At 41.6% G+C, this 576,716-nt stretch overlaps 2 protein-coding genes and 3 long non-coding RNA genes across 9 annotated transcripts; 2 read left to right on the top strand and 3 right to left on the bottom strand.

Moving 5' to 3' along the window:
* Positions 1-4,899: 4,899 nt before the first annotated feature.
* On the bottom strand, positions 4,900-15,981 carry LOC125898045 (uncharacterized). Its single transcript, XR_007450567.1, has 3 exons — positions 14,695-15,981; positions 10,810-10,843; positions 4,900-5,116 (listed from the first exon to the last, which is right to left on the bottom strand). It is a non-coding gene; the product is annotated as an uncharacterized LOC125898045 (long non-coding RNA).
* A 6,895-nt stretch (positions 15,982-22,876) lies between these two features.
* LOC125897997 (immunoglobulin superfamily member 5-like) lies at positions 22,877-75,162 on the top strand. 3 transcript variants are annotated; one of them, XM_049591578.1, is made up of 9 exons: positions 22,877-23,032; positions 24,203-24,284; positions 35,456-35,770; positions 40,945-41,235; positions 51,415-51,534; positions 51,632-51,656; positions 51,785-51,882; positions 52,039-52,103; positions 74,052-75,162. In XM_049591578.1, the coding sequence occupies exons 1-9, from the start codon at positions 22,994-22,996 to the stop codon at positions 74,157-74,159; spliced, it is 1,143 nt and encodes a 380-aa protein (XP_049447535.1). In that variant the 5' UTR covers positions 22,877-22,993; the 3' UTR covers positions 74,160-75,162. The 3 variants fall into 3 exon arrangements, with proteins under 3 accessions (XP_049447535.1, XP_049447536.1, XP_049447537.1); XM_049591579.1 differs by having other exon boundaries at positions 51,788-51,882; XM_049591580.1 differs by lacking the exon at positions 40,945-41,235.
* Positions 63,846-66,119, bottom strand: LOC125898036 (uncharacterized). Its single transcript, XR_007450556.1, has 2 exons — positions 64,667-66,119; positions 63,846-64,519 (listed from the first exon to the last, which is right to left on the bottom strand). It is a non-coding gene; the product is annotated as an uncharacterized LOC125898036 (long non-coding RNA).
* Positions 75,163-140,390: 65,228 nt separating the features above from the next.
* LOC125897944 (Down syndrome cell adhesion molecule homolog) lies at positions 140,391-456,218 on the bottom strand. 3 transcript variants are annotated; one of them, XM_049591460.1, is made up of 33 exons: positions 455,396-456,218; positions 416,026-416,343; positions 415,739-415,888; positions 309,529-309,675; positions 289,426-289,704; positions 288,881-289,156; positions 287,616-287,912; positions 285,009-285,284; positions 283,248-283,526; positions 281,983-282,102; positions 272,071-272,250; positions 215,511-215,707; positions 214,970-215,066; positions 214,714-214,842; positions 214,304-214,471; positions 209,865-209,935; positions 200,797-201,040; positions 200,264-200,410; positions 185,468-185,623; positions 184,960-185,093; positions 183,752-183,905; positions 172,704-172,821; positions 170,433-170,596; positions 170,152-170,250; positions 169,820-170,008; positions 168,115-168,405; positions 165,095-165,271; positions 164,971-165,001; positions 164,716-164,831; positions 159,410-159,559; positions 147,520-147,717; positions 147,042-147,344; positions 140,391-142,420 (listed from the first exon to the last, which is right to left on the bottom strand). In XM_049591460.1, the coding sequence occupies exons 1-33, from the start codon at positions 455,436-455,438 to the stop codon at positions 142,041-142,043; spliced, it is 6,078 nt and encodes a 2,025-aa protein (XP_049447417.1). In that variant the 5' UTR covers positions 455,439-456,218; the 3' UTR covers positions 140,391-142,040. The 3 variants fall into 3 exon arrangements, with proteins under 3 accessions (XP_049447417.1, XP_049447416.1, XP_049447418.1); XM_049591459.1 differs by having other exon boundaries at positions 159,401-159,559; XM_049591461.1 differs by lacking the exons at positions 140,391-142,420; positions 147,042-147,344; positions 147,520-147,717; ... (20 more) ...; positions 281,983-282,102; positions 283,248-283,526 and having other exon boundaries at positions 285,194-285,284; positions 287,623-287,912.
* Positions 339,429-346,016, top strand: LOC125898047 (uncharacterized). Its single transcript, XR_007450569.1, has 5 exons — positions 339,429-339,527; positions 344,388-344,574; positions 344,668-344,737; positions 344,852-344,906; positions 345,050-346,016. It is a non-coding gene; the product is annotated as an uncharacterized LOC125898047 (long non-coding RNA).
* Positions 456,219-576,716: the final 120,498 nt, after the last annotated feature.

Consider the following 576,716-nt stretch of genomic DNA (forward strand, 5'->3'; position numbering starts at 1 on the left):
TGACTCGCAGAGACAGACTGCAGGCTGAGCCTGTGTGTGATGTTGTGGCCTTGTGGAAGCAGAACGTGAGGGTCAGATTGAGGCCTACAAGGCCACAAAGAATGTAGAAGCTTTTAACCATCAGTGGGGATATGAGGAGGTTTTATGTGCAATATATCATCAAGGAGATCTGAAGTTTGCAGCATGTCTATGTTAGATGATACCTGTCTGCCATTCCTAGTGTGTTTGTGCTGAAACTGTAAATTAAGTAGTTTTTTAAAAGTCAATTAAGTCTCTCTCTCTCTCTCTCTCTCTGTCTCTCTCTCGCACACACACACACACACACGCACACGCACACACATACACACACACCAAGCTTGTATATAGTGCTTTGCTTACTTTATGAATAAATATAATTTTTTGGAATCATGCCTGCTGTCTGTTTAATGTTGCACAAGAGTGAATAAACAGTCAACCTCTGCCATGTGAAGAACTCTGAAATCCTTCAGGCTTTACTGTTAAATTTGGTAACTGTTATTAATTTAATTATTAACCAAAATTCCAAATTGATAATTTAGTGACGTTTTGAGACTGATATCTTAAACTGGCTATCAGTATTTTCCCTTTTCGTGAATGGTGCCCCATGAGGTGATTTAATGTAAATTATGTGATATTATTTAACATAATCACAAATCTTACTATATAATGATGAAAACTCTGTCTGTGTGTCTTTGGGTGTGTCTGTGTGTGTCTTTTCCGTGTTTTTCTCCTCACTGACTTGGTCAATCCATGTGAAATTTGGCACAGTGGTAGAGGGTAATGTGAGAATGCGAATGAAGCAATATTACATCAATTGGCCAAAGGGGGGCGCTATAGCAACCGATTGAAATTGCAAACTTTGAATGGGCATATCGATGCAACCAGCTACAGGTGGTTAGCAACTCTGTCTACCTTTTCCTTTAAGATCCAGTACCGCCCCGGGAAGCAGAACAAAGATGCTGATGCTGTTATCACGTCGTCCCCATGGCAATCTGCGTGACGACCCATCATCTCAGAAGAGTGGGACAGGATATGTCAGTTCACACAATACCATCTGTCAGATCCAGATAACATTGAAGCTGTGGATCAGGGGGTCGTTCATGCCATCTGTGAGAGACAGCTTGTCTATTGTGCCAATGATAGAATGGTCAGTGATGGAAGTATCTCCCTCGTCAAAAGCCATTTCTGGAGATGCTGTACCTGACAGCTTTGAGCAGGAAGATGAGCTCAGAGGACTACCCATTATCCCTCACCTGTCAGAGGTGGATTTCAGCAATAAGCAGAGAGCTGACCAGTGCATTAAACATCTCATCTCCCAGATTGAGCGTGGAGAGAAACCACCGCTGACTTTGAGAACAGAGCTTCCAGACCTACCCCTGTTGTTGAGAGAACTGAACAAGCTTGAACTGCGAAACAGCATCCTCTATAGAACACGCCAAGAAAAGGGAAATACACAGTACCAGCTGGTCTTACCTGAAGAACTTCATGGCATGGTCTTGACAAGCCTGCATGACAACATGGGTCATATGGGAAAAGAAAGCACGCTGGATCTGGTCAGAGCCAGATTCTATTGACCGAGAATGGCCTCAGACATTGAGAAGAAAGTCAAAACGTGTAACAGGTGTGTGCGCAGGAAGACATTACCTGAGAGGGCCGCACCTTTAGTGAATATAATGACAACACAACCACTCGAACTGGTCTGTATGGACTTCCTGTCCATCGAACCAGACAGAAGCAACACAAAGGACATCCTCATGATCACAGATCAATTCACAAAATATGCAGTGGCTATCCCAACATCAAACCAAAAGACTCGAACAGTTGCGAAGTGCTTGTGGGACAATTTCATCATCCGTTATGGTATCCCAGAGAAACTGCACAGCGACCAAGGTCCCGATTTTGAGTCATGGCTAATCAAAGAACTGTGTGAAGTTGTGGGCATACAGAAAAATAAAACAACACCATACCACCCCAGGGGCAACCTGGGATGTTTAAACCGCACTGTTAGACATGCTCGACACTCTGGAAAACCAAGATAAGTCACACTGGAAGTACTTCGTGAAGCCTTTGGTCCACACGTACAACTGTACCAAAAATGAAGTGACCGGGTTCACACCATACAAGCTAATGTTTGGACGCCAGCCACGGTTGCCGGTCGACCTCGCATTTGGCTTACCAGTGAAAGAGCAACAACATAAATCACACTCCCAATACGTACAGAACCTCAAATCCCACCTCGAGGAGAACTATAAAATAGCTACACGGAGTGCTGCCGAAAGGTAGCCGAAAAGAACAAAACACGGTTCGACAAGCATGTGACCCCGTCTGCTCTGGACATTCGAGATCGAGTGTTCGTCAGGAATGTACGCATTCATGGAAAACACAGACTTGCTGACAAATGGGAGCCCACTGTCCATGTGGTAGTGAAAAAAGCTGGAGACCTCCCCGTCTACACAGTTAAATCAGAGAACGAGAGGGCCCCTGGCGCACGTTGCATCGAGATCTGTTGCTCCCATGTGGGTTTCTCCTTGTAACAACAGAAGAGCATTCACAACCAAAATCAGCCAAAAGGCATAGGACACGTCAGAACACTTGCAAAGACACTGGAGAAGTTGATCGATCCTCAGATGATGATTCCTGTCACCTGGTCCCAAGAGAAACCAATAACCCGCGGCACTGCCACACGAGGTGTACCAAGGAACCATAGTCCAAGCCTTGCTAAAGACAATGTGACTACAAACCTCAACGAGTTGGCTGATGATGTTCCAGTTGGTGCGGATAGCCTAGCTGATGTTACTCCAGCTAGCCAAAGGACACAGAACCAATGTAATGATGACCAGACTGCAGATGATGGTGAAACCTCATGTGAAGATAACTCATCTGCTGCTGCAGACTTACCTGAAAATGTATCCAACAAACCTGTGGAAAAGACAAACTTACCTGGAAATGTATCCAATGAACCTGTGGAAGAGACGAACTTACCTGAAAGTGTATCAGACGAACCTGGAGAAAAGACAACCCTGCTGGATGATGACAGTTCTGTGGAAAAGAGGGAGTTAACTAATGAAGACCCTGTGAAAGACTTGTTGGATGAGGACTATCCTGAACAGCTCTCAGTTCTCTCAGACATGTTGGAGAGTGATGACCAGATAGACACTTTAAGGCATTTTAATTGGCTAACGGGTGGCCGGATGCTCGTTGGCTCTCGTGGAGCTAGTTAGCTTAGCTAGCAGCCTTACCTCCGGGATGTCAGCATCCTCTGTCACTTCGGCTCTTAAATTATAACTTTTAACCCAGTTTTATGCCACTTATAATGGACTACTTTTAAGATTTTATTTGTTTTAATGTCTGTACGTTGGCTGGATGGCTGATCTCGTGTTTTCGATCGGTGGATTTTAAGCTTTTGGAACACTTGTGTGCCTGGTGCCAACACAGCCACACCCCAAACTACTTTAGCGCTTCGCTAACTTTTAGCAATAAACTAGTTTTTCTCCATTCTACAACTGGATCAACCACAACGATACTGCTCGCCTGGGAGGGAAAGACCCTATGAACACTTCGGCCACCCCAGAACCCATTTTTACACTCTCTGTGCTGTTTTCTGGACACCGGACTGACTGCAGCTACCTGACAAAATTCCCTCGTTTTCTCCGGACACCCATTCATCTCAACGGGCCCAGTGTTTAGGCCCGCGCCGGCTACCCCATCTGCCCCCCATGGTTCCACTCACCTCCACATAACTGTGACAGCTGTCTCCACAAATACCAGAAGATCGCGGAGCTGGAACAGCGCATTTCCAGCTTGGTGCCGGCTCCACGGCTACAGTGGATCCCGACTTGGCCCCAGCTGAGCTGTCAGTCTCGGTTACTCAGCTCCAAACTGATGATACAGCCGCCGCAACTATATCCAGGCTGACCTCATCAGTTCCAGCTCCACATCCCCCTTCGAGGGGGCCAAGGCAGCTGCTGGGGGCCAAGCCAAAATGGGCGAACAGCAGTGCAAAGGCTACCTTCACCTTCAATCCTAATCCGAGGCTCAGAGCTAACAGCTCCACTCCCAACCAAGAGCCATGGTCCACAGTACATGGTAAAAGGCAAGAGAGGTCCAGCCTGATACCTGCTCCACTTTGTGAGCTCCAATTGGAGAACAGATATAGCGTCTTGAGTGTTGAGGAATTCCCTCCGCTCCAGACTGTCCATTCCTCTCCTGTTTGCCCTCTGACTCATCCGCTGCCAGCAGCCCGGGGGGTTGGGGGGTCTGCCCCGGGACCCTCGTTCAGGTCTGCGACCTCCTCCTCCCGGCGCAAGATTGTGAAGGAGGCTGCTCGCAGGGCGAGACGCTCTGGTGGTCTTGCCTGCCGTGAAGGGTCATGTGAGCCCCCAGCCACCGCTTAGGCTGTGACTCCACCTCACACCCTGCCAACAGTCCCCACAGAGCAGCGGTACTCGCCTTCTCATCCATGTCCCTTGTTCCCCCCAACTACCGCCATAGTGGTAACCAGAAACATTCCCTTTTTTAATTCCACCACCCACTGTTTTCCAGGAGCCACCGTCACAAAAATCAGAGATAAACTCCCGGACCTACTGCAAACATTTCCACACTCAATTAAACGTCTGGTCTTGCACATTGGAACCAACAATGTGGCCGCCTGTACTATCCACATGTGGCGATTTGGGGGGGGGGGGGGGTGTTTAAATATCAGTAGCAAGATTCAGGTGTCCGACAACACCACCTGGGGAAATGCACCCCAGGAAATACTAGACTAAGATTTTAACTAGATCAGGTCACACAGATTCGTAAACCGTTGGGGCGAGACGGTTTGTAATTTTAAAAACAAACAAACTTTTTTAAACTAAATTATACAAAAGAAAAGAAACAATATGTCACACACCACACATAATATAAAATAGGCACTTGGACAGGGGAGGGGAATAAGGTCAGGGCTGGGGCTTACCATGCGGCAGAAACCAAAAAGGGAGAAGGGATCCTCAAAATAAACCACCCGTGACACTGCACACACACACAACAAAAAAGGGAGGGGGTTTGTGAAGAATGCACCACCACCAGGGGTCAAACTGCCGCCGTCAGCCATCAGCACCTGAACAAAAAAAAAAAGAGAACAAGGATTAATAAAACATGCCCAAGGACTAAACAAAAATTGGTGTGGACTAACTAATAAAAATTACAAAAGAACCGTAATTTAATGAACCTAATTTAACCCAACTGAAATCCAATACAAGAAAATATGAATAATTAAATCAATTTATCACAATTAATAACCCAAACAGATACAGAGAAAATTACTGAACTAATTGAAAAGAACCACCAAAGAAACACGAATGAAACAAATTAACACAAGGTTTAAAATAAAGAGATCATGGTTGGTGGCAGGGGCAATCATGTAGGCCCCAGCACACCCCTTAAATCAATGGGACCTCAGTCAGTAGGTCCAGGCGGCAACCAGCCGCGTCGGGCCAAAGCGCAGTCCGCCCCACAGCAAACAAATACAAAAAAAACCAAACAAATTTTAAACAGGAAACCAAACACCAAAATGAAGAGAAAAGAAAAGAAAGAAAAGAACCAAAACCAGAAAAGCCAAAACAGAATAACCAAAACAGAATTAGAACATAAAAACCAAAACAGCAACGCAGCTCCAGGAGTGATGGTCAGTGATGGCCAGAGTTACAGGCCACAGGGGTGCCAGGCATGCACAGCGAACATAAACAACCAGCGGATGCGAGCCTCACAGGACGCAGCTTTAAACACACACGGCCAGAGCGGACCAGTAGCTGAACACAGCGAGGCTCCAGCGAGCCACTCCCGCCTCCCCCGGACCAAGCAGTCAGCTGCGCTGGGTAGAGAAGATTTATGTGCCTCGACGGCGGTCACAAACACGGGACGGCTGCACCAAACAAGCGCTGCACGCCAAACAACGCTGACACGCCACGCCACAGCCACCACGGGAGCAAGCGAGGAGCGGAAGAGAGGACGGGGCGCGGCCTCACACCTGAATATAATGGTGCGCATGGCACCGCCCCGCAATCACAGCGGTTGGAAAGCAAACACAGTGCCGAATGGTGGCAAGGAGGGAGGCAACCTCCGGCTACACACAGTTTTATTTTGCAGACAATTTTAACTTATTTTGGAACCGACCCTCCTTTTATCGACATGACAGACCCGAGCAAGCTAGGAAGCCGCATGTTAGCTGACAATATAAAGCACACTGTACACACCATACCACACACACATGCGTGACTGTTTACATGCCACACCCCCTCCTCAGTGCCTTCCTCTTCTTCTACGGAGCCCTCCGTGAACATTGCCTCCCATAACTACTCCCCCTACAGGCTCCAGCTGTCACTAGCCTCAATAGACAACGACCTCTCCCGGCCTGTCCAAACTGGTCTTGTCCCTACTGTCAGAATTACCAACAATAGACCAAAAAAACACACCCTGCCCTCTGCTGGCCGAAACCCGAATAACTTGATTTCCATTCATACACAATCAGGCCCTTCTGTTCCACCAAGCATACCTGTAAAGATTAGCCTTTTAAATGTAAGGTCCTTAAATAACAAATCTTTTATTTGCAATGATTTTATTACCTCCAATGACACTGATATTTTTTGTATGACCGCAACATGGTCAAAACCAGATGAATACAACACCGTAAATGAAGCTACACCTCCAGCGGAGGGGTCGCTGTCATCTACAGAGACAATTTCTTTTATAAGCCTGTTCCCTGTGGGGAATTCTCCTCCTTCAAAAACTTAACATTTTGTGTTAATAAGCACCAGCTGATTTTATTCCTTTTAGTTTACCGCCCTCCTAAGCCTAATGACAGTTTTGTCTCTGAATTCTCTGACCTGTTCTTTCTGCTTTTACCTAATTATGACCAGGTCTGCACAATCGGTGACTTCAACATTCATGCTTGTTGTCCTGGTGATGCTCTTGTGGGGGAATTTCTTAATCTTTTAGAATCGTTTAATTTTGTTTAACATTCCACAGGGCCCACCCATGAGAAGGGCCATATCTTAGATCTTGTTATTTCATATGGTCTGAAGATTGATAATGTGGACCTTATTAACACCTGTATATCTGATCATTTTAGTATTGTTTTAAACTTGTACTACTCTCCTTTGCCTAAAGCCTCACCTGCCCCCACCTGCTGTCGCATCATTAACTCAACAACAACAGCTAAATTTTCACATGCTTTTTTATGCCTCTCTTCCAAACTACCTCTCTCGCATGATACCAACCTCCTGGTGAATTCATTCAATGACCTCTACCTGAATACAATGGACTCAGTAGCCCCAGTCAAAACCAGAACCAAAATCACTTCCTCAGTCTCTCCATGGTTTAATGACCATACCCGCTCCTTAAAAAGAGAGGTACGCAAAATAGAGCATAAATGGAAGTCCTGCAAACTTCAAGTTCATTATAAGCATTTGAAAAGCCTAATGAATAATTACAATGCTGCAGTTAAGGACGCACAAGCAACTTTTTTCTCCAACTTGATCTCCCAGAATGCTCAAAACTCTAAAGTGCTGTTTCAAACACTTGACTGAATTGTTGGTGCCCCCACCAATATTAATTTACATGCATCACCTGAACTCTGTGAGCAATTTTCATCATTTTTCACTGAAAAAACTGAAAACATTAGATCCCACACCATCAGCAGTCGACCCCACAATTCACTTGTCCCGGAACCGCCAACTCACCAGTCCTACTCTATGTCAGTCCTCTACTCGTTTAGTTCAGTGTCACTAACTGCACTAACTGATCTCAACACAATGGTGATGTACATGAAATCCTCCTCTTGCCCTCTGGATGTGGTCCCTACCAGACTACTGAAGGAGATTATGTCCACCGTTGGTCCCTTCATTTTATCTATTGTCATTCACTCTCTGACCTCAGGTGTGGTTCCTGCTCATTTTAAATCTGCTCTAATTGAACCACTGCTCAAAAAACCCAATCTAGACCCATCCATTCTGAGCAACTACAGACCAGTCTCAAAGCTCCATTTTTATCAAAGAGCCTAGAAAAAACTGTATTCAAACAATTAATAAATCATCTATCAGTCAATAGCTTATTCAAAAAATTCCAGTCCGGCTTTCGATCACTTCATAGCACAGAAAGTTTGCGATGATCTGCTATTGACTCAAGATGCCGGTGAGTGTTCCATTCTAGTTCTCTTGGACCTTAGCGCCGCATTTGACACAGCAGACCATGGCATTTTAATTGACAGGTTAGAGAAGTGGGCAGGAATCACTGACGTGGCCCTGAATTGGTTCAGGTCTTACCTTTTTAACATACTCTTCGGTATCTATACCTGGCTCCGTTTCTACCCCCACTAATGTCTCCTATGGTGTCCCCCAGGGGTCGATCCTGGGCCCTATTATCTTTTCCATTTACATGCTCCCTCTAGTTGACATCATCCGTAAATACAACGGCCATTTTCACTGTTATGCAGACGACACACAGTTGTACATCCCAATGAATTCCGATGATCAGTGTAATATAGCAGCCCTCCACAACTGTATCACAGAAATAAAATACTGGATGTCAGACAATTTTCTCCAACTCAATCAGTCAAAATCCGATGTCATTGTCATAGGTCCATCCACAACAAAAAAAACCTAATTTTGGAAAGCCTTGGCGATTTAACACCTCTTGTAAAACCCTCAGCCAGAAACCTTGGCGTCATTTTTGACCAGGACTTAAACTTTGAACTTCATGTAAAAAAAAAAGTGGTCCAGACATGTTTTTATCATTCCAGAAACATAGCCAAAGTCAGGTCTTTTATCTCAGCCACAGATTTGGAGAAACTCATCCATGCTTTTATTTCTTCATGCCTCGACTATTGTAATAGCTTATATACCTGTCTCAGCCAGAAATCACTTCACCATCTACAGTTAGTACAAAATGCTGCAGCTCAGCTTTTAACTAGGTCTAAAAAATGTGACCACATCACTCCTGTTTTAGCATCCCTGCACTGGCTGCCTGTTCATTTTAGGATTATTTTAAAATTCTTTTATTTGTTTTTAAGGCCAGACTTAGGCTAGCCCCTGCCTATATTTCAAACCTTTTCTCCTCACACAAATCAGCTCGCAGTCTGAGATCCGCTGATAAGGCCCTGCTCTGGAATGATTTGCCTGAGGAAATCAGGTTTTCAGAGTCTGTTCCTCATTTTACATCGCTCCTCAAGACACACTTTTACAGGAAGGTTTTTATGAAGTAATGTTTAAGTTGATGTAATGTTTAATTTTTGTATGTATTTGTGTTAATATTAAGTGTGTGCTGATATTTTATGCTGTAAAGCACTTTGTTATTTATATTGAAAAGTGCTATACAAATAAAGTTATTATTATTATTATTATTATTATTATTAGTATTATTAATGTTCAACAGCACAGTGGTACAGATAGTATCACTGTAATTGCCAAATATGTTTGGAGAAAAGATCGCTAATAATGTTAGCCCTAAGCTAACAGCAAACGTTTCAATGTTATTTAGTGTAGATGCTAACACTGCAGCTAACTCAGCTATGCTAGCTATCGCCCTAGTACTGCAGTGAAGCAGTGATAGCGTGGTGCAGCATTAAAGGTGCATTACATTCACTTCTGTTGACTTAACAGTCATTTTATTGTAGAAGCATTCACTCATTTTGATGTTTATGACTCAGATGCCGTTAAATTATTTGATTTTGATTGCTGAAATGCATATGTTGAATAAAATGAGTGATGATTCAGTTAATCTAAATGGTTTAAAAGGGGAATATAGGCTATTAAAAAGAATGTATGTTTGAACAATATCTTAATTTCAAAACATGATTAAAAATATAAATATAGAGATAAGCTGTTAAAAGATAAATAGTGATTACAAGAGATACTTCATGATTTCATTGTTATTTTAAAATGTTTATTGTGATTTAGAAATTCATGATGGATTGATTATTTGCACTAAAATACCTTGTGTGATGCATATTAATTCATTTCACAGTGATTTAAATACTGTATATCCTGAGTAATTGGTTATACGTGGGAAACATTTTGAATGATGGAAATAAGTTAATGAGATAAACAGAAAGAGACGATAGTAACTTGTACACTCTGCACTGTGTGCATAGATTGATTTTTTGATCAGGATTGGATCAGTTGAGATCTGGGCCCCTGTGGGTTCAGTGGCGAGCTAACCTAAGAGACTGTGGATGGACCGGAACTACAGTGTGGCCAGCTGTGAGATCTGTCCCCGGAGAACATCAAGACCATCAACTCGTTCCATTCATCCAGACACAGATAAGACTGACACTTTAAATCTACCTGGGTAGTGGTAGAAACAGTGAACACACAGACCTCAAAGGAACGCACACACATCAAGGAACTTTCATCTCCTTCCCTTAAAAGGGCCAGTGTGTAATATTTGGCATGGTTTATTGTCAAATCTGAATCTGAATATTCTACCCATTAATATGTTTATATAAGTGTATAATCGCTATAAAATGAAATTCGTTTGGTTTTCGTAGCCTTATAATTATGCTTTTATATATATATATATATATAGCAAAGGCCTTGCTTTAGAGAGGTCGCCATCTTGCGCCGCCATGTATGTAAGGCAGCCCGAGCAGACAATCCAGCCAGCCAGAGAACGCATTTCGTGTGTATAAATAAATCAATGAAGACAGCGGAAGGAAAGAAGAAGGAGGAGGAAACAGCAGAGAGTGTTAGTAGTTCGTCGATGGAGAGTAGTGAAAAGTTTTTTTAGTTATAAAGTTTGCGAATGGACCACACTTACCACGCAACAGGAGAGAATGAACCCGAACCGTCATCTGTGAGGAAAAGAAGACACAACTTCACTCCTTGTGATGCACTCTCTGCGGCGCTTTTTCTCCTGATGATATATCTCCCCAGCGATGGTAGCACCGAATCCCATTCTGTGCAGCAAAATGGGAGTGGAGGATTCAGCCTCTCTTCTCGCCCGCTTAGCATCCAACACATGGATTTCCTCATCTGTATGCTCCTGCTCAAACAGGTATGGCTCTGGGTCTGTGTCCGCTACAAGAAACTCTTCAAAATCGCGTTCAAAGTCGTCCATTGCAGCTACTATACTCCGGAGATATTGCTAGGCTAAATAAACAGCTGAGCTCTGTTTACAGGCTACGCTGTCAGTCAGTGTGCAGGCTGGAGATTGGTGGAGCAGAGAGGGGAGGGAGTACCCGCTAGGTACTGTAAGCGGGTATGTGTGTATGGAGTGTGTGTGTTACACTACAAGAGTCAGAGTTTGGGACGGAGTCTTTAGCCCCCTGGAGTGTTACCAGAGTTTTTGGAGTGCTCAAATAAACTAGCCTTTTTCCTGAACGCTACTCTGGTCTCCTGCGCGTGAGGGATTCATTACAATATCGTAACATGGTTTAGATTTCTAAATAAATATTCACCTCGTCGCTAGAGAGATATGGAGCTATATTTGTGTCTTTATTACATGCGAGAAAATAAATGATATGAGAGGGAAAAAAAATGTTTGAGAGAAAAAAAAATATTTGAGAGAAAAAGTTTTCACAATGATAGCAAAAAATAATATCTGAGACTAAAAAAAGTTTTGAGAAAAAGTATTTTGTCATAGAATATAAAAAATAATTTGATTTAAAAAATGATTTCCAAGAAAAAAACTCTCTCAAAAAACCTTTTTTTTACTCTCAAATATTATTATTTTTTTGCTATCAGTGTGAAAACATTTTCTGTCTCTCAGAAAAAAAAGTTTCTCTCAAAACATTTTTCTTCTCTCTCTCAAAACCTAAGTCTTTGCTCTCCTGTCAGGATTTTGCTCTCACTGTGAAAATAATGTCGTGGGCGGGGCCACGTTCCTATTGCCCATTCTCAATCGAATTGACAGCTAGGTGAGGATCGTCTTGGGAGTCGAATTCAACTGAATCATTCATAGCTGAGCAAGTTGGTTATCAAAATCAATTCTATAATGAATCCCTTTTCTCACCTAACGTTATTTTACCGAGATTGTGTTATTAATTGCACTAGCCAGCTAGTGTTAACTTTACATCTAGCTAGGTTATCCCATTAACGTTACTTTACTACGGTGCTTTTCTCTTCCAACATTCCATGTGTGGCAGGGTGAGTGCTGCTACACGTCTGCCCATAATTGGCATCAGTTTGGCCTAATTTTCAGTTGTTGGAGCCTAATTGCGCAGTGGTGGCACTTGCGTTATTTGGTCTTCCCCTCATGGCGCGCTCACTTCTACCTGGTGTTTACCTGGCGAGGGCTGTGTGTGGCATGTTCCGGTTTCTGTACCCAAACTTTGGACTCATGAGGCAGGCATGGGTGCTGCAATGTTTGTGTACTGTTTAAGCGTATTATGGTGTCACAGCTGCCGTCACTCTTCGCTTTACAGTGCCGTTGGCCGTTTCTGTTGTGTGCAGCTTCGGAGGGGACTTTGAAAAGCGTGGTGTCTGCTCTTCCTCACTGCGAGATGGTGACTGGGTTTGAGCTGTGCGCTGTGCGTTAAGCTCCCTTCGCTCCGGTAAGCTCGCTCTGTTTTTTTATTTCTACTTCTGCTAGTTCTGTTAACTTTATGTTAACAGGTTGTCCTGCTCTCTGTCCTGCTGTAGCTAAGGCCACAGCTTGTGGCTTCTTCTCCTCCTCGCCGCTCTGTGTGGGGCTGCACTCCGTAGCCCGGTGACGTGGGCCGTCAGCTGGGTTACTTAACAAACTCTGATGGTGTAAAATATTAACACCCAAATGGATACATTTATATTAATTGGCACAATAACAGTGTTACTTCAAACTCTTATAGTGTAAAATATTGACACCAATATGGATAAGTTTAGATTAAGTAACATTACAATAGTGTTACTTAGAACTCTTATAGTGTAACATTTTGACACCAATATGGATAAGTTTACATTAAATAACACTACAATAGTGTTACTTCAAACTCTAATAGTGTAAAATTGTGACACCAATGTAGATAAATTTTAATTAATTGGCACTACAGCAGTGTTACTTCACAAACCAAGTGTAAAATATTAACACCAGTTTATTTAAATCAACACTATGATTTTATTGACCAGTTATGTTATGACCACTAACACTGATGTAAAATGTATACTTAACTAGTATTTACTGTGCTGCTGATACAGCATATATGGACCACTGGTATTAACAGTTAAAATGTACATGAAATAATCACTCCAAAAATGACTATCAAAAATATTTATTTTCCATTGACAAGGAAAATTACTGATGAAATATATTTAGATAACTTAAATAATGCAACCATCTGGCACAAAAGTTAGAATCTGCACTGTAAGACATTTGGATATCAAAGGGTTTGAAGCAGACCTGCCAACCTTGAAGAAAGGTTATGAGTACCACCTTACCAGACACTTGTGCGTGGTCATGAACATATGCGGGCACTTTTTTTTTTTTTTACCATAAAAGTCAATATGCACATGTGGCAAACAGAAGAAACGAGCGTACGTTTACATATTCATATCTATAGGCCTAAGCCCCACATACGTACATAGACGCCCAATATTTGTTTTATGGCATAGATCAAGGTCAATTTCATCAATCTGATGGTAGCATTGATCATCTGCTTAAAAAATACAGTAATATGTCCTGTTGTGACAAAAAGAAAGATTTCAAGTGGGATTCGGGGGGGTTCTCCCCCGAGAAAATTTTGAAACATCACATGGTGAAATCCTATTTTCATGCAATTTCATACAGAAATAGATAATAGATCATAGACAAGTGCATTACATTAGCATTCCTCGTCATGTTCTTGTGTAGTACGACACCTATTAGAACTACTCTTTTCTTATTGCCTTGTTTTTTTCTTATAGAAATTCAGCAGACTCATCAAACAAAAAGTCTTTTTATCATAAGTGTGTTATAGTTATTTAGGCAGGGCACATGCTTTCATTACACAGTTGAATGTAAATTTGTCTGCAATTTGCTTACCTTGGTACAATTCTCACCAGCAATGTATCGACGACAGGCGACTTTGACACTATTTACTTCAGTGTTTGCCCTACCATTTTATTAGGGGGGCACCTCGCCCTGCCCCCCCTTGAAGGTCAAGTTAATTTTATTTAATTTTATTTTCTATATAGTGCCAGATCACAAAGAAGTCACTTAAGGTAACCTTTCCTATAGAACAGGTCTATACCTTGTCCTTTTATTAAACAAACTAAATAGCCTTATGTTATTTATCTTATTTACAGACCGCGTGTCATTTCTGTCTCTACATGGTCGCGCGTTTACAATCTCCCCTGCTCTCTGTATCGCGCACACACACACACACACACACACACACACACACACACACACACACGAGTGAACACACTAGAGGGTGTAAAAAAATAAATAAAAAAGGACTCGGTGGTGGAGTGAGATTTCTTAAACGGGCGTGAGAAGGTGCTACCGTCTACCGGACTGAACACACGGTAACTCCGGTCTGAGCTGACGGTGAGGAGCTAATAAGAGCTAACTGCTAACAGACAGAAGCTAACTGCTATGAGACTGTAGTTAACTGTTTACAGACAGAAGCTAACTGCTAAGATAGAAGCTAGCTCTAATAGACACAAGCTAAAGTTAACTGTTTACAGACAGAAGCTAACTGCTTACAGACAGAAGCTCTCAATTTTTGCATTTCTGACGTCATTTTACCTGTCAGCGTTGTTTGAATTGATAGAGTCATCACTGAGGACTACCCAGAGGTGTGGGCGAAGAGGGTTTATCTATCTTGACGGTGAGGGCGACAGTGTACTGTCTAACTGGATGGAACTGAATCAAGCGCATCTTTCTTAGTCAGCAGTGGATGGGAGGGCGGGGGGCAATATGCAGCAATCTGATTGGCCGAAATCTTTTCGTTCCGCCTACGCACCTATATTCACCGAGTATTAATTTGAGTGACATCTTGCATAGACAAATACACTGAAACCGGCGAAATGCGCGATCGAGTGATATGCGTACTTTTAGAGCATCAAATCGTACCAGCGTACTTTGATGTCAAAATGCGTGCCTGGTACGCAAAATGCGTACAGGTTGGCAGGTCTGCTTTGAAGTATCTCAAGTCATCAGGTCTGACAAATGAAACATTATGTGCCATGTCAACAACATGAAAGGCATGGAAATGTTCTACAAATTCAGTCTCCATTTCAGATAATAAAAAAATAAATGTCACCTTTAAGACAGATGCAAAGAATCTTATTTAGCACTGGCATCTCATTAACAAAATCTGTGCAAACAACAAGACCAAAGTGAAACTCAATGCCATTTTTTTAACCCAAGTTGTAACACTTATTTCGCTTGAAATATCAATCTGAAAATAATCTGCAATCACATCACCATGTTCAACATCAGTCAGTATTTTAGATGACACAGTCCAGACTCAATACCTTTAGCAGAAAGTGATTCCCAGTGATAGGCAACAGCTATTTGGTGTTTCTTGGCAAGTGTCTTAGTTATGTTCTTGAAATTTTTTATGCTGGACTTAAAGAATTTGTGTTTTGCTTTATACCTCATAGTCCAAACATGTACTAATTGACCAATTTGGCGTATACATTCAGGATAATGGATCATGAAGTGATGTTTTGGGATCAAATTATTCTGTGGATACAAAACTGTAAATAATCTGTGGTGCTCTTCAATTAGATGTTTCAAAAACACAGTCATTCCCTCTGTAATACAAGGTAAAAACACTATGTTCACAATATGCAACAACAGTAACAACAAATGCCAGTGTCTGTCACCTTCTGGTACAATATTTCCAAAGATTTCCAAAGGTTCCGAATAAGGCACAATGTTTGACTGGCATTAAGCCCAATACCACTGCCAGTACAAAAGATGTTAACGCCAGTTGGTCGATTTTTTTTTTTTTTTTTTTTTTTTTAAATCCATGAATCCATAGTTGAATGCATATACACGCTGGAGTATGTTTTCATAAGAAATGAAGTTCTGCTTCAAATATTCAAATAATAACTTAATCTCATATTGTCCTACATCTTCTAAGATATCATGCATAATATCAAACACAAAGTTATCTGATACATTGAAGTATGACAAGGAATTGAGAATACGGTTGCGTTTGACTCCAAAACAAGAATGTTCTCTTGGATTCTCATTCTGCAGTAATGGTTGGCACTGAATCATTCCATGTAACCCAGAATTGAGTTCAAACCCAAATTGTCACCTGTTACTTGTGCTATGGTGCCATAGATAGGTTGATCAGCAAATGACACTTTCATTCCATGTTCTAGTATCTTTACATCTTCTATAAATGGAGTAAGAATTTTGTCAGTTCCATACTTTTTTGCATCTTGGGAATGAAACAAAGAAATAAGATGGATATTCATCAGGGATGAGTTTAGACGTGGCGGTAAATTGCGGAGTGTGAAATATAAACATCCAAGCTTATGAATGCCTTGTTTTGATCCTAGTGGGTTTGATGTTTCAAAGTCATCATAATACACTTGGATTTGTAATGAATCTTTTGATTTTGAATATAATGGGTGATTTTGATAGTACTTTCCATCACAGAAATCCTGATGTAAGCTAACGACAGTGGCAGATTTATTAATTTGACTGCAAACTACTTTATTCTTGAAAATGAACTCCAGCGTTTTTAACAGTGGTATGTAAATGAAAGTGTCATTTACTGGAACCTGTTCATATACTCCAGATATTTTGTTTCTCTTTGAGTCATATCTCACTCCTAAATGAATTTCAAGTGGTTCAACAACACCCCATTTTTCACTAAAATACTTTGTCCATTTAGAATTTGTGTTTAAGTCAGCAAATGGATTGAAAGTATTGTTAAAAACCTCTTCCACTGAACTTCTGCTGGGATTATCAGCAGGCACTGCACTTAACACTTGTTCTTTGAGATTTGCATGAGCATCATTGACATACTCCTCCATGCTTTTGTGGCATACAGAGCAATCAGTGGGTTGATATACCTACGTAAATATTATTCATATGTTTAATTTGCATTTCATGTTGTACAGCTTGTGTTCAGAGTGTGGTGTTATTGTCTGGGTGTTTTCTGATAAGGTAAGAGGGTGGTTTATTGGTTGAAAAATGTTGTTATCTAGTAGTATGCATTGTCTAACTCTGACCAGCAGAGGGCGCGTTCGCTACACTGTGTGTGCGGGGACAAGGGAAGTATCGCGGGAATACGTTCAGGAAACGAGAACACACACTTGAGTGTAAAGTTACTGTGAGTGAGGCGAACTGTGATGATTAATATGATGTATTTTTGCTCTTGGCAGGTAAGCAGGGAGAGTTAGAATTGGATATATTGCACAGGTATATAAACATATAATATTGCACAGGTGTGCCTTAGGCTGGCCACAATAAAAGATTTAGCTGTGTGCAAGAATCTGTTTGAACAGTATTAGCAAACTAAACACTTAGCTTTGGCGAAGTTGTTACATTACCGATCCTTGAATGGATGGTAGAAAGAGTCACTTGGTGGTGTGCTGCTGAGGTGTGAGGTGAGACCTCCTGTGGAGATGGGTGTCTCCTAGCTGTCTTTGTTTGGAGAACAAAGAGCTTGCAGAGGAAAAAGCCTTTAAATCTCCAGTTATGATTTTACCAAATGAAAATCATCCGTGGTCCTGTGAATCCCAACAACGTGGTTCCCTGGCAGGGGATGAGCTTCTTGTCGATCACAATGTAGTAAGTGTTGATGGACCGCTTGCTGGTTCCAGCAACAAGAGGCTATGGCTGGCAAGTTGCCTCCTGGCTCTCCAAGTGTTGTTCAAGGCTCCGGCATGACTGGAGAAACTACATGTCAGGTTGCATTGTAGTATTGTCTTATTCTGTGCCATGTTTCCACGCTTCTAATCACAATCAGATCTGCACTAACCAGGGTTTCCACACATTTTCACAGACAAAATTTCAAAACTTTTCAAGCTTTTCACCCATAATACAATATCCATAACCTGGAGAAAGTTTTTGATGTCCTGAAGAAGATTTAGATGTCCTGGAGAAGATTTTAGGAGAAACAGAGCTCTTGTGCCCCTGATGAATGTAAGATATGCTAATTACATTAGAGACAACAAAATTCTATCAATTTTCCAAAACTGTTTGATTTTACTTTACTTCATGACTCTTCCAGGCCTAGTAAATGACTTAAAAAATTCCAGGGTTTTTTTTAGGTTTTTCATGACAATGGGAAGCATGACTTACCTTGTGAAACACAACTAGATGGTCCATGGCCTGAGCTGCACTGATCTTTTTTCTTCTCTTTTTAGAGGGCTGAGGTGGCAGGATATGAAGGAGTAACAAGAGAGATGCCATGTCACTGTCCCAATCTGTAGAAAGAGAAAAAAAACTTGTGTATAGTATAATTTGAATATCGGGTTTTTTTAATTTCAAAACTATGGAGAATTACATCATACAATCCCACTTTAGATAACAAAAACTCCTCATTAAGCGCATGTATATAGGTTTGTGAATGACAATGCATTCAAATTCCATGTGTTATCTGGGCAGTCAGAGGCTTCATCATTGTTCTGATTCCTGGCAGACCTCAGCAAACTCTGGATGACTGGGGTGGTTGTAAGGCTCTCAGCTTCTTTGATCACCTTCCTTTTAAAGGATGGATGCCACTTTTCAAGCAGTTTGTCGGCTGTTTCTGGTCCAAAAATGAGACAGAAATCTTGATTTATCTGCAGTGGCAGAGAAATGAAAGAACATTCATTCATTCATTCATTCATCTTCTAACCGCTTCATCCTCTTGAGGGTCGCGGGGGGGCTGGAGCCTATCCCAGCTACATCGGGCGAGAGGCAGGGTACACCCTGGACAGGTCGCCAGACTATCGCAGGGCTGACACATAGAGACAAACAACCATTCACGCTCACATTCACACCTACGGACAATTTAGAGTTACCAATTAACCTAGTCCCCAATCTGCATGTCTTTGGACTGTGGGAGGAAGCCGGAGTGCCCGGAGAGAACCCACGCTGACACGGGGAGAACATGCAAACTCCGCACAGAAGGGCTCCCACGCCCAGGATCGAACCGGCAACCCTCTTGCTGTGAGGCGAGAGTGCTAACCACCACACCACCGTGCCGCCCATGAAAGAACATGTTTTCTCAAATTTACATTTTTCAAATCACATTTGTATTACATTTGTATTAGGTATTTGTTACGCTTAAATGTCTAATACTTACCAGCCCTTTAGTGTCCAGCAGCCTTGGAAACACAGTATGTTATCCGACTCATCAGGATTGTTGATGACGTGCTGTCTATACTCAAAGGTCTCCTTCATCTTCTGCAGGATTATTTCTCTGTCAGTGATGTGGCTCATCAAGGATATGATCTCTTTACAATGCTCCTCATCCAACTGACCACCAATCTGAGGCAGCCCCCTCTTTTGTCCTGGATTGCCATCTCCTGCTGTCTGCATTTTTGGTTCCTTGAATGGAAGTTTTGTGTTCCTCTGAACGGTCTTGAGCCGCCATGCCAGAAATCCAGTGCCACTTTGGCTGTCATAGAAATGTTCCTGACCAAAGACAGACAAAAATTAGTGAAAAACAAAAACCATAAATTTGACAGGATTTTACCACCAAGATATGAGAAAAACAAGGGAGAAAAAAAAACTCCTAATGCTGTGTATTTAAAAAAAAAAAAAAAAAGTTTTAGAAAAGGAATTTTTTATGCATAAGACGGCAGTAGTGCAGAGTTTGATTGCATCTTAAAGTGATAGCTCAACATTTTGGCAAATTCGCCCATTGCAGTACTTTATGTAATTACACAAGTAGGTTCATTACCTTTGATTAGCTTGCCAATACTTACAAAGCAGAGATGGAGTGCTAACTGTAGCACACAGAGTTGAAGCAGACTGTACAGCCCCTCTTTTAATCAAAACAAATCAATAACACACCCCAACAATTCCAAAACACTCTATGGACACGTCATGGCTTGCATATTCGCCACACTATGTAAAAATAACATGACGTTACGAGACAGAAATTTTTGAGGTAAATACTGAGAAGCACTGTATCACTCCGCCCAGTAGTTCACACAGGAAGTAGTTCCAGGTATTTGTTACGTTATGTTTTCATACCGTAGTGAATGACAGTCATAACCTGTCCATGCGAGTGTTTGAGTTGTACAATTGTTCCCATTCATTGCTTAACAGGTAGCACATCTTCACCTCTGCCAGCACAGATTCTTAAAGGTAATGTACCTCCCCACATAACTACTGCAAGTAAGGCAATGAGCAAATTTGCCAAAATGTTGAACTATCCCTTTAAACTATTGAGTGAAATACACTTTGTGATGTGCCTCAGTCACATATGAGGAGAATGTTCATTTTATTTCATAAGGTTAACATGATTATTCTGTACTTTTTTGAAAGTACATGATTATTCTGTACTTTTTTGATTATCTGCAATTGAGATATGCCTGGGTCAGACCAAAATATATCATTTCAAAACTGAAAAAAAATAGTACTACTACTACTTGAGGTTCTATTAAATTAGTGCTCTTTAACTTTCTATACACTTTGCTTTGTCTGTGTCAGATGTAACCAATTATACTTTGTATAATTTCAAAAATGAAAAAAAATATTTCCACAAAGCCTCAGTTCTGTTCAATTACAGCTCTTTTGTGTTTTTATCCACATTTTGATGTACCTGTGGCATTCAGGATTAAAAGGAGAAACAATAGACACTGCATGTCTTTTCATTAGGCTGAAATAATTCACATTGGTTTGAAATTTGTCATTACAATGTCTGGCCAAGCTTAAGGTCATGCTTTTGAAATCTGGCACAACTGAATTTTTAAATTGAATAGCCCTGGTGTACACAGTATATTAAAGACTAAAAAGAAATTCATGACTAAAGCATCAACATAGCCAATGTTGGGACCTCAGCCACATGTTTTAAACAATAGAGAGGTCTTGACAAAACCAGCCAGTCTAAGAACAAAGGAAACACACCAAGCTTCCATCGGTCCGGTAGCTATAAAAGTGTAAATCACTTTTGAAATTCAAACTCTTGCTCCCCATTGGGCGACAGCAGCCAGGTTCAGGTGGAGTCAGAAGGAACCCCCTATGACGTCACTGAGACTTTAATTGCCACTGCGCGCTGACGCCCCTCATGATCCCCGAGTGATGAGCTGCTGGATGGAAGCCAAAGCTTTCTGTGCACAAGTTACTGCTAGGGAGCATCTCAAAAGTTTGAATTTAACCGACCTAGGCCACCCTTTTGTTTCTTGACTTGCTGGACGAGGAAAGACCCTGGGAGACAATGAACAGTCCCTAAAGTGCAGTGAGGTTTGTGGACCGCTACCTGCCACAAAGGGAGAAATGTGAACGGCTCGTTTCTCCTCTGACACGTCACATACCTGTGTACTGCTACGGCATGGCTGTCCAGGTATTTCTGGGCAGTCATGACACCACAAAGAGGAAATTATTGGACCTGGAGCCGGACTTCTCGGTCGCCGGTAAACTGCATTGTTATCTTGTGGTGGCCATAGTGCTCCGCCGTATTCCTGTCTGTGACCCCCGTTCAACCCACAACTGGCAGGATTCGCCTTTCGTTTCTGCTGCTGGTTGAAATCTGTACTCGCACAGTGTGCTCCTAAATGATTTCTTCTGCTCACACAAAACTATTTTTAGTCGCAAATGCAAGTAAAATGCTCGCACCATAGAGCTCTGTGGAAAACACATGAGAAATAAATAGTCTAATAACTTTCACTGCTTTAAGACACTCAATAGCTCAGCTAATACTTGAAATGTCACTGAAAAATAAACCACTGCAGTAGCATATTGAGTGCCAGGTGGCCAGCCAGACTTTGAACTTATCCCACAGTAGTGGTACCTGAGGTACCTTAGTACTATGGTACTCCAACATGATGGTATCATATGTACCTTGGTGTTTAAGTACGGCGGTCTATTGTTGGTACCAGTAACGTTATACCGTGCATCACTAAATCTACCCACAGCTGCGGACAAATTTGACCGGTTGGCAGTTTGTCCGTCGGAGGCTCCTCTGGAGGAATCACGGGGAGAGGCGGCTCTGAACTAAGGATGTTCCTGCTTAACCAACTAGTCATTTAAACGTTTCTATCATTGATAGTAGTCACCAGAAATACTAGTCAGTTAAACTGTTTTTTCTCCCGACGCCCACGTTGTTCTTTTAACGACGGAAACTGTTGAAGCTGTTTGGGTCGAGTTAAAACAGAGTTACACTAGTTTACGTTACCGTTTATTTACCATGTGTGGAAAGACTAACCAAGCCCTAACGTTAGCATGAAACGTAAGTGACACGTGCATGCCCATTTTTGTGCAAAATATCAAACAGTGAGCTATATCGACGTGATACTCACCTGTCGCTTGCGTGGTGTCTTCTCATTGCGAGTATGAAAGACAATGGCTGTCGTTCAAATTTCTACCAGAAGTGTGCCTCGCCAAATGCCCGGATGTGAAAACCACACCCACAGGTGTTGGATACTGTTAACTCTCCACAACCTCAACACTTCACTTTAAAATGGCCTAACACTAGGATTTTGACTCTGAGATCAGTGGGGCAGAGCTGCCTGCTGCTCAGCGCACAAAATGGAGGTGGTATCCACAAGAGCATTTTGGAGTCATTTGATGGTGTATTTGATTAGTTTTGAGGGAGAGAGAGGACCGTACCGTTCACCTCCATTTTGTGCGCTGAGCAGCGGGCAGCTCTGCCCCACCGATCTCAGAACAGCAGGCACTGACAATTAAAGGTAATGTACCTACTCATGACTATAGGGATTACGGCAATAGGCGAATTTGCCAAAATGTCGAACTATCCCTTTAAATGTCTACTCTGCCAGCAGGTGAAAAGGTTTTCCACCCACAGCCACATGGCAGGTATACTGCAGTGATAAGGGCTGAGTTTCAATGGAACTGAACTTTGCTCCACATTAGAGTTTTACAGCCTCAGGTGGAGTCCTGCTGTTCACTGGCTATTCGGGAAATGAAGCATTACACACACCTCAACTTGGGCTCTCAAGCAGTAAGTTTGTTTAATTGACGATGCTGTTAGTTTTGTTGAATATTTAATAATGAAGACAGAGATTATATCTACCAAGGTGATTATGAGAGTTGTATGTTTTGACATCAACACTAACAAAGTGGAAAGATCGGTTTTATTTGCAGTCAGGTCACAAAATCTCTGGGGATTATTAGAAAAATGTGTCCTTTGGTACATCCATCTTGTTTTTTAGCATTGTATTACCATCTAATGTATCCATATATCACTGTTAAATTGTCTGGGAAAACACTTACCCCATATATCTTCATTAAATTCTTATGCTGCAAAAATGTTTTATTAGAATAGCAACGTGCTCCAAACCATGCTCAAACATTTCCTCTTTTCTTGAAATGTAATGTTTTGACCATTTGTGATATTAACATTCTTCACTTATGTGCTTTATTTTTAAGTATACGAATTCTCAGGTTAATTTTTATCCAACTACACAAACCAATAACCTTTCTTTACCAATGTATTATTCATCAAGAGGACAGTATTCATTGAGATAAGTTGGAGGCCAGCAATGCAACATGAACTTGAACTTTTTAACTGACTCTATGTCTTTGTCCCAGTAAAAAATAAACTTAAGGTGGTTTGATAACAGAAAGACTTGGTGCTTTAAAAATCGTCACTGTGCTGTGTGGCTGTAGTGTTTCTGCATAGTACTGATTTATTTTATGTTGTGATTATTTTTCCTAAGTAGTATTGATTGTGTGGAAAATATTTTACTTTGCATGATGACAGCATATACCACATTAAAAAAGTTTGGTTTTGCATATAGGATGTGACAAAAAAGAAGGGATGAAACTGTATAATATAGGCTCTCATTTTGTGTGAATGAAAAATAAAAACCACTAATGAGCCATGTTTTCTAAACAGATATATGAAACAAGCTTGTAGATTTCATTTTAACAGTTTCAGAGTAATTCAAAAAGAAATGTTTAAATTATGTCAGTCCGTACCTGGAAACAGAAACAACTCTCCCTCCAAACTAGACTTGAGCTAAGCTGCTAGTTGAGGGATTTTCTTGAAGTCCTGTCCACTGCTGACAAACATAAAGGAGTTTTTGCTTTTGTGTCATTTGAGGTTCAACTCACATGGATAATGGACTTGCTGAAAACTCTTAACAGCTGTCTCTCTTTTACCTTTCAGGGTAACAGCACCAGCATGACTGTTTGCTGGAAATCATGGCCTAACCTCTTCCACATCTATATACTTCTGTGTGCACCTGGAGGTCAGTCTTCATTTTTCAAATAAATATATAAAGTCTGTGCAAACCTGTTGAACTACACAGAATTTAGAAAAATACAACATATTCTCATCCCCATAGTGTAAATAGGTTCATTTTGTCTACTCAAATTAAGTTCAGTGTAGAAAGGTGTCTTTTTTTCAGACAATGAGTTTTTAAGGAGATGTAGTTTACCTTGACATGTTTCAACTGTCACTGCAGTCTTCTTCAGAAGTGTCATCTGACGTGTGTCATGACGTGTCTTTAGTAGCTGGTAGTATCCCGGAGGTGTGACCAGCCTGGCAAATCAGATTGCCAGAAACTCATTGTCTGAAAAAAAGAAACCTTTCTACACTGTATATTCTCATCCCCACTCATCACATACTGTCATTCTTTCAGTGGATCTTTGATGTTTACATATTACCCACTAGGTATCCTGGATGCATTTATTGTTGACACTTCTGCATGTAAGATACATACAGTCTTTTCAAAATAAACACTGAAAAAACACCTTGTATTTATGTTTATTTCCTTGTGCAATAAAAGCATGTGGTAAGGTTTAGAAAAACAAACATCATGGTTTGGCTCAGTATTCATACAGACAGTCAAAGCGGGTGATAGTCTGGGGTTTATTGGACCCATCCACCACCCCTTACCAATCGCCCTATAGGGACTCTCCAGCTCCTTAAGGTACATTGTTTACTGGTGGCATTTCAAACTGGCACCATCCAGCCGTGTGTCATACCGCCATGAAAGGATGACTTTTCTTGTTGGTGTCTGACGTGGAAATCACTGACTAAGTAGTGATATTTGATGACTTTGGAAAAATATTACTCTCCTTCCAAAGTCATCAAATATCACAGACTAAGTAGTGATATTTGATTACTTTGGAAGGAGAGTAATATTTTTCCAACATATTCTCATCCCAAGTTGTCACATGTCACCACTTTGTCAATGACCTATCTCATCCACATTTTGCATGTTAGGTATCCTCCTGTATCCGCTTTTGACATTCCAAGATGCTGCTACCGACAAAAGCACGTGGTTCATTTAAAATAAAACAAACTAATACTAATGTGAATGATTATTAAATGATTTTGCAAATCAAGTCACAACAATGGGATAAAGCTAATCATGACCAAGGACTTAAGTACTTTTAGAGTAATACTTTCTAAACACCACAGCAGGTCAGACAGGTTCTTGTGCTCTAAATATTGTAGTTATTAATCATTACCCTCTGTGCTGCCTTGAAAGAAAACAACTGAACCAAAGTATTATCTAATCCAGTATTCTCATCAAAATATAACAGTCTTGCTCAGTTTAGACTCAGGTGGAAGAGGAATGCAGAAGAGCAGTTTTCCTTCTGCTTATTATTATAGGATACAACAACAGCAAGAAACATCCAAGGAAACATGCTCAAAGTTTACTGCAGCTTTAATGCTCGTCGTGAAGGATTGGTCCAGATTAATGTTGTTTGAGTTTCACTCTTGTCAAAAACCAACAAAAGAAAACAGAACCAACCACCTTTGTATTATTTATGTAACTTGAGCAAACTCAAACATGTCTCAAGCACTTATTTGAACAAAGAGCATTATGTGCTTCCCTAACACGCAGCAGCCTTCCATTTATCCTGAATCAAAAGTTGCCTGACTGATTTAAGTCAGTTACTCTTGCTTTATGTTATTTCTCTTAATTTTCTCTTAATTGCATTCCACTGCATGTTTAGGCTTAACTTATTGTATTGCATCATTTTTGCAGTGGTGTGAACATCTACAATGTGCTAGTCTTCACATTGATTGATTGATTGAATTTTATTTTATTTTATTGAAGTGTCGTGCACCAAGTGGTGCCTAGCCCATATGGGCTTACAAGACACTAAACAGAACAGCCTGGACGGCCATATGCCAGATCAATAACGAAAAGTCCACAAAAGGAAAAGCAAACATTTCAGAAAGGCCAAATTCCATAACAGAAACATCTTATGTTGGGTACGTTCTCTGTCTTAAGTGTCAAGCATTTTCTATAAATCTTGCCAAGGCAAAGGTCTCCTCATCAAAAAGCCATCGCAACATCTCACCCCCGGACAACCAAAATAAATCAGGATTTTTCCACTGAATTTTTTCAAACAGGTGGTTTCTTAAATCACAGTATAAAGGGCAATGAAACAGAAAATGATATTCATCTTCAACAACATCAAGATCACAAAGAACACATAGATGTTGTTCCTCCGGGATACCTTTATATCTGCCTAATTCAATAGCCAGAGGAAGGGTAGCAGTTCTTAACTGGGTGCAAAGGGACCCCTACCCCTAGCCATTGCCCACTACCCCTTGGCTCTCAAAATGAAGCAACAGGGGTTGAAATCTTTCCCTAGGAATTGGGACACCACTCACTACGTCACCGCGTCAGTTACGATCATGCATATGTAACTATTTTAAACAGGAAGCTGAGAGCCATCTACATTTCCAACCGGCATCTACAATGGAGTCTCCAGTTGAGTTCATCCTACCTATCGCGTTTGCTGTATTCATCATGCTTCGTTTGATGAACGACAGACGACAGGGGACTTCTGCTAGCTAGCTAACCAGCTAACATTATGAGGCAGCATAGTTATACTAGCTGGCGTGTTATCATAATGTGAAAAATCAGACAATTTTGCAGAACAGGGCAGATGACAGATGCCAGATAGTGCGAGCTAGCTAGCTAGCAAGCAACCTGACGATGCTAACATTAGCTATGTATGAACTTTTTTCCCGTCTCTTGCTCGGTGGTAGCCATGGCGACGTCTACCCCTCGCTGGCAAGTCAGCATCTGATATCCCTTGCTCCAAAGGGCTAGTTTCATACCCACTACCCCTCGTTATGCCCCCTGCACGCAAAAAGGAATTGGGACACCCCTACCCCTTGCGGGAATGCGCAAATGTAGGGGTAGGGCCAAGGGGTAGGGCTAAGGGGGGGTATTGGGACAGGCCCTAAAAGTTACATAATGTCCTGTATGGAACCCCACTATGATTTGAATGTAGTTTCTGAACTACAACTGTCCCTTGCCTACAGTCAAGTATAGTGGTGGCAGCATCATGGTTTGGGGCTGCATGAGTGCTGCCGGCTCTGGGGAGTTCGGTTCATTTAGGGAAATATGAATTCCAAGCAGAGCGTGATCACCCCTCTTCAGAAACTGGGCTGCAAGTTTTCATTATCAAGTTTTCCGACATGATAATGACCCAAAACACACCTAGTAGATGACAACTGCCTTGCTGAGGGAGCTGAAGGTGAAGGTGATGGACTGGCCAAGTATGTATCCAGCCCTAAACTCACCTGTGCACCTGTGGGGCATCCTTAAGCTGAAGGTGGGGTAGCGCAAGATGTCTTCACATCCATCTGCTCCATTTTGTCATCATGGAGGAGTGGGAGAGGATTCCTGAAGCAACCTGTGAGCTCTGGTGAATTCCATGGCCAAAAGGGTTAAGGCAGTGCTAGGTAATAATGGTTGGCACATAAAATATTGACACTTTAGGCACAATTTGGACATGTTCACTGTGGGGTGTACTCACTTATGTTGCCAGCTGTTTAGATGTTGATGGCTGTGTTTTTAGTAATTTTCAGAGAAAGGTAAATCTATACTACTGTACACTGGCTACTTTAAGTTATATCAAAGTGTCATTTCTATAGTGTTGTCCCATGAAAAGATATAATGAAATATTTGCAAAAATGGGAGGGGTGTACTCACTTATGTGAGATACTGTATATCAAAAGCTGCATGGACAATGTCACCACCACCAAACAAATACAGGTGTTCCCTAACAACAAGCCCTGGATGACTGGAGCTGTACAGCTGCTACTAAATGCTGCTTTCTGCTCGGGTGACATACAACAGTACAGCCAGGCCAGAGTGAACCTGAAAAAGGGCATCAAGGATGCAAAAGCCATGTACAGGCGAAGGATTGAACATCATTTCGAAAGCTCTGACCCCCACCGGGCTTGGCAAGGTCTGCGACAAATCACAGGGCAATGCCACAACAGCAGCCTGACAATAAGCAGTGACTCCTTGGTGGAGACATTCAACCATTTCTTCAGCCGCTTTGAGGTGGAGACAGCAACAACTATCTCCCCAGCTCTAGCCACCGACAGCCAGCCACTCATCCTGCAACCTGCTGATGTGAGACGCATTCTCCAGAACATTAACACCAGGAAGGCAGCTGGACCAGATGGAGTTCCGGGGCTCTCAGAGACTAAGCAGCAGAGTTAACTGAGGTATTCACCAATATTTTCAACTTATCTCTGTTGCGGTGCTCTGTTCCCACCTGCCTGAGGACATCCACCATAGTGCCAGTACCCAAGAGGACTGCAGTGACATCGCTAAATGATTACAGGCCAGTGGCACTAACACCTGTAATTATGAAGTGCTTCGAGAGACTGGTGCTAAATCACATCAAGGCTGGCCTTCAACCCACCCTGGAGCCTCATCAGTATGCATACAGGAGCAAGAGATCAACTGATGACGCCATTTGCACTGCCCTCCACACGGTCCTGCACCACCTGGAACAACCGGGGACATGCTGTTCATGGACTACAGCTCTGCGTTTAACACTATCCTACCCAGCAGGCTGTTCTCCAAAATGTTGAACCTGGGCATACAGCACAACATTTGCCTGTGGTTAAAGGACTTCCTGACCAGCAGGCCACAGTCAGTCAGGATGCCCCCCCACCACTCCTCCACCCTGATATTCAGTACAGGAGCCCCACAAGGTTGTGTGCTGAGCCCTTTCCTTTACTCCCTGTACACACGACTGCACCCCATCACATAACACCAACGCAATCATAAAATTTGCAGATGACATGACTGTGGTGGGGCTGGTCAGTAACAACAATGAGGTTGCCTACAGAGAGGAAGTACAAGGGCTGACAGTGTGGTGAAAAGACAATAACCTCACACTAAACATCAAAAAAAAAAAAAAAAGAACTTATAATTGACTTCAGAAAAAAGAGACACACACACACACACACACCACTGCACATCAATGGCGAGGTAGTGGAGAGGGTTGCAAGCCTAAAATTCCTGGGCACTCACATCACAGAGGACCTCAAATGGTCAGTTAATACCAGCATGCTAGTTACAAAAGCCCCCAAATGGTTATACTTCCTGAGAACATTTAGGAAGGTCAACCTATCACAACAACTGCTGGTGTCTTCCTACTGTTGCACCATTGTCCTTACCTGTGGTATTGGAGCTGCTCTGTAGCAGACAGGTAGGCTCTGCAGAGAATCATTAAAACTGCAGGGTCCTAAGGACAGAGGGATGTCGTATGCTGTAAAGCCCTGTGAGGCAAATTGTGATTTGTGATATTGGGCTTTATAAATAAAATCGATTGATTGATTGCACTCCCCACTACCAGCCCTGAACAACATCTTCACCTCACGTTGTCTGCAGAAGTCACACAACATCCTCAAAGACTCTTTCTACCCCGTCCATCACCTTTTTGAACTGTTGCCCTCTGGCAGAAGATACAGATCCATCAAAACAGGTACCACACGATTCCTGGACAGTTTTTACCCCACAGCCATAACCGCACTGAACAATGAACTCAAAAACCGTGCAATATAGACAATACAGCACTTTATGTTTATCTGCAATATATTAGTAAGTAAATGGTCACTTTTAAATGAAATCTACCTCTATGCACACAATGGCACTGTAAAATGGCACCTTTGACTTTTGATCTGACTGATTGGTTGACTGTGAATGTGTTGGAATGTATGGAAGGACATACTCTTTTATTTATTATTACTTATTACTTTTCCTTTTAACTATGAGGCCGCATCCTGATTGTGCAATGAAATTTTGTTGTAAATTTTGTAAAAATCTTTTACAATGACAAATAAAGTATCTAATCTAAAATTATGTATTGTTGTGCCGTACAAGGATTTATAACAAAGGCCTACACTTTATCCATAAACTTTTGGGCCTACATGTAACAATCAAAGCCTGAGACCACATGTTGGCGCCCAAAAGAACAAAGGAATCAGTCAACCCCCTTTCTCTGTGTGAATCAGCTGATTCAACCCCAACACAGCACCCCAGCTGACCAGCAGAGGTCCCCTGAAATACACAGCTCCCATTGGGTGAAATCCGCCACGGCCAACCCCGCACCGGTGACGTCACGCCGGGGTATATCATCACAGAGCGTACCTGAGGGAAACGCTTCTGGCTGTGATCCTCATAGCTGATAGAAGTACCCACAACTGTTCCTAAAGCTTAGCAACTCGTCCCACGTGGCGGACGCTTTAGAAAGAGTTATTACTGTGCACAGTTAGACGCGTTTTAGGCCTACGGATTTCCCTCGCTGGTCGAGCTGATCTCCTCTCCTCTCCCTCACTCTGTGCGCCGAGGAACACAGAGTAGCCCGGTACGAGACCACGGATTGACCCTCTCACCCGGATGCCCGCGGATGCGAAGTTTGGTAGATAACAAGGACTGCCTGCTTCAAGAAGAAGGACAAGGACCCCTTCTTTCCCGAGTGATTCCTGCTACGAGCCGAATTAACTCGCCGCCAGAGACTTGCCCCCTCGCCGAGGACCCGTTAGCCGCTGTGAGCCGCTAACCACTTCACCTCTGCCGTAACAAAGGACGCACGAGGAACGACCGACACATCACTCCACCTTCTGCAACAGTAAGAGGCTTTAGCTCTGGGCAGATAGTAGTTAGTGTGTGTTTTCTTTTTAAGTTTGTAAGGGCTTGTTGATATGGACCGCCGCGTCCGATTTTGGCTGCATTGATATTGTAAAAATATTGCCTGTGTTGCTGCTGTCTGTTATTCTCCTACCCGTTTGTGTCTGCTTGTAATACGTAGTGATCCGACCTCGTCGGACCGCTATTGTGTCGCCGCACGCCGGAATTGATCAGTACTTCGGCTGTGTTGGTTCAATGTCCAGATTCACGCCGCTCACCAGCTGAGCCGAGCGCTGCCTCTGCGTAACACAGACGGGTTACTGCATCTCAATACCGCCTGCGTGACCACACCTCTGAGTGCTTCCCTTTCTCTCTTCCTCTCTTCCACTAACCTACACTTGGAGCCGAGCAATTCGAACTTCCCTCTCTACCGGCTCCCCTCCCTTTTTCTGAGTCGCGTGCTTTCTTGGCGAGCCGCCATAGCGTGACGTAGCTTGCTGCGTCACAGCCGCCATCTTGCTACGCTCACACGCCTCTCTCTCCCTCACACACACACACACACACACACACACACACACACACACACACACATCCTCGCTCACTCACCCACGTTCTCACACACGCACACACACACACACACACACACACACACACACACACACACACCCTTCTTGATGCTTGCTGGTTGATTCAGTAATGTTTTATAGTTGATAGGGTTTATAGAGCAATGTTGATGTTGGTTGTAAATTAATGTCATCAGTGTGAATAAACCCTGTTATACTGCAAAGAGAAGTTGCTTTGGTTTTTCATTGTATACTGTGATGAAGCTGGTTGACAAAGTCAGTGCCTGAGCTCCACTCCTTCCTGTTCATCTTATAGTTGCTGATATCTCCCTAGAATTAGCTCCCTAAGTGAACAATCTTGAGACTGAATTTACGTGTGATCATTGGTCCGGTTTTCCCGGTGGTGCCCCGCTGTAAGCTAATTTGATTATTATGCTTATGTAATAATTAATTAATTATTAATTAATTAATCAAATATTTTAATAATCCATAATTAATATTAATAATTATGAATTATTGCCAATGATCATATTTAGCTCCTCCTCTTCCCAACAGTATATATATGTATATATGTATATATATATATATATATATTTATATATATATATATATATATTTTATTTACACAAAATAACTAATTGAGTTGGAATCATTTGCTAACAGCTTGGTCCCCCCAGTTAAAAAATCCCATCTGCACCCCCCGTGATCATGGGGTGTCAGTGGCTCAGGAGGTAAAGTGATCATCTAACAATTGTAAAGTTGGCGATTTGATCCATGGCTCCTACAGTCTACCTGTCAAAGTGTCCTTGGACAAGATACTGAACCCCATATTGCTTCCAATAACTGTGCAATTGTGCGTGCTTATGTTTCTCTGATGAGCAGGTGGCACACTTGTGAATGGGGTGAAAGCTGCTTGTGCAGTAAAGTGCTTTGAGTGGTTGCTAAGACTAGAAAAGCACAATAACTAACAGTAACCATGAGTTAAAATAAAATAAAAGCATTAATCAATAATTTTTGTGAGACCTAATATACAGTGGTGGAAAAAAGTTTTCGGACACCCCATGCATTTGTGAAATATTGCATTAAGAATCACTCTTAGGTCTTCAAGTGCAATTTCTTTTAGTACAGTCACAGCCAAAATACTAAATAAATCCTAAAAAAGCCATTAAAAACTTAAAATTGATTGGTTCCATAAAAATATATAAGAAATTTTGAGTATTGGGTCATTTTGGTACCAGTGATGAAGGTCGTTCTTTTTATTAAAAGACACAATTTTTGTTGCCAAGCTTCGTGTCTACATAAAGCCAGCACATTTGAAAGTTCTTCAGACACAAAAATGGCTAAAACAAGGAACCTAACGCAGGAAACACGCCTGAAGATAAAGATTCTCAGCCAGGAAGGGTACAGCTGCCGCCAGATAGCCAGGAAGTGCAGATGCAGTCCTTCAGCAGTTGGATACACTCTGCAGAAATACAGACCAACCAACAGCTTGGAAGACAAACCAAGATCTGGGCGTCCAAGGGTTTCTTCAGCAAGAAATGACCGCATCCTGATCCGCATGTGCGGGCAAAACCGCCGAATGACATCACAGGAGCTTCAGCAGCGGTGGTCAAACCAAACTGGTGTCCAGTGTTCCACCCACAGTGTACGTGGCCGACTTTTAGATCATGGCTTAAGGTCCTACAAGGCTATCAAGAAGCCCCTGATCAATGAGAGACAGAGGTTAGCCCGGCGTCGTTGGGCCCAGGCACACAAGAACTGGACAGCCAGGAATTGGAAGAAGATTTTGTGGTTAGATGAGTCCAGTTTCCAGCTTTATCTTCCTCCTACTAATGTGAGGGTACACAGAAGGCCAGGCGAAGCATTTTCTCCAGCATGTACAGTACCTACTGTCAAGCATGGTGGAGGCAGTATCATGGTTTGGGGATGCATGAGTGCTGCTGGTATTGGTCATCTCACTGTCTGTGATGGCACATTGAACTCTACCAAGTATTGTACCATTCTCGAAACCCACATACTCCCTTCTGCACGTGCACTGTTCCGTCGAGGTAAAAACTGGATGTTTCAACAAGATAATGCCCCTTGCCACACATCCAAGGCCAGTAGAACTTGGCTGCAGGAGCACAGTATCCAGGTCTTAGAGTGGCCAGCTCAATCCCTGGACATGAGCCCCATTGAAAATCTGTGGTGGATTATCAAAAGGTCTGTTTCAAAGCATAAACCAAAGAATTTAGAAGAATTAAAAGCAGTAATTCAAGAAAAATGGGACAAGATTACCCCTCAACAGTGTGAAAGGCTCGTGGGAAACATGCCAGCCAGGATTAGAGCTCTACTACGTGCCAATGGCAGGACTACTAAATATTAATTTGATGATGTGATGGTTTATTTATTTTTTGTTCAGTTTTGAACACATTCTCTGTTATTTGTTGACTTTGATACCGACAATGTTGAGAACTGACATATTGAAACTGTCAAGAATTTAGTTTTGTTAGTTTTTCTTGTAAACAATAAACAAAAATATAATTTGTATTTGTTTGTATCTGTCTAATGCAGCCACACCTTTTGAAACACAAAAAAGATTTTTCCACAAATATTTCATGATAATATTTGAGATTGTGTAAAATTTTAAGGGTGTCCGAAAACTTTTTTCCACCACTGTATTGTAATACTCAGCAGCAGCAAACTTCTTCTGTCCCTGTGTATTTACATTTTGCCGTATCCCTCAAACTGAACATGAACCGGCACTGTGTGTATTTTATAAAGGAAAAATCTGTTTAAAGAGCAAAGCCTAACAATTTTCAGTAATTATAGAAGAAATGACTATTTTCAAATATAGCCTGAAGCGGCAATCTGAGGGTTCAAGGCCTTTTGACCAACAGCAGGAAGCAGCATCTGTTGGCTGCAGCAAGCGGGTTTTCAGCTTTACAAGGCTGAGCACGTCAGCTTCTTTATTTCTGTCTCAAGAAGGAGTAAGACCAATCACAAACTTGTCCCACCATTCTAATGTATGCAGCATTTCAGAAACAGCACACTCAGTGTCACAACATTTGCCATCCGTCATGGAATTAAACGAAACATGGTCCATATATTAAGATGGTAGTACTTCATAAGTCCACTGAGTTTAATCAGGATTGGAAAGAAAGTTATGGCCTATTTTCTGCTAAGCTCTGCATTTGTCAAGGTTTTTTCCATTAATGGCAGCCATGTTTTTTAACCGATCTTGCTCATTTGTAATAGAAAGTTGTGTGTTCATCCAAAAATGCTGTATACCACATTTTGTGTTGATAAACTCAAAATTCATAAAATTGTATTCATTTAATTGTTTTTAACACTTTTGGAATGGTGGAAAATCTAATGAGTCAAAGAAGCATTTTTGTAGAGCAAATTGAGCTGGACTTGTGTGTCAAATTTCAAATGATTTGGGCTTATTGTGTGAGGGGCATGGCCTTTCCAATATTGGCCTTAATTACAGCACAATCATCTGGTTGATTGGGATCATTTCTGGTAGGCATGTTAAGAGTGTCATTCCAGATGTGAATTTCATTAGGATTGGTCAAAGTCATCTTGAGTTATGAGTCAAAATCTAATAGGCCACACCATTTTCACCAATCATGGCACTTAAAACTGTGGTTATTACTTGGCCCCAGAGCATCCATACTGAATTTGGTGAAATTCTGACTACTGGTTTATGAGGAACATATTTTTGGCTTATTTGGTAATATTTCTTGCATTATTCCCCAATGAAGTCTATTCTACTTATAAAAAATAAAAATGAAAAGAATTTTATTTTTAAATAGGGCAAGTTGGCAAGATGCAGATGTAAATCTTTTTGAAATCAAGAGGTCTGTCCATAAAAACTAAATCCTAACATTGTTAATGTTTTCTTTTCTATTTCTTCATTGATGAGTTTGTTCCTGCCTGACATGTTGTGTCTTTTTTATTATATAGTGTTGTCAGGACAGTTCCAGCTGGAGCCGCTGAATTCAACGGTGCTACAAGGTTCTGATGTGCGATTCAACACCACTGTACAAGGAATATGGAAGGTTATGACCTGGACTGTCCAAGGATATTTGGTCCTCACGATTTCTGTCACCGGTAACATAACCTCATCTTCAGAGCAGTTCTCTACTAGATTCTGTTCCACTGGTGTGACCAGCTGTGTGGAGTTCACCATCCATAATGTCACCCGCAAGGAGGCTGGCCCGGTCATTTGCAGTGTGCTGGGGGAGTTTGGATCAAAGACGGCACAGCTCTACGTACAACGTAGGGTCAATTAACGTCTGTCAGGTTGCTATATGTGTAATGACTCTGGGCAGGGTGGGTTTGGGAGACATTTGATGTCTTGATGTCTTGATACTTTTTGGGTGTTCTTTGACCTTTCAGGGGTCAGGGTCTATATGCACACTGCCCTCACCCCAACACCATAGTTCTGAGTTTAAAATTCAGCTCAATGTGTCTACATTCAGACTAAAAAAAAGCTCTCAGCATAGTTGTATGGGAAGTGTAGTGACTGTGACATACTGTGGAGTGAAGAAGTGAGCCTCTCAGCAGCCTCTGGCAACAACATCCAATGAACCATTGAGTACTATTCATTCAGACAACTTATAGTTACTTATTATCCTTACTACATAATAATACTACATGACAACAGTGTCTTTGTGTGTAAGGTAAGGTAAAGTAAAACTTTAATGTCCCTGTGGGGCAATTTGATTTGCAGCCAGTAGTCAACAACAAGACATCAACAACAACAACAATACCAATAAACAACACTCACAGCACAGGGCACAAAGCATTCAAGAAAAAACAAACAAACAAATGACCTAATCAGTGCTTATTAAGAGCCACTATTGCAGACGGGACAAAGGAAAGTCTATACCTACATTTAGGAACGCTAAACCCTCGCCCTGAGGGGAGCTGCTGAAACTCAGTGTGCAAAGGGAGAAAAGGGTCCAAAACAATGGACCGAGCCTTTGAAATTAGTCTTTCCTCATATGTCTGTTCTAGATTTCTAAGGTTGATACCAGCAATCTTGCAACACAGCCTGACCATTTTTTCCAGTTTCTTTTTGTTATGAAGATTAAGGTGACTAAACCAATATATTACATTAAAGGAGAGGAGAGATTCAATAAAAGCAGAGTAAAACATTTTCATTATTGTCTTGTCCACATTAAAGCTACGCAGCTTCCTTAAAAAAGAACAAACGTTGGTTCACCTTTTTACAGAGGGCATCTGTGTTTGCATCAAATTTTAGCCTGTCATCCAGAACAGTGCCCAAGTATTTATACTGCTGCACTACTGTTACTCTCTCCTTTGATCACACAAGGAGCAGGAGGACAGGGCTTTCTCTGAAAATCAATAAACATTTCCTTTGTTTTAGCAATAATTTGACACCCCTAAGGAGAGTATTATTCATAGAGTCTAGTAGAGGGCTCTGCCTGTGCCAACAGAACTATGGTTATATTAATATTTTAACCCTTGTTTTGGCTTAAATATTAACCCTTAGATGCATGACCTACCAATACCTACACTCTTCCATAAGTGGGGTCAAAAATGACCCCAATTAGAATCAATGCGTTTTATGTGATAAACTTAAGCAATTTCTTTCCTTTTGGTTCAAGATAATGATTTGTATTATATTTTGGTCAACAAAAGAATGATTTCATGTTTGACATGTTCATTTATCACTTTTTATTAACATTTTGACAACTAATGACATCATTGAATAATCAATAATAGTATAATAGGCTACCTAACGGGTTAGATTTTATTACAAGGAAGCTAGAAATATCATAGTAAGTCTGCTTATCTCTACACAACAAATGCAGTGATGAACTACACACACACACACACACACACACACACGCACACACAAATGACATCACTGAATAATCAATAATAGCATAATAGGCTACCTAACATGCGCGCACGCACAGGCACACACACAATAATGGTAAGACTGTATTACAAGGAAGCTATAAATATCATAGTAAGGCTGCTTATCTCTACACAACAAATGCAGGAATGTTAGCTAGCTAACATTACTGCACTAACATTACATAGTAGTTAGCTAATTAGTACCTACATTGTAGTTAGCTAACACTACTAACACAAGCTAACTTAGTGTAATGCTGGTGTTAAGTTAGCACAGAGATTGGATGAAGCGAGATAACCAACTCAGCTCACTTCCTGATTCAGTGACGTCAGCGCCATGCCCCTGTAGGAGACTTGCGGCGGCTCTGAATGTATTGTCGTCAATGAGGAAAATGAATGTGATCACAATTTATGGTCAATTCTTTTGCCCTGTAGTCACTAAAGTAAATATTGGGTTCATTTTCCACAAGCCACACATCTTACCAACATTCTGACACTAAAGCTGCATTTGTCATCCACACAGATCAAGAGAATTTTAACTTTGTTTGAGCCCTGTCCGTCTCAGAAAACAAGTTCTCGCGAGATCTCGTGATCTTGATAAACAAGCGGTAAAATCACAGTTAGCTTACAGTTATTTACCACTACTAATAAATAAAAAATGCCCAAGCTTTGTGCAACAATAGTCTGCAATAATAGGAAGAATGTATTTCCATTCCACCTGCTTCTCGATCCACATACACAGACATCCCCAGAGCCTCTGTTCAACACGGTGGTGGGGAGTGGGGGGGGGGGGGGGGTCGAGGGAGAACAGGCTCTGATTGGAGGGAGAGCTAACCACGCCCACTTAGGAGACAGGAAGAGTAACCGTTTTCTTAACATTGGATAAGCCTACAGTGGGTATCTCCCTTCATCCAATATCTCTGGTTAGCATTAACTGTATAATACTGTATATGGGGTAGCGTGGGTAATAACAACACAGGGACAACCTCTCCGGAGGAAAACATGTGTATTCTTTAATGTCCTTTTAGAAAAGTAGGACAACTGACTATTCATTGACACATATCACTCCGCCCAATGTAAACAAACACTACAAAGCAGCTTATGTATATAGTTCCTCATTCCAACAAATGTAAATAATGTATTTATCAAATAATGAGCCATGAAGTAAATCATGAAATATTCAACTAATACCCAAAACAAAACAACATTCAGACCAACACTAAAACAAAATAAATCTCATCTTACATTAGTTAGCTAGTGTTAGCTAACTACAAAGTAGGCTAATTTGGTGACAATAATACTATACTTTATCACACAAAAGTCATGGATGTGGAAAATAAGTTCATATTTTATAATGTCATATGTATTCCAAGATATAAAATGAATATAATGCTAACATGTATGTTGCTGTATAAAAATCCTCCTGGGTGGTGAGACTGCTGGCATTAGATGTGTAAGTGTGACAGTAAATGTATACCTGACAGTCACAGTCAATAAGAATCAAAGATTCCTAGGTCTAACCCTTGATATTCCATAGGAAATGCTTGGGGTCATTTTTGACCCCACTTATGGAAGAGTAGGGTAGTGATACAAAAACAACAATTTCTAAAAATGTATATAATTTTTTTTAAATGCAAATGGCCTCATGTCAAAAACATGTTTTATAAGGAATACCTGGAATATGAAATGATAAAAACTTTTAATTCCATAGATATTGAAGAAAAACAACCCCTGGGGTCATTTCTGACCCCACTTATGCATCTAAGGGTTAAATAAATATTATATTGTGTTAGTATCAGAAGAAGAAGCATATCTTCAATACTTTTTTTCTGTGAGGCAATTTTCCAAATAACCAGTCTCAACCAAATACCTATGGTGCAGTATAAAGTAAATCTAACAAAAAGCATTACATTCACCGTCTCCTTTTCAGGTACAAACCGTTAAACTTGACTGTAACCTGAAGGTAATCTCACAGTGGCATGTCTGGGCTCCAGTCTCTGGCTGTGAATGGAAATTGATCATAAAACTGTCAGAGTACCTTCATGACAACAGACATTCTCCTTGCATGTAGCAGAAACTGCAGCCAAAGCTAATAAATCCACTTAACAGACGTGCCAGTTGAGCCCACCGATTGCTTTTCTTTAAGGGATGTTAATAAGTGACACTGACAGTTTAATGGCAAACACTGCTTAACAGCAAACTAAAACTATAGTGTGTCTCAAATTGCACACTTTCATTAGCACACTTCAATGTAGTACACTATGTTCTTGCATGGTGCACTAATTTCAAAAGAGTAGTGCTGTCTCAAATTGCACACCGTTTTGCACCTGCCGGAAGTGACAATGGCTTTTTCATTTTCAACCGCTTCTTCTTCTCCGCTATCTTCTTTTTAAATGGCGAATTGCAAATAGATGGTGGAGCTTTATTGCCAATATTTGACCGCTCTCTCCGCGGAAATTAAACTCAAGCCAAAACATCAGTGCAGATTAAAATGTGCTGTCGTAGCTGGACACATGTTAGCTAGTAAGCTAACGTTAGCACACATTTTTTTGTGTGGTACCAAATCATTAAAGACCCAACAAACATCACTGACCGTCCTCTATTCAACAACAGTTTTGGTACTTAATAACAGTCTCCTTGTTGTCCCCAGCAGCCATGTCAAAAGTTGAGAAGTTTGTGATGTAGCTTCTGCTATGTCACAGAGATGGTGACCGTTGAGGATGAGAAGTGTCCATCATTCCACACCCAACTTTTGGACCGTTTTGAGTGTGCCAGTAGTTCATTCATTCATTCATCTTCTAACCGCTTCATCCTCTTGAGGGTCGCGGGGGGGCTGGAGCCTATCCCAGCTACATCGGGCGAGAGGCGGGGTACACCCTGGACAGGTCGCCAGACTATCGCAGGGCTGACACGTAGAGACAAACAACCATTCACGCTCACATTCACACCTACGGACAATTTAGAGTTACCAATTAACCTAGTCCCCAATCTGCATGTCTTTGGACTGTGGGAGGAAGCCGGAGTGCCCGGAGAGAACCCACGCTGACACGGGGAGAACATGCTAACTCCACACAGAAGGGCTCCCACGCCCGGGATCGAACCGGCAACCCTCTTGCTGTGAGGCGAGAGTGCTAACCACCACACCACCGTGCCGCCCTGTGCCAGTAGTACACTGCATTTTTCCATACTATGTAGTGTGAACACACTTTGGTGTAGAAGTATGCGATTTGAGACACACTCAGTTATAAAGTCTCATTATAAAAGCATACTTTTAAAAAAAATAAATAAAAAAAAGTTTGCCTCATTGGTTTACATGATGTCAGGAATGAAAATTATCTGTGTGCCTATCTTAGTATAGCGTATATGATGGTTTAACTTTTAACTTTCAAGATTATTTATTTTTCTTATTTTTCAGCTATTTACTATCAGTTCCCCATGTTAGCATGGAGCACTGAACAACATATTTGGGACACTATGTGTTCTCATCACTCAATGACTAAGCTGACCACTGGGTCAGAGTAATTAAAGAACTTCACCTCTCCTCTGTCCCTGTCTTTATTACTCAGAGAGCGGTACAGTTAACATCATGGGAGGAAATGTGACGGCAGTGCAGGACCAACAGGTGGAGTTCCAGTGTATAATATCTGCCTGGTTCCCCAGACCCACTGTCACCTGGACCCAGAATGGTCAAGCTGTGGACAAAAACCTGTACAACACCACAAACGTGTTTGATGGGGATGTTTTCAACTCCACCACTGTCTTGAAGTTTCAGGCAGTCAGCAACATGACAGTGGAGTGTCAGGCAACCCTGCCGACACTACCAAGCCCACAATCCAGCTCTGTGTTCTTGGTGGTTGGTAAGAAAATCTTCCACAATTTTTTCTTTCTTTTAATCTCAGTCTGTGCGTTCCAACACTCATACTACCATACTATATAGTATGCCAGAAAAAGATTTAGTATGTCCCAATACATGTCAATTGCAGAATGCCAAAAATACCAGGATGTTCTACTACATCCAGTCTGATTTTGCAGTATGCAAGCCAGCATGCTTTTCTGGCTGTTCTGACCCACAATCCTCTGCGCAGTGGACGATACGTCACATCGAGTGAGCCGCAAACAGATGACAGCTGTTTGATAGCTGATTGACAGCTGTAGAGGACGCAATGGCATGACACGGATAACAGTGCATTCAAGCAACGATTAGAAATACAGGAATATTAATTATTCAAGTAAACAAAATAATCACAAATATCACTAACAACAATAGGACATAACTATAAAAATGACAACGACAGAGAACTGCAGATATAATTTCACTGTCACAAATAGAATATGTTAGAATCTACAGTCTGTGCAGTTATAACTTAAAACTACACACAGTGCAAAATAACAGCAGAGCTCTCCGGGTTGATCTTCATCTCTGGCAGTTCAGTAAGTGGCGTATGTTTTTCTCCAAGGTAACAGATAAAAAAGCAAAAAGGTAAAAGTTCAGGGCATAATGTTATGAGAAAGTAGTGTGTCCCAATTGCGTGCATACTACATGCAACAGTACGTTCTTTTTAAGGGCAGATGCAGTACCTACTAAAAGTAAAAAGAACAAGTATGCGATTCAGAAAGCACCCAGTGTGTCTGCTGGCACAAAGCCTTTTCCGAGTCTTTCTTTTTCTTAACTCTTCCAAGTTAGAATAATCCAACAGTTTTTTTCTGATTAGTTAGACATCCCTCTGTCCTTAGGACCCTCACAGCGGATAAGGATCCCCCCCCCCCCCAAAAAAAAAACCTTTAACGGGGCAAAAAAACGACTTCAACTTCAATTGACATGGTACTTTCAAGTAATTTAAGTGAAAATATGGTTTAAAAGTAGCAGCGATGAACGGGACCTCGGGCTCTCGCTGTCAGCCTCCAGCTCACATAGACAGTGCGAATTATTCGTAAGAGTCAAAATGTCGATAAAACAAGCAATGTCAAGAGAACGCAAGGTCATTTTTGGCAATAGAGGGACTTTATATTACAGTACATTACAATATGTATTTAATTTTCAATCGATGTATTAACTAAAATGTACCTGTGATATGTCAGCTATGGAAACAAAATGTCTTGTCCAAAACATCCACATTGAAATGAAATGCATTGTCATGATTAAGTAATTATATAATGTTTACAGCAACATGGTGTCTGTCATACTGTTAAGAATTGAAGTGTTCCCCATGTACTGTAAAAAACAAAGGTCTGTGGTGACAGTACTACTGCTTTGTTGTGTAACACAGTGATATAAGTACATGAATATATAAATACATTTTAACAGGATAACAAATATTAACATGGACAAAACATGAATTATAAAGGAGAGTAAATCATAAAAGAAAAGGATTTTTACAAAGACTAAAGTGGTGATTAACCCTCCCGCTGCCTTCATAGCCGTGTCAATCTGCCCGTTGTCAAGACGTTGAACCCAATATGATTGGCCGGCGCTGCCCGCTGCCCCTATTGATGTGTATGTATCAATCAATCAATCAATCAGTCAATCAGCTTTATTTATAAAGCTCAATATCACAAATCACAATTTGCCTCACAGGGCTTTACACAGCATACAACATCCCATCTGTCCTTAGGACCCCTCGCAGCGGTACCACGCGGGTAACCACCCGCTTGCCATGAACCCGTACATCAATGCACCGATGCACCTCTAGCATCTGATCACTAACGTATCAGCTACACCATTACACTATCATAGGCAACACAACAAGTGTGCCGCACCATGGACCTGTATTGTACACATGTATGTAACACTTTGCAAAGTGGATGGTCGCTTGCAATCGTCCCTCCGACTGATCACGTACGCCGACTGATGGACGGTGACACGTGTAACAAGGGGCGCGTCCTCCCAGTCACGGGGGCCGGCGGTGTGTCCGGACCGGTCGGTAGGGGCATTGTCGACACCAAGGCGTGGGACGTGATGTCTATTGGCGAAAGGGACGCCGCGGCCAAGCGCGTCCTCCCAGTCACGGGGGCCGGCGGCGTGTCCGGACCGGTCGGTAGGGGCATTGTCAACACCAAGGCGTGGGACGTGTTGTCTATCGGCGAAAGGGATGCCGCGGCTAAGCGCGTCCTCCCAGTCACGGGGGCTGGCGGCGTGTCAGGACTGGTCGGTAGGGGCATTGTCGACACCAAGGTGTGGGAAGTGATGTCTATCAGCGAAAGGGCCATCGTGGCCAAGCGCACAGCAGCAGCAGCAGCAGCAGCACGCAAGCCAAAGGCTACTACGGTCAAGTGTGCAACAGCAGCAGCAGCAGCACGTAAGCCAAAGGCTATGACGGCCAAGCGTGCAGCAGCAGCAGCAGCAGCAGCACGCAAGCCAAAGGCTACTACGGCCAAGTGCGCAGCAGCAGCAGCACGCAAGCCAAAGGCTACTACGGCTAAGCGCGCAGCAGCAGCAGCAGCAACAAACAAGCCAAAGGATATATGGAGAGTGGGTGTTGGTGGTGTAGTGGATGCTCTGTTGAACTGCAAACCAGGGGCATCCCATAAGCATGTGACGTCAACAACTACAGACGGCCCAATGGTGCAAAGTGCACAGGGACCAGACCAGGAGCTAAGAGAGGTTCTGCTAAGCCTAATACTAGGATAGCCAGGCGTGGCAATGCTAAAGCACCTAAAAGGACTCATGCTGCACCAGGAAACGCGTGGACAGTTATTGTACATGCAACCAGGGAAGGGGGGAGGGGGAGTCTGCCCCAACCCCAGACTACATGAACCCGACAACACCACTCTGGGAATTTCACCCAGAGAGTATACCCTCAATATATATATTCACACACACAAATTCTTAGATAAAGAAGGAGGAGCAGAGACGTGCATTTCAAGTCCAATGCGCAAAAAATTTATTAGTTAAGAAAACCATTAATTTAACTGTTACATCATGTTAAAAAAGAAGAGACCGTTATTTAAAAAACTATATTTTCTTTATTACAAAATAGGCGTTAAAAATCCTAAATTGATTACGGGGAGTTCATTACCAGCACAGGGGGGAAGGGTGCCCAGGAAACCACAGATTGGGGGGAGTGAGGGGAGAGGGAAGGGTGCTTCACCACCACCACCTGTGTGTCATGCGACGTAACACTGCAAGACAAAAACACACACGATTAGCAGGGCACAACAAAATGGCATGCAGTAACAATGGTCACTGTTAGAAAGATGGCACACGGGTTAGAGGCAGAATGGAAGGCATGCAAGACGAGTTGAAGGAAGAGGTGAGCCCTCCACCCAATCACCCACCACCTGTGGGGCCTAGCAACCCAACCAGCCTACTACTAGCAAGAAACCCCCGATTTCAAGAATGGCACTATACAGTTGGTTTGGCAAATGTTGAAACAGACTCAGGCCACTGTTACCATAACACAGAACTAACAACTTAACGAACCCAATAAGACCCAACAGAAATTATTAAAAACAATAAAACCAAAAGCAAATTACAGAAAATAAACACTGGTAATCCAAGACAAAGTATACAATAAATAATTAGGGGACAAAAACAGCAGTGGCAGAGCTCCACCTAATAAAAGTAAAACAAAGAGCAATATTAGCTTCAGGTCTGTACAACTGTAAACAAGGTAGGCTCCTAGGAGCTATGCTGCATTACCTCAGACAAATTACATGAAGCTAACTCATCCGCAAGCCATCGTCATGTTACCCTGCTCCTATGAGGAGAAGCGCACATCAGTGTTTTGATATAGCGCACACTATAATATGTATGTGAATTTAAGTTGGCGTCTATGAAGGACATACCTTTAAACATCCAGTTACATGTGATCGTCAGGGCCCATACGCACGCCACACTTGTCGGCCTACATGTGTGTTGTACAACTGCAGTGAGGGAGGCTAACACAAACCCCAACCCGCTTGCGTATACCCGTCACAGCACCTGCAGAGAGGCCAGCGAAATCCTAATAAATCTACATGCATAATTACATCTACACAGAACCGAGGAAAAAAAGAAACATACCTTAGTCTGATGTAAACCCTTCAACAGCAGTAACGAAAACAGGAGGTAGCGAGGCAGCCCTCACCTAGCTAGCTATGACTCCTTTTAAGGGGAGGCTAGATTGGAAACAGCTGATGTCTGTTTACTTCCTGTCTAAGGTTACGGGGTGGGACAAACAGAAAAAGCGCCACTCACTACATACACAACTAACCGCATCCTGGCCTGGGCTGGCCTGGCCTGGCCTGGGTGGTGTGGTGTGTGTGTGTGTGTGTGTGTGTGTGTGTGTGTGTGTGTGTGTGTATGATTACATTTATGCATTTGATACTTGTAGCACAATGTATACTGTCCCAACCCGCTACCCCATTGCCTTCTGTGCTATTGGTTACAAAGGATTGCCAAAGGTGTTATGGCTGTTTTTATATATATATATATGTGTATGTGTGTGTGTGTGTGTGTGTGTGTGTGTCCTGGCAGGGAGGGTGGGTGTTGCGTGGCACTGCGCATAGCACACATATGTTGTGTGCGTGCGGTAATAAACAACTTCTCAATGCAAGTCCATGTGTCGATACATTTGTTCATTTATTTATATGTATATATATATATATATATATATTCGTTTGATAAGTAGAACACAAGGTATAGCGTTCCAACCCAACCCGCTACCGTTTAGCCTTCTGTGCTATGTGCATATTCATGTGCCGAGTGTAGTACACCATCCGTCCGGCCGGCCGTCGTCGCATCACGTGATGTCGGCTAGAACCCACTGCCACTTAGGCTGCGCGTGCGGGACAGTATGTGGTGAGAGTGGTGTAGTACACCGTCCGTCCGTCCATCTGTCCGTCCGTCTGAGCGCTGCCACTTAGGCTGCGTATGTGGGACAGTATGTGGTGAGAGTGGTGTAGTACACCGTCCGTCCGTCTGTCTGTCCGTCCGAGCGCTGCCACTTGGGCTGCACATGCGGGACAGTATGTGGTGAGAGTGGTGTAGTACACCGTCCGTCTGTCTGTCCGTCCGTCCCCACCCCCTCCTCCTCCTCCTCCGTATCGCCATCCGGGCCACGGGGTCGCGTCCCGCTGACAACGCAAACGGCTTTCACGAGTGCGGCCGCTGCCTCCGCACGGGACACACGTTTCCAACATTGTATGAGCGGGGCGACGAGTGCCTTGCCCAGCTCCTCCAGGAACACTCTCCGCCTGTTCTGCTTGCCGGGCATCCAGCCTCGCCTCTGGACCTGTACATGCCCGCCAGAATCAGCAGACCCATGTATGCGTGCAGGTCCACCGAGTCCATCTCCCGCCACTCGTCTCCGCGGCCGCGGACACCCTCCCGATTGGTGTGATCCAGTATGAGCGCCTCTAACTCTGCCATGACAAACAGTTGGAACGTAGACGCCACGTCTCGAGCCCCACACCTGGCCTGGTCCGTGGGCTCCGGGTCACCCGACGCCGAGTGGTGGTCCCAGCTCCGAGATGTTTGCGTCCTGCATTGCGGAGCTGGAGACCATGATATAGTCCCATTTTTCGTCCTTGTCCTCGTCCTATTCCTCCTCCTCTCATTCGTACACCTCGGCCTCCTCTCGCTCTTCTTACACCTTGTCCACATCCACCACAGCCTCCTCGCGCTCTTACTCCTTGTCCGCGTACTCCTCCGCCAACCCATTCTTCTTCTCCTCCTTCTTCTTCTCCTTCTTCTTCTTCTTCTCCTCCTTCTTCTTCTCCTTCTTCCCCTTCTTCTTCTTCGCGTTGCTCATCCTCGTCATCCTCGTCACCCTCATCCTCCTCTGACACCTCTTCGGCTTTGGAGGGAGGGTCCGAGTGTTCGTGGTGCGGATCGTCAGCAAGCTGCTCCAGAACCTCTTGGACTGTGAAACGGGCGGTCATCCTTGCTGCCATCCTCGCCGCCATCCTTGTGCCATCACACGACTCTACACAGAGACGCGCAACACACCCACGCACACACACAACACACACACAGAAGCGTGCGCAGTTGGATGCCGTTAGTAAGAGACACATGCGGCGTTTTAGGAAGAAGAAGAAGAAGGAGAAGGAGATGGAGGGGGGGGGGGGGGGGGGTAACTACCTGGGTATACTAAGGGGATAGAGGGGGACTACTACTACTACTACTACTGCTACTGCCACTCGCGAGCCCCGGGTCGTTCTGACCCCTTAGGACAGCGGGCGCACTACCACTCGAGAGCCCCTGGGTCGTTCTGACCCCTTAGGACAGCAGGCGCACTACCACTCGAGAGCCTCCGGGTCGCTTTGGACCCCTTAGGGCAGCGGGCTGCTGGACGTACAAAGGAAGACTACCGCTCGAGAGCCCTCCCGGGTCGCTTTGGACCCCTTGGGGCAGCAGAATGCTGGACGTACAAAGGAAAACTACCGCTCGAGAGCCCCCTGGGTCGTTCTGACCCCTTAGGACAGCGGGCTGCTGGACGTACAAAGGAAGACTACCGCTCGAGAGCCCCCCCGGGTCGCTTTGGACCCCTTGGGGCAGCGGGCTGCTTTGGCACTAAGGGGGTGGAGGGGAACTACTACTACTACTGCTACTGCTACTGCCACTCGCGAGCCCCGGGTCGTTCTGACCCCTTAGGACAGCGGGCGCACTACCACTCGAGAGCCCCTGGGTCGTTCTGACCCCTTAGGACAGCAGGCGCACTACCACTCGAGAGCCTCCGGGTCGCTTTGGACCCCTTAGGGCAGCGGGCTGCTGGACGTACAAAGGAAGACTACCGCTCGAGAGCCCTCCCGGGTCGCTTTGGACCCCTTGGGGCAGCAGAATGCTGGACGTACAAAGGAAAACTACCGCTCGAGAGCCCCCCGGGTCATTCTGACCCCTTAGGACAGCGGGCTGCTGGACGTACAAAGGAAGACTACCGCTCGAGAGCCCCCCCGGGTCGCTTTGGACCCCTTGGGGCAGCGGGCTGCTTTGGCACTAAGGGGGTGGAGGGGAACTACTACTACTACTGCTACTACTACTGCTACTACTATTGCTACTGCTACTGCCACTCGAGAACCTCGGGTCGCTTTGACCCCTTAGGGCAGCAGGAGGGTTAAACAAAGGAGCTTGTAATTTTGGAGTGTAACATTTCCTCTAGGATGTGTATACTTTCCTGATGTAACAGCAGGCAGACACTAGTTAATTTCAGTGGAGAAACTGAGCAGGACTACATGTATTTGATCGTATACTGCTGCAGCACATTTTTAGCTACAGATTTGATTCCAATTCTAAATGAGGCAAAAGAGTTTGACCTGGTAATCTTGTATTTACATGTTTTTGCTATCAGGCATTTATTTAGGAGAATGTAGGAATGAGACACATGAGCTGGTCAGTTTGGTCAATGTTATCCTGTCATGTGTGTGTGACCACACACACACACACACACACACAGACTTGTGTCTGTCAGAGTGAAGCCATTGTCATGCTAATTAATGACAGCATGTAGTTGAGTGAGAGGAAGGGGGAGAGGCCAAGAACTTGAAGATGGCTTTCAATTTTCTCAGACTAGTCCTTCCTGCTCCCAAACCATGGGTCTGATTGTCAATCTGAAGATATCACCAGAGAGATACAGTCGTTCTGAATGCAGACACATTTGCTCATGTTACTTTCAGAGGCACTAGCTCATTTCCTTTTGGATTTAGGTCAGTGGTGTCAATGAGTGATTTGTAGATCTCAAGGAGACAAAGAAGCCAGGTTTGGTTTGATCTTTCTACGTAATTCCTACAGGGCACAACAGCCATTTTAGTGTGTCTAGGTGTTGCAAAAATTGTCAAGAGGAATTAAGTAATGACAAAGTTGTTCAGAGGAATTGTTTAGCAGGGCTCGGTCTGTCATGTGCGCATGTTTGAAGTCGATGCGATAAATGGTGTAGGAGGAAATATTTTTTAGTAAGAGAATTTTTGAAAAATGACATCTTACTTTGAAAGGGCAAATAGCTCACTTCCTGTTGGATTTAAGTCAGGGGTGTTGCACATGATTTGTAGGTCTCAATGAGACGAACAAGCTAGTTTTGGTTTTGTCTTTCTACGACATTCGTACGGGTCGCGGCGGGCATTTTAGTATGTATAGGTGGCGCAAAAATCGTCAGGAGGCTTTGTAAGACATCACCTGTAAGACACCATAAAATCCAAACCATTCGAGTAATGACAAAGTTATACAGAATATCTGATTAGGATGAGTTGATCTGTCATGTGTGCGAGTTTGAAGCCGATACGATAAACGGTGTAGGAGGAGATGATTTTTTAAGAAATTTTTAAAAAAGAGCATTTTTGAGGCGAAATCTTATTTGAAAGGGAAATAGCTCACTTCCTGTTGGATTTAGGTCAGGGGTTGCAGCACGTGATTTTTAGGTCTTGATGAGACGGACAAGCCAGTTTTGGTTTTGTCTTTCATAATGACTCATAATTATTCTTTCTCATATGGTTCTAAGAAAACTCGGAATGGTCGGAGTTTTCTCCTGTCCTGTCTGTCTTCCCCACGTGGAGGCCTCCGACTGATGTAACCGCTCGCATAACACCCCACCCCCGCCCCAGAGTCTGTGAGACAACAAATAAGCTAGTATAGGTAGTAACAGGGACACTTGTGGATATAAACTAGTGACAGGGATGCTTGTGGATATAAACTATAAACATGGTACAACAAGAAGTAAATTCTTCAGTGCAATACAGTCGCGAGTTTCTAACAGACATTAGAAACCGCTGCAGAGATCTAACGCTACAACCAAGAGAGCTCAGGATGTGTAGCAAGCTTGGCCTGCTACATCAAGCTAGCCCTGAGATGACCGTGGTTTCGCCTGGGGCTGTCCCGACTGGGAGACGCCGGCAGCACTGTGACAGGATGTGGGAGCGGGGGAAGCACGGAGGGGTTAGCTCTTCAATCAATCAATCAATTTTATTTATAAAGCCCAATATCACAAATCACAATTTGCCTCACAGGGCTTGGCTAAGAGCTCTAGGCTAAGTGCTAACCCCATCAAACCAGCATGCGACATACATCCGACTGTGGAGATCCACTCACCGAGCAGTGAGGGATTGCTTGATTGTATTCACTGAGACATGGATGAATGGTGACATATCAGACTCCGGTGTTGAGCTAATGGGGCTAACACTACATAGAGCAGACAGGGAGGCTGCATCATCTGGTAAGCAGTAAACAATTCATGGTGCTGTGATGTGAAGGGGATTCCCAGGTCTGCTCTCAGGATGTGTTTGTCTGGAGTTTTTGACTGTGAAATATCGACCCTTTTCATTTTACTAGTGCACCATATGTTCTTTCTTATATGTTGCACAAATTGTTTTTAAATCTTTTGTTTCTTTTTGCTTGGGGTATGCGAAACGTCATTTCATTTTTGTGCTGCGCGTAAAAATGGAAAATAAATAAGTTCAGTTCATAACATTATGACAACACAGCATCTGGTTGCTAATGGCTAACATTAGCCTACTGTAGCGTAGCCTCTGAAACATTAACGCTATCTTCCTTTTGCATTTCCACTTACTAATAACATTAATGCTACTATCTAACGTTAGCACTGTAACCTTATTCTAAAACTCATCAGTCATCAGTGACTCCGGTTGAGTTTTAAACTCCGGGGTTGCGTTTGTAACGTTACACTTGCTCTCCTCTTCCATGTCTCTAACATTACCTTGTCAACGCCTGTTGTGGTGTGGTAACTACTGTATGTGAATGCATGAATGGGTCAGACCTGTGCAGCACTGGATTTGAAATGAACTGTAATAAACTGGAGTTTCTGTGCTTTGATTACCCGCTGTGAATCAACATGACCCTCATCCATTTAAAATAAACCTTACTTCTTGTGATCTTATTTTGGTCAAAGTAACGCTGAAGTAGTAACTTCTGACTCTACTCAGAGCATAATATTGTGTAACATTACTTTTAGATGAAGGTAACTAGTAATATGTAATACATTACAGTTTGAGAGTAACTTGATCAACACTGTTCAACATAAAGTGAATATGCTTCTTTCCCCCAGTTGGGTAATTTCAATTTGACTGTTCAGTCGGATAATAAGCTCTGCTGGATGTCGCCTCTGCAACAGTTCCCAAACCTCCTGACTGGACCGTGCTGATAGCTGTGGTCGTGTCCATTGGAGGTTTTGCTCTGCTGGTTTTGCTCATCATTGGAATAATCTTCTGCTACAAAGGCAGGAAAGAAAAACGTAAGGCCCCAATCATATCAGTCTGACACAGCTTATACGCTATACTGCATGCCCAACATTCTAAGTGTTTCTAAATTTATCTTCCAATCCTCTTCAGAACCCAACTACCAAGATGAAATGAGGTAAGAAGCCACAGAAATTATAAATATTTTGTCACTACTTTGTTATTCAACCTCTACATAACAACATGTGCTTCTAAATGTTTTCACATACAGTAAAATCCTCTGTTGTCATTCATGTTTGTGTGTAGCAGAAGAGTGAGGACACAGAGCCAGATAAGTAGTGTCAGTGCAGCTGCACTGAGACAGGGCCAAGTGAACGCAGGATATGTGCTGGAGGGTCAAACAAGTAAGACCAATAAATGCATGTACATGAGCTCACACAGGGATGAAATGAAAACCCTTGACAAATTGGCACTCTATTAGCATATGCTACCACGCTATACTACTGCCATTATCTACACAAAGTCAAAATTCCTCATTTCCATCTCTTTTCTCTTCACAGGTGTCACTCCCAGTGAACACAGTGACTGTGACTTTTACCAGGCAAATAGCTCCAAGGTTTTTGAGGTAGGGTTGTTCAGGAGTACTCATTGAATGCAATAGTAGCAAGGCAAGGCAAGGCAAGGCAATTTTATTTATATAGCACCATTCATACACAAGGCAATTCAATGTGCTTTACAAGAGAAATACATTAAAAACAAAAGATCATTAAAAACAAGAGCTAAAAGCAAGACAATAAATAGTTAAAAACAGTGCAGAAAATGCATTTAAAAAGCCAACATAAAGCAAAAGCAACAGCAGACAAATATAAAAACAATAGCTACAGATTATCCTAACAATAAGTTACATATCTAGTTCACTGGTAAGCTGCAGTAAACTAAGCCCTGATTTAAATGAGTTGACAATTTCAGCCGACCTCAGATATCCTGGAAGTTTGTTCCACAGGCGGGGAGCATAGAAACTAAAGGCTGCTTCACCTTGTTTGGTTTTGATCCTGAGAACACTGAGTAAACCTGTTCCAGATGATCTGAGGGGTCTGGATGCTTCATAACGTACAAGTATATCAGAGATGTATTTAGGCCCAAGACCATTTAGTGCTTTATAGACAAGTAACAAGATTTTAAAGTCTATCCTTTGACACACAGGAAGCCAGTGCAGTGACTTAAGCACTGGTGTAATGTGCTCCACTCTCTCGGTGTTGGTGAGGACTCTGGCAGCAGCGTTCTGGACGAGCTGCAGTTGTCTGATTGATTTTTTACTCAGGCCTGTGAAGACACCGTTACAATAGTCCAACCTGCTGAAAATTAAAGCATGAACAAGTTTTTTTGTATCTTGTTGAGACAGAAATTCTTTTATTCTTGCTATGTTTTTAAGGTGGTAGTAGGCTGATTTAGTAATTGTCTTAATGTGACTATTGAAATTTAGGTCTGAGTCCAGAACTACACCAAGATTTCTGGCTTGATTTGTAGGTTTTAGTGTCATGGCGTCAAGGTGAGCACTGACTACTGATCTTTGTTCTATGGGGCCAAAAACAACTATCTCAGTTTTGTCTGTGTTTAGTTGTTGAAAATTCTGGCACATCCATGTATTGATTTCGTCAATGCACTTATTTAGCAGATGTAGGGGACTGTAGTCATCTGGTGACACTGTTATGTAAAGTTGCATGTCATCTGCATAAGTATGGTAGGAGATGTTATGATATTCCATAATCTGAGCAAGAGGGAGCATATAGATGTTGAACAGAAGAGGCCCAAGAATGGACCCTTGAGGAACTCCACATGTAATTTTTGTTTGCACAGATTCATAATTGCCAAGTGACACAAAGAAATCCCTGTCTTGTAAATAAGATTTAAACCAATTTAGCATTTAACTGAAAGGCATCAAAGGAATTGTTTTGCTCCAAGAAGGTGTTAAGTTGCTGAAAAACAATCTTTTCAATGATCTTTCCTAAAAATGGTAGGTTTGATATGGGCCTGTAGTTATATATTACTGAGGCATCCAGATTAGGCTTTTATAAGAGAGGTTTAATTACTGCGGTCTTCAGGGCCGTTGGAAAAAGGCCTGACTGAAGAGAACAGTTGACTATCTGTAGTATATCTGATGCTATACCCTTAAAAACATCTTTAAAAAAGCTTGTAGGCAGAGTGTCAAGGCAGCAGGTAGTGGACCTAAGGTTTCTAACTATGTCTGTCAAAGTAGCATAATTTAATGGGTGAAAAAGTGCCAAATTAACTGGAGTGATCTTATAAGGCACAGGTGAAGTAGCCACTGTGTTGAAGTTACAGACTGTCTGTCTTATCTTTAAAATCTTGTCTGTGAAAAAAGAAGCAAAGTCATTGCATGCCTTGGTGGATAGCAGTTCAGGAGGGACTGACGCTGATGGGTTTGTCAGTCTGTCAACAACAGTAAATAAAGTCCGTGTGTATTTTTGTTGATAATCTCAGAGAAAAAGGACTGCCGTGCCCTTTTTAGCTCCAAGTTATAGATGTGCAGACTTTCCTTATAGATGTCATAATGAACCTGGAGTTTGATTTTTCGCCACCTGCATTCTGCTTTTCTACATTCTCTTTTTTGAGCTTTTACCCGTAAAAGCAGTAAAATATTGACATGCAGTGGTGTGCATTGATCCTGTTAGGAGATAGTGGCAAGAATGTATTATACAAAGTACTGGGCAAATGAAAATCTTGCATGATGATGACACGAGGAAAAGTCAGGGAATAGCCTAAATGATTACAATACATCCTGAAGGGAACCATTCAATAGGTGATGAGACATTTCATTCAAAACCACAAATGTGTGAGAGCGAGGAAACAGGGAATGGACCCAAATACATACACTCCAGGCACATAAGAACAGTTGAGTGGTTTATTGAAGGTTACAGGTTTAGGTTCAGATACTTGTTCAGATACAGATACAGATACAGGTTCAGGTACAGAGAATGGTTAAGATACAGACACAGGTTTGGGTACAGACACAGGTTCAGGTGCAGATACAGGTTCAGGTACATCTACTTGTTCAGGTGATTCAGGTACACATACAGATTCAGGTTATGATACTTGTTCATGTTCACATACAGGTCCAGGTACAGATACAAGTTCAGGTACAGGAACTGGTTCAGGTAGATACAGGTTCAGGTACAGATACAGGTTTGGGTACAGACAATGGTTCAGGTACAGATACAGGTTTGGGTACAGATACAGGCTCAGATACAGACAATGGTTCAGGTACAGATACAGGTTCAGGTGCAGATACAGGTTCAGGTACAGATATAGGTTCAGGTACAGACAGCAGGGAAGAAAGCATTACCAATCTGACAGAGAAAAAGTGGAAATGAGTAATTATACTGCAGGGCTAATGAGGTACAGTAAAAACAGGTGATCAGGTACAAGTGAGAGTCAGGTGACTGGGACAGGTGGGAGAGTCTGAGGACATCTGGTGGATGGATGGATAATGGCAATGCAGGGGCCTGGTGAAGAGGGAAGTGGCTGGAGGCAGGGACGAAGGAGCAGACAAAAAATAAAAACAGCTGACACAGAAACATTTTGTGACAATCCAATTTGGAGATGTTTAGATATTTCCCAGGATAAGTGAAAACTTTGACCTGCTGGTGGCAATAAGTGACAATTACTAAGTGAAGTTGGCTTGGGGACCCCTACTCAAAGTAATGTACTGCCATTTCACATCGCACTAAACTAAGTTATGTGTATCTTTAAGCACACATAAAGTACAAGTAAGCCAACACTATCTTTAAATAGACTACAGTAAATACAGTATTTTCTAAACACCCCAACACCATGAATTGTGCTTTTCAGAGCCTTTTGCTCCATCTGATTGAAATTGGATGCACATGTTGTGTTATGTTTTAATTGGAGAGGGCTGAATCAATTTTCTGATAAAAGATATGATACAACCAAAAAGATATTATGCACAAGACAACCATATGGTAATATAGATTTATTACAAATAACTAATATTTTAAGGTCTGGTACAGTGATCAAATGAGCCGCGTTTCAATAAAATGTTGACATTAAATTGCCCAAGGACAAGGGTTCAGGTTCAAATGTTCAAAAATTTTTTATTGTCAATTGCCATATGTGCAGGACATACAGGGAATCGAAATGTTGTTTCCCTCTCACCTAGTATAATGTCATACAATTTAAGAGCTAAAAGAAAGCTAAATTGGAATAATAATAATGCAATAAAAAACAGTATACAAGTAAGAATAAAGATAAAACTATGCAGTATAACTAAAACATGAGACACTCTAGAAGATACTCTAAACCTATGTACAATCAAGGTGATCAAGGTGCATGTTAGAGCAACCTATAGTGCAAATGACCAACAGCAGCAGATATGGGGTGGTGCAAATGGTAAAAGTAAAGTGAAGTAAAGTGCACAGTGTATAAGACAGACAGAACACTGGGGTGCAGATGTAGTGAGTCTATGTGCAAAACAGCAGAGGTAGTCTCAAAGGGGAACTAATGTTTTTTTCAACCTGGGCCCTACTTTTGTCTAAATGAGTGATAGGATGTTCAATATTTGACATTTCTCCAGTACAAAGGTAGGGCTGACCTGCTGCAGCCCGTGAGTGCTCGATATATTAAATAATAGGGCACTCAGACAGCATCAAACAACGTCAAAATATGTCCACTCAAAGTGAATTTTTTTCCACACAGATAGGCTCAGATTGTTAGTATAATTATCCGACAACATAATGTAAAGAAGAAATGAACGTCTGTGTTTACGTTACCTTTAGCTGGATTTGGACGTGTTCCTCTGCCTGTTGCAATTTCAGTATATGTGCTACGGAAGTAACACTGCTCCCTTTCTCTCCTCGTCCGCTCTTCAGTTTCAGTGAGCTCTGCATCCGTGTATGTCCATGTACTCCGTGTTCAAATAAATACGGGCGGTCATCAAATTCAAATGGCTCATCCAGATACAGTTGGTCAAAATTGGGTAAAAATTCAGCCATGACTACTCCAAACAGAGTAACTCCTCACGTTTGTAAGGTCACTCCAGCGGTAACTTCCTGCAACAATTCAAATCTCGCGAGACTTGAGATTTCAGAGCCAGACTTTCACTCTCTGAGTGCGTGTTTTGACTTGCCACAACAAACATGTCCGAATTTTTACCCGATTTTGACCAACTGAGTACATGGAATTACACGGATGCAGAGCTCATTGAAACTGAAGAGCGGACGAGGAGAGAGAGGGAGCAGCAACAGGCAGAGGAACATCCAGCTAAAGGTAAACACAGACGTTCATTTCTCCTTTGCGTTATGTTGTCGGATAATTATACTAACAATCTGAGCCCATCTGTGTTAAAACAAAAGCACTTTAGTGAACGTATTTTGACGTTGTTTGACGCTGTCTGAGTGCCCTATTATTTAATATAGCATGCGCTCACGGGCTGCAGGCAGGTCAGCCCTAGCTTCATACTGGAGAAATGTCAAATATTGGACATCCTATCACTCATTTAGACAAAAGTAGATCGGAAAATCGGGCCCAGGTTGAAAAAACCATTAGTTCTCCTTTAATGGGCAGTGGGTGGAATTACAATCCAGGGGCGGGGGGCATAATGGGGAGGTAGTGGGTAGAGTTCAACATCCTGACAGCCTGGTGGATAAAGCTGTTTTTGAGTCTTGTGGAGTGGGCCCGGAGGTGCCGGTACCTTCTCCCCTATGGCAGGAGGCTGAAGTGGAAGTATGAGGGGTAGGAAGTGTCACCAGCAATGCTGATAACTCTGCAGGTGGTACCAATGATCTTGCCGGCTGTATTCACTATGCGTTGCAGAGTCTTCTGGCAGGAGGCAGTGCAGCCTTCATGCCACACAGTGATGCAGCCAGTGATGACACTCTCAATGGTGCCTCTGTAGAAAGAGCACATGATGGGGGATGGGACTCTTGCTCTCCTCAGTTTGCGGAGGAAGTAGAGGCGTGTTTGAGTTTTCTTGGCCAGCGATGTAGTGTTGTTGGTCCAGGAGAGGACCTCAGAGATGTGCATTCTGTAAGGGACCGAGCTGGCAAGCACGAGGAAACACAGGTGGTTTTTCCAAAAAAACGGGGTGAGTGAGTTCTGGTACTGGAGATGTGCAAGCCTGTACCTCCTGCTGCAAAAGCCTGAACTGATGATGTAGCGTCTAAAACCGTTGCTCCTGCTGTGTAGCTTCCTCCTTCAATTTCACCTCAGGGGCCATCTGTTGCCCCATGAAGGCTTGAGTAATACCTGTCAGGTCTCTCACTGTTGGCTCTCTGCTCTCTTCATCCCCAGTGCCTGATGCTCCCTTTTAAGCTCCACCCTCCATCTCTTCCTCAATCTCAATGTGGTCTTCTAACCCTGTGTGCGGCTTTCTAGGACCTCCTCTTCCAGCTTTTCCTCCACGGTGCATGTTTTCACAAAATGGAGGGGGAAAAAAGAAGAAAAAAAAATGTGGGGAAAAAAACATGCCTGTGTCCTCACCTGGCTGATCCCACCACTGCCACCAAATGTAAGAGACCGAGCCAGCAAGCACGAGGAAACAGGTGGTTTTTCAAAAAAAAAAAAAAAAAAAAAAAAAAAAAGGGTTTTACTTACCCAAAACCAACAACCTAACAGAACTTAAGTCAGGAAATAAATTGAGTTAACCAACCAACAAAGTAACTGCCCAACAAAGGACAAAACAGACCTCCTGAACTCAACACAAAAGGGCATATATATAATGGCTGATCAGACCATTCTAAACAAAAAGGGGGTAACATACAAACACTAAACACTAATAACTAAATTACAAACAAAACAAAACAGGGCAATTACATTGTCAGTATAAATATATTCAACTACTAACCTAACAAAATGAATCAATAAACTAATACAATCTAAAGCAATAATAAACTCTTCAACTAAACTGGTCTTGGAGGTGTTGCTGCCGACCCGCACATTTTGTGTCCTCCCTGTTAGGAAGTCCAGCACCCAGTTAGAGAGAGAGGTTTTGAGTCCCAAGTGTCCGAGTTTTTGTATGAGCTGCTGGGGAATGATTGTGTTGAATGCTGAACTGAAATCTAGGAACAGCATTCGCACATATGAGTTCTTTGAGTCCGGGTGGGTGAGGGCTTGATGGAGAGCAGGGCAAACATTTCTAGAAACAGATAAAACAGTTCATATTTTAATGGTGTCTGCATTTGCTGAAGCCAGCTGTACTGGAAGTAGAGTAACTCAATCTTTACTTGTATTGGTTGATGATCACGTACCTCCTCTATTGACATACTATTCCCCCAGATTTCCTTTAATACATTTTCAAATATAATACTATTTATAATATGGCGTGGCTGGTTACTTGGTGGTTATTATTTACTGAGAGCATCCGTATTGCCCAGTATGCCCAGCCAATCAACAGTTTAAATTCAATAGCAAATTAATTAAAAAGTCAATGTCAACCCATTGCTTTCCATCCTGCATTAGTCCAGAGTTGGAACTAAACCTTGACTGGAGACTAGATAATTATTGTCTTGTTATAAAATTATATACCCCTCTCAGAAGTGCCATCACCCTTATATTTGTCTGGACTGATCACAAAGGTTGCTAATGTTACTGGAAAGTAAGAGTTTCATTTTGTGCACATGCATATAAATGCATGTTCACACACAATGCAGTTATCTTTTCCTAGCTGACATTTATTAAAGCTGTGGCCCATTGGCATTTATAAAATGTAATAAATAGTTGTATTTTACTTTCACTTTTGCCAGGCACAAAGTCGCAATACAGCCTAGAAGTGACTAGCAAACAAGCGAGATACAGCCAGACCGAGAGAGTTACTGCCCAGCTAGGTTAACAAGACAGACAGACTGACAGGCTAGAGTGATGTTACTGTTATTTACTGATATCAAACTTGGAGATGACAGAACAAAGCTTACCTGACTGCTGTCCCTGCAATTCACTCTCATGGTGTTTTTTTCTCTTTTCGTGACCAAAAGGATAGTTCCATTTCATCCTTTTTTGGAAGTTGCAAACATTGACACCTGCTTTGATACAAGGGAGAGGAGGAGACCTCATGTGATTTGCAGAGCCAACACAGCTTGCCTAGTGAGCATACGGCTGCCCGACTCTGTGGGACATTTGAAGCACTCTTGGGGACCCTGTGCTGACCACGGGGCCCTAAGCAGCCGCTTAGTTTGTGTATGCATCAGGCCGGCTCTCGGCAGAGTGAAAATCTGTTACAAATGTAATGGCAATCCATTCAATAGTTGACATATCACTAAAAACACAAGTGTCAACATCACAGTATACCAACTGACTGACCTAGATTGCCATCCCTAGAGCCAAAGTTTACCTCGAAATCATGTCACCGTTTACATGTCAGTTATTTACCATAGGAAATAAATGCGGACCATATTCTATACATAATTCTTGGTAAATTCTCAAGAGAACCCATGACACATTTGGCATACAGTGTTCACCCTTGCAAAGTCAAACATGCAAGTATAAATCAAAAAGTTACCATTCCTCTCAGCTTATGCTGTACCCTTCTGCATGCCTTTCAGAAACGTAAGAGGTGGTGATCAATATACAAATAAAATAATGAAATTACTAGCCATGTGAAGTTGTTAATTTGTTAAGCTGCGTTCACACCAAACGCGAATTCGCAAATTCGCGCGTCAAGATTACATACAAAGTCAATGCAAAGACGCGAATTCGCGCCGGGCGGTGCGATGGACGCGTCTAGTGCGACGCAATGGACGTGATAGAGGCGTTCAGCGCGGCGCGATAGACGCGAAATTCGCGTCCAATGCCTCATCGCTCGAGTTGAAAATATTGAACTTTTGAGGCGAATTCGCGTGACGCTGTGCCACGAAAGCCAATCAGCGTTGAGATTCTCCCGATGTCACTGGCGTGTGTCAACCAAGCCCCAACCTCCGGGGGAGACGAGTGAGACCAATGCGGAAGTGCCAAAAACTGCAGTTCACTGACTGTCCACTTGAGGCTGGCTCCGGAAGTGAGTCAATTCCCATAGACCCCCATGTTAAAATGCTCAACTTTAGAGCAGAAATAAACATGTTTACAGCCTGGTACAAAAAATGGTTTTGGTCTCTATAGTTAAGTTCAACTTTCATGACAACTCTAGGGGGGTGAATTTTTTTCTAACTCTTCCGTTTAAATGTTATTAAGGTTCGAAATTGCGCATAATTAAGGGCGTGGTCACTTTGACTAACAGGTCGCACCATCACAGGTGGCTAACTAGCATGCTAACTAGCCGCTGGCTCTGCTGCAGAGCTGAGACTCGACTCGGCCGTCTGCTTGGCGTCATCTCAGCCAATTCGTGCCCATGTTCAAGGCATTGAACCTGTCCTCTCAGCCGTGTTTGCGCCTTTCGGATAATTTTTCAGGCAAATATTGGAGTAATATGGCTTGCTGTTCGACTAATTATACCAACAGACCGTCCAAGAAGTCTGTGCTCCAGGTTTTTCGGTAAGTGAAATTCTGAAATTCTAGTATTATTTTATTTATGTTTATATGTTAGCACTAATTAGCGGTCACCATCTAGCTTGTCAGCAGCGTGTATCGGTGTTTGCGGTCACAACCTAACTTGTCAGCTTATTATTATATTATTAAGTCTTTATTTAATACATGTAAAATCACGTTGATACCGGAGGTCTCATTTTCAAATGCGACCTGTATCACAGCAGCAACATCCACATCAAGTTACAGAGCCACAGACAACACGATACAACACAAGCTTAGCTCGTTAACTACCTAATCAGCCAGCTAACATTTAGCCTTCGAGCAAGACGCCAGTCCGGGGATGCATCGAAGTCAGAGCCTGACAGAGAAGTGTTAGGATTTAACGTTACGCATTTAGGGGGAGAATATTTTGAACAAAAGGCTGAGGCTGTGTGAGGTTTGAAAATAAAGGTCCACCACGTTAGTTAGCTAACGTGTTGCAATGTTAACGTTGTCATATGAGCAGCGTAACGTTAACGTAACATTAAGGCTATACTTGTGTATTTAAATTAAAAAGTGGCGAACTGTGTGAAATTACAATAAGGTGTGTAACGTGATTGAAAAAAAACTAATGTGACATTTGACTGTCACATACAAAATATTGAGAAGACTAGTGTATGATATAGGCCTGTGCTTAAACAACAATAGATAATGCACAGACAGAATATGAGGACTGTGATGGCCACCACCTTTTTGTTTTACAAAATAAATTTGATTATGATCTGTTAAACATTGAAGTAAGTTAAGTTGTATTGTTTGCATGTAAAGGTGTCTGTAAAGTAGGTAGCTAACACATATATTACTTTTAATATCTATTTGTCTGTGTAAAGTTTTCCTCTAGGTGACCCAGACAGACTGGACCAGTGGACACTCAACACGAGGAGACAGAACTGGACTCCAAACAAGACTTCCCTGTGCAGTGAACACTTTGAGAGTCATCACTTCAGCACTGACTCCAGGATAAAGACACCTTTTTTTATACAGTACCTCACAAAGAGTCAAGAAACTTATTAGTTTAAAATTATGAATTATTGTCCATAATACATTTAAATGCATTACATAAATTACTAATTGTCATACATTACTAAGTACTCGATTAGGGCATAGATTGCTCCGTACTATTCCTGATAAGGTGAAATTACTGACACACCAGTGCAGTTTAGTGTTCCCCTGATGCAAAAGGCCAAATGAAGATTTTATTAATCAAGGAACATGACATGTATTTACCGACTTTAACATTTTAGTGCCTTTTATGCAAAGACCCTTTATCAAAGTGAGAACTACTACCTTTTTCCCCACACACAGTCTGTGAAGAACCAATGGAAAAAATATTCTCATAATGAGACAGCCGAACATAGCATGATTCCACAGTGGCAGTGAGCTTTGAGAACAGTTCAGTTTCCTTTTGATAGCAACAATTATTTTAATGTGGATGAATTGCATACTGTACATTCATACTCCAGTTGTCTTGATAGTACAGTTAAATTTAAAATCACATTCAAATATAAAGTTGAATATCTACAGGACTTAAACACAAAACTATTTTATGAATGACAGCCACTTACTCAGCAATAAGATCATTTTGGTGGTGAGTGGGCTTTTAACCAAGACAGGCTGTAGCCAATGTTTTCTACCTGTGTTTTTAACCTATTATCTTTCTCTCATGTAGGACACTTGAGGAAAGTTACAACGCCTCGGCCAATGTGATATTTACTCCACAGTAAAGAGGTTGTTCAACAAGAAATTAAGATTTTGCAAATTATGACACTGGGTCCTAATCCATAGGTTTTATAATTACTGTTATAAATCTTTTCATTTATTTCATGTGTACTTTTTGTAACATTTTAAAATGGATGTTTTCATGAATGCAAGCTTTGACTTAATTTTGTTAAACTGTTTGTGAAATGGTTTGAATTTTTGTGATATAAAGTGGATCAGACAAAATTTACTTTAGAGTAAAAGCTAATTTCTTGAAAGCTGTCTTTCATCAGTTTCCTGTGATGATTGGAAATATAGTGGTGATTTAAACCTTTAACAAAATATAATAGTTATTAATGGCATCTTAATGTTTTCATTTATGTCTTAACATTTACCCAAGTTTGCATTTATCTTAGCAGAATGTAAAAAAAAAAAAATGAAAAGCTGATGTTATGTGCTGGTTTTGTTTGGACATTTCTTTAAGACAAATGAAGAAAATTTACTGAGAAAGTCTCCTCCTTTTGTGAAAAACAAGGAAATATCTGCACACTGAATAGTTTTAAGTCCTGTAGGAGGTATTATTTATTTGTGACGTTGTGACATATGAGAAGGTTCTGTGGGTATTGCTCGGTATTGAGACTTATATAGTGAGGCTAAAAAAAAACAGCAACACATAATTGGCTGATTATCTTTGTGCTTGCCTCACTATAAAAACGTCACAGTACCTTTGCCTGAGGAAGACCCTCTCAGAGTTGGCAACATAGCAACAAGTGATACCTCCTTGGGGGCTTCAAAACTATTGTGTCCAGCTAATTCTTTGTTTTTCACTTTGAGCCCTTTTATCCAGTCACATTCTTCTGTGTTAAAACTAGACTTCTAACAGAGCAGCAAACAAAGCTTACTCTCCAAAATCTTCTCAGGCTCTGCTGCTGGGTGTGAGATGCTTAGTTATCTTCAAGTACAAAGTTAAAATAATCAGGCCCACACAGAAATGGACAGCTTAATTTTTTGTCAGTGACAATGTTAAACATTAATGCTTAATGTTTTGTCTGTAGTATATGATTTGTTTGTCCTTTCAATTGACAGTCAGATTTGATTGTGAAATACAACATTCAGTCAGTAACAAAGACAAAAGGAGTGCAAATGTAAATAGAATTTATTGAAATTTTAAACAAGTTATAGATGAATATCAAAAGCTCAACATTAGCCATGACAGCCTGGGCTATGATCAAGCCTAACAAAATGTGTCCTAAAGGCCAAATTCAAAAGCAGTGACACTGCCAACAGTAAGCAGTTCACTGCGTTTGGTGGTCTTTAAGACAATTAACTAATTTACTTAAAAACGTATAATTTCCCCTAGGTGTGAGATGAATGTGTCTGATGTGAGGGTGCTCAATTATGGCACCATTTAAACTATGAACAAATGTAGCCATAACACACATTTCCTGGATTTATCAATCTTTGCTGGATTGCCACCAGCCTCCCACCTGCATCTTTGGGCCAGTGAAGAAAATATTATCTTAATGCCAGGATGCTGGAGGTGAAGCTGGTGCAGGTCCTCCTTCATCATGCTGACCAGCTTCTTGACACTGCTAACCTTCCCCATGTCACTGCCGCCACAGTGGATGATGAGGACATCTGGTGCTGCTCTTCCTCGCAGGGAGTGCGAAAAGAAGGAGAGAAGGCCTCTTCACTGCAGTCCACCCCAGCCAAACCAGCAGACACGGACGCCCGGCATGCTGAGGGTACTTCCCAAGGTCTCTGCAGCTCTCTGGACACCACGCCGGACATAGCTGTCACCAATGATCCACGCTGTGTATATGAAAGTAAAATGAGTGTAATAAATTATTAGCGTTATATATTTTTTAAAAAGTTGAAGCGTTTTTTTTTTAAGATAACAGCTGAATCATTGTTTCAAAGTTTGTTGTATAACGTTAGTTTCAGCTAAACTCAACTTACCTCAAGTTTCGTGAGGGAGCTGGCACCAAGGGAGCAGCCAACACCACAGGGCTAGCCAAAGTAGCGTAGCTTCTTAGCCAAAGTAGCTTCTTAGCCTAGCTTGTTAGCCTTAGCTAACTTAGCAGCGCCGAGCGAGGTGGGCTTCCTTTGGCCCGCCTCTTTGCCCATTTTTGATTGTCCGGGAGTTGGGCGGAGTCAGGCACTGCCAAGATGGCGACGTCCAGAGCGGAGTATTTTGAGCTTCAAATTTTTTTTTTTTTTTAAAGCTTTATTTAAATTCAACAGTGGACAAGGAATAATAACAGGAATAAAGTATATACAAACAATCAGACATTTCCAAATCAAGGCAAATTAATATAATAAAACAGGAATAGAAAGAAAAAGAAAGAAGAGAAAAGAAAGTGGAGTAAGGCTCAAAAATGAAACGAATAAATAATGAATCAGACACAAAAGTTAGAAAAGTAAAAATTTACATAAAGTGGCAGACAAACTCAATCAAGGTATTCTGAATAAAATTGAAGAGCAAATAAGCCTTTCTTGTTATTTTCTATATATTTCAGAGACTCAAAATAAAGTTTAAATTCAATTAAAAATAATGTAAATGACGGGATTGCTTTTGACATCTTGGCTTTATGAATGTGAAATTTACCCATTAAGATAAAAAGGTTCACAATGTTATACTTATTATTTTGAGGAGAAAAACCAAAAATAATATTTTTCTCATCAAATCGAAACTCAACTGTTGTTTTGTTAAACAGAAATTTCTCCAAGTCTTTCCAAAAAGTAACACAAATCGAACATTTATAAAATAAGTGAGTTATATTTTCAGTTTCAGCTTTACAAAAAGTGCATTTATCATCAGCATCTGAGAATCTAGAAATGTATAGATTTGTTGGATAGATGTTGTGTAACAATTTAAGATGTAGTTCTCTATTTTTGTTAGATAATAGGAATTTAAAGGGGACAAGCCATGCTCTACGCCAATTTATGTCTTTAATTTGAGAATTCCAAAAAACCTTTCCACGCGGTGTTATCTTTCTTTTGTTATAAAAGCATTCCCTAATATGTTTGTTGGTACATTTGTAACTCATAAATTGAATGCCATTTATGTAAAGTGTACATTGAGGGTTAAGAATCTCGTGCTGATTATTATATCCTTTCATTAGTTCTATCAAACCACTAGGAATAGAATTAACCACAGATCTATATTCCTTGGGTTTGACAGGAAATGTTTGTTTCTGAAGAAATGCTTCATAGGACATTAATTGACCTTCACTGTTAAAAAGGTGTTTCATGAGTATTATGTTCTTTTCAACCCAGTTTTGAAAATAGAGAGACTTGTTCCCTTTAGTAATATTCTCGTTGTTCCATATTATTGTTTTGTGAGGAGAGAAATTATGTGAATAGCACAATTTCCATGCCAACAAAGCTTGTTGATAAAATTTAGACAGACATAAAGGAAGTTTAGAAACATTATAATTACATAATAACAAAAATGTAGACCTCCACTTCTTTGAATATATTGTGAGGGATGAAATACCATAAAGACTTGGGTGCTTTCAAACATTCTTTTAACCATTTCATCTTAAATGTATAATTCAAGTCTTTAAAGTCCAAGAGTTCGAAGCCCCCCTCCGCTTTGGGTCCAGACAAAACCTCCTTCTTCAGGTGGTGATGTTTGTTTTTCCAAACGAAGTTAATGAAGATGTTATTAATGTCTTTGCATGTTGAGTCCGGAAGACTAAGAGAGAGCAGGGTAGACAAAGCGTGACACTCCTTCTGCTTTGGTTAATAGGATCCTTCCCATGATGGAGAGGTCTCTTTGGAGCCACATGTTTAAAATGGTTTTGGTTTTGTTTATTTTGGGAGAGAAGTTGAGAAGCTGTCGTTCCATCGGGTCCTTACAAATATGAATTCCAAGATATTTAACACTATTTTTAACAGGCATGTCATGCAAGGTTTTGTCTCCAGTCTGAAATAAGCACAAGATTTCACATTTAGATTTGTTCAGTTTTAGACCTGATGCAGCTGAAAACATGTCTATTAGGGATATAGCATGTTCAATCTGTTGTTTATCCCTTAGAAATAAGGCAGTGTCATCAGCTAGTTGAGTTATTCTTATTTCTTTACCAAAAATAGATAAACCTTTAAGGACTGGATCATGGAGAATGTGTAATGAAAGTAATTCAACAACAATCAGAAACAAAAAAGGTGAGATAGGACAACCCTGACGAACAGATCTCATAACCGGGAATCTTGGTGTTGTGTTTGGATAAAGCATAACACTACTGTCAATGTTCTTATAAAACATTTCAACTGTTGAAATAAAGTTTTGACCAAAACCAAAAATTTGGAGCGCTTTAACTAAGAAACTGTGTTCTACAGTATCGAATGCCTTATAGAAATCGAGGAAGACTATGAGGGCTTCAGATTCAATATAATTAGAGTAATCCAATAGGTCAAGAACAAGTCTTATGTTAGAGCTAATGTGACGATTGGTCATAAAACCTGTCTGAGTTTCACCTATGATCTCAGTAAGACCCTTTTTTAAAAGTTTAGCAAAAATTGTAGAGAAAATCTTATAGTCAGAGTTTAGGAGTGTGATGGGTCTCCAGTTTTCTATTAATAAGTGGTCTTTGTCTGGTTTGGGAATTAGGGTTATTAGACCCTGTTTCATGGTCGTGGACATCTCCTTTTTACTCAAACATTCTTTAAATAGTTCCATTAAAGGGCTTTCAATGATGCTCCAAAAATGATGATAAAATTCAACTGGAATTCCATCAATGCCAGGCGACTTCCCTTTACTCATAGATTTAATTGCCTCCGAGATTTCAAGATTTGTGATGGGTTCCTCACAATTTTGTTTAAATTGCTCTGAAATGGTAGGGGTGATTTTTTTAATTAAATTGATAAATTTTTCACAATCATTAATTTGAAAATTAGACTTGTAAATATTGCTGTAGAATGAGCTTACATATTTTGAAATATCCGAAATGTTGGTGGTTACGTTGTCATTAATCTTAAGAGTAACTATATTATTTCTTTTACGCAAACCTTTCTCTAAAGCAAAGAAATAACTAGAATTTTTCTCCCCTTGCTCCAGCCATTTTGCTCTGGATCTTATGAAAGCTCCTTTAGCCATATCAATATATAAGTTGTCTATGTCTTCTTTTAGTTTTTTCATTTTAATTTGTTCTTCTTCTGATAGAGAAGCTTTCAGTAATAAGGTATTAAGTCGTTCATGATACTGAATTCTTTAGCTATGTTATTTTTCTTTATTTCTTTGCTACATTGTATTGCTAATTCTCTAACTTTGAATTTAAAATATTCCCATTTTTGAGTGTGACTTGAAACACTGTTACTAAAAATCTTTTTTGCAGTTGTGTTTACTAAATTACAAAATAATTAGTCTTTTAACAGATTAATATTTAATTTCCAGTACCCACGCAAGTTATTTCTCTTTTGTTTAGTCCCAACTAAATGAATAGTGATTAAATTATGATCTGATAAGGGGGCATAATCATGTGAGGATTCCACAACAAATTGTGTACTAGAGGGAGATATAAACCACAAGTCAATTCTGGATTGCAAAGATCTGTTAGCATTACTCCAGGTAAATTCTTTTTTGTCCGGGTTTAAAAAACGCCAGATATCTATTACTGAGAGTTGTTCAGAAATAAAGGCTGTACTCTTAAATCTTGAGTTTTGGGTTGTTCTTGCCGGAATTCTGTCGATGAGATCATTTGGAGCATCATTAAAGTCACCTCCAATGATAAAGTGTGCTTCCTTGTACTTGTTTTTAAAAGCAGCTAGTTTATCACAGAGCTGTGTAAACATAATCTTGGCTTGAGCAGGGTAATTGTGGCTATACAAGTTACAAACTATGAAATAGGAGTTATTCAGTTTAAGTGTCAAAATTATCCATCTGCCCTCATCTGACATGAGTGATTCAATTATATCACCACTGAATTTGTTAAGGAGGATGGCTACACCTGCTGACTGTTGAGAGGTATGGCAAAAGAAAAACTGGTCACCCCACTGTGCTTTCCAAAACTTAACATCACTTTCAACTGAATGAGTCTCTTGTAAGAAAATTAAATCAGCATTTTTTCATCTACAAAACATAAAAATCGATTTCCTTTTAGTAACATCACGAATACCATTAACATTGAGAGATATTATTTTCAAAGAACTAAAATAGTCTGCCATGAAAGGAAATAAGAAAGGTAATGAAATATATGAAATGGATGTCTGTTAATGAAACTATGAAGTAACAGAACTCTGAACTGAGGCTGTCAGAGAGTTAGAGAATACTTTCCAAGTATTAAACACTGAGTATTGAGTACCTTAGAGAACAACATTAAACTTTTTATAACCAAAGAAGTGAGCATAAAGCCTTATCTACATAATGAACAAGTATAGGAAACAAGTCACCTAAAACGTGGGCTTCACATTAATTTCAGTTTAGATGGAACATCTGAACCAGAGACATACAGACTTACGCACCGACTTAACACCGTCAATAATGGCAACAGGTCCCTGCCATCTGGTCTTTTTTCCCTCGATGCGTGCTTGCTTGACGAGAGGCCAGAGTTTGTTTCTGCATTGTTTTTCCTGATAGGTGAGATCTTCCGCCATCCGAAGTTGTTTTTCCTTCATGACATCTGCGTTGAGGGATGCTCTCCATACCTTGTATCTGAAGGTGCGCATAGTGAACTGTATGATGATGGGGCGTGTGCTTTGATTTTCTCGTGGTCGTCCGACTCTGTGCACTGTGTCGATCATAAATCCAAGCTTGTTCTTCTCGTCTGGGATTATCTGGGTGATGATCTCCAGCACTTCTCTTCTTACGTCCTCATTTTGTTTCTCGGGGAGATTTAGGAGACGGAGATTCCACCTCCTGCTGTACCTTTCCGCATCATCTTGTTTCTCTTGCATGGTGGTGAACTGGTCTTTCAGTGACTTCACGGAGTCGTCTGTTCCTTTGCACTGCATTTCTAGGTTTTTCATGTTTTCTTTCACTGCCGCGATCTCAGCGGAGTTTTTTAATACCCTTTCCTCAAACTTGGAAAAGCGGTCATTCAAATTATTAATGGCTTTTAGGATGTCAGCATTGGAGACCGCTTCGTCTTCCATTTCAGAGCAGATTTTTTTCGGGTTGGGACTTTTAAGAGGAGAGGAGGGTAATGGTGTGCACAACCCTGCGTAAGCGTGGTCTGGGATGCTGTCCATTAGCAGTGTTCCTTTTTTCTGGCTTCTTGCGTCTCTTTTGGTCATTGTAGCACTTGTTGCTAGCAAAGTTTTTTGCTAGCGGTGTCAGCTTCGGGAGGTACGATAGAGTCCTCTTACTTGGCCGTTAGGTGGTGTAAGCTTACCTTTGAAGCTTCGGACGCAAGAAAAATGTTTCACTTCTTGTTCTGAAAATGAGTAAGTTTTAATAGTTCATTTAAAGTCTGGTACTCGGGGATATAGAGGAGCTCAGAAGGAAGCGTCTGTCCAGGTCGCCATCTTGCCGGACCCCCTCATTTTGAGCTTCAAATCCACTCTTCAGAAACGGACGGATGACGTCACGGTGACTACGTCCATTATTTTGTACAGTCTATGGTGTCAACAACAATAAACTGCTACTCACCGGAGACAAATGGACAGGCGCTCCGCAGCTGAAATGGAGCGCCTGTAGTTGGGGAAATTCAGGAAAGGCTGATAATGACACAAGGAACAGATGATAAAATTTTGGTGGTGATCGGTTGAAGCGAAGTGGATAAAATAATAAAATGGCTGGAAATCCGAGCTGCTTCACAGAGGTCTGTGCTCTCCAAGTGCTTTTCTAGTTTACTTATCTATCTTTTTATGTTTCTTATTGTATATTGGGTATAATGTTGAGTTGTCTATGTACTGTGTTGTATGTTGTATTTCTGTGGCTGCAGTATGGGTTTAGGGCCCAAGACAAATTTCCCACTCTGTGGGACAATAAAGTTGATCTTATTCTTCATTCTGAACAGATACAGTATATTATTCAAATCTACAAGTAGGGTCTAGTATTTCCAAGGTGATTACTTTTTCCCATGGAACAATAGTTACACAGTTGTGTTATAAATGTTGTTTTTAATAGCAAGGAGGCTGAAATATAAACAGGCCTAAATGGAATCTGCAGGGTTCAGGTTTTTTAAACCATTCAAAGTGAAAATCTGCTGAATTCTGCAAGAATATCCCCCCCTGCTGGTAATGTGATAGACAGTATTATTTCATGATAACAGTTGTTTTTTGAAAAAAAAAAAAAAAGAAAATCCTCACACAATAGATTAAAAGCTAAAATTACCTCAAACAGGCTAAAATAATTACATAGCAGATTTTAGTAGAAACTTTAAATCAGAAATTTTATTTAATCATGAATACTTCAAGAAAAAAATCAATTTCAATTCAATCAATTTTATTTATAAAGCCCAATATCACAAATCACAATTTGCCTCACAGGGCTTTACAGCATACGACATCCCTCTGTCCTTATGACCCTCGCAGCGGATAAGGAAAAACTCCCCCAAAAAAACCCTTTAACGGGGGAAAAAAAAAAGGTAGAAACCTCAGGAAGAGCAACTGAGGAGGGATCCCTCTTCCAGGACGGACAGACGTGCAATAGATGTCGTACAGAACAGATCAGCATAATAAATTAACAGTAATCCGCATGACACAATGAGAGAGAGAGAGAGAGAAAGAGATAGAGAGAGAGAGGTACAATATGTTGAAAGTATGTGTTAATATCTGGCAGTATACATATGTAACAATAGTCATATGTGTATAATAACAGTAGAAGTATGACTAATGATGGCAGCAGCAGCAGGAGGCATCTGGCAGGACCACGGCAGCAGCACAACCACACGTCACGCTGTCCAGGCACCGCTGCGATATGAGTTAATCTGAGAGACAGTGGAGCACAAAGGCTCCGGAGAAGAAGCCAAGTTAGTGACATCCAGAATGGCCGAGTTAGCAAGATGCAGAAATAGAATACGAGAGAGAGAGGGAGAGAAGGAGAGAAGGTGCTTGGTGTATTATAGGGGGGTCCTCCGGCAGACTAGGCCTAAGTCAGCCTAACTAGGGGCTGGTACAGGGCATGCCTGAGCCAGCCCTAACTATAAGCTTTATCAAAGAGGAAAGTCTTAAATCTAGTCTTAAATGTGGAGACGGTGTCTGCCTCCCGGACCGTAACAGGAAGATGATTCCACAGGAGAGGAGCCTGATAGCTGAAGGCTCTGGCTCCTGATCTACTTTTGGAGACTTTAGGGACCACGAGTAACCCTGCGTTCTCAGAGCGCAGTGTTCTGGTGGGAAAATATGGCACTATGAGCTCTCTAAGATATGACGGAGCCTGACCATTTAGAGCTTTAAAGAGTAACAGTAGGATTTTAAATTCAATTCTGGATTTTACAGGGAGCCAGTGCAGAGAAGCTAAAACAGGAGAAATATGATGTCGTTTCTTAGTTCCTGTTAGTACATGTGCTGCTGCATTCTGAATTAGCTGGAGAGTTTTTAAGGACTTACTAGAGCTACCTGATAATAGAGAGTTACAGTAATCCAGCCTAGAGGTAACAAAAGTGTGGACCAATTTTTCTGCATCTTTTCGGGTCAGGATAGGCCTAATTTTCGCAAAATTACGCAGATGAAAAAATGCAGTCTGCAAGGTTTGTTTTAAATGAGAATTAAAAGACAAATCTTGATCAAATGTTACTCTGAGGTTTCTTATGGTAGTGCTAGAGGCCAGAGCAATGCCATCTAGAGAAACTATGTCATCAGATAAAGAGTCTCTGAGTTGTTTGGGGCCAAGAACAATAACTTCAGTTTTGTCTGAATTTAACATCAGGAAATTGGTGCTCATCCAGGTTTTTATGTCTTTAAGGGCGTTATGACATTTAGTTTCTTCTGGCTTCATCGATAAATACAACTCTGTGTCATCCGCATAACAATGGAAATTTACAGAGTGATTTCTCATGATGTTACCTAAAGGAAGCATATATAGAGTAAATAGGACTGGTCCGAGCACAGAACCTTGCAGAACTCCAAAACAAACTTTGGTACGTAAGGATGATTCATTATGAACGTCAACAAACTGAAAACGGTCAGATAAATAAGATTTAAACCAGCTCAGTGCAGAACCTTTTAGGCCAATTAAGTGATCCAGTCTCTGCAGTAGAATTTGATGGTCAATTGTGTCAAATGCCGCACTAAGATCTAATAAAACAAGTACAGAGACAAGTCCTTTGCCTGAAGCAATCAGAAGGTCATTTGTAATTTTAACTAGTGCTGTCTCAGTGCTATGATGCACTCTAAATCCTGACTGAAATTCCTCAAATAAATTATTATCATGGAGAAAATCACACAGCTGGTGTGCGACTACTTTCTCAAGGATCTTTGACATAAAGGGAAGATTAGACATTGGTCTATGGTTGGCTAACACCTCTGGATCCAGGGTGGGCTTTTTTAGTAGAGTTTTAATTACAGTTACCTTAAAAGACTGTGGTACATAGCCTGTTAATAAGGATATATTGATCATATCTAATATATGAGTGTTAACTAAAGGTAAGACCTCCTTAAGTAGCCTAGTTGGGATGGGGTCTAAGAGACATGTTGACGATTTAGATGAAGAAATCACTGCGGTCAATTGAAGAGAAATTGGGGAGAAGCAATCTAAATATATATTAAGTTTTACAGCTGTGTTTGAGATTAGATAGGTACTATCTGGGGACAGGAGGTCATGAATTTTGCCTCTAATAGTTAGAATTTTGTCATTAAAAAAGCTCATAAAATCATTACTGCTATGGGCCAAAGGAATACAAGGCTCAATAGAGATTTGACTCTCAGTCAGCTCATGGTTAAAAAAAATGAAAAGTATCTTACTCTTTAACAAAAGGTTGACTTCTGTAATAACCATTTCCATAATTGTAGGAGCTAGAATGTGCATTTTACCTAAATGTAACATCTGTTGGAATTGTCAGTCAAAAAACGTGGGAACACATTTGGGGGGACACATGGCCGTTAGAAGGTTCAACATGGAGCAGGGAGAACAAAATTAATGTGACAATCTATTAATCTCTTAACAGTAAATGTTTTTTTTTTTTTTAATTTCTTCTCACTACGCTACTAACTTAGATTTTAATGCTAACTGAATACACACACCTGCATGTCACACACATGCATAAAGAGGTGGAGGAGACAATGACAACATTCTGAGCTTTACAAGCAGCATCTATATTCCTAAAATCTGTGGAGAATCTGCGGAGTTCTGTGGGAGCATATTCCATATGGGTCTGTTTCAACTGCAATCTTTAGCTAACTTTAAGAAACAAATCAGATACATTTTTAATATCAAATGTGTTTTGCTTTTGATTTTTAGATACCCGATGTTGTGAACAGTAACCCGGCAGGAAATGGCTACAATAGTGCCTACGCCACTGTGGATGAATCACGCTTCAGGAAACACAGACATGTCACCATTGTGTAAGGATAAACAGAGGACATCTGCAAATGTTTAGGAGTTTTAAAACAAACTTGTACAGCACGTTTAAGCCTTACTAGTTTGGTTTCTGTTCTTGTGTAAGTGAAATGATGTGACAAAAATAGACGTAGGTGTCCATACAAGGTAAACAAGACAGTCATCATCGACAGACATAGAGAAAATAACATAAAGCAGTTGTGATGTATGTGGTGATTTGATAAGAGTCTGGAGTAGAGATTAGATGATAGGTGTGTGTGTGTCTGTGTGTCTGTGTCTGTGTCTGTGTGTCTGTGTCAAACAATTTATGTTTCCTTTGGGTAGACTTTAAAGAGGTAGCCTGCACCTTTGATACTAACTTGTAGGAAAAGCCTGTGCCATTGGTGTATGACTTTGTAAATGTATTCTATTGCACCTCAAATATTTGTATCATTGTATGAGCTCTTTTTACGTGGACATAAATAAATTGTTATTACAGTTACAAACGTCAGTTGTTATAAATACAATTGATGTTTGTATGAGAGGCTTTAACATGTGAAGAATGAGATAGTAGTGTGCTCAAGGACCGTCTTTATCACATGGTACTCAAGAACAAATGCAGGTGCTCTTGAAGAAAAGGGTCAGCACATGGGAACAAAAGATGAACTTCAGGCACTCATGTGTGGAGCAGAGACAGAAGCATTCAAATTAAGTTTAAAAGCCTTTATTTCAAAACATGGCTATTTACATTAAAAACACCGACCGGTTTCGACTCTGTGGTCTTCATCAGGGTGCAAAAGGTTAGAGATTAGTTAAAGAAACCCTCAGGTATCTTAAAGTTTCTCATTAACACATGTAAGCACTGTCCTAATGTGGTTCAAACAAAGACCTTCACTGATTTCAAGAGGACATATAAGGACATATAACCAAAGGAATTTCATTAACTGCAATACAGCATTTGTTTTATATCGTCTAACATGCCCATGCAACTGTTTTTTTGTAGGACGCACCAAAAGACGACTTAAGGACAAACTTTCAGAACATAAGTATGCTATTAGGACACATCGGTTACGCAGACTTCTCCAGAGAGAAACTTTTTGGATCTTCAAACTCGATGCAATGATTTATCCTGGTTTAAATGAGGAAATTGATTATACATCCTTCCTTTAACTTAGAGATTTAATTATATGACGAGTGATTTGTTGTTGTTAATGTTTGTCTTATTAATCTTCATTATTCTGATTTTTTAAATTATTATTATTATTTTTCTTTTAAATTTTATTATAAGTTTATTATTATCATCATCATCATCATCATCACGCGTCATTATTATCATTATTGTAATCAATATTATTATCTTCTTTTTTTTTAGATTACTGAACATCAAATAAGAATAAGAATAAGAATAAGAATGACTTTATTCATCCCCAAGGGGAAATTCAATTATCTGACAGCTCATCTATTATATGTCAAAGAATTATAAAACCTAATGGCTGTTGGTATATAGGATCTTCTGTATCTCTCTGTCCTGCATCGAAGAGAGAGGAGCCGTCCACCTCAGTTTTTTTGGTCCACCAAGGTGTTGTGGAGTGGATGATCTGGGTTGTTCATGATGGCCTCGAACATCTTCAGTGTGCATCTCTCCACCACCTCCTCCAGTGTGTCCAACCTGACTCCAATCACAGAGCCAGCTCTTTTGACTAGTTTGTCCAGTTGCCTTGCATCTTTGTGAGCTTCCTCAAGAAAAAAAGGCGGCTCTGCCCCTTTTTGTAGAGAGCGTCTGTGTTTAGGGACCAGTCCAACTTATTATCCAGGTGTACACCTAGATACTTATAGTTTGGCACCACCTTGTCCACCCCACAGGTATTCACTGGCTGAGGAGGGGGCTTGAATCTGTGGAAATCTATGATCATTTCCTTGGTCTTTGAGGTGTTCAGGAGGAGACAGTTCTTGTGACTGCAGTCACTGAAGGCTTTTATCAAGTCCCTATATTCAGACTCCTGCCCATTCCTGATACACGCCACGATAGCAGTGTCGTCCGAGTATTTCTGGATGTGGCAGGACTCAGAGTTGTATTTGTAATCCGCCATGTACAGTGTGAACAGGAATGGAGCCAGGACAGTATCTTGTGGAGCCCCCGTGCTGCTCATTAATGTCCCAGAAACACAGTTCCCCAACCTGACATACTGTGGCCTTCCTGTCAGGTAATCTGTGATGCAGGAGATAAAGGAAGGATCAACTGCCATCTCTGTGAGCTTGTCTTTGAGTATGTTGGGTTGGATGGTGTTGAATGCGCTTGAAAAATCAAAGAACATTATTCTCACATAAGCGCCAGGTTCCTCCAGATGAGCTAGGGCACGGTGAAGCATGTAGAGGACAGCATCGTTCACTCTAATGTGTTGTTTGTATGCAAACTGCAGGGGGTCGAGTTTGTCTTTGACCTCAAGTCTCAGTAGGCGTAGAATCAGCCGCTCCAAGGTCTTCATGATGTGTGAAGTGAGGGCTACTGGTCTGAAGTCATTAAGTTCAGCTGGACATTTAATTTTTGGTACTGGCACAACACAGGAAGTCTTCCACAGTGCCGGCACCCGCCCCAACTGTAGACTGAGGTTGAAGATCTTGTGGAGAGTTGGAGAGACACAGTTGGGCAACACAGTCTTTGAGGAACCTTGGACACACACCATCTGGGCCAGCAGCCTTCTGTGGTGGCAAAACAGCTATTTAATAAACAGTTCAAAGAAAAAGTCTTCACACGTCAGCTGTCTTTCTTGAGTTTTAATAAGCATTCATGAAGTCACACACAACCGCATGAACAATCAGTCAGTGAATGAGTGCCTAGATGTCCTCTAGCCCTGCTATCTTTATAGTTCCCATAACACATGTACTTCCACAGTCAAAATATGTGGCGCCTGCAGCAGATAGGTTGGTTTGACATTCCTAAGACACAACATCTCCTCAGACGAAGAAGGACACTTAAATGAGCAACACACATCATACATCATAGCAATACCAAATACCAGAATTTTCCATCACACTCCACCCTTTTTAGCATTCTCATGCTAAACCATGAGCATGGAAAATTCCTCATTATCTAACGACCTTATGACCTACGAGTACCACCCGTACCAGCCAAACACCAGTGCCGCCAGCCTCCAACATGGGAGATGAAAAACCCAGGCAGAAGTCACAGGCCATAAGCATGGGCAAGCCAAACATCCCTCCCCCTATGTGACGAAGGAGAGGGTAAAAGACTTTGCCATCTAACTACACTACCTAATAAGGGAAAAAAACTATATGATGAGGACAAAAAAATCCCTTAAACTAAACTCTAAGTTAAAGCAAGATAAGCATAAATGAAAAATGTCATCTTTAATGAGACTACACAATGGCAAAATCAATAAAGGGAACACTGACTGTCATGCGAATGCATTAATGTAAAAATGTGATTAAAATGTGAATAAATGATAAATGTGATTTGCTAATCAAACTACTAATGAATCAACTTTAATGATCAAAACATTTCTAAACTAAAACAGATAAATGTGAATCAGAAGAAGAACTTAAACGAGTGACTTCTGTGAATTGTAAGGAGGAGTCCACAGATCCATCTGCACGTAGCACCCTACAGCAGATGATACCATTGATGTAATCAGAGATCTCACACAGGGAACAACACAACACATAACAATGCACAGCACCAGCAAAACCACTACGACAGGGGCAAACAGATGAATTAATGATGCTTTCCATCCACTCAAAGAAAACCAGGACCACAGGTCCACACTTGCTCCTAGCTCAGTGTCACAGCTCTTCTCCAGATGTAACAGATCATTAAGATGAGCAACCACATGTGTCATGTTATCAGTGATGTCAGGTATGCATGTACAGCAATCAGTACCCATAATGTGACAACCCCCCCCTGGCTGGCCAGGACTAAATCCATAGCCATCCTGTTCTGCAGAGCCACATTTCTGAGGCCCTGTACTGATGGTGTGAGTGAGCCAAATCTTGTAGCCACGTTGTCTGTGAGATTTTCCAAGTCCACAGCTACAGCATCAGTCTTGTGTGCATTGTTTACTGTTCCCCACCATGGCAGGAGACCCCCAAAACCCTTCTCCACAGGAGGTACCCTGACCACAGCTCATCTTGCTCTGTGCGGTGGGTAGTAGTGATCATAGTCTGTGTGAAAATGAGTCAAATCAGGAACAATAGTCACACAAGGCAGTGACTTAGCCAAGTAGCACCTGCCACACCATCCAGGCTGAAGGGCCTGATGAACATGTCTGCCACACACCCAGACGTTATGTCTGAGCAATCCCAACCCATCACTGGATGTCATAATTCCCCACCTGGGAATTATCAGAGTCATCAAAGCCTTCGCCACTGCTGCTGCATCCTGTTTAGCTGTGGGAAAAGCTTCAACCCATTCTGAAAACATGAACACAATCACCAACTGGAAAATCCTCTTGTAAACCAGTATCTCCGTATCTCATCAACCATTCCCCCCTTTGACACCTGGTCCAAACCATGTGTCAATTCAGCAAAGAAATGAAAAAGGTAGCGAGGGAGACAGGGCAGGCCATTAGGGCCTGTCCACACTTTATCAACCACAGTACATCCTGCTTTTTTCCAAATGGCCTTCTCCGCCGGAGATGCCCTTATCTGCAGGTCTGCATTGGGCGGTGGGTGGGTGGGCCTTCCTGCCCCGCCCATCTGGGGTGTGTCTCTGACTCTCTGAGGGTGCTGGCCATTGCCGCCCCGGGTCCTTGGGCCTGCGTGGTGTCCTGCGGCCTCTGCGGCTCCCTGGGCGTGGGGTCTGGGCGCCCCTGTGGCCTTGGGGTGCCTTACCGCCCGCCTTCCCCCACGGGGCTGGGACATTGGCCCTGGATACTTGTGATGGTTTTCATGAACACATTGGGAGGGTTCAAATACACGCATGCATGTTCGATACTTCAGCTCCATGACGCATCGCAAAGAACCGATGGGATCACTCAAAAGGGGCTCAGTTGCTTCTCAAACCTACCACACTGTGCTGGCAACTCTTCTCCACAATCGGGCTTTCCTCCACCACCAGGAGTCTAACATTTCTGGTGTTCAGTATAGACTTCTGTTTTGTTTTTTTTTTGTTTTTTTTCTTTATTATACATTTATTTGTATATTTTTGTTAATCTGTATGAAGCACAACAACCTCAAGGCCACAATACATCAGCTACACTGCCTGTTTCTCCTCTGTTTTTTGTTTTGTTTGTTTGTTTGTTTGTTTTTTTCCCCTTCCTCTCCGCATGCACTGTCGCTATATAACTCAGGACTTAAGCACCTGCCCCCTCCCCCTTGCTTGTTTCCTTACTTTCCCCTTGACACACTATGGTGTATCACGGCCCTCTCTGGCTCATATTAGGAAGTTTTTCCAATAAAGGCTGATAGGCTAGTCTCCAGGGAGGGCGGGTGATGGTCACAACCACGCAAAGTATGGGTATAAAATACTTGACTGCAAGATTAACAGTGCATCAATCTTCATAAAAAGCTTACACCCTTTTGTGGCGCTAAGCTACGAAGACTAATGCAGACAAGTTTAAAAAAAAAAAAAAAGAAAAAAAAAGAAATCCCTATTCTTTCAATTTTGTCACAAATTGTGAACCACACCCCAAGCATATCTGCTGTCTGTGTAAATGTTAACAGACTTGCCCTCTGCCAGTTTACATGCCTCTGTCAGAGCCACCAATGCAGCCGCTTGAGCTGAATGTGAGGATGACAAAAGACATGCGATCACTGTCTCTTGCAGTGTTGTGACAGCAAAATCTGCAACATTTTTACCAGTGCTGGGGTCTCTACAAAGAATTCAAAATCAGCATTGGCAATCGGTGTGTCTCTCAAATCTGGCCTGGGAGAAATCAGGCCGGTCCCATTCCTTGCAACAGAGGCATTCCTCTTCTGTGGGCACTGGGGCACATCATTCACAGGTACGCCACCAATCTCCAGAGCTACGCAGCCTTGCAGCAACCATTCCTCCTCTCTCGTCCTCTACCTGTTGCCCCTCTCTCTCTCTCCTCCTCCGTTCTTCAATTTCATGAAGCTCTTCATCAGTGTATTCTGGCTCAAATAAATAAGGGCGGCCATCAAACTCTGCAAAATCAAATTCCTCCTCCACAAAGTCTAAGTCTGGCAAAAAGTCAGCCATTATTCTATAAATCTTTCATAAAATAAATGAATGAACTTTTCAGGCTACTGTCCGGTTCTGCTTTCCAGCTGTTGCTGCTTGTTCTCGCAAGATTTCGATATGAGGCGGTCTTTGTGGAAAAAAAGCTTGTTTAGTGGACTAACTTTGCACTTGAAGTGTGCCGTTTCACTTACATTTTAACAGGTCTGACACTACTATGCGCCCCAGCTGTATCTAGGCTAACGGCTAACATGCTAACTATTATATTTATGTCACTAGTCAATTGAAACAAATTTAGGACGATAGGACACAGGTTGAAATAAACCAAAATTTCCCTTTAACCATGCACATGTCAGTATCAAAACCAGTCTTATATGCAAACACAACTGAACGGGAAGTCTCAATGGCACAATTTAGTTTCTTTCTGTACACTCTCATTCCTTCATTAAAATCAACATGAGGATCAGTTGTAGACTTCCAGCATGGAGTGGTGTTCAGCTCCCGCACCCACAGACCCAGGTCTGCACAGTTGAGATTTACCAGTGAGAAATGTGGATCAGAGTTTTGTGACAAAATCAGCTCATGCAATCGATCAGGAAGTTTCACAGAGACAGCACATTTAACGTCATTCCAATACAACCAATCCTGTTCCTGTCCTGTATTACACCAGGGGCCGGTTGCACCAACTGGTCTTAAGCCTGGTCTTAAGCTAAGTCGGTCATAACTTGGCGTTCTGAGTCCTACCTAATAGTTACGCCGGTTGCACCAATAGGGCTTAAGCCTTCTTCTCACTAAGACCGGGCGTAAATCTTACACCTAGTCAGGAGCAGGTGTAAGGTCATTATCAAGCTAGAGCGCAGAGAGCGCAATTCGATTATGGCATGTCTCATCCACCGTCTGCATACGAGCGGGCATTTAGGGTAATTAGGGACAGAAGCAATTGGACATAGCTTATATAATGATGAGGAGCTGATTGAGAGGTTTCAATTCTGTAGGAGAGATCTGTTTGAACTTACTGAAGAGCTGTCACTGGATTTACAGTTTGTGTTGGGCTGCAACGCAGCACTACCACCAGCCTTCCCACCAGGCAGGGGAATCCTCCCCAAATACGTCAACAATGATGTCACTGTAAATTGAGGTTTTTGGGGAGGACCCCCGCCAGTTGGATGATTTTTTTTGGAGATGTATTTTTTGCCTTGCCGAGAAGATCTTTCCACTTCTTCCTCATGTCAGCCTCTGTATGAAGGCAGCCAGAGTCTGAACACGTATTGATGTGCCCCGTTATCTCTGTCCATACCGACTGTTTTTTCTTATTTGTGATATGTCTCTGTGCTGGCTGTACAGCTTGATTAATTTTCTAATTTCAGTTTCAGTAAAGTTTTTCGTTGATCCTTCATGTTTTCTTCAAATCTTAAACTGTAAATAAACTGTCAACATAGATGAGAGGGGCTGTCAACTGTCTATTGTCATCTGTCAAGTACACGGGGTGATTCAGCGGCGCGTCATTTAACGTCACCGTGCTCCTCTAGGCAGGCCGCGTGGGGCATTCCGGGGACATTCACATGGATGCCCACAGCTAAAACCAGCGTAGCTAAGACCAGGCGTAAGCCCTGTTGGTGCAACCAGCGTAAGTCCACTCCTTAAGACTGGTCTTAACAAAGGCCGTCTTAGGAGTTACGACCAGGCGTAGTAAAGACCAGTTGGTGCAATTGGCCCCAGATGTCCTCATAATCATGGTCAGTGTGTGACATAGGGACCATGTGTGCTGTGCAGTGCAGGAATGTGACATCAGCATGTGTGTGTGTGTGTGTCTCTGGGAGCTTCAGCAAAACAGAGGTAGGGAGTTCTATCTTCCACTTGCACACAAACTGTCCCTCAGCGTGTTGGAAAAAAACAGAACTTTCCTTCATTTCATTCACTCTCCTCACCTGAATGCCGTCAGGTGTACAAATCAAAACAATTCCCAACATACACATGAGATCTCATCCGATCAGATTGATAGGGCATTTGTCGGAATACAAGAATGAGTGTTTGAAAGACTTCCCCGACTCAGAATCAAAACAAATTAGTGGAGCAGTGTATTTTTCAATAATCGCTACTCCTGCAACTCCAATTGTTTTCTGCTATCTCCCATTCAGTTGAGGTTTAGCCTTCAGATGAAAATCACGTCTTACGAAAGAGAGTTCAACACTTTTAACTGACACTGTGTGCATCGAGGCATCTGTTTGTATGCCTCCGCTGAAAAATCAGCCAGCATATTGCTTATTGCTATCTCTCTCTGTTTAGATTCAAGGTGCAGAATCACATCAGAAACAAGCTCATACTCTGCATCAGTCATGATGTGCATGTTATATGTTTCTGTATTTGTGTTAGTGTTAGTTTTCTCACGTGTCTGAAGCGTTGGTTGGTTTTCCAGGTCAGTGTCGTCACCAGATTCGTCCATCCTCGTGCTCTCACCACATAGTCAATCTGACTCATCTGCCCCATCTTTTTTTCTTGTTGTTTCCCCCTTTACAGCAGTTTCTTGCCCAATGTCCCTTTTTTGCCGCACTTGAAACAACGGTCATTGTCTTTGTGCCCCCCTTTCCACTTTCCTCAAGTTTGGTCAGTCCACCATACTGCATCGCTGCCTGTCTCAAGCGGTAGGCTATAGATAAGCAGAGACAGTCTCATTTGCATCCTGCTTAACCGCCACCACTTTTCCCCAGTCCAAACGAACAGGGAAACCCGCTTTCAATCTTCTCAACAGCCGAAGAACAATGTCTCTGTAAGCAGCGCTGGTTCAGAGAGGCCAGCTGCTCCCTCCGGTGTGTGGTGTTCAACATACGTTGGGGGCCATTCAGGTGGAGCCGAGTCGAGGTCCGAATCCAGCTTCGAACACTGCGCCAGGAAAACTTTGGGGCCCTGCTTGTGCTTGGCTTCTCTCATCCAACTTCTAAAAGCTGACCAGTCTGCCTGGAACTTGACCTTTCCTCCAAACTTCCCTTCTAATCCCCTTCTTTCTAAGTCTGTCAACCTCATCTCTAAAGCCTCGAGCTGTTTAGTACTCAGGCTGCCTGTTCTCGGGAAACAACACTCACTGACCCACAGATCTAACTGAGCCGCGCTATCCTTTCCATAATTAATCTCCATAAATCTCACATTGGGAGCGCCATAATCAGGCTCAATTTTCCCTTTTGAGGTATTGCTCTGTCCAGATCCCATTGTAATCAAACTCTCAGTTTTCTCAGTAGTATTAGAAGCAAATCAAATTTGTGGAAGCAAAAATCAGTCTAAAAAAATGCACAAACTTATCACTTTAAAGGAATTTTTTTTTTACCTTTACCCGAAAACGTGCACTACTTGCAAAAAGAAAATAGAGAAAAAACGGGCTTCACTCACTCTGTCTGTTCCACTTTGATAGCAAGTGTTTCTAATTCTCCTCTAACCCAGACAGCTTCTCACCACCTTTTTTTCCACCTTTAACGGCTGAAATAATCAGGTGTCGTGTTAGGTTCCTAACCTACACAACTTTAGGTCACTGACCTAAACTGAGCCCACCACTTTTCCTGCACTCAGCTTCCCAGAAACGGTGCCTGGCACGTCTGCCAACCTATCTCAATAGGTGGAAAAGATTTTTCGTGCGCAGTCCTCAAAACTCACCAGAAAAGACAGCGAGGTGTTGACAGCCACCAAGTTCGTTGGACCCCAGCGATGAAGGGAATCCTGGTTTTCCAGACGTAAGGCCCTCCTCTCAACCTTCCTTTGTGGGGGAGTTTGAGGTGGCTGAGCTTTGGTGCAGTCTTCACACCTTCAGTCCAGAATTCCAGAATCCCGCTGACAGATGAGGTCCCTTCGTGGTCACCAATTTTGTGGTGGCAAAACAACTATTTAATAAACAGTTCAAAGAAAAAGTCTTAACACATTGACTGTCTTTCTTGAGTTTTAATAAGCATTCATGAACGGAGTCACACACAACCACAAGAACAGTCAGTCAGTCAGTCAGTCAGTCAGTCAGTGAGTGCCTAGATGTCCTCTAGCCCTGCTATTGTTATAGCTCCCATAACACATGCACATCAATAGTCAAAATATGTGGCACTTGCAGTAGATAGGTTGGTATGACATTCCTAAAACACAACATCTCCTGAGACTAACAAGGACACTTGGTGTCTGAGCTTGCCTGGCTCGTAACCTTGGTGTCTCTCACTGCTGTCACAGTAGGGGTTAAATGAGCAACACACATCATACATCATAGCAATACCAAATACCAGAATTTTCCACAACACTTCCCAGAGCAAAGTCTTCCCAGCTCCAACCCATTCCAGTCCATTTCCTGACTGTGAGTTTAGTTGCAGGCTGCCTCCACACACAGGGTTTGTAACATGTCTGCAGAAGAACCAAACTGTGATCTGACCTGCCCAGTGGTGGTAAGGCATTGACTCTGTAAGCTTCTTTGACATTGGCATACAGCAGATCAGGGTTTTATTTTCTCTGGTTGGACAGTTAACAAACTGGAAATCCAGTCAGGTGAGAGGAGACGGAAACATGGTTGAAGTCTCCTGATATTATCAATAGTGCCTCAGGATGTTTAGTCTGGACAGAAACACTACTTTAGGGACACAATTTAGTAATATTTCTAGTATTATTAATATTACAAGTATTATTTACTTGTAGAGGTGTGCCAATTTCAAAATGGCTTCTCATTATAATCAATTGGTGTGACCCACCCGTACTCACTCATTAATCAAGATTGGGTGACGCCCCCTACCAAGCTTATAAAATGCTTGCTTGACTCCTGTCCACTCTTTTGCACCCTGAAGAAGACCAGAGAGTCGAAACTGATCTGTGTTTTTAATGTAAGCAGCCATGTTTTGAAATAAAGGCTTTTTAACTTCATTCAAACACATCTGTTTCTGCTCCACGACTGAGTGTCTGAAAGCTGTAATATGTGTTGGTGTTTCTCTGATTCTGGATAGGTTGTTGTGTGGAGTAAGAACTAGGCTATGGCATGTGTTGCAGAGAGAAAGGGAAAGAGATAGTGTTATTGTTTTAGTAACCAGACATATCTGATGTAATACAATATTATACAATAATAACTGCTAACAGAAGAATTTGTGTCCAGGGTGGGAGAGGTCAACACGTTCTCGTCCCAGCTTGTCACATTCTGCTGCTTTGTCAGCTGGCTTTCATGACATTCAAGGTTTAGAGAAAAACATCACGGTCTTGCTCTATATTCAGTGAACACCTGCCTTCTGGGTGAAAATTTGGCCAGCCCTATGGGACTTTCCAGCTGCTTTAGCACAGTTCAGACCTTAGACTACAAAAGTAATGGACGTAGCCATTGTGACATCACCCATGGGTTTGTGGTCTGCCGTTTTGAAGCCTAGAGTTTGGCATTTTGGCCGTAGCCATCTTGAATTTTTGCAACCAGACATGCAAACTTTTGGACGAGAAAATGGCGCTGTGGAGGAGCAAGGGAGAGCCAGAGACACTATACACGCCCACCTACACCGGCAACCTCGCTGAACACTGCACCCGTCTTGCCAAGCTAAATTACAGCTAGTAAAGTTAGCTTCCATTGTTCAACGTAAACTTCAGAGATACGTATTAAAGTAATCTAAGTGATGTTAGTTAATTGCATACATGTCCACACTTGACAAATATTACATACAAGTGGAGTAACATTGACCTTGTAATGTTATTGTAGCGTTAGCTTAAGTTAACATTACCATGTGTGAGTTAATGTTTAAGTGTGCGTGTGTTAACTCAGTTAAGCTAACACCACAAAAACTGTTGTTGATTAATGTGTAGTATTCTCCCAGCTAAACAGAGTAACATTACAGTTCAGTATTTAGTGAGTGTGTGTTTGCATGCAGGTCCTGTTCATTTCAGTGCTGATGACAGTTGTCAAAAACATTGGTAATGCTTTAGATTATAGCCCGCAATTTACACCCTAACTATCGGGTAGTCATAGTGTAATCTGTTGTACTAACGGTGTACCAGTGTAGTACGCACCAATACATATATGTAGGTACAGGGGAACAAGATGTTAAGTTATGGAGTAAGGGGCTAACAATTCGTGAATTTACAGAGAATTTACAATGTAGGTTTTTTTTAACTACAGGGTACCTATTGTATTATAACAGGGTATGTGCGACCTGCTGATCAATAATATGGACGTTTGGGGGGAATTTAGAGAGAACTTATACAGTAGGTATTTTTAATTACAGGGTACTTATTCTATTATAACAGGGTATGTGCGAACTGCTGATCAATAATATGGACGTTTGGGGGAATTTAGAGAGAACTTATACAGTAGGCATTTTTAACTACTGGGTACCTATTCTATTTCATTACACAGCTCTATTAAATGCTGTATTCTGACTGGTCAGTCGCGGCATTCAGCGGTCTGATATTACTGTCCAAATAAGTTAAAAGAAATGTTAAAATCAGCCATTTCTACGTGGGCTACATAGCAACTGTGTAATGACCGTTGTTATGTAGCCCAGCGTTGCTAGGGACGCTGCCCTGCAACACTGCAGCTGTCAAACAACTTCCGAGGAAAAAAACAAACAGAAATGGCTGATTTTAACATTTCTTTTAACTTATCTGGAGAGTAGCTACAAGGATTTTGAGGAATGGGATGCCGCTGAAGAAAAAGAAATGGAGAAGGAAAGAAAAAAATAAGCGAAAAACGGCACAAGGAACTGACACCTGAAGAGCTTCAAGTGATAGAGGAGGAGAAAGATGAGATAAATACAAAAAAGACAACAAAATGGGCTACTGTACTATACTGCACTGTACTAGGCTACTACTACTATGCTGACGGACTTTCTCTGCCAAAAACAAAAGAACATGGATTTGAATACACACTTGGCAGTCATACTTAATGACATTTTATGCGAGTTTTATGCCTCGGTTCAGCTCACTAAGCCTGAGTGAGTACAAAACTTTCACCAAAAGTTGTCGAATCCGGTCGGTTTTAATGCACATCGTGGAGGCAGACAATATTATTTATTTAACTGATAATTAGCTGTGTAATAAGTGGGATAATGTATAATGTTCACTGGGAAAATAACTCCCGACAGGGGAATAGAACCCCGATGTGCAGCCGGGGGGGGGGGGGTGTTTCTATACCCCTGAAGGGGAATGAGCACCGGCTCATTATACATTATTCCTTACATAACAGGGTATGTGCGACCTACTGATCAATAATATGGACATCTGGGGGGAATTTAGAGAGAACTTATTTAACTACTGGGTACCTATTCTATTATAACAGGGTATGAGCGACCTACTGATCAATAATATATGATCAATAATATGGAAGTTTGGGGGGAATTTAGAGAGAACTTATACAGTAGGTATTTTTAACTACTATTTTAACAGGGTATGTGTGACCTACTGATCCATAATATGCAAGTTTGGGGGGAATTTAGAGAGAACTTATACAGTAGGTATTTTTAATTACAGGAAATTTTTTTTATATTACAGAGTAGCCTACGGTATGACAATAAAACTGAAAAATCAGAGGGAAGATGGAGTGATGACTTCTGCAGCAAGTAATAAATTAGATGTGATTTTATTTCTAAATGACCTAATTACAAACAAACAGGCAATCTACATTGTTACTTTATATTTTTAGCGGGTAGCCTATACAACTACGGGGTACATCTGTGCGTTTACTTCGGAACAAAGGTCCAGGTGACAGTATGTTGTCATGGATACTGTTGGCGTCTGATGACCCTCTCGTAAAAGCAACGCCAATAAGGCATAATATAATCATAATAAGGCAAGAGTACTCATGGATGTAGTACTACGTTGTTGTTTTTTTAATTAAAATTGTGACCTATAACCTTTCACATCAGCGTCATCAAAGTTCAGTAGGATTTGAATAGGTACGCTTCATTAATATCAAATGACAGCAGGTGGCGACAGTGTTGTCCATCCATCCATCCATCCATCCATCCATCCATTTTCATCCGCTTATCTGGGGCTAGGTCACGGGGGCAGCAGGCCAAGCAAAGCACCCCAGACATCCCTCTCCCCAGCAACACCTCCCAGCTCCTCCTGGGGGACCCCAAGGCATTCCCAGGCCAGACGAAGACGTGATGTTGTGTATAAAGAGATAGAAAAAGCTCTCCGCTCGCCCACACTTTGGCGTACACTGGTGAGATGAGGCAACGAACCTAATCTGTTTCCTACTAACCAGAGAGATGTAGATGGCACTGCACATACGGTGGGTGACAACTTGAATATATTTACTGGCACAAAACAGTCTGGTTTGTGGCTCATGTCAAATGTAGCGTTAACTGAACAAATGAAAGGTGTTGTTGGAGTGTTACCTCGATAATCATTTTTTATCTATCGAAAGTTCACATCCAAGCTAACCCTGTCACATCGTAGCAAAGGTCTTAACACTGTTAAACACAGTTTAAGAATTTTGAAACCTTTCTTTTGCTTATGAAAAAAGGGTGATTTCACTGATATTTATAAATCAAAAACCACTAACGTTATACTTAGACTTGTCAAATCTAGACTAAATTACTAAGGACACACTGACACTCACTAAATCACAGTTTCAGATTTGTGAAACTTATTCTATTTGTGAAAATCAAACAAAGGGCAATCTCACTGATCAAAGTTACTTCTAAACCACATTAGGCCAAGTCCAGATTAAAAACCACTATACTTACACTTTGCAAATTTGGACTAGACTAACAAGGAGAGTCCAGAAACTCATTAAAACACAGTTTAACATTTGCAAAACCTTTATTCTTTTTGGGAGAACTGAAAAAAAAAGGTGATTTCACTGCTTTTTTCCCACCCAGACCGCATTAAACAGATTTGAAAATGTATTCTATAGAGATACTGTGTGATCGTATTTCAAAAGGTAAAAATAAGTCTAAGTATAGTGCTATTTGATCTGGACCTGATCTAATGTGGTTGATGGAGAAATATCAGTGAAATCACCCTTTTTCTGTTAAAATAAAGGTTTCACGATTCTGAAACTGTATTTTAAGGCTTTTGCTATGATGTGTAACACTATTTAATAAGTGTAAGTGGTGCAAAAACGAAGAATGAACCAATAATAATGTTTCCCATAACTTTCACTTAACTGGGAATCTGAAGCTACAAATCAGAAGCTAACTTTAGTGTTGTTACTGCGCTGGATAAACTTTCAACGCATCCTCCTTTGAGCTTACATAAACTTATAATTGCTTTGCTGCTGATTAGCAGCATATCAAGCATGTCCTATGCTGCATTTAGGTTTTGTCAGTAAAATAAAATAAAAGAGAAAGTTACTCATGCTTCTGGTTTCATGGCTTATTGCTCGATGACCTCTGTTGTTGCAAGCTTGTTCCACACAATAATTGGACATTAACTGCAACTTTTCCATTATTATTGTGCTACATATTTGTAATGGTCTGTTGACAAACTAGAAACTACACACTGATTTTAGTTAGCTATACAGTATTTCTTGTATAGCCTTACGTAGACCATTAATATTGTATTTATTCACATCTAGAGTGCCAGCGATGATGGCTTTGCGGCTGTGTGGCCAACAGTTTGATGGCTTCTCACCAACTGGGAGACATCATGGCTGTCAGAAATCCAGATATCTCAGACTATAAATAATGATCAGACTGAAACTAACAGTTTTTCTCTATAGGTTCAACATATGGCCAAGGTGCACCAGCTTCTTTCCCCTCATCTCAACCTCAACCCTGTCATCTTCATCAGGAGTGGAAAGGAAGATGAAAAAGAAGGACAAAATGAAGCAATGCAAGAAAAACTAAGAAATAAAGAATTAAATGCTATCAGTTTACTTATTTTGAAACAATAAGTATGTTAACTAAAGGCTTTAAGTTAAGGATGTAATATTTTGTTTTTTATATGATATACAATGTACAATTTACATTTAGTATTATAGCCCGCATACCCTGTGCTTACCCTGTAACTAAATGTAACTACAGGGGAACTATTAACGCTTTAGAATACAGCCTGCATACCTGTACTTACCCTGTAACTAAATGAAACTACAGGGGGACTATTAGCGCTTTAGAATACAGCCCGCATACCCTGTGCTTACCCTGTAACTAAATGTAACTACGGGGGAACTATTAGCGCTTTAGAATTATAGCCCACATACCCTGTACTTACCCTGTAACTAAATGTAACTACTGGGGAACTAGTAGCGCTTTAGAATACAGCCCGCATACCCTGTACTTACCCTGTAACTAAATGTAACCACGGGGGAACTAGTAGCGCTTTAGATTACAGCCCGCATACCCTGTACTTACCCTGTAACTAAATGTAAGTACGGGGGAACTATTAGCGCTTTAGAATACAGCCCGCATATCCTGTATTTACTCTGTAACTAAATGTAACAAGAGGAAAACTACCACTGCATATATATGTATGTATATATATATATATATATATATATATATAACTTGTTCTGTAACTACAGAGAACAATGCGAGATGTTTGTTTTGATATTACTTGCCTCAAAACATGGAAGAACAAACAAATTTAACTGCACAGTAAGCTGTCAGTAAAGCATATCAAGCATACAGTACAGGCCAAAAGTTTGGACACACCTTCTCATTCAATGCGTTTTCTTTATTTTCATGACTATTTACACTGTAGATTCTCACTGAAGGCATCAAAACTATGAATGAACACATGTGGAGTTATGTACTTAACAAAAAAAGGTGAAATAACTGAAAACATGTTTTATATTCTAGTTTCTTCAGAATAGCCACCCTTTGCTCTGATTACTGCTTTGCACACTCTTGGCATTCTCTCCATGAGCTTCAAGAGGTAGTCACCTGAAATGGTTTTCCAACAGTCTTGAAGGAGTTCCCAGAGGTGTTTAGCACTTGTTGGCCCCTTTGCCTTCACTCTGCGGTCCAGCTCACCCCAAACCATCTCGATTGGGTTCAGGTCCAGTGACTGTGGAGGCCAGGTCATCTGCCGCAGCACTCCATCACTCTCCTTCTTGGTCAAATAGCCCTTACACAGCCTGGAGGTGTGTTTGGGGTCATTGTCCTGTTGAAAAATAAATGATCGTCCAACTAAAACACAACCGGATGGGATGGCATGTCGCTGCAGGATGCTGTGGTAGCCATGCTGGTTCAGTGTGCCTTCAATTTTGAATAAATCCCCAACAGTGTCACCAGCAAAACACCCCCACACCATCACACCTCCTCCTCCATGCTTCACAGTGGGAACCAGGCATGTGGAATCCATCCGTTCACCTTTTCTGCGTCTCACAAAGACACGGCGGTTGGAACCAAAGATCTCAAATTTGGACTCATCAGACCAAAGCACAGATTTCCACTGGTCTAATGTCCATTCCTTGTGTTTCTTGGTAAGTAATGATGGCCACTCGTTTTTCTTTAGTTAGCTGATTGGTTCTTGCCATAATATGAATTTTAACAGTTGTCCAATAGGGCTGTCGGCCGTGTATTAACTTGACTTCTGCACAACACAACTGATGGTCCCAACCCCATTGATAAAGCAAGAAATTCCACTAATTAACCCTGATAAGGCACACCTGTGAAGTGGAAACCATTTCAGGTGACTACCTCTTGAAGCTCATCGAGAGAATGCCAAGAGTGTGCAAAGCAGTAATCAGAGCAAAGGGTGGCTATTTTGAAGAAACTAGAATATAAAACATGTTTTCAGTTATTTCACCTTTTTTTGTTAAGTACATAACTCCACGTGTTCACTCATAGTTTTGATGCCTTCAGTGAGAATCTACAATGTAAATAGTCATGAAAATAAAGAAAACGCATTGAATGAGAAGGTGTCTCCAAACTTTTGGCCTGTACTGTATGTGTTGTGTTTTATCTTGCTATATTTGTATGTATTTCCTGGGATGAAAGGAGAGCGTGCACAGAGCTGGAAAAGGCGTAATGTTGGATGAACACAATTGCCAGAGAGAAGACCTTCAACATTTTAATGACTTCAAAATTGTCACCATGTTATATGTAGGTATAGGGGAACTAGATATTAAGTTATGGATTTACAGAGAACTTATATCATAGGTTTTTTTTTAACTACTGGGTACCTACTCTATTATAACAGGGTATGTGCGACCTGCTGATCAATAATATGGACGTTTGGGGGGAAATTAGAGAGAACTTATACAGTTGGTATTTTTAATTACAGGATACTTATTCTATTATACAGCATGACAATAAAACTGAAAAATCGGAGGGAAGATGGAGTGATGACTTCTGCAGCAAGTAATAAATCAGATGTGATTTTATTTCAAAATGACCTAATTACAAACAAACAGTCAATCTACATTGTTCCTTTATATTTTCAGCGGGTAGCCTATACAACTACAGGGTACATTTGTGCGTTTACTTTGGAACAAAGGTCCAGGTGACAGTATGTTGTCATGGATACTGTTGGCGTCTGATGACCGTCTCAGCTGTCGCTCACCTCACCTCACCTCACCTCACCTCATGACTTCGCTTGCCGTTGGCAGACAGATTTCACCCACCCTAGATGTGACTCACTTGTGTTTTGGTGTAAGCACGCTGACAATTTTGGCAGACAATTCGCAGACAATGGTCGGTTGGACCAGTATTTTTGTTGTTTTTGCAGATTTACTATGCTGCACAAAACTTAAACTAAGGGGGCATTGCAAAACTCTGTAAAAGTACACCAAAGCATACATTTTCGTTTCCAAATATTTATTTGAAAACAAAACCATTCATACGGTCAATAAAAAAACATTTTGTTAATAATATAAAACGAATGTAGCCTAATCTCCACAGTGACCCCGCCAGCCGGCGGGACTGCGGCTGAACCGCTTCCAATGTTCATTCATTCATTCATTCATTCAGTTGTTAGTTCAATGTATGTGTGTGTGTGTGTGTGTGTGTGTGTGTGTGTGTGTTTAGCAAAGCCACTTATAACTGGCTACACGGCGCAGCAGCAGCAGCGAAACAGCAAAAAAAAAAAAAAAAAAAAAAAAAAAGGCATTATAAAAAGCCGACAAATAGTGTTAATTAACTGACATGAGACACTGGAGAGGTTGTCAGTCCTATTCTATAGTTTTTAATATTTTTTTTTTTATTTTATCATAACTTCTCGGAAATTACTCAAAAATGCATTTTTGTGTGCTTCTGAGCACACGGGCAGCATAAACAATGAAGTTAGCCTACATATGACGGTCTGGCGGTTGCTGCGCTTGGAGGGGCGCTGTAATCCTGGTGGTCCTAGTGATATAGCATTCCTTTGTGAGACAATCAGGTGTCTTTCCTGCAGCTCATTTAAGTGTTTATTGGCCTCATCTACCAACACCTCTAATTCCATAGGGTCGAATTTCATTTTGCGCTTTCTCTCCAAACTCGCCATGCTGCAAACCATAAAACACGCAAAACCCTCATTTAAATAGGGTGTCTCCAATATGTTTGCACCTGTTGTCATTTGCGCAAGCACTCTTAGTAAATCACCCGCAAACCGGGTTCAGCCCCACATGCAAAATTCTAGATAGCGCAGGCAAATTAGTACAGGGAAATTGGGATCTTAGGAGATCCGGCCCAAAGTGTTTTGTTTTGGGATTTTTTTCACCCCCTTCTTCCTCTTCTAAGGAAGAAGGTGGAAGAAGCACGTTTTTCTATTAATTCAGAATTATTACAACATTGTATAATTTAAATCTGTACTGCAAATATTGTCATTATTTATTTATTTATTTATTTTAATTTATTGTATAATTTATTGTACGATGTATCACTGGGTGACACACCTACACACGTTATTTATGTATGTCAAAATGTTTTGTCATCGTTACATAGGCTATATAACATGGATTAAATGTATGAAATGCCATGATGACACTAAAATAAAGTATTTAAAAAAACAAGTGACACAGATTTGGTTAGGAAAAACGATAAAAGCAATGCCAATAAGGCATAATATACAATCATAATAAGGCAAGAGTACTCATGGATGTAGTACTATGTTGTTGTTCGTTAATTAAACTTGTGACCTGAACCTTTCACATCAGTATCATCAAAGTTCAGTGCGATTTGAATGGGTATGCTTCATTAATATCAAATGACAGCAGGGGGTGACAGTGTTGTCCATCCATCCATCCATCCATCCATCTTCATTCGCTTATCCGAGGCCGGGTCGCGGGGGCAGCAGGCCAAGCAAAGCATCCCAGACAGCCCGCTTTCCAGCTCCTCCTGGGGGACCCCAAGGCGTTCCCAGGCCAGATGAAGACGAGATGTTGTGTATAAGGAAATAGAAGAAGCTCTCCGCTCGCCCACACTTTGGCGTACACTGGTGAGATGAGGCAATGTACCTAATCTGTTTCCTGCTAACCAGAGAGATGTAGATGGCACTGCTGTTAACCTACTTTACAGCAAACATACGGTGGGTAATTACTTGATATTTACTGGCACAAAGCAGTCTGGTTTGTGGCTCATGTCAAATGTAGCGTTAACTGAACAAATGAAAGGTGTTGTTGGAGTTGTAACCCAGGTGAAAACCAGGTTAACGAAGTTAAAAGGATAATAGATTGTGATTATGAATCTTTTCATTTACACAAAAGAAATGCACAAGTGACATGTAAGTGTAGATCAATATATATAGGCTGAATGTGTAAAATCTGAGGTGTTCTTGAGGGCAGCTTATCAATCACGTATTATACGAACAGTCAACAGCCAATCAGATGCCGAGTTCAGTCTATTGTGGGAAGTGACCTTGCGCGCAGTAGTTTTCTCTTTCCTTTCTGCCTTGGACGTCGCAGCGAGAAGTCACACACGCAGCGAGCAGAAGCTCCCAGATATTGAAGCTATTTCTCCTTATTAAACTAACTTAGTCGGAGGTATACAGCCTTGTGCCGTGTTTAATCCGACGCAGGAGGAGTCCGACGCTGATTTGAGGCTGCATAAAATGTTAATCACGTCGGTAAGATGAAAGCTTCCTTCAGTGTTCAGCGGCTTGCTAATAGCACACTGCTAGCTCTGTGCTACATGTTGCTAACGGCTAGTGCTAATGTTTACACAGGCATACGCTCTCTCATCTGCAGAGAGCCTATTCTTGTACTGATGAAAGTGCATTATAAGATTTAGGTTACTGTTATTGTTAGATGTATTTGCCAGATTTATGGTGTTTACACAGCTAATGAAACTGGTTCTGTGAAATACAGAAAATACTTACCATGTTTTCTGAAAGTGGTGAAATTTATTGGTTTAATGTTTAATATATGAGATGTTATTCTCTATTGTCACTTCAGTATAATACTAATCTCATGTTTATTTGTACTGTCAAAATGTGATGAACACATTCTGTTAGGATAAAACAATTCTACTGTAATTTCATTTGAGAATTTTGAAGTTGAGTTACTAGAGTAATTTTCAAACAGGTTTGCATTCAGCAGCACTTAAATGATATTATAATCTGGTATTATGTTGTACAACAAAAGAGAGAAACATAAGAGAAATACTGAAAAGATGCCAGTCATAGAATAAATCAGAACAGACTATAAGCCTGTGTTTTTAAATGCAGGTCAGGGGCCTCATTTATAAGAGTGCTTAGGATTCATACTAAAAGTTGACGTGTGCCCAAAAGCTGAAAATGGCGTGCGCCAAAAAAAAAATCTGATTTATAAAACTGTGCGCATGCACATTTGCACGCAATGTTCTCTTTATAAATCACAGACCTCCTGGAGTTGTGCGCACCCAGATCTGCCTCATATTCTGCCCTCTACACGCCCTAGTTCAACCATAAATGGTCATGCAAATCACCTCATGAATGCGATCTGCATATATATAAGCTGGCATGCAAGTGTTCTCTCGTTGTGTCAGTCACGGCGACAGGTGAGAAACCACCAAAAAACGGAATTTCTCCGAGACTGAGCTAGAGACCCTTTAACGGGAGATGGAGGACTGAAGAAAGATTTTATTTGGTGGCCACAGCAGCGGGATCACTAATAAAAGAAAGCAAAAAAAAAGTGGCAACACATCAGCGCTGCTGATGCTGTCAGCTGTGTCTGTGGGACTGTACAGACAGTGACAGAACAACAACAACAAAAAAAAGTGGTCTGATCTAAAGGTAGACCAAATATTTCTACTCCTTTACCAACATGTAGTTAATGTGTTGCTTTTAAATTTGAGGACGTTTGACATTGATGTGCGACATAAAGAATCACATTTATTAAAGGTGGAGGCAAAAAGGAGTATGTGCCAGTGCCATCTTGCGCAATTACGCACGAGGGTCACCGCAGTATTTACATGTTTATGGCAATTAGTCTGATCAGACTCCCAGCTTGAATTACAGCATGAACCAGTGGTATCCCTGTCCCAAAATACAATGTGTAATTTGAAATACAATTCAAAGATTAAAGTGTAGTAGGCGAACATGTTTCTTCATGCCGGTGTTGTCATGAACAGCACATGTCTACATGTCACATGTAGGGCTGATGAAATGAGTGTAACGGTTGTGCTTAATGGCTGTATTTCAAGACATGATAAATGCACTGGAAATATTTAGCTAAATAAAGAAATACATTCCATGCAGTCGCGCCATCCTCTCCCCCTCCTGCGCTCACAGAGTGGACAATGAGACTTGAGAGGCAGTACGGATTAAATACGTATTTAGAAAGAATTTCAATTCAGGATTTGAGTTTTTATGAAACAATTATCACTCACTCCAAGCGCAAAATAAGGCTGCTGTATTTAATTTCAATGATAACGTGGATCTAAGGTGGATATAGCATGACATTAAATTTGTGTGAGACATCAATAAAAATCTGACTCCACCTCGCCGTCTGCGTCGCCACTTCCCAGTGTCTTCCAAAATGTGCGCACGCATGACTCAGAGTTTGCTTACAGGTGCGAACATTCTCCCGCCAAGTTTATTTTTATAAATCACAACCTTTGCGTGGTAAGTGGCATACGCCACTTTCAAGTCCCGTTTTGTGCGTAAGCAAGCTTTATAAATGAGGCCCCAGGTCTTTAAGTTGAGTGAGAAGATTCATGAAGACGGTCCAGAAGATTCCAGTAGATGGCGAGCCACCCAGCTTGATCCCAGGACCAGCGTCTACATTTCCGCTGAAATAGCAGATGAACTATCTGCTTCGTGGTAGGATCGTGCCAGTCACCTGGATTGTTACCGACTCAAACTCATATTAGAAAGAGTGCACTCCAACGATACTTTAGATCCTGTGGATTCCTGACGAGTGTTAGCTCGCTAATCATTTACTAGCTACCGGATGTTCACATCCAAGCTAACGCTGTGCATCCAGCTAAAAGAGCAAAGCGTTAACGTTACCCTGCAGTGTCATTACATTCAGTGCAATAGAATATAATCAATCAATCAATCAATTTTATTTATAAAGCCCAATATCACAAATCACAATTTGCCTCACAGGGCTTTACAGCATACAACATCCCTCTGTCCTTTGGACCCTCACAGCGGATAAGGAAAAACTCCCCAAAAAAACCCCTTTAACGGGGGAAAAAAACGGTAGAAACCTCAGGAAGAGCAACTGAGGAGGGATCCCTCTTCCAGGACGGACAGACGTGCAATAGATGTCGTACAGCACAGATCAGCATAATAAATTAACAGTAATCCGTATGACACAATGAGACAGAAAGAGAGAGACAGAGAGAGAGAGAGATGCAGGACAGATGGTAATGACAGTAGCTTACAACAACATTAATGAAAGTAATAATATTATTGTTATAGTTCTGGCTACTGCGGTACAATATGTTAAAAGTATATATTAGTATCTGGCAGTATACATGTGTGATCATATGTGTATAATAACAGTAGAAGTATGACTAATGACTAATGATGGCAGCAGCAGGAGGCATCTGGCAGGACCACGGCAGCAGCACAACCACATGTCACACTATCCAGGCACCGCTGTGATATGAGTTAATCTGAGAGACAGTGGAGCACAAAGGCTCCGGAGAAGAAGCCGAGTTAGTGACATCCAGAATGGCCGAGTTAGCAAGATGCAGTAATAGAATACGAGAGAGAGAAGGAGAGAAGGTGCCCAGTGTATTATAGGGGGGTCCTCCGGCAGACTAGGCCTAAGTCTAGGCCTAAGTAGGTACAGGGCAAGCCTGAGCCAGCCCTAACTATAAGCTTTATCAAAGAGGAAAGTCTTAAGTCTAGTCTTAAATGTGGAGATGGTGTCTGCCTCCCAGACTGCAACAGGAAGATGATTCCACAGGAGAGGAGCCTGATAGCTGAAGGCTCTGGCTCCTGATCTACTTTTGGAGACTTTAGGGACCACGAGTAACCCTGCATTCTCAGAGCGCAGTGTTCTGGTGGGATAATAAGGCACTATGAGCTCTCTAAGATATGACGGAGCTTGACCATTTAGAGCTTTATAAGTTAACAGTAGGATTTTAAATTCAATTCTGGATTTTACAGGGAGCCAGTGCAGAGAAGCTAAAACAGGAGAAATATGATCTCGTTTCTTAGTTCCTGTTAGTACACGTGCTGCTGCATTCTGAATTAGCTGGAGAGTTTTTAAGGACTTACTAGAGCTACCTGATAATAGAGAGTTACAGTAATCCAGCCTAGAGGTAACAAAAGTGTGGACCAATTTTTCTGCATCTTTTCGGGTCAGGATAGGCCTAATTTTCGCAATATTACGCAGATGAAAAAATGCAGTGGGTTTGTGTCTTACAGACACAGAAACATGTTCAGGTGATTTTATTCACATAGGAACTTTCAGTAAGCTAATCTGCTAACGTTAATGTCCTGTCGTGCACTACAGCGCTTAAGTTAGCTTGCGACTCGTCGCATCTGATTCAGGATGAAAGGAAAAGTTTAGGGGAACATAAATAATTGTATGTAGCGGCAGATTCTCCATTTTTGCACCACTTATACTTATTAAAATGTTAGTGTTCGACATCGAAGCAAAGGTCTTAACACTGTCAAACACAGTTTAAGAATTTTGAAACCTTTATTTTGCTTATGAAAAAAGGGTGATTTCACTGATATTTATGAATCAAAAACCACTAATGTTATTAGACTTGTCAAATCTAGACTAAATTACTAAGGACACTTACTGAGACTCACTAAAACACAGTTTAAAATTTGTGAAACCTTTAATCTTTTGGGGAAAACTGAAAAAAGGCAATTTCACTGCTTTTTTCCCACCCAGACCACATTAAACAGATTTGACAATGTATTCTTAAGAGATATTGTGTGATCGTATTTCAAAAGGTAAAAATATGTCTAATTATAATAAGCATAGTGTTATTTGATCTGGACCTGGTCATGACGTGCTCGTGGAACCAGGAAATCCTCCGAAGGCTAGACTGTCCCATTTCACAACGGTTGAGGTGGCGTTCGGAGGACGTTCCTGCATCCTTGAAGGACGCAGCCGCGAAGGCTGCGTCCTTCAAGCACGCAGACCCCGAATCGGGACATAGCTATAGTGTGTGTGCTTCCCCTCTACACTACACTTACTTGGCATTGCAATTACTGTTCGCGACCTACTTGTAACTCTAAAATGCTGCACTTGTTTTGCCTCGTGGCCCCTTGCCGTTTGTATTTGTGTTAGTGTACTGTATACATTTGCACCATTACAGGGTCATGAACGCTATTTGACCAATGAATAGTCAAGTGTAATACGATGTGTGCACTGATGTAGCCTACATTTTCGAAATACGTTTCGTTATCCGTAGTTAAGTGGAAAACAGTTAAGAATGTTTAAAAACACAAACTTTGTAGTTCAAAAGGAAATGTGATCCACTTGTTATGGTTTAAAAGGCTAATGATTCATGATGTGAAATGTAAAGACAGGATAAAGTATTCCATGCCGAGAAAAACTTTACAGTTAAAAGTTTGCTCACTTTGTGTTATGGTGATGTATTTACGTAATAATGATAATGACCACAAAAAGAAATTGAAGTTGATGATGCAACATAGTAATACCTCTCTTTCTGCACAGGTGATGTTTTTTTTTTTTTTTTAGAGATTCTGTGGAAAATTACATGTGGATTTGACATTCAACCTGACGAGGGAGAGGGCTAGCCACCCATGACTCCGATCTCTGCCTTGACCCAAGGAGTTGGATCAAGATCACCTTTTATCCGGAGGAGCTCATACATTCTTCCATCTCCATCACTGGGTGTCACACTCCAGTATGATAGTAGTACCACAATGATCTTTTCCACTTGACTTTTGACTTAGAAAGTACATTTGTCAACTGAAACTGACTTGACTATTTTTGACTTAGAAAAACCAAACGGATCACAATAAAGGATCAAGACTAAATTGAACAGTTTATAACAGAAGGAACAAAACTGAACGTAAATAACAAAAACCGGTAGAAATGTGTTATTTTATGTTGTCAGGGACACTTAGTTTCGTCTTTGGATTGTTTTCAGATGATGTTATCTTGTGAAACACTGAAGTAACTGTGTTCTAACTCACTGGCTCTAATTACACATTAGTTACAGTGGTAGTAGACTGTACTTAGACACTAAGGAGGGGATAACAGTGCAAACTTCATAATACAGCCCGGTTCCCCGTAGTTAGCGTGTACCTCCAGGAGAGCTAGAGTGTACTTAGACACTAAGGAGGGGATAACAGTGCAAACTTCATAATACAGCCCGGTTCCCCGTAGTTAGCGTGTACCTCCAGGAGAGCTAGGGTGTACTTACACACTAAGGAGGGGATAAGAGTGCAAACTTCATAATACAGCCCGGTTCCCCGTAGTTAGTGTGTACCTCCAGGAGAGCTAGACTGTACTTAGACACTAAGGAGGGGATAACAGTGCAAACTTCATAATACAGCCCGGTTCCCCGTAGTTAGCGTGTACTTCCAGGAGAGCTAGGGTGTACTTACACACTAAGGAGGGGATAACAGTGCAAACTTCATAATACAGCCCGGTTCTCCGTAGTCTGGCAGTACTCACAGGAGAGGTAGGCTATGCCTAGACACTAGTTACAGGGAAATTAAGATCTACTTAGACACTGATTACAGTTTGATGTGTACTGTATGTACTTCATGTACCTATCTTTGTACTGTTTATTTTATGATGTTTTATTGTTGGAATTTTGGTTTGCTGCCTTCTTGGCCAGTGCTCCCTTGTAAAAGAGATGTCAATCTTAATGGGACTCACCTGGTTAAATAAAGGATAAATGAAATAAATAAAAATTACTGTACTTACGGAGTATGGATGAGAGGAATAGTGCCTGTCATGTGTTTTCTGTGTAATCACATAATAAAAACATGTTATAACTCTGAATGACTCATTATTGTGGATTTATTACTGTATAGTTTGTGTTTTGCCCTTGGATGACAGTACGAGACTTCCACAGATGTGCATTTTAGAGAGGTAAGTTTGCTACCAGCCAGCCTGTTATGAGCCAATTTGCATACTGTATACCCATTTCCCAACATATTATTTTTCCCAAACCATAATGAATAGTACATCTCTGGAATAGGGGTGAAATTTGCCTGCTGACACTTAGAAAAAACAAGATTGTAACAATTGCAAAGAGCGAAAGGTTGTGCTCATATTTTACAGCAGACTATTTAATTTAATATACCTGGTACTTAAAATGATTGGTGGGGAAAAAAGACCAGGAGGAGTTACACTGTAAGTAGGACATAATTGTACGGGAGTTACGCTCTAAGACGCCGCCTAGTTATACTGTAAAACAGAGAAAGTAGCGGGGGAAAGTGAGCAAGAGTTACTCTAAGTTGGTGTAAAGTAGGATGTAATTGTACGAGAGTTACGCTCTCAGACGCAGCCTAGTTATACTGTAAAACACGGGGGAAATAGTGGGGGAAGTGAGGAAGAGTTACTCTGTACTTCTGTGGAAGTTGGTGTAAAGTAGGATGTAACTGTACGAGAGTTACGCTCTCAGACGCAGCCTAGTTATACTGTAAAACACGGGGGAAATAGTGGGGGAAGTGAGGAAGAGTTACTCTGTACTTCTGTGGAAGTTGGTGTAAAGTAGGACATAAGTCAACGGGAGTTACGCGCTAAGAAGCAGCCTAGTTATACTGTAAAACATGGGGGAAATTGGAGGGGGGGGGGAGTGAGCGAGAGTTACTCAGTACTTCTGTTAAATTAGGTGCAAAGTGAGCGGTAGGTACACTCTAAGTTGCGGGCCGTATTATGTAGTGTTACCGGAAACTTTACACAGACAAATAGATCTTAAAAGTAATATATGTGTTAGGTTACCTACTTCACAGACACCTTTACATGCAAATGATAGAACTTAAATTATTTAAATGTTTAACAGATCATAATCAGTTTATTTTAGCAAAACAAAAAGGTGGTAGCTATCACAGTCCTCATATTCTGTCTGTGCATTATCCATTGTTGTGTAACTACACGCCTACAGGCCTATATCATACACTAGTCTTCTTAATATTTTATATGTGACATTAGTTTTTTTTAATCACGTTACACACCTTATTGTAATTTCACACAGTTCGCCACTTTTTAATTTACATAACGTTACACAAGTATAGCCTTAATGTTACGTTAATGTTACACTGCTCATATGACAACGTTAACATTGCAACACGTTAGCTAACTAACGTGGTGGACCTTTATTTTCAAACCTCACAGAGCCTCACCCTTTTGTTCAAAATATTCTCTCCCTAAATGCCTAAATCCTAACACTTCTCTGTCAGGCTCTAACTTCGATGCATCCCCGGACTGGCGTCTTGCTCGAAGGCTAAATGTTAGCTGGCTGGTTAGCTAGTTAACGAGCTTGTGTTGTATTGTCTGTGGCTCTGTAACTTGATGTGGATGTTGCTGCTGTGATACAGGTCGCACTTGAAAATAAGACCTCCAGTATCAACATGATTTTACATGTATTAAATAAAGGCTTAATAATATAATAATAAGCTGACAAGCTAAGTGGTGACTGCAGACACCGATACACGCTGCTGACAAGCTAGGTGGTGACCGTAGTGACCGCAGACACCGATACCCGCTAATTAGTGCTAACATATAAACATAAATAAAATACTAGAATTTCCGAATTTCACTTAACGAAAAACCTGGAGCACAGACTTCTTGGACGGTCTGTTGGTATAATTAATCGAACAGCAAGCCATTGGATGGAAACTGATTTCTAATTGTTTTTACATGTTTAATATTATGTACATAAGACCCTAAATTACATAGTTAGAAGGCTATTGTGGATTTGGGTTTCCAGAGGCTTTAACAATAGAGACCAGTGAGCAGTGATAACTAACATGTCTTTGGGGTCATCGGGTGGGAACCTCCTTTCACCAGTAATTCGTCTAGTTGGTCCCATGACACCTCCAAGAGGCTAGACAGTGATCTCTGGTGTCCCAGAGACACTCCCCTAATGCCAGGTCTCACTGCTCCCCACACCAACCCAACAATCTCCTTTACCTTACTTACACATGGCTTTCTCAGCCCAAACAGCACTGCCACCTTCAACAAACCCAGGCTACATGCGAGCTCCATTGCCAATACTACCTATCCTAGCACATTCGCCATACTCTATTTCACACATTACATAGCATAACTCCAATATAAGCTAAAGTTAAAGGAGACAGAGAAGATAAACTCACAGGATCAGCAAACACACTCACCTTGCAGCATGGTCTCAAACAAAAGGGATTCAAATAGGCCACTTCCACATTTAAATAACCCTCCTCTTCCTGGATTTTCTCCTGAGTGGACTGATTGGTAGATCTCTCCACCTGATCTCAAGGAGTTATGTACCCTGCTTAGTAGTTCCCCCTGCTGGCCCCCAACTGACGTTATCCCTCCTCATCCAAATCCACTGACTAGCTCTGGCTGCTTCATCTGACATTTCCTTCACTGTCTTCCTCAAACTCTGTCCCCGCACTCCAAGTTCCCCCAGGAGTGAGACAGCTGATCTTGCTATGAATCCCCTACACCCCACTTCCACTGGACAAATCCTAGTTTTCCATCCTCGCTGCTCAGCTTCTGCTCCTAAGTCTGCATGCCTAAGCTTTTTTCTTTCATAGGCTTCTTCCACTGAGTCTTCCCAAGGAACTGTCAGCTCAATGAAATAAACTATCCGTTGACTCACTGACCACAACACTATGTCAGGCCTCTGCTTGGTACAAATTTTTTCCTGGGGAACAACAAGCTTTCCCCCTAAATCTACTTGCATTTTCCAATCACAAGCACTTTCTAGGCGGCCACACCTTGCCTCCTTACTAACTTATCCCTTCTGTATGTCTCCCCCTCACGGACAAACTGAATTGCTAAACTCCTATGCTTAAAACCCTCTGAATTTACCTGTCTTCGTTTCCCTTCAATGTCTGCAGCTAAACTTTTCAACACCTGGTTATGTCGCCATGTATACCAGCCTTATGACAAGCTAACTTTACAGCCTGACAAAATATGCTTTAAGGTTGTGGTACATGAACACAATGGGTATGATAGGTCCCCATTTACCCACAGTTTTAGGTTCTGGGGGGTTGGTAACACATTGTATGTAGCCCCTACTGGGAATCTAATACGATTCTTCTCCATACTCCACAGGTCCCTCCAACTAAGCTTCCTCTTCTCTACACTTTACCAATTCAACCACTGTCCCTGCTTAGTCTGGGCCACTACCTTTGCACCCCTTAATATCCCCTCCTGTCTACGTATCTGTTCCACAACCAGCTTTCTTTTATCTTTAAGACCTGCTTTATTCCATACCGGTTTGCCTGAGCCAAGCCCCAGGCTTCCCCAGCCAAACTGAACATTACCTACAATCTCTGCATGCCTAAGAGCTGCCTCTGCCTCCTGAACTGCCGATCTTGGGTTCCACTTCCTCCCCTTGGTTGGATTTGGAACCACACTCCTAACTACCATGTCCTTACTCCCAGATAACAAGAGCTCTGTCCTGACCTTTGTACATTTAAATTCCTCTGTTAAACTAGATACTGGCAGCTGAAGTATCCCTTTTCCATACAATGCAACACTACTTAGGCACCTAGGAGTGCCCAACCACTTCCTAATATAAGAGATAACCGACCTTTAAATTCTCTCCGCAACGGATATTGGAATTTCATAAATTGACAGTGGCCACATTAACCTAGGATATAGCCCAAATTGCAGACACCACAACTTCAGCTTTCCTGGAAATTCTGATTTATCTGTTCTATCTAATCCTGCAGCCACATCTTTTCTAAATTTCACCACCTGTTCCCCATCATTCAGCTCCACATTGTACCAACTACCTAAGCTCTTTACTGACTTTTCTCTAATTGTTGGGATTTCCTCATCATCTATGACAAACTTCCTGTCACTTAACTTCCCTCTATGTATCGAGATGCTTCTAGACCTACTAGGCATGATCTTCATGCTGGCCCACTTGAGGTTCATATTTACCTTCTTTAGTAGCCTGTTTTTACATGGCATTGTTGAGATCAGGACTCAGAGTCGCAGTCCTATACGCTTCTCCTAGCTTCTAGTGCAATTACCCACCCATAGTTTTCATAGTTTTATACAAACAGTGTCTGTCCCCTGACCACCTAAATTATCTAAATCTAAAATTAAACAAAGAGGAGTTGTGCATAACAACCTCATAAAAATTATAATCTCTTCTGTGACAGAAAGACAAAACAGGAGAATTAAATGCGGACTGTTAAATATCAGGTCTCTATCGTCTAAAGCAGTGTTAGTAAATGAATTAATATCAGATAATCATATTGATTTACTCAGTCTCACTGAAACCTGGCTGTGTCCAGATGAATATGTTAGTCTAAATGAATCCACCCCTCCCAGTCACAATAATGCCCACATTCCCCGAGGCAGCGGCCGAGGAGGGGGAGTTGCAGCCATTTTTAACTCTAGTCTGTTAATCAGCCCTAAACCTAAACTAGACTATAATTCATTTGAAAGCCTCGTTCTAAGTCTTTTACATCCGACCTGGAAAACCTCGCAGCCACTTTTATTTGTTATAGTGTACCGTGCTCCTGGCCCGTACTCTGAATTTGTTTCTGAATTCTCAGAGTTTTTATCCAGTTTAGTTCTTAAATCAGATAAAGTTATTATTGTAGGCGATTTTAACATTCATGTCGACTTTGATAATGACTCCCTGGCTACCGCGTTTATCTCATTATTAGACTCCATTGGCTTCAATCAGGGTGTACATGAACACACTCACTGTTTTAACCATACCCTCGATCTAGTTCTGACGTATGGAATTGAAATTGATAACCTAACAGTCTTTCCACAGAATTCCTCGCTATCGGATCATTATTTGATTACTTCTGATTTCTTTTTACTCAATTACATGCCACTCAGCAACAGTTACTATACTAGATGTTTATCAGATTGTGCTGTCGCAAAATTTAAGGAAATGATTACTCCGTCGTTAAATTCTGTACCAAGACCTTCAGTAACAGAGGTTTCCCGTGCCGACTTTAACCTCTCCTGAATTGATCATCTTGTCGATAGCGGTGTAGGCTTGATGCAAACAACACTCAACTCTGTAGCTCCTCTTAAAAAGAAGTTAACAAAGCAAAGAAAGTTTGCTCCTTGGTATAACTTTCAAACCCGTAAGTTAAAACAAATATCGCGAAAATTTGAAAGGAATTGGCGATTAACCAAACTGGAAGAATCTCGTTTAATCTGGGCAGACAGTCTCAAAACGTATAAGAGGGGCCTCCGCAATGCCAGAGCAAACTATTACTCAGCATTAATAGAAGAAAACAAGAACAACCCTAGGTTTCTTTTCAGCACTGTAGCCAGGCTGACTGAGAGTCACAGCTCTATTGAGCCTTGTATTCCTTTAGCCCTTAGCAGTAATGATTTTATGAGCTTTTTTAATGACAAAATTATAACTATTAGAGGCAAAATTCATGACCCCCTGTCCTCAGATAGTACCTATCTGCCCTCAAACACAGATGTAAGACCTAATATATATTTAGATTGCCTCTCCCCGATTTCTCTTCAAGAACTGACCGCAGTGATTTCTTCATCTAAATCATCAACGTGTCTCTTAGACTCCATCCCAACTAGGCTACTTAAGGAGGTCTTACCTTTAGTTAACACTTATATATTAGATATGATCAATATATCCTTAGTAACAGGCTTTGTACCACAGTCTTTTAAGGTAGCTGTAATTAAACCTCTACTAAAAAAGCCCACCCTGGATCCAGAGGTGTTAGCCAAGTATAGACCAATATCTAATCTTCCCTTTCTTTCAAAGATCCTTGAGAAAGTAGTCGCAGACCAGCTGTGTGATTTTCTCCATGATAATAATTTATTTGAGGAATTTCAGTCAGGATTTAGAGTGCATCCATAGCACTGAGACAGCACTAGTTAAAATTACAAATGACCTTCTGATTGCTTCAGACAAAGGACTCATCTCTGTACTTGTTTGTGTCACAGGGTGACTAGGTGTGTGTGTGCATGCGCTGATCGTCACCTTAATTGATGGGCACACCTCTCTCTCATTGCACAGCCGGTGCGTAATTAAGACACAGGTGTGGGTAGTTGGGTCTTTTTTTTCCCCTTTTTTTCTCTCCCTGACAGAGAGAGACGGCAGGAGAGCGGCAGACAAAGCAGTGGAGCTGACGGCAAGCGGGCGCACAGTGACAGACGCTGTATAGGAGATCCTGGTCGTACGGCTGTTGCAGCACGGAGGCACCTTGTTCCAGGTTCAGGGGAACAGCGCAAGAGAGGCGAGTGCTACAGAGAATGTGTATACCTGCTACCGGACGGAGGGAGCCGCTGCCGCCGCACAGAGGGTCCGGTTGCCTGCACGCCAGTGAGGGGCCGGGACGCATGGTGTGAGGGGAGAGCCGTGGATAAAAGCGGAAGGGTGGGGACACGTTACACCCTTCCTCCAGATAAGTATCCCTCTACTTCCATTACGACGAGTATTGAAGGAGAAATCACCTGTTAGCTGTTTGTGCAGATTGTTTTATTACAATTCTTATCCAAGACAAAGAAAAACAACACCACTTGGGCATCCTGCCATCGGTCTTCATTGGGACAATTTCATTAATTTGGACGGGGCTTATTTTGATTTTGATTATTCTTTGGAGTGATTTGTTTATTTATTTAGTTTAATTTGTGTTTGATTTTCGGGTTGCTGTGGTTTATATTTTCTCTTTCCCATCCAAATTTAGTGCTTTTGTTCAGAAAACTCCCTGACAGATATTTTATCTTCTTTCTAAGGCTGTTGGCCCCCACGCTACAGGAGTCTGCAGCGGAGGACTCCCCCACCTACAATTTGTGGAGCCAGTGGACAGTTTGTGTAACAGCTTCTGTGGACTCTCTTTCGACTGCTCCTAGGAGCACCTGTATTTTAAATTATTTTAGCCATCTCTTGTAATAAAGTATTTTTTTATCAAATCCTCCCCTGGCATTGTTTGGTGTGCTCCTCAACAGAAAACGTGGTGTTACACACTGCCAGTCACACACTACCACTCGGTGACATTTTATTAGATCTTAGTGCGGCGTTTGACACTATTGACCATCAAATTCTGCTACAGAGACTGGAACACTTAATTGGCCTAAAAGGTTCTGCATTAAGCTGGTTTAAATCTTATTTATCTGATCGTTTTCAGTTTGTTCACATTCATAATGAATCATCCTTATGTACTAAAGTTTGTTTTGGAGTTCCTCAAGGTTCTGTGTGTGGACCAATCCTATTTACTCTATATATGCTTCCTATAGGTAACATCATTAGAAATCACTCTGTAAATTTCCATTGTCATGCGGATGATACACAGTTGTATTTATCTATGAAGCCAGAAGAAAGTAATCAGTTAACTAAACTTCATAATTACCTTAAAGACATAAAAACCTGGATGAGCACCAATTTCCGGATGTTAAATTCAGACAAATCTGAAGTTATTGTTCTTGGCCCCAAACAACTCAGAGACTCTTTATCTGATGACATAGTTTCTCTAGATGGCATTGCTCTGGCCTCTAGCACCACTGTAAGAAACCTTGGAGTAACATTTGATCAAGATTTGTCTTTTAATTCTCATTTAAATCAAACCTCACAGACCGCATTTTTTCATCTGCGTAATATTGCGAAAATTAGGCCTATCCTGACCCGAAAAGATGCAGAAAAATTGGTCCACGCTTTTGTTACCTCAAGTCTGGATTACTGTAACTCTTGATTATCAGGTAGCTCTAGTAAGTCCTTAAAAACTCTCCAGCTAATTCAGAATGCAGCAGCACATGTACTAACAGGAACTAAGAAACGAGATCATATTTCTCCTATTTTAGCTTTTCTGCACTGGCTCCCTGTAAAATCCAGAATTGATTTTAAAATCCTACTGTTAACTTATAAAGCTCTAAATGGTCAAGCTCCGTCATATCTTAGAGAACTCATAGTGCCATATTATACCACCAGAACTCTGCGCTCAGAGAAAGCAGGGTTACTCGTGGTCCCTAAAGTCTCCAAAAGTAGATCAGGAGCCAGAGCCTTCAGCTATCACATTGGGTTATGTCTTTAACCCAATTTCTGGATTACTCGTGTTGGGTTAAATTTCTGGGTTATTTTTCGGAAAGTTAACCATTTTCTGGGTCATAGGGCTATTATTTTAACCCAATTCCTGGGTTGTTTGAGTTTCTGGGTTATTTTACATTGAATAACCCAATTGTTGGGTTAGAGGTAGTTTTTTGTTTTTTTATTGGCCATGTTTATTTTCTTGGAGGATAGTATTTTATGAAGTTAAATATATTTTATAATATAAACTAATATCACTCTAACGTTGAACTGAAGTGACTGAGGGTTTTAAAAAACAATTTTCGTCACCCTATCTGGCCATTAAAAGAGACTCAGCGATTAATTGCTTGGCTTTTAACTTTAGTTTGACCCCGGCTTGAGATTTTGAGATTTTTTTTTATTATTACTATTTTTATTAAACAATATGAATGTAGTGACTGGTTCCGTAGCCACTACTGGATGCTGATTAATTTTGTTTTGACGTGTACTCGGGCAAGGCAATAAACCAACGAAAACTTCCTTTGCGTTTGAAATAATAATGTTCATTTAATTTCTTGCGGAAGCCACATACTTAATACTTGTCCACATAAATTATAAACAGAAAAACGCACAAGCACAAGCACAGTCGAAAACTGTTTGCTTCTCCCAACTAATCAGCCACACCTGTGCAACACTGAGTAAGCTCAAGTAACCTGTCTGACCCCCCGCCAACATCCCGGTAGGGTCAGGAAACAAAGGAAATACTGCCCCCTGTATTCTGGAGGTACAGAATAAATAAACAAACACAACATGGCTCCTACACGCCAGCCCCTAATTGCGTCTGGCAGAAGACAAAGCAATTAAAAGAAAAACAAATTAAAGGAGCCGTACAAATATGAACTTCAAATATATGAATATGCATAAGAGCATAACCCAAGCTTTTACATAAATCACTGCACAGATAAATCAAACTGTGGCTTCACGTAACAGACATATTTTTGTTACAGGTCTTTCGATCACATTTGTTTTGGTTTGAAGACGAACCACACGTACCAAACCCTTCTTATCTGGAAAGGTTTTGAGTACTCTTCCAAGCACCCAAGATCCACGTGTTGCTGTGGAGTCCATCACCATGACAACATCTCCAGGCATTAAACTCCTTTTTTCCTTTGTCCATTTTTGACGCTCTTGCAGTAATGGTAAATACTCTCGGATCCACCTTTTCCAAAAGAGGTCGGAGATGTATTGAACCTGTTTCCACCGTCTCCTGGTGTACAGATCTGTCTTGTCGAAAAGTCCTGGTGGAAGAATTGGTTTCCCTTTCATGAGTAGTAAGTGGTTTGGTGTTAAGGCTTCAAGGTCGTTGGGGTTCTCTGACAGTTTTGTGATGGGGCGATCATTGAGCATTGCCTCTGCTTCGCATAGTACAGTATGAAATCCTTCATCATCTAATGTTTGTTGATGAAGCACAGAACTCAGAACCTTTCTGATCATTCGTATTAGACGCTCCCAGGTGCCACCGTGATGTGATCTAGATGGTGGGTTAAAACTCCATTTGATTCCTCTCTGTGATAAGGCCTTTTCAATTTGGTTGTGATTTAAAGCAGCCAGGGCTTCTCGTAGCTCTCTCTCTGCTCCCACAAAGTTGGTGCCATTATCTGATCTTATATGTGAAACTTCTCCTCTTCGAGAGATGAATCTTCTCAATGCGTTGATACATGAGTCAGTATCTAGAGAGTAAGCCACTTCCAGGTGCACGGCCCTGCTTGTCATACAAGTGAACACAACTCCATACCTTTTTACAGTGCTCCTCCCTCTTTTCACATCCACTGGCCCAAAATAATCTACGCTGACGTTAGTGAATGGCGGTAGATCAGGAACCACTCTCTCCTCAGGTAAGTCAGCCATTTTTTGTTCACCCATTTTTCCTCCATAAAGCTTGCAGAACAGGCATTTTGCCATGACCTTCCTTGCTGCAGAAACACCACTCGTGATCCAGAATTTTCTCCTTGCAGTGGAAAGGACGTGATTTCTGTCTCCATGGCCAAGCTGTAAATGGAAGTGACGGAGAATAAGGTGAGAGATGTGCTGGTCCTTTGATAGGATGAGGGGATGCTTTATGTCCTCAGGGATAGCTGCTTTGCTCAGCCGTCCCCCAACACGCAGAAGTCCATTTTCTAAGATAGGATCCAGTTTAAAGATGTTACTACTTCTGGGTATCTCTGGATTGCTGGAGGTTAGCGCAGCAATTTCCTCGGGGAATCTTTCCCGTTGACAGAAGGCAATTATGGCTGTCTCAGCCTCTGTGAGGTCTTCCAGCAAGACTCTTTGATTCCCAAGTGAATTTCTGAATGCTTGCATCTCCTTTAGCACATTCACTGGTGCTCCATTAGCACTTGTGTTAGCGAGCTGCAACTCCTTTCTTTTTTTACTCAGCTTCAGCAGAGCTCCTTTCAGCTTGATGATCCAAGCGACTACAACCTTTAACCTTTGCCAGTCTGAGAAAAAGGTTATCAGCTGAGAAGTGATATTGGTGCTAACAACTGTTGCATTGACCCTGAGGTTCCCTTTTACCTCTGGGTCATCGACAGTCACACTGAAATCCATAGGCGATTTTGGCCACTTCTCTTCAGGATCCCATAGAAACTCAGGGCTTTCCATCCATCTTTGTCTCAAAAGGCTTTCTGCCTTTAATCCACGAGAAGCATCATCAGCGGGATTTAAAGCTGTTGGAATGTATCTCCACTGTTCAACTTCCGTGTTATCCCTGATGGTGGCTATCCTGTTGGCAACAAAGGTTTGAAACCTCCGGTCCTCATTTCTGATGTACTTTAGGACTGATGTGCTGTCAGTCCAGAAGCAGGCTTTCTTCAATGGAAGCTGTAGCTCTGATTGAAGCATCTTATCCACTCTGACAGCAACCACAGCAGCTGTTAGCTCCAAGCGGGGAATGGTAACAGCCTTAAGTGGCTTAACTGGCTTTACCAAACAGGAAAGCAATATGCACCATTTCCTTCACATTCTGCATTCTGAGGTAAGTAGCCGTACCATAGCTGCTCTCACTAGCATCAGAGAAATGATGCAATTGAGCGCAAACTATCCTTCCAAATCCTTCGGGCTTGACACACCTGTTGACCTGAAAATCTGCTACCTTTTCCAGGTCTGTCAGCCACTTGTTCCACCTTTCTTGGAAAGCTGAAGGTATGGGATCGTCCCAATCACATTTCATCCTGCATAGGTCTTGTAACAGCAGTTTGGCAGGGAGTATGAGAGGTGCTAGGAATCCTAATGGATCATAGATGGAGCTGATCATGGATAACATACCTCGTTTGGTGGAAGGCTTCTCTTTGACTTTCAGTTTGAATTTGAAACTGTCTGTTTCAATACACCACTGCAAACCTAGAGCCCTGTCCACGGGCAGCTTGTCTCTGTCTAGGTCCAGCTCACACAAGGTTTTGGATCTGAGCTCCTCTGGGATGCATTGCAGCACTTCCCTGCTGTTGCTGATCCACTGAGTTAGAGTGAACCCTCCTTTGCTACATATAGCTATGAGGTCCTTAGCCATGGTGACAGCATCCTCTTCAGAGGGCAGACTCTTCAGGAGATCATCCATGCAGAAATTCCTGTTGACTGTCTCGACCACAGCTGGTGAAAAGCTGGCCTGGTTGTCTTCAGCAGTCCTCCTAAGAGCATAACAGGCGCAACTGGGAGAGGAAACTGCTCCAAATAAATGGACAGTCATACGGTATTCTACAAGATCTTGCTCCAGATTACCTTGAGGCCACCACACAAAACGCAGGAAGTCCACATGTTCCTTTGCCACCTTTACTTGGTGGAACATGGCCTTTATGTCTGCCATTAGTGCCACACGATTCTGCCGAAACCTCATCAGGACCCCTACCAAAGAGCTGGTCAGGTTTGGGCCTTGCAAAAGCTGACTGTTGAGCGAGACCCCTTTATATTCTGCTCCACAATCAAACACGACCCGTAGCTTATGTTTTCGTGGATGGTATACACCATCTATATACCACACTTTACCCTTTGTCGCCTCCAACTGGTGTTGCGGCACTTGTTCAGCGTAACCATTGTTTATGACCTCAGTAATAAAGTTGGTATACTCCTCATGAAAGCTTGCATTTCTTTGAAGCTTCCTCTTCAGACCACGGACACGCTACAGAGCAATGGTAAGGTTGTTTGGCATTGAGACGTCTTTCCCTCTGAAAGGTAGTTGGAACCTGTAGTGTCCGTCCTCAAGCTGAACAGAGCCCTCCATTATTTCTACAAACTTCTTTTCCTCTCTTGACATTTCCTCTTGTTCTGTAAAGGACCTTTCAATGAAGTCGTAGTTGTACTGGCTAGTCAACAGCTCCTCTATTCTGTCAACCACAGTTCTGTTGGCATGAACTGAAGGGTAACCACTCTCACTATCACCATATCCATGTACTGAACCATTTATTACCCACCCCAGTAAGGTTTTGATGGCGTAGGGCCCTTCACTCTGACTGTTAACCACCTCCCACGGTTCCATCAGTTTGGATGCATTGGTGCCAATTAACAGATCAACATCAGAATTCATGTGAGGGATTTTAAGCTCTTTCAGATAGGGCCATTTGGTCAGCTCCTCTTCACTGATTATGTTGTCTGTGGAGACAGGCATTTCCTTTTGAGTAAACACACTGGGGAGCTTAAAGAAATGTTTGCCGGATAAGTCTGAAATCTCCAGGCCTTTGACAATAGAACTTGTTACTAAGATGAATCTTGGTCTTTCGTCCTTGAGTGTTCAACCTACGAAGGAGTCTTTCAGAGCAGAAGGTACCTGTACTCCCTGGGTCCAGGAAGGCATATGTTTCAACTACCTTATTTCCTTTTGAACTCTTAACTTGTACGGGCAAGATGGGAAGAATACCATTGCGTTGGCCAGCCCCTGTATGACCACAAGTTGAGGAAGTTGTGCAGCTTTCAGTGAATCTCTTAAGTTGCTCTGTATCCTTCTGACTCCCTCTTTCCTTTTGTCCAATGTGCAGAATACTGGGGTGCATTTGGCTGCAGTGTTTGCAAGTGATGCGCCTTTCACAACTCCTGCTTAAGTGTCCTGTGTTCAGGCAGCCAAAACATAGGCCTTTCTCCTTTAGAAAGTCTAATTTTTCTCTGTGTGATTTTTTTACCCAGTTGATAACATTGTTCCAATACATGACCATCATGTGCACAATACAAACAAGAGGAAGAGTTGGTCTTGGAGACATCTTTTTTCTGAGCGTCTCCATTATTGTGAGCACTTGCTTTGCATTTATCATTAATGGAAACATGAGTTGCAAAAGTATTTCTTTTGAATTGTGTTTTCATTTGAGACTTACTTGGTCTTGTTATTCCTTTAACAGGTGGTGTGAAGCAACATTTGAAATGCTATCATGAGGTTCAATCTGGATCTCCTCCTCCTCATGACCACCAGCAGCAGCTTTATTTTGAGCCTCCACTCCATTTTTATTTACATCATCCTTTTGATCATGGGCTGCAGCTTTAATTTCTGTTTTCTTGTTGCCCACAGCAGGAGTTTCACCTTTTTCTCCATGATTACCAACTGCAGTTACACCTTGAACCTGTTCCTCGGTTTGCTCAGTGTAATCAACCACAGCAGTTGTGCAACCTTGAATTTCAGCCAACCATTTCATTGTACCAGCAATAAAATCATGGACATTCAACATTTTTGCGTGAAACCATATATCATGCTTTGTTGCAGCATCATCAGGCAATAGACCCAACAAAACCTTATGCACTTGGTGTATTTCTTCAGACAAACCCACAAACTTGTTTAATTCACCTTTGACCTCATTTGCATGTTCTTTACCTTCCATCAGAACAACAATAGTTTGTTTTAGTTTAGACAGTTTATTTATTTTAGCCTTTCTTTCTTTTTCTAAATTGCTTATTTTTTCCAATAAAGCTTTGGTTGTTAATTTCACCTCACGCTTTTCTTTTTTCTCAGTTTGTGCGTTTACCTCCTCACCCACATTAAGGTCAGTCTAAGGTCTGTCCGGTTTCTCCTTTTCTGCCATGTTGGCCAAAAGTCAAAAGTCAACACTTTATTTCTTTTATCAGCACAAAAACGCATGCCCCGACGCACAAAGTTTATTCAAGGCAGTTGCGAGTCCGCTACCAATGCATTGGATTTGCGCATATTGTACCGTTATGTGTGCACACACTATTTACAATGGCCATTAAATAGACGTCAGCGCTGAACCACATACCCCAATGGTGCGTTGGCCGGCATCGATGATCTGACGTCCAGATGTCCGACGTGCGGTGTCCCGGCGGCTCCAGCAGCCCGCTCCGATGCAGCTCCAGGCCCGATGCCGGCGGCTCCAGTTGCCGCTCCGACGCGCGGTGTCCCGGCGGCTCCAGTAGCCGAGAGACAGGTGAGTAACGCAGCGTTCACTTTACCGGCTGGTTGAATCAACGGGTTTTCTTCTTCCAAACGAAGCAGTTTTCGACCTAATTGTAGTGACTGGTCCTGTAGCCACTACTGGATGCTGATTAATTTTGTTTTGACGTGTACTCGGGCAAGGCAATAAACCAACGAAAACTTCCTTTGCGTTTGAAATAATAATGTTCATTTAATTTCTTGCGGAAGCCACATACTTAATACTTGTCCACATAAATTATAAACAGAAAAACGCACAAGCACAAGCACAAGCACAGTCGAAAACTGTTTGCTTCTCCCAACTAATCAGCCACACCTGTGCAACACTGAGTAAGCTCAAGTAACCTGTCTGACCCCCCGCCAACATCCGGGTAGGGTCAGGAAACAAAGGAAATACTGCCCCCTGTATTTTGGAGGTACAGAATAAATAAACAAACACAACATGGCTCCTACAATGAATTTACAAAACATACAGGGAAATATTTCCAGCACAAACTTCAAAATGAAATACATGAAAGAGACAAAAACAAACATGTGACTCGGTTTGTTTACATCGCCATGTTGGCAGGAAAAGCTTGAGCAAAAATGAATGGCACCAGTGCTGATTTCAAGCCGTCAGAGTTCACTGCGCACTTTAAATCCATGGAAATTCAGGGATATATCGCAAAACTTGACAGATTAAACTTAACAGACCCTTATAATGCCCCCGGGGTGCTTTTCAGAGTATTGAAACAGCCGGGCGGACAATATCCCAGACCTGTGTCACGGTTCAGCTAGCGACCGTGTTAACTGGTGACCTTCAGCTGAATGAGTCTGTGGTTGTCTTAGTTATGACAGCTGTCCTCGCGAATGCCTCTTCTAGTTTTTCCATACAAAGTCAAAACATACCTCTTTGAAGTCTTGTCTCAGGAAACGTGTCACGTACTAACACTCTGTCGCCTTTTGAACATTGCTTGTTGTTACGGACTGTGTTGAAAACAGGAAGAGACCAAGTCACTAGTTAACAGGGTCGCTAGTTAAACTGTAATACCTGCAGTATCCCGACATCTACAACTACCTGATAAACTTCCCCTCGTCCTACTGCGGAGAGTCTCTGAAAGCCTACAAGAGCCTGGAGGGGTACAAGTGGACACAATCTGGCTTCGTGATAAATATTCAGCTTTGGAGTCTACTGGCTAAAGATAGCGTTGTCGTCATTGGAAGGGTAAGTGTCACTTAATGTACGGTAGCATAACGTAGCATTACGTTAGCATAAGCTACGGGCAGTGTAATGTAAGTAATTGCTGTGCTACCTTGTATGTTAACTAGTCTGTGTCTATGATTTGCCAAGAATTAACCACGTTAGTACAGTGTGTATGAATTCCTAAACATAACGTTACATGAAATTATACCCCTATGATAACGTACGTTGTACATTACTGCGTTATGACATCACGGTTCTGGTAATTCTATCAATTCGCGCTCAAACGCTCGCGACCCTGGAGAAGTTAAAAGTACAGACAGTAATGTTACGTTTTTGCGGTAAGAAATACAAAATAAACGTTGAATTTTAAGCATTTATCTGATTTTAATATGACTGTGAAACAAACTTAATGTTGTTCGTTATGTTAGAATGGGGGGGGGGGGGGGGGGCCAAGGCCTCGGTCATGTCAACGACTTTTGCCCGCCGTTCCGGCCGTTAGCCACAGTTTGAGATTATGAATTGGCGATGGTATAATTGTATAACTGCATGAGGCACACTCAACAAATAGCATTAATGTTATAATGGCTGACGATAACGTTAGCTGGCTAGTGCTAACGTTAGCTGGCTAGTGCTAACGTTACTCAAGCCCCCTATGTGTCCTTGGTGATCAGGATACCTGCTAAGTTTGCGTGATAGGCAATGCTTTAAGGTTAAAATGATAACAATGTTATAGTACAGTAATACCATTTAAGCATGCATGTGTTATTGTCTACTGAAAATGTAGATAATACAAATAATTTAGTTGATTGAACAGATACAAATAATGGTTTACTCGCTCATCCCCTACTAGTCGGTGAACAAATCCCCCTCAGTCAGCTTAAAAACAACATTCAATGTCCTAACTTTATGTTTTTCACCAGCTATGATGTGTAATGTAAAAAGCATGATAATGATCTAGCAATCTTATTTTTTTATATGCATTGCTTTTTCTTTTTCTTTTTTTTTTTTTTCAGGTCATTCTGAATGGACACCTTTGTTACTACCAAGCTAACGGAGTGGCAGCTGCCAGACCTCATTGAGAATTTTGAAGGTGAGCATTTTTACCCCATAGGCATGAACACATTTGGGATGGCAGGGTGAAAGTATTTTGTTTATTCGGGTTTAAATGTGTCGGTGCCCCAGAGATTTCGTGAAAACCACAATTTGTTTTATATAGATATGCATGCATATCTATATAGCTCCTATAGTTTAACAAAAATGTATTTGTGCCTTATTTTTAAGCTGTTATCAGTAAGGGCATATTATGAAAATCTGGGATTAAATTCCTTACCAAATAATTTCTTCACCAATGTGTTTATTAAGGTGTCTAATAACACATATAAATGTGTTTATTAAGGTGTCTTAATAACACATATAAATTATTTTAGAGTCAATTCCCGTACGTGACAGCTGCTCAAAGCTGGGGTACCTGTAATCTTAATGGCGTGACACTGCTGGTGAAAATGTTAAAAAATGTAATAAAAATGTATTAAAAATTATTAAATTAAATTTATTAATTAAATTTAACTAATCGATATCACCATGAAACTTCCCATGAAACTTGCATGAAGACAATTAATTTTATATTACAAGTTTTCTGAAATTTTATGTTTAAATATGATTTCTGTCCTGGAAATTTATGCAAATTAACATATAAGTAGATAATGCCTCATTTGCATATTTAAACTTAACATTTCAGAAAACTTGTAATATAAAAGTAAATGTCTTAATGTGAGTAATCAACTGGGGAAGTTTCATGCTGATATCTCTTAGTCACCTGCCATTAAGATTGCAGGTACCCCAACTTTGAGCAGCTGTTACGGATTTTCCTACAGAAGTTGACTCTAAACCAATTTATATGTGTTAGTAGGCACCTTAACAAACACACTGGTTAAATTATTAGGTAAGGAATTTATTCCCAGATTTGCAAAATAGCTGATAACTTTCCCTAACTGTATGTATAAATGTAGGTCAGATAATCACCTTTGAATTATTTTCATTCCCCCTTTAAAGAAAATATGGACAGTTTACACTGCCATTTCAAAGTCTATGAACCTCTTAAACCTTAGGCAGGAACAACATGGGTAGTGCTGAGAAAGAACTATATTAGTCATCACAATTGTCAACTAGCAAATTGGGTCAAGTTTCAAAAATGGCCAGAGCATACCTTAAACTGTATGCATAATAATCAAAAATGATTGCGGTCAGTGATTCACAATTTTATCAACTTATTATGCACAATACCAATTAGAAATTGCATGCTTCCACTGAATGACAAGTGATGCTATGCAATTTTATTATTGCAAAAATGTGTAAAAAAAAAAAAAAAAAAAAAAAGAGAGAAAAAGTATCAGTACCCTGATGAAGGTCCTCTGACAGAAAGCTTGGTTAATTAAAAGAAACTTGAATTGATCCAAGTGTGCAGATACTTTTTTTTTTTTTTTTTTTTTTTACACAAGTTCGACATTTGGTTTTCTGGCACCTTGGCATTTTTCTGGTTGTGAGTGTGGTGTTTTGCTCCTAGTATTATTGTAAAAATGAAAAGATGTTTGTTTTCTGTCTTCCAGATCAAGATATAGATGAGGAGGCATTTCTTCTTTTAGACGAAGGAACCATCAAAAATGTTGCCCCCAAAATTGGCCCCAGGCTCAAGTTCCTGAAGTGCTTTAGGGAACTTGTAAGTTATCAATACTAGAGCTCTAAGGGGCTTAGTTTCTCAACACAGATGGCGTATGTATGCTTTAAATGCAAAAGGCTAATACCTGGGGATCTCAAGTGTCTCTTTTCACATTTACGTACAGCACACAATGTAAATAGTTCATCGACATATTTCCAGTGTTGTGAAAGCGGTTGTAGCAGAACATTTTCTTTCATTAGATCTTACAGAAGGCACCTATGTAATGAACATGAAGAGAACCAGGCCCTGGCCCAGCTTGCTAATGTACTGAATCAGCCTGCTAACGTTTTGAATGCTGAAGCACTAGTACAGCAAGTTGAAGGTCAGCAAGTTGAAGGTGAACAAGTAGAGGAAGTAGAGGATGAATGGGATGAACTAGAGCAAGAGGGAATCACAGACAGAGTAGCCCTTTTTTAGCTCAACTAAGGTCCAAGTCTTCCCAGACATTTTCTAATATAAACTATGTGGTTCAACAAACCTCAAGTTTAATTGGTGACATTGTGAGCAGACTACAAACAAAGACTATGTCGCTGTTTAGTCATTTTGGGCATGATCAAAGCCCACAGGTAGAAGAGCTCAGGCAGCAGTTTTTAGATGCAGCCGAGCCATTCAAAGGATTTGAGACAGACTACAAACAGATGAAGTATTTTACGAACTCAGGAAACTTCATTCAGCCGGTTGAAGAGGGTTTCCTGGGCATTTCCTATGTCCAGCAGAGGGACTCTGCCACTGGCAATGTCCGACAAGTTGCCGTGGCTGATACCTATCAGCGTATGCCTCTCAAGCCCCTTCTGACCAAGATACTGGAACTTCCTGGCATTTTACAGGCCATGATGGAATGGCAACGGAAAGAGAGGGATGCTCTTCAGGATGTATTTGATGGAGAGTTTTGTAAAGCACATCCACTCTTTGTGAAAGAGGTGTCTATCCCATTGTTGTTATACAATGATGATTGTGAAACTGTTAATCCTCTTGGGTCAAAGACCGGGGTTCACAAGTTAGGATTTGTATATTTTATCGTGAAGAGTTTGCCACCAGACCTCCTGTCCAATTTGCAGTCACACTGTCTGTTAGCAGTGTATAAATCTGATGATGCAAAGACCTGTGGCACTGATGCAGTGTTGAGCCCTATCGGTCTTTGTCAGGTGACGTAACGCTTGTGACAGCCGCAGTGTATTGTGGGTCGAATCGCCATTTTGGAGGGTCACTCGTTGTAAACAACTCAACAGTGAACATCGTCTTTGCATGTGGCATTATCTTTGATAAAATGGGACACTCGTGTTGTGTGACAGGCTGTCATACTAAGTCACACGAAAGAAATGGCAGAAAAGTTGACCACAATGTGACATTTTTTCGGTTTCCCACTTGGAAAAGAGGTTATGGACAGCAGATTGAGGAAATAACAAAGAGGCGTCGGATGGCCTGGGTCACAGCGGTGAGACGGCAGGGCATCACTTTCGACACCATATCTCCCTTCATGCGTGTTTGCTCTCGGCATTTTCATAAAGGCAAGTAAGAGAGTGGTTTTTTTGTTTAAGTAATGTTACTGAATATGCTGGTTTTTGCTTTCTAAAGTCGCTATTTTCACATTGGCTAACCTTAGCTAGCTAGCTAGCATCACTTGTAAACTACAGGCAAAGAGAGAGGGCAGTCTGGGCTAATCCGTTCGTGTTAAATCAGTGTGTATTTTATTTTATCATCTTATATCAAAACATTACAAAGTGAATGATTTTAAAGATAAAGGTAAACAGCAAAAATGCATAATCACACAGAAATATTTATCAGTGCATGAGATTTCCTCTTGTGATCTGAGAGATCTGATGGGATGGTTAACTGGTAGCATGTCTGATTAAGTGGTTATGATTGTGAAATGCCATGGAAGCATCCAATGTTAACTAGCTTTCTAAATAAAACCTAACATGTGATTGCAGGTCAACCAGCTTATGAAATGATGTAGGCTGACCCAGACTGGGCACCATCCCTACATCTGGGACACACATCTGTTAGACCGACAAACACCGCTCTGCAAGACGAAGTAGACAGGAGCAGCTACGGAAAGAGACACTGCAAGCACCAGAGATGGGGGTCCACCAGGATGCAGACATTGGAGAGCTACAGACCAAGGAGGGGACATCTGAGCCTGGTGAAAAAAGCAGTGAGCAACAGAGTGAGGAGGGGACACCTGATGCTGGTGAAGAAAGTGATCAGCTAATCACGGAGGATGAGACACACAACACCAGTCAGGATGTGACACAGACTGAATGTGACCTGTGTGTGCTCAGGTGTGCAGAAGTAAATCGCCTGTTGAAGGAAAACAGAGAGCTGCGGCGTGAACTTAATGAGCGCAGGCTGTCTGATGGTTTCTTTGGAGAGGATGATGAAAAAGTAAAGTACTATACAGGTCTGCCAAACCTGGGAACCTTTATGGCATTATTCCATTTTTTGATGCCTCTCATGCCCAGTCAAAAGAAAATTCTCACTCCCTTTCAAATGCTTCTGTTAACCTTCATGCGCCTTCGATTGGGTCTGCCTGCGCAACACCTAGCTCATCTGTTTCGCGTTTCCCCAGAACATTCAATGAAATTATGTCTTTTTTATGTGCAAACTTGAGGCGTTCCATTGTATGGCCAGATAGAGACACTCTGCACAAAATCATGCCTCACCAGTTTGTGGAGGCCTTTGGACACAGAGTGGCAGTGATTATTGACTGTTTTGAAATTTTCACAGAGAAACCATCAAATCTGAAAGCACGTGCCCAAATGTTTTCCAGCTACAAGCACAACCACACTATGAAGTACTTAATAGGTATTACACCCAAGGGAGCCATTTGTTTCTTATCAAAAGGCTGGGGAGGTCGTACAAGTGACAAACATATAACCCTGAACAGTGGTCTTCTTGATAATTTGTTGCCTGGGGACATTGTCTTGGCTGACAGAGGTTTTGACATATAGGAATGTGTGGGCATGTTGTGTGCAGAGGTCAAACTCCCAGCATTTACAAAAGGCCGCTGTCAGTTAGCAGCTAGAGATGTGGAGGAAACTAGAAAAATAGCACATTTGAGAATCCATATTAAAAGGGTCATTGGAAATGTTTGTCAGAAGTATAAGATCTTAACAGGAACCATACCCATAAACATGATTCTTCCATGTGAAGGTGAAGAAGCCACAATGTTGGATAAGGTTGTCACTGTGTGCTGTGCCATGACAAACCATTGCCCAACAATAGTTTAGAAACATGGATGATGACCAAAGATATGATGATGAACTATGTATGTGTACAGTTAGACCAGTGATTCCCAAACTTTTTCCAGTATGCCCCCCTTTCGGAAGCCAACAAAAGTTTGACACTTGAGTTAGACACTTGGAAGTTTTCTTTTCTTTTCGTACTATTTGTGCAAGCAAAGTTTTTATACATTTTTGTACATGAGTTAAACATGAATAATAAAGTATGTCAATTACATTTTTGAAGTCTTCTTGACTCTTTGCCTCTCTTAAGCACATAAATAACTAGTGTTAGTTTTGATAATGAAAATTACTCATCATTACTAATTACATTTTAAAAATCTTGTGGAGATAAACACTGAATAGGAAATATGATGTTTGCTAACAAAATGAGAAGCTTGACAGTTTTACTTTTTTAGATATGTAATTTATTTCACAAACAAAACAGCAGCACAATGGTAAACAGATAAAATAGCAATACAAGAAAATACATACATAACATACAAATACAGGCCACCATGTCATCTTTGCTCTCTGGTCCACAACAAAAGCACCACAACTTGACAGCTCTTTGATTCTTCCTGGACTTCTATCATCCAGTATGCAGGTTGTCCAGTTACTGTTGTTGTCTCTCTGCATCTGACAACCGCCTCCAGCTTAAACAGCATAGCTGCAACATGTGTACATGTCTCCGCTATCCCAGCCCAGCTGTGGCTATTCATCCCAGTTAAAATGAAAATTCTACCCCAAATTAACTATTTTTTTTCCATGATTCCATTCACACCCACATCGAAATGGTTCCTGTCATTAGATTCTGCAATTCTAAAATTCTACTCTACTCTAAGAGGAGAATTCCAGCGCTTCAGGACACTTTGCAGCCACCACAATTTGCCAAACATATTACAAAGCTTTCTCCGAGTAATAAGAAGAACCTTTCTAAAATTTATAAATTACTGTCAAAGACCAGTTCTATACATTTACCAATTTTAAAATGGGAAAAAGAGCTGGGTGTATCACCGGACCCTGACTTCTGGACTCAAATATGCAAAAATACATTTAAGATGACAAGACACACTAACATACAACTTATCCAATTTAAAGTACTCCACAGAACACACATCACCCAACAAAAGATGAATAGAATGGGCTTTAGTCAATCTGACACATGCACTCAGTGTACTCAGAACACTGCAGACACCTACTTTCATGCACTCTAGTTATGTTCACCCGTCCAGCACTTCTGGTCAACAGTCACTCAAAAACTCTCCTCCATTTTGGACTGCAGGATCCCATTATCTCCCAACCTGCATATAAATATATATATATATATATATATATATATATATACAGTACAAGCCAAAAGTTTGGACACACCTTCTCATTCAATGCGTTTTCTTTATTTTCATGACTATTTACATTGTAGATTCTCACTGAAGGCATCAAAACTATGAATGAACACATGTGGAGTTATGTACTTAACAAAAAAAGGTGAAATAACTGAAAACATGTTTTATATTCTAGTTTCTTCAAAATAGCCACCCTTTGCTCTGATTACTGCTTTGCACACTCTTGGCATTCTCTCGATGAGCTTCAAGAGGTAGTCACCTGAAATGGTTTCCACTTCACAGGTGTGCCTTATCAGGGTTAATTAGTGGAATTTCTTGCTTTATCAATGGGGTTGGGACCATCAGTTGTGTTGTGCAGAAGTCAGGTTAATACACAGCCGACAGCCCTATTGGACAACTGTTAAAATTCATATTATGGCAAGAACCAATCAGCTAACTAAAGAAAAACGAGTGGCCATCATTACTTTAAGAAATGAAGGTCAGTCAGTCCGGAAAATTGCAAAAACTTTAAATGTGTCCCCAAGTGGAGTCGCAAAAACCATCAAGCGCTACAATGAAACTGGCACACATGAGGACCGACCCAGGAAAGGAAGACCAAGAGTCACCTCTGCTTCTGAGGATAAGTTCATCCGAGTCACCAGCCTCAGAAATCGCAAGTTAACAGCAGCTCGGATCAGAGAGCAGATGAATGCCACACAGAGTTCTAGCAGCAGACCCATCTCTAGAACAACTGTTAAGAGGAGACTGCGCGAATCAGGCCTTTATGGTCAAATAGCTGCTAGGAAACCACTGCTAAGGAGAAGCAACAAGCAGAAGAGATTTGTTTGGGCCAAGAAACACAAGGAATGGACATTATACTAGTGGAAATCTGTGCTTTGGTCTGATGAGTCCAAATTTGAGATCTTTGGTTCCAACCGCCGTGTCTTTGTGAGACGCAGAAAAGGTGAACGGATGGATTCCACATGCCTGGTTCCCACTGTGAAGCATGGAGGAGGAGGTGTGATGGTGTGGGGTGTTTTGCTGGTGACACTGTTGGGGATTTATTCAAAATTGAAGGCACACTGAACCAGCATGGCTACCACAGCATCCTGCAGCGACATGCCATCCCATCCGGTTTATGCTTAGTTGGACGATCATTTATTTTTCAACAGGACAATGACCCCAAACACACCTCCAGGCTGTGTAAGGGCTATTTGACCAAGAAGGAGAGTGATGGAGTGCTGCGGCAGATGACCTGGCCTCCACAGTCACTGGACCTGAACCCAATCGAGATGGTTTGGGGTGAGCTGGACCGCAGAGTGAAGGCAAAGGGGCCAACAAGTGCTAAACACCTCTGGGAACTCCTTCAAGACAATTGGAAAACCATTTCAGGTGACTACCTCTTGAAGCTCATTGAGAGAATGCCAAGAGTGTGCAAAGCAGTAATCAGAGCAAAGGGTGGCTATTTTGAAGAAACTAGAATATAAAACATGTTTTCAGTTATTTCACCTTTTTTTGTTAAGTACATAACTCCACGTGTTCATTCATAGTTTTGATGCCTTCAGTGAGAATCTACAATGTAAATAGTCATGAAAATAAAGAAAACGCATTGAATGAGAAGGTGTGTCCAAACTTTTGGCCTGTACTGTATATATGTATACACTACAGTGACTTCTGGAGTCATTTTTGTGAGTTAATTTTACTTCCGCATCTAAAAAAGCCAAACCGGAAGTGACGTAGGATGAGGGAGTCCGGCGAGATTGAACAATGAGAAATGAATGGATCTCAACCTAGTTTTGACACTGAAGAGGTTGTAAATGTTTATTCACAGGCATATGATGCCTTATACATACAGCCTTATAATTATGAGCCTGCTAGGCACCAGAGACCAGGAACAGACCAGGGTTAGAAGGAATAACGGTCAGAGGAGAGAAATTGAGTTGTGTGAGGAGAATCAGTGGAGGGGGAGAGAGAGCGGGAGGGAGGGAGAGGGAGCAAGAGAGACGCAGATTGACAGAGGGAGGAGAGAGAGAGCGAGTTTCTAATCTAGGTTTATAACAGGACGACATTAGACGTTACAAAGGATTTCATTACTTCATTTAGGTGACAATAAAAGTTATCACAATAACAGTCAAGTGTGTTGTTCAAAAATACCCCATCATTCAATCATTCATGATCTCATTTCCACCCCAAATTTCATATAAATCTCTTACCAGGTTCCAAATATAAATAAATAAAGAACAAAACAATTGAGTCAGTCTGAAACTGAAAATGTAACCTCCTGTTAAATTGTATGAAGTTTGAAATGTAGAAACTGAGAACCACATAACCCGTGCTGAGTTTCAGCTGTGCAAGTTACAGGCCGACTGCCCGGTGTGTGTGTGTTTGTGTGTGTCGTCTGGTGATGTGCTGGCAGGATCTGGACAGGGACCCCGGTGCAGTGGAGGACAGGGCAATGCTGCTGTCTCGTACTGTCTTTGTTGACGTGGTGTAGTCCTCCCTCAGAGACTCCATCAGGGCTGATGCAGAGGCTGGGGGAGATATTCCCTCTGGACACAACAGACACAACATTATTTAAAGAAGATGTGGGATATCTAAGGAACTGAAAGTGTTAACATGATGTTGAGACATCATCAGATGCTGCTGAGCAAACAGCTGGCACACCTGCTATTTATTAACCGTTTCCTCTACCTGCTCCGGCTGTAACGGCTGGGCTCCACCGGCTCCGTAGTAGCTGCGCGGATCCTCTCTAGTTTTTGTCTGCTGGTGTATTTTTGTGGCACGTCGCGCTGCTACGCAGCTCTCCAACAGGTAAAAACTATGTGAAACTGTGTTGAAAACGAGTCCAATATATTTTAAAACGATTAAAACAAGTCTCTCACTGTAGCAGAGCTGATATGTGACGCAGGATTGCAATCCTGTGGGTGTGTTTTTACATGTTAAAATAAATCAAATAAATGTGCAGTTAAAACGATCTAAATGTACAACAAACAAGTAGATGGGGCTTATTTTGTTAATAGTTTAAGTGACACATGTTTTAACTTGCCAAATTTCAAAATATCTTTTCTTGAAATCTGCTCAAAATCTCCACAGCAGGCAGCAACTCGCTGCGCTGACGGACCCAGTGTAGCAGGTAAATTAACCCAGCATCACCTCGCTGACATTACGCGCTGCTAAGCAGCCCGTGGAGCCCTGGCATAACTCTTATTTTATATAACAGCGCAACATCATATACAGTGGTGGAAAAAAGTTTTCGGACACCCCATGCATTTGTGAAATATTGCATTAAGAATCACTCTTAGGTCTTCAAGTGCAATTTCTTTTAGTACAGTCACAGCCAAAATACTAAATAAAACCTAAAAAAGCCATTAAAAACTTAAAATTGATTGGTTCCATAAAAATACATGAGAAATTTTGAGCATTGGGTCATTTTGGTACCAGTGATGAAGGTCGTTCTTTTTATTAAAAGACACAATTTTTGTTGCCAAGCTTTGTGTCTACATAAAGCCAGCACATTTGAAAGTTCTTCAGACACAAAAATGGCTAAAACAAGGAACCTAACGCAGGAAACACGCCTGAAGATCAAGATTCTCAGCCAGGAAGGGTACAGCTGCCACCAGATAGCCAGGAAGTGCAGATGCAGTCCTTCAACAGTTGGATACACTCTGCAGAAATACAGACCAACCAACAGCTTGGAAGACAAACCAAGATCTGGGCGTCCAAGGGTTTCTTCAGCAAGAAATGATCCGCATGTGCAGGCAAAACCGCCGAATGACATCACAGGAGCTTCAGCAGCAGTGGTCAAACCAAACTGGTGTCCAGTGTTCCACCCGCACTGTACGTGGCCGACTTTTAGATCATGGCTTAAGGTCACACAAGAACTGGACAGCCAGGAATTGGAAGAAGATTTTGTGGTCAGATGAGTCCAGTTTCCAGCTTTATCTTCCTCCTACTAATGTGAGGGTACGCAGAAGGCCAGGTGAAGCATTATCTCCAGCATGTACAGTACCTACTGTCAAGCATGGTGGAGGCAGTATCATGGTTTGGGGATGCATGAGTGCTGCTGGTGTTGGTCATCTCACTGTCTGTGATGGCACATTGAACTCTACCAAGTATTGTACCATTCTCCAAACCCACATGCTCCCTTCTGCACGTGCACTGTTCCGTCGAGGTAAAAACTGGATGTTTCAACAAGATAATGCCTTGCCACACCTCCATGGCCAGTTGAACTTGGCTGCAGGAGCACAGTATCATGTTCTTTTAGTGTCAAGATCAATCCCCGGACATTAGCCCCATTGAAAATCTTTGGTGTATTATCAAAAGGTCTGTTTAAAAGCATAAACCAAAGAATTTAGAAGAATTAAAAGCAGTAATTCAAGAAGAATGGGACAAGATTACCCCTCAACAGTGTGAAAGGCTCGTGGGGAACATGCCAGCCAGGATTAGAGCTCTACTACATGCCAATGGCAGGACTACTAAATATTATTTTGATGATGTGATGGTTTATTTATTTTTTGTTCAGTTTTGAACACATTCTCTGTTATTTGTTGACTTTGATACCGACAATGTTGAGAACTGACATATTGAAACTGTCAAGAATTTAGTTTTGTTAGTTTTTCTTGTAAACAACAAACAAAAAAATATAATTTGTATTTGTTTGTATCTGTCTAATGCAGCCACACCTTTTGAAACACAAAAAAGATTTTTCCACAAATATTTCATGATAATATTTGAGATTGTGTAAAATTTTAAGGGTGTCCGAAAACTTTTTTCCACCAATGTATATTAACTATTCTGCCAGAGAATATAGTGACAGTTAATAACTGTGATATAGAACAAATACAGCTGACATTAGATATGAGTGTAACGCTACCTCAGAGACAACACCGCACCTCCCAAAACAGCAACATGACAACACCAGCAAGTAAAAGTCACAAATGTTTTACCTGAGCAAACAGACAGTCAGCGAGCTCTGACACCAGGATCCTGCGTTAACACCAGATGACTGAAGTGAATAACTAATGTGATGCGTGTCAAACAGTAACCTCGTTTACAGAGCAGGATGCTAATAACATTTACCTATCTAACTAACGTTAGCATTATCCCTCTGTGGTTTTACAGGTTAGTTTCGCTGCCTATACAACACACATCAGGCGTTACTTCTCAGTCCAATACATTGTGCTGACTGATTTGGAAGTTAAAAACATTAGAAACAAGGACTTACCAGAGCAGTTCACGTATCCGGTCGGCGCAGCGATGCTACTGAAGGCAGAGCCCATCCTGAACATCATCATATCGCAAAATAACATAACCCTCCTGCCTCTTCACCTGAACGAATACTAGCTGCTGCTTTTCCTGCTATAAAGTGTCCTTCAGGTCCAGACAGGCTGGATTAAGTGCAGCCTGCACAAAGACAATTATTCATGATGATGAAAAATGATAAAATGCAAAACAAAATTAGCGAAAAAATACAAATTCACTAGCCTAAATGACGACGGCTCAGACTCATTAGTACCTAGACCGCACAGTGTACTGCAGCTGGGACAGGGGACAACGGCTGCGTCCGAAAGGCCCACTGGCATACTGCATACTACTACGTACTACCATTAGATACTACTCCTACCTACTAAACAAGTTGGGTCCATTTGGACATACTAAAAGATTGGTGGCCTACGAAAGCACCCCATCTGCTGGTTTAGCTGAGGTACTGCACCAAAATCTGAACGCACCTGTGACAATTGAAATTGCCCAAAAATGAAGCCGGCCACTCTTTACCCACCTGACAGTTCTTTGGGTCTGTCCCCTGTCCCCTCTCACTCATGTAACATGTAACATGAGGTTTTACAGCTGTACACTGTGATAATAGTGTTTTTTCTGATGTCTGATTGTTGGCCTCATAAATGTTGCTAAATATTGCAGCAGGGCTGTACAGTGCTACAGTCTTTATAGCATATGCTACTAGAAATGATCCTGTGCTAAGTATCTGTACTGCACGTGTGCTGGTGAGTTGTGAAAGGTTTGCAAGATATTACATCCAGGGTGTCTGCAGAGATTTAAAAAGTATTGAAAGTTGATGAATCAATTTAGTGAAAATTGAGGCCTTTAAGTTTAACATAGTCTAATATTCCTCTAATATTGCACAGTTGGTTTGGCATCCAGCGGTTACATGGTCAATAATAGTTTTATATGGAGAATAATAGTTTTATATGAGTTTTTTTACATTTAAAAAGTCCTCAAAACTTATACATAAGATATATTTCAAAAAGAAGTGTTGTGGCATGTGAGGAATATTAGTCTCTATGTTAAACAGTTGGTTTGACATCATTCACTCAAATGGTTTTAGCATATAATAGATATTTACTTTTCTTTTGAATGTCAAATGAATGTGAATGTCCAATATCAAACTAACTTAATACCGGTATAAAACAGACCGCTTTGTTCATATTATTAGCAGAAATACATTTTTGACCAATGAAAACAGTGTGTGTGTTGATAATTGTATATTTGTGCAACTTAAATCTTTAGCTTGTTGCACATAATGAAGGAGGTGTACAGACCTATGCAGCCACAACAATGTGACATTATACATGAAATGGTCATATATATGTGTCATGTAACAAAGTGTGCATGTAGTTAAATCTGTATTGATGCGCTGCTCCTGTTTTGAATCTTGCCGGGCAGCAAGCATGTTGCATTTAAATAGGAGACTGATGAGGGCGGTAACATGCCGTGCAACGTCTACGATGAAGAAGAAGATGAAGAAGAAGCCCACGGTGCATTTTGGGTAAGTAGTAGCCCTGCAGTATGCTCTGCGATCACACTACAATGTAGGCGTGTTTCGTAGGTGTGGTAGCATACTACTCCTCCCTACTACGGTTTCGGACATACTACATACTAATTTGGTCTACTACAATCCATACTACTTGGCCTTTTGGACGCAGCCAACGACTCCCTTATGTGACGTAATATGACGCATTGTTGAAAAAAAAGCTATTTTTAAGGGTGCTGCTCAAAATGCTAACTTTTCCATCTTAATTTCTGCCTTTATGGCTCATTAATCTACTAAAATCATACATTAACCTTTCACAGGATAATTTTTATAATACATGAAGTGTAAATCCAGTAAAAAAAAAATAAACCTGCAACTTGCTCTTTAAGTCTCACTTACATTTTCAAGGTTTGAAAATGTCTGGAATTGTAGGAGTGAAGGATTTAGATTGGTGTGTTTCTCTTGGTTGTTTATTTCTTGACTTTGGCAAATGAAGAAATGGTTAAAATACCCCATGGGTATTGTACTTGAAAATGTGCATATACCATGTCATTGTGTCATTTCTGTCTCTACATGGTTCCGCGTTAACAATTCTCCTCTGTTCTCTGTATCGCGCACAGCGGAGTTCCGCCACACACACAGGTGAACACGCTAGAGCGGCTCGGGCCGCATTTTCCTGACCAAACCTGACCCCGAGCCCGGTGCAGTTTGTCAGCTGACAAAGTTATTGTTATGGACAGTGTGTAGCATAAATAACCATCGACAGACTGCTGCACAGACCAACAGCTGCTCGCACAGCAGCGTAGCACGGCACTCATGCTGAGCTTGTGTTGTGTTCAGGTGTTGTCACATAAATAACAACTTCCAACACTTATGCTGTAAAGCCCTGTGAGGCAAACTGTGATTTGTGATATTGGGCTTTATAAATAAAATTGAATTGAATTGAATAAAACTGAATTGAAATTGAGGGCGGCACGGTGGTGTGGTGGTTAGCACTCTCGCCTCACAGCAAGAGGGTTGCCGGTTCGATCCCGGGCGTGGGAGCCCTTCTGTGTGGAGTTTGCATGTTCTCCCCGTGTCAGCGTGGGTTCTCTCCGGGCACTCCGGCTTCCTCCCACAGTCCAAAGACATGCAGATTGGGGACTAGGTTAATTGGTGACTCTAAATTGTCCGTAGGTGTGAATGTGAGCGTGAATGGTTGTTTGTCTCTATGTGTCAGCCCTGCGATAGTCTGGCGACCTGTCCAGGGTGTACCCTGCCTCTCGCCCGATGTAGCTGGGATAGGCTCCAGCCCCCCCGCGACCCTCAAGAGGATGAAGCGGTTAGAAGATGAATGAATGAATGAATGAATTGAAATTGAATTGAAATAGGTCATAGCACAAAACAGCAGCATGTCAAGTGACTTTTTACTTTTATTATATTCAATACAATTATATGTTCCTAAATCTTGAGACACCTCATATGTAAGCTAGACAGACATTTCACCTGCTCATACTGTGCGCACATGTACTGTATGTACTTAGTCCTAAAGAGCCCTTCTGGTGCCAGTAGATACACAGAAACATCCTAGCAGGCTGTGCTTTGCAAGCATACAAAAAAGTTTCACGCATGTGAAAATTATTTTTCATGCGTGAGCTTCACCTCTGCTGCTACAACTCCATCCTAGGGGACACACTGTTCTGTGTGTTTTGTGCAATAGGTGGATGTGGTAGTATACTGGTAGAGTAGAGAGAGAGCTAAGTAGTGTTGAAGTAGAGTAGAGCAGGGCAGAGAGATGGAAGCAAAATATATTAAACCTAGTGTTAATACAGCAGAACTGGAGAGAGGGGTGAAAAATAAATAGAGGTGGGCATGGCTCAAGTAGGGTGCAAAATTATAGATGGAGAATGATTGACAAATTTTTCACTTTAAGCCCTGAGACACTGTCATATTTGTGTAGGAATTAAGCTACAATACATGGCATATGTTGTTTTAATTAATAAATACAGTGAGAATAAAGATTACATAACATAAAAATAACTGCAGTATTTGTTAATTGATAGCCGCTTAAATTAATCAATTTTTTTTAGGTTAAATAAGGGCATATATTTGCACTATGATTACACTGCTGCCATTGTTGTTTTGCTAAATTGATCAATATTACAAATATTTATGGTTTTGTTGTGTTGGCTTTAAATTTATTGATGTGTCCAAAACAAAGGCATAATTGTTTTTTTGTTTTTTTAAATATTTGGAGCAGTTATGCAAAAAAGTTGACAGCAGTGGTATCTGAGTTAAATCTACCCATGGCAGACTAACATACAGAGGGGATGTGAGCAATGCACAAAATATCTCAACACAGATGAATCCTCCTTACAGTGCCTTCACTTAGGTTCTGAAATTCAATGTCTTAAAATGTCTGGGTTTTTAGAAGTGGAGTAAATTTTTGTTTCATCGTTGTATTCCTGAATTTTACAGATATAGAATAGCGGAAATAGCAGATCTTCAATAATGCTCGAAAATGCGAGGTGTTGTGAGCTTATAGATATGCTATTTTGGTTGCTTTTGCCAATTTTACTGTTTGTCGATAAATTGTGATAGTTTGTCCATTTCTATTGCCACAGTAATTGAATTTTTATTTTTTAGAGGTATTGAAAAGGTCTTGAAAATTAAATTGGTATTTTAACTAAAATTAAATGTCAGCCCCGCCCTATTAATACCTAGAATATTGTTACCCTACAGATGCCAAAGGGGAACTAGCCCTCACACTGATACCCGCCATGGCGCCGCAGACAGTCTACTGAATTGGAAAAAAGACCCTCCGGCACTCTGCTGAAGAATCCCGGGCTGCCTTCATAGACTACACGCCTGTAAGTACAATTTTGCATACTTGAAGGGAAATATGAAGTGGGGAAATGTTGCTTTACCACTGATTATTAAAGAAAGATGTTAGTTTTCTCACTAGATTTCATTTGGCTTCCTTGTACAGTCATTATCAATATTGTACCCCAGACTGGTAATCTATTATCTTGTTTACGAATCGCTTTCAGCACAATATTCACTTTATTTTATGTATCTTTCTTTCTTTCTTTTTCTTTCTTTCTTTGTGTCTGTCTTAGGTTGGAACAAATATGGTGGAGTACATTCAGCAGGCTGAGGCTTCAAGGCCATACCCCTTCGTCCTGGCGCTGGGAGACTCGCAGCAATGTGCATCTCAGGCATTTGTTATCCTGGCAGGTCAGGCACTCCCTCAGAGCACACTGCTTGGGGCAGTTGATGTGTGCTTTAAGACATTTTATGTGTTTGACATTAACTACCCCAAGCAGCGTGCTCATGCATGAGAGTTTCTCCAGCAGGTGGTCGAGGGACCAGAATCAAAACCAGTCAAATTTTTAAAGACTGCAATACTTAATTGCAGAATTTGAAATCGTTAACCCAGTTATTTAATATTCCCTCCTAACATGTTCCCCTGTTTTTTTTTTCATAATATTCCTTTTAAATAGTTATGACAAATGTTTGAAAAAATTTAAGTCCAGTGTGTTCTTAGCAGAACTAAGTTCTTAAAGGGATATTTCCCACAAATGCATCCAATTTTAATGGGTTAATCAATGATTTTATTGTTTTGTAATCACCTGAAACGTTGCAGTGTACTCATAATCTTAAAATTGTAAATAAATACATTGTTAATAAATACATATTTACCAGTTTGTTTTCATTTTTTTAGATTTGAATTTGTATAGATTTTCAATGCAATAAAACATGTAATTCTAATTAATTGTAAGTAATTGTAGTTGAGGACCACTTCACCACTTTTCAACCTAGGTCAGTGTGTGGTAAGTATGCCTTATTTCATCCAAAAATAATCACTTTGCATTATTTCATGCTCTGTGGGTCCACAGGGAGTGCTCCAAACTTATTTACCAGTGACACTTCAGTCATTCACTCCTATAACTGAGGTGTCACTAAATAAGTTTGGAGCACTCCCTGTAGAATCACAGAGCTTCAAAGAAAGTAAAGTGATCATTTTTGGATGAAATAAGGCATACTTACCACACACTGACCTAGGTTGAAAAGTGGTGAAGTAGTCCTTTAATTTAATTCAAAAATAACCCAAATTTTGGGTCAAATAATCAACCCAAAAGTTGGGTTAAAATAACCTACCAAACATTGTAGTCAATATAACCCAACATTTGGGTTGATTATTTGACCCAAAAGGTGGGTTGAAATGAATAACCCAATTTTTTGGGTTGAAATAACCCAACAAGTAGTCAGCCCCTTTTTGACCCTTTTTGTGCTCCACTGTCTCTCAGGTTAACTCGTATTGCAGCGGTGCCTGGATAGTGTGACATGTGTGGTTGTGCTGCTGCCGTGGTCCTGCCAGATGCCTCCTGCTGCTGCTATCATTAGTCATACTTCTACTGTTATTATACACATATGATTATTGTCACACATGTATACTATCAGATATTAATATATACTTTCAACATATTGTACCGCAGTAACCAGAACTATAATTATAATATGATTACTTTCGTTAATGTTGTTGTAAGCTACTGTTATTACCATCTGTCCTGCATCTCTCTCTGTCTCTGTCTCTCTCTCTTTCTGTCTCATTGTGTCATATGGATTACTGTTAATTTATTATGTTGATCTGTTCTGTACGACATCTATTGCACATCTGTCCGTCCTGGAAGAGGGATCCCTCCTCAGTTGCTCTTCCTGAGGTTTCTACCGTTTTTTTCCCTGTTAAAGGGTTTTTTTGGGGAGTTTTTCCTTATCCGCTGTGAGGGTCCAAAGGACAGAGGGATGTCATATGTTGTAAAGCCCTGTGAGGCAAATTGTGATTTGTGATATTGGGCTTTACTACAAACCTGCAGCAACCAGGCAAATGAGCTGGAATGTTTTCCGGAGCTGAATGATGTGACAGAGTAAATGCTATACTATATAGCGGCTCTAGATGGTCTAAATTCTAATTCATGTTCCTAGTGTTGACATTATCTCTGTGACTTATGCCATCTCTCCCTCTGTTTTAAGGACTCACCAGCCACAGCTCCTGTCTCTTCTCCATCTGATTCGAAGTCTGCCACTGCTGTCTCTCCATGCTCGCTGACATTCAATTTCAGTATAGTAGCTCTATAGTAGTGTTAGCTAGGATGAGGGCAGCAGGTGGGCCCCCCTATTTTAGGACGGCCTACAATGGGGAAATAAGGCACCTCCTTCCCTCTGCTAGCGTGGGAGTCCGCCTTAGGCAAGCGGTAGCACTCCCTTTACTTCCTAGTTATGGGTCAAATAGCAACTGGGCAGCTCTCAGTGCTAGTAGGCCTACTGTAGGCTACAGTAACACTAAGTGTTAGCATAGTAACTGTGTAATCAATTTCCCCTCCTTGTGATTGTCTTCATTAACGAAATTGGTGCATATTTAAATAAAATATTTCAGAAAACTTGTAATACAAAAAATACTTGTCTTAATATGAGTGATCAACTGGGCAAGTTACTTGGGGATATCTATTAGTTAATTTTTCACCCTATTTGTAGTGTTTTGCCTACATGGGTGTAAGTTTGTTTACAGAGTGATAACTATAATTAAGCTACTAGATAGGCAGGGCTATCATACCAAAATATAAACTAGAGACCTGTAGAGTGATAAAAATGCCAAAATTGTTTGGTCCCCGTGGGTGATAGGGGCCTACCAAGTTGTGAAAACAATCCATTTAGCCCCTGGACTAATAGGGCCCCATTCTATTTGTCTGTTTGAAGTTCTGGCTGCACTAGTTACCTGTCAGGGGCTGGTGACATCAGATGGTGAGGTGAATGATCTAATAACCTACTTTCATGATAAGATGACATTCTCTGGCACATATAAATGCAATTTTGGTGTGATTGGCTTATTTACATTAATAATGGCAAACACATATATACACATGCCTTTTGGATTTTTTATTCCTTATTCCATGTCCGCCTGTAATTCATGTGTGTTTAGGTGTATACATTTTTTTAAAAGGAGCAAGATACTGATGAAATCTTTGCTGCATTGTGTGCAGCAACTGCCTGTGAACATTCAGTCCAAATTTGGTGACATTCTGATAATTATTTCCTGAGATTCATGTGATAAGGCAGACACTGTTCCTTTTGGAGAAGCCTAAATTTTGACTATTTTCAATTTTGGGGAGGACCCAAAGATCATCCAAAAAATTTTATTAAGCTACTACATAGGCAGTTCATCATACCACAATGTAAACTAGAGACATAGAGGAAGTCAAAAATACCAAAATTGTTTGGTCCCTTTAAGTGATACCAATTTGTGAAAATTAGCCCCTTGGCCCCTGGACTAAATATATAAAAGTTTGAACATTAATCAGCCTGAAAAAAATACTACTGAAAGCTTCTTCTTTAAAGAAGAAATTTCTCAGTTATATTTATGACCATATGTTTGTTAAAATTCCTACTATCAACAGTAAAACATGCTGGAGTGAGGATTTTGGGTCCCATCTGGATGATGACATGGAGAAAAATTTGTTAAATGCAAAGAAAATTACATTTTCTAACAAATCCAATGAGACCCAATACAAGATTATTCACAGACTGCATGTTGGGTGGCAGTAGCCCAGTCCATGGGGACTTGGCTTGGGAACCGGAGGGTCACCAGTTCAAGTCCCCGCCCGGACCAAAATATGGAGCATGGACTGGTAGCTGGAGAGGTGCCAGTTTCACCTCCAGGGCACTGCCGAGGTGCACTTGAGCAAGGCACGGAAACCCCAACCGCTCGTGGTGCCTGTCCATGGGCAGCCCCCTCACTCTGACATCTCTCTATTTAATGCATGTAAAAGGTCCTGTTTGTGCATGTGTGTGTGTATTTCGGAGCTGTGTGTATATTTATATGACAACAGAGTGAAAACACTGAAATTCCCCCTTAGGGATTAATAAAGTATATAAAAGTAAATTATGATTAAAAAATTACCCCAGCTGTCCAGTGTAACTATGATCCTTCATGCTCATCATTATGTTGAAAATGTAAAAATAGTTGTGGCACTGACAATCATCTCATGTGGTTGTGCCCTAAAATTGTCAATTTCTGGCTGTCAGTCCAAAGAGAGATTTAGAAAATATTTGGGATTGATATACCTTTAAATCCACATCATTTTGTACTAGGATTAGATTACAGCTACAAATGCAGGTATAGGTTCATCCTTAGAGTAGCTTTGTATGCTGCACACATTACAATTTTACAAAAATGGTTGGATGAACAGCCCCCTGACATTACGCTGTGGTATGTAAAACTTATGTCCATCTTACCATTGGAGAGACAATCACATGCTGAGAGGAACTCTGGAGGTTTTTGTACGAGATTGGGCCCCAATATCAATACTTGAAAGAAGAGTGGTCAAGAGTCATAATTATAGGGATATCAAATTAAATGGGATAAGCGAATCAAAGACAGTACATTCTATATTCTACTTGTAATTACAAATATTGCTGATTTTTATTTGTTTATTTTTATTTTCATGTGTTTGTGTTTGTCCTTACTTTGTGGCCACCATTAGATTTTCTCAATTGAGAGAGAAAAAAATGTGGGCAGGGTTGTTGTTACTCACTGTTCCGTTCAGCTCTTGCTATATTTCCTTATCAGCAGTGATGCATAAGAACGTCTGCACCTTGTTTATCATCCAGGGAACGAGGTTGCATGCTGATATTTTCATAACAAAAAGGAACACACTGGAGTGACAGTCTCTCTTGGTGGTACATTTAAAAATCGCTGATTTGTGCTTTTAGTCCTCCTTAGGTAAGAGCAGCAGTTTAGTGTTGCTGCAGCACACGGGAATGATGCCCTGCCACCTTTTTTTTTTCTCCAAGTGAGGATTACAATATATGCAATTCAGAGCTCACATAATCCGGACAAAAAAGATTTCAGTTCAAATGAATTTTGGCAGATTTGTCAAAGTGAAGCTGCTGGATTTTAAACACAATTGTCCCCCTAACCTCTACCACCGTAACTGGTCTGCAGTTAGTTTTGTTAGGTAGTGGATCACAGGTAGACTTACTCAGTTCGCGTCTGAACGGCTGGTCGAGTGTGGCTTGATGGGGCTGGTTGCTAGCGCTGGCATCAGAGGCTGTGCTAGCTCAGACTCAGCTCCTGGGTTCGCTGTTAAATGTTTTGCATTGCGGTGATATTTCAGGCTTGAAGTACTCCGATAGTATGAAAATTCTTTACTGCAGAAATGGCAGAGAACAGTGCTCCTATCAACAGTTCCATCTGGGCATTTTTTAAATGTAAATGTTCCATTCACAGGGCCAAGCAGTGACTTCTTGTCTGCCCCCATCATGTGACAAAGCCACTGTGGCCTTGAATATGCACCGGGTCAAAGGGCACCACAGAACACCATCAATCATCATTCATTTTCTCTACGTATTATTTTTTTTCTGTGATTAATTAATTGAAATTAACATGCTATTTTGACAACTCTAAAATTTAAGGTATGTTGATGGATTCATGTTGTCAACTCATTGAGTAACATTAAAAGTAAATGTTCCACCTGAAAAATTGCCCGCAGTCGGCCCAGTGAATTCATTTTTTTTCTTCTCAGACTACACCTGCAGTCAGAGGCAGCAAAAATGTCCTTTCATTTTACAGTTATAGTTTACTAATACATTTGAGGCCTACCACAGTATGAACAGAGGTTATATAAACCTCAAAACCAGCCACAACTCTGCAACGTTTAGAACTGGATCAGTGTGCTAGGTATCCCAACAGAGGAGTGACCAAAAATAGGGCTGGTAAGGAACGATTCTGTTGTTACCATCCGCAACTTCTTTTCACAGTGGAAATGGAAAAAATGTGTAGTGAACTGAACTGAACTGAACTGAACTGAACGGAATTGAACTGAAGTGGACCGCTTGGTGAAAATGGGGCTTAACACTGCTACCAGCAAGCATGGAAGCTACAGAATAATAGAAGATGATAGGACTGACCAACATAAAAAAAGATGTGTCACTGCTGTCATGATGAAAAGCCCCCCCCCCCCGACCAGCTCTCTGTGCTTTTGCTTCATCTCCACACCATCATCAGTCACTCATGGCAAAGTCGTGGAGGACACTTTGGGGAACAGCCATTTTATTAATCAAATTTGAACTTTGTGTTAGTTTCACTTTATTCCGGTGCCACCATGGTGAACACTCATGTTAAAAATGAAAAGTGACATGTTTTTTTTTTTCCATTAAAATGTATAATCATGATAAAGACAGTTAATCATAGAAACTAATCAAACTGACAGAATGACCTCACAGCATTTTGGATCAAACTCTTCTCCCTTCAGGCTAACTCAAAGGAACAGAAACAACAGAAATGGGCCAGGGTAGACAGGAACAAAAACAGCTTCTTATGTAGAACCACATTTTTTAGATATTTCCCATAGACATTATAGGTTTGGTTTGAAGGGGGATTCTGCTGGATTGTCTCATGTTGTTGCTGTTGTTTTTTTTGTTTGTTTTTTCCCTGTAGAGGAGAATTACTGCATTGCAGCAACAGTTTGACTGTTTGACTGAGGAGAGTGAGAGCCCTGAGGACTCTGCCTAGTGCACTGAGAGTAAGAGGATCTATCTGGACACACTTGAGTCGGGGTGTTGTGAAGTGCAAACCATTAGTTCTCTAAACCCTCCCTAATCTAGCTAACGTGATTTACCACCCTGGCAAAAAAGCAGTGGTAAACTACACCTGAATACATAGCTGGAGTGAGTCCGGCCCTGTAAGTATACTCACAACATAGTTATTTTTCATCATTACAGCACAGCATAGAGCAATAGTTTTCATATACTTCTTATATTTTTTTTTTCATATTGCACCATCAGAGAATGGGACAGAGAGAAAGATCAACAGAGACTCAATTTCCTAATCAAAACGAGATATGTGCAAACATGACTAAGGACTTTATTAACCAAATCAATTCTTCCCTGTAATGTCCACAAATAAAAGTGATTTCTCTTTTTATATATATATTTATAGTAATAAGAATAATAAATCTTCACATTGGATCATTTCATATTGTGACAAAATGCTCGACTGGGCTGTCCAGCCATGACCGTAATCTTTATCGTCTTTTAATTGGTCAGTCCCCATGCATCCATAGGAAATAGATTTTTTTTTCTTCAAAAAACAAACAAACAAACAAAAAAAGTAACAATTTGAGAGCAGCTGAAAAGTTTGGACTGGTGTCAACTGCTTTCATTCCAAGATTTCTCCCAAGTTTCAATCTGAGTTTCAGACGGATATTCCATAGGAAAAAAATGACTCCAGAAAACCACTCCAGAAAAAACTAACAAAAAACAAAGATGTCCAGGTTCCCTTTTTAAAAAACAGTGTATTAGTGGTAATAATAGATAATTTTGTAATCAGTAATGAATGATCATTAATAACGGACAACTAACAATGAATAATCACTGATTAATTATAAAGAATTAACAATAATCAAGAATAAATAATGCTCCTTTTTTACTCAATCAGTTTGGCAAAACTCCGACTGGAGTCATTTCCGTGAGTGAATTTTTTTCTCAAGTGAAACAAAAAAAAAAAGAAGAAAAAAGAGAGGAAAAAACAAGATAAAAGAACGCTCTAAAATGAATAAAAAGAGATTAGTAAAAGTGACCCTGCCCTTGGAGGGGGGGACATATATACAGAACTGTGTGGTGAAAGTCAGTTTACTGCACTTGAGTGTTAAGTCCAGTGTGAGTTCTAGTCCCACCCTAGTTGCCCCTGCTGTTATACCAGCGTGTAGGACTTTGCGTAGGGGTTGCTGCTCTGTTTGAGATGTCCTCGTGAGTCCAGCAGGGACTCCTGGGAGGTGCTGAGCTTGGCAGCCTGAGCCAGCTCTGAGCCCTCTCTGTGGGGGAGCGTGGCTGCAGAGCCAGGTTGCCACTGGGCCACTGGGTCCCTGCTGGCCTGAGGGGCCTCTGTGGGCGTTGGGGGCGCCATGCGAGAGGGCCGCTTCAGTGAGCGACTTTTCTGGGGCTCCAGACAGGCCTGACCCATGGCTGCTCTTTCCCCACTAGCTGTCCCCCTAGATGACCCCGAGCAGGACATGCCTCGGTTTAACAGGAAGTCCATGCGCAGGTACGGAGGAAGGTGAACCAACTCGCCCCCTGCAGGACAATAAACACAGATCCGAGTTAGGCACAGGGGAAAACGCATGCTAAACATCAACTCTCTCACATGTTTTATATATTAACCTTAATCTTAAATGGAAGAATTCAAATAGCATCAAACAGCTGTCAAGACTACCACATTCCACTTGAAGCAGACTCTGTGTTTGTTTTGAAAATGAGAGCATCTCTTTTACTCGCCTCCATAGGTGATGACAATACAGCATGTCAGCTTATCAAAACAATAAATCAGTAGAGACATGAAAGTTGTCTTCCTCTGTCCTTGCTCAGACACTGAGCTCTAATTTAAGACCCTCCACCCTCTATCCCACTCACTGCTGACTCAATTAGACTTACAATATCACTGTTATATGCCTATTTCTATTAAGTATAAATCATGTCTGTACTGCAGTATTTTTTTATGTACAGCCATCACCTGTTTTTCTATATGTCTCAGTACACACACACAGGAGCACATTAAATTTACAGATATCAAAAGTCCCCACTTGTAAACTTAATTAACGAGTGGGGGGTTAAATTATTTGTTTTTTTTTTAATTAAGTTAACATTAATCAATAATCATCAGTGTGCCCGAATGAGAAATATTTCTTATTATTACATGGCTCTATTAAATGCTGTATTCTGATTTGTCTGTCGCGGCATTCAGAGGTCTGATATTACTGTGTAATGACCGCTGCTAGTAGCAACAGTCATTACACATTACTATGTAGCCCAGCGTTGCTAGGGACGCTGCCCTGCAACACTGCAGCTGTCAAACAACTTCCGAGGGAAAAAACAAACAGAAATGGCTGATTTTAACATTTCTTTTAACTTATTTGGAGAGTAGCTACAAAGATTTTGAGGAATGGGATGGGAAAATAACTCCCTTGTCGGGAGTTATTTTCCCAGTATTCACCGGCTCATTATACATTATCCCTTACATATTGTTATTTAGAAAAGTTTTGTTAGTGTCACAATGCTTTGTTGAAACTGTCCACGTAATTAAACAATTTCCAAAGGGTAAAAAGAAGAGGCAAGGATTTAAGCAAGTAATAAGCCCGGAACGTCAGTGACAGTGCCTGTGGATGCTGTATCTAAAATGATCATCTTTTTAGCATCTCTATTAAGTAGGGGCGCATGATATTAGATTTTTTGCCAATATCCGTTATGCCAATATGAAACAACTCATTTGACCAATAACCCATAATGATATTGATAAACCAGCTTTTTTTCCCCACCTTATTTTAGTGATCATCGAGCCTCTTCTGTATTGAAATTAACATCAGATTATACATGCATACTCTTATCATGATAGCCCACCAGCAGGTGGAGACATGAAATACAATACTTTTCAGTGTATGTAACATTAATTCATTCATTCCAAAAAGACACCCAAAAAACTCACAATTAATAGAACATAAAATAGAAAATTACTTACCAAAATAGTTGCCCATTCATTTTCTGTCAACTGGTTAACTGAGTAATAGACTAATTGTTTCAGCTGTACCTGTATAAACTGTTTAGTAGATTAATTTATAACAAAACATAATATTTTATAAACTCTTCATGATTTCTGAAAAGTTCTAATAAGTAAATGGTAAAGTAACTAGTAACTAAAGCAGTCAATGTAGTGACGTAAAAAGTAAAAAGTAAAAAGTACAATATTTCCCTCTGAAAAGTCGAGGAGTAATGGTATGAAAAGAAAATACTCAAGTAAAGTACTCAAATTTGTACTTACACTGAACAAAAATATAAACGTAACACTTTTGTTTTTGCTCCCATTTTTCATGAGATGGACTCAAAGATCTAAAACTTTTTCTACATACACAAAAGACCATTTCCCTCGAATATTGTTCACAAATCTGTCTAAATCTGTGTTAGTGAACACTTCTCCTTTGCCAAGATAATCCATCCCACCTCACAGGTGTGGCATATCAAGATGCTGATTAGACAGCATGAATATTGCACAGATGTGCCTTAGGCTGGCTACAATAAAAGGCCACTCTAAAATGTTCAGTTTTATCACACAGCACAATGCCACAGATGTCGCAAGTTTTGAGGGAGCGTGCAATTGGCATGTTGACTGCAGGAATGTCCACCAGAGCTGTTCCCCGTGAATTGAATGTTCATTTCTCTACCATAAGCCGTCTCCAAAGGCGTTTCAATTTGGCAGTACATCCAACCGGCCTCACAACTGCAGACCACATGTAACCACACCAGCCCAGGACCTCCACATCCAGCATGTTCACCTCCAAGATCGTCTGAGACCAGCCACCCGGACAGCTGCTGCGACAATCGGTTTGCATAACCAAAGAATTTCAGCACAAACTGTCAGAAACCGTGTCAGGGAAGCTCATCTGCATGCTCGTCGTCCTCATCAGGGTCTCGACCTGACTGCAGTTCGTCGTCGTAACCGACTTGAGTGGGCAAATGCTCACATTCGATGACGTCTGGCAGAGGAGAGGTGTTCTCCTCACGGATGAATCCCTGTTTTCACTGTTCAGGGCAGATGGCGACAGCGTGTGTGGCGTCATGTGGGTGAGCGGTTTGCTGATGTCAACGTTGTGGATCGAGTGGCCCATGGTGGCGGTGGGGTTATGGTATGGGCAGGCGTATGTTATGGACACCGAACACAGGTGCATTTTGTTGATGGCATTTTGAATGCACAGTGATACCATGACGAGATCCTGAGGCCCATTGTTGTGCCATTCATCCACGACCATCACCTCGCGTTGCAGCATGATAATGCACGGCCCCATGTTGCAAGGATCTGTACACAATTCCTGGAAGCTGAAAACATCCCAGTTCTTGCATGGCCAACATACTCACCGGGCATGTCACCCATTGAGCATGTTTGGGATGCTCTGGATCGGCGTATACGACAGCGTGTTCCAGTTCCTGCCAAAATATCCAGCAGCTTCGCACAGCCATTGAAGAGGAGTGGACCAGCATTCCACAGGCCACAATCAACAACCTGATCAACTCTATGCGAGGGAGATGTATTGCACTGCATGAGGCAAATGGTGGTCACACCAGATACTGACTGGTTTTCTGACCCCCCCAGACCCCCACAATAAAGCAAAACTGCACAGAGTTTGCACAGAGTCAGAGTGGCCTTTTATTGTGGCCAGCCTAAGGCACACCTGTGCATTATTCATGCTGTTTAATCAGCATCTTGATATGCCACACCTGTGAGGTGGGATGGATTATCTCGGCAAAGGAGAAGTGCTCACTAACACAGATTTAGACAGATTCGTGAACAATATTTGAGGGAAATGGTCTTTTGTGTATATAGAAAAAGTTTTAGATCTTTGAGTCCAGCTCACGAAAAATGGGAGCAAAAACAAAAGTGTTGCGTTTATATTTTTGTTCAGTGTAGTTACATTCGACCACTGACTAAGCCTAACTTAACTGAGAGAATCATCGACTTGAATACATTCAGCAACCCTTCATCTGGATTCACTGTCGGCATTAGTGCTGCACGATTAATCTAATTGCAGTTGTAATCACGATGTCAGGTTGTGCGATTACATAACCGCATAAGAGGATGCGATTTGCGATTTAATGTAACTAAATGTTAACGTGTGTGCCTGTGAAGGTGACTACCTCTCCTGTAGAGTGTGAAGTTTGTTGACATTACGCCCACAAGCTATCCTGGTGTGTGCAACACGTATGGTCACATGACTACCCAGCATGCAGCCGTGACTAACACGGATGCTGAAGAAGAACATGAGCATGACGAAAAACAGGCTGAGTTGGTGGCGAAAAATAACCCAATGCCTATTATATGGCGATACTTTGGATTCAGGTACGGCAATGTCGAACAGAAAGACGTGCTGCATAAAACTTTAAAAGTTAAAGTCACTGCGTCTTACAGCAACACGACCAATCTATATCAACACACAGAAAAGTATGAAGAATGCATCCAGAATGCATGTCAAGCCAAGTAATGTTAAAGACAAAGAGACAACTGAAAGCCACCAGAGCCTCATGAAACAACAACAAAGCACAATTACACAAACATTTGTAAGTGTCACACCATACGACAAGACCTCAAAGAGACACAGGGAAATGACGGACTGCAAAACAAACTATAGAATAACAAATGAAAAACGGGTTTGGCCCACTTGACATGCTGCTGTGTTGTGTAATGACCTATTCACATGCTGGAATTTGTCATTTACGTGACAACGCCTGAACGCAACACTGTCTCCGCTCCAACTGAGTGTACAGTGTCGTGCTGCGCTGCTGTGCGAGAGCCGTGTTTGACTGTGCATCAGCAGTCTGTTGATGGTCATTTACACACTGTCCATAACACTATGTCAGGTCAGGTCAGGTAAGGTCAGTGCCCCCCTAATATAATGGTAGGAGAACACTGAATCAAGCAAGGAGACTCATGATACCATTTATTTATTATATTGTAAGCGCAATCGCAAATCGCGATATTGTCCACCAAAATCGCAATCGCACATTTTTATCAAATCGTGCAGCACTACATTAGAGTCATAGTTAATGGTTGGATATCAGTGTTAGACAGGATGCTAAAGTTTAGGGATTACTGTTAAGTTGTAACAAAGGTATAGCTGTTGAGGTTCAGGCTACGACAGATCTGTGGCCTCACCCGGTCTGTGGGCCTTGGGCACAGCCATGTTCATGACCCGGCTGACATCCTGAGGCTTAGGTGGGGAAGCAGTAAAGCGGCAGATGCCAGATTCAGACGGTGTGCTGGAGGTTAGGCTGTCTGTGTAGTCATTGGTGCCTGCTGTCATCTGCTCTGAGGAAGTGTCAGAAATGAAGCATTCGGTGATGGTGAACTTAGCGTGGCGCAGCTGCTCTTCCATCTTAGCGTGCTCGTAGGCTCTGGCGAGCTCCTCGTAGGTAGAGGACGCACTCTCTGTCGACACCATACTGCTCCGTGCTCGGTCTGGAAATGGGCCAGGGTTAGTGGAGGGATCAGTGTCAAGAGTGAGTGGCAGAATTGTTGGGATGTAACTTTGTTAAAATAAAGACAACTGACATAGGTTTGCTGTTAGGGATGAGGAGTAGTGTTATACTGTTACAGCTGTTATAAAGCAGCTGTAGCCAGATCTGTTGCTTACCTGTGTCCTGAGATGGGCTGACGCTGTAGCTGTCACTTTCCTTGTCAACAGAGCCTGCAACTCTGGGAGTGGGCAATCTCCAGTCAGTGCTGAGAGTGTGGGAGGAGACTGGGGGGTGTGGGCGATTCAGGGTCCACTGGCTGGCGTAGCGGTTTCGAGCAGCTGGGCCAGCTTTGGCTGTGCGGCGGGCAGTAGGGTCTGAGAATGAGGAGAAGAGCGCAGGGTGTTTATGCAGGTCATGGCAAGGACATGACTAAACTCAATGAAACTATTATCATAGCAAATGGCAATGGTAACAAATGCATCTAATGTCAGTTAATTTCCAAAACCTGCATCTTTCTTACCTGGACACACATTTCCAACTAAAAGCCATACCAAGTTACACAGACATACCATCATGTGAGACATTCAGGAGGAATAGAAAGTGTTATACTCAAAAAATGATACAAAAACTAGAATTACAGTCCATTGTTGTATGCCTCCACACATCAGTCAAGTTCCTCTTAAAGTTTATATCCATATCTGTGAAAACATGAATGCTTCACTAGTGCTGTCCCGAATACCATTGTTTAACATTCGGACCTTTGGCAGAATTTATAACGAATATTCGTTCTCGGCAGGCGGGCGGGGATGGGGGGTGGGGGATGCCTGCTCTCTCCAGTTTTACGCTCGGCTCCTTTCAAAGACTCAGTGCTACCAATACCTAATTGTATTGTGGAGTTTTGCACAGCGGCGACTGGATCTTTGCTCTCAAACCACAAAAAATGTGATGGCACAACAGTCTCCTTCAGTATATTATTCTATGCTTTCTTTTGATTTTCACATTGGCTAGTCATCCTGTTTAATTTGTCTTCTGATTAAATCGGAACCGTTGAAACAAGTTGTAGGAAGCCTCTGCAAGTAATTGGTTGCTGGCAGACACTCTGGGCTGCAATAAAATAGTTAATCAGCAATGCTGTGCACTGTAGAGCCGATGCGCTGCTGGTTCTGCCGGCCTGAATAGAATATAATGTCTATAGCCTTACTGTTGTGTGTACAGCCTTATAGACTGAGCTGAGTAGTGATGTGCGGGTCGACCTGTAACCTGCGGGACCCGCAAATGGACCTGCAGGTCGGGCAGCAGTGAGCGTCTGTTAAATCGGTCTGTAAATGATATTTTGACATTATTGGCTATTACTGTCACGGCATCCGAAAGTACTGATGCGTTGAGCAGGTGACAGTCCGTGGTCATTTTCAAAACACACTTGTGTCACGCACTCCAAAAGAAACTTGTTGAAACTTTAAATAATAATTTATTGTACAAAACGGGGGAAACAAACGTTGACAAAAACGGTTCCATAATTCATATTAAATTCAAAAGATAACGAAAAAACAGCTACAAAAAAATAAATAAAGCCTCAAAACTTTTATATACTTTTATATTTTCACATTTTTAACAATGCAATTTAAAAGTTTTGATTTTTATTGATAACCTACATTTACCAACAACAAAAAGACTACATTTAGCACCAAAAAATATGTAAAATAAATAAATAAATAAATAAATAAATAAATAAATAAATAAAAAAACAAATATCGAATACCAAATTTTCATAACGAATACCTACCCATAGAAACAAATATTCGAATATCCGAATATTTGGGTACAGCCCTATGCTTCACTTCACAGAAGATCTATACAATCAGTGCAGTTTCAAGGTGGACACCCAAGATTAGTGTCACCAATTCAGTATCTGACCAAATGTCTCCCCTTCTGTTCCTGAGGTATGACGTTGAGTAATGGTTAGAAAGATTTTTTATAGAACATTATAACGTCACAATGAAGCTGACCTTTTGGATATAAAATGCCATGTCATCATTTTATCCTATTAGACATTTGTGTGGAGTTTTTTTCATAATTAGCATATGAATTCTTGAGATATGGCCAAAAACATATTTTATTATGTCAAACTGATCTTGACCTTTGACCTTGAACCACAAAATTCCAATCAGTTTATTCTTCAGTCCAAGTGGACATTTGTGCCAAATTTAAAGTCCCTTAATGTGTTCTTGAGATATCATGTTGAGAATGAGACAGATGAAAGGTCACACTGACCTTCACCTTTTACCACCAAAATCCAATCAGTTCATTGTTGAGCCCAAGTGGTTGACTACCAAATTTGAAGAAATTCCCTAAAGGCATTCTTGAGATATCACGTTCATGAGAATGAGACGACAAAGTCAAAGTGATCTTGATCTTTGACCACATCAATTCACTGTCGGGTCCCAGTCAGTCTTGAGATATCCTGTTCACAAGGATGGTACAGATGGACGGACAACCTGAAAACATATTGTGTCTGGCTAAGGTTATCACCGGTGTGGAGGCATAAAAATCTAGAGCACAAGTGACTCAAACTTCCTTCTTAACATAGCTGCCAAAATGTTAACCATAATTACCATGTGTTCTATATTTCTATTACAAATTGTATATCCATTGCAATTGGAACAAGGTAAAGGTGTTAACTCATGAAAATTTTTATCATATGAATGGCCTCATCACTCCCCACAAAGAAACATCAAGCTCAGCACAGCAGGTAGTGGGTAATGAAGATAATATCTAATATACAGGTGCTGATTATGTGCCAAGATATGCAGCAGTATGTCAGTGAGGGCAGTGAAGGAAAAAAGCTTGTGAACAATGCAGGATTTAAACTACTTTAAAAACTTCCAAAGGGTGTGCTGGATACACTGTTGTGTATGTTGAGTGTGATGACTATGCTAAGTGAGTGTGGTGGTGACTTGAGTTGCCTGAACTAGCTTGTAGGCTTTGCTTCATTTTGTAATAAATGTTACATGCTCCCCCCTGTTGGCTATGTTGTACATTGCATATGCTTTTTTGACTGATGTTTGTGTGTTTGCTGCCTCTTACGTGAAGCTGCCTCCTCTAATTGAGGGAAACCTGTAAAGAGGGGGCGGGGATTTGCTCACTCTCTCTTTCAATGTTCAGCCCTGACAGCAGCTGCAGTGTGGTGACAACTATTTCTTAGATTTCTGCTTTCGTTATATTTCTGTTTTTTGGTGGGACTGATTGTCCTGTTTTGTAGCTTTATTTCAGTTAGGGAGTTGTTCTGGTAATTTAGGTTAAAGGGAAGAGCCCAGGGGTCTCATTAGGGGCCGGGCAGCCTAAGCTGCTTCTTCTTTCTTCTTTCTTCTTCTTCCGAGGAAATCATACTTCCCATGCGCGAAAAATCACCAAACTCTGCACAAAGGTCGAGTCCCATGCCAGATTTCCTCAGCTGCAGAAACAGGCCAATAGTCCTGATGGTGGCGCTACAGCAAGCCTCTAAACTTCAAAATTTTGAAAATTCACAACAAATCAACCATATGTGCTACAGATTTGCACCAAAATGTAGCCCCGATACTGACAAAACTTTTGTACCTTAAAATCTATTGCAAATTATGAAGTCCATCACTCTGTTCTTTTTCAAAAACTGTAAAACTTGTTAAACCTATCTCCTCCCACAATTTTTGCTCAATTGACACCAGACTTGCTACAGAGCATCTTCAGACTGTCCTACACAAACGATCCACACAGATTTTTGATTTATTGAAAACTGAGCCTACAGTGCATCAAAATGTTTGACTGTAAATGGTATTGTAAACATATACTTGCAAATTCTTGCTAAATACATTTTCAATGTTCATTAAAAAATGACAAAATTTTGGAGTCAAGGTAGATGATGTTTGGAAAATATCAATTTTTTCTCAAAAACTGAATTTTTTTTACAGCATTTTGAATTTCGCTCTCATGTGAACAATTGGAGTCAATGCAAAAATGGCATTTTTAAACATCAGTTTTTCACTTATGGAGCCAATAAATCATTGTTAAAAACAAAGTATCAACATCTCCATGCTGTCTAGATGCATTTTTTGTATTTTCGGGTTTTTGTCTTAATAACTGAATTTTTGACAGCCGTTTGAAATCTGCCTTTATACACTAACAGCTGCTGTCTTACAGACAGATGACTGGCTTAGCCAATTAGCTCAGTGAGATAGAGGATGGTCCTTGGTGTTGAAGATTGTGAGTTCAAGCCTCAGCTTGTGCAACATTTCCATATGAGAAATCTATTCAAACTTTTCATAAAGGTCCAGTCCCATGCCAGATGTCCTCAACTGGAAACACAACACAATAGTCACTACAGCAATCCTCTAAATTTCAAAACTTTGAAATTTCATAACAAATCAACCATATGTGCTACAGCTTTGGAATTTTCACTTTGAAATTTGCTTTTCCACGGCATGGATGGCTACTGTCTGGCACCCTTATGCTTGGCTTAGTCAATTTGACTTAGTCAAAGTGTGAAGCCACACTTGAACTGTTACTTGCTAATTAGCTCAGTGAGACAGAAGACGGACCTTAATCTCAGAAGTTGTGAGTTCAAGCCTCAGCTACAGCAGAATGGACATTCTAATGTGAAAGTCCTATGTTCAGGCATCATGCTATGTGGATTAGAGACTACCAAGGTTAAAATAATTATGATCCAGGCAGTTTTGCGGAGAGACAAATACTCTTTATCAACACTTTTCCCTGTTATCCCTTGTCTCTTTTCCCTGTTTATTTGGCTTAGCTATCAGTCAATATGCAGAGTCTAATAGCTACTTTTACATTTTAAAAAATGTCTTCATCTTTGTCACCATGGATAATGTTTAGCTTTACGCTAGATCAGTCCAGTTTGTTCATAATTGCTAGATTCCAAAACACTGGATGAGATGTTGATATCCTTGTGCGAGCACATACAGATAATCGGTGGACTTGTCAGTGAATGGTGGATGGCAGACTTGGAGAAGCTTGGGGGAAAGTTGAATTTTCGGGACACATCATCAGTAGTGCTCCTCTGGCTCATGGGGTGTTTTGGCCTTTAACACTATACACCCTCACCAGAGGCGGCCAGCTACAGGCTGATCAAACCTAAGCTTGTGTCTCATGCCAAATTAGTCATGAGAGTTGCCTTGTTGTCAAGTGGCAGACATCTCATGGGACTATGCATGGCAGGGGTGTCCTGTTCCCTGAGTCAAGCCTAAACTGACCGCATACCTCCTGGCTTGTTACTTGGGGGCCCAACAGGGGTCATTCCTCTTCAGCCAGAGCCACTGGCTGCTTCTCTCTGCTGCCTCTAATGCAGTTTTGATGGCTGCATGCTGGCTCTGGCCCCTGATTCCCAAGTCCCTCAGCAGTTTGGTGGTAGATGTTCCCACAAATCCTCTGCATCCAACCTCCACTGGGTGGACTTCCGTGTTCCAGCCGCGATGTTGTGCTTCAGCAGCTAACTCAGCATAGCGCAGATGTTTTCGCTCATATGCCTCGTCCATAGAATCCTCCCAGGGTACGGTGAGCTCAATTATATAAACCTTCTTTAGAGAAGGGGACCAGAGCACCAGATCAGGTCTCAAGGTGGTGGTGGCAATCTCTGGGGGAAACACCAGCTGTTTGCCAGCATCTGCTAGCAGTTTCCAGTCACGTGCTAAGCACAGCTGGCCTCTATCCGATGGTGTGGAGTTGCTCCTGGTAGCTGTAGCCCCTTCACGGACAAAGGCAGTTGTCCATGAAGGGTTAGATATTAGCGGTGGTAGGGCATTGATGCTGGATCGTTTTCCCTCTAGTGTGGACGCAAGGCTCTTCAAAACTTGGTTGTGACCCCAAGTGTACCGCCCTTGGGTGAGACTGGTCTTGCACCCTGTGAGTATGTGCCGGAGGGAGGCTGGCCTGGAGCAAAGCGCACACCCAGGATCTTCGCCAACCCACTGGTGGAGATTAGTTGGTATTGGAAGGACGTCGTAGGTGGCTCTGATGACAAAGCTCAAACTCCTTGCTTCCATGGCCCACACATCCTTCCAGCTCAACCTTCTCCTTTCGACACTTTCCCACCGTGTCCACTGTCCTTGTTTGCCAAGGGAGACTGCCTTGCTGCCTCCTCCCAACGGCACACCTCCTCCACCACCATCTTCCTCCGTGCTGGAGCAGTGGCATTTCTCCAGGCTGGGTGGCTAAGTGGTTAGCCCAAGGCCTCCTCTTCCTTGCTGAACAGTCCCCACAATGTAAGCATGTCTGAGAGCTGATGTTGCCTCCTCCACTGCTGTTGCTGGTCTCCATTTGCGCCCAGTAACCAAGGCTGGTGCATTTTCCCTCATCACTAGATCTTTGGATTCATTCAGTGTCATCTGCAGTCGTGTTTTAGGGCACTTGAACTCCTCTGTGAGGCTGGTGAGGGGCAGCTTGAGGACAACGTCTCCGTAGAGGCCTATGGTGGTGAGGCAGCGTGGAACTCTGAGCCACTTCTTGATGTGGGCTGTGACTCCTCTTTCCAGCTTCTCTACTGTTGAGATGGGGACCTCATAGACTGCAAGGGGCCACAGCACCCGGGGTAGCAGACCAAACTGGAAGCACCAGGTCTTTAACTTCCCAGGTAGTTGGGTGTTGTCAATAGACTGTAGGCCAGTATTGATGTTCTTGCGCAGCTGTTTCACCTGGTCTCTGTCTTTCAGGCTTGTGTTGTAGCACCTTCCGAGGCTTTTGACAGGCTGTTCAGATACTGTGGGGATTGGATCATCACTGATGAAGAACTGTAAGTCAGCAAGCACTCCCTTCACCACTGAGATGTTGCGTGACTTAGATGGTTTAGCCAGCAGTTAATGTTATTCTTACTTTCTTGTTCTTGAGTTTTTTCTTTCCTTTGTATATTGTGAGTCTGATCACTTCAACCACTCATCCACAATTTGAAGGGCATGCCATAATTATATGATGTAACTTCTATGTTGTGATATTCTTTGTTTTAGTGTGTGTGTTCCTCAGAATTGCCTAATTTTGCCTAAAATTGCCCGGCCCCGACCATTGCTGCGCAGCAGCTATAATTTATAACTGTTATAGACCTGAAAGAGGTGCACGTCACTTCCCACGCAAAGGTTGTGATCTATAAAAACAAAACTTGACAGGAGAATGGGAGCCTGTAGGGGAACTCTGACCCATGTGTATGGAGCTTTTTTCCTATCTTTATTCAAGAGAGTGGTTTATCAATTTGAGAGAATTATTTATTGATTTCACGTTCAGATTTTGTAATATTGTCCCTCAAATCCCTGCCCTCGCACTCAAATAGCCTCTGCTTGCGCTTAGATCTACTCTGTTTCTGCTCAAACTGTGTGCTTGCACTCAGATACAATGTTGCTTGCACAGATTTCCTGCTCCAGCTTCAGCTCTTCTCCTCGCGCTCAAGATGCTTCTGTGAACTCATGGAATTTCTGCTTTCAGATTTCTGCCACCAACCAATAGAATGCCAGGTTTATTGTTGACCAATGACATGATCCCTGCCTCCTTGTGGGTGTGCTCACTTTAGTTTTAGAGCATCCCGTCCGAGCGGGTACTCTTTAACCGGGTTCATCCATTCCCGCCCTCCAGGGCTTTATTAAATGCTCTTCCCTTGCTTTGTTTACGACTTTTGAAATAAAGGGACTGTTAATTTACACACGCGCGCCTGTATTTTTTACTATAATAGCCGCATAGAATATATAGATATATATACACACAGTGGAAACCACTTATAGTGATCACTTCCGTCCGGGTCAAATTGATCACTATAAGTGGATAATTATTAGATAATTAGAATTTCTCATGCAGATTACCATCTAATTGACATTTGAATATTTGTTACATGAATATAAAGTAATGAAACAGGTAGCTTCATTATTTACTGAATGTTACTGACTGTTTCAAAATAAAGAACAGCTGTTTCAAATGCTTGTTTCGCTGCTGCATCTCATTGGCTCATTTTTGGCAGTTTGTCATGTATCAGTGAGTATCAGTGACCATCAAATTCTACCGCAGAGACTGGATCACTTAACTGGCTTAAAAGGTTCAGCACTAGGCTGGTTTAAATCTTATTTATCTGATCGTTTTCAATTTGTTGACGTTCACAATGAACCATCCTTACGTACTAAAGTTTGTTTTGGAGTTCCGCAAGGTTCTGTGCTCGGACCAATCCTGTTTACTCTATATATGCTTCCTTTAGGTAACATCATTAGAAATCACTCTATAAATTTCCATTGTTATGCGGATGATACTCAGTTGTATTTATCAATGAAGCCAGAAGAAAGCAATCAATTAACTAAACTCCATAATTGCCTTAAAGACATAAAAACTTGGATGAGCACCAATTTCCTGATGTTAAATTCAGACAAAACTGAAGTTATTGTTCTTGGCCCCAAACAACTCAGAGACTCTTTATCTGATGACATAGTTTCTCTAGATGGCATTGCTCTGGCCCCTGCCACTACCGTAAGAAACCTCGGAGTAATATTTGATCAAGATTTGTCTTTTAATTCTCATTTAAAGCAAACCTCATGGACTGCATTTTTTCATCTGCGTAATATTGCGAAAATTAGGCCTATCCTGACCCGAAAAGATGCAGAAAAATTGGTCCACGCTTTTGTTACCTCAAGACTGGATTACTGTAACTCTCTATTATCAGGTAGCTCTAGTAAGTCCTTAAAAACTCTCCAGCTAATTCAGAATGCAGCAGCACGTGTACTAACAGGAACTAAGAAACGCGATCATATCTCTCCTGTTTTAGCTTCTCTGCACTGGCTCCCTGTAAAATCCAGAATTGAATTTAAAATCCTACTGTTAACTTATAAAGCTCTAAATGGTCAAGCTCCGTCATATCTTAGAGAGCTCATAGTGCCATATTATCCCACCAGAACACTGCGCTCTGAGAACACAGGGTTACTCGTGGTCCCTAAAGTCTCCAAAAGTAGATCAGGAGCCTGAGCCTTTAGCTATCAGGCTCCTCTCCTGTGGAATCATCTTCCTGTTACGGTCCGGGAGGCAGACACCGTCTCCACATTTAAGACTAGACTTAAGACTTTCCTCTTTGATAAAGCTTATAGTTAGGGCTGGCTCAGGCTTGTCCTGTACCAGCCCTTAGTTAGGCTGACTTAGGCCTAGTCTGCCGGAGGACCCCTCTATAATACACCAGGCCCCTTCTCTCTCTCTCTCTCTCTCTCTCTCTCGTATCCTATTACTGCATCTAGCTAACCCGGCCATTCTGGATGTCACTAACTCGGCTTCTTCTCCGGAGCCTTTGTGCTCCACTGTCTCTCAGATTAACTCATATCACAGCGGTGCCTGGACAGCGTGACGTGTGTGGTTGTGCTGCTGCCATGGTCCTGCCAGATGCCTCCTGCTGCTGCTGCCATCATTAGTCATTAGTCATACTTCTTCTGTTATTATACACATATGATTATTGTCACACATGTATACTGCCAGGTATTAATACATACTTTCAACATATTGTACTGCAGTAACCAGAACTATAACTATAATATTATTACTTTCATTAATGTTGTTGTAAGCTACTGTCATTACCTGCATCTCTCTCTCTCTCTCTCTCTCTCTCTGTGTCATATGGATTACTGTTAATTTATTATGCTGATCTGTTCTGTACGACATCTATTGCACGTCTGTCCGTCCTGGAAGAGGGATCCCTCCTCAGTTGCTCTTCCTGAGGTTTCTACCGTTTTTTTTCCCCGTTAAAGGGTTATTTTTGGGGAGTTTTTCCTTATCCGCTGTGAGGGTCATAAGGACAGAGGGATGTCGTATGCTGTAAAGCCCTGTGAGGCAAATTGTGATTTGTGATATTGGGCTTTATAAATAAAATTGATTGATTGATTGACTATGTTTTTCACTGAATGACTTTCTCCTTTTATTTTCTCTGTCATGATTTCAATGTGCATGCCCACCACCTCAGGTCACCAGCTGGCAACGGACGGCTGTGCTTTGCGCGTTAGGCTGCGGGGGTGGGCGCTGCAGCGAAGAAAGAGGACATTCCTCTTTCTTTGATAATGTTAAAAGTAAATTTAGGCTTTGCTGACGGCTTCCAGACTCATTTTAAAAATTGAGAGAGAGAGAGAGAGAGAGAAGCAGTGGTCGAGGGAGCTAGAGAGTGGATAAAGAGAGCGAGCAGTGGTAGCAAGAAAGCCGGTGAATAAGAGGTATATGGTACATGTATATATACATGTGTATACACAATGGAAACTGTGTTTCTATATACTATATACTACTATATATATACATATATATATATATATATATATATATATGTATTCTGTGCAGCTATTATAGTAAAAAATACGGATGCACGTGTGCCAATTGACAGTCCCTTTATTCCAAAAGTCGTAAAGAAAGCAAGGGAAGAACATTTAATAAAGCCCTGGAGGGCAGGAGTGGATGAACCCGGTTAAAGAGTACCCGCTCGGACGAGACGCTCTAAAACTAAAGTGAGTGCACCCACAAGGAGGCAGGGACCATTTCATCAACAATAAATCTGGCGTTCTATTGGTTGGGGGATTTTGACAGGGTTGTTACACAAAAAAAATCCAAACGCAAGGCAGAAATCTGCAAGCAGAAATTCCACGAGCGCATAGAAGCAGCTTGAGTGTGAGGAGAAGAGCTGAAACTGGAGCAGGGAATATGTGCAAGCAACATTGTATCTGAGTGCAAGCACACAGTTTGAGCAGAAACAGAGTAGATCTAAGCACAAGCAGAGGCTATTTGAGTGCGAGGGCAGGGTTTTGAGGGACAATATTACAAAATCTGAACGTGACATCAATAAATAATTCTCTCAAATTAATATAACATTCTCTTGAATAAAGAAGCTAAAAAAGCTCCATACATGTGTACGAACATTTTGGAGCTAGCGTAAATTAGCGATGCAGATGGTGAGGTGGTGAATTGAAGCTAAACTGTAGTTTTCAGATAGTTCTTGTGGGTAAAATCACTGCAATGAACATGACACAGAGCGCACTAGAGACATTGCCGTGGCTTCCACACACTTCTCCTTCTCCAGTCACCTTACATACATGTTGCATATATGGATTGTGTAAATTAGTAAAGTCTGGAAATAAATCCAGCGCCAGGTCTCGCACAATTATTAAGCTCCTTCTATAAATCAGAATATTTTTTGGCGTACACCATCTTCTGCTTTTGTCCACACATACACTTTTAGTATGGATCCTATGCAATGTTTTATAAATGAGAGCCCAGATTCTATGACCTTCTGTGGGTTTGTCTGGGTGTCTGGACTTTGTTTGATTAATTTGGTTTGTTTAATAGTCATCCTGCTCTTGGTCTAATAAATTGAATGTTGTTTTCACTTCATCCTGAGTCTTGGTAATTATGTTGGAACCCTCTGTCATGAGCCACTTTAGTGGTCGTAACATAATTTGGGGGCTTGTCTTAACTGACTGAAAACTTTTTGAGTTTTTAATGTGTTTTTCTGACATCTAGACACGGTGGCTAAGTTGGATGTTTTTTGGTAAATTATGATTGTAGCCAGTTGTATTGTGTTATATTTTGTGCATTTGGTAACTGTAGATACAGTTTTGTGGGCTTTGCTGTTGAGTGCTTGTTGCTGTAATTTGATTGCAGTAATTTGTTAGTCAGGAGTTTGTTGTTTGAGGCTGGTTGTAGCAGTGTTTAATCGTTGCACTAAGGATAATTTGCTGTTAACTTCTGACCATTATGATGTAACTGTAACTGTAACTGAACAAGCTAAGAAACAGACTTTTAAGGTAAAATCCTATGCTGCCTTGGTGGATAAAGGTATTCTGCCCCAGTTACAGAGTATGGCCAAAACTCCTGAACCCTCCAGTGACACTGTTGTAACACTAAAGCGTTCAGCACAAACCAGAGGTAAACAGAAGGCAAATCAATGAAGGAAAAACACACAAAAACAAAAGGAAAAGACTGCCTGGAAAAGGAAAATTTTGGAAAACAAATTGCACAAACAAAACCACATATATGTTATGATGAGTTTTTTTTTTTTTTTTTTTTTTTTAAAAAAAGCGTCCGTACTGGACTTACTGGTTCCTGGTCTGGCGTCAGACACATCGACCAGTGGACCGGTGGCCTGGGACAGGGACTGGTAGTGGACTGTGTGGGTGACTGTAGACGATTTCTGTTTCTGGGTCTCTCCGAAGTCATTATCAGTCAGTAACACCGTGGACCTGTCATCTGTGGGACAGCAACAAAAACAAGTTAAGTGCTACAGCAACCAGCAGTGGTGTTGTTAGTCCTGGGCCTCTGAGGAGTCAGTACCAAATATTTTATGAATAGCCTTGGATCTAAATAGGCTGTGTATATTATTAAAAAATAAGAAGAGACCTAATAATTAAAAAAAAAAAAAAAAATTAAGCCCAGGATCTAATAATGTGTCATATCAATTAATGCAATAAGGATTTAAAAAATGATATGATATTCCTGATCAAAAACAAGTTTTGGGTCCTCTGTTTCATTCAAGCAGCACATTTTGTTGTGATCAGGTGCAACGGAGAGCGAGGTCACCGGTAATCACTTCAATGATGCAGCCGGTAAAGGTGGAGCTAATTTTAAATGCTTTATATCCTGCTGTGTACTTTCATCTATAATTATACTTTATCATTTATTAGTTGATTATATTTTGTCTTAATAATCTATTTCTTCAAAGTAACTAAGGCAGACAAATAAATGTAGTGGAGTAAAAAGTACAATGTTTACCTCTGAGATGTAGTAAAGCAGAAGTAAATACCGTATTTTTCCAAATAGTAGCCCGGGCGTTTATTTCACAAAATCGATTTTGACCCCAGGCGTTTTAAAGAACCAGGTGGCTATTTGCTCAAGGCTTTTTTTTTTCCCCACCGACCTGCACCAGGCCGTTATTTGGTTACAGTTCCTGTCCAGTATGTTTTTTAGTGCAAAAATAGTGTATAATGTAGGGGTGAGTTCGTGTACAAAAATCTCTAAACGTTTAGAGTGGGTCATTTTTGGAGAGGGACCCAGCTGCAGACATGATAGTGGACATGGGCGCTGCCATATATCCAATCCATACCGGAAGTCCATACCAGAAGTTGGTCTGTGTGTGTATTATTAGCCGAAGAAGAAGAGGAAGAAGACAATGGAGAAGAAGAAGAGAAGAATGCAAACAATACATGCACAACTAAAAGAAAGAGTGGTAAAGCAATGAGTCTTTTAATTATTAGAATTAGACAACTTTATTCTCATTGTTCATTGTACAATGAAATTCTGTTCGGCACTTAGCACTAGCAGTACTAGCTAGTAGCTAGCACTAGCATAGAGTACCAAGCCGCTGCGTTTATATGCGCCGTCATCTTCATTATCTTTTAACACGTGTGTAATGTTCTCTAATAGGCTGACCAAACGTTCTCTTTTGCCCGGACATGTCCACTTTTCACGTCCCGTCCGGGGCGTCCGGGGCGTCCGGGCGGTTTTTATAAACTGATGATAGTGTCCAGTTTTCCGTGTGTTTGTGTGTGTGTGTGTTAGAGTGCGGCACAGGCCGCATATTTCTGTCTGAACCCGAACCGACATTATTTAATGACCAAAGCACTGAGTTTGTGTCACGCAGTGGTTACAGGCTATTTAACAGGCCGGGCGTGCGCCGTGGATGCTCCGCGAGAGGGAGACCTCCGTGTTTGAGACGGGAGCGGGAGGCGGGAGGTCCGACGCTTCTAGCGAGAGGAGAGGGAGAAATAAAACAAAATAAGATAAAATAGGAAAAACCTGTCTCCCTCTTTTATTTTATTTTTAGCGTTTAATCAAGGCGGAGGTGGGCGGCTGGAGGTCCGAGACTTCCAGAGAGGGGAGAGGTAGAAACAAACAGCCAGTGTGTGTGTCTGTGTGTGTTATGTTCAGGTGTTGTCACGTAAATAACAGTCCCAAAGCAATAAACAGGACAGACAGTAGGATTTAATTTATTTTTACACTACATTTTCAGTGAAAGCTGACCGAATCCGACCCGAGCCCGAATACAATTTATAGCTACATTTTTGACCAAACCCGGCCCGACCCGTCGGGTACTGTCGGGCTCAGATTGCCACACTCTAGTGTGTGTATGTGTTCCCTATTGGGGCCTATCTGAATTTCTGTCTTTGAGAGATATTATTTTGTAATATCACTGAATTTTCTATCCATACATATAAATTTTAAATATATTAAAATTATAAGGCATCTTTGAGTAAACTGCGAGTATCATTTATGTAGGCTATGTCGTGGCTGGCCGAGTGTCCTCTTTTTTGGAAATCAAAATATGGTCACCCTATTCTCTAACATGCAATTCTACGTAATGTATCAAATCATTAGGGGGACGTCTATGTGGGGAATCTCGGCATGCACAAATTACTACTACCAGATGGTGGGTTTGGCCACATTTGTTGTGTAAAAACAAGGGCATGATTGGTATTAACTTAACGTTAGCTGCTCAAGATCTGTTGTGCTCCCTTTCATCAATGTCTGTGTCTAAACAGTGTTAATGATGTTGGCCAGAGACTATTACTGCCCTCGCTTGATGTGTCGGTTAATTTAGATGTGTAGTTTGCAGCGGGGTTAATATGTGTTCCTCTGCTTTTTGGTGTGTTGTGGTGTAAAACATCTGTGCACCCACTCACTGCACACAAGCCATTTTTTCCCCAGTTTCTGGTTCACCTGGTCTCCTTGTGTATTAATGCTTGTATAACCTCAACCCTGCACTGCTCAATCAAGTTATATACAGCTTTTTTTACGGAGGTATTCTAAAAATAGTAAGGAGAGTCGCCTCATGTGGTATACAACATGAGCAACCCCCGAGGGTTAATCGGGTCATACCTTGGAAATGAACTGCATTTTATATACACAGCCCCGGGTGTCTGCAAAAAATACATTTGTATTATGTTTTAGTAATGCAGAGCACTAATACACATACACGTGGATACATAAATAGCTGTAGTGCCTCCTCCACCATGAGTCCTTTAGATCGGTAAAATATGGTTGATGTTCAGTATGTTTTCCAGCTATCAATGTTGATTGACTTCTCCTTTTTTCAGATGCACCCCTCTATTTTGAGTAATGAAGCCAGTCTGGGGCACCCAACCCTTTCACCATCTGAGCTTGGTTTCCTCTCTGCCCTAAATTTAAAACCAAAAATGAGAGCGCGATCCAGAGGCACCTGAAAAACTATACGGAAAATGCACTTCATTTCCATGGTATGTTGATGAGAAGTATCTGTTTGAGATCATATACTTCTACAATTAACAGTAATGTTTAATGATATTTGTTTGGGACAAAACAAGACATTTTAGGCTGCATCTTGGGGTCTTGTGATTTGTGGAACAGTGGTTGACATTTTATACCATTTTCTTACATTTTATAGACCAAACAAATAAATTATTTTACTGTTTTTCCATTTTTTTTTCTCCTTTGTTTTTTTCTGCTTTTGAGATTGATATGGATATCTGGAATAAAAACTTGTTCACAAAAAAGAGAACTCCAAGTCTACTTCTTTATGTTGCCAGTACAATAGTGTAATATTGTGTTTAAATGTGTTCCTGAAATATAATAGAATACATCTGACAATATGACAATCTAATTATTATGTTCATTTAATAGTTAAATAGTTACAATTAACCATAGTGATGTAAGAGTATGACATTTGTTGTGTCCATGGTTTTCAGTTGTTTTGAATGACATGATAGTAATTTGCATGTTGCAACTGCAGCCCAATAAATGAAAGCGCTCGCCTTATTTAATCTTTAAGAATTAATTAATTAATTAATCCAACTAAAATTCATACATTTTTGTAGGTTTAACTTGTCGAGGTCAATGTTATTCCAAACAAAACATGATTGTATTTAAAATAATTGTTGAAATAATTGTATTATTATTATTACTATTATATATATATATATATATATGTATATATGTATATATATATATATATATATATATATATTTATAACTGTTGGTTGTTTCAAAGTTTGTAAATGTATTACTAAAATAAATATTATAAAAAAGACAGACTTAAAAACCAACTTCTGGGGAAAAAAACAGATTTCCGGTATGGACTTCCGGTATGTATGAAACTTCTAGTATGGACTTCCAGTATCGTAGACACGAAGAAGATTAACTTCCGGTATGGACTTCCGGTATGGATTGGATATATGGCGCGCCCTTGTCCACCATCTTGTCTACAGCTGGGTACTGCTGTTGCATTTTATTCGTGTACACGGGTTTCACCGCTGGGTGGTGCTATTGCATTACTGGCCGCCACACCGAAATATTGCCATTCCGACGGTCCGCCATCCCAAATTCTGGTCCCTGAGTCCTGACAGTGAGCTATGGCGAGTCTGTAGAAGCTGTATTCCCCATGTCAGCGATTTTCACTGGGGACGCATGTGAGTAATTCAGGCTGACATTACCTGTTTTTCAGCAAACTCTTCTGGTAATTTTATTAAAAGGCTTGGCATATAGGTCCACAGTAACTTATTATTATTATTATTATTATTATTATTATTATTATTATAATTATAATTATTGGGTCTTATAAGAGTGGGCTACAATGAGTACCAGGCCATCAAATCACAGCATCCGTGGTGAGAGGACACGGAATTGTGTGTGCTTTTATGCACGTGGGTCAAGGCGATCACGGATATTTGATGTGGGAAAGATGTAGCCAGATGTATTAACTGTTTTAGATACGTGGCTGGCTGTCCGTCCGTCCGTCCGTAGAATGAGTCATGTGCACCACTTCACCACCGACCCGTGCATAAAAGCGCAAACAGTCCCTCAAGGAGGGACAGTCATGAGCCAATGAATGAGGAAATAATTACTCGGGCATTTAATCGGACCAGCGTTTAATACGCAAAATGGGGTCAAACCCCCGGCAGCTATTAGGTGCCCGGCCGCTATTTGCCACCGGGCGACTATTTGGGAATATACGGTAGTCACACAAAATGGAAATGCTAAAGTACAAGCACCTCAAAATTTTCTAAATTGTAATGACAGCAGTTGCAAAGTGTTTTGTTTCTACTCAATGCATATTATCAATATTATCTATTTTTTATTATCACAATTCATCATTTATCTGGAAAAAATAGTTTTTAAAGGCAAATAAGGTGCCAAAGTGCATAAAAAAAGCATCAAAATAGAGATTGTTTTTAAAAAAAATAAAAAAATAAATAACTGGGAACGATTCCCCAGGATCCCTCTACAGAGGTCCAAGCTAATCCCCCAGTGTACTCAAAGCCTAGAAATGCCCGTGGCAACCAGGTTAATTTGCTGTATACACTACTTTGAAAAACAAGTGCAGTTTCTTGTATGGCAGCAGAACACTACTGTGTACACACTAGTGATGAACTCACCAACGGTTTCCATGGTATCTCTCTCCTCAATCAGGAGCTGGGCTCTGGGAATGTCAATGTGCATGCGGAGTGTCTGTTGCTGTTTATTAATTGGCTCTGCTGGGCGTGTGTTTTTACTGGGGAGCACAAAACACACACACACACACACACACACACACACACACACACAACGTAATTATCAGAAACTCGTAATTATTCTCATCAGACAACAGTACGGTGTCTCGATAATGGCCGAGTAGTGAAGTTGCTTCTTACCTCATGAGCATCTCAGCCAAACTTTTTGCATCTGGAAAACAAACAGAGAAATAGAATTTAACTTGTTGAACATATGAGAACAGAGGCTAAAATCTGTCATATTAGATGACCTTACTCATCTCACCTCGGAGCCTCTTCAGCCTCTGCTCCCTCCTCCTCCTCCTCAGCACCAGCAGCCCGATGAAAATAACAACGATGCCCACCAACACACAGGAAATGGTCACCATCATCTTCAAACCTTCACCGCCCCCAGAGTTGTCCTTGCTCACATTGGGTGCCTTCACCAAAGGTGCAATGGTACCTGCGCAGAAGTCATAAGGTATGTGTTATGACAGATATTGGTGCTAAGCCAGCATGGGAGTTAAGACATCATATATATCAAAGGGAACAACTGCAGCAATTGTCAGCATTGTAGGGATCCTGAAAAAAAGCATTTGATTTGTGTCATTAATGATAGGCTAAATCAGTTTTATTGTGCAAAAATTAGTAGCAGCTCAAGCTAAGAGTTTATCATTTTCTTCCAAAAAATCATCATCATTATGTTCCTGCCATGTTCCCAGAGTTTGTCTGTAGTCTCTTTCCTGTTTTATTTTGAAAGTCACTCTCCTCATGTATCATGTCTTGTTTTATTTCCTGCCCGTGTTTTTTATTGTCTGATATTTTTCATTTTATGTGTTTAGCTGTGTCTGCCCATGTGTGTGTATCTGTCTGTCCACAACTGATCTCACCAACTGCTGGACTAATCAACTTTATATTTTGTGTGCACATTTATGATTGTATGCTTCAGGACCTCTTGTGGTTGCAGTGATTCACAATTGTTAAAAAAAAATATATATATATATTATTATTTTTTTTTTGACTGCTGACTCCTCACTCATTTCAACCTGCTGGGGCATGCCACAAGTTTGCCTGGAAAATTGGCTCAGCCAAAAACAACCAGCAAAAGCGTGTGTTGTATGCTAAAATTTGGCCCTCTCCGTGGCTCAAAAGGTAACGTCCAAAAACATAGAAGGAATTGCTGGAATTACAGTAATTGTCTGGAGTGGCTGCAATCAGCTCAGGTGACTATCTGGTGGAGATCTGCACTCTACTAGGTGCATTTTTCTGTTAATTAGTCCCCTGTGTATTTTCTCTGTCAGTTGTAAGGTTGTCTGCATTTGTGGCTTGTTTCCCCACTTCGTGTACCTGCCTGTTCTCTTTATGCCATAACAGTTTATACTTACTGTAAAACTTTAATTAAAAGCAGAGTCCCAGTTAAATGTCCAGTCCTTTTTACCAGCCCAGTGTAGCTACACATTTTGACAAATAAACACCTGTCTCAATTAGAAACCTGAGTCCTGTACTACGAAGCAGGATTTGGAGTTAGCAAGGTAACTACAGGGTTAACTCTGGCTTCAGTACTATGAAGCTGGTTCTCTTTTTACTGGGATAAATCACTGTTGTAATATATACAAGAACAGCTAACCTGCTCCAGAGAAGGTTAACTTCGGGGTATCGGATCACAACCTGTCAACATCCTGACGTCTGACCAATCAGATCACTGAAGAAAAAAGTATCCATGAATGAAAGTCTGGAGTGACAGGTAAAAAGGAGGAGCCTGTGTGCTGTTATAGGTCAGTAAAATCATTTAATATTTCCAGGGCTCTATTTCCACTGGTTTTAAAAACAGAGCTTCTAACAAACACAGAGATCATTTACAACATTAAACACGTGATTTTGACAGTATTTGAAATTAAGTTAATTTAAGTTTATTTTAGTCCACAGTGATCGCTAACAGTGGTTCTGCTTTTACACTCTGATTTCATCACTGCAGCTAAAAATATTATGAGACATCTGTGTGATGAGAACGAGCATTAAACAGATATTTCATCAGTAAAATAATCCACACACTGTTAATTGGCTCCCGTTATTATAAATGCCACATTTCAGTCAGATAAACCTCATCAGTCATTAACTACTTTTCCAGCCTTTACTTCAGCAGCAGAAACAGTCTGGTATCACTTTAACGTGTTTTGTGTGAAATATTCAAAGTAGTATTATCATTATCCAATTAAACAGTAAAAAAATACTCTACACTAATGTCACATACATCCCATAGCGATAGTAGGTAGTGATACCTGCACGTAATTTTAGTCTCGGATAATGGTGAATATTTGGATAGTGTTTTCAATGTGTCTAGATCTTCCGTTTTAAGAGTACAGTTTATGGTTTGCCTCCCGTGCTACTGACATTTTACTGTCTAGTAACCTTAACGTTGTCACTGCAGTTTCATCTCATATCATATGAAGCAGCCTACTTCATTCATGGTTCTGATGATGCCGCTCATAATTAACATCCTAGCCCCTTTTACATGAACGTGCTTGTAGCTGGTAAGGAAAACCCAGAGTTGACTGAACTAGTTGATAGCCAGCTTCACAGTACCAGTTATCCAGATGGCCGATGTTAGGGTTAGTCAAACCAGATAGCCAGAAGATATCCTGGGTTAGTTGAACTGGCTTCGTAGTACAGTTCAGTAGTTCTTATTCTGCTAAACTGTGCTTACATGCAAATGAACCCATCCTTAGCTAAATTATCAGCCTGACTGTTCTCTTCAACAGCTCCAGGATGTTAGTGAATGAGGAAGTGAAGGGTTGGTCCTCAGGACCATACCTGATCATCTTTATTTCCCAGTGAACTCCTAGGATGCAATATAAGCTGGCAGCATCCTTTATCTCAAAGGAGATCATAAAATGATTGAACTCATGTGGTGGCATTCGGAAGGCATATGATGGAGGTGCTAAATCAGTAACAAATCATGAAATGCACAAAATGTGCTCATTACCCAGTTCATCAAGGGAGCCTCAGTCACCTTGAGCCACAGCTCTGCCATTGACAGAAAAAAAAGATTTATTTAAACTACTACTGTGAGCCAGACTCAGTGTGTGATAGTTACTGGAAGCTTTGGTATTGTATCACAGATTCTCTACTTGTTCAATCATCAGAGTGTAAGCGTTCATGTCATACTGCCTCTGGAGCAGCCGGTGAATGACATAGGCACACTTCCCTGCCACTTTCAGCAGATCAGGACAGATATTTCAGAGACTCTGTTCCCTGCAAAGAAATGAGCTGGAAACGCTATTGTCCCTTGTGATTGTGTTAACTCACTGCCATCATAGCTGAGCGTTGCAAACTTGACTCTCTTTTCAGCATAGCCGGCGCTGTTGTAGACTTTCATCTGCAGCTCATACCAGGTGGCCTCCTGCAGGTCATACAGGATGTAGCTCTTGGTGAGGGAGGTGCGCTGTGCTGTGGTCCATGTGGGTGAGTCTACAGACCGATACTCCAAGGTGAAGGAGGTGATGGGGCATCCACCATTATTCCAGCCATTCAGGTTGAGCTTGACGCGAGTAGCGTTGATGCTAGTGAAGAGCTCCTGGTCTTTAGAGTACTGAGGTTCTATAGAGAGAATAGAAAGAAAGCCTCAGTGTTATTGGTTAGTAAGCATGAACACTGGAGAAGGTAAAAAACCTTAAACCGTGGCAGATCTACCCAACATTTAACAATTACAAGTAACGAGAAAAAAAATGTAGGGCTTCAGCTAACAATTATTTATCAATTAATCTGTTGATCATTGACTCAATGAATCATTTGGTCTAAGAAAATGTCAGAAAAGTGTTCTTTATGGACCAAGATGTAGTCTTTTTTTTGTTTGACCAGCAATGCAAAACCTGACCTATTATTGTGGAAGACAAATAAAACCAGCAAAGGTATACATTTGGAATCGAAACTGAGATGTAGCCTATGAATGCTCAGCATTTTTGCTTACAATTCCATTAATGGACTGATCATTTCAGCTCCAATAAAATGTAAACATAATGTAACTTTTTATTTTTACATTACATATAGCAGTGAACTGGTCCATTATTAGTTCAGTAAAATTTTTAACAAAGAAAAAAGCGATATGTGTTTATGTTGGGTATTGGCAGTCCCAACCCCCCTTCCTCATGTTTCTTGTGTTTTCCCTCTCCCAAGTGTTTATTGTCGGTCTCTCTCTCCCCTGTCTGTGTTAGTCTCTCTCTTGCTGCAGGGCGTGGCTGGCCACTCTCCTTCTCCTGTTCGTCCCCGCCTTCTCCGCCTCCACTGCCTCCACTGCCTCCACTGCACACCTGCCGTCAAACAGCCGAGTCACCTGCCTGCTCACTATAAAGACTCCAGTTCAACTTCCAGTATTCGTCAAATCGTCTGTTTCCCTTAGTGATAACCACTCCGACTCTGAAGAGTCTCTGTGAATGCTTTTGCTGCCTGTTTTTGCCTTTTTGTCACCTCTTTTTTCCTGAGTGCTGTCTCCTGTGCTTCAGGTCTCATCTCCAGTTGTACGCCAGCCTTTGAAGATTGTGTGTTTGGACATGAACCCTGATTTCTCTGCCTGTCCACTCTCTATCCCTGTATTTTTTTATTTTTTTTATTTTTTTTTTTTTTGGTGAAATTTTTACTTTACTAACATTCCATTAAATTTTTGTTATCTTTTGACTTTTGTCTCTGAGTCTGAATTGTTGCTTGGTGGGTACATTACTTTGTTTTCAATCTCATTTAGAAAGATGTTATATGGTATTTTAAACAACTACAAACTAGGCTGCGTTTATTTCATGACTACAAGCTTGCTGAGAAAATAATCAAATATCTATCTATGGCAACAAATAAAGCCTCTAAAAAGTCTTATCAATGAATAGGTAAAGTATTGTCAAATTTGCTACCACTAGATATATGAATCCCCTAATTAATAAAACACTTTGATGATGTTTTAATTTAAGAAAAATCACTCAAAATGTAAATGATCAACTGTATAACTTATGTGCCTCTTTGGTTTTACCTTTCCCGTGAGTCTTTGCTTCAATGATCTCACTGATGCGCCCTGGACCCACTGCATTCTGGGCTGTAAGTGTGAACTTGTACCAGGTGCCACATTTAAGGTTCTCCAGCCGATAGGAGCGTTCACTGGGACTGATGGCAAAGTTGCCCCATTGCTCACTGTTGTCCTCCGAGTACTGCAGAATGTAGCCTGGAAAAGAACACATGAGAAAATCAATGTTTATGAACAGCAAGGAAAACTGAAAAAAGAATGATAACGGTAAAAAACAACAACAAAAAAAAAAAAAACAGAAACAAAATTGGTGAGAAAAGACAGGGATGTTTCTGTCTGACCTCTTATGGAGCTGCCTCCGTTGTCTCCAGGGATCCAGGAGAGGGTAATTGAGGTGGTGGTTGTCTTGGTCACTGTGAGGCGAGGTTGGTCAGGTGGAACTGAAGGACAGGCCAAGAAATGAGTCATCACACATCGCAAAAAGAGCATTAGCTAGGTGTATAAATGTATTACCACCAATCAACAGGTAAAGCGTGCTCAAAACATCAGCCGTGTGTATTTGTTCGAAATTCTGATGGGCATGAGCTGTTAAGGGTTGGTACACACACATGTTGTGTCTTACCTTGAACCTGCAGGTTGAGGATGATTTTGTCTGACCCAAAGCTGTTACTGGCCACACAAGTGTAGTTCCCAGAATCCTCTGCTTTCACCGTGCGAATAACAAGGCTGCCATTACTGTGGACGCTGCGCCGGCTGTCAATCACAACAGGTGCTGGGGTTCCGTTGCTAAACCATAGAGGTGTTAGAATTAGCAATACATTCACAATCCCTTTTTAGATAGGTATTGTTCAAATTTGCGGGAAAGCCCAATCGCCTTGCGCCTTTTTCAGGGCAGTTGGGGACGTGAGCAAGAAACAAAATGTATTGCTCAGCGTGGGACGTAAACAGTGACGTTGGAGGGAAGCCACGGCTAGTCAGGGAGCTCCTTCGGGAGCTCTGTGCTTTCTCTTGTAAATCGGCCCGTTCTTCACCGTCCTCATCATTTGACGGTTATTGGCCTCTATGTTTGCGAGGGCAAGGAGGGCGCGCAATTCCTTGTCTCCCCAGTTGGTCATCTTTACAGTGTCCGTCAGGTTTGTGTTCCTCTCTTGCTACAAGCTGCACGCACATGCGACGTCATCAACAGCTCCTCCCACAAGTCTTCAACAGCCCCTCCTGTTTAAACTAAAAGGGTTCCGGCAATTTGACTACCCTACAAGGTGTGTGTTTCTAAAGGCTTGCACCTTGCCAGCAAAATAGCCCAACATTCGTGGAAAATCTGGCAGTGTAAAAGGGGCTTAAGTGTCACGTGGTAAATTGGAAAAGAAAAATTCTACCTTTTTTTGAAGGGCAGGGGTGAAAAGAAAAAAAGGTCACTTTAGCGCATGTTTTGGCTCCCAGGAGGGCACTTTAGCGCGCGTTGGGGCTCCCAGGAGGGTACTTTAGCATGTGTTTTGGCTCCCAGGAGGGCACTTTAGTGCACATTTTGGCTCCCAAGAGGGCACTTTATGTGCGTTTTGGCTCCCAAGAAGGCAATTTAGTGCGTGTTTTGGCTCCCAGGAGAGCACTTTAGTGAGCATTTTTCAACAAGTTTCAAGTTTTAGCTTGATCTGCAGATCATTCCAGGACCAGGGACTGTCTCTGTGCTGGTAAAAGGCACTTTAAAATGAAGCTATTTGTGTGACCTGAAGTTATGGTTGCTTTGCAAGATAAAAACTTCTGGCAGTGCCAGTGTTGTTTCTACATAAAGTGAGGGATGGCCATCCTACCTTGCTGTATAAGTTGCGGTATAAGTTACAATTATGGGTCCTGAAGCTAGATTTAGTCATATAGCCTGCACAGAAAGCTAAGTGTGAATTTTAATTTCCTTTCAAGATAGTCAATATGATGTTTAAAACTGAGGCTTTTGTCCAACCAAATTTCCAAATATTTATAATTATCTACAGATTAAATTGAGACATCATCAAGAGTATTGGTGAAAAGGGTTGGAACCTTTGTTTGCCCAGGGGAGAAAGTCATAATATTAGTTTTGGTTGGGTTTAAAAGCAGTTTCAGATCAGTAGGGGCACGTTGCAGGGTGTTACAATCAGTCTGCAGATTTAAAAATCTGCTATATCTGCAGTGGGTGCACAGGAGTACATGACAGTGTCATCTGCATACAAATGGTATTTACAGAATTTGATCTTATCACAAATATGATTAATATTCATTCATTCATTCATCTTCTAACCGCTTCATCCTCTTGAGGGTCGCGGGGGGGCTGGAGCCTATCCCAGCTACATCGGGCGAGAGGCAGGGTACACCCTGGACAGGTCGCCAGACTATCGCAGGGCTGACACATAAAGACAAACAACCATTCACGCTCACATTCACACCTACGGACAATTTAGAGTCTCCAATTAACCTAGTCCCCAATCTGCATGTCTTTGGACTGTGGGAGGAAGCCGGAGTGCCCGGAGAGAACCTACGCCGACACGGGGAGAACATGCAAACTCCACACAGAAGGGCTCCCAGGCCCGGGATCGAACCGGCAACCCTCTTGCTGTGAGGTGAGAGTGCTAACCACCACACCACCGTGCCGCGCATATGATTAATATAAACCAAAAAAAAGCAAGGGTCCCAAACAGATCCTTTAGACACCCTTCTTTATAGTGACTTTGTCGGACATGACATTGCGATGTTTTCAATCTGTGAATGATCAGTCAGGTCACTGTGGAATCACTTTGCATCCAATGCCAATACACTATCTATCTATCTATCTATCTATCTATCTATCTATCTATCTATCTATCTATCTATCTATCTATCTATCTATCTAACTAACACCTACTGCAACACCTTAAACCGTACTCACATCTCTTTCAGCCACTTGATGGTTGGGGATGGATCACCCACTGCTTTACAAGGCAGCACAATGTCCCTCATCCAGGGGGTTGTTACTGTCCTGTTGAAGGTCAGGATCCGAGCTGGAGCTACATAAATACAATCATAAAATATTTTCATCAGTGCACAGAGGAGATGCAGTAACCAATTGATGTGTTGTTGTTGAAATGATTTCAGAAAGTCTTTTTTTTTTTTTTTTTTTACATTTATTGTCCTTTTATTTACTCCCTAACCCTTTCAATTACCGAGTTCAAATCCGCCTCAAGAGACAGTTTATAGTTGTGCGTCAACTATGCAGAGCGTACTCCGTAGCCTACACACGTGGCGTACACCGTTGTGAGCATTTATACTTGTGCGGTGGTCCATTGATGGTTTAAAAAGTTCCAAAGCTATGAATGTATACAGACTTGACACTAATTATCTAAAAGCACACAGGGATTCCTCGGTATGCCCAATTACACACATGATAAATCAATCAATTAATCAATCAACTGTACCATCGGCTTGGAAGATAGGCACAGTCACTCCTATTTACAAATCTGGAGATCAGACAGACATGGCTAATTACCGCCCAATCAGCATTCTTCCAGTAATATCAAAAGCCATGGAGAAATGGGTTGTGAAACAAATGATTAATCATCTGAAAATTGATAAGTCTCTCCTGCACCCGATGCAGTTTGGTTTTCGGGCTCACCACTCAACGGAATCAGCTATCAGTGTGTTATTAGAAAAGGTCAGAAACTCTCTTGACAAAAGTGCTTGTGTAGGAGCCGTCTTTCTGGATCTAAAAGAGGCTTTCGATACTGTCAACCATCAAATTCTCATCGCTAAACTGAATTCATTTAATTTTTCTGAACGCTCTAAATTATGGATGAAATCATATCTGTCTGAAAGAAAACAATATGTCTCTGTTGATGATATCAAATCACCGTATCTTGAATGTACAGTAGGGGTCCCACAAGGATCTATACTTGGACCCATTATTTTTTCGTTATTTATTAATGACTTACCAAATGCCTGTAAGAATGTTGATATTGTGATGTACGCGGATGACGCAGAGATCCTGACTAAAGCTAAAAGCCCACAAGAGGCTTCCCGTATTCTGACTTTGGCCCTGATCCCTACACAGGAATGGCTAACTAACTCTTGTCTAATGTTAAACACCAAAAAAACTGTCTGCATGATGTTTTCGAAACACAAAACTGAAATCAGCCATTCTAATGTTTTTTTAAACAGTGAAGAGCTTGAACTTGTCAAAGAATTCAAGTATCTCAGTGTCATTTTAGATCCAACTCTGTCATTCAAAAATCATGTTAAGAAAATCACCAGAACAGTTAAATTTAACTTGAGTAACTTATGACAAATAAGATCATTACGAACTAAAGAAGAAGTGAGAATGTTCATGCACTCCATGATCTTCTCACATATTGAGTACTGCTTCACTAATTGGTCACTCACAGGAAAAACAATACTCAAACCTTGCTTCAGGCACACCGACAGAGCCAAGGATATTATAAAATGCCTTTATTGATTAGGGCATGCCAATATAAAATAACTACGAAACGCCGACCGGTTTCGACCATGCAGGGTCTTCGTCAGGGCGTGAAAGAGACAAACCGACTCAGGTGTACTAATTACTTATATAGGTAATCAGGCAATTTGACTCTTAAGACTACATCATACAAGCATATCATATATTCAAATATTTAGAAACAGACTATCGGATAAGTAAATATTCTGTGAGCATTAAAGAGAAAAAAGAGAAAATTAGGTATATATATAATCTTCAACACACACAACATTACAAGGAATACATTTACAGAGAAGGTCTAAAATCTATCTCCTCATTGAGACCAGGATACACCAAGGCGTCAAATTTAAAATTCCAAAATGTTTCTCTCTGTAATAATTTATTAAGATGGTCTCCTCCTCTAATTGACTGTTCCACATATTCAATCCCTTCCACTTTTAGTAGGCTGTCATTATTATTATGAACATTATGAAAGTGGCGTGCCATAGGATAATCATTATTGTTGATTCTTATAGCATATTTATGTTCTGCCACTCTGTCTTTTACGTGTCTTTTTGTGCTCCCAATGTAAAAACAGCCACACGGGCAGCTAAGACGGTGCACTACATACGTGGAGTTACAGTTGATAAAATGTGTATTTTTATATGTTTTCTTAGTTTTAAAATCTATAAATTCTTTCTGTTGTATGATATAGCTAATCGCCAACTACAAAACACCAAGTATTATACTGAACTGAGTTCGAATCCTCTCCTGCATATGAAGGAGGAACTCACAGCTCTTTTAAATAGAGCCAAAGACTGTGGTTGGATTAACACCTATGAACATGGCTTCTTATCATGTGAACATCCAAGACTTGCTACTTTCTACATGTTACCAAAAGTGCATAAAGAACCTAAAGACAACCCCCCTGGCAGACCAATTGTATCTGCGAATGGCACTCTTACTGAACCAGCCTCACAATTTATTGATTTATTATTTAAAATCTTATGTTCATAAATTACTTTAAATTACTTCATATGTGAGGGACACTAATGATGTTTTAAATAAACTGTGCCAGGTTGATGATGTTGTCTGGGACTTTATGGTTACTTTAGATGTTGAGGCACTTTATACTAACATTGATCACTCTGATGGACTGAGAGCTGTCAATCACTATCTATCTGACAGAGATGGATTAACGCCCCCTACAGGCTTCATAGTAGAGCTGACCGAATGGATATTGAGAAATAACGTGCTCTTGTTCCAAGATAGACTGTTTAGACAATGTAAAGGAACCAGTATGGGAGCTAGCTTTGCCCCTGAATATGCCTGCCTTTATTTAGGTCTCTGGGAGTTGGAATATGTCTTTAATCATGAAAAGAATCCTTACAGTGATAATGTTAAAATGTATTGTAGATTTATTGATGACATTTTTCTTCTTTATAAAGGCAGCCATAATGACCTCATGGATTTTTACCATTATCTCAATAACACAAATAAAAATATCAAATTGTCTATGGAACACTCTAGAGAAAATATTAACTTCTTGGATTTAACTATTTATAAAGGGGATGACAAAAAATTATATACTACACTATTTAGAAAACCCACTGACCATAATTCTTTATTGCATTATGGGTCTTTTCATCCCTTTCACCTCAAAAATAATATCCCATTGGCAGGGGTGGGGCTTCAGGGGGTGCTGGGAGGGCGGCACGCCCCCGGCCCGGACTTGTGCCCAGAGGAGCACGGAGTATGGGCACAGTCTGTTTAACATCACCCATCATGCAGATTTATACAGGGGTTATATAGGTTGCCCCAGTCAGGATTGAGTCATGGTTGCTAAAAACTTTACAAGACCGACTGACTTTAGTGATGTAGTAGGTGTAAAATATTGAATAAAATGTTGTGTTGCATGACTGGCTTTATTTTCACTCTCACATGTAACTTTATGACGCGCAAATTTACAAGTGGATCGCCGATATTGTCTCCAAGTGTATTTTGGGTAAAACTCATCAGCAACCGTCCACCAACGTCATCATCAGTCACTTGTCAACAGATTGCAAACTAGGTGGAGCATTTTTACGGATTAAGTTAACATGAGTGGCACTTCATATAAGCATAAAAGTGGTGCGGCAAAAGAAAGCTAAAAGAAAAGGAAAAAAAGAGAGCAAAGAAAAGCCAAGTTACAAAAACTGGACACATATTTTGTTCGTCGTCCTGGAGATGAACCCGACTTTTTTGTTGGCAGCGATTCAGGCCCGCCAAAACTGCCAGCACAGCCAGGGAGCCAGGTTAAGTACAGGTAGCAATTCTAACAATCACTATACACAATGTGTGAGTTAGTTGTGTTGTGCCGTACAAGGATTTATAACAAAGGCCTACACTTTATCCATAAACTTTTGGGCCTACATGTAACAATCAAAGCCTGAGACCACATGTTGGCGCCCAAAAGAACAAAGGAATCAGTCAACCCCCTTTCTCTGTGTGAATCAGCTGATTCAACCCCAACACAGCACCCCAGCTGACCAGCAGAGGTCCCCTGAAATACACAGCTCCCATTGGGTGAAATCCGCCACGGCCAACCCCGCACCGGTGACGTCACGCCGGGGTATATCATCACAGAGCGTACCTGAGGGAAACGCTTCTGGCTGTGATCCTCATAGCTAATAGAAGTACCCACAACTGTTCCTAAAGCTTAGCAACTCGTCCCACGTGGCGAACGCTTTAGAAAGAGTTACTGTGCACAGTTAGACGCGTTTTAGGCCTACGGATTTCCCTCGCTGGTCGAGCTGATCTCCTCTCCTCTCCTCACTCTGTGCGCCGAGGAACACAGAGCAGCCCGGCACGAGACCACGGATTGACCCTCTCACCCGGATGCCCGCGGATGCAAGTTTGGTAGATAACAAGGACTGCCTGCTTCAAGAAGAAGGACAAGGACCCCTTCTTTCCCGAGTGATTCCCGCTCACGAGCCGAATTAACTCACCTCGCCAGAGACTTGCCCTCGCCGAGGACCCGTTAGCCGCTGTGAGCCGCTAACCACTTCACCTCTGCCGTAACAAAGGACGACGAGGAACGACCGACACATCACTCCACCTTCTGCAACAGTAAGAGGCTTTAGCTCTGGGCAGATAGTAGTTAGTGTGTGTTTTCTTTTTAAGTTTGTAAGGGCTTGTTGATACGGACCGCCGCGTCCGATTTTGGCTGCATTGTTATTGTAAAAATATTGCCTGTGTTGCTGCTGTCTGTTATTCTCCTGCCCGCTTGTGTCTGCTTGTAATACGTAGTGATCCGACCTCGCCGGACCGCTTATTGTGTCGCCGCACGGGATTGATCAGTATTTCGGCTGTGTTGGTTCAATGTCCAGATTCACGCCGCTCACCAGCTGAGCCGAGCGCCTCTCGCGTAACACAGACGGGTTACTGCATCTCAATACCGCCTGCGTGACCACACTGCTGAGTGCTTCCTTTCTCTCTTCCTCTCTTCCACTAACCTACACTTGGAGCCGAGCACCGAACTTCCCTCTCTACCGGCTCCCCTCCTTTTTCTGAGTCGCGTGCTTTCTTGGCGAGCCGCCATAGCGTGACGTAGCTTGCTGCGTCACAGCCGCCATCTTGCTACGCTCACACGCCTCTCTCCCTCTCTCTCCCTCACACACACACACACACACACACACACACACACACACACACACACATCCTCGCTCACTCACCCACGTTCTCACACACACACACACACACACACACACACACACACACACACACACACCCTTCTTGATGCTTGCTGGTTGATTCGGTAATGTTTTATAGTTGATAGGGTTTATAGAGCAATGTTGATGTTGGTTGTAAATTAATGTCATCAGTGTGAATAAACCCTGTTATACTGCAAAGAGAAGTTGCTTTGGTTTCTCATTGTATACTGTGATGAAGCTGGTTGACAAAGTCAGTGCCTGAGCTCCACTCCTTCCTGTTCATCTTATAGTTGCTGATATCTCCCTAGAATTAGCTCCCTAAGTGAACAATCTTGAGACTGAATTTACGTGTGATCATTGGTCCGGTTTTCCCGGTGGTGCCCCGCTGTAAGCTAATTCGATTATTATGCTTATGTAATAATTAATTAATTATTAATTAATTAATCAAATATTTTAACAATCCATAATTAATATTAATAATTATGAATTATTGCCAATGATCATATTTAGCTCCTCCTCTTCCCAACAGTTGTAAACTGTTGGTGATTGTAAATTGTAGTAGCCCAGCCGCCTAGCTTATATCCCCTTCTTTCTCTCGGTGATGCGGTGATGTCAGGGACTCAGCAGTTGCTAGCTGCTCCAGGGTAGAGCCGGACCTGGTGTCTGACCAGCAGCGCCCCTCCTCACCCGTGCTGGACACTGGAAATGAAAGCAGCAGCGGGTCTCCTCCTGCTACAGGTGACACGTAGACCGCGGATGATGAAAACCCTCCTCTGGAATGTTTTCCGACTGATCGGGCCAATTCTGCTGAACACATCCAGGACGCCAACGTTAAAAGATATATCCTTAAGATGGGCCCATGCAGACCCAAAGGTCCATTTCCCACTGATAACGACAATCTGCGTTTTTCGGAAAGTTATTACACCTCTACCACTAAAGTTGGGATGAAACTTCCCCGCAGCTGGATGTGCTATTCCCCCAAATTAGACTGCTGTTACTGTGAGCCTTGCTGGCTTTTTGCCAACCGAAATGCCCCGTATTACAACAATGCATGGGTAAATGGAATAAGAGACTGGAAACATCTTTCTGCCAAAGTTGAGAAGCATGAATCCACGCAACTACATCTTGGTGCATGCATAGTCTACGAGTAGTGGAAACTCAACAGCACAATAGACGCTGAAATGTAGAGGAATGTGTGTAATGCACCCTTGTTTTGGAGACAGGTCCTGGAGCGCATTGTAAATGTCACTCTTACTCTGGCTTCATGCAACCTGGCATTCAGGGGGCACAGGGAAGTTCTAGGTCAGGGAAATGCTGGCAACTTTTTGTCAATAATCAAGTTATTAGCTCGCTATGACCCTGTTTTGAAAGAGCTAATCAACCGACCAGAAGGGTCAGTGAAATACCTAAGTCACCAGATTCAAGATGAGATTATTTACATCCTGTCTCAACGTGTGAAAGCTGACATAATCAATGAAATAAACGAAGCACCGTTTTATTCCATTATCATGGACACAACGCAAGATGTGTCAAAGATAGACCAGCTGAGCCAGGTGTACCGTTACGTAACTGTTGTTAAGAATGACATGGATATTGCAACAGATATACAGATCAATGAAGTGTTTTTGGGTTTTGAAGCGACTGTGGGCTCATCAGCGTCAGAGCTTGAAAACCAAATCCTGGGCTCTATAGAGAAAAATGGAATAGATCTGTCAAAATGACGCGGACAGGGCTATGATTGAGCCGCGAATATGAGTGGTGCATATTCAGGCGTACAGGCAAGAATAACAGAGAGGGAGCCCCTTGCCCGTTATGTTTATTGCACTGCTCATAACCTCAACCTTGCTCTCAACGACTCTGTTAAAAATGTCCCTGGAGTGAAGCAGTTCTATGACACTGTAGAGAACCTGTACAACTTTTTTGGTCACAGTATCAAACGATGGGCACTCCTCAGTGAGTTAATGACGCCAGAGAGCAGAACTGTCACATTAAAACGCCTCTGTCCCACTCGCTGGTCATCTTGACATGATGCGCTTTTTGCGTTAAGGCACAGATATGGAGACATTATAAAAGCCCTCGTCAAAATATCCCTGACCAGTGACAAAAAAGAGGAGCGTAGTGAAGCAAGCATGCCATAAGCAAATTTTCTTTCCTATTTTTGGTCAACATGCAAACCAAGATTCTTGAGTGTATAAACGCTGCCTCACAGTTACTGCAAGCTAAGGACACGGATATTCTGAAAGCATCTACTCTTCTGCAAAACGCCATCAGTGTTTTGATGGAGTTTAGGGAGCAATTTGATGAGGCTAAGTCTGCCACTCTTGCTCTAGCTACAATAATAATGGGGAAGTGAAACGCAGTTTGAAGCAACCAGGTCCAGAAAAGTTAAGCATCACTTTGATGAACTTTCTGAAGACAGCCGCCTCACTGACGCAGAGAGCAACTTTCGGGTGAACGTTTTCAATGCCTGTCTTGATATTATCATCCAGCAACTGTCCCAGAGATTCACCAGCTTAAATGGAACTGTGAATATGTTTGAGGCAATTCACCCCAACACACTGCTGCAAGCAGGAGATGAGGAGTTACACCAAGCTGCCTGGCGGCTTAGTGAGCACTACAGTCGGGACATTGCCCCCAGCTTCCCTGGCCAGCTGCTTTGTTTTAGAACCTCTTTCAGGGACCAGATAACAAAGCAAAAGTCTGTTGTGGATCTGGCAAAAATGCTCCTTGTCAACCACCCAGCAGTAACTTCTACATTCAGTGAAGTTTGCACCGCCCTCCTTTTATTTTTGACTCTTCCTGTCACCGTTGCAACACCACTTGAGGAGCACAGTGGGATAGGAGAGACTGAGTGGACTTGCCATGTTGTCCATAGAGAATGAGAGAGCAAAGAAAATGGACATACAGAGCATCGTGGACGAGTTCGCAGAGCGCAAGGCTCGTCGTATGCTCTTCAGATAATGGTGAGTAGGCCTATAGTACTTCATATTGAAATTGTGTTTTTGTGAAGCAATATCGCTTGATCAAACCTTCTCTAACATGACTGACAACAAAATAAGTGAATATGTATAATACGTGCTTGGATCGGATTGGTATTGGTATCGGCCAAAACTCAAGGCTGTAATATCGGTATTGGATCGGAAGTGAAAAAGCTGAATCGGGACATCCCTAAATTTAATTTAATGTATAAAGCGCCTCTGTGGTCATGTGCAATGGTATGGACACACTAGCACTTTAGTATGAATATTACTGCACTTATAAAAAAAAAAAAAATCAATCCATCTCAGCACAACTCCAACAAAAATTCTGTACTGGTCTTTGCATTGTTGCAACCTCATTTTCCATACACACCCTTGACAGACTCCTCCCTAATTTTATGTAACTTTAATGTAACTCATTTTTTTTACACCAACAGCTATTAATGTTCATATAAGCACTGCAGCACATTATAACCTTACTCATTCATATCCATTCTCTCTATACAGCATAACAAGTATCATGAACAGGACTTTGCATTGCTGCAGTCTCATCTTCCATCTACACATTACTTACAGTCCCCCACTCAAACTCCTTTTTGCACTGTATTTTATATCATTGAATGTTTTGGTCTTGTCTTGTACTGTATATGCTTTTGACATTGTTGATGGATGAACCTGGGGTCACGTACAATGGGAACTGCCCACTGGTCCGACAGCCCATTGGTCCATTGGTGGGTTAAAATGAAAAAGAAAGCGACAAACACAAAAGCTGTGAGCCTACTTCGTCTCAAGCCTTTCCCAGCTGACCCAGAGCCGGTTGCAGCGCACCATCAAGGCAGGGATGATGGCATGTCGGATCAATGGGCTGTCGGACCAATGACATGGACCCACGTGCAATGGGGTCATGTGCAACTGTTACTGCACTCAAATTCAAAATATTGCCGCGAATCGTGTCCGCCCCCCCTCCCCTACAGATTTGAGGTTGCTGGACAGCGGCACGCTGGAGACGGATTTGTTTGCCCATGGGCGGCTGCCGTGGTAGGGCCGCGTCGCCGCGTCCTTGATCTTCGGTTTTCCAGCGGACCGTTCGAGCAACGCTGCTGCTGGGATACAGCGGAGGAGGAGCCTGCTGCTAATGCTATGTACCGGGACACTGCTAATGCTGCTGCCGGGATACAGCTGAGGAGGAGCCAGCTGCTAATGCTATGTACCGGGACACTGCTAATGCTGCTTGCAGTGCTGCTGTAGCTCAGTCGTAACTGTAACTGATGCTCAGACTGTACTGACTGTGTGACTGGTAGACGGCGGTGGGTGGCGCAACAGGCCAAAACACAAATTCAAAACATAAATATGATTTGCGGACTGTAATATTCAGGCTGTACTATTGTTGTTGGTGAGATCAGTATGTTATATGAACATTATTCCTTAGTCTCTGTGACATATTAGGATGATTTTACAACTATTTGCTTTAGATTTCTTACATATAGCTCCTGTAATTGATACAAAACACACCCAAAACACACATTAAACATTGCTTACTGTAATAGACAATTTCAAACACAAGTACACAAATCAGGATTCGCAGACAAAGCACTTGTCCACGTGTAGGCTCTGTGGCAATGCAGAGCCTACACAGTAGGTGTGGCGTTGATTCCAACTAGAAGTATAAATCCAGCTTTAGGGATACAGGCTCAGAGGCCATAGCCTGATGGTGTATTTCTCTTCATCTGAGCAGTGGAGCAGGGAAGGGGGGACATCCATCACCTAGACCTGAAACAGGATGTGAACATCCTGATAGGAGCTGTGGGTCCTGACTCCAGACATCATGGGGTTTATCAGCACATGCAATCAGCTTATCAGCTCTTAGCAAGCATGTAAAGTGTTGACAGGGCCAAATACAGGGTCATTTACATTCAGCTGATCCTCCCCTTCCTGTCTTCTTATAAGGAGATACTAGGAAGCAGCTACTTCTTCACACACATAGGTGAAATGAGTTGGGGTAAGGTGAAGCAGGATAATCCCCACCAAGGGATCCTGTTTGCATTCTAACTTATAGTACAATGTGCTGAAGGGAGTTTTAAAATGTTACTAAAAATTGAAAATCTGACTAACTGCAATAACATGGTATAGTTTTCTGCCAAATGCTGCAATGTCATTGTTATTATAGCATCTGTGTTTCAACATGAAGGAGTCCCAGAATCATGTATACCATCTTGCACATTATAGTCCTGTCAGGCATGTACTCTGGATGAGGACACCATCTGCCTATTTTTCAGGCTGACATTAACAGCTGGTGTAGTGGTACCATGCGAGATTCCCATTCTTGCAACCTGGGTTTGATTCCTGGGCAGCATACATGTTTTAGGGGTGGCAGTGCCTCAGTCCATTAGGACTTTGCTTGGGTCGCTGATTCAAGTCCCCATACAGACCAATTATCCAGTGTGGACTGGAAGCTGGAGAGGTGCCAGTTTGCCTCCTGAGCACAGCCAAGGTGCCCTTAGGCAAGGCACTGAACTCCCAAATTCTTGGGGCACCTGTCCAAGATAGCTCTGACATCTCTCCATTGAATGCATGTATAGGTCCTGTTTGTGCATGTGTGTGTATTTTGCTGTGTATATGACAACAGAGTGAAAAAATTGAATTTCCCCTTAAGGATTAATAAAATTATTTTTTCTTCTTCTTCCTTTTCTTTTTCTAAACCTTTAGAAGGTTACTTATTAGTTTTTTTTATTTACCACTAAATCAGGCAATCTACCTTGAGATTAAATGTGGAACACAGTACAAGGATTTCGGCTTCATTCAGCACTGTCAAACTGTACTGAAGATCAGTTCCACCTACCCTCAGCCATGGGTTTAACAGTGATGATTTCACTGGCGTTTCCACGGCCTGCAGCTGTGACAGCCACCACCCAGATACTATACTGACGGTTTCTGCTCAGGTTGGGAATGCGGTAGAAGAAGACATCTGGGGCTGCCTCAAACTCACTGCTCACCTGGGTGAGGGAAGACATTCAGGGTTGTCACAACTTGCTTCTGCAGATCAAACTATCATATTTCCCATGGACTTTAAACACTGACTTAAAGAGGCAACAGATAGCATCTTTTTCTAAATATATCATTATGGGAATAATGTGGGCTGCACAGGGTAGTGGCCACAGTAAAATCAGACTATCAGAGTTTACATAGGTTACTTAGTGGCTTTGCAATAAGAAGAGGAAAAACAAGAGTAAACCTCAGTCAGGCCTTCAAGAGATGGAATGAGCTCCGTGACCAAAGAGGCTTCAAAACTGATGTCCAGCTAGCTTTCTTTCTCATGGATCAGTAAATAACATGGCTACATGTTAGCTAGACACGAGAGGACTGTACTGTACTGGCTGCTAGTTAATTCCTAGCTGGCCAGCATCGCAAATCGCTGCAACCACTGGGTAGACTGGGTAGCGAGTGTTGGTCGGCTGACATCCTCATTGCCATTCTACGGCAGCCCTCGGACAGTGACGCCCCCCTCCCTTCCTTCTGTTCTCTTCTCACGGAGGCAGCTATCGACGAACATCGCCCAGCTAAGTTACGCCCAGCTAACACACTGAACTTTGTTTCCCATTCAATTTGAGCTCCAACCGGCCGCATTGTTTCCATACGGTACTGTTTATTCTAGAATTGGGACTGTTTACATGTGCATATTGGTATAATTCCACTGTGTCTACTGTTGTTTGTACTGATACTGTACATGTTGGTATAATTTACTGTGAGTTGTTTGTACTGCATTCTGGTATAATTATTTGCATAATTATTTGCATTACTATTTCTTCTCAATCTACATATACAGAGAGGTATATCTGTCAATTTGGGCGTTGCAACAGTGCGATGCAACACCACTGACACTAGATGGTGCCAAGCTAAAAAAACCCCCGAATCCTATCGGTTGCCTCTTTAATGTTAAAGGATATGTCTGATGTTATTCTATATTTTTCTTATTTATTTTTTCTGTTTTTTCTTATCATTTTAAATTCACCCAGTTCAAATCGCTGAATTGTTGATAGCTCTTCATACCGTTGGGTGTGGGTTGGAGCAGAAAACGGTGTATTTCCTGATGATGCCGTTGACTTTGAGAGGAGGGAGCCAGGACACAAACACCACTGAGTTTGATGCAGCTGCTGCCTTCACACCTGCCGGGGGCCCAGGGACTAAAAAGAAAAGATTATCAAATATATACATTACCCACAATTAAGCTAATATGATTACATAGGAGATTTTATGGTGCTTTTTACACATATTATAAAGCAAGACACAGAAAGCCAAATGTCATATTGTACAGGACTCCCTGATACATGTAAGAGTTACAGCTCCTCACTTAATAAACATATTCAAGACCCTGCTGCACCCTTGCCTCAGTTTTACTACAGGGCTTCATTCACTGCTGCAAAATTTCCCCATTTTGGCAAAACTGACATCTGTCATTTAATGTTAAGATCAGACAGATTGTAAATTCTTGAAGCCCTGACTCACTCAATCAACATGAGTGAGACACGCTTTGGAGAGATGACCTAACTTCCCTTACCGTCCTCCTTGGTGCGGGTGTAAATCTGTTCACTGCGGACACCGTCTCCAGCTCTGGTGAAGGCCAACACCTGAATGCTATAGTTGGTGTACTTCTCTAGTCCATCCAGCTCCAGAGAGGGCTTAGAGGTTGTGACATTCCTGATCTCCCCGAGCTCTGATGGACAGGAAACAGAATAGGAAAGAGTGGGGGAATAAAGTTAAATTGAATGCGGATACCTCAGGTAAAAGGCTGGATCTAATGCAGGTTTCTTATTGTTAATAACGCAGTGATATGATAAGCTGCAACTGGTCCAGACATGTGAATAATATATTATACAGAAAGTTGCATACATAAAAGTAGATGTAAGGCCCAAGAGTGTCATAGCACAGCCCTGGATATAATATCATATTCAATCACAAAGTTTGACAAACCCTGCATCCAAGGTATGCTGCAGTGGGTGGACTAGACTGGTAACCTGCTACCCTATTAATTACTGATGTCTCTCTCTCGTGTCCATATCACTGTTTAACAATGTTTCATTCCTCCTCCTTTCTCTCTTTTTTACTTATCTCCAGAAATCCTTGAGACATTGGTTCTTCTCTGGATTTTAATGAACAATTAAAAGCATGGAATTCCTATCACACTTCCAGGATTGCAGACAATTTATCGTACAGTAAATGCATTTATGCGTGACTGAATGCTTGTATTTGTGCTTGCCTAATGTCTTGATATCCCAGTCCATTCTCAATCTAAAGTCTTCAAATATCACCACTTTGTCAGGGATTTCTGCATCAGACATGGACGGCAAAAGCCACCTTTTGCAGCGGTGTGATAGGGTGACGTCAGTTTGTAACACTTCCCATATGAATGTAGAGCCAAATCATGAGGTGTTTTTCTAAATTTAACCATGTGCTTTTGTTGACCTACTGTTAGCTGCAGCGCCCTGAAACATTACCAGCAGACACAGGAGGATACCTAGTGTGTAATATGTAGGTATCTTGGCTACAAAACTTAAACACAGTTGTATAATTCTCGTATCTGTTGTACTTTAGATCATGGTGCAGGTGTTTGGGATTATTAGGGACCTCGGCCGAAGGACGAAGTCCCTCTTGTTTTTGGTGCGTTTATTATTATTATTATTATTATTATTATTATTATTATTATTCTTTCTCCCGCTTCTTTGAACCGCAATTTGACCCCTAAACATGCTCGAAAACTCATCAAAATTGGCACGCATGTCAGGACTGGTGAAAAATTTTAAAAAATAAAAAAAATTAATCCGAAAAGTGCCAAAATGGCCTCTCTAGCGCCACCTAGGAGTCAAGGCACACTAAAATGGCCACTGTGGCTTGTAGGAATCACGTAGAAAGATTAAACCAAAACTGTCTTGTTCGTTTCATTAAGACCTACAAATCACGCACTGCAATCTCTGACCTAAACCCAACAGGAAGTGAGCTATTTCCCTATTTCCCTTTTTTTTTTAAAAAAATTCCTTAAAAATCAACTTGTCCTGGATCGTTTATTGTATCGGCTTCAAACTCACACACATGACAGATCAACTCGTCCTAATCAGATCTTCTGTATAACTTTGTCATTACTCAAATGGTTTGGATTTAATGGCGTCTTACAGGTGATGTCTTACAAAACCTCCTGATGATTTTTGTGCCACCTAGACACCCTAAAATGCCCGGTGCGACCGGTAGGCATCCCGTAGAAAAACCAAACCAACACTGGCTCGTTCGTCTCATCAAGACCTACAAATCACGCGCTGTAACTACTGACCTAAGTCCAACAGGAAGTGCAGTAATGCCCTTTCAATGTAAGATGACGTTTTTCACAAATTCTGTCTCTCAAAAAATATTTCCTCCTACACCGTTTATCATAACTGCTTCAAACTCGCACACATTACAGCTCTACCCCTGGTGAACATTACTTGTGAAGGACTTTGTCATTACTGGAACGGTTTGGATTTTTTTGCCACGTTTAAGGTGACATGTCACAAAAACCTCTTGACAATTTTTGTGCCACATAGACACAGTAAAATGGCTGCTGCAGCCTGTACGAATGCTGTAGAAAAATCAAACCAAAACTGGCTTCTTCATTTCCTCGAGATCTACAAATCACTCATTGACACCACTGACCTAAATCCAACAGGAAAAGAGCTAGTGCCTCTGGAACGTGACATGTCACAAAACCTCTTGACAATTTTTGCACCACCTAGAAACACCAAAATGGCTGCTGCGGCCCGTATGAATGGTTTAGACAGATCAAATCAAAACTGGCTTGTTCATTTCCTCGAGACCTACAAGTCTATCAGGACTGGTGAAAACTTTTAGAAAATGAAGTAATTAATCCTCAAAGTTCCAAAATGGGCTGTCTAGCGCCACCTAGACACACTAAAATGGTTGCTGCGGCTTGTAGGAATGACCTAGAAAGATCAAACCAAAACTGTCTTGTTTGTCTCATCAAGACCTACAAATCACACGCTCGCCTCTGACCTAAATCCAACAGGAAGTGAGCTATTTGCCCTTTCATAGTAAGATTTCGCCTCAAAAATGCTCTTTCTTCAAAATCCTTAAAAAAACAAATCCTCCTACACCGTTTGAATGAATTATGATTTACCGTCTATATAATAAATGTTGGATGGATTTTTTTTTTTATTAATCACAGTCTGTGATATGTGAATGATAAATAACAGCACCAATTTTGATGCATTATTTTTTGGGGCAGTTTCAATTTTTCAACAAAACTGACACCAGGCCGACAGCGAAAGGCTGTGGTCACGCCCAACGCTGCTTGCAGCTTTAATTTTAAATGCGATGCAGTTCAGAAAACAGTTATGTGCTCTTTTCTGCATGTGCATAAAATGGCTACTAAACTTCAATATGTGGTGACACGTGTTGGGTAGTTTGTGAAGTGCAGCATAAGGGTGACATGTTGCATCTGTGGAACAGATAATTCAATATGCCTTAGAGCAGACTTATTAAACAAATTTTCTGTTGGGATATTTCAAAAATGATTGGTAGTGTTGGTCTTCAGTATATAGAAATAAATGATCTTGCAGAGTTAGTCAAACAATATAATACTATTTGAATATTATAAACAGAAATGGTCTGTAGAAAATATGTGTAAACCAAAAGTGAGGATGTATCATCTAACTGACCTATGGCTATGTCCCGCCCTCAAACACGATGAGCCAATCACAGTGCGTATAGCCATTCCCATACACTCAGACATTCTCTGCCTGGATGTTCATTGAAATGCATTACAGAAAGTCAGTTTTGTTCGGTTTTATGAACTTTTTCGGAGATTTGAAGTTTAAAAATGGTCAAACGTTGTGCATGGGGTACATACAACTCCGACACAAGGTATCCTGAGAGGCTGGGCGACGGGGTGTATTTTTTACACTTTAAACCACATCTCAACCGAGAAAAGTGTATCCTTTGGATAAAGTTGTGTGGGAACGTTAGACCACAATATCAACTGAACGTGAATAACATTCACAATGATGTCTACATCTGTTTTAAGGTAAGTCAACATTGTGTTTGAGGCAACATATTGTCACTTTGCTGGAAAGAAATATAAAGTTATCTTTATCTCTTGCCAATTATAGACCTGTCTCAAATTTAGCTTTTTTATCGAAAATCTTTGAGAAAGTGGTCTCCAACCAACTTTTAAAATTTCTGTCATTGAATGATTTATTTGAGCCACTGCAGTCTGCTTTCCATGCTGACCATTCTACAGACACAGCACTTACAAAAGTGGTGAATGACTTATTATTGGTGTTAGATTCAGACTCAACATCTGTTCTACTGTTGTTGGACTTCAGCGCCTCATTTGATACTGTGGACCACTGTATACTTTTGGACAGGCTTGAGAATTATTTTGGCATCTCCGGTCAAGTGATTAATTGGTTGAGATCTTACCTGTCAGAGATATCTCAATGTGTTCTTTATAACAACGTGTTATTTGACTCTTGTTCTGTTAAGCACTGGGTCCCACAGGGCTCTGTCCTGGGTCCACTGTTGTTTTCAATGTACCTGGCACCACTAGGTCAGATCATGCGCTCTTTTGGGATTGATTTTCATTGCTATGCTGATGATTTGCAATTATATATGCCAGTCATTGCAGGAAATGGGTGTTTGACTGCTGTGAGGTTCTGGCTATCAACAAACTTTCTGCTACTTAACTCAGCAAAGACTGAGATGATAGCTATTGGACCATCAAAATTTAGTCACCAGTTTGGTCATTTCACCCTGTCTCTTGATGACTGTGTCATTCATTGCAAGGACAAGGTAAAGAACCTTGCTGTACTTTTTGATCAGACCCTTTCATTTGACTTGCATGTAAAAGAGGTGACACAAGTGGCCTTCTTTCACCTCAGAAAAATTGCAAAGATCAGATCAGTACTTTCAGTAAAAGATGCTGAGACTCTTATTCATGCATTTGTGACATCCAAGTTGGATAGTATTCCTCTTGACATCAGACAGGCCTGCTCGATTGAGGTTTTTAAAGCAAAGTTAAAGGTTTTAGGTGTGTGTTGTGTTTCTATCATTGTTGTTTGTGTGTTTATTTTTGAAACTGTTTTACGTTGTCTCTATTTGTACTTGTACTTGTTTTTAACTGACCTACACAGCACTTTGATTGAAAGTGCTTTATAAATAAATTTATTATTATTATTATTATTTAACATCTCTAGCTAGCAGTAGCTAAAGTTAGCCTAACGTTAGCTCCTAGCTGCATTGCTCATCATGTCACCTTGTTTGCTGGGAGTTCATTAGCCTGTTTTGTTCTAGTTTTGTACTTTGGTGATCATACATCATTGTTAGCTGTTGTCCATAGGGCTCTAGTTAAGCTAACATTAACTTCTGGAGCTTAGCTTCATTAGCTTATCTGTAGGCCTAATGGCAGAGATAACAAAGGTTTGCAAATGTTATGCTGAATGATTCAGTGCAAATAGTGTAGCACCAAACTAACAGAGACACACTGTTGGTAAAGATGGTAAAAAGGCCGTTATCCTTTTCTCATATTCTGAGCCAAAAACCTGAACTTCAGTGGCACTTTAACTTGTTGTCTTTGATGGCGACGGCAACGAGATGCGGTTCACAAGCGTACACTGTGACCTGTAAATTTTAGCTTGTAATTTAAGCTTTTCATCAACCTTCTCAACAATAAAATAATGAATATATCCCTCCAATGCATAGTTTAGGCCCTTTTGGTTACTTCTCAATGACATCTGATCGTTATGTCCCCAAAAATCATCAATTGCCTCCCGCGAAATGCCGTGTACTGTGACACCTGCCATAGCGCCGGTCAGTGAATGTTGATAGATTGTCTGAGTGAGTGGAGAGGGGCGTGGCTTAGCCATAGGTGGTCAGAGGTCTGTCTGTGCCCAGTTGAGATGTAGTGTCCTGCCTCTGGAAGTGAAGATCAGATGCTTTCATTCAATTTCATTGAAGAATAGAAATGTCACCTGTGTGACCTGGGAGAGATTGAAAATGAAATACACTTTTTGTTCTACTGTCCATGTTATCACAGTCACAGATAAAAGCTTTTCCTTAAAATTTCTGCAGTGTGCTGATTTGTTTCCATGTCTGATGAATATAGACTTGAGTTTCTTTTTACAGACAAAGTGTTTCATTTGGCACAGTTTGTGTCAAATGCTCACCAACTGAGTATGATAGCACTTTATGTTTGACATTTGAAAGATATGGGTTGAACCATTATGTTATTGCTCTTGTTTATAATGTTTTGCAGTGGCATGTAAGCCCTGGGCATTTTTTGGTGTATGACACATGAAAAATCTGAATCTGAATCTGTAGACATGAAAGTCCACTGACAAAGCGGCAGTATGTAATGACTTGGGATGAGGGAGCATGTTGGATATCCAGTCAGACTGTCAAAAAAAAAAAAAAAGAAAAGAAAAAATCTGATACCATCAAAAATGTAAATTTGTAACTTGATAGGTTTTGTATGTTGTCTTACTTACGAATCTCCAATTGTTGTAAATTGCGTCTGTGTTGTTTCTTTACCTACATTTTTTAATCTTAACTTCTGTCTTCAGACGCAGGGTTTTAAGTCTTTTTGGCTCTATTTCATGACAAAGAATCACAAATTTAAACAATGAACAATGCTCCAGTTGAGCGTCTCCTTTGACATATGACTGACAGTCATTACTCTAATTGGAGCTGACAGGAGGTGGCTTCTCTACATCTGTGTAGTTTTGCACAGTGCAGGACTACTACAGATTAACCTTTACAGTGCTCATTCCAAGTGACAAAGAAAAAAGAATTTTATGTACAGTGCAAATTCCAACCAGCAGCGGATAGAATATAAATTATGTGTTATCACGGCTTCTGTTGAAGCTTAGTAGAGCTCAGTAGAATTATACTTTATTTAGAATAAACAAATGCAATATTTCTTCTTTTACTCACATTTACATGACTGCAAGAAGCATACCTGGATGCATAAAGGTACATACATCGCAGGTCATTCACATGAAATGATTCTCCCTCTCCCTCTGCTGGTCACTGACATTACATGCTTTCAAGAGGCTTTATTGTCAGTTCTACAGAAAATTGAAATGTTTCACTCTGAATTTACCCACGGTGCAGACAGTGCAAAAGGATAAGTATGAATAAGGAAGTCAAAGAGAATAGAAGAGGTAATACAAGAATAAAAATAAATAAGAGCAATAAGTATTGCAAAGATGTAAATGCAATATAAATGGTAATTCATATTCATAATTTCATACTGATGAACTGCTCTTATCTGAGATTTATGCATGCAGACAGGATAATGAACAGTTTAATTGCAGAAGATACTTGTTAAGTGTGGAGTGCTGATCGTTATAATAACATACAATATAAGTCATAGCATTGAGCTCCAGGCTGTTACCAGGCAAACTAGTCCTGGCTGTCAGGTCTGCAGCGTTCATTTTCAATAGGCAGGCCAACATGATGTGACAGTGCAGGGGTCAAAGGTAATCATGCTGTCACAACCAATCCCACTGACACAAACCCGGCATGTGACAATGGCATTGCACACTTTCTGACATAAACAGGACCACGCAGACTTTGGGCTAGCAGTGGATGTTACTAAAATACCCAGAACTAGTCCATACCCATTGGTACCTTTGTCACCTTCTATCTATGCCAATCCTCAATGCCTATGTGCAGTTTCACATAGATTGACCACGTCAGTGAGTAGAAAAACGTGGGACAGACAGAATGACTGACTGACAGAATGACACACTGACAGTTTCTGTGATTATGTACAGCATACCATACCATACCATGACTTAGTCATACCAAAAATTAGAAAAATAACAAAACATTCGGCCACAGGGGAAGCCACAGCGATTGGTCACATACAGCCATTTTTAAGCATTTATCTGTTATTATAGTGCCACCCAGTTGCCAATTAGACTTAAAGTTATAGTTGGTAGTCTTGTTCAGAAACACTTTTTGTTATACTGGGTAAAATGGTCCTTCCATCCTGAGAGTAGTCAATACATAATGTGTTCAGAAAAAGGAATGAAAAAAATCAGACCTCTGTGACAGCTGCAGGCCTGTAAAAACTCTGACCAATCCCTGCCATTCGGTGCGAATAGAAAGAACCAATCAGATGCCTTCATGTCTCGTATTGCCTGAGCCCCCCTCCGTCCCTCCCTCCTCTCTGCGCGCACTCATCACATGTCACCGTTGCCGGAAATATTCAGCACACTCCTCAGCAGAAATACTGAGTTAGCAGGACTTTGTTGCACAATGGCAGAGAAAATGCAGCCAAAAGTACCACTTCCAGCATTATTTGTAATGGCTTGCCCCACTAAACAGGCTGAGAAAGGAAAGTTAGAGGCAGAAAAGGCTGCGATGAAAAAGGCTTTGGATAAAGTGAGAGGACAAACCAGACAGCGGTCCAGCTTTTGAACAGTGGAGAAAACTGAGGGAGCTGAAGGGTCTGAAAAGTGATGCAGAGGTTGCTGTCTTTCTGTTGGACAGGTAATTATTTGTTTGCTTTGGAGGGATTTGTTATTTTACTCAGCTCTCTTCTGCTCTGCTGACAGCAGGATGCACGTTCAGGCATGTCTGGGCTCGTGGATTTGGATGGAGCACTGACAGGAGGGGGAGCAGGGAGTGGAGCTTAGAGGAGGTGCTGCTTTCAAATCTTGCTAGCTCTCCAACATTACCAACTATAGCTTTAAATTTCTCCAGTCACCTTGAGGCGTCCTTTTCTACATATCTACCAAGTTTAGTAAAAACTGATATGGCGGTTAGGCCTAGATAAGAAATTAGCTCTCCAGCACCCCCATTTTGTTTGATCGGGTCAATAATGGAGGGGTCCCCTCAGATTATGTGTGGTCATATGCCTACAAAGTTGCGTGGTGATCGGTGAAACCCTTGAGATGTTATACACATTTATGTGCACCGCATCCTCCCATGACCCTCTACCACTGTGCCAAATTTCACATGGATTGACAAAGTCAGTCAAAAAAAAAAAAACGTGGAACAGAGACACAGACAGACACACCCACAGACAGAGTTTTCGTCATTATATAGTAAGATATATCTGGGTAACTTAAAGCAATACTCATAAGCATCAGTAACGATCCTTTTTATTTTTATGAATTCTATAAACATAGCAGTAGCGTTTTAAGTTTTATAACCTTTGTATTCAGTAGAGGTTACTGGCTAAATAAATACACAGACTGCACATCAGCAATTAGCAAATAGAAACAAAACCGCCCAATTTAATCTCAAGTGGGCTGGACCAGTAGAACCACTGCAAAATAACCTATACATAATAACACCTCAAAAATGTTTACCTCTCTTTTGGTGTAAAGATGTACAAGTACATTCTGATTATAAATGCGTTTTCAATAATATGTCTCAGTTTTTCCACATTCAGTCAGTCTACTACTCACTGTCATTACATGTGCATTCTTTCTATACATTTCCACTCCTGTGTAGTAATGCTGTCATCACCACACCAAACCAGAGTGGAAACCACTATGTCAACTGCACCACCCGTCCGGGGACAACACTGGATAAATGTTATGGCTCAGTCCCAGATGCCTTCAGAGCTGTCTCCCTCATCCCTCTTGGCTCTGCTGACCACCATAGCATACTGCTTGCTCCTGCCTACTCACCTGTGGTAAAGAGGACAGACAAAGTCATCAAGGACATCAAACAGTAGACACTGGACAGTATCGACAGGCTTCAAGGGTGCTTTGAAACCACAGACTGGAATACCCTCACATCCTCTTCCACCAACATTAATGAGCAAGTGGAGACAATCTCAGCATACATTTCTGTCTGTGTGGACAATATCATCCCCGTCAAAAAGGTCACAATCTTCCCTAACAATAAACCGTGGGTGACTAAAGATTTGTAAAGAATTCTGAATAAGAAAAAGAGATTTTTTTTCACTGGTTCTGAAAATGAGAAGAAGGAGGTCAACAGAGAGGTCAAGCAAGCCATAAAAACTGCCAAGCTGAAATATAAAAACAAAGTGGAGCAGACTTTTGCTAAAGGGAACGTCTGCGCAGCTTGGCAGGGCCTCAAGAACATGGCAGCAGTGAACTCTGTCTCCACCAGCCGCAAGTCCATCCAGGTTGCAGGCAGCAGCTTCCATTCACTCCCTAATGACCTCAACTCCTTCTTCTCTAGATTCAAAAAAGACAACAGCACCCAGCTAGATTCAGTCATCTCCACACTCAGACCTGATGACTCTGTCCTCACCATCAACACAGCAGAGGTGCTGAGAGCCCTCAAAAGGACCAAAATGAATACAGCTCCGGGGCAAATGCAAGGTCACACTGACCTCGACCTTTGACCATCAAAATCTAATCAGTAGATTGTTGAGTCCAAGTGAACGTCTCTGTTCTCAATACATGCATTAGTTGTAACCACATATCCTCTTAAGGGCCTCAGAGGGGCTGGAGCCTATCCTAGCAAGCCATTAGGTGAGAGGCAGGGTACACTCCAGACAGGTCACCAGACTATCACAGGGCTGACACATGGAAACAGAAAACTATCCATGCCCACATTCACACCTTCAGCAAATTTAGAGACCAAACCATCAACTTTCATGTCTTTGGACTGCGTGGACTGTGACCGGAGTACCCAGAGAAAACCCACACTGACACAGGGAGAACATGCAAACTCCACACAGAAGGACCCCAGCCGACTGGAGGATCCAAACCCAGAACCCTCTAGCTGTGAGACAACAGTGTACCACTGTGCTGCCCTGAATACATTTACTGTCTTTAAAAAAAGATTACTTTTTGTGAATTTTACTAGTTATTTTCTATTTGCTTTAACACCGTGTTCTATCCAAATGCAACATGAGCGACTGTTGGATTGCATTTTCACTGAGATGTTCCAACTGACCATAAGGAATGCAGCACTGCTGTTTTGAGCTGAAATTTTGTTGATGTCCTGTTTATATGTATTCTTATTGCTTGCTTTCAAAGCTCTGTGGTGGACGAGGAACAGCTGATTCATAAAGTTGAAATGAAGCGTTATCCAGCACTTCCTTATTTAACTGAAAAAACCTGGCTGGAGGGAGATCACCAGGGAGCTGAATGTTTCTGGTAGGCTAAATGACCACTGTAATAACAACCTACTTGTTGTTGGCTATACTGTCTGTCATTTCCAGTAAATATCACAATATAAATATGTGTTTTCTGTTTGTTGCCCATCTTTGTGGTAAGGTCTCCAGTTGAACACACAGCTGATATGGAGCCTACAGTACACGGTTTGCTTACATGACGTAACAGAAGTTCATATTTAATGGATGCAGTGCACCTGCCACATGACAATGTCAGAGGAAATGCACGGCCAGGAATCTGTTTTGTGTTGTTGGCATGAAAATATAAGACCCACAGAAATAAGATCAGCAAGACAGTTTTCAAGTATTCCAAAAGTAATCCAATGTACTTAGAATAAATGATTTAGTCTGAATAATCTAATGGAATACATTACAAATTACATTTTAGAGCATGTATTCAATTATCTGTAGTGGAATACATTTTAAAAGTAACCCTCCCAACACTGATCATGATTGTTGTCAGGAATAGGTGTGTCTTCAATCATAAAGAACAGAATGCAGTATATTTCTTGAGAAAAAGGGGTGTACACCCAAAACAACAAGGCCTGCACAGACGAACAACAACTAAGGTTTAAACGAAGCTCAGTGCAAGTTCAATTAGGAAGACTTTCTTTATGCTGTATTCATTCACAATTCTCTCTCTGTCCCACTCCCACCACTTCCTCCACTCAGCTGACTATTGGTGTTCCCTCTCCATGTTAGCCAATCAAACTTTGTCATGATCTCCTTCAGCCATTCATGTTGCCACTGCCAATCTTTAAATCTGTTCTTCTCTCTTCCCCTGTCAGCTATCATTTTAGGCAGAATTGTCACACCCTCCTCCACCCCATTCACCTCCAGTCACCTTATCCAGAGCCCAGAGGTCTGTACTACGAAGCCAGTTCAACTTACCCAGGATATCTTCTCGTTTTCCTGTTTGAGTAACCCTAAGATTGGCCATCTGGATAACCGGTACTACAAAGCTGGTCATCAACCAATTCAGTCAACTCTGGGTTTTCCTATCAAAGCGTTCATGTAAAAGGGGCAAGGTTGTTAATTGTGAGCGTCAGCGTGGGTTCTCTCCGGGCACTCCGGCTTCCTCCCACAGTCCAAAGACATGCAGATTGGGGACTAGGTTAATTGGAGACTCTAAATTGTCCGTAGGTGTGAATGTGAGCGTGAATGGTTGTCTGTCTCTATGTGTCAGCCCTGCGATAGTCTGGCGACCTGTCCAGGGTGTACCCTGCCTCTCGCCCAATGTAGCTGGGATAGGCTCCAGCCCCTCTGAGGCCCTCAAGAGGATGAAGCGGTTAGAAGATGAATGAATGAATGAAGATAAGATGCCTTTATTGTCACTATATACATTGATACAGTGAAATTTCAAGTGGTCTCACAGTGACATTTAAGACTTCACATACATTATGTGGATTCATACATAAACACCCATAAACACCCCCACTCACAACAACTAACACAAGATAAAATAAAATATGAAATTGCATTGATGCATGACAGTCTTTGCACAGACCCAATGTATAAAATATATAAATAAGTAATAAACAAATATTGCACTTGTTGAGGATTGTAGGATGGGTTACAAAATTACTGGGTGATTAATTTTGTTTATTGAGAGACTGGATGGCTCTAGGGAAAAACATAATAGGTCAACTGGAAAATGGTCCAATACTAACAAGCTGAAAGGGGGCATATTGCCACCTATCGTAGTGGAGTAGGACATACTTCGGTCAATAAATAGATTCCCCTCCCTTGCTTGTATACTGGTACAAGGACAGTAGTCCGAATAAATGGCCTAGTAGAGCTATAACTGTAGCTCGACTTAACTGTGCATGTAAACGCACTGACTGAAGTGATTAAATTGAATATACGCCTCTGTTACTTTATGTAAACAAACCATGTAAATATCACCTGTTTGCTCGAGATCACATTGGAGACATAACCACTTACAAAAGGTGAGTGAGTAGCCTACTTGCTATCTTCTACTTTATAACATTAGTTTTTAAATGGAAAACATGTTTTATATTGTGATATTTACTGAAAATCAGAGTAGAGCCAAAAGCAAGTAGTCAAACTTGTTATTAGGGAGGGTAATGTAGCTCACCATAAACTTTAAGCTCCTGGGTGATCCTTCTTCTCCACTTTATCTAGGCTTTTGTAGTGAAACAAGAAGGTTTCATGTAAATAATTCCTCATCTTAACTTCATGATTCAGCCATTCCTAATCCATTATGTTGCTTTCAAAGCGAACGACAGATGCAAATAGAAACACAGCGTCTGACACAAGTTCAGCTGCGCCGCTCACGGTTATTTAACACTCCACTTTCGACAGCTTCAAATCCAAAATTTTGTCATATTGGTGCAGTTTATTTATTTATTTTTTACCATGTTTGCTTTCACCACCCCGACGTACGACGTATGAACTTTGTTGTAAACAAACACCACATGCACCGCTCTGCCCCTCCCATCTTCTGAAATTTGTTCTCCTTCCTGTTGGACTGACCTCGGCTCTAGCCAGTCAGACACCAGTGGCTCCATCAGTCCATATATAAACATAATAATATGCTGATTACACTGCAAAATGGCTACTATTTACACAGCTAGCCAGTATGCCTTTGGAGTTGTGCGTGATTTCAGGATATTACGGAAAAACGGGAAGTTTCTGACCGCAACATGGAAAGCTGAGGCATATCACAAAGTGACAGCAGATTCACTGGATGCTGTAATCTTACCTGCACAGCTGGCAATGTGCAAGATTCATGCAAATAACACAGACTCTGTCCCAACACGCATAGCAAAGTTTGCAGCAAGTCTAACCACTTACTCTCTACAGATGATGAGCACAAACATCACTACACCTGAAACACCTACAGTGGATCTCAAAGAATTACAGAGCATATGTGGTCCATGTTGGTCCTCGCCAGCAATGGATCCCCAATTTGGGGGATGCCTCCTCAGCACTACAACAACACAGTCTGCAGGACAAGCCAGAGACACTGCAAAAGGTGCTAAGCACTAAGGAGGACCACCAACAGGACTCTGTGGACAATCAGAGCATCAAGGGTCTACAATAATAATGAAAACACAGCTAAAAGCAGCTAGGTAAAAGAGAGACACGGAGTGATATGTCCTGAGATTTATGAATAATTCCATCCAAAGTCTGACTAAAACTGAAAATGAAACAAAGCACTGTGTAGGAGTCTATTAGCTGTGTCACTTTCCACTGCTTAACATCTGACTGTTTGTTAATTGAGACATTCTGGTTCTGTTAGGAAAAGCTCCACTCTTTGTCTGCCCTCTCTCACTGTGCTGTCAGTCTGCTCTGATTGATCAATCACATCAGTGATTACATATATTTATTTTTCTCTGCTTGAAAAAATGCACATGTGGCATGCAACATATGAAAAGTGTCAATTAGATGAGTCTCACAGTCAACACATGAGAGTTGGCAGCCCTGACATTACAAGATTGTTGCTGTTGCAGTGAGACTCAAGATGCATGACAGTTGACAATCTTGTCTATATACTTTAAAATCCTCAGCTATATTTTTTTCATCATCAGGTGCTGGCCCCTGCTTTTTGTCCCCATAAGAATAAAGGCGAACGAATGTGTTTAAAAATGTAATGTAGGCTATGGCTTTAATGACGAATTATGGACAACAGTGAATAAAACTTTGTGTTAACTTTTTGACACTTTGACCCTGCTGGATGTAACTAAAGGCAGCTCTCTTAACATCCAACTGTCAGTCAATCCAAAGGTGGTCAACAATAAACAACCACTTCAAACATTTTTTTGTTTAAATGTGCACAGTCCACATATGCATGCATGCCATCAATGATTGCTTTTTTCATTCACTGCACACAAGCTTAACTCAGAGTAAACATACTCAGAGTTGATTGAACTAATTCTGATCAGCTGTTCTGGAAACAATAACTCAGAGTTTTTCATTTCAGGGTATATCAAGTCAGAATTCAGTGTTAAGTTTAGTTTGTTCAACCTGCTTTCTGAAACACGCCCCAGCTTTGTGGTGTTGGTTTGATAATGCTTCTGTCCAATTAATGATAGAGTCAGACTTGTTATATTTCAAGAATACCTCAGTTTATGTTAAAAAGGCAACCAAGCAGCTTTTAATTTTCCTGAATATGTTGATTCTTGAGGGCAATGTACATAACAGTTACTGCATAGTGTGCTTGTAAAAAATGTGATGTACCTCCATCAGGCAGGTTGGCCCAGTAGATGACCCTGAAGCCCAGCAGGTTGCCATTCAGAGCATCTTTGGGAGGGGTCAGCCAGGACAGTGAGATGACCTCTGGAGACGTGGCTGTGGCCTGGACATTCTCTGGAGGACGACTAGGTACTGAGGGGCAAGAACCAGTAGGCAGACTATGACAAGAGAGGACTCTTGTGCAACACCCGCTTATCTCCACTAGGCTGTGATATATCCCCACACAAATCTTTCCAAAATTAACCCATGCTATCTGCCTCTTGCAGAACAGTCAGTTCATAGCTGTGTTGTGTTAACATCACAAGAGTAAACACATGAGTAAAGTGAATCCAAACATATTAAAAAAAAACATCTTATATCTCTGTAGAAAAGGTGGTTGGTTTTTGCAGTATCCCTTACTGTTCAGTTTTAGGATTTGTGTTTTGTTTAGGTTGCATGTGTTCTGGTTATATTCTGAATATTCTGTACATCATCACAGCTGAGTTTGATATTCTCACTTTTTCTCCCTCCTGTCTTACCGTCTTCTAGTGTGGTAGCAGCTACCTCTGTGGAAGAGGGCCCTGTCCCAGCACTGTTGCTGGCTTGCACCACAACTCCATACTGAGTGAACTTCTTCAGGTTGTCCAGCACCAGACTTTCTGCACTGTCCCCTGTGGTCTCCACACTGATCACACTGAACTGGTAGTTTCCACCAGAGCTGTACTCCCTGTAGCCCACCTGGTAGCCTCTGATAGCTCCATTCTGCAGATGCTTCTTCGGTGCCTGGTAAAGGAATGACATTGGTTATTGAAAAAAATGGGGCTGAACATTCCTGCTATTTTTTACTTGAGTTAAGACAAAGTTGAAACATTTTAGTCAGAGACTGCTGAATAAAATAGCATCTTCGGATTAATTTTTATTTTGATGAATAAAGAAAACGTTATTACTTAAATGAATGTATTTTATTGGATTGTTGTACCAGGAGGCAAAATGCCACACATAATGTGCAAATACAGGATGGTGTAAGCTTGGTCAATCCCCCAACACTTGCTTCTGTCTCTCACAGACTCTGCCCTCTACTGGACTCCAGGGTAACACTTTCCTCAAATCATGAGCACATATAAACATAGCCAGCCAATCAGTACGTACCTACCCAAAACATGTGGAGCACACAGTATATGTAGGAGCTGTGTGGCAGCCCCAGCATCCTACAAATCCTCAAGGATAGGTGATTTGCTCACTATCTTTCTCCACAGATGGATTTGACACTTCTACACCCTTGTCAGTGTCCATCATGTACCCAGCCTCATTGCCAGAACAGACATTCAAGACTGCCTCAAGTGCCTCAGCACAGACCACGCAGACTCATGACAGACAGAAGAGGTTCTACTCTGCGTACTTCTTGGTTCCTAGGAAGACTTGAGAGTTCAGACCCATTTTAGATCTCCGTATCCTGAAGTGATGCATGGCCCACAAGACATTCCGTATACCAACCATAAAGTAGTTACTGGAACTGGTCCAGTGGATTGGTTTGCCTCCACGTACTTAAACCCTTCCAGGGTATAGCCTATGAGTACAACAGACTGCCATTCGGCTATTCCCTGGCACCCCTCACCTTCAGCAAATGTGTGGATGCGGCACATCAGCCGTTGCACCACCATGGCAATGGGGACTTCTTTTATCTTGAGGACCTCATGGAAAAGTCCAGGAAATGGGCTATGTTCCCCATGGCTCGGTTGATCTGACTCCTAACCAAGTTGGGGTTCGCAATCAGCTGGAGGAAGAGCAGCCCCATACCATACCGAGGGGAAGAGTATCTGGGGGTTATGTTTGACACATGCAGCCTGCAGGCCACTCTCTTGAAAAAACAGACAGACAGCCCTGCAGCAAACAGTTTGTAAACTGCAGACTGGTGTGATGGGGATGGCATTAACCATCATTCAAGTGCTTGGATTCATGGTAGTGGCACACCCCATGGTACTGTTGGGGCTACTGCAAATGCAACGCCTGCAGAGATGGTTTGCCAGCCTTTGCTTGGATGCCAAGAAGCACAAGTGACACTTGGTTACCATTCTCACCTTGGTTCGCAGGGAACACTCCTGGGAGGAGTGACCTCCAATGCTGCAGTGTTCACACTTGTGTCCCTGATGGGGTGGGTAGAGACCTGTCTGGGGAGGTGGTGTGTAGCCTCCAAAAGAGGTCCAAAAAATCAACCCCCTGTCTCATCCCTTCCCTGCTGGAGAGAGTGAGTCAGTGGAAGTTGCCAGTCATTCTGGTAGACCCAGGTTTTTGCTAGGCATTGTTGTATGCAGAAATTCCTCGGCGGTAGCTCAGTCCACAGTGATTTGGGTTGGGAACTGGAGGGTCACCTGTTTGAGTCCCCGTCTGGAACAAAATATGGAGCGTGGACTGGTAACTGGAGGGGTGCGAGTTCCCCTCCTGGGCACTGCCGAGGTGCTCTTGAGCAAGGCACCGAACCCCCCCCACCGCTCAAGGGCAGCCCCACTCTGACATCTCTCCACTTAGTGCATGTATAGGTCTCTTTCCCTCGGGGATTAATAAAGTATATATATAAAAAAAAAAAAAAGAAAAGAAAAAAAAATGATGGTGGCCCAGACCCTGATCATCCCCCAGTTCTGGGCTCTGTCTCATGAGGTGGGTATTATAGGCGTGTTGCCCACACTGGGTCAAACTCTCCAGGTTGGCTCCCTAGAAGGACAGGCTAAGGAGGGCTGGACTGCCTGTTCAGGTTGTGCAATAGAGTGCGGCACGGGCCACATATTTCTGTCCGAACCCGACCGAGCCAGAGAGAAAAGTACCTGAATCCGTCTGAACCCAACAGTCATTCTGTTTTGTTATGTCCGAAACCGAACCGAGCCCGACATTATTTAGGCTAATTACTAAAGCACTGAGTTTGTGTCACACAGTTGTTATGGTTACAGGCTATTTAACCCGGTTACACCTTGCAAATGACCATAAAAAGGCACTGATTTATGCTATTCTGTTAGTAGATTGTTTAAACAAACACACACATTATGCAGTTTCATCAGCAGTTAAAAATATAATAGCTGTTCTCACTCTAGCAGCTGAGTGTGTGGGAGCCCGGCGGAGGTTTGCGAGCTTGGCTAGGTGTGTTGAAGTGTGCGCAGCCCAGTTCTGTGCTCTGGCCCGTCAGGAGAACCACGAACTGACCGAACTGCTACAAAACTACTGACGCTGCCGCAGACAGCTGACCCAGTCACACACGCAGCTACATACACAGTCCTCTGACTGCAAGAGCACTCAGAATCGTCTCTGGAGCTTCAGAGATGAACAGCAGAAACAGCCAATGTGTGTGTGTGTGTTGTGTTCAGGTGTTGTCACGTAAATAACAGTCCCCAAGCATTAAACAGGACAGACAATAGGATTTTATATATTTTTACACTACATTTTCACTGAAAGCTGACCGAAACCGACCCGAGCCTGAATACAATTTATACATTTTTGACCGAACCCGGCCCGACCCATCGGGTACCTTCGGGTAGCCACACTCTATTGTGCAAACCATCTAGGCGGGAAGAGCGAGATCCACCACTGCCTATAATAAAGTAGCGTCAATGGGTTTCAGCTGCTGGTGTTAGGAAGGGATGCTAGCAGCAGCTATCACTTTTGGACATAAGGGCTTTGACGACAGACTGGTCTTTGCCCACCGTCGTGTAAAGAGGTTTATGCAGCAGATCAGGAGACAGGAGACATCTCCCTGCAATGGGACCTGCCATTGGTGCTAAAGGCTTTGGTAAAAGATACATTTAAGCCTCTGGAGCACTGATCCTAGCTCTGTTGCTTGTCTTTCAACCCCTGCAGGGTTAGGCCATGGCTCCACCCAGTTTGCTTGCATATTACCTTGGTTGGCTGTGGCCTCCCACTTCTCTGTTGTGGCGGCCTGGGCCCGTATTCACAAAGAATCCTAAGTCTAAAAGTAGCTCTTAGTGATGTCATTCTAAGAAAAATCTTAGAATTCCTCAAATTCTAAGATTTTTCTTAGAATTTTCCCTTGGTAAGATAAAAGTTATTCACAAAGCATCTTAGGCCTTAAGAGAGCTCCTAAGGTGAAAAACTTTTAAGAAGCCTAAGAGTGTCTTAAACAGAGAAGATGGCAGAAAGACAGAGAGGAAGGAGAGATATTCTCCGTACAGTGACAGTGATTTAATAAGACGCTACTGGCTTGATAGTGCAGGGATAATGTTTGTGATTGACCTCATCAGGGATGAGCTTACTTTTCCCACCCAGCATAGTAATGCAATAACGCCCACTTTGGATTGCAGCACGTACCAGCGCTTCTCACGCTCATCGCTTGTGCGTAAAAGGAGAGGGAACGACACATTGATTTGTCAGGCAATGCGCTCCCAAGTCTGCTTCTTCCCTTGTGCCGTGATCCTGGGACCGAATTTCCCTCTTAAAACTCCTCCACGAGCTGTGCCAACAGCAGGCACTGCTCTTCTGTCCAGTTCGGCTTTCTCATTCTTTTCCCCCCATTTCATTCATTGTTTTGGTCATTCTGCCAAATCAAACTGCTTTCAGCAATCACAGTAATTGCTGACAGCTGAGTCTGCGTCCACCATTAATATCAAATAGATTAAGTAGTAAAATTACCAGCATGGCGAGTAAACATAACAATAAAAAAATCAGTATAATAATGGGCATGTGAATGAGGTACGTGCAAACATTTTGAAGCTGTGTAACAATTAATTTAATTGTTTCATCATCATGATATAAAATTATTTTCACGATTACACATTTCTTAATAGCCTACAGTCTAAGTTCTATGATCGGTTCATTTCACTGTCCATTCATTACTGGGAGCACATTTTTTTTTTCTTTTTGTAACAACCAATCACAGCTTTTAGAGACTCCATCATACCTAGCAATGGGGTCAACCACACCTCCTCACTAAGATAAAAGTTTCTGTCCCCTCCTTGCTCAGAGTTGCTCTCAGAAACTTCCTGAATCACTCTTAAGCTAAGATTCCTTGCTAGGTATTTTTAGGTTAAGTTAGGAGCTCTCTGAGAGGACTCTGAGAATCTTTGTGAATACGGGCCCTGGTTTATAAAGAAGTAGGCAGGCCACTATGACTAACCTTTAGTCAGTCAGGGTCAGCGTGGCTAGGTCGATGTTATATTGCAAAACAGCATTCATTCATTGGGCTCCATCCACTGCACGCATAGAGTCCAGTAGAGGATGGAGCCTGTGTGAAATGGAATGAAGATTACAATATTGTAATCCTAGTTCTATTGGCACAGGTGGAGCCCTCTACCTAGCGGTCCTAGGGGCCTTAGGGGCCCTTATGCCACTTGATAAAGAGGGTGTAGGATCCTGCAACTGTAATACAGCTCCTTATATACTGTGGGCTTCACATGTATTCAGGTAGGCCTGTCTTGATTGGCCAGCTACGTTTATGCAAATTTCAGCAGGTGAATGTGTGCTCATGATTGGTGGAGTGTATTCCCATACAGTCCAGTAGAGGGCTCTGTCTATGACAATAGAACTAGGTTTACAATATCATAACCTGCGTCACAAGACCAAAACCCTTCTTAGCCAACTTTTCAATAAAACCAGACAGAACCAGTTTCTAACAAGTGCATCTCAAGAAAATTAGATACCATAGGGCAGGGGTGTCAAACTCATTTTAGCTTATGGACCACATAAGCCCCGATCTGATCACAGGTGGGCTGGACCAGTAAAACCATTGCATAATATCTTAAATAACGAACACCTCCATAATTTCCCCTTTTGTTCAATTTAAACAAAACACATGACAGATGTCTTCAGAGGAATAAATGCAATTTCAACATATGTCCCACTTTTTCTAAATTTAGTCGGTCTTCTCCTCACTGTCGTTACATGTGCATTTTTTATACATTTCCACTCCTGTGTCGTAGTCCTGACATCACCACACCAAATTAAAGTGGAAGCTACTGAGAAAGCAGATGAGGTTGAAAGTGCCTTACAAACCATTTTCAAATCAAAAGTTTTAGCAGTGTTGTAACAACAGCGTTCCAACAATAATGTTTTGAGATAGAAGGCTTATACAGATTCTTTTGTACTGAAGCTGCTGACAATATTCTGCACAGTGTTCAGTGTCTTTAGAATATGACCACAATAAGTATGAATTACATTTTCTGAGAACTGTATTCTGGTCAGGGTGGAAAAAACCTCTGAGGAAGTATTTTACATAAAATATGCTAGTCAATTTTTAACTTTCTCCTGAAACCTGACACCTCTTAGTCTTCCCAAGTGCATCATTTTTAGGTGTGCAAAGTCATCCAGTGGGCCTCATTGGATTCTTTGGCGGGCTGGTTCTGGCCCCCGGGCCGTATGTTTGACACCCCCGCCATTAGGTCTTATAGTCTTTCTGTCTGGAAAAGTCTGGAACCACTCTCATGTCAAAGAGTACATAAAGGTTGCAATGGCCATTTTGAATTACTTGAATTATGATTTAGCAGTAATTCTGCAATTTACATATAAATGTCAGTAATATTCTACCACAGAGAGTAAAGAGGGAATTCTGTAAATGGCACCGATTTGCCCATAACTCTTGTGACATATTTATGTTGTCTGTGCTCTTCCTATGAGTAACTTGTCTACCCAAGACCTTCAAAGTCCAGGTTAGGTTCACTCTTTAGTTTTTTCCCACTCATGCCCCTGACAGTAAACGTTTAGTTAAATGAAATTTCAAATTCAAATTCTTTAAAATAGAAAGTGGTTTCTGGCACAACTTCACCGATTCACAAGGTGCATGGAGAGTGAGGAAACGCTGGAAAATTTGTCAAAAGAGCTCCAGCAACACATGTGGTATGAAAAACAACTTTATTGACCAACGTGTTTCGGCTTGTGGCCTTCATCAGGGTCATCAGGGTCCTTCATCAGGACAACAGGACTAGAGTGTGGCTACCCAATCCGAGCCCGACGGGTCCCGACGGGTCCCAAAGGTACCCGATGGGTCGGGCCGGGTTCGATCAAAAATGTATAAACTGTATTCAGGCTTGGGTCGGATTCGGTCAGCTTTCAGTGAAAATGTAGTGTAAAAATATATAAAATCCTATTGTCTGTCCTGTTTAATGCTTGGGGACTGTTATTTACGTGACAACACCTGAACACAACACACACACACACTGGCTTTTTCTGCTGTTCATCTCTGAAGCTCCAGAGACGATTCTGAGTGCTCTTGCAGTCAGAGGACTGTGTATGTAGCTGCGTGTGTGACTGGGTCAGCTGTCTGCAGCAGCGCCAGTAGTTCTGTAGCAGTTCGGTCAGTTCGTGGTTCTCCTGACGGGCCAGAGCACAGAACTGGGCTGTGCACACTTCAACACACCTAGCCAAGCTCGCAAACCCCCGCCAGGCTCCCAGACACTCAGCTGAGAACGGCTATTATATTTTTAACTGATACTGCGTAATGTGTGTGTTTGTTTGTTTAAACAATCTACTAACAGAATAGCACAAATCAGTGACTTTTTACGGTCATTTGCTAGGTGTAACCGGGTTAAATAGCCTGTAACCATAACAACTGTGTGACACAAACTCAGTGCTTTAGTAATTAGCCTAAATAATGTCGGGCTCGGTTCGGTCTCGGACATAACAAAACAGAATGACTGACGGGTTCGGGTACTTTTCTCTTGGGCTTGGTTGGGTTCGGACAGAAATATGCGGCCCGTGCCGCACTCTGAACAGGACATCATCAGGACCCTGATGACCCTGATGAAGGCCACAAGCCGAAACGCATCGGTCAGTAAAGTTGTTTTTCATACCACAAGTGTTGCTGGAGGTCACAAATTCAAATTCTTTAAAATTTCTTTAGGGATTTGAAACAGCAATCTTTCAGCCACAAGCCAGAACTCAGCTGTTTCATTTCTTGTCGTCGTCGTCCTCCGCTTATCCGGGTCCGGGTCGCGGGGGCAGCAGCCTCAGCAAGGAAGCCCAGACAGTCCTCTCCCCAGCCACTTCCATCAGCTCTTCTGCGGGAACCCCGAGGCGTTCCCAGGCCAGCCGGGTGATGTAGTCCCTCCAGCGTGTCCTGGGGCGGCCCCGAGGTCTCCTCCCAGTTGGACATGCCCGAAACACCTCCCAAGGGAGGCGTCCGGAAGGCATCCTTACCAGATGCCCGAACCACCTCAACTGGCTCCTCTTGATGTGGAGGAGCAGCAGCTCTACTCCGAGTCCCTCCCGAATGTCTGAGCTCCACACCCGATCCCTAAGGCTGAGCCCAGCCACCCTGCGGAGGAAACTCATTTCGGCCGCTTGTATTCGCGATTTCATTCTTTCGGTCACTACCCAGAGCTCGTGACCATAGGTGAGGGTTGGAACGAAGATCGACCGGTAAATCGAGAGCTTTGCTTTCTGGCTAAGCTCCCTTTTCACCACAACGGACCGGTTAAGCGCCCGCATCACTGCTGACGCTGCCCCAATCCGCCTGTCAATCTCCTGCTCCATCCTACCCTCACTCGTGAACAAGATCCCGAGATACTTAAACTCCTCCACCTGAGGAAGGACCTCCCCCCTGACCTGGAGTGGGCAATCCACCCTTTTCTGGCTGAGGACCATGGCCTCGGACTTGGAGGTGCTGATTCTCATCCCAGCCGCTTCACACTCGGCTGCGAACCACCCCAGTGAGAGCTGGAGGTCACTGTTCGACGGAGTTAGGAGGACCACGTCATCCGCAAAAACCAGGGACGAGATTCTCCCATCACCGAACCTGACACCCTCCACCACTCAGCTGCGCCTAGAAATTCTGTCCATAAAAGTTATGAACAGAACCGATGACAAAGGGCAGCCCTGGCGGAGTCCAACCCTCACCGGGAACAGGTCCGACTTACTGCCAGCCACGCGACCAGACTCATGCTCCTTGGTACAGGGACTGGATGGCCCTTAGCAAAGGGCCACCCACCCCATACTCCCGGAGCACCCCCCACAGGATGCCCCTGGGGACACGGTCGTAAGCCTTCTCCAAATCCACAAAACACATGTGGACTGGTTGGGCGAACTCCCATGCCCCCTCCAGCACCCTGGCGAGGGTAAAGAGCTGGTCCACGGTTCCGCGTCTGGGACGAAAACCACATTGCTCCTCCTCGATCCGAGGTTCAACTATTGACCGGACCCTCTTCTCCAGCACCCTGGAGTAGACCTTACCGGGTAGGCTGAGGAGTGTGATCCCCCTGTAGTTGGAACACACCCTCTGGTCCCCTTTCTTGAAAATGGGGACCACCACCCCGGTCTGCCACTCCAGAGGCACTGCCCCCGATGTCCACGCAATGTTGCAGAGGCGTGTCAGCCAAGACAGCCCTACAACATCCAGAGCCTTGAGATATCCGGGACGAATCTCATCCACCCCCGGGGCTCCGCCGCCTCGGAGTTGTTTCACCACCTTGGCGACTTCTGCCCCAGAAATTGGACGACCCGCCCCTGAGACCTTCGTCTCTGTTTCCTCACTGGAATACGTGTTGGTGGGTCGTCGGGCGGTGGAAGGAATACTTTGAGCTGTTTCATTTCTGATTGCACTTATCTAAACACAGCTACATACTCACCTCATGGAAACATACACACATTTTTTACCCACAGGGTCAGATTAACTTACCCGCCAAGTGACTCGGATGCTCTGAGAGGAGAGGGCTTCCAGCTGCACGTCCTGAGGTGGTCCATCAGGAGCTGAGATCGCATCACCAACATATACATATTATAAAACTGAACACATGAAACAATTGTCTTAAACACAATGGTTTGCAAAAATAACCAACAAAACAAACGTCCAGAAGTGAGTCTGAGTCTACAAATGCGATTGTTGTTGTCCTTCAAGGTAGCTGCTGAGGGTGGGAAGACGTGCTCTGTGGGTGTGTTTATATGTGTGGGGGTGGGTGGGGTTTGATTTGCAGATGGGGTGCAGCCTTAAGATTATAAGAGCTGGTTTAAATCTTATTTATCTAATCGTTTTCAGTTTGTTCACTTTCATAATGAATCGTCCTTACGTACCAAAGTTTGTTTTGGAGTTCCGCAAGGTTCTGTGCTTGGACCAATCCTATTTACTCTATATATGCTTCCTTTAGGTAACATCATTAGAAATCACTCTATAAATTTCCATTGTTATGCGGATGATACACAGTTGTATTTATCGATGAAGCCAGAAGAAAGTAATCAATTAACTAAACTCCATAACTGCCTTAAAGACATAAAAACCTGGATGAGCACCAATTTCCTGATGTTAAATTCAGACAAAACTGAAGTTATTGTTCTTGGCCCCAAACAACTCAGAGACTCTTCATCTGATGACACAGTTTCTCTAGATGGCATTGCTCTGGCCTCTAGCACTACCGTAAGAAACCTTGGAGTAATATTTGATCAAGATTTGTCTTTTAATTCTCATTTAAAACAAACCTCAGGGACTGCATTTTTTCATCTGCGTAATATTGCGAAAATTAGGCCTATCCTGACCCGAAAAGATGCAGAAAAATTGGTCCACGCTTTTGTTACCTCAAGGCTGGATTACTGTAACTCTCTATTATCAGGTAGCTCTAGTAAATCCTTAAAAACTCTCCAGCTAATTCAGAATGCAGCAGCACGTGTACTAACAGGAACTAAGAAACGAGATCATATTTCTCCTGTTTTAGCTTCTCTGCACTGGCTCCCTGTAAAATCCAGAATTGAATTTAAAATCCTACTGTTAACTTATAAAGCTCTAAATGGTCAAGCTCCGTCATATCTTAGAGAGCTCATAGTGCCTTATTATCCCACCAGAACTCTGCGCTCTGAGAACGCAGGGTTACTCGTGGTCCCTAAAGTCTCCAAAAGTAGATCAGGAGTCAGAGCCTTCAGCTATCAGGCTCCTCTCCTGTGGAATCATCTTCCTGTTACGGTCCGGGAGGCAGACACCGTCTCCACATTTAAGACTAGACTTAAGACTTTCCTCTTTGATAAAGCTTATAGTTAGGGCTGGCTCAGGCTTGCCCTGTACCAGCCCCTAGTTAGGCTGACTTAGGCCTAGTCTGCCGGAGGACCCCCTATAATACACCGGGCACCTTCTCTCCTTCTCTCTCTCTCTCTCGTATTCTATTACTGCATCTTGCTAACTCGGCCATTCTGGATGTCACTAACTCGGCTTCTTCTCCGGAGCCTTTGTGCTCCACTGTCTCTCAGATTAACTCATATTGCAGCGGTGCCTGGACAGCGTGACGTGTGTGGTTGTGCTGCTGTCGTGGTCCTGTCAGATGCCTCCTGCTGCTGCTGCCATCATTAGTCATTAGTCATACTTCTACTGTTATTATACACATATGATTATTGTCACACATGTATACTGCCAGATATTAATACATACTTTCAACATATTGTACCGCAGTAGCCAGAACTATAACTATAATATTATTACTTTCAATAATGTTGTTGTAAGCTACTGTCATTACCTGCATCTCTCTCTCTCTCTCTCTCTCTCTCTCTCTCTTTCTCTGTCTCATTGTGTCATGTGGATTACTGTTAATTTGTTATGCTGATCTGTTCTGTACGACATCTATTGCACGTCTGTCCGTCCTGGAAGAGGGATCCCTCCTCAGTTGCTCTTCCTGAGGTTTCTACCGTTTTTTTTCCCCGTTAAAGGGTTTTTTTTGGGGGAGTTTTTCCTTATCTGCTGTGAGGGTCATAAGGACAGAGGGATGTCGTATGCTGTAAAGCCCTGTGAGGCAAATTGTGATTTGTGATATTGGGCTTTATAAATAAAAAAAATTGAATTGAATTGAAATTGAATTAAAGGGGATTTATGGTTGTGCGCAGACCCTACACACGTCTCCTATGCCGTTGTGAGCATTTTTACTTCTGCGGTGGTGTGTCTGTGTCACTCTGCAGTTACACCTCCAAAACACAACTCTGCGTTTCTGTGAAGTGCTGTAAAGTTTAATTGATTCAAAACATACATTAAACATGGCTTAATAGAGACAGTTTGAAAAACAGGTACACAAATTGGCTTCACTACACCAAGCAGCATTCACAGACAAACACTTTTGTTAATCTGGTCACATTTTCCCTGCAAATACAACATGCTAATGATATTAGCACAAGCCTATGGCATTTTACATTGTATAAATTAACCTAGCAACTAGTGATCTTTTCCTCTTCTCATATAAAACCTGAAACAACGGAAACATTTAACAAAGGTTACCACACTCACAACTCATAGTTCAACCTCACACACTGAAAGAATTTTATCTTTAGCAGTTTCAGAGTGTATCAGTATTTTTTTTTTACAAAGCTCTTATTTCCAATCTACCTCCAACTTCCCTGGCTTTAAAAACAGCATGGAAAGGGACCTTGATGTCACCATTGGAAATACAGACCGGCAGCACGTCTGGGCTTATGCCAAAGATATATCTGTTTGCAAATATACTCAGTATAAAATTCTTCATCGTATACATGTAACTCCTGCTCTCAAAAATAAGATGGATCCAAATGCTTCTCCACTTTGTTGCAAATGCAAAACTGATACTGGTGATTTTATTCATTGTTTTTGGTCATGTCTGAAGATCCAGAGCTACTGGTCAACTGTAGTAAATGAATTATCTTTTATATTTGATGTGCCTATTGAATTAAACCCTGTATGTTTGCTGCTTGGTTTCCAAGACTGTCACATCACAAAAGGCTATTTAATCTACTTACATTTGCTGAAAGGAAGAACATTTTACTTTACTGGATTAAAGAAGCCTCTCCATCTATAAATTTGTGGCATAACAGGTGAAGTTATACCTTGTACTGTGAGCTGTATGATTCCTCTGTCTTCACCAAAGGAGTTATACCTTGTACTGTGAGCTGTATGATTCCTCTGTCTTCACCAAAGGAGTTATGGATTGTATTCCTAATGAATATATCACATCCATGTTAAACTCCAGAACAGATTGTTTTCACAAATTGTGGGGTCTGTACCTTGACTTTATCAAACCCAGAGTGTCTCCCTCAATACTACAAGGTTTTCATAATTGTACCTAAATGGATTTATTGTATACTTAACTTTTATATTAGTGACCAGTGAGTGAATGAGTTTTTGTTTTCTTCTTTTGCTTGTAGTTTTTGTTTTGTTTTGATGATGTTTGTTTGGTTGTTTCATTGTCCTGCTTGTGTTTTTATTTGAAAATAAATTTAAAAACAAAACAAAAAAAACAAAACAAAACAAAGGTAATGGCACACAGTTTGGCTCCATCACAACTCACAAGGTTCACTGACAAAATAACTGTCCTGTACTAAACACGTTTTTTAAACAAATACAACATGCTAACGTTATTAGCACAAGCCTATGGCATTTTACATTGTATTGATTAGCCTAGCGGCCGGTGATCTTTCACTCTTCTCATATGAAACCTGGATAAATCCTGAAGTATAAATCCTTGAAGGTTAAATCACACACAAGACTTAAAACGCTATTTAGTGGGGGCTTTACTGTCTTCACAATTTATTGTTTCTCATCTGTGAACTAAACGTAAATACAAGCTTCGTTTCCCCTGAGGGAAATGGTGTCAGTATACAGCAACGAACAGGAGGTCTGCGCCGCTGCGACACGTAGTTACAATTCTGGGGAGGTGCACGTCAGGCTACGGCGTAGGTTATGACGTAGGCTCCAAATCGACGTGGAGCCTACATTGTAACCTACGTAGAACTATAAATTACGTGTTAGTCTATTGACTGTACTGTGACATTTACTACTGAGGCTGCTTAATGAAAATTTCTGCTTTTAGTGTGGAGTCATCATGTGTTCAATAATGCAACAGAGCCAATGGGGCTGATGTCACCAGGCTTTTAATGAACTGACTCAGTCAGCCCTTTAACTCTTTTTCCCTCTTGTCTTTCACTATCCACCCACACTTGTGTTTTTGTGTCTCTGTTGTGTCACAGTAACAGATTTACTCGTTACTGTAACTGTATGTGACATGATTTATGTACTTGAAAGTAAGAGTGAAAAGCTAGTGTCTGAAACATTTGTGCGTAATTCAGTAATTAATTTAGCTCAGTACAAAATACAACACTGACTTGTCAATTCATTCTCACCTGCTTCATCAGTGGTAATAGTGAGCTCATTGCTGGCCTCGCTCTTGCCGATCAGGTTCTTGGCAAACATGCGAATGTTGTAGGTGGATGAGGGGTGCAGATCAATAATAGTGGCCTGGTTGAGCTGAGGTGAGACATCTTTGGTCTTTTGAGCGGTATCCCAGGAGGCTGTGTGGGGGAAGAGGGCAAGGTTTGTTGTTTTTTTTTTTTTAAAGTCAAAGCTAAGTGCATTAAATCATAAATCATAAAACTGAGACAAAGTGAATGTGGGGATAATCAACCAAAACACATGACTCTCTAGAATCACTGTTTTAAAACCATTTAAAACCAGTTTTATGTGAAATAAATTGTTGCTTCTTGTTTGATCACACCATCTAATTTTAAATGCTGTATCTTATGTTATCTTGTACCTGATTTATTCTTGCTCTCAATATCGAAGCCTGTGATTGGGCTGTTGCCATCAAAACCCATAGTCCAACGAAGTGCAATGGTCCTGTCCTTCACTTCTCTGATTTCCACCTCTGGGGGGTCCGGAGGCTCTACATGGCACAACATTGACAAACACAAACACTTTTTGGTGGGTCTTGGCAGATAAAATGGCAGTTTGCCATTATCTGCAATTAGTGGGTGGTTTCTTTGAGGAATTGAGGTAGGTGAAGTGAATACCTTGTACTGTGAGCTGTATGATTCCTCTGTCTTCACCAAAGGAGTTGATGGCATGGCATGAGAAGAAGCCGGAGTCCTCCCTCACTGTGGGCATGATCTGTTAGATTCACAAGAATGAAAGGAATTTAAATGAAACAAATAGTATGCAGGTGGATGTCACTGGTAGTAATACTGATGTAAACAAATTGATGTTAATATCTGATATCTTTATTGGAGATTTTGGGAACAGTTTTTGTTCCCAAAAGTTTGGACTTGTGGCACAGTAAAATAAAGTACCTTGTAAGCCCTTGTCACCTCAATATAGCAGATTGCTCTCATAAACTGTGTAGACATGAGTTATGAACAGCTGCACCAAAGGGTCTCTAAAACTATGCCATGAGAATGATTCACAGTGACAGTATCCAGTCTTTAATAAGAAAAAAAGCAGATAAAAATCTGAATAAATTAAGATAAACCTGTATGCTTTGGCTTATATACGATAAATATCAACAATCCAATATGTGGCCCTGAGTTGAATTTTCTAAGTGGCACAGCCTCCTACCTGCAGGGTGGAGATAACTTCATCGCCCACCTCCTTGACAGAAACCACATAGCGGCTGGTCTCAGGGTTGATGATGCGTTCTTCCTTCTCCCAGCGTACCATGATGGGTTTTTCACCGTGGGCTGTACAGCTCATCTTCTTCTCCTCACCCTGTGTGGCCAGCGTGGTGTTGGGGTAGGATGTGATCATGGCAGGGACTGGTGCAGGAATACGGTGGAGAAAAAGAGAAGAAGATATCTTCTCAGTTATTTTCTAGATGGACTGCATTGGTATTTGATTTGATACATGTATTGTTCAAAGGAAAATGACTCATGTCTCCAGTTCAAATCACAGTATTTCTGGAGCAGTCAATATTAAATGAATAATTAAGTATGCTGAACAATCAAAAAAGCAATGATGGTTTGTGGCATTTTAATGCTATTGACATTGACTTTGTTATTCATTCATCTTCCATAACCGCTTATCCTGTTAGGGGTCGCGGGATGGCTGGAGCCTATCCCAGCTGACACTGGGCGAGAGGCGGGATACAGCCTGGACAGGACTGACACATAAAGACAACTATTCAAGCTCACATTCACACCGACAGCCAGTTTAGAGTCACCAATTAACCTGCATGTCTTCGCACTGTGGGAGGAAACCTTGAGTACCTGGAGAAAACCCACGCTCACACAGGGAGAACATGCACACTCCATACAGAGAGGCTCCCCCACCCCCCACCCCAGGTTTAAACCAGGAACCCTCTTGCTGTAAATGGACCTGCAGTTGTATAGCACCTTTCTAGTCTTCTGACTCAAAGCGCTTTTTACACTACGAGTCACATTCACCCATTCACACACACATTCACACACTGGTGGCTGAGGCTACCATACAAGGTGCCAACTGCGACTCAGTGACCATTCACGCAGGGATCGAACTGCTGATTTTCCGATTGGTGGACGACCCGTTCTGTCTCTGAGCTACAGCTGTGAGGCAATAATGCTAATCACTGCATCATCATGCTGCCAATGTATCGTCTAATTCAAGTAGTTTCATGCCAAAGACTATAAAAATGGGACCCATTGCCTCCCTGCTTGGCACTCAGCATCAGGGGTTGGAATTGGGGGGTTAGATCACCACATGATTCCCGAGCGCGGCACTGCTGCTGCTCACCACTCCCTCAGGGGATGGGTCAAATGCGGAGAACAAATTTCACACACTCAGGTGTGTGACAATCAGTGGAACTTTAACTTTAACTTTAACTGAGTTCAAAGTTTAGTTGTTATCTAGCTGTAAGTCAAAAAGCAAACTAACTGTCTTATGTAAAACTGAAAGAAAAACAGAGAACTCCTCACAACGTCTTCAGCAGTTGCGATTATAGGAGAGTTAATGGGAACATTTTTGGGACAGAGTCAACCTTCATTAGGTTATTTTTCAAGATAATAGAAGACACCAACATAAATAGGTTTGATGACCCACGTGGAGATTCTAAAACGCAGTTTTTTTCAAGCTCCTCCTTCTCCTTCCTTTTTTTCAAGATTTTAATCAGATATTGACCATATTGAAAATATTAATGTGAACTGAAATTATTTATCTTTGCATTCTGTATATGAAGATTTACATCTATTCATATCGTAGGCCTATAGTGCCATGAGGTGATTGTATGATGCTCCATTTAATGAGTGACATCAGCCTGTTGTGTGAACTGATTGGTCTATCTGGGTCATCTGACCTTTTTAAAACGGTCTCTCACATTGCCTTGAAAAACAACCTGATTGACATCTCTGTATATTGAAACACTGTTCCCAAGACATCTCTTTTAATTGCAAGTGTAGAAAAGAGTGTCCCAGAGACATACCCAACCTATAGGTGTGAAAAACCTAAATGTACAGCTCCCCTTTAATGTTGTGTTGAAAGCAAGATAAACACTACAGTAGCCTTGGCATGTATCTTGAAACTGAGGGTTCTATATGGTACAGTGATGCTCGAACAAAACTCTGAAGACACTGCAGTAAATGCACACTAACGACAAACATGTGTCATTACACCCAAAGCAGAGTGCATAACAACCCGCTGCTCCCAGATGCTCACACACAAGCTTGTGCAAGCACACAAATGTGTGTTTGAGCTCTCACATACACACACAAACACAAGCACACAAAGCGTGACTGCAGTGATGTGATGGGAAGTGTCAGGCAAGAGGTTGCAAACGTTTAAGCCTCATCTCTTATTCACACTGCAGCCATTTGAGGCTCAGCTATGGAAAAGAACACTGTTTTATTTTGCATGACAAGTATGATTTTTTTTGTGAGACACATTTGAAAAAGTGAGGGGGAAAAGCTCAGGCTTTTCTTAAACGTTATCGTTTTAGTGCACAGCTCCTTTCATTTTGCTGTGTAAGTGGCACAGAGCAATGTTGTTAACACTGTTGGCAGAGTGGGATACTTTGCTTGGTGGCAAAAAGCAAATACGGTGAAAAGATCAAGACAGCTCTGTTGTTAGGCTGTAGTAGATATCTGTACAGTGAATATTACAGACATTTCAGCATCCAGGATTTGGAGAGGAAATAAATTAAAGGGACAATTTATTGGTGTTAATAACACATTTTTGCATTTCCCAATTTATTTTCTAATTTACAACAGAACACATACTGTTATTAATATGCTGAGACAACAGGTTGATTGAACAGGTTAACATTTTAAATGAGTGCACTGAAAAATATTTCTGGCAATATGATGATATTTTTAAAAGGGAAATATTTAGAAATAAGTTGTGTGATATTTGATGTGTGTTTTTCCCCCTTAGTTATATTTGAAAAAAAAAAAGAACACACTTCAAAGGAACAAGTCTGAGAATGATTAGCTTTGGAGTTGACCAAACACCTTGGTTTGTGTAAGGGGACAGAGGGGGTTGCTTTTGATCTCATAGCTAATCAAAGCAGTTTTAGCCCATTGGGATGAAATTTGTATTATACTTAGATTGTTGTAGCTTGTGTTCAGTTTCATTGGACCTATGTGTGTAGGCCTACAGGGAACTGCCCATTGGTCCGACAGTCCATTGGTCCGACATCCCATTGTTCCGACCATATTAAACCCATTGTTCCGAAATCCGCTCCGAAATCATCATGATGCCCTGTGGTTAAGGTCTGGTTAGGTTTAGGCACAAAAACCACTTGGTTAGGGTCAGGAAAAGATCATGGTGTGGGTTAAAATGAAAAAGAAAGTGACAAACACATATGCTGTGAGCCTGCTTCAGCTCAAGCCTTTCCCAGCTGACCCAGAGCTGGTCGCGGCACACCATCAAGGTAGAAATACGCCCGCCGGGAGCCATTCAGCACCGCGGACCGTCGGACTAATGGGATGTCGGACCAATGGGCTGTTGGACCAATGACATGGACCCGGCCTACACACAAGAAAATAGAACTACAGACACAGGTGAATAGATTTTGCTGTGATCTAAAAAAAAAAAAAAAAATTGCAAGAAACTGTTTTACCCATTTTATCAATAAATAGGGTAAGCCTACAAAATTAGTGGAATGCATGGACAGGCTGGCTTGGGATGGAGTCCAATTCCCTGTCTGAATTATTGTTTCAGTCTGACCCTGGCTGTAGGTCATGCCCAAATACAGCTCCTCAGGTAGGAGAAGGGCAATAGAAAAAGGGTACTTTTTTTTAATTGATTGATTGATTGATTAAAATAAAAGTATGCCATATTTGCAGGCTCAAGGTAGATGCTATTTTCAAGTTAATCTTATGACTTGAAAAAAGCGTGATAACAATGCGATAACAATAGAACAATACAAGGCAGTAATTCATGTTCTTATGTTTCTAATGGGCCAGATTGAGACATAAGTAAATAAATTAGATTTGTACAAAACCAACATTTACAAAAGCTATTTGAAATTGTTGTAATGACAAGCAGACTTTGTAGAGAGGTCTATCTTTTATTCAACCAACGAAGGCATATTTATTTAATGTTGCATAATTAATTATAATCATTGTTCCTTTGTCTGCCTGACTCACTTACTGACATCAGCATATAGAACATTTATTCACAGTTTTGTATATTATTTTATGTTCCTCTTTGACCAGTAAAGTCACTTTTATTTTAATGTGTAACACAGACAGCAGCTCTTCAGTTATATGTTGCAAACATAAAACTAAATACATTTTACAAGAGGACAGCCTGACATGAGATGAATTTGTAACACCAAACACAGCCCAGTCATCAGAAGAAAATGTTGGCAATAGGACTGGGTGATATGGCTTAAAAATAATATCCCAGTATTTTTAGATGATACACAATATATGTTGGAATATGTTGAAATGTCCAAGTATAGTAGACTACTAAAATGAAAAGATATTAAATGAACTACAGTTAGCCCTACGATAGTCTGGCGACCTGTCCAGGGTGTACCCTGCCTCTCGCCCGATGTCAGCTGGGATAGGCTCCAGCCCTCTCCGCGACCCTCAAGAGGATGAAGCGGTTAGAAGATGAATGAATGAATGAATGAACTACAGTTACAAAAAAAGTTATATGTTTTCGCCCAATACACTGTCAAAATCAGCGACAGTATATTGTCCTCAGGGTCAGCTGTCTCTTTGTATGAGCTGAAAAAAAAAACCTGGTGTTAATAAACAGCAACTGGCTCTTTAATGGGTACACAAACAAAGTGGCTCCAGTGAGCTACATAACAGTGTTGTAGCCATAGCAACAGGGAGCAGTTGTTGAAATTTCCCATTGCATGCTGAGAAGGAAAATGGCAGAGAAAAAGGAGACGGTCAGAGGATCAAAAATTTTTAAAACAGGGTAATGATCGGGCCAGAGGCAAGACCGGCATCAACATCGGTCAGGCTTGTCAATGGTGGAGAGAGCTCTGATAGTTGAAAGGCATTAAGATGGATGTGGAGGTCGCCATGTTTCTGCTAAACAGGTGGGTAACATTAGTTTTACTATGTTACACGGAACTAGTAGGACTACTTGTAGGTCAGTTGTGACTATTGCTGTCTGGAGCTGGTTTGCTGGTTCTGGGAAACATACTCATTTTGTCTCGTCCTCCCTAGCATGTTTCGCAGCAGCCTCTGTAGCATCAGATGCTAATGCTAACCCACAGCCTGACATGTTAGTTACATCACTTGCTGTGCTGCTGTTTGCTTTATAGGTTGTAATGTTATGTTTGTGAAGACCTAAAAACACAAGTTTGCACACACTGTTAAGTTATTTGAATTCATGCAGGTAATGTTACCTTCCTCGTTAGCTGAGCTACAAACAGTCCTGTCTTTGGTCACAGTACCATTAGTTTTGTAAAATCATTCTAACCAAGTGACACTTTAGTTTTTTCTCTGTTGTGTTTAGGTTGCTGCGTTTGTATACTTGCATTTCCTTCATTTTTAATGATGTTTTTATTATCTTTTTTTGCCACAGCAAAGAGACATCCACTTCCACATCATATCAGGTAGCAACATCAAGATCACCGCCACTGCCCATCGGTGTCCCATTAGGATTTGGGTACTTTGAGTCCATACTGAGTACATATGTTCCTGTACACTATCCCAGTCATTTGGTTGTGCCTCTCCATGTACGCTGTTCCTGCTTACATCTTACTCCCTGCCACTATGTGCTGGACTGTCCCAGGGGCATCTTTGTGCAGCCTGCATCTTGGGTCTGATCTGCTGTGGTAGACCCTTGCCACTATGGCCCTTGTGCTTAGGGCCTGTTCTTGTGCTGCAATGATTAGTGCCTCTGTCCTGTCTGTCAGTCCAGCATTCCTAGCGGCTTGTCCCTCCATGTTGTTTGCTCCTCTAACTCTTGGCCCTCATCAGGCTTCTGTTGTCGTGAGGCATTCACTTAGCAGCTCATCCTTTGGGGCCATTTTCTTGATGTACTTCTGGATTTTGGAAGTTTCATCCCGGATACTGGCTCTGATGCTCACTAGTCCCTGGCCTCCCTCTTTCCGCTTAGTGTATAGCCTCAAGGTGCTGGACTTGGGGTGGAGCCCTCCATGCATGGTGAGGAGCTTTCTTTTTTTTTATATATATATCTTTGGCTTCTATCTCCTCCTTTGGCCAGTTTGTGATCCCAGCTGGGTATCTGATGACTGGCAGTGCGTACATGTTGATGGCTCGGACCTTGTTCTTACCATTCAGCTGACTCCTCAGGACTTGCCTTACTCTCTGGAGGTATTTGGTTGTGGTGGACTTCCTTGCAGCCTCCTCATGATTTACATTAGCCTACGGGAGCCCAAGGGACTTGTAGCTGTCCTGGATATCTCCTGTGTTGCCCTCTGGTAGGTCAGCTCCCTCAGTTCTGATCATCTTGCCTCTCTTTGATACCATCTGACCACACTTGTCTAATCCAAATGACATCCCTACGTCCTCGCTGTAGATCCTGGTGGTGTGGATCAGTGAGTCGATTTCTCGCTCATTTTTGGCCTACAGCTTGATGTCATCTATGTGGAACAGGTGGCTGATTGTTACTCCACTTTGGAATCAGTATCCATAGCCAATCTTCTTGATGATCTGACTGAGGGGATTCAAGCCAATGCAGAACAGCAGTGGTGACAGTGAATCTCCTTGCTATATGCCGCATTTAATGTTGACTTGGGCAACTGGCTTTGAGTTGGCCTTTAGAGTCATCTTCCACAGTCTCACTGAGTTCTTTATGAAGGCCATTAGTGTCCTGTTGATCTTGTATAGTTCCAGACATTCCAGTATCCATGTGTGTGGCAATGAGTTGTAGAGTTTCTTGTAGTCAATCCAGGTGGTGCACAGGTTGGTCTTCCTGCTCTTGCTGTCTCAGGCGATTGCTCTGTCGACCAGTAGCTGGTGCTTGGCTCCTCTGGTGTTCCTGCCAATTCCTTTCTGTACCTCGCTCATGTATTGGACCATATGCCTAGTTATCTTAGCCACTATGATGCCTGACAGGAGCATTTGTGTTGTGCAGAGACACGTTACTGATCTGTACTTGGATGGGATGGGTTCCCTTCTAGGGGTGTTTCATGATCAGGACTGTCCTGCCCTGTGTCAACCAAGCTGGGCCATCTGTGCTATATATATACACATTACAGTTGCACTTATAGACCTACTGTGTACAAGCATAGAGAAATTATAAGAATATAAAGACAGAAGTAAGAGGTGAGCAAGGAAATAAAGTGCTTTATGTTACAATATGAAATATAATGTATGCATATAAATGATACATTTTAAGAAAGAGATGTGTGGGTAATAAGAGCAACATAAATGACAGCCCAATATTCTCATTCTCTTTTTAGTATATCAGCAGTTGATTTGAATAAGGAAACAAACAGTGTGGATGCCTTCATTGGCATTCAGACTTCAAACTTCAGACAACTTTATTAGTCCTCGAAAGGCAATTCATTTGCAGCACATCCGTGTCTACATTCATAACCAGCCAACATTCAGCCATTACATGTCACACCAACAATTAACAGACAAGTGAAGGCCAGTGGTAAGAAACAGAGAGTGCAACAATAAATAAGTAAATAAATAAGTGATACATAAATAATTCATAAGGACATGTAAGTTTTAAAAAACTTGATCCTTATCCACGTTCAGCAGCCTGATAGCTGAAGGAATAAAAGATTTTGAGTATCAATTTTTTTACTCAAAGGCACAGAGTAACGACAGCTTGAAGGCATTACAACAAACTCACCAGCCAGAATATGATGAGGTTGGCTGATAATTGATAATGCCTTCTTTTTTAATTGAATCTCCTAGGGAACCCAAATCTCTTTGCCTGACTCCAATGATCTTGGAGCAAATCTTGACAATGTTGTTCAGGCTTTTTTTTTTTTTATCTTTAATGGACAATCCATTAAACCAAGAGATAAAAGAAAAAGTGAAAAGGCTTTCAATAAATTAACAATAAAAAATGTTAAAATTGACTTACTATCATTAAAAGAGTTCAATTTCCTCATCATGTGAATTCTCTGCTGACCACGTTTGACGACAGACTCAGTGTTGACATCAAATTTCAGTTTACAATCCAACACAGTACCCAGGTATTTATATGAATCAACAACCTGGACCTCCTCATGAATAACACTTGCTCCATGATCACAGTTGAGTGTAAAATCAATTATCATATCCTTTGTTTTGTTGATATTTAAATCAAGGCAGTTATCATCCCACAAATTCATTAAGAACCATGACCACACTCGGAGTCATAAAGCAAAAACAGAAGGACAGTGTCATCACAAAATTTAACAAGAAATCTGTTCTCCTGAGAAGCTCTGCAGCTGTCAGTGTACATGATAAAAAGCAGCGGTGATAACACACAACCCTGCGGTGAGCCAGAGCTTGCCATCAATAAGAGACACAAACATGTTTTTTAAAATTCTCTCAAATGTTTTCATCACTAATGATGTTAGTGCAACAGGTCTGAACTCATTTAGATCTTTGGAATGGTTTGACTTGGGGATAGGGATGATAGTGGACGTCTTCCAGATGGTTGGAATCTGGCCACGGTCAGCACACATCTGGAAGAGTCTTGTAAAGACACCGCCAAGCTGGTCAGCACAGTGATACAAGGTGTGACCACAAATGGCATCAGGACCAGCAGCTTTCCTGATCTTCACCTTCTTAAGTCAAGATGTGACGCCCTCCTGAGAAATCACAATATCATCTAAAGGCTCGAGAGAGTTTTTACATGCCAAGATCTTTCCAGAAAGGTCACAATTCTCAAAGCGAGAAAAGAAGATATTGAAGGTATCAGGCAGAACAGAATCATCCACCCCACTAACACTAATGAATTTCCTGGTCTCATTAGCATAATGGTTGATGGAGGCCATATTCTTAATCCCCTGCCAAGCAGCCCTAAGGTTACCACCACTATACTGCACTTTGATCTTCGCCTTGTATTTTTCTTTCGCCCTTTTAATTTCAATCTCTACCTCCCTAGAAACAGCCTTTTTCTCTTGGTGATTATCAACAAAATAGACCTGTTTCTTTTTGTTAATGACTGATTTGAGCTCTTTTGTGATCCAAGGTTTGTTATTTGAAAAAATAACAACTTTTTTAGTCGGAATAATTGAGTCTACACACAAAACAGTGTACGATGAAATAGTATCACAGAGCTCATCACTGTTGTCCCCACATGCATCATAAAAACATTGCCAGTCTGTGCAGTCCAAACAGGCTTGAAGGGAGGAGGTGCTGTCCTCTGACAAACACCTTACAACTTTTTTCTCCCAGGGCAACCGCCTGAAAGAAGGTGTATACCATGGCAGGAAATACACACTGTTATGGTATGATGAACCAAGGCAGGGAAGATAAACACCGCTCACTGAGCCATAGCAGAGATCAATACAAGAGTGACCTTGTGTAGTCGCATAATTTACATACTGTTCATAAGTTTTTAAGGTCTTATCAAGGCGGCAGTGGTTAAAATCTCCAAGGACGAATTTCGGGGCTTCAGGGCATAGTCTGTGCATCACATCCACAATCAGCTGAGCGGCAGCAGATACATTTGTATGCGAATGTAAACAAGAGTAAAAAACAACTGTTGAAATTCACGAGGCAAATAGAATGGCCGGAGTGAGACAGTCAGCAATTCAGTGTCAGGAGTACAGATCCTCTCCCGAACAACACAGTGTAACAGTACCTTTTGTTCACGTAGAAACACACACCACCTCCTCACCTTTTGTTGGTAGCCTCCAATGACCGTTAGTTTTAGATCTTGCAAATGCGTTTGGTTCAGTACCACATAGCCTCATTTGGAGTGTGTTTGACTACTTCAAAGTGCCACGGGTAGTTGTTAACTTAGTGAAAACATATTTTCAGGATACTAGGTTGTGTCTAAGTACGGCAGGTTTCACAACAGGTTGGCAGAGGCCAGAAGATCAAGCCTAGTAAGTCTAGAAGCATCTCAATATGTAGAGGGAAGTTAAGTGATACGAAGTTTGTCATAGATGATGAGGAAATCCCAACAATTAGGGAAAAGTCAGTAAAGCGCTTGGGTAGGTGGTACAATGTGGAGTTAAATGATGAGGAACAGGTGGTGAAATTTAGAAAAGATGTGACTGAAGGATTGGATCAAATAGACAAATCAGAACTTCCAGGAAAGTTGAAGTTGTGGTGTTTGCAGTTTGGGCTATATCCTAGGTTAATGTGGCCATTGTCAATTTATGAAATTCCAATATCTGTTGTGGAGAGAATTAAAAGGTCAGTTAGCTCCTAGGAAGTGGTTGGGCACTCCTAGGTGTCTAAGTAGTGTTGCATAGTATGCAAGAGGAATACTTCAGCTGCCAGTACTTTTTTTTAAATGGAGCCCAAGATCGGCAATTCAGGAGGCAGAGGTAGCTCTTGGGCATGCAGAGATTGTAGGTAATGGTCAGTTTGGCCGGGGAGGTCTGGGGCTTGGCTCAGGCAAACCGGTATGGAATAAAGCAGGTCCCAAAGATAAAAGAAAGCTGGTTGTGGAACAGATACGTAGACAGGAGGAGATATTAAGGAGTGCAAAGGTAGTGGCCCAGGCTAAGCAGGGACAGTGGTTGAATTGGGAAAGTGTAGAGAAGAGGAAGCTTAGTTGGAGGGACCTGTGGAGTATGGAGGAGAATCGTATTAGATTCCTGGTAGGAGCTATATATGATGTGTTACCAACCCCCCAGAACCTAAAACTGTGGGTAAATGGGGACCCGTCATGCCCATTGTGTTCAGGTACCGTAACCTTAAATCATATTTTGTCAGGCTGTAAAGTTAGCTTGTCACAAGGCTGGTATACATGGCAACATAACCAGGTGTTGAAAAGTTTAGCTGCAGGCATCGAAAGGAAACGAAGACAGGTAAATTCAGAAGGTTTTAAGAATAGGAGTTTAGCAATTCAGTTTGTCTTTGAGGGGGAAAAATACAGAAGTGATAAGTTAGTGAGGAGGCAAGGGTGTGGCTGCCTAAAAGGTGCTTGTGATTGGAAAATGCAAGTAGATTTAGGGGGAAAGCTTAGTGTTCCCCAGGAAATAGTTTGTACCAATCAGAGGCCTGACATAGTGTTGTGGTCAGTGAGTCAATGGATAATTTATTTCATTGAGCTGACAGTTCCTTGGGAAGACTTAGTGGAAGAAGCCTATGAAAGAAAAAAGCTTAGGCATGCAGACTTAGGAGCAGAAGCTGAGCAGCGAGGGTGGAAAACTAGGATTTGTTCAGCGGAAGTGGAGTGTAGGGGATTCATAGCAAGATCAGCTGTCTCGCTCCTGGGGAAACTCAGAGTGCGGGGACAGAGTTTGAGGTAGACAGTGAAGGAAATGTCAGATGAAGCAGCTAGATATAGTCAGTGGATTTGGATGAGGAGGAATAATGTCAGTTGGGGTCCAGCAGGGGGAACTACTAAGCAGGGTATATAACTCCGTGAGAGCAGGTGGAGAGATCCACCAATCAGTCCTCTCAGGAGAAAATCCAGGAAGAGAAAGGTGAGTGTGTTTACTGATTCTGATCCTGTGAGTTTATCTTCTCTATCTCCTTTAACTTAAGCTTATATTGGAATTATGCGTGTGAAATAGGGTATGGTGAATGTGCTAGAAAAGGTACTATCGGCACAGCCACTACCTGGAGCTCACATAAACGGAGCCTGGGTTTGTTGAAGGTGGCAGTGCTGTTTGGGCTGAGAAAGCCTGTGAGTTTATCCTCTCTATCTCCTTTAACTTTATCTTACATTGGAATTTGATTGAGTGTAACATTAATAAACATGGATCCCAGTACTAGTTTTGAGACTGAAGAGGTTGAAATTGTACATTCATATACATACGACGGCCCAAAGGTTTAGAATTATGAGCCTGCTCGGCGTCCAAGAGACCAGGAACAGGTCAGGGTTAGGAGAAATAACGGCCACAGGAGAGAAATAGAGCTGTGGTGTGAGGAGAACCAGTGGAGAACTGGGCATGTGTCTTGGTGAGTGACCAGCGTTAGCTAATGACAGCTAACGGTGTCTAACGCTGTGTTCACATCACAACATTAAGTTTGCCATCACGTATTAGGTTATAACAAAGCTACCAACTCCGCATTACGGTGTATGGACGTCCACAGGGGAGAGAGGGAAAGAGAGATAAGAAGATTTCCTGATAATTTTTTGTATGAAAGGTGCTTGTGTGGGAACTGCCAGCCCATGTCCTCAGATGTGGAGAGTATTTGTTGCAGGGAGGTGGATGCCTTCTGGGCTCTGGTGGAGAATCTGACCCCCAGACCAGACATAACATGCCTCCCACTGCCCATCAACCCTCACGCCACCCTCCCTCTCCGCGGAGGCCTCCCTCTCCGCGGAGCCCACCCGCCCCCGAACATACCCCCGGGCCTCGGGTCTCCCTCTCTGTGGAGATCCCCAGGGGTATGTGCGGGGGCTGCCAGGAATATAATCCTCCTGTCCAAAATGAGTGCTGCACACGACCGTGTTTTTGGTCACAGATGAAGCCGTGAAATCGCGCCTCTTCACCTGCACAAAACGCACCCAGGCACGAAAACTAACTCCACTCCTTTTTCTGTCCGGAAAACAGTGGACTCGATGTCCTGACAGACTCGAGTTTGTGCAACCTGCACAAACACAATAATTCGGCATAATCACAAATGGGGGCGGCACGGTAGTGTGGTGGTTAGCGCTGTCGTCTCACAGCAAGAGGGTTGCCGGTTTGATCCCGGGTGTGGGAGCCCTTCTGTGCGGAGTTTGCATGTTCTCCCCGTGTCAGCGTGGGCTCTCTCCCACAGTCCAAAGACATGCAGATTGGGGACCAGGTTAATTGATAACTCTAAATTGTCCGTAGGTGTGAATGTGAGCGTGAATGGTTGTCTGTCTCTATGTGTCAGCCTGCAATAGTCTGGCAACCTGTCCAGGGTGTACCCTGCCTGTCGCCCAAGCTGGATAGGCTCCAGCCCCCCCGCGACCCTCAAGATGATGAAGCGGTTAGAAGATGAATGAATGAATCACAAATGGTAAAATGCACTGTTAACAACTGAAAAAATACTAACTCACAAGTTTACTACCGCTCAGACTCACTACCACCTACTACTGTGCATTGGACAGAGGCAGGGTCAAGGACGCAGAGTCCCTCTCGTGACGTAGTATCAGGCGATGTTGAAAAAAAAGTGTTTTTAGAAGAGGAGCTAAAAAGAGACACTTTTTCCTCTGAATTTGTGCCCCTATGTCGTGTAAACCATAATAAATTCTGAATTAACTTCTCATATGGTAATTTTCAGACAAGGTTATGTATATATTTTTAAAAAATGTAACCTGCAAGTTGCACTTTAAGTTGACAGTGTCAAAAAATATGGGAAGATTACTGTAACAATTTCAACACGCACACACACACACACACACACACACACACACACACACACACATACACAATTGCATGATTTTCCTTAAACTTTAAATGCTTTTTATAATTCCATGACTTTTCCAGGCCTGTAATATGTGTTTGTGACATTCTATGACTTTTTCAGGCTTTTTTCATGACTGTAGGAACCCTGACTAACATGTATATTATGAACTGATATATATAACTGATATGAGGATGTGGAGGGGATGGTGGATGGCGTGACACTTGGGTGAGATGGCTACTAAGCAGCAAACCACTGCTTGGGACCAAAAACAATAAAACTGGTTGCTTGTTAGCATTTCCAGGCGTGATTGTGACACCAAAATCGTGAATTTTGAGCCAAAATATGATCTTTTCCTAAACATAACAAAGTGGTTTTTGTGCCCAAACATAACCACACATTAACCACAGCATTGTTGAAACATAATGAAATGTAAAACTTAAGCATGTTCGTAGCATAATAACATGCAAATGTTACATATCCATGTTTTGCTGAAATGTATAATACCAACATTTACTCTGGTGATTGGCTTCCATAGTAAACAAAAGAAGTGTCTGTACAACATAAAGAGGACCGAGAGATGAGGCCCATGCACTTCATACATCTGTGTCTCAGTGTGTTTAAAATCAGCTCATGTCTATGTGTATGCATGTTTGTACAAACGTGCGTGTGCCTGTGTATGCAAGCAACACAGCTGAGCCAGCCCTGAGGCATGCTTTGTAGCCCTGTAATTGTTGATGTATGTCTTTAATATCCAGTGGAATTATGGGAACAGGACTACTAGAAAGAGAAAGAGAGGAGGTGAACAAGGAAAAAGGGAGTCCCCTATCTCATTAGGCATTAACTCCCCTGATCTACTTAAGCCTTGAATACAACACATGGGACAGAGCACACAGCAAACATACAGGGTTGATCTTATATCATTCACTGTGAGTCACTTTGAATAATCTCTAGTTCATCTTACCATTTCATCACCTTTGTTTATTTTACTCCCTGGATTGTAGTGTTTGCAGTGTTTTATTAATAACATGCTTTATGCACATATCTGGAAAAGACGGAATCTAGGTTTAGAGGGCATATTGATGTGCTCAAATGAAAGCATAAACAGTGTGCACTATAATAGACTAAACAGTGCTCATTGCTGTTAACACACACAACCACAGACACAGGAAAAAACACTCAGCACTGCTCCTCTTTAGAAACCAATAAGATGTGATGTGTTTGTGAGGAAAAGGGGAGTGTGTTGCAGTCCCAAACATGTCTATTTTTCATCTTAAAATTATTCCTAGAAACCTGGTGCAGTATCTGCAGCTTACATTAGAAAAGAGAAAAGAAAAAAGGAGCATTACAGCTTTTGGAAAAGCAAAGACTCACAGGCTGAGTGTGTAGTATATGTTTATTGCACAGTACAATGTGTCTTTTATGTGGAGGTGAGGAGAGCCCTGTTCCTCCACAGCAACCCAGAGGGCAGTGATGATATGCTTAAGCCTGCAGGGGATTGTGGAGGATAGGCTGGCTGCTGATAGGCTACTCCCGTGAGACAAAAGACCCCCCACTCCCCCTTCCTTCTCCCAGGCTCCCTTTCACCTGGCCAGGTTACCATGCCAACCAGCATTGGACAGTCACTCTCTCTCTCTCTCTCTCTCTCTCTCTCTCTCTCTCTCCCTCGCTCTCGCAATGCAGTGCTAAAAAAAAAGATACACAAAATAAGTTTTTAGTATCTCTAACTGGTGATGTGGAAAACAGCATTAGTCATATGGAGGAGTTGGGAAAATAATAATAACACATCATTATAGCAGAATGGGCACAGTACTTCAGTCTGGGGCTATTCATCTGTGATCAAAGACAGTAAGCAGTGAAATATATCAGAGGTTCAATGAGATTTGAAAAGTGATGAAAAGGGATTACATTTTTTTCAGAGGCATCATTTGAGCCAGCTAAATTGCTATGAACAAAAAAAAGGACTACAACATCAAACTCTATTTTGGAAGTCACACAAACATTTAGCAGAAAGAAAAGAAAATGACTGATGATGATAATTCAGTCTACAGACAATGTTATGAGGTCTATGATGTTTGTAATACATTTAACTGTATGAGTTGATGTGATGTCCTTTTCCTTTTCTGGATTTTCTGTTGATTAAGTAACCAGCCCGGCTGAACTGGGGCTGTCCAAGCTGTATACAATAAATTATTTTTTTTCTACAGATGTTAAGGTAGTGTAAATATTTAATTAAAAAAAATATATATATATATTTTGTCTCTAGATGAGCTAGCTTTATAAGAGTGGCACCCATGTTAAGAGCACTAGGATGCTTCTCTGTGATTCACCCAACATTGTGTCGCTGGCTGCCTGGCTGGCCAGTGTAAGGCACCCCGGCTCAGTAGGGTCAAACAAGAGAAGATGAGTTTGGATTTGTATTGCTCCCTGCCCTGGAGGCACACTGTAAATGGGCTGGGGAAAAGACAGTGTACACAGGGGGTGGGAGAGCTCTGTGGCGACAGCACAGAGATAACTGGTTCACTGGCTGCCTGCAATGTACTGAAATAATTCCCTTAGCTGCACAATTGGCTTGGACATGGAGCATAAACCAATGCATGCTTGCAGACTGGACAGCCTTCTGTGCAGAGGCGGGAGGGAGGGGGCCTGGATGCAGATGAGTAAATAAGATGAAATAAATAAAAAGATCAGAGGAAGAGGGGACTTCTTTATGGTTGTCTGAAGGATGTTGTGCTTGGAAGACTGCTCAGTGACCACAAGAACATTTACCTCTTCTCTTCAGTGAAGCCTTATTAGTGCTCTGCCCTCATCACTGTGTCTGCTGACATTATTATGTCTAATAGGCTTGATTGGTCTTAATTGGCCCTGATAAACATTGATTGGCTGTTGACTGACTCCGATAGCATTTGCTGTGGATTGGTAATGAACTGACTGAACTGCATCTGTTTTGGACATTGGGATGCCAGAACGGAAATTGCATAAAAACGATGTTTAAGCCATCACCTGCAACCAGTGTTATTACACAACAAAAAGTCAAGTCAAAATTAAAAGTCACTTAAGCTGGTTTACTTTTGTCCAAAGAAGGAGTGAGACCAATCACACATGTGTTACATCATTACACTTAGTACGTTTCCATGCACAGTTAAGCAGAGCTATATATATAAATAAAATTGATTGATCGATTTATTGAACTATGGTTATAGCTTGGCTAGGCCATTTAATTGGACTACTGTCCTTATTGACTGAAGTACACTGATCAGCCACAACATTAAAACCACTGACAGGTGAAGTGAGTAACATCTCATCATAATGATCATCTCATTACAGTGCGATGTTCTGCTGGAAAACCTTCGGTGCTGAAGTTCCTGTGGATGCTCCTCGACACGCACCACCCACCCAAACACTGTTACAGACCAAGTACAACCCCCCTTGGCAACAGCACTCACCAGTGGCAGTGCCCCCACCCAACAGGAAAATGCACCATGCCACACCCAAAAACTGTTCAGGAATGGCCTGAAGAACATGAGCTCAAGGTGTCGACCTGGCCTTCAAATTCCCCTGATCAGCCCGTCAAGTGGCATCCACATGAATGCCAAGACCCAAGGTTTCTTAGCAGTACACTGCAGTGTAATGAGATGATTAATGTCATTCACTACACCCGTCACTGGTTTTAATGTTTTGGCTGATCAGAATATGTGCAACTCAGTGACAGTGATATACCTCCTTTCAGCTTGTTAGTGTTGGGATTCACAGGACCACAGATGATTTGTCATTTGTTAAAATCTATAGGGCTCAAAAGGGTGACGTTGCGGAGGTGGAAAAACCGCGATGCATTGTGGGATTTGCGGGCAATTGGAAAGTTGTTTATGTTTCGCGACGCTACGCTTGTGTTCTGTTGTTGTTGTTTTAGCATTTTAAAAGTAACTGTATCGTTTGAAAATGGTGCAGACTTGCTGTGTCATTAGCGGGAGTGTGCCTATGTTCCCACAGCCCTATGTTCCCACAGCCCTGTCTTCCCACAGCACTATGTTCCCACAGCTCTATGTTCCCACATTTCCTTTTTCATAAATTTGTATCAGATTTTATCCCCCTTTCTCCCAATTTGGTAGCCAATTACACCCAACCTATTATCCAGTAGCAGGACTATACATGGAATATAGCTTTTAGCTAAATCTGGTGCATCCATCTCTTTGTTTATTGCAAACATTTAATATAAGTGCACATTGTCCTTTTAAATAAACAAACTAAACTAAGTAGCACAGAGGCCTCGCATTGACTAGCTTCCGGTCAGATCAGTCGAATGAAGTGCAGCAGCTGGACGCAAACCATAGTTTGCAGTGCATCAACACCTCTGGGATGCCGGATTGGCATAGGGAGTGGGTGCTCCTGGGATGCCTGGAGTCACTTTCCAGCCCTCTGGAGGCATCATAGGCTCATGGAGGAAATGTTAAGGAAGGAGGATGCCTATTTGAAACATAGGTGTTACGGTCACGGTCTGGGTCTTTCTTTTTGTTTTTCGTTATGGTCTATGCAGAGCTGGTTGTGAATCTGAGGTTGCAGCTATGTTATTATTGTTATGTATGTTGTGCAATGCCTTGGGACAATGAACTACAAATCCCAGAGTGGCAGGTCCCAGGTGTTACGGTGCCTTGTGCGCAGGCGTGTGGCGGGGACCTTTGATTACAAATGGCATACAGCTGGTGAGGACGCCGCGAGAGTGGAAGCAGTATCTGCACGACCCGACGGACAAACGGCGATACCTTTTATATATCTCTCTCTCCATCAAAAAAAGAAGAAAACTAAAATCTGAACTATCCAGACGACGATGGGGCTGGCAACGCTCAGGAGAGCGACGCTTGGGCTCTCGGAACAGACGCTACCGATGACACTGCATAACAGTAAGCATAGCTGCCTGTTTGTTTTTGCTTGGTTCACTAGACGGCTCTGTGTGTTATAGGGTTTTGTTTTGTTTTCTTTATGTTGTGTACAGTAGTGGCACACCCTAGTGAGCCCTGTCGCAAGTGGGACATAATATTTGGGGGCTCGTGTCTGGGATTTGAACAGGCAGTGTAGCCAGGCTATAAGGAAGCTAATTTCATTAGCATGCCTTATTAGCTGCACAGCGAGTTAGTTACTCACAGGCAGAAGAGTAGATGGGGTTTCAGGTGGGGCTGACACTAGGTTGGCCTGAAAGAAGGAAACATTAGGTTTCCACCTGAAACGGTAACAGCGACAGCTGAGGTTAACATCTAATTACCAAGACAGGTCTGTTATCAATATCCTTTTTGAGTATTTAACACATTGTGCTGTATTAACGTGAAGAAGTTGATGTGGTGTTTACATAGGAGATGGTAATGTTAATTTAGTTGGTTTTCAGAGTGCGGTTAGGTTTAAGCTGATGCCTGATTTGCCGTAACTAGTGGATGCTTGTCGGTATGCCGTTTTGTGCAGTATTGCCATTGTTTTGGTGTTTTGCGGTCGTGTTAGCAGCTAATTTGGCTAGCTACATCTTGTGCAGTTAGGTAAAAGCTATATTCACTGAGTTATTGTGGATTCACCTGAGTACACGTAGGTAAGATAGCATCCAAGGATGGAGCTGTGTGTTGTGTTGCGCTACTGTTGGCAACATTGTGAGTGACGCCTCTAAAGGAGGGTCGCTGTTTCGCCTAGTGTATTTCAGCTGTTTACTGCAGCATTTTTGTGCTAGTTGCCAAAGCGTTTTGTTTTGGGTTTTTTCTCTCATCGTTAATTTCTAACACTTTATAACATGGATACCTTTGATGTTGAAGAATACTGTAGTAGGCTTACTAGCCATGGTGAGCTCTATAGGCTGAAGAAGGACCAGCTGGGGGCTGTAGCCCAGTATTATGAAATAGTCACTGGGAATGAGGCTGTACAGCTTATTGGGGAGCACCTGAATCTGCCCAATCCAGAGAAGGAGGAGACAGCCAGGCTTAAGCAGGAAGAGGCCAATAGAAAAGTTGAAATGGAAAAAATTGAGTTGGAAAGAGAGAAGCTCCGAGCTAGATTGAAAGAGGAGGAGCATAAGACCGAGCAGGCCCGCTTGGCATTGGAAAGGGAAAGAGTGCTGTCTCAGAACCCTACATTGCAGCTGCCTTCAGAGAGCCGCTTTGACCCTACCAGCTGTTTGAGGCTAATACCCAAGTTCAATCAATCAATCAATCAATCAATCAATCAATCAATCAATCAATTTTATTTATAAAGCCCAATATCACAAATCACAATTTGCCTCACAGGGCTTTACAGCATACGACATCCCTCTGTCCTTAAGACCCTCACAGCGGATAAGGAAAAACTCCCCCCAAAAAAACCCTTTAACGGGGAAAAAAAACGGTAGAAACCTCAGGAAGAGCAACTGAGGAGGGATCCCACTTCCAGGACAGACAGACGTGCAATAGATGTCGTACAGAACAGATCAGCATAATAAATTAACAGTAATCCATATGACACAATGAGAGAGAGAGAGAGAGAGAGATGCAGGTAATGACAGTGGCTTACAACAACATTAATGAAAGTAATAATATTATAGTTATAGTTCTGGCCACTGTGGTACAATATGTTGAAAGTATGTATTAATATCTGGCAGTATACATGTGTGACAATAATCATATGTGTATAATAACAGAAGAAGTATGACTAATGACTAATGATGGCAGCAGCAGCAGGAGGCATCTGGCGGGACCACGGCAGCAGCACAACCACACACGTCACGCTGTCCAGGCACCGCTGCGGTATAAGTTAATCTGAGAGACAGTGGAGCACAAAGGCTCCGGAGAAGAAGCCGAGTTAGTGACATCCAGAATGGCCGGGTTAGCTAGATGCAGTAATAGGATACGAGAGAGAGAGAGAGAGAGAGAAGGAGAGAAGGGGCCCGGTGTATTATAGAGGGGTCCTCCGGCAGACTAGGGCTAAGTCAGCCTAACTAAGGGCTGGCACAGGGCAAGCCTGAGCCAGCCCTAACTATAAGCTTTATCAAAGAGGAAAGTCTTAAGTCTAGTCTTAAATGTGGAGACGGTGTCTGCCTCCCAGACCACTGTAAATGAAGTTGGTGTTTTCTTTGAAACCTTTGAAAGAATTGCAGGAGAGATGAAGTGGCCACGGGAGAAGTGGACATTGTTGATTCAGGGGAGTTTGGAGGGAAAAGCTCAGGAAGCATACGCTGCTTTAGAGGCCACACAGAGTAAAGATTATGACGTGGTAAAGAAAAATGTGTTAGCGGCATATGAGAAGCTTACCGCCAGCAGTTCCGTCATCTTAAAAGGAAAAGTGATGAATCATTTCTGGAGTTTGCTAAGAGGCAGGAGTTGGTGTTTGGCAGGTGGCTAGCTTCTACCGAGACCACCACTTTTAAAGATGTCTGTGCAATTGTGCTCATGGAGCAGTTTAAAATGTGTGTGCCCCAGCCCATAGAAATTTATCTAAATGAGCAGGATGTGAAAGACCTCAGAAAAGCAGCCGTGTTAGCTGATCAGTACGAGCTAACTCACCGTAGCATTTCTGACAGAGGTAAATTGTTCAGACACGAAAGGGAAACAGACAGAGATGATAGTGCAGTGGGAAAAAAATTGTCTGGCTTTAAAAAAAAAATCGGACCGACCCCAGAGGGCCCAGAATGGGTCTGAGCGTGTCTCCCCTCCCCCTCCTGAGTCAAAACGCGTTGGACGGTCTCCTCGAAATGAGGTTTATTGCTTTTATTGCAAAAAACCCGGTCATATAAAGTCTGCTTGCAGGAAGTTGCAGAGTAAGGAGGCAAAGCCTGTAGCCTGTGTAGGTGTTCTGCCTCAATTATGGGAATCCACTGAGCTTGTTGATCCTTCAGAGGAAGACGTGTTGAAAGATTATAAAGGATTTGTGTCTCAAGGTGCTGTCGCAGTGTCGGAGGATGGTCAGGAGGTCCCAGTTAAAGTGCTTAGGGACTCTGGAGCAGCTCATTCACTATTACTGAAAGGAGTGTTGGATTTACCACCATCTACCACCACTGGTGTGTCAGTTGTGGTTAAGGGCGTTGGTGACCGATATGTCCCAGCTCCTAAACATACATTTTTTGTGAAAACTGAGCTGGTAACTAAAGTAGCAGCTGTGGGTATTATTGACACTCTCCCAGTGAAAGGTATTACCTTTCTTTTAGGTAATGACTTAGCGGGCACTAGGGTGCGCCCAAGTGACCCTGAAGATAATCCAGTACAGGAGAAACAGAGTAAAAGTGTTGTCCCTATTGTGCAAGAACAGCCATGTGAAGCACCACAAACTGTAGCCTTAGAGAAAGAGCACCCAGAAGTTTTCACTGCCTGTGTCGTGACCAGATCGGGGACACAGTCTCAGGAACACTTGGATGCTCAGGTGGAGGAAACTTCTGTTGACCTTTCTGATACATTCCTGATTCAGTTGGCTGGAATAGAAGAAGGGAGTCAATTTACTCGAGAAGCCTTGATCCAAGCACAGTGTAAGGAGCCTACTATAGCTGCCCTCAGAAAGATGGCTATGTCTTTAGTAGAAAGCCAAGGGGTAGCGACAGGGTATTATTTGCATCATGATGTTCTAATGAGAAAGTGGCGTCCATTGCGCCGCCCAGCTGATGAACACTGGACAGTACTTTCACAGGTGGTGTTACCCAGTAGCTTCAGGAGTGAAGCGATGCGTTTGGCTCATCATTTAAGTTGCTTGGGCCGGCCATTTTGGTGTCCGGAAGACACAGGACAGGATTATGCAACATTTTTTTTGGCCAGATGTGCGTAAGGATGTGACGAGTTATTGCAGATCCTGTCACTCATGTCAGTTAGTGGGCAAGCCCAACCAAACAATTCTGGTTGCACTGTTGACTCCCCCTCCAGTCATGGAAGAGCCATTTTCCAAGGTCATGATTGATTGTGTAGGCCCCCTCCCCAGAACTAAGAAAGGAAACGAATATCTTCTTACTATTATGGATGTGGGTCCCCGATTTCCAGAGGCGGTGCCATTGTGTAACATCAAAACTAGACCTGTAGTTGAAGCCTTGTTGCAATTTTTCTCTCGGGTAGGGCTGCCGAAGGAAATTCAGCATGATCGAGGTACCAATTTTACGTCTAACTTGTTTCAGGATGTTGTGTGCTTGATGCCAGGCATCAAGCAGGTGATGTCGTCCGCCTATCATCCACAGTCCCAGGGTGCAATAGAGCGGTGCCATCAACCACTCAAAACGATGATAAAAACCTATTGTATGGAGTGCCCTGATGACTGGGATATGGCTATGCCTTTTCTTTTGTTTGCCATTAGAGATGCCACAAATGAGTCAACAGGTCCATTTGAGTTAGTCTATGGACATGAGGTCCGTGGACCACTCAAAATGATGAAGGAGAGGTTACTTCAGTCAGCACCTCAGAGTGACACACTGCAGTATGTAGCCACATTCAAAGATAGATTACAGTCAGCTTGTGTAGTGGCTAGGCAGAATCTGCAGGCAGCAAAGAGCAAGATGGAGCAACAGTATGATAAGAAAGCGGTACAGCGCACCTTTGCAGAAGGTGAAAAAGAGCTTGTGTTATTGCCAATGAATCAGCCAAAGTCAGGGTTAAAGTTTTGTGGCCCCTATGCTGTAGTCAAGCGTGTGGGTGAGTGTAACTATGTAGTCAGCACCCCAGGGCGTAGACGGAAAACCAGGTTGTGCCACATTAACTTGCTTAAACCTTACATCGGTCGGGATTCCGAAAGCCCGGTGTGTCTGGTAGCAACCGCAGAGAGTAGCAAGCCTGAGGAGGGGGAGGATGATCCCGAACTTCCAGAACCAATATCTGCTCGCTTATTCAGTTCAGGAGTGCTAAACAATCTCAGCCAGCATTTAGAGTACTTAGAGCCTGAACATGCACAAGACATCATGAAGCTTATAAAGAAGCACCCAAGTCTATTCAGGGACGTCCCTGGTCTCACCAACTTGGTCTCACATGATGTAGATACGGGAGATGCTGTTCCTATTAAGCAGAACCCGTATCGAATTCCACCTTACAGGCAAGAGGCTGTTAAGGTTGAACTGCAGTACATGCTAGAGATTGGTGCTATTGAGAAGGGGGCAAGTGCATGGAGTTCTCCACTGGTACCCGTTCTTAAGCCAGATAATACGGTGCACCCGATTTCAGGAAGGTTAATGGTGTAACCAAGACAGATGCTTATCCTATCCCTCGATTAGAGGACTGTATTGGTCGTATTGGTCAGGCTAGCTTTGTATCCAAGTTTGATCTTCTAAAAGGATACTGGCAGGTGCCACTAACCCACCAAGCGAAGCAGGTGTCAGCTTTTTGTACTGCTGATCAGTTATACCTGTGTCGAGTGTTGCCCTTTGGCATGAGAAATGCCCCAGCAACCTTTCAAAGGTTAATGAACACCATCACATCAGGATTGGCCAATGTGGTAACTTACATTGATGATGTTGTTGTGTATAGCTCGTCATAGACAGATCACATGGCGCATTGTGAGCAGCTGTTTGAGAGGTTGGAAGCTGCGGGCCTGGTGGTGAATCTCCCAAAGTGTGAGTTTGGGAAGGGCCAAGTCACCTACCTAGGCCATTTAGTAGGAAGAAGAGCAGTAAAACCTAGACAAGCTAAGGTACAGGCCATTGCAGATCTTGCCACTCCCACCTCAAAGAGGCAGTTAATGCGCTTGCTTGGGAGGAGTGGATTTTACCAGCGTTTTGTACCTAACTTTGCCGATGTGGTAGTTCCTCTAACAAACCTTTTTAAGAAAGGAGCCAAGTTTGTGTCAAAGTGCTGTAGAGAAGGTGAAGGCTATCTTGTCATGTGAGCCGGTGCTGAAGGCCCCTGATTTCTCTGTTCCATTCAGGTTGGCAGCTGATGCCTCAGACCTAGGAATCGGGGCTGTCCTTCTGCAGCCAGATTCGCAAGGCATAGAGAAACCTGTAGCCTACTACTCTAGTAATTGTCATCAGCAGCGCTATTCCACCATCGAAAAAGAGGCGCTAGCTCTGGTATTGGCAATACAGCACTTCTAGTTCTTCGTGGCAGGTTGTCAGAGGGAGTTGTTGGTTTATACAGATCATAACCCCCTAGTCTTCATTGAGAAGTTTAAAGGAAAGAACCTAAGGCTATTTAGGTGGAGTTTGGTGTTACAACCTTACAACCTTGTGATCCAACACCTACCGGGAAAGCTTAATGTCATAGCAGACACTTTGTCCAGAGGATGAATCTGGTCTACAGTATCTCTGAGGGTTTAGTGAGGGAAAGTGCCCCCGTAAAGGCAGTGGACCGATTGATTAAGGTGATGACCAATAGGACTAGTGGTCTGTGAACCACATTCATTACCCCTACCATCGTTATATATATGTCGGCCTTGACGCCATAGAGAAGACAGCTATTATGGTAAACTTTGCCTAATCACTTTTGTAAATATTTGTTTGTATAGCGTTAGATGTTGTGTCCAAGAAGACTGTTTTGTAATCTGTCCCAGCTGACTGTTTTGTAATTCTAGGTCTAGAGAAGAGAGACCAGTGGTTTTAAGAAAATTTTAAAAATACTTACCTATAAAAAGTTTAAATTTAAAAAAAAAAAAAAAAAAAAAAAAACTCTGTATAGCTATGTATTTTTTTTTTGTTTTTCTTATAAGGGGGAGGGACTGTTACGGTCACAGTTTGGGTCTTTCTTTTTGTTTTCCTTTATGGTCTATGCAGAGCTGGTTGTGAATCTGAGGTTGCAGCTATGTTATTTTTGTTATGTATGTTGTGCAATGCCTTGGGACAATGAACTACAAATCCCAGAGCGGCAGGTCCCAGGTGTTACGGTGCTGTGTGCGCAGGCGCAAATGGCATACAGCTGGTGAGGGCGCCGCAAGAGTGGAAGCAGTATCTGCACGACCCGACGGACAAACGGCAATACCTTTTATATATCTCTCTCTCCATCAAAAAAAGAAGAAAACTAAAACCTGAACTATCCAGACGACGATGGGGCTGGCAATGCTCAGGAGAGCGACGCTTGGTCTCTCGGAACCAATGCTACCGACGACACTGCATAACAGTAAGCATAGCTGCCTCTGTTTGTTTTTGCTTGGTTCACTAGCCGGCTCTGTGTGTTATAAGGTTTTGTTTTGTTTTCTTTATGTTGTGTACAGAAGTGGTACGCACTAGTGGGCCCTGTCGCAACTGGGACATAATAATAGGGCTGTGGGAACATAGAGCCTAATTTAAAAAAAATCTTAGAAATGTGGGAACATAGGGCTGTGGGAACATAGGGTCTAATTTTCAGTGAAAATTTTTTTTTAGAAATGTGGGAACATAGGGCTGTGGGACCATTGAGCTGTGAGAACATAGGGCTGACCCCTCATTAACTGCCACAATCGTTCTCATGATCGCTACGGGAAGAAGATCGATGGGCTATATAATGTGATATATTTTGATAGCAAAAACTGAAAAAGAACTAGGGACAAATCTAACACAGCTGTGCAGTCAGGACTTTTAATCCCGTTTTTAAAAAAAGAAAAAAAAAGTACACATCTTGATGGCACTAAAAACACTGTTTCTCCGTTGTCTCCACAGGAGTAAACTTGTCCTAAATTGTGGTTAAGAAGTGAAAGTTGAAAATGAATATAAACTCCACATTGTGCCCACCCATGTATGACGATGGAGAGTTGGAGATTTATTGTGTGAAAATGCCCGAATTCTGAAATACATAACCGAGAAGGCCATACATATTTACCACATAAATACAGAGTGGATTTCAGGCTTCACAATATTTTTTGTTTGAAATAAATTGGTCCAGCAGACACCAAGATATGTTAGTCAAAACCTGAGCAAGCAAACAGGCAGCACCACACGGAGGTGGGACACAGTGAGGCTTGTAAAGTTTACATACCTCTGAAATGACGACGGTCTTCTCTTTAAGGTGTAAAATTCGGAGGTCCTGCACCCACCCAAAGTTTGCTTGCCCATGAGCCCTTAAAGATTTGGCATTCCTAAATTTGCATGGCATTCCTAAATTAGTTGGCTTCGCCAAAACTAAGTGTTTAGTTTACTAATACTGTTCACAAACAGATTCTTGCACACAACTAAACAATCTCTGCACTAATCTAGACCGTTTGCATCACAAATCACATTGACATAGACTCATTAACAAATAGGCTTTCAACAGAGCTACACCCAACCAGGCATCTCAAAGTTCCCGCTTCTTTTCCTTTATCTTTGTTCTGACCACACGGTCAGACAAAAACCTCCCCCGACCTGAAGCCAGCTTTGATTTGGCCATTTTGTAGTTCTCTGTTGTCAGACATTTTGTTTTGTAGGCAAAACGGCTCTTTGATCACCACACCCGCCTTTGTCTTTCTCTATTCTCTCTCGCGCACACACACACACACACACACACACACACACACACACAGACACACACACCAAGCTTGCATATAGTTAGTTAGTGTTTGTGTGTTTTGGTTTGCTTTGCTAGTTTGTGAATAAATATAATTCTTTGGAATCATACCTGCTGTCTGTTTAATGTTGCACAAGAGTGAATGAATAGTCAACATCTGTTGCGTCAAGAACTCCGAAATCCTTCAGGCGTTACTGTTAATTTTGGTTGTTGTCATTGATTTAATTATTAATCAAAACTCCAAATAAATAGTTTAGCATATTTTATGAGTGATATCTTTAACTGGTTATCATTTTCCCTTTACGGGAATGGTGACCCACGAGGTGATTTAATGTTAATTAAGTCACATTATTTAACATAATTATTAATTATTATTAATAATTATTAATTATTTCCGATATCCAATTGACCCCAACATATTTGGTGCCCCTTGGTGAGACCTAAAATTATGTCCCCAACATATTTGGTGCCTCCGTGTGAAGCCCGAATTTAAATCCCTATATTAGTATTGGACCTTTTTCTGGTTGACCCACTACATCACAGACCAATCAATCAACAAACAAGTTAGCTACGGTTAGCTAGCGGCAAACTGGTATCACTAACATGACTAACATGTTTACTAGCCTGGTGAAACCATCCTAATCTTTCGAGCTCATGTTCTATTTCACTCCACAGATCAGTCTGGCCATGCAATCATAAAGGCACATTCTGACATTAGTTAAAGCTTACCGGGCCAATCACAACCATTTATTACTTTGGGGCGGGTTATTTGAAATCACATCATCAGAATAGGAGGGACAAGGAGCGGAGTGAATGCATTTCGTAAACAACCAACAAGTGTTGCATGGTATACCGGTACTAAAATAGTACCGCGGTACTATTGTATTCCAAATGGTACTATACTGCATTTGGAAAATACCGGTACTTTGAAACTGATTCAATTCATTAATTTAGTTAATTTATTTTACTCATTTATGCACGCAAATGCCTTTCTTGTTCCCATTGGAGCACAGATTGCACAAGTGGTGTGTATGACAACACCTGGATCAACATTCGCAGCTGGCGCACGTGAAAAAAGACAAGAGAAAGTCTGCCTCTCAAAGGGAGACAACACGAGACAACACAAACTTGGTGGAACATTTGAGTTACCAAACCGTGACGTCCATACCGAGGTACTTACCGAACCATGATTTTTTTGGTACCGTTACACCCCTACTATTTATTGTTCTAAAGGTTTGTATCCAAAAGGACTTTTCCTTAGGAAAAGTACCGAAGAGTATCGAAAAGTATCGAAATTCATATTGGTATTGGTACTGAAACAAAGATTTTGGTATCGTGACAACACTACAACCAACAAGACTACTGATTTTGAAAGTGCAATGGTAAATGTGTTGAACGAACTGGAATGTATATTTTCTTTAAAAGCAGAGCAAAGGGCTGCACTGAAAGCTTTTATTGAGAAAAAAGGATGTGTTTGTCATACTTCCTATGGGATTTGGTAAAAGTTTAATTTACCAACTGGCTCGTTGATCGGGAAAAAGATGGGACTCAGTGAAAACCCAGTGGCTATTGTTGTTTCTCTGCTAGTTGCTCTCATGGAGGAGCAGGTCAGGGAAGTGACCAAGCTGGGAATCACAGCCATGCAACTCGGAGTCCATAGTGAGGAGGAAATCCGCAAAGACAGCAACACTCTTTCCCAGACATCATCACAGCTCATCTTTGCTGCAGCTTGCTGGTCTGTTTACAGTGGTGTTGTGCTAGCCTACGTCACACGTTTCATTTACTCTGATTGGTTTTCCGTCTTTCCAACTGCGTGAAGGGGAACTTTGAATGACAGCCGTTGATACCGCCCCTCGGGAATAGAGGAAATGTACACTCCATGTCCAGACTCATTCGCATTTTGCGAATTGGGTCTGGCAACGCCAGGCTACATGTTTACATGTCTTTTTAAAGTCCGGTTTTAGTCTGACTAACACAATAAATCCATTTTCTCCAATAAACATACCGAATGATTGCACGCTCAAAGTCCCGCCTTCTGCTCCCCTTTCATCGGATATGGATGAGACTTGGTGGGTACAGGATGTCTCCACTGAGTTTCTGAGTTTCTGAGTTTAATCAGTTTTGCTCAAAGCCAACTTGAGGTATGGTCAGTTTCCTTCTAAGCCTTTGTTTAGACTTTCTGACTGATGGCAGCCATGTTTTTTGATGGATCTTGCTCATTTATTGTAGGATTGTGTATATTAATCCCATAAGACTGTAAGCTAAGTTTGGTCATGATCAAGTCCAAAAAAGTGTGTTCATATTACTGTGAGCAAAGATTCCATGACGGTGGCCTTAAAAGAACACTTTACCTGCAAAATAATCATCTGTATACTGATCAAGTTATATTGAATTTGTGAGGAAAACAATTTTGCCTCCATGCCTCCACAGTGAAAAAAACAACAAAAAAGGCAAATTGAAGTCATTGCCTTTCATGAATTGATGTCATTGGGGATCACATTTAACAACAGAAAACTATACAAAACATTAAAACACTCCCACAACTCGCACATGTGTGCCCAGGCATGCTTCTCGGTCATGCATGAGACTGTTTGAATGGGTGTGTTTTAAATCCTAATGTTTTAGCAATAATGCATTAACACTGTGCAGCTATGTGGTCAGCAAAGGCAGAGTGGCTCTGTCCATATTTTTTTGCCAGTTGACTCCACAGGAAGTGGAGTTATAGAACTGGATGTTTGTGTCTTTTCATTTAGGGTGATATTTAACTTGAACAGCTCCTCTGTAAACTAACTAAAATACAGCTAAAGTTAAATGTTTAAAGTTCAGTCAGTATTTGACATCCTGAAGCACTGCCACTCAGCACATCCATGTGATGTTATACTTTATTAGAGTAATGTTAGGTTACTATGACTATGACTGTTGGTAGTTGCTGATTTTGGTAAATATGCCAAACTACAATTTTATGTGTTGTTGTTTTTAGATGTTTAAGCTAAGCTAACTGTATTTAGCACAAAGTGCATGATTTTAGAAGTTAGTAAACCTATGAAAAATAATAAAAAAAGTGTCAGTTATAAGGACTGTAGATCAACAAATGTGTTTTAATACCTTTTGATTTATTACAATTAATAATGTAATACCTTATTATATAAGCCTATTTTATGCTTATGGAATTTCAATTAAATTCTATTGATTTTAATAATCTACATAATGTATTATTATTTTTGAAATACTGTGATTGTTGCCAGATATTGTACATTGTTTTAAGCCTGCTGGTGAGTTGGCAGAAAGATCTCTCTGATAAATTAAGAAATGTTTATGTTATCCTTGTAGTTATTGTAGTTATTATTTGACGACTTCAGAGTGAGACTGGGTTGGCCTGGACGAGTCTGGACAAAGCATAATTTAAAAAAAAAATAGCCCTCAGACGGTAACAGAAGTTAAACTGGGGGCCCTGAGCAAGGCTGGGTTTTCAAAATACCCCCCCCCCCCCTCGAGTCTGCTCCTCTTGAAAATTCTACTCTTCTCCATGCCTTTATCTACAGACTCTATTTTAAATGGGTCACAATCAGTGCGAGTATTTCTTACAACTACTCGCTCGTGTACGACCCGCCAATCTGCAGGCTGTTTTGTTTTTTTCATGTTGTAAAACGCCAATGTAGGCCAATGTGTGTGAGAGGAGGAAAGTCCAGGAGTGAATGATTAGTTAACTGCAAGGTTCACATCATCTACACTCTTCAGTAGGCTCGTTCGAGATGAACTGTGCCTCGCCTGGAAAGAGGACGAGAGCAGGCGGCTGCAGCAGGGGGCGGTGACAACAAGCTGTGGTCAAGTCTGAGGCTGAATCCAAATGTCCAACCTTTGGACTTGCAGACTGAGCCCTCTCGAACTTCAGTTGTATGTTCTGTGCCGTATTTACTACCATCACGTATAGTCTGCGAGGACAGAGACTGCAAGCGGCTGATAGACAGTACGAGACCATGGAAATGTTCAACTATTATTGCTGTCATTCATCTTATCTTACTATATAATGACGAAAACTCTGTCTGTCTGTGGGTGTGTGGGTGTGTCTGTTGGACGTTTTTCTACTCACTGATGTGGTCAATCTATGTGAAACTGCACATAGGCACTGAGTATTGTTACACTGTGCACATGCGTTAATATATGCATCCACCTCAAACAGCAATCATCTCAGCTGCAGCTGACAAAGGTAGGCTTATTAATTACTTAATTACTTTCACACTGCTAAAACGTGCACATTGATGTCACATTGGCAAGCTAACCAATTGCCATGTTGTATAGGTGTATGTGCGCGTAATGCAATAGGCCTACAGCTAACAGAACATTAGATGCTAAACTTTAAACTCTGCACATGATTACAATGTACACATCTCTGTTATGTGCTTCATGGAATTGGTGGTGGTTAAATTACATTACATTACATTACTCTTAATGTGTTCAGTTGACTATTTAATCTGCAATTTCCTATGACCTGTATTCCAAACACACACCATGTGAAACTGTACGTGGGCAACTGTGCACTCAGTGGGTATGGACTAGTATATATATACGTCATGTCTGATGACTAGTGCCTACTTATCTGTTCATGCAGATAACAACATATAAATCCCATGTATAGCCTTTTTTGTGGCCACACAAAAATGTATTAATACATCTCTAAATAACAGGCTACAAACGCTCAAAAACAGAGATGTTTGTAAATAAGGACAGAACTATAGCTCAATAAACTCGGCTTTCCAATAATTAAAATATTATCAGACTCATACAGATGCAGCCACTTCAAATTTCCCATGCCATCTGAAAGCCTTCCGGATGCCTGCCAACTTCCAGCCGAATACCATCTCCCCCCCAACATTTCTGGGGGTGTGCCTAGATTCCACTGTAACAAGCTCATTTATTCAATTACAAGATGTCACCATGAGTTGGCGCTTCCCTCACAGAATGACAAAAACTAACAAAGGTTTAGAGGTGCTTGTACTTTACCTAGTAGCATTTCCATTCTATGCTACATTATTACTCTGCTCCACTGTCTCAGATGTGAATATTACACATTTATTGCACTACTTTTATTTTAAAGATTTAGTTTAGCCTATTAGTTACAGCCCCCCTCAGACCCATTGTCAGCAGCATTAACTTGGTCACGTATAACATTGCCAAACATTTAGCCAACAGGACAGAGGCCTCCACATTGGGGTATACAGGAAACCCACTCACACAGACCAATACTTACTGTTCGATTCTCACCACCCACTGGAACACAAGCTAGGTGTTATCAGGACCCTACAACACAAAGCTGATAACGTACCTACCAGCACTCATGCCCAAGGGAAGGAGTATGAACATCTGAGGGAGGCTCTAAAAACTTGTGGTTACCCCAGGTGGACCTTTGTGAAATCAGCAGCCTGTTCCAGAAAGAACAAGGTGGGTGAGGAAGAAAAGAGCAAGCGCAATAACATTGTCATCCCCTATATGTCTGGGGTATCTGAAAAACTCAGGAGGATTTTCAGCAAACATCGCATCTTTGTGTATTTCAAACCCAGTAACACACTCAGACAAAGACTGGTACACCCAAAAGACCATACACCACACACTCAGAAGAGCAACCTAGTATACGCTGTCCAATGCAGTGAGGAATGCCCAGACGTGTACATTGGTGAAACAAAACAACCACTAAACAAACGCATGGCCCAACACAGACGGACTAACTCGTCAGGGCAAGACTCAGCTGTCTATCTACACCTCAAGGAGAAAGTACACTCCTTCGAAGACAGCAATGTGTACATTTTGTACAGGGAAGACAGATGGTTTGAAAGAGGTGTAAAAGAAGCCATCTATGAGCAATTGGAAAAGCCATCCCTCAATAGAGGAGGAGGTCTGCGACACCACCTATCCCCCACCTATAATGCTGTCCTTTCATTCTTGCCCAGGAGGTTTAACAACTTAACCTCTTAAAACAATGGTCGTTCACAAATGGCCTCATGTGACTCTGACGACTCCAATTGCAGCGTTGTAGCAGGAGTTTCAACGACTGTCGTTGACACACCATTGGAGCACTAACGAACCAGTGATATCATTGGCCTTGTGGAGACCTCCCCAGAGGTTAAATACCTGGGTGCTTCCACACCAGTTTGTCAGACTAGTTCCAGCCTAGTCAGACAACAAGTCCAGTTGCGTTCGATTCAATTGCCTTGAGATAACTATGACCTGGATGAATGAGAATATCCTATTAGTTGCAGTACTTTTGTACAATAAAATACATTTGTTGCTAGATTATATTATTACAGGTATAATCTAGCCACCCAGCAGTATTTAAGTTAATAAAATGACCACCTTAATCTGCTGCAGCATCAGTGTTATCAAAACATTAGCTATTAAGGAAAACCTAAAATGTTGCTACAGTTGGCCCAGGTCTCCCCTATCTGAAAATATTGTGTCAGTCCCTCAGAATATTGAGAAACATTCTGAAATTAACTTTGTGCCTGAAAACAATTACTTAAATCATTTTGAAAAAGTTGTACATTAAGAGACTTAAATTTTAAAATAACATTAACATTAATTAAGAGACAAAATCATTTGTTTAGGTTATAATGTGAAGAATTGTAAACAGTCACTTTTATGTGGTAGTTCAGACATCGACAGTGACGATGTGTTGTTGAATGTTTACATCAAAGTTCGTATAGCCCACTTAGTGTGACAATGTGTGTGACTGGGAAACCTATTCAGATGGAAACACTCACCCATTCAGAGGGAATGAAAAGGTTCATGGTAATGCTAATTATGTATTTGAGCTCTCTCACCTTCCAGGATAAACAGGACCACATTATGTCGCATTGGCGAAAGTACCTCACTCCTTTTCAGTTAAACTCTGCAGGCTACGTGCAGCTCGACCATCGTTGCGGCTGCATGTGAGGATGACATGCCAATTTCAGCCTGTGATGTCTCACTGACGACTGACAGCCTCATCGAAGTGACATTTTACAATTATTCATATTTAAAACTAATGAAATTTGTTTGGGTGTGTCCACTGCATGTCATTTCTCTCTCTACATGGTCGGGCGTTAACAATTCTCCTCTGCTCTCTGTATCGCGCACGGCGGAGTCGTGTTGGCAACCATGCACCGCTCCACACCAATGCGCCTCTGCCACCGTACAGTCGCAGATGTGTTGCAGCATTACAAGATCCATCAGACACATGAATGCATTCAAATGGTCATCAATATTATGGCATATATGTGCATTTGGGCCAGCTACTTCAGTCAAGATGTTCTGTGACTGCGCTCTCCCAGTGCGTAATCCCAGCTGTACACGTTTCCACACAGTCCCACCTTTTCCAGGTGCGTGGCCCTCACACAGATCTGGTTGATCCGACACTAAACAAAATGAATATAATTTGTTTCACAAGTGCAGTACTCTTGCTAGAAGACTACTGAACAACATTGTATCTATCTATCTATCTATCTATCTATCTATCTATCTATCTATCTATCTATCTATCTACATATATATACAGATATGAGAGAGAGAGATGTTACAGTTTTATTGTGACAAAGTTACAAGCATTTGAAAATGGCAGTGGGGTAAAAAATAACCTCTTGGTGGTTCTAGTGTTAATAAATAGTAATAAACCTTTTATCACAAATTCTATCTATGATCTATGTAATTATTTCCAATATTTGCAAACTGTTTTTATCTAACGAAAGATTCTGATTCAGTCCATATTTGTTGGCGTGTAGTCTGAAAAACAACATTTTTGCTTCGGTTAAAAAAAAAAAACCTTGTCTTTCACACATTCTGTAAATGGAGTGGGTGGTGTAACAGCAATCTAACAGCACCATAAATTACATTTATATAACCATAATAATGGTAATGGTGATATGGTAGCCTGATAATAATTAAATATGCTCTGTGTGGGAAGCTCTCTCAGTAATAAGAGGCGCAGTAAACTGCTTCAGCTTCCACACTCACTGCTCCCCCTGGTGGATAGACAGACCATTGCAAGTGGTTTCTACAAATTAAACTTAGGGGCGTTACCAATCGGCCCCGTATTCTCTACGTCATCGCAGGGGATCTCATTAAAGGGCTGACACACCAAACCGACATCAAAGAACTAGTGGCGAGGAAAGCCAACTGTTGCGTCGTCTACGTCGCCTCACGTCGCCCTGTGTCATTTGCATATGAACACACTACACAGACTACATCCGACGGCCAAGTAGCACGTACGTTCTGCGCCTGTGTGAGAGGAAATAACGCAAAAAGGGAAACCAGAAGTCCGAGAAATGCATGAGATAAATAAAGTAGCGGAGTGAGAGAGTGGTACATCTTGTCAGCCGAGGGGTTTCCTATCTGTGCAGCTGAGCACCACAGCACTTCCACGGACTATTACATCCAGACGGTCCCGGTGTTTCCACCGCCGGCTCCACTTTACTCAGCTGACTGACAAACCTGCTGCTTTTTCCCACTTTAACCACAGTTTTCCAGATCAGTTTCTAGGTTTGTCAGCACTGCAGTGCAATGTATTTAGGCTTTAAGATTCCTGATTTTCAGCAATGCTCTGCAATTTCAGCTGTTAGCATTCACATGAAATGCATTTTCCAATTACTACTAATAATTATAGTATATGCCAGTATACTACTACTACTACTACTACTACTAATAATAATAATAATAATAATAATAATAATAATATCAAATTGATTACTACTCCTATAAAGAAGCTTATCAAAGTAAAATAAACACTAACACTAGTTCATTCATTCATTCATTCATTCATTCATTCATTCATTCATTCAACCTTTATTTAAGACTCGGGAAATCAATTGAGGGAGACCCTCATTTTCAATGAGGAATATGAACAAAAACATTAAAACAATTAATAAGCAAACAATCATGCATATCAATTAAAACAAATATGAAATCATACAAAACAACAAACAACACTAGCAATAAATGGGCTTTAAAAGTAGAAATACGGGGTGATAAACATCATCCATGTATAAGGTGCACTGTAAGAGAATGACATTCTCCCTTGTTCAGTTCTGATTAAAGGAGTGTGAAGCAACAGCCAGTTCTGTGAACGAGTACCATGATTACAGTGATGAAATATAGGGTGGAAGCATATGTATCAAAGCTTTACAGAAGGAACACATACGCATGCTGTTCCTGGCTCACAACCAAATTTGGCCAGTCAACCTTTCAGTAAAGGTGGCAGTGATGGGTGCTGTAAAGATCACCTGTAATGAACCTTAGGACTGAGTGATAGAGAGCATCAAGTGATTTCAGTGTAGAGGCAGCAGCTTTTCTGTATATAACCTCACCATAATCCAAAACAGACAAAAATACATTTTCTACAATTCTTTTCCTGTGTACAAAAGAACCACAGCTCCTATTTCTGTACAGAAAGTCAAGTATTGTCTTCAATTTGGCAGTCATAATTTCAGTATGGTGCTTAAAATTAAGATTGTCATCAAGCCAGATACCAATGTATTTATACTGTTTAACTTTCTCTATGGATGAGCCCTTTACAGAATGAATATTGAAAGACTAATTATGACTAGCCTTGGTGAACAGCATCCATTTGGTTTTGTCTGAGTTAAGTATTAGCTTGTGATTATGTAATTAAAGTTGAAGCAAATTGCAAGATGATTGTAGATGTTCAATGGCTGAATGAACAGATGTTGTCAATCAATATAAAACTGTCATCTGCATACAGATGAAATTTACATGATTCAGAGTGGGGGGCAATATCATTTATGGAAACTGAAAACAATATTGGCCACAACACTGAGCCCTGTGGGACACCTTTAGTAATATTTAAAAATTTTGAATGAATCTCACCCATCTTTATGCATTTCAGTCTATTGGACAGGTAGTTTTCAAACCACAAGCAGCTGACAGAATCAAAACCAATATGGGACAATTTCTTTAAAAGTAACAAAGGGTCAACTGTGTCGAATGCCTTAGACAAGTCTATAAACAGAGCAGCACAAGACATTTTTCTATCCAAGGCTAGTGTAATGTCATTTAGAACCAGGGAAGTTGCAGATATTGCTTAGGCCTCAAACCAGACTGATAGGGAGTGAGTACAGAAAACCAAGAGAGATAGGATCTAAGTTGATTATTTACCAGGGACTCCAAAAGTTTAGCCAGGCAACATAATTTGGAAATAGGGCAATTGTTATTTATATTGGTTTTATCACCTCCTTTATGTAAGGGAAGTACATAGGCTGTTTTCCAGGCTGTGGGGATTATTCCAGTGGAGATGGTCAGGTTGAATATATGAGTTATACATTCTGCAATTAGTGGCGCTGAAAGTTTCAGAAAGATAGCATCTAAACTATCTGCACCTGTTGATTTTGTATTATCAATGCCTGGTGAGGAGGCATTTCTGAAGTTATCCTGATGTTGGGGGGCATAATTAAGCTGACGTAGAGGTTTCAAAAAGGTGTCCAGATGCAGCAAAATGACTGTTAAAGGCAAAGCAGATGTTCTTACGGTCTGTTAAAAGAGTGTGCCCATTAACAATATTCGTGAGAAAAGAGGTATTGTTTTTTGAAACTGATGTAACAAACTTCCAAACTTTGCTCTGATCATGAGAGGAGCTGGTGAAATAGTAGTCTGACTTAGCCTTTCTATCTATGTAAATGCAGCAGAATAGGGGTTTATTGTTTAAAGGAGCTATATGTAAGAAATCTATAGCAAATAGTCATAAAATCCTCCTAATATGTCACAGAGACTAAGGAATAATGTTCATATAACATACTGATCTCACTGACAACAATTGTACGGCCAGAATATTCACATTTAAATAAATACTTTACGGTCCGCAAATCATGTTTATGTTTTGAATTTGTGTTTTGGCCTGTTGCGCCACCCACCGCCGTCTACCAGTCACACAGTCAGTAGAGTCTCAGCATCAGTTACAGTTACGACTGAGCTACAGCAGCACGGCAAGCAGCGTTAGCAGTGTCCGGTACATAGCATTAGCAGTCTCCTCAGCTGTATCCCGGGAGCAGCCTTAGCAGCAGAGAAGCCGGACTCGCTTGAACGGTCCGCTGGAAAACCGAAGATCAAGGACGCGGCAACACGGACCTGCCATGGCAGCCGCCTGTGGGCAAACAAATCAGTCTCCAGCGTGCCGCTGTCCAGCAACCTCAAATCTGTAGGGGAGGGGTGGCGGACACGACTCGCGGCAGTATTTTGAATTTGAGTGCAGTAACCGTTTTGGCCACATTCTTACATACAGCGCCTTTAATGGATCCCCATTAGTTGTCACCATGGTGACGACTATTCTTCCTGGGGTCCCTAAAAAGCAAGACAAATAACAGTTCCTATACAGTGTTCCCAAAATAGAGATCACAAATAAAAAAAAATAAAATAAAAAAAGAGCAATGAAATTATTCCCATAAAGAAACTAAGGTCATAAAATAAAAAAAAAATACTTAGATGATTAGACAAATATGAATATACGTATGTGTACATAACGTGTGCATATACACACATACACCAGTATACACCCAAATTCCTACAAGCACATATATATACATACATACATACGCATGCACCATGCATACACACACATAGTGCATGTATATACATACATAGTACTAGCAACTACATATACATACATACATACATACATACATACGTACGCACGTATACGCCCACATATACACAAATGCATATTCAGAGACCAGCTCATTAAGAGCTGTCTCTACAAGTTAAAACTAAAAACACAAAATAAGACACTCTGCAGCTTTACAGACATCAATCAAACTGAATTTAACCTAATTTCTTTACTCAAAACAGCTTTTTTCATTTCCCTTTTAAATCCTGATTTCTTACCCTTGAGTGAGAACCCTTACCCTACTCTTGAGTATGAGATAGTATGGAACTCCATTCCAGTATACAATAGCTCTGTATAATACAGTTCTTTTCAGTGCATTTGTTCTAGGCCTAGGTAGTCTAAAACGACAGCTTAAGGCCTGTCTGGTATTATAATCATGTGTGAACTTGGTAGGTACTAGTAGAGAAAACAGGCTACTGGGTTTACGTGAATTACAAATATTATTTAAATACAAAATAAGGCTGCATGCTAATCTCTCCTCCACTTTCATTAGCATTTACATTATTCTTAATAGAACAGTGAAGTGCCAGTCGTGCAGCTCTATTCTGAGCAACCTGGAGTTTAACAAGTTCTTTTTTTGACGTGCCAGACCAGATTGCTGGGCAGTAGTCAAGGTGGGACAAGACTAATGATTGAATAACAAGTTTAATCGTTGTGTCAGTTAAAAAACATGCACATCTCCTAATGTTTGAAATACTTTTACTCATTTTGCTGACTGTGTTCTTTATATGTGTAGACCAAGATAATGTTTCATCTATGGTAATGCCCAGCAATTTGGCTTCTCTAACTTGCTCAATAGCTGCACCATGTAATGATAGGACCAACTTCTGATCAGACCGAAGTGAATAGTTAGAACCAAGTACCATGCATTTTGTTTTAGAAATATTCAATTTTAGCTTGTTTGCTGTAATCCAATCAGATATCAGTGTTAGCTCATGTTGAAGTGTCTTATTAACTTGGTCAGTATTGCTAGCGGATGCAAAGATGGTTGTATCATCTGCATAGATTGTCATACCCGCATTTCTCAATACGTAAGGCATATCATTTACAAAAATAGAATAGAGAATAGGTCCGAGGCAGCTTCCCTGGGGAATACCACACTGAAGCATCTCTATATCTGAAAAAGCACCATTAAACATAACACACTGTCTCCTGTCAGTCATATAGCTTCTCATGAAATTAATCACAGAGTTTTTAAAACCATAGGCTGACAGCTTCAAGAGTAACAGTTCATGGTCAATCAGATCAAAGGCTGCACTGAAGTCCAGAAATACAACACCTACAACTGGCTTCCTATCTATCTGTGTAAGCAGGTCAGTGCAGTGCTAGTGGAGTAGCCTTCCTTATATGCATACTGGAAATCAGAGTTCATATTCATTCATTCATTCATCTTCTAACCGCTTCATCCTCTTGAGGGTCGCGGGGGGGCTGGAGCCTATCCCAGCTACATCGGGCGAGAGGCAGGGTACACCCTGGACAGGTCGCCAGACTATCGCAGGGCTGACACATAGAGACAAACAACCATTCACGCTCACATTCACACCTATGGACAATTTAGAGTTATCAATTAACCTAGTCCCCAATCTGCATGTCTTTGGACTGTGGGAGGAAGCCGGAGTGCCCGGAGAGAACCCACGCTGACACGGGGAGAACATGCAAACTCCCAGGATCGAACCGGCAACCCTCTTGCTGTGAGGCGAGAGTGCTAACCACCACACCACCGTGCCGCCCCAGAGTTCATATTATTTACTTCAAAGTAATGTTGAATTTGCTTAAACATAATTCCCTCTAATAGTTTACTTAGTACAGGTAATACACTTATTGGCAGTTTTTTGGCAGAGGAGTGACTTTTGCAATCTTCCATACATTTGGATAAATAGATTCTTTAAAACATAGATTGAAAATGTGACACAGTGGTTTTGCTATTACTCTTGCTGCAAGCTTTAGAAGTTTGCCATCTAAATTATCCAACCCGCAAGGTTTGTCACACTTAATTGTCAGAAGAAGTTTTTCCATATCCTCCTGTCTAAGAGTTTTAAATTCAAAGCAACAATCATTACTAACCATAATGTGATTCCTTATACTAGCTATAGATGGCCTGTAACATCCTGGCAGCAACTGGTTCGTAATTGAATTTACTTTTCATAAGAAATATTTATTGAAATAGTTAGCTATATCATAAGGTTTGGTAATTAATATGCCATTATGTTCTATAAAAGGAGTTTTACCATTTTTACTTCTATCCATAACTTCATTAAGTCTTCTCCACAGTTTTTTACTGTCACCATTGCACTCCTCAAATTTGGATTTATAATATTGTTTTCCCTTCTGTCTATTTAATTTAGTTACCTTGTTTCTTAGCAAGCGATAAGCTTTCCAGTCTGCTAAACAACCAGAGGTAATTGTATGCTTTTTCAGTTGGCCCCTTCTCTTCATGCAGTTTCTTAATTCATCATCCAGCCATGATGCTTTTTTTGATCTTACAGAGAGCCTCTTAATTGAAGCATGTCGGTCACACACTGTAGAAAACAACTTCATAAAGGAGTCCAATGCAGGTTCTGCATGCAAGTTCTCAAGTATACCATCCCACTGTATATTTTCCATACTAGAAACAAAGTCACTTTCAGAAAAAGTTTTGTAAATCCTCTTGTAAATAATCTTAGGCCCTGCTTTGGGAGCCTTCGTTTTTATAGCTAAGGCAATAAAATTGTGGTCACTGAAACCCACAGGTACTGATAAAGCTTTTGAGCATTTTTGCTCACAGTTAGTAAAAAAGTGATCAGTGCATGTTGATGTGATTGAGCCGTCACTATTAATACTTATTCTAGTGGGTAGGTTAATAACTTGAGATAGATTGCATACATTAGCTGCATCACTCAAAGTCCTTTTCAGTGAACAATTATCAGAAAACCAGTCAATATAGTATTTATTTTATTTATAGTATAGAGCATAGTGCATATATTATTCAAATATTCAATATTCGAACTTGGTGGTCTATAGCAGCAGCATGCTAGTGTAGGCCTCTGATGTGAAATATAAACTTGGAGCCAAAGGGCTTCCACTCCTGTCATGCCAAGATCATTTCTAATTTTTAGTGGAATCTGATCTTGTATAAAGAAAGCAATCCCACCTCCAAACCTGTCTCTGTCCAGCCTGAAAACATTGTATCCTTGAACTGATATAACTGCATTATATGGATATTATTCCCATGCACAACAGAGCAGAGATCATGGACTTTATTTTTTAAGCTACAGATATTTAGGTGAGCAAATTTTAAACCTTTTTTAGGTAAGTTAATGACCATAAAAAGAGAATAGCTGCAAGAATTTAAAAGTGAGGATTAGCATACTTGTGACATATACATTGGCACATCCTTCTTTGGGGTGGATATGAGGGGCACACTGCTCTCCCTTTGATCGCGACGCCCCTTTGGTGGGTGGGTGATAAGGCAGTCATGTTTAAGGTAGGTTCCTAAGTTTTTTGAACACAAGCCAATGGGAGGGGTTTTTAGACTGCCTCGCTTGAGCCCAAGCTTTATTTCTAGAATTAAAAAGAAAAGAAAAGAAAACCATGGACTCGACCTAGCTTTTACCCTATATTTCCTGAAGGGAACAGTAGTGGCAGTAGCAGTAGCTCAGTCGTAACTGAGTAGCTTGGGTTGGGAACCGGAGGGTCGCCTGTTCAAGTCCCTGTCTGGACCAAATATGGAGCGTGAACTGGTAGCTGGAGAGGTGCCAGTCCACCTCCTGGGCACTGCCGAAGCACTATAAAATTAGTATATAAAAGTATATAAATGTAAAATTAAACACCCGAATTCAAAAGACTGGTAAAATGATTCAAAGCAAGTTGTACATCAGGGATTTTGGTAACATTGGATATGGTGCTATGATACAAGTCATGTAGAAAAGCCTGATAATTTAGTTTTTTTCAGATTCCTTCTCGATATTATATGGGAGGATAATTTCTTAATGCTGACATATCTGATGCAGGCAATAAGACAATGATCACTTATGCCAGGGTCAAATACACCACTAAAGATGTATTAATCAGGCTTATTACAAAGACTAATATCAATTAAGCTGGATTTTGAGGTATTATGTGGGTTTGAGTGTGTGGGTCCAGAAATTAATTGTGTAAGATTCATACTGTTACAAATATCTCTGAACTTTTTTGATACAGGTGATAAGCAGTCGAGATGACTATCTCGGAAGATAGAAAAGGTGACAGCAGTTCAGCAAGCTTAACCAGGGTGTCAGCTGAGGCTGATGGCTGTCTATAGTCACCTACAACTATGAGGGTATGATTAAGACCAAGATCAACTTTCATGGCAATAAAATAAAAAGACTTAGAAGTGAGACACTCTTTAAAACTACAACTGGAAATCTGAATTTAATATAGACAGCCACACCTCCTCCTCTACCCACCCTATCGATTTTAAATAAGTTATAATTATTAATTGCTACTTCTGCGTCACTAATACTTTTCTTTAACCACGATTCAGTAAAAATAAGGACATCATGCTCAGACTGAGATATTAAAACACCAATATGATCCATTTTATGATTTTGTAATGAGCTTCTTATATTTAAATCCATCAAACCCAGGCCTCTCCTTGACTTAAAATAATAGTGCGCCCACTTACACTCACAAACACAGACATGCACTAAGTGAGTGATTTCTATTTTCTGTTTTAGTGCAGTTGTGGTGCTCATGCAGGATGATGCATGATGTATTATGACGAGACATTAGCCTTATGCACAGACACTCATAACAATGAAAATGCCAAGCTAGGACATCACAATAGCTGCAATTCATTTCCACCACAATAGCCTGGCAGAGTGGGGTCTATCTAAACCACTGCATTAGCCGCCTGGCCCATTACTCATTTGTAATGGACTCACTGTATTTATGCCTTTACATTATGTCTTTGCATTAACATGTGCAGTTGTTTATCTGTCTTTGTGTTTGCTTATGAGCTTGTGTCATATGTGACCTGGGAGCATCTTCACCATGTATTTGTCCATATTATACAGAGTTTCCTATTGAATCTATTGATTTTCTACTGTTTGTTTACTGATACTGTACATCAAACCACACTTGGAGCAGCCAAAAATACACAGCAAAGGTCATACAATCCACCACCTGAGTACTTCAGGATGCATCAGCTGTGTGCCTCCCTAATTGGCTCCTAAGCCTCTTAAGTAGCTGCCACTGCTCATGTGGTGTAGGCTGGCCTGGATAAACAACATATAAAGAGCACAGAGTGTACAGAACATCACAGTGTCCAACATTATCAAGCATCACAGCGTCACACGTTATAGTGGACTGCATAGGCTCAACACTGGAGAGGCTTTAGGGGTTCAGAGCTCACACATACACCCAAAAACATGCTCAGTGGGGAAACAATGTGGTGTGGCTCAATAATGATCTGTCAAAAAAAAATGTCGCAATGTACATGTTTTTTGAGGATAACATGTCAAACAGGGATCTGGTTAGAATGTCAGTAGTGAAACTAGTTCTGAAAAAGATAGTTGCAGTTGCAGATAGTTGCAGTTGCCTTGGGGGTGGCAGTAGCTCAGTCCATAGGGACTTGGGTTGGGAACTGGAGGGTTGCCTGTTCGAGTCCCCGTCCGGACCAAATATGGAGCGTGGACTGGTGGCCGAAGAGGTGCCAGTTCATCTCCTGGGCACTGCCGAGGTGCCCTTGAGCAAGGCACCAAACCCCCCAGCCACTCGGGGCGCCTGACCAAAGGGCAGCCCCCTCACTCTGACATCTCTCCACTTTGTGCATGTATAGGTCCTGTTTGTGCATGTGTGTGTCTTTCAGACCTGTGTGTAATTGACAAGCAAGAGTGAAAACATTGAATTTCCCTCAGGGGATTAATACAGTAAATAAACTTAAACTTATAAACTTCACTGAGTGAAAAAATCTATTGGTGAAGAGTTTTTCAGACTGTGAAAACTGTCTGTGACAAATACTATATGCCCAAAAGTAAACATTAAAAACACTAAAGTCTAATGCACAGATAAGTAGCGTGACTGCACTGTTTATGCTGAAACGTATTAAATATTACAGTACTGCATGATTTGTGTAAGAGTTTGTAAATAGATATTTTGCTATAGTTTTGCCAGTGTTAAACACAATCCCCCAATGACTTCAGTTCATCAAGAATTTACTCAGTTTTCAGAATTGTTTTTTATTTTGGAGGTTTGTGAGAAAAACAGTTTTCTTCCCAAACTCAATCTAACATAGGGTGAGTAATCAATGTACAAATTATCTTTTTATGGGTGAAGTATTCCTTTAAAAATGTTTCTTTTTTTTAAGTCGGAAATTTAGGATTTTTGAAGTGAAAACTCTCTCAATCTCTTTCTGCAGTTAACTGTAAGGATTTACAACAACTTTAGAACATAGAGAATTATCCCTAGTAAGCATTCCACAGTAGGTAACAGAGGATCATAAAAAAAAACCTTCAAAGGGACATCTTTAAAGATTTTTCGTTGTAAATCACACTTGATTGACCCAAGGGACTGTGCTAAGAGGTGGTGTCTCTGTGCATGTATGTTTGACTGTGAGGGAGCATGACAGGCTTGAGTCAGACAGGGGGGGTCATGTCAGAGTGGCAGCCTATTTGGCTGGGGCTGACAGACAGTGTGGCTCAGCAGGGAGCACTCTGTTCTGGCTTGATTAGAGCCACAGAAACATAAGCCTCATCTAGCAGTGACTGATAAAAATGTGCACCGAGCCACAGTGGGCTGGCTGGAGATCACGGAACAAAGGTTAAAATATTATATTCTTCATTCTATTAGCACAGGTGGAGCCCTCTACTGGACTCTAGGGGTTATACTCTCCGATCATTAGCATACATTCACCCACTGAAATCTGCATAAACATAGCCAGCCTATAGGGACATGCCATCCTGAATACGTGCGAACCACACACTATATATGGGAGTACGACAGTGCTGTCTGTAATCCTACACCCTCTTCAGCAAGCAGCAAAGGAGTGACAGGGCCCTGGGGCAGAGGGCTCTGCCTGTATTAATACAGTGTGTGCTCTATCTCACACAGGATGTGCCCTCTACTGGAATCTATGGGTACAGTGGGTGGAGCCAGATGAATGAATGCCCTGTCAAGACATAACGTTGACCCAGCTACAAATGATCCTGACATGCGATTAGGCTGATAGTTGCCACAGCCAACCTACTTCTGTATAACCTAGGCTGCTGCAGGTGCCCCAGCTGAGCCAAGTAGTATGCAACCAAACTGGGTGAAGCCATGGCCTAACCCTACAAGGGTCAAAAGAAAAGCAATAGATACCCTGCACACCACATTTTCCACAGGTCATCAAGGAACACAGGAACATGTAGGTGTATCATGCCCAGAGGGAAGTCAGGTGCAACACATCTGATACATACCCAACCCTTTTCCACAGTCCTGAGTGGTTCCAGCAAGCACAGACCCTGAAAAGGAACCTGACATTTCCAAGAGATAGAAATGTACGAAAGGCAAGGGCATAGACGATGACGCTGCCATGCATATGTCCCTAACACTCACCCCACAGAACAAGACTGCCATCTCCAAAGGGTCCCTGCCTGCCTGCCTGCCTGCCTGTCTGCTTAGGAGATGCACGTATAAAGCCATCCAACAAGGCTGGATAGCCACATCATCACTGAAACCAGCCACATCATCACTAAAACACACAAACAGTTATTCAGTACATCTGATCTGGACCATGCGTTCAACATAACATGTCATTGCACAAACTGGGCAAAGCAAATGCAATTTTGCCAGCCTGTTCCCCACATGGGGTGTAAGACAAAAAGCATCAAACCGTTTAATTCTTGACCTCAAATAACTCCTAAGTTCTTGGGAACAAAGGAAGGATTTGGTCTGAGGATAACCCTGCTGCAGTCATCATAATGCAGCAAGCAGCTGGAGTGCACCAACAGAGCATTTAATTCACACACTCTCTTAGCTGATGTCATCACAAGCAGCAAAGCTGTCTTGAATGACAATGCCTTCAGAGAGAAGTGCTCCAGAGGCTTGAGAGGGGCATAAAGACATAAAGCAGCTTTCTTGGGTCTGAACTCTCCCATCTTCTTGGGAACACAGGAAATATGCAGAGTTAAACCCCTTCTTTCTGTTGTGAGTGGGGACGACAGACACATCCTGTTTCTGTTACAGGTCCTGGATCTCTGCTGAGAGGTAATTTATTTTCAGTCTGGAAGGAGAAATTCACCTCCTTGATGCCCATGAGCAGAGACCGGATCAACATCCTGCATGTTCATTGTGTTAATCTGCAGTTGTCAGCACTTCCCTTAAAGGTGTGTTAGGGACAAGTAACCGGCTGTGGGGTTTGAGCTGAAAAGCTGTGATATCCTGTCTCGGTCCTCTCTGCTGCTAGACCCTCCATAAACGGAAGCTGGCACATCAGAGGCCAATATGGAAAGGGCAGAGCTGGTGGTGAGTTCCATGAACGCATCACCACCTGCTCTCCCATAAAATAATGCAGCAACTTAATCCCTCACGTCTCCCATGGAGATTAGCGATGCAGTAATAGATACATGTATTATTTCTTTGGTAATCAGATTGGCTGCATTGGGTGATGTGTGTGGTGACAGCTTTCACTCAGAGTACAGCACTCATGACTGCATTCAGCTTCTTTAATTCCTCTTGTTTTCTGTATAGAGAGTGGTAAGGGATAAATAGACACATTTGTTGGTCAGCTGTGGGTTGGCAGCTAAAAAGCTGTTATATCCTGTCCCACTCCCATAAATGGAAGGCTGACTGATGGGAGGCCACCATGGACATTTCTGAGCCAGTGTTGAGATCCTTGAATGCAATGGTGACATGGAAAGTTCCAAGCCATGGTGACCAGCAGCTGACAGCATGTTTCTGTGTTTAATCCTTTTGTCTCCCATGGAGATTTTGAGGGAGAATTAGACACATGTATTGTTCTATGTCAATCAGAGAAACTACATGTAAGGTGATGTGACTCTTCTGAAATCTTGCAATAATACAGTGTTCATGAATGGACATACTGCCTTAAATTCCTCGTGTCTACAGTAAGGAGATCAAGGGGGAACAGAAACAGTTGCCCAGGAAATCTTGTCTATGCACTCCAATCCAGCAGCAACAGTAGCTCCAGTGGAACACAGTGTGATGTGTACCATTTTTACATTCTCACACCACACATGGCATTGATAAATGGAGCTGTTATGCCACCAGTTAAAACTGATTACACGAGTCCCTCTTCCACTTTTTCTTTTACAGGAGATGGGGCCTGTACTGGAGTGGTAGGTGTATGTGTGTGCTTGGTACAGAACAGGAATGAAATGTCATATGAAAATGGTCTGTTGAGCCAAATTTAGTGAGACATAACTGGGGAAGAGAGAGGAATGTGTTCTCAAGGAATAGTATTTGTTTAAATCCAAACATTTTCACATTACCAACATCAAAATCAACACCAACATTAACAAAATTGCAGCCGTGCACATCAGCTCTGAGGGGGGCCATGTTTGAGTTTCTCAAAAGACGCAGCAAGGGAAGTGGGGGTAACCACAGCATTGTACTACTGTCTCTCTCGCCTCCTCTCCTCTCTTACTTTGCTTTGTCTCATCTCCTTCCTGTGGATGAATGAGCAGCAGTCAGTGACAATATAATCTCTTCTCCTCTACATGTTTGACGCACTGGGTGACCTATGAGATTGATTTGAAAAGACCCTCTGTGACCATGGGGGCTGAAGTGATCCCACGGCTGCTGCTGTCTACACTTGGGCAGAGTCCGGCAGGCCTTGCAGGCTGATGGCTGCTGAAGCCCACCCTCTACATGGTCTGCACTGAGGCACTAATGAGGTTCCTGTAGCTGCGACTGCAACCGTGAAGAAAGCTGATTAGTGGGCAAATTGCTGTCGCTGAAGAAAAAAATGATGATGGACTGCATTGTTGTACATTTATGCCCAAAAGCACTACCCTTAGAGTCCAGCAGAGGGCAGAGCCTGTGTAGAAGAACTTTGTATGTATGTGATGAAACTTGAGGTGAAAGAGGTGGAGATTATGGACTGAAATGACAACTGATAGCAGCAGAAAGAACAGAGAACACATTTAAAGTCAAACAGAAACTGTATGATTGGCTGTTGAGATCCTGGCATAACTGATGTCTTGCTGATTGAACTTATACTAAGCCTCATCTCAATAATAAGAGACTTCATGAAGACTAAACAAATATTTAACTTGCATGTGCCCAATAAAGAATGTGTATAGTATGGAACTACCTTTGTTTCTTTATTATTCAATCAAACAGAGTAGGTTGGCAATCAAAAAAAATATCTGAAAGCAAAAGTATCAATATTGTAACCAAAAAATGTTTCATTGCAAGTAAAAAATGATTGATTAAAAAAGGCAAATCCTAAAGTTTTGTTTGCAAATCCTAAAGTTTTGTTTGCGAGTCATTTTTGTTCATTTGCGAGTCATTTTTTTCGTTTGCAAGTCAAAAAGTTTTGCAAGTAAAAAGTTGAACCTGGTGGGCGGGGCTTATACTGAAAGCTGTAAGACACGTCTCTATTGGTCAGTCTCAGTCGGAATGACAGCTTGCAAAGCATTTTTTTCCTTCTTCCCTCGGTTTATTGGCGGATTGCAAACAATTTAAAGGTGCATATCGCCACCTACTGACACATACAAGAGTGTGCAACATCATGTCATTTAGCCTGTTTCTTAAATTCTACTCATCAGCCTAGTACACTTGCAAAGCAACATGGGAGTTCTGTAGTTCACGAGGAATTCAGTGAGGGAGCTGTGGCGAAAATCAATTCTGAAACCAAAGTTTTTCGGGCTCCGATTTCCAAAAAAATTTGTCCACACCAGTGGTGTGATGAAAAAATATGATATCAACACGAAACCGCAAAACCCACTACCAAGTGATGTGATACACATGCCAAAGCAGTAGGTGGCAATGCAACTTCTAATGGAAAGGCCATTTTAACCAATCAGTTAGTCAGAGTCAATATCGCAATAGGGAAGTGCGGAAAATAAAAACAACCCGATCCACAAAAATAGCGTGACCTAATTCAATCAATTTTATTTATAAACCCCAATATCACAAATCACAATTTGCCTCACAGGGCTTTACAGCATACAACATCCCTCTGTCCTTAGGACCCTCACAGCGGATAAGGAAAAACTCCCCCAAAAAAATCCTTTAACGGGGGAAAAAAACAGTAGAAACCTCAAGAAGAGCAACTGAGGAGGGATCCCTCTTCCAGGATGGACAGACGTGCAATAGATGTCGTACAGATCAACATGACAAATTAACAGTAATCCGTATGTTACAATGAGACAGAAAGAGAGACAGAGAAAGAGAGAGAGAGAGAGAGACAGACAGACAGAGGCTCCTGAACGACCAACTACACTTCCATGAAAGCAGCGACGGGCCTGCTAACGGAGGTCCAACCCGGCCGGATCCAGAACCTCCGTTGACAGGCCCGTCGCTGCTTTTGTGGTAGTGTAGTTGGGGTAGCTAGCAACAGGAGCAGCCTCCTTCATTGGTTGTTAGGTCGAGCAGCTGGATATGAAATAAAAAGATGAAGTCCGCACACCAGAAGCTGCTCCTTGCACAATTTATTCATGCATTGTAGTTGTGACGTTTCGGGCCCCTGCCCTTCATCAGACAACGAGCAGCTGAATATGCCATCCAAAGAGAGCAGATAGCACGCTCACAAATAAAGTTAGTGTGACATAAAGTTAGTGTGACGGATTTATGTGTATCTGCCCACTCAATTGTGACATTATTTTATGCATATGATATCGATTTTGTATCTTTACAGATACCATACAGATACCCCCCATTCAATTTAAAGCATAACTGATTGGAGTAAAGGCACGAGAGCAAATCTGGGTATATAAACGGTTAGTTTGCACTGCGTTCTTCAGTTGGCAGTTACACCTAGAATAAAGGTACTAAAGACCGGCAAAATCACCGTTTGTTTTCATTTATTCTTATAGGTGGGTAAATATCACCTAAGCATCTTCAGATTTTATCAGTAGTCTACCCTTAATAGATAATTTGTTTATAGCCTATAGTTTGTATAGCGTTTCATGATATTGTTTGAGGGAACTGTCATGTAAGGTAACTGCATACGAGTGGATGCAACCGTCACTAATGCTAGCGTAGTTCCTCAGGGATTTAAGCTGTTATTACTTTAATTTTGACAATCTAACCTTTGACAAGGGTGGCACGGTGGTGTGGTGGTTAGCACTCTCGCCTCACAGCAAGAGGGTTGCCAGTTCGATCCCAGGCGTGGGAGCCCTTCTGTGCGGAGTTTGTATGTTCTCCCCGTGTCAGCGTGGGTTCTCTCCGGGCACTCCGGCTTCCTCCCACAGTCCAAAGACATGCAGACTGGGGACTAGGTTAATTGATAACTCCAAATTGTCCGTAGGTGTGAATGTGAGCGTGAATGGTTGTTTGACTCTATGTGTTTGAGTCTGAACGATGCTGCGCTTTAGCCAGTCACAATGGAGGGGGCGTGGCCGAGACATGCAGGTGTCCCCAGGAAATGTGTACCTACAGAAACAGCACGCTCCGCGTCCATACCAACCGCTCCATCCAAAACGCTGTCTCATCAATGTGAAAAAAATATTTTTTTCAGCGGATGTCTTAGTTACAACATGATTGAGGAAACTGGAGTAGTTTCATGTTGTATCCAACAACGGGAGGTTTTTAACAGATGACGTCCTGATGTTAGCTTTGCTAACCGTCCCTGTCAGCTGCAGCTACTGCTGCTTTCTAGACATCGTGATTTCCCATAACTGAATAAATACCACACATAGCAACACAAAACTGCTTTGCTAGCTCACTCATGTTGTAACTGAGATATCCGCTGGAATTTTTTTTTTTTCCATGGACTGTTTATTGAGTTATTACCTTATTTTTATACAGTCTATGGTTATTACAGACACCGCTAACGTCTAACGTTAACAGCTAACGGTTAGCCCAGCTAATCTACGATAACCATGTTAATTACAAAACACACAGAAATAGTAACGTTTGTTCAATCATTGTGTTTATAGACTTAACAAACATCAGATTAGTCTACACGGTGATATAGTGACGTGAAAAATGTGATATATAGCTAAACTCTGCTGGTTTTCTACCCGAAGTATTTGTAAACAACACGGCGCTTCCCTGGGGGCACAGCCGGAAGTTAAGGGTGTGAGCGATCACCGAGGCTCCTGCACATCCGTTAGTCGAAAAACTCCGGGCTGTGCCTCCAGAGGTAAAGGAAGAAAAAAAAATAATTTTTTTTTCTTTGTTTTTTTTACCAATGGATTTCCAGATTGCTGTTGCTCTGACATCAAACAATGGAGACAGGTAATAAAATACTGCGGTTATCCTGTCTACACGCAACCGCTGGCACCAGAGTCTTCCAAAAACTTCACCTTGGACTCCGGTTTCAAAGAAATGCGGTTGCGTGTGGCCAAACAGCCAAATCACATAGAATAATGCACGGTTTCAGAAGTACACAGGTCCGTGTGGACCAGGGCTAATAATAGCAAGAATGTTTTATTTGAACTGGTGCATGTAGATTGCTTTTGTTTAACCAGGGAAGAACTATTCAACGGTGTAACGGTCAGTACCGTTGATGCCCCGGGGTGTAACAGTAATGCCAACTCTCGAGTGCTTCCAGTGGGAGAGAGGGAATCGTGGGTGTAGCCCAGTCTGTATGGAGCCACGTCAAACCCACCAATAGAAACTCTACTTGCAGCCATCAGTGTAGGCCCCGCCCATTAAGTGCAGTTGAACTTGCAAGCAAAACTTTAACTCGCAAGCAAAGAGGACTGATCTGCAAGCAAAAGTTTCTAACTCGCAAGCAAAGAGGACTGATCTGCAAGCAAAACTTTTTAACTTGCAAGCAAAGAGGACTGATTTATAAGCAAGATGATCACATGTATTTACTTACAAACTTGATCTTTGATTGCAGTTCAAGAAATATGCTCTCAAAACAGTTTTATATGATTGCAACAAAAAGACACAAAAATATCTCCACAGTATAGACTTTGGTGAATAGAACCCATTGTGACGTCATGTGCTTTTAGGGGGTAGTGAAGTTGTGAGTGGTATAGGACACCCCCAGAGAAAAAAAAAAGAATGGTAAATGGACCTGCATTTGTATAGTGCCTTTCTAGTCATCTAGTGACCACTCAAAGCGCTTTTTACACTATGAGTCACGTTCACCCATTCACACACACATTCATACACTGGTGGCTGAGGCTACCATACAAGGTGCCACCTGCTACTCAGTTTTAACACACTCACACATCGATGGGAGCAATTTGGGGTTCAGTATCTTGCTCAAGGATACTTCGACATGCAGCCTGGAGGAGCCCGGGATCGAACCGCTGATCTTTTGAGTGGTGGACGACACACTCTACCTCTGAGCCACAGCCACCCCTAACAACTAACACAATTCATCTTGATTCTTCCACCTCAGCAGTTAACAGTGGATTTCTAGTAAAATATGTAGGCCTAATTAGAAAAAAAAGGCAAAGAAATGCATGGCTGAAAGAAAAGTATTGTTATCAGTCACACTTATTATAAGTATAATAATACCATGAATGTGGTCACATTGACATGATTTGATAAGGTCATAATAAACTGAAGGTGATGTATGGGGTTACGAAAGATCACATATTGCAAGACGTCATTATCAATATGGTGCCAGGATCTCAGGGGGTCATCACAGACCATGTCTATATCTGGGAGGCAAAATCTGACTGGTTTAACTAAAAAAGGACAGCCAATAGTCAGCTGATTACGAATGAAGACAGAGAGGAGGGACATAGAGAGAAATGTGAATGAATGAGTCGCAAAAAGAAAGTTTTCCGGACTGAACTTATGCTAAGCTTCATGTGTAACTTAAAATTATTTATGGAAAGCTGACTGTAAGTATACACTATATACACATCAAAAGTTTTAATATTATAACCGTAGTACTATAAGCACAGACTGAGACTTCTATTGGACCCTTTGACAAATACTCCTCCTACTTCTTTATAACCCAGACCACTGCAGCGGAGAAGTAGGCCCCAGCCAATCCAGCAGGTAAGCAATTAAACTGGGTGGAGCCATGGCCTAACCTTTCAGGGTGGTCAAAAGACACCCAGTGCACCACATTTCCTAGGTTATAAAGGAGCACAGAGACATGTTGCTGTATCATGCCCAAAGGGGAGTCAGATACAACACAAGTGACACCCAACCAAGGAGCCTGGCATGTCCAAGAGATAGAAATGTATGAATGAACATGGTGTAGACCACGACACTGCTGTCCATATGTCCTCAACACTCAATCCGCTGAACAAGGCCAATGACACTGCCACACTGCGTGTGGAGTATGCATTGACCACAGCGGGAGGGTCCTGCCTGCCTGCCTGCCTGCCTGTAGGCTTGGGAGAAGCACCCACAAAGCTATTTCACAAGACGTTTCTTGGATAGGACCTTACTGGCCACGGCATCACCAAAATACACAAAGAGCTGTATAGTTCTTTGATGGAGGCTGTTTACAACATAACATGCGAACGCACAAACTGGACAGAACAGATACAATTTTGCCTCCCTGTTCCCCAAAAGGCATCTAAGATAAGATAAGATAAGATAAGATAAGATAAGATAAGATAAGAAACTAACTGAATCTCACTGAATTACATCAACCTGGATGAATACCTTATGGTCTGGGAATAAAGGAGGGATTTTGTCTGAGAGAGGGTGCACTGTGGTCACCACAAAGCAGCAAGCAACTGGGGTGCACCAATAGGGCGGTTAGTTGACACACTCTCGTAGCTGATGTCATGGCAAGCATCAAAGCTGTTTTGAATGACAACACCTTTAGAGAGGAGCACTTAAGAGGCCCAAAGGGACCCTTAACTGGACGCATCACCCCATCCTCTGACCTCGTGCAAGAACCACTGAAAGAGATGGTGGGCAAAAACGGGCTATTCCCAAAACCATCATGGTAGGAAGAGATGGCTACAGCTCTCTATCCATGAAACACTGCAAAAAGGGAAAAAATAGAGCCAACAGCACATGACAGATCGGATCTAGCCTTCTTTTATCCACACCAGCATTGGAACCCCAACCACTTTTCCTTCTAACAGGCAGTGGTGGACCCCACATTCGCTGCTTGGATGGTCTACACAACCTGCCCAGAGAGTCCAGCCCTCCTCAGCCTGTTCCTCTCAGGAGCCAAGACCCAGTGTGGGCAGTGTGCCTATTGTACCTGTCTCCACAACTGAGAGATAGTTCAGAGCTGGGCCGCCATCATTGATTCATTTCTGAATAAAACCATGCAAAGTGGCAACCTGAGGCAATCTGAATGACCAGCAACTGCTCATGACTCTCTCTCTAACAGGGAGGGATGAGACAGAGGGGAAGAAAGGAACAGAGCAGCTTAACTGAAAACACATCCAGCCCCGGGAGGGATTGTCTTGTGGCACCAGGGGAACCATAGCGACAATGGGTGTTGTGTCAGCTGGTGAACAGATTCACTTCCTCTGTCTTGAATGGAGTCCAGATCTGCCTCATTACCCCTGGGTGAAGTCTCCGCTTGTCTGGTAGGGGACCACGCCTCAACATGAGCTCAGTACCTCTGTTTTTCAGTCCCGAAACATGAAGCACCTTTAGAAACAGCAGTGATGTGAGGCCCACAACCACAAGCTCTGCATCATCCTCAAAAGCGCAGCAGACAGAGTTCTACCCTGTCTGTTTATGTAGGCCGTGGCAACACAGTTGCCAGTCCTCACCAACACGTGCTCTCCCTGTGTCAGAACCCTGAAGTGTTGGAGGACCAAAAACACTGCCTGTAGGTTGAGGAGCTTGATGTGTTGGACGACTGTTGGAGGCCATACAACACCTACTGCTCTCTGCAGTCAGGTCCCTCCTCACCCTGTCAGGGATGCATCCATGAACACACTGGCATAGGGGGTCACCTGTCCCAGAAGTGTTTCCTGCAACAGGTGTTGACAGGTGTCTCAGAATATCCCGTACTGAGGGAAGAATGGTAACCAAGCATTGCTTGTGCTTTTTAGCATGCAAGCAAAGACTACAAAACCACCTCTGCAGGTGCTGCATTTGTAGTAGCCCCAGCAGTACCCTGGGGTGTGCTACTGCCATTACCCATTACCCATTACCATTACTTGAATGACAGTTAACGCTGTCCCATCACAAAAATCCACAGTTTGCTAACTGTTTGCCACAGGGCTGTCATCATGCATTCTGAGAGAGTGGCCCACAGGCTGCGTGTGTTGAACACAACGTCCAAGTTCTCCACCCGTTGGTATGGTATAGGGCTGCTCTTCATCCAGTTAAGGTGTAAGATTAATTGGGCTGTGAAGAACATAGCCCATTTCCTTGGACTTGGCCATGATGATGAGGTCATGGGGATAAAAGAAGACCCTCATGCCACATCCACACATTTGCTGAAGTGCGAGATCACAGGGAATAGCCAAATGGCAGTCTGTTGTACTGGTAGGCTAATCTCTGAAAGGTGAAACATAAGAATTTCCTGTATTTCAGAGCCACAGTAACATCAAAGTATGTGTCCTTTAAGTCAACAGTTGTGAACCGATTGCCTGGCTGGACCAGTTCCAGTAACTGCATTTTGCAGGCAATGCATCAGCTTAGGATGTGGAAATCCAAAATGGGTCTGCGCGAGGTCCTGGTGAACTCCCATGGAAGGCTGATATACAGGAGAGTGATAAGATGTCATCATCTACAGTGAGCGTGACCAGAGGTGGCGGCGGAGTGTGGCAGTTGGAGCAGGGGCCTTGATGTCATTGATGTTGGGCTCCTGCTCACTCTTATGGCAACGAAGCATTAGGTCGAAACGTCTGAAGTGATCCCACTTCTGCTGGCTTCTAAATTTCTTGATGCACCAGTTCTAGCCATGGAGGAAGCCACTTGGTGTGCAAATCACCGTCGCTGAAGAGAAAAAGGATGTCTGACAGCAAGAATCTGCCCACCTCAATACTGTTGGGTTCACACATATTTGGATAGGCATGTCCTGATTGGCCGCCTATGTTTATGCTTCTCTAAGTGTGCAAATGCATGCTCGTGATTAGAGGATTATTACCCAAAGAGTCCAGTACAGGGCGGAGCCTGTGTGATATAGAACTCTAAATACAGAGATAAATATTTTAATACACACATCACTATCAACAACACCTTAAATGCAAGTTTTAAATTCACAGTTTTTGGTAGTGTTTTCCCATGAGACTTACTTTTGACATTGAGATACATGGACTTGCTGACATCAGCTCCAACATCGTTGCTGACTCTACACAGGTAGAAGCCACTGTCTTCCTCCAGCACGTGCTTGATGAACAGAGAGCCATTCACCAGCACCTCAATCCGAAAGCCTGAGTTGAGGGCGATGGGTTTAAACTGAGGGACCCCAGCACCTGTGGGAAGGGACAGAGTGAGTATCAATCACAGTTAGATCAAAATGCAGGAGCACACATAGCTGATAGTCCAGATTTTTCTCCATTATCACAATGGAGTCTGAAAGTATAGAGCTACCTCAATCCCAATCACTATAATTTGAACCCCGCTACAGTATGTCTACTGTAGCTGGGGTACTGCATCAATTTTCTATGACCTTATCAGGTATGCCAACCCACCTAAAACAGGTCTGGTTTTAAGCATGAGGAAAAAGACACTGTGAGGGGTTATCAAGGAATAACAATGAAATGAGACCATTTAATGTTGACATACCTCTGCTCAAGAAGTTCAAATGCTACCTATCAATGAAAAGATCCTTCGTCAATACTACAGCTGGCCTTAAAGAGATAATGATTTGTGTTGGTGGTGGAACTCTGGTAATTGTACAAATGAGTTGCATTCAGACTCTCAGGATGCCAAGACCTGTTTTGGAAAAAAATGGACCCCATTCTTGTTCTGCATTAAAAACAGATAGTGACTGTGATTTTCTCTTGTATCACACTCAGCATGTGCACTCACTGTGCACCTATAAGACCCACAGTGGATAAACGTACATTTATAATTTACAGACTTGTAAACTGTATTTTACCACTACATATTATTCATTCATTCATTCATCTTCTAACCGCTTCATCCTCTTGAGGGTCGCGGGGGGGCTGGAGCCTATCCCAGCTACATCGGGCGAGAGGCAGGGTACACCCTGGACAGGTCGCCAGACTATCGCAGGGCTGACACATAGAGACAAACAACCATTCACGCTCACATTCACACCTACGGACAATTTAGAGTCACCAATTAACCTAGTCCCCAATCTGCATGTCTTTGGACTGTGGGAGGAAGCCAGAGTGCCCGGAGAGAACCCACGCTGACACGGGGAGAACATGCAAACTCCACATAGAAGGGCTCCCATGCCCGGGATCGAACCGGCAACCCTCTTGCTGTGAGGCGAGAGTGCTAACCACCACACCACCCACTACATATTATATTTATATATATATATATATATATATATATATATAGATAGATATACTGTATATATATATAGATATACTATATATATATATACACACATATATATATATATATATATATATATATATATACAAGGGGAAATAACATAATTTTATAACAACACATCAACATCAACTTTCTTGTTTATTTATCATATTTCCAATGCAGCCATTTACATTAAATTTACATCAAACAATAACATTAACTCAATAAAAAAGTGATGTGATGAAAAAAGCTATGTGCAATAATGTGGATTAACACATAAAAAAAGTATAAAGCATGCCAACAGAAATGTATTTTAGAATTGGTAGAGAAGCCTGTGTTTGCAGCACCAACTTTTACGATGCTCCCTGTATGAAGAAACTAATGCTGCATTCTATTGGTAGCCGGAACCAGGATTGATACGGTTTCCGGTCCGGAAAGATACAAAAGAACACCCGTTCTACCCGGAGGTCTCGTCATCAAACTCGGGCAAGGTCCAGGTAGACCGAGTCGGTAGAACTGACGTCATGACAAAGATGGCTGCGCACATTGTGAATGGTAAACAAAGTTATTTGTCCTCAATTTGTCCTTGTATGTGCTGTTTAATTAAGCGTTTGTGTTGTAAAAATCATACAAGTACTTTGCAATGGCATTTCTGTTTCCACTGTTGATTTGTGTTGGAAAAAAAGTCTGTGCAAGCCCGTTGAAGCCTAAAGTTGTTTGAACCAGCAAAGTCTCCGTTGCTCAGCAACCATGCAAACAAAAACAAACTTACGGCGCGCCGCCATGTTTTCCGGACTGTTGCAATGAAACGCTTTCAGATCAGATGTGTCATATGGTCATATAAATCTGACAAGGAATGAAGGCCTGGATTGCCAACCGAATGCGGCATAATCTCTCACAGTGCTCATACTGGATTTTGGTCCATTCTTCCACAGACATTCTTTAAATCTAGAATCTGATAGGCCCACTGGTGGATCTTGATCTTCAGCTTCCTCCACAGATGTTTCTCTTAGCTTTAAGTGTGGTGATTGACTGGGCCATTGCAACACATTTATTTTCTTCCTCTGAAACCATTTGAAAGTCTTCTTTGAAGTATGTTTTGGATAGTTGTCCTGCTGGAATGCATATCATCCTCACCGTCCTGATGGATGGCAACAGAGTGCTCTCAAGAAATTCATAGTACACGTCTGCATTCATCTTCCCTTTGATAATTTGGATTCTGCTGGTGCAATGAGAAGAGAAACAGCCCAATACCATGGTGCTCCCACCTCCAAACTACTGTCGGTGTTGTAATATGTGCAGAATAGTGTTTTTACTTGTCTGCTCACGCTGATGGTCTCATGGTAATCTACAGGATTCTCCTAATGCGGTGTAGCAAACTTAAAACAAGCTTTGGGGCAACACTGCAATGTGGCCTGTTTGAGAGAGAATTGGCTCTGCATATAACCTTAAAAATACCACACTGGAGATGGAAGCATTATCTCCTCCGAGAATCGCCACATGGTGGAGGGGTTTGCATGTCTTTGTGAACGTTGGAGCTGTGTTGTCCGGGGCTAATAGCCCCTGGTAGGGTCTCCCAAGGCAAAGTAGTCCCGGGGAAGGGACCAGACTAAGAGCAATTCAAAGACCTCGATGACACAGACTTTTCGGGAGATGAGCACATCACCCGATATGGGGACACCGGAGCCCCTCCTGGAGCCAGACCCGGGGGGAGAGCTCGCCAGCGACCTTCTGGTGGCCGGGCCTAAGGTCATGGGGCCCAGTCAAACAGATTACATGGAGCTGTCGCTCTGTGGGCCCACCACCTGCAGACATTGGGGGCAGGTGCATTGTGTGCCGGGTGGCAGGCAGGGTCGGGGCCCCTGCCGTGCTGATCCCTGGCGTCGCGGACTGGCTTTGGGAATGTGGAATGTCACCTCTCTGGTGGGGATGGAGCCAGAGCTGGTTCGGGAGGTGGAGCGGTACCGACTAGATATAGTTGGGCTCACCTCCATGCACAGCACTGGTTCTGGAACCAAACTCCTGAAGAGGGGCTGGTCTCTCACTTTTACTGGAGTTGCTCAGGGTGAGAGGCGTCGGGTGGGTGTGGGGACACTCACAAGGCCCCCGGCTGAGCGCCGCTGTGTTGGGGTTCTGTCTGGAAAACGAGAGGTTCACCTCAATGCGACTGCGGGTAGCAAAGAGAAGGTCTCGTACGCACCAAACAGCAGTGTTGAGTAGCTGGCCTTCTTGGAGTCTCTTGAGGGCTTCCTGCAAGGGGTGCCAACTGGGGACTCCATAGTTCTCCTGGGGGACTTCAACTCTCACATGGACAATGACGGAGAAACCTGGAGGTGGTGATTGGGAGGAATGGCCTGCCTGATCTGAACCTAAGTGGTGTTTTGTTTGTTGTTTAAGCACAGGGAGTTCATCATCAGATCTGCGGCTGTGTGTAAGTAAGTAAGTAAATTTTATTTATATAGCACTTCTCACAGAGAGGACTCACAAACTGCTTCACAAGATAAAATACAAAAAATACAATAACAGAAACAATGCAAAATACACAAAAACAAATAAAAAGTAAAGTGCAGTGAAATACAGAGATGATACAATGGACAATTAATGGAACGCATGCCTAAACAGATGTGTTTTTAACTGCTTTTTAAAAATGTCCACGGAAGAGGCTGCTCTCAGCTCATGAGATAGTACATTCCACCATTTCGGTGCAACAGCCTTAAAGGCTCTATCACCTTTCGTCTTTAATCTTGTGTGAGGGACAGTAAGTAGGTGGCCTTCAGCGGACCGCAGTGACCTGACAGGACGGTGAAAGGACACCAGATCCGTCAAGTATGCAGGTGCTTGACCATGGAGGGCTCTGTAAGTGATGGTTAGAATATTGTGCTGGATCCTGAAATTAACAGGGAGCCAGTGCAAGGATGCCAGGACTGGAGTGATGTGAGTGAACTTATGACATCTGGACAGAAGCCTGGCGGCAGCGTTCTGGACTAGCTGGAGGAGGTCTAAAGAAGTTTTATTGAGACAGGTGAAAAGAGAATTACAGTAATCTAGATGTGAGGAAATAAAAGCATGGATGATCATTTCTAGCTCGGAATAAGTTAACATGGATCTGAGTTTGGAAATGTTTTTGAGGTGGAAAAAGCAGGAGCGAGTGACAGTTTTGATGTGGTTATCGAAGAGCATGGCCTGATCAAATGTGACCCCAAGGTGGGGCGCACATTTGCACTGAGGGACCCTAAGCAGCTGGCCACTTTAGATGCTGAGGCATCAGGTGCAATAATTAAAATCTCAGTTTTAGCTGCATTCAACTGAAGGGAGTTAGTAGCCATCCAGTCCTTAATTACATTCAGACAATCGTACAGTGAGTCAATTCCATCGGTCCTATCAGGGTCAAAAGAAAAATATAACTGGAGGTCATCTGCATACATATGGTATGAGATATCTTCAAAATTGCTGATGACATCTCTGAGAGGGAGCATGTATAGCATAAAGAGGATAGGCCTAAGCACTAAACCTTGGGGCACCCCGCAAGAAAGGGGGGCAAACTCTGATTTATGAGGGCCAACAGCCACAGAAAAGGATCGATCAGACAGATAGGATTTAAACCAATGAAGGGCGGTCCCTGAGATGCCTACCCAGTCCCTCAGCCTGTCTAAAAGGATATGGTGATCAACAGTGTCAAAGGCTGCACTGAGATCAAGCAGAACCAGGATAGTGGATTTACCAGCATTGGAGGCCATCATGATGTCATTGGAGACCCTGAGAAGAGCAGTTTCTGTGGAATGTAACTGACGATAACCGGACTGAAATTTATCTAAGATATTGTAACTGTTCAACGCTGTCACTAACTGGTTTGCAACTGCTTTTTCTAGAATCTTAGGGCAAACTTGGAAATGGGCCGGTAGTTCCTAAGAACAGTGGGGTCCATAAGCGGCTGAACAACTGCTTGCTTGAAATGGGACGGGACACGACCAGAAACCAGTGAGCTATTGATTATGGAGAGCAGAGATGGACCAGTAGTGCTGAAAACATTTTTCAGCAAAGTTGTGGACAGGATATCCAGTGGACTAGAAGAGATCTTCATAGTGCACACAAGACCTGCTAAGTCTTGTAAGGAGACAGGTAAGAAATTGTCAGTAATTGACTGTTGTTTGGGAGGATCAGGAAGGGAGGAGGAGGAGGGTGTTATACTGGCCTTGACACTGGCAACCTTATTCACAAAAAACATTAAAAAATTGCTACAGTCCTCATCAGAGGACACAGGTAGAGCAGGCGGTTGCACACCAGTAATGCTACCTATAGTGTCAAAAATGACCCTGGGATTTCTCTTGTTGGAGATGATGAGATTCTGATGAGGCTCTGGCCACCCTAACAACAGAATTGAATTCAGCTAACAGTTCTTTAAAATAAAGACAATGTACATGAAGCTTGGTTGATTTCCACAAGCGCTCAGATCTCCGTGTCTTGGACACTCGGGTGAAGAGAGGAGCAGAGCTTTCATCTGATCACCACCTGGTGGTGAGTTGGATCAGATGGCGGGGGAGGTTGCCGGACAGATCTGGTAAAGCCAATTGGTAGTGAGAGTGAACTGGAAACGTCTGGCTGAGGCCCCTGTCCGTGGGGTCTTCAACTCCCACCTCCATAAGAATTTCTCCTGCATCCCGGGGGAGGTTGGGGACATGGAGTCTGAGTGGTCCATGTTCAAAGCCTCCATTGTGGAGGCGGCTGCTAGGAGGTGGTCAAAAGGTTGTCGATGCCTGTCGTGGCGGCATCTGAAGAACCCGCTGGTGTACACCAGCAGTGAGGGAGGCTGTCGGGCTGAAGAAAGAGGCCTTTCCGGTCTGGCTGGCCCAGGGGTCTCCAGAGGTAGCGGACGGACACCAGTTGGCCACAAGGGCTGCAGCTGTGGCGGTTGCTGAAGCAAAAACCCGGGTGTGGGAGGAGTTCGGGGAGGCTATGGAGAAGGACTTTCGGTTGGCCTCAAGGAAGTTCTGGCAGACTGTTAGCCAACTTAGGAAGGGAAAGCTGTGCTCAGCAGAGAGGGAGAACTGCTGATCCAAACTAGGGACATTGTCGGGCGGTGGAAGGAGCACTTTGAGGACCTCCTGAACCCAGCCATCACGTCCACCATGAACAAGGCTGAGCCTGAAGACTCGGGGGAACTCTTGCCCATATCCCTGGCAGAGGTTGCTGAGATAGTTAAAAAGCTACCCAGTGGCAACACGCCAGGTGTGGATGAGATTAGCCCTGAGACGCTCAAGGCTCTGGACACTGTTAGGCTGTCTTGGCTGGCACGCCTTTTCAGTGTCGCGTGGAGGTCGGGTACGGTGCCTGCAGTGGCAGACTGGGGTGGTGGTCCCCATCTTCCAAAAAGGGAACCGGAGGGTGTGCTCTAACTATAGGGGTATCACACTGCTCAGCTTCCCAGGAAAGGTTTACTCCAGGGTGCTTGAAAGGAGGCTCCAACCGACTGACGAACCTCAGATTCAGGAGGAACAATGCGGATTCCATCCTGGCCGTGGAACAGTGGACCAAGTCTTAACCCTTGTGAGGCTGCTGGAGGGGTCATGGGAGTATGCCCATCCAGTCTACATGTGCTTTGTGGACTTGGAGAAGGCTTATGACCGCGCCCCTTGGGGGGTCTTGTGGGGGGTAGTGTGGGAGTAGAGTGTGCCAGGCTCGCTGCTACGAGCCATCCAGTCCCTGTATGACCAAAGTGAGAGCTGTGTCTGCATACCTGGTGTAAAGTCAAACACGTTCTTGTGGGTGTTGGCATCCACTAAGGTTGTCCCTTGCCACCAATCCTGTTTGTGATTTTTATGGACAAGATCTTGAGGTGCAGCCGGGGGGAGGAAGGGGTCCGGTTTGGGGACCTCATCTCTGCTTTTCGCAGATTGTGTGGTTCTGTTGGCTCCATCACACCGTGACCTCCAGCATGCACTGGGGCAGTTAACAACCGAGTGTGAAGCAGTTGAGATGTGAGTCAGCACCTCCAAGTCTGAGGCCATGGTCCTCTTCCAGGTTTGGGGAAGTTACTGCCTCAAGTAAGGGAGATTAAGTATCTCGGGGTCTTGTTCACGAGTGAGAGTTGAATGGAGCATGAGATGGATCAGCGGGTTGGTGCGGCTTCTGCAGTGATGCGGGCGCTTCGCCAGTCCATCGTGGTGAAGAGGGAGCAGAGCCGGAAGGCAATCTTTCGATTTACTGGTCCATCTACATCCCAACCCTCACCTATGGTCATGAGCTCTGGGTAGTGACCGAAAGATTGAGATCTCAGATACAAGTGGCGGAAATAAGTTTCCTCCGTGGGGTGGCTGGGCTCAGCCTTAGAGATAGGGTGAGGAGCTCGGAGTAGAGCCGCTGCTTCTTTGCGTCGAAAGGGGTCAGTTGAGGTGGTTCGGGCATCTGACTAGGATGTCTCATGGGCACCTCCTGCTGGAGGTATCCCAGGCACTGGTAGGAGGCGCCAAGGTAGACCCAGAACAAGCTGGAGGGATTTCATATCTCGTATGCCCTGGGAATGCCTTGGGGTCCCCCAGGAGGAGCTGGAAAGAGTTGCTGGAGAGAGGGATGCCTGGGGTGCTTTGCTCGGCCTGCTGCCGAAAATGGATGGATGGACGGAAGCATTATGGTATGAGGCTGTTTTCCTTTTCATGGTACCGGCAGAATCCAAATCATCAAAGGGAAGATTAATGGAACCATGTACTAGGAATTCCTTGACCCGAATCTTTTGCCATTGACTATGAGGATGAGATACAGGGGAAATCTTCCTGCAGGACATCGATCCAAAACATACTGCAAAGGAGATTCTTGACTGGTTCCAGGGGAAGAAAATGAAGGTGTTGGAATGGCCCAGTCAGTCACCAGACTTAAACCTAATAGAACACTTGTGGAGGAAGCTGAAGATCAAGATTCACCATCAGTCATATATCATAATAAGTAAGCAATGTAATAACTGACAAAAATAAAAGCAATAGATTTTCACATCAATATAGCTCCTTTTTCTTTTCAAGAGTCACTTTTATTGTGTCCAGCCAGGATGGGATCATGTAAGTTTAGTAGTAACATAATCTCCCATCAATTTCCTACTTCCAGAGAAATGGAAACCTCTTCCTTGAACTGCTGCTGTTTCTCATCTCATTAGGCCTCATTCACAAACAGTGCGTATGCACAAATCTGTGCTTAAACTGTGCGTACGATCGTTTGACGCACAAATCCGGGATTCATCAATATTTTCTTACCCGAATTTGTTCTTACTCTGCGAACAAATTTAGAACTGCCTCAGACCATGCGTACGCACAAATGAGGATGGCTGAACTGACTTAGAAAATTCAAACATGCCTTTTAAGTACATGCAGAGTCTATAAAACCACATTCATGAAAAAGAGATTTAATTAACATTTTTTAAAATAATTAATTTACTAATATATTGGCCAAATGGATTAAATTACCATGAAATTGACACACGTTCACCCTCATCATTGTGACAATTAAAATATTAACAATAACATGAACAGAAAAACTATCACTCCATCAGCGTGCAGATGATCTGTAATGCCGACTGCCATATCCTTAAGGCTGTGGCCCGCTGGCCAGGAGGCACCTGCAACTCATTTATTTTGCAAAACAGTACAGTGGGAATGCGTTTGGAGGCAGGGGCTGTGAGAAGTGGATGGCTTGTTGGTGAGCATCTTTTGTTCTAGTCTTTTATTTCAATTGTTTTAAGTTAGTATTTTCAGTCAGTCACTATTCCGTTAATGTTAAAATGTTATATTGTTTGGGTGACCGGGCATATGGCCCTAAAACATGGCTGATGACACCATACGCAAACCCTGAAACCCCTCAAGAGGTGCGCTATAATAACACACATGCCCACACACGCTCCGTAGAGCGCACCTTTGGTGTGCTTAAGGGCCATTGGATGTGTTTGGATCAGATACGGCCGGTGGCAAACTACTTTATACCCCTGAGAAGGTGTGCAAGATCATCCTGGCATGCTGTGTCCTCCACAATCTTACAATGACCCATGGCATTCCTGTAAGACCCGGCGCCATCGCTTCTAACAAACTGTGAAATTTACTACTTCTCTCTTCGCGTAACCACTTCCTTCATTCATGAATGAACTCTAGGCAAGCGGTTTCCTTATATGGAGAAATGGGGGCGTGGTAGTATGCTGATTGCAGATCACGGACACGCGCCTGTCAATTTAGAATGGTTCTGATTTACTAACATACGCATGGTGGTGAGAACAAAATTGGCCGGTACGCACGTGTCATGAATCCGATGGTGATTTTGCGCAAGTACTTATTTTTTGCAGAGAGTAAGAACATTTCTGCGCAGATATTAGTGAATGAGGCCCAATGTGCTTGTTTGGACTTGAGGTGGATGTCATTATGCATTCAACCTCATGGCTGTGGACATTATGCTTGCTCTGTTGGTATTCAGGGAAAGATGATCTATCATAGAAAATAAGCTTGCCACAGGACAAAAAAATCTTAGCATACAGATCATCTCAGCATGACTGTCAAAAGAAAAGAAAGGCAAATTATTAAGTTAAAAGTTGTCAAAGTCTTTGAAATGTCTAACACTTCAATCAGACCCGAAAGAGACAGTTGTGTGTTGCCACAAGGATGTAATATTTGTATTTATATGAGGTAAATATACATGTTATTCATGTTTGTGTCACGCTGTGCGATTACCTTTAGAGTACTCCCACTGGATGGTAGGAACAGGATAGCCCTCAGCTGAGCAGTTTAGTATCACTGCCTTTCCATAGATGCCATCCTGGTCCTTAGGTTGCACCACAAATTTGGGAGGAACTACAAGTCAAGCAGCCATTAGTCAACACTAATTTATCTAAAAAACAAATGTATCTACGGATCACCAGTGTTGGGGGTAACATGTTACAAATGTAATGTGTTACAGTGATAACTGGTTTGTTTTTTCTTTATCTCGATGATCGGCATATCTGGCTGATGTTAGTGCAACTGCAACTGCAGAGCAATGCTGGCACACTGTCCCATTCTTATGCATAACTCTCTCTGGTGCTGTTGTAGGTGACCAGCTTCAGTGTATTAATTTGCGCTCGTCATAGTGACTTAATCACAAACCCTTCTGTTTGTTTTGCCAACCTCAATATTTGTTTATCATGTTTGATATCATAGGCCAATGAATATTTATCCATGTGTCATAATTATCAGACTTTGATCCTCTGCCTGACCCTCCCTGTGTCCAAGGCAATTTATTAAGTTCATTATTATTAATAGAAGCCACTGATTTTAATACAAAGTGGTAACCCCTGTATGTGAATGCATGAATGAGTCAGACCTGCTCAGCACTGGATTTGAAATGAACTGTAATAAACTGAAGCTTCTGTGCCTTGATTGCCTGCTGTGAACAACATGACCCTCATCCATTTAAAATAAAAATTAGTTCTTCTGAGCTCATTTTGGTAAAAGTAATGCAAAGGTAGTGTAATAAGTAAGTTATTACTGTACACAGAGAATAATATTGTAAAGAAACTTATTACTTTTAAATTAGGGTAACTAGTAATATGTAATACATAACATTTTGAGAGTAACTTGCCCAACACTGCTGATCACTAACAGCTCACTGTTGAAGAAATATCTCAAGGTCTTTCAACAACTGATCTGAAGTCTGAGGAGCATACATTTGGCTCATGGCATTTTTCATTGTATTCAGGGAGAGAGATCAAGGACCAACTTACCTTACAGATAAGAGTTGGGTAAATAACTTCTAGTCATTTAAAGACCTGGTACTGACACTCTGCACTATATTATCTGTCATCACCATTCACTCCCTTTGTCCCTAAAACTTTTAATGGCAGATGACACAAGACACAAGGATCTCTGCTTGTATCTTACAGTATGCTTCAGTGGAATCATACCTTTTCTTTTCTCCTCAACACCACCACCCCGCCCACACCTATCTCCCCCCTCCTCACCTCGGACTATGAGCTGGCTCTGGTGCTCTACAGCCGCAGCTTGGTTGCGTGCTATGCAGGTGTAGTTGCCATTGTGCATCAGTGTGAGGTTGGAGATACGCAGTGAGCTGGTGAAGTCTATGTTGTCTATGGTGACACCCAAGCTGGCTGGGATTGGCTGACCATCCTTCTGCCAGGTGATGAAGACGGGCTGGTCGCCAGACATTACCACGCAGGGGATGAAGACTCGCTGGCCAATGGAAAACCGAGGGAACTCAAATGGGTGGATGGTAGGTGGAACTGTTGATGAGACATTCAAATTCATTGCCTGACACAATTTGGTAAGACCGTGCTATATTTCTTACAGCTGAACCATTTGGATGATTAAACATAACAGATATAAACATGGGCATCATGATTAAGTTCTAGTACTATTGTATTATTAGAAGATAATTAAAAAGTAATCCAGCTGTTCATCTAATTATAAATACATTATGCTTCAAATGTAGCTTGTCACACAATTAGAAAAATAAATTATGTACAGAAATCAAAAAATGTTGATGCATCCAGATGCATTAATGATCATTTTATCATTGCATCATAGCAGCCTAATTTGGAATCAAATCAAACTGTGAGGTGCTCAGAGGTTACCACCCTTAATATATACGTACCTATGCATGTGATGCTGAGCTACTTTATGAAGCACACCCAGAGTGACTCAGTAGTCACATTTCTCTCTGTATTAACTTGTTCCTAGTATTAAAACATTATGCTGTAATTTTGCAGGAATGAGGTTATTTTATTGCCTCTACCCACATAATTTGGAGCAGCTGAATTCTCACTCAAAAACCATGCATATAACATTCTCTCTCACTGTCTTTTGCTCTCTGGGGACACTGTAGCCATCGTGAGAACCAGATGCTTTGGAAAATTAATGATTTAAAATAACATTGGAATAAGCTGCACTTCAGCGCTTATTTAATTCACAACAAAATAGGCATAATAGGCTCCTGGGGATTCCCTCTCAGCAGCGGTGGAATGCTAAGCAGCCTAGAAGCAAATTAGTCGGGGTGGAATGGCAGCATAGCTTTGTCTACGCTGTGTGATTTCCCTCCCTCCTTGCACACTTGTTAGCACGTCAAGACCTGCCAAAGAGAAAGATGGGGGGGCATCCGACATTTTTTATTATGCAGCGTCATTGAAGAAAGAAAGCAATCTGAGGTTATCATCATCTGGCTCAGAACAACACAGCTGCATATTCAGATGAGTCTCAGATTAGCTGGCTGGGATGATGGAGATGGTGCTTTGCTATCAGTGATGGGAGTGTGGAGTGTTTTTTTTTTACAAGTTGTTGTATACAAATATCCATCTGTATATCTATGTTTTCTGTGATAAGGAAAGGTAGATACTAACGTGATGCTTTAATGTATCTTTTAAATGCTATGAACATCATCCATACACCAGATGGAAAAACAGATTGATGCAGACTGACAAAGTGATTCCATTTCAGTATTCACAGACTAAGAGATTAATGATGGAGTACTCATGAATGTACTCTGCAGGTACTGGGGTATGACACAATGTGTATACATATCTCAAACAAATGGCTTAAGCTGCTTACTTGACACTTCAGATAGACAATAATCCCGATAGAGTACCAAACATTACACACAGCTACAGCACATAAATCTTATGCTATTTTTCTAAATATAAAGTCCAGGCTTATTTTCCAGGGCTGAGTCATGAACTGTAACTGAAGACAGATTAGACTGAGGTTCATACCTTTCACAGTAACATAGACGCTCTGGTGCGTGGAGAGCTGAGGCTGCACAAGCACATTGCAGGTGTATTCTCCTTCATCCACATCTTTCTGCACATCAAACAGCTTCAGGGTGCCATTGTTCTCAAAGGCCCGCTGGCGGTGATTGTATGGCAGCAAATTGGAGTCCTTATACCACTTGATGGAGTAGTACGGGTAGCCAATGACACGGCAGTGGATGTACATGTCCCGCCCAGCGATGGCAGTGAGGTTTTTCATTGGTCTGATGCTGGCAGGCCCTTAAGGGACACATTGGAGAGACAACTCTCTTAAAATGATTTTGAGGCAGGGGGTTGGTGGTAGTGTAAAAGATAGCTGTGCTTTGTTCTGTGTGTTTTCAAGACACCACAAACATGCCTTTTACATACCATGATTCATTCTGATGGTAAGGAATTAAAACATTGTCAAGTTTTATTTAGGAGTCTCAGACTAAGATACCCTTGTGGTAAGTCAAAGAAAGGGAAACCAGGCTCAGAATCATTACTCATGGACCCATTCTGGTCTGTTTTCCTCCATATCAAATGTGCTTTTTGATGAGTCAGAACCAGGGTCTTGTGTACCATCTATTTGATCCTGTAGTTAATAGGCTCGTTTGAGATGAACTGTGCTTGCCTGGAAAGTAGACGAGATCAGGCGGCTGCAGCAGGGGGCGGTGACAAAAAGCTGTGGTCAAGTCGGACAGTTTCCCGACAGTTTCCAGCAGCCTTCAGTCCGTGCAGGAAGTCACATCCTGTCTGTTATGATGTCGATTTATTAAAATATTGTCAGACTTATATATCAGTTTGTTCTCAGTCTCAAGTTATTTTAATTATGATAGATTAATTTATTAAAATTCTTTACAGGCGATCTATAATTTATGTTCATGGTTCAACCTCCATTTTACATGAATTTTAATGTAAATCAGCATCATATCAGTTTGCTGCTGCAGAGCAGACCTGTCCTCTCAACTTGGCTAAATGAATTGTGTCTGACTATAAGGTTAATATTTCCAGAGGAAAAAATACGAAACAACAGCTTTCATTAAGATCAGTCAGATATAGTCAGGGCTTCACATCTCTACAGATGTTATTTTAAGAATCCTCACATCCCACTGACCACAAGTTTCTGTGTTGCTAAACACCTCAATAATTAAAACAGTCCAATGTTAATATACAGTAGACTACATATAGTTTATGATGAATGTATTTAGTCTCTGACGACTAAACTTCACCATCAGTCACACAACATTCTGTTAACAGAATAAGCCTTCAATTCAGACAAATAAAATGTAAATCTCTGAAATTCAACAAAAATTAAAAGTTTATCTAAAACGTCATCTTGTTGAGTCAACATCTAAACCAATCAGCTGTTAGACTGGGTGAGAGCCAGTTGGTGGAGAGCAACTGCAGGGCCTGGCTCTAAAAACTGCGGCTGCCTCACTATCGCCAGATTATCATTGTCCACTTTTGTAATACATCAGAGCAAGTCAGGATGAAGTCGGACACAAAACTAACCGGCATGCATTGTGTGGCTATCGCCGGTGATCAAATCTGCACAGGCCTGGCTCATCTCGAACGGGCCTACCATTACCTTGCGCTCCCACTTTTTGGTGCCAGATGTGATTGCCTCTGACAAGCATTTGAGTGGAATGTTCCATTTCTCCACTCACAAAGCTATTATTAAAACCATTACTCATGTTGTCAGCTTTTGCACACGCTTGTGAAAAACCAACAGAATAACCAATGGGCTTCCATAGCTTTGTGTCTCTCAGGGAAATTGACTGTTGAGCTTCTTTTTAAAGCAATATAGAAAACAGTTTAACTAGGCTCTGTAGTGTACTTTGAGCACAAGCATATCCTGAGTTGCTACTCTCTTTAGCTCGATTAAGGAGCCAACGATGTGAGAAACAGTCATTACACTTTCTCTGCAATGGCACCTGTGGAGATTTATCTTCATCGCTTGGCTGCATTCAGCATCCGTGGACCTTCACTGATGGACTTGAGAATCGCCCTATTTAGCCTTACAACATGCAAGAATGAACACAATCAAATTAAACCAATCAGTGTACTGAAAGTACCCTTCCCTCTCTGCAACAGAGAAATACTAATAGCCTTGCACCAAGCACAGCACTATTACCGCTACATGACATCAGCAACCCAGCCAACCAATTCCCTGTAGAGAGCAGATAGCACTACAGTCATACACTGGAGCTAACAGTAAATCACCTGAATGGTGTCCCAATATGACGCTATCAGCAGGGCCTGGGTAGGAAGCAGGGTATTAGAAAAGTTAATGTGGACACCAGTTACTGATTATAAGATGGCCCATACAGGAGGCTGTAGAATTATCTGTCATAGCAAGAGAAAACAGAATGAAGCTACAATATCCAATATCAAGTTTTTAAACACGAGAGAGACTAGCAACACCTAATGACTTAAACTAAAAATCAGTTTCAAGTCAGGCATTCTTTTAACATCTGCACATCCAGGCACTTTAAATGTAGCCAATTCAGAAGGTTTAAAACAGAATAGATCAGGACATGTTCATGTGTATATGTGATGGTGTGTTGGAAGAGTTGATCTGACAAGCACCTCTTACGTTTATTCGCGCCTGGTAGGAAACTGTCCCAGCCGAATTGTTGCAGATGCAGCGATACACCCCTCCATCAGGTACTTGGGTCTGGCTGATGTTGAGGTGGCTGACCACATGACCCTCAGTGTTGGTGTAGTAGGAGATTCGGTGGCGGCTGTCCCTTATCACCGGTTCGTCATCCAGAGTCCATGTTACACGCGGTTCTGGTGTGCCCTTCACAGTGCATGACAGCGACACAAATTCATTGATGTTGTAGACCTTCTCACTGAATGAAGCCAGAATCTTGGGGGTGCCATCTGGACAGTGGAGAGAGATACACATGGCAATGTTCGTTTAATTACTACACACTAATTATTGTTAAAATAAATAAATGACTGTATTCTTGCAATATTATGACTTTATTCTTGTGAAATTATGACTTGATTCTTGTAGACCTACGACTGTATTCTTGTAATATTATGACTTTATTCTCATAGATTTATGACTGTACTGTATTCTTGTAATATTTCAGCTTTATTCTTGTAGATTTACAACTTTATTCTCATAGATTTATGACTTTATTCTTGTAGATTTACAACTTTATCCCTGTAATATTATAACTTATTCTTGTAGATTTACAACTTCACTTTCTTCATATTAAAACTTGATCCTGGTAGATTTATTTATTTATTTACTTTATTCTCGTAGATTTATGACTGTTTTCTTGTAATATTATGCCTTTATTCTCATGGATTTACGACTTTATTCTTGAAATAGTATGACATTATTATATAGATTTACAACTTTACAACTTTGAACTCCTAATATTATGACTTTATTCTGGTAGATTTACAACCTTATTTTTGTAGGTTTACAACTTTATTCTTGAAATCTCAGTTGTTTTTTTCTTAATTCTTTACCATGGCCCTAATCCTCATTCATAAATAGTAGAATTTAAATGGAGAGCAGATTATTTCAGCTAATTTCTTTGGCTCCACATCATTGATTATTAATACTCTACTTACACTGGTGTCATCATGAAAGACCAACACTGCAACATTCCAGCTTGTATAACAGTATGCAAGTCTCTTTCACAAAATCTAATAAAGTTAAACTGTACTACATCACACAACACATTCTGGATTTGAACATGAACACACATACACAGTACACAGTTTGGATTAATGTGTGTATACACAAATACCTATACATGTAACACAAAGAGATCTTTCATGTAATGTGCTTCCTCCCACACATCTCCAGTAAGATTAATGTGAATTCTGACCTTCTAGTATGACTTGAACAAAGTCCTGGGCAGACATCTTCCCATGTCTGGCAAAACACTGATAGGCTCCTCCGTCGCTCTTGGCCATGCCAGCCATGACCAGGTTCTCCCTGTTTTGGCCTGTCATGCGAACGCTGTTACTGGGGTAGATGAGCTCTCCGTTGCGGTACCATGACAACTGGTACTCCTCTGAGCCAGTTACACTGCAAGACAGTGAAACCTGGCTTCCCACGCTGCCCTTCACCTTCCGTGGGCTAACCACGACCTTCAGGGGCTCTGTAGGTTAGGGAGGTAAAAATTCAGCTGTTTTAAAAGTAGCTTCTGTTAAACAGAAGATTTGAGTATTTAGTTTTAATTGTTTCTTGTAGTTTTACCAAGGCATCATTATTATTTTACATGAGAAAAATTAAAAATGCTACATGTAGCACCAAAAACATTTGAACATTTGCAGCATCTTTAGATTCATAGCTCACCTCTGTTTTGAGGCATTATACCACTGATAAAACTCCATCCCAGTGACTTACCACCAGCCCATGGGCACTGACCTTTTACCTGCAGCCTGCCAACCACCTCAGCATTGCCGTAGCCATTCCACACCTCACACACATATGTCCCTGTGTCGCTGGGCTGGGCTCTCTCTATCAGCAGGCCTGTCACACTCTGTCTGAAGCGAGTGTCTGGCTCCAGCGGCCGGTTGTCCTTTAGCCAGCGGTATTTGGGTGCGGGGTGACCGGAGGCCTTGCAGGGCAACTCCACTCGATGAGATGCCATCACCTCACGACGCTCAAAGCTGTCCAAGATGTGGGGTGCTGAGTTGGTGGGATCTGCATGGAGGAAATGTGATACAGGGTGTTAAAACTGAGATGACTGTGTGCTTTTAATTAACCCTATAATACTGTACTGTGTGTCTAATGCTTCATGGTTATCTAGGTGGCTGATTGGGTAAAGGGCACACACTCTAGCCGAATTGTTAGTTTCCAACATGTGTTTTGTCAGTGGACTTTCATGTGTACATATTACACACCAAGTATCCTCCTGCATCTGCTGTTGAAATTGCAGGACACCAATGCCGGGATGTCAACAAAATCACATGGTTAGGTTTAGAAAAATGCATCATGGTTTGGCACTACATTCATATGGGAAGCACACACCAAGCTCCCGATAAAAAGTCCAGGGTTTGTTGGACCCATCCACCACCCCACCCGCCTGCTCCAAAGGGGCTTTCTACCACCTTGTATTGCATCCTTACTGCAGTAACAATTCATGACATGAAATTTTATTGTAGTCTGTGAAAATGACCCGGATTGTCAAAATGACATAAAAACTTCATGTTCACTTGACACAAAAACTCATTCCTTGTGAGCTTGACAAAAAAATTCATGTTAAGTCAACAATTTTTGAGTTTTGAGTTAATTTGACTGAAATTTATGAAGCCGATTTTGCCTAATTAGCAATAAACAATAAACAGTACTATCATTGTGCACCTCACATATTGTGGCATGGCTAAATGGGTGGAGTTTCCCATCATGCCATGAGACAATGTGTTTAAAGCCATAAGCCGAAGAAAACGGTGTTTAAATGTGTTCTAAATTACTCATGTTACCCATTACACACTGATTAATGATTATGTATTTCCCAATGGTTCTAATAGATTACAGTTAATGTTGTGTTAAAAGACATTTTGCACCATGAGTTATGTCATATCCACAGTTAATGACCTCCCACTTGTGTGGATATTAGAATGTTAAACATAAAGCTGCATTAAGGTGAAAAAAAGAGTACTTCCTGATTCAGAATTCATCTCTGTGCCTTATTCTACAAATTGAGAACCTGAACTTACAATATACAATATATTTTTGTATAGCTTGTACTCAATGTTTTTATGTTCATATGACATAGAATTAAATGCTCAAACAACAAAAAGTAATATTAATCTGACATAAAATTCCTGTCAGACAAGGGTCATGTGACACATTTATTTTGTGTCTGCTATACTCAAAACTTTAATGTTACTGTATTGTATTAAACTTTATAAACTAAAAGTTTTGAGTGTAAGCTGTTTGCAAGAAAATTTTGTCTAGTGAGCAAATTAGGGTTTACAGTGTTGCAGTGTTCAAACTGTGGTGTATTATACCACCACAACAGGTGCCTTGCGGCCACAATATGAGCTGATGCCACCCCTTTATGTAGCATACTGCTGCCACATCTGCCATCTGGCCAACCAGTGGCATCTCATAACACCATGAAAGGTTACATCCAGCTGCATTGCAAACCACTGCTCCCCAGCAGCGTATCATACCATTGTGAAAGGTAGCCTTTAGTGTTGGTGTCTGACGCCGAAATCACTGACATAGCGGCAGTATTTGACAACACCAGAGTGAGAATTGGATGGAGTTTCAATGTGGCTTATGATCAGGTATAGTATCCCCAGAATTTATGGAGAGCTAAAAGTCCTGCTGAAAAGACTGTCATTTTGATCAAAATCCTTATTTTCACTTACACAATGTCTTTACTTGGAAGCAGAGGTGTACCGGGACACCATTAACTGTATCTGTATCTTTATCTGTCCAACCAACACAATGATCTGTCATTGATAGGATGTCTAAAGTTTGGGAATGTTAATTAGCCTGATATGGTTGTGTTGCTTTGATTTAGCAAAAGCTGAACATCACAATTTGGATGGAACATTTGTGTTAACTTTATTTTCATGGAGTCTAACATTAGCTAGTGTGATACTTGTTATTTAAATTTTCACTTGTGTTAGTGCTCTGGGAAGATTTGTTTAGCATCACAAATGCCAACATTTTGCCGATGAATACAACAAAAGTTAAGCTCCTCAGCCAGAGTGCCAGCTACCTGCAAGTGCAACCTGTTGAGCTCTCATTATATTATGAAGCGGAACTCTCAGGATGGCTACTTTCATTTCATTTAATATGGCACCACCTGAATACACACTATGATGATCACTGGTATGAGACAAAAACTGACTTGAACACTAGACCTTCTCCCCCAGCATTCAGGCAGCCTCACACAGCAGATTCGGACCATGCCAAAATAATGCCATGGAGTGTTTATGGCTGTGTGGTCACAGTGCTTGAGCCCCAATACAATGTGCTTTAGTCAGTCTGTGTGCCTGCTCTGTATAAATGAGCACAAGCTGCAGTTCGGGAATGAAAGGTCAGAGCCTATATCATTGTATTTAGTGACAATATGCCAGTGTTTGAGAGCCTTAACTCTTACAGTAGTAATAATGGTCAATGGGCAACCACAGACTGTTTACATTAAAGAAGAAATGTACACAATTAGCTAAAATGGGCCAATGTTACTTATGATGTTGTTAAAGACAACCCTTGTTATAGTAGCCTAAATAAGGCCCTGAGAAAGGGGCCAATGCACAGCTCACTAAAAAAGTCATGAGCTGAAATAAAATGTCCCTGTGACAGTTTTTTCTTTGAATTGTAGTGGTGGTGAAATCAATTTATAAATGTAATATCTAAGCCCTGTCTTTTAATTGACCAAACAGCACTTGCATTAGCTGTGAAGAGCAAAAACAACATTAGTTTTAACATGCTGCAATGTAGTATAGTGTACGTTCATGCAATTCTGGACCCGGCTTTACATTCTCTTAACTTTTTTTTTTTTTTTTTCTTTAAGTGCACTAAACTGATGTCCCTTCTATACTTAAATTTAAGGTCTAGTGTGTAGGATTTAGGGGGATATGCTGGCAGAAATATTATATTATATTATATTATACAACAGTTCGTTCCGGCCCTGCAATCTGATTGGTCGAGAGACAGTAAAACCGTGACGATATTGGAGTACAACATCACGGTTATTTCACTGTGTATGTATCACTCCGCCTCACAGCTGATTGCAATCAACAATAAAATCAAAACTGACGGTTAGTGTCAGTTAGGTCAGCAGTTGCGTTGCATCCCTGGAAAAGTATTTAAACAAACTTCCACCAGATGCAAATGCCCTTTATCTGAAGCCCAGGATGACAGCAACTCACACAGACAATATCTGGTACACTAAAGCTCCGCCGGGAATAAACTCATTCGCACAAATGCTGCCGAAGATGTGTAAAGAGGCGGGGACAACAGCTATCTACACCAATCACAGCCTCAGGGCGACTGCCATACAGAAGCTGTCAGATGGGGGTCTTGAAGTTAGGGAGATCATGACAGTGAATGGGCACAGGTATGATGTTGTTTTAATGTAGCCTATGTGTAAAGTTAGTCTTCTAATTAGGAGTCGGGTCCTAAAATATACCTTTTGTCTTGCAGATCTGAGAGCTTGTTAAAAAGCTACTGGAAGCCATCCATGGAGAGCAGAAAACGATGGAGCAACATACTGTCAGATCAGAAGGCAGAGTCAGCTGTGCCTGTGAAGCAACAGTCCACCATGCAGTCACCAGAGACTTATTTCACCACCTGCACAATTAATGTTAATGTGCAGATAAATGTGTATAAAGAGTAAGTGCCTGGCGCACAATGTCTGCGTTATATAGCAACGGTGACAGCGGAGTCCAGAGGGAACTATTTTTGTTGGCAGAAGACAAATAAAATGCATAAATTATCTGTTTTGTCCTCATTTGTCAACATTTCTTAATCAGCCTTGCTTATTTAACTGTTGAACTGTTGTATAAAAGCAATATCACACTCGAGCTCGTGATGTTATACTCGTATATCGTCACGGCTGTGATATGGTGATAGGCACGAGGCCGTAGGCCCCCTTCAGGGGAATAGAACCCCAACGTGCTGTTGGGAGTTATTTTCCCAGTATTCACCAGCTCATTATACGTTATCCCCTACTTATATTATATGTAGGAACATACAGGCTTTCTAAACTCTCCAGATTCTGGATTACAAGTAAATAGACAATGAAAGGCCACAAGGAGGGTCAAATGTTTATTACCCTGCCACTGAGCTTACCCTATCTGGGTGGCAAAAGGGGGTAAAAAGTTCACTTGAGATCCTTCAAGGCTCCGGATGTCATTAACGTCTCAAAAGGATTCAGTCTGAGGCTTCACGGTGATTAACAACCTGGCAAGGTTCTTAAGACAATGCTTTCTAAGTACATCCCATGATGTCCCCTCACACCACCCTGGGAAGTCACACCATCTCATTCACAATGGAGTGAAGAGGAGACTGAACAGACGTTAATGTCACAAATTAGATATGTTTCCTGAACAGACCAAGTCTCTGTCTCTTAGAAGTGAAATTCTACATTTGTTTCCTTTTTGTTTCCTTCTTTATGTCCTAACCTTGTACATGTGCAAAATCCATTTTTGGTAGCTGACTGATATTTTTCCTTTAATCCTGTAAAACAAAAGATTAATGAGTGGTAAATTCTTTTTTTTTTTTTTTTTTAATTCCTCATTTTACATGGAGCCATACTGCCATCTTGTGACGGAGTTAAGGAGAGTTCCCCTGAGGAATTCCGTATTATATTTATAATTAAAATATAGTTGGGTTTTCAACCTGTTTTTATGAATATGTGTTTCCTCATTTTGTTTTTTTCATTAAATATTGTAACTATAGGTTAGTCTAGAGTGTGTGTATTTGAAGCAGTTTATATGTGTACTCCACTGATATATGTGATATAATAATTGTATTAATTTTGATTGGATGTTAAGAACCAATTTTGACCATAATGGGAAGAGTATGGGTCTATCGCACTTAACATGCGATAGACCCAGTATATGATCTCCTATAATAAAAAGCATTGAATTTCCCCCAAAATAAAATAATAAGCTATTAACAACTAAGAGACCGCCTTAACAAACCTGCCTACTTTGGCCAGATAAAAACAAGTGAGCACAGTGCGTCTTTCTCTTGCTCTTTTCATCTCTCACTCTCTCCTACCTCCTCTTCCTTACTCTACCATCTTTTTTTCCCGCCTCTTTCCTTTTTTGTCTACTTGCTTTTGCTATATCTTATGTTTTAGCCAGTTACGGTGCCTGCGTAATTCTTGCTTGCTCACGATCAAAGTTATTTTGAACTTTTAAATTTTGCTCATCCATTTCTTTTTTTATCTCCAGTACCTTCAATAACATTATACTTGAAGTGACGAAGCCAGCCAATTTCAACATTTTTATGTGCGTTAATATTAACTTTGATAATAAGATCAAAAGGCCAACAAGATTGTTTTCAACTTTATTATAAGCGAGTAATCATAACAAAGTAGACAAGCGCCTGTTCCTCTTCACACCAGATTCATCGGAGCCAGCAGCTGCCAACCACTTGTCACAGTGGTTCTGTTGCCGAACCCAGAGACTTTCTGCAGCTTAAGAGGACCAACTTTTGAGGGCCACCTGAAAGGACATCGCCGTCAGGCTCAACCGCTCCTCCACCACTGTGTTCCAGCCGGTTTCATTCTGCTGGGAAGTCTGGAAGCTGTAAAGCGACAGTTCGGGGGTCCACCTGAATCAACGCTGCTAAGAAAGTAGGCAAAGAATTTCCCTTACTTGAGGCCGCCGCTGTGTGGTAGAAGAGTTGATGTCTAATAGGAGGCTTAATTATTCTGGTCGGAAATTAGATTTCCTTCGGTGAATGGTTTTGCGCATCCCTGCGTTCCCAATTTATCTATAACCACATACTCTCTCACTATCACCAAACTAAATAACTCACACGAGAGCATGGACCGCGGAACGCATCTGAACAAGGGGGGGCCATAATTTCAAGTCACGCGGAGGGGGTGGGGGGGCATATGCATTGAAACAGACAATATTACTGACATTGCGGAGCACTTTTTTTATTCTGACGCACAGTCACATCTACAGTACACGCATGAACACGAACGCATGCTTGCTCAGATTAACCCCTCTGATCCCACTCGAACATTCACACACAACAGGCCAAGCCTATTTATACATAAACGCACAGATGAGGCCACAGTGGAAGCTGGAGTAATTTGATCATTTTGTTTTTTCTGTTTACTTGAAGAAAATCAGATATCGATTTCTGTCTCTTCATTTTCCCAGATGCAGCCAGTGCAGGTGCCCGCCGTTAGCTCGCGACGCTCATGCATGACGTATTGATAAACAATGCACTTGATAGGCATCAATTCCCATCCCACAGGAGAAAACACGTCATATTATAGGCTATTAATAAAGAGATTCATGGGGTTGTTTGTTTCGTTCCCCTGGTCTGCATGTCTTTTGACGCACTGGTCAAGAATAGTGCTCCTATTTCGTTGTTTTCATTTAGTTTTTAATGAAATAAAGGCTGTTTCATATTCTATTCTCCTCCTCTGTATTTATTTAGGCTATTTTTCTACCTTTATATAATCACGCAGTGATTGAGGTTAAGGCAAGCCCAGCGCCAGGATGAAGTTACTGAGGGAGCGGTTAAAAATTACGAGGGGGCAAATCTTTATTATGCAACATAGGTTCACACAGTGAGTTATAAAGAGTGCGCAGACATGCGTAATAGTCGCTTGTAATGAGAGCTCGTCGCCGGTGAAACACAATAAACTGCACGTCTTCTTTCATGTTTGTCTCATGACAGATGGAGCTGACAGACAGACAGACAGACAGACAGACAGGGGGAGCAAGCGGCAAATTGGTATGAAAGCTGGTTCAGGGCATATTCGTCCATTTATGAATAAATATGGAGTGGAAACGCTCATGCATGTGCACCAAGTTCCTGTGTTGACATCCCGTCGCCAGGCTACATCTTCTTCGTCTTATTTTTCTTCTTCTTCTACTGTTTAATGGCAGTTGGCAAACAGCGAATTGGCCCATTACCGCCACCAACTGGTGGAGTGTGGATCAAAATGACTATTACTATTTGCGTTGGGTCCTGCCGGGTCCCAATGCAGCCCTCTATGTCAGAGTACAAAAGTTACCCGGGCCATGGCCCCCCTGGCCCCCCCGGTTCCGCGGTCTATGCACGAGAGTTACCTCTTGTTTCAATCCCTATATATATACTGTTGGTTTTTTGTCATTTCATTTCATTATCTTTTGCTATTTATTTATTCAGTTGTTACACATTTAGCTTTAAGGGCCAGTGTGTAAAATGGGTTGAAAACAGTGACATAAGTGGTCAAATTCTAGATTGCAGGGCTCACTCGCTCACCCCTCCTGTCGGGTAAATTATGGTGGCCTCGTAGGACCAAAAGCCTTGCGCAGACACGAGTTTTTCAGGAGTAGGTCTATCTAGCAACAAGGTGAATATTTATTTAGAAATCTAAACCATGTTACGATATTGTAATGGGTCACTCACGAGCAGGAGACCAGAGTAGCGTTCGGGAAAAAGGCCTGTTTATTTGAGCACTCCAAAAACTCTGGTATCACTCCAGGGGGTAGCACTTAAAAGACTCCGTCCCAAACTCTGACTCTTCTAGCATAACACACACACTTCATACACACATACTCACTTACAGTACCCAGCGGGGCAGCCCTCCCCTCTCTGCTCCACCAATCTCCAGCCCGCACACTGACTGACAGCTTACCACACTCACCACTGGGTCGCTACAATATTGTAGAGAGTTTTGTAGAAGAGTTTCTTGTAGCGGACACAGACCCAGAGGCATACCTGTTTGAGCTGGAGCATACAGATGAGGAACTCCATGTGTTGGATGCGAGAAGAGAGGCTGAATCCTCCGCTCCCATTTTGCTGCACAGAATGGGATTCGGTGCTACCATCATTGGGGAGATATATCATCAGGAGGAAAAGTGCCGCAGAGAGTGCATCACAAGGAGTGAAGTTGCATCTTCTTTTCCTCGCAGATGACGGTTCGGGTTCACTCTCTCCTGTTGCTTGGTAAGTGTGGTCCATTCGCAAACTTTATAACTAAAAAAACTACTATCCATCGATGAACTACTAACACTCTCTGCTGTTTCCTCCTCCTTCTTCCTTCCTTCCGCTGTCTTCGTTTGTTTAATTATACACGCAAACCGCATTCTCTGGCTGGCTGGATTGTCCGCTCGGGCTGCCGTACATACATGGCGGCGCAAGATGGCGACCTCTCTAAAGTAAGGCCCTTGCTATATATATATATATATATATATATATAGATAGATAGATAGATAGATAGATAGATAGCATAATTATAAGGCTAGGAAAAGCAAACAAATTTTATTTTATAGTGATTATACACTTACATATTTATGGGTAGAATATTCAGATTCAGATTCAGATTTGACAGTAAACCATGCCAATTATTACACACTGGCCCTTTAAATAAATCTTCATTTATTGCCAAGTTGTTGTCTGTGTATATCTCTTTTGAACAGGAACGAAGATCACTGCATAGAGAATTCATAACCCAGATAGTGAGATTGATTCATTATTAATAAGTGGCTGATGAATTAATAATTGGTTTAGGGAGTTATTAATTTGATTAGTCACTTCCCTCATTAGGAGGGTGGTGCCCCAAACTTTATTATGAGTGCAAATATTCTAGGTATTTCTCCTACATATATTATATTATATTATATTATATTATATTATATTATATAAGTAAGTTTTCTTTACTGTGTAATCACCTTTTTGTGCTTCTGTTACTTTCAAATGAGCAGTTTATATCCATGCAGAGAGCAGGTCCTCGTCAGTGGAGCCACGTTGCACTGCCATCTTTCTACAGTACCACATCATGGACAAACCAAACACTGGAACTAGGTCATGGATGTATTAAGAGACCTGGATACAGCATTGGCGATGGGGCCCTGTTCATTCCTATTAAAGTTGCTTAGTGGTTAGGGTTGGGAAAAGGAACCGGGTCCAAAGTTCTGATTCCGGAACCGGTTCCATCACATTTGGAGTAACAGTTCCTGCAAACGGTTCCTAGATTGTAAAAAAAATAAAATAAAAAATAAACCCCACGATTCCAGATTGTTGGCAGCTGTCTTTCATTTGGCCGTGTAAGTGACTGTGGTAACATCACGTGCATCTCCATGAGTGAGTCGAGTGGACCCGCCCACTGATCTCAGATCAGCGTCAGTCGAGTGAGAGAGAAGATGAGCATGTGACAGAAGTCATCCAAAGCCTGGTTATACTTTGAGAAATTCAAACAAAACAGTGCAAAGTGTATGAAGTGCAGTGCAGTCATCACTTGCACTGGTGGTAGCACATCCGCTATGATAAAACACCTCCTAAAACACAACATTAATCTCAGGGAATGTACCGTGTTCGACAACCTGAGAAAACCTCCGGTACCAGCGCCACCGCCCTCACCGTCACACCCGCAGGCTGTGCAGGATGAAGCCGCTCCAAGCAGCGTTAATGTTAACGATGCGCCCTTCCGAAAAGCACTAGATTTCCCTGCCTGTCTAACGTTACGTTACTGGTAACGTTATTGATAACTTAAGTTATGAAACTGGCTGTAAATCAGTTGGTCATGAATATAAAGTAACATTAAAGTGTCACGTTGTGTTTTCCTGTATTTAGAAAACACAGGCAGCAAGACCAGCAAAAGCTGTAATGTAACTCCTTCACTGTGGCAAAAGCTGGAAGGATGACCATAGAGAGAGCTGAAGAGTGTCACTGTGCTGTGACAAGATTTATTGTTAAAGATGCACATGCATTTTCCACCGTTGACTGTCCATCCTTTAGGTACAAATTTTATGAATGCATTTAAGTAATTTTTTTTTCTGACATTGCTGTGGTTAATTTGAAGTCATAGTGTTCACAATAGTGGTCATATTGTAGAAATCAGAGAATCACTTATTGTTGTTATATATTCTCAGGGAGATGATACAAGCATTGCATTTGTGTTTATTATATACTTGTTTAAGTATAGCAAGTATAATGAATATAATGTAGTAATCGTTAAGAGAAATCGGTAAGGAATTGGAATCATTAAAATCCTAACGAGTCCCAAACCTATTAGTGGTGCATGAGGCTCATATCACTCTATTCCCGCCATATAAAATTACCTGGATGATCAGTGCTGTTTCCACATTCTTGGGCCCATAGAGCAGGCACACTAGAGACTTCCAGACCCATCACAGCTGAGTGGCCGAGCGGCTAACTTAAGGTTTAGCACTCTGCTAACTTGAATGGGGATTAATTTATTTAATTTTGCGGCTCTTTTAGACTTTCCAAATGTTATCAGACTGAATGGCTTAAATTTTGCAAATCATTTTGCAGTATCCACTGATTTAAAGTTGTGTCTCTAAGTTTATGGGAAAACGTCTTTTTGGGCTCAATGGCGTCACACGATGAACCCCGGAAATTGCAGTACCACTGTTTAGCCGCTATGAAAGTTGGCTCCAAAGCCTGGCGCACTTCCTGGAGGCCTGCTCTGGATAGGGACATTCTAGTTTTCGTGTCTGCCACCATAGTTAGGAGCCCCACCATGATGAGCTGCATTGGAAAAAACGTTTTTAACGTAAACCCTGATTCAAGCATCACAACCGGATTCGTCAGCCCTTAGCCTGCTCCCTGCTGTGAGGGGCAATGTGTAATAAAAGAAATGACTAGTTTGCAAAATCAAAGTCATCCTATGTTGCAAACAGGATGGGTATTAAAGCTTGTGGTCATCCACGATCATAAGAATCAATTTAAAGATATAGAAAGACCAATGTACAGACATGTCATTCAAGATTTTTTCCCAAAATAATAACAAACAATTTCTGAGAGCTGATATCTGTTTCCATTGCATTATGTATGCTTTCCGGAATAAGGTACACAGATGCAGGTACACCCCAAAGGCACTGCAGCAGACAGATTTAAAAAAGAAAACTGAGGGCATATTACTGTGTATATTAGTCCTACAGTGCAAGTCAATTGCATCTTCATGTGGACCCTATCTGTTCTTACGGTCATCTTAAACTCAGTCCGTGATGACCATAATAACATCATCAAATAGTAACCCCCCAACAAGTCAATTGATCCTCATTTCAATCAGGAGAGACATGTTTTTATCGTAAAAAGAATATTAATCAATATGTGCACATAGGAATGCGAAATGTGAAAAGTCATTGGTGATTAGACGCTGTAGAGATGGTATAATTTAAGGAGGGTGACGAAACCACAGTTGAATATGGAACCCCCCCAGGTTCTAGACGCTGGTGGTGCAAGAGGTGGTGAGGATGAGATGAGAGGAAGATAGAGAAGTGCTGATGATCTGGATAAGTAGAAGAATGAGCAGATTTAAAATTTTGCAGTGGCATTCTGACTGGCTGAGAGAGATCTTGGCAAGTTCAATTGGACAAGTAAAAGAGTGAACACCCATAGTCAGCTAATTAGAGGAAGTGGTGGGAGTGGGATGGAGAGAGTTGTGAATGAATGAATGAGCACAAAGAAAGTCTTCCTGATTAAACTTACACTGAGCTTCATTTCAGTTAGGAGAGACACTTTTTTAAGGTAAAAAGAATAATTGTTAACACGTGCACATAGGAATGCTAAAATGTGAAAAGTCTTTGGCAATTAGACCCCATAGAGATAGTATGATTTAAGAAGGGTGATGAATCCATAGTTGAATAGGGAACCCCCCCAAAAGAAGAATAAGAATGGAGAGGGACAACTGACCAACTGACATTAGATGATGTTTACCTTACCAGCAGGCAACAGGCTTCTAATAAATAAGTAAAGAGAAAATTACGGGGAGATGCGCAGCTAGAGAAACATGCATAAAGCAAAACTATGGAAAAGATATGTGCATAGTGAAGTATATGACAGATATAAGCCCTGAATGAAATTAGTACAACTCTGATGAGAAATGTGTGGTAGGAATATGTCTGGAATTACAGCTAGGGAGCCATCAACTGTTAGATGATGAGAGATGTGAAAAAAAAAGTGTTGAAAAGGAAAGCAGCAAGGAAACGTGTTGACGTCTAACCACCAAATGATATAAAAGCCAGAGATGAAGTAAGCTGTGACAACAGAAATGATGGTGATATGTCAGAAAGGAAAGCTGAAAAGTGTGTGGTTCCATGGGTGTCTATATGTTGAAGATAATAAAAGGTCAATGAGGACCAAGTGAAATGAAAGATCATAAGACCAAACAGAAATTAAGGTCAGAAGACCAACTTAAATAAAATATTAAAACAAAACAAAACAAAACAAAACATTAAGGTCCGGCAACCAAACATAAATTAAAGTTAGCAATTTTGAGCATGACAGCAACAGAAAATAAGGGTCCGACAACCAAACTGAAATTACCGTGACTGGTGCGAGGTCCTAGTGACCTGGGCCTATATGTAGAACATATTAAAAGGTCAATGAGGACCAAACATAAATAAAAGGTCATAAGACCGAATAAAAACTAAGATCATAAGACCAACTCAAATAAAATGGTGAAAGTAAAATAAGGTCCGCCAACCAAACAGAAATTAAAGTCATCATGACAAACAGAAATTATTGTCCGACAACTGTAAAGAAATTACCGTGTATGAGCATAAGGTCCCGTAGACCTTGGATGCACAGACTGGGGTCCTAAAGACCATGTGTAGAACAAAACAAAAGGTCAGAAGACCAACAAAAATAAAAGGTCATAGACCGAACAGGAACTTAGGTCAGAAGACCAACATTTAGAGGGCGATCCCCGAGACCTTGGGTGCTGGTGCATGCGGCATGAGGTCCCACAGACCATGATGGAGCATTTGCATGAGGTCCTGAAGACCATGGGTGTTTGAGCATACAGCATGAGGTCCCACAGACCATGATAGAGCATTTGCACAAAGTCCCACAGGCCATGGATGTTTGTGCATACAGCATGAGGCCCAGCACACCGTGATTGTGCATTTGCGTGGGATCCTGAAGACCATGTAAATGAATGAGCAGCATGATAAATGCAAGCAAGGTAAAAAATCAGCAAGGCAGAAATTATTACAAGATTACCAAAAGGGCATAATCATAGGTGATGCATCATATTATAAAAGTGATAAAGGTGAGCAATTAGCAGACAGGCTGGTGTTAGTACATGCAGCATGTAGTGAGAGGACCAAGGATGGCTGTGCACATGGCATGAGATCGCGTAGACCATGAGTGTTGTGGGAACATGTGACAAATGACAGCAGGCCAAACTCAATTGAGACAGACAGAATTGGAATCATATAAACAAGTGCAAGGAAAAGAGGTCTGAACGGCAAGAATATATAGAACAAATAGCAATGTGACAACCAAACAGAAATGGCAGATGGCTGATGCGTGACTGCCACTCCATCAAATATAAAGGTGGGCAATAGGACAACTATGATCAAGACTTGATAGAGAGGTAGCAGATGAGAAGACCACAAAAGACCACCGGCAGCTACTCTACATGACAATGGCCCAGCGCTGCCAGGACGGAGCTGCCATTGCGAGGACCTCTTCAATCAGTGGCGTAGAAGAGAGCAAGCAGGATGATCGAGCCCCAGCTGCCATGACCACGATGTGCCTGCATCCGGTCTCACACCATTAAGGATGACTTCATCTGCACGTCATGGATTGTTGAATTCTTGAGTTTATTGCTTGACGCTGACTGAATATTCTGACTTGACCTTTTTATTACTGTATTTATGCACCATTTATGCCCTCTTAAATATATTAATCATAATGCGTTCATTTATTACATTCCTATTTGCATACGTTTTGGTCATTAACGGGGACTGAATTTGAAGTATGTATGAGTTATGTAGTATTTCAATCTTTTTTTGTGATAATGTTAGAATTTCTTTTATTGTTGTTTACGTGATTGCTTATTTCTTAATGTGCATGTTAATGAACCATTGTGAAGGAGCCCAAGACGTGCAAATAGCTGCTTCTGTATTACTGTGCATATGATAAATGACGAAGCAGCAGGCAGATGGAGGTAGGTTGACATTGTGATAGTGGTCACGAGACTTTTCCTTGGGTAATATGAAGTCAAGCGAAGAGAACTAACCAAGAAATTCCCCCTCCAATGCTGCATGAGATATGCAAGCCCTGCTGCGAGGGGATTTTGGGAGCAAAACAGGTAGAGTAAGAAATAAAGGGACCTGCATTTGTATAGCCCCTTTCTAGTCAACCGACCACTCAAGGCGCTTGTCACATTCACCCATTCACACACTGGTGGCCAAGGCTACCATACAAGGTGCCACCTGCTACTGCATCGGGAGCAATTTGGGGTTCAGTATCTTGCTCAAGGATACTTTGACATGCAGACTAGAGGAGCCGGGGATCGAACTGTTAATGTTTCGATTGGTGTACGACCTGCTCTACCTCTGAGCCACAGCCACCCCAAATAAGAGGACATGAAATGAACAGAAAATTAAAAAAAAAACATTGTTTATAGTTGTTGTTTATTTACTTATTTATTATTTTTATTTATTTATTTTATTTCATTTATTACTATTATTATTATTCATTTATTTTTTTTACTTGTCGAAACCTTTCTAGAAAAGGCAAGGCAAATTTATTTATAGCACATTTCAGACCCAAAGGCAGCCAAAAGTGCTTTACAGATTAGAAAGACAAGTTCATTGTAGACCAACTGCAGAGCAATCAAGGAAGGGCAACACAATTTGTAATACTGATTCAATTAGAGGTTGATCTATGAAAGCCAATATCACGATCTCAATAACTTTAGAGGGCGTCCAGCACACAGCATCCCTCTGTCCTTGACTCACTTGAATGTGAACTCTGTTCAATCTGCTTTAACTACACAAGTGTTATCAATTATTGCCCACGTTATATTATTTGAAGTTGTGGTGTTTGGAGTTTGGGCTATATCCTAGGTTAATGTGGCCACTGTCAATTTATGAAATTCCAAAATCCGTTGTGGAGAGAATTGAAAGGTTGGTTAGCTCCTATATCAGGAAGTGGTTGGGTGCTCCTAGGTGTCTAAGTAGTGTTGCATTGTATGGACAAGGGATACTTCTGCTGCCAGTATCTGGTTTAACAGAGGAATTTAAATGTACCGAGGTCAGGACAGAGCTGTTGTTATCTGGGAGTAAGGACGTGGTAGTTAGGAGTGTGGTTCCAAATCCAACCAAGGGGAGGAAATGGAACCCAAGATCGGCAGTTCAGGAGGCAGAGGCAGCTCTTAGGCATGCAGAGATTGTAGGTAATGGTCAGTTTGGCCGGGGAGGCCTGGGGCTTGGCTCAGACAATGGTATGGAATAAAGCAGGTCCCAAATATATAATATTTATATATAATATATAATAGTGGCCCAGGCTAAGCAAGGACAGTGGTTGAATTGGGAAAGTGTAGAGAAGAGGAAGCTTAGTTGGAGGGACCTGTGGAGTATGGAGGAGAATTGTATTAGATTCCTGGTAGGGGCTACATACGATATCTTACCAACCCCCCAGAACCTAAAACTGTGGGTAAATGGGGATCCATCATGCCCATTGTATTCAGGTACCACTACCTTAAAGCATATTTTGTCAGGCTGTAAAGTTAGCTTGTCACAAGGCTGGAATACATAGCGACATAACCAGGTCTTGAAAAGTTTAGCTGCAGGCATCAAAGGGAATGATGACAGGTAAAGTGAGAGGGTTTTAAGAATAGGATTCTAGCAATTCAGTTTGTCCGTGAAGAGGAGAAATACAGAAGTGATAAGTTAGTAAGGAGGCAAGGGTTTGGCCGCCTAGAAAGTGCTTGTGATTGTGAAATGCAAGTAGATTTAGGGGGAAAGCTTGTTGTTCCCCAGGAAATAGTTTGTACAAATCAGAGGCCTGACATAGTGTTGTGGTCAGTGAGTCAATGGATAGTCTATTTCATTGAGCTGACAGTTCCTTGGGAAGACTCAGTGGAAGAAGCCTATGAAAGAAAAAAAGCTTAGGTATGCAGACTTAGGAGCAGAAGCTGAGCAGCGAGGGTGGAAAACTAGGATTTGTCCAATGGAAGTGGAGGGTAGGGGATTCATAGCAAAATCAGCTGTCTTGCTCCTGGGGGAACTTGGAGTGCGGAGACAGAGTTTGAGGAAGACAGTGAAGGAAATGTCAGATGAAGCAACTAGATCTAATCAGTGGATTTGGATGAGGAGAAATAATGTCAGCTGGGGGCCAGCAGGGGGAACTACTAAGCAGGGTACATAACTCCTTGAGATCAAGTGGAGAGATCCACCAGTCAGTCCTCTCAGGAGAAAATCTAGGAAGAGGAAGATTATTTAAGTATGGGAGTGGCCTATTTGAATCCCTTTTGTTTGAGACCATGCTGCAAGGTGAGTGAGTTTGCTGATCCTGATGCTGTGACTTTATCTTTTCTATCTCCTTTAACTTTAGCTTATATTGAAGTTATGCTATGTAGCGTGTGAAACAGAGTATGGTGAATGTGCTAGGAAAGGTAGTATCGGCACGGTCACTACTTGGAGCTTGCATAAATGGAGCCTGGGTTTGTTGAAGGTGGCAGTGCTGTTTGGGCTGAGAAAGCCTGTGAGTTTATTTTCTGTATCTCCTTTAACTTTAGATTATATTGGAGTTATGCTACGTAGCGTGTGAAATAGAGTATGGTGAATGTGCTAGGAAAGGTAGTATCGGCACGGTCACTACCTGGGGCTTGCATAAACGGAGCTTGGGTTTGTTGAAGGTGGCAGTGTTGTTTGGGCTGAGAAAGCCATGTGTAAGTAAGGTAAAGTAGGTTATTGGATTGGTGCGGGGAGCAGTGAGACCTGGTATTAGGGGAGTGTCTCTGGGCCGCCAAAGATCACTGCCTAGCCTCCTGGAGGTGTCGTGGGACCAACTAGATATAACATTGGTGAAAGGATGTTCCTACCTGATGACCCCAAAGACATGTTTGTTATCACTGCTCATTGGTCTGCCTTGCCATAACAGTTCATCACAGGGCTTAGGAGGTTATTCGCTGAGTGCTGATCCTTTCTCTAGAGCACAAATTTCTTGTGTTTATTTGAACTTCATTCATACATTTATCTTTAATCCTTCTTATTTTCAATATACTTTTTTCCCATTTAAAATATTCATTTAATTACTTATTTATAGAGACTAGCTGAGCGCTATAACTCAGCAAATGTAACATATAAAATATTAGCAGATTTAAAGAACTGCCACCTGATGAACAGCTGATGTAAGAGCAGATAAACAGAAACACATGCTAACCACACTGAGGTTCCTAAAAGTAGAGGAAGTGAGTTAGTAGTGAGTGTGTACATGAGTGCATTTTTAATTGACCTATGGCTAAGCCCCGCCCTCAAATGCGATGAGCCAATCACAGTGCGTATAGCAATTCCCATACATTCAGACATTCTCTGCCTGGCCGTTCATTGAAATGCATTACAGAAAGTCAGTTTTGTTTGGTTTTGATGAGCTTTTTCTGAGATTTGAAGTTTAAAAATGGTCAAACGGTGTACATGGGGTATACGCAACTCCAACACAAGGTATCGTGAGAGGCTGGGCGACGAGGTGTATTTTTTACCCTTTCCTAAACCACATCTCAACCGAGAAAAGTGTCTCCTTTGGATAAAGTTGTGTGGTAACATTAGACCACAACATCAACTCAACGTGAATAAGATTAATAAGGATGTCTACATCTGTTCTAAGGTAAGACAACATCGTGTTTGAGGCAACTTTGCTGGAAAGAAATATAAAGTTATCTTTAACATCTCTAGCTAACGTTAGCTAAAGCCTAATGTTAGCTCCTAGCTGCGTTGTTCATCATGTCACCTTGTTTGCTGGGAGTTCATTAGCCTATTTTGTTCTAGTTTTGTGCTTTGGTGATCGTACATCATTGTTAGCTGTTGTCCATAGTGCTCTAGTTAAGCTAATGTTAACTTCTGGAGCTTAGCTTCATTAATTTATCAGTAATTATCGCAGAGATAACAAAGGTTGGCAAACATTATGCTGAATGTAAATACTGTAGCACCACATGAACGGAGAGACACTCTTGGTAAAGATGATAAAAAGGCTGTTATCCTTTTCTCATATTCTGAGCCAAAAACGTTAACTTCAGTGGCACTTTAACTTGTTGTCTTTGATGGTGACGGCAACGAGATGTGGTTCACAAGCGTACACTGGGACCTGTAAATTTTGGCTTGTAATTTAAGTTTTTCATCGACCTTCTCAACAATAAAATGATTTATATATCCCTCCAATGCATAGTTTTGGCCATTTTGGTTACTTCTCAATGACATCTGATCGTTATGTCCCCAAAAATCATCAATTGCCTCCTGCGAAATGCCGTGTACTGTGACACCTGCCATAGCGCCCCGGTCACTGAATGTTGATAGTTTGTCTGAGTGAGTGGAGGGGGGCATGACTTAGGCATAGGTCAATTGTTTGTGCTAGATAATAGTATATTCTATGGCTGTCACTGAGGGGCTTTTAATTTGAAATGATACAGTAAATGTGATAAGATAACGCCATGATACACACGTGAATTTATTTATTTTTATGAATGAAGACGAAGAGAACAATTTGCTTTGCTTGAAATAAGCAAATACCATTGTGAAGCAGAGGGAATAATATGCCTGCTTAATATGCTTACTTTGATGAGGCCCAATGACTACTGAAAATCAAGGTATTACTGTAATTGTTTTCCTTTTGACACAAGTGGCGACAGGAGAATGAAATAAATTGCTTCACGTTAATGATGCATTGAAATATTTGTCTGCCGCACTGAATGGATAAGAAGACAGATCATATGTGACACACTTAGCTTAAACAGTGAGGGCAGCTGTTGATCAGATGGCTTGAACCACCAGCTCTCTTGCTGTAAGGGATCCCGGTGCACCAGAGCCAGAGAGGCTGGAGGCAGAATGAAGCACTGGTTCGGTGTGGCCGGCTGGCTGCATGTGGAGGCCTGCAGTGATGAGGATGCTGACGAGGCAGAGGCTGAGGCATATCCAGGGACTGAAGCAAGGTGTGTGTGGAAAGCCTGGCCGGAGTAACCGGGGGCTATGCGTGGCAATCCGGGTGTACGTATGCAAAGTGTCCCGAAGAAACAGATCATGTTACGTGTAGTTTTGGACCCATATCTTGAATTTGTACACATCACTGAGATCGAGACTGAAGATGGAAACGGAGAATGAAGTTGCGCATTGACAATACTGACTTATAACAGGCCAGATTGCCTGAACGGGAGGACATGATGAGTGAGAGATGATTCTGCTTTTGCTGAGGAATCGCACATCGGCTTGTTACAGTCAACAAGAGACTGAAAGAAAAAGGTAAGGTGAGCAATTGCCAGAGTGAAGATTCTGTCTAAAATGATGGCTGAGAGCAGCAGAAAAGAGAGCAGATTTGGCATTGGCATCCTGATTGGCTGAGAGAGATCATGGCAAAGTTTGACTGGATAAGTAAAAGAGTGAACACCCATAGTCAGCTAATTAGAGGAAGCAGTGGGAGTGGGATGGAGAGAGTTGTGAATGAATGAGCACAAAGGAAGTCTTCCTGATTGAACTTGCTGAGCTTCATGTGTATAATCAGTCCCTTTAAATGGTTTAATGTGAGACATTTGCATTTTCTCCACAAACTGTGTTGGAATAGTTCTAATGACCTTTATCACATATGTCCTTTTCAGTTCATGTGTTTTTCCTCTCACAGTCACATTATCGAGATCTATTTTGATTACAAACATAGATTTATTTCCAAATGGTCCTTTGTCACTTTGCACTACTTTAGAAAAAGCATCAGTTAAATTAAAAACTAAATGAGACCAAAAAAGTAGGGTTTCATGCATATTATTTTAGCATATATATATATTGTTATATTGTATATATTGTTAGCATATAATATTAAGACAATTGCTGGTGCACAATTTGAACTCTGGATAAATTCTCTTACCTGAGACAATGAGGCGGGCACTATTGCTCTGTCGGGTCTCTCCTGTGTACCTATGGCGTGTCATACACCTGTAATTGTACAGCCCATCTTCCATTTGCACATCCAGGATATACAGGGCTCCCGTGGATGTGATGAGAAACCGTGACACTGGAAATCAATAAATAAATAAAACATATTAAGTCAGTGCACACTATTGATGTGTGGTTCATTTTTAAACAGCTGCAATACAGGTCTTAATGTCATAATGAAAATTTTAAAATGACAGTATGAACATTCAACTGTCTGTGGGCCAATCAGTACCAAAAACAGTCTGTCATCTTACTGTGACCTGCAAGGACAGTATATTGCCTTTGGTCAATCAGTATAATGTATGTTTTAAAAAACATTTTTTAAAACAGATCTTCTACAAAACAAATGTCTCTGAGAGTGTCTGTGGCCTGCAGACTGAACCTTCTCAACAGTGTGCAGGCCCAGGATGCCCTCTTTAACAGGCCCCCACTGACTCCCTACTCAGCTTAACTGTCTGGTGCAGCAAGAGTGTGCTGTGACAATTCACTTTCATGCAACATAATTACTACTACATACATTCTGAATAATAGCAAACACATTGTCTCCCACTGATGAAGGAAGACCACTCTGGACCCAACTGCAACATGCAGAGGCCCGATGACCAAACAGTCACTGCATGTCCATGCACAGTTAAGTCGAAAAATTCAGTTTAGTAGGATAACATTTGGACTACCATACTTTAAAAGTCCGGCTTTAGTCAGACTAGCATTTTAAATCGATTTTCTCTAATGTCATATTAACGTACTGAGTTTAATCCTGAAAAAAAAACAAAACAACTTGGATAAATTAGGGTGACCATATTTTGATTTCCAAAAAAGAGGACACTTGCCCCAGCCACGAGATAGCCTACTTAAATGGTACTCACAGTTTACTCAAAGATGCCTTATAATTTTAATATATTTAAAGTTTATATGTATGGATAGAAAATTCAGTTATATTACCAAATAATATCTCTCAAAGACAGAAATTTAGATAGGTTTCTCAGAGGTTAGTCAACTTACTTTTATTATTATGCCTAAAATAATAATCTTTTTACAAGTTTCAATTGTACAAAAATAAATATAAATGTAAAATAAATGTAAAATCTCTGGAATGAAATAATCATAGAAATAATGTCTCTTCTGTATTGGAAAAATCAACTTGTAAAATAATAGCTATCTTTTCAAGTCTTACTGGACAAATAAATAAATAAATAATATGAAATAATGTTCTAAATAATACCTCTTCTGTATTAGAAAATCCAACTTTGAGCTCCCTGGCACCTTTATTAGACACATAATCATATGTGCCAGCTTTGCACACGGTGCACTCAGCCTCCCATATATCCCGACCGGGTCGGGATGGTAAGTTGGGAATTTTTTCTGCAGTTCATCTGTGAAGCTGCACACGATGCTTTGGCATCTTGGAAGCTTAGAATAATGCTGCGCCACCAGTGTCTGTTGCTTCCTCATTGTGAGTGTTGGAGATCTGCCGATAAGGCAGCTTCTCGGGGATTACGCGCACACACACACACACACACACACACACACACACACACACACACACAAGGAAAAGTGGACATGTCCGGGCAAAAGAGGACGTTTGGTCAGCCTCGGATAAATTGTACTGTGTCTCTATGTGTCTCAAAAGTAGTGTCTGAAACACTGTGTTTGACACATGAAAGGTACAAACCAAGGATAAGTTGCCTCCAGATTTCATCACAGGAGACAACTAGCATTTAAAACAAATAATATTCTATAGTTATATTGTATGTATCTTTTGTTATGCACTCACCACCTTACACATTCTAAAAGAAGACAGTACAGAAAATCCAATTTTGAAGTCTCTTAGCAAATATTTGCAAGTCAAGTGAGGTATGCAGCTCTGTGAGATTGCAGTCACCAAACATCTGCTGCAGCCAATTTAGCTCAGCACAGCTCTGAGCGCTGTGACAAGGCTGTGTTTTGTGTAGTAGTGTAACACAGCTCGTTATCATGTAGCTCATCGCTCTCCTCTTACTTTCTCTCTCTCTTGGGGGAAACTCAGTTTCACTCACTTTTTCTTTCTTTCTCTGCTTCAGCAAAAGAGCAAGGAGCCAAGGATCACAGAGCGCTTTGATAAGGCATGGCTGTGCAAGTTGGATGTGCTAATATCATGCTAATGTTATGCTAATTTCTGTGAAAACATGGAAGTAGAGAGAGGTAGTCAGTGTTTATGAGGAGTGATAAGTGCTGTATCTGGTGACTGCCGGGGTATTTCATGTCACAGATGATGGAGAAGCCAATCTGGAGCGGGGATCAAATGTACTGCATTCTGGCAATATTGGTAGAGATATCTTAATACAGACTTTATGGGGTGTGAATTATTCACATTTAGTCCTGTCATGACAGTTTAACACAGATTAAGGGCCCTATTTCGATGGTCTAAAACGCAAAGCGCCATGCATGCGGCACATGGGCGTGTCCCAGTCACTTGCTAGTTAGACAGTGCATTTTTAGACTGTGCGCCATGGCGGAGAGTCTAAAAGGGTTGGACTTACTCTGTGAATTAGTCATGGGTGTGTTTTGGGCGTATCATTCAATAAGCCAATCAGAGTGTCACCTCTCATCCCCTTTAAAAGAGGCGCGATTGGAGCGCATGGCGGAGAGCTAGTTAGATGGCGGACCTACCAACTGGAAAGAGTGAGCGTTTTACAGCTGAGGAGACGATAAATGTATCTCTATATCGACTGTCCCATCACATCTGATGTCAGATCAAAGGGGATTGGCACCGTTTGGCACGTTTGGCACGCGTAATGGAAGCCCAACCTGATTTGATTAACACAGCTGCAAACTAATAAGTTCACATCCCTCTCAGCCAACCACAAACAGCCACAGCATCAGATAGGCAGTATATACTCAGCATCTGTCATCTTAGAAAAGTCAAAAGAAAAGAAACAGTGAGTCTGAGAGTGAGACTGTGAGAGAGAAAGAGAGAGTGCGCGCGCACGAGAGAAACGCTGTCAACAAATTGTAAATTATTCAATTTATTTTATTTTAACCCGGGAGGTTAGAGAGCCCAGCTCCCTCTCCAGCATCCTGAACAACACCCCCCTCGCCTGAAGGTGCAGGAAGGGCTGGTCCTGTGGCTGCACCCGGGCCCGTCTGGTCTGGCTGCGTGCTGGCTGTAAAGCTGGGGTCCTCCTCCTCGTCCTCCTCCTCCTCCTGACAAGATTCTAAAAGTTCTAAAAGCATTTCTTTTTTTTTTTTAAATATACATTTGTACTTGTAGGGCAATAAGTTTACGTTTTTAGTTCACAGAAGCTGGTTATTGTTGTGTTTATGTCAAAATAAAGTTTATCAAACATTTTCACATCTTTGATTTTGTGATTTACATGCCAAAATGATCACAATTCAACTGGGAAAGACAAGTTCATTTTACAGGCTATGCATCATCAGCCCGTGGAGGTCTGCTCGCAGTTCCGTATATTCGTACATGCTCGTATATGCGAGCTTGGACCTCCCGGATTATGATGATCATCATTACTGCGATGAGATCATTCTGATTAATGACTGACCATTAAGACGTGTTTCTGATAAATATTTTAATGTGCACAATAATAACCTTTCACATTGTAAACATATTTTTATTTGTTATCTTTTGCATATGTGTGGCTGCTCCCTGTGTGTCTGAGCAGAGTGCACGCGCGTTGTGCACCTGCGTAGAGATGCATATTACTAACTTGATTAACAGCAAAATACTGCGCCATTGACTTTAGACCAGGTTTTTGTTGGTCACTGGCGCATTTGCTTTTTACATCATCTAACTAGCAACGCGCCATGACTGCGCCTGACCACTCCTCATTTTTAGACCAACACACCCAGAGAAACGCAAGTTCATTTGCTAGTTAGACGACAAGGGTGCAGGGCGTGAAAATGACAACTGCGTCTGCATCTGAATAGCAATGACACTTGCAACATGGATTATGCGCCCTCCGCCGTCCGCTTTAGACCATCTAAATAGGGCCCTAAAGCTGCTGGTACAGGCCCTTACAGAGTGCATGCAAGAATAATGGAAAGAGGTGTAAGCATTGTGTTCATCTCAAGAATAATTCAATAATCACTGCAAACATTTTTAAAGTATTTGGTCACTTTTGGCCTCTCCATTACGTTCATTTAGAATGAAATGAGCAAAATCTTTACTAATATTTGGAACAATATTTTACAGTTGCAGACAGTGAATGTAGTGAATGACGTGAGATGACTTCCAACAGGTAACAGGAATGGTGAAATAAGAAAGGATGAATAAGAGGACGGAGAAATGGGGGAGACAATAAAGAGGAAGAGGGAGGAACACAGAGAGAGAAAAGGGTGGTGAGGACACTACTGTGAGCAAGTGATGACCTAGTTAGAAATGAGAGACCACAGATTTGATAACCTCAAGCATTTTTTTTCTGCTTGTGGTCTAGTGTGTGACAACAACCAGTGGTAAAATTAGGGGGGCAGGAGAGGTAGTATACACCCATAGGTGCATGTCTGTAATCCTTCATTATACAACAACAGAGACAAGCAAGAATATCAAATTGTTATTTTATTGGTTGCACGTGCAGCTTATTTTCAAGAAAATAAACAATTCAGAGTAAGCAGATATCAAAAGAAAATGGAAGAGCAGGCTGTCTCGCATGTCTTTCTTTTCTCCTTTTTCCATTTTCTCTCATCTGCTTTTCCTCTGAAAGTTGACAATACAGGCTTATGAATCAGAGGAGCCTTCATGAGAACAGACTGGCTGTCACTGTAATAAAAGGCCAGGGTTGGGAGAGGGAGTTTACCTGTGTTTTAAATGCACATTAAAACAGACGCGCACACATGCTCACACATGGATTTCAATGTGTATGCATGTGCTTGTCTTATGTATACCAGTGAATCAAACTGGCACTGGACTATTAGTGAATTTCTCACTGGGGCTGATTTAGAGGAGGACTTGCTGGCCTATGCTGGATCCAGGAAACACTGCAATGAGTAAAATGCTTCAAGGGAATAGATTTACAAAAAAATAATAGATAATAGGTTTATTTATTTTCATGCCAGGAGTTGGATGAGAAGATTGATACCACTCATGTCTGAGTGGAGAATCGATCTTCTCATTTAACTATGAGCAAAAAAGCACAAACACGTTTCCCAAAACTACCATTTTTCATAGTCCCTTCTTAACTCTTTAAAATATAATTGACACCTTACACATTTGGTATGCTAAACTGCTGTCATGATCCTGTTTTTTGTTTATATTCTGTTATCTTGTGAACTTTGTTTGGAGTTTTTCTGTTTGTGTTCTTCCTTGTTTTATGTTATCCATTTATGTTTAATCTGTGTCCTGTTTTATTTTGTAGATTCTCTCAACATGTGTTATGTCTTCCAACTTGGTCTTACTCCGAAGTTGTCGAAAACCAGCTATTGTTCTGACACCTGTTTTCTGTCACACCGTCTTCCTTCAGTCTCGTTAGTCCTTCCCTGTTCCCAGAGTCTTCCCTTCACACCTGTTATGTATTAGTCTTGTTTGCTCCACCCTAGTGTTCCCTACCACAAACTTGTTGTAAGCCAACCCCTATTTTCCTCCTTTTGCCTGTGTCCACCTTCTGTAGCTGTGTCTAGTTTTTGTGTATATGGACAGCTGTGTCTAGTTTTATCCCCGTGTTTATGGTGTCATTTCCTGCCGAGTCTCTTGTGTCTTTTTTTAATTTCTTACCAGTGTTCATTCCTGTGGTCACCATGCGTCTTTGGTTTGTTTCCATTTAGTTTTGGTTCTCCTTTCTTTTGGACTTTGTGTTTTGTTTGGCTGCCTGTTTGGAGGATTTTGTTTTTATTTTAATTTTTTACCAGCATTAAAGCTCGGTTTTTGTTTAAACCCCCAATCTGCCTACTGCTCTGAATCTGGGTCCTTTCTGAACTGATTTATGACAACTTGTATAAGTAGCCAAAAGTAAAGTTACATCTTGGTACTTTTTTGAGTCTGCCTTCACTGTACAAACAAAGAACATGATCTGCCTGAACAACTACGACTATCTCAAGAAAATGTATACACCTGAACACCTAAATGTTGTGACACACTGTTCTGAAACATGATATCAGTCAATTCTGCACCTTTCAGTACAAACACAGCTACTCAGCTGTGTTTTCAGCCAGAGGTACATTAACATGGGAGTAAACCATTTTTCACATGGTACATATATAGGTGTGTGTTAATTTGAAAATGATAAAAAAATAATAATAATAAAAAAAAATGTCCAGGGCCAATGCCATTAATTATATTCTTAATTCTTTGTTAGATTCTGTTTCTTTCTCCCCAGAACCAGCTCATATTTACTAACAAATTATTATCTCATGCAGAGGTACAGGCCTATTGTATTGTATTTGCATGTCCTTGTAAGATGAGGGCATTTCTGTGTATACTTGTACCACTGCAGTTATCTCAAATCCCACTGGCTTGTGTGTCTGTATATCAAGGTCTTTGTGTGCGTGGACATGTGCGTTTCTTTGTGTGTGTGTGTGTGTGTGTGTGTGTGTGTGTGTGTGCATGTAAGTGAGTGCGAATGTGTTTATGCGGCATACTGCTGCATAAAGGAATGGTCAATAATAACGATCGAAGGCAAACCACTACGCTTTTCCCTGCTCCTCTGTACTCCACCTACTACGCAATAATACAGCCTGAGAGACAGCCTCCACTGTTCTTGCAGTGTATGTGTGTTAATATGCAAGACATATGAGCATGTGTTTGTGCCCCACCTGTATTAGCGTACATTTTTAAAACTATGACTTCACTTCATCCCACCTGGCTTGCTGGACCATCAGTCGTCTCCTCTTCCCCTCCTCAGTTCACCCAGCTGCTTTGGCACTGATGGTGCCACAAACACAAGTCTCTTTCTGTGAATTCACGCTCAATAGCTTTAATTAATCCCCATATAAGCCACACTGAGCCTGCAAGTAGACTCTTTGTTGATTCAAATTGGGAGGCTTTACACTTTTTCACTGAAACCTAAATTGTGTGTGAGACATAACAGAAACAGTGAGAAAAGGCTGAATCATGTCCATTGAAATGCTATTGTTACACTTACCATCAAGGACACCTTGCATTGGTGTAAGGGTGTTGTCACTGGACACACAGGTTCACTTGTGGCAAGGACTAAGAGAGAAGGATTTCCAATAAAGTTGAGCACAGTGACACACAGTAGCTCTTTTTACACAAAGATCAAACTACAGAGAGGCTGCAAAGTCCCATCTTTAGACGACCTTTGTATTTTTACACAGAATGACAGCATCATTCTGCTACCGTGTGTGATTTCCGAGAGTATGACAGCATTTCAGAATCAAAAGAGGTGTAATGATGTCATGTGTAACACAACTGCATTGGTTTCTAGGCCCATACAGAATCAACGCATGCATAACTCCTCAGATTTTCTGTAGATTTTAGGAATATGGATGCTGCTTGTAAAACTCAGAATGTTGTCACTGTCTCCTCCATCTCCTTGTGCATATGTGTGACAGTTGTGTGTTGTATTCAGTTAGCATTAAAATCAAAGTTAGTGGTGTAGTGAGATGAAATGTTGAAAATAAGATTCACTGTTAATAGATGGGCAAATGAGCTTTTGTTTTCTCTGCTCCATATTGAACCTTCCATTTTAATGGCCATGTGTCCTTCATTTTATTGATTGACTTTCCCAATAAATGTATATATTTTTCTTGAAGTATTCATGATTAAATCAAATTTCTGAATCAAAGTTTCTGCTAAAATCTATTAAGTAGTTCTTTAATCCTGCTTGAGGTAATTTTAAGCATGGATGTGTTGTGTGAGGTTATTTTTTGTTCAGAAACAATTGTTATTATAAATGAATATTGTCTATCACATTACAAGCAAAAACACACACACAAATAAAAAAAAAAATTGCAGATTCTCACAGATTTTCATTTTGGATCACAACTGAAATTAATTGAAAAAATCAACAGATTGCGTTTGGGCCCACACATAACACACACATCAGCAGCACTTTATAAACAATAACAATGACATAGCATGTTAAGAACAATCATTTACCATCCCTGTTTTATGATGGCTGATCTCATCCTCTGCCTAGAGGGTAAGGTGCTCCTGGACCTTATTGTTTTGTTGGTGGTTTGCACACATAACACGGGGTCAAAACAACACACCTGTCCTGGTGGCTGTTCTGTTTATACATACATCGTTTTGGCCCTGTTATGGCCTCCGTTCCTGGCTCAGAGGCGAGACAACTCCGTCCCTCGATTCAGTGATCATAGCTTACATACAGAATGGCAAGATTATTTCAAATATTTATATATTGCCACCTTAACAGAGAGGCTAGTGACAAACAGTAGCTTGACACTGACCTACACATGCTGGGTGACCATCTGCCCCAAAATAGTGAAAGGAGTTACTACCTTCGTTGTCTGAGTCATTTCAGTATTCTATAATTGAAACACGAGTGGAGGAAAGATGACATGGGATAAGGGAGGGAAAAGGTAGAGATAGAACAAGCAGGAAAGAGAGAGAGAGAGAGAGAGAGAGAGAGAGAGAGAGAGAGAGAGAGAAATAAAGAATCAAGAGGGAAAGAGCACCTCTGGGATATAATCCCACTCTCTGTCATCTTAAATGACTTACAAATTAGTTTACGTCTATGCGCTCTCAGTGCAGGGAAAAAAAGACACAACTTTCATATGGTAATTCAGATCATGGTAAGTGTAATTATCCCACAAAAAAAAAGTCATCCCTGTCTGCCTGACATATTTCAGCCCAGCACCTCTGCCTCTGTTTCTTCCAGCATTTGCTGTCCCTCTCAAATCAAACATGCTGTTACATAACTGAGTACTGTACATTACAATTGTAAAGATATTGTGACAATGAAAACAAAAGGGCGTACTGAAACCAAACATTGACTTGATACCTGTATACACATTTGCAGCTCTGCATGCACCACAAAGTATACTTTCTAAAAATATGCTGTTTAAAAACATGGGAATATGAAGGCACATGGTGCTTAGATGTACAGTATAGTAGGGCTGTAGTCAACCAAAGAAAATCTTGGTCAACTAAAGTCGTACATAATCTTCAACTAATCGATTAGTCGTGGGGAAAAAAAATCTGCATGTTATTTTTACTTCTGCGGTGGTGTGTCTGTGTCACTCCGCAATTACACCTCCAAAATACTAGTCTGCGGTGGAGGACTCTGTTAAGTGATGTAAAGTTTAGTTGATTCAAAACACACATTAAATATGGCTTAATATAGACAATTTCAAACACAAGTATATAAATTTGCTTCACTATTCACCTTATTTTTCACAGAAACACGGAGGCAAAACAGAACACAGACGGATTCCGTTTTTTTTGTGCAACACTTCTGGTCCAGCACTCTTGACCACTGTGTAGCCTAAATGGGAATCGCCTTGTTGTTTACCTTGTTAAGTTTAGCTATGTGTATATATATATATATATATATATACAGTACAGGCCAAAAGTTTGGACACACCTTCTCATTCAATGCGTTTTCTTTATTTTCATGACTATTTACATTGTAGATTCTCACTGAAGGCATCAAAACTATGAATGAACACATGTGGAGTTATGTACTTAACAAAAAAAGGTGAAATAACTGAAAACATGTTTTATATTCTAGTTTCTTCAAAATAGCCACCCTTTGCTCTGATTACTGCTTTGCACACTCTTGGCATTCTCTCCATGAGCTTCAAGAGGTAGTCACCTGAAATGGTTTCCCAACAGTCTTGAAGGAGTTCCCAGAGGTGTTTAGCACTTGTTGGCCCCTTTGCCTTCACTCTGTGGTCCAGCTCACCCCAAACCATCTCGATTGGGTTCAGGTCCGGTGACTGTGGAGGCCAGGTCATCTGCCGCAGCACTCCATCACACTCCTTCTTGGTCAAATAGCCCTTACACAGCCTGGAGGTGTGTTTGGGGTCATTGTCCTGTTGAAAAATAAATGATCGTCCAACTAAACGCAAACCGGATGGGATGGCATGTCGCTGCAGGATGCTGTGGTAGCCATGCTGGTTCAGTGTGCCTTCAATTTTGAATAAATCCCCAACAGTGTCACCAGCAAAACACCCCCACACCATCACACCTCCTCCTCCATGCTTCACAGTGGGAACCAGGCACGTGGAATCCATCCGTTCACCTTTTCTGCGTCTCACAAAGACACGGCGGTTGGAACCAAAGATCTCAAATTTGGACTCATCAGACCAAAGCACAGATTTCCACTGGTCTAATGTCCATTCCTTGTGTTTCTTGGCCCAAACAAATCTCTTCTGCTTGTTGCCTCTCCTTAGCAGTGGTTTCCTAGCAGCTATTTGACTATGAAGGCCTGATTCGCGCAGTCTCCTCTTAACAGTTGTTCTAGAGATGGGTCTGCTGCTAGAACTCTGTGTGGCATTCATCTGGTCTCTGATCTGAGCTGCTGTTAACTTGCAATTTCTGAGGCTGGTGACTCGGATGAACTTATCCTCAGAAGCAGAGGTGACTCTTGGTCTTCCTTTCCTGGGTCGGTCCTCATGTGTGCCAGTTTCGTTGTAGCGCTTGATGGTTTTTGCGACTCCACTTGGGGACACATTTAAAGTTTTTGTAATTTTCTGGACTGACTGACCTTCATTTCTTAAAGTAATGATGGCCACTCGTTTTTCTTTAGTTAGCTGATTGGTTCTTGCCATAATATGAATTTTAACAGTTGTCCAATAGGGCTGTCGGCTGTGTATTAACTTGACTTCTGCACAACACAACTGATGGTCCCAACCCCATTGATAAAGCAAGAAATTCCACTAATTAACCCTGATAAGGCACACCTGTGAAGTGGAAACCATTTCAGGTGACTACCTCTTGAAGCTCATGGAGAGAATGCCAAGAGTGTGCAAAGCAGTAATCAGAGCAAAGGGTGGCTATTTTGAAGAAACTAGAATATAAAACATGTTTTCAGTTATTTCACCTTTTTTTGTTAAGTACATAACTCCACATGTGTTCATTCATAGTTTTGATGCCTTCAGTGAGAATCTACAATGTAAATAGTCATGAAAATAAAGAAAACGCATTGAATGAGAAGGTGTGTCCAAACTTTTGGCCTGTACTGTATATATACATACCTAAATAGCTTTCACATCACTATATCACCGTTTAGACTAATCTGATGTTTGTAAAGTCTATAAATACGATTGAACAAACATTACTATTTCTGTGTACACATTTTGTAATTAATAACATGGTTATCGTAGATTAGCTGGGCTAACCGTTAGCTGTTAGCCGTTAGCAGTGTCTGTAATAACTCTATAAATGGTCCATGAAAAAAATATTTTTTCCAGCGGATGTCTTAGTTACAACATGATTGAGCTAACTGGAGTAGTTTCATGCTATATCCGACAATGGGAGGCTTTTAACAGATGACGTCCTGGTGTTAGCTTTGCTGCTAGTGATAGCTGTCCCTGTCAGCTGCAGCCACTGATGCTTTCGAGACATCGTGATTTCCCAAAACTGAATAAATACCACACATAGCAACACAAAACTGCTTTGATAGCTCAATCATGTCGTAATGGCTGGATGGTTGATGCGTAGCCTCCATGCTGATTCGGGTGCTATCAGAGCCGATCCGCACATCACTATGGCTTAATAATCAACTCAGTCAATAAAAACAACCCGTCCTGTGTTAGGAGTGTATGTCACTGACAGAAATAAATAAATAAAAGGAAAATAAAGATAGAAAAGCAGCGTACACCTCATAGTTATTTCTCACAGTTACGCACACGTTTGGCTGGCATGCAGAAGCTGTATCTGTGTGCCGAGGGTGCGAGCCGCAGCTTCAGCTACTCAGGTAGAGAGGCTGTGTAGCCCGGTGTGTTTTTCCGCTGATTCGGTTCTGCAGGTTCTTTGCTGGTACACTGAAGACAGGGATCAAGCAGTTTGTCTCACTCATGATCAGAGTTGGGTATAACGCGTTACAGAGTAACGCATTACAAAAGTAAGACATCAGTTACTTCCGTTACTTTTAGAACGCTGGTCCTTCAGCTCCAAAACAGCAATGGCTGTCGTTTGGTTCTAATAACGGAGATAACGTTAAACCTATCAGTCTGAAAGAAGCCACGGAGCTTGTGGCTAGCTATGTTGTCGGAGAAATGCTGCCATTATCTATGGTGGAGTCTGAATAGGTGGAGTAGGACTCGCTGACAGACATATTTCAGACTCAGGACTTGCATTATGCCTGGTACACGCTACACACTGGTACTCACCAATTATCCCCGGTCGTCTTTCACGGCGTGTGTGATGTCATTGGGTTATTCTTGTCCTATTTTTATCACTTTTACTATTGTTTCTGTTTATGTGCCAGCCGAGATGTTGTTGTAGTCACCTAAAAGTGTCACCAGATGGCAAGAGCTACATTTGAAGCGCCATAAGTAAAATATCAAGCTACTGTATCTTCTACTGGAAGTTCTGACAAATGTTTCAGAATAAAAGCCTATTTAGAAAATGGAGGGATTCTCTCAGCCGAGGTTATACGGGGCTTTTACTTTGAAACAAGTGTTGAGTTTGAAATGACGGTGCGATATGTTAACTTTACAAAGACAATGGAGATAAAAAGTAAATATATAAACACACAGAGGGATTAATAAATAATGGACCGTCTATAATGTACTTTGTTTCAAATGAAGCTGGGAGCTTCTGCAGTTGTGGTGAGTAAAAGCCCCGCTGCTTTTTGTTAATGTTATTACTTTATGTCCGACCGTGAGGATGTACCATTGTTTGCTAGCTTGATGCTAATGACAGTAACGTTAACTCAGCGGGTTGACAAAGTGCCTCCACTGTTTCACACCATCATTTCCCTCTTTTACTCTGTGTGGTAACATCCCTAGAGGAAATATTAAAAATGCTGGGGTGTTGTTGTCATACAGTTGTCTACGGCAGCAGATCGTTCTGTGTTTCTGCTGGTCAAAGTGACGGCTGTGATGGGAGAATTGGATCTCAGTGAAGGGCAAGTGGTCCATAACTTTAATTTTGGAGACAAAATAATGTAGGCTTAGCGCCCTGTGGTCCATTGCCCAATAGGAAATGTAGAACACTCAAAAGTACTTTAAAAGTGCTTGAGTTACTTTTCTCAGGGAGTAATGTTGGAAGTATTTTTAAAGTAACTGAGTTACTTTACTCAGGGAGTAATGCAGTAAAGTAACTGGTTACTTTTAAAGTAACCCTTACCCAACACTGCTCGGGATAGATTGTGCTTTTTTGGTTTATAGTTTTTGATTGATGTGCGATTAGAGGGAATTATTTTTTAATTACCGGATAACGGAAACGTTGGCACAGTTATCTATATAAAATACACAGACTAACTAACTATCTAACTGATTAACTAACATAAACAATTGAAAATTAAAAAAAATTAGCTTGCACCGTTAGCTCCGGTAAGGGAAAGCATGAGGGCAAGCGGCTGACCGGAAGTCAAGCACAGAAACACGGAAGTTTTTATTTATTTCCGTGTTTGAAAATAAGTTGGATAAATTGCAGAATTGACAGACAAACACATGTCTTTATCTGGACACATTTCCCCCACCAATACAACATGCTAACGTTATTAGCACAAGTCTATGGCATTTTACATTGTATAAATTAGCGTAGCGTCTAGTGATCTTTCCCTTGTCTCATATAAAGCCAGGGACAACAGCAACAACATGTAACAAAGGTAACGGTACATAATTTGGCATTTTACATTGCATACATTAGCCTAGCGACGAGCCAGGATAAATCCCAAAGTAAAAATCCCTGAAGGACAAATCACACACAAGATTTAAAATGCTATTTTAGTTGACGCTTTATTGTTTTCACAATTTATTGTTTCTTATCTGTGAAATACAAGTAAATACAAGCTTTGTTTCCACTGAGGGAAATGGTTTCAGCTTACAGAAACAGACAAGAGGTGTGAGTCACCGCGACGCTGAACGTCAGGGTGGGCGAGTTCAACTTGGCCTGTCCCCCCCACCACAGGAAATTATGGATTAATCCTGGAAAGCTATCGATGTAGCACTTTTCTTCTTATGAAAGTAACACAGCGATTTTTCGACTAATGAGAATTTGGTCAGACGAGAGCATATCGACCAAATAATTGACTAGTTGACCAAGGGACTACAGCCCTACAGTATAGATCCACTTCCACTCCCCAAACCCTTTTGTAAAGAAGAGACTGATTATTTTCTCTATGACCTTGAATGCCTAAATTTGCCTCTGACTCCAAAGAACTTTACATCGTCTGACCTATCAACACCAACAGTCTGGTGGCCATTTACAGGAAACCCATGCAGTCAGCTAAACAATGCAGATAAAATTGCTTCCTCATCACTCTGCTGGCAGTTTCCCCACTGCCTTGCCACTGTCTTGGAGTGTATTAGTGAGTGTGGTCCCTGGAGACAGCCAGGGCCTACAGTGTCACTAAAACCTTGGCCAGTCAAAGTCATGCAGCTTGACAAAAACAAACAAACAAACAAACAAACAAACAAACAAACGGTTATTCCATCCAGCTTGTAAAGTTGCATACAAACAAACCAACAACTATCTGCATCAAAAATTTATTCTAAAGCACCCTTTTGAAGTGGTATATAAATAGATGATTGGGTGTATGAGCTTTATGAGCTTCTGGTGTTGACTTCAAATAGCAACACACTGTCACACAAATACAAATACAGCAGCTTGTTCAGTGGCCCTAACCTTCAAACTGTGACGCTCTATATACCTGTCTAGCATCCGTTTCTGACACTCAGGGACACCATATCATTTCCAATCTTTACATGCTACAATGTCTTTTCAAAATAAACATCTGTGTACACAAGAAACATAGTTTTTGGCAAATACTTAAGCTTTAGGCAACCACACTACTTGGTAAAGCTTAGGAAAAGAAATCATGGTTTGAGGTCAAATAAGTATGTTTGTTGTATAGCTTCAATTACATAAGTAACTCAAAAATTACATGTGTGACATATGGAAAACGGAGAGAGAAACCTTCATAGGAGTGGCAGAGAAAAAAGGAGAGAATTACTGGGAAAGGAATGCAGCTGAAGACATATTTGCGGAGACAGAGTGCCCTAGTGTTGTGCCTGCTAAAATCACAAGTAAATTCACCAACTCACCTATTGTTGATAATGCAGCTACTGCCCATTGGCAGCATACATTGGATGGATATAATAATGGATATTGGATATAATGTGAGCATGCCACTGTTAGATGACCTCATCACAACAGCAGAAGTTTAACATGTGATTGATCACCAGCTGAAGCTGGAAAAAGGAGTGGGCCCTCATGGCGTAAGCCCAGGTGTGTTCAATCATCTGCTGGGGGAATGGCTAATATTCTTAAGTACACTTGTAAACTTCATCTTTTTGATTGCCTATCCAGTGAGCTGATCCCCAACTAGATTGAACATATTATTCCAGACAGACAACCTCCTTGATTGTGATAGTTACCAGTGTGTGTGCTGAACAATAGATTGATTGCCTGCTATTCCTCTGAACCCTTTGGGCCCTAGGCCTTTTTTGGGGTATTTTTACTGCCTTTACTTTTAAGCTCATATCACAGTTATTATAAAGGCTACATACACATGCTATATCTTGTTTTTTTTTTTTTTTTTCAGAACAATCTGGGCTAACCAGATTTGCCATCATTACATGTCCCTCTATGTGCCTGTATTTTATATTCAATGTTACTATGTTACTAAATTCTTACATTTTTACATGTATCTCACCATAGCAAGTTGAAAGTTGACATTCTGCCATATATGAAGAGGGGAGGCTATCTGGAATCTGGCAATATAAGAACCATGATGCTGGGGCATTCTGTCACTTCACAGCTGTCCAAAACATGTGGTTTGTGCCAGGCGGACATGATTGCCAGTATTTTTTCATTATTGCAAGAAATTCCATTGACTCATTCACAAGTCAAAAATGTGTTTTATCTGAAAGAAACATGCAATATTTACATCTAAGATCATAGAAAAATAGTTAACCAACTGCAATGATGTCCTCCAAGATAACAATTCTGGACGTTTTCTTGTCGACGTGATCTTGACTTACTTCTCTGTGCTCCGTGCTGCTCTTTGACCTGACCTGAACGTGACCTGAGGTTGCGTCACACATGAAGGCTGTTTTTTTGTTGTTTTTCAGTTTCAGTTATATATTGGGGGGAAATTTTGGGAATTGTGTATGGTGACTACTGCCCTGTCACGCATGCATAATTAGAGCTGTTTCATAGTTGGTGCATGCAACGCGAGCAAGCAACACAAGAGGCGCAAGCGACACACTTCCTTTCATAGTCAAAAGATTGAACGCAAGAGACGCGGGCAACACTTGAAATGCAATACATCGCTTGCGCAGTAGGAGGTAGCAGAGTCACTGGTACATTATGGGTGATAGGCCTATTCATATTTGATATTGAGATCAAAATGGCTACTGAAGAGGAGTGCATTCTGATGCTACTTTTGAATCGTCGGCAGCAAAAAAAAATCATGCAAAGGATAGGCCTAGAATGTGGTATGTCCGTCCTCTGAATTGCAAAGGCTGGCGGTGACTTTGCGGTACCTGTGCATCAGTATCAGCCACCTGGCACTCTCGGCCAGTTATAAGATGGGCACCAGCACTGTCTGTAGCATTGTTGAGGAGACATGCTGTGCCATCTGGGATGCCCTTAACGAGTTTGTGGCATTTCCTACAAGAGGCCAGTGGCTGGACATCACAGAGGACTTCTGAAGGCAGTGGCAGTTCCCCCTGTGTGTCGGAGCAATCGATGGGAAACACATTTGCATCAGAGCACCTCGATCTGGCAGCGACTTCTTCAACTACAAAGGATTTTTTTCCATCATCCTTATGGCTGCCGCTGATGCCAACTACCGCTTCATTTATGTGGATGTTGGTACATACGGGCGCGAGAGTGATGGAGATGTGTTTAGCCGCAGCATGCTTGGGTCCAATCTGGCAGAGGGTAAACTCCATCTACCCGCTCCTGCCCTCCTCCCAGGCACCACAACACCCAGCCCATTCCTTTTCCTCGGGGATGAGGCCTTTCCATTATAGGAGAATCTGATGCGACCCTACCCAGGTGAGATAAATAAATAAATAAATGCATATAATCTACCTGGCAGCACGCCGTGTGCATAATGGCACATTTTGGCCCTCTATTCCATAGTCAGCTTGTTTCCATGTCATTATTTCAGTTAAAAAAAAGGCCTAATATGATAAAGGTGAGTCTGTAGTTTAAAATAGGCTATAATTTAAGAAATACGCAGGTAACCTAAGCAGCCAATGAAAGAAATGCATTAAGAGATGCATGGCAACAGAAAATTAGACCAGCTTACAATAAATTAGGCTGAAAATTATATTTATGTCTACAGTATCTGGGCCCTGCTATTACCCTATGCCAAATGGAGCTGCAAAGTTGGTGTCAGCCAAGTCATCTGTTCTGTCTAGTTCCTGCATGACACCCATGACATTTATTTTTCTTCTTATTTAAGGCACGAACCTGCTGGATAGGAAGCACATTTACAATTACCGACAGGCCAGGGCGAGACGTGTGGTGGAAAACGCGTTCGGTACACTGGCTACACGCTTCAGAATATTCAGCCATCCCATCGACTACAGTCCTGAAAAGGCAGTGAGGATAGTGAAGGGGTGAGTCGCTCTCCACAACTTCCTAGCATCCACTGAACGTGCCAGGTACATGCCAAACACCTTTGTGGATACGACCTCTGACACCAGAGAGATTGAGCCTGGAGAGTGGAGGCAACACGTTGCAGGGGACCAGAATGTGGTTGACGGGCCACGGCATGCAATCAACGTACACGTGCGAAGAGCAGCACTTGTGCGGGAGCAGCTGACCGACTTCTTCTTGTCAGAGGCTGCTGTGTTTCCCCCCCCTAGTTCTCTGTACTGCGTTTGGGTTGCAGTGACCAATAAATTGATCAAGATCACTCTGGGAGCTAAATGTGTTTTTATTGCTTAAAACGTTACAAATAACTTTAGCCTTCTTAGCTATATGAAAGCTATTCTCTGTCACTCTTTAAGTTTTTAACGGGACACTGCCTTGATAATGATAATCAGGTGTAGGCCTGTAGACTAATATCCACAGAAATTATAGGCAAAGTTATGAAAAGAGGCTAGCTTATTTAGTAATTAAATTAGCTCATAATAAGCACATGACTTAACATCACCTCTCCACATCCACTTAAAAATAGTAAGTAGGCTACAAACGTACAGTATTGAAATGATGGTGAGAATAGCCAGATAATTCATTTTAATTTGTAGCCTATAGGCTATGAAAGGAACTTCTTTGAACTTCGTTTCAGACATAGAACATAACATAAAAATGTCAATGCCTGCATATAATATGTAGGTCTTTTTTGTTCAATATTTTCTTATCTTCAGACAAAAAAAATGTAGGAGATGTATTTTTTACCTGCTTGACAGTTTTGACTGTGACTCCAGTCTTCCTCAGAAGTGTCATCCGACGCGTTGCTGACGTGTCATTTATCAGCTGGCCGGCCCAACAGAGGGGAGGGAATCCCAGGTGTGCATGGGATTCCCTCCTCCAGAGACCGTCTAACAGCGGGGGTGTGGCCAGCCCAAGAGATTCTGATAGGTCTGTTGGGCCGGCCAGCTGATAAATGACATGTCAGCAACACGTCGGATGACACTTCTGAGGAATACTGGAGTCACAGTCGAAACTGGCAAGCAGGTAAAAGATAGGCTACATCTCCTAAATTTTTTTGTCTGGAGATAAGAAAATATTGAACAAATTTTAAAAAAGAAGACAAAATGAACCTAATCAATCTAACATGTAGGCCTGACTGCATATTGGCCTAACCATAATTTACAAAGGTTCATGGTGCCACATCAGTTGTTTGATATTGCGCATCAATATAGCACTCTGTTCTTGTGGGAGACCTTGTAAAAAAGTACACAAAAGTGACATGCACAAAAAGTGACATGTATGTCGCTCCTCTCTCTCTGCCTCTCTTTCTCCCACTCTATCTCCTTCTCTCTATCCCTCTTTCTCTTCTGCCGCCGTATCTCCTGCAGCCTCTCGAGGGTGGCAACCTCACATTGATTACTAGTTGATGCGTTGGTCTTGCGCTTCCTTTTACTACGGGAGGCTGATATCGGGGTGGTAAGGGGTTGAGAAGCCACTGGTGCCTGGGTGATCGAGTGAGATGGTGAGGTAACGGTAGAGGTCGGAGCCACTGGTGTTGTGGTGATGGGAGGGTTGGAGGGAGATGGAAGTGGGGAAGAGGTAGACTGGGATAGGGATGATGCAGAGTTGGTTTGTGACGCTGCCTGATCTACCTGATCTCCCTGAGCACTGACGCTTTCGTCCTCGTCCTCCTCGTCCCATCATCCTCTTCGTCACCCTCATCGTTTCCCTCACCTAGTGCCTACACAGATGTGAAATGTACACCAGTCATACGTGCATAAATATCTGAAAAAAGTGCACAGAGGATATGCCTCGGCTTCCATCAATCACACATTCTCTCTCTCTCTCCACAGTCCACACACGCGCGCACGCGCACACACACGCACACACACGCACACACTGTGTACTACTGACTGATTACCGTAGTCTAGAAAACATACCGAAAAATTGTTCTGTCACGTTCTTCCAGTCCTATCCGGTTTCAATGCTCTTTCCCATTGCCATCGCTATCTCTTTCCACGCATTTTCTACTGCTATTTTATCAGAGTGCAGGGCACTAGAACAGTCATATAAATGGGGGTGTGCCCATACAAGTTCGGACATATTTCATACCTGCTTCTTCTGTGAATAACAAAAAGTTGTTAATTTCAAGTACGTCGCTTGCATTAACACCCCCACTGGCAACGCATGGTAATGCACGCGTCCCGTATCAAAACAATGGACAATACATTTTGAGACCCAAGCACGCATCATGGTGGCCAATGAGTCTTGATGCATCACAATACGTTAGCGTCTGCGTGCCTTTGCGTCAACTATGAAACGGCCCTTAGGCTACAGTTGTCTGGGTGCGCAAAGGTGAAGTGTGCTGGTTTTGTCATACAAAGTTTGATGGAGTGTCAGCTGGACAATATGGAGATACTTGCATCTTGAAAGCTGGACTACAAATGTGATGGACAGGAAGAAACACACGCAAGCCTAAGACATGGTAAGATACGATATTCCTCACTATATGAAGTGACTGATAACAAGATCTGTATAATGGATTGTAAAGAAATCCATCAGGTTTTTATTTTGTAGGCAATTGATCTGGATTTATAGCATGATGGGATGACAGCACAGTGATGCGTGATATCACTGGAAAGCTCTGGTCCTGCACTTTCAAGTGATATATGTGGCATTTCTGTGCAAGCCTGCATTTGTGAGTAATCCATCCAAGAGTAATGTGTGTACAAAGCTGTATGAAAGCTTTGTTATACATAATTTTAGTATAAATTTATCATTTTTTTACACTGTGAAAACACCGGACTACCAACAAGTGCTTGGTCTTGTTGGAAAGCTACAGTTCCGCTGTTTCACGTGATATGCGTGGCTATGACGCATGGTAGCGGAGAAAATCCATAGAGAAGAACAGGTGTGAATCGAGGAGGAGGAATAGCAACTATTTATAAGAGTCACTATAAATGTAAGCAGCTAGGTAGGATGACGTGTGCCATCTGAGTGCCGTAAATCGTTTCGTCCTGGAAGCGACCTGGGGCAGACCTGGAGACAGTTTCCTAAAGGTATGGATATACACTATATAGAAATAGCTTATCTTCACACCGATGGTCACGCACAGACATCAGCAGAAAGGAGAGACTTTTGCAAATCCGGTTAAAAGTTCCTTGTAACGGCTTTAACTTGGGACTTACATGGTCTCAATTACATAAAAGAAATGACATGTCAGTCAGTAACCACAAGGGGTCAGGGGCAGGCACATAGATAAACATTAATATGGCACTTGCTTTAACAAGAAGTAGGTCATGTGACCAAGCTAGAGTGTCGGAGTTGCTTCGGTCCGCTGCTGAGTTAGGGAGTACGCTATTCATAGCAATCATAGCAGTAAAACAGTAATACAACTCAACAGCACAAGTGATTAGACAAACACGCTGCAGCTTAGGGGTAACAATTAGTAGCATATAGACTGGATTACATCTACTCCTTTCTCCAGATGAGCACCTCTTCAGGTAAGCTAATAGCATGCTAGTTATCGTTAGCATCTACCCTGCAGTACTGACATCAACACCGTAGCGCCATGAACTTTCACATCTACGATAACTTACATTGTCACCAACGCACACTGCTGCAACAAAGGAAAAAATCATTGCAGAACTGAGAAGCCGTGGCAGTTGCATGGCAGAGTAGGAGTGGCGTGCAGTGACGTCGATCATCCTCTAGCAGGGGATTTTACACAGACACCCTGTACACCACATTTCCTTTGTCATCAAGGAGCAGGGAAACATGTTTGTGTATCATGCCCAGATGGGAGTCAGGCAAAACACAATTGACACACACTTGTCCTCCACCCCATGAGGGGGACAGGGAGGCAAAATGGTATCTGCTCTGCTCAGTTTGTGCGTTGGCATGTTATGTTGAACATATGACCCCCATCAGATGCACTGAAGAGCTGTTTGTTTGGCTAAGGTGATGGTGTAGTCAGTAAGTCCCTTTCCAAGAAACACCTTGTGGGATGATTGCACCTCCAAAGCCTACAGGAAGGCGCGGACCCTCCCAAGGTGGCAGCCTTGATCAGCAGGGTTAGCGTTGAGGACAAATGTATGACGGCATTGTGGTCTACACCCTGTCAATTCGTACATTTCTATCTTTTGGGCATGTTGGACTCCCTCTTCATGGTCTGTGCTCACTGGAAACAGGACTAGTGAAAAGGGCTGGGTGTATGTCAGTTGTCTTGTACCTGACTCCCCCCTGGACATGATACACCAACATGTTTTCATGCTCCTTGGTGAAAATGTGATATCTATTGCTTGTCTTTTGACCCTTGCAAGGTTAGGTCATGGCTCCACCCAGTTTGGTTGTCCACTACCTGAGTTGCCTGGGGCCCCCTAGTTCTTCACTGCAATGGCCTAGTTTATAAATAAGTAGGCAGAGTTCGGCAACTAACCTTTAGCTGGTCAGGATCAGTGTGGCTGGGTGGATGTTATGTCGTGATAGGGCATTTATTCATTGGGCTCAACCCACTGTACCGTAAAGTCCAGTAGAGGGTGAAGCTTGTGTGAGATAAACCAAAGGTTACAATATTGTAACCTTAGTTCTATTAGCAAAGGCCGTCTTCCTCAGACCCTGTTGCTCGTATGCTCGTTGTCAATTTATCCTGATTGGCCAGCTACATTTATGCAAATTTCAGTGAACAACTGCGTGCTCATGATTGGAGGAGTATTACCCAAAGAGTGTAGTTGAGGGCTTTGCCTTTGCTAATAGAACTGGGGTTACGATATTGTAACCTTCATTGTGTCACATGCTTGGCTTGTGCTGTTAGAGCACTATAGGCGTGACCTACTGGCACTTAGGCAAGGGACTGTTTCAGCTCAGGTACTTGAGGTCTAACAAGACTGCAAGCCCTAGCAAAGGGTGGTTTGTTCAACTGAACGTGCAACAGGCACTGCTCTACCCTATGTAATGGTTTTGGGTCCGTGTAGCTCTTTGGAGTGAGACGACAGGCAGAAACTCACGTCCACATGTATGGGGTGCCGTTTGTAAAGTGGCTCACGCTGAAAATGACATCAACATTTTGCCACATTTAGCTTCAACAATGTTTAAGTGTTGTGAATTTTTTAATGTCACCTTTTACCACATTTACAGCAATATTTGTTAACTTAGAAATATATTAAATAGTTAAATCTAAATATTAAATGTAGAACCTAAATGTTAAATGTTAAATCTAAATGCTAAATCTAAATCTAAATATTAAATCTAAATCTAAATGCTAAATCTAAATCTAAATATTAAATTTAAATCTAAATGCTTATCATGCATGACACTCATAGTCATTCATAATCCAGGCTGACATCGTACGACAGCTGCGTTGGGCTATAAATGGGCTGATATTGTGAAGTCTGAACCTGGCATTGATGATTCTCCTAGACTTAATATTATTGCACCTTGTGTAAACATCCTTTGGGTAGGTGTAACAGTCGAATATATGAAATGTGCCTTTAACATGATGTATACTGTGTTGCCTAGCAGCAACGTCATCAAGCAGTACCTGTTATGATTTGAGTCTGTTGAGAGCGCACCTAACGCTGGTCGGACGTATACTTATGAGCTCCTGCTTTTTCTTTTATCTCTCAACACAACAGTGATGGTAATAAATAAGTGTGGTGACTAGTCTCTTCATGTATGAAAATATAGTAGCCGTACAACTGGGCTTGGTAAGGTTGGAGTGTTTTTAAGTTAATGTAAAAATAAACGATGAGCATTTGTGAAATCCCGCACTCGTGTGTATGGGGTACCGTTTGTAAAGTGGCTCACGCTCAACATTTTGCCACATTTAGCTTCAAACAATGTTTAAAAAAGTGTTGTGAATTTTTTAACGTCACCTTTTACCACATTTAAGGCATTATTTGTTAACTTAGAAATATATTAAATAGTTAAATCTAAATATTAAATGTGGCACCTAAATGTTAAATGTGGCACCTAAATGTTAAATGTTAAATCTAAATGTTAAATCTAAATGCTAAATCTAAATCTAAATGTTAAATCTAAATGCTAAATCTAAATATAATCTAAATATTAAATCTAAATCTAAATGCTAAATCTAAATCTAAATATTAAATCTAAATCTAAATCTAAATCTAAATGTTAAATCTAAATACTAAATCTAAATCTAAATGTTAAATGTTAAATCTAAATGTTCTAGGTGAAACTAAATATTTGTCACCGGAAGTACCAAAATAAAAGCTCGAGATGGTCAGACTGTGTTTATAGAATCAAATAACGAATTAAAACCAACTTATCGGGGGAAATGAACACTTGAACATACATTAGCGTGATAATAACTACGTACCTAAAATAACAAAAAACATGTTTGGAGAAATTTTATTTGATGTGTACTTTGAGTTGTTAGTGTCCCTTCAGAGGGAATCGCCTTGTTGTTTACAAATACTTGCGGGTAGAAAACCAGCAGGGTTTAGGGGCTAACCACTAGCTGTTAGCCCCATTAGCAGTGTCTGTAATGACTCATTAACTCTAAACGGTCCGTGAAAAAAATATTTTTTTCCAGGGGATGTCTTAGTTACAACTCAACAACAGCTCAACAACACAACTCAAAGTACACGTCAAATAAAATTTCTCCAAACATGTTTTTTGTTATTTTAGGTAGTTATTATCACGCTAATGTATGTTCAAGTGTTCATTTCCCCCAATAAGTTTTAATTCGTTATTTGATTCTATAAACACAGTCTGACCATCTCGAGCTTTTATTTTGGTACTTCTGGTGACAGGCAGTGTGAATTTGCATATTAGCTAAATATTTAGTTTCACCCAGAACATTTAGATTTAACATTTAACATTTAAATTTAGCATTTAGATTTAACATTTAGATTTAGAATTAGCATTTAGATTTAGATTTAATATTTAGATATAACATTTCAATTTAGATTTAGCATTTAGATTTAGATTTAATATTTAGATTTAACATTTAGATTTAGATTTAACATTTAACATTTAGGTGCCACATTTAATATTTAGATTTAACTATTTAATATATTTCTAAGTTAACAAATAATGCCTTAAATGTGGTAAAAGGTTATGGGGTGCCGTTTGTAAAGTGTCTCACACTGAAAATAACATCAACATTTTGCCACATTTAGCTTCAAACAATGTTTAAAAAAGTATTGTGATTTTTTTAACGTCACCTTTTACCACATTTACAGCAATATTTGTTAAATTAGAAATATATTAAATAGTTAAATCTAAATATTAAATGTGGCACCTAAATGTTAAATGTTAAATCTAAATGCTAAATCTAAATCTAAATGCTAAATCTAAATCTAAATATTAAATATAAATCTAAATCTAAATGTTAAATCTAAATGCTAAATATAAATATAAATGTTAAATCTATATATTAAATCTAAATCTAAATCTAAATATTAAATCTAAATGTTTTGGGTGAAACTAAATATTTAGCTAATATGCAAATTCACACTGCCGGTCACCGGAAGTACCAAAATAAAAGCTCGAGATGGTCAGACTGTTTATAGAATCAAATAACGAATTAAAACCAACTTATCGGGGGAAATGGACACTTGAACATACATTAGTGTGATAATAACTACCTAAAATAACAAGAAACGTGTTTGGAGAAATTTTATTTGACGTGTACTTTGAGTTGTTAGTGTCCCTTCAGAGGGATTAACAACCTAAGCTAAGCTAACAACCGTCAGTTCTTAGCCCCGTTAGCAGTGTCTGTAATGACTCATTAACTCTTAAACGGTCCGTGAAAAAAATATTTTTTCCAGCGGATGTCTTAGTTACAACATGATTGAGCTAGCAAAGCAGTTTTGTGTTGCGATGTGTGGTATTTATTCAGTTTTGGGAAATCACGATGTCTAGAGAGCACCAGTGGCCGCAGCAGCAGCAAAGCTATCAGGACGTCATCTGTTAAATGTCTCCCATTGTCGGATACGACATGAAACTACTCCAGTTAGCTCAATCATGTTGTAACTAAGACATCCGCTGGAAAAAATATTTTCTTCACGGACCGTTTAGAGTTAGTGAGTTATTACAGACACCGCTAACGGGGCTAACAGCTAACAGTTAGCCTCGCTAATCTACGATAACCATGTTATTAATTTCAGACCGTGATAGTAATGTTTGTTCAGTCATAGTGTTTATAGGCTTTACAAACACCAGATTAGTCTAAACGGTGATACAGTGACGTGAAAAACGTGAGATGTGCATATATATATGTTGCTAAACTCCGCTGGTTTTCTACCCGGAAGTATTTGTAAACAACAAGGTGATTCCCTTAGAAGGGACACTAACAGCTCAAAGTACACATCAAATAAAATTTCTCCAAACACGTTTCTTGTTATTTTAGGTAGTTATTATCACACTAATGTATGTTCAAGTGTCCATTTCCCCCGATAAGTTGGTTTTAATTCGTTATTTGATTCTATAAACAGTCTGACCATCTCGAGCTTTTATTTTGGTACTTCTGGTGACCGGCAGTGTGAATTTGCATATTAGCTAAATATTTAGTTTCACCCAAAACATTTAGATTTAACATTTAGATTTAGATTTAGATTTAATATTTAGATTTAACATTTATATTTATATTTAGCATTTAGATTTAACATTTAGATTTAGATTTAATATTTAGATTTAGATTTAGCATTTAGATTTAGATTTAATATTTAGATTTAACATTTAGATTTAGATTTAGCATTTAGATTTAGATTTAATATTTAGATTTAACATTTAACATTTAGGTGCCACATTTAATATTTAGATTTAACTATTTAATATATTTCTAAGTTAACAAATATTGCTGTAAATGTGGTAAAAGGTGACGTTAAAAAAATCACAATACTTTTTTAAACATTGTTTGAAGCTAAATGTGGCAAAATGTTGATGTTATTTTCAGCGTGAGACACTTTACAAACGGCACCCCATAAAAGGTGACGTTAAAAAATTCACAACACTTTTTTAAACATTGTTTGAAGCTAAATGTGGCAAAATGTTGAGCGTGAGCCACTTTACAAACGGTACCCCATACACACGAGTGCAGGATTTCACAAATGCTCATCATTTATTTTTACATTAACTTAAAAACACTCCAACCTTACCAAGCCCAGTTGTACGGCTATTATATTTTCATACATGAAGAGACTAGTCACCACACTTATTTATTACCATCGCTGTTGTGTTGAGAGATAAAAGAAAAAGCAGGAGCTCATAAGTATACGTCCGACCAGCGTTAGGTGCGCTCTCAACAGACTCAAATCATAACAGGTGCTGCTTGATGACGTTGCTGCTAGGCGACACAGTATACACCATGTTAAAGGCACATTTCATATATTCGACTGTTACACCTACCTAAAGGATGTTTACACAAGGTGCAATAATATTAAGTCTAGGAGAATCATTAATGCCAGGTTCAGACTTCACAATATCACCCCATTTGTAGCCCAACGCGGCTGTCGTACGATGTCAGTCTGGATTATGAATGACTATGAGTGTCATGCATGATAATTCATCCTTTACCCCGTGTAGTGCATAGAGTGTGTAGCAGATGACAACCGATGGCAACAGACAGTTGCTCACAGAAAGTCCAGCATGTTTAATTTTCTTTTTGTCGTCCACAACTCTTGAAATCACAGCTGTCATTTTGACCAATAGGAACACAAAACAATCTGCTGCTGTGGACGACTGTATAATAACGCCTTTTAGATATTTCCTGCAGGGATGTTACCACATAGGGTAAAAACGGAAAAATTATGGCGTGCAATAGCAGAGGCCCTTCAGCAACCCGGTGAGTACTGCCATTAGCATCAAGGATATAAAGGACTAAAATTCACAAACAGTGGTGGGGCCTGCACTTACCACAACTGCAGAGGGCACCAGCTTAATTTGAAACACACTACATTCAAAACAGGCCTTTATTTCCAGACACAAGCTTTTATTTCTCATTCCTCTGTATTTTTCTGTTTTTGTTTTTAATGTGATCCTGTTTGCCCTGTTGTAGTTAATGCATCGTGCCATCATTTAAAACTCAACACCTCCCTCCCACCTACCGATCCCTCTATTTTTCAAAAAGGCTCTTATTGTGAAACATTTGCAGGAACTTGTGGAGAATTCATGCAGTGCTTCAAATGTAGCTCATGCCATCTGGTGGCACTTTTCACGTTTCTACAATAACATTTCGGCTAGGACATGAATAACCACAGTGGCTGAAATAATAATACTAATAATGATAAAAATAGGACAAGAATAATCCAAGAAGAATCTGAGAGGAGAAGATGACCGGGGATGACTAGTCATGGCCCAACGTGTAGTCTGTCATTTCTGTCGGCCAAGTCACAGCAAGATTTTATGACTCCACAATTGCCTAGTGACTATCGGAATGGACAAATATGTTGTGTCCGTTCCGATGGGACTACTCGATCATACACATATATATGTTCAATCTTTTCTTTAATGCACCAGCTGAATGACCCGGCAGGATGTAATTTCATTGGAACTGTGTCTTTAATGATTTCATGTGACAAATAAATGAATTGATTGATTGATTGATTATTTCACAAAAGTAGCTAACTTGCCTTGTGCGTCAGTATCAGAGGTCGAGGGCCATTGACCAAGCTAGTGTATTTGAAGCCCTGGGAATGAGAATGGGTGGCAAATATAATCTTTTTGTTAATGTGTCTTAACAAGGTCTTTTAACTTAAGCCAAATGTGTGCTGGAGGACAATCATTTTGTGTGTGTTTTTTCGCAGTTGTGATCACACAGGAGAACAACTAAAAAAAATCCATAAAATGAATTCTTTAAAAGCATTGACAAATTTAATTTGCAGAAATTATGGAAACTTTGCATCTTTAGTCTCATCTGTAACTGCAGACATAATGCTGCCATAGGTGACGCCACACTGTTATCCTTTATGAAAAATGTCACACAGTGACTGGCACCAGAATTGCAGTGTATTCCAGTGTACTCTGTGAATAATGATGAGCCCAGGAGGGCCTGTGTTGTAATTAGGCCTGGTCAGAGTTGTTGGCAGAGTGAGTCCAGTTTGATCAGGCTTGGATAAGCATCTCCATGGAGAGGGATATCCCACCAATTTAGAACCCCTCTAATTAAAATCATTTGTCATTCTTACAGAAGGTGCACTGACAGCTGTTGTGGTTGGCATGGCAACACACAGACCACTATTCACTTACCAAGCAATATTCCCAATACTGTAAATGGTAGAAAGGCTGAACCATTGACTGTCCAATCAATGTTTCAGTGATTGGACAAATGCACTAAATATAATAGAAAGTGATTTTTGAGCCTTTTAACCCTTACAACTGCATGTCTCATTTTAGTTATCAACACATAATATGCCGAAAAATGTAATACAGGAATTTTTACTGTCTGTATAATTATTCTTCATATTTGTATGTTTACAGTTTATATTGTCATTCTGATTTTCATATCGTTTTATCATCATTACAACAGCCCTCAATACTCCCAATCAGCTTGGAAAAAGGGTGGAAACTAGCTGGGAGGAAGGGGCCGCTAGTAGCAATTCATGAATCTATTCCAACAATTGTTAGGCTGTGATGTGAAACTCATGTTTAAATAAGGGAACAGTGTGTAGAGAATGACTTGAGGAATATGGCTGATTTACACATGGCTTATTTTACTTAGTTAGCTTGTACCTATAGAGCCTTTCTGACCCTCCAGCTGATCAATGAGAAATGACTTAACCTTCAGAGGATCGGACTGTTCCTCCTTCTGTAGGCTACAGCCCGATGCATTTTGAAATCCCTCTTAGTGCCAATTTATCACAATATCATCATGCTCAATAACAGCAAAATCTCACAATATTTAAACCCAAGCATGATGTAGAGCTTGAAAACATGGTGTAACTAATCCATATTCTCTCAGTTTATCCATCTTCACTACCATTTCCAATGTTAAGGCTGCCTATATTAAAAAAACAAAATCTATTGTGCTGTTCTTGGTGTTGAAGTCGCAGATGATATGTAATAGGCTCTGTGCACAACCCTTGTGACGTACTTCAGATTTTCGCCATTTTCGTGAGCAGCCAAGGAGTTTCCGCTTCACTGCGTCACCATGAATTTCACAAGATGTCTTCAAATTCTTCCAAAAATATCAATAAATGATGTACATCGTATTGTGGATGCCCACTCCCCTGCTCCCAAGAGCAAGCAGGAAAAGGGTTTTCGTCTGTATATATCCAGTTACCAGTACAAGGGTAAGTAGATTATATGGTGACGTTAGCTGACCACCAAACGTTAGAGACGTGCTAATTCTTTAGCTTTGCGTTTGTTTTGTATTTTTTTAATTGTTAGTTGTTGTGCTAACTGTATTAACTTTCTGTCCCTCTCAGTGTCAGACAAAGATCAGGGCACAGGTGAAGTTGTTGTTGGGGCATTGTGTTACAGATCCATGAAGAAAGCTGAGAAGCCTCACAGTTTGAGTGTATGGTGAAGCTAGGATCGATAAGACAACAGTTATAAGCCTGTTGCTGTAATAACCCAGTGTTCCCGATGTTCCTGGGGACTTACCTAAGGTCATACATGTTCAATGTAATGTTAACTCTTAAATCTGCACATAATGAAAAGAGCGGTTAAAATAACAGGTAAGTTTACCTTGCTGGTCCCCACTGGGTTACTGTTCATGTTATGATGTTGTTACAGGTACTTTATTATAACCCAGTGTTCCTGATGTTCCTGGGGACTTAGCTAAAGTTATTCATGTTTGATGTAAATGAATGAAAACGGTGGCTAGAGAAGGCAGATAAGTTTACTTAGCTGGTCCCCACTGGGTTAATGTGTTTTTGTCAATCAGTTGTTTTTGCCAATCAGTTGTTTTTGCATCTTCTTGTGCCTCTCACTGTTGTTATTAGCTATGTTTTACCTAAACTCAGTCATTCATTTAAGGTGCAAGCTGGTGTTGTAGGTAGGGATGCACTGATCCGATATTGGTATCTGTATTGGTCCCGATATTGAAGAAAATTCTAGATCGGGTATCGGTGACAATGGGCCCGATCCATAGGGGCTGATCTATTCAGTCTAATTCTATGCTGTGTGCTGTGAGTGACGTCATGTGCTAGCAACAGGCCGTGCGGAGGCCCACATTAGGGCACAAGTATAGTGGTCGCGTGGCCAAACGTACACGTACATACAGGCTTCGCCTGTGTGTATACTTGCTGCAGCACGGTCGTTCGTCGACGCAGCCAAAACACCTGATACTGGTGGTCTTCGCTAGGGGCAGACCACAGCACTCAGACACAGAGGTCGCAAAAAACGAAGAAGGTGGTGACACTGTATTTCCAGATGTAGTAGGCTATACACAAATATGGATACTCTCGATGAAGAGGAGATTATAATTTTATGTCTTTTAAGATCTCGGCAGAGGAAAAAGCGTCGTCTCTGCCGTCATTGGAGATGGTATGTGCGGCTCAACCTCACGCTCACAGTCTCTAGAGGTCTACTTCGCACGAGCACCTCTAATGTTCATGTCAATATTGCATCTCGCGCATGCGTCACGCTACCTCGCATCAGAGTGAGCGGCCTAAACAACAAATGACCGCAAAATACGCATGGCAGCCATGATGCGTACGCGCACACGTTGTCTGCAGCAAGTATACCTCTCGCATTAGTTTTCAAAATGGAGCGAGTGAAAGGATCTGCTATCTGGAACTTTTTCACACTACCTCAGCCAACACATTCGACGGCTACTTGTAATACATGCAAAGTAAATGTTCCGAGGGGCAGTGGTAAAACTTCAAGCTATAACACAACCAACTTAATCAAGCACCTCCAGAGATTTCATGTCAAAGAGCAGGCTGAATTCATTGAACTGAATAAACAAAAAGGAGAGGAGGACTTTGAAGGAGATGAAGGAAAGAGGTGAAAAATTTCCACGGAATAGTGTGCAAGCAACAAAAATCACTGAGAGGATACTGAACTTAAGTGTTATGGATGGACAACCACTGTCGGTTGTTGGGGATAAGGGATTCTGGCTGCTAATAAACCATCTGGAGTCACGGTACGACATGGTTAGCCAAAAATATTTGTCCAAGATGGCTCTACCTGAACTGCATGGTAAAGTGTGCAAACACACATCAGATATCTGGAGCTCTGACGTTTCCCCCGTGTCACTTTTAAGTTTAACAGCACACTGACTGGATCAGAGTTTTGTGCCACACAGTGCAATGTGAAATACAACAAACTTCCGTGGGTCACACACCAGTGACGCGATTGCAGCTACCATAACGGAAATGTTTGACAAGTGGCAAATTCCACTGAGCAAAGTCCATGTGATTCTGAGGGACAACAGCAGCAACATGCGAAACGCGATGGACAACATGGGAGTGCGTAGTTTAGGCTGTGTTGCACTTACAATGCAGCTTGTTGTCAACAAGGGACTTCTATCACAGCACGCTGTGAGTGATGCCGTTGCAAATACGGATTACTGTTAATTTATTATGTTGATCTGTTCTGTACGACATCTATTGCACATCTGTCCATCCTGGAAGAGGGATCCCTCCTCAGTTGCTCTTCCTGAGGTTGCTACTGTTTTTTTCCCCCGTTAAAGGTTTTTTTGGGGGGGAGTTTTTCCTTATCCGCTGCAAGGGTCCTAAGGACAGAGGGGTGTCGTATGCTGTAAAGCCCTGTGAGGCAAATTGTGATTTGTGATATTGGGCTTTATAAATAAAATTAATTGATTGACTGATTTAAGTGAGAGACAGATTGTTAGACACTTTAAACATTCTCCACTTGCATATTCACGGCTGCAAGATATCCAGCTTGAGATGAATATGTAACCAAAACGCCTGCAGCAGGACGTCAAAACCAGGTGGAATAGCACCTACTTTGTGATAGAGAGTCTGATGGAACTGAAGCGAGCACTATCTGCTTATACTGTTGACCATGACCTGCCCACAACACTCACAGCAAACCAGTGGGCCTCGCTTGAGAAAACAATGACCTGTCTTGAACCGTTTGAGGAGTTTACAAGGAAGGTGAGTTCAGCCACAGCCTCCACTGCTGATGTTGTCCCAAGTGTCACCGTTCTGAAATGTCTCCTCTCTGTGGAAACCGAGGCTGACTTTGGGATTAAAACCATGAAAAAGACCATCTTAGAAGCCGTTGACAAGCGCTTTAGCACCGTGGAAGATGAACCTCTGTATGCACTTTCCACACTGCTGGACCCAAGATACAAAGACAGGTGAGACTGTAAACTTATTACATTACAGGTGTAGCTCAATAAATTAAGAGTATAGTGAAAAATTTCAATGTTTTTGTAAGTTATTTCACTCTTTGTGAGAAACATTATTTAAATTTAATAGAACTTATAACAGATAAATATTAAATATACAGACATTATAGATACTACATATACTAACTTATATTTGAAATTTAAAGCAAGGATAACTGCATATGTAACCTTTTTTCATTTCAAGAAGTATTACTTTGCTGAGTCTACACCTGAACCCAACATGTTTTATTTTTTCAAATTTTTTACCAGTGCAGACTCTGCCAAGCGTGGGAAAGATGCACTGGCTAAGGAACTGGAGGAAGACTTGAAGACCACCACTGTTGATGGAGCATCAAAGGCTTCGGAGCCACCAGCAAAGCCCCCCTGAGTGGAAGCAGAAGGAGCAGCAGCAGCAGCAGCAGCAGCAGCTCCAAGCAGAAGCAAGAGCAGCAGCAGCTGCTACAGAGGAAACAATTCCTGCCACAGTTGACCCATACAAATACTGGGGAGTCAACCAGTGGAGTCAACCAACCAGTGGTTTCCCGGCCTTAGCGTCAGCACAGTTAGCTGTTCAGCACAGTCTCCACCATCCTGGATGAGAAGCAAAACAGACTCATAGCTGAGAGAGCAGAAATGCTTGCTTTCCTAAGCAAGAACCTGCCAGTGATGCTGAAGCCTGAGCTTGAGAAATCTGCTTGAGCAGGTCACTGACACTGAGTGGTATGTGTGTGACTTAAGGATAAACACAGCAAAATGTTCAAATGTAAAATGTTCTCTCTCTCGCTGAGTCAGATACTGGATTGGCATCCATCCAAGGGCATTCTGCCCCCTCTAGTGGTGAAAAAACTTGACAAGTTGGGACTACCTGATTTTTTGTTTTTGTTTTTACCAAGCTAGTGAAGTTATTGGTTTATTCAGCTGCTTTTGTAATGGATGTTTAATTCCCATTTGCACTAAGCCACTGTTAAAAAAAAAAAAAAAGAAAAGAAAAAAAGATTGCTGTTTATTTTGAATGTCTACCAACCAAGCTAGTGAAGCTATTGTAACTCCTTTATTAATTTAATATTTATTTTATTGTATTTTACATTGGATTTTGAATCCCTAATTGCACTGACTGAACCATTTCAAAGAGGTTTTGTTCCTGTTTATTTTTACATATTGTTTGACCAAGGCAGTCAAGCTATTTTTCAAGCTGTTTTTCTCAGTTTCAGATCCTTTATTTTACATTGGGTTTTATATTCCTTATTGCACTGACTGAACCAGGAGAGGTTTTGTTATATTTTTACATGTTGTTTGACCAAACTAGTGAAGCTCTTGGTTTATTCAGCTCTTTTTGTGTTGGATGTTAAATTCATTTTTGCGGTAAACTAAACCATTATGAAGAGCTAACTGTTTACTTTTAATGTTTATCAAGCTTGTGAAGCTATTGGCTTATTTAAGATTGTTGTACTGGTGCACATTTATTAAATAAATAAGTAATTCAGTACATTTACATCTGTATATTTGTTTTTAAAAAAGTTAGCAAAGAAATGTTTAAGTCAAGTCTAATGTCTGTTTTTTTTTTCTGTATTGATACTAAACCTCAGATATCGGTATCGGAGGTGAAAAAAGCGGATCGGTGCATCCCCAGTTGTCGGTATTACGCTATCATGAATCAAATGAAATTGATTAGGGATATTGATCTAGTGCAGTTGGAATGTTATACTCTAATCTAACATACATGACATTTGCTCAGTGGCTATTAGATATAAAAAAAAATTCAAAAACCAGATTGTGTCCTAAAAGAATGATTAAACAATGAAATAAACCAAGATTAGTAAGTATTAACTATGACATTTTACTTTTGCAGGAGGAAAGATTCCAGTCCCGTGGAGCTGATGCATCACAGCCGCACATGTGGCTGGAGTAACTTTATGTAACCACTGTGTGGCTTTACTATTCCAGTCAGCACATTATTCTCAGCTGAAGGTGTCAGTGGTCCCCCCTGTGCTAAGCTGTGCCAAGGGAGACAACGATGGCACAAACCCAGAACTTTGGTAAGTCAAGAAAAAAGGCATATTTACCCGTTGCACAGTCATTATACACGGGTTGGTGATATATTCTGAACTATATCCTGCCTAACTTGATAGGGTATAAAGGCAGGCCCTGTGGATAGGATGGCTGTGTTGTCTGCTAAACCAAAGTGTGGAGCAACAACAGGTAAACAACAGGTTAAAGCTGAATATTGTAGATTTATTACACTATTCTACAGTACATGATTGTTTGAACGAAAATATGTGCATGACACTTATGTAAGTTTTATGCTTCACACAGGAGCACACTCTACAAAGGCCTCAGTGGGGATTTACCTGATCTCTCCGTCCTTCAGGTGAGTAGGGATATAACAATATCAAATTTCACAGGACGGTACAATACAATTATTTGTGGTGGTGTGCGGGCCTGTGCATAATGAGCAACATGCCCACATGCTAATAATGATAATATGATAATTATGATTTGTTACATCCCTAGGTGACAGAGGTGTATAAGGACTTCTCTGCAGCTGAGGCGCCGATGATCTGCAGCATGGGCATCAGCTGTGAAATTCCTCTGGCTGACTCTGCTCTTGGCCTGGTTCAAGCCGGAGGTCCATTGTCCTACCAGCAACCAGCAACAGCGAAGAGAGACCTGTCCTTCCATGCTGTTCTACCACCTACATCTCTGCCTCTTCAGAATTACCGCCTGCAGCCATCCAGTTGCATGTTTGTCTGTAGTGAACCACAACAGCTACATCTTAAAAGTCTTGAGGTCACTTGGGACATGGCACACAAATTTGAGTGTGCTACCAGAGCACAAAGTTCATGTGTTAAATGGCATCAGTTAGGGTGGCCTAGACTAACTGCCTCACGGTTCAGGTCAGAGAGAGCTCTGACGACAGTCTGGCTCCCCGGATAGTGCAGGGGACCCGTCAGATTGCAGCTATGAAGAGGGGGCTCGAAATGGAGGCAGATGCCATCTGGGAGTACTGCCAGTTGAAGAGGTTCAACCACTACCCCTGTGGATTTGTAATCCAGCCTGACTCCCCTTGGTTGGGGGCATCTCCAGATGGTTTAATTTTTGACCATTCAGAGCCATGTCAGTTTGGTTTGATTAAAATAAAGTGTCCAAATGTTAAAAGCTATGTTGACTGCCCTTATCTCAAAATGAGTTTAGGCAAATTGGAGCTCAAAAAACACATGCTTAATCCTCAAGTACAAGGGCAGATGCTAATAACAGGAATTAATTGGTCTGATTTTGTTGTCTCAGCTGAGGAAGACATACCACTTCAAAGAATTGATAAGGACAGTGACATGTTGTCAAAGAGAAAGTGGACAGGTTTTATTTCCATTTCTACATGCAGAAATACATGTAATGTGTTCAAATCCAGTCACTATGCATAATGTAAATATGTTTTATTTTGAACTTGTATTAATTTGATGTAATGCTTAATGTGTAACAAAGTGTGTTAACATAACGTATTTATGGAACATCAGATGACTGCTTTATTAAAATCAAAACTGAAGCAAAAGAAAACCAGCTGTCATGTGTCACACTTATGTGGTTAATACAGATTAATGATTATAGGTGAGAATTACATCTCTACAGAGTGATGCCCCATCACTTTAAATGTTATCTGATTATGCATGTAAAACTACAGGTGCAGCTCAATAAATTATATTATACAACAGTTAGTTCCAGCCCTGCAATCTGATTGGTCGAGAGACAGTAAAACTGTGATGATATTGGAGTATAACATCACGGTTATTTCACTGTGTATGTATCACTCCGCCTCACAGCTGACTGCAATCAACAACCATATCAAAACTGACGGTTAGTGTCAGTTAGGTCAGCAGTTGCGTTGTAGGCTAATTAATTCATCCACTGTCAAACAGCCAAAAATATGGATTTATTTCCTAAAATAAGTTTTGAATTGAACTATGAATGGTCATCAGAGGAAGATGAGGGAGAGGAGAAGCTGAATCCATCTGAGCACACATCCAGGTTTGTCAGTGTTTCATCAGCGGAGCTCAATGACTTGGAGAAAAGCAACATACTGTCAAATCAGAAGGCAGAGTCGGCTGTGCCTGTGAAACGACAGTCCACCATGCAGTCACCAGAGACTTATTTCACCGGCTGCACAATTAATGGAAATGTGCAGATAAATGTGTATAAAGAGTAAGTGCCTGGCGCACCATGTCTGCGTTACATAGCAACGGTGACAGCGGAGTCCTGAGGGAACTATTTTTGTTGGAGGAAGACAAATAAAATGCTTAAATTATCTATTTTGTCCTCATTTTTCAACATTTCTTAATCAGCCTTGCTTATTTAACTGTTGAACTGTTGTATAACACACACACACAAAGTGAAGTATTTCAGGCATTTGTTGTAATTGCCCGAAATACTTCACTTTGTGTGTAATGAATCTATGAAATGACAGTTTGCCTTTCTGAATTGAATTAATGAAATTAACTTTTCCATGATATTTAAGCAATATCACAAGAGAGGGAGTGATGTTCTACTGTGATATCGTCACGGCTGTGATTCGGTCCGAATCACAGCCGTGACGATATGAAATGACAGTTAGCCTTTTTGGCTGAAGTTTGCCTTTTTGGGTGAAATGACAGTTTGCCTTTTTGGGTAACACTTTATATTAAGTAATAATGTAATAATGTATGTAATAATATATGTAATAAGTGCCAATTAGTTAGGGGAGCATTATACGCACTTAACAGAAACCTTGGTAACAGTTTATAAACCTATACTAAATATTAATAAGATGTCTATTTACATTAATTATAATTTATAAGGGTTAATTATAGAATAGTAACTACTTTTATTACTAGTTTATAAGACCCTATAAGACCCTATAAGATGAAATTAATAAGGTGTTTATTAACATTAATGAGACTATAAGAAGTTAATATAAATGCAATATTACGGTTAATAAATGCTTAATTATGCACTTATTAATAGTAAATAATGATCCTTTGCAGCTACTGGATCTAAAGTGGGAACAGCATTGTATAAAGGTTAATAAATGACTAATATGCACTTGTTAACAGCTCATAATGCATCTTTGCATCTACTGGATCTAAAGTGGGAACAGTGTCGTATAAACGTTAATAAATGACTAATATGCACTTATTAACAGCTCATAATACATCTTTGCAGCTACTGGATCTAAAGTGGGAACAGCGTTGTATAAAGGTTAATAAACTATTAATATACATTTATTAACAGCTCATAATGCATCTTTGCAGCTACTGGATCTAAAGTGGGAACAGTGTCTTGTTGACATTCATAAACTCTTTATTATGCACTCACTGAAGTTAATAATTCTATTAATTATGCACCTATTGCAACATCCAGATATCAATCATTATTTCAACATTAAAGAATTCTGATGTATTCTTTTCACTCTAGTATGTTATTATTTTCTTTAGCAAAGGATCATGGGAATCTCATTTCCTCAAAATGGCATGCTAAGACAAACATGAGTTATTTGAACTTAAACATTTGAGCAGATTGATTAAAAGTTAGCTGCTTTATTCACTCATGATGAGACTTCAGCCTACCAGTGGTGGTGAAAACACAACATAAGGACATATTTCCTTTTCATATAGATTTTTAATGCAACCATTATTGTGTTCTGATCTGATCTGAGTTCATTTGGCTTTTTCAAAAGTTTTGTTACTTAGACTGACTGTTCGGGAATACAGTATTCCACAAAGCTCCCTGTAACCCATTAGTTTTCTGAAAGTGAGTGACAAAAGTCTCAACATCAACCAGGCCAAAGGTGGCCAAGTCAGTGATGTCTTCAGGCCAGTTGCTTAGGTCAAACATGGTGGCAGTGGCCTTCAAGACACCCATAACAAGATTGCCAAGCTGCGTGGTGAGGCTGTCACAGAAGCCATTGATTAGTTTATCTTTCACTTTGTGGAAGTCATCATCATCCACCTGTTTCCTGTTGAGTTTTACACCGGAGAAGGTGTTTCCGGGAAAAGGTCCCACTTCATCCAGGAACTGCTTCAGATGCTGACCTGGGACTGTCTGAAATACAGAAGAAAAAAACTTTTGTCTGTCACGATTGCTAAACATATATCATAGCATATTAATTCCTCTCTAGGGAGTTTAATTTGTTTACCTGCATGGCTACATGAGCCAGGGTCGTCTTCTGCAGTCTATCTGACACCATCTGCAATGTCAGCCCATCCTTCTGAAAGAGAAGGCTCAGAATTAAACCCATAAACACATTTAATCTAACTTCCCTTGTTTTTAATCCACAGCCTAGTACTGAATTACTCTCACAATGGTTTCACAAGAGTGATATTAAGACACTTACACACTGAGCCTACAAACTTCAATTGCCAAAATGTATGAAATGCTCCTTTAACCTTACTGACAGAGAGGAATGAAGTCAGGCTATGGCGCTAGCAATCAGCAGGAGTTAGCATGAACATGACGCAGCCTATATCCATTAGCCTGCTCAACATAACACACAGCTCATCGATGCTCCTAACACATTCACTCTGCTCATCCTGCTTCACACATTTACTGTCAGTCTTATATCTCAACCATATGCATCTTCACACACATTTCACTCACTTTAACTCACAGAACGTCACTGGCGACGCACTTAGCTACCGAAGCTATTTCTAGCGGCACCCTCCACAAGCCGCGACACACGCGCGCGCGCGCGCACACACACACACACACACACACACACACACACACACACTCTCTCTCTTAATCGTGGTCAAAGTCAATGTCTGAGTGTCACAGTTACACAATAAGTTTCTGCTAAAACATACTACTGTTATCTGGGTGTTCATTAACGTTATACTCAGCTTACATGTAGGAAATTTAGAAACATGACTGGCTGCTAGTTCCAAGTATGACCTTCATCTCTGTAGCTAAAGTTGCTAGCCTAATTATTACTGACTGAATGAACCAAGTAGTTACACCTCTTCTGATTAACTGTAACGTTACCGTCATTATCATAAACATCAAAATTTAGAACACACAGTCACATTTTATAACTTTGTAAGGCCATCATGTACATGATTAGCTGAGTTGCTAGTGTTAGCTATCGCAAAGAACTACAACTAGCTAAAAATCAACAAGCTAACGTTAGCCTATAGCCTACTTTAACAAACTAACTTACCACAGGGGCAGAAACAGATGAAACATCGTCTTCAGAGTCCCGAAGCCAAGTGTCGCATCCTACTCCAACTGGAGCGGCACTGGAGGAGCTTGCATCAGTTGTTTCAACCGTCTCAGCACTGCTAGGTTCTGTGCTCTGATGTGGAGCGGTGAGCATAGCTGGCGAGTGGCGTCCAGCGTGACCGTCATGGAGCGAGTTGAATTCCGTGTGTGTGCATGCGCACACGTGTGGAGCCAGATCAGGTGCAGCAAAAGCCACTGTGTTTTTGCTGTTCATAAGTTTTTATTGAAACCAGAGATACTGGATAAAGGAGATCCAATATCTCTGTTGAAACTATTCAAGTGACAAAAGCGACGTTCAGATACCCATACGTAATGACGTTGTTAATAACCATTTAGATATTGATTTGACTTTTGCTGTTGTTGTTGTTGTTGTTGTCCCAGAATTGTCCCAGGCACATCATCTTTGTGTCCCAGTAGCAATTTTTATAGTCCACAGGACGTCAGGACACCGTTAGTTTCGAGCCCTGAGAGCATATTAATAATTTATTAACCTTTACACAACACCGTTTGATAGGGTTTTATAGTGTCTTATAAACCAGTAATAAATGTGGTTATTGTTCTATAATTAACCCTTATAAATCATACTTAATAAAAATAGACATCTTATTAATTAATATTTAGGATTGCTTTATAAACTGTTACCAGGTTTCTATTAAGTGCTTATAATGCTCCTATATGCAATAATAACTGTTAATTGTGCTATAATTAACACTTATATAGTCTTATTAATGGTAATAAACATCTTATAAGTGCTCATTAACTGGTTAATTGGTGCTTATTAAGCATTAATTAACGCTTATTACAGTACCTTAATATAAAGTGTTACCCCTTTTTGAATTGAATTAATGAACTTCACCTTTAGAGCCGTCAGGCTGAAATGTTAGACATTCATGAGTGAATAACTGCAGAAAATGTGCACTATTTGTTCACATTTTAGTCATTTATTTTTTTTATTTTATATACTTTATTAATCCCCCTGAGGGGGACCCAAGTCCCTATGGACTGAGCCACAGAAATATATAGTATATCATAAATATATATAAGTAAATAAAAGATGTGAGAGAGAATCAATCAATTGTACATAAATTAGACTTGCAAAGAAAAATGTAATTTACAACAGCTAAGGAATGAACATGTTCATCTTAAGTTCATCAGAAGGAGGATACGGTGGTATGGCTACAATTTCAAACTTCATATCGCCATTTCTTGACAAGAGGTCCATTTTGGTAATCTGAGAGGAGACATGTGACTGTGAAGAGCTGGTTTATGCTCCCTGAGATGGAGAGAGGGATAGTGGCATCAAAGAGTTTATTTTCTTTAACTCTTCAGATCATCCTCTCTACGTGCACTCTCAAACGAGCAATGGACTGCGTTTTCAGAACATCCACCTCCGGCATTTGTGTCCTCTCGGAGAGGAAGGCAGGACGATGATCAGTCCCAGGTACAAGGTCATCCACCAAGAAGCCCTTATCAACCATGATGGCCATGTCAGGTATTAAGAGTGATGTAATCCCTGACTGACGAAACACCTCCTTGTCGCTCATGGAACCCTCGAAGAGTGCTGACACAAAAGTCAGGGCTCCGTGAGGGGACATTCCCACAATGGCCTTGAAGGTGCAATGGGACTTGTAGTTGGAGAAGACTTCACTCTGAAGGAGCAGGGATGAAGGAGTTTGACACCGTAGCTCTGTGCAGTCAAGGACTACTTGCGTGTCGCTGTAGCTGCCATGAAAGTCATATGGAAGACTGGCCTTCACAGCTGCTGGAGACATCCATGTACAGACCGAGCCTTGCTTCTTGTAGTTCAATACTACCAGTACAATATTTACTGTTAATGAGTTGTACATGCAACAGTCTACATACAGTATGCATCACCATTTGATGCAAGATTAAAAGCCACCATAAAAAATGTGCTAAAGGCCATCTTTTACAGTCTAAATGTAATTTTTATTGTAAAATCCCAAAATGGAAAATTGTCTTAACATTAATGATAGCCATAATTCAATCTAAATGACAAAATCTAACTGGATTATTTTATTATTGCCTGTAACTTTAATACAGGCTGAGTTAGATTACTTAATGTTTCCAACAGTCCAGCATTAATCATTATCTGGAAAAATAATTTGTTTGAATTTCTGTCATTAAAAAATATTTCATTTTCTTTTTTGTAATGGCAAAAAAAGAGCAAGAGAGAGAAATTCCCACAGACTCCCTGCAATGATGCTAACTGGCATGTCATTCAACACAATGTTGCTCACCTTCTTCATTGGGACGGGGAGGGGTAAAGTTATGGGGAGACAGGGCTGCTGCTTCTGACTCATCTGTTGTTGAGTCTGGTAAAAGGGGTAGGGACAACTGGTTTACTATGCATATCTTGCTAACCATTTACCTGCACTGATTAAATGTAGGTTAAAAAGGAGTGAAATGTAGGCTAACACTAGTCTGTAGTTAGCTTACATCACTATGGACATTAAGCTAACAGGTTCATTTCTACCACTCACAGACTATAGGCTACCCACCTTTCTTGGAGAGAAACTGGGTCACATATTGACACCATTTCATTTGCCTCTCCTCTCTCCTTTCTCTCTTTCCTTTTTTGAAAACCGGATTTTCTTTTAGTACTAGGTAGCATGATGATGACTGTAGCGTTCTAGAAACTGCTGAGTGCTACTAGGCAGTGCACTTAGGCAGGACCAAACAATTTCATGCAGATACAGGGGGGTAGTCAGTCAATATGGATGTTCACTTTTTGGTCAATGGGGATATTTAACTTTTACTGCCAAAATCAAGTAAAAACAAAGAGATCATTGATTTTATCACTATATTTGAAAAAAAAAATTCTTAATGATGATGGTTTAATAATTTTATAGTAATTTTTACCTATTTTTTGGGCCCCTGTCACCCTTGGAATTGTACATACAGTCGGCCTGGTTAAAGGGCCTTCAGTTGTCATGCTAGTGGCATAGGTTTCCCTTGCTCTGGCAACCCTAACCATTTTGGCTGTAGCTGTACTGATCAGGCTCCAAAACGCCATCAGATGCTCATATTAGGGGAATCTAAAATATAGATACAGTATTATAGTTGGCATTAGTTATCATACAAGCTCAACATTAAAATTAAGAAGACAGAGAGAAAATAATAATACACCAAAACAGACAATAGATGCAATCACTTACAGTAATGTCAAATGTTGATCTTACAACTATTAACTTAGCTTGATAGATTTGTTGTAGATATCTTACCTGGTGTAAAATCTGAAGCAAACACCTCAAGTCCAAATGATTTTTCCAGATGGAGTGTGTAGAACTGCTGTCAGCGCTTCGATTTCCTCATGCATTTTTACATACTGCTCCTGGTTGACACACACCATGCAACTGGCTCCATAGTCGTGATCCTCAAGCATTGGGACCATAGGTTCATCAATCTCCTCCTCAGTCTCCACTGGGCCTGGATCCGGACTTGATGTCGGTTGAGTCCGGCGCTCCCAAACACCGGCCCGTGTCTTGCTGTTAGCGTAGTTGTTCCATTCAAACAATGATGGCACGGCGCTTGCAGCCAAAACCCGTCTACCCTTAGCAGTAATACGAATTTGGACTTTTTCAAAATGTTGGCTGCATACCTTCAAATGCTGAGTTACCGAAAATCCCATCCTGCGAATCTTGTGCAGCCACTGCGCACGAAGTCCGGTGTCTTTCAGGAAGCGGTGGAAGCTGAGTTTGCTGTTATAGCGACTTGAACCCGTACAAAGTGGCACACAACAGTGCTCATTAGAGCCACCCACCATTTTCGGAAACTTAAAAGCATCCCTGACATTATATTTCTTCTTTTATCATACAGTTACAGCTCTCATGTATTGATACTGAGAGTCAAAGCTCTATTGAGCCTTGTATTCCCTTAGCCCTTAGCAGTAATGATTTTATGAGCTTTTTTTTGTCCTGTACCAGCCCTTAGTTAGGCTGACTTAGGCCTAGTCTGCCGGAGGACCCCTCTATAATACACCGGGCCCCTTCTCTCCTTCTCTCTCTCTCTCTCTCTCTCTCTCTCTCTCTCTCGTATCCTATTACTGCATCTAGCTAACCCGGCCATTCTGGATGTCACTAACTCGGCTTCTTCTCCGGAGCCTTTGTGCTCCACTGTCTCTCAGATTAACTCATATCACAGCGGTGCCTGGACAGCGTGACGTGTGTGGTTGTGCTGCTGCCGTGGTCCCGCCAGATGCCTCCTGCTGCTGCTGCCATCATTAGTCATTAGTCATACTTCTTCTGTTATTATACACATATGATTATTGTCACACATGTATACTGCCAGGTATTAATACATACTTTCAACATATTGTACCGCAGTAACCAGAACTATAACTATAATATTATTACTTTCATTAATGTTGTTGTAAGCTACTGTCATTACCTGCATCTCTCTCTCTCTCTCTCTCTCTCTCTCTCTCTCTCTGTGTCATATGGATTACTGTTAATTTATTATGCTGATCTGTTCTGTACGACATCTATTGCACGTCTGTCCGTCCTGGAAGAGGGATCCCTCCTCAGTTGCTCTTCCTGAGGTTTCTACCGTTTTTTTCCCCATTAAGGGGTTTTTTTTGGGGAGTTTTTCCTTATCAGCTGTGAGGGTCTTAAGGACAGAGGGATGTCGTATGCTGTAAAGCCCTGTGAGGCAAATTGTGATTTGTGATATTGGGCTTTATAAATAAAATTGATTGAATTGATTGATGTTGATTGATGTTTATTTTGTTCACCCATGACTGGCTATATGAATTTAAAGCTATTATAGATCCAAGATGAAACTGACAGAAAGGCAGAACTCACTGGAAAAGTTGCAAGGGGCTCTGTGTACCAGCTCCACCACTTCCTGAAAGGAAGTATGCATGAGTATTTCCTGTCCTATACTATTGGATTAAGTGATTAATCAGGTGTGTGCTGGGTGTGCTGCACACCTGATTAAAAGATATTGTAATCAAGGAGCATTGGCACTGAGCAGCAGCAAAATGAAACCCCCCATGGAGTTCAGACACTGCTGATGAATCTGTGAAGACTAGGCAGTAATGGGGAGGTGTAGGGTGTGCACAGCTGTAGCATGCAAGTATTAAAGGTAGACAGAGAATCAAAAGACAACTGCAAGATGATAGGCTGAAGGTGTGCCACCGTGCTATTAAATGTGATCAGCTGATAGAACAGCTGATACCTCAACTGAAAGCCCCAGACAATGACAGCAGTGGGTGAGCGTGCATTCAAGGAGTGAATGGCAGGTGGTATGAAAAATAAATGACAGGCCTAAGCATACACTGAACTGAACTTTTGGATTCTCTGTTAAAATCTGCATAGGGAGGTGCTTAGAAACAGCTGTTTCTCCATGCCTCTCCCTGTTGATTTTGAAAGAGAATCATTAAAATCTGTCTCACTGTAGGCCTACAATACGCATACTTACCACAATATCATGCATTGTGCGGTATGTTTAATATCCTTCTCTGCACACTGTTTCCTCATTTAAATATAAGTTTCTTGTTAAAACAATGTTAGGTTATTACATCATAAGGGGATAATGACTCCCTGGCTATCACGTTTATCTCATTATGAGACTCCATTGGCGTTTGTCAGGGTGTTCATGAACCCACTCATTGTTTTAACCACACCCTCGATCTAGTTCTGACGTATGGAATTGAAATTGATAACCTAACAGTCTATCCACAGAATCCCTCGCTTTCAGATCATTATTTAATAACTTTTGATTTCTTTTTACTTGATTACACGCCACACAACAGCAACAATCAGCAACAGTTACTATACTAGGTGTTTATCAGATAGTGCTGTGCGCAAAATTTAAGGAAATGATTCCTCCGTCGTTAAATTTAATACCATGTCCTTCAGTAACAGAGGTTTCCCGTACTGACTTTAACCTCTCCGGAATTGATCATCTTGTCGATAGAGCTGTAGGCTTGCTGCGAACAACAATCGACTCTGTAGCGCCTCTTAAAAAGAAGTTAACAAAGCAAAGAAAGTTTGCTCCCTGGTATAACTCGCAAACCCGTAAGTTAAAACAAATATCGTGAAAATTTGAAAGGAATTGGCGATTAACCAAACTGGAAGAATCTCGTTTAGTCTGGGCAGACAGTCTCAAAACGTATAAGAGGGGCCTCCGCAATGCCAGAGCAACTATTACTCAGCACTAATAGAAGAAAACAAGAATAACCCCAGGTTTCTTTTCAGCACTGTAGCCAGGCTGACTGAGAGTCACAGCTCTATTGAGCCTTGTATTCCTTTAGCCCTTAGCAGTAATGATTTTATGAGCTTTTTTAATGACAAAATTCTAACTATTATAGGCAAAATTCATGACCTCCTGTCTTCAGATAGTACCTATCTAACCTCAAACACAGCTGTAAGACCTAATATATATTTAGATTGCTTCTCCCCGATTTCTCTTCAAGAGTTGACTGCAGTGATTTCTTCATCTAAATCATCAACGTGTCTCTTAGACCCCATCCCAACTAGGCTACTTAAGGAAGTCTTACCTTTAGTTAACACTCATATATTAGATATGATCAATATATCCTTATTAATAGGCTATGTACCACAGTCTTTTAAGGTAGCTGTAATTAAACCTCTCCTAAAAAAGCCCACCCTGGATCCAGAGGTGTTAGCCAACTAAAGACCAATATTTAATCTTCCCCTTCTTTCAAAGATCCTTGAGAAAGTAGTCGCACACCAGCTGTGTGATTTTCTCCATGATAATAATTTATTTGAGGAATTTCAGTCAGGATTTAGAGTGCATCATAGCACTGAGAAAGCACTAGTTAAAATTACGAATGATCTTCTAATTGCTTCAGACAAAGGACTCGTCTCTGTACTTGTTTTATTAGATCTTAGTGCAGCGTTTGACACAATTGACCATCAAATTCTGCCACAGAGACTGGAACACTTAATTGGCCTAAAAGTTTCTGCACTAAGCTGGTTTAAATCTTATTTATCTGATCGTTTTCAGTTTGTTCACGTTCATAATGAATCATCCTTATGGACTAAAGTTTGTTTTGGAGTTCCGCAAGGTTCTGTGCTCGGACCAGTCCTTTTTACTCTATATATGCTTCCTTTAGGTAACATCATTAGAAATCACTCTGTAAATTTCCATTGTTATGCGGATGATAAACAGTTGTATTTATCGATGAAGCCAGAAGAAAGTAATCAATTAACTAAACTTCATAACTGCCTTAAAGACATAACAACATGGATGAGCACCAATTTAGTTATGTTAAATTCAGACAAAACTGAACGTATTGTTCTTGGCCCCAAACAACTCAGAGACTCTTTATCTTATGACATAGTTTCTCTAGATGGCATTGCTCTGGCCTCTAGCACTACCATAAGAAACCTCGGAGTAATATTTGATCAAGATCTGTCTTTTAATTCTCATTTAAAACAAACCTCACGGACTGCATTTTTTCATCTGCGTAATATTGCGAAAATTAGGCCTATCCTGGCCTATACCCAAAAAGATGCAGAAAAATTTGTCAATGCTTTTGTTACCTCTAGGCTGGATTACTCTAATAAGTCTTTAAAAATTCTCCAGCTAATTCAGAATGCAGCAGCACGTATACTAACAGGAACTAAGAAACGAGATCATATTTCTCCTGTTTTAGCTTCTCTGCACTGGCTCCCTGTAAAATCCAGAATTGAATTTAAAATCCTACTGTTAGGGCGGCACGGTGGTGTGGTGGTTAGCACTCTCGCCTCACAGCAAGAGGGTTGCCGGTTCGATCCTCTGTGCGGAGTTTGCATGTTCTCCCCGTGTCAGCGTGGGTTCTCTCCGGGCACTCCGGCTTCCTCCCACAGTCCAAAGACATGCAGATTGGGGACTAGGTTAATTGATAACTCTAAATTGTCCATAGGTGTGAATGTGAGCGTGAATGGTTGTTTGTCTCTATCTGTCAGCCCTGCGATAGTCTGGCGACCTGTCCAGGGTGTACCCTGCCTCTTGCCCGATGTCAGCTGTGATAGGCTCCTGCCCCCCCGCGACCCTCAAGAGGATGAAGCGGTTAGAAGATGAAGATCCTACTGTTAACTTATAAAGCTCTAAATGGTCAGGCTCCGTCATATCTTAGAGAGCTCATAGTGCCATATTATCCCACCAGAACACTGCGCTCTGAGAATGCAGGGTTACTCGTGGTCCCTAAAGTTAGTAAAAGTAGATCAGGAGCCAGAGCCTTCAGCTATCAGGCTCCTCTCCTGTGGAATCATCTTCCTGTTGTGGTCCGGGAGGCAGACACCATCTCCACATTTAAGACTAGACTTAAGACTTTCCTCTTTGATGAAGCTTATAGTTAGGGCTGGCTCAGGCTTGGCTTGTACCAGCCCCTAGTTAGGCTGACTTAGGCCTAGTCTGCCGGGGACCCCCTATAATACACCAGGCACCTTCTCTCCTTCTCTCTCTCTCTTTTGTGTCCTGTTACTGCATCTTACTCACTCGGCCATACTGCATGTCACTAACTCAGCTTCTTCTCCGGAGCCTTTGTGCTCCACTGTCTCTCAGGTTAACTTATATTGCAGCGGTGCCTGGATAGTGTGACGTGTGTGGTTGTGCTGCTGCCGTGGTCCTGCCAGATACCTCCTTCTGCTGCTGTTATCATTAGTCATACTTCTACTGGTATTATACACATATTAGATTACTGTCACATATGTACACTATCAGATATTAATATATACTTCCAACATATTGTACCACAACAGCCATAATTATAATTATAATTATAATATTATTCCTTTCATTAATGTTGTTGTAAGCTACTGTCATTACCGTCTGTCCTGCATCTCTCTCTGTCTCTGTCTCTCTCTCTCTTTCTGTCTCATTATAACATACGGATTACTTTTAATTTATCATGTTGATCTGTTCTGTATGACATCTATTGCACGTCTGTCCGTCCTGGAAGAGGGATCCCTCCTCAGTTGCTCTTCCTGAGGTTTCTACCATTTTTTCCCCCGTTAAAGGGTTTTTTTTGGGGAGTTTTTCCTTGTCCGCTGCCAGGGTCCTAAGGACAGAGGGATGTTGTATGCTGTAAAGCCCTGTGAGGCAAACTGTGATTTGTGATATTGGGCTTTATAAATAAAATTGAATTGAATTGAATTGAATTGAATTAACTTGAAACATTTACAACAATGAATGATCACATTTCTTCATGAAACGTGTCATGTTATAGAACATTAAATGGTAAAAGCATTTTGCTATAATATAAAAATTGTTAAACTGTGAAAAACATCTTGTTATTACTATAAACTTTGCACTTTTCTGTTTTGTTTTTTTCCTGGCATGGCAGTAATACGCTGTGGTAAGAACTTATCTGCTCACTACAGAGTTGAGTCAGGCTAGAGGGCTGAGATTTTTATTGCCACTCCTAATCAGTAGCAACATCCCTCTGCTCATTAACTAGACACACACTAGCCTGAGGCTGAGCCTCATATGTCAACCACAGATAAAGATGTCATCTTCTGCTTGACTGAATAAACCGCTATTAAAGCTAGATGCAAATGGACATTGAACGATATTCAAATCAGGAGGCAACAGGGAAGCTTAAACCCTGAGGCGCTTGGCCTCAATGTTGCCCCACATTTCTCTGTCATGTTAAAAGAAAGAGAGATACTAGAACAAAATACATGGCTGTTATTAGAGTGATGTTGTACAAGACATCCCAGATCACTGTGAAACAAGTAAGAAGGAAATGATTTTTTTTTTTTTTAGAAAATCAATAATGATCCATAAAAGATAGTTTGGATAGCAACTGTTAATAAGGTTTAAGGTTTAACACTTAAAAGGCACAATCCTTAACAGTTCTCTCAAGTTAATTTTGATCTAAAACAAAATTTTGGACATGGCAGGGACACATGTAATTTTAATACAACATGAGAGCCAATTTGCACTGCTGTAACATGCACTACTATGACTCTTCATGGACAGTTTCAAAGTAGATGCAGCAGAACCATAGATTTGATTGTTTTTCCACTCATGCTTCTTTCTTGTCAAAACCCTGCACACAGTCTGATTTTATATTTGGTTGTGTTAGGCTAGTAGTGGCTAATGTAGGCCATCAAACAGAGATAAGCAACAGGCTAAAGAGATCTTGCAAGCTTGCTTCTTTCTAATTCCACACCTCAGCAGTTTTGTTGAAATTTTCAAATGTGTAGTCTTTAGAGCCAAGTGACACTGACTTGAGTGACTTCACTTGAGACAATATATCAGATTTTGCACAGCTCCCTCTTGAGACACAACAGGCTTTGTCCAGTTTATTTCTACTCCACAGCATCTGGAAACTTACTGTGTAAAATGGGTGGAGTCTCATTTATAAACATTGCATATGCACAAAACGAGGCCTGAAAGAGGCATACAGGACTTCTCATGAGAAAGTTGTAATCTATAAAAACAGCCTTAATGGGAGAAACTTTGACCCATGCTTATGAACATTTTGGAGATGCAAATTGGCTTTTGTCTATACGTACATTTTTAGTATGGATCCTACACATTGTTTTATAAATGTGACCCCTGCTTCAAATATTTAATTGTCAGCAGCTTTTGCCATTATAAACATTTGCTGTTATGTTCAGCAAACCATAGGCACAACTGTGTAGACGGAGCAATGGAACTTTGTCTCATCAAACAGAAACTGAATCAAAGAATGGACAGTGTACAAATGGGGTTTATTTGTACAGAACTTATTTGGCAGTCAGTGACAAACTATGATGGGATGTCTCTATTCTCCACCAGACTGCTTTGAGGCAGCTGTGAGAGCACTTTATTCTACCAGACAAATGTTTGTCAAAACTGAGGAGGGAAATTTCCACCAGAATGGCTTTTAAGTCGGGTCTATGTGTTTCTATCAGCAGTGTGTGTATGGATGCATGTGCGGTGTAATTAGCCAGTACTGGAGTCAAACCCCTGATGGTTCTGTGTTTACAAAGCTATCATTGGCCTCTCTCTGGCCAACACTAAATGAACCAGTGTTGAGCCTCAGCTGTATAATCATGAATATTCATCTCTATCTGTGAGAACCTCTGTGTGTATATGCCGCACTGGCTGGCATTAAGGAGGCTATTAATATCTACTCAATCACAATCCATCACTTTGACAGGATGATAAGTCAAGATGACAAAAATTCTACTTAGCACCGAACCCAAACAAAACAGCCTTTGTTTTGGGAGCGAAAACAGATTGGAAGCTATTTCCAGTCCTGCAGCTTCTCACTTCAAAAGCTATGTGACAGGTTGGGGTTATCTTAGGGGGTCCCATGTATTTTGTTCGTTTATGCACATACTTCATGCTTCCCCTTTCACTAATGCTTGATGAAAGCTCAGGACTGACTGAAAAAAAGGAAAATCATGAATACCCTCTATGCCACCTGGGGAAGAGAGGTATCAGCTGCAACCAACACTAAGAAATGATGTTTGTGCACACACAAGAGTCATTTTCAATGCAAAGTCATGTGAGTTTCATGCAAATGTGCACATCTCAATGTGGTTGTTAATTACATTCCCTAAGTGAGAACAAGAAACACCTTCAAGCCCTTGCTAAACTGTGATAACCTGAGTGTAAGAGTTACTCCCACAGTGCCATTCCCCTGAGACTTCATGGCACCACATTTCTGCTTATGCAAAAGGACTTAAATACAGTGCTCATTGGTGTTTCATGGTAATTTGCGGTGGCAAGTGGAGCAGGCGATGCTGCTCTGTGAGTAAAGCAGAGGGGGCAAGAGGAGGATTAGATAATCAAACAGTGTGCCACTTTAAATAATCTCTGGCTCCTCTGGGGGAGGTGAGACTTAAAGCCGGAGCCCTTCTGATTTAATTGTCTGATTTCCCCGTCATTACGGTTGAGGGCCTCAGTAATTCAAGCTTATTAAATATTCAGAAGCCACTCTGAGGAGGGGAGGGATAGAGGGAGCAGCGGGAGAAAGATGAAGGTAGAGAGGAGTGAGAGAAAGAGAGTGGGAGGAAGTAATGGCAAGATGAGGCTTGTGTGCACTGCTTGACAAAGATTCAGATAGAGATATACTTTGATCCCCACTGTGAGGAAAGACCTCATTTCTCATTTTTATTTGAGTATAGATGGTAGGCACATGTCCCTGCCAGTAACAAGGTGTTACTGAACTGTCTCAAAAGAAAAAAATTATAAAATCTAACTGTGTGTGTGTGTGTGTGTGTGTGTGTGTGTGTCACTAGCTGGTCAGTGAAGGAATTTTGCAATTCTGTATTCAGCTCCTACATTACACCCTCCACCACACAGTGTGAGCATCAGTATCAGTCAAATAATCAATCCAACAAATTAAAAAAAAAAAAAAGTGTAGTTGTGTCTCTCAGGTTCCACTGTCCTCAGGTCAGGATAAAAAGTGATACATTTTGCTGTTTTTTCACATTTGGGTATTTCTCCAGGTAAAATCATCAAATTCAGGGTGTGTTTTTATTATACTGGGGGAGTAGTGATCTTCTGGCATCCAGCTCTGTCTATACCGACCCTCTGTAGAGAGGCTTTGCTCATTGAGATTGTACATAGTGGAGACTTTCCCTAGTTTAGAAATGTTTGACTGTGGTAAGATAATTTGTTAATGTAAAGTCTCTTTTGGTTTAGATAATACTTGAATTTGCTTTTTGTACTTTCCTTCCAGTATGTAATACAGGTTTTGTTGTTGTTGTTGTTGCTTGATACTTTGGTTTGCTTTGACTGAGTTGGTTTTGTGAAGCTGATGCTGTCCAGGGCATGTTAGGTTGTCGAGACAGAAACTCAGAGCCTGCTGACTACAGGGAGCTCTGGTACGGCTGCATCTCCTGGCAGGTAAGGGCTGTGTGATGTAATGACTAGGGTCTTGTTTTTAGGTGATTGATTAATTAATTAATTAATTAATTAATTTAATTAAATGAATTAATTACTCTATTTTTGCATTTTCAGTATGGGTAGAGGTGGGGGCAGTTGTCAAAAGAGACAGCTCAGTAAAACACAGTAGAATCATGTAGTTTTACATAATGTTGTGTTTTGGGGACATGCTTTAAAGGCTTTGTTATAAAAGGTCCACCAAATCTGGTGATGTTTGAACAAACCCTCATTGATTTAGGGTCAAATTTTGCATAAAGCTATTACACTTGTTTGGACCAGGTGGTGCTCCCTACTGACTGATTTCAAAATAATTTAATGCATGCAGTTCATTGTTATTATTTTGTAATGACTGGACAAATAATTTCTGAATTATAGTCTGATTTGTATTATTCCATGCATGTTTTTTGTATTTGTGGTGCCTCCTAGTGGTCAATTTGAATGAAAATTACAGGATATGTCCCTGGTACCTCTTAAAACATTACTTGCAAATTTTGTGGTGATTGGCCTGAAGGTTGTAGAGTTATGTGCCAAGCCATGCCCACTCAAAAGTTCATTGGTCAGTATCTTTAAAACACAACGAGATATCAATAACAGTTAAATCAACACAAGGGAGTTTTTGAGCCCTCAAAATATATATCCAAGATCCTTGTGATGGTACATCAGCTCACAATAGGTTGGATGACACCTCGGTCATTGCTTGAGAGCGTCTGTTTCACTTGCACTGGCACTATGCAGTTTTGGGGTTTGGGTAGGAACCTGGACACAAAAAGACTACAAAATTTGGCTGCTTTACAGCATACGTCATATCCCCCTCCTCGTCATATCCCCCTCCTCTCTTTAGAGTAGCGTAGCCAAACCGATGTGAACGAAGTTAGACGTGGTTGTCATGGCTGAAGCGACAAAGAAAAGGAAGAAGGTGAAGGTGTTGTCCAAGGAGACAAAGAAAAGAAAACGGGAGAGCGATAAAACAAGAGCTCGAACAAGGATTAATATCGGCCCAGCTTTCACACGCTGGCGGGAGCTGAAAGAGGAGGAGGGATGCCCAACCGATGGTGACCTGGCGCTGTTACTGCTGTTACCCTGTACTTAGGAGACTCACAGTCTGCAGGTCGGCTGCCTCAGGTACATTTTAAGATGAAGCGTTAGCCTACATACAGAGAGCTTTCATTTTAGTGTGTCTTTAACAGTTTGCTGTTAGCCCCACGAGCGCGATGTGCTTCTGTCAACCGCGATCGTAAATCATAAGAGAGACTGACATATGGCTGTCTACATGCTGATCACATGTATTGATAAAGTATTGGCTTGGCTTGCAGAGGTTTTATCGCACTAACTTACAGTAACAAGCGCAGTTGTCGTCAACTAAAGTAATGTTGTAGTTATATTCCCTTCGTCTGCACCGTGGCCTCTCTGCTGTTGTCTGACTTCACTCCGTTGAGTTTGTGTGCGTGTATGTGTGCGCGCTGTGAGGAGGAGGTCAGCCCTGACACACAGAGAGCAACTCATTTCTGAGTTTCAAAAATGAATAAATAAATAAAGCAATCGGCCAAATCATTTTTGTACAAAATGCTATAAGGCTACTTTACCAGTACCTTTAAACAAGTCTGAACACCATTTGAAACATCTAGTATCCAAAGAAAGTCTGTGTCCATTTAAGTTGCATTTGGATGAAGACTTTTGGAGATATAGATGTTAATTCACTTTGCATATTCTTAAAAATATGCAGTGAAGGACTTCAGCTCTGTAGGACACACTTGTGATTTATTATGATTTTTTTTAAGTATGGAATGTGAAATGTCTTGAAATAAAGATTTATTGTTACAAGCCACATCCTCTTTAAGCAATCTTCCATTTCCATTTATTTATTTATTTATTTTTTTGCATTAACTGAGACGTGACCCTAGATGAAACCGATTTTCTGTACAAATCTCCGTGGCTGATTATAAGACATAGGATCCTATTTAGATGGTCTAAAATGCAAAGCGCCAGGCGTGCAGCGCATGGGCGTGTCCCAGTCACTTGCAAGTTAGACAGCGTGTTTTTAGACTGTGCGCCATGGTGGAGAGTCTAAAAGGGTTGGACTTACTCTGAGAATTAGTCATGGGTGTGTTTTGGGCGTATCATTCAATAAGCCAATCAGAGTGTCACCTCTCATTCCCTTTAAAAGAGGAGCGATTGGAGCGCATGGCAGAGAGCTAGTTAGATGGCGGACCTACCAACTGGAAAGAGTGAGCATTTTACAGCTGAGGAGACGGATCTCCTCGTGCGGGAGGTGAAGGCCCGTCAGAACCAGATCTACGGGGACAGCGGACAGGCACCCAAGCTCCCTGAGGTAAAGCAGGCGTGGGATCACTAATACAACAAAGAACTTACTAAATATCTGTGGAATATTATTCAAACCTGTTTTCATCATATAACAGAGCACAGCTGTCAGGACTGCCATGGAGCTCCCCAAGGTGCTGATCCTGCAGCTAGGACCTGTTCAGCGTTTTCTCCCCCACCCATGTTTGGTAATTGTTTTCACGTGTTTCCTAGAGCTGTGTTCTGCCTCTTATTTGCATGCGTGTCCTCTCTCCACTCAGATAACAATATAATAATATAATATAATATAATGTACCCTAGTATAACATGTTAAAATAAATGCAATGTGTGGGGTTTGGTTTTCATTCAAAAAAATTATTGATTGGTCAGATAATTTCACAATTTAATTTGTCATTATTACAAATTATGATGATCATTATTACTGCGATTAGATCATTCTGATTAATGACTGACCATTAAGACGTGTTTCTGATAAATATTTAATGTGCACAATAATAACCTTTCACATTGTAATCATATTTTTATTTGTTATCTTTTGCATATGTGTGGCTGCTCTGTGTGTGTCTGAGCAGAGTGCACATGCGTTGTGCACCCACCTAGAGACGCATATGACTAACTTGTCTAACAGCGAAATACTGCACTGTTGACTTTAGACCAGGTTTTTGTTGGTCACTGGCGCATTGCATTTGCTTTTTACGTCATCTAACTAGCAGCGCGTCATGACTACGCCTGACCACTCCTCATTTTTAGACCAACCCACCCAGAGAAGCGCAAGTTCATTTGCTAGTTAGACAATGAGGGCACAGGGCGTGAAAATGACAACTGCGCCTGCATCTAAATAGCAATGACACTTGTGACATGGATTATGCGCCCTCCGCCATCCGCTTTAGACCATCTAAATAGGGCCCATAAACTTTTTGCATGTGTACCACCTCCTTGTGGTTGATTTGAATAAAACTTTCAGCATATGATCAAGGTACCTATGTAGACATCTCCTAGAAGTTTTGTGATGATCGGTTAAGGAGTAAAACTGTTAATGTGCTGAGCCATGCCCCCTCTAGATTTATTGGTCAGTGTCATTAAAACACAATGAGATATCAGCTTTTGATAACTTTTGATTACCTTTGTCCAATGATGATCCACAGAATATTTGTTACAAATCAGACCTACAGCTTTGTAGTGTTTTTTTTTTTTTTTTTTTTTAAATTCAATATGGCAGAAAATCTAGTCAGGCAGACCTTAAGGGTTCTTGATGCTTTCACAGAACACATTCAGCTGGACATGTGTCAGAACAAAATTTCTTTGACCTTAATCATAGCACCTCCATCTGGCCAATTGGCATTATATTTGTTGAGCATCATTTGCACACAACTTTCTGTCACTGGTGAAAATTTCATGTTACATGACAAAAACAATAGGGTTTCAGACCTTCGGGCTTGAACCCCTGAATATCTTAAAATTTAATACAAAAAGTCTTGTTTGAGAGAGTTATATGGGCAATACAAACTTCATCTTCTTTGTAGAATCATTTGCACACTTACATAACTGTGTAAGTGATGACTTTCTTTTTTTTTAATACTTTATTTTTTAATACTATTATTGCAATATGTCTTTCAATGTCTTACAAATATTTTGTACAAATCATTATTAAGTCCATTAGTTGTTTTTATGCTGTTTGTGTAAAATAAAGCTACATACATGGAGGCAAGCAACCATGCACATTACATGATTACAGAAAGAACGAAGTGCAAAAATAGAAAGTTTGTTATCACTCTCCTCTTCATTATTAATAATAAAACCAACAACAATAATATTAATCATTAAAAATAAGAAAAGAAGAAGAACAGAAGAAACATTTGGAAAAGTGTGTGTGTGTGTGTGTGTGTGTGTGTGTGTGTGTGTGTGTGTGTGTGTGTGTGGCTGGGTGGGGTGGTAAATCATACTTGTCTAATAGACTATGTTATTTTGTGTGTTCTGCTGTTGGGATATAATTTGTTCCATTTCTTAAATTGGTTGCAAAACTTAATTTCTCCATTTCAAGAATATGTTCTATTGTTATCCATGAGTTTAGTTTATCTGTCATTACCATCTGTCATGTTATCATTGCAGGAATGTTTTCTATCTATTTATTTAAAATTAAATATGAATTGTATTGTTTTGTTAACCTCATCCCAAAAAAGCTTTCACACTGGGCAAATGAATTTTTGTCACTTCCAAGTAATTAACAGGACTCTCTGTTGGATCATTGAGCTCACTTAACAAGCAAAATGTAAAAAACACCAAAACTATTTTAGCCAAATTGCAACAACAAAAACAAAAAAGAGGGAAGAAACTTATATTTAAAAGTGATTCTTTTTTTCTTTATCTCAATTCGTCAGATTGCAAATGAACCAAACTAATGTGTTGAGTAGAGCTCTCCATGGTGCTGAACTACGTGACAATAAACTGAAACATAAAGCTGGAACTGCACAATAAACACATCTGTTTGAATTAAAGTTAACCTTAAAGGAGCTATATGTAAGAATAGTCGTAAAATCATCCTAATATGTCACAGAGACTAAGGAATAATGTTCATATAACATACTGATCTCACCGACAACAATAGTACAGCCAGAATATTCACATTTAAAAAACATTTTTACAGTCCGCAAATCATGTTTATGTTTTGAATTTGTGTTTTGGCCTGTTGCGCCACCCACCGCCGTCTACCAGTCACGCAGTCAGTAGAGTTTCAGTTACAGTTACGACTGAGCTACAGCAGCACGGCAAGCAGCATTAGCAGTGTTCCGGTACATAGCATTAGCAGACCTGCCAACCTTGAAGAAAGGTTATGAGTACCACCTTACCAGACACTTGTGCGTGGTCATGAACATATGAACACGGCGGCACTTTTTTGTTTTGTTTTTTTTACTATAAAAGTCAATATGCACATGTGGCAAACAGAAGAAACGAGCGTACATATATATACATATTCATATCTATAGGCCTAAGCCCCACATACGTCCACAGATGCCCAATATTTGTTTTATGGCACAGATCAAGGCCAATTTCATCAATCTGATGGTAGCATTGATCATCTGCTTAAAAAATACAGTAATATGTCCTGTTGTGACAAAAAGAAAGATTTCAAGTGGGATTCGGGGGGGGGTTCTCCCCCGAGAAAATTTTGAAACATCACATGGTGAAATCCTATTTTCATGCAATTTCATACAGAAATAGATAATAGATCATAGACAAGTGCATTACATTAGCATTCCTCATCATGTTCTTGTGTAGTACGACACCTATTAGAACTACTCTTTTCTTATTGCCTTGTTTTTTTCTTATAGAAATTCAGCAGACTCATCAAACAAAAAGTCTTTTTATCATAAGTGTGTTATAGTTATTTAGGCAGGGCACATGCTTTCATTACACAGTTGAATGTAAATTTGTCTGCAATTTGCTTACCTTGGTACAATTCTCACCAGCAATGTATCGACGACAGGCGACTTTGACACTATTTACTTCAGTGTTTGCCCTACCATTTTATTAGGGGGGCACCTCGCCCTGCCCCCCCTTGAAGGTCAAGTTAATTTTATTTAATTTTATTTTCTATATAGTGCCAGATCACAAAGAAGTCACTTAAGGTAACCTTTCCTATATAACAGGTCTATACCTTGTCCTTTTATTAAACAAACTAAATAGCCTTATGTTATTTATCTTATTTACAGACTGCGTGTCATTTCTGTCTCTACATGGTCGCGTGTTTACAATCTCCCCTGCTCTCTGTATCGCGCACGGCGGAGTTTGGCCCCGTTGAGTGCGCACACACACGTGCCCGCACACACACACACACACACACACACACACACACACGAGTGAACACACTAGAAGGCGTAAAAAAATAAATAAAAAAGGACTCGGTGGTGGAGTGAGATTTCTTAAACGAGCGTGAGAAGGTGCTACCGTCTACCGGACTGAACACACGGTAACTCCGGTCTGAGCTGACGGTGAGGAGCTAATAAGAGCTAACTGCTAACAGACAGAAGCTAACTGCTATGAGACTGTAGTTAACTGTTTACAGACAGAAGCTAACTGCTAAGATAGAAGCTAGCTCTAATAGACACAAGCTAAAGTTAACTGTTTACAGACAGAAGCTATCTCAATTTTTGCATTTCTTACGTCATTTTACCTGTCAGCGTTGTTTGAATTGATAGAGTCATCACTGAGGACTACCCAGAGGTGTGGGCGAAGAGGGTTTATCTATCTTGACGGTGAGGGCGACAGTGTACTGTCTACTGGATGGAACTGAATCAAGCACATCTTTCTTAGTCAGCCGTGGATGGGAGGGCGGGGGGGCAATATGCAGCAATCTGATTGGCCGAAATCTTTTCGTTCCACCTACACACCTATATTCACCGAGTATTAATTTGAGTGACATCTTGCATAGACAAATACACTGAAACCGGCGAAATGCGCGATCGAGTGATATGCGTATTTTTAGAGCATAAAATCGTGCCAGCGTACTTTGATGTCAAAATGCGTGCCTGGTACGCAAAATGCGTACAGGTTGGCAGGTCTGCATTAGCAGCCGTCTCCTCCTCAGCTGTATCCTGGCAAGCAGCGTTAGCAGTGTCCCGGTACATAGCATTAGCAGCCGGCTCCTCCTCAGCTGTATCCCGGCAGCAGCGTTAGCAGCAGAGAAGCTTGCTCCAGACTTGCTCGAACGGTCCTCTGGAAAACCGAAAATCAAGGACGTGATGACACGGCCCTGCCACGGCAGCCGCCCGTGGGTAAACAAATCAGTCTCCAGCGTGCTGCTGTCCAGCAACCTTGAATCTGTAGGGGGGGGGCGGACACGACTCGCGGCAGTATTTTGAATTTGAGTGCAGTAACCGTTTTGGCCACATTCTTACATACAACGCCTTCTACAACAAATTCATCAATGAGAATTGCATCTGGACATGAGCACAGTGGAAAGGGGATACAAAGATAGCGACACAGACTGTTAAATACAGTCTTAATATTAATCTTTAAAGACAATTTCATTCACAGAGTGAGAATGTCTCCTCCCCTGCTCTATATTAGACCGACAGAAGGGATGTGTTAATGGCTCTAACTGTTGTTTTAATTACCAATGAAGCTAGTCTAAAATTCAGAAAAGAAATCCTGACAGGTTAAAACCACTCTGACCTGCTGTTGGGATAAAAGTCTATAAATGAATTGACTGCAAACCACATTATAGTGATTATGTAGAAGGAAGTGAAGAGGCAGAGTGCAGCTCTCTAATGAGTCACCCTGTCTGATCATGGCCTGGAGCTACAGCCTCTATCCACAACATTACAGAGGCTACATCTTGACATGACATTTACTCTAGTATTCAGTCCATAAAACCCCATTTTTTATACAACAAGAGTCAGAGTCTGTCGATTGAGCAACAAAATTTTACTAACCACAAATGTAAATCAGCTTCTTTAAAGGATTCCTGCCTTATTTTAAACTATATTCAAACTATATGAACAATTTCTTAGGACACAGATATATTTTGTCATTTATGCACTGAGGTGTAAGCAGCATTCAAATGTAGCTGGTTGAGGTGGACCTGCTCTGAACAGTTTTACAAAGTGCTGAGTAGTTCAAAGACCCTGCACAAGCAAGGTCCACCCTCAGGTATTTTCACATATTTTGCCTGATTAGATCTTTTTTAAGACTGTGTTAGCAGGCAACTCTCGCACTGTCCTCTTATTTTGATGCGGGAGAATCTACAACTTTAGTAGTCTTATTAGAAGCCTACATGGATTTTTCCTTTGGGCCATCAATTACCCAGGACAACTGACCTGGTGTTCCCTCAACATCAGTGGCCTCGGAAATTACAGTCCAAAAAGCTGAATACACTTCCATAATTGCACATCGTTGTGATATGGTAAAAAATAAATTACCATTTCATATAAAGCTCATCAAATTTGTTTTAATCATGAAAATTACATGTTAACTTACTGCAGATAGTTTTCTTTCTATTTTTTTTTTTAAGAAATTTTGCCTAAATATTGAATAATTAGTCAACTTTGGGAGGCCTCAAATCATGACCTTCTAAGTGTCATGATCTGATCATGACTGGGTAGTTATCAGACATTCTGGCCTGTAAAGTTTAAATTAAGTCTTAGTTTAAATTAAATGTGGACAAAAGTGAGATTTGAATTTGAACACTTGAACACATAAAATTGGCATTTTATCTTGAAAACTGACAAGTATTTTACATACACAGTTCCGAGTAAGGGCGGCACGGTGGTGTGGTGCCATTTCACCCATTCTTATCATTTCTGACGAGCCAAAACTTCAAAACTATCACATATTTTACTCTGATAAAACTGAATGATTTTCAGTGCAAAGCTGGAGGAAGAACTAAGATGATGAAATATGCAATCTGTATCTTCTCCTGTAGTTGTTTGTGTGAGCTTATTTCACTAATCTAATATACCCATTTTTCTATTACTCAAAAACAGATGCAAAGAAAGAGAGCTTGAAAAAGACAAAGAGAGGAGAGAGACTTAAAGGCATCTCCAAGATTGTCAAGCTCACAAACTATTAACACAAACTTATACCTGCTTCAACATGTTTCTGATTAATGAAGTTAAAACCTGTAGTTTCAAACCATCCAATATTTATGAGGCTGGACTAATTATGGTTGCAGATATAAAATACTAAAGAATTCTTGACAGAAAAAAAAAACATTGTGAATCTTCTCTAAAATTCATCATTAAAATGATGTTTTTCATCAGCACAGAGACAAGACTGAGAAAAGCAGGCGCTCTATCAGCAGGTATGGCCTTTCACCAACTTCCTCATACAGCTTTCTGAATGTCTTGTAGTAATAATTAGATTACAAGGTCATTTCAGTGAGACCCTACATTCATTTATTGGTCCAGTTGGATATTTATGGCCAGGCTCTGTTTGGAGTGAATAATTTTGAGGGTGATTCAGACACCAATAGGTTTTGGACAAACAAAAGCTGAGGACAAAAATGTTATTTTTTTTAATTTGGCAATTTTCATGTCAAAGAAAATATAAAAGGTGCACTTACTGAGTGGCATCTAAGAAAAAAAGTCACCTTGGTGCAAAAATAGGCTTCAAATCATATAGGTGCAATACCTTCAGACAAGTGCAAGACCAGGCTGTACAAGACCATAACAGTTATATAAACTACATTATACTAACTACATTCAGATGTGATGACACAAACTGAATGATATCAAATCTTAAAATACCCAAACTGGCTAAGCAAAATGAGAAATATCTGACAACCTGAGTCTCCACCCTGTGTTCCCCATTACATCTCCAAACAAGAGAATGGAGACATACCCTTGTTTGCACAACTACTGTAATGAAATTCTCACAGTGGCCTCCTCCTTTTTCTGTAATGGCTCAAAATCATAATATAAAATCCTTCCCTTTACATCGTGGCTTTTCAATTTCATCTCCTTCCCGTCCCCATCTCCTTCTTTGTCACTGCCCCCTCTGTCTCCATGCTTTTCATCTCTTGCATTTTCCTTGGTGTTTTTCTTCCCTCCTTCTGACCCCCCCCCCCCCTCCCACCCGGCTGCACAGCATTAGCTTGCAGTGGTCAGGCCGCATGACAGCTGCTCCACCTGAAGAATATCAATCAATGTTGCTGTGGAGACAGAATCAGGCTCCCCTCCTTTCCCCTCCTTCTTTTTCTGCCGTCATCTTGGTCTTGCATGTGGCTGTTAATGTACTGAACATGCTCTGGTGTTTATTTGTTTCTCTAAAGTGTAAATTAATCATTACGCTCACACAGGGTGTGCATATTTAGGTATTATTTAAGATCTGCAGCAGCATAGTTTGGCACCTTTAGCTGCTAATTTATTTGAGGTGTGACTAATTGAGTTGTGTATGCAAACCTTGTGATGTCTTAGACTATCACTCCACATGAGCCAGGCAGACAGGCGTGGGATGGAAGTGTCTATCACACATGAAAGCATTTGTAGAGTGAGCACTCTACAAATGCTGTTCAGTATAGGGCCACACTCAAAGCACTACTAATTACCATTAAGGACTCCACTGTTTATCAATGCGGTGAAATCCTGTTGTTAAACGTCTCTGCAATATGTCTTCTGTATTTATATTATATTTTGTTTTCTGTCAGAACCCAGTTACAAATAAATAAATGTATCCTGCTGTTTTGAAGGTAGGTTGTGATTACATAGCCTAGCAACAATTCCTTCTGGACGGCCAAACTGTCAGGAGACCGATCACATTCTTTCCTCTAATTGTTCCAATCTATGTCCCCATAAAGCACACGCTTCCACTTTGAGTCTGTCCCCACACATGGCCAGAACCTGCTGTTATACATAACACTAAGCAGTGAAATGACTCCCCACAGACTGTAATCAGTGGCACTAGTGCCAGGCCCGCCAGCGGAGGGTTAAGTAAATATTGGGCAAAGCAGCTGCTCTCAAAGTATCATTGTCTGCCTGTGTTCCTGCCTGGTCCCAGCCTGGTATAAATCACACGCAGCAATTAGTGCCACACTATCCCCCTGCCCTCGTTAAACAACCCTGCCTGCTGATGATGCCCATAAACACCAGACACCAGCCTGCATGGTGCATGGGTGGAAGAAGGAGGGACAGATGGGTTGACGGACACTCAAAGAGAAGGATCATTGTTTCAGGGAATGAATTGACTTTTTGGATCAGCATGCTTCTCACTCTGTTGCTACACTGCTAACACTTTAATAAGACTTGAGGCCCTGCTAAAACGATCTATAGCACACAGTCTAAAGTGCATGGCACAAGCGCATTTAGGGCGTGCCCTTTTCCCCTTGTGCTAATTAAACAGTGCAACAGCACAAAGTAAAGTCCTTTGCACACTAAGTCTGGTTTTTTCCATGTGTTTTTTTAAACCATCATCCAACAAAAAAAAAATCAGTATGCATAGAAACCTTGCACACTGTGTCTGTGTGACTTATAGCTCTATTAATTGTGATAATTTGCAATACTAAACAAAATGGAAAGACACATTTCCTCACTTGCTTCTCTCCACTGAAGTTACCCAACACATTCTCACTCTGACCTCGTAATATATCAATGTTTGATCATGGACTTTTCATGTTGAGATATGATGAGCAAGGCACCCAGGGTGCATTGGCTGTTGACTTGTCAAGGATGCAGTCAACTTCCGCCTGTTAGATGCATTATCTTTTTTAACCTCTCTAACTCCGCCAGGCCCACTACATCATCAAACCATGTGATGTTTGGTATTGCCGGATTCAAGGCTATTCAAGAGAAGGCTGAGACACGGGGTCAAACATGGGGGGATTGCACATGCGCAGTAAAATCTGGTCTGCACTTCCTCAAAGGCTCAGTAGATGGCGTGAGACCACGGAATAAGGGGGATGTTTGTTTCAAGGTCAATTTGTATTTTTGGTTACATTTTGGAATTTATGAATGATTTGAAAATGTTTGTTTTTGCAATAGAATTTAACTATTATGGCAAAACTGATAATCTGTGCTCTGGCTTAACAGCAAAATATATTGTGATAATATCTAGTGTTACACTGAAGGATGATTCTCAGAATCAAAACCAATGACAACAGCCCTAGTTCTTTACTAGAGGCATTAGTTAAGGTTAGCTACTTTATTAAGGAAGAAAAATTAAAAATGATGTTGAAAAAAGAGCTTATTGACACATGTTGACATATTCCAGTATTCAAATATTCTCAGTTTCATTATTGTCTTGATGTCACACACCACAAAACACAGGAACAATTGCAGGACAAAAACGATTTATTTTGCGTTTTCACACACAAACAGTCACCACACAAATAACAAATGAACTAAAAGTCTGAGGAAGAGCTTTGTGCCGGAAACATCACACAGCAAAACAAGAGGTATTTGATCTGGCTCCATTTTGTTGGTTCTGGGATATGTGCATGCATGTCATTTTCACAGCTTATTATTGGACTGTCACTGGTGGCCTGCGTTGTGGGTGAGAATGACAGAGACGCAATTCCAACAACTTCAGGCAGCCGCCGTCCAAAAGTCCAAGCAGACCACACCAAGCGCACTCCTTGATCGCCTGAGCGGATCCTGCACTTTTTATCTAGCGCCCCTGCTGTCACCCTCCAGCATCGCAGCTCAAGTTACACTGCGCATGTGCAATCCCCCCATGTTTGACCCCGTGTCTCAGCCTTCTCTTGAATAGCCTTGGCCATATTCAGGAAGCTCTCGACTTGTCAAAAACAACACAACATTTTTCTTTTATTTATTATGTAATTTAAACCAGAGCAGCCTAAACACACATAGTCCAAAATCGCGATGAGTGGTGACAAGCCATGTCATGCCGTTTTTCGACGGGAAACATACCCGTTGTTTATGACACAGAAAACAGTGTTTCTGTGTCATAAACAACATCAGCTATCATAATCACACCTGATTTCAATCAGGTACAATGTTTGAAGCTGGCTGAGTGTTGTTTAATCACTGATAGTATACTGTTTTGAAGCGGAGTGACCAACCTGTCTTTTGGAGCTACACGTGGATCTTTTCATGGAAAAAACACTGTAAAATGGTCATACTTTGAGCAATCTTCTTCAAATTTGAAACAAATGTTCATTGATAGGGTGCCTACAGCCCCATAGTGTCAGTTACCTGCTCAGACAGTTATTCATCCTGAAATACATTTTTTATTTTATTTTAGGCAAAATCTTCAACTTTTTACTGACTTCAGAGGCCCATTACTCTGTCTCTGTATCACCTGTGTTTCTGACTCACTTTCACAAGAAACTTCAGGGAGTTTTCTTTCTGGAAAGACCTCATGCATGCATGTAGTCAGAGCGGTTCAGAGGCTACAGTCATTTTAATTTTGGTATATCATTTTAGGCGCTTTCGCTACAAAATGGGGGTGGAGTACACTTCTGTTTTCATTTAAATTGATGTTTTATTCCTTGAACAACAAATGCATGTGGTTAAGTTCAGGGAAAAAAAAAAAACAGGGTTTGGCTTTACAATCTTATGGGAAGTGAACACTGGCCTCCCGGGTGATGTATAATGCTGATGTGAAAGGGCAACGTTTTTTGGTGTTATTTGACATCAGAAGCCGTTGACCAAGCGCCAGTATTTGACGACTTTGGAGTGAGACTGGGTTGCTCTGTTACCACTCTCTACTGGCGTCTCGAATTTGGCACCGTGGCTGAAGGGCTGAGCTGTCCCTTCTCTCTGTCTGTGCGTGGTCCCAATCCCTCTCCTAGTCATCATCATCGACCTGATTATTACTATGTAAGACGTTTAATGTGAACTATGAGTTATGAAAGGATACCATGTTACCCGTTCCTTTGTCTTGTTGTGGATGTGCCCCAACACCACATTTCCTTCAATGCTTCTTGGTCAAACATCCTTCTAATGGCTTTTGACATATGCAAAAAAATGCAGAAAATCAAATCTGTTCCAGTTCGACGACTGAAAGTTTCAGAGTTGGTGTGCAAACGTGATTGACACAATGTGAATTTGTATTTATTTTTAGATGTGCAACAATTTTGGATGACAAAAACAAACTCAGTGTACAAAGGCCTCAAGGCAAAAGAGTTTTAATTGAATACCTTCATAAATCATAGGAGTGTTTTTGGCATAAGATGCATTTAACCAATCAGAATGTCATCTCCCATTACCCTTAAGCCCTGCTATCTACATGGCGTATTTGGCAAATGGCAGAAGTGAGTGGTTTTCTGCTGAGAGTAATACAGTAAGAGCAGTAAATGTCACTATAGCAAGTACTGTGGGACATTTAAGCAGCAAAACTAAAAACTGCAGTTTTAAACTTGACAGAGGAAACAGAACTGAACTTTTAGTTTCTGAAGTAATCAGTGAAGTTACACTGCTCCTCATCCTAAATGTGCACAGCGTCTCTCTTAATGTTAAGTTGGACAACAGCTCTGCAGCCATGCTCTGATCTCTGATATGTTCACATTTTAAAGAATGTTATTAATATCTCTGAATAAATGATGCATTATTTTACCCACCTGCAACCCATTTGTGTATCACGGTGTGTGTGACAAGCAGAGTGTACATCTTACTATCAGAATAATGTGCCCTTTAAATAGCAGGAAAATACTGCACCAGTCTCAATTTAGTGAAATTGTTATCTGCTTACAAGACACAGTTCAAAAACAAGCAGCAATGTATCCATAGATCATTAAGTCAAATAATTCAGTAATATACAATAATAAGTTAATAAAATAACTAGACAAAGAGACCAAGAGGTAGAAGGTAGATGATAAATAAAAGGGGTCGTATGACAGAGCCCTGAGGAACACCACTAGTAACACAAAAAGAGTTGGTTTTGAAGTTTAGCTTTAGCTAGTCTCTCTAAAGGATATTGTGTGAAATGGTATCGTAGGTTGCACTCAGATCAAGAAGAATGAGAATGGTTAAAAGACCACAGTCTGCTGCCATGAAGAGATCATTTGTGATTTTTACCAAGGCTGTGTCAGTACTGCAAAAGGAACGAAAACCAGACTAAAGTTGTTGAAACAGATTGTTATGTCTAAGGCAATCTGGAAATCCATCGGTTAAAAAAAAAAAAAGAAAAAAAAAAGTTTTTTTCTTCCTTTACCTCTGGAGGCACAGCCTGGAGTTTTTCGACTAATGGAAGTGCGATTGCTCACGCCATTCACTTCCGGCGGTGCCCCAAGGGAATCGTTGTGTTGTTTACAAATACTTCGGGTAGAAAACCAGCACAGTTTAGCTATATATCACATTTTTTCACGTCACTATATTACCGTGTAGACTAATCTGATGTTTGTTAAGTCTATAAACACAATGATTGAATAAACGTTACTATTTCTGTGTGTTTTGTAATTAACATGGTTATCGTAGATTAGCTGGGCTAACCGTTAGCTGTTAACGTTAGCCGTTAGCGGTGTCTGTAATAACCATAGACTGTATAAAAATAAGGTAATAACTCAATAAACGGTCCATGAATAAAAAAAAATTTCCAGCGGATATCTTAGTTACAACATGAGTGAGCTAGCAAAGCAGTTTTGTCTTGCTATGTGTGGTATTTATTCAGTTTTGGGAAATCACAATGTCTAGAAAGCAGCAGTGGCTGCAGCTGACAGGGACAGTTAGCAAAGCTAACATCAGGACGTCATCTGAAGCCTCCCATTTTTTTCACGTTGATGAGACGGCGTTTTGGGTGGAGCGGTCGCTATGGACGCGGAGCTTGCTGTTTCTGTAGGTACACATTTCCTGGGGACACCTGCATGTCTCGGCCACGCCCCCTCCATTGTGATTGGCTAAAGCGCAGCATCGTTCAAACTCAAAGCCCCCCCCAAACTATTCTGCACACATCAAATGTATATATATATTATCCAAGATGTGATGTAATTCTGACTCTCAATCAAACACAGAAACATATCCTGCCTTGCAGACAGGTAAAGCAGTTCAGGCACACTTTTAATCACTCAAGCAGGGCAACATATGATCCTAAACAAGCCCCAGAATTTTATTGTAAGAAACAAATAATTAGGATATATGATTCCTCTAAACTGTGTGTATTTGTATTTATCCATTAATTTTACCTATAATCTTTAAAAAGTGATAAAACAGTGATCAGTTGTCCATCAACACAATCAGAGGAAAGGAAAAAAACTTAATTTGGCAGTGATTACACATAGATCATGGATTTGACTGTAAGAGAATGTGTGCCCTGCTATTCTTGTTTATCTTATGTGAATAAAACAGTGTGAGCCAATGATGGTCTACTTTATGATGCATGCCCTGGGAAGTAATAATCAATGCTCACTGAGCTGATTTTTATAATTCATCATCTGTGATCCTGATGATCTAAAATACGCAATTAAACCTTCAATGTAATTTAGCCCACAACAGCTCGAGAAAAGACAAAAGCAGTGTCTGGTGAGAGGAGAAATAGCCATCAGCACCCCTATTACCATATTGCTCTAAATTACCACATTCACCAGGGGAGCATTTAACATGCCACCACCCAGTGGAAAAAAAAAGTCCCACAAATAATGTCAGAATGAACGTAACAGATTTTCATTCTTTTCTCTTTGTGATTGTGCTACCAGTTGCTGTTGTGTCTGGGGTAATTAGGCAGTAATGAGAGTGTAATTGGACACTGGGCACACGAGGAGACGAAGAGACGGTCACAGACAGACAGACAGAGAAGGAAAGCACTCAGTTGCTGAATGACTTGTCTAAGGGAAGACACTGTATGGGCACACTCTCCAACACCATCACCTGAGTGCTACTCACAGACGACAAGGTAGAGGAGAGGAGAATGAAGGACGTGGGAGGACTGATATGGAGGAGGGGGATGGGGAAATATGGCTGGAGCAGGTGGAGAATGGTTAGCAGTGATGCTATCGGTACAATGACTGTAAGAAAAAAAGGTTGTCATTTTTGGACTGTTTGTTTTTTTACACATGTGGTCTCCTGGTATTGTTATTTAATATTCTTTTCTTTTTAATTTTATGTCTTTATACCCTCCTGTTTGTTTTTTCTCTTGCCTTGGCTTGTCTGCTCTGTGGTGCATGCATAGATAAGAATTGTAGAAAGGAAGACAATTGTACAACAACAGTCTCTCTGAAATATGCCTCCCTCCAATTTTCCATCTCTCAGATTCTCCTGTTTAGGTGCATTGTGAGAGGGAGAAAGACAGAGAGAGAGAGAGAGAGAGAGAGAGAGAGAGAGAGAGAGAGAGAGAGAGAGACAGAGAGAGAGAGAGAGAGAGAGAGAGACAGACAGACAGACAGACAGAGAGGGAGGTGAGCTGGTTACTGTGGCAACCAGGAGAGTGACTCTTAGGCATGGGCACATGCATGGGAGGTGGGGGGCTGGAGGTGGAGTTGTGGAGTTGTGGAGGGAGAGGAGGTGAGGAGAGGAGAGTGCTGGTGAGGGGATGTAGTGGAGGGAGGGTAGGGTGGTGGTGGCGGGGGTTTTGGGGTGGAGGAGGTAGAGTGCAGGAGGCAGATCAGAGGGAGGTGTCAGTGGGTTACTGCACACAGAGAGATTCACCCTCTTTTTCTACGTTGGCAGAAGAAAGGAAGGCAGAAACAAAAGGAGCTGTCTTTTGAATGGTCGCTGTGCTGGATTGGACTGTCAGCGCTTCCTCCTAACAACCTCACTTAGCTTGCTGCTTCCACTGCCAGACACTTTCTTACTGTATATCTCTCTCTTTTTCTCTGTGTTTCTCTTTCACAACACTATATGCTTCAGTCTACTTAAGGTGATTCTCAGATTGAAATTTACCGCTAATAAATATTAATACTGATAAATATTAATAGTTGGCCATCAACTGCTCGCTTCGAGCATTAAAATTAATAACAGTTATGTACATTTTGACTTGATGGTAAATTATTTCTAGGGCTATTATTTGAGCTGCAACAAAAATGTATCTCAAATTTGATGAATCTGATTACTTCCTGAATTGTTAGGCTAATTGTTTATTCTATCATACATAAGAAAACCATGAAAAATGCCTTTCAGATTTTCCGAGTACCCAAGGTGGTGTCGCCATAATGTCTTGTATTGTCTGTCCAATTGTCCAAAATCCAAAGATATTCAGTTCACTATAATGTTCAAGCAAGGAAAAGCAGCAAATGTTCACATCTGAGAGGCTGGAGCCATTAAATGTTTTAAATTGTTGCTTGACCAATGGCATGACACGTTCTTTCTCTTACAAATGAAAGATATTTTCATTTGAATTTGAAATATATTAAACACACTACATTGCTTAACTCAACACATTCAAGGAGGGTTGCTGCCTTACTTGCTATAAAACTGTCATATTACAGTGACATTATGCTAACAGTTACTATTATTCTATATCTGTCACTGTCACCGGCCAAAATGGCTGCAAAAGTCTATCTATCTATCTATCTATCTATCTATCTATCTATCTATCTATCTATCTATCTATCTATCTATCTATCTATCTATATACATGTATAGGTTTATCTATATAAGGAAGCTGTCTTTCATTTCACTCGATGACTTATGCAGAAGGGGTAGGATTTAATAAGTTTATACTTTGTACTACTCCTTTTCCGAAGTGTAAATCAAAGAAACTCTACATTGCCCATTGCTTTTGCATTATGCAATTCATTATTTGTAAATAATATTTTCTTTCTGTCTGCTTGCTTGTTAGTATATTCATGTCTTTTTTTAAATGTTTGAAATAAATATAAAATATCAAATAAATATTAGGCTTTTTGATTAGGATACTTAATTATGTAAAGGATAGATTTTTGTTTTCAAAAATGTTTAACTCACATCAATAAATAAAGTGATGCATTAAAACACATTGCATTTATATGTTGCTTTGTGTTTGTTATCATGACCCAAAATATCCTTAATTTCCCAAGTATCTCCAGAAAGTAGTATGTTGAAAACCTCCTGAGATGAACATTCTGTGTACACAAAATAGAATGCATTATAAGCTGATTGAATCATTTGAAAATCACATCAGAACAGCATTTTCCTGTTTAAACTTCATTTTTCCTTTTTATTTTCCAGTGACACTCAGATCTCGACAGATAGTTTTGAAAAAAATCCTGAGTTACAGCTAAGAATCTTTCATATGACATTTTGACATATATCAGTAATATGACATCTTATGTTTACTTTGAACAATTTAAATACAAACTCTGTACTTTGACAATACAATTTATAGACTGAAACCTGCCTTGCACTTCCTCCTCACCTCACTCTCAGCAATGCTTCTTTAAAAAGGGGGTGTGGCTCTACTACAGTCCACGTTTGATTATGTGAAATATTGTGATTGGCTTATAGGCATCCCATCCAATCAATCTGTGCACTTGGGTGGAGTCAGACGACCAAACTGGCTCAGTAATGATCCCCATTAACATTAGTCTGATTAAATAATACAAGCCATGATAAGTTATTGGTCATACAAGAGCAAGTAAGGCTGAAGCAGCAGGCTGTACTGAAATTAGCAATTTGTGTTTTTGTTATTTGTTAATCCTCGTTTTTTAAGTAGAAGAGTCTATTATTTATTTCTTAAAAATGATTAACTGATTTTCAAAATAGTAGCCGATAAATTTAATATTGATCTAGTGATCAAATAATAACTAATCGTTGCAACTCTAATTTCAATAATGTACCTGAGTCTGGCAGTATTTGCATGCAGAATAATTTGATTGTTACAGCTTTTGCTCCATCTGTCTTGTAAGCTTGCCAATTTTGCTTAGATGAGGCAATTAACCTTTAACTCTTTACAGAGGCGTTATGACTTTGCTGGCCTGTTGTGAAGACAAGAGGAAAATAATAGTAAATACCCTCTGACCTTATGACAGGAGCCCACAGAGAAACAGACTGCCAGAGACAAACAGAGCCATGGGGTGGGTGTAATGAATATGCTGCCCCCTATGGTGGGGATGACCTTATAAACAACAACAAACTGTCACTATGGCCAGGCCTGCTGGGAGCTGCCCTCTGTGCAAGGGCAAATGGCCTGGAATTTACTGGACAGGACTGCGAAGGCTTGCTGAAGAGACTGTTATTAGACGTTAAAACACAGGACAAGCCAGGGCTATAAGGCTGTACTATACACTCATTTAAACAATCTGTCAACCTCAGTGAGAAACAACATATTTCAATTCATCCCTTAACCAGCTGCTGAGACCACATGAGCTCTGTTTTAGATGTTGCACACATCAGTCATTTTTCCCTTTTGCAACACAGCATATTACAAAGTGAAGATGGCACATCATAAGTTATTTCTTGAATTACCCAGGTAGCTCATCAAAAGTCTCATAGTTGCTGCTGTGGTAAATGTGCTCCTACTGTGTCATGTAACGCTAAGTGACTGCTTTTATTGTACAAGACAAGCTACGCCTGCAATTGCTGTGATCTCAGCCAGGCGTTCTGAATCTAACAGCAAAGGAGAGACATCATGTTTCAAGGGGGACTTTCATGTCACCATGAAGGAGGCAGGGAAAGAGCGGCGGTGAATGGTTAGAAGTCAGAGCGAGGCATATGGCATTCTGAATTTTGGGCGATGAGAAATGACAGGTTAACTGAAAATTTGGCAGGGGGTAGCGAGCAGTAGGGGTGCACAGGGAGAAAAAGGGTTGGGGAAAGGTGGGGGAAAAAGAGGTGCAGAAGGTTTGTGTTGGTTTTGGTGTGTGTGTGTGTGTGTGTGTTTTGGGTGGGAGGGGCAGGTGGGTAAGGTTGCTAAACACTCCCATCTGTTCATATCCTGAGGCGCTACCAGGGCAGTTAGCTACTGTCTTATGCAGATGAATTGTTGCTGAATAAAAGGAATGGCAGGATGGACTTGCACTTGTACAGCACCTTTTAGTTTTCCAGCTACTCAAAATGCTTGTACTTTACAGAATCACATTCACCCATTCACACACATTCCCACACTGGTGGCCGAGGCAACTGTACAAGTTACCACCTGCTTCTCAGTTTAGACATTCACACACACTCATGCATTGATTAAACAGTCATTAGCAGAAATTTAGGGATGAGGGTCTTGCCCAAGCATACTTCGACATGCAGACTGGAGTCAGGGGGGATCAAACCACCTCTCATCCAATTAGTGGACAAGCTGTTTCCTAGGGAGCGTTTGCTTTGCCGTCCGATGATCACAGCTCTCTCAGGATGTGTGAGTGCCATAACTATGTCCTCATTAAGGTTTGTCTTCCTCTTGGCCTGACACCATCCCAGGAGAGAGATCTACTTATCAGGGGCCCTCTCCGAACATTGACATGCATTATATGAGCTATGACGATACAGTGGATGGAGTCATACTTAAATCACATATAAGTATAATTTTATATATATATGCATATATATGACATCAGGCATTGGAAATTACACCTATGACCTTATGACCTCCATGCCACATCAATTTCCAGCAGGATATCAGTAACTGTAATATCCTTTGGTTCACCAAAAGTTGGGAAAATCCTGGACAGAGGGATTTAACCAGGTGACTGTTTTTCGATATGCTGATCTGACAAAAGGAGAGGAGCAGAGTGCTTTACGGTGCGTAAGGTCTGGTGTGACGGTGGGAATATGAGATGCTGTCCTGTTCCTGCAGTAGATCACTGCTAACAGCAGCTGCAGAGCGGCACTTCCCTGTTCAGGAGAAGTGATCATGCAACAGTCTTGTTGAGGTCAGGATGTGTGGACAGTTAAATTACTCCTTATCCACAAACCATGGATTACCAGAACCATCTGGAAACATGGACAATTTCAAAGCAGCAGCCAACAATGTAAGAAGAAAAAATTACAATGCACAAGTTAGAGAAGCTGATGGAATCCTCACTGCAATTGTGCGTTGTAAATATAAATGTAAATGATTGTATACACACATGTATATATATGTATGTTTCTTTTGTTCTAATTGGAGGTTGGAAACCAGCTAGTCACATTACCGCCACCTAGCGGAGTGGAGTGTGCAATAGAATTCTGGTTGATGCCCCGCAGCGTGACACTTTCTGTGTGTGTTGGGGGTGGCACTTGACTCGTGTCAATGACACTGCCGTCAACCACACAACAAGAAGAATGTCACAAACAGAAAGTGGAGCTACATTATAGACCCTATATTGATTATTGCCTCAAGCGAGGGAGTTCAAGTATCTTGGGGTCTTGTTCACGAGTGAGGGTAGAATGGAGCGTGAGATGGATCAGCGGGTCGGTGCGGCTTCTGCAGTGAGGCGGGCGCTGCGCCGGTCCGTTGTGGTGAAGAGGGAGCTGAGCCGGAAAGCAAAGCTTTCAATTTACTGGTCCATCTATGTCCCAACTCTCACCTATGGTCATAAACTCTGGGTAGTGACCGAAAGAATGAGATCGTGGATACAAGCGGTGGAGATGAGTTTCCTCCATGGGGTGGCTGGGCTCAGCCTCAGAGATAGGGTGAGGAGCTTGGACATCCAGAGGGAGCTCGGAGTAGAGCCACTGCTCCTTCACATCGAAAGGGGTCAGATGAGCTGGCCTCACGCTGGAAGTGTCCTGGGCACGTCCCACTGATAGGAGGCCCTGGGGCAGACCCACAACACGTTGTAGGGATTACATATCTCGTCTGGCCTGAGAACATCTTGGAGTCCCCCAGGAGGAGCTTGGAAGTGTTGCTGGGGAGAGGGATGTCTGGGGTGCTTTGCTCGGCCCCCGCAACCCAGCCCCGGATAAGCGGATGAAAATGAATTGATGGATGGATGTTGATTTGACAAGTAAAACAGAACAAATTTAATATATGTATTTGTATGAACATACAGTGTGGCAGCTAAGATTTTTTTCTTTATTTTATCAGATCCCCATTAGCATCTGCCATAACATTGCTAATCTGCCAGAGGTCCACACTGTCCTTAGATTTCTCTACATGTTCCCTAAAAACTGATTCCAACCCACACTGTGGACTGTTTAGATTGAAAATGGGTTTTAAGGGTAAATTGAGTGAGATTCTTGCATCACCCATGTCCTGTTCTTAGATACAATTGTGTGCTTCCACTAAATGATTGCATATTCAGATGAGGGTAAGGAGCTTTTGATGGAATGAGGGGGATAGGAGGCGAGAAAAAAAGGTTGAAGAAGCGGTAGAAGGAAAGCAAAGCCTGGACTGATTTGAATCTGGTAAACTGTCAGATAGAGGGATTACTGCACCAAATCCCCAGCAAAAATAGAGGCCAAAGTTATTTACTAGCCTTACAACCAGCTGCAAACCATCTGTACTTAATTGTAAGACACAAACTTTATGAAGATCAGCTGGGGATTTGGCTACAAAGCCTCTTATGCCACTGAATTGGTGTCCCTGCTTCGAGGGAGAATAAGGGAGGTTGCTCAAGACTTGTCGCATGTTTACTCGGGGACATGGACTCCACCGCTCTCTCTAGTATCTAATAGGGCCCCGTCCTGCTTAGACAAACCTTGGCTGTGAATTTAAACCTACTTTCCAAAGTATACATTTAACACCTCTATTTAAACAAGAAGCTACACAATGTCCACACACTGACATATGTTCACATACACATAAATTTACACTCCCCAACACTGGCCATGGGAGGCATAAAACATTTAATTGGCTTTAATTGGCACATAACGGACCTATAGTAACCTACACATAGCCAGGAAAATTAGCATTGGGAAGACACTATACCTACACTGAACAAAGAAATACAGGCCCTGTGCAAAACCTGCATGTGGCATTGTTTAATGTAGGTCGCTGTGCATAATGTTGTTCCTGGCAGCCATCTGAAGAAAGGAGATAAGAAGTCCTGTCCAAGCCACTGAATGGCAGGTAGCCAGCTTAATCCTATTTGACAAGATCTGGGCTGAATCTGGGGTGAGGCGTGTGAGGCGGGGTCACACAAGGAACAGGGTCAGGCTGTGGCTTTGTGGGAGGTGTAGTTCCAGACATTGTGAACCTTAAAAACAATACATAACTCTGCCTGTGCTCATCTCTAATCACTGAAATAATTGCATATCAAGTGCTTGTGAACAATTTCATCAAACTGAAATGTACATTACATAAAAAAAAGTGAGATTTTGTTGTTATTTTGATGCTGGATGGCAAGAGCTAAATAAAGAAGAAAAGATGTCCCTCCACAAGTGCATCCCTTCCAAGAAACTCACAGAAGGATCACCCAGGAGCAAATATTGTTGGATCTAAGCTGTTGGCTGCTTTAACTCATTTATTTTCTTCCACTGTGCTAATTCCTCCCATCTCCATATGTTAAGGGGTGAAGAGGGAGGGGGGATAGCGTGTATGGACATGGGGGTGGGTGTGTAAGGGATTAGGCCATCCTGTCTGGACATTCGCCTTGTGTAGTCATGCTGGAAGGGCTGGTCATTATGCATCTCTGTCCAGTATAGGTCTGTGAGCTCCCCTCCAAAAAGAAACATGAACATGCAATGCATCAAGTTGTATAAAATAGAGAACTGTCTAAAAAGCTGAAGTACATTCAAATATGAAGTAGATAGAGAAATGTAAAATTGAGTAGTAAAAATGTCTGAAACTTTGTCTCATGCATCGTAAATTCTGAATTATCTTTGAGTTTCATGTTGTGGAAATTTACATATGTTTAATTGCTAATACTGACACATGAAAGGTAATGAGACAAGTGATAATTTCTCTGCAACTCCCTCCAGTTTCTCAAAAAGCAATCTGCATCACAAAGCTATAAACAACACAGTACACTGCCTATAAGTCACAAATAAACTCATAGACCAGAATTCCTCAGCTGTCATTTAGAACACATCCAGTCCCATGAGTTCAGACCAGTAGTTTTTCTCCACTTGATCACACTATAACTTGTAATAAACCTTCAACCCCACCCATCCCTCCACTCTTTACCCTTTTCCACCCCTCTTCATTAATAGGTATTATCCCTGATAGCCCATCTGCCAGATGCCAAAGCCACAAAACACAGAGCAAACAAGGCTGGAACAAGCCAGTCTTTATAGGGCCTCTCTGAATCACTTACACAGATGGTGTGTTTGCTCAGGCCCTAGATGTGCACAGTACAGTGCTACAATTTTCACAAAGAAAATCAACTATTTTAGCTTCAGGAAGTGATTGTAGCTGATGAGGTGTATCAGTAGCCCTTTTTAGGTAGGAATTGTGCAAATTTGCAGGAAAGCCCAATCAGTCTTTTTTCAACCTTGGCAGTATAAAAACAAAATCGGGGAGTGCGGCAAAATGCTGCCTACCTACTTTTGTTTATACAGAATGCGCCTTTTTCAGGGCAATGGGGGACGTGAGTAAGTAACAAAACATGTAGCTCAGCGTGTGAAGTAAACAGTGACGTGGGAGGGAAGCCGCGGCTAGTCAGTCCTTCGCTGATTCTTTCGTTAGTCAGCCTGTTCTTCACCGTCCCCGTCATCTGACGGTTAATGGCCTCTTCTGCGCAATTCCTTGTCTACCTAGTTGCTCATCATTACAGTGTCTGTCAGGTTTGCGTTTCTCTCTTGCTACTAGCTGCTTGCTAATTCCTGCTATCAGCTGTTTCCCTTTTAACCACTGCCTGTGGCTCGCACGTGCAGCCCCTCCCACAATTCTTCAACAGCCCCTCCTGTTGTGGAAGGCCGCCTCGGTCTGTTTAAACTAAAAGGGTTCCGCCAATTTGACTACCCTACGAGGCGGAAAATTGGGCACCTCGGATCAACTTGCCAGTCTGGCTCTGTGTGTCTGAATGCTCGCAGCTTGCCAGCAAAACGGCCCAACATTCGCGGAAAATCTGGCAGTGTAAAGGGGCTAGTGTGTGTGTGTGTGTGTGTGTGTGTGTGTGTGTGTGCATGTGCGTGTGCGTGTTTGTGTGCGTGTGTATGTGTGTGTGTGTGTGTGTGTGTGTGTGTGTGTGTTTGGAGCCTACTGACATGGACTCTTTTTCCTCCAGCTTTTAAAAAAAATATGATTTACTGGTTTTAGGCAGCTTTGGTGCTCCCAGTTGGATCAAAAGCCCAATATGAAACAGACTATGTTTTCATCGGCTCATTGTGTCAATGTTGTTTCAATGAACCAGCACTGGTTTAGCAAAGCAGACTGACGAAAATGTCTACCTTGAACTGACAGAGGCAGTGAGCCAGAGCAGCAACAGTCTAGACAGAGCAAACCTTTCACTGGTCTCCCTTAAACTGGTCTCCCCCTTTTTCCTCACTCTTATTGAGCAGAGATGAGATTTAGATTAGATTAGATTGTATCTTTTGAACGTGCAAAATAAATAATAATTATTTAATGTCGGAAAAGGAGTATAAACCACCACTTCATTCTCATATACTACGTCACTTTGGAAATATGATATATGATATATATGAAACGTACAAATGTAACATTCGTGGTCAGCAGAAGTGTATAATGCCAGCATTTTCTTCCGGTGACTGACCTGAGAAGACACATTGGGCCTCATTCACTGATATGTGCATATAAAATAAGGGTGCATGCAAAATCACCATCAGATTCATGACACATGCACAGCAGCTGATTTTGTCCTTACCACCATGGATATGTAAGTAAATCAGTATCATTCATAATTGACAAGCACATGCTGCTACCTGCAATCAGCATACCGCCACACCCCCATTTCTCTAAATAAGGAAATATGTTTGCCTAAAGGTGTTTCATGGAGAAAGCAGTGATTTGTTTCTAGACACATATTAAGGCCATGACACATAATTGCTGGGCCGTCAGCAAGCGTCTGTGAATGTTAGTCAGAAACAGCCATTGTTCCCTCTCTGTTTCATTTATACTTCACTGTAAGCTAGGACTGAGACACTAATTTTTTTTATGGTGGTGGAGTATTGTAATTATGACAATAACTGATGAGGATAAAAGGCAGAGGATGAAAAAGGCCTTTTGTTAATGAAAACAGCTTCAGTGTGCTCTGCATTTAGTTAAATGTAGTGTGTTTACATTTTGTAAGACAGCCGGGCCTCCATCATCTGTGAATGTATAATCAGAGTATGAAAATATAGATGAATCCCAGATTTCTTCTAAAATGGTCATATGCACAGTTTAAGCACAGATTTGTGCTTACTCACTGTTTGTGAATGAGGCCCAGTATAATCAAGAAGTCTACAACATCTATGACCCCAACAATCAGATGGCAAAATAAAGCCAAGCAGAGGTTTATCCACCATGTCAATTAGAACATTGGGAACATTAACTGATGCATGCATGACACACTTACAGCGTGTTGGAAGCTCTCACATGCATGGACAACAGACATTTTTTATTTATTTTATTTAACCCTTATTTAGCCAGGGAAACCCATTGAGACCGAGGTCTCATTTTCAGTGGTGCTTTGGTTACATAAAATATATTTTACAATCATGGAGCAATACAAACAATAAACAATAAAAATAATTTAAAGAAAAATAAAAAAACAGCAAAAAGAAGACAGTAACACATCAGGACTTAAAACATGCACATGCCTCTCATTTTTGAATATGCTCAAGGAGACAAGGGCATTTAGTTTAGCAGTCTCCTGGAACTTATTCCAGGCGCTAGGCACACAATAGCTAAAGGCAGTTTTTCCCAGTTCAGATTTGACTTGTGGCACCTCAAGGACTAACCAATCCTGAGATATTGTCTGATAGAGATTAGAACGCCATGCAATGAATGATGTCAAGTAATTGGACAGCTTTAAAATGATAGCTTTAAACACAAACAAAAGCAAATGCCTCCTTCTCCTAGCAGCCAGGGATGGCCAACCCACTGCCTGGTAAAGGTTACAATGATGCGTTCTGAAGTGATCTCCAGTAATAAAACGGAGTGCTGAATGATATACAGTTTCAAGCTGTATCAAGGTGGTAGAAGCGGCAGGCATATAAATAATATCTCCATAATCAAGTACAGGCAGGAAGGTAGATTGTACTAACAGCTTTCTATTTTCAGACGAAAAACATGATCTGTTTCTATAAAGGAACCCAAGTTTCATCCTTAAGCTTTTTGCTAGCTCATCAACATGAGGTTTAAAGGAGAGCTTTTCATCAATAAAAACTCCAAGATACTTATAGGATGATACCCTTTCTATTTCAGAGCCGTCCAAGGTGCTAATTTTGAAATGAACTTCCTCCATAAAGCAGATTAGGGTTAGGGTTAGTCTATCTATTAAAATTTAATGGTCAACTGTGTCAAAGGCTTTGGACAAGTCAATAAACAAGGCAGCACAATGCTGTCAATTATCAAGAGCACATATAATATCACTGAGAACAAGCGATGTAGCTGACATGGTACTATGGCCAGATCTGAAACCACACTGAAAAGTATTCAAAATACAATGTCTCTTTAAGAATTAATTAAACTGACGACTGACTAAAGATTCCAGGGTCTTGGCTAAACAGGTAAGTTTGGAAATTGGACGGTAATTATTAAAGTCTCTACTGTGTCCTCCTTTGTGAATTGGAAACACACGTGCAGTTTTCCAGATCTTAGGAACAATTCCTGAGCTAAGAGAGAGATTAAAAATATGTGTCAGTGGCCCAAATATAACTGAAGCAGCTATGCTTAATAGGTGAGGGTTGAGTTGATCGGCATTTTTTTTTGTGTCTGTCCTCATCACCCACATCACCCACATCACCCACTTCTGTTTCCGAGAGTGGACTAAAAGAGAAACTACCCGGGTCCCTATCGTTGAGCTCATTTCCTGAGTGACAACTGTCAGTTTGATATTGCTGTCTCGGATTGGCAATATCTATTGGATTCACTCTATCAAACAAGTTTCATACATTAATAAAATGCGAATTAAAAGCAATTACAGATTTCTACTCTGTCATTAATTGGACCACAGTCTGACAGTAGCTTAAGGGGAAGTGCAGGGGCAGAAATATTATTCATCGATTTGATTGTTTTCCAGAATTTAGCTGCATTGCCAGCACTCAGGTGTAAGGAATTGAGATAATAGTCAGATTTAGATTTTCTGATCATATTAGTGCATTGTTTCACAAGCTGCCTGAATAGGAACCAATCTGATGCATCATCAGTTTTTCTGGCTTTAGCCCATACTGAGTTCCTCTCATTAATTGCTTTTGATAGTTCAAGTGAGAACCAGGCAGTTTGTTTGTCCTTAATCTGTAATCTCCTGAAGGGAGCATGTTTGTCAGCAATAGAATTAAAAGTGTTGGAGAAAAATGTGAGGGCCAGGTCTGGATCAGATATGAGACCTACTTTATCTAAATCACATATTTAAATAATGCAGGAACCTCTGAGTGTCAAAATTCCTGAAAATTCTTTTGGATATGACACAAGGCTTTGTTTTTCTTAATTTCACATTTCTTATACATGCAATAGGGCAATGGTCACTAAAATCTTGGGGGGAAAACTCCACTAGATGAATATCTTGGAGGCATATTTGTGAGAATAATATCAATCAAGGAGGATCTGGAGCTGCATTTCACATTAGGGTGTGTTGATTTGGTTATTAATTGAGTTAAATTCAGATTAATGCACATATATCTTTGAACTTGATGTTGGTTTTTCCCAGTCAAGGTTTAGATCATCCATAATTATCAACTCTGTATCTGTACAGGAAGAAAATATGTCCACTAAGTTGTCAATGGCACAGGGGAGAGCTGATGGGGGTCTATATGCCCGCATCACTGTCACCATTGTTTTTTCCCTAAGATTGACTGACAGAGCCAGACATTCAAACTCTTTTGTAACAGAGGATGAAAGTAACACTGATTCTGGAAACGAGTTTTAACAAAGATAGCTACGCCATCGCGTTTTCCTTTTCTGTCTGCTCTAAAAAGGTTAAAACCATCAATAGTTATATCAGAATCAGGAACATTTTTTTTTTTTTTTAGCCACGATTCAGAGATAATTAAAATATCTGGATCTCCCTGATAATCAAAATACACTGAACAAAAATATAAATGCAGCACTTTTGTTTTTGCTCCCATTTTTCATGAGCTGAACTCAAAGATCTAAAACATTTTCTATATAGACAAAAGACCATTTCTCTCAAATATTGTTCACAAATCTGTCTAAATCTGTGTTAGTGAGCACTTCTCCTTTGCAGAGATAATCTATCCCACCTCACAGGTGTGGCATATCAAGATGCTGATTAGACAGCATGAATATTGCACAGGTGTGCCTTAGGCTGGCCACAATAAAAGGCCACTCTGAAATGTGCGGTTTTGCTTTATTGGAGGGGTCTGGGGGGGGGGTCAGTATCTGGTGTCACCACCATTTGCCTCACGCAGTGCAACACATCTCTTTCAAATAGAGTTGATCAGGTTGTTGATTGTGGCCTGTGGAATGTTGGTCCACTCCTCTTCAATGGCTGTGCAAAGTTGCTGGATATTGGCAGGAACTGGAACACGCTGTCGTATACGCTGATCCAGAGCATCCCAAACATGCTCAATGACATGTCCAGTGAGTATGCTGGCCATGCAAGAACTGGGATGTTTTCAGCTTCCAGTAATTGTGTACAGATCCTTGCAACATGGGGCCGTGCATTATCATGCTGCAACATGAGGTGATGGTCGTGGATGAATGGCACAACAATGGGCCTCAGGATCTCGTCACGGTATCTCTGTGCATTCAAAATGCCATCAATAAAATGCACCTGTGTTCGTTGTCCATAACATATGCCTGCCCATACCATAACCCCACTGCCACCACGGGCCACTCGATCCACAACGCTGACATCAGCAAACCGCACACCCACACGACGCCACACACGCTGTCTGCCATCTGCCCTGAACAGTGAAAACCGGGATTCATCCATGCCAGACGCCATCGAATGTGAACATTTGCCCACTCAGGTCGCAAGCGAGCAATCTTCTTCAAACTTGAAACAAATGTTCATTGATAGTGTGCCTACAGCCCCACAGTGTCATTTACCTGCTCAGATGAAGCCACACACAGTTATTCATCCTGAAAATCATTTTTTATTTTATTTTAGGCAAAATCTTCAACTTTTTACTGACTTCAGAGGCCCATTACTCTGTCTTTGTATCACCTAGAGTGTTTCTGGCACTTTCACAAGAAACTTTAGAGAGTTTGCTTTCTGGCAAGACCTCATGCATGCATGTAGTTAGAGCGGTTCAGAGGCTACAGACATTTTAATTTGGGTATGTCATTTTAGGCGTTTTCACTACAAAATGGGGGTGGAATGCAGATCAGACTTCTTGCATTTATGTGTAGCAGGCCAAACCCTTTTCTAGATTTAAAAACTGATACAGAATCCAAAAGAGGAGGAGTCATTATATCAGCTAGTGCAACTGAGCTATTCCTCATCATATGTACAGATACCAGATTTTTAATGGATATTCTGCTTGGTCTGAAGCTTGATCTGTAACCTCTAAAGGGTGAAATGCTATGTGTCCTGACAGGGATATGCAGGGGTGAGGGGAGAGTTGGAAGTATTTTTTAATTTATTTTTTTTTTTTTTTAATATATATACTTTATTAATCTCTGAGGGGAAATTCAATTTTTCACTCTGTTTGTCAATTACATGCAGGTCCGAACACACACATGCACAAACACATGCACTAAGTGGAGAGAGATGTCAGAGTGGGCTGCCCATGACAGGCGCTCTGAGCGGTTGGGGGGTTCGGTGCCAACTCTGAGCCTTGCTCAGGGGCACCTAGGCAGTGCCCAGGAGGTGAACTGGCACCTCTCCAGCTACCAGTCCACACTCCATATTTTGGTCCGGACGGGGACTTGAACAAGCGACCCTCCGGTTCCCAACCCAAGTCCCTATGGACTGAGCTACTGCCGCCCCAGTATGAACCTCGTCTGGCCACGAAGGGGAGCTAGTGTATATTGAAGGGAAGGGAGGGGCTTGCATGTCGTGACCAGTGACCTGGTGTGGACGTACAGTGTGGAGTAGTCAGTGCGACAGAGAGGTCCTAATGGAATAGAAAATATTGTCAGTCAGAGACCGTGAACCTGGGCCATTAGGGTGGATTCCATCGGGACAGAAAAAGGCAGGACGTTTCCAGAAGAGATTAAAACTATCAATAAAAGCTATGTTGTGAGCTGCACAAGTTGTTTTGAGCCAGGTGTGGAGACGTAGCGTGCAGCTAAAGTGACCCACCCCGCGATTGTGAGGGGGGATGGGTCCGCTAAACACACGTCTGCCATGGACCTTGAGTGAGTCAAAGAATTTGTTAAAATCCTGCTTCAGTAGTTCAGTGGACTGTTTGGAGATCTCATTGCAGCCAACATGAATGTCAATGTCCTGGACCAATGGATTTTTAGCCTGGATGCAAGGAAGTTTTTTCCAGGATGTCAGTGACCTTAGCACCTGGGAAGCATAAAGGTTTTGCAGATTTATTTTTCACGTTTCTCATGATCAAATCTCCGATAATGAGCGTAGATGGAAGGGTTGGTGGAGGCGACTTCACCAGTGATGACGAAGATGATGGAGACAGACTGACGTAGCGAGGGCCCGGAGCTGTAGGAGTAATGCTGGGGCATGGCTGGTGGAGAGACCGGTGGTGACCCACAGGACGATCAGGGAAATGGAAGCTGGGACACCCCTACCAGAGGAGGGAAGTCAAGATGGTCCAGGATGTCATATTTGTTTTCTAGCTGGATGTGGTGCTGAGGAGGTGCATCAGTGGAGGTCCTCCATCTCCTGCTGCAGGTACCAACCAGGGACCAGGGCTCCTGACGTGATGGTGTGGAGCTGACCGAGGCTTTCGGCTTAGCCCCGAGCCGTGCCCAGGAGTCATCCGGGACAGTGACCAGAGGAGGAGCCTCAGCAGAACTCTGAGCGGTGACAGGCTCTGGAGGAGAGGTCGCTTCAGCAGCTCCATCTACTTCAGCAGTAAGAGTGGAAGTAGTAACGGCAGATTGTGCAGGGCTGAATATGACGGTGTCGTTTAAGTTCTCAGCCTCTTGGATCTAGTAAAGAGTGCATATTCTTCCTTCCAACTCTGCTATCTTATCTGCCAGGCGAGCACAGCTTTCGCAGCTGGATGGAGAGGTGAGTGGAGCCATCCTCTGTGTATAGGATGGCTGGGGAATAGAAATAAAAGAAGGCCAGTACAGGGCTAAAAGTGCAAGGGCGCTTTTAAGTATGTGAGCAGCTGTAGATGGAGACAATTGCTGACAGGGAGATGACAACACTTACACGCAGGGACTCCCTCTTGGAGCCCACAGAGTTGTTCTGGATTAAGTAGCAATGAATTGGGGTGGTTCACAAAAATGCAGTGAGCAGTAGAGACTTACCCACATGGGTCCAACAAGTGGACACGCTGCGGAGATCAGGTTTCAGATTGCAGGATATTACTCATCTTGTTTCAATATCTGTAGTCTCTGTCGTATTAAATTAGCTTCCCAGGCTAAAAAGAAGCCAGCTGTGCTAGCCTTGGCAGGTAGGGGACAATGGCATCTCAAAATCGGCGGTTCCCTCAGCTCCGAAGTGTGATCCGTAGTTGTGATCAATCTGTTGATCTATCTGCATGATGATCCTGCAGTAGAGAATATCAAAAGTAGACTTTTCTTCTGCCCCAGTGCGAAGCGTTAGCTAACACGCAGGCTAGCAAACAGATTAACAGCTCATGTAAACGTCTGTGAAATTAAAGTAAATAAAAGCTTCATTTCATTTCATCGTATTTCCGCTACTACACATCAACACTGCATAACGCAATCAAAAACTTATTATGATCCAAGTCAACACAAACGTTTTTACGCACGGTATTGTCCACAATAACATGGCAGACTCCGTTGAAAATAAACAGCTCATAACAATATATTTATAAAATGCATTGTTATATTTACACACATAAATGGGTACTTTGCTGATTTTCAACCAGCTTTGTATGACAACAAGGAGGGAAGTACATGTAAACTAGAACTTTTGACTGTGTACCTACTAGCTCCCAATAGTCCCAGCTGAACATTTTTGGCTTCATGTGCCACTGAGCAGAATCCCACCTCCAACACTGTAAACAGTTCTCTTATAACATCCATGGGTCTAATAAAAATCATCTGAGGTGTGTTTCACCTGGGCTTTGAGGCAGACAATTCAAGAACTGTAAGTCCTTCGGAGACAGAAAAATATATGTCAGTGTTTGTGTATGACAGTTAAAAATGAGAGAGAGGGATCCTAACTGATACAGATAGCATACACTAATCTCAGATGCAGATACTGATGAAGGTTCAATAGCTTATCATTATCACCTGTGTGTTTCTGTGTCTGAAAGTGAAAGTAGAGAAAAACACAGAGGCACTACTTGCAAAAGCCAAAATAAATGAATAAATACATTAAAAATCTATAAATTTCTATTGCTGAAGTTTCTTTACTCCGAGCATCCCCAAACTTTGCTGAAGATGCGGACGTGTGATTTGTATAGGTAAGTTAAAAAAAACCCCCAAGAAAACAAGATTGAAAAAACAAAATTTGAAAAGCCTCCATATATATGTTTTTTTATATGTATATGTTTTTAAGACTCAGTGAGGTAAAATAACAATACAGTGGATGAGAGAATTTGGGGGCCCTCTTGTTGCTGCAGCACAGAAAATTTAAACCCTGCAAATCCCATTGCTTAAATGGTCACATAATCTGAAATTAGAAAAATATCTACGTTTTAGTGTATAAATTGTGTATGAAGAGTGAAAACTGTGAGCACTACAGGAGTTTAAGTCAGAAATTTTTGAAAAGCAGAGAGGCAGGAGGCAGGTAGAGTGGGTGATGTCATCAGTGATGTCACCCATTCTAAGCCACACAATCAGACCCATCATAAATTCAGAAAATGTCTGAAAACAGCATAAAACGTACACTGCGATATTACAAGATCTGTAAAAGATATCAAAAGGCTAAATCACGGTTTAATAGTTCAAAGTGCTGTAAAGGTTTAAATGGTCTGTATCTGCAAGTATGAAGAAGGATTTGTAAATTCTCTCTATAGGTTTATATTGTAAAAAAAAGAAAATGTGGAAAAACTTTTAAAAGTTTTGCTGAAAACCTGATGAGACATAATATAACTTTTCAGCCAATGTGACAGGAAAGGGATCTTTTCAGACATGTCAACGTCCTACTGCCTACCTAAAATGTCACATCACCTGAAAGAAGACAAAGATATCTACATTCTGATGTATACATTGCGTATAAAGACTGAAAATTGTGGGTACTACAAGATTTAAAAAAAAAAAAAGTAAAAAAGTAATTCTGGTAAGGGAAGTAGTAGTGAGTGCATTTACATGGACATGAATAACCCGTCTATCATCAGATTATCCTTTTTATGTGTCTGAGCATGGAAACACCATGTCCTGCTTTCAGAAACCTGGCTCAGCCCTTATGTCGTTTATGACACCCCCCCAAATGCTACCTAGAGTACTCCCAAAGAAACTGTTAAATACTGTTGCATGTAGACACGTTATCCTAGTTACTGAGAGAAATGTAACAGAAATACAAAAATATGGCTGCAGCAACAGTGTTTCACTTCTGGAGCGATGAAGAAATGGAATTTTGTCATTTGGTAATGACAGAGGCTGCATATCTCCATCCACTGCTCCCCTATCCTATACGTGGTGACAGACACACCGGTGTGCTCAGAGCAGACAGCTGTTGGCAATGGGATCAAAGAGGAAATTAGCAGCTAAGTTGAGAAGTGGTAGTAAATGTGTAGACTAGTGTCTGATATTTTCTCTGTTTCTGTAAATAGACTGCAGTAATCAGTAACTCAGTTTGGTATTTCTTTATGTATATGAATAACCTGATATCACTGTGCTCATGTAAACACCATCTCCCGATTATGATCATAACCAGGCAAGCTTCATAAATGGGTTATTCCAACACATTCTCATCCCAAGTCATCACACATAGCCACTTTTTTGGTGGCCTTTCATGTCCACATGTTACATGCTAGGTATCCTCCTGCATCTGTTGTTTATGTTCCAGGATGCCGCAGGGACATCAATAAAAGCATGTGGTTAGGTTTAGGTAGGAAAAATACCTGGTTAAGTTAAAAAAAAAAAGACAACAAACAACCAAGGAAGAAAACTGCGAGCTCCTGAGTGAAAGTCAGAGGTTTGTTGGATGCATCCATCACCTGTCCCCCCTGCCCCATGGGGACTTTCCTCCTCCTTATATTAAGTCATTACCAGCAGCATTTCAACCTGTTGCCATCCAGCAGTGTATCACACCGCCACAACAGGTGTCGTGGGGCCGTGTTATGAACTGATGCCGCCCGTCCACGTGTCATACTGCCACAAAAGGTTATGTCAGGCTGCTTGGTAGCATATCATACCACTGTGAAAGGTACCTTTTAGCATCAGGTGTCTGATGTTGAAATCACTGACAACGCAGCAGTATTTGAAGACTTCATGTATACACATCTGTTGTCAGTAAACCAGAGCCATGTATACAGCCTGGCAGCAGATGAGTATGCCTTTCTGTATTGTTTTAGGGGTTGTTTTGTTGCTTTTTTTCCCTCTGGAGTGTTTACTGCTGAAGCAGTAGCAGTGGATTATATTTTAAAAAAATAAATACATACATATGTGAAAAGAACCCTGATATTTTAACAAGTATAAATGGTAGAAATGAAAAGGTCATAGTACACATGACCCAAAAGAACTGAAAATTTTGATATTCAGTTGGTTTCTGTAGCTGAAAGTAGGCAAAAAGTAGTCAGTTGAAATATGTTTGGTGGAAGCTGAAATAAGAAAAATACAGATTTAATGCTAAATCACCATTCACATAATAAGCCCACCACAAAATAATAAGTGTGCCATCTGCTTGCACAAGAGGCACACAGAATTTCCCTGCCTATTTACAAGTAAAAATCCACCAGATGATGCAAAACACATCACCCAGCAGATGTGAGCTGGCTCTCAGGCTGTTACCTGAAGTACAGATTGTACTTCTGAATTTTTGTATGCCCACCACCACCACTGACATAAAGAGTATAGAGGTGGATCAAGCGAGAGAGAGAGAGCCCCTTCTCCCTCTCTTTCTTTCTCTCTCATTCATATTCTGACCAAAGTCAGATCAAACAATTAAACTACCCAGTTTAGAGTCCAGTTATGTTCCAAACACAAAGAAATAATTTATGGTAAATTTCTAGTCTAAATGCAATGATAACTAATGTGGGGGGAAAAAAAGAAAAAGAAAAACAAATAGGTCAGGATACTTATTCAACATTGATACTCAGGATACAAAGTGCATTGCCTATTTCTAAATTTCTAACCCAAAATATTTTCAGAAACAAATTTTAACTTACTGTTTATCTCTTACTGGTACACAATATGATGTCAGTTAGTTATTACTAATAATAAGAATAAGAATAAGAATAAGAATAATAATAATAATAATAAAACGTTACCTTAAAACAATACAGTATCTTAATGGCAAGGCTTGAAAAAAGAGGCTTAAAACTTTGATCGGATTAAACACAATAGTCATGGAAAATGTTTAAAAACCTTTAAGTAAAAATTCATGCAAATTGAATTTGAAAAACATCAAAAATTAAATACTGTGTATACATTTGTTTTTCGTTGCGTTCCTCTCAGACAACCACTATGGAACAGCCCATAGGAATACATGCATTAAATACTGTAAGCATATTTAAGCAAAATTTACAGAAACAATTTATCAGACTAAACTATCATAACCCTCTTCAGAACAAGATAGTAAGTTATATTTCAGTGTTTAAATATTTGCTTTAAATTTAAATATCTTTCCAGAGTCTTTTGTGTGTGTTTCCTGACAGACTGTTCACCATTCGTTGTTTTGCTGCTGGGTTGCTGGTAGTTTGGTGTGTTCTTCGTTTATAAATTCTAATTTATCCTCAATAAAATCATCTGGGAGTGCTAATTTTACCCTGTTCTTCTTAGAAGAGTCAGAATAATATTGTATTGTATTCTGTAAATGAAAAATGAAAATGAAAAATGCATTTAAAATATGTGCTCCACAGAGGGGACTCACAAAGTGCACTGTTACAGTAGACTATGAAGTGTTATGCCTGAATGTTATTGGAGCTCTCACTATTTATATCATGTAAGTTAATTTGTAGAGATCAGATAAAAAATTATGATGACTGTCATGTATCTGCACAGTATATAAACCTAAATGAACAATAGCAAAAAATGTAATGATGGGAATTCACAAATATATCATGTTACTTCAAAGTAACATTTGCATTTCAAAATGTTTCAGCATGTTTTCTGTTAGTTTGTTATCAGTAGTACATTAAGCAGTTAAAATGAAACTTTACTCATCTATTATTGTGAATCCACCTTTTTTCCCCAGATTGTAAAATGACAGAAAAAGATGTGTTCAGACCATTTTTGTGGAGAGTTGTTGAAACTGAACCCTGCAAGGAAGGCTTCAAAAATGGACTCAGCATGGCCTCCAGAGTGCCATAAGCAGTACTATTGGTTTTCTTAGGGCCCTGGCTCTTTTAAAAAATAATACTATTATTATATATTACATTATTAAATATATATATATATATTATTAAACATGTTAAAAATAATACAAACACAAAATAAAACTGAAAGCAATAAAAACAAAAACAAACAGGATTCTCAGCAACATATAAGCAACTAATGAGCAACTCAAATAATATCGCTCAGGCCGAGTGCCGAAGACAATCACAGCCGTCACAGTACAACATCACTCCCTCTCGTGTGATATTGCTTAATTGTAATGTAAGATTGTTCATTATCAACCGGCCACCATATTGTTTTTTAGGAAAAGGAACTTGCATTTTGTCATCCACCAGTGGGAGTGTTTATTGGTCCAGTACGGCACAGTGCATTCTGGTAGTTGTAGCATTCTGGTTTTTCTACCTCTTAGGCCAAAGCAAATGCCACAACCCTTTATCTTTTATTTTTCTGGTCATAGAGCACCACTTTTCTTCTGCAGAGATGGAACATCTTTCCAGCAGTGAAATACCTCTTTAATAGATTTTTTTTTTTTTTTTACAGTCCCATCCAATTATTTATGTAAGAAAAGAAATTGTGTGTGTGTGTGTGTGTGTGTGTGTGTGTGTGTGTGTGTTTCTTTCCTGTGTATCTAAATGGCTGAACAAGGTCACATGATCTGGTCTCCATTTTGAAGAGTGCTCTGCATGTGTGCAGGTTCAGCAGCTTGTCAGACACAGCACACAGAGATAACACACATAGCTGTTAACCACACATAGAACTTTAAACCTGCACGTCCCTAACACCAAGAGCACAGAGGTGACAGCCATAAAAAAAGAAGAAAGAAACAAGAAAAACAAGAAACCGGCTAACAGGCAGTGAGCTTAATGGCTGCTGAGAGAGAGGAGCTTATCTTCACACCATAGCAAATATGTGCTTCTCAATTGGATGGAGGCTCGATCTCTCTTTTTCAATTTTTTTGTTCAATTTCTCCAAGCAATTTATTTTGTGTGTGTGTGTGTATGTGTGTGTGTGTGTGTGTGTGTGTGTGTGGGGGCATTTACCATATTGGCTTACACAGGATGAGTCATAGCCAGCTCCAGCCAATCAAGAAGAGCTGACAGTGTCAACTCAGACCCTCAGCAACAACATGACTATTATGACTATTTACTGTATGCAAGAGAAAAAACTGGGGTTCATCCCTGCTCATCCAACAAACCATACACACACACACACACACACACACACACACAGAAACAGTATATTCTGTTGTTTCTTTATATGAACATAATTCAATTAACTGACTTAAGTTGTATCTTAAATCTGCACTCTTACTGTCACTAAGACAAATATGTAAAAACTAAACCTGTCATAGTAATATTTTGATAACTGAAGAAAGAGCAGTAGCACCGAGCATGCCATTTCAACATGTTTCCTTCGCTCTCAGAAGGCAGTCACAGATATTTTTAGACAGTTCACTCTATATTCTGCATCATGAATTACCTCGGTTTATTCAAAGGACACAAATTTCTTTGTCTTCTGAATTATATTTACAGAGGGTTAGGGTTAGGGTTATTAAATTCTTTCAAGCTATTCTGTTCAAACATATAAATATATCTTGAACAAAACACTGCTAAACTATTTTAAATCTTGCATTGAAATAACAGGAAAATCTTGGTTATTATCACAATAAGTAGCCCTAAAGTAAATATAAATTTAACTGTTTCAGGTTTTAATTTAAGAAAAATAAAAATGTAATATAATATATTATAAAGATGTATTATTATTGTTATTGTTATTATTATCATCATCATCATCATCATCATCATTATTATCATCATCATCATTATTATCATCATCATAATCATCATTATTATTATCATTATTATTTTGTCATTTAATAAATCAGATAAATGCTCCATTTAAAAAAGAAATCTATTAATATGCAGCTTTGAAATTTAAATATTCATATTTTTTCTAAAACATTTCTATACTATTGTCAAATATATTAAAACCTTTATTTCTGTCCATTGTTTATTCAAAAATCATTTTTGCCAATCTAATTATCTTTTGATTCACCACAACTAAATGAATGTAATGAACATAAAAACATCCCCTTTTTTGTTTTTATTTTCAGTCAGTTTGGTTCATAAATTTAAAAGAAAATTTAAAATCATAATTAATAAACATATAAATGGTCAGTCTTGTCTCTGGGCTTCCCAAATCTTCTGCTCCAACCTGATTCTTAATCATCCTTTCTCACCACCTGCTCCTCCACTCTCATTTCAGAGTCAAAGTTACATATTACAGCTCGAAGAACACTTCTGCAGGAGTGTACTCGCACATGACAGGGTACCTGGACAGAGACGGCCAACCCATACAACATGCACTGCTTGGGGATATCACTGTTGTGAGACGTCAACCTATCAAGGTGATTGCCCATGGTGACTCATCCTCAAAAATACCTTTCCACAGGTCACCATTATACTCACACCGCTGAATTAATGTACTTTATTATTTGCAGTTTTGAGTAGCTTTGTGGAGCTGAGGGAGGAATCTTTAAGGGGGATTATCAGCTGACTGATTTTTGGGATGGCTACAGTTGGTACCTTGTTCTTCACGTCTGTGCAAATTTTGCTGTTGGTTGCTTACAGTTGTATATCGAAATTGTTATGCAGTGCATTTTCCCGTCCGACTTGCAGCTAAAGTGATTTGGTGAGAGACAACAATCTGATTGAACTAAAACTGGAAGATAATAAGCCACATTTGAGGCCTGCTGAGCTTTTGCAAGTAAACCATGATCTATGTTAAAATGTCTGTGTCAACAAAATGAGGCACCGGTCTGCCCTCGCACAAACAATCACATATCGGTCAGGGTGATGCAGTGATGTCCGCTGACATTTAATTTCTTGCTTGTCCCTTGTTATAAGACCAGTCATAAGGATGTAAAATTAAGGGCTTGCATGTCATGAGTCTGGATTGAAGCTCAAGTCATGATGTTTTTCCCTTTCTTTTGCTCTCTTCCTTGCTGTAAAATGCAGCACAGATAGAGAGAGGGAGAGAGGGAGGGATGGAGGCTATGAATAGGCAGAGTGAGTGGCATGCATGGACAGCCCCTCTGTCTCTCAAAGACACTGCAGCAGCTGCATGCACGCGATAAGAGCAACCATTCACAGTCAACCCCCCCCCCTTTCCTCCTCCTACACACCAATATATTTTCTCCTCTCCCTCCCTGTCTCTCTACAACACACACACACACACACACACACACACACACACACACACACACACACACACACGTTCATATGCACATCAGCCACTCTGCAGGTTCCTACACAGATGCTGAGATTTCAAGCAGCCTTTGTCACCAATCAAAGGTCCTCCCTGCAAATCATTCTGTTTTTTTCCAAATTTCTCTATGACGTCATTGTAAAGCAGGGTTGAACATGGATGAGATGGAAAGGTGTGGGGGGAAATCATCTTATCACTGACAGAAAGCAATCACAAAGCACTCTGCAAGAAGCAACAGAAGCATCTCCACAGCACTGTGAATGGCGCTCATCTGTCCGCCAAATCCACTGCTGAGTTTGATTTCATATTTTTTTCCCGGTATTCTTCAGTGAACTCATATGTTGTGTATTCCAGGTCCTGTCTTCTCATGTGTGCCATAATTTGCTGTGATGTGGGTAAGGTCATTGTGTTACATCAAAACCATAACTTGCATTATGTCACCTTGCATCCCTAAGATATTTAGGCCTGAATGTATTGTTCATGTCATTTTGCCTCCTCCCACCCAGATAGGGAGGAGATCTTTGTGGACTAATGTCCCTCTATACAAAAAATCTCAACCTGTCCCAGTCCAGCCCTCTTAGCACTTTAATATCCAGCTTTCAGGATTGTGCTTTACATACAGCTGGAGCCTCAGCGCCTTATCAAACATGCACCCACACAACAAATCTTTTCTCCAATATGTGGCACGTATGTATATATCCAACCACCAGTGACATCCATGCCGATCACTTTGATCCACTAATAGCATCCAGCCCCATATCCATACAGTCCACACATTGTCTAAGTGCCAATTAATTGGTGGCTCTTTCCACGATTAGCTCATGTTGCGCTTATAGCTAATCTGTACCTTGGCAGGGAGCCACGCATGACCTGGCTTCCATCCAGGTCTGGGAGCCGCGGAGGAAGCAGCCATGAGCTAGCCCAGCATAGCACTGAGCAGCCTGGAGAAGATGTGCCAAACAGCAGCAGCACAGAGAGACCTCACTGTTTATCAAAGATTAAGCAGTGTTTAGTATCTCTCCCCGACCCTCCTCCTCCTGCCTGCGCTCAAATATACGCATGCGTGTGCACACACGTACGTACACACACACACACACACACAGACACAGACACACACACACACACACACACACACACACACACACACACACACACCATCACCTCCAGCTCACACCCTAATTGTTCCTAGCCCTGAGAGTTTAATAAAGAACAAATTGTGGTTATTGGTGAGCAAACAGCACAGTACTGAGGTGGGAGTGTGATCATTGCAGTGCCAGTGCAGTTAAGAGACAGAACGAGCATCAGCCAATTTAATTAAAATCTCTGTCAGTCTCGGGCTATGACTGGAGCTGGCTGTGTGGAGCACACAGAGCATATTCTAATGCTGATGTTTTACAGTTTTACACTTATGACACATTTCTTATAATGTTATTTTAACTGCAAAGTCATCTATACAGTCATGTTTTCTACTTGTTATGTTGTAATGAAGCATTTATAATGTTGCTTCACTGCAGTGTAAGGTTTGACATAATCAGCATTCTAACCATGACTTATTAGACATCTCTCAAATGACTGCAGCTGTTTGGAGTCTTCTGCAGGGGGCACTGAAGCAAAAAGAAAACACTATTTATACTCTGCTTCAAGAGACACACGCCTATTTTACCTGCAGAGAGGTTGGCAGTTGAAATGACTACACTATTTACTCACAGGTTAATATTACATGAACTGTAGTAATACAATAATTTGGTATCTTACTCTTTTTTACTCTGATCTACACATCAGAGTCTGACTGTAACATTTTTGAAAAGTGTGAATATGTGAATATAAGTATGATTACACTTTTATCACAGTTTTTATTAAGACAGTTTTGCTCAATCAAGCCTTATGAAAACTGTAAGACCAGTTTAACTATGATTTCAGCTGCACAGGTTAGCTTTAAAATAATAACTATTAAACACTTGTGACAGTCAGAAGTGGTCATCATTACAAAATGTAATTAATACTTCTCTTTAATACTGGCTGTTGCATATCAATTTTTTTAAGTAACATAATGCTGTACTGTTTTACGGGCTTAGCAGATTTGCGCATTTTTTTTTTATCCTGTAGCTTATCATGCTGCCTGCAACCTGCCCAGCCCAAGTGAATCTACCCGTCATGTTCCCATAATGCTTTGTGGCAGCTGCAGCCAGATTCATGCACACAGGTATTGATTTTCTTCCCAGTTTTTTTTTTTCCCTTCAGTGCAACCCTTTATTTATCTTGCTAAGCCCCCGCTACTGGGCGTGAGGAGAGAAACCAGCTCGCAGCTTGTGAGAGAACACAGTGAATTCAACATGAGAAATGCTCACCACATAACCTGGATTCATTTTAATTTATCTGTTATTTATTTGCCACCACTGCTCTGATAATCCTGCTCTGTGTGTAATGCATGCGTAGGTATGCATGTGTGCATGTGCATGTGTATTTGTGCTGTCTGTCCATCCTTCCATACAAACACTCCATTCTCTACAGGCCACCTGACCCATTTTCTGTGTGAATAACAATACTCCAGCCAATCATAGGCAGACAGAATGGCGGATGCTGGAAAAAGACTACATCCAGCCTGTCACACGTCAGAGTCCCAACCCTGCCTGTCGACAGATCTAGGCAAGGATGGATAGAGAGAGAGAGAGAGAGAGAGAGAGAGAGAGAGAGAGGGAGAGAGAGAGAGAGATTGTAATCCTCTCTCTTCTTTCCCCTCCTTACCTCCCCTCCTTCTCCCTCTACATCTCCACCACAGGGACCAGTAAAACCATTACCCACCCACCCCAGCCCCTGGCTCAAGGTTGTGCTGCACCAATGGCTGAGCTTCCTACAAAGCATGCTAAGAAAAGGGCAAAACCGACAGCGAGTGAGCTGCAAGGCTGCTCACAACAAAAGACATCCATTATACCACTACCCCCGGCTAAATGATTACCTTCAATTCTAGCTCTACACAAATGTTTACAGTGGCATTACACTGATACAGGAAAGTCACTGTCCATCAAAAATACACCTGGGCTTTAATGCAAAAAAAAGAACTGAAATGTAAATACACAACCTCCTTTTTTCATTTATGCAGCTACATGTTAGTGAAACATTTCTGTAAACTGATAACATGTTTAGTTGAGCGTAGTTTGGTTTGTTTTACTCATTTTCCAACTGATACAACTCAAATAAACAAAAGAAAAAATAGTAATATTAAGAACTCATTACTTTTGAAGTGGTAAAAAAAAAATAAAATAAATTTTGCTGACCAAAAACACATAGGCTGAAGCCTTAGCTTATTGCACTTACCCTTTTACCATTAATTGGTTTGTACTGCTCCCTTTAGAATCATGCAATGAAAATAAAAGAAACAAGCATATCCAAATAAATGTATATTATATACCCAAAACTCCCCCCAAAAAAATCATGTACACACATTAGTGTTCATAACACCATTTTTTTATTTCTTAATTACTAAACAGTAATTATAAACAGTAATTATAATATATATTGGGAAAAACTGGAATGTAATGTGAGTGTTACACAGGCAGGACGGCAGAGGAGATACCCACACACCAACGTAACTGAGCTAGAGAGCCACAGAAAAGTCCACAGGCTGAAATCAATGCAAAATAGTCTATATATTCAAAACATCTGTGCACAAACAATGTGCTCAAAGTGCAAAAAAATAAACTGATGAAGAGTGAGTAAAAACAGACGCAAAAATATCAGTCCTTGAATATCATCAGTGCACAGCAGCCCTAACACTTTGCAGTGTTGCAAAGGCTACATCATTGCCCACTGTATTTGTTTAGTGTTAGTATATTATAAAAAAATATCATAAAAGAAACGTGACCTTCAGTCATATGCTGGTTTTCTAAAATGCCACTCAGTCATCAAAACTGAGAACACCTCATCTATCTTTTTTTGTTTCAAAATGCTCTAAAATGGCCAGTCAAACTTCTGGGCGGAGTTCACCCCCAATCCCCCATGAAGGCTAAATCACAAAAGGTGTAGATTAAAAATGTTCCACGCAGTGTTTATGATTCCTATAGCTCCCTTCTGTAGCATAAAAACTGGATTTGTGATTGTTTTGTATGTATTTCTTTAAAACTCCAAACTGTAGGTAATGTAGAAGGGTGGCACAAGTAATGAATTTAGATGGAGTACTTTTTGTGTGTGTGTGTGTGTGTGTGTGTGTGTGTGTGTGTTATATTGCAATAGACTTTTTTTTACGTGCTTTATATGTGATTTCCAACATGTTTTATGGTTTAATACAACTCCCCATTTTTGTTTTTTTTTTTTTTAGAAATTCTCTCTATTTCAACATTTTTATCATTATTATTGGTTCCATTATTATAGATTTGATTTCATTTAAATTTAATGCCAGATTCTTAATATCAAACCATCATTTTAATATTTTCTATTCTGTTTCTACTGTCTCTAGAAGCTGCTCAGTCCATAGGGACTTGGGTTGGGAACCGGAGGGTTGCCTGTTCGAGTCCCTGTCCGGACCAAAATATGGAGCGTGGACTGGTGGCTGGAGAGGTGCCAGTTCACCTCGTGGGCACTGCCGAGGTGCCCTTGAGCAAGGCACCGAACCCCCCAACTGCTCGGGACCCCTCACCAAGGGCAGCCCCCTCACTCTGACATCTCTCCACTTTGTGCATGTATAGGTTCTGTTTGTGCATGTGTGTGTCTTTCGGACCTGTGTGTAAGTGATAAGCAAGAGTGAAAACATTGAATTTCCCCTCAGGGGGATTAATAAAGTAAATAAACTAAACTAAACTAAACTATAATAAACCTTTTTTGGACTCTTATCTCATATAATTATGTACATTATACCTTATAAACAACTTTATACCCAGTACTGAACCTTGTGGAACCCCATGTGATGTATCATTGTTTATTTGCACATACTGATGTCTCTTATCAAGATACTAATCCAAGAGTACACTAGCCCTCTAATACCATACATTTCCTTATTAATAATCTATGATCACTTGTGTCAATGCCTTTTTAAATATATGAATTTCCCCCACAGTATTTTCCTTATTTTCTAATGCTGTGGATATTTTTTTAATCAACTCCATCTCTGCCATTTCAGTGGATTGATTGGATCTGAAACCATAATGATGGTCAAGTTTTTCTATGAAATGATCAAGTCTATTACCAAAATATTTTTCTAAAGAAACTGGACTATAGTTAAAAAATAAGTGTATATCTCCCTTTCTGTGGAGAGGAATGACCTTTGGTGTTTTCATTTTATGGGAAATACGCCTGTTTGGAGTGACAGGTTGCAGGTATGAGTCAGTGATTTTGCTATATATACTTTTTTACATTTTTAATTAATGTCATGTCAGTATCAGTACAATCAGTGGATTTCTCACTCTTAAAATTGTTTAACAAGTCAATTAATTCCTTCTCTTCAGTTCTCTTGAGAAATATGGTGTCAGAATTTATATCAACAATCATCTACAACGTACTTTATTATTCATTTTGTAACTGTTAGCATAGTGTGGTCAAACACACCCACCACAGGATGCCTTAAGGTTGATTGAATGTATCCATAGTGACAAGAATGAGTTGAAAACACACAGGTCAGCTTAGTTTTACTTACATCAACTGCCGTCAACTGGGCAACCCTAAACCCACAGACATTTGCATGGCTCAATACCAATCTCTGTAGCTGTCTAGAAATGGATGAGAAGGAATGGAGGAGAAAGAGTGGGCACTGTGGAAACACATGATAATGTCCAGCAGCCTTTTGATAGTAACTCTTGATATTTATTTCAAGGACCCATTATGCACAGCCAATTAAACCAACATAGTGTGGCTGGCTCTTCTCCCTCTCAGCAATGGCTGTGGGGATCGAGACTGGCTGCTCCTAACCCCAACACACATCCCAGATGTCAACCAATATGAAGGAAGCTGTGAAATGTACTGGCAATTGGCCAGACTGAAAGTGTTAGTGCAATCTATCCTTAAATAACTGTCTCGAGGCCTACATGCTACCAAACCCAGCAGCACTGCTGGCGGTAAATATAAGATATTAACTGGGTGTTCTTTGGGAAGCAACAAGTAGATGTGAAAGGCGTGTTTACCCATGTAATAGTTATTACATGCATGTATAAGATAGTGATAGACAGTCATACAAAGAGCTAGCATGAGCGAAAAAAGAAAAGATTGAAACTGCGGGGAGATGAGGGAGAACAGAGCAGAGCAAAGAGAATCTGTGTGATGGCCGACGGCCCTTGTGCTTAGCTTGTGTACTGAATGAAAAGAAGCCCCTGTGTGTGTGTGTGTGTGTGTGTGTGTATTTGTATGTGTGCAATTCTGCTCAGTAGTGCTGGGGGGTCGGTCCCCTCTAAGCCCTACTGGAGCTGAATGCAGAGAAGGCAGCATCAGGCCAAGGCAAATGACTACAAGGCCTCCTCAGTGACAGCAGCGCAGGCTGCACCTGGGGAATGGCCCTGTACAGCAATACAGTGGCAGCCAGCAACAGTCCATCACATCCCAAAAAGCAACACCATAGGAAGTGCACACATTTCCTCCAGGCATCCATACGTAAGATACAAGGTTTTAGATTGTTTTTTTCTTGTTGTTCTTTTCTAAGGTAATTCTGAAATCCCTTCCTGGTGAGCTGCATCAATCACAGTCAGTACGTTTACATGGACAGTTTAATTCCACTTTTAATCGGAATGAAAGGCCATTCCGATTAAAAGCGGTCATGTAAACGGTCATTCCGATTGAAAAATTGTCATTCCGATTGAAAATTAAATCCGATTAAAGGGGGTGGTTTATTCCGTTTGTCATTCCGAATGAAAGAATTTTGTGTGCATGTATACACTCATTCCTCTTTAAGTTCATTCTGCTCTTTCTGCGCATGCCCGTTTCCTTGCCCTTATATAGCGCGCATAGCAACGGGCTGCATAGCAACAGGCTGAGCTAGAGCAGTCAGACTCGTTGCACTCACCGGTTTCCATTCGCCACAGCACGGTCTTCTGCCTCCCTTCTCCTCCTCAACAGATGAAGCATTAGCAGAACAAGGTTGTTGTCGTACTGCTGCTTCAAGAATATAAGCAAAACACGCCTGAAAAAGGCACTAAGAATGGCGTCGTCAAGCATCTTGTTATGCGGAGCGAGGACTACAGTGTTTTCTTCCGGTAAACGTAAACACGTAACATCCGTCCCGCCCCCTATCCAGTCAGAAACCTTCCCTGCCCCAAACCTTGCGCAGACCTGAATAAAGGCGATTGAACTTATCTCCCATGTAAACCCTCATTCGGAATTAATATTTCTCATGTAAACTACCTGGAAACACTTTAATTCCGAATGATTTCATTCAGATTCATTTCATTCCGAATGAGAAGTCATCATGTAACCGCAGCCAGTGATCATCTTTCTTTTTTTCTTTTCTTTTTTTTTTAAACAGCCAGCCAGCTATTTATAATTTAGGACATGGGTCATCCACCACACAATGGGAACTGGCCTTCACCATGACCTTCAGCACTTCAAAACAGTTCTGACATTTTCCACACATACTGTACAGCTCCAGCTTAACATATGGTGTTACAAATCATTCTTATACATCATCCACCCTATATGGTCAAAATGCACAAAATGTAATATGTGTAAATTATCACAAAACACAAACACACTTACTCTCAAAAGAAAACCTTTTCTTTATGGCCTACAACAAGGGGGAAAAAACTGCTGTTTCTAAAGCAAGAATTTCAAATTTACATCATCAACCTGGTCTCACTCCGAAGTCGTCAAAAAATGGCATATGTTCAGCAACTTCTGGTGTCAGACACTGATGAAAAAGCTGTCTTTTCATGTCAGCATGATACTAGTTGCTGTTATTGTTTAACAGTGCCTGACTGCATCAGGGGGAAATACAGCTGGACAACAACAAAAGTTAAGGTGGTGGAAGTCCAAGTAGGGTGGGCATGAAGGGGTGGTGGGTGGTTTCAACAGCCACCAACTCCCACCTGAGAGGCCGGTGTTTGTTTCCTGTAAGACTGTAAAGCCAAACCCTGTTTTTTTTCCTAAACCCAACCACATGCATCTGCTGTTGAATGAAAAATAAAATGTCAATTTGCGGAGTTGTACTGACATAGTGTGTGTTTTTTTTTCTTTAAAGAGACTGTATGCAAACTGTACATTCCCTGTGAAAATGGAAGTCTATTTTGAGAACACACAATGCATGTAGCAGGCTGAAGTTGACACAGTGTCCCAGTACATCAACAACCAACGCATCCAGGGTACCTTGCACGTTATATCTTGACATGTCCATGACCAAATGTCGATGTGTGACAAGGTCGGAGTGAGGATGTGTTGACGTTATGTGTTTTCTGACATCCAAGTTTATTCACTGTTTGTCAAACAAGTTTGATTTTCCAACAACAGATCCCTTGCTCAATGGCCTGCTGTGAAGTCTTGGATGTCACATGAGCACACCATAATGCTAAATCAATCATTTTTAATCCCACAGATTAAGAAAATAATTTCTAAAAAGTCCACTAATATAAGGAAAAGATAGCTATGTCACGCATTTAAAAATACTACATTATCATACAGTTGTGAAATAAACTGAAAACAACTCATCTCCCTGCCTGTTTCCTCACTGACCACTGAAATTCTCTTCTACTGGGAGCTGACTTCAAATGACTGTCTTGGATCAGCTCTGCTTGACAAACAGGAGGCAGCAGTCAGAAGCAGAGTTTAGTTGATGTCATGAAATGAATGTTACTGGTACTCTGAGCTTTTGATTAGCCATATGCACCAAGGTAACAGCAACAATGCTAGAAATGGTAAGATTGTGAAGTTAAAGTGTTTTATAATATAATATTGTGCAAACATTGTATTGTCATTGAACTAAAGCACTAACAATGTGTTTACAGTTTGTTTAGTTGGGGTCAACTTTGCCATTTTCATTACTCCTGACAGTGGGCCTTCTTTAAAAGAGCCTTATTATACAATAACAGATTCCCTCTATGGTGTCCATAAATCATAGTAAACCGGTAAACCCATCACAAGCAGACTTGGTCCTGATTGGCTTCCCTTTCTAAACAAAAACTGAAATCTGCTTAGTCAGGACAGTTTGCAGCTTTTGAAGTGATGCATTCCCCCAATTTGTCTTGATACTCACACAGATAAATGAATGTTTTCAATGATTTTATATTGCTGAATACAGATGCAAGTAGCAGTTAGTCACAGTGAAAAGAAATGGGTCACTGTTTAAACCCAGACATTATTCCACTCTGTCTCTTTACTTGTATTCCAAACATGATTTTAAAACTTGATTTAGCCAACACGTTCTCATCCCAAGTCACCACATATCACTGGTTTTTCGGTAGACTTTCACTTCTACATATCATGCGCGAGGTATCCTCCTGCGTCTGCTGGTGGTGTTCTGGGACACCGCAACCAATGCTGGTATGTCAACAAAAGCACATGGCAAGGTTTAGGCAACAAAAGCAAGTGGTTAGGTTTCAGCAACAGACACATGTGGCAACAAACGCCAGGATGTCAACAAAAGCTCGTGGTGGGGTTTAGGCAACAAAATCATATGGTTAAGTATGTAGCTGGGAAGTTATAGGGACTTTCCAGCTCCTTATATTACGTCTTTACTGGCATTTCAAACTGACGCAGTCCAGCAGCATATCATACCACTACAACAGGTGCCACCAGACCGCGTTATGAACCGACTGCACCCGTCTGCATATCACACTGCCATGACAGGTGCCATCTGGCCACGTCACAAAATGACATTGCTCAGCAAAATATCATACCACCACAAAAGGTGGCTTTTGGCATTGGTGTCAGATGCTGAAATCACTGAAAAAATGGCAGTATTTGATGACTTGGGAATGAGAATGGCCTGGTTTAGCTGCGCAGGCATGGCTAACAAGAGTTTAGCCTAATCCTTGCTTCCACACATTTGGTCAAGTCATTGACTAAATAAAATACAAAACAATATCCACCTTTATTAACAAGTGATTTAGTTTATAACTGTATGAATGGGTGGAAATGACAAAATGTTTCCAGTTCAGTGAAATATTGATGATCTGGATATTTTTTACCTGTTTTATTAAAATCCCAGACCACTATAAAGCCACTATACTGTACTGTTAAATTTATTAGATGTCCTGACTGAATGCATTTTTCATCCTAATTTTCCATTCTTTTACAATGGAAACGGGGGTTCTTTAAGTGATGCTTTATTAGTCTACCCTGCAACAACTCAAAAAGGTCTAAGTCCAGTGAGACTTCCTGAGAGCCTGTCTGATGGGCGCTGCACATCATGCTACACCTTCCAAAGTGAAAAGCCAATTCAATTATTCATGTCAATGAAAGAAAAGCTATATTATGTATATATATATATATATATATATATATATATATATATATATTAAAGCTTTTTGTTTGAAATTCAAGTGTTGATATTATTTTATTCATTAAAAATTAAAATGTCAGGGCTCCGTCATGGAGGTGAGAGGTTAAGCCATCTTGCATTGAACTGTCAGTTAGTGCGCATACAGACCCACAGACATGCACACAAACAAACACACATGCATAGTGCACTTAAATGGGAATGGACGGTGTGTTAGTATGTTGCGTGCACTGAGACGTAAATAAAGACCATTTGCTCATGGATTCATAGGCTTCCGTCATCTATTATTTAGCATGGAGAAGAGCAGTGAATTGGTGTCTGAATGATTTTTCTGACAGTGTTTACATGACTGATGGCTACAGATGTGATGATTTTCACAGCTCAAGATTAACAGCTGTTTTGACAGTGCAGAAATGTGTTTTTTTTTTCTCTAAAAGATCCAGCATTCCAAAATATTCAGTTCAACCTTGCAGCCCTACTGTAAAACAATTTAACAATTCAGTGATAAGTTCAAAAAGTCCAAATACAAAAATGTTTTAAAAAATGGGAAAACCTACAGTATATGTTCCATCCTTGCATTCACCCCTATCTGAAAACACACTTGAGGCAAATCCAGTTATGGACAATTAAGAGATTGCAATAGGTTTCAACGTGGCCGATTTCGCCTCAGCGGAAAAATTTCAAATGTCAAATGTCAACAACAAAATAAAAAAGCAGTCACTAGCCAGCATTTGCCCTCCATCCAAAAGCAAAATGACATTAGCTCTTGTCTATTGAGTTTGCTAAATGCCCCACATAAACTGAATTTGCCCCCCAGGGCTGGGAAACAATTATGCAGGCAAGCTTTCCATTTAAGTGATTTGAATGATCGGAGAGCTGCAGTGCCTCCTATCAACCAGAGAAATGGGTCAATACACTGAAACAAAGTGACATGGCTGGCAGCCTGCATTCTCATGGAAGACCAGGCAGAGGAGGAGGAGTGAGATCTCACAGTCATTGGGTCAAACAGACATGGATGCACATACACAAACACACACAAACACACACCCACACACACACTCACAGTGGGCCTGGTTAGTTGGTAGAAGCAGGGCCTTTGTGTAGGATCACGTTAGATTAGTGCAGTTTGCTCAGACCACACATACACCTCTGCTGTCACAATGCAACAATCACAACTCAGCAAAGAGGCAAACAAGATCTTTATCAGTAACCAAATACTGATGCCAAATGTCATGTCTTCACATGGAGAAAGAAGAAAAAAGGAGGATGCCTTAACTTACTTTCAGCATTGATTGACATTGTATCTTTCTCCCAAGACACAACAGTGATGTAGGCCTCCACTGAGGCAGGAATAATGCACTTGAAGACCGCCACATTGCCTCTCATGGCTTTCTGGTCCTCCACCCGGACAGTGTAGGGCTCTCGTAGAACTGGGAGAAGGGGAAAGAGAGGTGTTGTGTATAAGACAGAAAACTAAGACAAGCTATTCCTCATGAATCCAAATGGATCATATTGTTTGGATTACAACAAATCATAAGTGTGAACATTCACATTCAGGTAAACTGACCAGCCTTAATGTGGACATCTTGGCTCCTGATTCTCCCTGAGGGGTTCTCCGCTGTGCAATAGTAGGTGTTGTCATGAATGAGTTTGCTGAAGCTGGAAGGGGGGATGTGGAAGATCTGAAGGGTGCCATTGGGGTGCACATGGCGGATCCCTGGCACATCATATATCTCCTCGCTGGTAGCCAGGTACCAGCGCAGTGAGACAGGGGGCACGCCTGTGGCGGGACAGGGCACCGATGTCCCTGTGGTGCTGGCAAACACTACCTCTTGCACAGATGCATTGACAAAATATAAGCTGGAACGTAGATCTTCACAGAAAACTGCAGGGAGACAAATGAGATTCAAAACAGAAGCATTAGACAAGTTTTTTTTATTTCCTTATCTTAAAACCTGGACATTGTAAGGCAAATGTCTCTAAATAATAAAACAAAAAACTGTAGCTGCTATTGTTGAACCCCACCACATGACGGAATAATTATCATATCTGACAACAGCACTACCCTGCATCTCTATTTCTCTTTGAATTTAGGCTGAGTGGATTTTTCCCTGATTGACCATTGTGTTTGTGCACACTGCAATAGAGGGAGGTTGCAAGAGTGTTGTCTATGAAGAGACATTGCAGCAAAGCTCTAGGAGAGCAGCAATACATGTGAAATAACAGAGCCAGCAGAGAGCCAGACCTGCCTTCACAACACCTGTAAACACAGGCATCCATTGCGTATGGCAAAATATGGCAGCTGCCTCTTATTATATATATATATACATATATATATATATATATATATATATATATATATACATATATATATACATACATACATACTAGTCCATACCCATTGGTACCTTTGTCACCTTCTATCTATGCCAATCATCAATGCCTATGTGCAGTTTCACATAGATTGACCATATCAGTGAGTAGAAAAACGTGGGACAGACAGAATGACTGACTGACAGAATGACACACTGACAGTTTCCGTGATTATGTACAGCATACCATACTATGACTTAGTCATACCAAAAATTAAGGGAAAAAAAACCAAACATTCGGCCACAGGCGCAGCCACAGCGATCGGTCGCATTTCAGCCATTTTTAAGAATTTTTCTGTTTGATTTTCTGTTTTTGTAGCGCCACCCAATTAGAGTTAAATTTCTGCAGTCACCTTGAGGTGTCCTGTTCTACATATCTACCAAGTTCAGTAAAAATCGATATGACAGTCAGGCCTACATAAGAAATTAGCTCTGTAGCGCTCCCATTTTGTTTGATCGGGTTAATAATGAAGGAGTCCCCTCAGATTATGTGTGGTCATATGCCTACAAAGTTGCGTGGTGATCGGTGAAATCCTTGAGATGTTATACACCTTTTGTGTGATGAACTTTGCCCTCCGCAATATTCATTGCCTTATAGAAGCTCAGTTTTAGTAAATTTTCCAACTTTTGCCAAGAGGGAACTTTAGATATTGGTCCCTAGGTTATGTTCACCGAGTTTCATGCAGATCGGTCAAATTTCCTAGGAAGAGATCAATTTTAAGGGTTTTTCAAAAAATTCAAAATGGCGGAAAATCTATATAACCCGAAGTTATTGGTTGTGAAGCAATTTGTTCCTCATGAGGAGAGGCATCTCTGTGCAATGTTTCATGTCTCTGCGACATACGGGACATGAGATATGCCCATTCAAAGTTTGCAATTTAAATCGACTGCTATAGCACCCCCCTTTGGCCAATTGATGTAATATTGCTTCATTTGCACCCTCCCATGACCCTCTACCACTGTGCCAAATTTCACATGGACTGACCAAGCAGAAAAACGTGGAACAGACACACAGTCACAGCCACAGACACACCCACAGACAGTTTTCTTCATTATATAGTAAGATAAAGATATATATATTAAAGTAAAATTAAATCTTTCCTTGGTAAATAAAGACTTATAGGTTAATAATATTGCATATTTTGAGTATTTCCATTTGTGTGTATTGGTGATAGTTTTGGTTATCTATTTGCTATGTGTGTACATTTTATGACCACTTGCCTTTGCTTCAAAATGATACACATGATGATAGAGAAATGTGCCTATCGGTCTGTACCAGTCCTGCCCCCACATGCTCTATATCAATGAGTGTGTGTGTGTGTGTGTGTGTGTTGTGTCCTGCCAAGTAGAGAGCGGAGAGTCGTCTTCAGTGTTTGATAATCATTAGCAAAATGACTGATAATAAAAGACATGTTAGCACAGACAGGGAGCATCGTCATTAGACAGGCTACTTCTGGAAACAGCAAGAAATATCAGTGGCAGCAACTTGACAATTTTACAGTAAGCATTAAAAAGTCCTATGAAGGTGCTGCTTTTTCAATACACACCACACAGATGTCTGCAATGCACTGCAAACAGGCAATGCTGTGCCTGAGCCTCACACTGGCCCTCAGTCACCAGTGTGTGCACAGACATGTTCTTTCCCCGCGCATTATATAAGTGTGCATACAAAACTACTGACAGAGTAAGAAAAAAATCAGCTAATAAGACTATGATGAATCCTAGATATAAACAAAAACGTTTGTATGCAGATTTGTTTATGCACTGTTTTTAAATGAGGCCCAATGTAATTTTACAGTTTCAAATGTACCACAATGTTGTATTTTTACTCATTTATTTATTTATTGCCACTGACAAATTATGCAATTACTACCCATGGTGCGGCATATATCAATTATTATATTTTATAATAATCAACACATAGGTTGGACTAGAAACAGGCATCAAAACACATATTCAGTTTATGATGATATGACGTTTTGGACTGTTGGTTGAACAAAACACAGCATTTGATGATGTCACCTTTGGCTTGACCGAAAAGCTTAACAAAGGCAAACACAACCCAACAAAGTTGTTGGAAATCCAGTGAGTCCTTGTTGTGAATGGTTTCAGGAATAATTTTCCAACAGTAGAGACATTTCTTGGTAAACGAATAGAGGAAAAAAAAACACCATTATTTGATCTGAAGTAATTATACTAAACACAACTAGTACATGTAAAATAGTAGTAATAGAGTGACATTGTCATGTTGTGTCAGCAACAATGTACACAAGATATTTTGGTGTTTTTCTTTCCTACTGTTTTTGTGTTTACCCTCACGCAGCCAAACAACCACACATTTTCTCTTTACAAACTCATTTGCATTAATGCTTGCATTAGAAGTTGTCCCAACTTCTTAAAGACAACAGCAGATGGAGCGCTCATGTGGGTTGCAGTATCATGGTATCCAGGAAGGTGCTCTTTGGTCAGGACGTGTAGTACAGCTAGAAAAAAACAAAATCCAAGGCAACTCTTCTCTGGTGTAAAAGTTAAAAGGCCTTTATTAAATGGCTAGTTCATGATGAACATTAAAATCACCAACATGTTTCGGCCATGCTCACGTTGGTGATTTTAATGTTCATCATGAACTAGCCATTTAATAAAGGCCTTTTAACTTTTACACCAGAGAAGAGTTGCCTTGGATTTTGTTTTTTTCTAGCTGTCCTAACTTCTGTTCCCTTCAAAAGGTTTCATCTCTGATTTAAATACGTAATTTATCACTGTAACAATTATATTGTATCTTTGGTGTCAAAAACTCACTGAGAATCAGTTTCCATCATTAAAATGTGAATACTGGTTAAAAAAGGCCCTAAAAGTTGGTATGCAGTGAGTTTGTTATGTTGGTTCACACAATGTGCAGCAGAGGATGTTTCCAAATCATTTTAACTAATGAAGAAAGTCAGTGTAATGTGATGCACTTCAGCTGTAATAACTTATTGTTGGCACACAGCCAGGATATGTATACTGGCTGGATCCCAAGCAAAGGTGGGGGACTTGTTTAATACATCCACTGCCTTTTAAATATTTCCCCTGCTGTTGGAGTTGTGGAGAAAATAATGTAAGATAACTACTGTCACTTAAAATAATAATAATTTATGACTGTATTGCTGAGATCTGAGGATGCAGTAACATTTCTAGACCATACATAACATTTGGCCAAAAGTGCTCTGTGGTTGGCTACAGAGGTAAAAGTTGAAGCAGGAATTTCTCTGCTAAAGTCACAACATTCAGGGTAATGACAGTGCTTTTTATTCATTTGTTATTATTATTATCATTATTATTAGTAGTAGTAGTAGTAGTATTATCATCATTACTGTTATAAAGATGTTCTAAATAGCTAAGATATTCGCTGGAAAAAAACATTTTATTCAAGGACCGTTAATTGAGTTATTACCTTATTTTTATAGTCTATGGTTATAGACAACGCTAACGGCGTTGAAACGACGTTAACAGCTAAGGGTTAGCCCAGCTAATCTACGATAACCATATTAATTACTTGCACACAGAAAGAGTAACGTTTATTCAGTCATTGTGTTTATAGACTTAACAAACATCAGATTAGTCTACACGGTGATATAGTGACGTGAAAAATGTGATATATAGCTAAACTGTGCTGGTTTTCTACCCAAAGTATTTGTAAACAACACGGCGATTCCCTGGGGGCACCGCCGAAAGTGAAGGGCGTGAGGCTCCTGCACTTCCAGTTAGTCAAAAAACTCGAGGCTGTGCCTCCAGAGGTAAAGGAAGAATATATATATATATATATATATATATATATATATATATATACATATATATGTATATATATATATTTTTTAACTGATGGATTTTCAGATTGACTGATTGCAAATAAATAAATAAAAACCTGCAAAAAAAAACCCCAAATCACATTCAAATGAAGAAAACATCTTCACATAGTTAACAAAATGAGCAGCAACACAAACACCGCAAGTTGCACAGAACACAAATAATTAACATGCTCAAGCATGCTAATGCCTATTTAAAATGTTAAACGGGTACATTATATCACTGGGGGCAGGCTATACAGTATGTATCAGACCGCATTAGTTTACGGTAGGTGCACCTAACTGGCAACTGAATAGCTTTTTTCCAACATGACTGGCGGTTAGTCAAATTCAGTGCATTTCTGTATTTGAATGTATTTGCTATATTTGCTGTATTTTGTTAAATTGGTGAATGTGCTTCACAATTTCCCAATGTTTTATTTCTATGCAGGATTGTTTTCCCTAAATGCTACAGTTATTGGAGGTGTTTTCTTTGTTTGCTTGGCTTTTGTCTATTTGTATGTGTTTCCATAGGTCACCTCTCATGGGCCTAAATGTAAAGCAGTGCCTATAGTAGCATTGTCATCACCAGTGATATAATAGCTATGAAGTTGGTGGGTAAAATCTTGTGCTTTAAAAGATGAGATATGATTTAATTATATCTGCAATAAGACTGTTAAACAATACTGACACAATGGAAAATAATCAGTGTGGCTAATCAGAGCAATACTGAAATACTACACATTACAAGTGGCCGAGCTACATGACTTCCCCTTAGTGTCCCCACAGTATGCGTCAGGGACAATCAAAGTAAAGACTTTTCATAGATATGTTTGTTTAAAGGAGCTATATGTAAGAAATCTAAAGCAAATAGTCATAAAATCATCCTAATATGTCACAGAGACTAAGGAATAATGTTAATATAACATACTGATCTCACTGACAACAATAGTACAGCAAGAATATTACAGTCCGCAAATCATGTTTATGTTTTGAATTTGTGTTTTGGCCTGTTGCACCACCCACCGCCGTCTACCAGTCACGCAGTCAGTAGAGTCTCAGAATCAGTTACAGTTACAACTGAGCTACAATGGCTGACGGTGCAACTAAACCTAAACGACCTCGTTATGATTCCCAAAAAGGCCAAGACAAAACTCGAGGCAAAGGGAGGGTCTACATAGGAGATGTTTTTGAAAGGTGGAGACAGTTGAAAGTGGAGAAGAATTTGAAATCGGATGTCGACGTGGCTACTCTTCTCCTTGACAGGTAAGCTTTAGCCAAAGTTGGCTAATTCTTTCAACTGTTATTCATTTTCGATCATACATTGTAGCCCATGTGCAGGTGGGTCATTGACCCGACTGATTTTTTTGAGAAGCAAACGTTAGCAGCACGGCAAACAGCATTAGCAGTGTTCCGGTACATAGCATTAGCAGCCGGCTCCTCCTCCGCTGTATCCCGGCAGCAGCGTTAGCAGCAGAGAAACCAGACTTGCTCGAACGGTCTGCTGGAAAACCGAAGATCAAGGACGTGGCAACGCGGCCCTGACACAGCAGCCACCCATGGGCAAACAAACCACCCCCAATTTCCACCAGATGCGTGTTGGTTGCGTCTGCGCTCCGGCACGGCAGCGGAGTCAATAGGATTCAATTCTAGTCAATGTGTGTGTTTCCACCGGCTGCGGCTGTGCTGCGTTCCGGCTCCATCTCAACTGCGGCACTCCGGATCCCTCTGCAACAGACACGCAGGACTTCTATTTTTGCTGTCAGTCTCCAGCGTGCTGCTGTCCAGCATCCTCAAATCTGTAGGGGAGGGGGTGCAGTAACCGTTTTGGCCACATTCTTACATACGGCGCCTTTAATTGAAATCAGTGACATCTGCATGGCAAACTAAATTGAGAAAATTGCTAATTTGATTTAATTAATTTAATAATCATTCTACAGTGAAAAAACAATGATATGGGTTAACAAAAGGTACAGTATAGTCCTATAAAGGTTAACAGTGGTACTGTGGCATGTCAGTTATCTAGAGTAAATATGTCAGGTATCTCCTCTGTACCTCTACAGTCTCTGCATTCTCAAATGTGCACTTTCTCGTCCTGTCACCAGCCTGCCTGTATGACAGCTGCCAATCCCCCCTCCCTGGAGACCAAACATTTTAGCGCTTCATAAATTCCTAATGAGCGCGTTCAAATCACTGGCCACTTCTGGTCGTTCAACCTGTTATAACAAACACGCCACTGCTTACACATGTTTCCGCACTTTTTTAGTTGCACTCACTTCACACATGCAATACTCTAAGGGCTGGGCTTGGAGGTGTTGAAAGGTGAGTAGTTATAGTTTTTGACAGCTACAAGACTTTCTTATCCAAGTGGAGGAAAAGGAAGAGGAGCCATGACATGTCAGTTCTGGGGGATTTTTTTATTGACTGCCAATTTGGCAATGCTAAAACGTGAACATTAATTTAACATGCATGGGAGAGTCAAACAGTGAGGTCACATCATACCGATAAATTAGTAACGTGAGAACAATAAAGTTCTGAAAAACAAGGGTTGTGGTCATAAAGCTTGGCAACAATCATACTTGTGTATGTTTGAGTTTGTATTTTGTGACAGTTATTAAATCAACCCTTACCTTTCTGGAAATTTTGTTTGTTTGTTTGTTTTGTTTTATTTTCTTTGTTTAGGTTAAAATGCTATTAATACACTGATGGCACACTAAAATGTAAGTGAATTCCACCAGAGATGAAAACTCATAATTATACCATTTTCATATGGTTCTAAGAAAACTCCGACCAATCATTGCATTCGGACCAAATGCAATGAGGCGGCGGAGGGGTTAGCTCTATGCTAACAGCTAACCAGCTGTTCCCAGCAGCCTTCTGGCGAACGTCCGCTTGCTGGACACAAAATGGATTACATCGGGGATCCACTAACTGAGGAGTGAGGGACTGTTGCGTCCTTGTGTTCACTGAGACATGGATGAATGGTAACATATAAGACCCCGGTGTTGAGCTAAGGATGCTAACGCTACACAGAGCAGACAGGGAGGCTGCATCATCTGGTAAGCTCCGTGGTGTGCTGTGATGTGTCTTTCTTATATGTTGCACAAATTGTTTTTAAATGTTTTGTTTCTTTTTGCTTGGGGTATGCAAAATGTCAGCTCGTTTTTTTGTGCTGCGCATAAAAATGACAAAGAAGTTCAGTTCAGTTCATAATGATATATATGACAACACAGCACCCAGTTTCTAATGGCTAATGTTAGCCTACTGTAGCGTAGCCTCTGAAACATTAACGTTATCTTCCCTGTGTGTTTCCACTTACTAGTAACATTAACACTACTATCTAACGTTAGCACTGTAACCTTATTCTAAAACCCATTAATCATCACTGACTCCGGTTGAGTTTTAAAACTCTGGGGTTGCATTTGTAACGTTACATTCGCCCTCCTCTTCCGTGTATCGAACGTTACCATGCCAACGCCTACGTCTATCATAGATGTAATGAGGACGTAATGGAGGAGGGGGGAGGAGGGGGGAGTAGGCTGTCGGAGGAGGTGGAGTTGCAGGAGGAGGATGGGACTTTGGAGGGAGGTGGGAGTTGTGGATGTTCAAATTTTTTCTAAGTACTGTGTGAAATGCAAGAAAGGTAAGGGCTGCTTTAATTGGGCTACTCTGTTAGACCAATCAACCATCAGTTTAGGTCCTTTTAAAATACGCTGCAAAGACGAAGAGTGGGTCCATACTGAGCATTAATTGTCACAGAAGGAACTAAATGAATCCAAATGTCAGCACTCACAAATATCATATATATCAGTCTTTTAATAATGCACAGCAGTATCACAAACGGACGCGTTTTAGCACTTGGCTTTCCTCATTGTCACAGAAGGACTCATTTCTTCAAAATGATAGAATTGATAAACAAGTGTGTTTAATGCAGCTGCATCAATAAAATACATAGGATAACAAAGTAACAGCTTGTCAGTGGTTTTCTCAAGTATTAAAATCTGCCACCAAGATGATCATAAAATCTCAGCATCTGTTAAGGAGAATGGAGCTATTAAGACTGTCTGACTGATCACTCAATGACTATTTCACCACAGTTTAGTTCATTTGGCTACAAAACAAACTTATTGGCTCTTGTCATCTGAATTTTTGATTATATGAGCAGAGAGCTCTTATTGAACACACACACACACACACACACACACACACACACACAAATGGCTGGTATTGTGACACCATGTAGGTAATTAACTGTATCATACATTCAATGCTGTATGCTGTACATGCATTTTATCTGTTTTAAGGCTATATTTATTTGAAACCTTTCAAATTGTAACAAACTGTTTAATCTAAAGGCTCTTCTTGGTTCTTAAAATATGATATATGATAAATACAATACTTGAAATATGTAGTGCCAAGCGCTATGCATGTTCAAAAAACACTTGAACATTTGTGTGTTTCACATTTTACATGTTTTAGACTCAGACTGTAATGTTTACTTACAAATGCAGTAATCAGTTGTTACCTGAATTTTAGTAACAGTATATATAATGTACTTCTGAACATATAATGTTCATCTTCAGTTTCTTCATTATCAGTTTTATTCCACAAACAGATCTTTTTCTTAGCTTAAAAATCAAATACAGTGAAATACACTAACACAACAGTACAGTTGCAGGGAAATGAAAAGCTACCACCTGTACCCAAATCTATCAAATAATAAGGCCTCATTTGTCTTTGAACCCCACTCTACAAAAGAGAAAAAAATAAGTCTTAACTGTGTCTAAAAGAGAGCAGTGTTAATTTTAATGGTGGAAAGAGAACATGAGGTTTTAACAGTGTGATGGGTGCTGAAGCACTGTTAACCAGATCAAACAGCCATCATGCAACCTCTGGTGTAGGTGTGTTTGAAAGGTGACAAAAGAAGAAAGCTGCCTAAAAATTACATTTGTCTCAATCTGCTTTGCACCTCCCCCTCCACCACCACCTATTTCTGGGTGGCTGATTTCTTATGAAAGCCTGATGGATTCAAAAGCTGATGATCCCAACAGTTCAGATAGGGATGCATTTTTTAGTGCAGTTCCAAGGAAAACTGTGAGGGCAGGGTTTGAGTGGAGGCAGGGAAAGCTGGAAAGCACTCTGACAGTGACACACAGGCTCTTATTAAAAGCGTGAGACTGAAAGAGAAGGTAAAGTAAAGGTAAAGGGATCGGAGAGCTGCCATGTTAGAGGTTAAAGGCAGGCTCCATCTCAGCTTTATTCCACAACCTCCCTGGAACAAATATTTTATTTTTCTCCAGTTCCTTTTTCCCTCATTCTCTTTCTTGGAGAAACTTCTTTGTCTTTCTGTATTCCTTTTTAACCTTCATCTTTCCGTCATGCTTCTCTGACCCAGTCTCTCTCATTCTGACTTGCTCCACCTTTATTAGCTCAAAACAAACAATCCCAGTTTATCATAATGCTTGCATACAAGCAAAGATACAGTATGTGGCTGTCATCAAGTGTGTTTGTGTACAGCACTGTTAAATAATAATCTCATTAACAACTGTCATAAAATAGTAAGATGAAATGCATACAAATTCACGTCTCAGAAATAAGTAACTCGTTGTTGTTTTTTGGGGTTTTTTGCAGACTGAAGGGGTACACTTCTAAGAAACTGTTGATAATACAAGGAACACAGAAGTAAGATCAAAACAAGAGTGGGCTGAATCTTGAAACAAGACATTAAAGATTTATGTGGACCCTATCGATAGTCGGTCAGCCGTCAGCCCAGTTGGCAGATTAGGGCTGCAGTCTGCAACGCTTGGTCCACATCTCAAAGAATTTCTGTCTCTGTTGATAGTGCTGGTTTTCTGAATCTTACTTTAAAATGACTTATCTTCTTAAGATGTTGGGACCTAAAAAAGACTTAAAAACTATGATTGGAATGTTTCTTTCCTTACTTTTATTTTAAGTTTATTCTTATGTCCTTAGAATTTGGATAACAAGGCGGTGCATTTGTCTTTCCTCAAATGTACAAACTGTACGAATCTTTGAAGACATTCTATGTCAGTCCTCTTGATATGGCTTTGGCATCACACACATACCATTACAATATTATGCTGAACACCAACACGCTCATGCCCACACACACATATGCTCTCACTAACGTCATCATATGCCTGCCTCTGCCAGAGTCTGTCTTAATCGACATCACTTTTCCATGCGTTAGAACCAAAAAGAGGAAAAACTGATATTGTTCAATAATGAATCCCACACATGTATAATAGATGTACTCTCTTTTCTTCCTTGTGTTTTCAGTCTTAGCAAAGCTCAGAGGTGGGACAGGAAGGGGGGTCCATTTGGGTTAGTGAAGTGGGTCTCTGCTTTTTGCTGTGTGAAATAATGCTTGGCACAGTCCCAGATGTCAGCACCTATTGGTGGAAGGACCTGCTGAAGCCTCTAACCATGGATTGCAGGTGACTCCTAATGCAATCCTCCCATTTTGGAGCATCTGCTGCTGCGTTTGGAGCTCAAGGGCACCAGACACACTTCGGTCAAGGAGAGTGCACACGGGCATGTCAGAGGGATGAGCATTTATGTCCAGGAGCCTTCGAACAGAGGCTGACATGGGCTTGGTTGACAGTTGAGACAGTGAGGAGAAAGTAATGTTGCAGGTTGAGCTGGCCGTCATTACAGAGAATGCTGTAGGGAAAGGCACCAATTGCAAAGATACTCAATCATATTTCTCATCCAACTCTATGCTGTGTACTCAGTAAGACCTATGAACCTCCACTCTGACAGTGCTCATCAGTGGTTGCTTCCAAATCACACAGGCAATTTATTTAAGTAAATATCTGATCAATACAGGTCCCACTAACACACAACATACATAGGCCTATGCATCAAGCTGTGCATTAGCCCTCCGATGTGTCAGGAGCTTTTTGCTTGCCTGTGTTTACCTAAACCAAACACCATTAATCAACCTTAGATTAATGTTCTTGGGAGCCTCTTGTTTTCTTGTTGAAATGACAAAAAAAAAGATAAAGAATAAAAAAACGCTTTAATGCTTCACATTATTTTTTAATGTCCTGATTGACTGCTTTGTTTTCTGCATCGACATGCTGATATTCACCCCTTTCCCTCTGATTTTATCACACTGAATTAGCCATTAGCCGCAACATGTCTGCCCTGCCCAATGCCACTAATGTATTTAAACATTAGAGTCCAACTGGCTCTTAGCCACAGTGTGGCCTTCACCAGGTCAGAGATCTCTGTGGTGCTACAGTGGGCACCAGGGCATCTAAACATTAGAGAAACTCCACTGGGGCAAACAAGCACGGAGCCACACTGACAGCTCATGGCAGGCGATGCAGGTAATTAAGGCAGACCTCTGCAGAGACCGCCTAGGGAGGGGAGAGTGGGGGCTGGGAGAACTGCAACAGGGGGAGGATAGGGAGGGGTAGAGATGGTATGGAAGACAGGACGGCCTCATGATGCTAGTGAATAATCCCCCCCTCAACACCCCCACCCCCTCTCCCGCCCCAGGGGCTTACACAGTAATCAGTAAAGAGCAGTGCTGATCCAAGTTACACAGATCTGAGAATAAGGTCCCCTAACTCCCAAATCACTGCCACCCATTTTTCCCTCATGAATAATGTTGAGCAGCATGCTTAGTGCCATGCAGTCACTATGTAAAGCCAATGATAGCCCCCTCTGATGTCAATTCTCTGGAGGGCAAGATGAGAGTCACCGTGGAGTGGGTTAGGTGATGCATATGAACGCTCATTTACATGAGCACTAACAGGACAGGAATGAGTGAAAAACAACCATATGAGACATTCATAATGCTCCATTACCCTTTCCAAGTGACACAGCATCAAAATGACAGGATGTTCCCGATATTGCAACTTCTGATATTATTTCATCTGATTTTCAAAGTGTGAATCAAAGCTTGATGTAGGCACTGGTTACATCCCAGAGCTTCAAGCCACAGAAGTTAACACACATAGGGCTAGATCTACTAAGATCCCAATTTGCGTGTACTAATTTGCCTGCGCAATCTAGAATTTTGTGTGTGCGGCTGAACTGCGGTTTGCAGGTGATTTACTAAGAGTGCTTGCGCAAATGAGGTGCAAACGTGTTGGAGACATCCTATTTAAATGAGGGTTTTGCGTGTTTTATGGTTTGCAGCATGGTGAGTTTGGAGAGAAAGCGCAAAGTTAAATTTGACCCTATGGAATTAGAGGTGTTGGTAGATGAGGCCAATAAACACTTAAATGAGCTACAGCAAAGAAACCTGACTGTCTCACAAAGGAATGCTATATCACTAGGACCGCCAGGATTACAGCGCCCCTCCAAGCGGAGCAATGTCTGCCAGACCGTTATGTAACTTCCTTGTTTATGCTGCCCGTGTGCTCAGAAGCACACAAAAATGCATTTTTGAGTAGGCCTAATTTCCGTTATGATAAAATAAAAAAAAATATTACAGATAGGACTGACAACCTCTCCAATGTCTCATGTCAATTAATTAGCCCTGACACTAGCTATTTGTCAGGTTTTTTTTTTTTTTTTTTTGCTGCTGTGCTGCTGCTGCGCCGTGTCTCCAGTTGAAAGTGGCTTTGCTAAATACATTCTACAATAATAAATTAAATTAATTTTTGGTCTTTAATACTGTTGGCTATATTACACATTTTAATAAAAAAAACCCTTAAGAATAAAAGAAATAAACACCGAAATAATTAGTGGAAACTTTTTTTTATTGATACTCCTCCTCTCTGACACACACACACACACACACACACACACACACACACACACACACACAGTCAATATAGTCAACAACATGGCTGGGTACTGAGGAACCAGGTGAGGAAAGGACCACCTATGGGTAGCTCGTCCACACCGAGAGGTGTCACAGCCTACGGCCATAGGGAGTGCCGCCACAGAGACCACCCCGACCCAGAGAGATATATAGATAACATATAATATAAAAATTAAAAGAGTAAAAGAAATCAGTTAAAAGCCAAACTAAAAAGGGGAGTCTTGAGCCTCCTTTTAAAAACATCAACAGTCTCTGCAGTCCCACAAGTGAGGGCCATAATGGCTGAATGCAGCTTCCCCGTGGGTTTTTGTTCTAATTTTTGGAACAGTTAAAAGACCGTTGCCGGAGGACTTCAGGATCCGCGAGGGTTGATATGATAAAAGCAAGTCAGATAAATAAGATGGCCCAAGACCGTTAAGACATTTAAAAACTAACAAAAGAACCTTAAAATCAATCCTGAAACACACGGGGAGCCAATGCAGCGATTTTAAAACTGGTGTAATGTGCGCCCGCCCTCTGGTCCTCGTCAGCACTCGTGCGGCTGAGTTTTGGAGTAGCTGCAGATTAGAGATGGTCTTTTTGGGAAGACCTGAGAGCAGGGCATTACAATAATCCAAACGACAAGAGATAAAAGCTGGCTATATTCTTAAGATGATAAAAATCTATCTTTGTTACATTTTTTATGTGTGGAATAAAACTAAGCTCAGACTCAAAAATGACGCCCAGGTTCTTCACACATTGTGAAGGTTTAAAATCTTGTAGTCTTGGACCAATAATTAAAACCTCTGTTTTGTCCTGGTTGAGCTGTAGGAAATTCACTGCCATCTATGACTTGATATCTAAAATACAGTTTATCAATTGGCCCTGTGTCATCAGGAGACACGGCGATGTACAGCTGTGTGTCATTTGTGTAACTGTGGAAGCTGATGCTGTGCCTCCTGATGACGTCCCCAAGGGGAAGCATATATAGATTAAAAAGAAGTGGACCCCACACCTAATTTCATGTGTTCTAGAGGAACAAGTATCCATACTTACAAAGAAACAACGATCTGTGAGATAAGAGTTGAACCAGTTAAAAACAGTACCAGAGAGGCCCACCAGGTTACTGAGTCTGTTTAATAAAATGTGGTGATCTACTGTATTGAAGGCGGTGCTTAGATCCAGTAGTACCAAGACTGAGTTTTTGTGAATCTGCATTCAACCTGATATCATTTAAAATCTTTAAAAGGGCTGTCTCGGTACTGTGGTTCATCCTAAAACCAGACTGATATTTCTCTAAAATATTGTTTCTTTTTAAAAAATAATTTACTTGGTTAAAAACCAGTTTTTCTAAAATCTTACTTAAAAACAGTAAGCTGGATACAGGTCAGTAATTATTAAAAATGTTGGAATCTAAATTATTCTTCTTCAGAAGGGTCTTCACCACTGCCGTTTTGAAGGCAGTGGGGAAGACACCCGTCTGAAGAGAGCAATTTACTGTATTTAAAATCTGTTCCTCAAAGAATCCATAAAATGTTTTTAAAAGTGATGGAAATCGGATCTGAAAGGCAGGTTGTTGAGTTTTCCTGGGAGAAAACTTGACCAAGTGTCCTTGCATCAACCAGGGAAAAACTCTCCAGTGTTTCCTCAGGTAAAAAGTGTTGGTATAAAAGACTGGATCTGATGTCAGCGATTTTACTTCTGAAGTAAAATCAGATACTATAGCCTATATATAATATATATTGATGTAGTTTTGTTTTTACTTTGATGTGGCACTGCAGTGCCATTATGAACTTAAAACTGGAGGAAAATCTTAGCGTTTCTGTGCATTTTGTACTGTTCGCGTTTGATGTTTTCCTCGTTCCATATCTGGAGGAGTGCAGTTGTTTTATCGTCAGACCAAAGTAGTCCTTGTCTACTGGTTGTGCTGTCGTTATGCGTTGCCATGGTTCCGTTGAGTTTATTATGTGTCCCACTGAAATAGCATGTGATCTGTCTACGGCAAGCTTGGAGGGCTACAATACAATAGCAAAAAGGCAAAGCAGACCTGGAGCGTTTTGTGTTCACAAGGCACAGGTTAAGTGAACTGCACCGCGGACTTGAAGCGAATCGAACTCAGACCTGCCGAGGCAGTCTGAGTTTGGTTTGCTTCAGTGGGGTCTGAGTTCTCTTGGAGTGTTCAAATTTGGGAAAAAAATGCTGAGTCACCGCTCTTAGTCCACTTAGAGGGCTGAAAAGGACCAAGTGTGAAAACACCCTTAGAATGAATGAGAAATTTGGGGCAGATTGGACAATGTGTGCTCAAGATAGTACAACTTCCTGTTTTATAGCAAAATATTAAAAATGGCCACCACACTATAACAACGCAGTTAAGCGAGAACTCGCAATCCTCACATTCAAGCATCATCAAGGTCTTAAGGTTTTTGAAGACATTTGGTCAATTCAACATCAAAATAAAAAAAATGTAATTTTCTGTTGCCACAAGTTGGCACTATAACTATGTGTGAATATTGGTAAATGTTTTAAACCAGGACTCTTATCAAACATGAAGTTTGGTGTAGATCTAACCAGTTTCTGTTTGATGGTGAAACATGGAAATTTGACGTTTCAACAATGAGAAGTTTGCTGAATTTTTCATCATTTTTGCTAGATCTGTGCCCTTTTCTGCCTCATACAACATTTTTGAAGGATAACTAAAGCAATATTTGGTTAGCTAGTAGGCCTGAAGAGGCATTTCTTGCATATAATACATTTCAAAACAAAGCAAGAGTAAGCAACGCTCTCACTCATATTTCTGTCCAATCACTGCAGTTGCAACATTAAGCCTGCAAAATAATCCATGCAAGACACCTCTCCACCATCACAAGTGTGTGGGATATTAAAAGTCTGCTTACATAACAAACACACATACATACGCTTCCTTGGGGTTTGTTTGAGGTTATGAACCAGTGGTCCACCCTGGGGAAGCAGTGAGATGCTGTATTGGTGTGTAAATGGCCCACTTAGATGAACATTTGCTTTTTTAGAATACATTTTCAAAATATGCAAAGGAGGAGAAGGCAGTAGGCAACTAAATTATTTCACTAATGCATAAAGATGGATATTATTCTAACAAAGGATATGTGTTTACCATTCTACTTTAAAGTTTTATGCATGTAGCACCACTACCTGAAACATGTGGTGTCCATGCAAGGAACACTAAACATTTTAAACACTGTCACATTTTTGTATGCAAGTGTTAATGTTGCCCTTGTATTCCTTCCATTGTTTTGCAGCCTTGTGTAGAAAAATGTAAAATAAATGTGCTTATATTTTAATCATAATGATATTTAACATACATTGTATTAGCAAGTTATTACAAGAAAAATTATGGTTTAATTGCATGAAATGAATAAACAGAATGTAGGACAGTCTGAATCACTTATCAAAATAAAGGACTAGAGAGATTTTTGAATGCTTTTCTTCCTTTGGCTGCAGCAGGAATACCCATGTTGTTTTGCATCATCTCAAGGTGGTGAATATAAAAGCAATTTGCAGGGGAGAAACAAAGAGGCGAAATAAGCAGTTGACAGTGGAGGGCAAATCAAAGTCCTGGGGTTAAATGGGATTGTGGGTCAGATGACTAGACATTGTTGCCTTTCTGCCCACAGCTATCCTCTTGTGCCTTACAAACCCCAACCCCCCACAACTCTCTCCCTCCATCCCTGCCTCCTCTCCCCTCAACAGCCCTCCATTTGCCTAAAAGGCGAGTATTTCATCTTCAGTAGCCCCACTGCAGGAGAGTCCTCTCTTAGTGCTAAAATGCAAACACATAGTGGGCAAATCACAGAAGTAGAATGAGGATAGAATGGACATTCCCATTCAAATCAATTTATCACTGATGGTCAGAGCGGTGATGGTTTTTATGTGTACTGTTGCTTTTGCTCAGTCCATAGGGACCTGGGTTGGGAACCAGAGGGTCGCCTGTTCAAGTCCCCGTTCAGACCAAAATATGGAGTGTGGACTGGTAGCTGGAGAGGTGCCAGTTCCCTCCTGGGCACTGCCGAGGTGCCCTTGAGCAAGGCACCGACCCCCTCAACCGCTCGGAGCACCTGTCAGGGGCTGCCCCACTCTGACATCTCTCCACTTAGTGCATATAAAGGTCCTGTCTGTGCATGTGTGTGTTTGGACCTGTGTGTAATTGACAACAGAGTGAGAAAAAATAATTTCCCCTTGGGGATTATTAAAATTTTAAAAATTAAATTAAATTAAATATTGGGCTAGCTTCTGTATACATTTCCAAATATATAAACTGACTTACAGCAAGTAATGTACTCCAAGCAGCTACCTCCAGAGCTGAAAAATGAAGCTCCAGAAACTCAGTCAGATCCTCCCCTCGTTCCTCCACAGCTCCAGCCTCTCACCCAAATATCATCACTTCAGTCTCCAAAAAACCAAGATGACAATGGCTGAAATGCTAAACTCCAGACTTAAAAGGGTCCACAGACCCAAATGTCAAAATGGCCACATCCATTATTTTTTACAGTCTGTGGGACTCACCGAGGTGAGGTTTGGAGTAATGACTGAAAGAGCAGAGGAATTTCCCTGTTTATTTTGTGTCATTAATTGCATGTTTGTTGAAACATAAAGTACTGTAGCTGCCTCGGAAGAAGAAGTGAGAACTGCTGCTCAGCAAAAAGCTGAGATGCAGAGAGAGACCTCAGGGATAAAGAGTGTGCAGATCCAGATCCATATTTTTTCATCGAAGTCGGTGAATTAAGGATTTATTTCAACAAAACTAGAGCTGGTGATTTTTGGAACAGTGGACTAAATAACGAGATGAAAAATAAGAAAAAGTAAGATGGTTTTGGTGGGTTTTATTTTCTTTCTGTTGAGTTTGAATGAATTGTGTTTAAAAATTAGTTTACAAAGCAATTAAGCTAACGTTAGTGTTAGTTTGGTGTAAGAGAGAAACATCAATTGGTGTTCTGTTAATAAGAAATACAGGTGTAAGAATGGGTCAAAACAAAGTTTTCAAACTAATGAGACAACTAACGATGATCACCACTTTCTTTTGTTCTCGTCAAATGACCAAGGTAGTGGTTAATATCCACTTCAGAGTCCTTTTTATTCATTCTGTTTCAATGGATCCAATTCATAACGTGAATCGGTGTGGGTCCATTTCTTTTATCAGAAATCTCTAAGTTTTCACTCTGAATTGATCAAGAAGCGTACCATAACTAAATATTATGGATTAGCGATAATATTGGTACATCATCTGTATTGGCCAATATTGGCTTTAAAATTAACTATAGATTTGGCCAACATGCTTTTTCTTATTTTGCACAATGAGCATTACATACATTGAAAACCCATCACAATAAGAGTAGGCATGTATAATATCATGTTAATTCCACTACAGAAGAGACTTCACTAAATTACAGAAGAGATCACTAAAATTAGGTGGGGGAAAAAAGTGGTTATATAAATATCAATATCGGTTATCAGCTAAATAAGTTGTTATATATCAGCATATTGGACATCGGCAAAATTTCCAACATCATGCATATTAAAAATCACAAACAGTCATACAAAAAATATGTGATGTGAGTGGCACTGACTTCAATAATAGGAGTACAACTGGACCCTCATTATTATTATTATAAATCACTCTGATGGATACAGTGTCAAATGAGAGGAACAAGCAATGGTGACAAAATGGCAGCCATTTGCGTTAGAGCTGCACTAAATCTAGACATGGATCCTTTATTAATCATCATGTTTTCTGTGATTACAAGACCACAATAAATCAAAAACAGTGTTTCATACCTGTTCATAATAACCTCCCAATGTAGCCCTACATACATCTCTTACTACCCTATACCTGGACTGTGTGTCTCAGACAACCTGCCTGGTGACAGGGGACTCTGCAAACACTGCCAGGCAGAAAAATACACATCAACATATTCAGAGCGTTTAGTGCCTGGGATTAATCAAATTATAATTTAATCATCTGATCAAACAGCAATTAGCATAATCACTTCTGGGGAAGGCCTGATAGAGTGGAGACTAGAGCAGAAGAGAGCTGGGGGCTAGCAACACTTTAATGAAACATTTGCCATAATGTTTGAAAATGTTAGACATTTCGGGCTACAGGAAGAAAGCTGTATTTTGAATGTTAATAAGCATGGTCTGGTTATGCCTAATGGATACATCAAACAGTATTCACAGGGGAAGAAACTGCCAGTGAGGTCCTGATTATATAATTTCTTGTTGGTAATGTCTTTTATAGTTTAATTATCAGTTTTTCTTCACAAAAAGAAAATAACTGTTTAATTTTCAAATTTATATGAATATACGTATGTTTTTTTTAATTCCCATTCTCTCTATTTAATTCAGTGAAATCACACCCTGCTCCTGTAGAGCAAATTAGCTTTATGGTAAGAAAATGTACTGTGCTTTCACTAACTTTGTTGTAAATGTCTTGACTGTAGTCTTTCGTGCTTGTTTACTACCAATAAATTAAAGTTTTGTTGATTAAAAAACATTAATAAATAGTCTAAATAATCAGTTTATCAGCTATGTTGGTCACGTACGCAGAACTCACAAACCTAAGTTTGCGGGCTAGGCTAGTTATATATCTATATTAAGCATCTAAAAATTCAAATTCCATGTATGTATGTATGTCAGTGACTCAGGCACGTTCAGTGTATATGTCCAGTGTCTTCCTTTGATAGGACACATACAGCACAAACAAAAGGTGAGAAATGTGAGATATTGTTGGGCTGTCTTCAGTATAATACTTAAATATTATGGTAGTTAACGGCCCATTTTAAACTGATACAGGTTTTAATACAGAGGCACCATCTTACTGCAAGCCTACATTGCGTATATAGTTGGTTTGGGTGTACTGGAACATTAAGAAAAAAGATGCAGTCTCTCTGTCTGTATTTTACTCACCTCCCTCTCTTTTCAGATATACAGAAATAGTAATACATTTGGCACATTAGGCCAATCTCTCTGTGCACCCTGACAGGTGTATTCGAGAAGGAAACCTCAACAGGCTGTCTTTGAAAGAAATGTTTGGCAACAATGCCATCACCCCAGCAATAACATTCATAATGCAACTACAGTACTTTGGGCATCAGAAAAAAACATTTCAGGGGATAATGTAATGCCACTTAATCAACAAAGGAGTCAAAATATTCACATTGAATATATGCAAATGTCCACTGATGACACATGTCTTTAAAGGAAACGTAATCACATGACACAAAAGGTTCAATATCAACATTTGCACCCACATTTCTAAATATTTGATTCGAAGAAAATCAGCTTTAGGCAACTAAAGCATGATAGGGCTTAAGGCAACAAAAATTTATTGGTCAGATTAAGTAAAAAATATATTGGTTAAATATGAATATGTAAATGCGGAAGCATACCTATGTTCCCTGGGTTCTATGTTCCCCGGGTCCTATGTTCCCTGCTTTGTATGGGACCCCAAAAGGGTCCTATGTTCCCCGCTTTGTATGGGACTGGGGAACATAGAACCCTTTTTAATAATAAGGGTTCTATGTTCCCTGCTTTTCCCCAAAACGACCCGGGGAACATAGGCCCTTTTTTTTTAAAAAAAAAGGGTCCTAACCCCTAACCCTAACCCTAACCCCCTTTTCTCAAAAGGGTCCTGTGTGGAAGCAGGGAACATAGGACCCTTTTTTTTTTTTTAAAGGGTCCTATGTTCCCCGATCGGGGAACATAGAACCTGGGGAAGATAGAACCCAGGGAATATAGGGATGACCCCTGTAAATGCAAGGCTCAACACAACCCTGTGTCCCTGTGTTTGGCAATTTCACAGCACTTTATGGATGTCACCTTGCCTCTGACTAAACGCTACCTGTAAACATCAATTATTATTGCAAATTTATTGTGTGTGAACATAATGCATAGTGTGCAGACAAGTTTAGAAACAAAAACCCTGATTCTTCAGCCTACAGGTATTGCACCTAGCTTTTAATAACTTCATACCCGACAACAGCAGCTAAGCAGATAGTACAGTTTTTTACAATCCCTTTAACACTAATTTCAGAACCTTGATGTCATTTTTCACAACTCTAGACACAAAACTCAAAACGGTCATCCCTTGTAACACAGGCTGTCCAATGCTCAAAACATTGTATTGTGCATCCATATCTTTAAAGAAACCTTACACCTGCAGAATCACTGTTTCAACTAATGCATTGTATCATGAAATACCATATGAACTTAATTTAGATCACCCACACACAAAATACAGATAGTTTCATTATTTATTACTTTGAACAATCATTAAATATTGTAGTACAAAATATGTGAACAATATTTCATTATGGTACTACATCACTCTACCGTTAACTGAAATTTATCGAAGAAATACAACATAGATTTCTTTGATTCAAATCAAAAATAATTGGCTCCAAAAAAGAAAAAACTACAGTACTATAAATAGCATGTAAAAAAAAAAACCAAAAAAAAAAAAAAAAAAAAAAATCAGTCCAAAAAAAGGATTGATTACTGTACTGTGTTTCTATCCATCAACCCCGTCTTGTGGATTTGGCCACAGGTTCTCATCCACATCACAGCTGATGTTTTCATTTGCCAAACACCTTGGAAAAAATCTTCTGGCATGGCAAAATCCAGACCTGACACTGGTCTGCTGTGATGTCATTGCATGCATCAACCATGGCCTGGAGAAGGGTGACTTGTTCGTGTGGGCGCCTGTCATACACCTTCCACCTCCATGTGGAGAAAAATTCCTCAGTCTCGTTAAGGAAAGGAGAGTATGGGGGTAAGTACAGGGTGGTGAATTGTGGATGGGCCTGAAACCATGCTTGCACAACTTGAGCATGGTGGAACCTATCATTATCCCACACAATGACATAGATCACACCATCTGCTCTACAGACCTGAGTTAGCTCATCAAGGAATGTTACAAGGAGAGCTGCATTATAGGATCCTATGCGAGGTCTGCATCCCACCACACCATCTTCAGATATGGTCGCACACATGGTGATGTTGGCTCCACGCTGTCCAGGTACTTGGATGGTTGCCCGCTGGCCAATGAAATTCCAACCTCTCCTCCTTATCTTGGCCTAGTTGAAGCCTGCCTCATCCACAAAGATGAATTTGTGATGATTTTCATCAGCATTCAGCTCCATCACCCTCTAAAAAGATATTTGGAAAGAGAATTACTGATTACAATGATGTAGAATTTGGGGGGAAATTTTCACAACAGGCATCTTGAAACTGAACATACCTGAACATACTCAGTCCTCAGCTGCTTCACTCTCTCTGCATTTCTTTCAAAAGGCACATGGTATAGCTGTTTTACAGACACCTGGTGCCTTTTCAGCACACATGCAAAAGTAGGCAAACTTATGGCTTCCACATTGTTGAAAATGCCATCATTGTCCAAGATGTGCTGCTGAATGTCTGAAAGGCGAATATCATTTCTGGCCCAAACCAAATTGACCACAGCACGCTGTTGTTCATCAGTCAGAATTTTGCCTCTGCCTCCACTTTTTGGCCTAGTCTCAATTCTGCAGGGAAAATTACAGTACAGTGCTGTAAGAACATGTCACCATAGAACACATTTACAGTAATCACATCATGTGGTAGACATTGACATGCAGTATACAGTCATTTGACAGTTGACAGCAGCCTAATGTTTAGTGCATGCTTTAGACTTACCGGTTCTCATTGCGGAAAGTTCTGATTATTGACGCCACAGTTGATCTTCTGAGGTTTGGTTGAATCATTCCAGCTGCCTCAGTCATTGTCATGCCATGATTTACAACATGGTCTACAACTACTGCCCGGATTTCACTGGACACTCTTTGCTGTTGCTGTCTTGGTCTGTGGCCTTGTCTTCTACCACGTTCCCCCACACCTCTAAAATGAGGCCCATGGCCACCTCTTTGTTGAGGCCTAAGCCCTCCTCCCATACGAGGCCCACGACCACCTATCCGAAGGGGGGTGTGATGCCCGCCAATCCTTTGACCATGTCTTCCTTGTCTTCCTCATCCATCAATCATCAGTAATGAGTTGAGAGTGTTGGAAAAGCATTTACAAGGGCCTTCCATGATCTAAACATTAAATATTGTTCAGCAGTTTCCATAAAACTGTGCGTTAAGAGAAATGCAAGTTTAACTTATTATTTTGAGCAGTTGTATATACATTGATAGTTAGATCATTGTAATGAAATGAAAAGGCAGTTATCTCAGATGTAATGTGTGAATTGCATTTTCAAATGCTAATACTCTGATGTTAAGTTGTGTCATTTTGAACAGGTGATTTCAGTTAAATGAACAAATGATCTTAGGTTAATGTGTATAGTATCCAAGCAACTGGAAAAAGTGTTAGGAGTTTTGGAAAAATGCGCATTTTGATCATTAGTTTTGAGTTTTGTGTCTAGAGTTGTGAAAAATGACTTCAAGGTTCTGAAATCAGTGCTAAAGGGATTGTAAAAAACTGTAATATGAATGCATTTATCATGATCTCAGAGGGGCCATGACTGCAACATGGTCTATGATGATAAAGACTATACAACATACACTACATGTAAAAAATTTGTGCTGAGATCAGACTGAATGACCACTACATCTTTGGAAAAATTACAGTGCAGCCAAACAGCCTAAAATGTCATTACATGGGTTTGAGTAGATAATGTCACCATCTGCATTTTAGTGTAGTTTTGTGTGTGTGTGTGTGTGTGTGTGTGTGTTTCTCATTGAACTTAAACTGGACAATGAGCAAGAGTAATGAACTTTATTTAGCCTGAGCTCAATCTAGCTTACTTCTTGCTCTACCTGCGTGGCCGCAGCATTAACCTACTGCCCTATTTTTTTTTACGAGAGCCTACAGACACAAACAACAACAACAGCCATTAGTCCGGATGCCAAAAACTCCATTCAATTCAATCAATCAATCAATTTTATTTATAAAGCCCAATATCACAAATCACAATTTGCCTCACAGGGCTTTACAGCATATGACATCCCTCTGTCCTTTGGACCCTCACAGCGGATAAGAAAAACTCCCCCCCAAAAAAACCTTTAACGGGGAAAAAATATGGTAGAAACTTCAGGAAGAGAAAATGAGGAGGGATCCCTCTTCCAGGACGGACTGACGTGCAATAGATGTCGTACAGAACAGATGAACATAATAAGTTTACTGTTATTTACTGTATCAGTTTGTACTATATTTCAGCCAATTACTGCCTCATTTAAATAGAAAATAGAAAAGAAACCAAAACTAATTTTCTGCGTGGGGTGGTACTACATGTGCCTTGCAGCCATATGATATGGTAGATGTACAGCAGGGGCGATTGCTCTGAGACAACAAGGGAGGCTGAACTTCCCCTGAAATTTCATAGAAGAAATGGTCAGACATGCAGTATTGAATTTACATTAAAATAAGAATTTATATTGCATTAAATGTGCTCTAGGATCAGCTGTTTTTGACCAGTTTTCAAACGTGACTTCCCTGTCATACATTCTTCTGTCAGTCAGCTGAACGCTGAGCTTCCAAACATTCCTATGAGACAGCGCTGAGCAGGTTTTTTTCATGCAGCAAAGCGAGATGGTCAGTGGATAAATGCGACAAAATCGTCACTTCCAGGGAGGCTCAGCTTCCCTGGGACCAAATGGAGAGGTAGGTGGGAGAGGACGCTAGGTGTATGCATGCTGATTGGAGGAATTGTCTAAAAGGCAGAACCCCTTTGTGATTGACAGCACTTTGGAAATACACACCGGCATTGGCAAATGACAGAGTGCTGTCCGGAGTTCCTTATTTCCATAAGCGATAAAGCTCATTTTCACCATTCATACAGTACAAACACAACACATACTGTAAATAAAGACACAAACATTACGTTATTGAGTTTTTGCTCTGTTTAGTGTCATTAGTTAGTTCATTTATTCATTGAATCACAAAAGTGTAGTTGTGTTGTGTGTGTGCAGTTGGTATGACAGGGTCACAAACCATTTTCTGCAATAGGAGTGGAGGGCAGAATTCATATAATAAATATGTGTTTCAGTAATATTTGAGAGTGTTCAGAGAATGTTGCTATATAGCACTGCTTGTTACCTGGGCCAGTGTTAATGTTAATTTTGAGAGAAAATCAGTTCTGGTGATGTAGACACAGTTCAGAGTGTGGTTGAAAAACTGCTTCAATTAAATGTTCCTTTTATAAGTTACTGCCTCACTACAATATGACAAATTGTATGATGCAAACTTAAAGTGAGCTTCCCCTGTTTGAAAGACCAGCAGCCACCACTGATGTACAGTATATGAATGATAGATTTTAAGTGCCTTTAACAATGTACATTTTGTCCATAAAACATTCACAGACTTGGGAGTCTCTTAATTGTCATGCAGTATCTGACATTTAATAAATCATCACAATGTTGTCATATCAGTTTCATAGATTGTTATCAGCAAAAGTAGTATTTCTCTCTGTCTTTCTCTCTTTCTCTCTCTCTCTCTCTCTCTCTCTCTCTCTTCATAATATATACAGTACAGGCCAAAAGTTTGGACACACTTTCTCATTCAATGCGTTTTCTTTATTTTCATGACTATTTACATTGTAGATTCTCACTGAAACTGATTCTCATCAAAACTATGAATGAACACATGTGGAGTTATGTACTTAACAAAAAAAGGTGAAATAACTGAAAACATGTTTTATATTCTAGTTTCTTCAAAATAGCCACCCTTTGCTCTGATTACTGCTTTGCACACTCTTGGCATTCTCTCCATGAGCTTCAAGAGGTAGTCACCTGCAATGGTTTTCCAACAGTCTTGAAGGAGTTCCCAGAGGTGTTTAGCACTTGTTGGCCCCTTTGCCTTCACTCTGCGGTCCAGCTCACCCCAAACCATCTCGATTGGGTTCAGGTCCGGTGACTGTGGAGGCCAGGTCATCTGCCGCAGCACTCCATCACTCTCCTTCTTGGTCAAATAGCCCTTACACAGCCTGGAGGTGTGTTTGGGGTCATTGTCCTGTTGAAAAATAAATGATCGTCCAACTAAACGCAAACTGGATGGGATGGCATGTCGCTGCAGGATGCTGTGGTAGCCATGCTGGTTCAGTGTGCCTTCAATTTTGAATAAATCCCCAACAGTGTCACCAGCAAAACACCTCCACACCATCACACCTCCTCCTCCATGCTTCACAGTGGGAACCAGGCATGTGGAATCCATCCGTTCACCTTTTCTGTGTCTCACAAAGACACGGCGGTTGGAACCAAAGATCTCAAATTTGGACTCATCAGACCAAAGCACAGATTTCCACTGGTCTAATGTCCATTCCTTGTGTTTCTTGGCCCAAACAAATCTCTTCTGCTTGTTGCCTCTCCTTAGCAGTGGTTTCCTAGCAGCTATTTGACCATGAAGGCCTGATTCGCGCAGTCTCCTCTTAACAGTTGTTCTAGAGATGGGTCTGCTGCTAGAACTCTGTGTGGCATTCATCTGGTCTCTGATCTGAGCTGCTGTTAACTTGCCATTTCTGAGGCTGGTGACTCGGATGAACTTATCCTCAGAAGCAGAGGTGACTCTTGGTCTTCCTTTCCTGGGTCGGTCCTCATGTGTGCCAGTTTCGTTGTAGTGCTTGATGGTTTTTGCAACTCCGCTTGGGGACACATTTAAAGTTTTTGCAATTTTCCAGACTGACTGACCTTCATTTCTTAAAGTAATGATGGCCACTCGTTTTTCTTTAGTTAGCTGATTGGTTCTTGCCATAATATGAATTTTAACAGTTGTCCAATAGGGCTGTCAGCTGTGTATTAACCTGACTTCTGCACAACACAACTGATGGTCCCAACCCCATTGATAAAGCAAGAAATTCCACTAATTAACCCTGATAAGGCACACCTTTGAAGTGGAAACCATTTCAGGTGACTACCTCTTGAAGCTCATGGAGAGAATGCCAAGAGTGTGCAAAGCAGTAATCAGAGCAAAGGGTGGCTGTTTTGAAGAAACTAGAATGTAAAACATGTTTTCAGTTATTTCACCTTTTTTTGTTAAGTACATAACTCCACATGTGTTCATTCATAGTTTTGATGCCTTCAGTGAGAATCTACAATGTAAATAGTCATGAAAATAAAGAAAATGCATTGAATGAGAAGGTGTGTCCAAACTTTTGGCCTGTACTGTATATATATATATATGGCATGCCGTTCAGGAAATATATATATATATATATATATATATATATATATATATATAAAGTTTGAATATATGGTATGAATGAAAGTCTGAATATATTGAATGAAACTTGAATATATGGATTGAACCTCGAACATATGGAATGCATGTCTGAATATATGGAATGAGCCTTGAATATATTGGACGAAAGCCAGAATATATGGAATGAAATTTGACGTCATCAAGGCACTAGTGCCATCTTGTGTTTCCTCTGTATGCTTTTATTGGATCCTCCAGCAAAAACACAGTGAATATGAGTGAGTTGGTGAGAGACATAGTGGCGGCAATTTTAAGCAATGAAGACATAGTAATTTCCACATTGGCTAATGCACGTGGTAATGTTAACCATACCCAATACTGCAGTACGGTATGAGGTGCCGTTTGTAAAGTGACTCGCGCTGAAATTAACAGCAACATTTTGCCACATTTAGTTTCAAACAATGTTTAAAAAAGTGGTGTGAGTCACTTTGAACTACATTTACAGCAATATTTGAAATATATTAAATATAATGTCACAGTTAAATCTAAATATTAAATGTTAAATCTAAATGTTAAATCAAAATCTAAATGTTCAATGTTAGATCTAAGGGCTGGGGCAGCAGTAGCTCAGTCCATAGGGACTTGGGTTGGGAACCGGAGGGTCGCCTGTTCGAGTCCCTGTCCGGACCAAAAATATGGAACATGGACTGGTGCCAGTTCACCTCCTGGGCACTGACGAGGTGCCCTTGAACAAGGCACCGACCCCCCCAACCGCTTGGGGGGGTCGGTCTGGGATCTCTCCACTTTGTGCATGTATAGGTCCTGTTTGTGCATGTGTGTGTCTTTCAGACCTGTGTGTAATTGACAAGCAAGAGTGAAAACATTGAATTTCCCCTCAGTGGGATTAATAAAGTGAATAAACTTAAAACTTACACTTAAACTAATTTCCCAGCGCAGAGCAGGGTGGCGCAGGGTGGTGCAGGGTGGCGAACCCTGCGCAACCTGAGGCGCGTTCAGTTTGGTAGTTTGGCAGACTGAGGTGTGCTGAGATGGGTGTGGCGGCGAAGCAGGGGAGGTGTTGACAGATCCAGCTTGGCGCAGTGACAGTTTTGTGCCAAAAGTCTTCGCCGAAGGTGCGCTAAAAGCTTGCCAGCTGAAACCAGGTCTACTGTCAGCGCAGGGGGAGCGCAGCCGGTGTAAGTGAAAGTTTCCTACTCGAACCCCGAAACTGCATAGTGCCAGTGCAAGCAAAACAGACGCTCTCAAGCAATGACAGAGGTGTCACCCAACCTATTGTGAGTTGATATACCATCACAAGGATATATATTTTGAGGTCTCAAAAACTCCATTGTGTTGCTTTAAAGCCATAGTTGGTGATCCTGTTCAGAAACACTTTTTGTTATACTGGGTAAAATGGTCCTTCCTTTCTGAGAATAGTCAATACATAATGTGTTCAGAAAAAGGAATGAAAAAAAATCAGACCTCTGTGGCAGCTGCAGACCTGTAAAAACTCTGACCAATCCCTGCCATTCGGTGCGAATGGAAAGAACCAATCAGATGCCTTCATGTCTGGTATTGCCTGAGCCCCCCTCCGTCCCTCCCTCGCTCCTCCCTGCGCACACTCATCACATGTCACCATTGGTGGAAATATTCAGCACACTCCTCAGCAGAAATACTGAGTTAGCAGGACTTTGCTGCACAATGGCAGAGAAAATGCAGCCAAAAGTACCACTTCCAGCATTATTTGTAATGGCTTGCCCCACTAAACAGGCTGAGAAAGGAAAGTTAGACACAGAAAAGGCTGCAATGAAAAAGGCTTTGGATAAAGTGAGAGGACAAACCAGACATCAACAGCAGTCCAGCTTTTGAACGGTGGAGACAACTGAGGGAGCTGTAGGGCCTGAAAAGTGATGCAGAGGTTGCTGTCTTTCTGTTGGACAGGTAATTATTTGTTTGCTTTGGGGGGATTTTTTATTCTACTCGGCTCTCCTCTGCTCTGCTGCTGACTCCTACTGCAGGATGCGCATTCAGGCATGTCTGGGCTCGTGGCTTTGGACGGAGCACTGACGGGAGGGGGAGCAGGGGGTGGAGCTTAGACGAGGTGCCACTTTCAAATCTTGCTAGCTCTCCAACATTACCAACTATAGCTTTAACTGTGACATATTGAACATATTTCAAATATTGCTGTAAATTTCATAAAAAGTGACTTTAAAAAATTCACTCCACTTTTTTAAACATTGTTTGAAGCTAAATGTAGCAAAATGTTGCTGTTAATTTCAGTGCGAGCCACTTGAAAAATGCCACCTCATACCATACTGCGGTACTGGGTATGGTTAACATTACCATGTTCATTAGCCAGTGTGGAAATTACTATGTCTTCACTGTTTAAAATTGCTGCCACTATGTCTCTCACCAACTCACTCATATTCACTGTGTTCTTGCTGCAGCATCCAATACAAGCATACAGAGGAAACACAAGATGGCGCTAGTGCCTTGATGACGTCAGATTTCATTCTATATATTCTGGCTTTTGCTCTATATATTCAAGGTTTATTCCATATATTCAGACATTCATTCCATATATTCAAGGTTCATTCCATGTGTTAAAACTTTGGCCTCTAGTTTCCCGGCGTGGCGCAGGGTGGCGAACCCTGCGCAGAGCTAGTTTCGAGCAGCGCAACCCGAGGTGCGCTCAGTTTGGTAGTTTGGCAGACCGAAGTACGCTGAGATGGGTGTGACAGCGCAGCGGGGGAGGTGTCAACAGATCCAGCTTGGGGCAGTGACAGTTTAGTGCCAAAAGGCTTCGCAAAAGGTGTGCTAAAAGCTTGCCAGCTGAAACCAGGTCTACTGTCAGTGCAGGCGTAGTGCAGCCGGTGTAAGTGAAAGTTTGGCTGACCAGCAGACAGTGCGCACATGTCACCAAAACCTCACAGGCAGGTTTCCAAAATGTCAGGCACATTAACAATGCAATAAATACCCCAAAAAAACACAATTCAATGCAACTATCTGCAATCAGCACATACAGTACAGGCCAAAAGTTTGGACACACCTTCTCACTCAATGCGTTTTCTTTATTTTCATGACTATTTACATTGTAGATTCTCACTGAAGGCATCAAAACTATGAATGAACACATGTGGAGTTATGTACTTAACAAAAAAAGGTGAAATAACTGAAAACATGTTTTATATTCTAGTTTCTTCAAAATAGCCACCCTTTGCTCTGATTACTGCTTTGCACACTCTTGGCATTCTCTCCATGAGCTTCAAGAGGTAGTCACCTGAAATGGTTTCCACTTCACAGGTGTGCCTTATCAGGGTTAATTAGTGGAATTTCTTGCTTTATCAATGGGGTTGGGACCATCAGTTGTGTTGTGCAGAAGTCAGGTTAATACACAGCCGACAGCCCTATTGTACAACTGTTAAAATTCATATTATGGCAAGAACCAATCAGCTAACTAAAGAAAAACGAGTGGCCATCATTACTTTAAGAAATGAAGGTCAGTCAGTCCGGAAAATTGCAAAAACTTTAAATGTGTCCTGCCGGAGTCGCAAAAACCATCAAGCGCTACAACTGAAACTGGCACACATGAGGACCGACCCAGGAAAGGAAGACCAAGAGTCACCTCTGCTTCTGAGGATAAGTTCATCCGAGTCACCAGCCTCAGAAATGGCAAGTTAACAGCAGCTCAGATCAGAGACCAGATGAATGCCACACAGAGTTCTAGCAGCAGACCCATCTCTAGAACAACTGTTAAGAGGAGACTGCGCGAATCAGGCCTTCATGGTCAAATAGCTGCTAGGAAACCACTGCTAAGGAGAGGCATCAAGCAGAAGAGATTTGTTTGGGCCAAGAAACACAAGGAATGGACATTAGACCAGTGGAAATCTGTGCTTTGGTCTGATGAGTCCAAATTTGAGATCTTTGGTTCCAACCGCCGTGTCTTTGTGAGACGCAGAAAAGGTGAACGGATGGATTCCACATGCCTGGTTCCCACTGTGAAGCATGGAGGAGGAGGTGTGATGGTGTGGAGGTGTTTTGCTGGTGACACTGTTGGGGATTTATTCAAAATTGAAGGCACACTGAACCAGCATGGCTACCACAGCATCCTGCAGCGACATGCCATCCCATCCGGTTTGCGTTTAGTTGGACAATCATTTATTTTTCAACAGGACAATGACCCCAAACACACCTCCAGGCTGTTTAAGGGCTGTTTGACCAAGAAGGAGAGTGATGGAGTGCTGCGGCAGATGACCTGGCCTCCATCGTCACCGGACCTGAACCCAATCGAGATGGTTTGGGGTGAGCTGGACCGCAGAGTGAAGGCAAAGGGGCCAACAAGTGCTAAACACCTCTGGGAACTCCTTCAAGACTGTTGGAAAACCATTTCAGGTGACTACCTCTTGAAGCTCATGGAGAGAATGCCAAGAGTGTGCAAAGCAGTAATCAGAGCAAAGGGTGGCTATTTTGAAGAAACTAGAATATAAAACATGTTTTCAGTTATTTCACCTTTTTTGTTAAGTACATAACTCCACATGTGTTCATTCATAGTTCTGATGCCTTCAGTGAGAATCTACAACGTAAATAGTCATGAAAATAAAGAAAACGCATTGAATGAGAAGGTGTGTCCAAACTTTTGGCACCGTTTGGCACGCGTAATGGAAACAGAACCTGGTTTGATTAACACAGCTGCAAACTAATGAGTTTCCTCTCAGCCAACCACAAACAGCCACAGCATCAGATAGGGAGTATATATTCAGCATCTGTCATCTTAGAAAAGTCAAAGGAAAAGAAACAGAGTGAGACTGCGAGAGAGAAAGAGAGAGCGTGTGTGCACGAGAGAAACACTGTCAACAAATTGTAAGTTATGTTCGGTGTGTTAAAGGAGCTATATGTAAGAAATCTAAAGCAAATAGTTGTAAAATCCTCCTAATATGTCACAGAGACTAAGGAATAATGTTCATATAACATATTGATCTCACCGACAACAATAGTAGAGCCAGAATATTCGCATTTAAAAAAAATATTTTACGGTCCACAAATCATGTTTATGTTTTGAATTTGTGTTTTGTTTTGTGCCACCCACCGCCGTCTACCAGTCACGCAGTCAGTAGAGTCTCAGCATCAGTTACAGTTAAGACTGAGCCACAGCAACACGGCAAGCAGCATTGGCAGTGTCCCGGTACATAGCATTAGCAATCTCCTCAGCTGTATCCCGGCAGCAGCGTTAGCAGCAGAGAAGCCGGACTTGCTCGATTGGTCCGCTGGAAAACCGAAGATCAAGGACGTGGCGACGCAGCCCTGCCACGGCAGCCGCCCATGGGCAAACAAATCAGTGTCCAGCGTGCCGCTGTCCAGCAACCTCGATTCTGTAGGTGAGGGGGGGCGGACACACCTCGCAGCAGTATTTTGAATTTGAGTGCAGTAACCGTTTTGGCCACATTCTTACATACAACGCCTTTAAGGGTTTTCGTGCTTCATGTGACTGCCTATACAAATGTTAAAATGTTCTTGCTTAACATGATCTACAAATTGGGGGGAGAAGGAGGAGGACTTGCGCAGAGAGGGTGTATCGTCAAAGGACATCCTATTTGGGCATGACAGAGCTGGAATGCAGGTGGGCCACACGAATAATGACTGGAATACCGTCGTGTCCAGTGTAATTGTCATTTCATGTCGTACTCTTTTTCATTACACAGGAACAAATTACATCTACCCCGCGAGGTGGTCAAAGTGGTGACGCGCATCGTGGCCTCTGATGCGCACCCAAATCTGTACACCCAAAACTGCACATTTTACAGAAAACTGCATCCTTATACTCTGTTCTATCAAGAAAAGTATCGATACTGCTGTGATGGTTAATTTTTCATTCTTGGTTGTGCAGAAAAATACATTTGGTTGTGAATGTGGTTCATAAATGGCGCATAAATTAGCGGGTGAACCCATAGCTGTGAGGACATGATTTCAGTTGGAGGTGCAGGAGCGCTGACTATTAAACACCCCCTCCCCAAAAATGTTTGAGTTTATTAAATACCTGCAGAAATGCAACCGCAGTAGAAACGATATGTGCGTCTCCCCACTGTGCACATTTACGCATGAGACACAGCAGCCTAACTTCATTAATTAGCCTATCTGGATCTAATGTATCAGGATCTAATGTTAATTAATGTTCTGTGTTGTTCTACACATCCAAAAGATCACACACAGTTCACGTGATTTACGTTTTTGGTTTTAAACGCAAAAACGAATTGGCTGAATGTCCACAGACCTGTTCAATATTCAGTCCAAAAAGAAATAATGGCAAAACGAATCGGCAAAAACCAAAAATGGGCCGGGTTTGATTGGTTTTTCATTATTTGATTCTGACACCAAAAATGTTTTGCTTGGGTACTCTTGTTTTTTTGTTTTGAATCAAATAACAGATTTATCGTTTCTGGTTTTTGAATTACGAATGAATTACGAATTATCCGATGATACCTGGACCAATATATTCAGACTTTCATTCCATATATTCGAGGTTCATTCCATATATTCAGACATTCATTTCATGTATTCGAGGTTCATTCAGTATATTCAGGCTTTCATTCCATATATTCAAGGTTCATTCAATATATTCAGGCTTTCATTCCATATATTCAAATTTGATATTATATACATAATAATTTCCTGAACGGCATGCCATATATATATATATATATATATATGAAGAGAGAGAGAGAGAGAGAGAGAGAGAGAAAGAGACAGAGAGGGAAATACTACTTTTGCTGGTAACAATCTATGAAACTGATATGACAATATTGTGATGATTTATTGTGATGATTTATTAAATATCAGATACTACTATATATATATATATATATATATATATATATATATATATATATATATACATACATACATATATACATAGAGAGAGAGAGAGAGAGACATACATATATATATCTATATATATAATATTCTTGTTTTTTGCTTGGAAAACCAGGCTGATTTGATTCAATATGATTGTTTGAGCTTCAGATACCACCTAACACAAGCTGAGTCTGTGTCCCTCTTCCCCCTCTCTTCCTCTTCTTCTGCCTCACTACACACTATCATCTCCCTAAGCATTCTGGTCTGGGTTAAATGAAACCTTTAAAAGTTCAATGTGCACCCATTAACATATGGTTGAAGCTACTCTTCTCTGAACAGCTAAGCTAAGGCACAAGCACTAGTGGAGCGATCCAAAAATCTTGAGCCAATGGCAGTGACAAATCCTGGTGTGATTAGTGATTCCATGAAAACAGCATGTCACTTATACCTTCTAATATTCAGCCTTATGCATAATCAAAACAAGATGATAAAAAAAACCTGACTTGACCATTTTAAAGGGCCTGAAAATATAAAGTTTATAAAGAAATGAAGCACAGACCTAAATTCAAACCATCAGATTACTATTGAATGTGTTACTAATAATTTTGTGAAATTAGTATAAAATCATTTAAAACTTAAAAAAGAATTTTAAAGGTTTAATTTTGTGGGTTTTTGTGATTTGTTGGAAATGTGAGTGCAACTTCTCATAATGTAATGCTAAAAATATGGGTTAATATGGGTTAATTAAACTAAACTATTAATTAAACCAACCAATTAAACTATTCTACCACTGTCAAAAATTATTATGTGATAAATACAGTAAATACAGTGGCTCTGGTCAGAATAAAAACCCGGACTGGTGTGCTAATAAAAATGTGCGACTGAGGAGCTGAGCTCAGTTGTTGTTTGCTGATGTGTGTTGCTGTGACTCTATCAACCCTCCCTGGCTCTATGTGAAGTGACAGATGTATACCAAAGAACACCAGTCTGCACAGACCTAGTTTCCCACTGGCCTTAATGTGACCTCTGAGCAGTGTTGCTGTTTTGACTGATGAAAATTAACCAAAATAATAAAATAAACAAACTTTGTGCTGAAAGTGCAACTTTTTCCATAGTCTTCAAGAGGAGCTTGTCAATTTGATGTCAGACACAAAGACAGATATTAAATGTTTTGTTCTGTATGTTGATGACATTTCTATGACATTTAGGCTCTCAAGATGATGTTGTAACCCTATCACTGTCTCCTGGAATTTACTATTATTCTGTATACTATAATTTGTTTTGCCAAATATGTTTTGAGGGAAACAAAATGCCTGGATACTTTTTACTAGCAATTTTTTTTTTGAGTGAAGGAAGTGGTAAGGTGATGGAGGGTGATCAAAGGGGCCTTAGATGGTTAGGTTTAGGCAACGAAAACAGAGGAAGACTGTGGTTTTTATTAAATCTACAAAAAGTAAACTTTGTTCTCCAGGTCACTTTTTACATTTTTTCACTATCTCTCCAGACCTAGTAAACTACACACAGATCTTGAAATGAATCAGTTGCCCTTAATTGGTAATTGGTACAGTTATATGGATACACAGCACTGAATGACATTTATCTACGTGAAATCTTTATTTCAAACCCACCTCTCCCCTCTGTGCTTGATGGATTATAATCTCTGTCATTCATTGGTTACTCTTGAACAAACTGAACGGTCTAACTGTGGGTGATGAGATGTAGTCAGATACTGTTTTGTATCTTTAATCCTCCTGAATTGTTGTTCAGCATTAGGGATCCAGGAGAGAGCCTCCTGTGTTTCATTTATTACTGCGATGATCTAAACCAAGAAAAAATGCAGAAAAAAAAATCTGCCCCCAAATTAACATGTTTGAAGTCTGGCTCAAGTCATACTGAAAATGCTTATGTTTTAATAAGCCTAGCCACCTTTTCTCCAGCAGCCCCTCATCATCTTAAACTGAAAGCCAAAAATCCACACGCACAGAGTGACACTAAGAGCCAATTCGGGAGCTTGGCTGTATATTTACAAGGCTTATTAGCATCCCTGTACACACACACACACACACACACACAGCCATAGCGGAGCAAAAACAACATTATGTCATTTTCACAATTTTATCTCTTCATAACTGGAATATGTTGTTCAATTCCATTTACGTTTTAATAGACACTTCTGCAAGAGCACTTTAAAAGCTCAAGCACCAGTGAAGTGAACTCTACAGCAGATTTTACTCTCCACACAGGCAAATTGTATATATCTACTGTAGATGAGCTTGCAAATGTGTCCCCAAATTGCCAAACAGCAATTTAGAGCAAAATGGAATTTGGACAGTTGATACTATTCATAAATGACCACTGCAAAAATATAGCTGTAATCTTTAAAATATGCACTCTACTAACAGGCAATGCAAATACCAATATCTATATAAACAGCCATTAAAACCTAAACAGACAAAATGTGTTTTGTGTGTATTTTTGAGCAATCATGCATTTCAGATCAGGTGTTGAAAAGAAATGTGATTCCTATAACAATTATCAGAAAAGAGTAACAGGCTGAATTCTATCAGGAAGCATTTCCAGGGTCACCTGAACAAAGTGCAGTGTTGCTCAAGCCCAGACCCCACACTGCAGCAACACCCATTACCCAGATCTCCATAGAGATAACCTCAGCAACCTGTACTGGACCAGAGCCCTAAAAGCCTTCATGTTGCACCGACTCTTTCTGGAGTAGGTGCAAAATGCATGATTCTGATGGAAGAAGCTCATTAAGATTTGGGTTTGTTCGGGGAAAACAAAAGTGAGCTGAGAGAATATCGTTTAAGATTGACAGTCATGGCTTTTTTTTTATTCTGCCTACAGTCAATTTAGCATGGTGCGGAAAGAATCAAAATACAAAGAGAGGACTGTCATAATGTACCCTGGGTAATCCTAATTGCTGCCACAAAAACAACATTTGAATGTCTGAATCAGTAGAAAAGGTCAGTGGCAAAAGAACCGGGTCTATATGAATGGCACTGCAACAGCAGTGACCATAAATGTGGCATTCATCACAATTACAAGTGCTACTGCTGCTATTCAAAGTTTCCATGTAGCTGTCTCTAGCAGCAGCCATTTTGCAACACTGTTGCCTGGACCAAAGAGACTAAAAAAGCCAATCAAAAGCAAAGCAATACATCGTGCTCAGCAAACAGAGATCTCAGCAAAGCATTAAGTGAGATTTGAAGATGACATCAGTATCCTCTGTTTCTTAAAATTGTCCCACTTCAGTTATAGAAAAGATTCCTTGCTACACCACTGTCACTGTTCTTACTCCATTCTCTTCTATAAATAACCACTGCCTTCATTGAACCCTTCAGCATGGCCACAAAATGGTTTTCCTGTCATCTTAGCTTGACGCATCGCCCTCCACTCTCACTTTACATTGTGTCCTCTGTAGATTTTTTTTTACCCTTTTCCCTTTGTCTACATTTCAAAAGATCTTTTAAATACCTCACTTTTCTTTTGAGATAATTTCTGCCCCTCAACATACATACATCATACCCCCTACCCCACAGCCCCTTGTCCTCCTCATTGCCCCCCTCCCTCACACACCCTTCTTGTATTCGCTATAAAAATTAGTCACCTTTAGTCCCAAAACAAACACAATTGGCAGTTATCAAACCTATCTTTTGAGGAATTCACTGTGTACAGAAAATGATCTGGATGCTCTTAGCGAGATGTGCACTTGGACAAGGGTGATAAGGGCTTGTCTCTATCCCTTTTTTTTCCAATCCAAAATGACTCCATGTCTGTGCTTCTAATATGGCGGGTGCAATGCCAGAAAAAAGCACAGCCAACCTATTTAATCCTTTTTTATGGAAGATACTCAACAGATCTAACAGACAGCATGCAAACATGCAGTCATATGTGCAAATTATTTTTCTTTTTTATTATAAAAATTACATATAGCATGCAAGTAAATAAACTACATTTTTCATTACAGTACTTATTGGTTTAGTAGTGGATTTTCTGAATTGAAAATTAATTTTAATGTCCATTAAGAAATTATTTCAGTTTCATTAAGTGAATAATTTTAACTGCAATTTGCAGGCAGGTTTGAGATTTAAACAAACACACTGTAAATACATTGTAAATCAGGTGTGCATGCAAATGTGTTACAACAAAATTATTCACTAAAGGTTATTTTTAATCAGCCATGTATGTGAAAAGGTGAGAGGTAAAAGTGTTACTGTGCATAATAAGCATCTAAAAATGATTAAATGCACCCAGACTAAGGCCCAGTGCAGTTTGATAAGAAACAATAAATAATCATTTATTGTAAAAAGTGAGAATGAAACGAAATAATTGTTATATGTTTTATTTTAGGGCCTAGAATTTCCTAAAAATTAACTACATAAGAACTAAAATAAACAAATCAAAAAAACAAACAAACAAAAAAAAAACCTTGTTCCTCATGCAGCACAGAGTGCATCCTATCACTCAACCTACATTTCTCATTTCTGCTCTTTCCCTCTGTGGTGTGTGTGTGTGTGTGTGTGTGTGTGCGTGTGCGCGCGCGCGCGTGTGCCTCTCTTAATTTGATAAAAGGCTCATCTTAAATGTTGACAATGCACGAGTGAATGAACGTTGAAACACTTAATCTCTATAAAGGTTCACGTGGATAAAATTACCCCCCCCCCCCCCACACACACACACACACACACACACAAAGCCCCACTGCCTGTGTCAGGACATAGCAACAACATAGCAACAACAGTAATTTTCCAGGACAAAAATAAATGAATAAATAAAAATTAATATCTTAAATGTGAAGGATCATATGCTATTGTGGCTACTGTTTGTACACTCAGTCCGGTGGAATAATTAACATACACTTTAACATACACTTTTAATGTGAAGAAATGCATCACCTACCATTCAAGATGCACTGGGAAAAGATAAGAGCCAATATCCACATGCCCCGCTCCGTTCAATATCCAAGCATATGCTTTTTCTTCTTCTCTCCACGCACTCTTTCTTGTTATTTCTTCCTTTTATTTCTTCAACAAGTCAATTGCAATGAAAGAAAGGAGAGCTTGCAAATCTCTCTCTCTCTCTCTCTCTCTCTCTCTCTCTCTCTCTCTCTCTCTCTCTCTCTCTCTCAGAAGATGAAGAGAAGGAGGTTTAAGCTTCTCCCTGCTGTTGATTGTCTTCTGGTACGGCGGGAAATAGTGTATGATCCACAACTGTGCGTCTCCCTTTTTGGACTGACCGCACCGCGCCGGGCCTCAGTGCAGCCGTCCCCCCGTGTCGAAGCGCTGCTCTGCGTGAAACATGAGGGATCTCTGTTTGGTGCGCTCCGGTCCAGGTGAGCTGTGCCGCTGCTGCTGATGCTGCTGCTGCTGCTGCTGAGTCAGAGACTGGAGACGCATAGGACAAACTGCCTATGCGCACACCCAAGTCCACGGTTTAACAATTAAAACAACAAACCAAACAAACAAACAAAAAAGGGCTCCAAAAGCGGAGTAAAGAAAATGATCAATAATAAACAAATGAATAAATATGACGTATATGCACTGAAAACACCAATCATCTCAGGTAAATTGAAAAAAACGCGTAAAAGTTGGATTTTTTCGAGGATTAAAGAGCGCATGGGGTTGATTGTTAGCTGCGCTGAATACTCATTCTCTCTTCGCCGCCCCTCTCCGTCCGGCGATCAACAAGCACACGCATCTTCCCCTTGCAGCCGCACACACAAACTGCGCACACTGGTCCCTGCGCTTAAAACCTGCCCTGCCTCAAAGCACTGTGAAATAAACCCTCGCCTCCTTCTTCGCAGCCGATTTTCTCCCTCTTCATTGCCTTAAAGGTGCAGGGTGGGGTGAGGGGGGCACAGAGCTGAACCTCTGAATAAAAAAGAAGAAGAAAAAAAAAAAGAAAAAAGAAAAAAAAACTATTTTATTTTAACACAGAGACAACGGATCAAGGCGTCCCACCCAGAGAGCGGAATATGTATATTAACATAAACAAGAGAAATTTATTCCATGCAAGACATCTTTCTAGGGTTTGCTGGTACCGCTTTGGTGTAGCAAGGTGGAAGATGGATGCAGAGGGAGGGAAGGGTTGAGGCAGAGGGAGTGATGTAGGCTACACCTGACTGGTACAGTGTAAGCATTTGGTAAGGGAAAAATGCTAAATTATCTTAATTGGAGGAGACCAGATCATGTCTTTTAATGTGTTTTCTGGATAATTTATGAGGCCCAGGGGCATTTTGGGGATTCTGCCAGCCTACCCCTGCATTCATTAATCGACCTTGACAACTAGCTGGCCCCCCACCCCCGAAACCAGGAGGCATCAGACAGGGCCATGTCAGACATCCAGCCCCCCTGACTGAACCCCCATTCAAGCTACACAGGAGGAGGCTGTGGATTAATGTTAAAATTAAAGCACCCATGCTGATGAAGACTTAGTAGTGTTAATATATTATATTGGAAATTATAAGGTCTGACCTCCATAATGACATATATATATACATGTATATACATATATATATATATATATATATATATATATATGAAACTGTAGGCCTCATTAATTTCTGTCATGATTATTTTGACTATCTCATCTTCAGCAGGTAAACATCCATTTTATGACTTTCTGTCACATTGTTGTGATAAGAAAGTCATTTTTGCACAATGTGTTGAATTTTTAATGATTTCAAAGGCGACTGGATTGACATCCGCTTCCATGTGACTGTTTGAATCTAGTATGGCCCATTTATTCAAATACAGTAGCAGGCAAACCAGGCCTTAACCCCATGCCCAGATACAGTGTCTGTTTCTTAGACTTAGCATCTACTGTACATCAGACCTGCACATGAACATGGACTGCAGCAGGACCTGCCACTGCCTGTCTGTATCTTGCTTGCTAACCCTAACCTCCAGCCAGGCACCCCCAAAATAAAACAGATCATACTGATGCCTACCATCTGATCCTGGGAGGAAAAGATGCATTAATTATTGAAACTGAAAGAATAATGATGATGACGATGATGATGATGAATGATTATTTTGTGCAATGAATCATTTTTTGAGAGGCCAAAGGTACTTGGAAACTTTGCAAATGATTCACAAATGGTGAAAAATTGGATATTACACAGGTCTGGTTTTTGTTTATAACAAAATGACTCAATAGCATCCTTAAAAAAACTCAAACAAAATAACCCCCATGGTACATTTGACATAGATGTACAAAAATTGGGAGGCACATGTTGTTACAAAAAAATCTTGTGGAGCCATACCCTAACCGAACCGGAGGTCAGCCATTTTGAATTAACTTTGCAATTTTGGCGTACTTTTTGCCATTTACGGGGGTTATACTTTAACAAACTTTTCCCAGAGATCTAGCCTGATGGACTTCAAATTTTGTCTGTGCCATCTGAAGAAATGAAAAGTTATTAAAAGCTTGAGTTTTTGGTGAACAGTGTGGTGATGGTCGCGAATTAAATTTCCATGTTTTGCCAACAAGAAGTGGTTTGTCACTCCAGTATACATGGTCCAATCTGCCCCAAACTTAACATGTGATAAGAGACACAGCCTCAAGACAACTACATGCCAATATTTAGTTATAGTTATAGCACCACCTACTGATGAGAGAAAATTATATGTTTCATACTTTGATATACTCTTCCTAGCAAATTGACCAGATCCTCCTCAAATTTGTTCTGAAAAGCCTCTAGACCTTGATGATGCTTTTTGAGAAGCTTGTTTTTGTCAGCTGGTGTTGTTATGGCATGGTGGCCATTTTGAATGTTTTGCCATGTTATAACTTGAGTAGACATTGTCTAATCTGCCCCAAATTTGAAGAGTCCCAGCCTCATGCCACCTACGTGCCATAATTGAGTTATAGTCAAAGCACCATCAACTGGCAATTGAAAATGACACATTTTATACTTTGATGTACAGTCAGTGTTCACATCAAATCTCAAGAGAGGTGGCAGATGCAATTCTGACTCTATTGCACTCATAGCACACTCACCTTGAGAAACCAGAAACTTCTGCTAAGACTGAATGCAGTACTACACATTATTTCTACTAGGACTATAACTGACACAAATCAGCTGATAGCTGATATTCAACACAGCAAAAGTGGTCCTAGAGATGCTTGGCTACAAGAAAAACACCATGGGCCACAAAGAGCCTTACCTCCTATGAAGAAGGAGGCAAAATGTACTCTCAGGGGCAAGGTATAAACACAAGAACAGCTCCTGCAAGGGCTGAAACTGTACGGTAGCAGCCGAATATGTTTGTGACATAACCCAGGGTTTCGTTTGTAGTTCACTGTTTTTAACACAGGGTGTCGCTGTGATGTTCTCATGTTCTCAGAAGCAACACAGAGTACTGTAAATCAAACTAAAGTCAGGCACGTCAACCAGGTCACTCCTGGGTTAAAAATCTCCGTGGCTAAGTAATAGGCAAGCTTCTACAATATTTGTCAAAAATCCAGCACCAGTTGGAACTATGGTTGAAAGCTTCGGTGCATTTTGGACATTGCGGAGGTGACGAGGAGGACAAGGAGAGCTGCTGGGAGCTGTGCGGATTGCTGCTGCAGTTTGGAGGGGGTGTGGGGCCATCCATGGGCGTACAGGTGGAGGAGCTACGGTGCTAATGCTAAAGCCAGCTGTGGAACATCGTATCATGGGATCATTGCACGGCGACCAATGCAAAGAGGTATGTGTAGCGCTACACTGTTTAATGGCCATTTAAATTGTGGGCACACATAACATGGCGTAAACCCAATGCATTGCTTGCCAGCACGTACAGACAATAGACTTTGCATTGACTATTTTACTGTGGTGGACTATTAATCAACTGTCTGTTCATCACAGAGATGTGCGATGTTGCAGCGGACGTTACTAGCAGGACTGATGGACAAATTGCTAGTAAAGCTGGCAGTGTGGCTAGTGATGTTGAAACCCAAACTCAAAAACAGATGGTTAAGCTCACTGCTAAAGCGCTTGCTGATAAATTGGACAGGTTGCAAAATGGTAGAAAAGCCAAACTAAACAAAGCAAGTGCTATGAAAAATCAATGCATGGTTTGATGTCAAAGGGTGATAAAACTGAGGTACAAAATGCTCTTGATGAATTGATTAAGGTGTGTGAAGATGAAGCATGCATGAATCTCTGTTGGTGTTACCACCTGGTGATGAAAAAGAAAAAATGCTGTCAAAAATGAGTGTATTGCTAATTCCAAAAGGTGGGTTTTATGCAATGAAGGTGATGCAAATGAAAATGAAATTGTTGATGATGAAATTAATCCTGAAGACAGAGTCTCCAATGTTGGTAGCAAATGGTCGAGTCAAAGGAGTGGTAACAGTGGTAGATCAAGTACTACATAGTCTGCTCGAATAAAGGAAGAACCTGAGAGAGCTGTACTCATGGCTTGAGCGGCAGCTTTAAAGCCCCTACAAGAAACTTTAATTTTGAGTTGAATTTGGCGACCCTGTGGACAAAAGCGGTAGTGTTTTGCCGGAATGAAGCCTACGTTTCCCATGAGTTCTTGCGTGTATTGTTGTAAAGATGCTTCCCTTGCTCGCGCATGAGTTTGTTTTGGGGATGAATGAAACAACAAGACAGGAAAACTTTGCCCCTGCTCCTTTCGGGGATCCCAGCTCACCTCTGCCGTGCCCCAGCTCCGTGTAAGCGTCACTGCCACTGGGGTAAACGCAGCGGTCGGCTGGTAAGGCTGAAGGCCTGTTTGGCGAGCACTTCCACGGCTTCTTGGACTGAGTATGGAGTGGTGCCACGCCTCTTTATTTCTCGGCACTTGCTGGACCCTGTCGACGCCTGCCTGGTACCTGTCGTCGGCCTGGATGAGGTGTTCAAGCCCCGCGGCCTCTGCTCTCCTCGTCCCCGCTGGCGCGGGGTGAATCTGCGCAACCTGCGGCCTCTGTGTGTGGCTCCCCGGACAGTTAATGCCGTGGACCTGCCGGGTCCTGCCAGGATTGGGCTGGTAAATGCTAGACTGCTAGCGAACAAAACGTTTATCCTGAAGGATTTCCTGACTTCCTGAGGATTGGATTTTCTCTGTGTGACTGAGACGTGGCTGACTGTTGGTGAGTCCAGTGCTTTCACAGAACTTTTACCTGATGATTGCTGCTATTTTAACTCCCCGTGGACGTCGGGTCGAGGAGGTGGAATAACGACTATTTTAAGAGTCACCACTTCATTTCACTATTAGTCAAATGTAAGCAGCTAGGTAAGATGACGTGTGCCATCTGAGTGCCGTAAATCGCTTCGTCCTGGAAGCGACCTGGGACAGACCCATAAACAGTTTCCTAAAGGTATGGATATACACTATATATATTATCTTCACACTGATGGTCTCATTTGCTGTTGTAGGTCACGCACAGACATCAGCAGAAACGAGAAACTTTTGCATATCCAGTTAAAAGTTCCTTGTTGTAGATTTAAAGGCAAGACATGCCCTGGAGGAGGAGGCTCAAGACACCTGGTTCCTCTGGTTAAAGGCCAAGTCAAGGTAGGCTGAACGGCAATGGTTCATTTCAGCACCCAGGAGCAGTGTATTGACACTGGATGAGCTATTGGAAGCTGAGATTGCCATCATTTGTTATTGCCAGCAACAGAGTCAGTGAGGAGATTTCTGCACTGTCGTCTGGAAAAGTCATGAGTCGACATAGTTCCATATACAGGCTGGATCCAATCTTGGAGGATGGACTCCAGAGTCAGTGGAAGTTGGAGCAGAGGATCTATGCTGCAGGAAGTGAAACATCCACTCATTCTCTCCAAAGAGCAGCACATGTCTATGCTCACTCTCAAACATGTTCATCAGAATCTGGGCCACGGAGGACAGACCCACACACTGTCCACTATGAGAAAGAGGTTTAGGATAACCAACGCCAATTCAGCTGTTGTACTCTTTATTGCCTGCTGCACTAGGCCTATTTATCGACTGACTATGTTGTACTATTTATTTATTTATTTATTACCTGTTTTTATGTTGTGTTACCAGAATTTTATGGCTGCAGCAGGGGTGAAAAATCCCAAGACAAATTTCCCACTCGTGAGACAATAAAGTTAATCTTGAATCTTGAATCTTGAAAATCATTGCTGAATATGTATTTTGTAGACGCTACAATGGAAGAGCAGTGGAACAAAAGATGGCAGATCTTCTTAAGGAAAGGATTCTTCCTAATCTACCACCATTTACCAACACGGGAGTAGATTACTTTGGACCAGTTGAAGTTAGGAAGGGAAGATCAACCTGTCAGCGATATGGAGTCATATTCACCTGTATGGTGAGCAGGGCTGTCCATCTGGAGGTAGCAGTTTTGTTGGAAACAGACATGCATGCATAAATGCTTTGTGGCATTTTATCAGCAGAAGAGGACAAGTCGCAAACCTAAGGTCAGACAACGGTACCAACTTCATCGGGGCGGCAAGAGAACTGAAGGAGGCTCTTGCTGCTTTGAACCAGGGCAGGATTCAAGGTGTTCTGGCGCAGGTGGGAATCCATTGGAGTTTTAATCTACCAGCAGGTTTGCACCATGGTGGTGTGTGGGAACAGATGATCCACCTGTTGAGAGGAGTTCTCAGCTCAGTTCTGTGCCCGCAGAGATTGGATGATGATGAGCTGCAGACTGTGTTCTGTGAAGTGGAGGCCATTTTGAATGCCCGACCAATTACCAAGCTCTCAGAGGATCCCAATGACTTGAAACCGCTCGCACCCAACCATCTTCTTCTCCTCAAGGGTAAAACATCTTTGCCACCTGGAGTGTTAGGACCTGATGACCAGTATATGAGAAGGTGATGGAGGCAGGTGCAGTACCTCTCAGATCTTTTCTGGAAGAGATGGATACGGGAGTACTAGACAAAAATGGAACCTGAAGAAAAGGAGTTTGGCTGCTGGAGACCTCATAGTAGTCATGGATTCTTCAACTCCTTGTGGTTCCTGGCCACTTGGCAGGATTCTGGAGGTTTTTGCAGATAAACATGGACTTGTTCGTTCTGTGAGATTACAGACAAAATCCTGCATCACTGGGCAACCAGTGACAAAACTTTGTTAAGTGCATGGAGAATAGATATGTTGATCTGTACTCTGGGTGTAATAACATAATTTGACTCCTTTTGTAATTTGTGTGAATTATTATGTCTGCTGGCCATTAACAATTAGGGGCCGGTGTGTAGGAGCCAAATATGTTTGTGAAATAATCCAGGGTTTAATTTGTAGTTCACTGTTTTGAACATGGGGTGTCGCTGTGATGATCTCATGCTCAGGTGTAAAGGTAGGAGGGTTACTGTTGTCGTCAGGTGTTTGATCCGGAGGGGCAAAGGGTTTTTGACCACTACAGCTCTAGAATGTTTGGCACACTGTATGTTGAGTGTTTGGTCTCTGTTGAAACTGAATGGACATTGTTCACACTCGTATGGAACAGATAAATTGCTTTTGTTGCAACCAAGAATAACCTGCACATTCAATACAGAAGAACACAGTGTTAGGTAAATCAAACTAAAGTCAGGCACGTCAACCAGATCACTCCTGGGTTAAACATCACAGTGGCTAAGTAATAGGCTAGCTTCTACATGAACAATACTGGAAGAGCATATCAGAGAAGGAGGCATCACATGACACCACTGCTCAGCTGCTAGTGGATCTAAGCGCAGACCACAGCATGGCAGACATCCAAATAGTGTCAGGTATGAAGAACTGGACAACACCAGGCCTTGACATGATTCACAGCTACTGGCTAAAGAAACTAAGTGCACTCCATGAATGCCTGGCAATACAAATGAACCAGATGCTGCTGAATGGAACCCATCTAAAGTGGTATACCCAAGGAGGGACAATCCTGATCGCGAAGGATCTGCCTCTGCACACCATGGAATCTCCTGTTAGGCATCACAGAGGCTAAGATGAACATACACATGGCCCAATATATGAGCAAGGCCCAGAAAGGAATTGGTAGTAATACCAGGGGAGCCAAGCACCAGCCATTAGCCAATAGAGCAGTCATCCAAGACTGCAAGACCAAGCAGACCAACCTGTGCGCTGCCTGGATTGACTACAAGAAAGCCTACAACTCAATGCCACTCAATGCCATATACATGGATACTGGAATGCTTGGGAATGTACAACATCAACAGGACACTAAGAGCCTTAATCAAGAACTTAATGGGGCTGTGGAAAACAACTCTGGAGGCCAACTTAAAGTAAATTGCACAAGTTGCTGTAAAGTGCGGCATATACCAAGGTGATGCACTATCCTTGCTCCTGTTCTGCAGAGGCCTGAACCCCCTCAGCCAGATCATCACAAAGAGTGGCTACGGATACCGATTCTGAAGTGGAGCCACCATCAGTCACCTACTCTACATGGATGATGTCAAGCTGTATGCCAGGAATGAGCAAGACATTGACCCACTGATCCTTCTCTCCAGGATCTACAGCAATGATATTTGAATGTAAGTAAGTCAGAACAAGGTCCAAGCCAGCAACATGTACGCCCTGCCTGTCATCATATGCTCTGCTGGTATAATAAGCTGGCCAAAGGAGAACATAGAGGCTACTGATATTAAGACAAGGAAACTTATCACCATAGGCGTAGGATTGGGTAGGGATGGTAGGGACACGTCCCTACCAATATTCAGCCCCTTCTGTATTGTCCCTACCAGTATAAACACTGGCTGCTGGCGTCCGCTCAATATTGTACACAAAGGCTTAACAGTCGTTGGTATCTACCATACATCCCGCCTCTAACCTCGTATTGCTCATCAATTGGCTCTACCATTATTTTGGTAACGTGTGATTGGTCCTCCCCAGCGCCGCTCTCTCCACTGAGTTTGTGGGTCTGCGTCACTGTACAGTTCACGGCAGTTTGTGAAAGAAAGACACATACATGCATGTCACTGTTAGCGCTTCACACTAGAGGGCTGCATTGGGCGGGACCCAACCCAAATCTTGCGGTAGCAGGCAGTTTGAACTTTGCTGCGGGCGGGAACGGGCGGCTAAAAAAAAATACTGCAGGATTGGGATATAGCCTACAGCTACAGGATGGAGTTCACAAATGTTGTGGAAAAGAGGCTCAAACAAGGTCTGAAGGCACACTGAGCCCTCTACTTCCCAGCGCTCTCAAAGCTGGCACGTTTCATCTTCAGTATCCCTGCATCCAGTGCACCTTCAGAGCAGGCCATTAGTATCTGTGGGTGCATCTTGGAAGAGAGACGCACAGGATTGGGACCGCAGTTGGTGAGCAACATTCTCTTCCTCCACAGCAATATTATGGCCAAGTGATTCATTTGTTAATTGTTAATTTTATGTTATTTATTAGTGTTATTTGAGCCACTCACAGCCTACTCTCGTTGCTATTTGTTAATTACATAAAGAGGCGTGATGATGCCGGTGTTACTGAGCATAGGCTTTATCTTTATCTCATTAATGTTTCTTATTCAGGTCTCTCTTAGAAAAGAGACCTTAACCTCAATCAGTGCATGATTATATAAAGGTAGAAAAATAAATAAAATATAGAGGAGGAGAATAGAACATAAAACAGCCTTTATTTTATTAAAAACTAAATGAAAACAATGAAATAGGAGCGCTATTCCTGACCAGTGCGCCAAAAGACATGCAGGCCAGGGAAACGAAATAAACAACCCCATGAATCTCTTTATTAATAGCCTATAAAATGACGTGTTTTCTCCTGCGGGACGGGAGACGACACAAAATCAATGCATCTCTATTACTGTACGGGCATAAATTCTCAGAGTTTTGCTTGAGTGGGCGGGAGTGTAACACACACGTTGCGGTTGCGGGCGGTAATGGTCAGAAATTCAGCGGGAGCAGGCAGGAGCGGGATGAAGAAAACAGTCCCGCGCAGGGCTCTACTCCACACCGGAGCGCCGAGTGTGAACGCGTGCCATTGATCTCTGACTGTCTATGGTCCTGATATGTGGCACACACAGCGTACATTTCAAATTTGCATTCTACAAACAAACACGTGCAGATTTCGCAGCTGAAAAATGAAACGCCATCAGGCCCAGCACCAACAACAGTCGTTGATGCACTGGATGTAAAGGACGAAAACAGATGTGAGTCAGCTGGTTCAGTAAATAAGCTAAATTGTGTTTTCTGCCAACACCTGTTGATGTTAGGTTAACTGAATGGCGTTCCTTGGCAACTCTTTGCTAAGTTAGATAATGACATGCTAACGAGCCAGAGAACATGAAATTCCACTTCACATGCTCCATCAGCAATCATAGATGTCATGTAGTGATGACACAGTTCAAATTAATGTTTGTAGTAAGATGACATGATAGAAACAGTCTGAATAAATAAAGTGTAAACACTATAAATAATAGCTCCTTCAGTGACAGTCTTCAGCATCCATGGTGTGTGAAGGAGAGACTTAGGAGAATAGAGATCCACTGCTCCCAGTAAAAACACCCAGTAAGAACACTGAGTCATATTTATGTAATCGATATTGGGTGTAAGTGCAACATTTTGCACACAGTTGTATTATAATGATTTTGGAGCATTTCTATTTTTGTTGATTTATTTTATTTATGTTTTACGTGATGAAGCTGACTAACTTGTGCTGACATTATGGCTGTTCTTTAGCCTATATACATTCAGATGTTGTTTAATGAATTACACAATTGTAAAACATACAGTATGTTTTAGGCTACAACAATCAAAATCTATGACTGTTGGGTCTCAAATTGTACCACTGTTCACAAGTCTAGCATCAACATATTTTTTGTCAGATGACAAGTAGTAGAGAGACTGGAGGAGATGGAGGAGGAGAGGTGGAAAGAGAGACAGAAGGAAATGGAAGAGAGACAGGAGGAGAGACAGGAGCCTCACAAGTGAGATTGAATCGTGAAGAATATATGTTGATAGATTCAGATTCAGATTCAGATTCAGCATTGTGACTAGGGATAAGTAAAAATATTGATTCATGCATAAAGTGAAGTGAATTTAAAAAATTCTATATAGGTCTATATATAAACGACTCAGTAAGACTGACAGCTGATTTGCCCAAATATTTCTGCCATCAACAAGTGTGGAGGCTAGGGAGACATCATGGTTCATTTTAAGGAGTCTTTGCAGGTATGTCAAATTTTGCCTGAAAAAAGGACTGCCTCCTTCCTTCGTCTCTGACCAAAGTGACCATGACAATATGCTATCAAGTGGGTAGCACTGGGCCTGAAAAAGATTCTATTAAAACTTGATAATCATAGATATTATAGTTTACCCTGGGAAGACAGATGTGGTGAAGTTATCAGTGTATATTCATGTAACTGATAACATTAGAGAATAAATCAACCAGGGCATTCTTGTATTTAGTGTAGATATCTAAATATGCATTATAAAGCGGTGATCAGTTTCGCATGACATGAAATTGCATTAACCCTTAGATGCATAAGTGGGGTCAAAAATGACCCCAGGGGTTGTTTTTCTTCAGTATCTATGGAATTAAAAGTTTTTATTAGGGATGCACCGAAATGAAAATTTGTGGCCAAAGCCGAAGCCGAATATTATTAAACGCTTGGCCGAATACCGAGTACCGAATACCGAATATCATTTAGTTTTTCATTAGTTTTTGCAGATGAACCCCCTCCAGATTAGTGTTGTCACGGTACCAAAATTGGGACCCATTGTGCAATACCAATGAAAATACCATGGTTCTGAGTAGTATCACGATACCACAGCGAAAATGAGGCAGATGTGCCTTTTGTCATTTATGAAAAGATAAATCACTTTTCTATAATACATCAATGATATTTCAATGGAATAAATTACTTACTGACTTATTCATACTTCAAAAACAGCATCAATAAGTGATTAACACAAATAAAATAAATAAATAAAATAAAAATCAACCAGCCACCCTCCTCCCCTGACAGTCCCTTCATAAGTAATGAACAGTCCCTAAAGTGCGGTGAGGTTTGTGGGCCGTTACTGCCAGAAAGAGAGAAATGTGAAAGGCTTGTTTCTCCTCTGACACGTCACATACCTGTGTTCGGCTGGCTCGGCTGTTCAGGTACTTCTGGGCAGTCATGACACAAAGAAGAGGATATTATTGGAAGCGACTTCTCCGTCACCCGGTAAGCTGATGGCCACCGTATTTGACAGGAATACATTAACGTTACTGTCTGTGTCTGTGACCCCTGTTCAACCCACAATCGGTGGGATTTGACTTTCGTTTCTGCTGCTGGTTGAAATCTGTAGGCTGCTCGCACAGCATGCTGAATGATTTAAGCCTATTATGCTCACTCAAAACTATTTTTAGTCGCAAATGCGAGTGCCGTGACGGACGGATCGCCACACTACCAACATTTTACTCCGCCCGTCACGGCACGCCGTTTGATTGCGTTATCAAAACGCCGCTATTATTCAGCCTTCCTTTTAACTTATTCCACCGAATACTGAATGTGTGTTTTTTTGCAATATTCGGCCGAATATATTCGGTTACCGAATATTCGGTGCATCCCTAGTTTTTATCATTTCATATTCCAGGTATTCCTTATAAAACATGTTTTTGACATGAGGCCATTTGCATTTAAAAAAAAATTATATACATTTTAAGAAATTGTTGTTTTTGTATCACTACCCCACTCTTCCATAAGTGGGGTCAAAAATGACCCCAAGCATTTTCTATGGAATATCAAGGGTTAGACCTAGGAATCTTTGATTCTTATCGACTGTGACTGTCAGGTATACATTTGCTGTCACACTTACACATCTAATGCCAGCAGTCTCACCACCCAGGAGGATTTTTATACAGCAACAGACATGTTAGTATTATATTTGTTTTACATCTTGGAATACATATGACGTTATAAAATATGAACTTATTTTCCACATCCATGACTTTTGCGTGATAAAGTATAGTATTATTGTCATCAAATTAGCCTACTTTGTAGTTAGCTAACACTAGCTAACTAAGTTAGCTAGTGTTAGCTAACTACAATGTAGGTACTAGTTAGCTAACTACTATGTAATGTTAGTATTGTAATGTTAACTAGCTAACATTACTGCATTTGTTGAGCAGCCTTACTATGATATTTATAGCTTCCTTGTAATACAGTCTTACCATTATTGTGTGTGTGCTTGTGGTAGCCTATAATAGGCTTAGGTAGCCTATTATGCTATTATTGATTATTCAGTGATGTCATTAGTAAGTGTGTGTGTGTGTGTGTGTGTGTGTGTGTGTGTGTGGTATATTACTGCATTTGTTGTGTAGAGATAAGCAGACTTACTATGATATTTATAGCTTCCTTGTAATAAAATCTAACCCGTTAGGTAGCCTATTATACTATTATTGATTATTCATTGGGCGGCACAGTGGTGTGGTGGTTAGCACTCTCGCCTCAGAGCAAGAGGGTTGCCGGTTCGATCCTGGGCATGGGAGCCCTTCTGTGTGGAGTTTGCATGTTCTCCCCGTGTCAGCGTGGGTTCTCTCCGGGCACTCCGGCTTCCTCCCACAGTCCAAAGACATGCAGACTGGGGACTAGGTTAAGTGATAACTCTAAATTGTCCATAGGTGTGAATTTGAGCATGAATGGTTGTTTGTCTCTATGTGTCAGTCCTGCGATAGTCTGGCGACCTGTCCAGGGTGTACCCTGCCTCTTGCCCAATGTCAGCTGGGATAGGCTCCAGCCCCCCCGCGACCCTCAAGAGGATGAAGCGGTTAGAAGATGGATGGATGGATGATTATTCATTGATGTCATTAGTTGTCAAAATGTTATATGTTAAATGTTATGTGATAAATGAACATGTCAAACATAAAATCATTCTTTTGTTGACCAAAATATAATACAAATCATCATCTTTAACCAAAATGAAAGTAATTGCTTAAGTTTATCACATAAAATGCATTGATTCTAAGTGGGGTCATTATTGATCCCACTTATGGAAGAGTGTAGGTATTGGTAGGTCATGCATCTAAGGGTTAAAAAATCATCAATGTACAGGTCGCCGCCATGGAGCGCTTTTATGTCCCTACCAATGTGAAAATCAAACCTACGCCCTTGCTTATCACAATACATCACAGTGCATCCATGTACATAATAAAGTACCCATTAGGGACTTTCCCCAAAGAAAACTGCAATAATGGCCAGTAAACTATTGCCAATTACTTAACCAAGTTTGAAATGCATCTACAGAGACAGAATGATGAAGAAGGCAAACATTGCCTCAAATTTCACGTTCATTAGGAGTCTAGATATGAAGACATCAACATGCTATGGTCCCTAGGGTTCAGACCCTGTAGGGTACTGCCTCTACTGAGTTTGTGCCAATTTATTGTTATCATTGTTTGTTGTCAGCAGCTGCAGGTCATTTTGCTGTGAGCTAGAATGAGCTGGAAACACAAGACTTTGGAAGCTTATCTGGAAATGATCTGCAAATGCTTCCCTAGAAATACAAGCTCATTGTCCACATGGTGGCACTGTAATTAATAATAATAATAATACATTTTATTTATACAGCACTTTTACAGCTCTCAAAGACGCTTTACATTTAAAACCAAAGAAAAGAAGTACATACATGTAAGTGTAAAGAGATAAACAGAAGACAAGGACAATATAAAACAACAAGACGCAAAAGCATAGTGCAAAACAAAGAAAAGGAGGGCACATGAGGAACAGAGAACGAAAAGCTAATGTTAAAGGTTAAAAGCGGATTTGAAAAGGTGGGTTTTGAGGAGTGATTTGAAGGTGGATGGATTTGGACAGTCACGGATGTGTATAGGGAGGGTGTTCCAGAGGGAGGGGGCAGCTATGGCGAATGCTCTGTCGCCCCAGGTTTGGTGCTTGGTCCTGTGTGGAGGTGAGAGGAGGTTTTTGTTGGATGATCGAAGGTTGCGGGAGGGAGTGTGGTGGTGGAGCATGTCCATGAGGTAGGAGGGGGCCTGGCTGTGGAGGGCTTTGTGGGTGGGGAGGAGAATCTTGAAATTGATTCTGTACGGGACAGGGAGCCAGTGTAGGTTTTACAGGACAGGGGTTATATGTTCACGGGAGCTGGTGTGGCTGAGGAGGCAGGCAGCAGAGTTTTGGATGTACTGAAGTTTGTTGAGGACTTTGGATGATGCCGTCAAGGATGCTGTTGCAGTAGTCCAGTCTTGAGGTGATGAAAACATGCATGAGAGTTTTAGCAACAGAGAAGGAGAGTAATGAACGGAGACGGGCAATATTTCTAAGGTGAAAGAAGGCAGTTTGGGCGAGGCGGCTGATGTGATGTTCAAATGAGAGGTTATTGTCGAAGATGATGCCAAGGTTGCGGATGAATGGGGAGGGAGAAAGGGTGGTGTTGTCGATGCTGAGGGTGAAGTTTTGTGTTGATGTAGAGAAGGATTTTGGGCCGATGAGTATTATTTCAGATTTGTCACAGTTCAGTTTGAGGAAGTTGGCTTGCAGCCATGATTGGAGTTCAGTCAGACAGTTGGTGAGGGTAGAATGGGTGGCCAGGGTGATGGATTTTGTGGAGATGTAGATTTGGATGTCGCCAGCGTATTGGTGGAGACCATGACAACGGATGATAGAACCAAGGGGGAGTAAGTAGATGATGAAGAGGAGAGGACCAAGCACCGAAGCTGGGGGACGGTGGAGGAGGTGCAGTTGTTGACGTGGATGAACTGATGTCTGTTGGTGAGGTATGATTTGAGCCAGGAGAGAGCAGAGCCAGTGATGTTGAGAGAAGTTTGTAGGCAGCAGAGTGGTGGCGTGGCTAATGGTGTCAAAGGCAGCAGTGAGATCAAGGAGGATGAGTATGCTGAGGTGGCCAGAGTCGGCAGAAAGGAGGAGGTCATTAGTGATTTTGAGGAGGACGGTTTCGGTACTGTGTTGAGGGTGGAATCCGGATTGAAATGGTTCATATAGTTCATGAGAGCGGAGGTGGGTCTTGATTTGGTAGGCAACAACACGTTCCAGAATTTTTGACAGAAAGGGAAGGTTCGAGATGGGACGGAAATTTGAGATGACGTCAGGGTCCAGGCTGGGTTTTGGGTGGGTGGTGAGTTGAGTGTAGATGGTTTCGATCTTTGATTGAAAAAATGTCAGGAAGGAGTTGCATTTGTCAGTTGTGATGGAGGAGAGGGTGTTGTCGCAGGGTTTGAGGAGTTTATTGACACTGGAAAAGAGAGTCTTGGGGTTACTGGAGCCAGACTGATTGAGTTGTGAGTAGTAGTTGGACCGGGCGGCAGTGAGGGCGTCTTTGTAGTTTGAAAGGTGGTCTGTATAGGCATGGAGATGGACTGTGAGACTGGTTTTCTTGTAAAGTCTTTCAAGCTGGCGCTTATGGGTTTTCATGTGACGGAGTTCAGGAGTGTACCAGGGAGATGAGTGAGTGAATGAGACAGTTTTGGTTTTTAAGGGAGCCAGTTTGTCGAGGCAAAGGGACAGTGTGTTGTTGTAGTGGGTGACCAGGTCAAAGGGATTTGGGGTCAGCGGGGTGATGAATGTGGACAGAGTATTTGCCAGTGAGTCAGAGAAAGCAGAGGGGGAGATGGACTTGATGTTTCTGAAGGATTTAATGTGTTTGAGTTTTGGGGGATTGAGGGGGGTCTTGAAGTCCACAGTGATGGCCAGGTGATCCGAGATGTGGAGGTTGGTACTGGAGAGTTGGTGGAGGGTGAGACTGGTGGAGCAGACTAGGTCCAGGATGTGGCCGCGACAGTGGGTGGGGAAGTTGACATGCTGGGTGAAGTGAAGGCAGTGGAACAGTTCCAGGAGGTCTGTTGCACTTTTGCAGTTTGGATCATCAATGTGGATATTAAAGTCCCCCAGCAGGAGAATTGAGGGAGATACGGTGGATAGCTGGGTAAGGAATTCAGCAAGGTCTGAGAGGAAGGAGTTGTTTGGTTTGAGAGGGCGGTAGATGATGGCGATGACCAGGGAAGTGGGACCAGACAGTTTGAGGGTGACTTGTTCGAAGGACTGAGCAGGAGGTATGGAGATTGTGGACATTTTAAAGCATTTCCTGTAGATGGCAGCAACGCCACCACCCCGTCCGTCTGGGCGGGGTTTGTCGGTGTAGGTGTAGTCAGTGGGTGTGGTCTGGTTTAAGGAGAAGTAATCCAGGGGTTTGTGCCAGGTTTTGGTGAGGCAGAGGAAGTCCAGTTTATTGTCAGTGATGAAGTCATGTAGGATGGCACTTTTGTTGGTCAGTGAGCTGGTGTTGAGTAGAGCCAGTTTCAGGTGTTGTTGGGTTTGAGTAGCACAGGGGGTGGCAGGAATGCAGAAGATGGGGGTAAGTTTTTGTTATTCACAGTCTTAGTGCAGTAAGGGCAGGGTGGTCTGTGCTTTATGATGGACTGTATGGGGAATGTCTCAAGTGGGAGGATTAATGATAGATATGGTCAGACGGGGGTGCTGGTGAGCGGGGCTGTGCTCTGTGCTGCAGTTGGCACGGGGTGAGGAAGAGCGTCGGTGGAGGGGACGTGTGATGTAAATAGTCATGCACGTGGCGCGTGATATACAGCATGCTGAATATTGGCTGCCAGTGTGTGGCTTCCGAGGGTGGTAGGGTGAATGCCATCGTGTTTGAAGAAAGAGAGACGGTTCCAGAAAAGATTAAAATTGTCCGTGAAGTTGAAGCCACGAGGGAGGAGGGAGGTGAAAGCACTTTTGATCAGCTCAGAGGCACCCCGAGCCAGGTCGTTGGTCCCTACGTGCACCACGATGCGGGTAATGGAGGATGGGAGTGACTGCAGCAGCCCAGGGAGTTTTCCTAGGATTACCGGGACTGTGGCTCCGCTGAAACAGCAGGTGGTGGCATTGAAGAAGCGGATATTCCTTGTGATGGAGTCTCCGATGTTCAGGGTGGTTGGAGGGAAGAGCGGGCATGGAAAGGTTTTTGCCGGATTGGATGGTGGCGAGCCAGCGTCCGGCCCGTGCCGCAGGATCGGTGACTGGGCAAGGCTGGACAGGTGTTGCGGTGGATCAGCCATTACGGCCCTAGAAGAAGAGTCTGCTGGCGGCGTGGGGTGGAGGAGGCCTCCGGAGCGTCTGAGGACGACTTCCTTCAGGAATTTGCGACGTGAAGCAGAGGTAGATGTCCGGGAGGAGAGCTGGCGATCCGGGACCGCAGCAGAGCCACTCTAGGCACCGGCGGGTGCTGGCGGGGAGGAGGGCTCCACGTCACCCATGGGTGCCAGGCTGCCAGGGCGGCGAGCCGCGGGGACACCGCCAGCTGCCAGTGTGGAGCCAGCCACGATGATCCCAGAGGCAGGGCAGCTGGAGTGGGAAGACGGTGCACCATCAGCCGCCGAGGCACCGGGGACCACGGGGCCGTCAGAGCGGGAAGCTGCGGGAGGAGAGGCAGTCACACCCTGGAGTTTCTTTCTGTCGTGGATCACAACTTCAGCCCAGGATGTCTGGAGGCTGGGTGTGGAGGAGGAGGAAGGCCGTGGACAGATGGAGGTATCCCATGGGACGGTGTCCTGGAGGGCCGCTTTGAGGGAGACAATGTGCAAGGACTGTTCATGAGCCAGGTCCAGGCAGGAGGTCAGCATGGCTTGTTTATCTTGCAGTTCCTGAGAGAGTCGGCAGATGTCTTCCTTAAGGTCTGTAATCTGTTTGTTTGTTCTTATGAGCATTATGTTGTCACAGGCCATGGATGTAGCACGTTGGCTATCTTGAGCTAATCTAACGGCTATGGTGCGAGGGTAGGAGGTGCCGGTAGTCAAGGCGGTGGGTAGATGCAGAATTAAGACAACAGCCAGTAGAGCCAACTGCAACTTTGGAAAGGCCAATATAAACTTTATAGACTTTACTTCATAAACTTACACTTTATACAATTTAGAACAAAGACCAATGAAAACAAGTATTATAAAAATTAGTTGGCAATTATAATGAGACGAGCCATAAAAAGAAAATTATAATAAAACGTTCAAAGAAAATATAAAAAAATATCAAAGGCACTTGGGAAATTCTAAACAATGTGATAGGAAATAAAACTGCATATACAGGCCTGCACATTCATTTAATTAATGGCATAAATAACATTGAAAAAACTTAAATTAAGTGGGAAATTAATTAAATTATTTTTCTGTAAATGTTGGGCCTAATCTAAAAAGTCTATTAAAAATCCTAATGATGGGCAAATGCAGGGTAGCTGGAATGGGGAAAGTAAAGTGTTAAGGTCCATTTTCCAAAGTGCTTGAAAAATTCTTTGTTCAAAAATTAGATACTTTTATTGAAAAGAATAATTTGAGTTAGTACAGCTTGTGAACAAATTGAGCTACAGCTTTAGCATAAATGAAAATAACAGAAGAATTTGCAACAGAATGCAAGAAATACACAACTGGGGTATTTATTGACCTAAAGAAACATTCAACACAGATCATACCATCTTAGTTTCTAAATTATACACATATGGGGTGAGAGAAGTTCTGAACTGGTTAAGCAGCTATTAGGCTACTAGTAGCAGTTTGCTGGTGGTACATCTGAGTTATTGAAGATAGAACATGGAGTCCCACAAGGCTCTGTTTTGGGGCCGAAATCTTTTATTTTGTATATAAATGACAAATGTAAAACATATTATGCAATTTGTGTTGTTTACAGATCTTTTAGCTCAGAAGATCAATCAATTCAATCAATTTTATAAAGCCCAATATCACACATCACAATTTGCCTCACAGGGCTTTACAGCATACGACATCCCTCGTATGATGATTTAAATGTTTTAGCAAGAATAATTATAAATAGAATGGTCCAATCAAAAAGATGGTTTGGTGACAACAAGTTATTCTTAAATGTAAATAAAACTATGTTCATGGTTTTTGCTCATTTAAAAATGATTAAATTGTTTCAAGGTCTATAGATGGACTTTATATTGAAATAGTGTCTCAGATTTTTGGGTGTGATAATGGATGATAAACTGTTATGGAAATCTCATATAGCACATGCAAAGACAAAGGTGTCTAAGAATATTTCTGTGTTGAACAAAGCAAAGTATGTGTTAGGTAACAAGGCAATGAGAATTCTGCATTTTACTTATTTTTACCATGCTTTAGTTATTGTGAGGAGGTGCGGGGAAACACATACATGAGTAATATGAAGCCATTGCTAACATTACAGAAAAGGGAGCAGTAGAATTATTTCAATAGTACTACCCTGAGAATACACCAATCAACTGTTTATCAAGGCAGGACTATTGAAACTTAAAGACTTAGCTGAGCAACAAGCATTATTAAACACTACTAAACTACAACTAAATGCAGTGCTACTGGGATATTTACAAAAGTTGTTTGTTTTATTTCAGAGGTCAAGGAGCACAGAAAATAATTTCACTTTAGGCAGCAATTTGCACGGACTACATTAAAACAAATGTGTACTTCAGTGGTGGGTATTGAACCGTGGAATTCTCTACAGAATGATTTAAGGGGTTGTCTAAATATTTTTCATTTTAAGAAAATGTATAAAAACAATTAATCTATATAAAGTTGTTGTGTAGAAGCTTTTCCCCTGTTGAAGGGGACATTGTGTGTGGCTCTCAATTCTTCTTTGTTTATTTATTTGTTTTTCTGAAGTCACTCTAAGTATTGGTTATTAACTAAAACTGACAGACCATCTTTTTCCTCTGTCTATTTGTGTTTAGAGAGAGGAGCAGGTAAAATAAGATTGTTTTCTTCTCCATGCTCCTTTGCGATTATGAAATATGTTGTTTTGATCATGAATTTGACTGATTTGATTGATCAACGGAGCTAATTAAAAAAAAGAAAAAAACTTGGCACTGACCCATTTCTTTTATTGTTGATTCATTGTCTATTTGTATTCTTTTTGTTTTATTATGTCCAATAATTCAGCCATATGGTTAATGATCTCTTCAATGACATCCTAATGGATTGTTTTGGGTACAGGGTTTGGATTAAATTCACTGACAGTTTAATCCCTAAACACATGATATGTTGTGAGGTTATGATCAAGTCCGAGGGTACTATCCCCTTTAAATCCATCTGTTATTTAAATGTTAAACCTACATTTAAAGTACAAACCTTCCTCATCTTGACACTGGGGTGTACTGTGCTGTATATCTGAGACAAAATGTGTTTACTTTTTAACTGCAGCATGGTAAAATAAAATACAAATTACACTATATGAAAACTTCATGAACGTTTCCATATTTTCAACATTATCAACATTTGTAACAAATATGGTTTCATAAGGAATAAATACTTATCTCAAGTTTTACAATATACAGTGACATGGTGAATTTAATGTGGTTATACTGAACTTGATATTTTGTTATGCAGTTATGATGCTCTATACTGCAGTTTACTTGCAATAGTGTCAAGATGGTCAGTCTGAGAATAAAAATGTTTTGGTGTTTATTTTCATTTTAATGTAAGAATTGGACATTAGAGTTGAAATTAAACAACACTAGGAGTCAACAGCCATGCTATGTACACAGCACTGCTTTATGATGATGTTTGCATGCTAAGATCCCCACAATGCTGAAATCATCAGATTTTATTGCACAAACTTAGCTCATTTCAAGTTTCTTCTTCCGTGGTAATGATGTTCTCATCATACTTATCAAACAGGTCGCAGGTGGTCAGTCAGTCATATAACATCTTCCCCTTTAATATGTGATATGGGTGTTCCACAGGGTAGCATCTTGGGTCCCTTACTCTTTCTATTGTACATCAATGATCTTCCCGATGTGTGCAGATTGTCTGCTATATGCCGATGACACCTTCGTTTTCCTCTCTGACACAGAGCCTAATATTGTAAACTTTAGACTCTGCTCTGATCTTGGTGTCCTACATGACTGGTTGAATGCTAACCACTTAACTATCAATGTCAAGAAAAAACCTATACATCACAGAAATCTATAAATATCTTGGAGTCTCTCTCAATTCACGTCTCACTTACCATAATCGTGTTCATTATTTAACAAAGAAACTCAACCAGAAACTGCACGCATATACCAAGATCAGACCATGCCTTACCAACGTTATCTCTAACACGTATCTACATGCAGTCATTCTCTCAACAATATCCTACTGTCTCCCAATCTGGTCCTTCACCACAAAAGAAATTACTGAACCAATAGCCAGACTGTACAATAGAGTTTATAAGATCCATGGCAAATTTCCCCTCTGGACTCACCATTGTACTGCACTTTCAATTTTGAATGCCTTGACCTTTCAGAACTACACAAATAATCAGGCTATTGAATTTTATCATTGGATACAAAACAATAACACGTCTCCAGCACTCGCTGATCTAGTTCCAAGACACAACATAGGACAGGAACGCATCACTAGATCAGTCTCCCAAGCACATATCCCAGCACCAGCCTATAAAAATAGCTATGGTCAGAGATCATTTTTTCACGCATATACCAAAATCATATTAGGGCGGCAGTGGCTCAAGTCCATAGGGACTTGGGTTGGGAACTGGAGGGTCACCTGTTCCGAGTCCCTGTCCGGACCAAATATGGAGCATGGACTGGTGGCTGGAGAGGTGCCAGTTCACCTCGTGGGCACTGCCGAGGTGCCCCTGAGCAAGGCACCGAACCCCCCAACTGCTCAGGGCGCCTGATCAAGGGCAGCCCCCTCACTCTGACATATCTCCACTTTGTGCATGTATAGGTCCTGTTTGTGCATGTGTGTGTCTTTCGGACCTGTGTGTAATTGACAAGCAAGAGTGAAAACATTGACTTTCCCCTCAGGGGGATTAATAAAGTAAATAAACTTAAACTTAAAATATTAGAACAATAACTTCTGTTGTACATTTTAAACAGGCATACAAACACTGCCTGATGGAAGGATACATTTGCAACCACTGACTTAACCCATAATTTGTGCGTACTTCATTCAAGTCCATGCCTCTTGTGGTGTAAAGAGACAGTTCCTGATCAAGTAGAATGGTTATACTGCATAGGTGATTAAGAAAACAAAACTATGTGACTATCATATAACCATGTTTAATGCATAAGTTCTTATAATACTGAGTGTGGTGTATCTATATGTGTTAAAATATTGATCTACACGTCAAAGTATGTATAATATAAGCTCATATTGTATCCATATACTAAAGCACATACATACTCAAGTGTAACCTATTATGCTTTGTGAAATAATAATACACACACACATTCAAATGTTTGTATTGTCTAGTGCACATTAAAGGTTCATATTGCATGAGAGCACATAAGGGCACAAGGGGCTGCATAAAGAAAGTCCCTAAAGTTCACATGTTTTTTAAAAATAAAGTGAAAGTGAATCCGGAGCTAAGGGTGGGAAATTTGGGGAACTCCAGGCTCAAAGCGAAAGTATTACACCATTAAAAATGGGCCTGCTCATGATTGGACAAAAAGAAAAAGGTATCCACCAATAGAATTGGGTTAAAATGGGATGGATTGGCAAAAAGAGGTGGAGACACTGCTCAGTCTCCACCAGCATAAAAGCAGGTGCATTGAGAAATGGTTTTCAGTCCAGCTCCAGGGCTTGACTCGATGAGTTGTATGTGTTAAGCTTGTGAACACATTAAACTCGATTGCATCGGACTCTGCCTGTCTCCAGTGTTTTCTTGAGTGCTGATTAGTTAATTCCAAGGTACCAGCCTGACATAAGAGGACATTTGAGAAGCATCGTTGAGGACAAGGTCGGGAGCCTACAGGCCCACTTCCAGGCACCGATTTTTGCCTCTTCACTCTCTATATGTTCATGTTGCTGTTTGCTTTTTGTTAGATGTCACTGTTTTTGTGATGTGTTTCTGTATTTATGTGCTGCAGAACAGGAACCTGAGTCAGGCCTGATTAATTGTGAATGATCTTTATTATGTTACTTTTAATCTTTTCCTGTAAAAATAAAAATGAAATGAAATGAAAAAGTTTACTGTTTACCATGTTCACCATCTTAAGTGTCACAGTTCTGCTATCTGGTCTGAAATGAATGCCTTTCATTCAGTACATTTCTATTCACTACACCTCCTTGCCACTCCTACCTGCCAACCAATCATCTGTCAACACATCTCTCAGTCCTGTCTCCTGTTTTTTGCCATTCCCATGCAAGACTCTCCAGTGTTTACCCTTGGACTGACTTGTTGCCAACCCTGCATGTCTGTGACTCACCTGTTTCACCTGCCTCCCAGAAACTCCTTAGCCTTCTATCTCTGACCGTTAGCTTTCCTTCCTCCTTCTTGGTGTCTTTTTGCCTGTTCTCCCTGGCTGTGTGGCATTATTCCCCTATGATTCTATAATGTGAGTTTGCCTGTTCATCTGCCTGTGCTAAGCTGTGATGTGGAGTGATTCACTGTGTGGTAGCATACACTGTCTTTGTGTGTAAATCAGAGATATTACTCATCATCATCGCTGTTTCCTTGACTCTTCGCCTGGCCTGACCTACCTTCTGCCTGCTGATATTCTTGTCCCTCCTGTGTGCTTATCTGCTCCTTTATGGTACTGTAGTACACAACTGAACTGTTTGGTGTATCTGTGCATCCTACAGACACTACTGACTCACCTGCCTTTTGCTTCGGCATGGTCTGTCGAAATATTTGGATCGGTCCTGTAGACCCCAAGCTGGGGAACATAACTTTTCTGTTGTATCACCTACCTGTATCTGTTCTGCTGAGAGGTGCATTAAAGGCTATTACGAACTGACCTTTTGGTCAGTGGTGCTGTAGCTGTTTTTAAACCACACCCATTACATTAAGCCCTTTTTAGGGCCACAAAGACCCTTTATTATGCTGGCTTTGCTTTTTTGTATAGCATAAACAGAGCCATCTTGCCACCCCAGTGTGTGATTTCAGATAGTATGCTGGTGTTCCAAAAGCAAAAGTGGTGTGATGGGCATGACGTGTAATACAACAGCATCAGCCTCTAGTGGGACATGTAATATATGTGTTGGGCAGCACTTTCTAAACAACAACAATGGCATAACATGGCAATAACAATCATTTAAACTTCCCAGTTATATGGCAGTTGACCTCCATTTGGAGGGTAAGGGGCTCCACGACCTTATTGTCTTCCCAATTTGCAGACATTTTGAGTTGCTCTTCTACTTATTTGAGTTGAATAAATCAAAATGTCAGCACTCACAAATATTATATATATCAGTCTTTTAATAACGCACAGCAGTATCAAAAACGGACATGTTTCAGCACTCGGCTTTCCTCAGTGTTAATGAACAAAGTGGGTGTAACCCACATATTTAACAGCCAGGACCTTGCTGAATACCTCCAGCTGGCATGAATCAATCAATCATCCAATTGATCCCAAAGATCCACAGAACAAGATATAAAAAAGACAATACAACGAGTGGCCAATAGATATTCTGAGCCTACAATACAATTAAAATAATCAGGTGACCAACCTTAGTACGTCAGAATATATCTCAACAGTGACTGATCAAATAAAAATATTGAACAGATCAAGTATGAATAAATATGTAAACATCCAGATACAAACAAAATAATGACATGAAAAAAGTATTTCATCTAAAGGTAAATACTATATAATGGCTATATCAGCCAAACAGGCAATAATCAAAATACAATGATCAAACAATACCAGTAAACAATTAAATAAGCATCTTTAAATTACAAGACAAAGAAGATGAGCCACCTATCAACAAGACCGAATGCGTTACATGTTGAACTTATTAAATCATGCCAGATGACAAACATGTGCACATCCTGATACCCAACTATGGAATAATGCGGGAAATAAACATCTCTCTTCCAAAGTTCAGTGTCATGTACAAAAGACAGCAGCCAGACTAGCAGCTAACAAACATCATCAAGACATAATGAGTAATAAGTATAAAGTCAAAAAATACACAAAAATGTAAGTGGATCACATACAGTGTGCCACTGGAGAATGTGGGCCTGGCCCAAATAGCACAAAATACAACAGGAAAATACATATCTAGTAAGCAGGATGTCATCCTATGATTATTCCAGTTGGAACAAGGCTGATAAAATTACATACTAACAATAACCAATGTATGCATGTAATGCTGTCAGCTGATCATACACAGGACACCCACATAATAAATTACATTCATAATATACAAGATCAAAACATTCATGAAAAGTACCAGTTCTTCATTTAAACCCTGAGATGTTCAGTTTGTAAGTGATGTATCCAATAAGCTTCTCTCTGGAGAAGTTTCTTCTCTCTATCCCCTCCTCTCAAAAGTGGTCTGACCAACTCAATCCCCATAAAGCGTAAACAACAAACTCCATGGCCAGCCAAATTAAAGTGCCTGGCAACCGGAGATCTCTCATCACCATTTCTGATGCTACTCTTATGTTCAGAAATCCTAATTCTCAGTTCTGTTTTCGTCTTGCCCACATAGCATAAACCACAAGGACATTTCAACAGGTAAACTACATGTGTGGACCGACATGTGATTCTATTCCTGATCTTCATTTTATTGCCTGTGTGGGGATGTGAGAACTGGTCTCCTTTAATCATAGCGTTGCAGCTTATACAATTCAAACAAGGAAAATTACCTGGGGAAGGAGAGCTTAAAAAATGTTTAGGTTTAACATAAAGATCTGTGACAGACTCGTTAAGACAGATCAAATTATGAGGTTGCTTCGTAACGAATATAGGATGGTTCACAATCTCATGGCCCACAATGGTATCACTAGATAAAATATGCCAGTGTTTTCTGACAATATGTTTAACTGGCTGAGAAATCGGAGAAAATGTTGTTGACAAAATAAGGGGCTGCTTTTTGGGAGGAGGGGAATTAGATACCAATAGACTGTCCCTATCTTTTCCTCGAACACTAGACAGACATGAATTCAATAGACTCTGATTATACCCTTTCTCTCGAAAACAGGCGCACATGACATCAGCCTGTTTCTCAAACTCTTCCTCAGAGTTACAAATTCTCTTTATTCTTAACAACTGACTATAAGGCAAACTCTTTTTTAGGCTATGAGGATGATAGCTCGAGAAATGCAAGTAATTATTCCTATCAGTCTTCTTTCAAAAGACAGTCGTCAGTAACAGTTCAGATTTATTTACTCTCACATCCAAAAAAGGCTACGGTTTCTCTGCTTGCCTCAAGTGTGAAAGAGATAGTGGGAACTCTAGAATCAAGATATGTTGTAAACAGTTCTAGTTCTTCTGATGTCTCAGTGAACACAAAAAATAGATCATCAATATATCTAAACCAACACTTAACAAGAGCAGAAAAAGAATTGTTATTATATACATGGTCCTCTTCAAACTTCTCCATGAATAAGTTTACATAATTTGGACTAAATGGACTGCCCATAGACACACCTTGTCGTTGTAAATAAAAAGTGTTTTCAAACCTGAAATAATTTTTTGTGAGGACAACTTCAGACAAGCGTGAATGGTTGTCTGTCTCTATGTGTCAGCCCTGCGATAGTCTGGCGACCTGTCCAGGGTGTACCCTGCCTCTCACCCGATGTCAGCTGGGATAGGCTCCAGCCCCCCCGCGACCCTCAAGAGGATGAAGCGGTTAGAAGATGAATGAATGAATGAACTTCAGACAGCTTTAACAGTAACTCAGTGGATGGTATTTGTTGTACTCTTGAATCTAAGTAATAATACAGAGCCTCCATTCCCTCTTTATGGGGCACATTTGTATATAAGCTCTCAACATCCATAGTACAAAGCCAATCTGAGTCAGTGATTCCACTCATAGATTTTAACTTCTTCAAAAAATCAGAAGTGTCTCGTACATAAGAAGGTAAATGAGACGAGAGATTTAATGTGAAAATCAACAAATTGAGAAATAGGCTCAGTCAGGGACCCAATCCCAGATACAATAGGCTGCCCTTATTTGAGTTAACAGCTAAATGCTGGTGGTGGGTCGGTCGCACACATAACAAATTATCAAAACATCACACCCCCCTTCCTTCCCATTCTGTCAGCTGTCCCTTTTAAACAGATGTTGAGTCAATGCTTTCACTACCTCTGTTGCTGGCCTAAAGGTAAAAAAAACTCTGTTTCCCCAATCCTTGATTCTACTTTTTATACAGAATGGTGAAATGGAATGACAGTACAACATTCTCCCCTTGAACAGGCAGTGTAAAATGAGAATTAGTTTAGCATGTTGGCTTGATGACATTTGTTAAACAGGAAAAAGCAGGGTTTCTGGGGTTTACACCAACACAGTTTAAAGCTCGAATGCTGTGAAGGATCAAGACTCCTAGTTTAAACACTTTCACATTAAATTTTTTTTAAACAATTTCTAAATCAGTGGTCTGATTTGTGTTATGCCATGCACATGTTTTGCGTGTGTGACACCTCCTAGTGGTTGATTTCACTGAAACTTTTAAGGTATGTTGCTAGTTTTGATGTAGACATTTCCTGCAGGCTTTATGATGATATGAAAGGGTTATGGAGTTGGGTCTATTTATGTGCCTCAAAAGTTCATTGGTCAATATCTTCAAAACGCAGATAGATAGATATCAGCAAGATTTTGTTAACCTTCAATACGCCTTGTCCAAAGCTGATCCCCAAGAAAATTTGGTACAAATAGGACCTACGATTTTGCAGGAGATATACAAAAAAGTGTTTTTCAAAAAAATCAAAAATGTGTTGTGGCACCCCCTACTGACTGATTTCAAAATCATTTTACACATGTGGTCCAACACTATTACTTAACATATCCTGCAAGTTTTGCTATGATTGGACAAACAATTTCTTATTGCTCAGTTTTTTTATTCCAATTTTTCAATGTATAACAAATGTGCAGTACTGAATGGTCATTGCAGGAATGTGAGGTAAGCAGGAGTATGCATCAACAGCAACTGGCATCAATGTATCCATAGAAACATGGACAACAAAACATAGACATCAGGGTGAGAGAAAAAAAAGAAAAAAGGAAAAAGAACAGAAAAATTCAAAAACAATACACGTATCAAAAAGTACAAAATAATCCCTCCCCAGTCACTGCCAGTGTACTAAAAATAATATTAACTCACTGTCACACAATAATGTGCAGCAAAGTTAAGCTGCACCTAGGAGTCGAACCTTTACAGGTTCTGGAATGCTTTTAGAAAAGGGCCCCGCAATTTCTGGAATTCCCCATTTGATTCCTGAAGTGAATATCTAATTTTCTCAGGTTTTAAGTAGGATATGGTGTCTTTCAGCCATTGTGCATGAGTGGGTGGGGAGGCGTCCCTCCACCTGAGCAGTATTGCTTGCCGAGCCAGAAGGTTTTTCTGTAGGTAATTGCGTCTCTCCTTCCATGACCCCAAACACAGTCACCAGGGGGTTTGGTCCTAATTTGGTATTGTAGAAACATAAATCAAATGATCGGGAGCTGGGCCAGAAAGCTTGCGACCTTGTTCCCATCTTCTCGAACAAACTTTCTTTGTTTTCCATTAGATATCAAAAACTCAAACACTCAGAGGTAAAAAATCACTGGAGACACGTAGAATCAGATGCAACTGAGTTTAATGTGCTCGCAGGCAACAAACACATCACAACTCAATGAGTCAAGCTCCGGAGCAAGACTGAAATTTCTTTGTTTGCGCACTCGTTTTTATTGTGAAGATTTTCTGCTGAGTCGTCTCTTTCTTAATCCTTCCCACTTGGCTCAGATCGTAACGGTGTCACATTTCTGCTGAGTTTCCACTTTTTCTTTAGTCCTTCCCCCTTGGAGCTAAAACATAACGGTGTCACATTTCTCTTGTCTCCCCCTGATGGCTGCTTTAATCCTTGCACTCAATCATAATAGTATTCCCCACTCTCCTTTTCTCCCTTGGAGCCAGTTCCACCGTATAATGTTTTTCTGGACAATCTAAGACCGCCTCCTCTTACCAGGGTCATATCAGGACAAGTTGCAATTCCCCTAACTTTTCACCAGTGTTTCTGAGCCCCTCATGCTATTTTTAGAAATGATGCCTAGGTACTTCTCCACCACAATACTTAAATGCTCAGTGAGTGTGTGTGTCATAAAAATACAGAAAATAATAAACCAGTGTGTGATTTGTCAGTTGCACAGAGTACATTGCTTCAGCACATATCTTTAAAGGTCATCTTAAAGATAGAGTATAAACACTTCAGTAAACATTACACTACAGTATTTAAGATTTTAAGACATTGTGTGATAAACTTCCCTCCAATATTTATTAAGGCTAGAGAAGGACCAATACATATCTATCAATCAATCAATCAATCAATCAATCAATCAATCAATTTTATTTATAAAGCCCAGTATCACAAATCACAATTTGCCTCAGAGGGCTTTACAGCATACGACATCCCTCTATCCTTAGAACCCTCGCAGTGGATAAGGAAAAACTCACCAAAAATGGTAGAAACCTCAGGAAGAGCAACTGAGGAGGTATGCCTCTTCCAGGACATACAGACATGCAATAGATGTCATACAGAACAGATCAACAGGATAAATTAACAGTAATCCGTATGTCACAATGAGACAGAAAGAGACACAGAGACAGAGAGAGATGCAGGATAGACGGTAATGACAGTAGCTTACAATGACATTGATTAAAGTAATAATATTATAATTCTAATTATGGCTATTGTGGTACAATATGTTGGAAGTATATATTAATATCTGATAGTATGCATATGTGACAATAATCATATGTGTATAATAACAGTGACTAATGATAACAGCAGTCAGGAGGCATCAGGCAGGACCACGGCAGCAGCACAACCACACACGTCACACTATCCAGGCACCGCTGCGATATAAGTTAACCTGCGAGACAGTGGAGCACAAAGGCTCCGGAGAAGAAGCTGAGTCAGTGACATGCAGTATGGCCGAATTAGCAAGATGCAGTAACAGGACATGAGTGTTAGCAAAGGAGAGAAAGAGGGAGAGAAAGAGAGAGAGAGAGAGAGAGAGAGAGAGAGAGAGAGAGAGATGTTGCTTGGCAACCAAGAAGAGAGTCATGTTTTACAAGAGCTACTTGATTATTTGATCTATTTGTTGTTTAAAACAAAGTGAAATGCCTATTTTTTAAACTTATATGCTATAAGAAGAAAGGAGAAGACAAATACAGCTTCAGAAGAACAACAATTCACCAGAAAATCCATCAAAAACAAAGACAATCAAGGATTACAGTGGACAACAGTTGCCAGAAGAGCCGATACAAGGACAGGATGAGGAGGATGCTAGCCCTGCTAGGCAGTGATCTACATCTAAGGTACTGAAGAGCATCCATCCACTTTTAAATGGAGAGGATGTATCTGTAACAAAAACGTCAAGAGGAACTGGAAAATCCTGAAAATTCTTGTTTTTTCCCCCCACACATTTCTGATCAATCTAATCAGTTAGCTAAGTTGAGCTAACATTAGCATTGACAGTTAACAGTAAGGATTCCATTTTGAACAGTTAACAGTTGGGACAAGCATTGTCAGTTACTTCATTCAAACAAGGCTCAGTGAGAACCAATCAAGAAGCTAGAAGTAATCTGACCAATCAGAGTGCTGAATAGAAATAGCCCCACCAGCATGAGCCAATCAGAGACACTCCCCCACTGCTCAACTGTGAGTAACTACCACTCAATCCACGACCCTCCTGAGATAAAAAATGAATCTCAGAGAAAAGAGTTTAAACAGAACCTGCTGGAAGACAATCCTGAGACTCTGTTTGCTGATCTTTATAAGAATTGTGAGGTTAGCAACCTAATATTTTATTCTGGACACCTCAATGCATGGCACAGTGCCATCATTCTACATCACCCCTCTGCAGAAAGAAAAGGCATCTGTAATGGATGGAAGCTGCAGATTAAAGAGAGTGAGGACCCAGATACAGTGATGACAATTATTAACATCTACAAAACTGGGAAAATTATGGTACAAGGCAACTTAAAGAACTTCCAGTTTGAATTTCAAACCTTGAAAACATTAGCAGGAGCACAGAAAGAAAAACCTGGGCTTGCTGTCATTCTTCCTCTAGATCTCCCACAGACAGCATCATCACCTCCATCACCAACACACAGCAGCCTAGCAGAGGACCTAACCTGCAAGACCCCTGCTCTTATACATACCACCATGAATGAAATGAGATATAAGCTTGCACGTATGGAAAGTGAACTAGTGCAACTTCAGGAAATTTCCCTCCAGACAAACTCTCTTAGAGAATCGAACAAAGCCATCCACCTGCAACTGTCAACAATGAAGTCACAATATGAATGGACCCAGACCCAGCTAAAAGAACTGCAAGATGACAGAGAAACATCCAGGAAAGAGTTGACCATACTAAACGAACTGCTGAGAGAAATGCAGCGAGAGAACACTAACAACAAGAAAGAGATCTTTTTACTGGCTGAGAAGCTAAGAGAGAAAGAGACGACAATTAACACAGACAGCTTAACAGTCAATGAGTAGCTACAATATCCTACTACCCCAAACCCACACCTCGATGAACCACAAACTTTCACCAATCCACTGGCTGCCTCTTCTGACCTGCAGCAACCACAGAAACACAGACAAACCTCAGTTCACCCAGCGAGCAGCAACACCCATCAGAGCAATCGTCACCTCACCCTGGTTAAGCTAAATTCGGACATTGTTCTTCTTATAGACTCTAATGGGAAATTCTTGGATGAAAAAAGGCTGTTTCCAAATCACAGCGTGACCAAACTCAGGTGTCCCACCACTAACAAAGCCCTTGACTTGCTATCTGAAGAACATCTTGGCAGCCCAAGCCACATCATAATCCATAGAGGCACCAATGATTTGAGAGCCCAACAGGAACGGGTTGCGACATCACCAAGAGCAGTGATTAATAAGGCCAACAACACTTTTCCCAACACAAAGATTGTCATGTCCACTCTGCTCCCATGAAAAGACTTCCATCCTAAAACAATTTTGGGAATTAACGCCAGTATATCAAGAGACTGTGCTCTCAAACCTAATATATATCTGGCCCATCACCCAAACATCAGTGTGGACAGCCTCGATGACCAAATACACCTCAAAAAGGAAAACATTCTGTCTTTGCCAAAACACTGAAAGATGCTGCGCTGGGTTGCATCCCCCCATCAGGCCATCAAAACAACAGAGAACAGAACACAAATGGCACCGACCAGGACACAAGGACCAGCACACCGGAGACAAGAAAGGAGAGGTCCACCAAGACCACCACACCAGCACCCACAACACCGCCCTCCACATCACCCAAGGGATGGAACAACTGGAGAGCCCCCAGAGCACCATCAAGGAACTCACCCCAGACCCCCACCCCTACTCAACACCCAACTACCACTGCCATACCCACCCCTACTTATAACCCCACATTCATGCCCACCTCACCTTGGCCCCTCACCCCCTTCCAGGAGTGACACCACAATCACTGCAGGGCCTCCACAAACATGGCAGCAATACCTCCACTCACCAGCACCATCACAGACTCACAGGAGAAGTTATGCTGAAGTCGTCACTGGACCTCCAAGGTCCCATGACATGATGGACATCATACAAATGCTTACACTCATCTGCACTTGCCTTACAGGCCAGGGGCCCTGGTGAAACCACACATGTACACAAACATGTACACACCAACCCACCCCCACACACACACACACACACACACACACACACACACAAAATATATGTTATTGTTATTGTTATAAGCTACTGTTAATTTTTATTTCTTTCTTTCTTTTTTTTTTTGTTTACGAATTCTATCAACCGATCAATATTCACTAATATCAATTATATGTTATATGTTATTAATACTGTTTATCTAAACCAATTCATTCATTCATTCATCTTCTAACCGCTTCATCCTCTTGAGGGTCGCGGGGGGGCTGGAGCCTATCCCAGCTGACATCGGGCGAGAGGCAGGGTACACCCTGGACAGGTCGCCAGACTATCGCAGGGCTGACACATAGAGACAAACAACCATTCACGCTCACATTCACACCTACGGACAATTTAGAGTTATCAATTAACCTAGTCCCCAATCTGCATGTCTTTGGACTGTGGGAGGAAGCCGGAGTGCCCAGAGAGAACCCACGCTGACACGGGGAGAACATGCAAACTCCGCACAGAGGGGCTCCCACGCCCGGGATCGAACCGGCAACCCTCTTGCTGTGAGGCGAGAGTGCTAACCACCACACCACCGTGCCGCCCTAAACCAATTCTATACATAAAATAATTTATTAATCCATATTAAAAAAAAAACAGTGAGAGAGAGAGAGAGAGAGAGAGAGAGAGAGAGAGAGAGAGAGAAAGAAAGAAAAGAAGGCATTTCTAACATTTTCATCTTTTGTCAGAAAGGTGATTATTCTACTTTATTATTGAGGTCGTAGTGGGTGGTGTTGGTTTACTGGACTGCAATATATTTAAAAGTGTTCCTAATATTTTGTCCCCCTCAATTAGACAAAATTAGGAGACCACCACAGTACACCACCATTCACTATGACCTCAATAATAAACAAAGTAGAATCATCACTTTCTAGACGATGTCAACAATAACCAAAAATTTATAAGCTTCGGGGAAAAAAATCATGGTATAGTCATTCTACTGGATTGCACTCAATAACACAGGTGTACACAAAGCGGCCAGTGACTGTATGTTACATACATACCGTATTTCCTCAAATAGTAGCCGGGGCTACTATTAACAAAAAAATAGTTTGGGGCCAGGCTACAAATAGGGGCAGGCTACTATTTGAAGGAGGCTTTTAATTAAAGAAAAAAAATCACAGCCAAATTTGAAAATACAAATACTCACAAATATTTTTTTTTTAAATTTTAACAGCAGAAATACTGATGTAAACTTGTCTTTACCGTATAAATGTATATTTTCTATATAGTATTACAAATAAAGTACTGTATTATTTACAGTAACAAACTTTACTTTAACAGTAAAAATAGTTTTTGGTGTTTTTGTAAATCACCAATATTTACTATTGACTACACCACAGTGTACTAGTTGTCCTGCCTTGAAACAGTGAATCATCTCATCCTCTGTCCCATCTGCAGCCACCGTGATGCCACACACCTTACAAGACAACATGCCACAAATTAATTTTAAAATTAGGCTACATTTATAATTGTGACTTTTTATCTCACAATTTTGATTAGGAATGGGCTTCCATAGATAAAGATGGTATGGTAAAAATATCAGCGCCAGAGGTGGTCCTGGCTAGTTTTACGCCCTGGGCGAACCATCCCTCGGTGCCCCCTGACCCTCCCCCCACGGTACGATACCAGTGAAAGTATCACGGTGTTCTCAGTAGTATCATGATACCATGGCAAGAATGAGGCAGATGTGCCTTTTGTCATTTATAAAAAGATAAATCACTTTTCTATAATACATCACTGATATTTCAATGGAATAAATTACTTATTGATTTATTCATACTTCAAAAACAGCATCAATAAGTGATTAACATAGGGGGAATCAAAATGAAATAAAAAAAAAATAAAATAAAAATCAACCAGCCACCCTCCTCCCCTGACAAGTAAAGAACAGTCCCTCCATAAGTAAAGAACAGTCCCTAAAGTGCGGTGAGGTTTGTGGGCCGTTACCTAGGGTGACCATATTTTGATTTCCAAAAAAGAGAACACTCGGCCGGCCACAACATAGCCTACTTAAATGATACTCGCAGTTTACTCAAATTTTAATATATTTAAAATTGATATGTATGGATAGAAAATTCAGTTATATTACAAAATAATATCTCTCAAAGACAGAAATTCAGACAGGCCTCTATAGGGGACACATACACACACTAGAGTGTGGCGATCCAAGCCCGATGGTACCCGACGGGTCAGGCCAGGTTTGGTCAAAAATGTAGAGCTACATTTTTGACCAAATCCGGCCCGACCCGTTACAGCTATATAAATTGTATTCGGGCTTGGGTCGGATTCGGTCAGTTTTCAGTAAAAATGTAGTGTAAAAAAAAATAAAATCCTATTGTCTGTCCTGTTTATTGCTTGGGCACTGTTATTTACGTGACAACACCTGAACATAACACACATAGACACACATTGGCTGTTTGTTTCTACATCTCCCCACGCTGGAAGTCTTGGACCTCCAGCCGCCCGCCTCCGCCTTGAGTAAACGCTGAAAATAAAATAAAACAGTGAGACAGGTTTTTCCTATTTTATCTTATTTTGTTTTTTGTCTCCCTCTCCTCTCGCTGGAAGTGTCGGACCTCCTGCCTCCCGCTCCCACCTCCCGCTCCCGTCTCAAACACGGAGGTCTCACTCTCCGATGAGCACCCACAGCGCACGCCCAGCCTGTTAATATGGGCCCTAGGTGTTTTTGGGGTATTTTTACTGCCTTTACTTTTAAGCTCATATCACAGTCATTATAAAGGTTACATACACATGCTATATCTTGGGGGGGGGGAGGTTACAGAACAATCTGGGCTAACCAGATTTGCCATCATTTTATGTCCTACTATGTGCCTGTATTTTATATTAATTTTAATATCAATGAAAAAAAAATATGTGTGACTAAATTCTTACATTTTTACATGTATCTCAGCATAGCAAGTTGTAAATGACATATTTTGCCATATATGAAAAGGGGAGACTCTCTGGAATCTGGCAATATAAGAACCACCATGATGGTGGGACATTCTGTCACTTCACAGCTGTCCAAAACATGTGGTTTGTGCCAGGCGGAAAATGATTGCCAGTATTTTTTCATTATTGCAAAAAATTCCATTGACTCATTCACAAATCAAAAATGTTTTTTATCTGAAAGAAACATGCAATATTTACATCTAAGATCATAGAAAAATAGTCAACCAAGTGCAATGATGTCCTCCAAGATAATATTTGCCACTTTGCAGTAAACAAAGTTTGTTGTTGTTTTTCTGTTTCAGTTAAACATTGAGGGGAGGGGGAGGGGGGGGGGGGTGCATTTTGGGCACTGGGGGTGGGACACATGTCCCCCTCAGTGTATACGGTGACTACGGCCCTGTCACGTATGCATAATTAGGCTGCAGTTGTCTGGATGCGCAAAGGTGAGGTGGCTGGTTTTGTCATACAAAGTTTGATGGAGTGTGAACTGGACAATATGGAGATATTTGCATCTTGAAAGCCGGACTACAAATGTGGATAGACAGGGAGAAACACAGGCAAGCCTAAGACGTGGTAAGATACGATATTCCTCACTATATGAAGTGACTGATAACAAGATCTGTATAATGGGTTGTAAAGAAATTTGTCAGGTTTTTATTTTGCAGAAAATTAATCTGTATTTACTATCATGTGATATGCGTGGTATTTCTGTGCGATGCTGCATTCGCGAGTAATCCATCCAAGAGTAATATGTGTGCAGAGTTGTATGAAAGCTCTGTTATACATAATTTTAGTGTAACTTTATCATTTTTTTTCGCTATGAAAACAATGGACTACCGACAAGTGGCTTCTCGCTATTACGCACGGTCGCGGAGAAAATCCACAGAGAAGAACAGGTGTGAATTTGGACGGACTATGTGTCGTTCGGGCCCATAGGGTTAAAGAGCCTGTAACCGTAACAACTGTGTGGCACAAACTCAGTGCTTTAGTTATAAATAATGTCATGCTCGGTTCGGGTTCGAACAGAAATATGCGGCCTGCTGCACTGCTGCACTCTAACACACACAAACACACGGAAAAACATTATCAGTTTATAAAACAACCCCCGGACGCCCTGGGCGGGAGGTGAAAAGTGGATATGTCCGGGCAAAAGAGGACGTTTGGTCAGCCTGACGCCGTTAACGTTACCTAACACAAAGAGAAATGTTAACGGCTCGTTCCTCCTCTGACACGCCACATACCTGTGTGCCGCCACGGCTCGGTTGTCCAGGTACTGGGCAGTCATGACACCAACCAAAGAGGAAATTACTGGACCTGGAGACGGTAAGCCGTTATCTTGCGTTTGTCAGCTGCTCTCATATTCCCTCCTTTTGTGAAGGTCTTATTGCCGTCCTCTGCATACCAGGCGTCATATGCCCCACGGCGTATTCCCCCGACATTTGTTCGGAATATTTCAAAACTTCTAGCTTTAAATGAACACTGAAGTTGCGTCTTGTCGCCATCTTATCTGTTTACAATCAGCTGAGAGTGCGCAACTACGCATGTGCGTGGATGAGGGTGAACGTGTGTGTGTGTTTTGAGGAGGATTTGAAGATTTTCCAATTTACTTCTATTCACACTAATTAGACTGCCACCAGAGTGCCACCTATTGGCCGATTTGCACCGAATTTTGCACAAACCCTCATCGGGCCATGGAACACAATTATCAAAAGTGTTGTGGTAATCTGACTGTATTTGGCCAAGATATGAAAGACTGTCTGTTTTGAAAACAATGTGCAGGAATTGGTTGTTTTATATTTTGGGCATTTTTTGGACTATCAAAATTCTTCTAATTCTAATAACTTTTTGTCAGGAGGGTCCACAGATGCTACAAGCAAAGTTTGGTGCAAATCAGTCAAATCGCCAAGGAGGAGTTCGAAATAGTAGGTTTTTCATTGTTTGCGATTTTGCAAATGGAAATTTAATGCAAAAGTGGGTGTGCCTTACAACACACTATTCAGCTGAATTCAGGGAACACTGAGATATCAAGTTTCAAAACGTGCGACATTTTATGTGGGAGTTGTAGGCCAAAAACGCTTTTGCATTGAAAATAGCGCCACCTGCTGGTCATTTTTGGTGTGTGAGTTACAGGGACCAGTCATTACCACCCCTATCAATTTCATTTCCACGAGTGTTATGGTGTTGGCACAGTGCCAAATATTAAATTAGACTGCCACCACAGTGCCACCTACTGGCAGATCAGTAACTCTTTAGTCAGATATCCTCAGGAGGGCATTGACAATAATTGTTCTAAGTTTCGTGTTAATCCGAGCAACCGATGAGGAGATATAAAATACTTCAATTTAAAGAGCGACACCTGGTGGTCATCACCTGACATTTTACACAGCACCTCAGGGGATCATGGGGAAGTGGTAAACTGAGTTTCATGTCATTCGGACACACCAATATGGAGATATGCAACACTTCCTGTTTTGTACCAAATCTGCAGGAAGTTGCTATTTAATAACTTCAGTATTCTTTGGAATATCTAGAGTCTTTTAAGAAATTTTTGTCAGATGAGTCCACAGATGCTGTGTGCAAAATTTCGTGCAAATCGGTGAAATTGCCTAGGAGGAGTTCGAAAAAGTAGGTTTGCGACATTTTGCGAATTTGCGGAAAAAAAAAAAACGAGGCAGAAATGGGCGTGGCCTATATCATGAGATTCAGCACAATTCACTGAAGGCGTGGATAATAGGTTTTTGAATGTGCCACAAAGAAAATGGGAGTTATGACACGAAATGCACTTTCCTTGATTATAGCGCCACCTGGTGGTGGAAATTCAGGACAACAATAGATTATAAAATTTTTCGCCAGACCAAATGCATATGCCAAATTTGGTGAGTTTTTGAATTTGGGAAAGGGGCCAAATTGGGGATTATATTCTCAGAATAATAATAATAATAATTAAAGCTGCAAGCAGCGATGAACGGGCCCTCGCACCTTCATGCAACTCGGGGGGGCTGGCAGGATGTCTTCTGACGTGTCAGTTCATTTCTGTCAAAGTTAGACATCGCATGCAGGAGTGACTTTGCATATCTTTGATACAGTGCTGGAATGACATATTTCACATTTTGTATCACTTCCTCTTTAGACTAGAGGGAGTTGGAGAGCGCAGTAATTATACATCATGTTTTGTACATCAAATATACACCACAGCATTTAACTTTCAGATAAATCAAAAGATAAGTGTTTGAGACCTACTTCCTGTCACCACTAGCTAACACTATGTGTATCAGGAAATATGGTCATATAAATGTTTTCAGGACAGAACTAATAGGAATCATCTGAAGTTTGATGGAGATCAGAACATTTACGGCAACAATATAGCAATTTCCTGTTTAGTGGCGAGACCCCTAACTTTGACGGCATCCCACGGTCACACGCATTGACGAAAACTCAAGCTTTTGATAACTTTTCATCTTCAAGGTCTTGGGGTGAGACAGACCAAGGTTTGAAGTTGATCGGACGAAATCTCTAGGACTAGTTCGTTCATTTATGACCCCTGGAAATGACCAGAAATGCATCAAAATTGCACAGTTAATTCAAAATGGCCGACTTCCTGTTGGGTTTACAGCATGCCTCCAAGAGGCTTTTTTGTAGGTCCTGGAGTGTTTCATAAGCCTACCAAGTTTCATACACGTAGGTTAAACTAGCTTCAGGGGCTGTTTCCTCAAACTTTTGTAGGGGGCGCTACTGAGCCATTTTTTGGAACCCAAGCATGCGACCCTTGAAATATCAAATTTTCACTCAGTTATGAGAAGTGTGCAAAGTTTCATGAGTGTTCACACACGTTTAAGCCCTGAAAAGTCCAATTCATTTGGTGGAATAAAAAAAAATAATAATAAAATAATAATAATAATAATAATAATAATAATAATAATAATAATGATAATAATAAACAGAGCAGTTTCAATAGGGCCTTCGGTCGGTGCTCGGGCCCTAATTAAAGCTGCAAGCAGCTGTGATCGGGCCCTCGCGCTCCCATGCAACCACATGCCTGAGGCATGTGGGGGCTATGGCGCGAAGCGAGAAGGGAGAAAAAACCTGGCAGGAGCGAAAAAACGCAATGTTTCGTTCATCCACCAGGTGGCGCTACGAGTGTAACCAGATGTGGCCAGGTGCGTTCAGGCGTGGACCCTCATCACCCATGTGAAATTTTGAGCAAATTGGACAATGCATGAAGGATTTATACCAAGTTGATGTTCCATGGCGAAGGATGAAAAGTTGCCTGCAACATGACAGGACACGTGTGTCACTGTTGAGATTCATCAACTTGATTGTCATGTGGCCACAAAATGTAGTTGATCAGGGGCCTGTATCACGAAGCAGGATTAATGTCTTAGCGAGGTAACTTCAGGGTTAACCTTGGGTTTTCGGTCTCACGAAGCCAGTTCAGTTCTTATTGCGGTAGATCACCATGGTAACTTACTCTGAATGGCTATCCTGCTCCGGAGCAGGGTAAGTTCAGGGTTGAATCTGATCCTATAAAACGCACCACCCACTGGCCAATCAGCTGTTCGGAAAAAAATGACTCTGCTGACAGAAATGCAGCCCAGTCATGACGGGAAGTTTAATTCATTTGATTGATTTTGATTTGATTTGCCCTAATAATAATAATAAACAGCACAATTTCAATAGGGTCCTCGGACGACTTCGTCATCGCTCGGGCCCTAATAATAATAATAATAATAATAAACAGCGCGATTTCAATAGGGTCCTCCACGGATGACTTTGTCGTCACTCGGGCCCTAATAACAATAATAATAATAATAATAATCAACAGCACGATTTCAATAGGGTCCTTGAACGACTTTGTTGTCGCTCGGGCCCTAATAATAATAAACAGCGCGATTACAATAGGGTCCTCACGGATGACTTCATCGTCGCTCAGGCCCTAACAATAATAATAAACAGCGCGATTACAATAGGGTCCTCACGGACAACTTCGTCATCGATTGGGCCCTAATAATAAACAGCGCGATTACAATAGGGTCCTCACGGATGACTTTGTCGTCACTCGGGCCCTAATAATAAATAATTGTCACGACTGAACTCAGACAGGAGGACCCAAATGCAAGACCAGGAGACAGATAGAAAGTTCACAAAAATATTTAATAATGAGCACAAAAAAGCTGATGGACTGATGGCAGTAGTAGGAATCCAGAAATCCACAGAAGCAGGCAAGGGCAGGCGTGAGGCCGATAACCAGACTGGCAGGATCAAAACCAGGTTTCCAGACAGACGGGCAGAGGCACCAACTAGAGACAGGCAGAATTTGGTCAACGAGGCAGGCTGGGTCATTCACAGTAGGGCAGGAAATCAGGCTGAGGCACATGTGAGGAAAAGGCGAAAACAGGGTTACCATAACAGGCAGGGTCAAACACGGGGAGGCAGTCCATAGGCAAAGGTACCGGCAGGGGAAAGGCAAGGCTCAGGAAACAGACAGGCAGGATGATTCACAGGCAGGCAGGCAGGAGGAACGCTGGTAAGTATCTCACAAACGGACGAATACGAACTGGCAAACACAGGAGGGAGCACATGGTTTATATACACACAGGGAGAGGGAGATAACGAGACGCAGGTGAAACACATTAGGGTGGGGGAAGGTAATCACATGAGCGGGAAAGGAGGGAACAGGAAGTAAAGACACCAGACATGACACAAGAGGGAGGATGACAAAATAAAACAGGAAATGACAGGACAAACACCAAAACACTACTGCCTGGGGGCAGTTGTGACAGTACCCCCCCCCTAAGGCCGGCACCGGACGAAGTCCACTGAGATGTCAGACCAGGGTCTCTGGGGCACAGGCAAGGGACGCAGTTGACCAGCCGGTGGCTTATGGGAGGACTTACAGGTGGCACAGACAGGGCACGCAGCAATGTAGTCGACAATGTCTTTCTCCATGGCGGGCCACCAGAATCGCTGCTGGGCTAGGAACAGAGTCTGTCGAACACCAGGGTGGCACGCAAGCTTAGACGTGTGGGCCCAATGGATGACCTGGGAGCGGAGAGGAACAGGGACAAAAAGCCGGTTCGGTGGAACACCGTCCGGGGGTTGACAGTTCTGGAGTGCTTTGGTTACCTGTTCCTCTATCCTACATCTGAAAGCCCCAACGACACACGAGCTGGGGAGGATGGGTTCTGGGTCGGCCTCAGGTTTCTCCGAGGGGAACACACGGGACAGAGCATCAGGCTTGCCATTCTTGGAGCCGGGTCTATAGGACAGGGTAAAGTGAAAACCTGTGAAAAACAAGGCCCACCTGGCTTGCCGGGAGTTGAGCCTTTTGGCGGTTCGCAGGTACTCCAGGTTCTTATGGTCAGTCCAAACTAAGAACGGTTGCTCCGCCCCCTCTAGCCAATGGCGCCATTCCCCCAGAGCAACCTTGATGGCTAACAGCTCCCGGTTACCAATGTCGTAGTTGCGCTCCGCACTGGACAACTTTCTGGAGAGGAAAGCACAAGGGTGGAGCTTGTTATCTGTAGAGGAGCGCTGAGACAACACGGCCCCCACCCCAACATCAGAGGCATCCACCTCTACCACGAACTGGCGGGACGGATCAGGGACTGTGAGGATGGGTGCAGAGATAAAGGCCTTCTTGAGTCGCAGGAATGCCTCTTCAGCCCCATCATTCCACCTGAATGGAAGCTTTGGAGAGGTGAGGTTATGTAAGGGGGCAGCAACAGCACTGAAATTGCGGATAAACTTGCGGTAGAAATTGGCGAATCCAAGGAAACGTTGCACCTCCTTACGGGAGGTGGGAGTAGGCCAATTACTAACCGCACTGACCTTTTCAGGATCCATCTGGACGCTTCCCTCCGCAATGACGAAGCCCAGAAATGAGACAGAGGCCTGATGAAACTCACATTTCTCAGCTTTCACGTAGAGCTGCTTCTGGAGAAGGCGATGAAGCACCTGACGGACGTGCTGGACATGGGAGGACTCATCGGGGGAGAAGATGAGAATGTCATCCAAATAAACAAATACAAAATCATTCAACATGTCCCGCAAAACATCGTTAACAAAGGCCTGGAACACGGCCGGGGCATTAGTCAGGCCAAAAGGCATCACCAGGTACTCATAGTGACCACTAGGAGTATTAAAGGCTGTCTTCCATTCATCCCCCTCCCTAATCCTCACAAGGTGATAGGCATTACGTAGGTCAAGTTTAGTGAAAACCTTAGCTCCATGAATCAGTTCAAAAGCCGAGGACATAAGAGGAAGGGGGTACCTGTTACGGATGGTGATGTCGTTGAGCCCCCAGTAGTCAATGCAGGGACGGAGTGACTTGTCTTTCTTGTCCACGAAGAAGAAACCCGCACTGGCGGGTGAAGAGGAGCGACGAATGAGTCCAGCGGCCAATGATTCATCCACATACTTCTTCATGGCTGCTGTTTCAGGGCCAGACAGGGAATACAACCTCCCTTTCGGAGGACTTGTGCCTGGGCGGAGGTCAATGGTGCAATTGTATGGTCTGTGAGGAGGAAGAGCAGAAGCCTGAACCTTATTGAAAACTTGTTTTAGATCATGATAACAAGAGGGTACCTTATCGAGAGCTGGAAAAACTGTCTCTGTGTCCGAGTTATTGGAGGTGCTGGTGGATGCAACAGTGACCTTGGAGATTTCTGGGCACGGAGGAGGAGCGACCCCAACACCACAGGTAAGGGAGCACCTCGGACCCCAGGCACGGATCTCACCCATTTTCCAGTCCACGTGCGGGTTGTGCTGGATGAGCCAGGGGTGACCTAAGATGAGTGGATGCATAGGAGACTGATACACATGAAAACTGATTCTTTCAGTGTGTTGATCAGGGAACCTGAGAGTGAATGACTGGGTCCGATGGGTGACACGGCAGATGAGTCTTCCATCCAGTGCGCAAGCTTCCAGAGGGCATTGTAGCCGGAACAGACGGAGGTTGAGCCTCTTGGCGAGCGTGGAGTCAATGAGGTTAGCGTCAGAGCCCGAGTCAACCAAGACAGACTGCTGGAGAGACACTGAGGAAGAACACAGAGACACTAGAGGTTGCAGACGGGAGGGGTTAGAGACAGTTAATGTGCGGCTCACAAATGCCCTCCCTCTCATTGGTGAGCCCTGGCTTTTAACGGACATGGGGCAATGATATGTCCCAATTGGCCACAGTAGAGACAGCGACCCTCTGACATGCGCCGTTGACGCTCCTCCGGAGAGAGTTGGGTGCGGGCAACCTGCATAGGTTCCTCTCCTGTAGATCCAGCGGACACGGGGGAATGAAGAGCAGGGAGAAACCTGTTATTAGCTCTGATAGGGGGCACTGTTGCTCTGGGTGGAGAGGGTTCTACTTGCCACTGAGCCATCTGGTCTGATATCTTGATGGCTGTTGTTATCGCCTCATCCAGGGAAAACTGTTCCTGCCTCAGCACCATCTCTCGGCCAGTGGTGCGGTTGAGCCCACTCTGAAACGCGGTTAGCAGTGCCTGGTCATTCCATCCGGATTCCACTGCTAAGGAGCGGAACTCACTGGCAAACTCCCTTACTGAGCGCCTCCCCTGCCGTAGCCTCAATAGTTGTTGACCAGCCTGCTGTCCTCGAATGGGGTGATCATAAACTCGCTTTAATTCAGCTTCAAGCAGGGCAAAAGTCCGAACAGCAGGAGAACCCTGCTCATACAAGGCATTAAAGTAACTGAGAGGGGAACCCTCCAAAAGGCTGGCCACATAAGCTATCTTAGCAGTCTCATGTTGGTAACGAACAGGCTGAGCATTGAATACAAGTTGGATCTGAGTTAAAAAATTACGACATGTATCAGGGTTACCAGAGTATTTTGCAGGTGGAGGAATATGGGGCTCCGCAGCAGAGTTGACTGGAGACACAGGAGCAGCAGCCTCAGGTGGTGGAGTGGGCTGAGATGAATGAGCGCCGCTCAGTGCCGTCAGTTGGTTGGAGATCTGGGCCACACTTGCAACTAGAGTCTTTAACATTTGTTCGTGGTTTCCCAAAAGCTGACCCTGATTAACTACTGCCTCCTTAATTTTGTCCAGGTCTGCTGGTTCCATTGTTGGCCAGTTCGTACTGTCACGACTGAACTCAGACAGGAGGACCCAAATGCAAGACCAGGAGACAGATAGAAAGTTCACAAAAATATTTAATAATGAGCACAAAAAAGCTGATGGACTGATGGCAGTAGTAGGAATCCAGAAATCCACAGAAGCAGGCAAGGGCAGGCGTGAGGCCGATAACCAGACTGGCAGGATCAAAACCAGGTTTCCAGACAGACAGGCAGAGGCACCAACTAGAGACAGGCAGAATTTGGTCAATGAGGCAGGCTGGGTCATTCACAGTAGGGCAGGAAATCAGGCTGAGGCACATGTGAGGAAAAGGCGAATAATAAACGCAGCAAAAACAATAAGGACTTCGTCCTTCGGCCGAGGTCCCTAACTAGGATTACAATAGTGTCCTGGCAGCTTAGCTGTCCGGACCCTAAAGAAGAATAATAACTAGGATTACAATAGTGTCCTGGCAGCTTAGCTGCCCAGACCCTAATTAACAAAATTATAATGTTAATATTACATTTCTTGTAGGAGCCTGGGTACAGAATGTAGCACCCAGAATCATATGTCATAATGTCACCAGTTCTTTTCCTCACTGACTTATTTTCTTTTCTACAGTTCTACTAGTTATTATTTTGTGACTATCAAAAGTATCAATGTACAGTTATTTCTAATGTCCATTGAGAATCATGCACCTCACTACATTAGCAATGTCCTCCTGATTTGCACTAATGTACAATGTGTTTTTACTAGGTCCTGTAGTAGGTCATAATTACTAGTACTAGTTTTTAGAGACTGATAGTATCTGTCATGAAGTTCAGTTCAGGACCAATACAAAGTTCCAGTGCTATTTGCATAAATATCTACAGTGTATGTTCAGTAAAAGGTAAAAGCTAGACTAGAATGAAATGCTGAATAACTGCCAAATGCATCAATATATTATTAGGCCTGCCACCGCGACTATTCTTGTTGACTTTTTAGTGTTATGGTAATGTTGGTCATGACTAAACATTAGCAGTAGCGAGCAGATAGCGCTAATATCGGCCAATCAAAAATGCTAATTTTGTTGTGAGCCAATTCCGGTCCGGTGGTAAACACAACATCAAGTGAGGCCTCAAGCAGGTTGCTGGGCAGACGGTCAACACTTTAGGTTGAAAAAGTAAATTATTGTGCTTTACGTTGTGTCGTGATGGCTCCGACATACATATGTATATGTATATTTATTTTTTAATTTGCCACTAGACGCATGTGACGGCTTTTCGGCAGCCGAGTCATGTGAAGGAAAAGCTAGCCAGAAAAAACTTTAGTGCATGCATGGCAAGAGGAATAAACAGGATGAGGAAGATAACAGGATTGGAGTTAATGTATGGGGATTTTATTACGTTTGGATTCCTGACCATAGGCGTTTCTAGCCCATTTTTGGGGGTGCTGAAGCACCCCTAAATTGAATCCCAGCACCCCTAAAATTTGAGAGATTTTTTAAATTTTTTTGTTTTTACCGTATGTCCCTTTTTAACAAGCTAGAAAAGTGTCAAAACCATACAGTACTTGGTTGCAACGTAATATTTTAACAACAAAAAATACAGCACCCACCCCCCCACCCACCCCCTTGCCTCAAAAATGGTTTGATCCATCCCATCCTCCCACCTTTCCCCGGCTCGGGCTCTGAGCGCTCTATCTGTACAGAGCAATGCGCTGCCTTCCAGAGTGGGTGATATACTCTGGAGTATAGTACCTGGCTTAAACCAGGCTATGTGGCATATTTCTTAACTTCTACCACTCAATACCAACACATTATTATCATTACCAGTCCTCATTTTTGCTGCATTTAATCGTAGGTCACTGTTTATGTTGTTAGGTAGGTGTTGGCTGACGTTTCTTCTAGCTACGAAATGTTACAGGTGGTCAGTACCACTGCCCTCTGTTTGAATTGGAATTAGAGAAGCTAGCTGTTGTGTCATGTGCATGTGTTAATATTAAAGCCAAGGTGCCACTGACTAGCTAACTGACTAGATGCCCATTAACATTATAACTCCTATTGTGTGTATTTATTGTTATTATTTTGTAGATTTCAAGCACTTTTCTTTTTTGAAGCATATTTTTATTTATGTATTTGTGTTATGTAATACGGACAAGAAGGAAAAAGGCAGAGACAAACACTGAAAAAGTCAATTACTGTTAATGTGTTAATGTTACATGTTGTGCATTGCATTTCAAATAAAAGACCAAAAAATAAGTCCAAGGTCCATTTTTGGTATTTTTGGTATTCACTATAGGGGGCTGGTTTACTCCAGAAGCATACATACTGTTTATGTGTATGTTTATGTGGAGCTGCTGTATCAAAATGAGTTATCCTCCCCCAGAAATTAGGGTTATGATATGTTTCTTTTATGATTCCAATCCATTCCTCTTTTGCTGTGGCTCAGCATTTAAATAACCTTTATCAGATTTGATGGTTTAGTCACAGACTTTCCCAAAAAGTGTTGTGCTTTTCTTTCACAAATGTGGGAATGAAATTGAGTTAAAATGTACAAAACAGTAAAATATATCTTGCCTGGCCGAGTCACGGTAAGTAGTATTTCTTGAGCAGTTTGCATCAGCTGTGATGACCACTGACTGTATGGTGTGGGATAACATGAGTTTTAGGTGAAAACTCTCAATCTCGGATGTTTATATGAGTTGTGGTTCATTTTTAGTTTCGGACAGTAATTTTGGCACATGCACCATGCAGTGTTGCCGACCCTCTCCTGACTGCCATCCTCGTCCGGAGCAGCTGCAGCTGCCTCCTCCTCCACAAAATTGTGACTTTCCACCCTCCTCCTCGTCACTTTCTCAAAAGCATAGGCCATTGGGTTTGATGATAGATCAATATATCTTTTGGGTTCGTCCTCTGACATCTTTTCACTTGGTAAATTTCCTAAACTACTGCTTCTTCTTCTTCTTCCGCCTACAGACACAGTGTCGTGAAACCAACCAACCAATTCGATGATGTAGGAAGTGACGTAAAATAAAGATGGCACTGAGCACAGCCCATAACGTATCGTAAATGCATTTAAAAAGTGGATTTTCTCTAAAATAGGCTAACTTTTCCGACTTTTTATTTTGTCAGTATGTCTTAATAATGCACACATCTCCTATGCTGGTGTCTGTCCCGTTGTTTCATGTCCTCTTTAAAGCATATTTTGTCAGGCTGTAAAGTTAGCTTGTCACAAGGCTGGTATACATGGCGACATAACCAGGTGTTGAAAAGTCTAGCTGCAGACATCAGAGAGAAACGAAGACAGGCAAATTCAGAAGGTTTTAAGAATAGGAGTTTAGCAATTCAGTTTGTCCGTGAGGGGGAGAAATACAGAAGTGATAAGTTAGTAAGGCGGCAAGGGTGTGGCTGTCTAGAAGGTGCTTGTGATTGGGAAATGCAAGTAGATTTAGGGGGAAAGCTTGTTGTTCCCCCTGAAATCGTTTGTACCAATCAGAGGCCTGACATAGTGTTGTGGTCAGTTAGTCAACGAATGGTTTATTTCACTGAGCTGACAGTTCCTTGGGAAGACTCAGTGGAAGAAGCCTATGAAAGAAAAAAACTCAGGTATGCAGACTTAGAAGCAGAAGCTGAGCAGCGAGGGTGGAAAACTAGGATTTGTCAAGTGGAAGTGGGGTGTGGGTGAGTCATAGCAAAATCAGTTGTCTCACTCCTGGGGGAACTCGGAGTGTGGGGACAGAGTTTTAGGAAGACAGTGAAGGAAATGTCAGATGAAGCAGCTAAAGCTAGTCAGTGGATTTGGATGAGGAGGAATAATGTCAGTTGGGGGCCAGCAGGGGGAACTACTAGGCCGGATACATAACTTGAGACCTGATAACCTTGAGATCAGGTGGAGAGATCCACCAATCAGTCCTCTCAGGAGAAAATCCAGGAAGAGGAAGGTTATTTAAGTGTGGGAGTGGCCTATTTGAATCCCTTTTGTTTGAGACTATGCTGCAAGGTGAGTGTGTTTGCTGATTCTGTGAGTTAATAATTTCTATCTCCCTTAAATTATGATATGTAGCGTGTGAAATAGGGTATGGTGACTGCTAGCAAAGGTAGTATCAGCACGGTCACTACCTTGAGCTCACATATACGGAGCCTGGGTTTGTTGAAGATGGCAGTGCTGTTTGGGCTGAGAAAGCCATGTGTAATGTAAGGTACAGGAGGTTGTTGGGTTGGTGCGGGGAGCAGTGAAAGCTGGCATTAGGGGAGTGTCTGTGGGATGCCAGAGATCACTGTCTAGCCTCCTGGAGATGTCGTGGGACCAACTAGATGAAACACTGGTGAAAGGAGGTTCCCACTTGATGACCCCAAAAACATGTTAGTTTTCACTGCTCATTGGTCTGTATAGTTAAGCCTTGCCATAATAGCTTATCATAGGGTTTAGGAGGTTATTCACTGAGTGCTGATCCTTTATCTAGAGCACAAATTTCTTGTGTTTATTTGAACAAATGAAAAGAGACAAGGAGATTATTCCATATCTAAGTTGTATGGGCTATCCTCATTTCCAAGATTAGCTGACCTGTTCATTAAAACGAATGCTGTTTTTGCCATTATTTTTGCACTGGCCCACAAAGAAAGCAACCTTTACTTTGAGTAATTTATCAACCAGGTACTTTTTTACTTTTACTTGATAAGCTTTTTCAAAAGGTTAATTTACACTTTTACTTCACCATGTGTTATGGGAGCAATTGGACTTTTACTTGAGTATAGATTTTCAGTACTCTACCCACCACTGTCACAAACACTAAAACCTTAATAGATATGATATATATCAATAAACCAGATCAGAAAACGAAAACATACAATTTTTTAACTGGTTTATCTGACAAAAATATTACGCCTACTGTCAGGAAACTGACAAAAATTTATCTACAATATTTTGTTAGTCCAAAATGGTGGAATTTAAACATGACTCTAAGAAAATGATGTGGGATCAGTTCTTTGAAATAAATGATTTGGATGTGTGTTGGGACTCCATGACAAATACTCTAGTTAAAATACTGTTGAAATGTACTAAAAACATTAATCTTAACAAAAGTTATCAACTTTACTTTCGCTAAATAATGAAATATGAAAAAAAATTTAGGTACACACTTCAATGAGCCAGGTATAATTTCAAAAATCGACAGAGTTTAATGTTGTTTGGACTGTCATTGATACCTGGCCAAATTCTGCAAAAGACCAATGCATGTGTTTGGAACTGGTGACAGCCCCTATTCAGTAATTTCAAAATAATTTTACACATGTGATTCAATATTTTTGTTTAACAAACCCTGTATTTGTGACTCTTCCTAGGGGTTGAGTATTTTGCTAGTGCTCGCTGTAGACTTTTTGCTGCAAGTTGTGTGATGATTGGCTCAACAGCTATTATGGAGCCAGGTTCATTTTAGGACTGAGCCACGTCCCCTCCAGAGTTTATTGGTCAATATCATCAAAACACAGTGAGATACAAAGTTTTGATAATTTTTGATAAGCTTTGTTCAATGATAATCCACAGAAAATCTGGTACAAATCAGACCTGTGGTTTAGGAGGAGATGTCAAAAATGTGTTTAAAAAAAAAAAAAAGCATTGCAATGCATTTCCCCCTGCTGACCGTTTTCGAAACAATTTTGCACACATGGTTTAATTTTATTATTTGACATATTATGAAGGGTTTGTAATGATTAGACAAACAATTTCTTATCTATAGTCTAATTTGTGTCATGTAATGCATATTTTTTTACATACAGGCCAAAAGTTTGGACACACCTTCTCATTCAATGCGTTTTCTTTATTTTCATGACTATTTACATTGTAGATTCTCACTGAAGGCATCAAAACTATGAATGAACACATGTGGAGTTATGTACTTAACAAAAAAAGGTGAAATAACTGAAAACATGTTTTATATTCTAGTTTCTTCAAAATAGCCACCCTTTGCTCTGATTACTGCTTTGCACACTCTTGGCATTCTCTCAATGAGCTTCAAGAGATAGTCACCTGCAATGGTTTTCCAACAGTCTTGAAGGAGTTCCCAGAGGTGTTTAGCACTTGTTGGCCCCTTTGCCTTCACTCTGCGGTCCAGCTCACCCCAAACAATCTCGATTGGGTTCAGGTCCGGTGACTGTGGAGGCCAGGTCATCTGCCGCAGCACTCCATCACTCTCCTTCTTGGTCAAATAGCCCTTACACAGCCTGGAGGTGTGTTTGGGGTCATTGTCCTGTTGAAAAATAAATGATCGTCCAACTAAACACAAACCGGATGGGATGGCATGTCGCTGCAGGATGCTGTGGTAGCCATGCTGGTTCAGTGTGCCTTCAATTTTGAATAAATCCCCAACAGTGTCACCAGCAAAACACCCCCACACCATCACACCTCCTCCTCCATGCTTCACAGTGGGAACCAGGCATGTGGAATCCATCCGTTCACCTTTTCTGCGTCTCACAAAGACACGGTTGGAACCAAAGATCTCAAATTTGGACTCATCAGACCAAAGCACAGATTTCCACTGGTCTAATGTCCATTCCTTGTGTTTCTTGGCCCAAACAAATCTCTTCTGCTTGTTGCCTCTCCTTAGCAGTGGTTTCCTAGCAGCTATTTGACCATGAAGGCCTGATTCGCGCAGTCTCCTCTTAACAGTTGTTCTAGAGATGGGTCTGCTGCTAGAACTCTGTGTGGCATTCATCTAGTCTCTGATCTGAGCTGCTGTTAACTTGCAATTTCTGAGGCTGGTGACTCGGATGAACTTATCCTCAGAAGCAGAGGTGACTCTTGGTCTTCCTTTCCTGGGTCGGTCCTCATGTGTGCCAGTTTCGTTGTAGCGCTTGATGGTTTTTGCGACTCCACTTGGGGACACATTTAAAGTTTTTGCAATTTTCCGGACTGACTGACCTTCATTTCTTAAAGTAATGATGGCCACTCGTTTTCTTTAGTTAGCTGATTGGTTCTTGCCATAATATGAATTTTAACAGTTGTCCAATAGGGCTGTCGGCTGTGTATTAACCTGACTTCTGCACAACACAACTGATGGTCCCAACCCCATTGATAAAGCAAGAAATTCCACTAATTAACCCTGATAAGGCACACCTGTGAAGTGGAAACCATTTCAGGTGACTACCTCTTGAAGCTCATGGAGAGAATGCCAAGAGTGTGCAAAGCAGTAATCAGAGAAAAGGGTGGCTATTTTGAAGAAACTAGAATATAAAACATGTTTTCAGTTATTTCACCTTTTTTTGTTAAGTACATAACTCCACATGTGTTCATTCATAGTTTTGATGCCTTCAGTGAGAATCTACAATGTAAATAGTCATGAAAATAAAGAAAATGCATTGAATGAGAAGGTGTGTCCAAACTTTTGGCCTGTACTGTATGTGGCACTCCTTAGGGGTCAATTTTCCTGAAACCTGCTTGGTTTTCGCTCAGCTCATCAGCAACCCCCTTTCGTAGTCTCTCCAAGATAATGTGATTGAGCACTTTGCCTGGTGTTGATGGCAACATGATCCCACAGTAGTTGTTGCAATCTCTGAAGTCTCCCTTCTGGGTAGGATGGCAATAAGCCTGTCTTTCCAATCTGATTGTATGTTTCCTTCTTCCTCCCATATATTCTTGATCATCTGGTGTAGCATGGTGGTTGAGGTTTCACTATCTGCCTGCAACACCTCTGCTAGGGCCCTGCTGCCTTGCTACGTCACAATGCTTTGATGGCCTTCTTAACCTGAGGCACTTTTGATCTCCAACATGTGTGCCGCTGGCGGGAGCTCTGCCTCCTGGAGAGGTGGTGGTCTGTTGAGCAATTCCCTAAAGTGCTCTGTCCATCTTTAGTGTTGCTCTTCCTTGGTGGTAAGGAGTCGTCCTGTTTGTTCCTGATTTGTGTATTTGTGTGTCCGAACTTTCCAACTAATTTCCTGGTGGTCATGTAGAGTTCTTTGAGATTGTTTTTCCCTGCTGCTTCCTCTGCTTCTCATGCCAATGCCTCGATGTAATTCTGCTTCTGCTTGCATTTGTTAAGAGTGTCCTTTCTTGCCCTCCTCTCTTCTATTCTGTTCTATTTCTGTAGATTGCCAGGGTTTGTGGTTCATTTTCACTTCTAGACATGCCTCCCTCCATATGGTTTTCAGGCTGGTCCAGTACTCTTCCACTGATTTTTCTGCTTCTTCTTCTTGCAGGGCTTGGATGTCACAACCAAACAAGGACATGAACCCAAATACATGACTCGGGAATCAAAGTTCAAAATCAAAGTTTTATTAAATAAAAACACAAAATGAAAATCACTCTTGACAGAGGAAAAACCGACACTTAATCTAAGAACAAAAATGATCTAGAAAATAAACGCTATATCTTAAGAAACTAAAACTCACTGACTAAAGCTTGACTAAGAGAAAACAAACAGAAAATCACTCTACTGACGCTGTACTACTACTAGGAAAAAACAAACAGAAACTTGAACAAAGTATCGAAACAACAAGAAAAGGCAATGGCAATGGACACAACCCTGGTTCTCTCACACAAAGGACAAGACAAACTGGCACAGGACAAAGGGAGACACAGACTATATGTACACACAAGGTAAGGGCACAGGTGGAAACAATCAGGTGCGAGGCAGACAATCAGACCAGCGGGAAAACACACAGGGGAAGGAGCAAATTGCCTGAAACGAAAGGAGAGTTAGCTTTCAAAATAAAACAGGAGGGGTGTTGGTGGCTTAGTGGTAGAGCAGGCGCCCCATGTACAAGGCTGTTGCCGCAACAGCCCGGGTTCGACTCCAGCCTGTGGCCTTTTGCTGCATGTCACTCCTTCTCTCTCTCCCCTTCATGCTCATCTGTCCTATCAATTAAAGGCTTAAAAATGCCCAAAAAAATATCTTTAAAAAATAAAACAGGAAATCACAAGACAACATAGATACGAGACAAAACTGATTAAATTAACTTAACGTCGTTTCTTGGACATGACATTGGAACCTGTTCTGTAGGGTGGTTTGGTACAGTTCAGTTGTTCTTATGTCCTGGAAAAGCTGGATGTTGAATTTTGTTCTGCTGTCAGAGGGGTTGTTACAACGCTTGAGCTTGAGTTGGAGATTTTCAGCCAATAGGTGATGGTCTGACCCAGCGTCTGCCCCCCTCTTCACTCGAACATCTAGGAGAGGGCCTTCCTGTTTATGCATATGAGGTCGATTTGGTTTTCGATAGTATGGTCAGGTGATATCCAGGTGGCTTTGTGAATGGATTTGTGGGGGAATATGGTTCTTCCTAAGACCAGATTGTTGTCAGCACAGATGTTTGCAAATCTCTCCCCATTTTCGTTCATGCTGCCAATTCCTTGCTTTCCCATCACCACTTCGTATCCACTATTGTTGTTTCCAACCTTGGCATTCATGTTTCCCATGAGGAGGAGGATGACTTTTTCTTTCCTGGCCTGGAGTAGGTGTTGTAGCTGGTTGTAGCACTGTATGACTTGGAGGCTGATTCTTTTATGGGTGGTTTGAAATCTTGCAGTGATGATTCTGGATTTGATAGGCTCCCAACTGATGAGGGCTCTCTGTGCTTCTTTAGAGAGCATGAATGCCACTCCCTTCGTGTGTGTTGCAGTTTCGCCATTGTCCTATTAGCCAGCTTTACCTTGTTCCACCTCTCATGACAGGGACGTTAGGGTTGGACTTAGAGATGAAAAAAACCTGCTCAGCGCTGTCTCATAGGAATGCTTGGAGGCTCCGCGTCCACCGTAGTGACACAAGAATGGATGACAGGGAGGTCGCATTTGAAAACCGGTGATAAATAGCTGACGTTTGAACATCATAGTCATGATGTTAAACGCATCCTAGCACACGTTTAATGCAATGTAAATTCTTATTTTAATGTAAATTCAATCGTGCATATTTGACCATTTCTTCTATGAAATTTTAGGAGGATATCAGACTCTCTTGTTGTCCCAGAGTAATCGCCCTGATTTCCACTCATGACTACATTACTGTCATGGACTCTGCAGGAGCTTCCAGCTCCTCTTATCTCCACCCTCCTGCTGCTCCTCCTGCGCACACCCCTCTGCTCATTCTACAGTCAGCACCTGCCAATACACAATCCACACACATTGGCACTCCCCCTGTATTGACTTTCAGCCTATCAGAGACCTGCCTGCCCTGTCTGGCACACACCTGTTGCTCGTCTGCTTGTTTACTTTTCTGTACATATAAAGCATCCAATTTGCTTTTGTTGTTGCCAGACCATAGTTTGTGCTTCTTCCTACTTCGTGTCCCGCCTGTTGTTTGTATTGCCTTTTTGAATTTTGACCCATGTCTGCTTACCTGATTTGAACCTTGTGTCTGATGCTTCTGTAACTCTGCCTGATAATCCTGGTTTTTGATTTCGACTCCTGGAATGGTCTGCACTTTGCCCTCACTGAAAACTACAGTAAAGCCTCAGTTTTTGTCTTACTCCTGCCTCTGCCCTGTGATTCTGCATGTGGGTCCTCTGTGGTTTATGGCAATTGCATTTGTGATGAGGAGAGACCACAGATTCAAGAGCTGTGAAGCTGGTTACGGAGGGATTCTAAGGACATGTTTTACATGTTTGTATTTCTTTTACATAAAGCTTTGCTCTAGATTTTCTAAATAATTTTCAGTTAAGCTAATTATATGTTTATATTCTGTTTACTTTTATTCCTCTGTGTGGTCCAGGTTTGTAGCAGGCCATTTACAACATAATGTATGTACATGAGTTCAATCAGAAGCCAGTGTACAGTGGAGAATAATACAGTAATATCCATTCATCTTAAATCCAAAGAGCAGACTTTCCAGAGGGAAACTTTTATCACTGAAAATACCCTCAAGTACTTTGATTATATTCTAACAGCCCGATAAAATATACAGTACAGGCCAAAAGTTTGGACACACCTTCTCATTCAATGCGTTTTCTTTATTTTCATGACTATTTACATTGTAGATTCTCACTGAAGGCATCAAAACTCTGAATGAACACATGTGGAGTTATGTACTTAACAAAAAAAGGTGAAATAACTGAAAACATGTTTTATATTCTAGTTTCTTCAAAATAGCCACCCTTTGCTCTGATTACTGCTTTGCACACTCTTGGCATTCTCTCGATGAGCTTCAAGAGGTAGTCACCTGAAATGGTTTCCACTTCACAGGTGTGCCTTATCAGGGTTAATTAGTGGAATTTCTTGCTTTATCAATGGGGTTAGGACCATCAGTTGTGTTGTGCAGAAGTCAGGTTAATACACAGCCGACAGCCCTATTGGACAACTGTTAAAATTCATATTATGGCAAGAACCAATCAGCTAACTAAAGAAAAACGAGTGGCCATCATTACTTTAAGAAATGAAGGTCAGTCAGTCCGGAAAATTGCAAAAACTTTAAATGTGTCCCCAAGTGGAGTCGCAAAAACCATCAAGCGCTACAACGAAACTGGCACACATGAGGACCGACCCAGGAAAGGAAGACCAAGAGTCACCTCTGCTTCTGAGGATAAGTTCACCCGAGTTACCAGCCTCAGAAATCACAAGTTAACAGCAGCTCAGATCAGAGACCAGATGAATGCCACACAGAGTTCTAGCAGCAGACCCATCTCTAGAACAACTGTTAAGAGGAGACTGCGCGAATCAGGCCTTCATGGTCAAATAGCTGCTAGGAAACCATTGCTAAGGAGAGGCAACAAGCAGAAGAGATTTGTTTGGGCCAAGAAACACAAGGAATGGACATTAGACCAGTGGAAATCTGTGCTTTGGTCTGATGAGTCCAAATTTGAGATCTTTGGTTCCAACCGCCGTGTTTTTGTGAGACGCAGAAAAGGTGAACGGATGGATTCCACATGCCTGGTTCCCACTGTGAAGCATGGAGGAGGAGGTGTGATGGTGTGGGGGTGTTTTGCTGGTGACACTGTTGGGGATTTATTCAAAATTGAAGGCACACTGAACCAGCATGGCTACCACAGCATCCTGCAGCGACATGCCATCCCATCCGGTTTGCGTTTAGTTGGACGATCATTTATTTTTCAACAGGACAATGACCCCAAACACACCTCCAGGCTGTGTAAGGGCTATTTGACCAAGAAGGAGAGTGATGGAGTGCTGCGGCAGATGACCTGGCCTACACAGTCACCGGACCTGAACCCAATCGAGATGGTTTGGGGTGAGCTGGACCGCAGAGTGAAGGCAAAGGGGCCAACAAGTGCTAAACACCTCTGGGAACTCCTTCAAGACTGTTGGAAAACCATTTCAGGTGACTACCTCTTGAAGCTCATCGAGAGAATGCCAAGAGTGTGCAAAGCAGTAATCAGAGCAAAGGGTGGCTATTTTGAAGAAACTAGAATATAAAACATGTTTTCAGTTATTTCACCTTTTTTTGTTAAGTACATAACTCCACATGTGTTCATTCATAGTTTTGATGCCTTCAGTGAGAATCTACAATGTAAATAGTCATGAAAATAAAGAAAACGCATTGAATGAGAAGGTGTGTCCAAACTTTTGGTCTGTACTGTACATCTGCTAATGTTTTAAAGATTAATATGGCATGATTATCTAATCTGGGATTCACAAGGAACAATGAGCTTTGCTGCCCAGGTCAACTGCAGAATAATCCAAAAGACATGAGGCAGAAATGGAGGAATGGTAGTCTAACATACATCCTGAGACCCTTATTTTATTAAAGTGATAGTTCAGGTTTTTGGACATGAAGTTGTGTGAAACGCTGACCATCTGTAACTCTGATGTGACGGTGTCACTACTGTCAACGAGCCTCCTGCTCTGAGAAATGGCCCGTAGCTTACCGGAGGAAAAAGTAGTTCTGAAGATATAAGTATATAAAGTATGCATGTGTTTTGTTAGACTATTTCAATAATTTTAAATCATCCCCGGATTACGTCAGACCTTGCTATCAATTGGGACTATTTTCTGGCCAGTATCACTCTGCCGTGCAGGCCTGCAAGACAGCACGGCAACAGAAATCAATTAGACAGTTCATCACCACGCCGTGCAGGTGCGCAGGATAGCAACGGCTAACGCAGACTTTATCGGCTGTTTCCAACAGAGAACCAGTAGGCTATTATTAGTGAGGAAAAAGATGTACTAGCCCTATATATACCTACTACTACAGCGCAAACACTGGCTCAGGCTCACTACATACCCTCGTCAGCTGCTGTAAGTAAACAGAGGAATACCAAAATGGTGCGAACTTGTGATTTCCCCAACTGTGGGAATAAAAACATCGCTGGCTCCCAATTCCATCGGTTTCCTGTTACAGATGTAATACGTAGGCAAATTTGGCTAACCCACCACCAGAACAAAGCAGAGACTGGTCGTAATCACATATGAATTCACATTTCTACAACTGCAACCCCGCTAACAAAAGGTTTAGCAAAACAGGAAACTTCCCCATAAGAACTGTAAGAGCATGACCTCAAGGTGTGAAGTATTGCCCCCCAATACAGATTCCTAAATAATTCCCACATTCCCTCCTCTTGACACAAAGTGTCAACACACTATAATGGGAATTACCTCAGATCCTCGGAAAATCAAAAATGTTACACAAAAGATTCAAATTGAACTCACAATTGTTTGTTTAAGAATATCAAAATTATACAACTAAAACACTAAAATGCAATTTGCAAACTAAAAAAACATGATTATACCATTTCATTCTCTGAATCAATGAAAGGGTTTCCTGGGGCCCATTTTGACATTGAGTAGACATTCTGTTCATTATCAGTGGTTTGCTCAAGAGGTATTTTAACATACAATGTTTTTTCTCCTCCCACTATTCTACCTATCCATCTGTACATGAGGGCTCGCATACAATTAAGTACACAGGTACAAAAACATAGAGCGATACCAAAAACAATCAGAACAGGGATCAGGACATGAATGAACAAAGTACCCCAGGGGCCAAAGTGGTTATTTAACCATTTGTTGAAGCTAAAACCTGCTGATTCAGAGGGACCAAATGCATTGCAAATTTTATCAAGTGTTGTGATCACATTGGTAATGTTATCTGAATTATCCGTAATGATCGTCACACATGCCTCTCCTGTTAAATTTAATGTTATGCATAAACCTCCAGTTTTTGCCAAAATATAATCAAGAGTCATCTCATGTTTTTATTATACCACATGTGATGGGAAACATTGCAATTTTTAAATTTAGCATTATATATGTGTGGATTATTTGCAAAATACTGAACTAAACTAACAAGCGGATCTAAGCACAGACAATCTTTTACCTCAAGTTGGAATAAGGAATGCCAATTTACTGGAGGACTCTGAATGGATAAAACAGTGGTATTGGCGCAATACATTCTAGTTTTCATCCACTGGATGAAAGAATACCAACTATTTTGTTGCCTAAAATTATCAATTAGGTTACCAGCATCAAGCCTCCAGGGTTTGCAATCATTTTGTCCACTCAACTGTCTTTTGTTTCTGATCAATTGTTGTTCCATAACGGCTCTGCTACTGTCTTCTTCTGGGATGTCTTGAGTCCATGTTGGTGACATGCCAATGCCACGTCTCCCCTCTGTGTCTTCTTGCGCCCTCGATGATATCAGTTTATTCTTAAGCATCTTTGACAGATCAGGTGTGAATATTTGAGAATGTTTTAAGCCCAGTTCTTGTCAGGCTTTACCTTTGCCAAGATGCCTGTCACCTTGTTGTCAGCTGCAGACCCTGGTAATCTCAGCTGTGGTTACCAGGCCAACAATGAAAACCACAGTCACAATACTGGGATGCATGGATCCAGGTGTCTCTCAAAGCTATCCAGATGCAGTCATCAGCAGCACCTGGTTTGGCCCACTCCACTGTGGCTGCTACCAGTGTTGTCTTCTGAGGTCCTTGATCACCACCCAGTTTCCTGGCTGGAAGGAGTGAAGTTGTTCCGCTGTGACTCAGGAAGGGCAGTTTTGACCTTAGAAAAGATGTACTTCAAAAAACATGGTTAATTGCACAACAGTGTCAAACAATGCATCAGGTGGATTTGATGTCTTGTCAACCAGTTCCAGACAGAGATGTCGTTCTTCATCTTCAGCTGTTGGGAGTAATGTTGATTAGTTAATGAAATGACACTGCTTTAAGGTAACATTGGACATGGTCAGTGATATACCTGCCAGTGTAGTAGTCCTGCAGTAGTCAGGTGAGCAGTTTTTTGTCAGTAGAAGTCAAGGTCAATATGTCAGCCATGGCCAAATGTCTTCCCTGAGTGATATCATACAGGGGTTGGGAGATCTCCACAAAATCACAAATCCATGGATGGCAATAGCCTACTATGCCTAAAAAGGACATCATTTGTTTTTTTTAGTGCACAGCTTTGGAACATCCAAGATCTTCTGGATGCAGTACGGACCGAATTTACGACCCTCCAGAGTGATATTATGGCCAAGATAACGTGCTGAATGGTACACTAGCTGCAGCTTATTTTTAAAAACTTTGTGGCCATTGTCAGCCTAAAAGCCGAGCAGAGACACTGTGTCAGCTTTACAATTCTCTTGTGTGGTGGAACACACCAGGTGATCACCACCATACTGCACAAGTATGGTGCAGTATGGTGGTGATCACTTGGTGTGTTCCATCATACTGCACAAGTGTAATACCATGTATTGGCTGCCATGGTGTAACGTTTACCATTGAAAGTGAAAGCAAACCAAAACTGTGAGTCAGGATGAACAGGAATACTAGAATATGCATTTACCAAATCAATGACAGAAAACCAACAGGAGTCTGCTGGCACCTGTGAAAGCAGTGTTGCTACATTTGGGACAGTGGGGACTGGGTGTTCCAAAGCCTCATTTATTGCCCTGAGGGGGCAATAAATGAAGCTTTCGCCCCGCAGGGGCGGACTGGCCATCTGGAGGTTCTGGAGAATCACAGAACGGCCAGTACTCCACGACAGCCAGTGGCCGCCATGCAGTCATCACCGTTTTTTTTTTTTTTCTTTTTTCTCCCTGATAATCTACTGTTCCACGCCCAGTCCGCTAGGTGGCAGCCTTTAAATTGGATGCCAGCTGGCCCATAGATATCTATGAGCCGGCCGGAAGCCAGTCAAATTGAAGAAGAAGGAAGCGCATACCATATGCGCACTGGTTGTTGTGGCCTGTGCTGAGTCAAAGTCCAGGGCTGTTTTTTAGTCCCAGTCCGCCCCTGCCCTGAGGTCTTTGCCTGGTCTCCAATCACCATTTGGTTTCTTTACAGGTAGGATGGTGGTGTTACATGGTGAACAAAAGGTTTAGCAAAACAGGAAACTTCCCCCTAAGAACTGTAACAGCATGACCTGAAGGTGTGAAGAACTGCCCCCAATACAGATTCCTAAATAATTCCCACAATTTATGAAGCAGAATCCATAAATTACAACTGATGCACTCTGAATTGATTACTGAGGCAATGATTCATAATGTCCACAAAAACTGGCATTTGGGAATTTAACCATAATGGGCAGAGCTGCACAGACATGATACATACAGCAGTGACTTTATGATTTTTCCATGGGAATTTAGAATCAGTCCTAACACTTTGCTCCAAATCTATCTGGTCCCTAGTCTTTAAGGTCATGCTAATGACCAGTGCCATGAGAATTAAAATATTGAAAAACTGACTGTAACAATAAAAAGCCAATTTCATTCAGGGAACTGAGGTTTACTTCAGAGCTCAGAGCTAGCATAAGTGTTATTATCTGCTACCTTTAAGTCTTGGTTCAGTCTGATCTAGATCATTTCAGCTCAGACCCAGTACAAGTTTAACTATGTCAGTTTACAACTGTTGGGATCACAGATGATTTGTCATTTGTGAAAATCTAAACTGGACATGTGAAGGCTTCTTTCCTGGGTCTTGTCATCTGAGATGGTGACTGAGACTGCATTTTCTTTTTTCTTCAAACAAGGGACAGCCATCTCCACAGGATGCCACACTGTCAAACGTCAGTAAAAGACCAGTCGTCAAACTTCATTGGACAGTACTTTCGCAGTGACATGAGACTCCGTGATGTCACCAAGCAAACTTTAGGAGAAATTCTGCTCTCTTCACTCTCTTGCCCCTGAGCCATTGAAGGGGACACTTGCTCTCAGACTCTGGCTCTTTCTCTTGCTCTCTTTTTCTTTTGAACCACGACCAAGATGGGACGTAGGGAGGAGGACCTGCTACCCCCTTCCCCCATTTTCACACCCCTGCCACAGCAGGAGCAGAACCTGGAGACCAGCGGAGTTAGTGTGCCAAACACTATATATGTAACTTACTTTCCAGCAACTAGGAGATTGTTACAGTGTTACAGTAATGAATTGTGATATTATTATAGTTGTACAGGCTAAGCAAGACTGTTTAACTTTGTCAATTGTGATTTAATGCTTTTTATTGAGTTATTGTTGTGATTGTTTGCAGTTAGGTTATTGGTTAGTTGGCTTCACCAAAGCTAAGTGATGATAGTTTGCTAATGCTCTTCACAGACAAAGTCTTGCATGCAACTAAATATCCTCTGTACTAACATAGACCCTTTGCAACACATATCTCATACATATACTCACTCACAAATTGGCTTTCAACATAGCTACACCCAAAGAAGCATCTCAAAGTTCCCGCTTCTTTTTCTTTGTCTTTGTCCTAATCACACAGTGAGGCAGTTCTCCCCCAATCTGAAGCCATCTTTGATTCAGCCATCATGTAGTTCGGCCCTTTGTTTCACACACCCGCCTTTGTCTTTCTCTCTCACATACACACTCCCACACACACACACATACACACACCCATGCTTGTATATAGTTAGAATTTGTGTGTTTCGTGATGAATAAATACATTTTGAATCATACCTGCTGTCTGTTTAATATAGACAGAGTTCCAAACTGATAGTTTAGTGTATTTCATGAGACTGATATCTGTCACAGTCTGCACTGCTGCTCTCCTTTTGCCTCCGGCTCTGTCACCACCTGGCCACACCTTCTCATCAGCAGTAACATTCACACCTGTTGCTCCCAGCTGGATGTCGCCAGTATATAAGCAGCCCTGGTTCACTCACTCATTGCCAGATTGTCTTCACATTATGCCTGATTCTCCAGCACTCATCTGTGGATTGACTTCCTGGTTTCGGTTTGGCTTGCTTCTGACCACTTGTCTCTAAACTCAACAGCCTTCCATCCCTGACTTAGAGTTTTGCCTGTGTGTTTCTTGGTTCTCGTCTGCCTGTGGCTGTGTGACGATTCATTACACCTGCTGTCATTAAAGCTTCCTGCCAAGTGAAACATCTTTCCAGTGTGAATGCCTTTGGCTTCTCCTGTCCTGTTGGTTTATCAAACTATCGGTTTATCCATGTATGACTACTCTTCTGCCTGCCTCCCCTGGGTTTATCTGCTCTGCTGCCTGCCAGCCTGTTACCAACTCTGCCACTGCATCGACCACGAGCCCCACCTTTTCCTCAACGGTGCCGTTGTAAGTGTGATTACTACTTCCTGAAACACTTCCATACCTGCCAGCTCCCTGTTCCCTGGATTCCCCCACTGAACTGATAATAGTGAGTTTTGCTCACTGGCTCACTTTTCCTGCTCACACGTCCATTAACAAACTGTATCCTGTGAAAGTGAGCTCACCTAACCCCACCCAGGAAAGTCTGCTTAACTCTTTATATACTTTATATTGTGCATACCCATCTTAACCAAATCCGGAATTACCTGTTATCTGTTGAACTTCCTGTGCACCATTCAACCTGCAGAGAGTTTTCATTAAAGGACATTACAAACTGTTATTTGAGATATTATGCTGCACTTGGGTCCTACCAACCCCCCGACAATATCATTTTTCTATCATTTTTCCCTTTTGGGAATGGTTCCCCCTGAGGTGATTTAGGGTCATCCCTATATTCCCCGGGTTCTATGTTCCCCAGTCGGGGAACAAGGGACCCTTTAAAAAAAAAAAAAAGGGTCCTATGTTCCCCGCTTTCCCCAAAAGGAAATATGTTCCCCGCTTTGTATGGGACTGGGGAACATAGAACCCTTTTTAAGAAAAAGGGTTCTATGTTCCCCGCTGTTGCCGGGGAACATAGGACCCTTTTGAGAAAAAGGGGTCGGGGTTAGGGTTAGGGGTTAGGACCCTTTTTTAAAAAAAGGGCCTATGTTTCCTGGGTCCTTTTGGGGAAAAGCGGGGAACATAGAACCCTTATTATTAAATATTATTATTATTAAAAAGGGTTATTATTATTAAAAAGGGTTCTATGTTCCCCGGTCCCATACAAAGCAGGGAACATAGGACCCAGGGAACATAGAACCCGGGGAACATAGGTACGCTCCCAGGTGATTTAATGTAAATTAAGTCAAATTATTTAACATAATTAATAATTATTATTGATAATTATTAATATTATCTGTTACAGGGTCAGGCCCGTGGGATGCTTACAGTCAAGAGATTTTAACAAGAACTTAAGAGTTTGGCCCTAGAACGTCTTTTTCAAGCAGTAGTTCTATATTCTAACCAGTGTTCTAATCATGACTCAGCTCTTTCAAACAGACATGCATACACCGGCTCACAGATGGTGTATGCATGTCTGTGTGAATCTCAGAGATGACTGCAGCTGTGTGTATCTCTGAGATGACTGTAGCAGAATCTTCATTTTAAACAGTTTTAATCAGTTTTTTCACTCTATCATATACTACTACAGCCTTTACTACTTATACTACTGTTGATACTTTTACTGTGAATATTAAATACATATTGTAACATACTGTAAATACATAAAATATTATACATACATACTGCTCGGTACCTGTAGTACATGTAGTATGCAGCACTTGTAGTAGGCAGTGCAAATAGTAAATGTAGTAACATACTTCTTACACGGCAGCAGTAAGTCACCTGTCAAAATTTATTGCTGCTACTCCAATTACGACAAATTCTACTACTACTACTAATACTAATACCACTACTTCTACCTATCCTGTACATCTTTGATTACTCATTACTTCTGCATACTTTCAGCTAAAGAAACCATTCAAATATCAAAATGTTCCGTTTTTTCTTTTCATGTGTCTTTAAAGTTTGAGCTACTGCTACTACTTCTGCCAGTGGTGGTGGTAGTAGTAGTAGTGCTTCTATTACTTCTCCTGTACATTTTGAAATTATTTACTACTTCTACATACCTTCAGCTACAGAAACCATTCAAATTCAAATAGTTTCAGCTCTTTAAGGATTTTCAAATGTTTCTGGCAATTTGTTTTATATTTCTGCATTTTCAGCATTTTCTTTCATTTCAGCATTCAGCATCCACACGTATTTTCTGCAGGAAATGCATGTTCTAGTTAGGGGTGCCTGCTGTGTAACAGGAGTTACAACTCATGACCCGGTAATCATTGATAACTGCGTTATTGAACAGGTGTCCTCACATAAATACCTGGGCCTGACGGTGTCTAATAACCTATGCTGAAGTGATCATGTGGATTTCCTTTGTAACAGACTAGCTCAGAGGCTACACTTTCTCAGAAAGCTGCGGCTGTTTGGGGTCCGAACCGAGATCATGTTACCATTCTATAACGCTGTGTTAGCAAGTATTATAAGATACGGCATAGCAGCGTGGTTCGGCTCTCTCACAGTCCAGTGTAAGGCCAGACTTCAGAGAATGGTGACTACAGCTATGAAGATAGTGGGGAAACATGATCACTTCCAGTCCCTCCAGGTAATATATGAGGGAGCATTTGTCAAGGGAGCAAATAAAATCCTGAGTGACCCTTCTCATGTTCTCTTTCAGGAGTATGAGCTGTTGCCGTCAGGGAGGCACTACAGAGCCAGCAGGTGTAGGAGCAACCGGTTCAAATTGTCCTTTATTCCCACTTCCATTTTATTATTAAACAAACAAACAAACACCTCTCGTGGCAGAGCCCCTCCCTCCCCCCTCTAGGGTAGTGGGGAGGCCTACTGCTGCGGATCCACTACCCTAACCCCCCTCCAACCCACCACCTGACCTCGGTCGAGTGGTGGGGAGGGCTCACTGTGGTGGACCCACCTCCATTCTGGTAATTTTATATGGAACATATAACATGTGGGCAGGGGGGAGGCTTATGGCTGCTGATCCCCTGCCTGTCAAAGTCAAAATCACCGTCAATTCACCGTTAATCACTGTTTACCATTGCTTATTACTGAATTCTCCTCAGTTATGCTAATAGGTGGTTGCCTGCTCACCTGCTGGCCCTGCAATGCCCCCCTGGTTGAGCTGTATGTGCGCAGGGCTATTTATGCCTAAATGGTCTGGTCATTGCTGTTCTTATCTAGTATTGTTTTTGTTTGCACTATGGTCCCGCAACTGATTTAATATAATTTTAACTGGTTTACTGGTGTTTTTATTTGACCTCTGTATTTATCTGTTTTATCTGCACTCACTTGCACTTTGAGATAGGCCAGTGCAATATTTTTTCCCTTGTTTGTAACCTTAAATACAAGGCAAATGGTTGCACTACTCTTGCACCAGTAGTCTGCAACTGTAACACACTCAGTACACTATGTTGGCAACTTGTGTGTGGTGATTGTATGTATGTATGTATGTATGTATGTGAATATTGCAGCTGTTTGCACTATACTGCCCATGACGAATTTCCCCTGCGGGACAATAAAGTTTATCTTATCTTATCTTATCTTATCTTATCTTATCTTATTTTACTTATATATTACTATTCCTTGCATTTTTTTATTAGGGATGCCTGTTGTGCGGCACAGGCACAACCTATGACTATTCCTTGTGCTTATTCTTACACTTAAAGTTATTAGGGGTACCTGCTGTGCAACACAGTCACAACCTATTTCTATCTCTACATTCATACATTCACATAGAAACTCCGTTCAAACTTTAAAATGTTCCTCATCTTTCGTACATCCTTACTTTCATTCAACTTTCCAATCCCATTCAAGCTTTTTGAAATATTCAAACTTGTTCAGAGCATGGAAAAAATGCCCTATTCAGTATTTATAATTGGTCTCTGTGGGTGGAATGTTTAAGAACTAGAGTGGAGGACTCAACTGTCAGAGTGCAGAGAGCTTCTGAAACATTTCTCTTTAACTCACTATCATGCCAACAATTTTAACTCCACATACATCATTTCTGGTCAAAATGGAGTAACTTGTCCTTTCCAATCAATATTATTTTAGAAGCAATCAGACATACACATTTGGCACAGTGAGCCTGAAAGTCAGAGAAACTCCACCAACTGATGCTTTGAACTCCATGTTAAGTGAGACGAGAAATCTCTGGAAGACAGCAGTTCATGACAGTTTTCCAACCTGCCGCCATGCTCATATTTTTGACACGGACACATATTTCACACTGCTTATTCCTCAGGTTGTCCTCTCTCTTAAGGTATACAAATTATAAGGATCTGACTTATTGTTTTTAAGGAAAGCCTAGCAGTTTGGGGGTTTGCACCTAAATCTTTGTGGGACTAACTGCCTTTGAAAACGAAAAAGAAGAAGATGATCCGCACACCAAATAGAGCTCCCATTACTTTATAATTTATTTTGTCATTCGTGACGTTTCGAGCACACAGGCTCTTCCTCAGACTTGTCAAGAGAGTATAAGTGGAAACACCATTTTAAATACCCACACTCCCTGCAATCAATCAGTGCAGTGCATTACAGCTGTACAGAGAGTAGAAAACATTAGAAAAAAATATATAGAAAAAAAAATGTGTTAAACTAACATCTACATAAAGGGTGACCTTCCATACATACATACACAGAAAAGGACATATATGCAAAAAACGTCCCCCCACATATAGACAATAACTCTCATCACATAATACTCACAGAAGGGAGGGGGGGGCTATTGTCATATTGGACCGGGACACTTATGACCAGGAAATAAAGAGACAGCTGTCAAATGTTAATTTTTACAGGAAGTTGGACTACAGTCCCATAATTGATATGAAAAAACGTGTCCACAACAAACTGAATGCTCTATTGGATCAAGGTGATATCTCCACAGCGGAACATACATTCATGACTGTTCAATCTCCTATTACACCTGTTTTTTACACATTACCAAAAATCCATAAAGCATATACGGACACACCCCAGGTAGACCCATAATTGCAGCTATTGGCTCATTAACAGAAAAAATATGAGCTTTTGTGGATCATTTTCTACAACCTGTGGTCCTAACACTACCTTCATATACAAAGGATTCGATGGATTTCATCAAGATAATTAAAATTATACAAAGAGTGGAAAATTCACATATATTGATCACCATGGACTTTGAATCCCTTTACACCAATGTGCCATTTGATGGGGGTCTGGCTACTAAGTTGTTTCTGGACAACAGATGTGATTGCACTCCCACAATGCAATGTATACTGGACCTTATTCAGGAAATACTTACCGCTAACTATACTGAACAAAAATATGAATGCAACACTGTTGTTTTTGCTCCCATTTTTCATGAGCTGAACTCAAAGATCTAAAACATTTTCTATACACACAAAAGACCATTTCCCTCAAATATTGTTCACAAATCTGTCTAAATCTGTGTTAGTTAGCACTTCTCCTTTGCCGAGATAATCTATCCCACCTCACAGGTGTGGCATATCAAGATGCTGATTAGACAGCATGATTATTGCACAGGTGTGCCTTAGGCTGGCCACAATAAAAGGCCACTCTAAAATGTTCAGTTTTATCACACAGCACAATGCCACAGATGTTGCAAGTTTTGAGGGAGCGTGCAATTGGCATGTTGACTGCAGGAATGTCCACCAGAGCTGTTCCCCGTGAATTGAATGTTCATTTCTCTACCATAAGCCGTCTCCAAAGGCGTTTCAGACAATTTGGCAGTACATCCAACCGGCCTCACAACTGCAGACCATGTGTAACCACACCAGCCCAGGACCTCCACATCCAGCATGTTCACCTCCAAGATCGTCTGAGACCAGCCACCCGGACAGCTGCTGCAACAACTGGTTTGCATAACCAACGAATTTCTGCACAAACTGTCAGAAACCGTCTCAGGGAAGCTCATCTGCATGCTCGTCATCCTCATCGGGGTCTTGACCTGACTGCAGTTCATCGTCGTAACCGACTTGAGTGGGCAAATGCTCACATTCGATGGCGTCTGGCACGTTGGAGAGGTGTTCTCTTCATGGATGAATCCCTGTTCAGGGCAGATGGCAGACAGCGTGTGTGGTGTCGTGTAGGTGAGTGGTTTGGTGATGTCAGCGTTGTGGATCGAGTAGCCCATGGTGGCACTGGGGTTATGGTATGGGCAGGTGTATGTTATGGCCAACGGACACAGGTGCATTTTATTGATGGCATTTTGAATGCACAGAGATACCGTGACGAGATCCTGTGGCCCATTGTTGTGCCATTCATCCACGACCATCACCTCATGTTGCAGCATGATAATGCACGGCCCCATGTTGCAAGGATCTGTACACAATTCCTGGAAGCTGAAAACATCCCAGTTCTTGCATGGCCTGAATACTCACCGGACATGTCACCCATCGAGCATGTTTAGGATGCTCTGGATCGGCGTATACGACAGCGTGTCCCAGTTCCTGCCAATATCCAGCAACTTCGCACAGCCATTGAAGAGGAGTGGACCAACATTCCATAGGCCACAATCAACAACCTGATCAACTCTATGCGAAGGAGATGTGTTGCACTGCGTGAGGCAAATGGTGGTCACACCAGATACTGACTGGTTTTCTGACCCCCCAGACCCCCCCAGTAAAGCAAAACTGCACATTTCAGAGTGGCCTTTTATTGTGGCCAGCCTAAAGGCCAAAACACACTGGCGCCGTCATATGACGGCGGCGTCATTGATGCGAGTCAAGTGCCGCCCCCAACACACACAAAAAGCGTTGCACTGCGGGGCGTCAACCAGATTTCTATTGCACACTCAAGTCCGCTCGGCTGGGAAGTACAAAATAGCGCTTTTTCAAGTGCGGCAACGCTGGAAAAATAGGACAATAGCATAAAGTGCCACGGCACGGCACGTTGACGCGTCAAGCCGCCACTGGTGTGGGTTTGTAAATACAAAATAATGGGGGCGGCTGTTTTGACGCACGTTGTACCACGCCAGTGTATTTTGGCCTTAAGGCACACCTGTGAAATATTCATGCTCTCTAATCAGCATCTTGATATGCCACACCTGTGAGGTGGGATGGATTATCTCGGCAAAGGAGAAGTGCTCACTAACACAGATTTAGACAGATTTGTGAACAATATTTGTGAGAAATGATCTTTTGTGTATATAGAAAATGTTTTAGATCTTTGAGTTCAGCTCATGAAAAATGGGAGCAGAAACAAAAGTGTTGCGTTTATATTTTTGCTCAGTGTATTTTCTTTATGGTAATGATTTTTCCTCCAGGTCTCGGGAGTTGCAATGGGGTCCAAGATGTCTCCTAGCTTCGCCTCCTTGTATGTGGGCTTCTTTGAACAAGAACTGATCCTCAATCCACAGCAGAATCCCTACCGCAAATACATCTCACATTGGAAGAGGTATTTGGACAATGTATTTTTTTATATGGACAGGCCCAGAGACGATGCTACAGGAGTTTCACAATTTCATTAATTCTAAAAATGAACATCTTCAATTCACACTGTCATCTGACAACAATAAGATGAACTTTTTAGACATTTTGATTCTCAAGGAAAATAACAGTCTCAAAACGGACCTCTATCGAAAACCCACTGACGGGGGATTCTTATCACCCTACTTTCCTTTAAAAGAGCCTTCCACTGTCTCAATTCAATCGCATCAGATGGATCTGCAGCTTCAATGAGGACTTTCAAACACAAACAAAAGAACTTGAAAAACGATTCAGACAAAGAGGCTACAATACAAGGAGAACTGGATCCACAACGCTTATTCTCGTTTCTCCAATATGTCACAAACTGAATGTCTTCACACCACCAGAACTAAAAGAACAGACAATGTGACTGTATGTGCAATTCAATATTCACCAGTAATCCAGAGACATTGAAAAAATCATCAAAAAACACTGGTATATTGTGGAAACGGACCCTGTCTTGAAGAATTGTTTTTCCAATCCCCCTCGTGTGGTACACAAAAGACCTCCTAATCTACGTAATTTGCTGGTGAGGGTGGATCCCCCCCCCCAGTCACCTTCACATTTTCTTAGTGACATTCCTTCTGGTAATTATCCATGTGGCCATTGTCAGCAATGTCATTTTACTCATAAAACCAATTTTTTAATCATCCACACACAGGAAACACACTTTTTGTCTTGAAACCATTGTGGTCCCTGATGTTTGTGTCCCCAGTACCAGTGGGGTAATGTGGTTCGGGGGGCACCAAATCTCAGTCTCGCCTAGGGCACCAAAATTAGCGCCGGCCCTGACAGCTTTGCACACACATTACTCTTGGATGGATTACTCACGAATGCAGGGTCGCACAGAAATGCCACACATATCACATGAAAGTGCAGGACCAGAGCTTTCCAATGATACACATCATTGTGCTGTGATCCCACCATGCTATAAATACAGATCAAATGTCTACAAAATAAAAACCTGACGAATTTCTTTACAATCCATGATACAGATCTTGTCATCAGTCACTTCATATAGTGAGGAATAATGTTATTACTATTTTTCTATTATCTTAGATGTAAATATTGCATGTTTCTTTCAGATAAAACACATTTTTGACTTGTGAATGAGTCAATGGAATTTCTTGCAATTATGAAAAAATACTGGCAATCATGTCCACCTGGCACAAACCACATGTTTTGGACAGCTGTGAAGTGACAGAATGTCCCAGCATCATGGTTTTTATATTGCCAGATTTCAGAGATTCTCCCCTCTTCATATATGGCAGAATATGTCAACTTCCAACTTGCTATGGTGAGATACATGTATCTGGGTAGCCCAGATTGTCCTGAAAACAACAAGATACAGCATGTGTATGTAGCCTTTATAATGACTGTGATATGAGCTTAAAAGTAAAGGCAGGAAAAATACCCCAAAAAGGCCTAGGGCCCAAAGGGTTAAACAGTGATATTAAAAGGAAGGTGAGAAATTATTTTCAGCCCCAAAACGATTTTATCCTCAGTGTTTGTTTTTTAAATTCACACTTGAATGTTGGGCATTTTCAAGAAAATATGTAGTTTTCTTAAAAATCAACTGGAAGAGTAATGTCATGTGCTTGCATAAGATTTGCTCAGTCATTCTAACAAAACCATAATGAGCTTGTTTTCTTCACATAGAGGATAACTATGGCCAGCAAGCAAGGGCAAGAAATACTGAGAACAAAAAGCATGACTATGAAAATCTCTGGAAACTTTTATGAGATAGGGCAGAGTGAGGTAGGCAGCCATAGAATTAGTCCTATGTATTTTGTGTTATTTCTATTTTTAATATATTTTTATATTTTAAGTTTCAATTTGCACTCCATACCCTGAACTTTCATTTTTTTCATGAAGGGGTTCTTGTTTAATTTATATTATTTAATTAATTACAATTAATTTGATCATATACCACTAACTGCTTTTTTGAAAAATACACTATAATTCAATATTCTAAAAGCAAAATTGACTTTGATTATTATTAGTATCATCAGTTGACCCAAGTAGTAGAAGAAGAAATGGCTTTGCACTTGTCCTGTGCATTTGACCCTAACTATGTAACGGCAGTGGTGCTATGGCAGACCCTCTGCGCTGTCATCAGCACAAATTATGTCCCCATGTGATAAAATCCACCATCCCCCCTGATTTTTTTTTTACAACTTGAGTACTGCACATAGTACACATACACATACACAATTTATACATCAAAACAATACTGACTTGTACACGGGAGGTCGGGGTTTGAATCCCGGCCAGGGCAAACATCATCCAGTAAGGGTCCTTAGGCAAGACTAATGCTACACATGCCTACCTCGTATATGAGTGATTACAATACAGATAGGGAACCAGGGCAATCTGATGGCAAATGGGTTACTGGAACAAAACATACATGGACAAGGGCGGAGAACATGGAACTGATGGAATACTACTACACCAGCAATCCCAGAGAGAGGGGATATATGCAGAGAATGTGAGACCTATGGATACTTAGAAACCTAAAATCAAGATTAACTAAGAAACATTTGGTAGCACAATGTTCCAGCATCCGTAACCACAATACTATCACAACTGGAGATCAATGAAATACTACAACAATGCAACAGCAAAGGGGGAGCCAGGACGCCAGGTCAGTAGGGGTATGTCATCACCCCTCCACAATGCAAGATTGGGTACCAAGCCACAGTAGATACAAACAGCCTCAGTGAAAGAGCAGGTGAGTTGCCAAGTACCTTCAGATAATCTGCTAGAAGATGTGAATGCTGCCCTAAATACCATCCCTAAGGACCATCACTGAGACCAACTGATTCACAGTACAGCAACAGTAATCCTGGAGATGTGATTCTATATATAGAACCAGTACCCTCCATGGAAGAGATGCTTGGAGGCCAACATAAAGGCAAGTTAGCCAACTAGCAGAGCTACATAGAGGGGACATGGTGAATAAAGGGGTACCAAAGAAATAAAAGGGAAGGAGATACACCAAAGACGTAGAAGCCTGGAGAATAAACAGGATGTTCTCCACTGAACCAGCCAAGGTGTTCTCTCAGTGGCAGGGAAATAACAGCAGGTCAGACCCACCCAGAGCTGAGATGGAAACATACTGGAAGGGCATATGGGAAAGAGAAGCATGACACACCAGATACCCAGCTGGGATCATAAGCTGGCCAAAGGAGGAGATAGAAGCCACTGATATCAAGACAAGAAAGCTCCCCACCATGCATGGAGGGTTCCACGCCAAGTCCATCACCCTGAGGCTATACCACAAGTGGGAAGAGGGAGGCCAAGGACTAGTGAGCATCAGAGCCACTTTTCAGGATGAAACATCCAAAATCCATGAGTACATCAAGAAGATGGCCCCAAAGGACGAGCTGCTAAGTGAAGGTCTCAGACAACAGAAACCGGATGAGTGCAAAGAGATGGAGGAGCAAACAACATGGAGGGACAAGCCCCTATGTGGTGCATACCACCGTCAGATAGCGGAAGTGGCTGACATCAAGGAGACCTACCAGTGGTTGGAGAATGCTGGACTGACAAGCAGCACGGAGGCACTAATCATCGCAGCACAAGAGCAGGCCCTAAGCACAAGGACCAGGGTCTACCACAGCAGATCAGACCCAAGGTGCAGGCTGTGCAAAGATGCCCCTGAGACGGTCCAGCACATAGTGGCAGGGTGTAAGATGCCGGCAGGATCAGCGTACATGGAGAGGCACAACCTAGTGGCTGGGATAGTGTACAGGAACTTCTGTATCCAGTATGGACTCGAAGCACCCAAATCCCGATGGGACACACCACCGAAGGTGGTTGAGAACAACAGGGCTAAGATCCTGTGGAACTTCAGCTTCGAGACTGACAAACAGCTGCTGGCGAACCAACCGGACAGAGTGGTGGTTGACAAACACCAGAAGAGGGCAGTGGTGGAAGATGTGGCGATACCAGCCAACAGCAACATCAGAAAGAAGGAACACGAAAAGGTGGAGAAGTATCAAGGGTTGAAAGAACAGCTGGAACAGATGTGGAAGGTCAAAGTTGACATGGTCCCCGTGGTAGTAGGAGCACTCGGGGCAGTGCAGCTGGGAGAGTGGCTCTCTGATACTGCTCAGAACCCTCAAACTCCCAGGCCTCTGGTAGAGGAACCCGAACTTGAGGATGATACAGATACCACCCTGAGAGGGTGATTTTATATATATATATATATATATATATACAGTACAGGCCAAAAGTTTGGACACACCTTCTCATTCAATGTGTTTTCTTTATTTTCATGACTATTTACATTGTAGATTCTCACTGAAGGCATCAAAACTGAATGAACACATGTGGAGTTATGTACTTAACAAAAAAAGGTGAAATAACTGAAAACATGTTTTATATTCTAGTTTCTTCAAAATAGCCACCCTTTGCTCTGATTACTGCTTTGCACACTCTTGGCATTCTCTCGATGAGCTTCAAGAGGTAGTCACCTGAAATGGTTTTCCAACAGTCTTGAAGGAGTTCCCAGAGGTGTTTAGCACTTGTTGGCCCCTTTGCCTTCACTCTCCGGTCCAGCTCACCCCAAACCATCTCGATTGGGTTCAGGTCCGGTGACTGTGGAGGCCAGGTCATCTGCCGCAGCACTCCATCACTCTCCTTCTTGGTCAAATAGCCCTTACACAGCCTGGAGGTGTGTTTGGGGTCATTGTCCTGTTGAAAAATAAATGATCGTCCAACTAAAAGCAAACCGGATGGGATGGCATGTCGCTGCAGGATGCTGTGGTAGCCATGCTGGTTCAGTGTGCCTTCAATTTTGAATAAATCCCCAACAGTGTCACCAGCAAAACACCCCCACACCATCACACCTCCTCCTCCATGCTTCACAGTGGGAACCAGGCGTGTGGAATCCATCCGTTCACCTTTTCTGCGTCTCACAAAAACACGGCGGTTGGATCCAAAGATCTCAAATTTGGACTCATCAGACCAAAGCACAGATTTCCACTGGTCTAATGTCCATTCCTTGTGTTTCTTGGCCCAAACAAATCTCTTCTGCTTGTTGCCTCTCCTTAGCAGTGGTTTCCTAGCAGCTATTTGACCATGAAGGCCTGATTTGCAGTCTCCTCTTAACAGTTGTTCTAGAGATGGGTCTGCTGCTAGAACTCTGTGTGGCATTCATCTGGTCTCTGATCTGAGCTGCTGTTAACTTGCGATTTCTGAGGCTGGTGACTCGGATGAACTTATCCTCAGAAGCAGAGGTGACTCTTGGTCTTCCTTTCCTGGGTCGGTCCTCATGTGTGCCAGTTTCGTTGTAGCGCTTGATGGTTTTTGCGACTCCACTTGGGGACACATTTAAAGTTTTTGCAATTTTCCGGACTGACTGACCTTCATTTCTTAAAGTAATGATGGCCACTCGTTTTTCTTTAGTTAGCTGATTGGTTCATGCCATAATATGAATTTTAACAGTTGTCCAATAGGGCTGTCGGCTGTGTATTAACCTGACTTCTGCACAACACAACTGATGGTCCCAACCCCATTGATAAAGCAAGAAATTCCACTAATTAACCCTGATAAGGCACACCTGTGAAGTGGAAACCATTTCAGGTGACTACCTCTTGAAGCTCATCGAGAGAATGCCAAGAGTGTGCAAAGCAGTAATCGGAGCAAAGGGTGGCTATTTTGAAGAAACTAGAATATAAAACATGTTTTCAGTTATTTCACCTTTTTTGGTTAAGTACATAACTCCACATGTGTTCATTCATAGTTTTGATGCCTTCAGTGAGAATCTACAATGTAAATAGTCATGAAAATAGAGAAAATGCATTGAATGAGAAGGTGTGTCCAAACTTTTGGCCTGTACTGTATATATATATATATATATATATATATATATATATGTATGTATATATAGATATGCATACAGTATTTGCTTTAAGTGAGCCACTTACTGATTTGATGCCTTGTTAGAGAAATCATTTATGTTGAGGCTTGATGAACTTTTTTTTATTTATCTATGAATTCACTAGATCATCTGAAGACTTTGAGGTGCAAAAGTCATTTTTTCCATAATTTGGTGCAAAATAGCATTTCGCGGAGTTTACGCATGTTCATGCTGTTGATGTGAGTTTGTCTTATTGTGATTGTGATAATACACTGACCAGAGATATGTGGAAGCTGGTTGCTGGTCGACTGTCATTCACAGAGCAATCCTATACATATTTGAGTTTGAGTCCTCTGGTCCGTAACTGTCCAACATGGGGTGGCAGTGTTGCTTAGTAACCAAAGCACATGACTGACCTTATCAGTGCAGTCATAAAAATGTATGAAGTCCTTTTATTCATTTTCTCTTCTCTGCTTTCCCTTCTCTGCATTCTTCTTGTGTGTGTTTAGAGAGAGAGAGAGAGCAGCAACAGGGTGGTAGTGAAGGGCTATACCTGACACGTGCCACAGTCTGCATACACTGGTATAAAAAGAGTGCGGTGGGGGAGAGCAACCAGTGACAGGAAAATCTGCTGTCACAAGCGACACAGGATGCAAGTGTGGGAAGAGCTTCGATTTTACTAAAATATCTTTTTCATGTCTCTCAAAATAAAAACTCATAAAGGATGCAGATTTAAAAAAAAATATAATGATGTTTGGATTATGTGTTATTTAACCTGTGATCTGGGTGAATGTAATATCACATCACTGTGATCTACTTAGCTGATGTAAGTCTGTCTAGTTCACAGTGTCTTAATCTGGGTTTAATCCCCAGAACATATTTATGCAACTGGTAACCATGTCCGTCATGTTATTGACACACTATCACAGTGACTGGCTTTCATGCAAAGTGCTGCTCTGTTGTTCCCACCGGGAGCACAGATGTTAGCCTTGCTGTCGCCACTGTCAGCATCTTTTTGCCCTGACAGCATCTGCACAGCTGTGTTGTCGGGTGCTGCGCACAGGCGGAAAGCCGCAACCTGCTCTTGAACTGTTGAAAGCTAGGGGCAGGTCGGTACAGATGGCAGGAGTGGTTGTCAGGGGACTGGCACAGGGTGGAGAGAGGTGGCAGGTAGAGACTATGGCTCCCATCTGGCCTCAGTGCTGGCACTATGCCCCCAGGCATCTTCAACGTTTACTCGACAGAAAGCCTTTCAGGAGTTGGAAGTCACCTTGCAGAAAACATTGTACTCTCTGAGGGGTTCACTGGAATTGAAGGGGGGGGGGGGCTGCTGCTGCTGCAGTCTGAGCTAATTTCACAAGAAAGTCAAAGGAAAAGAATGGGAATTAACTAACTGATCCCAAGGCAACAGCTTCCACAAGTTTTAGCCTGATTGTGGTGAGGTTATATGTTGCTGTCTTACACCAATCATCTAATTAGCTGTGTTGTTACTTAATATACTCACCGAGGCCAAAGAAGCTGTATGATGTGTCCTCTAGCTCTATGATCATGTAAAGAGGGATGAAGCATGGAGGTAAATAGCAGTGGAGTTGCAGCTGCCAGGTGAGCAACCTAGCAGCTTCCAAACACAAACACAGACACACCACAGTATATAGTGCCCACAGAACTTTCAGTTATTTAATAATGTGACCCTCTATGTTGTGCTTCATAGTTGGAGAATTAATTACCCACGCAGCATCCTTGCACACTCAGTATGGGAAGCTATTGTATTACTACATACTCAGAACATTCCCCTGGGTGCTCTCAGTGTCATCTATTATGTCTTTGCCAATTCACCATCTATGGAGAAGCTCCAGACTTTGACATTTGACTATGACATCACAAATTTGAGCTTTAGCACTCTAGCTCATGGATTGGGGAGAGAGTTTTTCACGTTTAGTAGTAGGAATATCATGTATAGATTTTGGAAATGGGTGTAGTTCCCCATTAAGGAACAACTATGAGGTATATTCCATTTAGTCCTTGAAAGTGTCTTTTATTGCTATATAAATGTATAAAGAGGTTAAATTCCAACATGTGCAAAAAAAATATAAAAAATTATGAAACAAAAAATGATGTGTATTATTGTTGATCTCATATTTATCCTGTCCTGCATATCCTTTTTTGACCATAAATTGTTGGTCATTCATTGTTGTGCGCTCAGTTCCCTAGGATACAAAGTGGTGATAAATCTGTTTTGTTCCACAAACAAAAAAAAAAACAAAACAGTTTCACTGCACTCATGTTGCATGTTGACAGTGAGGTGATGACTACTGAAATAATCTTATTTTTGACAATTTTACAAAATCATTATTCTGAAAGACCATTCGGGGACAAATAAATGATGGTCTCATTGGATATCCATCCATCCATCCATCCATCCATTTTCATCCACTTCCGGGGCCGGGTCATGAGGGCAGCAGGCCAAGCAAAGCACACCACACGTCCCTCTCTCCAGCAACGCTTTCCAGCTCCTCCTGAGGGACCCCAAGGCATTCCCAGGCCAGATGAAATATGTTATTCCTTTAGCATGTTCTGGGTCTACCCAGGAGCCTCCTACCCTAAATGTGGTGACTGTAGTATTTTTTTTTTTTTTTTTTTGAAAATGATGTGTAGGAACTATGCAGTTAGGATTGTGCTTAAAATGCATTAAAGAAATGTACTAAATTTAAGTTTGGATATTGCTGGTATATCTGCTTGGAGAGACAGAGACTCTAGCCATTTTGGAGTACCCTGGGATACCACCTAGGGGGTCTGTAATTCTGCTGAGGGACTTTAACACTCATGTGGTAATGATGATGACACCCGAAAGGGGTTGATTGGGAAGAATAGCATGACCTGAAACCTGAGTGATGCTTTGTTTTTGGTCTTCTCTGCTGGTCATGGATTAGCTATAACATACACGAGGCTGTATCACAGTGATTCATACATGCACTTGATACCATAATAACTTAGGCCAAAGATCTTTATGGTTGTATAATGAGAACTGGGGCCATATTTATGCCATGTGGATGAGGAGCAGAGCTGTCAACTGATCACCACCTGGTGGTGAGTTGGATCATGTGGTAGGAGAGACTGCTGGAGAGACCTGGTAAACCCAAACGTGCAGTTAGGACTGAGAAAGATATCCAGAAGAAGAATTTCTCATGCATCCCCGGGGACAGGGGATGTGGAATCTGTATGGGTCATGTTCAAACTCTCTATTCTGATTGTGGTCATCAAGTTGTCAGTGCCTGTCATGGCAGCAATCTAAGAAGGAGTGACAGAGGCTGCCAAGCTGAAGAAGCAAACAAGTATGGGAATGCCAGAAGGCTGTGGAATTGGTGGTTCCCAAGTAAAAACCTAGGTGTGGGAGGAGTTTGGGGAGGCTATAGAGGAAGACTTTCAGATGGCCTCAAGGAAGTTTGATGACTCAGAAAGGGAAAGCTGGGCTTGGCTCATGCCATGCTTATGTCTCAGCAGGGGAGAACTGTTAGTGTTTTGTGAGGAAAAAAAAAAAAAAAAAAAAAAAAAGGACTGTTTCCTTAACTATGGAACTCCTGGATAATGTTACCAGGAAGAGACATCATGGCAAGAGTGAAGAAATTAAACACTGTCTCCAGGCTCTGCCACAAGGATCTTCTTTGCCAAGAATCCTGCTTGCCAATGTACAGTTTTTGGATAATAAACCAGCTGACCTCCTGGCACGCATCAATTAAGGAACCACAAGTCTGGGTGTTCGGGTGTTTCACTGGGTGTCCCCGAGGGGTCAGTCTTGGGTCCACTTCTCTTCATCATTGACCTCCTCCCCCTGGGCACAATCCTCACCATGGGGTCCATTTTCACTGCTACGCCGACGACACACAGGTCTACATCTCTTCTAAACCCACCACTGCCATCCCTCCCACCTCCCTCACCACGTGCCTTAAAGACATCCGCAGCTGGATGAGCAGCAACTTCCTGAAGCTAAACGGCAATAAAACTGAGGCCCTACCCATTGGCTCCAAATCCACCCTCACCAAGTCACAACACACCCTAGCTCCACACATCATCATCGATGGATTCCCTGTACCCTTCTCCTCCCAAGTACAATACAATACCGCTTCCACTGCAAAAACCTTCTCCTCACCTACATAGCTCTCCACAATCCAGCCCCCGCTTACCTCTGTGACCTCCTTCAGGAATACACCCCTTCCCGCACCCTCCGCTCAACCTCTGCTGGACTCCTCACTTTCCCACCTCACGCCTCAGTACCATGGGTGCCCGAGCTTTCAGCTGCCCTACGTAGTAAGGGTAGAAGAATCATTAAAGATCCCATCACTCGTTAAACAGCCTTTTCTCCCTACTGAGATTGTGAAGAAGCTACGGATTACACCAGGCAGCACTGATAAAAAAAATTAAAAAACAAACAGTTTTTTTGTTTTTTTTGTTTTTTTGCCCAAAAACGAAAAAACAAAATTCAGCTCAATTTCTTGTTTTCTGATCCTACTGCAAAAAACAAAATTACCACTCCATATTTCGTTTCATTGGTGGGCGGGCTCTCAGCGCTCCCTTTCTTCTGATTGGTTAATGTGCTCTGTCACTTACATTTGGGCTGTACCCTTCAAAATAAGGTTACCTTTTGGCCTTTATGCCAGCAGGATGTCTCTGCAGACCCGGAGGCTGCAGATGCACAGACAGGCAATGAAGTAATGCAACAGCGTTTTATTGTATTGCCTGTTAATATGCAGCTGATAGACCATGAAAATGAAAGCTCTATAGTAAGTTTTCTTCAGTATGCACCATGAACAGTGAAGTCTGTTCTCAGTAAAACTATCAATATGACAGCAAGCACGCCAAAAGTAGTTATTAAAAATGACCAGCAGGTGTCGCACTGCATCAAAGTTGTCATCAAAAATACAAATATGAATGAATAGGCCTATGTTGACAGCCAGATGGGAAAAAAACAGATGTACATCTATGGAAAGGCATTTACTATAGGCTACTATCAGTTAGAGTTAAGCTGTTAAAATAAATTAAGCTGTGTGGCAAGTTTCAGAATTTTATCTCAAAAACTGAATTTTTGACAGCATTTTGAATTTTGATCTAATGTGAACAATTGGAGTCAATGTAAAAATGGCAATTTTAAACATCAGTTTTCACTTACGGAGCAAATCAATCATTGTTACAAACAAATTACCAACACCTCCATGCTGTCTAGATGCAATATGTGTGTTTTCAGATTTTTGTCTTAACTGAATAACTGAATTTCTTACAGTGGTTTAAAAACTTTCCATGCACGGATGGCTGCTTTCCTACACAACAGTGAATGGCTTACTGAATTTGTGAAGCCACTGTTGAGTTGCTACTTGCCAATTAGCTCAGAGCGGTAGATGACCATCTTAGGTTCCAGAGGTTGTGGATTCAAGCCTCAACTAGTGCAGAATCCACATTGTAATGTAATCATCTTCTTGTGCTCCAGCTTATTGCTTAAATTGCCTGAGCGTGATCACTGTGCAGCATCTTCAAGTCTTTTTTCTGCTAGAAAATCTGCATTCATGAAAATAAACCAAACTTTGCACAAAGGTCCAGTGTCAATACTTCAGTGCAAAACCATCTGAAGCTTCTCACTTTGCACATAGCTCAACTAGTTAAACATCAGTTTTTCACTTATGAAGCAAATCAATTATTGTTAAAATAAATTACCAACATCTCCATTCTGTCTAGATACAATATGTGTATTTTCAGATTTTTGTTTTGATAACTGAATTTTTTACAGCGGTTTGAAATCTGCTGCACGTCTGGTTTAGTCAATTTGTGAAGCTAAACATGAATTGTCACTGACTAATTAGCTCAGTGAGATATAAATTAATTCTTAGTCTCAGAGGTTTTGAGTTCAAGCCTCAGCTGATGAAAAAGGCAGATTGTGTTGCTAAATTCCTAAATGTCTTCCAATTCTTCTGCTTGTTGCTCAGTATTGCCTCAAAATGCCCGGACCCGACCCATCACTGCGCAGCAGCTATAATTAACATTAGATCCTGATACATTAGATCCAGATAGGCTAATTAATGAAGTTAGGCTGCTGTGTCTCATGTGTAAATGCGCACAGTGTCTCTCTCAGTGGGTAGACGCACTTATCGTTTCTACTGCGGTTGCATCTCTGCAGGCATTTAATAAACTCAAACAGTTTTTGGGGAGGGGGTGTTTAAGAGTCAGCACTCCCGCACCTCCAACTGAAATCATGTCCTCGCAGCTATGGGTTCACCTGCTAATTTATGCGCCATTTATGAACCACATTCACAACCAAATGTAGGCTATTTCCCTGCACAACCAAGAATGAAAAATCAACCATCACAGCAGTATCGTATAGGTTTTCTGTGAAATGTGCAGATTTGGGTTTTTGTGAGCTGATCGGTACTGAACTAACAATGACTGTAGAATATAATAAGCCTCCTGCCCCATGTGTGTATATGTGTGTAGCTTTGTATTTTGTATGGTGTGTTCTGTGTGTTTTTTGCTTTGTAGCCTATTGTTTGTTGTTGTGCTGTTGTATGTTTTGATTGTGGGGGACTGCGGATGTAAATTAGCTTTGAGCTAATTCTGGTTTGGTGCATCTTTTATGTTAAAAATTGTACACTGTCCCAATTCTTATGACTAGTATATTTTATAGAAAACAATAGCTTAACCCAAAGATTACAATAAATTAAATGGTATTACCAATTAAGCTCTTTTCTAAAAGTTTACTACCTACTAGAATCCCACATCCTGTGTTAAATAGGTCTACAGTGTATCTTAACTATATTTACAATGAAGCTTGATTCTGCACTCCCACATCCCATTAGCCCATACGTGAATGTTTACCGTTCCTATGGCAACAAGTGACAGCTTACGTTAGCGTTAGTTAGCTTAGCTCAATCGTCCGACAAACATTAACCCATAAACTTACAATTCAACATATTTTAACAAAATCAACAACAGCTACCAACAGTTACAGTCCTAACAACCTTAGCTAATGTGTTGTCACAGGTTAGATTGTCAAAATGAAAGTACTAACAGCTTAAATCCCTGAGGAACTACACTAGCATCAGTGACAGTTGCATCCATTCGTATGCAGTTACCTTACGTTACAGTTCCCCCAAACAATATCACGAAGCACAATACAAACTAGGCTATATAAACAAATTATCTATTCAGGGTAGACTACTGATAAAATCTGAAGATGCTTAGGTGACATTTACCCACCTGAAAGAATAAATGAAAACAAACGGTGATTTTGCTGGTCTTCAGTAGCTTTACTCTAGGTTTAACTGCCAACTCTCATGCCTTCACTCAAATCAGTTATGCTTTAAATTGAATGGGGGGGCATCTGTATGGCATCTATAAAGATACAAAATCGATATCATATGCATAAAATAATGTCACAATTTAGCAGGCGGATACACATAAATAGCCTACCCTATGTCACATTTGCAGTTCTACATCATGACACTGTTGAGGGAGATCATTAGGCTAAATAATAGGGGACCTGACACTGACCCTTGTGGAAATATCATAGTATAAATGTCCTTTATGAAATTAAGACTGTGTAACGAGTTAGTATACTGTACAGGTCCGGCAGAAAATATAACAGTACTGCTGCCAATTCTTAAACAGTTTCAGTTGGACGCTGCATCTCAACTGCTCATGTGCCACCTGCTGGTTGTTGGTGTGCACTGCAGCTACACCTGGATCAATTATTTCACCCCCTTCATTGTGGCTGAGTAACATCTGTATGTGAAATGGTTAACAAAGGACGACACAGGCTATTTCCACATATGTAATTAATTAGGCTATTAATTCACACTACGCAACTAAATAATATATCACACATTTTTTGGATAAAATATATTTCATATGCATAACATATGTAGGCCTATTTATTTATTTTATTAAATTCTGTGTTTGCATAATGTTGGGTTTTAATAGAATGGCCATTCTACCCATATATAATATATATATATATATATATATATATATATACATATATATACATATATGATTCTACCCTCTTGGATTTTATTTTGACGTTTTTACACTTCACTTCCGCTTCCTGTCTGCCCACCACGCTACTGTCTGTCCCAAATGAGGAATGAACAAAGGAATTTGCAAAAACCAAAACTGGTTTTCTGGTTTTTCATTTGGAAACAAAAAAGGAATAGATCACATGATTTTGTTTTTTGTTTTTGTTTTAAAATGAAAAAAGGAAAAAACCATGTGACTTCCGTTTTTGGTTTCAAACGCAAAAACGAATTGGCTGAATGTCCGCAGACCTGTTCAATATTCAATCCAAAAAGAAATAACGATAAAACGAATTGGCAAAAACCAAAAACAGGACGGGTTTGATTGGTTTTTCATTATTTGATTCTGACACCAAAAACGTTTTTCTTGGGTACTCTTGTTTTGAATCAAATAACAGATTTACCATTTTTGGTTTTTGAATTACAAATTAATTATAAATTATCCGATAATACCCGGACCCACACAGCACACACACTGCAGGGTTGAAGAAAGATCAGAGGCCTGTACTAAAAAGCTAGTTTAACATACCCAGGATATCTTTTGCATTGGCTGTCTGGATAAGAAGTAACAAGCGTCCTTGAGCTTCGGTTTTCCAGCGGACCGTTCCAGCAAGTCCGGCTTCTCTGCTGCTAACGCTGCTGCCGGGATACAGCTGAGGAGGAGCCGGCTGCTAATGCTATGTACCGGGACACTGAACGCTGCTGCTGGGATACAGCTGACGAGGAGCCGGCTGCTAATGCTATGTACCGGGACACTGCTGACGCTGCTGCCGGGATACAGCTGAGGAAAAGCTGGCTGCTAATGCTGCTTGCCGTGCTGCTGTAGCTCAGTCATAACTGTAACTGATGCTAAGACTCTACTGACTGTGTGACTGGTAGACGGCGGTGGGTGGTGCAACAGGCCAAAACACAAATTCAAAACATAAACATGATTTGCGGACTGTAAAAATGTTTTTTAAATGCAAATATTCTGGCTGTACTATTGTTGTCGGTGAGATCAGTATGTTATATGAACATTATTCCTTAGTCTCTGTGACATATTAGGATGATTTTACGACTATTTGCTTTAGATTTCTTACATATAGCTCCTTTGAATGCAGCTAAAATCATCAGCATATGTTAAGTGTTGTAAACAATCTCACCACTTGTTAGGAGCTCTGTTTTAAAACCAGTAAGTCATAAAATGGTTCTTCTGACCTATAGTATATTGGCCTATAGTACTGAAAACCTGGTGTTGACACTGACGTCGCATTGCTAACCCCAAATCCTGCTTCATAGTGTTGGGAACATAAATTCAGGCTTCACACTGCGGCACCAAATTTGTTGAGGTCAACACATTAGGTCTCACCAAGGGACACCAAATATGTAGGGATTTAATTGGCTATCGGAAATAATTAATAATTATTACCAATAATTAATAATCATGTTAAATAATGTGACTTAATTTACATTAAATCACCTCGTGGGGCACCATTCCCGTAAAGGGAAAAATGATAGCCAGTTAAAGATATCAGTTTCATAAAATAGGCTAAACTATTAATTTGGAGTTTGATTAATAATTAAATTAATAACAACAACCAAAATTAACGGTACTGCCTGAAGGATTTCGGAGTTCTTGAAGCAGCAGAGGTTGACTATTCATTCACTCTTGTGCAACATTAAACAGACAGCAGGTATGATTCCAAAGAATTATATTTATTCACAAACTAGCAGAGCAAACCAAAACACACAAATTCTAACTAACTACAGTAGGAGCCACTCAAAAGTTCCCGTTTCCATGACTGAACCTCAGATCCGTGACGGCTACGTGCAAGCCTGCCGCCTGCTCCGTGGAGTTAATTTAATCCCCCGCGATGACGTAGGAAATAGAGTCCTGACTTGTAACGCCCTTAGAGACCTGTGTGAAAACCAGTTGCAATGCTTCATTTGTCCACGGGAAGGAGCAGTGATTATCACCAAAATACTGTAATATCTGCAGATTTGGGAAAGACGGCTTATCAGCTGGTCCATGACTCCATGGAGCCACTATTTAGCCTAGTAGCATTTTATGACTAGGTTGAATTACAACTACTGTATGCAACCCATATTTTTTAAAATAATATTACCATGTGAAAAGCCAAGAGAACGCTCTCTTTTTATCTTTCAAAACCTATACTTGTCCCTGTGTTTCCCGTTAATTAGGCTACCCCATCTCATTTACCATGCTTTGTGTGACTTTTTTGCCGTGTTATCATGATTCAAACTGAGGTATTTGGAGAAGATCCAAGAAATAAATAACATCGATCCATACGAGCTACCTGCAGCTGGAGCAGGCCCACATAGCAAAATTGGTCTGGCCCAGTGGCGGGCCACACATCTCACTTACACTTGGCCCACATACCGCAATGAATTACGGTCCACGGGTGGTCCAAATCTGGTTGCCAGAAACGGGCCACATATGGCCCATGACATAGCCATATCTCAGCCACATGTATGACCATAGCTGGCCCTCTTCTGGCCCTATGTTGGACCAGACAAGTATCAGCACTGGTTCTGAATGTCAGCACCTGTATGACCATAGCTGGCCCTCTTCTGGCCCTATGTCTGACCAGACAAGTTTCAGCACTGGTTCCAGATGTCAGCCTCAAATAAACCTTAACCAAGCCACTTCTTTAATACACACTTGCTGTATTTGGCCCAGATGAAAAAAATGCCTCAACGATGACAGTATTAATATTTATTAAAATTTCACATCAATACAAAACACATTTATCAGACAATCTTTCTTGCAGTCCCTTACTCCCCTCCTCTCCTCCCTTCTTCTTATGTCCTTTCATCTCCTCCTTCCCCTCCTCCCCTGTCAGCACTGTATGTGTAATGAATGAATATGAAAAAAGAGAGTTTAAGTCCACGCACCAGTTGTACTCTGCACAGAACAGAAATGGGACCAAGTCACACATGTGCAAGTCTCAAGTAAGTCTCAAGTCTTAACCTTCAAGTCTCAAGTAAGTCCCAAGTCATTTTTTCTTGGGCAAGTCAAGTCACAGGTTATGTCAAGTCAAGTCCTGTAATAGGTCAAGTCAAGTCCAAGTCAAGTCACCTTATTATTGTAATTTTAGGTGACTTCATCGCTGCAATGTTTACTTTGCAGAGACGACCCTCATGCGCACGCACACACACTGACCAAGGCAGCGGCCAAAATCACCCATTTAGCTCATTTAACCCTGTGTTGCTCGTACATAAAATGTACAGCCGGTCTTGTGATGAACCGGTCGGAATGTTCGCTCACGTTTTCTGGGGTTAATATTAGCAAAAACAAGTTCAAGTTTATATTCAAACTGAAAATATGATGTGAATAACACTCAAGTCATTCAAGTCATCGTGTCTCAAGTCAAGTCCCGAGTCTTTAACTTCCAAGTCCGAGTCAAGTCTCCAGTCTTTTATTTTTTGTCAAGTCAAGTTACAAGTCATCAAAACAATGACTCAAGTCGACTCGAGTCCAAGTCACAATGACTCAAGTCCCCATCTCTGGCACCGAATTCCTCAACGTCTGTGCCATGTTTAAGTCCACAAACCAGTTGAATCAGTCGATTTCATAACCTGTAGGGTCTTAAAGATGATTTGTAGTTGGTCCATCATCATTTCCTGCTTTGTTGATATATTGGAGGGCTGAGAAGAAAAAAAGTGAGGAAGACAGATCAGAAACAGTACAAAAACTAGTTAAGCCACCTTCATTCTAATATCATTTACTGAAGTTGGGAATTTGATACATTGTCTGATAACATTTGGAAAGCCTAGAAGAGCTGCATGTCTAAATTATTTTATCTACATTCAAGTTAGCAGAGGGCTGAGTGAAAGTTGCACAAAGAGCATGCTCAGTATGCATTCAGACGGCCAGCCCAGGAATGACACAGATGTCAGATTTTAAAACTCCATGTACGATGAAATACAGAGAGATTTACTTGGTCGTGATAGGCTTAATCAGCAATGTGTGAAATTGTTTGGTAAGAGCTTGAAAGTGACAAACATGTCATGTATTTTTTTATTTTTGTTTGTCTGTCTGTTTGTTTGTTTGTTTGTCTGCAAAATAACTCAAAAAGTTATGAACAGATTTTGAAATTTTCAGGAAAGGTGGATAATGGGACAAGGAACAGACGATAAAATTTTGGTGGTGATCGGTTGAAGCAAAGTGGATAAAATAATAAAAAAGTCTATTGTCTGACAGCCTCAGCAGCAATTCCAATTTCTAAATACGGTGAAAATAGCGCCATCTGGTGGCCGGAAAGCACGTCTTGTTCTACTTGCTAAATATTGTTGTAATTCTAAAGTTGAAATTAATGTTCTGTGTTGGAAAAAAAAGAAGGTGAAAAATACAAAAAAAATATATTCTGTGTTGGTACAAAATAAAAATAAAATAAATACAGCACAGTGTCTCCATGGTGAAGGCATATATAACCTAGTAATGATAGTGATGCAAATAACCTAATTGTGATGCAGGCTGCAAAACCTGATGCAGAGGGGAAGGGAATATCACTTACTTGGAGGAGGTCTGCACTCTGAGTGCTTTTCTAGTTTTTAATGTTTTCATTCATTTAGATGTAAAAGTTACACACTATAGTTTTAAATTATTTTAATTCTGTCCTAACAGAACGTATTGCAATTACAGGTGAGAGATAAAATAATCCAAATAATCCTACAGGAGTCTTGTGAGAATGAAATGCATCCCTCCTTACCATCCCAACAAAGCATTTTTTGCCTTACCTTTTAGTTTTGTACAAGCTATCGACTGTGAACCCAAAAGCGCCCGTCAAGAATGTTCTTGCATCTAACAACACATTTAATCATTTCAGCTAAGCTAAATATTTCTAGTGTTATGCATCACAGATTAATGAAAAAACAACCCAAAATTAAATGTGTCCTCCTCTACATCCACTGCCTCACTTGGGTGGAAAGCTAGCATGTGTGTCTGCAGGTCTGTTGTCAAGTATGACAGCTGCTATCAAAACCCTAATGGTAACCAGGCGATGTACAAATTAAAAGCCCTGTAGCATTTCATACACAGTCCAGCCATTTAACGTTAACGTTATTAACTTCTGACCTAACCCTGACCCCTCCGAGGACCGTCACCTTATCGTGATGGAGGAGTTTGAGCGCCCTAATGACCCTAGGAGCTATGCTGTCGGGGGCATTTTGCCCCTGGTAGGGTTTCCCATGGCAGATTGGTTCTGGGCGAAGGGTCAGACGAAGAACGGTTCAAAAGACCCTTCATGATGGATACGAACAAGGACATGTGTACCCGGCCCGGAGGGTTACCGGGGCCCCGCCCTGGAGCCAGGCCTGGGTTTGGGGCCCGTGGGCAAGCGCCTGGTGGTCGGGCCTTCGCCCATGGGGTCTGGCCGGGCCCAGCCCGAACCGGCTACATGGGCTCATCCCCCTGTAGGCCCACCACCCGCAGAGGGATCCAGAAGTGTTCGGTGCAATGTGGATTGGGCAGCAGACCAAGGCGGAGGCCTTGGCGGTCCGATCCTCGGTTACAGAAGTTGGCTCTTGGGACATGGAATGTCACCTTTCTGGCGGGGAAGGAGCCGGAGCTTGTGGAAGAGGTTGAGCGCTACCGGCTAGATATAGTCGGCCTCACCTCGACACATAGTTCGGTCTGGAACCCTAGTCCTTGAGGGGTTGGACTCTCTCCTTCGCTGGAGTTGCTCCGGGTGAGAGGCGGAGGGCCGGGGTGGGCTTCCTGATAGCCCCCAGACTCTCTGCTTGTACGTTGGGGTTTACCCCGGTAGACGAAAGGGTTGCTTCCCTGCGCCTTTGGGTCGGGGAACGGGTCCTGACTGTTGTCTGTGCTTATGCACCGAACAACAGTTCAGAGTACCCACCCTTTTTGGAGTCCCTGAGATGGGTGCTGGACAGTGCCCCGACCGGGGACTCCATTGTTCTGCTGGAGGACTTCAACGCTCACGTGGGCAATGACAGCGGGACCTGGAGGGGCGTGATTGGGAGGAACGGCCTGCCCGATCTGAACCCGAGTGGTGTTCAGTTATTGGACTTCTGTGCGGGTCGCAGTTTGGCCATAACTAACACCATGTTCAAACATAAGGATGTCCATCGGTGCACGTGGCACCAGGACAGCCTAGGTCGCAGGTCAATGATCGACTTTGTAGTCGTATCATTTGAACTGCGGCCATATGTTCTGGACACTCGGGTAAAGAGAGGAGCAGAGCTGTCAACTAATCACCACCTGGTGGTGAGTTGGATCAGATGGTGGGGGAAGACACCGCGCAGACCTGACAGGCCCAAACGAACAGTGAGGGTCTGCTGGGAACGCCTGGTGGAAGAACCTGTCCAGATGATCTTCAACTCCCACCTCCGGGAGAGCTTCGACCACATCCCGGGGGCAGAGGGGGACAATGAGTCCGAATGGGCCTTGTTCCGCTCTGCCATTGTCGAGGCAGCGGTTGTGAGCTGTGGCCGCAAGGCCGCTGGGGCCAGTCGCGGTGGTAATCCCCGAACCCGCTGGTGAACACCAGAGGTGAGAGGAGCCGTCAGGCTGAAGAAGGAGGCCTACAGGGCATGGTTGGTCTGTGGGTCTCCAGAAGCAGCTGACGGGTACCGGCGGGCCAAGCGGAGCGCAGCGGCGGCAGTCGTTGAGGCAAAAACTCGGGCGTGGGAGGAGTTCGGTGAGGCCATGGAGGAAGACTATCGATCGGCTCCAAAGAGGTTCTGACAAACAGCGCCTCAGGGTGGGAAGGCGGCAACTTGCTCACACTGTTTACAGTGGGGGCGGGGAGTTGCTGATGTCAACTGGGGACATTGTCGGGCGGTGGAAGGAATACTTTGAGGAGCTCCTCAATCCCACCAACACGTATTCCAGTGAGGAAACAGAGACGGGGGTCTCGGGGGCGGGTCGTCCAATTTCTGGGGCAGAAGTTGCTGAGGTAGTGAAACAACTCCGAGGCGGGATATCTCTCGTCCTGGATATCTCAAGGCTCTGGATGTTGTAGGGCTGTCCTGGCTGACACGCCTCTGCAACATTGTGTGGACATCGGGGGCAGTGCCTCTGGAGTGGCAGACCGGGGTGGTGGTCCCCATTTTCAAGAAAGGGGACCAGAGGGTGTGTTCCAACTACAGGGGGATCACTCTCCTCAGCCTACCCAGTAAGGTTTACTCCAGGGTGCTGGAGAAGAGGGTCTGGTCGATAGTTGAACCTCGGATTGAAGAGGAGCAATGTGGTTTTCGTCCCGGACGCGGAACCGTGGACCAGCTCTTTACCCTCGCCAGGGTGCTGGAGGGGGCATGGGAGTTTTCCCAACCAGTCCACATATGTTTTGTGGATTTGGAGAAGGCTTACGACCGTGTCCCCAGGGGCATCCTGTGGGGGGTGCTCCGGGAGTATGGGGTTGGTGGCCCCTTGCTAAGGGCCATCCAGTCCCTGTACCAAAGGAGCATGAGTCTGGTTCGCGTGGCTGGCAGTAAGTCGGACCTGTTCCCGGTGAGGGTTGGACTCCGCCAGGGCTGCCCTTTGTCACCGGTTCTGTTCAATACTTTTATGGACAGAATTTCTCCGCAGCCGAGTGGTGGAGGGTGTCAGGTTCGGTGACGGGAGGATCTCGTCCCTGCTTTTTGCGGATGACGTGGTTCTCCTAGCTCCATCGAACAGTGACCTCCAGCTCTCGCTGGGGCGGTTCGCAGCCGAGTGTGAAGCAGCTGGGATGAGAATCAGCACCTCCAAGTCTGAGGCCATGGTCCTCAGCCAGAAAAGGGTGGATTGCCCACTCCAGGTCAGGGGGGAGGTCCTTCCTCAGGTGGAGGAGTTTAAGTATCTCGGGATTTTGTTCACGAGTGAGGGTAGGATGGAGCGTGAGATGGATCAGCGGGTCGGTGCGGCTTCTGCAGTGATGCGGGCGCTGCGCCGGTCCGTTGTGGTGAAGAGGGAGCATAGCCAGAAAGCGAAGCTCTCGATTTACCGGTCAATCTACGTTCCAATCCTCACCTATGGTCACGAGCTCTGGGTAGTGACCGAAAGAATGAGATCGCGAGTGCAAGCGGCCGAAATGAGTTTCCTCCGCAGGGTGGCTGGGCTCAGCCTTAGGGATAGGGTGAGGAGCTCAGACATCTGGGAGGGACTCGGAGTAGAGCCGCTGCTCCTCCACATCGAGAGGAGCCAGTTGAGGTGGTTTGGGCATCTGGTAAGGATGCCTTCCGGATGCCTCCCTTGGGAGGTGTTTCGGGCATGTCCAACCGGGAGGAGACCTCGGGGCTGCCCCAGAACACGCTGGAGGGATTACATCACCCGGCTGGCCTGGGAACGCCTCGGGGTTCCAACGGAAGAGCTGACGGAAGTGGCTGGGGAGAGGACTGTCTGGGCTTCTTTGCTGAGGTTGCTGCCCCCGCGACCCGGACCCGGATAAGCGGAGGACGACGAGTACGAATACGAGTACTTTTGACATAACATTAAACTTAAATTACAGTCACCATAGCATTGTGCGCACTTCTGCAAAATGCCTGCCGTTATTTTACAAAACTATGTTACATCAATACATAGCAAGGCATGTCACTTAACTTACTGTGCATTCACATTACTAGCTGCAAAACTACATGCTACAATTCATTTTCAATGGAAAATGGCGACATGAAGCTACGCTTCAGATGCGCTACAAAAAAATGGCCTTGACTTTTCTCAGCGCTCCGACTACGTGGCTAAGCGTCAAACAAGTAGCTGGCATGTTTTAACTCGCATTTCTGCGCTATTTACATTTACTCCGACCCAAAGAAATTATATATCGGCTTGGCAGAGGGTAGCAGCTATTGCAGCAGTAACTACCAGCTTCTGTAACGACATACCCACTCAACAAGCCTCGTTCACGGCAACAGTGTAGCTGACCATGCTCGGCCGTTTTAAAGCTTTTGAAACCGGTAATGCGTTGCCACCCTGCACCTACATGCAGTTGGTTCACTACTTAGTTTTCGGCATTAGTTACAATACAGGAATTTAAAAGCCTGAAATCACTGGACAGTCCCACTGAGACATGGCATAATGGTTATGTGTGTTCTGTGCGTAAAAGGCAGCCGTGGACCACACTTTACCACGATGACACACACACACACTCACTCATTCACAAGGGGAAACAACCTGATCTCACAGAAATACGTGAAATGACCATGACCTCTTAACACCGCATTCCGTGGTGGCAGCATGTAATGAGTTAAAATTACGTGCCGGTACCATGGAAACAATGCCAATGTAAAGTCAATTAGGATCCTTTCCCGTGGTGTCCACACGGATTCCCTGATTCAATAACATCACGTCAACCTCGTTTTCCTCAATGATATCTTTAACATTCCTGTATACACACAAAAACACAGAAGTGTCCTTGATAACTCAACAATATGACAGGTTAATGTCAAGGCCATAAAATAAAATAAATGTATTTTGCCAGCAGATAACGTAGGGCTTTAAGAGCATTGTGCTGTGGGCGGATGGGGCACGTTCCACTACTGTTTTGTAGCTGCTGTCTGCTGTCGGTGGGCTTCATTCCATTTCAGATTGCCGTCCATCTGCCGTAACGCCACTAATAAATAAATAAATGAGAAGAAAAAAATAAGGCTGAGCATGGAAGAACCAGAGAGGAAACACCATCATGTAATGTAGGTAATAAGAATGAGAATTGTAGAGTTATTAAAACTTTGTACTGGTCCTTTAAAATCAAGTGGTGAGCATTGTGTTAACCCAAGGAGGCAACTGCCATTTCTCAGTTAAAACAAGCTTGTTTTTTATTAGTCGCACAGACACGTCAACAGCTCTTTTTTAAATAAGTAGAATGTAAAAAAAGACAATAGTGTCCCTTAAACAGTCTTCAACATACAGCTAAAAGTCTGTTAAAAAGTCTGTCTAAAACAGGGGAACAAGGCCCAGAGTTCAGGCCCGAGCGAAACCCGATACCGGCGGTTTTCCTGCTGGTGTCCGCCGCCACACCGCTCGCTGGCTTCCTCTTCTGACTCACTCCGTAGGGGGCGGACCATCGGCCAGGACACCTGTAATGAGACAACCACAGCAGCAGTGGGGGGTACACAACACGGTACAGCTAAGACGCCTCCTTTCACGTGCCAGAGTGCTACTAAGTCCTGAAGGGTACTTACACGGCTAGGCAGAGCTCCTCACTCTGCCGCTGCCGTAAGGTCGCGTTGTAACACTGGGTTTCTTCGGCTCGGCTGTTACCACCACCTCCGCTGGTCTCTGGTCCGCAGCCGTCTCACTCACAGTTCCTCTCGGGCGGTCTCTCCACTGTTCGTCCGTCAGTATCGTCGTCTTCCCCTCACTGCTTGCTGCTCGTGTGTCTGCACTGTCTGCCCCGTCTGACACACGCACACCTGCTCCCCTCTGCCTCTTGTTTCCGTGTGCGGCCCGTTGAGTCCCTCCTCCTCGCGTTCAGTTGGTCGCTCACCGCTCCGTCCTTCAGTCCTATTGGTCAGTCTATGGAGGTAAAGCGCTTCCCAGGTGCAGGTTAACAATGTAATAAAGAAAGCCCCAGCAGAAGTAAACATACTCAAAATGACTTCGCTTAAAACCATGCAATAAAACATATTAAAATCAGCACTACAAACCAATAACAATAAAATCATGCAGGAAAAAATATAAAATCATACACAGACAAAAGGGTTACACAAAAATCAGCTACTACTTCTGCCGTGCGACAATCACATGGAGCCGTCCGCCCCCGGCAACCCGGCCACCCTCCACTCCACCAGGGGAGAGCGGACCCCAAGCCAGCGCCACAGAACCAGCGGCCGCTGCCCCTGGCGCACATGGCTCCCACTTAGTTAAGAACCAAACTATGATAAATAACATAAAATATTAAGATGTAAGCCTAATATAAAATAAATTCGTTATTAAATAAATTAAAACATAAAGCCTACAGTAGATATAAAAGTAGAGCATGCTAAAAGTAAATACAATAATAGGATAAATAGTAACTAAGCAATAATAAAGTGTCTAAACAATAATAAATTGTATCTAAGTTATCTATTAGGCTACCATTCCACTCTGTAAATAGATTTTAAAATTTCAATATAATTTTAATATTGCTTTTCATTATTGTTATTATTGGTTTACTTTTTAGTAGTATTGTATTATCTGAGGATGACTCATTTTAGTAACTATCTACAGTAAAAAAGAAACAAACAAGCAAAGAAACAAACAAAAATCATTTTATACACTGGGCCTTCAAAGTGCTCTCTGAAACTCCACCTGGCATGGCTTGTGTCCAAAAAATTAACAAAATCAAAACTTTGTCATAGAGCAAAACCAAATACATCATTGGAAAGGTCTCAACCTGGAGAGAAACATATGTCAGTATGATGAGTCTACATGGCTCCTGCTTTCAGCCATTCACCGTTGAACCTTGACCTCAGTGCATGTTTGCAGGCTTATAATTTAGCAAGGAAAGGGGGTACAGACATGGGACTAGCTGATATAGAGAGCTCTTGACCTCAGCTATCATGTGAGTGTCGTCAACAACTGGGGGTGCTGTCAGATATGGGTAAAATATGGATAAAATTAATTTTCACCCATTTAGAAATTAGATATTTAAAATCTGATTCCACAAGTGTGTTTACCATCCTCTTAAAGTCCACAGTGTACTCTGAATTCAGTATTTACAACTTCCAAATCTAGGAAAAACACTTATATTTTTTAAAAAACTACAATTCCCTGGGACTGCGCCATGCAGTTTGATACATATCAGCAACATAGTTGCAGTTCTTCTGATTTGCAAAGTAGAGCTCTAAATAGGGTTGTAAAAAGATATATCTACCCAGTATATATAATATCTAGTAAAGCCGAACTAGTAAACACACTGCACCTAGATGAACTATGTTAAGAAAAAGTAAAGATGTCGGCTAATTTTCGATATTTTAGCTAATACGCTAGAAACGGCATTTTTGGGACGGTAGGTGTATGTGGCTTGTAAAATAGGGTCGTAAAAAGATAGAGCTACTGAATATATCTGATATCTAGTAAAGCTGAACTAGTTATTACACTAGATGAACTATGTTAAGAAAAAAAAGCAAGGATGTTGGCAAATTTCAGGTATTTTCGATAGTACTCTAAAAACTGTGTTTTTGGGACGGTAGGTTTTTTGCGGCTTGTTGTAAAATAGAGTTGTAAAAGATAGATCTACTGATTATATCAAATGTCTCAAATGACGTAGGCAGCATATATTTCCCTCTCTGCACAGAGATGCATTTATTTATAGTAACCACATTTTATCATCACGTCACTTCAAAAATTAAATGTGTTAATTATTCTGATATTGTAAAATAAAGTTAATAAAGCTACGAAACGAAAAATCACAAAATCATCGAAAAACTCCATATAGCCTTAAAAGACTCAGTGTAGAAATGTCTTCTCTCTCTCCCAACATTTCAAATAACCCGTTCGCAAATACAAACAAAAGGTTAGGGCATAATTATGCTAAATCACTGGCGTTGGAGGGTGGAGGGCAGCTCACAGCGCGCACTTTCCGGCAGCCGAGATGAGCCAACAACATTCAATACGTGTAAACTAGAGGGGACCCTGCCTGTTAGCGTAGTGTAGCGTAGCGTAGCGGATCTTACTGCTCAGCATCCCCTTTAATAATTGTTTTTATTCTCTTGCCCATAATAGCATAAACAACTGCACCGGGCCGCTTTATTTTTTTTTTATTTTGACTAGACTGTCCGCCGTCAAAACAGAGGGGTCTTTGTACTGTATGTGAAAACTTGAGCTACTTGTCAAATCCTGTAAAGTTGTGATTATAATCTCTTATTATTCAGTCAAGTAAAGTCTTAACGTAGGGCCTACTGTGTATTGACCAGATCTATACAGTTAGGCTACTGTACAAGATTCTATTCAAGACGTTGAAAAGACTTATTGACAGATGCCTTTCATGCAGTCGCCAGTGGCTGGTTTTAGATCATAAGGCAAGTCGCTTGTTTCAGCTGCCAATCAGCTCACAGCAAAGTCAGCTGGTCACGTGGGGTGCAATGACAGTTTTGGACAGAAAGAAGAGAGAAAAGAAAGGAAAAAAGAGGATCACCTCACCAATTTGTTTGAGGAATAGCTCCACGGTTCTGCGAGTGTGCAAAAGCATGCAGTAGGTTACCACCAATTTATATATTGAATAATATATAAAAGGTGAAGGACTGCCAGTCCGAATAATGGAAGTTAACGTTCGAAGAGGCAGTTACTCCTGAAAAGAGTTGTTGCTATAGAAACGATACACTTCCACATTTGATAAACTGAATGACTGCAGGCTGTTTTTTTGTGAGAGAGGCGCCATCTCATGGCGATACCCTGCAATTGAACAAGTGGGCGTGTCTAGGGTTAAAATAGGAGGGTGGGGGGGGTAGAGCCAGCACAGCAGCTGGCTGGCAGCCGGCTGGAACTTGGCTGGGATTCGACAGGCAGCCGGCTGACAACAGGCTGGGAAGGGGAACTTTTGAGTGGCTCCTACTGTATATACAACCTTGGTGTGTATATGTGTGTGTGTGTGTGTGTGTGTGCGTGTGTGTGTGCGAGAGATACAAGAGAAAGACAAAGGCGGGTGTGGTGATCGAGGAGCCGTTTGGCCTACAAAACAAAATGGCTGACAACAGAGAACTACCAAAATGGCCGAATCAAGGCTGGTTTCAGGTCGGGGGAGGTGTTTGTCTGACCGTGTGGTCAGTACAAAGACAAAGGAAAAGAAGCGTGACTTAATTAACATTAAATCACCTTGTGGGGCACCATTCCCGTAAAGGGAAAAATGATAGCCAGTTAAAGATATCAGTCTCATAAAATAGGCTAAACTATTAATTTGGAGTTTGATTAATAATTAAATTAATAACAACAACTGAAATTAACGGTAATGCCTGAAGGATTTCGGAGTTCTTGACACAGCAGAGGTTGACTATTCATTCACTCTTGTGCAACATTAAACAGACAGCAGGTATGATTCCAAAGAATTATATTCATTCACAAACTAGCAAAGCAAACCAAAACACACAAATTCTAACTAACTATATACAAGTTTGGTGTGTATATGTGTGTGTGTGTGTGTGTGTGTGTGTGTGTGTGCGAGCGAGAGATAAAAGAGAAAGACAAAGGCAGGTGTGGTGATCAAGGAGCCGTTTGGCCCACAAAACAAAATGGCTGACAACAGAGAACTACCAAAATGGCTGAATCAAGGCTGGCTTCAGGTCAGGGGAGGTGTTTGTCTGACCGTGTGGTCAGGACAAAGACAAAGGAAAAGAAGCGGGAACTTTGAGATGCCTGTTTGGGTGTAGCTCTGTTGAAAGCCTATTTGTTAATGAGTCTATGTGAATGTGATTTGTGTTGCAAACGATCTGGATTAGTGCAGAGATTGTTTAGTTGTGTGCAAGAATCTGTTTGTGTTGTGAACAGTATTAGCAAACTAAACACTTAGCTTTGGCAAAGCCAACCAATCAATGGCCTAACTGCAAACTATCACAACAATAACTCAGTAAACAGCATCAAATCACATACAACAAGTTAAACAGTCTTGCTTAGCCTGTAAAGCCGTGATAAGCTATGCCCAGTTGTTACGTTACTGATCCTTGAGTGGATGGGAGAAAGAGTCACTTGGTGGTATACTGCTTGGTTAGCCAGCAGAAGAAGCCTGGGAAGATGGTTCCAGGTGCAGTCTTTGTTGCGTCCTTTGTTCCAGTGGTGAAACTCTGAGGAAGCTGGTCGCTCAGGGTTTAGCAGAGTTAGACACTAGGTGCTAACTCACTTAGTTCCTTGTTGCTGGAAAGCTAGTTGCAAACCTTGTGTTTGCAAGAAAGTCTATGATCAATTGCCCTCCCTTTAGTGGTTTGGGGCTATGGAGCAAGGGTCTGGGCTTCTGCTTTCCCAGGCCCAGCTGGAAAGAGGTGTGAGCTGCGTTAGCAGCTAGAGCAAGAGAGAGAAAAGGCTTGGAGGGAGCAGACCTTGTACAGATGTTTGGTGACACCACAGAGGGGTATGTCACTGTAACAGTACGGTCCAATCAAGTTGTGAGACTTGTGTCTCACTGAGGTGTGAGGTGAGACCTCCTGTGGAGATGGGTGTCACCTAGCTCTCTTTGTTTGAAGACAAAGAGCATGCAGAGGAAAAAGCCTTTAAATGTCCAGTGATGATTTTACCAAATGATAAATCATCTGGTCCTGTGAATCCCAACAATAGTATGGCCTCTGGTTTTGTACCTTGAAGGCTGTAATGTCTGCATGTGAAACTTGCTGTGACTTCTCTGTATGTGCACTGAGCTGGGAAAAAAGAGGTATCTTGCTTTGCTCCTTAGACTTGCAATAATCTGCAGAGCAAATTACATTTTGATTATCTAGTCCCCTTGGAAAATTTTAAAGCCATGTCAAAAGTGTGATGTGCTATCTTAGCGAAGTCTTCCTTGGAAAAGAGATTTCCATCACAAGTGACTTCCTGGATAGATAAAGTTTAAATAAAATAAATAAATAACACATGATCAAATCATCAATTTCTTTAAATTTAAGTCCCAAATTCGTTAATACAATACTAGACAGGTTAAATCAGCTCCATCTTCCTTTTTACAAAAGGAAACATGGCCAGTACTCCCCTAGACCCACAGAGTTGTGTACAGATTTTGGAACACCAAAGACCATGTTGTCGAGAGGTCTTCATCCTTAGGAAATTATCATTACAGTTAATTCATGATGTTTAATTATTTCTTGATTTGTATATTTATATTTCCCTCCTTTACTCTTTTCTCTCTGCACTGTGTCCCATGTATTTCCTGGTTTTTATTGCATTAATTTTCACTGACTGCTCAGTGTGCTCCCTGTTGTCATTAATCTTTTGTTGTATTTTCCTGTATTATGTTAGTTTAGTTCTTTCATCTCCTTTTCTCCCTTTCTTTGTCATTGTCTGTTTTTTTCCTTAAGTGAGGGGAGGTCCATTTGTATAAGCCTGTGGCTTCTTGCTCTCTCCTGACACATTTCTTTTTTCTTTCTTACTATTTGGATATTATTCACTTTTGTCTGTGTGCAAATAAAAACTAAAATATACAAATGAAAAATAAACACTATCATGTAAAGTATGTTGTTTTGGTTTGGGGTTAATCCTCTACTGTCATGCTTTCAAAATTAAGGCAGTGTTTTAGCACTGAGTAAAGAATTAAGCTGCAGACCTCCAAAGATCCTCCCTAAACTGACTGGAGAGGCGGACTGGACAGACATGTACATCATAATGGTTGTTGAATGCAGCATGGGGCACTGCCCAGTGGAGGCTTTAGGTTTGACCTGGACTGGTTGTCTAGGGCGTAGGGCCAGCACTGAAGAAAAGGGCTTAACGGATGGAGCATGTGGTCGGGTCATCTCCTCTCCTTCTCGTCACCCCTTTCACAGCTCCCCTTAATCCCAGCTTGAAGCTCCCTCCCTCCACCTCCTCACCTCAACCCCCTCCCCTGTATCCAGCATATTGCATGGAAATGCCAACAGATGCCCAGTGTCTAAGACAGGCATTATGTTCTTAGAGGATGTCCTGGTAATTCGGGTTTTTGCAAGGCAGTTGACTACCACCACGCTGTCTAGAAACGGTGAAGATGTAGAGGGAGCACAGGGACAACAGGTAGCCATCTCTCTTTAAAGTCATTCTGTAGTCTATGCTGAGAGTCAACAGGGGGTCCACAACCCCTTGGGGGTCCTCAGAGCTACTGCAGGGAGGCTGCTAAATTATTAATTGATAAGCTAAGTTTTATTTATTCATTTTTAATTAAAACCTGTCTGAAAGTGCACATTGATATGAAACGTATAATATTAATAGCAAGTAATATTAGTAATATTATTAGCAAAGATAAATTGGTCTGGTTAAACATTTAATTTACAGGAGTAAATCTGAATTTGGCACTTATCATAACGGCAAAGTGAACAAGTTAGCCAACATTTATGTATTATTGAAACATATTGGCCTATTTACATTATTATTATTCCAGATGTACAGACATTTTTGTGAGCCACAATCATTGGTGCCATACAGGGAAGAAAAGTCAAGATGATTCTAAGGGCCCATGACTGACAGGGGCCCTAAAGAATATCAGAACATTAAGATTTTGTTTTTCAAATGAAAATTATTAACCAATTATCATGAACAGAGAATTTTATTTAGAATGTGCTAATAATACCAATAGTTTCTTCATCCAGCCTCTGTATTGCCTCCTCCCCCCTGTATTTTTTTATGAAGTGGTTCAGTCCTGCCCTTAAACCTGAGGCATTTCTCAATACTCAAGTTCAGCAGTTCGGACTTGTGCACTTGCCAAGTTTGGACTTGGCAAGTCTATGCGAGAGTCTGGACTTCCAAGAACGGGAGGACAGGAGGACGGGAGTGCAGTCATTTCTGCTTTTGGAACAGCAGCGAACTTGATGATGTCACCACTGCTCCCTTGGCTGTTGTACTGTGTTGCATTTAGAATAAAACAATATAAACACAGCCCAGCCCTGCGTCTTTTCATTGTCATTGTAAGAAATTAATGTGTATATGTTTTTAACGTTTCAACATATATAACTGACACACAAAAAATATAAATAGCCAAAACGTTTTCATAAAATGTCTTATAAAACCTTTTCCCCGCAGCTGGCTTTTGATCATATTTAATCTATATCCAATTGCCGCACCTGGCCTCTGATTATTATCAGAAGCCAGGTGCGGGGGGAAAGCTTGTGGAGAGTTGGTGGTTATTGTGAAAGTGAGTATTGGCGAGATGGAAATCAAAAATCAATAATGGATATGGATCGGAGAAGACGTCTTGGTGCAGATATTGCAGCAGGATTGCTCTACCTGCAGGCTGAGGAGGAGGCTGTCCAGCTGAGGAGGCAGATCCAAGAAAGACAGCGGAGAATGAGATGGAGGATGAGGATGAGACGTGCCATGCTTGCATGTCTGTATTGTTTGGTATGTTTGTCCAGTTGTGGACAAACATACCAAACAATACAGAACCATGTATAGCTCATAAAACTTGCGATTTGTTTTTGAACAATGTATAGCTCATATATCTTGTAATGTTTGAACCATCATATATCTTGTAATGTTTAAACCATGTATAGCTCATATATCTTGTAATGTTTGAATCATGTATACCTCATATATCTTGCAAGTGTTTTTGTTTGTTCTAAAATAAATGTTTTGGTAAGCGAGCGGTTGTGTTCATTATTGATTCAACATGTCAGAGAAACGTGCCATGAAAAAGGTTTATTACGATGCGTCTCACCCGGGTAGTTTAGGAGGAGTCGAACGACTCCGCAGGGCCGTACAAGATGAGACGGGGAAAAGAGTAAACACTGACCGAGTCAGAGAATTTTTAGCCAAGCAAGACGCATACACTCTGCATAAACCTGCCAGAATACATTTTTCCAGAAATAGGGTTTTTGTATCACGACCTCTGAACCAATTTCAAGCGGACCTCTGTGACATGCAAGCCTTGACCAAGCACAACGATGGTTTTAAATATCTGTTGACGGTCATCGATGTGTTTTCAAAGAAAGCGTACATGCGAGCGCTAAAAAACAAAATGGCGTCCAAAGTCACTAGGGCATTTGACTCTGTTTTAGACGACAGTCAGACCCCTGAAAAGTTACAAACGGACGCTGGTAAAGAATTCTTCAACAGGACTTTTAAGACGCTGATGGATAAACGCGGTATTAAACATTTCGCCACGGCCAGTGATCTCAAGGCCTCGGTGATTGAGAGATTTAACCGTACGTTGAAAACTAGAATGTGGAGATATTTTACAGCCAAAAACACCCGCAGGTAAGTAGACGTCCTGCAGGACTTGGTTAAAAGCTAAGTTTTTCAAAACCTGTACGGCTTGATCCCCCTGAGCTTCCAAGAAAAGTTAAAGATGAATTTTGAACAGGGAGATCTCGTGAGAATATCTAAAGTGAGAGGCGTGTTTGATAAGAAATATGAGCAGTTATACCAACGAGGTGTTTACGGTGGCCGAGTGCGTACCCCGAGTACCCCCCGTGAAGAAGATTATGACGGAGAACCTATCCAGGGTACGTTTTACGAAGCGGAGCTGCAAAAAGTAAAGATACCGCGAGACAAGAGCTACGTGGTGGAAGAAATTTTGGACCGATGCGTCGTCAGCGGAGAAAAACAAACGTTGGTACACTGGAAAAACTGGCCCGAGAAATTCCACAGCTGGGTCAAGGTCGGCGAGCTGAAAAATCTATAAGAACCCGCTGTACGTCAGATTCGTATTCATTTCATCATGTCTCAGATCTCAGGCGGCAAGGGGTTTTACATTACCCTGCCCTCCAACGCCAGCGCGCACGTATTTAAAAATAATACCGGCTCCAGTTTCCATGTCGACTTGGCGCAACATATTGACTTGGAGGGCCCGTGGCAAGTGGCCTTGATGGAGATTTCATACCCACACACGTGGCTTAACATTCCTCAAGACGCGGCCTACTTTGAGTGGAGAAAGAAACCCGCGACACCCGACGGGGTGACCGTAGTCAACCGTCAAAGGTTCAGAGGGGGATATTACGCCATCGTTGAGCAGCTCAAGGCCGAGCTAAACACACATCTTAGAGTCGTTGACAGCGACATTTTTTTAGCGTTTAACAACATCCAAAAAAAATTCGAATTTCAGGCAGGCGGTCAGTATCATTTGCGCGTTTTTCTGCCCGCGTCTTACATATTGGGCATGGAATCGGGAGAATGGTTCACATTTGACGCCAGGTTGGCGCCCTACCCAACTGATATAAAAGCGGACAATTACCACCTTTACTGCTACAGCTACGTGGTAAGTCATCAGCTCGTAGGCGACGCCTACGCTCCACTCTTGAGGACGTCCCTATACAAGGGACGTACGGAGACGTCATCACGCAGTGTTTCAATCCCGCCTCGTATCTACCGGTCATCAAGAAACACAGTGAAAGAATCCACGTTGAGATTAAGACCAATCAAAATAAGCCGGTAAACTTTACTTTTGGCAAGACTATTCTGAAACTCCATTTCAGAACCACAAAGACCTCGTTGAAACCATGACTCCTTACCACGATCCTCGTCGTTTTGTGAGCTACTATGAAAACCAAGCGGGCGGAGCCTTCCCCGGTTTTTACGGCTCCCCCGTAATGTACGGACGAGGGATAGGGTCTATATTTTTCAAGATTATTCCGTTTCATGTCCCCTATAGTGAAAAAAGCTTTTGCCATCGCTAAGCCTTACCTCATGTCGGCCGCTAAAAACATAGCCTCGGAGGTCATAAGCCACGCCGTAGGTAAAATAACGGGTCGAAATTCTGATCAGATGTCTCAAGAAGGATCCGGGGGTATTATGGTTTTGGCTAGAAGAGCGAGAAAGAGACCTCCGGGGGAGCGCGTTTCACGAGGATCTAAAAAACGCTGATGCTCCGCCAAGGGCAAGTCAGTCGGTACGAAAGGCGCTAAGGGAAACAAGTCTACCCGGAGCCCCGCAGCAGCAGCGATAAGGTCCGGCGATATCTTTTAGGAAAAACTCGCACACATTACAGATCAACTCATGCTAATCAGATCTTCTGTGTAACGTTTGGATTTTATGGGCTCCTTAAGGTGACATGTCACAAAATGCCCTGATGATCTTCGAAAGCTGTCCCATAGGAAATGAATGGCAGCAGGGGGAGAAAGGGACCAATCTTAGGGCTTTTTCTAGCATTTACAGCGTCTCCATACTTTGTGCTACAGACTCCATTCCAACTCTCAAATGTTGCCACAGGTCTCATCTATTCACTCATGTTTTCATCTTTTTCATATCTTTTACCGTTTTTAATCTGTGCCTCTCAAAGTACCATGAGTAAATGTGGAGAAATTGTCAGTTTATAATGGGTGTGTATTGCAGGGAATGCTGTGAGCTAGAGTGGAGAGGGCTCTAAAAATTGTCTAAAACTTCTGTCTTTAACTCGCTGCTATGGCCACAATTTTCACTGTATGTTGCACACTTGAGCACAAAGAAGACTCTCAGGCGTGCATGAGTTTAAGATCCTTTACTTCTGTAAACACAGAAACACAAGCACATCAGCACGACCACATCGCGACATGCAGGCTGGCTGGGGGGTCCACTGATTAATTAGCGCTAGTTTGCACCTCACTTAAACTAACCAGTCCCGTTCCTGACAAACTGACATTAAACAAAATATGCGCTTGTGCTTAAACACTTAGCTAACACACTGATAACATTTGGCACACTCACACAACTCATATTTCAGTAGGTTACGCTTTTGATGTTGTGATTCGCCATTTACTCCTGTTAGGTGAAGCACGTTTTCATCTGACTTTTACTCAACTTGCAAAACGCTGAACAACAACACACATTTGCATTACAGTCTCTTATTATTACACACTCTGTATGCTCACGTGTCACAATATCATATTCAACATATTTTTATACTTTCAGCTCACCTGTAAACACAGAAACACAAGCACATCAGCACAACCACATTGCGACATGCAGGCTGGCTGGGGGGACCACTGATTAATTAGCGCTAGCTTGCACCTCACTTAAAGGACCCTTAGGCTGCCTCAAAGTGCCTGTGAAGAGCTTTACTCATTTTATACACATTCTAACCCACTGCAAATATTAGCTGATCTTATGCACAAAAATAAGATTACAAATAAATACAAATAATGACAGCCAAATAATGAGAAAATAGTACACACATAATATAAACTAAGAATGGGGGGTGTCCGCTTATATTGCCCACATTACTATGAGTCCCACATGTACATACACAATTTATACCAAAAAACGTAGGAAAACTTGTCCTGGTCTCACACATACACATTTTTGCTGAGTGGCTCCAAAGCGAAGGGAACGCCCATTTTTTTTCTCATTCACTCCCATGTAAACTCAGAGGAGAAATTTCTGGAAACAGCTGAGGTGCAACACATTTTAAACTCGCTCCTCTGACCACATTTTTGACTCTAGAGATATAAAACACGACACGTGCGTTCACGAGAAGTGGCTCTCTCTCACCATCACTTTATTTTCTTGATTGAACCAACAGTTTGGGTATGGGAAGAACTTGTTCGAGGAGTTCAAACTCATATTAAACAGCCTTTGCTGATCTGCTCTCTCATGAACTCTCTGTGTGCCCCTCAGGTGCAGGCAAGTCATTAATTGCCATGACAACGGCTGCACACACAGACATGCACACATGGCTCTCTCTGTCTGTGTGTCTCACAATCTTTAAAGGGCAGATTACAGCAGCAGAATCTTCATTTGAAACAGCAAATACACATTATTAACCCCTAAAGTGCTAAAATGGGCTCTCTAGCGCCACCTAGACGCACTAAAATGGCCACTGCAGCCCGTAGGAATGTCGTATCAAGATCAAACCAAAACTGGTGTGTTTGACTTACAAATCACGCGTTGACACCCATGACCTAATTCCAACAGGAAGTGAGCTATTTGACCTTTCAAAGTAAGGTTTCGCCTCAAACGTGCTTTTAAAAAAACACATCTCCTCCTACACCGTTTATTTTATCGGCTTTAAAGACACACATGCCAGCTCAACTGCTACTAAACAGATCTCATCCTCAAAAAAAAGGGAGGGGAATCTGATGGGAGTAAATTAACTCATCTAATTTGCATATTGTGGCATCGCTAGGCAGCAGCCATATTGGATTTTGAACATATTTACACAGTAGATTTCTTTTGTTTTTTGCTGTTTTTGTTGTCTCTTTCTCAAAATAAAGGAAGAGGAATCTGATGGGAGTAAATTAACTCATCTAATTTGCATAATGTGACATCACTTGTACATACCTACAGCTACAGAAAGCATTCAATCATCAAAACGTTCAGCTCTGTAAGGATTTTCTGATGTTTGTGGCAATATGTTTGATATTTCTAAATAATTCACAATGACAACATAAGCTGGGGGCCGAAACGGATGTTTGCAGCTTTAATTATTAATGTTATTATTATTACGAACATTTAATCCCCAATTTCGCCCCTTTCCCAAATTCAAAAACTCACCAAATTTGGCACACGTGTTTGGTCGGTCGAAAAATTTGATATTTCGTCAGTGTTCTGTGTGGACGGGGCCAAATGGCGACATAGCGCCCCCTAGAAAATTTCGTGCCTTGAGCCCCGTCTGTGAGTTTCACCTACACACATGAAAATTGGTGGGCTCATAGAACATGCCAAGACGCACAAAAAATCCTCTTGGAGCCATGCCGTAAACCCAACAGGAAGTCGGCCATTTTGATTTTAATTTTTGACATGTTTGAACGAACTCCTCCTAGGGATTTCATCCGATCAACTTCAAATTTGGTACAGATCATCCTGAGAAAATGTTGATCAAAAGTTATTAAAAGCTTTTCTCTATGTCAAGGGGCATGGCTGCTAGGGCATGACAAATTTTGGCGATTTTCCGTTTTCTCGCCTTCGAATTTCGAGCAGCTCTCAAGCCCACATACTTGATCTCAGCAGCTTCAAACTTGCTGGACATGATGATGGCTCCACCTCAAACGCCCTGATATGTTAATACCCCACCTGACTCATAGCGCCCGCGTAAAAGGACGTGACCAGTTTTTACTTTAACATGTACTGGTGCCACAAACTTGACCGCATCAACGTCATTCCACTTCTAATGCATGCAGAACAAGTTGGTGAAGCTACCTTATGAACACTGTGAAGCTACGTCTAATGGTGTCTCTATGGCGGTGTGGCCATAGGGACCCTCGCCACCAAATACGTTTGGCTTTTTGATGGCTTCATCGGCCTCATCTGCTCATGAAAATTGATACACAGGTCAAGAATGGCGCGCTCTTGCATCTGATAGGGGCGTCACCCATGGGGTGGATAAAATGCCTCTATAGCGCCCCCTTGAAATTTTCAAAAACCCCTCCCCATAGGGTTTTTTTTGTAGTTGGAACATGAAAATTGGTACACATGTGTATGTTGTCCAGATGCACATAAAAGTCTCTGACCAGTGGTCTACTCCAAACAGGAAGTCAGCCATTTTGATTTTGACTTGTCATTTTGGCGTGATTTCCACATGTTGTATTTTAATGAACTAGTCCTAGGGATTTCATCCAATCCACTTCAAATATTTTACAGATCATCCAGAGACCATGCTGATGAAAATTTATTAAAAGCTTTTCTCTATGTCAAGGGGCATGGCCTCCATGGCACCACCATATTCGATGCATATTCAAGCAGCTCTCTCTCCCACATACTTCATCCAAACTGCTTCAAAATTTCTATACATGATAAGAGCCCCACTCTCAACGCCTCCATATGCTCGTAGGCAATCTTGCTCATGCCACCCCCTTGTGGAAATAGGAAATGCCCAATTATACCATGACATTGTCCAATTTGCTCGAAACTTCACACGTGTGATGACGGTCCACTCCTGAACGCACCTGCCCACATCTGGTTACGCTCGTTGTGCCACCTGGTGGATGAATGAAACATTGCGTTTTTTCTCTCCTGCCAGGTTTTTTCTCCCTTCTCGCTTTGCGCCACAGCCCCCACATGCGGGGGGGCTGTGGCGCCACCTCGCATGGGGGAGCGAGGGACCGATCACAGCTACTTGCAGCTTTAATTAGGGCCCGAGCACCTAGCAGTGCGAGGACCCTATTGAAATGCAAGGATTTATTATTATTTTTAGGGCCCGAGCACCGACCGAAGGCCAGCGAAGGCCCTATTGAAACTGCTCCGTTTATTATTATTATTTTTTATTTTTTTTTATTCCGCCAAATGAATTGGACTTTTCAGGGCTTAAACGTGCGTGAAAACTCATGAAACTTTGCACACATCTCAGAACTGCGTGACAATTTGATATTTCAAGGGTCGCATGATTGGGTTCCAAAAAATGGCTCAGTAGCACCCCCTACAAAAGTTTGAGGAAATAGCCCCTGAAGCTAGTTTAACCTACGTGTATGAAACTTGGTAGGCTTATGTAACACTCCAGGGGTCCGTTTCACAAAGCAGGTTCAACAAACTCTGAGTCTAATTCTGAACTCTGAGTTGATATACTCTGAGATAGGAAACTCTGAGTTTCCGGTTCCAGAACAGCTGATTTGAATCAGTTTAATCAACTCGGAGTAGTTTCACCTGGAGTTAAGCGCGTGCGCCACAACTATAAAAAGAGCCCCGATTCGACGAGTCACCATGGCAACGAGGACGGGGAGGGCTGCATTTTTTCACCCCACTAGAATTAGAAATCTTAATGCGCTCATACGGCGAGTTTGAACACATTTTCAAAAAGAAGTGCAACACCGCTGCAGCTGCAAAAGAGAGGGAGACGGCATGGGAGAATGCGTAAGTTTAAATGTAGGCTAGTCCTTTGCAATCACAATAATATTACAGGGGAAAACTGCTTGAATGGTAGCCTATTAATTTATTTATTTTAGGTGCAATCCCGTGGCATAATCTCATGATCATTTTGATCATGTTTTACATTGTAAAGTAAATATTAAGTGGCTGTTTCACTGTGCAGTTGTTTTACCCCCAACGTAATGCTGTTTTCACACACATAAATGTCTTCTCATCTATATCATGTTCTGTTAAATAATTAAGCCTATTTAAACTAACACAGATTTCTACTCAGCCAACAGAAAGAAGGCAGACGCCTGTAAAACGAGCACACTTTTCTGACCGCCCTGCATACAGTTGCCTTACTCAAGTGATCAGCGTCTCCGACATTGTAACTTCCATTTGCAAAGAAACGCAGCGTAACACACAATATCTGCTGGGATGTGAGAGCATGACTACGATTGGTAATGTTGCAAATGTAAGGATGGATTAGGTTGTTTATGTAGATGATGGACTGTGACGTGAAACGGTACCACTCAAAAAGATAATTGTGTGGAAATGCTAAAACATCTATGCGCGGTCTGATAACCATCTTCCGACGAATATTTAATTCTCTGCGCAGTAATGCTGATCAAAAGGACATGTCATGTTAGTGAAAAAAGTCACCACCTACTGTGCCTAATGGACTTCTAATATGCTGACTCTGATTTTTTTAATGATTTTTTTTAAATGACAGACGGCAGAATGGCGACGCCAAAACTCGCCTGCTGATTGAATGAATGAGGAAATCAAATGGAGTGTGTGGCTCTGAAAGAGCGCGGAGACAGAGAGAAACTTGAGGTTCATTGAGAAAAACCTGGTCCCGACCAGGTTAGGTTCATAGAGTCTGTTACTATGGTAACTGACTGAGAGCTTAAGTTACCTCTCTCTTTGAAACAGGTTAGAGTTACCCCTCTTTCTCTGGTTTGAGTTACTGCCCTTTTTGAAAGGGAAAACTTAGAGTTTCCCTCATTTCAGTGTTAACAGACTCTGAGTTTTCACTAAACCTGCTTTGTGAAATGGACCCCAGGACCTACAAAAAAGCCTCTTGGAGGCATGCTCTAAACCCAACAGGAAGTCAGCCATTTTGAATTTACTGTGCAATTTTGATGCATTTTTGGCCATTTCCAGGGCTCATAAATGAACGAACTAGTCCTAGAAATTTCATCCGATTGACTTCAAACCTTGGTCTGTCCCATCCCAAGACCTTGAAGATGAAAAGTTATCAAAAGCTTGAGTTTTCGTCAATGCGTGTGACCGTGGGATGGTGTCAAAGTTACGAAACTGTGAGTTTTCGTCGATGGGCGTGGCCATGGCCTGGCGGTGAACTTTGATGTTTCGCCGTGATGATAAACGTTGCTGTAACTTGACTCCACGTGGGAATATCTTGCCAAAACTTGACACATATGATGACAGTCCAGCCCTGAACACATCTACAGAGGAATTTTGAATCACCGCCATAGCGCCACCTACTGGCACCAGAAAGCTACTTTATACATTCTTTGATATCCCGCTTCTAGCAGGTTAATCAAACCCACCTCAAACTTGCTGGTCTAAGTCCTTACACCTTGATGATGCTTAAAAATGAAGCTTTTGAGTTTTCATCAAACGCTGTCACCGTGGTGCCGCCTTGTTCGCCATCGAACACGATGTTGTTTTGAAGGGACAAGGGATGCTTGAAAACTCACCAAACGTGGCATACACATCAGAGGTCACAAGTCCTGTTGTCTGATGTGAGTTTTGTGCTTGGATGCACCAAGATGGCTCAACAGCGCCCCCTAGAACATTTCAATTAAGCAGCCCCCAAAGCTGCTTTGACCTGCATGTATAAAATTTGGTAGGCACCTGTAACACTCTATTACTTCCAAAAAAGCCTCTTGGAACCATGCTCCAAACCCAACAGGAAGTCCGCCATTTTGAATTGACTTGTGCCACTTTTGTGCATTTTTGCCCATTTCCAGGGCTTGTAAATTAACAAACTTGTCCTACAGATTTGATCAGATTGGCTCCAAACTTGGTGTATGTAAGCGTGACTATGTTGTGACCAAAAGTTGTCACAGGATTTGCCCAATGTTGAATGGCGCGCCTGCTGCTGAGCGTTGAATCTTGAGGTCTCGCCATGAAAAACAAAATTGCTGTAGATCTGGCATAAATGGTCCAAACTCCACCAAACTTCACATGATTCATATTAGTCCCGCCCTGAACACATTTTCATTACCATATTGCCTGATAATCATAGCGCCACCTAGTGTCGAAAGGAAATACTTCTTATCAGACACTTATCTTTGGATTAACCTGAAATTTCAATGCTGTGGTCTATATTTGATGTTCACAAACATGACGTATCATTAGTGTCTACGTGTGCTGCAGAGGGTTTAATTTTGAGGTCTCGCCATGAAACAGGAAATTGCTATAAATTTGGAGTAAATGGTCCGTTGTCCACCAAACTTGACATGATTCATATTTGTCCATCCCTGAACACATTTATATGACAATGTTCTGTGATAGTCATAGCGCCACCTAGTGGTGAAAGGAAGTACTTCTTACCAGACACTTATCTTTGGATTTACCTGAAATTTCAGTGCTGTGGTGTGTATTTGATGTACACAAACATGACATATCATTAGTGTCTATGCGTGCTGCAGAGGGTTTCATTTTGAGGTCTCGCCATGAAACAGGAAATTGCTATATTGTTGCCATAAATGTTCTGATCTCCATCAAACTTCAGATGATTCCTATTAGTTCTGCCCTGAAAACATTTATATGGCCATATTTCCTGATACTCATAGTGCTACCTAGTGGTGACAGGAAGTAGGTCTCAAACACTTATCTTGATTTATCTGAAAGTTAAATGCTGTGGTGCATATTTGAGTACAAAAACATGATGTATAATTACTGCGCTGTCCAACTCCCTCTAGTGGAATTAACTGACACGTCAGAAGACGTCCTGCCAGCCCCCCTGAGTTGCGTGAAGGTGCGAGGGCCCGTTCATCGCTGCTTGCAGCTTTAATTATTATTATTACTATTCTGCGCATATAATCCCCAATTTGGCCCCTTTCCCAAATTCAAAAACTCACCAAATATGGCACACGCGTTAGGTCTGGCGAAAAATTTTATAATTTATTGTCATCCTGAATTTCCACCACTAGGTGGCGCTATAATCAAGGACAGTGCGTTTTGGCTCATAACTCCGATATACTTTGTTGCACATTCAAAAACCTTATATCTACGCGTTCAGTGAATTGTGCTGAATTTTGTTATATAGGCCACACCCATTTCTGCCTGCGTGTTTTTTTTTCCCGCAAATTCTCAAAATGTCGCAAACCTACTTTTTTGAACTCCTCCCAGGCAATTTCACTGAACTTTGCACACAGCATCTGTGGACCCTCTCGACAAAAAGTTATTAAAAGAATTTTGATATTCCAAACAATATACACGTCATTAAATAACAACTTCCTTCAGACTTTATTGTAAACAGGAAGTGCTGCATATCTTCACATTGGTGTATCCGAATGACATGAAACTCAATTTTCTACTTCCCCATGAGCCCCTGAGGCTCTGTGCAAAATTTCAGGCGATGACCACCAGATAGCGCTCTTTAAATTGAAGTATTTTATATCTCAACATCGGTTGGGCGGATTAACATGAAACTTGGTAAAATTATTGTCGCCCTCCTGAGGATATCTGACAATGGACTTACCAATCCACCACTAGGTGGCACTGTGGTGGCCCTCTAATTTAATATTTGGCACTGTGCCAACACCATAACACTCATGGAAATAAAATTGATAAGGGTGGTATAGACTGGCCCCTGTAACTCACACATGAAAAATGACCAGCAGGTGGCGCTATTTTCAATGCAAAAGCGTTTTTGGCTCATAACTCCCACATAATATGTCGCAGATTGTTAAACCTTCTATTTACGTGTTCTCTGAATTCCGCTGAATTGTGTGGTGTAAGCCACGCCCACTTTTGCGGTAACTTTCCGTTCGCTAAATCGCAACAAATGAGAAACCTACTTTTTTTAACTCCTCCTGGGCAATTTGACTGATTTGCACCAAACTTTGCATGAAGCATCTGTGGACCCTTCTGGAAAAAAACTTATTAAAAGAATTTTGATCGTCCAAAAAACGGCCAAAATATAAAACAACAAATTCCTGCACATTGTTTTCAAAACAGACAATCTTTCATATCTTGAGCAAATACAGTCCGATTACCACAGTACTTTTGCTGATTGTGTTCCATGGCCCGATGAGAGTTTGTGCAAAATTCGGTGCAAATCAGCCAATAGGGGGTGCTCTGGTGGCAGTCTAATTAGTTTGAATGGAAGTAAATTGGAAAATCTTCAAATCCTCTTCAAAACTCATCGACTTTCAACCTCTTCTTTAGGGATGCACCGAAATGAAAATTTGTGGCCGAAGCCGAAGCCAAATATTATTGAACGCTTGGCCGAATACCGAGTACTGAATATCACTGTTTAGTTTTTCATTAGTTTTTGCAGATGAACCCCCTCCAGATTAGTGTTGTCACGGTACCAAAATTGGGACCCACTGTGCGATACCAATGAAAATATCATGGTTCTGAGTAGTATCACGATAGCACAACGAAAATGAGGCAGATGTGCCTTTTGTCATTTATGAAAAGATAAATCACTTTTCTATAATACATCAATGATATTTCAATGGAATAAATTACTTATTGACTTATTCATACTTCAAAAACAGCATCAATAAGTGATTAACATAGGGGGGATCAAAATAAAATAAATAAATAAAATAAAAATCAACCAGCCACCCTCCTCCCCTGACAGTCCCTTCATAAGTAATGAACAGTCCCTAAAGTGCGGTGAGGTTTGTGGGCCATTACTGTCAGAAAAAGAGAAATGTGAAAGGTTCGTTTCTCCTCTGACACATCACATACCTGTGTTAGGCTGGCTCGGCTGTTCATGTACTTCTGGGCAGTCATGACACCAAGAAGAGGATATTATTGGAAGCGACTTCTCCGTTGCCCGGTAAGCCGATGGCCGCCGTATTTGACAGGAATACATTAACGTTACTGTCTGTGTCTGTGACCCCTGTTCAACCCACAATCGGTGGAATTCGCCTTTCGTTTCTGCTGCTGGTTGAAATCTGTAAGCTGCTCGCACAGCATGCTGAATGATTTAAGCCTATTTTGCTCACTCAAAACTATTTTTAGTCGCAAATGCGAGTGCCGTGACGGATGGATCGCCACACTACCGACATTTTATTCCGCCCGTCACAGCACGCTGTTTGATTGTGTTATTAAAACATGCGACTATTTGGCCTTGCTTTTAACTTATTCCACCGAATACCGAATGTGTGTTTTTTTTGCAATATTCGGCCAAATATATTTGGTTACCGAATGTTCGGTGCATCCCTACTCTTCTTGTCCCTCATACTTTGAGCTAGAGACACCATGTCAACTTTTAAAGAGTCAGAAGACCTTGAACTATTGGGCATGTATTCAGCTTCTATTTTTTGGAAAAATACATACGTGGGTTGGGTGCCTACCTGTATACTGGAAATGTAAGTAAGAGATAACGTTTATTTTTTTATTTATAACAGCTGACAAGACATCTAGGTGCACGCTCCCTGACGGCAGCGTGCCCCGACGCACGTGGACTGCGAGGGCCCGTTCATCGCTGCTTGCAGCTTTAATTTTCATTTTGTTTTTCTTCTGGCTCGCCAGAGTCACAAAGTAGGCCTCTTGCCGTCTTTAGGTAAAGTCGACGTTCCTCCTCCCCTTGTTTGACCAGGGTGAGGTATCTTTGTAACAGAGCGTTATATTTTTTTAATTTTTTCATAAGGATTAAGCCCCCATTCGTTTAATATATCCCTCATTTTTGCATCTAAATCATTTTCAGCCGTACGTCTCATGGCGTGAGATTCACCGTTGTTGTTGTTGTTGTTGCCCAAAGTCTGACTCATACAGCTCAGCTGTTGAGTTTTCTGATTAGCGCCTATTAATTAGTCCTCCTAGAAGCTGTCCAAAGATGGGCACAACCGCCAAAAGCAGAGGCAATAGAAACCCTCCGGACTGAGTCATCAGAGCTCGGTGCTTGGTTTTTAGGCTGGCTTTTTTATTTGCCAGCAATTTGATACTTTTCTTTTGCCTTTTGAGTTTTTGATATTGAGCCCTGGTCAGGGGAATGTTTCCTTTTAAAACATTTAAAGAGAGTTCGCACAAAGACTGAAGAAAGTCGGAAGTGCCGTGGTTAAGAATATCTTTACGCCTCTGAGGCGTGGCATGACACAAAGCACGCAGTAAAGGAGCATTCCTTTTTAAATGCGCAGACATGACGACGACGGCGATGATGATGATGATTCAGGAAGACCGTGATTTAGGTAGATAGACGACGGGCCACTGCTCCAGTAACAACCCCGATCTCAGTCTGTATTGTTCTGGGCAATTTGGGGTGAGATCTACGATTAAATAACCGTGAGCGTCTTTGGTGGCATCTTCAAAGCTTTCTGAAAAAAAAGTTTTTCTCAAAGGAAAAATTTGCTGAGCCAGTATATTTATCTGTAACCTATCTCTGGGGTTTTTAAACAAGATCAGGTAATTACTGTTTAAGCTGATGGTCCGACTGTGTTTGCCCTGATGAAAAACATTTTGCATCAACATCATGATGCTCATGTTTCTGTGGTGTCTGTATTGTGTAAAAATCTTGACTACTTTGGGATGGTCGGGGGCCTGAAAAATGACGTAGTCCAGGATAATCAAGTGATTTTGACCGGGGGGAAACAGGTTCTCATCATCAAAAGAATCAGGCAGGCCTTCAACAAATTTAATCTTTTTATTCATATTTTGCAGTTCACAGTACATAGGCTGGAACGAAGTATATATCCATACAATATTTTCAGGCACCTGAGACAAAACATCTTGACAGTTCCAATACACTTTTTACAAAAAAAGTTTTTCCACAACCGCTGGGTCCCACAATCTGACATGAGAAAGGCAGTCGCAGTCTATCAATCGGCCGGTGGTCTGCAGAAAACATTTCAATAGCCAAATGGCAACATTTCACCTGTGGAAAGCAGCTGTCTCTTGTAAAAATACCATATGAAACCTTTTTAAAAATGACGAGTTTTTAAGCAGAAACCCGTTTTTATCCCTCTTTATACCATGTTGAAGAGTCTCAATAAACCCCTCCTCCTCCCTCTCCCTTGTACGGTGGTTTTGCAGGTAACCTTATACCAGGTCTTTGACGCTGTCAAAATAGATTTTTTCACAACATTCGTGCGTCTGAGTAATGCCCTTCACCCGCAGCACGGCTCGTTTGTTTTTTCTGTCTTTTGTGACATAAATTAGAGAGTCGGTGTCGACGTACAGTACCCGATTTTGCAACTGATGCAAACAGTCGTATAACTTTAGATGGCCATAGGCTGTGGTGAACGCCGCAATAAACACGTTATCCGTCTTGTTGGGGGGTGCGATATACCGATCACCGTGACACCACTGAATCAGAGCTATGGTCTCGTTTAGGAAGCAAAAGTATTTGACTTTGTGTTTTTCTGAAAACATGTAACTGAAAAACTCCTCCGGTTCCCTGACAAGCACGTTCTGGTTCAGGTTACTTCTCTGGGCAAACTTTCCCCATAAGCTATTTAGACAAAGCTTAGCCACCTGTCTTTTAGCCGGGTTTGGTTGAATTTTGTCCGCGTCCAGCAAAATGCCCTGATTTGCCCCGTAGTCCGCAATGTACTTTTCTCTACTCTCCTGATCCGAGACCTCGGCAGGGTAGCCCAAGGCCTCCTGTTTACCCTTGAGAAAAGTGTGCGTGTACTCTACAAATACGTCATCGCTGCAACTATGCAACTAAAAGGTAGTAAATGGAATTTACCAAAATTAAGGCCATTAAAAAGTATTAAAAGGTAATAAATGTCATCTGAGGAGGTATTAAATTTTCAAACCACGATCCAACTATGAGTTTTTTTTTCCATTTGTGTTAAGTGCAGGCTAAAAATCCTAAAAATCCTGTGATTTTATTTATTGTATAAATTATATGTGCGAGTAGGACCTGAGTGATATCAAGGATGTGACGTCAGTCAGTGTCAGGAAAAAAACCAAAACAAACAATTCGCACCTCAGTCAGTCTACAGTATGCTCCGTTGCGGATTGCTGCCAAAACAGTCATCATGGGGAAATGTAAGTTTTCGGACCTCTGGTTAGAGGACGCGAGATTCAAAGACTGGCTCAGGCCAGTAGTTGGTAACAGCCGAGAGGCTTATTGTCATGTCTGTAAAAAGACAATAAATATCACCTGGATGGGGGTGAATGCTGTCAGGTCCCACATGGAGTCCAATGGCCACCAATCAAGAATGCACCGACGTAGTGAGCAATTGCCAATTTCCATGTTTTGCAGTAGCGTGATGGCTACATCACCGCAAACCTCCACCGCTCCCCCGCAAGCCACTGCAAGCGGTAGCACCGTGAGTAGACCTACGACGACAGACATAACTCTATGCCCCACTTCAGTGTTGTGAGCTAAGGTGCTGTGGTGCCTGGGAACAGCAACGAAACACTACTCATACAGCTCCAATGAGGGGATAGGAGAGCTCTTCAGGAACATGTTTACGGATTCAGAGATAACAAAAAACTTTGCGTGCGGCAAGGACAAGACGAGCTACATCATCAAGTTTGGTTTAGCCCCATACTTTAAGAAGAAACTCATTTCAAGTGTAAACAAAGCTGGACCGTTCGTCCTCATGTTTGACAAAAGTCTTAATACATGTTTAAAAAATAAACAGATGGACATACACGTTCAGTATTTGGAGGATGGCTGTGTGACATCAAGGTATTTTGGTTCCAAATTCCTGGGACAGAGGACCTGTTGTAGCACATCAAAGTAAGTATATTTTCTTATAACTATTAATTATGCTGTTGAGCGCGTGTGCCATATTTATCCCCGTATTGATTAAAACCAGACGCGGCCCGTCACACGGGCACTGAAGCCCAGACTTGATGGGGCCCGAAGAACAGACAAGCAGCCCACTCGAGCAGAAAGACAGTAAAGGGACTGTGTGTGTGTGTGTGTGTGTGTGTGTGTGTGTGTGTGCGTGTGTGCGTGAGAGAGAGAGAGAGAGAGAGACAACAGTAAACTCCCTCACCCCCATTCATTCAAAGGAAATTTATTAGTTGTTGGTTTAAGCATTGATGAGGTAATCGCTGTTAGTATGTTATTTTCTTTTCAGTGATGTTCCTCGTTACATGTTTATTGCTGTATTTATGAAAAAACATCAACCAATATTGCATATACATCCATAATTCTTATAATGGCTAATTAAAGAATACTTATTTTTACACTGACATATTCTTAATTAGAAGTGTTACTCAAAAAAAACCTAATTTGAATTTTATTGGAATACAAATACGAATACTTTTTATTTATTTTTATAGGACTCAGTAAGACCTCTGTGTTTTTAGTACCTTGATGCAGAGTTAGAGCTGTAGAGGACGCTCACACACACACACACACACACACACACACGGATAACCTTACACGTGGAGTCAGTAATAGGAAAACATACTTTTTGTTAGAAAATTGTGTTACTCTGTTAATATTTTGGTGTTTGATTGCAGTTGTTGTACAATTTTATCAAATTGATGGTTAGTTATTGTGTTGCTTGGCAACAGTTAGGTATTCCACATATGCAGAGGTTATGACCTATATGTCAGTTGAGATTAATAGCATGTTTGTCACAGCAGTGTGAATGGTCCGTCCTATGACAAAGGTTCAGACATCCTGGAGACACTGTCAGGATTAAATCAAAGGCTACAGATTTTAGCTTTACATCCAATAAGGGGTGATTATTTTCTCAAAGGTCATGTTTCCTCATTAGTGTCAGATATTGGAACTGTTAAGCTGGCAGCTAAGGAAGCTCTTCATAACCCTCTAGTTTCTCCTTTCCTCGTCTCCTCATCCACATAACAATGAAATAACTTTTTGTCTTGGGTTAGGGTTAAATAACAAATAATTGTGTATAGGTCAGTGTTTTTATTTAGGCAAAAAAGTAACAAAGTATCTAGTAACTGTAATAATAGGTACTTGATTTGAATTGTAAGCATTGCACTTACTCACTCAGAAAGTTAAGTAAGAAAATGACAGTAATCCGTCACTTTATAATTAGTTACCCCCAACACTGAAGTTCGAAAGGTTGCCACCACAGTTGCAGCTTGAAGTCGTGTTGGTATTAAAAAATATTGTGACGGGATTAAAAAAGGTATTAAAAAGTATTAAATTCAACTTAATAATTTCTGTATAAACCCTGCAGAAACTCCCAAGCCATTTTCACACCTTGGACGTCGGTGTAACCGTCTACAAAGTAGCGACTAATCTGTTTTTCACCCGCGTTCAACGCGTGCTGAATAAAGACGCCCTCGGTATGCACCACCCACTCTAACCATTGAACGCCGACGTTTGAGTAGGTTTTGCGACGTCTTCAATAGTCGTCTGGAGAAGGAATGGCCAGGGTGTTGGGACGTAGGAAATTTGTGCGAAACACTTTCATGCAGGCCGAAGCGATGGTGGCGCAACTGAAAGGGTCTACGCCCGTTTCATCGATGTAACCTTTTCTGAAAATGTCGCAGGCTCGCGCGAGAATATCCACGTCATTTTGACAGTAGCGGACAGCTTCTTTCTCAAAATTGAACGTGTCGTGATGCACCGTCTCGTACTACGCTTCAAATTCTCTCTTGCCCTCTTGACTCATTTGTTTGACGCCGTAGGCCTCTGGCTTGGGATAGGGGCCTACGTACTTTAAATGATTCTGGGAGCTAAATCGATGGGGGAAAAAACCCTTGTTTTTATCGGGAAAACCTAGGGCTTTGAGCAGAGCCGACAGACGGCTCGTCAAGAAACTGAGACTATCGATGTATCTGTGTTTGTAATCGGCGTCGGTGAAACATACGACTTTGCTTCCCTGCATTATGAGTGCCTCAGG

Source organism: Epinephelus fuscoguttatus, linkage group LG12, assembly GCF_011397635.1.
Source record: "Epinephelus fuscoguttatus linkage group LG12, E.fuscoguttatus.final_Chr_v1".
Taxonomy (NCBI): Eukaryota; Metazoa; Chordata; class Actinopteri; order Perciformes; family Serranidae; genus Epinephelus; species Epinephelus fuscoguttatus.

What these genes read in the sequence shown, in the direction of transcription:
- LOC125897997 (XM_049591578.1), top strand. Translation starts at nt 22,994, where the DNA reads ATGAAGCATTACACACACCTCAACTTGGGCTCTCAAGCA. An exon ending in TGTGCTGGAGGGTCAAACAA is followed by an intron (nt 51,883 to 52,038) that starts GTAAGACCAATA and finishes TTCTCTTCACAG; the next exon opens with GTGTCACTCCCAGTGAACAC. An exon ending in ATAGCTCCAAGGTTTTTGAG is followed by an intron (nt 52,104 to 74,051) that starts GTAGGGTTGTTC and finishes TTTGATTTTTAG; the next exon opens with ATACCCGATGTTGTGAACAG.
- LOC125897944 (XM_049591459.1), bottom strand. Translation starts at nt 455,438, where the DNA reads ATGTGGATATTGGCTCTTATCTTTTCCCAGTGCATCTTGAATG. An exon ending in TGGCAGGCTGCAGGTAAAAG is followed by an intron (nt 289,157 to 289,425) that starts GTCAGTGCCCAT and finishes CCTAACCTACAG; the next exon opens with AGCCCCTGAAGGTCGTGGTT. An exon ending in CGGAGGCAGCTCCATAAGAG is followed by an intron (nt 170,009 to 170,151) that starts GTCAGACAGAAA and finishes GTTCTTTTCCAG; the next exon opens with GCTACATTCTGCAGTACTCG.